The 576,716-nt window shown below is 35.8% G+C and overlaps 3 protein-coding genes and 1 pseudogene across 19 annotated transcripts in view; 1 reads left to right on the plus strand and 3 right to left on the minus strand.

The window, feature by feature from the left end:
- Positions 1-68,251: 68,251 nt before the first annotated feature.
- On the minus strand, positions 68,252-81,086 carry TEX35 (testis expressed 35). 13 transcript variants are annotated; one of them, XM_051998876.1, is made up of 10 exons: positions 80,888-81,086; positions 80,667-80,753; positions 79,576-79,647; positions 79,092-79,148; positions 78,288-78,347; positions 74,058-74,122; positions 73,616-73,682; positions 73,192-73,235; positions 71,664-71,781; positions 68,252-68,446 (listed from the first exon to the last, which is right to left on the minus strand). In XM_051998876.1, exons 1-10 carry the CDS (start codon positions 80,987-80,989, stop codon positions 68,390-68,392), a joined length of 729 nt encoding a protein of 242 aa, XP_051854836.1. In that variant the 5' UTR covers positions 80,990-81,086; the 3' UTR covers positions 68,252-68,389. The 13 variants fall into 13 exon arrangements, with proteins under 13 accessions (XP_051854836.1, XP_051854843.1, XP_051854838.1 ...); XM_051998878.1 differs by lacking the exon at positions 68,252-68,446 and adding an exon at positions 70,357-70,626 and having other exon boundaries at positions 80,667-80,749; positions 80,942-81,086; XM_051998873.1 differs by lacking the exon at positions 68,252-68,446 and adding an exon at positions 70,357-70,626 and having other exon boundaries at positions 80,942-81,086.
- Positions 81,087-121,894: 40,808 nt separating this feature from the next.
- RASAL2 (RAS protein activator like 2) lies at positions 121,895-449,919 on the minus strand. 4 transcript variants are annotated; one of them, XM_051998888.1, is made up of 19 exons: positions 449,636-449,919; positions 292,753-292,880; positions 273,745-273,871; positions 198,483-198,589; positions 170,670-170,779; positions 156,837-156,990; positions 156,291-156,389; positions 153,403-153,957; positions 151,991-152,135; positions 148,064-148,208; positions 147,667-147,903; positions 146,223-146,424; positions 143,665-143,864; positions 142,010-142,871; positions 135,980-136,114; positions 134,538-134,740; positions 133,751-133,838; positions 130,973-131,013; positions 128,056-128,154 (listed from the first exon to the last, which is right to left on the minus strand). In XM_051998888.1, the coding sequence occupies exons 1-18, from the start codon at positions 449,835-449,837 to the stop codon at positions 130,990-130,992; spliced, it is 3,723 nt and encodes a 1,240-aa protein (XP_051854848.1). In that variant the 5' UTR covers positions 449,838-449,919; the 3' UTR covers positions 128,056-128,154; positions 130,973-130,989. The 4 variants fall into 4 exon arrangements, with proteins under 4 accessions (XP_051854846.1, XP_051854845.1, XP_051854848.1 ...); XM_051998886.1 differs by lacking the exon at positions 130,973-131,013 and having other exon boundaries at positions 121,895-128,154; positions 143,665-143,843; XM_051998885.1 differs by lacking the exon at positions 130,973-131,013 and having other exon boundaries at positions 121,895-128,154.
- LOC127559251 (heat shock cognate 71 kDa protein-like) lies at positions 202,944-204,864 on the minus strand (annotated as a pseudogene).
- A 93,656-nt stretch (positions 449,920-543,575) lies between the features above and the next one.
- LOC127562861 (quinone oxidoreductase-like protein 2) overlaps positions 543,576-576,716 on the plus strand; it is a 41,701-nt gene continuing 8,560 nt past the window's right edge. The window contains exons 1-11 of one of the 2 annotated variants that reach the window (XM_051998889.1): positions 543,576-543,848; positions 562,822-562,969; positions 563,122-563,214; positions 563,337-563,445; positions 565,794-565,890; positions 567,880-567,938; positions 568,517-568,582; positions 570,050-570,159; positions 570,652-570,733; positions 573,374-573,555; positions 575,499-575,727. In XM_051998889.1, the coding sequence (XP_051854849.1) occupies positions 563,141-563,214; positions 563,337-563,445; positions 565,794-565,890; positions 567,880-567,938; positions 568,517-568,582; positions 570,050-570,159; positions 570,652-570,733; positions 573,374-573,555; positions 575,499-575,727 (1,008 nt within the window). In that variant the 5' untranslated portion in view covers positions 543,576-543,848; positions 562,822-562,969; positions 563,122-563,140. The remainder of the gene's footprint in view (positions 543,849-562,821; positions 562,970-563,121; positions 563,215-563,336; positions 563,446-565,793; positions 565,891-567,879; positions 567,939-568,516; positions 568,583-570,049; positions 570,160-570,651; positions 570,734-573,373; positions 573,556-575,498; positions 575,728-576,716) is intronic. The other variant, XM_051998890.1, reaches the window with a different exon arrangement.

The raw sequence follows: 576,716 nt of genomic DNA on the forward strand, positions 1-576,716 counted from the left end.
TATCCTTTTCTTTCCCTTTGCCCTCACTTAAAAAAAAAAAAAAAGGATAGCTAGGTGATAAGCTCCTAGAAGGCTTTATACTTCTTGGCATAATGACTTTATGTAAGAGGTACTCAATAAATAGCTGTTAATCTTGGAGATTATGGTGGTATTAGTTTTCATACACCCCATACTCTCTCCCTAAATGTGGCATTTATCAAACTGATGCATGGCTTATACCTGATATTATTAATTTTTTTGTTTTTTGTTTTTTTAACTGATACTATTTTTCAGTGCATATACCACCTCCTTCCCCAGTCTTCTTCCTTTCTTTCTTTCCTCCTTTTCTCTTTTTCTCCCTCCCTCCTTCCTTCCTTCCTTCCTTCCTTCCTTCCTTCCTTCCTTCCTTCCTTCCTTCCTTCCTTCCTTCCTTCTTTCCATCCTGTCTTCTTTCTTCCTCCTCCTCTTCCTTTTTTTTTCTTTTTCTTTTTCTTTTTTTGCCTTTTCAGAGATTTTATTTTAGGGTTGCAGCTTCTATTTGGGGACAGCTTATATTTAGAATAGTAGAGTACTATTTATATTATAAACTTCACATGGTTATTGTGAGCACTAAGTGAAACAATGTATAGAAAGTGCTACATTAATGTGACCTCTACCTCAGATGAGAGCAGGACTATAGTTTTCTGGATAAAGGGAACTCCCAAAGAGAACACCATTAATCTGTGATTTAAGTGTTTAGAGAGCTGTCTGGCTTAAGTAATTTGTCTATGGACATAGCCAGTGGTTATCAGAGAAGGGACTTGAAATCACTTGATTATGACAATAGCTTACTAACACTAGGCCATGTTGCTTCTCTGATCTGTCTGCCTATCTATCTATCTATCCATTCCATCATTCCATCTATCCATCTATGTATCCATACACCAAACAGAGATCTCTCTAAAACATAACCTAAACTAAGAATGTTCAGAGGTGGGGTACAAACAGAGCTAGGAGGTGCTATCCAGCTTTAAAATCACATGGATAGAGGGAACACAGCTATTATTCCCTGTACATACTGACAGTGAGAGAGAAAAACAAGAAATCTAGGCTGACTGGCAAGTTTTCTCAGACAAGTAGTTGGATGATTGAATTATAAGAACATGCAAGTGAAGAATACTTACTTAATCTATCTTTACTCCTCATTTTATCTTATTGAATAATGAGCCCTTTTTCACTGATGTGTCTTTGGGTAGATGTACAATTTCTTTTAGCAATCCATGACTTGTGTACTGAGCCATAACCAGGGCAGGATGATTGGGTTTTAGCTTGATAGCTAGTAAACCTAGAGGGTGCAATAATATATATCAGGTGAGCTTGCCTTCCCACTTCCCGGGGGGTGGTCTCTTAAGCAGAGGCATCATAATATCCCCAAGATTTCTTCTCTGAGGCAAGCATTGGGATCCTCCCTCCGCCCCCACAACCATCACATAGACTGTTAATTTAAGGATATGTTTAGTGTTGCTTTCTTTGAATGCTATTTCCTACTCTTTGCTGCATGTGCTAAAGTGGCTAATTATGGCTCTGTCTCTGAACTGCCTGGGAGAACAGATTTTGTTTAAGGGGACCTGTTGAAGTCTACATTTCAGACTGGGTGAACTAGAAGTAGCACCAAGGTCAGAGAAATCCTGAAAGGAAGAGCCGGTGAAATAAAAGGATGTTTGATGGGTGCTGTCTCTACTCCTACATGATCTGTACAGATCTGAAGTCCCTTCCATGGCTCCCATGAAGTCCCTTCCATGGCTCCCATGAAGGGGCATAAATTGAGGAAGATGATACATATCCATTAGCCACAAGCCAAATCTTTCCAAAAATGAGTATTGCTTTGCACAGTGGAAAGAACGTTGTGTATGTGTCTGTAGCAAGGATAATCAGGAGGATCTCTTCAATTTTGTTTCCCCACTCTCCTGGCCGAGATCATAGCATATAAACTTTTGTCAGAAGGCAGGATTGCCCGCAGAACTAGAATGTGTCTTGCTGGTATAGGACATAGGAAACTTTTGGTTGGTTTCCTAATAACTGGGATCATCTTAAAGATTAGTGGTAACTCTGAATCCAATTCTCCCTGTGCAACAAGAGAACTGTTTGGTTCTGCAAACATATATTGTATCTAGGATATACTGCAACATATCTAACATATATAGGACTGCTTGCCATCTAGGGGAGGGGGTGGAGGAAGGGAGGGGAAAAATCGGAACAGAAGCGAGTGCAAGGGATAATGTTGTAAAAAAATTACCCTGGCATGGATTCTGTCAATATAAAGTTATTATAAAATAAAATAAAATATATTAAAAAAAAGATTACTGGTAACTGAGATTTGGAAGGGAAGGGAGAGTAGACTTTTGTTAGAAGAATCTCCAGATTTGGTCCTCTTTCTCCCCTGCTTTCTGTCCCTGGAACTTCTAGGCAAGAATGTGGAAGTCTAGGAGTTCTCTTCCCTTATTTTCAACATCCTTCCACCATCACCACCATCACCAGCAGCATTAGTAACTTATAGCAGAAGCACATGGCAATGAGAGATATGGGCTTGCTCAGGTGGCTAGAGACCAGAGGTCCTAGATCTCACATCTATTGCCCTTTCCTGACAATTTCAGTCTTTCTGTTTCCTCTTTTCTTCACAGGACCAATGACTAATGATGCCGGTAAATGGATGTTTTCCCCTCCTTGGAGTTATCTAGTGACTAAGCCTGCATTCCAGCTTCTGAATTCAAGAGTCAGCATTAATTTGTACATGACTATGAGTCCTTTGCATCTTATCCACTATTTGTAATAGAGGAAATGAAAAAGCTAAATCATGCCTGATATACATACAGTACTCCGAGTGACTGGAGAAAAAGACACATTTATAGGGAAATCCTAAACATGCCCCATGGAAACTTTATGTAAAAAATTTTCCTGGTAGAATATATATAGAAGGGGCAGCTGGCAGAAGTGGATAGAGCACCAGCCCTGAAGTCAAGAGGACCTAAGTTCAAATCTGATCTCAGACACTTAACACTTCCTAGCTGTGTGACTCCGGGCAAGTCACTTAACCCCCTGCCTATCTATCTATCTATGTAGGTGTGCTGGAATTGAACCTGGTCAGTGTGAACCCAAAGTCCCTTGTAAGTAAGGGGGCTGTGGTAACAAGCTGGCACACACAAACAATTAATGTGCCTCAGTCTGAAAAAAGAACTGGTCCTTTGAAATGGGTTCAGCATACCCTTAATCTTGTTTACAGTCAGAAATTGCTTAATAAACTCTTTCTTCATAAACAGTGCAAAAGTCACATTTAATCTAGGCTCAGAGAGGTGCTACTGTACAAAGTCCATATTGTCAGGTTTGGAATGAGTACTGCTGAGCTGCATTATCATACACTCTGGCTGTATATATATATATATATATATACATATATTATATATGTATATTATATGTAATATATGTATATTATATATATATTATACACTTACAACTAGTTTTGTGCATCTGTTTTACAGACTGTGACCTTCATAGCTTTTGATTGTAAAGTATCTATTTTATTATCCATTTTTAAAGTTTTCTTTTGATTCCTTTTTCAGTCACACAATCTTTCCTGTCCTATTTCTGAGTAATCTTGGAGACTTTAGAGACCTTGAACTTCTATATTTCCCCCAATGTGTCTGTTTTTCAAGCCTCAGAGTATTTAGTTTTGTTTCAAAAGCTAAATCAGGTTCTTCAGAATGTATTTCATTAATACATCATTAATGTAGTTCAATGAATTCAAATCTGGCCTCAGACACTTCCTAGCTATGTGTCCCTGGGCAGATTACTTAATCCCGTTTGCTTCCATTTCCTCATCTGTAAAATGAGTTGGAAAAGGCTATGGAAAACTACTCCAGTATCTCTGCCAGGAAACCCCAAATGAAGTCACAAAGAATCAAACATAACTAAAAACCAAAAGGATTCCAAAGTTATTTCCTATGTGATCTCATTAGAATCTCTAAATAGCCTGTGAGGTCACTAGGACAATCATAATTATCTCCATTTTCCAGGTGAGTAAACTAAGGCTAAAGGAGGTTAAATCACTTGATGAAGAGGACCACTTGTGGAGATGTTACTGGGATTCTTCAGATACAGGTTAGCCCAGGTGAGCTCTAACATCACCTGAGAAACTTAGGATGTAGCAGAACTAGCATTGGAATGCCAGCCTCCCGTCAGTAAGTCTAGTATTTCCCCACCATTCTACCAAGATAAGCCATATAGATGGTACTTTACAATTTATAAAACACTTAACCAATGATCCCATTTAATCCTTAAGGACAACCTTGTGAAGCAAGTCTGTTTTTTTGACTTGACCTGACCTGAGATTTAGTTGGCTCCGGGGGAGGACACTCCCTCTACCAAGGCAGAAGGATAGCTGGTAGATATGACTTGCCTGGGATTAGCTCAGCAACCAGGAGGCAGAGCCTGAACTCAAGTGTTCTTGAAAGAGGCAAGCTCTTGTAGCTATACCCTACTGCCTCCCCCGAAGATACTAATAAATTACTGCTGTTCCCATTTTATAGATGAGAGGAAACCAGAACTCAGAAAATTTTAGTGACTTATTTATAAGGACACTGGGAAAGTAAATACTAAAGACGAGATTTGGACCAAGTTCAGATTTCTGCTATTGGTTTTTAAGAGATTGAACAAATCAAGCTTTTGTTGTTCTTTGGTCATTTTTTCAGTCATTTCTGACTCTTTGTGGGCCCATTTTTTTTCTTTTGTAAAGCTACAGGAGTGGTTTACTATTTCCTTCTGAATGGAAGGGTTTTTACAGATTTTACAGAAGAGGAAACTGAGGCAAACAAAGTTAAGTGAATTAATTCCCCAGTCACACAGTCAGTAAGTATCTGATCCTGGATTAGGAAAATGAATCTTCTGACTTCAGATCTGACACTGTTCACTGCACTACCTAGCTGCTCCTAAGTTAACAAGTATTAAATAGTTATGTGCAGAATACTACACTGGGAACTGAGGTAGATAATAGTTGATGTCTTCAAATAACTTACCTCTTAATTATAAAGATAAAATGTGTATGAAAGTGACTATTTACAAGTTCTTAACCTAAAATTTCATTCATGTGGAGACTTCCAGGTATGAAATTTCCCTTCAGCAATGAAGATAGACAACCTTTTACTAGAGAGTTGCCTAGGACACTGAGAAATTACATGAGTTACCTACAGTCATATCAGTTTATGTCATAACCAAGACTGGAACCTAGGTCCTCTTGACTCCAAAGTTGGCAGAGCCACGACTAGAAGATTTTGCACCAAGGATGGAGGTAAGGATGGGGTACATGACTCATCTGAGATACAGCTTCTAGAAGAAGGAAATCCTTTTGGTGTCCTTTAAATTTCAGCACAATGGAGCAAAGTCCCAGTCACCTGCCCTAGTTATGACAACGAGATCTAATCCTCTATATAGCATATTTCTTCTCAAGAGGATAACATAAGGAAGAATGTATTCAGGCATTAGATTGCATGAGGCAGGTTGTGCTATAGGGAACTACAAAAAAAGGGGAATGTGAATAACTGCATTCTATTTACACTTAAGGGAGTAGCTGGGTGATATTATAATATATTTTTCATTTAATGTTCCTTTATAAATCAGTAAGGACTCTGTGATATAACATTTAGAGAAGTAGCCTTGAAATTTGGAAAACCTAGGTTTTCAAATCCTTTCCCTGACGAACTGATTATGTGAGTGAGCTTCTTAACTGCTTAACATCCAGGCAGTTATCCTATGAGTTACAGAGTGGATTTTCTTTAAATAGTCTTCTAAGTATTCTAAGTAGGAACCTTTTCTTTCATGAAGAACTTTCTTTGTCCATAAAATGAAAGCCCAAGCTCTGTCAAGAACTCCATTAATGTGGATTCTTCCAAATTCCTTTCCTTGATAACCCTATTGCTCCCCAATTCTATTTCATATTTACCATTCCTAGTACCTATTTTACCTTTTCATTTCGTCTATAGCCTCTTTTCCTACAAAACCCTACATTTTAGGAAATAATTAATTACCATTAATGGTTCTTGACCCTGAAGAGTATCCTGAAGTTTTCAACCTGTGGCCTAATGTATGCAGGCCTAATCTTTTGAGAGTATAGTTGAGATGAAAAAATTCTGAAATAGAGAACTAAATTTCATTCTTGAAAAGGATTTAGTCATGGGGATTGGGGATTACCAGACTATCCATATCAGCTTCTTGGAACACCAGCTCTTTCTCAGAAACAATAATACTGGCTTTTCATTTGGCCTCAAGACTCACATTTTTATTGACTTCTAAGATTTCAGAATTATTGAACTGAAGGCACTCTTCATCTCTTAAAAGTAATGGGATATTCTAAACTGGAAATCCACTCCTAATTTCTTCAACCCCACACACTCCAGACCATAAGAATGGGTTTCTGGAGTTTCCTTATAAGGAAAAAAGAAATAAACAAGTTTAGAAAATTCCTACTTAAAGATGGTTCTGGGTAGCTAGATGGTAGAATGCATAGTGACTGCTCTGGAATCATGAACTCATTTTTCTGATTCAAATCTGGCCTCAGATACTATCTGTGTGATCCTGGACAAGCCATTAATTCCTGTTTGCCTTAGTTTCCTCCTCCGTAAAATGAGCTGGAGAAGGAAGTGGCAAAGCACTTCAGTAACTTCATCAAGAAAACCCAAATGAAGAGTCAGACATGACTGAACAACAGCAAAACTTGCCTCTCTTGACTTAGTCTGGCCTCTCATTATTCTGTCTTGGACTGCCTCCCTCCTGGCCTCCAAAAGAATGATGCTTTGACCAGAACACCAGAAAATATGGCTATCCCTCATGCCTGGAATGTAGTCCCACTGTCTCTGCCTCGTGGAATCCCTGGCTGCCTTCAAGACTCAAAAAACACTCCTGCAAGAGACCTTTCCTGCTCCTCCTACAGCTGCTAGAATTTCTGCAACTCATTCTCAGGTGGCTCACCCCAACCCCAGGCTCCTTTTCAGCCAATCAAGAAGGAGAACATTTTTCCCTTCTTCCAACTGAGAGAGGACACGAAATGCAGGTGATATATTTCTATCACTTCAACAAACAAACTACTTCTACACGATGCTCAGGTCTCCCTCCAAAGTTCATAATCTTTTTCTTGCAGTTCCAGTGATTGCTTTAGCTACTGTAATTTGCCGCTCAGAATCAACCAACAAGTATTAATTAAGCACCTATTATATGCTGGCAGGCTCCTTGCTACAAGTAATAATAGCTAGCTAGGTTTATATTGAGAGTGCTGAGCACTTTGCAAATATTATCACATTTGATCTGCACAACAACCCAGGGAGGAGAGTGCAATTATAATACTCATTGTACTGAGGCAGACATCAGTTACGTGACATGTCTAAGGACACACAGTTATTAAGTATCTGACCATATTTGAACTTAGATCTGGCTCCATCCATTTCACCACCTACCTGCCTGGAATCAAGAGATAGAAAAACACAATCAATATTTTTCCTATCTTCTTACTTATCTCACCCACAACAAAGCAGGGAAGGAACATTTCTGATTAAAACAAAACATAAATATAGCTTATTGAAAAGCTTTCTGCTTGGACTTCCCAGAACAAACCTATAGGTATCTTGTGGGTACCTGCCCAACCCCAGGGCCAGAAATTTATATTTATAATGTGATTTGAGGAGTTAGTTGATCATTTACTTACTCATCAAAGTACTGGCAGTCTTTCCAAAAATTCTGGTGGATTAGAGTGGACCCTGTATGCCAGGTGAATCATGCAGTAACTGGGTCCAGGAACAGTTAAAAACAGACTGATTTTCTCTTGCTGCTAAGTGACACGATGATACACATGGGAACATTTGCCAAGTCAAACATCTGCTGGTGTGTATGGTATGTTTTGATGTTTTATCAGTTGACAATAATCGATCAAGTTCTTAGTTCATGTAAGGTACAGTTCTAAGGTGCAGGAACACAAAAGAAAAACAGCTTCTGCCTTTAAAGGGCTTACAATCATAAGAACTTAAAATAAGACTAGTTCTCATTTTCAAATGAGATTAGATAGAAATCAATCTTGGACAAAGTTAAATGAATAATAAATCCTAGGGGTAAGATTTGAAGCAAAGTCCACCTACTCCAAAGCTAGTTTTTCCAGGGAATTACTCCATATAATCAGAGAAACAACATGTATATGTATGGATATACACAAAACGTAGACAAGGGAATTTTTGGAAGAGAATAAGCACTGAAAAGCAGGAAAGTTCTCATGCAGAAAATGATTCTCAGTCCTGAAAAACTTCCTGGGTCAAGATGAAGGGACTTCATCAAGGAATGGAGTTGGTCAGTCAGTAAACATTTAAGTGAAACTTTTGCAAAGGTGAATGTGGAAAACTATCTTTGCATGTTTGTTGAAAAATAAAAAAGTTATTATTATTTCAAAAAAATAAGGAAAAAAACCATTTAAGTGCCTACTATGTGCCAGCATTGCAATACAAAAAAAGGCCAAAGACAGTACCTGCCCGCAAGGACTTCACAATCTAATGGGGAGGAGGGGAAAATGACAACAAGCAAATATATACTAGAATTAAGAAAAATGAGGACTTTTAATGTTGTGTCTTCTGCATTATTTTTGTTTTTGTTTTTTTCTTTTTTTTAACTGAGGCAATTGAGGTTAAGTGACTTGCCCACTGTCACAGAGACTAATAAGTGTTAAGTGTGGGAGGTCAAATTTGAACTCAGATCCTTCTGACTTCAGGGCTGGTACTCTATCCAATGAGCCACCTAGCTGCCCCATGTGCCTTGTTTTAAAAGTTGGGATTTATGGGAAGGCAGTAGTGGAATTGAGAGAGAGTGTTCTAGACATGGTGGATAGTCAGATTAAAAAACCAGGATCCCCGAGATGGAGTTTTCTGTTTATGGAACAGCCAGGAGGCCAGTCATTGGATCAAAGGGTATGTAAAGAGAAGAATAAGACATTTGATCCTGGAGACCATAGAGAGCCGCTGAAGTTTAGGGTATGTCTATGGGGGACATGGAATATGGACAAGACAGAAAAGATGGAATATTGTGTTTGAAGACCAGCAAGTTAATATCTATGGATAGTAGAGTAAGTAGAGAGAGACTAATGTGTAACAAAGCTGGAAAGGACAGTAAGGCTTGGGATCTGTTTGTGAAGGGTTTTAAAATGCCAAAAAAAAAAAAAAAAAAAAAAAAGGAATATATATTGGATGCTAGCAGTAATGGAGTCTGTAATTGGATAGGAAAGAATGGATGTGAGAGAAACTGAGTGAGGGAAATGGAAGAGTATGTGGCAATACTCAGGTTGTGGACTGGGTAGCTGGAAGTTTGGGATAGAAAAGTCAGAAGAGTGGGCTTGGGAAAAGAAACCACAGATTTTCTCTTGGACATGTTGAACTTGAGATGGACATCCAATTAAAAATGTTTGAGATAGTTGGCAATGCAGGACTGAGCCTAAATCCTGAGGAAAAAAAAACCCATCAGATCTTGATCAAGAAGATCTTAAATCAGATCTTCAAAAAGTTCAAACATGCTTGTCCCCTTCATTTCCCTTGTTGACCTTAATGTAGAATGTCACTCTTATCCTGAACCCTACTTCCATTTCTTTTAGCAGTGAGTGGGACTCAAATGGATTAGTCAATTTAGCATTTGTTAATCACCTTCTGAATAGTCAGGCATTTATAGTCACTTCAATTCAGTTCATTAACCAGGATAATTAAATGCTTTATTAGTACTTCAAGAATTTCTGAATTCATGGCACTGATACTTCTCCCACTCATGCAGACCACAGCCACCCTTTAACTTCTTATGTAATTTTTGAGTTGGCGTAGTCAAAATAACTCTTCACCCTATAGCCACCTTTCTGTTGTTAGGTCCTTCTAAATTTAGTCAGGTGGGACCTCAGTCTCTGGCCAGCCTGATCCCAAAAGCCTTGTTGGATCTATAATCTATTAGGGTGACTCCTGTGACTTAATGGTCCCCTGGAATAAGCCTTAATGAAGATTTAACTATTATGAATGGTGAAATGATTCTTTTTTTCTCTTCAAATACTATGGCAATTTAGAATGCATTTCAAAATAGATAAATCTGTCTTTATTGTTCCCTCTTCCCAAACTTTTTACATGAGGAAAATAGACAAGAAAAACACTGATTATGAGGGTAAAGCTATAAGTTCAAGTTCTGCCTTGGATAAATACTGGTTATGTAATCTTTAGCAAGTATTTAACTTAGTCTAAGGCTTCAAGTTGCAGAGAAGATCTAGATCTGCATGAGGAATAGATTTTTCTCAACTAGATTTCCCTACATAAATGAAATCATAGAGGTAAAAGTTGTTGTTTAATTGTTTCAATCATGTTGGATTCTTTATGACACTATTCGGATTTTCCTGGCAAAAATATTGGAATGGTTTGCCATTTCCTTCTCTAGTTCATTCTATTGATAAGGAAACTGAGGCAAACAGTGTTTGGTGACTTGCCAAATAGTAATCAACTGAGGCCAGATTTGAATTCAGGAATGTAAGTTTTCCTGACTTCAGGCCCAGTCCTGTATCCGCCCTTCCACCTAGATGTTCCAGATCCGATAGACACAGGTCTAATTAACAAAGTTAGAGCATAAAACTAATATGTAAATGTATAAGTCATTACCCGGAATCAGTCAGTCAACAAGCATTGACTAATCACTTCCTAATATCAGGCACTGTGCTAAGTGTTAGTGATACAAGCAGTACCTGTTTGAAAGGAGCTTACAAACTAAAAGGGAAACAACATGGCAATACCTATGTAAAAAATAAATAAATTAGAGATAATCAACAGAGGCAGAATTAAAATTGAGAACTGAGGCAGCTTTAAGCTGAAATCTAGATATCACTAAGTGGAAATTACCATTTAGTGGTTTAAAAAAAAAGGATGTCTTGTTCCTGTGTGAGCTTGAATGAACCCATATCTTGTGTAGCAATTAAGGGCAACAGGTAGCCCCAGTCATCTTGGTACATCCTTGGTACAGGGAATAGTTGGGTAATCTCAGGTCTCATGTGTGGACACTCACTTTCTCAATGATGGTGGGGCAGGGAGGCTGAATGCATTCTCTGCTACTCTATGGGCCTCTTCCATGTTTGGAAAAACAAAACAGAACAAAATGCATTCTTGGATTTACTTTAAAATACTGTTTTCAGAAAGAAGCAGGCTAGTTTCTCATGTTAGAGTAGACTCTGTGGGAGTTGAATTGGGCTCTTGCCTGTGCTCTCTAACTCATCTCAAATTTATCTGATTCTCCACCCTAGGGAAAACATTTGTTCCCCAAAGCTTTGCGATTAAGAAGATTTCCTGGGAAACCCTCAGAAACGATTCTGTGGGCTGAGTCAGTCTGCATGAAACCAGCAGGAAATCCTGAGCTTGGCCCTTTACTAGTTGCTACATTTTGGGGAGGAAGGTGATGAGACCTATTTTCTTGTCATTAAAAATTTCTCACTTTCTTCTCTAAGTGAGAAGGTCACAAATTCTAATTTTGAGCTTGACCTAATTTTAAGTTTGCTGCCTCTTAAGTGTTCCAGAAGCCAGGCTTGGACTCTACACATTGTTAATGTGGCTGTGAGATCCCTTTCTTGATACTGTGTATCCCAGTAGCCAGATCTGGATTCTAGCAGCACCAAACACCTTACATGGTTCATTCTCACAAACAGTTGACATTTATACCCTTGAGGTTCCAACCCCAGATAGCCCTCCAGATCTTTGGGGATTTAAAACTGCAATTCATAAAGTGTAATTAATTTTTCTTCCGAGTTCCTGCTGTTTCACTACAAGACAGAATCATGGGGAGAAATGGCTCTTTAGCTATCAGGTCTTTCTTTGACATAAAGAACATTTAGAGATTTTTTAAAAAAAATTGTTTTTCAATGGGAAGAAAAAACATGATTTAAAAATAAAAGGTATTAGGAACTCTATCAGCTTAGCCGGAGGAAAAGAAATTATAGGTGGGAAAGGGGAGGGATGTGCTAGCTGTTTTCAAGTATTTAAAGGCCATGTCATGTGGAGGAGGGATTAGATATGTTCCATTTAGCCCCAGAGGACTGAAATAGCAAAGGACAGAAATGATGGAGAATCTTACTGAGGCTCTATACCAAGTGAAACTTCCCAACAATTCTATCAGTCCCAAAGTGAGATGGTCAGCCTTGGGAAGACCTAAATTCCCGCTTTTAGTATACACTGGATGGCCACTTTTCAGGTAAACTGTAGAGGGTTTTTCCATTGTGATATGGCTGGCACTGAAAGGTCTCTGAGTTTTTTTTTTTTTTTTAACTGAGATTCTGGGGTTTCTTGAAGTGTTATCTCATAGAGTCAATATTTGACTCAATGGACTCCCTACTCCACCTAGGTTGGGATGTAGAGTTAGACACTGGGCAGGGCAGGGGCTGAAGTGGCGTGGTGGTAGTGAGTTACATTCAGTCAGAATTGAGGCATTTGAGAAAAGAAAAGATAAAATTGCTAAGTAGATTCTAACAGAAAGGCTAAAACTTGAATCTTCAGAAAGTCTGAGATGGAAAGGACTTTAGAGATCATCAAGCCCAGTATTTATTTTACAAACATGGAAACAGAGGCTGGAAGTAGAATGTAAACTAACTTGCCCAGAGTTACACAACTCGTAAATAAGTGTCTAAGATAGCACTTGAACACAATCCTTCTGATTTTCACTATACCAGTTGTTTTTCTTTCCATTCTCTGTTTGGCCATAATTAATTTCTTATATGAAAGGAAGGAAACAAAAATTTATTAAGCCCCTGTTATGTGCCAATACATAACAGGGGCTTAATAAATTTTTGGTCCTCACAACAGTTTTTGGAGTACAGGCCATTATTATTCCCATATTACAGATGACAAAACTGAGGCAAATAGAGATTGAATGACTTGCCTCCATAGATAACAAGTGACCAAGGCTGGATTTGAACTCAGGACTGTTAACTCCAAGTCCAGTGCTCTATCTACTGTGCTATAGGGCCAAGAACTGTGAGAAGTATTGTTATATCCTTTCTAGTAACAATAGTAATATTGTTTTGTTGTTACCAAAAAAGAAGTAAAAACAGTGTGAAAGGCTGGTGGAGAAATGGGGACATATGAATGGTGACAGAGCAAATGGTAAGTTGTTAAGTGGTTAGGATCAGATCTCTTAGTTGTTGAAGAATGTTCTGGGGGGGGTCTAAGGTGAGGACTGAGAATAAGTCTCAAAATAGAATAATTAATTTCCTTAAACTGTGGATGAGGAATGAGATAAGGGGGAGAGATTGGAGGTTCAGTTGGTGGGAAGAGGTGGATGGGAGCAAGAGAGATAGCAAGAGACTGTTCCTGTTGCACCCTGGTGTTCTGGGGGCTGGGGGGGCTGGCTGACTGGGATGAATGAAGGAATGGACATTTATTAGGCACTTATTGTGTGCAAAGCAATGGGGCTACCAAGAGAAGAGTGTCCTGTCTCTCAAAAGGCTCACATGCAAATTTTCCCACAGGAAAATTCTTTGGGTTCAATGGCAAAGGAGATGGTAATGAATCTTCTTTGCTGCCTTTTCCACTGACAAAACCTTATCTGTTTCTAATGTTGAACCACCTGACAGGGCCAAGGACTTGGAGGGCCAGGACTTTCTTTTCCAGGTCTTTAATAAGTGCAAAGTCCTTTTGCCAAGTTGAGTTGTTACAAATAGAGGTTGCTTTCCTGGACATTAGGCTAGGAGCTGGCTGGCTGACCTAAGAGCACTGCTGGTGGGTTGGTGATAGCAGAGATGGTGATGTAATATCATTTTGTGGTCTCCTAATTTGGGGGGGGGCTTCTGTTCTAACAATAAATCAGGAAATCTTAAACCTGGTTTTGGAGACTGCCTCAGGGACTTCCCACACTCCCAATCTAAGAACAACAATCTGATTCTGAATAGACCATTCCTCAATTCATTGCTGACTGATGATTTGGTCAGTGAGAATCTGGTAAGTGATAACTAAATTCTGGAGACCATTCCTCTGGGTGGTAGAATTACCATGTCAATGATAGAAAGTTGGTTAAAGGGGTTTCCTCTCTTTTAGGACTTTGCCCCTTGAGTAGGAAATGGGGCAAATTCTGTTGAGATACCTAGTCAACACCAATCTGTGATCCTAGAGTTTTTTTTTTTTTTTTGATCCCTTTCCCAACAATGGCACCCAATGGGCTCCTAGCCTGCCCTGAATTCCTCTCACTTTGCTAGCTTCTATACCATACACAAGCTGCATGGAGTTGGGGAAAGAGTTGGACTGACATATTCTGATATACTACCACCTTCTAAGTGAGACCTTTCCTGATGGATACTGCTACCTGATGGCCTGTTCCCCGCATCTCCCTCCCAAATTATCTATTTTGTACAGACAATTTTAAGTACATGTTGCCTTCTCTGACTAGACAATTCCCAATTGAGTCTAGTCAGAGCTGCCAGAGGACAGCTAGTCAATAAGCCCAGGCTCGACAATCCCCATTCTCTCACAATCTATTGAGAAGACAATATACAAACAACTAAATGTAAATAAACTATATTCAGGACAAATGAGATAATTAACAAAGGCAAGGCACTTGCATTAAGGGAGGATTAGGAAAAGCTTCTTGTAGAAAGTGGTATTTTAGCTGGGACTTCAAAAAACCCAGGGAAACCAGAAGGTAGAGACAATTATCAAGAGAGTTCCAGGAAAATGTCCAGAGTTGGTAACCTGGATTATCTTGTTGAGGAACTGTGTTATTGGATTAGAGTACATGGAAGGGTACGTTATAAAAGGACTGGAAAGGTAGGAGAGGGCTTTGAAGGCCAACTAGAGGGTTTTATCTTTGATTCCAAAGAGATAGGGAGCCAGTGGATGTAATAGAGCAGTGACATGGTCAGACTTTAGGAAGATGACAGTTGAGTGGAAGATGGACTGAAATGGGGAGAGATTGCAAATGGGGAGAAGAGGGTATTAATGAAGGATGACATCTCGGTTGAGAGCCTTGGTGATTGGGAGCCTTGGTGATTGGGAGGATGGTGATGTCCTGGACAATAAAAGAGAAGTCAGGAAGAGGGGAGGATTTAGGGAGAAAGAGAATGAGTTTGTTTTTGGAACTGAGTTTAAGATGTCTATTGGACATCCAGTTTGAGATGACTTTAGGCAGTTAGAGAACGTTTCATTTTTGCCCTTATAGTCCCAAGGCTTGGCACATAGCATTTGGTAAATACCCACTGATGGTGACGATTGCCCGGCAAGTTGGGCAATTCTCTAAAAGGATAAATTGCAGAGCAGATGCCAGCCTACTTTAGTGGAGGGAATTTCCCTACCCTAGAAAAGCATAGATTTAGAGCCATGGGGTACTTTACAGAGGATCTAATGTAGCTTCTTTTATTTAATAGGGAAATTGAGGGTCCAAGAGGTGAGGTGCCCAAGGTCCCACAGTTAGTACGTGAGAGAACTGGGGCATATCAGGTCCAGTTAAAAAAAAAAAATGCTGTCCCAATAAATACATCTCCAGTACTACAGGCAAGCATGGAACAGGTTTCTGACCCATGTTAATTATTAAGCCAAACCAACAAAGCTCACCGCAGATCTGGCTTCTGGCAAGAATCATTTTATGCCCCTTAAATTGGACCTCGCCTCACCTTAGGGCTGTGTACTGGGACTGGGCGGGGCGAGGGGCAGGGTCGGGGTAGGGTGGGAGAGGGGAGGGCTGTAATTAAGTGGCAAACAATGAGTTGGCGCAGGTGGGTGCGGGCTCTATCTCCTCCCGCAGCTTCTCTTCCCAGCTCTGCCAAGCCTTCCGGGGCTGGAACCTGTTTGTGTGAGGCTGGTGAGAAATCAGACCTGAAGACTACTAGGAGACAAAGGGAGAAACCTGGGGGTGTGGGGGTAAGAGAGAGAGAGAGTGTGTGTGTGTATGTGTGAGTGTGTGTGAGGGGGTGTGTGGAGGGGGAAGAAAGGGCGGGCGGGAGGGGCACAACTCTGACCACTGGAGCAAGCTAAAACCACTGCAGTCAGCCTCCTACTCCTCCCACTGTTAACAGTAGGTCACAGACCGAAAGAAAAAAAAGTGCGATTCTTGCGCCATCAAGTGGGATAAAAGTGAAGTACATCTCTTTCCCCAATTCTCTCTATCTCTTAATCGGTTTGTCTCTCTCCCTATCTTATCTCTCTGTCTCCCCGTCTCTGTCTCTGTCCTGTCCCTGCCTCCGTCTCCCTCTAACCTTCCCTCTCTGTCTCCTATCCTTCTCTCTATGGTTTCCTCTATCCTCTATCTCCCTCTATCCTTCCCTCTCTTTCTCCCTCTGTCCTTCTCTCTGTGTCTCCCTCTTTCCTTTTCTGTCTCTCCCTCTTCCTCTTTTTCATTCTCTCTCTTTCTTTCTCTTCTTTCCTCTCTCTCTCTTTCTCTTCTCTCTCTTTCTTTCTCTTCTTTCTTCTCTCTCTCTCTCCTCTCTCTTTCTCTTCTCTTCTCTTCTCTTCTTCTTCTTCTTCTTCTTCTTCTTCTTCTTCTTCTTCTCTTCTTCTTCTCTTCTCTCTTCTTCTTCTTCTTCTCTCTCTTCTCTCTCTCTCTCTCTCTCTCTCTCTCTCTCTCTCTCTCTCTCTCTCTCTCTCTCTCTCTCTCTCTCTCCACCTAACTAGAACCAATAGCTTTCTTTTTTAAGGAATATGGGCCTTCATTACAGAACAAAGATGTTCAAATGTTGGGAATGAAGTACCTTGTTTTTCTTTTTAAAGAAGTAACAATAATAATAATGCCTGCCATCTGTTTAGTGCTTTTTATTTTCCAACCACTTTCTGCCTTTTGAGTTAATTAGCTGAATTTTTTACATCATTATATAGGCATCAGAGAAATGGTTAGCTGTAATGGGGAAAGGTTGAGATAGACTGGGTTTTAAACCTCTAATACACTCTGGCTATGTGACCCTGGCCACTCGGCAATTACAGACAAAATGGTGATCTACCTTGCTAGGGGGAATTTTCACTCTGGGAGTTCCCAAAACCATTGAAATAGGTCTGATTCCCTCTCCCACAAAGAGTATTATTTTTCTTGTCCAGAATCAAATATTATTTATGAGCATTTATTCCTCTTTTTCAATTTATTCCTGCTTCTGTCTTTGTGACTCCCTTCATATTCCATTCACTTGAACCACCCTCATCTAAAGAACAGATACTCTCCATGCATACTGTTGTGTTGGTAAATGTTTAACAGCTGGCTTTCCAGGAATACACAGACACACAACACAACCTATTGAGTTTAATTTGCATTGTCAACATCATTTATTTAAGTCTAGATAATTAACAAAACAATCTTTCAAGCTCTAATTTTTAGCTTTGTCAATTTCTGAGGTATAAATGCTCCCAATGAAAATTTAATTCAGGCGGATTTCATCACAGTTCTTATGCACTCCTTGCCTTGGTCTTATAGCCCTCTTCATAATCATAGGAGCAGAGATTTGGGATTAGGAGGTTTCTTACAGTTCACTTAGTCCCAACCCGCTAATTTTTACAAATGATGAAGCTGAAGTTAAATGATTTGCCCACCATTCTACTGAGTGTGAATTAAAGAGCAAAATTTCAAACACGGGTCATTTTATTCTAAGTCCAGCACTCTTTCCAATGGATAATTTCCTTAGAATAGTGTAGTGAAACTGAGCTTATCCTCCCAACTCAAACATGTAGCAGGTCAAGTCCCCAGAACTTGGCAGGCTACAGCTCTCTCTCTCTCTCAGGGTTCTAGGAATACCTTTGAGACACAGTGGGCTTCTTAGTGGTTAGCTTGAGTTTCATTTGGTATATTCCGCCCAATACCATTGCCATTGATTAGAGCCCTGGTATTTCCCAATATCACTGACAATCAGTTATGATCAATTAGCTTTTATAAGGGGATATTTACTGAGAAATTATAGCAAGAAGTAAATACATAATCTTTCCCTCAACCATGTGTACATCCTGCCCTCTACCAACTCAGTGCATGGATAGTGTGGGCTCCAACCTGGACTCTCATTAGCCGGACCTTCCATTCTATTAGCATTAGACTTGTAGTTCAGAAGAGTTGGTTTCTCATTCTTGCTTTTACAGAAATAACTTTGTGGCCATGATTTGAAAAGTCAGCTTGACTTTCTTCCCATGTAAAGTGAGCTTAATGTTTGTATTACTCACTTCAGGCTTAAGCCTTAAAGTGCTAAATAAGCTTGAGTCACTATGACATTTTTCTTCTAAGTAGAGGGAAGGGCAGAGGGAGAAGGAGAAGAAAAACAGAGATAAATGTAGGAAAAGAGATGAGACTAAAGTGAGCATTGCTCTATGTACATTTATGTTTAACATAAGTGGCGTTCTCTGGACCTTTCCCTTCTTTCAAGAAGCTTTGGATGGCCCCATCCATTCCATGGGACTACTTGGGTTCTTCTTGTGGTCTTACTGGGAGTTGAATTTGCATAATTTATGTAAAGCAAGAACTGTCTATATTCTGCTAAGATCTTTAAGTTGAGGATGTACATTGATTTGGCAGAAGTATTGTGATGGGAATTATTTTTGGATATGGTTTGAACTCGATGGTTATTGAGGTCTAGATTATTATAGGATCATAAATCGAGAATGGAAGAGATCTTAGAGGCTCTTTAATCTGATCTCATAGAATATTGGTCTAGAGCAGTGGTTTTCAAACTTTTGTTTTCAGTATCTTTATCCTATTAAAAATTATTGAGGATCTCTCCAAAGCGTTTTTGTTTATCTGGATTATATTTATAGACATGTACCATATTGGAAATAAAAACTATTTTTGAATTTGTGGACCTTTTAAAAGGGTTTCAGAGATCCCCAGGATTCTCTAGACCATACTCTAAGAACCATTGGACTTAAAGCATTGGTTCTCAGTCTATACAATGATGTATTTTTTTTTTTTTTTGAAATGTGGAAATTTCCTTCTAGTTTTTGTCCAGGATGCTGGATGTGTTAGAACTGATGAGGATAATAGGAAAGGAATGGAGCAGCTAATTGGTACAAACTTAGTCAGGAAAACTCATCTTGAATACAAATTTGGCTTCAGTTACTGTGTGATAGCTGGGTAAGTCACTTAACCCTGTTTGCCTCAGTTTCCTCTTCTGTAAAATGAGCTGGGGAAGGAAATGGCAAACCACTCCAGTATCTCTGCCAATAAAACCCCAAATGGGGTCACAGAGAAAAGTACACAACTGAAAAATGACTTAACAACTGATTTTACTAGCAAAAAAGCCCTAAGAGACATTAAGTCTTGTCTTGTCCAAGGTCACATGGCTAAATGGTAGAGCAGCAATTTGAACTCAGATTTTCTCATGATGCTTAGTTTAGTGTTCTTTTTATTGTACCATGCTGTGAATCTTTGAGAAAAAAAGCATAGTAGTTGATTGTAGGGACAGATGATAAGTCTACAAACACAAGCAACAAAACTGTTGCTTTAGCCTTGATTACCCTACTTTAATCATTCGTGTTCTCTCTTTAATTGCTGCCCACCCGCTTGCAAAGCAAGTCCGGGGGAGGGGGGTGCTATCTAGAGTCATTGTGGGAATGTCAGATAATATCACACTTTTTAGATTTTTGGGGGGATGTTGGGAAAGCACTGTTCCACCCCTCTAGGTTAGAATGTTTCTAGGACTTTCTTGACTATCCAAATTTGATGCTAGTTTTTGTCCAGGATGCTGAATGTGTTAGAACATGGTAGAAAGAATAGGAAGGGAATGAATATGTGACTTAAAGAAGGGAAATAGGAATGAACAAATGATGGGACTTGGATAGGCTGAATCGTATATCTTTGAGAGCAGGTACTATTGTGTTTTTCTATTTGTAGTCTTAGTGTTCAGAACAGTGCTCGACACATAGTAGGTGCTTAATACATGTTTTTCCAATGGAGAAGCAAGAAAAAAAATGGAGCAAGAGGCAAAGAATGGACTCTCTGGTACTTTCTATTGAGTTTATTTGTGTTATCAAATGAAAAAGAACAGCAGTGTTCTTGAGTCTGACATCTCTCTATTCCTGAACTCTCATCACTTATCTGACAACTCAGTAAAAGCTAATATTTACATATTGCTTTAAATCATGCTGAGGGCTTTACATATATTATCACATTTAATCCTTGCAAGAATCACATGAGGTAGGTGCTATTATTATCTTCATTTGAAAGATGAGAAAACTTGAAATGTTAAATAAATTGTCCAAGTTTACAGTTTCTTAGGTATGCTTTGAATTCAAGTCCTCCTCATCAGCTACCAATACCAAAGTGCCTCTAAGGGACCTACTCTGTGGTAAATTTGTCCCATAGACTTCTAGGTTGTATAATTTAAAATGTGTTTCCATCTTGCTGTGGCTAAAGCAGTAGGGCTGGAGGAAAAAGTATCAGATCTGGAGATCCAGATTCACAAAATCTCAGAGTTAGGTTTCAAAGATCATTTTGCCCAAAAGGTGCCTGACTGAACCTCCCTGCATGATATCCTCAGCACATTGTCATACAGCCCATACTTAGAGACCATGAGTGAGGGGGAATCCCCTGAAAGTCCTTCTGTACATTGAACTGAAGGCTCCTAAATTCTGTCTTCAATCCTTCCCTTCCCGCTGTAAGCATTCTCAGTTCCTTCCAACAATTCTAATACAATATAGTTTCTGATCCCCTCACCTTCCTGGCTTTTGTTGTTCGGCTGGGATTTTCTTGGCAAAATAAGAGTTTTTGCTATTTCCTTCTCCAATCATCTTGGCTACTCTCTTTTGAAGACTCCCACGTTTGTCAATAAGCTTTCTAAAATGTGGGGCCAAGGACATTGAACTTCAAATGTGGTCCTGAGACATAGGACAGGGATAGTCTGACAGTGCTTGGCACAATATAAGTGCTTAATAAAGGATTGTTGACTGTGAGCAGCTATAGGTACTACATCAGTGGATAGATACTGTGGGACCTCAGTCAAGAAGACTCATCTTTCTGAGTTTCAAGTCACATAATCTTGTTTACCTCAGTTTCCCCTTATGTAAAATAAACAGGAGAAGGAGATAATAACCACTCCAGTATTTTTGCTAAGAGAACTTCAAATGGAATTATAGTCAGACACAAATAAAAAACTCAACAACACACTGGACAATGACTTTTTTTTTTTTTTTTGGACATTTAATTTCTGGTACATAGCAGGTATTTAATGAATGCTTATTTCCCCCTTTCCTCCTTTCTTCTTCCCTTCTCTAATTCTCTCTCCTTTCTCTTCTTTCTTTTTTCTTCTTCCCTCCCTCCCACCCTTCTTCCTTTCCTCCCTCCCACCCTTCTTCCTTCCCTCCTTCCTCCCTTTTTCTTCCTTCCTTCCTTCCTATTTTCTTCCTTTCTTCCTTTCTATTTTCTTTCTATTTTCTTTCTTTCTTTCTTTCTTTCTTCTTTCTTTCTTTCTTTCTTTCTTTCTTTCTTTCTTTCTTTCTTTCTTTCTTCTTTCTTTCTTCTTTCTTTCTTTCTTTCTTTCTTCCTTCCTTCCTTTCTCTCTCTCTCTTTCTTTCTTTTTTCCTTCCTTCTTTCCTTCCTTCTTCCTTCCTTCCTTCCTTCCTTCCTTCCTTCCTTCCTTCCTTCCTTCCTTCCTTCCTTCCTTCCTGTTTTCTTATACAAAATGACTAATTTGGGAATATTTTCCATGATTGCACACATATAACCTGTATCAGATTACTTACTGTCTTAGGAAGAGGTAAGAGGAGGACAGAGGGATAGGAGTTTTTTCCTTCCTTCCTTTCCTTCCCTCCTTTCTTTCCTTATTCCTTCCCTTTTTCTCTTCTTCCCTCCCTCCCTTCATTGTTTCCTTCCTTCTTCCCTCCCTTCCTCCTGTCCTTCTTGTGTTCTTGCACAAAATAGCTAACTTGGGAATGTTTTCCATGATTGTACATATATAACCTGCATCAGATTACTTGCTGTCTCAGGGAGAGGAAAGAAGAGGAGAGAGGGATAGTTTTTTTTTTTTTTTTTAAACAATGAATGTTAAAAATTGTCTCCACATGTTATTGAGGAAAAATAAAATACTATTTAAAACTAAAACAAAGGAAAAAAAACAGGGAGTTTCATGTTATTCCTGCTCTTTGAGATCACTGGCTTTTTAAGAAACAGAAAATGCATTGTCTATAGCCCAAACACAAGTGCATAAAAAAGAACTCACTACTAGAGAGCAAGCTAAGTGTGATATTCTCTATTTAGCTGAACCTCTGCTTCTAAAATGATCTCAGTTTACCTGGCTTTTGCCTTCTCAACTCTTCACGTGCTGATACTCTTTTCCTTGTAATTATACTGATGTATTTGTGATGACCTGGCCTGTATCCTGTCTCCCTCTGGTGGTTGTCTCCCATACGCTAATATTATTGTGATTACCATTATTAATATTTTAGTAAGAGATCTTAGACTATCTCAGGATTCTAGAGATTCGTGGCCACATCCTGATCTTTCCTGTTGCATCCAGGGAGATCACTCTCAGTGGTACCTTTGTGCACAAGTCCATTCATTTTCATCTAGGGAAGGGGCAGTTTTGCTAAAAGTAGAAACAAATTCTAGTTTTGAAGTTAGGGGATTTAAATCCTGCCATTGCTCCTTGGGGGCTGTGTGACTTTAGGAATCATTTAACTCCAACGAGGTTTACTCATTTTTGTAAACAAAATTAGGTCATGTCAGGTCCTTTATAGCTCTAAATCTCATGATCCTATGACTTCTTGAATCCATGTAAATTCACCTGGCAAGGTGCTGTGAAAGTCAGGCAAGAAAGACTAGGTATGATATGGAAGACAACAGGAAACCAATGAAGACTTTTTAGCAATGGAATGACTTGATGAAAGAAGTTTTCTTTTTTTTAACAATCAGCAGATCAGCATCTTTACTTTGATACAGTCAGTAAATATTTTTTCTTTTTTTAAACAGTATTTTTCTTTTTCCAGTTGCATGAAATGATAGTTTTCATCATTCATTTTTTAAATGTGGTAAAATATATGCTTGCATACATGCATACACACGTGTATATGTATAAATATATATATATATATAAAATATATGCATATGATTATCGTGCGGCACAAGAAAAATCAAATCAAATAGGAAAAAATGAGAAAAAACAAAATGCAAGCAAACAACAACAAAAAATGAAAATGCTATGTTGTGAACCACACTCATTTCCCACAGTCTCTCTCTGGGTGTGGATGGCTCTCTTCATTATAAGATCATTGGAACTGATTTGAATCATCTCATTGTTGAAGAGAGTCACATCCATCAGAATTGATCATCAAATAATCTTGTGGTTGCCGTGTACATGATCTCCTGGTTTTGCTCATTTCCCTTAACATCAGTTCATGTAAGTCTCTCCAGGCTGATGAAAGCAGGATTCTAAGAAACTTGAGTCTTGTGGGATGAACTGGAGAGAGCAGAGTCAGTGAGTTCCAACATACAAATATGTTCTTTTTGTCCTTTATACTTGATTATGATATCACAATGTTGGGGATTGTGTTTGACCATAGCTGAACAGTCCAACGTGAACTCCAAAGGCTCCCCCACAGATCAGGCACAAATAATCCTTATTAATGATTGGGATGGAGATAGGAGAGACAACAAGCAAACAACTATGTATAGGCAAGTTATAGCCTGGATAAGGTGGACATAATCAATAGAAAGAGGGTACCAGAATAAGGGGGAATGGAAAGGATTCCTGTAGAAGCTCAATCTTGAAGGAAGCCATGTGGTGGAGAGAGGAAGGGAAATAATTCCAGGCATGAAGGGCAGTGAGTGAAATGTCTGGAGTCAGGAGATGGAGAATCATGTTTAAAGAACAGAAAGGAGATCAGCATCACTGAACTGAAACATACATGGCTGTGCCATGGTAATGTTAGCTATAAGTAGCTTCAGGAGAGAAAGGTTGGTCCCTCATTAGGACACTGGCATTAGCCACCTATTTCCCATCCCACAAATTGCTCTGTCTCCATGATTGTGCTATCACAAACACAACATTCACTGGTTTCTCATCCTGGTCTGTCCTGGCTCCCACCATTTATATGGAACTCATTGTTTCCAAGGTTGTAGTAAAAGCTATCCTTTCCCAGCCCAACCTTCAATCTGCCCAGACCCACCCATGGGCTACTTCTCCTGGGAAATAGCCTCAGCCAAATGAAATTAGAGACTCAGAGAAAGACCTGCTGGCTCCAAAAGTGGTGTTCAAAGTCTGACTGCATCAGGGTTTCTGGTGAAAGTCTTTTTAACATTAGCCCATAAACTAAATCAAATGCTAGACCTAGACTCATTCTCTAAAGCTTCTGGATCTCCTCCATATCAGGAAGACGCAGCACTGTCCTATAGGTGGCAAAACTAAGAGCCTTCCTATGGGTAGAAAACATTCTCATTACTGAGCTCCATTTGAACACTATGAACTTCATCTACTCAGCAGCATCAGGGAAATACTTAAGCCCAAGTGTAGCTCACTACCCTGTGTGAAAACTTGGTCCTTATTACTGGAATGGAAGTTCATTGCTGTTCTAGCAATACTGGATCAAGGGGCTATACCTCGTGCCATGATGGTTATGTAAAATTATTTAAAATGCTGCATGTGGCTATCTGCCATTTTTATGGACATTTATACAGCTCAGTATTGACCACTACACTTAGACATCAGAGATTTATGTCTGGGCTCTGTTGGAAATCCTGCAGGGATATTGAAGTCCATAGCAATTCCTTGCATCCTTGATGTCCTGGACATGTCATATGATTTCCTGTTTCATTAGATATTCATCTTGTTTTTCATGGATCCTAATGATGTTGAGCATACCCACTCATTATTAATAGTTAATAGTAATAACTAGCATTTATATAGACTTTTAAGATTTGCAAATCACTTTACAAATATCACATCTGATCTTCAAAACAACTTGGGAGGTAAGTACTATTCTCTCCATTTTGTGGATAAGGAAACTGAAGCAGATGGGTTGCAAAAGAGTTACCCAGGAAACAAGTTCCTGTTAAGTGCCTACTATGTGCCAAGCATTGTGCTACATGATTTATACATATTACACATATTCATTTGATCCTCATAATAATCTTAGGATATTGGTCTTATTATTATTATCCCTATTTTACAGTTGAAGAAACTGAGAAAAGCAGAGGCTTAGTGACTTGCCCAAATATCTGAGTTGGAAGCTGAACTTGGGTCTTCCTGAATCCAGATCTAGCAGTCTATCTCCTGCAGCATCTACTTGATCTGTTACCTGCACAACTCTGTCACTTCACCTATTCGCACAATGCCGGTGGCTTCTTATCATCTCTAGGATAAAATATATATAGAATTCTCTATTTGCAATTTTCATACCTTTCTAGTCTTCTTACACCTAACTCACCACTACATACTCTGATCTAATGGCATTAACTACCTTGCTGTTACTTACACAAGACATTACATCTTCCCATATATTTTCATCAACTGTCCCTCAAGCCTGAAATTTTTTTCCCTATTCATTTCTTCCTCTTGGCTTCCCTTCAAATCTCAGTTAAAATCCCATGTTCTGGAAGAAGCTTTTGCCAATCCTCCTTAATCTTATTGCCTTTCCTTTGAGATCATCCCCAATTTATTATTAGTATGTATGTGTATATACAGATGTCATAAATACACACATATACACACATATGTGTGTATGTATGTGTACATATTTATGTGTGTATAGTTTCTACATAAGTTGTTTGCATGTTGTCTTCCCCATTAGAATGTGACCTCTTCAAAATCAGGTGTATTTTTTTTGTCTTTCTTTGTGCCTCAGAATTTAGCAGCATGCTTGGCACATACCAGTGCCATGCCAGGAAACTGAATCATTTCCATTTGAATTGTTTTAGAAAGATTTTGAAGATCACTTGGCAGGATCCTGGAGTCCTTTCTTGACCTAAACTGCCAAGCATTCCAATCCTACAGCAGAAAGCACAACTCCATTGGACTGGTCAATTGTTTCAATGCCAAATGTACACTTGCCAGAAAAACCATTTTATGGAGAACGCACAAAGGGCAAACACTCTCAAGATGGTCAGAAAAAAGTGATACAAATACACTCTCAAGGTGTCTCTTAAGAACTTTAGAATTAATTGTGTGACATGGGAGAAACTGGCACAGGACTGCCCAGCATGGCGAACCCTCATCAGAGAAGGTGCTGTGTTCTATAAGCAAAGCAGAATTGAAGTAGCTTAAAAGAATTACAAGATGCACAAAGTTAGAGTTCACCCTAAATGTTCATAAGGACTCTGTGTCCAACCTGTGACAGAGCATTCCGAGCTCAAGCTCACATTGGTCTGATCAGCCACAGTAGGACCCACTAACTTGACTCCAACATAATGATGCCACTTTGGTCCTCCTTGAGAATGAAGGACAACAACCAAGGCAAATAATAAATGCTTGTTGAGTTGATTGCCAAACATTTGGCCATCTTTAGTCCTGGGAGGTTAACAGAAACCCAAGGTAAGGGAAAATTTGAACTTTACATTTTGAAAGAACTATCTCCACCATCTCTGTGACTGGGAAGACAGTCTAATGAGAATCTGCTAGAAACCTCCAGGAACTAAGACCAGTATAAACTTTTCATCAGCAATACTTTAGTAAACCCTAGTCATATGACCAAGGGGGTTATTTATTTGGAGCTCTATCAGCTATACAAGTCCTTCTACCTGACAAGAAAAAAAGTGATGTATGGTTGTCATATATAGATCAATTCTAAAAGTTTATTCCTCTGGAGCAATGATTTTTACAGCACAGTTCAGGTACTACTATGAAGATGGGAGGGAGGGTCCATGGGATCAAAAGAATTTTCATGAAGTACTAAGATATTTTTATTTTTAACAGGGTAAACATCAATAGATGTCACTCAGACAAACAAAAGATCATGGGAGAGGGTCCTCAATAATTTGTAAGTGTACAAAGGGATCTGGGATCAATAAGTTTGAGAACTGCCACCACTGGAGATGGAACACTGAGTGCATCAAGTATGTCCTTCATTGAAAGCCTTGATCCTGGATTCATCACAATTTGCCTGGCTCCTGACTTCTTGGCTCAATGAAAATTTTTTCTTCTCATCCTAATCCTTCAAGCTATATCAATTTCTATAAAAATATAATTACACCCTAGTTTTCTGTGTTTGCTGTTTTTCCTGATATTAAATTCAACTTGCTAACCTTCTGAATTGTTCTCTACCTAGAGTTTCTCTTCATTCCTTTGCATTCAACATTGTTCACAAAAACAGTACCACCATGCTTGCACAGCTATTCATGTCTGCCAGCATCACAGCTGATGATTTTTTCCCCCAGACAGTATCACCTGATCAGCCAGCCCATGAAGACATTTTCTTGCTGTGTGATCTAGGGCAACTTTCCATGTGCTGTCTTAGTCCATCATTAATCCAAAGAGCAGACCTTTTTAATCCAGCCCTCTCCTGAGGGGAAGTATGAGTTGGCAAAGCAATTTTAGCATCCAGCATGAAAGGCAGAGCCGAGTTATAAGGAATAATAATAATGACACTCCTGTTGCAGTTATAATCAGTCCCTGTGATTGCTCTGACTCTAAAGTAGGTCAGAAAAGTCTCATTGCACACACTAAGCATTATGAGGATTCCTTCTGACTTCATAAGAATAAAAGCTAAAACTCCTAGAGAGATTGGGAGCCAGAGAACTAAAATTAATCTGGGACATCAGAACAAAAGCATCCCAAAGCTGCAAAGTTGCCCCACAGGTTACTTGGGAGGAAAAAATATTCCCCTACAATAAACATACAGTCCTAAGAAGGAAAATTACTACATCTTGATTTGTAATTTTGCCCTCCTACTGGTGAGCAGATTTTCCCTGTCTTAGCCTTTCTAGCATTTTAGGCAAGAACTTTGCATCACTGTCCAAGGTACCACACACTTATAACTGCCATGAGCTCTTTGCGTTTGCTTCCAGGTACTCTAGTAGTCTACTTTTCTATTGCTGGTAGTCTAGTATATTTTTTTCTTTAAAAAAAGTTTATATTGATATTGATTATTATTATATCATGGTAGTTTAAAAATATAATTACCTTTCCCTTAATAAGCCATTCCTTGTGGCAAAGAAAGTCAGTCAAGCAAAACCATCTGAAATATTGACTACTTCTGACATACAACATTCTATATTTGTAGTTTCCCATCTACTGAAGGGAGGGAGGTACTTTCTTATGTTCACTTAAAACCCAATACCAGTAATATAATTCCTTGGTGTTATTTTTTTCATTTGTTCTTCTTATGTAATTTATCGTTTATACTGTTCTTTTGGTTCTGTATGTATTATTCTATGCCTGTTCATAAAGGTTCTATCTTAGACTCCTTTTCCAGGTCCCCCTGACTGCAGGACTAGTACTCTATCCGCTGTGCCATTTAGTTGTCTTTCCAAGACACCTTTCTCTTCTCTTCTCTCTTCTCTCTTTTCCCCCTTTCTCTCATCTCTCTCTCTCTCTCTCTCTCTCTCTCTCTCTCTCTCTCTCTCTCTCTCTCTCTCTTCTCTCTCTCTCTCTCTCTGCAACCTCATAAGCTCTTATAGGTTTAGCTATCAGCTCTATGCAGACAACCCCCAGATTGACACATCCAGCCATAGGATCTCAGCTTTGGTTCTTCATTATGAATTGCCAAGATGTTCATCTTACCATGTCCAAAACTGCACTCATTATCTTTCTCCCCCTTAAATCCTTTCCTTTCCAATTTTTTTTATTTTTTTAGAAGGTTACACCATCTTTCCAGTCTTTCAGATTTATAGCCCCTGCATTATTCCTGAGTCTTCATTTCCCCTCATCTCACATATCCAATTAATTGATGAATCTTGTCATTTCTATACCCACATTTCTTACATCCAACCCTTCACATAGTTACCCCTTTAGTTCTGGCCCTCATAACTCTTATCTAGATTATTGCAGTTGTTCAGTCATTTTTCAGTTATGTCCAAGTCTTCATGACTCCATTTTTATTTTCTTGGCATTCTATCCATTATGCCACATAGCTGCTCTTATTGCAATGACTTCTTAATTGGTCTTCCTGCCTCAAATCTCTCACTATTCCAGTTTATTTTACATAGTGCTATCAAAGTATTTTTTCCCCTAATATAGAGAACTGATTGTGTCACTTTCCTAATCAATAAATTCCAATGACTTCCGGTTGTCTCTGGGATCAAATAGGAATACCTCCAATTAGATAGGTTTTAAGGCCCTATATACCTGATTCTAAGCTATCTTTCTAATCTCAGTGAATATTCTTCCATCTCTTTTTCTCACACTGTGATCCAGCCAAATTGATTTTCTCTCTATTCTTGACATACAACACCATTATCTCTTGTCTCCTATGGCTTCACACTGGTCACCCCATGTACTTGGAATGTGCTGTCTCCTTGCTTCTGCCTTTAGTTACAAAGATGTAACTCAAAAACCATCTTATTTATGAACCCTTCTCTGATTCCCCATTAGATTGAGAGGAAGGTCTCTCTTCTTTTGTTTGTATCTCCATTATGTAACAAAGTGCCTGATACTTAGTAGATGTATAATAAATATTTATTGTAGTGTATTTATTATATTTCACTCTCCAACAGAGTAGCTAGGTGGTACAGTAGATAAAGTGTTTGATCAGTAGTCAGATTCCTCTTCCTAAATTTAAATCTGGCTTTAGACACTTCCTAGTTCTGTCATTTAACCCCATTTGCCTCAGTTTCCTCATGTGTAAAAAATGAGTTTCCTCATGTGCTGGAGAAAAAAAATGGCATTCCAGTATCTTTGCCAAAATAAATCCCAAATGGGCTTCAACTACTTTTCTTCTAATTACTAGGACTTTGCCTCCTCAAATATCTTGTATTTGACTACTTGTATACTTTATATTTATTAACTTTATATTGATAGTGTTTATATATACTTGTCTCCCCATTAGAACATAAAATCATTAGGGGTTTAATTCATTGTGTTAACATCCTTAGCCATAGCATAGTGCCCATAAAATTGTTGTTCAATCATTTCAGTCTTGTCTGATTTTTCATGACCCCATTTGAAGTTCTCTTGGCAAAGATACTGGAGTGGTTTGCCAATTCATTCTCCAGCTCAATTTATAGAAGAAGAATTTGAGAAAAACAGGGTTAAATGACTTGTCCGATCAATAGTGCTTTAATAATGAAGACTGATGACAAAATAAACATTCATGAACCTAGTTTAAGCACCAGATCTCTCAGAGAAAGAACATTCAAATATAACAATATCTGTCTGCAATATGAATTGACTTCTGCAAGTGCAGATGAACATTATATGTTATTAGACTGCAAGGTCTTTGAAAGCAGAGACTAAGTCTTATGTAAACTTTGTATCACCCCCTTCCCTCAACCTCCTGCCTTAGCACATGGTTATCCATACACAGTGCTTAATATATGCCATATTGTACTGATGTCATATTTCATGTTGCCATTCAAAAGTGGAACAGGTTTCCTTAGAGGCTTCCTCCTCTTTGGAGGTCTTCAAGCAAAAGTTGAATAACCACCAGTTGAGGATGTCTTGTTCAGTTAGGGGTTAGTTGAATTAGATAGCCTCTGAGGTTCCTTCCAATACTGAGATTCTGTAATTCAGTTATTTTATTATCCATTTTATGTTCTCTTTGAGATTTAGCACTCCTTGAGATTTGAAACTATTTTTTATTCTTCTTTTCTTTCTTTCTTTTCTTTCTTTCTTTTCTTTCTTTCTTTCTTTCTTTCTTTCTTTCTTTCTTTCTTTCTTTCTTTCTTTTCTTTCTTTCTTTCTTTCTTTCTTTCTTTCTTTCTTTCTTTCTTTCTTTCTTTCTTTCTTTCTTTCTTTCTTTCTTTCTTTCTTTCTTTCTTTCTTTTTTTTTTTTAAATTTCTAGTACCTAGGACAGTGCTCTACATGTAACAGGTACTTAGTGTTTGTTGAATTGAATTCCTCCATTCTCTTTTTTCCTCCTTTTATTTTTCTCTTTCCTCCTTATCCACTCCCTTATTCTCTTCCTGTCTTTTTTCCCCTCCTCTTCCTCCTTCCCCCCCCCCCCCCACTCCTCCTACAGTCCCAGCCAATACCCTGCTAAGAGGATACAGGAATATTACTAACTTCCAGTAAAGGCACTCAGTCAGGGTTAATCCTTTGCACCATCAGGTCAGTTTTCTTTCTTTCCTTCATTTAATATTAATAATGACTCACATTGTTAGCAAAGAACTGGAGACAAAGCAGCTGTTTTGATTGGAGAATAGTTAAACAAATTGTCACAAATGAATGTGATGGAATGTTGTTGGGCTCTAAGATAGTGATGATAATGCCTAATATTTATATGCATTTTAAGCCCATTACATATATAATCTCATTTGATCCTCACAACAACTCTAGGAGATAGATATTATCATCATTTTATAGAAAGAGAGGAAAAAGGATTTAGACAGAATCTAGGCAATTTAAAAACTGAAGATGTCAATTAAAATCTGCTTTTAAAAATTTTGTTGTTTGGTTGTTTGAGTCATGTCTGATTCTTCTTCATGATCCCAATTAGGATTTTCTTGGCAAAGATACTGGAATAGTTTGGCATTTCCTTCCCCACATCATTTTTTACAATTGAGGAAACTGAGGTAAATAGAATTAAGTATATATGCAGGGTCACACAACTAGCAAATATCTGAAACTGGATATGAAATGAAGAGGAATATTCCCAATTAGCATTCTATCCACTACATCTTGGAACCTTACTAGCTATTTGACAACGAACAAGTCACTTAACTTGTCTGAGATTCAATTTTTTTTTGTAACGTTGCAGTACTTAGCTTACAAGATTATTGTGAGCATCAAATGATATCATATATGTAAAATGTTTTGCAAATCTTAAAGTGATATATAAATGTAAGCTACTTTTATGATTATTATTATCAAAGAGGCTACTTGGCATAGTGGTTAGAGATCTGGCTGTGGAGCCAAGAAGGTCTGGGTTCAAGTTCTGACACTATGTCAAGTTTGACACTATGGGACTCTGGGCAAATCACTTAAGATCATAGCATTCAGAGAAACCCGAGGATACATATATCAACTGAGGCTGAGTGAAGTAAGAGGAATGAGGAGAACATTGTACACATTAACAGCAAGATTGTGCGATGATCAACTTTTATAGACTTTGCTTTTCTTAGAACTATCGTGATCTAAGACAATTTCAAAAGAATCAGGATGGAAAAATGCTAACCACATCCACAGAAAGAAATAAAAGTCTGAATGCAGATTGAAGCATATTATTATTATTATTATTATTTGGTATTTTCTTTCTCATGGTTTTTCCTTCTATTTTGATTCTTCTTTCACAAAATGAATCATGTAGAAATCTACTTAATATGATTGAAGGGGGATGGAAAAACAATTTGGAACTCAAAACCCCACTCTGGAGTGTTACAGTCCATTAGGAAGGCCATGTGTTTCATACTTTTACTTTAGGCAATTCTTTAAGATTATTATAAATTGCAGAGAAAGTGGTGACCTGCATTGATAGAATTTTCTCCTCAGGGAGTTTTTAATACCCATAAAATAATATATGATTATTTTGCATCTTTAAAGTTTACAAAATTTTATCCCTCAGAACAATCCAGGGTAGAGAAATGAAATTCCTGCCTCTTCAGCCTAAATTTTATGTTAACATCTCAATTATTTACTACTGATTCCCACTTCTCTAATATACTCCTTTCATCAATTCATACAGCAATTAATCAATTACTATTTATGAAACACTTACTAGATGCCAAGCACTAAGGATACAAGTACAAGAATGAAACAATTTTTACTCAAAAGAAACTTATATTCTTTTTTTTTAAAATTTTATTTTATTTAATAATAACTTTGTATTGACAGAATCCATGCCAGGATAATTTTTATACAACATTATCCCTTGCAATCGCTTATGTTTCGTTTTTTCCCCTCCCTCCCTTCACCCCCCCCCCCCAAGATGGCAAGCAGTCCTATATATGTTAAATATGTTGCAAAAACTTATATTCTTTAAAAAATTTTTTTTCAATTAACAAGCATTATTTTCTCTTCCTTCTCCTTTCCATTAACTCATACTAATCACAGAGAAAAGTCATTTGCCTTTTTTGACTCATCAAACAAAGGGACAGTGGCTCCTTGACGTACAATTCTCATTTCCTGAAACTCCAGTGCCTGTCAGATGGTTAATCTGGTTTCTCCAGGGACAGAGGCTTCTTCAGCAAATAAAGTAGACCCGGGGATGATTTTTCTTGCTTCAGTGTCCACACGGGTTATGTGTTGTGGTTGTACAGGGATGATGGACAACCTAGAGTCCATGACAGATTGCTGTATAAAAGAAGTTTGGTTCTGTGTCTCCAGATGGTCATCCCTCTGTACCAACAACATCAGCCCTGGTGATGACCTCCTTTGCCTCTCCCCATTTTCATAAGAGGTCAGTCTATCATAGCAAATTTACATGATCAAAGAGAAATCTCCTAATCTTAACATTCTCTGATAATATAGCCTTAAAAAAACATTTTTAAGGGCAGCTAGGTGATTCAATGGATAAAGCACCAGCCCTGAAGTCAGGAGAACCTGAGTTCCAATCTGGTCTCAGACACTTAACACTTCCTAGCTGTGTGACCCTGGGCAAGTCACTTAACTCCAATTGCCTCAGCAAAAACAAACAAACAAAAACATATTTAAGGTGATAGAAGTACAGAAAATTCACAGACCTTGGCTAGCTCAAGGTCATTAGGTGGTAATGATTTAAAAGCAGGTCCTTACTCATGGCAATTACAATCCTCATTTTAAATCTTTTAAAAAAAGAGATTATGGATTTTCCCGGGTTCACACAACTAGTAAGAGCCTAAAGCAGGATTCTTTCTGACTCCAAATCCAGCATTCTTGATTTACCAGCCAAGGTTTTTTCCCATTGTAAGCCGGGCTGCATGAGAGGAGCAATGACATATGTCCTATTACCTGTGAGTATGGAAGAATGTATGTTAATATGAAATCATGGTGTGTGTGTGTGTGTGTGTGTGTGTGTGTGTGTGTGTGTGCGTGTATACAGAAGGGAAAGTCAGCGTAGGCAGGAGAGCTGACTGCATGTTCTCTTAAACTACAATGCTAAACAGCAGAGAAGTGCCGAGGAGAAAAAGACGGAGCAGCTGCAGCTCTGGTCCTGGGGGTGGGAAGGCGGAGGTGACCACCTGGGAAGCACTCTTCAGGATACGGTATTTCCCTGAGCTGGTAACAGATGGCGGGGCAGGAGCAATCACCCAAGATGCAGTTAATTGACAGGGTAGCAGACGGGACCCAGGCGTGGAAAGCCCTGCCTCAGCTGTCTGGACAGCAAACCCCAGCCACTGGGAATCCTTAGAACGGCCTCAGATTGGCTAGATCTCCCACAGCATGCGGATGGGGAGCTCTCGGTGCAGACACGGCTTCTTCAGCTAGCCCCAACACTCCTTGGATCTCACCCAGACCCCGTACTTTATATTCAGTGCATCTTTTTAAAGAGAGAAACAGGGAGAACATTGTTGATCAGAAATGTTGGGCTAAGAGTCGAAGGGGCCGGGTTTGAATCTCAACTTCCTGTGACTCACAACCTTCCTGGGATCTTAGACCAAGTCCCATCACCTGTCCAGGTAGTGTGATGTGATGGAGGCAGTGCTGGATTTGAAATCAGAAGCATTCCTGCTTCCCACTCCTTCCAGCTGTGTGACCCTGGCCAAGTTAATTAACATCCTTTCTGCTCTTCAGTTTCCTTATCCATAAAATGGTGGTCCTACCTGCAATGTCAAGCTCACAGAGTGTTGTAGGATCTGAATGACACAAAAATGCCTTTTTAGCTAGGTGAAAGGGGGAGGGGGGGACTAGATTTGGGTACATTAAGGCAGGAGGAAGGTTGCAAGATCAGGTACTTACATCACAGTTAAGTGACCTCCTTGAAAGGCCGATGTCTGAACCAGAAGGGAAAGGTTGGGAGCTTGCACACCCATGGGAGGCCAGTAGTAGAAAGCAGGGTAGTATTGGGTGATAATTGGTTAAATGGGGAGAGAATAAAAAATAAATTAAAAAAAATAAATGGGGAGAGAATGTTGGAGATAGACCCTGAAAGTGGATATGCAAGGGAAATAGGATACCTCCAGATGCTGCCTCTCTGATTGGTTGCCCCTGAGTATCATGCTATATATATATATATATTAATAACTTTTTATTGACAGAACTCATGCCAGGACAATTTTTTACAACATTATCCCTTGCATTCACTTCTGTTCAGATTTTTCCCCTCCCTCCCTCCTCTTCCTCCCCCAGATGGCAAGCAGTCCTTTACATATCATGCTATATTTTAAGGGGAGTGCATGGACAAGTTATGGAGGATAACTATTCTAGAATATGGGGGAGGAACAAGAGATTAAAGAATACTTAAGATATAGGAACCTGGAATCCAAACAGAGAGTCCCCAAATAAAGGTACAATTTCTTTAAAAAAATTTTTCCCCAATTATATGTAAAAATTTTTAACATTTAACAAAAAATTGAGTTCTAAATTCTTTCCTTCTTTCCTCCTTCTCCATGTAAAGACAAGCAATTTGATATAGGTTATACATGTGCAGTCATGCAAAGCATATTTCCATATTAGTCATGTGAAAGAAAACAAAAACCAAAACAATAACAAACCAACCAAGAAAAGTAAAAAAAGTTTTTACAAAAAGTCTGCTTTGATCTGCATTCAGATCATCAGTTCTTTTCTGGATGTGGAAAGCATTTTTCATCATGAGTCCTTTGGGATTGTTATACCATTGTGTTGCCAAGAATAGCTAAGTCATTCACAATTCTTCATTGTATAACATTGCTGTTACTGCATATAGTTCTATTCACTTCACTTTTTATCATTTATATAAGCCTTTGCAGATTTGTTCTGAAAGCACCCTGCTCATTTCCTATAGTATAATAGCATTCCATTACAATTATATGCCATGATGTGTTCAGCCACTTCCCAATTGATGGGCATTTCCACAATTTCTAATTCTTTGCCACCACAAAAAAATTATTATTAGTATTTTTGTCCTTTGTCTTTTGTTTCTTCTTCTCCCCTCTGGGGATGCAGACTTAGTAGTGCTATTACTGGGTCAAAGGATATACACAATTCTACAACCCTTTGGAGGTAGTTCCGAATTGCTCTTTACAATGGTTAGATCAGTTCTCAACTCCACCAACAATGCATTTGATGTAATATGATTTTGTGGTTCCCTGATTTTAGGGAGATTTCTGTTCTAACAATAAATCAGCAAATTCTAAATCTTCTGGTTTTGAAATCTGCCTAACGGTCTTTCCAGTTTAAGAACAGCAATCTGTCAGATTCCAAATAGACCATTCCTCAATTCATTGCTAACTGATAATCTTGTCATCTAGAATCAAATTCCAGAGACCAATCCTTAATTCATCGCTGACTAATAACCTGGTCAGTGACAATCTGGTCAAAGAGAACCAAATTCCGGAGACCACTCCTCCATCCTACCTATGGGATGTAGAATTATCATGTCAATAATAGAAAGCTGGATAAATGTGTCGCTTTGCTTTTGTTTCCTAGCTAATTTTTTTTGGAATTTAGTCTGCTTGTAATGGCATTACAATTACAACAAACTTTCCCCTTTGACTTGGAAATGGGTTCAAGCCAGCAAATTCTTTTGAGACACCTCATGGCACTGGTCTATGACCCCAAACTCTTGAAGTCCTGTTCCCAACATCAATATTTGGTGGCCTGTTACGGGGAGAATCTGGCCTCCCCCAGCTTGATTCCCTCCTTGTCAAGGTAAGCCCCCCATTTTTTTCTCCCACAATCCTATAGCAAGCCACCCCATGACACTGGGAGAAGTGTCGTGACTAGGTTGTCATGAACTTCACACTCTGCAAGTTTTCTTGGACTGGGGACACCCACACTGGGAAATTTTTGCAAAGTTCTAGGGAGTTATCTAGAGTCAGACTTCTGAGGGCCCTATCAGTAAAAACTGGCATCCAAACCCTTTCCCTAGCTCACAAAAGAGAATGATTAGTGTGAATTGGAAAAATAACCAAATTGCAATTCCATTTGTCTAGGACATTTAATCAGAATCTAAGGAATTTCATTAATTAAAGTTACATCAATTTTAAAATCTATTCTATCTCAATTTTATGAATTGTCTTGCTTTCTCCCTAAAATAAAAGGGAAACTTATTTAAGGGAATAGAAATTAGAGGTAAAATTATTTGGTTATTACTTAGTAAAATTCTAAAATTGTTAATCAAATTATTTGGAATTATTGCCATTATGTTAAACTTATCAGTTTACTTCCAAGTAAGAACTCCTTGCCCCCCTTCACAGAGTGGGGGGAGATATCAAACATCACAGCCCACAAAAACACTAAGAAAGTTGGGGTGAGAAACAGCAAGCTCAGCCCCTTCCCTGGGGTCTCTGTCAACGCCCCTTAATTTGTAAGCTTTTCAATTTTCTTGAAACCATCAGGGTAAGCAAGATCATCAGCCCTGAGAAATAAGCCTGTTTAGGATTTATAGTTTCTAAACAAGGAATGCATTTACTAAGAATCTATAAGCTTGTTTAATGATTGATCCTTTGCACCATGATAAGTTTAAACATACAAAACATGTTAAACAAAATCTCCTATGTAAGTCCTGGTAAAGTTTTAAAATAATATATCTAAGGTTAAGCTGTGATTGGTAGACTTTGCTATTAGAGATAAAATCTCTTGAGACTATAACTGATATTCTTTTGAGTTCTGAATTTGATTACCTGATCCTTAAATCAAAAGCCTACGATTCGAAAGAGAAATGCCATAAATTACTCAGAGGATGCCTACCTGAAATGTTTAGGTGGATGACTTAACTGGTCAAAAGCTGGGAGAACACAACTTAGTCTCTGCTTAAGGTGGGATCCTTCTGACTCAGTTTCTCAGTTCTGTTTCTTTGTTTCCCACTTGAATCTGGCTAATTATTGCTGCATGATTGGCTGTCAAAAAGATCTAAGGATGTTTTCCTGTCATGTATGAGCTCTCAGGCTGAAGCCTGAAGGACCTGTTTTGATGCTATTATAATCATGCTCCTGCTTTTTCCTCTTACAGCAAATTTCTATAATCAGAGCAAGTGGCCAGTAGAAGCCATGAGCCCAATATAAGTATATATCTGCAACCCAGCCCTGGAGGCTTCTCTGGCTGCTGTAAAAAACCCAAAAAATAACAACAACAAACTCAAATTTGCTTCCTGGAGACAGAGTTTCTTTGTCTGAAGGCCCACTTTGCCCACCTCCCACCTTCCTTTTGCTCTTTGGGAGAGGAAGCAGACAATCTAATCAGGTCAAGGTTTTAAGACTCTGAAAGCTAAATTAATCTCTTGCCGAGGCCTTAGTCCTACCTAAAGCCTTTTATACTGTACACTCATGGAAGGTGGGGGCCAGGCGTTAGGGGCCTTGATTCAGGCTCTTGAACCTTTTCCCAGACCCCCTGCTTACTTCTCCAAGAAACTTAGTGTCTTTGGGGTGATTCTCCTGCTTTAGAGCTAGCTGCCACAGCTCTTCTAATCGAGGAAGCCTCTAAGCTCACCATTGGGTTCAGAGCATTTTTGACACCAAAGGTCACCAGAGACTTACCAGGTATCAGACTTTCCTGATTCTCCAGGTGTGTCACACTGCCATTCTGCTTCCTGACAACACTCAGTCAGGTGACATTACAACCCAGATGGTGAATGGTTTACAGATGGGTCCAGTTTTCTTGGAAATGGGGAAAGGAATGAGAGTGAACATCGATACAGTCTCCAAATATGCTTTTGGTGTTTTGCATGCTTATCGGAGCTATATGGAAAGGAAGGGGACTTTTGACAGCAAAAATTTTTCCTATGAAATACGCAAGGGAAAAAGGCTTGCAGATTCGGCTGTCTGTGCTGCTGCCCAGTTGTCCCTGACTACGGCACCTTTAATTTTCCAGCCCCCTGACTCTTACTCCCCTTCTTGTAGCTCTCTGCTGAAGAAAGGGGGCACACTTTTTCTCCTTTTGGATGGTCTCAAACACTTTCAGGCCAGCTTCTAATCCCAGAGAGAAGCCAATGGGAACTTCTTTCTGGCCTGATTAGCTCTTTGCAGGGCCACAATGACCCAGCCTTCACTTCCCAAATAATTCAAAAAGGGGCTGAGGAAGATGAGCTTTCTTTCTTTCCTGTTATTTCCCTTTTTGCAGGTGCACCTTTAACAACACTTGCAGATCTTTGCTCCCAGTATTTTCTCTCCAGTTCTCCTGGTGTCACTCTGGGAGCCCCCACCAGTGGGGAGATAACTCCTTACTCTTTAGTCAGGCTAGGGAGCTCTGTGGGCAGTGGGCATTCAGGACTGTGTGCCCTCAGCATCCTCAGGGCAGCCCACATGTGATCTGATGCATTATTTGCAAAGGCCCCATTCCCAAATGTCACCATCCCCACCTTGGATACCATTTGTACTAACTACCCTCCTGCCCTAGAGGAATAACTTTAACCTGACTATCCCGTTTTCTTGCCAGACAGGATCTCTTACCCATAAAATGATTATAGGGTATCCATTCCAAAGTTATTCTGGTAAACTTGCTCATAATGCTTCTACACCCCCTTCCTTGAACTCCCGAGAACTAACATTCCAATTAATATAATGTCAAAATTATAATCATCTTTTGGGACAACTAACTAGGAAGCTACTACAAAACTTGACCTCAGGTACCATCTCTCCCTTTGTTCCAAATGAACAGTGCAAACTGTTTGAGAGGAGAAAATGATGTAATGTGATTTTGTGGTCTCCTGATTTTAGGGGGACTTCTGTTCTAACAATAAATCAATAAATCCTAAATCTTCTGGTTTTGGAGTCTGCCACAGGGACTTCCCACACTTCCAGTTTAAGAAAAGCAATCTGTCAGATTCCAAATAGATCACTCCTCAATTCATTGCTGGCTGATAATCTGGTCAAGGAGGACCAAATTCCGGAGACCACTCCTCCATCCTCCCTATGGGTCATAGAATTGGCATGTCAATGAGAGAAAGCTGTGTCTCTTGGCTTTTGTTTTTTTGGAATTTAGTCTGCTTGTAATGGCATTACAATGACAATAAACTTTGCCCCTTGACTTGGAAATGGGTTCAAGCCTCAAATTCTTTTGAGACACTTTGCAACACCAGTCTATGACCCCAAACTCTTGAGGTCCCCTTCCTAAATTCAATACATTGGTGTAGGGTAGCTACCCTAGTTACAGCTCTGAGAAAGAAAGATATAATCATCATTAAACTGGAAATGACATTGTAGTTATTTAACATATTTATTATCCCTTCAAAAAAAACCATTTTGGGGGCAGCTAGGTGGTGCAGCAGATAGAGCACCAGCTCTGAAATCAGGAGGACCTGAGTTCAAATCTGACTTAATGCTTCTTAGCTGTGTGACCCTGAGCAAGTCACTTAACCCCAATTGCCTGGGGGAGAAGCAAACAACTCAAGTTTTACATTTATCAGGTTGTTGGGATTTTGTCTCTGATGGGAGGAGATGAAAGTATCAGCAAGAGCAAGATTTTCACTGGTTGTTTATATTTAAATTTGAAAGGAGGACGGGAAAGAGCCTTGTTTTTGCAGTCTAATATTTAGCATAGTGTCTGGAACTCAGTAAGCACTTAATAAATGCTAGTGGACTTGACATGTGAGTGCTTTAGTCCAATCCCTTGCCTGGTTCATAAATTCCCCCACATTTAGAGCCTGCCAGGCTCTACTTGAAAATCTACATCACCTCTGAGTTCCCTTGGGTCATCTCTACATCTAAGCTCCCATGATCTGTGAAAGTGATGGGGAATTCACTACTTCCATCTCTAATCACTTCCCACCTCCATCCCAATCTGTTACATTTCTGGATAACTCTAATTGTTGATAAATTGTTTTGTGATAATTGAATCACTTAAAAAACACACAGAAGAAAACAGAATCAGAATTAAAAAGGAAAACAAACATGACTGATTTATGCATTTATGCACAATCCATTTCCCCCCTTCTTCTACTGTGTATATGGAAATGCCCATATTATTTAATGGTTGATAAATTCAAAATAAAAATTAAGTACATTTAAAAATTATTTAAAAGAATTGTTCTTTACATCAAAACAAAATCTGCTACCCTGTTGGTTCTGACTGTGAAAAAATTGTTTGGATGAGGAAAAGATGCTAGGAAGGTAGCTTTTTGCCTTTTATTCCTGGAGAGGATCATGACATCAGGGAGGTGATACCATGACAAGCAAGTGATTTGGGTTTAAGTGAGGGAGGGTTGCTGGGAGGTGGTACCAAATCCATTGCCATGTCAGTGACTAATTCAGATGATGGATGAGATAAAGGGGCATCATTTTAGCTTTGTTTGCAGTGAGTCACCTGGTGACCGGGGAGTTACCCCAAACGTTGGCTCATTCCCCGTACACCTAGTCACCACCTCCAGGTTCTTTGGGGAGGAGCAGGCAGCCTATCAGGTATCATTTCTGCTGACCCCAACAGGACACTTGGCTTTCCGGATTAGCTCTTATAGGTTATGGTTAGAAGAAAATAGGGAGAGAAACAGAAAGGGAGGTCACCACCAGGGATGGAGCTGGCATTTTGGAGGAGTAACCATCTGGGGACACACATAATAAGTGCTTTTACACAGCTCCCTGGGATGGGCTTGAGAGAGGGTCTCCTACACCTTTCATTGGTGGGCATTTTTCCATAAGACTTTCCATAAGGTCGATTCTGGAAAGCAATTTGGAACTATGTCCAAAGGGCTCTCAAACTGTGTACCTTTTGATCCAGCAGTGTCTGTACTGGGTCTGTATCCCAGAGAGATCATAAAAAAGGGAAAAGGACCCACATGTGCCCAAAAAATGTTTGTGGCAGCCCTTCTTGTAGTGGCAAGAAACTGGAAACTGAGTAGATGCCCATGAGTTGGAGAATGGCTGAATAAGTTATGGTATATGAATGTTAGGGAATATTATTGTTCTGTAAGAAACGACCAGGCCTGGAGAGACCATGAACTGATGCTAGGTGAAGTGAGTAGAACCAAGAGAACATTGTACACAGCAACAAGATTATGAGATGATCAACTCTGGGATGTGGCTCTTTTCAACAATGAGGTGATTCGGGCCAATTCCAATAGACTTGTGATGGAGAGAGCTATCTGCATCCAGAAAAAGATCTATTGGGACTGAATGTGGATCACAGTATAGTATTTTCATTTTAAAAAATTGTTTGCTTGATTTTTTTCTCTCTTTTTTCCTTTTTGATATGATTTTTCTTGTGCAACATGATAAATGTGGAAATATGTTTAGAAGAATTATAATGTTTAACCTATATTGCATTACTTGCTATCTAAGGGAGGAGGTGAGGAGAAGGGAGGGAAAAATTTGGAACACAAGGTTTTGCAAGAATGAATGTTGAAAACTATCTTTGCATATATATATTTTTTTAATTAAAGCTTTTTATTTACAAAACATATGCATGGGTAATTTTTTTCAACATTGACCCTTGCAAGGCCTTCTGTTCCAAATTATTCCCTCCTTCTCCCTACCCCCTCCCCTAGATGTCAGGCAGTCCAATACATGTTAAAATATATGTTAAATCCAATATATATACACAGTTATCTTGCTTTGCATGTATTTTGAAATAAAAAAGCTATTATTACAAATTTTAAAAAAAGACAGGGTTTAGTCATTGTCCTTCCTTCTTAAAAGAGGACCACAAAAGGGAACTCAGCTCTAGACTCAAAAATCTACGGATAGGAGAGCAAAGCACAGACATTCCTGAGCCCATGAAGCTGGGGGTTTGCGGGAAATGAAAGGTTTCCTAGAATTTGAAGAAGAAATGCTTACAATGGCAGCTAGGTGGCACAATGAACTGCTAACTGGACATGGAGTCGGGAGGACCTAAATTCTGAAAACGAACCTTTACTGTGACCCTGGGCAGGTCATGTAACCTCTGTCTGCTTCAGTTTTCTCATCTGTAAAATAGGAATGAAAATAGCATCTACCTCTCAGGGTGGTTGTGACGATCACAGCAAAATGTAGTGAAATGCTATATTAATGCTATCATCATCATCATCATGCCCTGTGTTTTAGTCACAGTTCCCCAGAGCCTTTGGCTCCTTCTTGTCAGGGATCTAGGGTCAGAATGAGAAAGGATCTTTTCCTTTTCTTCTATATGGTACTTTTAGGGAATTCAAAAAGTTAGGAGAAGTTTAAAAGAACATTTAGAGCTCACAAAGTCCCCTCTCAATGATCGATGCAGGACCACCTGCCCCCAAACATCTTCCTTCCGCACTGGCAAAAGCTTTTCCCATTTCCCATTGTGTGTTTGCACTGTCCCAAATTCTACCATTTATGGATTCCTCTGTATTAAACTTCTCGAAGGCAAAGGCCACTGAGAGACTAAAGGAGCAATCATCTCATTATTATTATTATTATTATTATTATTAAAAATAAATTATTTTCCTTACAAGACTTTGTGCCCCAAGACTTTGGTAGCACAGTGAATAGAGAGCTGGGTCTTGAGTCAGAGACTTGAGTTCAAATTTGGCCACAGGAACTTACTAGCTATGTAACCCTGGGCAAATTACTTAATCCTGGTTATCTGTTTCCTCATGTATAAAATGAGCTGGAGAAGGAAATGGCAAACCACTATAATATTTTTGCCAAGAAAATCCCAAATGGGGTCACAAAAAGTCAGATATAACTGAAAATGACTCTTAAACAAGACCTTGGGTAAATTTTACTATGCCCATTTTATAAATGAAAGTAGATAGCTACAGATCCCACTACTTTCTTCATTACGACAAAGCTAAGAAGTAAATAACATCACTATCTCTTGAGTCTCAGAGGATTTAAAAGACTGACAAGGTTTTTCAGTCTCAGTCCTTGGCAGGATTTGAAAACAGGTCTCAGGATGCTGAGATCAAGGTGCTTTCTCCAGGACTATTCTGGGTAAATTAGTAAAGGGCTGGCCCTCCTGGACAAGCCTCTGGAGCTTTGTCTTATTCATTGAGCCAAACCCAGAAATGAGGATGAATAGAACTGCACCCTAGTGGTAGTAAAGAGCATGTGAAGCCATGATAAATAATTCTAGTATCTCTGCCAAGAAAACTCCTAATGACATCACAAGAGTCAGACATGATTGAAAACAACTAAATGGCAATAACAAGACATGAGTTCAAATCCTGCCTCAGACACTCACTAACTGCATGACTTCAGGACGATCATTTTGTAACTTTTTATTCCATTTTTCCCATTTAGAAAAAAGGAAATCATAACAACACTTATATCCCAGATTGTTAGGATCAAATATGATTTTGTATATGTAAGGTGCATTGCAAACTTTTTTGTGCTATAGAAATTAGAGCTATTATGTGAGTGATGATCCTGGTCACTCAATGTCAGGGGCTGAAAAATGATCTACTGCGGAGATAGAGTTTGGCTTTCCTGAGGTGGCTTGTTTTGATTTAGTTAGTTTTCTTCTAAAAGAAAAGAACCAGACTTGTGGGTCAGTAGGTAGATGGATGCTGACTGCAAGTTTCACACTGGGTATACACTGGCGGGAGGCTCGAGTTTTCACCAGGACTAGAAGCTTAGCTAGCTGCCTGGAGACCACAGAATTCTAGCTCAAGAATCTTGAGCTGAGAGGACCTTGGAGACTCTCCAGACTCTTCAGTTTACCTAGGTGGGAACTAAAGTTCTGAGATGTTAAATGTATGGATGGGACATTGCAGTTGGTGAGTGTCTGTGACATGGCTATTTTTAAACAGCCCTTTTGGAGCAGGGCAGGTAACCCAAACAGAGGTCCAGAGCTCGGTGGACTGATCAGGGACAGACCAGTATCATGGACTCCCTGGGGACCAAAAGGAGCAATCGCCTCTCTTGGGGAGGTTCTTTTAAGGGTCATTCAGTTATTTCTGATTCTTCATGACCCTATGGACCATGAAACACCAATGGGGTTTTCTTAGTAAAGCCCCTCGAATGTTTTGCCATTTCCTTCTCTAGCTCTTTAGACAGATGAGGAAACTGAGGTAAACAGGATTAAGTGAATTGCCCAGGATCACACAGTTAGTAAGTATTTAAAACCAATTACTGTGCCATTTAGCTGGTCTCTCACCTTCCTTTGCTTTTTGATATGATTTTTCTTGTGCAACATGATAAATGTGGAAATATGTTTAGAAGAATTATAATGTTTAACCTATATTGCATTACTTGCTGTCTAAGGGAGGAGGTGAGGAGAAGGGAGGGAAAAATTTGGAACACAAGGTTTTGCAAGAATGAATGTTGAAAACTATCTTTGCATATATATATATATATATTTTAATTAAAGCTTTTTATTTACAAAACATATGCATGGGTAATTTTTTTCAACATTGACCCTTGCAAGGCCTTCTGTTCCAAATTATCCCCTCCTTCTCCCTACCCCCTCTCCTAGATGTCAGGCAGTCTAATACATGTTAAAATATATGTTAAATCCAATATATATACACAGTTATCTTGCTTTGCATGTATTTTGAAATAAAAAAGCTATTATTACAAATTAAAAAAAAAAGACAGGGTTTAGTCATTGTCCTTCCTTCTTAAAAGAGGACCACAAAAGGGAACTCAGCTCTAGACTCAAAAATCTACGGATAGGAGAGCAAAGCACAGACATTCCTGAGCCCATGAAGCTGGGGGTTTGCGGGCAATGAAAGGTTTCCTAGAATTTGAAGAAGAAATGCTTACAATGGCAGCTAGGTGGCACAATGAACTGCTAACTGGACATGGAGTCGGGAGGACCTAAATTCTGAAAACGAACCTTTACTGTGACCCTGGGCAGGTCATGTAACCTCTGTCTGCTTCAGTTTTCTCATCTGTAAAATAGGAATGAAAATAGCATCTACCTCTCAGGGTGGTTGTGACGATCACAGCAAAATGTAGTGAAATGCTATATTAATGCTATCATCATCATCATCATGACCTGTGTTTTAGTCACAGTTCCCCAGAGCCTTTGGCTCCTTCTTGTCAGGGATCTAGGGTCAGAATGAGAAAGGATCTTTTCCTTTTCTTCTATATGGTACTTTTAGGGAATTCAAAAAGTTAGGAGAAGTTTAAAAGAACATTTAGAGCTCACAAAGTCCCCTCTCAATGATCGATGCAGGACCACCTGCCCCCAAACATCTTCCTTCCGCACTGGCAAAAGCTTTTCCCATTTCCCATTGTGTGTTTGCACTGTCCCAAATTCTACCATTTATGGATTCCTCTGTATTAAACTTCTCGAAGGCAAAGGCCACTGAGAGACTAAAGGAGCAATCATCTCATTATTATTATTATTATTAAAAATAAATTATTTTCCTTACAAGACTTTGTGCCCCAAGACTTTGGTAGCACAGTGAATAGAGAGCTGGGTCTTGAGTCAGAGACTTGAGTTCAAATTTGGCCACAGGAACTTACTAGCTATGTAACCCTGGGCAAATCACTTGATCCTGGTTACTTCAGTTTCCTCATGTATAAAATGAGCTGGAGAAGGAAATGGCAAACCACTATAATATTTTTGCCAAGAAAATCCCAAATGGGGTCACAAAAAGTCAGATATAACTGAAAATGACTCTTAAACAAGACCTTGGGTAAATTTTACTATGCCCATTTTATAGATGAAGGTAGATAGCTACAGATCTCACTACTTTCATTACGACAAAGCTAAGAAGTAAATAACATCACTGTCTCTTGAGTCTCAGAGGGTTTAAAAGACTGACAAGGTTTTTCAGTCTCAGTCCTTGGCAGGATTTGAAAACAGGTCTCAGGATGCTGAGATCAAGGTGCTTTCTCCAGGACTACTCTGGGTAAATTAGTAAAGGGCTGGCCCTCCTGGACAAGCCTCTGGAGCTTTGTCTTATTCATTGAGCCAAAGCCAGAAATGAGGATGAATTGAACCGCACCCTAGTGGTAGTAAAGAGCATGTGAAGCCATGATAAATAATTCTAGTATCTCTGCCAAGAAAACTTCTAATGACATCACAAGAGTCAGACATGATTGAAAACAACTAAATGGCAATAACAAGACATGAGTTCAAACCCTGCCTCAGACACTCACTAACTGCATGACTTCAGGAAGATTATTTTGTGACTTTTTATTCCATTTTTCCCATTTGGAAAAAAGGAAATCATAACAACACTTATATCCCAGATTTCTAGGATCAAATATGATTTTGTATATGTAAGATGCATTGCAAACTTTTTTGTGCTATAGAAATTAGAGCTATTATGTGAGTGATGATCCTGGTCACTCAATGTCAGGGGCTGAAAAATGATCTACTGCGGAGATAGAGTTTGGCTTTCCTGAGGTGGCTTGTTTTGATTTAGTTAGTTTTCTTCTAAAAGAAAAGAACCAGACTTGTGGGTCAGTAGGTAGATGGATGCTGACTGCAAGTTTTACACTGGGTACTCTGGCGGGAGGCTCGAGTTTTCACCAGGACTGGAAGCTTAGCTAGCTGCCTGGAGACCACAGAATTCTAGCTCAAGAATCTTGAGCTGAGAGGACCTTGGAGACTCTCCAGACTCTTCAGTTTACCTAGGTGGGAACTGAAGTTCTGAGATGTTAAATGTATGGATGGGACATTGCAGTTGGTGAGTGTCTGTGACATGGCTATTTTTAAACAGCCCTTTTGGAGCAGGGCAGGTAACCCAAACAGAGGTCCAGAGCTTGGTGGACTGATCAGGGACAGACCAGTATCATGGGCTCCCTGGGGACCAAAAGGAGCAATCGCCTCTCTTGGGGAGGTTCTTTTAAGGGTCATTCAATTATTTCTGATTCTTCATGACCCTATGGACCATGAAACACCAATGGAGTTTTCTTAGTAAAGCCCCTTGAATGTTTTGCCATTTCCTTCTCTAGCTCTTTAGACAGATGAGGAAACTGAGGTAAACAGGACCAGAATCACACAGTTAGTAAGTATTTAAAACCAATTACTGTGCCATTTAGCTGGTCTCTCACCTTCCTTTGCTTTGTTGACCACAAACCAGTTTCTGGTCACAGATCCAGAGTGGACAGAAAAAGAAACAGGAGATAGTAGTCCTGGATAGGGAGGCCGTGGATGATGTTCAGAGATAGGAAGAAGTTCAGAAGCCAGCAGCAGTGGGGAGACTCAGGCTTCAAGATTAGAGCATTCTCACTTCTATCTTCTAGCCCAACCTGTAAAGGAATAAGTGGGGCAGGAATCCCAGACCAAAGAGGGGCCTTCAATTTACATTATTTACCTGGAAGGTTATTGGATTCCAAAGTGCCTATAACTTTTGTTTTTAATTTTGATTTTCTGAATCTTTTCCTTCCAATTTATGGCCAAAGAAGATCTAGAGAAGATTGTGAAATGCAAAATGGATAATTTTGATTATACTAATTTTTTTTTCTTTTTTATTAAATAACTTTTTATTGACAGAACCCATGCCAAGGTAATTTTTTACAGCATTATCCCTTGCACTCACTTCTGTTCCGATTTTTCCCCTTCCTCCCTCCACCCCCTCCCTCAGATGGCAAGCAGTCCTTTACATGTTAAATAGGTTACAGTATAGATTATATTGAATTAAAAAGGTTTTGCACAAACAAAACCAATGCAGACGAGATAAGAAGGGAATCAGAAATTTTGGGGGAAAATTTCCATCTAAGGATTCTGATAAAGGGTTCATTTCTAAAATATATAGAGAACAGGCTCAAATTTGTAAGAATACAAGCCATTCGCCAATTGATAAATGGTCTAAGGATATGAACAGTTTTCAGATTATTAAGAACTATGCCTAAGTGTGATAGGGCAGGTTAGTTCTCTGAAAGCCTCCAGAGCTGTGAATTATAACACACTTGAAGGAATTGCAATTCAGCCTTTACTGAAGCAGATGTTGCTTATGAATTGGGAGTGAAATAAATTGAGGCAAGAGGGAAGAGGAGGGAGGTCAGAGAATGCAATTGCCTCAGTCTCCTTGTATCCTTATCATCCTCTCACATGAAGGGATCTGTTCTGCTGGTCAGTATTAGATCCCAGCAGTCACTAGCTGGTGGCTCCTGTAACATCAGATGAAGAAATTAAAGCCATTTCTAATCATATGAAATAATGCTCTATCGATTACTATTGATTAGAGAAATGCAAATTAAGAAAACTCTGAGATATCACTATATACCTGTCAGATTGGCTAAGATCATGGGAAAAGATAATGATAAATGTTGGAGGGGATGTGGGAAAACTGGGATACTGGTGCATTGTAGGTGGAGTTGTGAACTGATCCAATTATTCTGGAGAACAATTTGGAACGATGTCCAAAGGACTATAAAACTGTACATACCCTTTGATCCAGCAATGTTTCTACTGGACCTGTATCCCAAAAAGATCACAGAAAAGGGAGAGGGACCCATAAGAACCTTGGAGGGTCACAAGTGGAGACACTTAAGATTGAAAAAATATCTATCTTTGAAAACTTGAAGCAGTTGTAGTGTAGCAAAGAGAATATGGGCCTAAGAATTAGACCATGCATTCAAATCATGGCTCCATAAGGTAAAAGGCACCATCGTACAGTGGAACGAAGCAGTGGATTTAGAAAAAGAAAGCTGGATTCCTATCTCATCTCAGACATTTATTAGTTGTAAGAGCTAAACAAATCACTTGTCATCATCCCTGAAGCTTGATTGCCTGAGGTATAGCTGTGAAAACTTGAAAACATGTTTAGGATTTGAACACAAACTGAAGAAAAGGAAATGATATGTTTCAGTCTGTATTCAGACATCTTCTTTTGTCCTTTCCTTCCTCCCTGCCTTCCTTAGTTTTCTTCCACAAAATGATTAATATGGAAATGTTTTACATGATTGTATATGTATAATCTGTATCAGAGTGCTTACCATTGCAGGGAAGGGGTAGGAGAAGGAGGAATAGAATTTGGAACCTAAAATTAAAAACTAAATATTTTTACATGTAGTTGGGGAGAAATGTTATTTTAAAAAACAATAGCTTGTTTTTTCCTAATATTTATTTTTGAAGATTCAGAATTCAACAAATACCAAATAAAATGTTTATAGTAGAACAGAAAAAGGGGATTATAAATGAAACTGAAAATTTCTTTTTTTAAAAAATATTTTCTTGCATTACATGTAAAACTTATTTTTACTTTTGTTTATAAAACTTTGAGTTCCAGATTCTCTTCCTTCCTTCATTGAGAAAGCATGTATGAGTTTATGAAATTGCAAATTTCTATTGTGAAATACAAGTTAATTTGAAACATAAGTACTAGAAAATGGGGAGGGGGGAGATCAGGAAACACATCCTGAAAAAAGTGGCATTTGAATTGAGCTTTGAAGCAAGTCAGGTAGTCTAAGGAATTGGAAATGGCATGGGGGACAGTACAAGGGCACAGATAGGAGATGGGATGGAGAAGCCAGACTGTCTGGACTGATGATTGGGAAAAGGACATAAGGTTGGGAATGTGGGTTGAAGGCAAGTTGGGAAGGCTTTAAATGCCAAACAGAGGAGGTGGTATTTGATTAAATCAAGAGTTAAACCATTAGTTCAGATACCTCACTGGCCTTTGGGCCATCCACAATTTTGGATCTTTTGGCATTACAGTTTTGACATCATAGTGTTCGGTCGCATAATATAACCAATAGAATATTGTTGAAATGCAGAATTATGATTGGGTTCAATATGGGACCATTGAAAATGGCGAGGGTGGCAGTGGTGGGTTGAGATTAGATCTCTCTATATTACCCAGACCAGAAGTAGAGGGCCCCTCATGGGCCCAATTCCACTTCACTTTTGACTAGGACCAGTTTGCTAGTAAGTGTCTGAGGTTGGATTTAAACTCGTCTCCCTTATTCCACCTATTGCATTGCACTCACTACTCTGTCCAGCTGTCTTCACTATACTAAATGATGGAAATATAAAGACCCAAAAAATGCATCATGCTCTCAAAGAGCTTAATATTCTACCATGTGAAACATGTTATGTAGAGACATTATGTATAAACAGAGTAAATATAAAATACTAAGTTGTTGGGGAGAGTGAGGAGAGAGAGCCATCACAAACCATCCATTTAAGCAAGGGCCTTCTTTTTACTTCTGAGGAAACTGAAGTGAAAATTCTTGGCTAATGTCAAAGAGGGAGTATTAGAGCGGAATTTATATTAGAGTTCTGTGCTTTTTCCATTGAATCTTGGAGAGGACTGGAAGATATAAGGAACAAGGTTTTTTATGAGATGGGAAGTGTTGTGAAAAGGAATGGAGTTAGAGTATCATCTGTGATGAACAAAGGGAAGACTTAAAAATGGATTGTTGAGTAGGGGAAGGGAAGCAAAAAAACAGGAAATTGGAAAGATATGAATGACGTATATGATTGGAAAAGGAGGTAGGCTGATTAAGCATCAACATCAAGGGATAATAGGCAGACAGCCTCCCTACTGCACTAGTCCCCATGGAATATTTAAAGTCAAGAGCAAAGCCTTTATTATCTTGGATATTTTCTCTATGGAAGATTCGTGAAAAGACATGATCTAAGATGATAAAGGCATGGATGGCTTCCAGGCTGAGCCTTTGAAAGGAGAATTCACCTTGATGAATTTATGGATCCATGAAAATACACTGTGTAAAACTTGTGCTAGAAGGTCCTGAAAGATCCAATCTTTCCCCTCAGGGAATTTACCATCTCTTTGAGCAGGTTGGGAATCTGTATTCAGGCATTCAAATGTAAAAGAATCAACATATTCAAAATGTCAAATCAGTTAATTGTTGCTGTTTTTGGTCCCTCATTCTCAAAAAAGACCATGATAATATTAGGGAAGGGTTGCCATGACATGCAAGTGAATTGGACTTAAGGGAGGGCGGCTGGGCACTCCCCTGCCTCACTTTCCCCTCCAGAACCATAGGGTCCAGTGGCCAGATATGGATCAGGATGATTGGATGCAGTGGGAAACCTTGGTCTTTCTAAACTAAGATCTTTAATAGGTCTGTTAGACTAAGGCAATGCCCATTCTGCGATTAAGACTAGTAAGAATTGAGGCAAAGAAGAATGGCCTCTTTCAACTAGTTGGTGTATATGATGTATGGATTCATATCTTTTTGGAGAGTGCTCTCCACGGGGCTTTATCTTTGTCTTGGCTCTAAATTTTTTTTTTTTTTTTTTTTTTTTTTTTTTTTTTTTTTTTTTTTTTTTTTTTTTTTTTTTTTTTTTTTTTTTTTTTGATCTGATTTTTCTTGTGCAACATGATAAATGTGGAAATATGTTTAGAAGAGTTGCACATGTTCAATCTATGTTGGATTACTTGTCTAGGGAAAAGGACTGGGGAAGAGAGGTAGAAGAATTTGGAACAAAGTTTTGCAACAGTGAATGTTGAAAACTTTCTTTGTATGTATTTTGTATGTATGTATTTATGTAAAAAATGAATCTATTCCTTCCCTTTATAACAGAAAAAAAACAGAAAGAGGGGCAAAGCATTTCAGTAAAACTAATCAACCCATCAACCTAGTCTGATATTATAGGGAAGCACTTTGTAAACCTCAAAGTGCTATTGAAATGTGAAATGTATTCAGGAGACAAAAGCAAGCCTAGGAACCATTGTTTGGGAGTTTAATAATCTAAAAAAATTAGTACTGACGTGCAGGAAGGAAAGAGACAGCCAAATAAAGCATGTCAAAGGAAATACAGCATCAGGGATGGGGACTCAAGGATAAGTGCATAATGGGAGTGTACACTGAGGCAGCGGTCCACTGCTGAACTGGAGTATCAGCAGAAATGGGCAGGAGTCACGGCCAGACATCTACTCCCAGAAAGTTCCAGTCCAAGGGCAGCTGGAACATCTGCTTGATGGATAACTTCCATCCCATGTGTCATGAGAATGTGTCTTCTACACTCTGGTTCACTAACATAATGCCCTTCTGCTGGATGCAAGGTAAGGGTAATGGGGCCCGAGGGACTCATAAGAACCTTGGAGGGTCACAAGTGGAGACACTTAAGATTGAAAAAATATCTATCTTTGAAAACTTGAAGCAGTTGTAGTGTAGCAAAGAGAATATGGGCCTAAGAATTAGACCATGCATTCAAATCATGGCTCCATAAGGTAAAAGGCACCATCGTACAGTGGAACGAAGCAGTGGATTTAGAAAAAGAAAGCTGGATTCCTATCTCATCTCAGACATTTATTAGTTGTAAGAGCTAAACAAATCACTTGTCATCATCCCTGAAGCTTGATTGCCTGAGGTATAGCTGTGAAAACTTGAAAACATGTTTAGGATTTGAACACAAACTGAAGAAAAGGAAATAATATGTTTCAGTCTGTATTCAGACATCTTCTTTTGTCCTTTCCTTCCTCCCTGCCTTCCTTAGTTTTCTTCCACAAAATGATTAATATGGAAATGTTTTACATGATTTTATATGTATAATCTGTATCAGAGTGCTTACCATTGCAGGGAAGGGGTAGGAGAAGGAGGAATAGAATTTGGAACCTAAAATTAAAAACTAAATATTTTTACATGTAGTTGGGGAGAAATGTTATTTTAAAAAACAATAGCTTGTTTTTTCCTAATATTTGTTTTTGAAGATTCAGAATTCAACAAATACCAAATAAAATGTTTATAGTAGAACAGAAAAAGGGGATTATAAATGAAACTGAAAATTTCTTTTTTTAAAAAATATTTTCTTGCATTACATGTAAAACTTATTTTTACTTTTGTTTATAAAACTTTGAATTCCAGATTCTCTTCCTTCCTTCATTGAGAAAGCATGTATGAGTTTATGAAATTGCAAATTTCTATTGTGAAATACAAGTTAATTTGAAATATAAGTACTAGAAAATAGGGAGGGGGGAGATCAGGAAACACATCCTGAAAAAAGTGGAATTTGAATTGAGCTTTGAAGCAAGTCAGGTATTCTAAGGAATTGGAAATGGCATGGGGGACAGTACAAGGGCACAGATAGGAGATGGGATGGAGAAGCCAGACTGTCTGGACTGATGATTGGGAAAAGGACATAAGGTTGGGAATGTGGGTTGAAGGCAAGTTGGGAAGGCTTTAAATTCCAAACAGAGGAGGTGGTATTTGATTAAATCAAGAGTTAAACCATTAGTTCAGATACCTCACTGGCTTTTGGGCCATCCACAATTTTGGATCTTTTGGCATTACAGTTTTGACATCATAGTGTTCGGTCGCATAATATAACCAATAGAATATTGTTGAAATGCAGAATTATGATTGGGTTCAATATGGGACCATTGAAAATGGCGAGGGTGGCAGTGGTGGGTTGAGATTAGATCTCTCTATATTACCCAGACCAGAAGTAGAGGGCCACTCATGGGCCCAATTCCACTTCACTTTTGACTAGGACCAGTTTGCTAGTAAGTGTCTGAGGTTGGATTTAAACTCGTCTCCCTTATTCCACCTATTGCATTGCACTCACTACTCTGTCCAGCTGTCTTCACCATACTAAATGATGGAAATATAAAGACCCAAAAAATGTATCATGCTCTCAAAGAGCTTAATATTCTACCATGTGAAACATGTTATGTAGAGACATTATGTATAAACAGAGTAAATGTAAAATACTAAGTTGTTGGGAAGAGTGAGGAGAGAGAGCCATCACAAACCATCCATTTAAGCAAGGGCCTTCTTTTTACTTCTGAGGAAACTGAAGTGAAAATTCTTGGCTAATGTCAAAGAGGGAGTATTAGAGCGGAATTTATATTAGAGTTCTGTGCTTTTTCCACTGAATCTTGGAGAGAACTGGAAGATATAAGGAACAAGGTTTTTTATGAGATGGGAAGTGTTGTGAAAAGGAATGGAGTTAGAGTATCATCTGTGATGAACAAAGGGAAGACTTAAAAATGGATTGTTGAGTAGGGGAAGGGAAGCAAAAAAACAGGAAATTGGAAAGATATGAATGATGTATATGATTGGAAAAGGAGGTAGGCTGATTAAGCATCAACATCAAGGGATAATAGGCAGACAGCCTCCCTACTGCACTAGTCCCCATGGAATATTTAAAGTCAAGAGCAAAGCCTTTATTATCTTGGATATTTTCTCTGTGGAAGATTCGTGAAAAGACATGATCTAAGATGAGAAAGGCATGGATGGCTTCCAGGCTGAGCCTTTGAAAGGAGAATTCACCTTGATGAATTTATGCATCCATGAAAATACACTGTGTAAAACTTGTGCTAGAAGGTTCTGAAAGATCCAATCTTGCCCCTCAGGGAATTTACCATCTCTCTGAGCAGTTGGGAATCTGTGTCAGATCAGTTAATTGTTGCTGTTTTTGGTCCCTCATTCTCAAAAAAGACCATGACAATATTAGGGAAGGGTTGCCATGACATGCAAGTGAATTGGACTTAAGGGAGGGCAGCTGGGCAGTCCCCTGCCTCACTTTCCCCTCCAGAACCATAGGGTCCAGTGGCCAGATATGGATCAGGATGATTGGATGCAGTGGGAAACCTTGGTCTTTCTAAGCTAAGATCTTTAATAGGTCTGTTAGACTAAGGCAATGCCCATTCTGCAATTAAGACTAGTAAGAATTGAGGCAAAGAATGGCCTCTTTCACCTAGTTGGTGTATATGATGTATGGATTCATATCTTTTTGGAGAGTGCTCTCCACGGGGCTTTATCTTTGTCTTGGCTCTAAATTTTTTTTTTTTTTTAGCAATGGTAGACAAAAACATGGATGGTACAATCATCAAAAATGTAAATTACATAAACTCAGATGTGTTCAGGACCACGATGTAGCACATCACCATAGAGACGGCATAGTCAACATGTCATAGCCATCATCATATACAGAACTTGTCTTGGGTTGAAAAACTGCATGAGGCAGATTCTTTTATTTCTGCTACTTCCCTACTTTCACATGATTTCTCCAGTTTCAGATCAACCTCTTTTTTTTTTTTATTAAAGCTTTTTATTTACAAAACATATACATGGATAACTTTTCAATATTGACCCTTACAAAACCTTTTGTTCCAAATTTTCCCCTCTTTCCCCCCACCCCTTTCCCTAGATAGCAAATAATCCAATATATATATATATATATTAAACATGTTAAAATATATGTTAAATCCAAATATAAACATATTTATACAGTTATCTTGCTGCACAAGAAAAATCAGATCAAAAAGGAAAAAAAATCTGAAAAAAAATGCAAGCAAACAATATCAAGAAGTGTGGAAATACTATGTAGTAGCTCACACTCAGTTTCCACAGTTCTGTCTCTGGATGTAGACGGCTCTCTTCATCACAAGATCATCGGAACACTTCAAGCTCTTTCCTGACTCTTGTCCACATCTTTGGATTTAATGAACACTAGGGTCTACTCAGAATAGTTGCTTTTATTCTATTATATTGTGGTTTAGACTACTTCTTCTTTTATTAAGAGCATTCCTTCCCTCTGCCCCAACTTTTCCACTTGAGTGAGCTTAGACAGAAAGGATAGCAAATATTTTGAGTGACAGAATTAAAATCCTTCTTTTCTAAATTTCAATAAATCAGAACAGTCGCTTGATAATGATAAGCCATAATTATATGGTACTTTAAGGTTTAGAAAATGTTTTCCCCACTTCTTTGTGAGACAGGAGGCAAATATGATTAGTCTTATTTTACAGATGAAAAATCTGAATTCAATAATTTTCTCATGGTGTGGGAAATGATTCATTTGGACCCTTGATTTATTCTAATCAGCATACATCAGTTTAATATTTCATGAAAATCATATAAGGATAATTAGTAAGATTATAGTAGGGGCCTCAAACTTTAATGTTTATCAGTTATGAAGTTCACTTGTACATCCACAAGAACGCTGACAGACATTTCCATCTTGTTTTACTCAAATTCCATGTTCAAATCCAGCATGAGAAGACACCTTGATTTTTTTTGTCAAGTCCCCCAATTTAATTTTGTACCTCCACACCATTCTCTCTTGTCCAACATGAGCCGGTGATCAGTTTATATACTGCTTTTTTATGATTGAAAAGTAGTCACATTTCCCCTCACTGGAAGTCTTCAAAGAGGGATTTTGTTAAAAAAAAATTTCCATTCACCTATAAATCAAACTAGGTAATGAGTCCTCTTAATTCAGATTCTGTGTTGCTATTATGTTATACTGTTCAAAAAAATACTCCCACCATACTACTTTTAAAGGTGGGACACTGACAGAGTTAGTGCTAAAGTTCAAACTCCTTTGAAAAGTGGCACTTGGGGCCCGATACAATCCAGTGCTATGCCATAGCTATAACTATCTGTATTCAGGTATTCAAATGTAAAAGAAACAACATATTCAAAATGTCAAATCAGTTAATTGTTGCTGGTTTTGGTCCCTCATTTCAGCTGTAATTCAAATTACTTCTCTTCCTATATTCAGTCTACCCAACAGCCAAGTTGAACTAATTTTCCTCTCTAAATATACCTACTTCATGTTCCTCAAAGCCTAATGCCTGTAATTCTCTCCTTCACCTATTAAATTCCTACCCATCTTTTATTATTTTCTAATAATTAAATAAATAATACAAAATAAATAAATGAACAAATGAATTTCCTTCCTTCCTTCCTTCCTTCCTTTCTTCTGCAATTGGGTTAAGTGACTTGCCCAGGGTCACACAACTAGGAAGTGTCAAGTGTCTGAGGTCACATTTGAACTCAGGTCCTCCTGACTTTAGGACCAGTTCTCTATCCACTGCGCGTGAATTTCCTTATAAATAAAAATAAACCATTTAGCTTTTTGTTTTCAAACCAGATGCATAATTTTCAACATTCACTCTTGCAAAACCTATGTTCCAATTTTTTTTCCTCTCTCTCTCCTTCCCACACCCTCCCTAGAAGGCAAGTAATTCAATATATGTTAAACATGTGCAATTCTTCTATACATAGCTCCACAATTATCATGCTGCACAAGGAAAATCAGATCAAAAAGGGAAAAAAAATGAAAAAAAACAAAATGCAAGCAAGTGGCAACAGCAGCAAAAAGTGAAAATACTGTGTTCTGACTCACATTCAGTCCCCATAACCCTTTGTTTGCTACCCATCTTTTAAAGGAAGGGTCTTAACTTTTTTTTGTATCACAGACCTCTTTGATAGCCTGGGGATGTCTATGAACCCTTCCTATTTCTCCCTTTTAAATACATAAAGTAAAAACACATAAAGTGTTTTTACATAAAGTAAAAAAAAAAAAAAAGTAAAAAGTAAATACACAAAATACACAGAAATTATAGTGAAAAAAAAGCTAGAACTTCACCATCACCCCCGACCCCACCATCCAAATTTGTAGTTTCTCTGAAATTTATTCACAGACCCCAGGCTAAGAATCCTCACTTTATAAATTAATTAAATTTGTAATTCTTCCATGAAGCTTTCACAGATATTCTTGGTTCACAGTGACCTTCCCCAAACTTCACAAAACACTTTATTTTTCAACTCCATGGCATAGTTATCATACAAAATTGTGTAGAATTGTTATCTATGTGTTTTACCCTCTTACTGGTCTGTGAGTTCATAGTACTATAAAGGCAAGAAATGAGGGTGAGAGGAGGCTGGCTAGGAGGGAACATCTGAATTAATGAGATCACAGCTTCATTTGAGTATACAGAGGCGTTATCTTATTTGATCCTTACAATATCTCGGTGAAGAACTGGCAAATGCAGCAGAGAAGGGAGCAAGATGACTTGAGCTCAACATGAATAATTAGAATGTCTAGCTAGTTGTCAAGACCTGGTGAGCAGGAACCAGCTGTGGGAATAAAAGATACAGGAATCCTGGTGCAGCTAGGTTGGCGAAATAATATAACAATAATTGGTAAAACCCAGGAATAGAAAGGAAATCCAGCGAACATCTATCTACCTGGTGTTTTGGTCATCGTCGTTCAATCATTTTCTAGTTGTGTCCAACTGTTCATGACCCAGTTTGGGGTTTTCTCAGTAAAAATACTGGAGTGATTTGACATTTGCTTCTACGGCTCATTGAGGAAACTGAGGTAAACAGAATTTTTTTTTTAAGGTTTTAAATAGATTTATTAAAATATTTCCATGTCTTCAGCCCAACTCCCATTTTACAACAATCTACCTTGCTAACCAAGCATACAATAAACAATAAGAAAATAGGTACCAAGTATATTTATGAACAAATTAAATATTTGTTTTTTTTTAAATAACTTTTTATTGACAGGAGGTAAACAGAGTTAAGTGACTTGCCCAGGGTCACATAGCTAGGAAGTATCTGAGTCCAGATTTGAACTCAGGAAGATGAGACTTTCTTATTCCAGTCACACTCCATTCACTGTGCCACCTCGCTACCGGTGTATTTGTCCCCAAAAGCAATTGTGATGGTTATGAAAAATACGGAGAAGGCTAATGTTCTACCTCATGATTAACAGGCAGGCAGAAATGAAAAAGAAAAAGTAAGACAAAGAAAATAAAAATGACAAATGATATAGGGCCTGAGGGGAAAACAGGCAAGATGATGGAGCTGTGAATTGGTCCAGTTATTCTGAAAAATGATTTGTAATTATGTCTCTAAGGCCATGTCCCTAAACTGTGCTTACTCTTTGACATGGTTATAAAACTTTTATCTAGCCTTATACACCAAAGAGACAAAAAAAGGAAAAAAAAAACCACACATACAAAAAATATTTAAAATGATTCTTTTTGACTGCTTGCCATCTAGGGGAGGGGGTGGAGGGAGGGAGGGGAAAAAAATCGGAACAGAAACGAGTGCAAGGGATAATATGGTAAAAAAAAAATTACCCTGGCATGGATTCTGTCAATATAAAGTAATTATTAAATAAAAATTAAAAAAAAAGAGTAAAATTGGCCAAATGGAAAAAAAATAAAATGATTCTTTTTACAATTTATATTTACACACATATATAATTTATATATCAAAGAAGTAGGGATGAGAAGAGGGTGTTCATCTACTAAGGCATGACCAAACAAATAATGTTATGTGAATGGAATGGAATACTATTATGTCATTAAAAATGATTAAATTGGGGCAGCAAGTGGTGCAGTGGATAGAGCACCAGCCCTGAAGTCGGGAGGACCTGAGCTCAAATGTAACCTCAGACACTTAACATTTCCTGGGTGTGTGACCCTTAGCCCCAGTTGCCTCCAAAAAAAAAAAAAGATGAAATGGATAGTTTCAGAGAAAACTTGGAAAATCTATATGAACTGATACAGATTAAAGTGAGAAGGAACAGAAGTACAATTTATTCAATAACAACTTTATAAAGAAAAACAACTTTGAAAAGACCTTAGAACTCCGATCAATGCATTGATCAACCATAATTCCAGAGGGGCAAAGATGAAGGATGCTATGTACCTGATAGGTAATGGAATCAAAATTCAGTATCATATACATTTTTGCATATGGTCAATGAGTAGATTTTCTTTGCTTAACTATAAATATTTGTTATGAAGGCTTTCTTGACCTTTCTTCTTTCTTTCTTTTCTTTCTTTTTGTGGCACAGTGGATAGAGCCCTGGACCTATCTACAGCCTGGAAGATTTGTATCCATGTTCTATTTCTGGCACTTACTTTTGTTTACTTCGGTTTTCTTAGATATAAAAGAGAGATTCTATCATAGGTTTGTTGAGCGGATCAAAAGAGTTTACACTCACACACATACCAGTGCTTGGCAAAACTTAAAGTGCTATAAAATTGCTAGTTATTATTATTATTATTATTATTATTATTATTATTATTATTATTATTCCTTCCTCCTTTTTTTCCTTTTTTTATGGGAGGGGAAAATCATAATTATACATTTTAATTTAAAATTTTATTATATTTTAAAAGAAGAGAGGATTAGCTTGATTTAGATCCCATTTGATTTAAAGTCATTGCATAAGGGAACCTGAGTAATGAATATCACTTCCTCTGGACTCTGATATTTCAGGGTTAGTTCAAAGAATCACTGAATTTGAGAATTGAGAGGGACTTGACCAGATCCACACCCCAAGATATATGCAGTGTTGCAGACCCATGGGCATCCCATCTTTGTACTGGAATAGGAAGCATCTTCCTATATTTCTTTTTGGGGCCATGGTTATTCTGTATAGTTTTGCAAAAATCATTTTAGTTATTTTGTGTTTGATAATCTTTCCATTTTCCACATTGTTGTGGCTGTTATGCATATTGTTTTCTTAGTTAGACTTCCTCCGTTCTGAATCAGTTCATGTAAATATTTCCATGTTTCTGTATATTCATATTTATTATATCCCATAGCAGAATAATATTCTATTACATTCATGTATCATAATTATTTCAACTATTTCCCAATTGACTCCTCCTAGATCTGTAGATGAGGTAGAAAAGCAGAAATACTACTATCCTTTACTGAGCACAGTATAATAAAATTATATTCAATAAATGGCAATTAAATTCTTCATTTTAAAGAAACTTAGAATGAGATAAATAATTTATCTTGAGGAATAAGTAAATAAAAATATGAAGCATAAAAACTGAAATCATTATAACAAAGGAAATAAAAACAATGTGATAACATACCAAAACTTTGAGGATATAGTCAAAGTAATCTTTAAGTGAATATTTATGTCTCTATACACTCATAAATTAAAAAAAAAAACGAACAGATCAATGAATTGAGTATGCAACTAAAAAACTGCAGATCAAAATCAAATAAAAAAATTCAACTAAACACAAAAATAACATACCAAAACCTTGGGGATATAGTCAAAGTAGTCTTCTGGTGAATATTTATGTGTTTATACATTCATAAACAAACAAAAAAAAAATCAACAGATCAATGAATTGAGTATGCAACTAAAAAATCATGGATCAAAATCAAATTTAAAAAAATCCAACTAAACACAAAAATAAAATCCTGAAATTCAAAGAACAGAAACAAAATTGACAAAAAAAAATTGAATGATAGGTAAAACCAAAGACTACTTTTAAAAAATAAAGTGGAAAACTCATTAATTTGATTTAAAAAAATTTCTTTTTTTTTTTAAACTTTTTATTGACAGAACCCATGCCAGGGTAATTTTTTACAACATTATCCCTTGCACTCACTTCTGTTCCGGATTTTAAAAAAATTTCAAAAAAAAAAAAAAAAGAAGAAATTCTAAAATTAAAAATTCAAAACAAATGAAGAGGAAACAATGGAAATTATTAGAAATTATTTTGGCCAATGAAATACCAATGACTGATAAAAAATGAAAAACACACACACACACACACACACACACACACACACACAATGCCCAGCTTTAAAGAATCAGAAATAAAGAATTTAAGCAATCCAATCTCAGAAAAAGAGGACCAATTTCCAAATGGACATCTAATCTACAGATAAACTATTAGATGACAAATTATAAGACTAGAAAGAAAATACTTTTGTCGGATACAAATGGGAAACAGTTCTTAAACAGACAAGGGATAGAGATGATCACAAGAGAGAATATGGACAATTTAAATTACACAAAGTTCCTCACAAACAAAATCAATATAGCTGTAAGGGAATCAAAAAATTCTTGCAGCAAATTTCTCTGATAAATCTAAATTCTAAGGGAGGGCAGAATAGAATAACTAATACTTGGTCTATAATAACTGCCATACATAGTAGAAAGCAAAAGGGAAATGGATTCAGGAAGACCTGAATTGAAATCCAGCCTCAGATGCTTATTGGCTGTGGGACTCTGGGCCAGTCACTTTACTGGAAAATGAAGATAATATTAGTATCTTCTCCCAAGGTTGTTGTGAGGATAGAATTGCATAATATTTGTAAAGTGTTTTTCAATTGTTAAATCATTATACAAATGTTATTATTGTTGTTATTGTTATAGACTTATATATGCCTAGAACACTGGGGAATTAAGTGACTTACTCGGGATCACATTAGCCTCTAGGAGTCCAAGGAGAGAATTAAATTCAGATCTTCCTCACTTTTAGTCCAACCTCCCTAGTCATCCTGCCTCATTAGGCTCATCATTAGGACCGAATAAGGTAAATCTCTTAGTTCCCATCCGCTGTTATTATGAGCAGAACACATTCCCTACCAGCTTGTGCGTAAACTTCCAGATAAGTCTCCAGTCCTGAGTCGGGTAGTGGGCTAGAGATAAGAGACAGACTTACTAACAGTATAACCCAGGGGTTTGATCTAACAGAGATAGTACTGTCCCCCCTCCCCTGATCTAACAGAGATAGTACTGCCCCTCTCCCCCTGTACCACCATGTCTAACCATGTATGCACAGTGTTTCTACACACAGACGAGACTGCTTTCCCAAGCACCTGTAGAGGGGAGTCAGAATGTTTGAGGAGGGTTCCGTTAAGAGCAGCCCTCTTTAGCCGACCTCTCTGTTCAGCCTCATCCACTTTAGTCAAGGGAACATCCCACAACAAACGTCATTCGTCTTGTTCTGAACAAAAGACAGGATGAACCCAGACTACTTTGGGTCGCTCCCAATCCCCCTTTCCTCTCCCTTCAGCACTTTATCCACCCTCTCACCTGATCTGAACAACAAGGCAGGGCTGGTTTTCTTTGTGAATCATCTGTGCTCTTTTCTTTCTCATAACCGTGTCAGAACACACAAATTTTTACCTTCCTTTTTTTGTTTCCACAAACTGGTTTTAATAAACTCTGAGGTTGGGTCAAAGGTTTGTAGGGCTACCATGTTTTTATTGCTTAAAATCTCCAATGATTCAGGAAGAGCAGGTCTTTCAGAAACTCATCATCCTGGGATCAATTCAGACTTGAGCTCATCTGGGCTTTATGGGATTATTGTAAGTTTGCTTTTCCCCTCTTCCCCAAAGCCCCCCGGCATGGTAGAACTACCAGAATAAGGTTCTGGGAAGGACCTTAATACTTTGTGTTCCATGATAAAAGATAATCTGTAGGGGAAACTCAAATCCCCTGAGTTAAATCATCTCATCAAATTAAGGACTACAGTCACAGCTGAAAGGTATTGCAATATCAACTGTTTCCCAGTTTCCCAGGTGTTCTCCCCATGATGAATCAATCTTCCAGTCTTGACAGGTGCACCAGGGCCAGGTTCCCCTTTTTTTCCCCAGCCATCCCTCCCTAATGGTTGGTCCTGTTCTACCCAGATATGAACCTGATATAAATATACAGGGCTTTACTACTTCTGCTGCTATATTCTACTGGGGATTCTTGAGGACCGAACCTTGTTTCTGAAGCCCCTAACTGTCCTGCCTTGGATTTCCCTTCAATAAAACTTGCTTATTTCATGTTCTAATTCCTGCCTTGCACTGTGTTGTTTTGAGGCGCTGTTTCCCAGTTTCTTTTTAGAAGCATCAGCCATGATCTAGGTTTGGGACTAAAATCTCCTGAGCTATGATTTAGGGAATGTAAAATGCAAGAGCTCAAGGAGAATCAACAAGTAGATTAGGTTTGCCTGCCCTCCCAAACCAACAATGCCCCTTACATTCTTCCTATTGGCAACATAATGGACACACATCGGAGATCCTTGCCTGTCTTTATACTCTACCTTGGAATCTGGAACTAGTCTCAAACTGCATTAAGACAATTCTGTTGGCAGAGTTTCCTAGAACCCAGAGTCCACAGTGAAATGTCAGTGTAGGACTTTATTGTCTACTGGTAGTCACATTTGTGTACATGCACATATAATCCAAGATATTTAATGGATACTTTCTATATGTTAGTCCTTGAATAAGTTTCACAGTCTCATTCTCCTACACTATTTTTATTAATAAAAATTCTTATTAATGATTTTTATCATTCATTTGTATTATTTATAAAATATATTTTTATTCAGATACTTCAGGAAATCAATTATTCTGTATCATCAGATTTTTTGGATATATTTTCTGTTAGTCATCATAACCTTATTGTTTATTTTGGGCAGAAACTTTTTTAAAAAATTAATTTTTATTGATAACTTTAATTTTTATATCATCTATGCTTCCCATTATTTTTTCCACATCCACTTCTTCTGCCTCCTTGAGAGCCATGACTTATAAATAATAAAAAAAAAATCCAGCAGTTTAGCAAAACTAATAAACTCATTGAGAAAGTCTAGCACCAAATGCAGTGTTCTATGCCTGTAGTCCCCCTATTTGCAAAGAAGTTGGTGGAAATGTCTCCTCATATCTCTTCTTTGGGGCCAAGGTTGGTCATTATTATTTCATAGCATTTAGTATTGGCTGTTTTATCGTTCCTTGATAGAAATCTTTTTATTTAATTAATTCATTATTTTAATTAATATAACTGAACATATTATTTTATTAATAGATTATTAATATACGCTATATAAATTATTAAATATATTGTATACATAATTGTTCCTTGAAATAAATATTTTAATTGAATTTACTTATATATTATATATTAATTATTAATATAATTAAATATTTATGTCATTTTATTTATATTTATTTTATATTATATATTATTAATACATATTGTAGAAATTATTTATTTAAAAAAAATAATGCTTTTCCTTGCATTCTCAAACAGAATACATTGAACATCCTTTTTTTCCTTTTTAAAATTTTTTTGCTGAAGCAATTGGAGTTAAGTGACTTGCCCAGGGTCATACAGCCAGGAAGTGTAAAGTGTCTGAGACCAAATTTGAACTCAGGCCCTCCTGATTTCAGGGCTGGTGCTCTATCCACCAACTAGCTACATCTACTTTACTTTTTCTTAAGGACTCAGGAGTTGGTGAAGCTGATTGGCACAGTGGGAAAAAGTCCTTGATTTGGAACCAGAGGACCTGAGTTCAAATCCTTTCTCTGCTACTTATTACCTGCATGACTTTAGGCTGGCTTTCCTTCTCCCATGGCGCATCCTCCATGGGTACTTTCTAATACTAGCTGGGCCTTCATTGACTGGTCAAATCAGGGAACTGGAATCCTCCTTGTTCACCATTGCCATTGCCAGGTTCTCCCCCTACCTCAATCATTCAGTAACCTTTTTTGAGGTTCATGCAATGCAGACCTATCACCCAATCAAAAATTCTGGTAGCTATTGCCTATAGATCATCTCCAGGTCACTCTTCTTCCTTCTTCCCTCAATGTCCTCTCTACTTGGCTCCTATATTTTCTCTCTCCTACAATTTCTGCTGTCATACTGGGAGTCTTCAACATACATATTTCCTCTCCTTCAAACACTCAAACCACTTAATTCCTCAAACTACCAACTGCACATGACCTTCTCCTCCACTTGACCTCACCCCACACAAAAATGTTCATACCCTTGATCTTGCACCCACTTAGGTACCACCCCCATGTTCAAGAATTCTGAAATCCCTTGACCTTGCTTACTGCATACAAACATGTTCATGCCTCCCTCATTTCCCAAGCCCCTATCTTGATCCTTCCATTTCTTGTATTGATTTATGATTCTTCTGTCCTTTGTGGCTAAACTCCTAGAAAATCTTGTTTACAATGCATGCTTTCACTTTTTCTCCTCTCATTCTCTTAATTCTTCATAATCTGGCTTCCCACCTATCATTCCATTGAATGTGCTTCCTCCAAAATTATCAGTGATCTCTTAGTTGTCATATTCTTTTTCTTAATCCTCATTTCTCAATCCTCAATCTCGAAGGGTTTGACATTGTTAAGCACCCTTTCCCTGCTTGATCCTCCCCTCTCTCTGGGTTTTGGAGAGAACACCCTCTCCTGATTCTCCTACCTTTCAGCTCTATCCTTCTCATCAGTTTCCTTTGTTAGATCCTTACTTAGGTCAAGCCTGATAGCCATAGATTTCCACAAGATTCTGTCCGGCCCTCCTCTTCAATACTGCTTCATTTCATGATCTCATCATTTCCCTTGGATTTAATTATAATCTCATTTCTAGTGATTCTCAAATATATTTCACCCTAATCTATCAGCTGACCTTCCTTCTTGCATTTCTGTTTTTCAGACATTTCAACCTGAATGTCCAATAGATGTCCAATAAATAGAATGTCCAATAAACACAACATGTCTAAAACTTACACCATTATTTTTCCCTCTAAATTTTTCCTCTTACTTTCCCCTACTGCTGCAGAGGGCAACACTATCGTCCCAATCCCTTGGATTCATAACACAGATGTCATTTTCAACTCCTCACTTTCATCCCTCTATATTCATTCAACCTGTTGTCAAGACCTATCAATTGTACCTTTGCAGTAGCTCTTGAATGCACTATCATGGTGCGGACCCTCAACACCTTGTGTCTGAACCATTTTATTTCCTCATACCTCATCTCTCCCCACTCCAGTCCATCCATCCAAAATAATTTTCCTAAAGTATAGGTTTGACCATGTCATTCCCCTACTCAATAAACCCCATTGGCTCCTTAATGTCCCCAGAACGTAATATAAAAAACTCATTTGGCCTTCAAAACCTTTTATAAACTAGCTCTCTCCTGCCTTTTTTCAGTGGAGTAAAGTGAACTAAAATCTCACCTTACATAAAAAGCCTTTCCCAATCCCTCTTAATTTTAGAGTTTGTATACATTTGTTGCTTCTGCCATTACATTGTAAGCTATTTGAAATCAGGAACTGTCCTGCATGTATCCTCAGTATTTAGAACATTCCTATGCTTGGTACATAGCAAGTACTTAATGTTTAATGACTGATTGACAACTTCTCTGCCTGAGTTTGTCAGTAGCAATATAATGGGTGTGAACTAGATGACTTTTGAGGTCCCTTTTAAAATCAAAATCTATGATTCTATGATCTATATAGGTCTTCTGATTATAGCCTGTGTGACTTTGGGCAAACTACCCCTACAGGCTTTTAGTTTCTTGTTTGCAAAGTGAAGGTAGCTTAGAATGACCTGTAAGGAACCTTTCCACCTCTAATCTACTATTTTTATGAATGATAAAAATGGCCACTATTTTAGGTTTGCAAAGCATTTTACAAACCTTATCTCAAACAAAACAAAAGACAGGTGCTATTGCTTACATTTCATAGAGAAGGAAACTGAAGCAGACACAGTGTGGCCCTCTTCTCTTATTGAGGTACACAGAACCATTTTTCTCTAGGATCCTAGGTGTCTTAATATTTTTCAATTCCATGTTCCTTTTAGAATTTTTTTCTATCTTTACCATTGTTGTGAAGCTCATTGTGAACCTCTATGAACTGTAGGAGCTAACATTATTATTATTATGGCAAGTTGACAAGGAAAGATGGGTCAGAAATTGGGAAATGCAAAGAATTTGTGTGCTTCCCAGGAGCATCCCCCTTTCCTCCTTCCCATCTGTTGATTGTTATCTGTGAGCTTAAAATCAGATGAATAAGCATGTTAAAATTGCTTATGAAGTAAACTTGAAAAGGATTAAGAAACTATCCCATCAACAAAATATGTGATTTGGGGATGTTTATTTTGACTGCTCAGAGGCCTTTCTTCTCATTATCCTGTTTTGAACTTTGTTGTGGACAGGTAGAATTACTGAACTTCTGTATTTCCAGTTTCAATGAGCTGTCATTGTAAAATTCATTTTCACCTGTAGTTTTTGCTGTTGCTGCTGTGGAATACACTCTTTAGTTCCTGGCAACTCTGAAGAGCAAAAGATTAGATCAATTCCTCTCATTTCCCCAATTCCTGGCTCCTCTTTCCTTATCTCACTCCCATAATAATAATAATAATAATAATTGACATTTATATAGTATTTTCAGGTTTGCAACATGTTTTATGGACATCCTTTGAGCCTTACACCCATGCTCTATGGTGAAGAGCACCCAAAGAGAGCTTAAGACTGGATGTGGAGTCAATCTTTAGGGGGCAATAATCCTAGAAGTTTCTCCTTCCCAGAGCTGCCGTGAGGCTCAAATAAAATAATCTGTGTAAATCAGTGTGCAAACCTATTGCTGACTCATCAGCTGTAAATACAACATTTTTCTCAACTTGAAGTTCAGCATTCTTTCAGATACATTCATCACTGTGACTACTCTAATTACTGTGCTTATATCAAAGATCTAGAATTTAAAAAATCACTTATGCAGATAATTACTATAACTTAGTAGATAAATTTTAGAAAGTTGCTTGAAGCACCAACAAGTTAAATGAGTTGCCTATAGTCATATAGGTAAGTGTGAGAGGCAAGATTTGAATCCAACAGTTCCTAACTCTGAATCTAGTATTTGATCCACTTCACCAAGTTGCCAGTTACTTTACTTATTATCTGTAATTACATATTTTTACTATTCAAGGGAAAAAGTTATTGTCTTCTCTCTCTTCTCAAAGATAAATGCTTTAAAGAACAGAGGCTGAGAAGGCTACTTAGTCATGTTAAAATGTGGCCAAGCAGACTTGATCAACATCAGCTGCCCCTGCCTTGGAAGCAGCTGGTGATGCAGTGGATAGAGCACTGATCCTGAAGTCAGGAACATGAGTTCCAATCTAACTTCAAACACTAGCTGTGTGACCTTCAACTGTAAAATAGAGATAATGGCACCCATTCTCCTAGAATTATTGAGACTTAGATAAGATTATATTTATAAAACAGTTGGCATAGTGCCTGGAACATACTAAGTACTATATAAATACCAGCTATGATTATGATTGATTCTCTTTGACCTTTCCTACTCCAACCTAATCCATGTTTATTTCTGATCTATTAACAGATTTTGACTTTCTTCAGACTCTGACTCAAAACTTTAGCAGATTTAGATCTTTTCCTCTTCTCTGATTTCTTTTAAAATATTGGCTATTAGTAGCACAGCTAAAAGAATACCCAGGAGACTTCTCTGTCAGCTGCTTTTTACCATCACCACCTTCCACCAACATCATAGCCATCATCAACAGCATTTCCATCATCATCACTATACCGTCTGTGACCATCACCACCAATATTATCACCACCATCTCCACCATTGTTATCTCCATCAGCACTGTAGTAATACCATCACCACAACTACCAACAACAGTATCATCTCTACCACCATCACCATCACCATCACCATCTCCAACACCATCACAATATCACCTTTACTAACTTTACCACTAACCCACCACCACTGTTACAACTATTTCTACCATCACCACACCTCCACCATCATCACTACTACCATAATCATTACCTTCAACACCATTACCATTCACTACTACTGTCACATATATCCCTTTCCTTGGGACTATTCTGTTTTTCCCAGGTATCATTTACCTCCTTGAGGACAGGTTTTTTCTGTATTGCATGTTTCTTAGTACTTAGCACCTGATATGTGGTTATTAGGCACTTATTTATTAAATATCTAGATTAGCTGGCTGACTGATTATCTGCTTGTCAAGTTGACTGGTTGACTTGCTGGGTGCTTGACCCACCTGACTAGGTGACTATTGAAGAGAAGCAAAAAACTAGGAAAGGGAAAAGAAACAATGGCACCAGCTCCTGTAATAAGACAATGTGTCTGCGTATGGTGGAGAGAAATAGAGGCCCTCCTCCCCCAAATCAAAGACAAAGTCACATCTATCTTATGGTAAATGAAGACTTTAATCTCTTGGAGAAAAAAATAGTGGGGAGCTAAGAGGGCAGTAAACCCTCTATGTGCAGCTCAATGAGTGGGGAAAGGATGAAACGAAGGTGCTGATAGGTTCTGCGACTGCATATTGTAGGGAGAGCGTCCTTGACGGCATTGGGATTCAGATAGATATAGATCAGAAGGCAGCACCACAGTCCGATGGTTAAAACAGTGCCCACGCTCAAAGTGGCAATTTTCCTGTTGTAAGATGGAGTTAGACTGAAGGAGAGTGGAGGAAAAGAAAAAGAGGAGAAGGGAAAGGGAGGAAAACAGGAGTGGATAGAGAAAGGGAAAGAAAAAAGGAAGGAGAAGAGAGCAGGGAAGAGAGAAGAAATGAAAGAGGGAAAGGGAAAGAAAGGGAAAGAAAAAAGGAAGGAGAAGAGAGCAGGGAAGAGAGAAGAAATGAAAGAGGGAAAGGGAAAGAAAGGGGAGAGGAGAGAAGAAGAAATGAGGAAAAGAAGAGGAGAAGAGAGGATGGAAAAGGAGGGCAGAAGAGACAAGAAAGATAGATAGAGGGAAGAAGAGATGAAGAGGAGAGAGGGGAGAGGAGGAGAGAGGGAAGGGAAAGAGAAGAGAGGAGGAGAGAGGATATGGAGGGGAAGACATGAGAAGAGAAGTATTCCTGATCCCCTCCTCTTCCAGGGCATCAAGATGGAACTTTAGAATACCCTGAATCTCCCTAATGTTACAAGTAAGCATTGGAAATGCCAGTTCAGGTTTCACAGTCTGCTTGGTCCCATCACTGGTCTCATTTGATCTGATTTTCCCTTTCCCCTTTCAATTTTCTATGTTCTACCTTTCCCACCTGGAAAACAGGAAACTCTTTGTACCCAAGGAGTATGGATATCCATGGACGTGGCGCCAGACATATAACTAGGAATATGCAAACAGGATGGTGGCGTAAAGACATAGTTGCTCTGAGATTTCAAGGCATCCCTGCCAGATCCCAATTCCCATTTTCTCCATCTCTCTGTGACCCCAAGAAGTCTCACCTAATTCTAGGAATCCAATTTTTGGGAGGCTGCTGGAGCTCCTGCCCACTAGAACCCCAAAGGGAATTTTCTCCAACTCCCCCTTTTTAGGGGGCACAGAAGTAGCATACACAGCAAAATTCTCCAGTTTCCCCAACAATAATGTTTATGAATCTTTAGTTAAGGATGATTCATAGATAGTTATAAAGCTCATACAAAGATCTAATGATTTAAAAAGGAAGGCTATTCCCTCTCCCACCCTCCCCACTGCCCAGGAGATATTACCTTCCTGATAATCTGTGCCTTCTTCTCTTTACCCTTCCCTTCCTTCACCTCTCTTTCCTTCTCAAAAATCCTGATTGGAGGCTTAGAGATCTTTTTAGTTTGGTCCAGATCCTTAGGGCTATTGTAAATTGAAAATCAAGGCTAAATGAACAAGGACCCCCAACTCCCCCCTTGATATTAGTAGTGGAGGGAGGAGAGGAAGGGAGGGTGAGGCGCGTAGTGCTGACTTGGGCACAAAACCAAATAGTCCTAAGTATTTCTCTCCCCACACCCCCAGAAAATCAGAAGAGAATTTGATCAGAAAGCCACTTGGAAAGTTTTCTGTGTCTCATTTACTTCCCCAACCCATTGCCAACTTGTATACATATTCCAACCCAGTCATGCTCAGCATTGTGGTCTCATGGGAAGAGAAAGAATTAAGGGAGGGACAACTGGAACAAAGCTAAGAGGAGAGCCAATGATCTGGACTCCCGATCCCTTGTGCTTTTCCCAAAAGGAGACTATAACAGCACAACCCATTTATAGAGCCTTTGGTGTTTTCCAAAGTGCTTTCTTTATCACCACCATGAGATATGAAAGTGCAAAAATTATTCTTCCCATTTTATAGATGGGAAAGCTGAGGCACAGAGAGATGACATGATTTTTCTATGGTCATATAGTTAAAATCAAAGCCAGACAACAGAAGTTTTTTTTTTTTTTTTGACCAGATGTACTTTCATTGGCATATGGAATTTCCTCTATCAATGCAGAGTAATGTTTTCTGAACTTCTTATAGGTTTAGAGAGTTGGCCAAAGTCCTTCAGGTTAAATGACTTGCCTAGGGGTCACAATGATACTATGTGTCAGAGGGGAGACTTGGACTCAGATCTTCCTGACTCTTTATCCATTATGTCACACTGTCTCTCAGAGGACTAATAGAAAGAAAAAAAACATAGTTCTTTCAAGTTAAACTAAGAATTAAAACTAATTAGACTTATTGTGAACATGGCCCAAGGTGGTTGAGAAAGCCATTGTGGATGAAGCGGTTTCAAATGTCTTACAGACACCCTGGAGTTGTGCGTACTCCTCCATCCCCTCCCCTCCTTTTCTTCTCAGGCTTGAATCAGTGAGTTAGGCAGGGCTGTATTGTTAGCAGAATCTATGAGCTGCCCCCCATTCCCCTCCCACATCTGTTCACAGGGGTCCTTCTCTACAGCCACATAAGCAGATATCTCAAAGTTTCTGGCATCTCAAAGCTCTAGGAGATGGCACCATGGACAGTGTCAGACTCAGAGTCAAAAACAACCATGTCTGCGGCACTTACTAAGTGACCCTTTGCAGACTATTTAACTTTTCTCAGCCTCAGTTTTCTTATCTGTATAATGGGGATAATAATGGTTGTTTTGAGGATTAAATAAGATAATATATATTATCAAACATGTTGTGAACCAAAGCTCTATATACATACTAGCTATTATTTGAATAAGATTGGGGATGAGTGGGGCACCCCAGGAGAGGAGACTGACCCTTAGTATAGGTGCTTGCTTACCTGATACTACTGCAGTTTTTCTGGGAACATGACAAACAATTCTCCTGAATGGATGGAAATAACACAAGACAGATAAATTTCCCCATATCCAAGATGGAACCCCAGTCAGAGAGGACTGTGGACTAATGGAACGATCTTCATGATCTTGGAGCAAATAATGTCTAATAAGTGACTCTGAAATGACCATATGACTTACTTAGTAATTCCCTCAGATTTAGAGATCAGGAGCAGCAAAAAGGGATCGATGGGGCACAGAGAGCAGGAGAAGTGGAGAAAGAGGAAGGAAGTGTGACCATAGTAGTAAGGACATTGTGAGAAGTAGAAGCAAGCAGAGAAAAAAAAAAAAGAAGAATGGCAATGGGAGGGAACCTGCAGAGAAGGGGCTGGGACCAGGATGAAGTACAAGGAAGTGACCTTCACTCACATAATAAGTCCCACCACTAAATCTCTCAGATGAGTCTTTCCCTGTTGCAGGCTGGTAGTGTTTCTTCCTGTAAGGACAAAGAATGATCAATCTTGACTCAGTATGTCAGTATCTTCTGTCAGACCCATTAATTTAAGCTTGTGTTTTTTCTTGTGTTTTTTTCCAGTGTAATTTTCATTCTCTGTGTGTTACCCCCGTGGGAACAGATACCTTAGAGATTTTCTAAACATAGAGGGCGGCCATGAACTCAAGATGGATTGAAGTATATTGATTACAATTCCTTATCAGGGTCTTAGGGCAGTCCAGAATAATGGAGGAACTGGAAGATAGAATCCTTTTTGTATGTTGTATGTGTGAAGGTAGAATTCCTTATTTTACCCTACCAAGTAAACCAAATAGAGTGAGAATATTTTGGTAAGGGGCAAAAGAGAGTTACACTTACAGCTTTTTGTTTGTCTCTAGCTTTATTAAGACTTCCATTCTCTCATCCATATCCTTCTGCATGTCCTTTAGGAGACAGGGTAGAGAGTTAAAATCTTCCTTTAATACAGGTGTTTCAAGATTCATTTTCCCATTCCTACGTGAAACTTGGTGCTGACCCCAGATAGGACCTTGCTTCATGAAAACTCAAGAGGATTTTGGTATCTTGTTTTAAAAGAATCTTTGCTACATTTCTGTGAGCCTAATAGGAGGGAACTCTAATTTCTATCTTTGTTATCCCATTGGACAGTAAGAAAAGAGGCACAAGTTCAGTTCAACATTAATGAAGTATACTGAGTTGTGTAGAACTTGTGTTGGACATTGGGATTAAGAAGGAGGATCTAAAGGTTAGATGAGACAAAGTCCCTGTCCCAAGTATAGAAGATTTTGTAATAGTCACCAGGACAGACAAGGGACCAAAAGATGAATCTCCTGATTTTCATGTTCATTCAAGAGTAGACAGTCTCAACATTAACAAGATAAGGAACCTGATCTTGCTTGGTGCTGTGCTTATAGGATGGGAGAGTTATTTATTCCACAGTTTTCATCCATTTTTATAGCTTCTATTTTCTTTTTTAATGGTAGTATATTCCCCCTCCCTCAATTACATGTACAAATTTTCAACATTCTTTTTTTTTTTTTAATTTGCTGTGGCAATTGGGATTAAGTGACTTGCCCAGGGGTTACACAGCTAGGAAGTGTTAAGTGTCTGAAACCAGCTTTGAATTCAGATCCTCCTGACTTCAGGGCTGGTGCTCTATCTACTGCACCACTTAGTTGCCCCCTCAACATTCTTTTTTTTTTTTAATTTAGTTTTGGATTTTTCCTTCATTCCTTTTCCCACTCCCTTCCCTGAGAGAGTAAATAAATGTAAAGGTTATACATGTGTAGTCATGTAAAATATATTTCTATATTAAGTCATTTGTGGAGAAACAACTGAAATAGAAAAAAGGAAGGAAGGAAGGAAGAGAAAAAAGAAAGAAAGAAAGAGAAAAAAGAAAGAAAGAAAGAAAGAAGAAAGAAAGAAAGAAAAAAGAAAGAAAGAAAAAAGAAAGAAAGAAGAAAGAAAGAAGAAAGGGAAAGAAAGGAAGGAAGGAAGGAAGGAAGGAAGGGAGGGAGGGAGGGAGGGAGGGAGGAGAAAGGGTGAAAAGAACAGTAACAGAAATCAGTCATCATATTGATTGGAGTTCTTAAGTCTTTCAAGTTGTCTTTACAATGTTGTTTTTATTATGTAAATTATTCTGGATGTATTTACTTGACATCAAGTTTATTCAAAGCTCCCCAGGTTTCTTTGAAACTGTCCTTTTTATCAGTTTTTGTAAATTAATAGACAGTCAATAAATATTTTTAAGCTTCCTACTACGCACCAGGGACTATGCTTATTAGGTACTGGGAATACCAAAGAAACAATCTAATAGTAAAATTTAAATTAGGTGCATAGACCATAATTTGTTCAACCCTTCTTTAATTGGGGGCACTCCTTTGGTTTTGAGTTCTTTGTCACTACAGAAAAAGCTGTCATAATTATTTTTGTTTACATGATTCTACTTTTATCTTTTTGAGGGCTACAGACCTACTAGTGGTGTCAATGAGTTGGAGGATTTGCAGAGTTTATTAACTTTTATAACTTAGTTCCAAATTGGTTTCCAGAATCATGATAAATTCAGGATTCAGGAGTTTTCTTGGCAGAGATACTGAAATGGTTTGCCATTTCCTTCTTTTGCTCATTTTACAGATGAGGAAACTGAGGTACTTCGCGTCAGAACCACAAGTCTTAAGAGTCTTTCATCATTTCATGAAAGAACTTACTTGCATTATCTTTCACCTAGATTCCTAAAGACTTTTTTTCTTCTTCTTCTCATCACATAGCTATAGTACGTGTCTGAGGCTAAACTTTTTGAACTAAAATTTGAACTAAAGATTTGATTTGAACTAAAGAGGAGGAGTCTCCTGACTTTAGACTTGGCACTCTATCCACTGGGTCAACTAGTTTCAAATTCCTCTCCTCTCAAAATTCAGAATAAGAGGTAATTTTTAGATACAACCAATTCCAGAATTTCTTTTGTTTGACTGTACATTTTTACAAGTTTTTTCCCCCTCCTTTTTCAATGGGGGTCTAATTCAACCTCATTTCTTATTAATCTTCAACCTGATCCCTGCAATACATTTAGCCTGTCATCTTCTTACTGGCCCCTTAATGCTTGCTCCTCCTGCCTGCCTACTGTCTAAATCCTACTTGTATTTCCAGCTCAGTTCAAATCTTGCTGCTTCCATGAAGAATTTTCTAATTATTCAAGCTTGAAATTATCTCTCTCTTCTCTGAATTACCCCTATTTCACTTTGACTCAGGATCACAAGTCTTAAATTTAAATGAGTCTCTCATTTCATGGAAGTATTTATTTGCATTGTTTGTCACCTAGATTCCTTCTTCTTCTTGCTATTCCCTACAGTGTTAAAAGGGTTCAAATCCTGTCTTATTGTGTTTGTTTTAGTCCAGTCATTTTAACATTCACAGCTTCATTTGCAACTTCCAACTTTACCTCTCTATGCCCTATGTTGCTTAATAATATAATAACAACAGCTAATTGATTAGAGAAATGCAAATTAAAACAACAAGTACCATCTCGCACCTCACAGATTGGCTAAAATGACAGGAAAAGATAATAAAAATGTTGAAGGGAATGTGGGAAAACTGGGACACTAATACATTGTTGGTGGAATTGCGAAATGATCCAACCATTCTGGAAAACAATATGGAACTATGTCCAAAGGACTATCAGACTGAATATCCTCTGACCCAACAATGCCATTACTGGCTCTGTATCACAAGAACATCATAAAGAAGGCAAAAGGACCCACAAATATGTAAAAATGTTTGTAGCAGCTCTTTTGTGGTAGCAAAAGTTGGAAAATGAGTAAGATACCCATCAATTGAGGAAGGGCTGAACAAGTTGTGATATATGAAAGTTAAGGAATTGTAATGACCACGTATTTAAGGTCAGCCGGAGTCAGGAATTCAGGTTAAGGGAAAAATCTTCAATATTTATTGAAGTGAAGAGGTGAATAAAGATTGCTATAGCAAATATAGGCAAGAAAGATTGCGATAGCAAATATAGGCAGTTGCGACAGGAAGCCAGCTAAGAGAGAGGGACGCGAGCCGAGCCAACCGTGGAGGCAACCGTGGCAATGGCCATCCCAAAAGTCTCTCCTCCCCTTCCTTTTCCACTCCCCTGCCTCCACCCACCAAAATCGTCATTTCCTATACAACACATCAGGACTTGCACAAAGAGTGGGTGGGGGCCATTCTTTCTCCAAGCTTACATATTAATAGAGTATGGTCCAATTACTATTTAGCCTCATGTGCTTGGGACCTCAGTGCATCAACTCAAGCCTCAGCCCATTACATGGAATATTAGTGTTCTATAAAAAATGATGAACAAGCTGGTTTTAGAAAAGTCTGGAAAGATTTACAGGAACTGATGCTGAATGAAACAAGCAGATCCCAGAATACAGTACACAATAACAGCAAGAATGTGTGATGATCAACTATGAAAGGCTTGGTTCTTTCTCTGTGGTTCAGTGATTCAAAGCCATCCCAATAAACTTTGGATGGACAATGTCATCTGCAGCCAGAGAGAAACTATGAACATAGAATATTATAAACAACATATACTATGTTCACTTCTTTTTTCTGTTTTTTTCTCTCTCATGATTTTTCTCTTTTGAACTGCTTTTCCTCTCCTTATTTATTAATAAAAATAATAACAGCTAGCATCTACAAAGCACCTAGCTATGAACATAGAATATAAACAACACATACTATGTTCACTTCTTTTTTCTGTTTTTTTCCTCTCTCATGGTTTTTCTCTTTTGAATTGCTTTTTCTCTTCTAACTTAGAAATAAAAAGAATAACAGCTAGCATCTACAAAGCACTATATGCCAGGCACTATGCTAAGCACTTTACAAATATTATTGCATTGAATTCTCACAACCACCATGAGAGAAAGGCACGTTTATCATCTCCATTTAAACACTGAGGAGACTGAAGCAATCAGAAGTGAATTGTCCAGAATCACACAGCTAGTGGGTGACTGAGGCGGAATTGAAATCCTTTAAAGCCTTTTTGATTCCAGTTCCAGCATTCATTTTCCTGGGCCACCTAGATGCTCTATGATTTTGTGATTGGCTCACCTTCATAATGTCTACGAGCTCCTGGAGTTTATCAAAATCCTTGTTCATTATATATTTTATCTAATGTGGAGGAAAGAAAAGAGAATTACATGAGTTTGTACTCACAAGAAGGAAGGTGTTGTCCCCTTTGAGGTTCTTTCTAGAGAAAAGGGAAGGGGCTATTTCTGCACTGAGTATACTCTTGAACTTGATGACCAAGCCTTTCCTAAGGATTCTGGGAAGAGGTTGCTAGCTAGATTTATTTATATTGGGAAGGAGATCCTGAAATCTCTCTTCCTTAAATCTACTGAGTCTTTTACAGTGAGGTCTGGGAATCTTCCCAGAAGCAAAGATCCTAAAGGCGTCAGACTTTAAATCTTAGAGCAAATGGAGGCCAGATCTGAATCCCTTCCCTACCCTCATGTCCTCAGGATGGAATAGTGGGTATATTGATGGACTTGTAGTCAGGAAAACCTGGCTTCAATTCTTGTTTTTGGCTCTTAGAAACTGTATGACCCAGAGCCTAACAGTGAAATTTTCTGTGTTCTCCGTTTCCTCTTCTATAAAATTAAGGGACTGAAGACGGTGGAATCTACGGTCTCTTCCAGACTGAAATCTATAATTTCCATAAATCTGCTCCTACTGTAAATGCTTTTGTTCTATAAGCATATTCTATATTCTATGTAACAAATCTAAAGGCTCTGCTATAAACTTTTACACATGTGAACTTCTTCACCCACTCCCATACCACCAGATTGCCTTTATTTTCACCTTTTGGACCTTCTACCCAGTTCCTCTTTGTTCCACAAATCTTTGTGTCATTACCTGATGTATTTCTTCCATTTTTCCTTTGAGCTCTTCCCTCACCTCCTTTAGTTCATGCTATGGAAATACAAAGGAGAAGAGGAGTGGAAAGAAATCTGAGCTGGGGAAATATGAGTGAAAGAAGAAGAAAACTTAAGATGAAAGCGGGAGAGAAAAGGTCCAGAATTATAGGAACTCCCAGAAGATCCTCCCTTGTATAGCTTCTGACAGCAGTGATCCTCTCCTACTTCTAACCTCTACTCCTGGATATTCTTTCTTCCTTAGGTTTTCATGGAAGGGGAGAAGAGGGCCCATGAAGGTGGATTGGCTAGAGGACCCTTGAAGAAAATGAAATTCCCCCATCTAGATTAGAAGTGGAAACATATATGGCTTGACTATCTGTACCAATCCAAGGTCAGTTTAGTGACTTCATCTTCTCAGCTTTTCTGAAAGCATCTCTTATCTTCTTCTTCCTCCCCACCCAATTCTGGGCCCAGATACTTGCTTTTAAATCCTGTACTCCTCCTCCTCTTTTTGCCAGCATCATATCCTGTTTCGATTCTTTGCATTCACGAGCCTGTAGGTTAAAAGCAGAGATACACTGCAAATGGCAGGTGGAGGAGGCCAGTGGAAGCCAGAGTTGACTCAGTTGCTTCCTTAAAATATATATACTCTTCTCTCAGAGAGAAGTGGGCTGGTCCCCCTAACCTGGTCAGAAGCGGTTTTCTGGAACTTGGACAGAACTTTAAGACTCAAAATAAGAGAGAATTTTCCTTATTTCCTTCCAAGGAAATGGGGATTGAAATTCCAGTTTAAAATCAGAGAACCCCGAGTCTCTAAGTGGTTTCCAGAGATAGTTGGCTGGGATGGAGAGGAAAGAAATGGGTAGATATAAGGACAAAACCTGCAATTTGTTCGAGGGGTCAAGTGTCTCGAGGGCTCAGAGCTTGTGTCTTATTAATAAGTGCAGAGAGAAGGTTGTGTTAGTTGGCAAAGAAAGTATAGAGAACATGGGGGTCTAATATAGGTGGTACAGAAGATCTAGTGATCCTTTGGCTATGAATATTGGCAAATGAGGAGGACAGATTGAAGGGCATAGCCATGAAGTTACACTGTTCTTAAAGAAGAATTTTCTATCATTTGCCACTATCCGACAACGGAATGGGAAACATTGTGAGGTAATAAGTTCCCTGTACCCGGAAGTGTTCCAGCAGAGGATGGATGATCTGTCAAGGAACCCTGAAGACTGTTGTTGAGAAGATTGGGATGGAGGTTCAACATCTAAGACCCATTACAACTCCATGATCCCCTGATGGAACTCCTGGTCTCACCCCAGTCACAAGGATCATTGAGTTCTTATTCTATCCTGAGCAGTCTGATCCTGCTTCAGGGACAATGAGCCACTGATTGTCCTGCGTTCTGTGCGCCAATGGAACGGACAGCAGGGTCACACTTGGACGGAGGGACACCTTCTCTAAAGTGGGGCACACTCAGGTCTGCCTCCCCTTTTCTCCCCCCCCTTTCTCCTTCTCCCCCTGACAGCCAACAGAGCTGCCTCTGTGGATCAGAAAATAAACCAGAGAAGAGGTTTCTTACTAGGTATGAAAATGTCTCCATTCCTGTTTGAAGTGGCCTGTGGTTTTGGCTTCGTAGAGAGAGATAGTTGGTGTTTGTTCTGTCTGCCTTCAAGTGAGAGGAATCAGAGGAATCAGAAAAGATTACCAGGTTCTTCAAAGCAAGGAGCCCCCCTTCCCCATGACTCAGGATGCTAGAACCCAGCCCTCACTGTCCAGGGCAGAGCTCTTCCCCACCCACACCTTTCCTGTGCTGTAGACAGAAGAGGGGATAGGGATCAGTGTGTTGCCTCTTGCCTTCATTGCTGGGTTTGATCTCTTCATTTCTGCCTTCTTGGTTAACATGATGGAAAAGTCCAGAGTGTTAACTTTCCAACTTCTCACCACTTCCCCCCTCCCTCCAACCCCCTTGTTTGGTCCACTGGCCTATTTGCAAACTACTGGGAGACAGGACAGCCCCCTATGTGCAAAGTAACTTGAGGTCATAATGACCAAGATTCATCTACCACTGGATCTTGCCTTCCTGTGACTGACTTTTGCCTCAGTGTTTCAAGCTGAGAGGCTCAGTCTTAGACTAAAAAACTTTCCTTGTTGATAATGAAAGCTCCCTTACAAATCAATGTCCTGGAACTTAAAATAGTGTAGGAGAGGGATTGAAATTTGTGATTTCATTTTGTAGGGAATGGTCATATGAGAATTCTACATCTACCCATGCAGGAAGGCACATTCCCTGAAATATATATATATATATATATATATATATATATATATATATATATATATATATATATATATATATATACACACACATATACAGTTATCCCTTCCATACTGTGACTGTCCTCATTGTGGCTCTGATATATTGTGGGTGGGCATAAGAAAGTAAATGGGAATTTGGGGGGAGTTTTGTGGAAGCTGCAGATAACACAGAAAGGGTTTAGAAACTCAGAAATAAATAAAATATATGTATAGTATTGTGCAATATCAACCTTTAATTTTTTAATAACAATACTTCAGACTTTCTTCTCTGGTAGGAAGGAAAGGCCAAAAATTTTGTGGATTTTCCAGATTGCGGGGTGTTGTAGTCCCAGCTGCCATGATGTGGAAAGGATAAGTGTTGTCTTAGAGAGTTGGGCACTAAGAATTTCAGTGGCTTTCCCAGGATTACCTACTCATTACATGATCCAGGCAGGATTTGGATACAGGTGGTCCAAGCTTCAAGGCTGGCTCTCTATCCAATGTGCACATAGTAGACCCATCATAAATATTTCTTATTTTTATTTCTCATTTCAGGCAGTAGAAACACCTTGAGATGTGGGACCCAAATGCCTCCATTTGAATTTTTTAAAGTATCTCTGTAATCTTGGGCAAATCATGGGCTTGGAGAATCATGGGGATATTAGTGGTTAATGAACCAACTTCCTCTCACTTGACAGATGAAAAGAATGGAGAGTTAAGTGGTCATTAGCCCAGGCTCACATAGCTAGTACATATCTTAGGAGGATTTGAACTCAAATATTCCTGATTTCAAGTCAACACTCTACCTAATTATCTATCATGAAACTTATCCCAGACTTCAGTTCATCACCTTAAAATGGACTAGAGCGTAGGAGTGGGGAAGGGGATAGAAGAAGACAAAGACATACTTGGGGTATTTCGGTGATAAAGTAGATAGAGTGCAGGGCTTGGAGTTAGGTTCAAATTCAGCCTTAAACACCTATTAGCTGTGTGACCCTGGGCAAGTCAATTTACCTCTACCTGCCTAGTTTCCTCAACTGTAAAATAGAGATGATATTAGCACCCACCTCCCAGAGTTATTGGGAGGATCATAAGAGATGTTAGTATAAATGTTTAGCATAGTGCCTGGAACTGACATAAATCCTCATTTTCTTCCCTTCCCTTCAAGGCTGGTTCTTTACTCTTTCAGGGGTAACAAACTCAAATAGAAACATATCCGTCTGGGCAGTATATTGACTTAGGAAACTACAAATTACTGTATTTTTATTTATTTTGTTAAATACTTTCTAGTTCCAGTTCACTGAGAAGTACTGCAGGCATAGGGTCTGACCCTTCTGGACTCCACTGCTTATTGAATGTTTATTGAATTTTAAACCCAGATCTCCTTCTGCACCAAAATGCTTTCCATTTTTGCCACTTTGCTTTCCCTCAAGCCTCAGTTGGTCATTGTGTGGGCCTTGATGGTTCAGAGTGAGTCTAAATAGTAATTGTTTCTGTTTTGGCCAGAGACCCTGAGGATCTTCCCCTTGTAGATTGATTGTTTTTTTGGACTAGGTTAAAGAGATCACTCTTTGCTAATTCTTACCTCACCTAAATCACTAAATGGGTGTTGCCTCTATCAAATTGACCCTAAAGACCTTACCTTAAAAAGGCCAAGGTCTCCTGTTATCCTAATCTATATCTGGCCAATGCACCCAGGTGGATCTGATGGGGACAATGAAGCTGGTGACCTTGTACAGTCCTTCCTCACTTAAATCCAATTCTCTTGCATGTCACAGCATCACCTCCCTGGTGATGAATAAAGGACGGCATGAGAAAAATGCTATGGAAGTAACAACTTTGCCTTTCTTATCTGATCCTTGAAATAATCCTCCCAGGTCAATAGTGCCATTCTCATTCTCATTGCACTGGGGATCGTGTGACTTGTTCAAAGTTATAGGGCTTTTTGACTCCAACTTTACCATTCTTTTCATAGCAACATTCTGTCTTCATCTGTCTCTGAATCTCTATCTCTTTTTGTCTCTGTTTCTTTATCTCCCTCTCTTTGTTGTCTATCTCTCTGTCTCTCTCTTCCTGCTTAATATCTTAAAATGAATAAACTTTGAAACCTTCCTGTCAACAATGATGAGTTTTGGACAAACCCAATCCATTTCCCCCTTTTTTTGTTGAAAGCATTCATAACTAACTTCATTTTCTTTCCTTTATCTTTTGTATAACTTGTTAGTTGTGCTAATTTGAAGTAACCGGCAGCACAGACTACACAAATTTATTCAAATCACTTATGGCACAACAGCTTCTTACACCTGAAGTAGGGTGGTAACTCTCAGGAAATGTCTCTAGGACATGTTTAAATCCTGCCTTTTGCTTCTTTCTTTGAGTCTATAGATCCATGTAGATGAAGCCTGCAGCACTCGTGAGGAAAACCCCTTTTTTTCCTTTTTTTTTAATTAAAGCTTTTTATTTTCAAAATATATACATGGATAACTTTTCACTCCTACAAAACCCTGTGTTCTATTTTTTTCTTTTCCCTCCTCTCCCCCTCTCCTACAGTCGACAAAGACTCCAATATATGTTAAACATGTGCAATTCCTCTCTATATATTTCCACAAATATCGTGCTGCATAAGAAAAATCAGATAAAGAAGATGAGAAAGAAAATAAAATGCAGGCAAACAACAAAAGAGTGAAAATACTGTGTTGCAGTCCACATTTAGTCCCCACAGTCCCCTCTCTTGGTACAGCTGACTCTCTTTATCACAAGACCATTGAGATTGGTCTGAAAAACCTCATTGTTGAGAAGAACCACATCCATCAGAATTGATCATCATACAATCTTGCTGTTGCCATGTATAATGATCTCCTGGTTCTTCTCATTTCACTTAATATCAGTTCATGCAGGTCTCTCCAGGTCTCTCTGAAATCATCCTACTGGTGGTTTCTTATAGAGCAGCCCTTTGTAAACAGTCAAGCATCATAGAAATTTGAGCTGTGGCCATTAGGATTGGTTTCTCCATAATCCACTCAAGGCATATTTATGGGATCCCAGCCCCCTTCCACACTTCATCATACAAGGAAGAGAATGGTGGCTGTTGGGAACAATCAGGACCTTCACCTGGAGGCTGAGTCTTCTGGCTCATAGATGGGGCAGCTCTTTTTTCTCTGGCATCCCAAGGAGTTCTTTCTCAAGTTGGTTGGTCAGTATTATGAAAATAGTTGACATTGGTATATCATTTATCAATCACCATGAAATAATGGGTGGAGAATCACAAAAGACAGATTTAAACCAAGCCACCATCACTGTGTGACTAAGGAAGTCTTGGGGAAATCTTAATAGGATGCTGAAGTTGATTTTTACCAGAAAGGATGGGACAAGCTTGCTACTAATGTGTCCCTTCAATATTAATGTTTTACTTTAATTGCTTTGCTTTCACCACCCTAAAAAGTTAACTTGATTCTTGAACAACACACAGAGTGTTAAGAAGCAGAAGTTTTCAATAGGATGGGGGTAAATAGGACAGTGAGAATGTCTGGAGCCTAGAAAATAATGGGGACTATGACCTACAATCATGCTTCCCCTTATCCCCTTCCCAGAATGTTTATTGTAAGCATCCCTGTTTGACCTTAAATGCCGGAATAATACTGGGGCCCTGAATTATCCCCTTAATGGAATCTATATCAAAGTCATATTTCATTCTATTTAAGTCCTCGGGGATGGCATGTCCCTTTGCCCAGAGCTTTTGAGGATATCCTATCTCTTAGGAAATTAGGAAGCATTAATGAAAGTGTTTTCAATAAAAATAGTAAGGCTATAAATGACTTTTCTTCCCAAAATTTCTGAGCATTTCACTTCTATTCTACTCATTCCCTCCCTCTCATGCAGAGAAAGGGGACAGGTATTTTTATCACTTCTCTTTCATAGATAGGTAAACTGAGGCCAAGAGAGATAAAGTGCCTTGGTTAGGTTCAGTCAACTAGACATGGTGACAGAGCTTGGTACAAAACCCTCCAAGATGAGAATCAAGAGAGCTTTCAAATGTATTAGTAGCCAGGATTCACACCCCAGTCTACAGACTCCCAGCCCTTTGGTGTATGTTGTGAAAAGGAGCTGAGGCAAACAGGGTTAAGTGATTTGTCCAGGGTCATATGGCTAATAAGAGTCTGAAGCCAGATTTGAACTCTTACTCCAAACCCAGCACTCTACCCATTGCACCACTGAGCTGTCCCACAATGTCTAGAATACTATTATTCCTCTTTTCTACCTCCTTTCTGGGCTTCCTTTTAGTCTCAGCTAAAGTCTTCTTTTACTGACTTCTTTTTTATCATACACAAAACACAGACACATCTTGTTTGTAGCTGAAACAAAGCATTTAGTATTCCCTAGTATTAGCATTTAGCTTTCCCCAAATACTCATTTCTGGGAGTTGATTATCTCCACTTGGTGGACGGATATTTGATGGATAGCATCCAAGATGGGGCCTCATAAACAATAGTACTAGAAGCCATCTCTGATCTGAGGGGAAAAGTAGCTAGCCACCTTCTGAAGACTCAACCTGCTAGTGCACTAGGAGTTGAGGGAGTAGCTCTCTATAATATCATGGTGGATAGAATGATAAAAATGGGAGTCAGGAGAATCCTTCTTCAGATATCACAAGCACTGCATATGTGACCATAGGCAAATAACATACGTTTAAGAGTCTGTTAGGTACAAGGCACTTGTGCAAACAAAAAAGGGGGAAGATGGAGGACAGATAAGTGGAACTGTAAATAGAACAATTGGGCTTGGAATCAGGAAGAATCATGTTCATGGATTCAAATCTGACCTCCGACACAAGCTGTGTGATCCTGGACAAATCACTTAACTTTGTTTGACTCGGTTTCCTCATCTGTAAAATGATCTGGAGAAGGCAATGGCAAACCACAACAATACATTTGCCAAGCAAATCCAGATGAAGTCATGAAGAGCTGTCCATAACCAAAAAATGACCGAACAACTTGTATAAAAACACAGTAGGGCTTTTTCTCATGGAGCTTACATTCTAAAGTGACATATATTTACATTTTGTCTATGCTCTGAAAATGTAAAAAAATGTAAACAATGTAAAAAATAAGGAACGTAACAGAAATAAGAGGGCTTAGGACTGGGAGAAGAGGAATGCCACAAATAATGCTAATCAATACTAGCTTAGTAGCAATGACATGGATTGTAGTGGAGATAGTGCAAATTATGTAAAAATATAAATTGTGATCATGGAAATTGAACTTGGTCTAGAGGATTTATTAAACTTTTCCCACTCGTGACTCCCTTTTATCTGAGAAAATTTTGCATGACCCCAGATATATAGGGGGATAAAATAGGTATACAAATCAAACATTTACCATAATTGTAATTTCATAATCCTCACATTCAGTTACACAACCTCCCACTGGGGTCATGACCAATAATTTAAGAAGGTTTGGTCTAGAAGATTACTGTGATTTTTTCTTTTCTCCTAAGCCCTGGGAATGTGCAGGGATATGTTCATTTGAGGAAAATCAAAATGATGTCATAGTTTCCTATAGGATACTTTGTTCCTCATACCTCAGGCAAATGGGATGTTTACTTCCAGCCAAGCCAGGAAGCAGGTGCCTGTTTTCTAAACTTCCCTCATTCAAATTTGTAGATCCTTCCTTTAGTTGGAATAGCTAACAGCAGTACCTTAGGAAAAGGGAGGGCTTCTTACACCATGATATGTTCTGATTTATGAAATGCCCATTTGCAGGGTTACTGAATAAATCTTAAGACCAGAGTCTGGATTTTCAAGATATAATCACTGATGTCAGTTTTGGCTTCATTGGAGGAATGCAATTTTTTTCATCTGTTTATAGCAGTGACCTGATTCCCTTAGGAGCTCTGCTTGGTAATCTGGCATTAAGGGACCTCTTCATAGGCTTAGTTCTATATTCTCCTTGAATCTTCCCTGACCGTGCCAACCCAGAAAATCTCTTCCTTTTCCTGCATTTCCATGGTATCCATTTTTGGTTCCATTTGGTTGGAACATGAAGCATTTGCTGCTTGTTTATAGCTCTAGTACTATTGTCTTGAATTGTTATGTAGCTTTCATATTTTGGGGGTGGGAAAAGAGGCACTATCATATCTCCTGTCTTTTCAACTACCTCAAAAGTGGCTAGGTTGTGGAGTTAGAAAGACAGTTCAAATTCTACCTCATAAACTATGTATGATCCTCATTTTCAGTTTCCTCTTTGGGGATGTGGATGATAATAATTGCACTCACTTCAGAGGCTTGTGTTAAGAAATACATGAAATTATATATGAGATTCCAGACGTCTTAAGTGCAGATCAGCAACTCACTTGTAACTTACAGTCTTTGAGAAGGGACTTATTTGGGGCAGCTAGGTGATGTACTGGATAGAGCCCTGGAGGCAGGAGGACCTAAGTTCAAACTTTAAGTGACTTATGGTTGGGCACATAGTAAGTGTCAGAGGCAGGATTTAAGCCCAGCTATTCTTTACTCCAAAGCTGGATTTCTTTTCCCCCTAGATCATGCTGCTAATAATCAAAGAGATAGCGAATATGTAATTATTTTGACAAGTTTCGAATGCTATAATGTGTAACAGGGTCACTCTAGCCTCTTCCTGGAGTAGGATATCCTGGTACAGCTTCGTTTGTGTACTCCTATGGGACAAGATGCATAGCAATGGATAGGGACTGGCATGGATAATGAACAGAGAGAGGTGACTTCAGAGTCTTGGCAGGGAGAAATAGTAACAATGATAGCAGGTTGGCAAAATCATCTACAGGTGTCCCAAAAATCTTTGTGTAATGTGTCAGTGTATGTATACACACATACATATATACATATATATACACACATGCATATTTACAAGGTGCCCCCAAAGTCTTAGTGTGTGCACATATAAATACACATACAGCTAGACATACATGTACAATGTTCCAAAAGTCTTATTGCAATGTGTATATGTATGTTTATATGTGCATATAGAAAGATATACATTTGCATACATGTATATGTATACATATGTTAGGGACTTTTCTCCCTCTGAGAATTGCCATGTATGCCATGTCAGCTTGTAGGGTGGGGCCTCTGAGGCAAGAGGTTGTGTCTTATAGGTGTTAAAGGTTCCTCGAGATGAGGAGGGGTGTATCTTCCTGCTAGATCTCTTCTTGGGACATAGCACTAACTCCAGGTGTCTCCCTTCTGTGGATCTACCTAAGCAGTGCTGAATGGATTAGGCATGGGGTAGTCCCAGAGGAGAGTAAATATAAATGGCCAGCTTTGAGTCCAGAGAGAGTCAGAGATGTAGAGAGAAGCAGAGATGCAGAGAGAGAGAGACACACACAGAGACATACACACACACTTGCTCTTGCACTCTCTTGCTCTTGCTTCCCGCTAACCCCTGCTGAGATGATTAATAAAGAAAGGCTGTTTGGCACTTCAAGATTGGCTTGTCTTCATGTGTATCTTGGGAAGATTGGTATGTATGGCCCTGGCAATCAGTAGCCTCAATGGGAATTACAAATGGCGCCCGAACAGGGACTTCGTAACTTTAGATGGTCCAATCATGAGAAGGGAGAAGAGATCCCAAGACTGATAGTAGGTCTGGGATGGAAGATGGGACAGGTTTTTGTTAGGGTCCCAGATCAAGAGGTGCTGGGGAAAGAAGTTTATAGAATAGTAAAGCAAGCTGAAAGTAGATGTGACATCACAGGAAGAGAAAGTGGGAAAGAAGTAGGAAGTGGATAGATTTACAGACAGAATTAGGATGTATATTACAGAAGGCAGCGAAAGGAACCAGGCTGAGAGGATTTGGCTAGATGCTTGTCTCTGTTTGATAGCCCCCAGGAAAGGATATGGGCCCTATTAGAGTGGAAAAAATTTAAGGAATTGAAAGAGGCAGTTAACATTTAACAGGGTTGAATCTCCATATGTTAAGGAGCTGCTGGCTCTCCTAGCCTCCAGCAGTATACTAACATCAAATAATTGGAAGACTATTGCTAAAATCTGCCTTACACCTGGCAGATTTAGCAAAAAACGTTGTAAACAGAGCCCAGATGAACTTTCCCCTGATTTTGTGGCTCACTTACAGGTGGCTGTTGAGAGGTTAGTAGGTGAAGGAGAAGCAACTGGTTTTCTTATCTGGAAATTAGTTAGAGAGAACACTGAAGCTGGTTGCCAGAAAACCTTGTCCTCCTTAGATAAGGACACAAGCTTTGAGGAGATGATAAAAAGATGTGAGAATGTTGGCTCCAGCATCTTTCAAACTTGAGCTCAAAAGCTCCTGAGTCCAGGTGCTCTGTGGAATAAGAACCACTGCTCAGTGAGGCAGTGGCTGGAGACTTCCGAAGGCCTGGGATTAGGCTTGCTGGCAATCAGTAATCTCTGAGGGAGAGGTTACAAGTGGCAGCCCAATGTGGGGGCAGCGCTTTAAAGATTGCCAGGCCCCATAAGGGAAGGTTCAACAGCCTTGATGAGAAACAGGAAGGCAGGAAAGCATAATGGGTCAGGGTATAAATTTGCCTGTGATCATGCCCCGTGACACAGCTGTGCAAGCAGCTCAAGTATATAAGTTAGAGCCAGATGGGTAGATGTGGATAAAGTCTTATAGGATAGAAAACTAGATCCTATGAAAACTGCATTTCAAGCACCAGAGAACCTTCCTTTGCAAGGACGAGGAATGACAATGGCAAGGTCCAGTCTTAGTATTTTGGAGAAGACCAGGATATTTATGTCTTGCAGGTCCTGATGGGGAAGGCCGTTGGATTCCAGAAGGAAAAACAAGGAGTGTTGATTCTTCCAGACTCTGAATCATGAAATACCAACCATTTGGTCAACCTGAAATCACCTTAGACCCGATCTTGACATTTGATACCGGATGCTGCTGCAACTGCCTACAACTCACTCATCTCCCCTCTTCAGTCCGGACCCCATTGGGTAGGGCCAGCTCTACACCCCTTGTCAGCCTGAAGCAGTTTCAGAAGATGAGACCTTCATCCTTTTGCCACAGATGGGTCTGGGTGAGAACTGCTTGAGGTGGCCCCTTATAGAAAACTTGGGGAATTCTTCCTTAGCTCCACCTAATACTCTAGTACCAACACCTGATCCAATGTACTTCCTTTCTCATGGCCTCTACTGTATCATTGTATTGGTATTTTTTCTACTTTAAGCCTATGTTTTATACATCTTGTAATTTCATTAAGCGAGCTATTGTTAATATCAAAGCTGGTTTTATGAGTGGTCCCTGCTAAACAGAAAGGGGGATATGTTAGGGACTTGTCTTCTGAGAATTGCCATGTATGGCTTGTGGGGTGGGCCCAGGAGTAAAAAGGGGCTTGGCCTCTGAGGCAGGAGGTTGTGTCTTACAGGTGTTAAAAGTTCCTTGAGATGGTGAGGGGTATCCTCTTGCTAGAGCTCTTCTTGGGATGCAGAACTAACTCTAACTAATGTCTGTGGATCCACTTACCCAGTGCTGAGGGGGTTAGGCACAGGGTAATCCAGAGGGAAGTAAATATAAATGGCCAGCGTTGAGTCAGAGGGGGAGAGAGGCAGAGATGTAGAGAGAAGCAGAGATGCAGAGAGAGACACACAGAGATGTACACACACACACTGGCTCTTACACTCTCTTGCTCTTGCTTCCTGCTAACCCCTGCTGAGATTACCAATAAAGAAAAGCTGTTTGGCACCTCAAGATCGACTTGTCTTCATATGTATCTGGAGAAGAGTGGTATGTATGGCCCTGGCAATCAGTAGCCTCCGTGGGAGGTTACATACATACAATGTATCTCCAAAACTTTAGTGCAATATGTATATAAATGTATACATCTGGATATATAGATATATACATTTACATGGATACATATATGCATATATACAAAGTATCCCAAAGTGCAATGTATATATGAATGTATACATTATTGCATATATAAATGTACATTTACAATACATATACACACAAGATATCCAAAAAGACAGTGTAGATTTAAACTATTAAAGCTTAATAGTTTATGTATTGTAAGCTGTTATCAGCTGCTCTTGTGGTTTCCAGAATCCAGACACCAGCACCTGGAATTGTTCTCTCTTCATGTGAGAAGATGATGATGATACAAAGGGACTGAGAGGCAGTTGCTGTTCTCTGATCTCCCCACTGAGAGGCTTTTGCATTGTCTGACCTCTCTCCCCTTTCCTCTGCCTTCAATTTATTTCATTCTCAGTCCACAAGCAACACCTGTGTCAGTAAAGGCTTCCCCACAACTCCCTCAAGTGTCACAATCCACAGCTGCAGAGGCTCTCAGAGAACAGACCTGTCCTTTCACTCAGACATGGTCCTTAACAATGAGCTTTAAGAGTTTAAATTGTACTGAGACTTTTGGTACACCACCAATATCACTTTGTAAACCCGAAGAAGGCATATAAATGTCAGATAGTGTTGTTGCTGTTGCTTTTGCTGCTATTTTCCCAAACAATATTGTGAAATCATCTCCCTCTTTCCACCAGTCCCAATAGTCTTTCTCTATTGCTGTGCAGCTAGGGAGGCAAATTAGACAGATAAAGCCACTGGACCTTAGAATCCTGGGGTGGGGGACAAAGGTTAGAGTGCCCCCCCTTATGTGTTATTATAGTGCTTGAAATGTGTGAAAACATTTTCATATCACTGATGCTACGTGAAAGGAGCAGAACCAGGATATCGTTGTACACAACAGCATCAATATTATACAATGATCAATTCTGATGGACATGGCTCTTTTTAATAATGAGACAATTGAGGCCGGTTTCAGTGATCTTGTGATGAAGAGAGCCATCTATGCCCAGGGAGAGCACTGTGGGAACCGAATGTGAATCACAACATAGAATTCTCACTCTTTTTGTTGTTCACTTGCATTTTCTTTTCTTACTCATTTTCTTTCCTTTTTGATCTGATTTTTCTTGTGCAGCAAGAGAATTGTATAAATGTTTACACATATTGGATTCAACATATTTTAACATGTATAGCATCTATTGGATTGCTTGCCATCTGGTGGTGTGTGTGGGGAAGGAGGGGAAAATCTGAAACACAAGGGTATGCAAGTGTAATGTTGAAAAATTATCTGTGCATGTGTTTTGAAAATTAAAAGCTTTAAAAATAAAAAATAACAGAAAAAGAAATATTTTTGTATCTAGTGTATGATTTGATTTTCAGCAGCTTAACCTGCTGGATAGAGAAGAACAGCTTCGGAGTCAAGAGGTACAGATTCTGCCTCTGATGTTTGTGTACATCTATACATCCATGAGCATGGCCTTGATAATTCATGTAAGCTTTCTGTGTTTCAGAACTTCTGTGATACTCCAAGTAATAGGAAAGTTGCTGATCTGCATTAGGGAGAGGTTTCCACACTAGAAAACCCTCACATTCATGAAATCTCAGTTTCAGACCAAGAAATGGAAAATTCCCATTTGATAGATCAATGTATAGGCAGACGTCTTTAGGACATATATTAGTACTGAATGATGAGAACGTTATAACCTAGATCTGTAAATTACTACAGATCCATCTGAGAAATTGGCTTGGGCTCAGCACAATAAAAAAATCCAAGCTAGGGAGTGCTTTTCCTCAGGCCTTGTCCTCATTCCATTAGTAGGTTATCAGGGTGAAGTAGAAGCAAAATTGGGTTTGGAGTCAAAAGAAACATGGACTTGAATCCTGGCTTTGACATTTCCCAGATGTGGGATGATAGGCAAACCACTTGAATTCTCAGAAATTTGTCTTCCTCATCTAGAACATCAGGAAAACAATAATAATAATGATAGCTCAGATTTTCATCACAACAAAGTTTAGAAAGATGTAGTAGAAATATTCTTTTGTTTTCATTTTTAAAAATAATTTTTGAATTCTAAATCTAAGCATCAAATAAAATGAATATATCCATATAGAGAAAGAGGCTTGTAAATGAAATTACTAATCTTCAACATGTTCAAATAATATAAATCTCAAGGATAGAGAAGGAAACCTCTCAAGAAATTAAATGGCTTGTCCAGGCTTGCCCAGCAGGGAAGAATCAGCACCAAGATTCATACTGAGCTTTTCTGACTATGGCCAACATTATTTCTACCATATTATTTGGATTATCAGTCTTGCAGGGTCATGAGAACAATGTAAACTGTTCAGTGCAGTGGAAATGTAGGCTTTTCTTATTTGTATCTGATCTGTCTTCACTGTGATGAAGGAGGGAAGATTTGGTGGCTATCTTGCTGCCTGATTGATTTTTGAGGAGCTATGGCAGGAGGGATAATGTGACTCATAGAAAATCCATGTAATGTATAACCTATATCAGATTGCTTGTGGTCTTGAAGAGGGAGAAAAAGAGAAGGAAGGAGAGAAGAAGGGGGGGAATTTTAGCACTTGAAATCTAATAAAAATGAATGTTGAAAACTCTCTTTACATGTAATTGGTAAGGGACACCTGGATAGTCCAGTGGATATGGCACCAGCCCTGGAATCAGGAGGTCCTGAGTTCAAATGGCTAAAACTTTGTAACTGTATGATCCTGGGCAGTCACTTAACCCCAACTGCATTGCAAAAGAATAGAAAACAAACAAAAAACCCCCATCAACATGTAATTTGAAAAAAAATACTATTAAAAAAAAGCCATGTAAACTTCTATCTCTATCTACTTTACAACCAGAGAGGTGTAGGAGCTTGGGATTAGAGTGTAAAAGCCCAAGGTTCAAAAACTGATTTAGATATTTACCAGCTGTGTCATCTTAGGCAAATAAGTTGTATAACTTTTCTGGGACTCAGTTTCCTCAACCACAAAATGAGAGAATGAGATTTTATGACTTTTAAGGTAATTTCCTCCTCCTCCTCCTCCTCCTCCTCCTCCTCCTCTTCCTCCTCCTCCTTCCTCCTCCTCCTCCTCCTCCTTCTCTTCTTCTTCTTCTTCTTCTTCTTCTTCTTCTTCTTCTTCTTCTTCTTCTTCTTCTCTTCTTCTTCTTCTTCTTCTTCTTCTTCTTCTTCTTCTTCTTCTTCTTCTTCTTCTTCTTCTTCTTCTTCTTCTTCTTCTTCTTCTTCTTCTTCTTCTTCTTCTTCTTCTTCTGGATTTTTTTGTAATCAGGGTTAAGTGACTTCTCCAGGGTCACACAGCTAGCAAATGTTACATATCTGAGGATCTATCAACAATGCCACCTAGGTGCCTTCTGGTTCTAAATTTATGCTTTTATGAAGCATACCTCTGAATGATATTCATTTATACATGTGTATATTATATAGATAGAGAAAGAAAAGGTGAAAGAAAAAAACTAAAAAATACAAGCAAATGAACAGCAGCAACAAAAATAAGATGAAAATATTATGCTTTGATCCACATTCAGTCTCCACAGTTGTCTCTCTGCATCCTTTCCAAACCAAGTCTCCTGGAATTGCCTTGATTCACTTCATTGTTGAAAAGAGTCAAGTCCAAATGACATTCATTTAAGTAAATAGGCATTTAGTGAGTGCCTACTGAGTCCTGAGAGTTGGGTGGTAAGTGAACAGGAAAGGTAGCTGAGCCTCCCTGAGGAGGGGGTGGCCAGCCTCCATATCATTGTCCCTGAACACCAAGGTCATCCACAGCATCCCATGACTGTTTCCACTCACCTTGACTTTAGTTCTGCAGCTGCACTTCAATGCTTGTGGAAGGGAGAGTGAGGCTGACAATGTTGTACAACTCTGCCTCATTTAAATTCAATTTCATGGATTTAAGTCAAGGTATCACCTGTGGTGCTATTGATGCACTTTGAAAATGAAGGACCAACAACACAATAAGAACGAGATTTTAGATTTAGAGTCAGGAAGAACCAAAAAGATCACCCAGAGAAAGCTTTAGGAGGAAAACTAACAATTTTGGTTCTGGATACAATGAGTTTATGGTGTCCCAGGACACACAAAAGATAAATGGATCAAATGAAGGTAGAGTTCTGGATCTGGAAATGTGTTGATCACAAGAAGAGATCATGAAATATATTTCCTTCCTCTTGTAGAGAAATAGGAATCTATGTGAGTCTGGTGTTGCATATGCAACCATATATTTCAGTTTGAGGGAAGATTTTCCTCAACTTTTTTTTTTTTTTTGACCAAGTTTTTTCTTCCCCTGAGGCAATTGGGGTTAAGTGACTTGCCCAGGGTCATATAGCCAGGAAGTGTTAAGTGTCTGAGGTCAGATTAGAACTCATGTCCTCCTGACTTCAGGGTAGGTGCTCTATCCACTAAGCCACCTAGCTGTTCCTGCTTTTGTTTGTTACAAAGGAGAGTTTGATGGAGGTGCAGTGATCAAGTGATATGCACTGAACAGACAAAATAAAACTTGGGAAAAAATGTGATCTGGAGTTGAGAAAAGAGAAGAGTATTAAATGGTTTCCAAGGGAATTCTGATTGGCTGCTCAGGCCTCCATTTTATTGTTCATCTCTTAGTTCTCACCTCTCCTTTTCTTCTTCTCTCATTTCTTATTTCCTCTCCCTGGATTTAGTCCTTTTCACTTTCCTAAGTTTCAGGTCAATTCATGTCCTTTAAGGGTCTATTTTGGCCCCATTAGTGTCAAAAGAAGCTGCTGGCCCCTTCGTACTCTTCTCACTGTTTGTACATCTGAAAAATAATGATGGAGGCTGGACCTAGAGGAGGAAGCTTGGGAGTAAGAGCCAGTAACTCAGGCAGCAGCCTCTGCCAGAGGTATGGCTCTGTTCTTAACCAAATCACCTGGCTGTACTTAAACCCAGGTGCCTGCCTCTTGTCAACTGCCCAGACCCAAGACTCGAAAAGCCATGTTTGCCAGTGTGCTGCTCTTGTTGTTCTCCACAGCAGGTAAGATTGTTTGGTCTCCTTTTGAGCTCTGACTCTGGGCCAAAATAGGTCTTTTTGAGCAAAAGTTTCCAACTTTCATAAAAATGGATGGGATAACATGATAATTAAAGCTGATGATTTTTTAAATTGAAAGGGGCATTTTTTTTGTCTGTTCCTTCACTCTGGAATTATATCAGACACTTTCCCAAACACAAAGCTTTTCCTTTAAAATAGAATCAATTCTTTTCTGTGCAGACCTACTTAAAATTGACTCTAACTGGAGACAATACAAATAGACTAGATGAATGAATGAATGGTTGAATGGAAAAATGAATATATGGATACGTAAAAAAGGCATTTAAAAATACTATATACTAGTCACTATACAAAATTTGGGGAATAAAAATATAGATAGGCCTTCTCTTCAAGGAGCTTACATTCCTATAGAGGAAGACAACACATATAAAGGAGTGGTGGCTGGGGAATAAAGTTCTGGCCAAGGAAAAGATTCTTAACTGGGAATTCATGAATGTTGCTGGAAAAAGATTCCAGATTTATTTTTCCCAGTCAAGTCAAGTCAATTATTTTCATTAAGTGACTGCTATATAACAGGCATTGTGCTAAATTCTGGTCATACAAAGAGGCAAAAACATTTCTTTTCTTGAAACTCTTAAATCAAATGAGGGAGACAACATGTAAATAATTATGTACAAAAGTTAGAGGTAAATTGAAGATAACCTCAGAGGGAAAGAATTAGCATTAAGGAGGACTAGGAAATGCTTACAGTAGAAAGTGACATGTTAGCTGAGATCTGAAGAAGGGGGAAGTTAGGAAGAAGAGATAAGGAAGGAACAAATTCAGGAATGGGAGACATGATTAAAAGTAGAGTTGAGATAGCCTCTAAGTGAAACTGAGCATTTTCTTCAATTATGAATTAAAAACATTATTCTGAGAAGGAAGCCTTAGGTAGACACAGTCTTTGTTACCAGATTGCTCAAATGGTTTAAGAACCCTTGATCTAGCGTGTCATAAGGATGAGTTGATTAAAAGGATGTCCATGGATATGCCCTATTCAGAAGCAATGGTACCATTAATTTGATTATTTGGGATAAAGCAAGAAGTATAAAGGGGAATGAGGGAGGTGGGAGTACATTATGGTAGGCAAAATGGCCTTGGGTGGACAGCTGGATGGGATGAGAAGTTTAGTATCTGAGAACAGTTAGTATATGTAATTGGTTGAGGGAGTTAGTTTGTATTCATTCTTGACTCTTGGATGGTAGAATTGACTATTTGTTCCTTTTCCTATCAGGGCTTGGGTGGAGACAATCTAGTCCGTAGCCTTTTGATTCCCATCTCTTTTAAAGTTGTGATATCACAGACCAAAGGATTTTTAGAATGTGAAAGAGCACATTAATAATTATCTAATCTATCCTCATAGTTCATCATTTTCTCAGTTAATTGAAATCCTGAGAAGTTAAAAAAAAAAATCCTGTCTAAGGACTATAATCCAAACCCAGTTCTTCTGCTCTCAAATTCAGCATTTGTTCCACTAAACCTTGGGCTGATTTATTTTTTTGTCTAAATTCCAAAATTCTCATCCACCCCATACTCTTATCCTTTTCCTTACAAATGTTGCATGGCATTGATTTTTTTTTTTAATTAAAGTGAATGAAAATGGGTTCTATTTGGGGAATATTGTGAGGATTCTGGGACACACCACTAGAGAGAGATTCTGAGGGCCAGTTAGGCCTGAGAGAAAATGAAAAGTGTCGGGGAGGTATTCAGAGAAATGGAAAACTCACTCTTCTTGAAAAGGAACCTAACTGTTTTGGAGTAGATGCTAACTCCCTGACCACACCAAAGCCAAGCCCTGTGAGCAAGTCCTCTGGAGTGTATGACAGAGGGAAGTAAGGAAGGAATTGGAGGAAGGGAAATGATGTGAACTGGAAAAGTTCAGGCTTCAGCACCACTTTTAAAAGAAAATGTTGGTACTTTAGAGAGACAAGATGATTCTCTTTTTACAGTGAATACCCTATACAAACGCACCCTTTCATCATTCACCTTGCTCCAGGATTGATTAATATCCCCCAAATACACACACACACACACACACACACACACACACACACACACATACACAGACACAGAGAGACACAGAGAGAAAGACAGAGAGAGACAGAGAGAGACATGGAGACAGAGACAGAGAGCTTATCTTGATGGGCAGCATTTCGGGCAGAAATACAATACACACAGAGTGCCTTAAAGCTAACAACATTTTTTTGCTGCATTTGCTTATTGGATCTTGGCAACAATCTTGTGAAATAAGTAGTATGAATGTTAATATCCCTCTTTTACAATTAAATAAATAGATGGATGGATGGTTGGATAAAGAAGTACGTAGATGGAAAGGTGAATTGACAGGTGGATGGATAGATAGATATACAGAAATATAGATGATAGATGGGTAGGTAGAGGATTTAAGTGATTCTGTGTGATAGATATTATGCTAAGTGTTAGGGATCAAAATACTGGTAAGCAAGATAGTCCCTGTCCTCAAGAAGTTAAAATTCTAATGGGGGAAGACAAAATATAGAGGAGAGCTGTGAAATAGAGTTGCTAGGTGCTTGATGATCTTGAGTAAAAAGAGGAGGAGGAGGATAAGAAGGAAGAAAAAGAGAGGTCTCTAAAGAATCAAGTTGTGAGTAAAATGAAGCATGGAAGAAATAATGGCTCCTAAAATATTGGTTCAGGCAAGTACACCAAGGGACCTAAGGAATTCCATGGTTTGTCCCAGGTTATATAATTAGAGAGAGACTGAAAATTAAGTGTCCTGCTCAAATCCAATATATGCAACCGCCTCCTCATAAAACCTTTGGCTAATTACTCTATTTTATTCAACAAAGTCTGTGGTAATTTTATTCTTTTTTTCTTTAAGAGTATAAAAACAAGTATTAGTTCAAAGACAGCAAAATGTTCTCAAGGCTAGTGAAGATCAAGGCTAAGACCTAATAAACCCAATGTCATATTTTGTTTCTTTGTTTTAAAAATAATTTTTGAATAATTTGTCCCAAGGAAAGGGATCCACATGTGCCAAAATGTTTGTGGCAGCCCTTCTTGTAGTGGCAAGAAACTGGAAACTGGATGCCCATCAGTTGGGGAATGACTGAATAAGTTATGATGTATGAATGTTATTATTGTTCTATAAGAAACGATCAGCAGGATGATTTCAGAGAGACCTAGAGAGACTTACATGAACTGATGATAAGTGAAATGAGCAGGACCAGGAGGTCATTATATACTTCAATAACAATACTATATGATGATCAATTTTGATGGACTTGGCTCTCATTAACAATAAGGTGATTCAGATCAGTTCCAATGGTTTTGTGATAAAGAGAGCCATTTGCACCCAGAGAGAGGACTGTGGAAACTGAATGTGGACCACAACATAGTATTTTCACTTTTTTTGTTTTTGTTTGCTTGCATTTTGTTTTCTTTCTCATTTTTTTCCTTTTGAATCTGATTTTTCTTGTGCAGCATGATATTTGTGAAAATATGTATAGAGGAATTGGAGTTTAACATATATTGGATCACTTGCTGACTGGGGAAAGGGGAGAAGGAAGGAAAAAAATTAAAACACAGGGTTTTGTACGAGTGAATGTCAAAAATTATCTATGTATAGATTTCGAAAATAAAAATCTATAATTTAATAAAGGGGAAAAATAATTTCTACCAATTAAATGTAAAAAACAATTTGAAACTTTTTTTTTTATATTTTGGGTTTCAAATTCTCTCCCTGTTCCAATTCCCTATCTCATCCCTGAGACTGTAAGCAATTTGATTTAGCTTTTTCATGTGCAATAATGCAAACACATATTTCCACATCAATCATGCTATAAATGGAAAACACAGACCAAGAAAAAAAATGAAAAAAATAAGGAAAGTTTTTTTTTAAAAGTATACTTTGATTTGCATTCAGAATCCCTCAGTTGTTTCTCTGGGGAGCTTTAGTATTTTTCATCACGAATTCTTTGGTTGTCTTAGATCGTTGTGCTGTTCAGACTATGTCATTCATAGTTGTAGTTCCCTGGTTTAGCTTACTTCACTTTGTATGAGTTCATGTAATCTTTCCTAGATTTAAGCATAACTTTTATAGATGCTTTTTGCTTTTACAAGATTCGCCTGTACCATCCTTCCCCCAACCTTGACACTCTCTATCCTAATATTGAATCCTCCTGTGAAACAAAGAAAAATGTTCAAGCAAAAACATAGAGTAACTGTGTCTAATAGTGTACAACACTCCAATCTCATGGTTCCCCCATTCCCTTCTGACAAGTGGAAAGTTTGTTTCATGATTATTTTCTGTGACAATTACTTACGGTTTTGCTTCCTTTCAGTATTCTTACCCTTCGCGTTTTTCTTTCTTCTAAGTCTCTTGCTGTCTCTTCTTGCTAGATCTCTTGTGGATACCACAAGTAAGTAGCCCCATCTGCTATTCTTTGCTCCCACTATATAACTAGCCTGCTTCCTTTTCACTCTTTTTCTAGATGACCAGTAAAGGCTGATTTCAACCCTGAGCTTCTCTGCAAGACCTTCTTGGATTGAGTCTTTTATTCATAAAACATTCCCAGTTATGTACATGGGAAAGAGGATGTGGACATATTAGGAGAGGGTATGTGTATAGTGGGGGGATATGTGGGGGTATTTAAACATTACCTACATTAGAGACCAGCCTAATGATGCATTGTCATTTTAGGGGACATACAATAATATAGTCAGTGTCCTTACAGTCTTGCAAGATTCCCAAGTCAACCCATCTTCAAAAATTATCTTTTCAAATCCTTACCAAGGACCAAGATCTTGATGCTAATTTGCTTTCCCATTCACAGCAGCAAGCAACATGCTTGTGGGAACTCAGACATTCATACGAGTGAAGGAAAAGCTCACCTGGTATGAAGCCCGGGAACACTGTAGGATCTACCACACAGATCTGGCCAACATGGAAAGCCTGAAAGGGCTAAGGAATATGCTGGACTTGTACTCTCTCCTAGAGGACAATCCTGCTTGGATTGGACTCTTCTTTAATGTAAAAACTGGGACACTGAGCTGGTCCAGTGGGCCAATTTTCACTAGCCCTTTTTGGTTTATGAATCTATCTGAATTCACATCTGGATTCTGCGCTTTGTTGAAGATGGCACTGCTGAACATAACTCCAAATGTGGAAGCTTCTCACTGCTCGACCCAGCACGCCTTCATATGCTATTATGGTACGTGGTCATTGTCACACAATTTGGTTTGCTCAATTCCTCAATTGTTCCTGGTATTTGGGGGTCAGGAAATGAGAGAAAGAAAGAGAAAGGGAGGGAGTTAGAAAATAGGAAGGAAAGCTATTGGATAGAAAAGATCTGGTTCTTCCCTGTGGAGTAGGATGGATAGAACACTGGGCTTTGATCCAGAAAGACCCAAATCCAAATGTGGCCTCAGATAGATACTCACTGTGGAGCCTTTGGCCAAAGTATTTAAGCTCTTTCTGTCTCGGTTTGCTCATCTGTAAAATGGGAATGATAATAGCACTCACCTTCCAGATGAGTTCTGAGAATAGGCAGAGAATTTTGTAATATGCTTTGCAAACCTTAGAGCTCTATAGAATATCTATTATTATGACTATTTGGCCACAGTCTATTATAATAATAACAACAATAATAACTGAGATTTATATGGATGCCCCAAAAGTTGAAGTGCAGTTTTAAGCTTTGAATAACACTAAGACTTTGGGGACACTGTACAGGTATAGTTCTTACTAATTGGAACCCTATAGCAACCCTGTAGATAATCTGATTTCCATTTTGAAGATGAGAAAACTGGGAAGGTAAATAAACTTCCTAAAGATCATATAGCCAGTGTAACTCTCATTATATTGGCCCCATTTGACTGAATCACTCCTTCAGTCTTTTCCAGTGCCCTTAGAAAGTAAGGTGATGAGGAGTGGGTCTCTTCTTTGTGCCATTGGTTCAACCTCTTGCACACTGTGTTTCCTTAATTTTAGTGGACCAAACACCTTAGTTCCCTTTAGCCACTTAACAGTCAGATTCATTTCTACAAGATAATATCTACTTCAAAGGTATACCAAGAAGAAACAGTCAAACATTCTACCACCTTCCCCAACCACCAGGGGCAGTATCTCTCCAATGCCCTCTGCACTTAGTTCCTATATAGTATCAATCCCATTAAATTCCAATGTCAAAGTATCCCCTCTGGATTTGGGTCTGGAGATCCTAGCTTCTTCAGGCTTGGGGGCAGGGGTGGGGGAAGGATAGGATGGAAAGGAAAACGGGAGGGAGGTGGAGAAGGAGACAATCAAAGTCTCAGCCAATGGAGAGAGCTGCTCGCAACTATAGGGTAGTCTAAAAAAGTTGTGTTCTCCCAAAAGCAGGTCCATGGTATCTCCCATGTGTGTACCTCCATCTTATGGGATGTAGTCATGTATCAGAGAGATTGAATGGGAACCTAGACCTTATTGATTATCGGCTCATCTGCCTGTCCATTAAGCCATTTGTTCAATAATGTCTGACACTGTGTGACTCCATTTGGACTTTTCTTGGCCAAGATACTGGAGTGATTTGCCATTTCCTTATGCCATTCATATTACAGATGGAGAAACAGATAAACCAAGATTAAATGACTTGCACAGCTAGTAAGCATCTAAAGCAGAGTTGAATTCAGAAAGATGAGACTTCTTGACTCTGGACTTTTAGTGCTATGTGCACTACAATATCACCTACTCCTTTTATGCCTTGCTGTTCCTTAAAACCCTTACCTACAGGCCACAAATCCTTGGCCCCCATGCTTTATTCTTCCCACCTGGGAAATAAGTATAATCAGGGTTTGAGATTTAAAAAAACCTGGAATGATTTGTTCTTCCTTTTTCATCTACCTTGAGTAGGATCCATCCTATCTCTCCCCTCCTTTTTGGGGAGAGTGAAAGAGAAAAGATGAGGAAGAGAATAGAAGAAAAGGGAGTAGTGGACGAAGAGAACAGAGTAGAATCAATGTAGATGGTAGGAAAGGACATCCAAAGTGATTTTTTTCAATATTGGGAAACGTGAAAGCAAAATTAAAGGCCCCCTAAAAGAAGGGCTTACTTTCATCCAAGGAATGGGGAAATGTTAAGGAACTCTGGTTGAGGTCCTCAGTAGCCAGCTGGATGTTAGCAGAGAAAGCCAGAAGCATTGATAGGTTTATAATACTTCCTGAGGCAAGCAGAGAAGAGATCATCTCAGCCTTAAGTGGTCCATTTGTTCTTAAGTCTTTGGTTCAAGTACACTTTTGATTACAGTCCTCCCTCTGGTGGAAGTCTCTGAAACTCTACCTTTATCATAACCAATTAGAATGCCAAGTTATGATGTCAAACTTCCCTGGTTATATTTCCCCTTTGAAAGATCAGCTCAGACTATAGATCCTTGCTAACTCAGTGCTAACTCTCTTTTAGAGTTAACCTACCAGTCTAATCGCTAACTCCATTCCTTTCTTAACAGATCCTGCCATTGGGCACCTTATTACCAGAGAATCTCCTCTTAGTGGCCCTACTAACTCACTCACAACAGGTACAATCCTTTTCTTCTCCTAGTATGATGGGATTTTGATTTCTCAAAATATAGAATTTAAAAGACAGGTTTGTGAAAGCCCATTGGGTTTTAAATGGATGCTTGACTTCAGCTAAAGATCCAGATCCCTCTGGTTTTTCTATGGCCTGTGGGTCAGATGTGGCAGCTGAGGACGTTTATCCCCCTCATCCAGGGCTATGAAGTTTCTTTATTTAAAGGCCCACAAGACAAAGGTTTTGTTTTTATTATAGTCCAGCCCTCCAACAATCTGAGGGACAGTGAACTGGCCCCCTATTTAAAAAGTTTGAGGACCCCAGGTTTAGAATGAGTAGAAAAAAGAGCAACTGTTTTCTATTACTGCCAGAAGAGGGTTTTCTCCTTTGTGATGGGAAAGTGAGCCATTTTTTTGACTTGACTCTCCCTTAGACCTCAGTTACTGCATGGGCTGAGTTCCAGACAAACTGAGACCTGGGAAAGACCTTACTTTAGAAAGGCTAAGGTCACCCACTGCATTCTGGACTTTCTGCAGTTTGACCTTTGTCTTAACACTAGAATTGGATGACCCCGGGGCAGAGAGTGAGATTAATGGCTGAATTTGCTCAGCTGTGTCCATCCTATCTAATTTACTTGGGCCAGTCAATACTTCACCCTTGTGATATCATAGGTCGTCACTGAGAACAAAGTTGAACAACAAATGCTAGGATAGTCATTCCAATTTGCCATATTCTAGGTTTATATTAGGCATCTAAATAGGTGGACCTGAAAAAATGGCATGTCCAACAAGATTATACACAATCCTAGAATATCTCCTGATCTCAGATTCTGGAATCATGAAACATTAGAATCATAAAAGGGCCTTAGAGATTATCTGGTTTTTATCCCCTCACTTTACAGATAAGAAGGCCCAGGGAGGAGAATTGATATGTCAAATCCTAAGGTAAATTGACACTGTCCTTTTTTCTGATTTTGGCCAGACATTCCCTCCTCTTCTGGTCTTTAAAATAGGAGCCTGGAGATATAGTCTCTTCCATTCCAAATGTTCATGTATCTGGGTTTGGCCAGATTCCACCTAGCACTTAACCATGGAATCTCTTTGAAGGATTCTTCTTCCTCATGAAAGCAACATTGGTTCAGTTTTCTGGGGAAGCTCTGGTCAAGGAGGATAAACCCAAACAAAACTAAGCTGTTTTTAAAACCTGTGGGGAATCTTCATTAATACTGACTATAGACTCTGCCTCCTGTGAATTTCATTTTGCTTATACAAAGCTCCCACTATGTGCAGGGTTTTGAGATGACCGTATCCTCAGTGGGCTAGCAGTCCAATGAGAGCAACTTGCAAGGAGATAGAGCATTAAAGTTTACAAAATACTTACAACAACCCTTAAGTTAGACAATGCAAGTATTGTTACCCCTATTTTAACAAGTGACGAAATTGAGACTCAGACAGGTGTGGGGATTTGCTTACAGCTAAGGATGGAAGCCTGGGATTACTATAGTTAGATATGGGAAAGAATTCAGGGTCTTAGCACCAGTAACTTATATTAGACCGTGGAGATCATCTAGTCTCATTTTACAGAAGAGGAAAATGAGTCCCAGCGTGGTGGAGGAATTTGCCCGTGCTTATGTCTAAGTTAGGGCTTAAATCCAGGTCTCTTGATTTCAAGTCTACATTCTTCCCATTTTACCTAGCCTCTGAATAATGGAGGGCAAAGGCATATCCATGGCTAAAATGCAGGGTAGAGGGAGCAGTATAAGGCAGAAACCCAGACAAAAGGCTCTGAGAAATTTGAGGAGGGGGAGATCATTTTCACCTGGGGAGGGGATAGGCATCCAAAGGATAGAAATCTGATCTGAAGTGAGTGCCTAATCATAGCATCTTTTTTACCTCCTGGAGGTAAAAAATGGAACAATAATGGTTCAGCTTTCTGGTGAATTCCAAGTCAAGGAGGATAAACCCAAACAAAACATAAGTTAAAAAAAAGTGTTGTTTTTTTTTAACTTATGGGGATCATCACTAATACTGTCTGCAGGCTCTGCCTCCTGCTTATTTCATTTTGCTTATACAAAGTAAAATTTGTAAATCAAATCCTCCGTAGGACTAGAAATCACAGAGAAGGTGCCAACATGCATTGCTACAGGGAAATTTCTCACTCTAGAATCGCCTTTGAAATCATAGTTCTAGTCCCTCTCTAGTACATCCCTTCCTGATTTATATTATCTTGAGTATATCCCTAGTAAGCCTTTTTTACTCTTTATAAATAACAAAGGAAAGAGTAAAAAAAATAGTTTGGCAAAACTAACCATCACCAAAGAGAGACAGGATCTGTGGCATCCACTGCCATAGTTCTCCACCTCTGTAAAGACTGAGAGGCTATATTTTCTCATGTCTCATCTGGGTCAATCATGGTCATGATGGTTATTTTATCACATTGATGTGACTGCAGGTCATGTCAGCCGGGATGTTTGCTCTCAGTACAGTCACTGAAATCAACAGCTCAAGCAGAGGGCCAGCTTTTCACACTTTCCTGGTTCCAATTTACACGTCTAGATCCCTCTGGAAGGGCTAGCAATGGTTTCTTCCCCTCCCCAAGGGAAGAGCAGGTCATCAGATCTCGGTGTGAAGAATATGACCCAGAGAACGAATGCCCAGGAATGTAGCTGTGTCATCTCTCGAGGGCCACTGACCATGGCTGACCAAGCACGAATACAGGCGACCTTTCTGTGTCCTGCCTGAGAGGAGCACGGCTCACATGCCAGCTCCGAACTACTGGCTCCAACACTTCCCAGCTTTCGGATGTGATGATGGGGAAGTTACTTAGTCCATCTCAGCCTCGGCTTGTTCAGAACCCTCCAAGTTCCCTGGGTATTGTTTGTAATCGGGATGGGGGCGACTGTGCATCTCCCAGATCATGCAGAGGCAAGTCAGCTTTCCCCCTAGCTGGGATCCCTGATTTTTTCTGGTAATATCTCCTAATTCTGCCACCGACCCGACCTGACTCTTAGACCTCCCAGCTGGGGAAGTCAGCCTTGGGAAATAAAAAACTCCCCCTTACAGCCAGTTCTGCCACAGTCAACAGCCAGATAGGGAGGAATTCATGGAAAATAATCAACCTGCCCTTGATAATCCCCAAAGAGGCTTAAAATTAGGACTGACCTCATTTCACTCAGTAACAATTTGGCCCAGATAGGTTTTTTTTTTTTTAAACTTTGGAACCACAGTTTGGTATAGAGCAAGGTTTCTTTCTTTTTTTGTGTGTACCAGACCCCTTTGGCAATCTGGTAAAGCCTGGGTTCCCTTCTGAGAATTGTGTTTTTAAATGCAAAAAATAAAACATACAGTGACCCTGGGCAAGTCACTCATTCCAATTGCCTCAGCAAAAATAAAATAATAAAACACACAGGATTTCAAAGGAAAACAAATATGGTAAAGGACAGTTACCAAAATATTGAAAGTTTTTAGTTCACTGACTCACTGTAAACTATCATCAAATCTTTTGGGAGTTCATGGATGCTACTAGGTTAAGAACTCCTGTTGAAGTGGAATAAACATAGAAGTTAGACTCTGAGGACTTGGTTTGATTTTTGGCTCCAATTCCAGATTTGGGAGTTGGGAAACTGACATAGTCTATTTGAGTTTTGGTTTTCTTCAGAATAATTCAGTTTGTGGTTGCCTATGACTGTTATCTACTCTTCCCTCCTTAGCCCATCCAGGTCTAGATGTAGGCCAGGAAGAGTATCAATGAAAATGGAAAAAAAACTGATTTTGGAGAAGATCTTTTTTTTTTTTTTTAATTTTTATTATACCTTTTTATTGACAGCCCCATGCCTGGGTAGTTTTTTTTTTTTATAACATTATCCCTTGCACTCACTTCTGTTCCGACTTCTCCCCTCCCTCCTTTCACCCCCTCCCCCAGATGACAAGCAGTGATTTTGGAGAAGATCTGATGAGGTCTTTTGGAGGCTCCCCAGGCATGATTAACATGGAGAGCTCTGAGTGTGAGGTTGGGAAGAAATGGGCTGCATTTGGAGTCAGAAATCCCTGATTGAGATCCCGACTCTTTAAGCTATGATAAAGTATTTTCTTCCCTTTGGGTTCCAATCTCCTCTTCTGTTAAATGAGGGAGTTGGATTAGGATCAGGGCTTCTTACTTGTGCTTTGGACAGTGGGAAATCTGGTGAAGTCCGTGGACCTCTGTTCAAAATAAATTTTTTATATGTATAAAGTAAAGTACGTAGCATTACAAAAGAATGAAGGAAGCAAACATTTATTAAGTGCCAACTATGTGACAAACTATGCTAAATACTTTACAAATGCCTCATTTGATCTTTACAAAGTAGGTGCTATTATTATCCATATTTTATAGTTGAGGAAACTGAGGCAAGCAGGGTCATACAGCTAGTAAGTGTCTGAAGCTGAATTTAAATTTAAATTTTCTTTAATCCAGGTCCAGCACTCTCTCTGCATTGCACCACCTAGTTATCTCTAGAGTATCATTATATTGAAATATAATTATCAAAATAGTATGAAAACAAGTATGTAGAACTTTAGGATAAGAGCTCCTGCTTTAGATGACTTCTATAGTTCCTTCCAGCTCTGATACGGTACACTCCACTGTATCACTGAATGTGATCCATCATCCTTGCCTCCATCCTAGGTCTCTAGCTACAGATAAAGGCTACAAGCCCAAAGGGCTATAAAACCACACGTACCCTCTAATCAAGAAATACCATTACAAGGTTTGTATCCCAAAGAGATAAGAAAAACAAAGGAAAAGGACCTAATATGTAAAAAATATTTTTAGCAGCTATTTTTGTGGTAGCAAAAGATTGGAAATTGAAGAAATGCTCATTAATTGGGGAATGACTGAACAAGTTGCAGTATATGCTTGTACTGGAATATTATGTGCTGTGAAATGATGATTAGGATGATTTAAGAGAAACCTGGAAAGATTTACATGAATTGATAAAAAGTGAAATGAGCAGAACCAGGACAAGATTGTATACTGTAACAGCAATATTACATGATGAAGAACACTGAATGACTTAGCTATTCTGAACCATACAATAATCCAAGACATTTCTGAAGGACTTAAGTGAAAAATGTTGTCCACCTTCAGAGAAAGAACTGATAGAGACTTTTTTAATGGTAGAAATAATAAACATCTTTTATTTTATTCATTTTTAAAGCTTTTTCTTTTTTTAAAAAAAAGCCTTTTATTTTCAAAATATATGTACAGATAATTTTCAACATTTACCCATGTTTTTTCCTCCCTCCTTCCCCCTACTCCCTTCCCAATATGGCAAGTAATCCAATATATGTGCAAAAATACATGTATAATTCTTCTACACATATTTCCACAATTATCATGTTGGAAAAGTCAGATCAAAAAGGAAAAAAATGAGAAAGAAAACAAAAAGCAAGTAAACAACAACAACAAAAAGTGAAAATACTATGTTGTGATCCACACTCAATCCCCACAGTCCTCTTTGGGTGCAGATAGTTTTCTGATGGAGTCATAATGCAGACTTTCTTTCTTTTTTTTTGGATTTTTTTTTTTTTTGGTCAGTATTTTCTTTCACAACATGACTATTATGGAAATGTTTTGCATGACTACACATGTACCTCTATCAAATTGCTTGTCCTCTCAATGAAGGATGAGGGAAGGAATGATAGAGAATTTGAATTCAAAGATTAAAAAAAAAACTAATGTGAAAAATTGGTTTTACATATAATTGTGAGGATATAAAATAATAAAATTTTAAATTTTAAAAATAAAGGTTTTGAACTTCTCTTTGAGTTCTGAATCTATGATCCTATGTTATAAGCAATCCACGATCCTACCAGGATTTTTCCCAACCGGGTCACAGCACAAAAAATTTTCAGCCTCAGGCAGGGGAAAAAAGTAGGAGAGATTCTGGAACCTATGGAGCTTCTTGGATTGATAGCATTTTCAGGAGAGGGGATACAGGGCAGCAGGAAGGGTGGTACCAATGACCTATGTGCTCTCCTCTCCCTAGATGAGGTGCGGATTGGTGAGAAGATCTTTATGAGGTTTAATGAAGAGAAGACCTGGTCTGCAGCTCTGCAATACTGCCAGACACACTACACAAACCTGGCCGATCTGCAGAGCATCACTGAGGGGACACCCCTGAAACACATCAGCAACCAAACAAAAGCGTGGATTGGTCTCTACTTTGATGGGAATACCCAGTCTTTGAAGTGGTCCAGTAATTTTGGTTCCAACATTCCTTCCTGGCTCTCAGTGCCCATGTTTGGGGAGGGACAATGTGGCACCCTGAGACGCTTTGAAAATTTTTTGCCCCGAGTATATCCCGCGTTTTGCACTGAACTGAAACCTTTTATCTGCTTTTATGGTAAGTGTCAATCAACTCTTAGCCCCTCCTTTCCTAAAGTCAGAACTGGAATGTTTGTTACTATTCGTTTTCTTTTCACTTTTCCTATTTTTAATTAATGCGTGTGATTATTTTTCTTCCTTTTCTCTCTCCCAATGAAAAAAGAAAAAAAGTTAAACTCCAACCCAAATATGCATTAGCTGGATCCAAAAATGTACTTGTTTCATTCTGCATCCTGAGTTCAACTTGTCGGTCAGGAGCTGGGTAGTGTCCTTCATCATTGGATCTCTAAGCAATGGTTGTTTATCGCATTGATCAGATGTCTTGAGTCTTTTAAAATTGTCTTTTACAATGCTATTGGTTCTGTAGATATTGTTTTCCTGCTTTTGCTCGCTTTTCTTGCATCAGTTCACGTAAATCTTCCCAAGTTTCTTGAAACTATCTTATAATTTCTTATAGCACAATAATATTCCACCGCATTCATACATCATAATTTGTTTAGCCACCTCCCAGCTGATGCATAGAACTAGAAAGGGGATTGGAGTAGACCTAAGGAATAACGTCCTCATGCGAGGGTTTTCAGAGAGAGAAGAGGAGGGGTCTGTTTCCATCTCTTTGAAAGCCGACCAAAGGGACATCTCTTCTCCCCCACTCCCAATCTCATTCACCAAAAATCAGAAAGCCAGTGCTGAGGCATTGGGAGAGACTGCCTGATTTAACCCCGCTTGCATGTAATCAGGGTCTGAGAGGAGATGGGGGTCAAGGTGCTACAGTAAGTGCTTGTTGGCATATTGACAGACTGATAGTGGTTTGAATTTCCTTCCACATTCTGCCAATTGTCTCTCCCTCAGGGTTTTTGGCTTTCAGTTAGTCTGGCTTGCCTGAACCATTGGTGACAGTTAATCAATAAACATTTGTCAATTGTTAATTGCGAAGGGTAGATAGACTTGGTCACTGCCCTAATAAATCAAAACAGTCTCAAGGAAGGAGCAGCAAGGTTGGTTAGTTTTATTCTGCCTCTTATTAGAATGAGGATGGGTCATATTTAATTTACATTCCCCTTCTACTCTTTGCATTTAACAACATTGCTTTGTGGGGCAGGTAGGTAGCACAGCGCATAGAACACCAGCTCTGAAGTTAGGAGGACCTGAGTTCAAATCTGATCCTACCTGTGTGACCCTGGGCGAGTCACTTAACCCCGATTGCCTCAAGAGAAAAAAAAAAACATTGCTTTGCAAAAGTAGACACTTTATAAATATAGACATCATAAATACATATATGGCATATATAATATAATTATGTGTAATAATTATAATTACATATATTACCTATATTATAATACATATATATTATATATTCTATCTACTATCTGTCAAATGAGTAGATAAATAAGAACTGCATACAAGTTACTAGGCTCCAAGATAGACTTTGATCAATACCATAAAAGAAATGCAAAGTATTCTGGGAATTCAAATGAGAGAGATTGCTTCTGAAAACTTCATGGAGAGGGTACCATTATAGCTGAACCTTAAAGGATCAATGATGCCTTGCCAAATAGAAATAAAGAGGAGGGTAATCTTTTATTCATCAGTGGATAAAGTGCTAAGGCTTGAATCAGAAAGACAAGTTCAAATCTGGTCTCAGACGTTTACTAGCTGTGTGACCCCTGACAAGTCAATAACCTTAGTTTTCTTCATCTGTAAAATGGGGATAAAAATAACACCTCCTTGTAGAATTGTTGTGAGGATTGAATGAGATAATTGTAAAATGTTGAGCATAAAGATATACTAATGTTAGCTTTTATTATTATTTATTCATTCATTTGCTCATTTTCCATCAAATTTATAAATTACCCATGATATGCATTTGCATTAATAAAGGGAATTTTCACACTGAGAATTCCTCAAACCAATGAAATGATAGAGCTTCTTTCTCCCCACAAACAAACAAACAAAACCCCTCCCCAACCCCTTTTAAATCCAGTCACATGCCAATTTTCACACGAGGTACTGGGGGATTATACAGATTTTTTAAATGGCTCAGTCCCTGCGCTCAGGAAGCTTATGTTCTGATAGTGCATGGAGTGGGCTGTGACAGTGAAAGAGTACTCATAAACTTTGTGAAGTCCAATCAGGCTAGGAGAGCTGGACTAAGAGGTGGGAAGACATAAATCCGTTCAAGAATTGGCTGTTGGTGGACCTCCTTGGAACACTCGTTATCTAAACTCCAATGGTCTTTGTGTCTCTGCTGGGTCCCATGTCTCATATATAAGCAGCAGATAAATGAAGGACAACAAGACCTCCAAGTTATAGACTTGGTCATCTCTAATTCCCCATTCTTTTCATTGCAGGTCCTCCGAGCAGTTACACAGTCGGTACAGTCGGAACAAAAAGTCCTCTGGGCTCTTCCAGTCTTTCCCCACGAAGCCACAAACCTACTCCTTCTGGCTCAGGTAGAAACCCTTTCTCCCTTCCCTTTGGGCCCCTCCTGTGTCCTCCGAAGAACTTCCCGGGAATCCAAGAAAGGAAGGAGGGGGGGACTGACAGGATTAGCCAATAAATTAGTGACTGCAGACATGGAGTCATATGAGTGAGTGTATATAAGAATGCTAGAATAGGGGTTACTAACCTTTTTCTCCATCAGTATCTCTGGCCTTTCAATGGAGCTTTCTATCACCTTTGTTCAAAATGAAGGGAAATAAATGACATAGTTTGCCATGCAGTTACATAAGAAATAGTAGTAAATAGATTCTTTTTTTTTTTTTTTTGCCTAGAAAACACTTATAAAATTTATGTTATCTCTGAGTGCTGGAAGAGCTTTTCTTTTCTTTTTTATTAAAGCTTTTTATTTTCAAAACACAGCTAGGATAATTTTTCAACATTGACCCCTGCAAAATCTTATGTTCCAAATTTTCCCTTCCTTTCCCCCACACCCTCCTCTAGATAACAAGTAATCCAATATATGTTACATATGTTAAAATATATGCATACATATTTATACAGTTATCTTGGGGTACAAGAAAAACCAGATCAAAAAGGGAAAAAATGAGAAAGAAAACAAAATGCAAGCAAACAGCAATGAAAAGAGTGAAAATTCTATATTGTGATCCATACTCAATCCCCACATTCCTCTCTCTGGATATGGTTCTTTTCATCACAAGATCATTAGAACTGGCCTCAATCATCTTCTTGTTGGAAAGAATCACATTCATCAGAATTGATCATCATATAAATTCAGTTTTTCTTAAAGAAAGCCTCATTTAGTACCTTACCTTTTTAATTAACAATAACATTTTTGAAATTTTTCTTTTCTTTTCTTTTCTTTCTTTCCCTTTTTTCCTTCCTTCCTTCCTCCCTTCCTTCCTTCCTTCCTTCCTTCCTTCCTTCCTTCCTTCCTTCCTTCCTTCCTTCCTTCCTTCCTTCCTTCCTTCCTTTCTTCCTTTTTTATTTTCATTCTTTCTGCTGAGGCAATTGGGGTTAAGTGACTCGCCCAGGGTCACACAGCTAGGAAATATTAAGTATCTGAGATCAGATTTGAACTCAGGTCCTCTTGACTTCAGGGCTGGTGCTCAATCTACTGCACCAGCTAGCTGCCTTATTTTTGGAATATTTCAAGACAAAAATATAATTATTTACCAGATATTCCTTCTGCCCCCTTAATAGTAATAGCAGCACTTTAAAGTTTGCAAAGTGCTTTTTAAAAGTATTATTTTATTTTCATAACAATCCTGGGAAGTAGATAATATTATTATCCCCTTCTCCTCTTCCTTTTCCTTTTCTTCCTCCTGCTCTTTCTCCATCTTCTTTTTTGGAAAGATTGGAACTATGATTTCATTGGTATGAAGAAACTTTGTAAGGAAATTCCTTTAACTAAAATAGGTTGTTACCTGCTCTATAAATTATCATATTAGAAAATTGTTTGGGTCATTGAGACTAGTGACTAAGTTAGAGACACACACATCCAGTAGGCTTACCCTAAGAGGAAATGAGTTTCCTATGGTTTTATTGTAGAGGACTCCGTTCTCAGGTCAGATTTTTCCCAACTTTGAGATTCTATAATTGTCTTGTTATCATTGTCTGATTGGACATTGGGAGAATAGAGAGTCAAGAATCAGGAAGAATTCCCAGATTTCATTTCTGCGACTCTGGAGGAAGGATGGCACCATTTAACACACAGAGAGAGGGATCAGAATGGAGTGAGATGCTAAGTTTTCCTTTGGATACATTGAATATGCAAAATAGACAAAATGGCAGTGTCTGGTAGGCAGCTATTTAGAGCATTGTGACCAAAGCTGAAATGTAAGATTTTCTTGGACGTGACTGGGGAAGCAAGAGATGATGCTCACTCCCACCACCTTGTAGCCTTCATCTTTCTTATAAAGTACCGGGATATATGGATATTTCATTGCTAATATGGGATCATAATTAAGATATTCAAAGTCTTTTTTTAACTTTTTAAATTATCTTTGCACCCATATTCATTGGGGAGAAATTTTTTTTGGGGTGGTGGTGAGTCAGATATGGGATATACTTTGTGTTCATTTTATCTAAATATCTAGTATTTTCTAATCTGTGATGATATATTTCCCTCTAGTCCAATGTAAGTTTTCTTGGATTCAGAATTCTTTTGTCTTTATCCCAATAAGAGGCTCTTCATAAATACTTACAGAATCCTTTTGTTGTAAAGATCAACTGATAAGATATAGATTTATCTGACTCTTAGCAAGGGGAGAGGGGTTTGGGTCTGTGATTTCATTAGTAGAAAGAACTCCTCCAGTGGAAACTCCTTTTGTTGATGAAGTTCAGCCACTCATCTGTGGTCTGGGGGGGACTTGCCAGAATGGCACCGTAAACTGATTTTGAGGTTGTTCTCTACCTACTTACACGGTGCTGCTACTCTGGTCTCTGTTATCATGTGATCTTCATGACAATCTTGTGATGTCCCTAGGGCAAGTATTAGCCCCTCACTTCAGAGATATAGAGATTAGAGAGAAGTTGGTCAAGGTTGTAGATAATTAATGGTAGCTATGGGAGCAGAACGTAGTCCAGGGATGACAATGGCAAATGATGGGCTAGGGAATTAGTGTTGTGACCAAGAAAATGCATGCATCCATATCAATCCCTGGGTCTTCCAAGATGCTTCCATTTCTCCTTTAGTCTTTTTATGCCCTTCTCTTCTGTATTCCCTACAGTCTGCTACACTGGCCTATTTGCAGTTCCTTGTATAACAGTCTATCTCTTTTTGGTTTGTTTTAGTACTGGCTATCTCCTCCCTTTCTCCAGACTGAAATACTCTCCTTCCTCCCTCTAACTCTTAATTTCCATGGCTTCTTTCAAGATTCAACTCAAATCCCAGTCCCTGCAGGACCTCCCCGGATGACAGCCCCTCCCCATTTTGAATTACCTTCACATGCAAATACATAATTATTTGTATGTTCTCTTCCCTGAGTCAGACAAGAATTGTGTCTTTGCCTTTCTTTGTGCCTGGAACATAGGACAGGTAGATGGTACCATGGATAGAGCATTGAATTTGGAATGGGTTCATAGCTGGCTTCAGACATTTAGGAGCTGTGTCATCCTGGGCAAATTACTTCACACTGTTTGCCTCAGTTTCCTTATCTGTAAAATGAGCTGGAGAAGGAAATAGCTAAAAAAGAAAACCCTAAATGGGGTCACAAAGAGTTGGACACAGCTCAACGACTGGCACATAGTAGGCACTTAATTAATAAATGCTTGTTTACTTGATTGAGTCAAATAAAGAATAAGAATGACTCATATTTATATATAGCTTTAAGGCTCACAACTCTGTGAGGCAGGAAGTATTTCTAATAGTCCTATTTTGTAAATGAGGAAACCAATTAGGAAACTTGCCCATGCTGATGGACTTAGTTGGAACCTAGTCTCCCGAATTTAGGTCCAGCTCTCTTTCATGTTGTGATGACTGACTCTCACTACAATGGGCTCTTAAAATTATTTATTTATTTTAAACATATTTCTCTATTTTATTTTGAAAATTTTAATAGTAATTTTAAAAAAATTTGAGTTTTAAATTTTCTGCCTCCCCCGTCTACTCCTGGATTTCCTAAAAGTTAGAGCTGTCTAAAGTTGGGGTAGGGGAGGTGGTAGGCACCCAGTACCAGAGTTCTTTGAAGGGGTGGAGGCTGAATGCTCACTTGCCAGGGACTCTTATAGAGGGATAAGCATTGGACTAGACCATCCATGGCGTTTTCCAACTTGTAGTTTATAGGATTTATCTTTGCCTGGTGCTTTCTGGCACAGGTAGGATGCTACCAGAAAGGGTTAGGGCTTTAAAAAGAGAAGGAGCATTATTTGAACTGCCACATTTAAGGCCCTTTTTTCTCCTTCAGGAAATAGCATCACCTCCAACTATACAACTACAATAGGTTGGGAATTGTCTACAGCCACAGCTGCTGGTCCTAAGCCCCCACACAGCCCCTTGGGACCCAAAACAATCACATCCCAGGCTTCTGGCTCCGGGACCAGCCCCATCACCCCAGGACCACCTGGCCCTGTTCTGACCAGCACAGCAAGACCAACCACAAGGCTTGGGCCCACCCAGAGCCAGCCGGAGCCTGCATCAGGTACTGCCCTCCTCCTTCCCCCCGGCCTTCTCAGGCCTTGGACCAGCTCTAATCAGAGAGGTTTGGGTCATGATCTCTATTGTAGGAAGCAGCTCTGTCTTTGGAGAGACAGTAGGTGGACCAGCCAGGGCTTGCTGGCCAGCTCTGACCTTCCAGGGATCTCTCTGTTCCTAAGAGAAGGTAATCCCCCGCTCCAAGTGATCTCCCTGTCTGTGACTTCACCTTTGGCTTCTTTATTCTCTTGTTTTGTTGGGTCCTGATGTAGGGGCTTCTGGGCAGAAGATTGTATGTGTTGGTCAGTAGGCAAATGGATCAGGGTGCACCGGGCAGGAGAAAGTTGTCACAGCACCAAACCAGCATAAAGAACTCCCCATTCATCCCCGAGGCTCAGGTTTTGGCTGAAAGGAGCAGCAGCAGCCACTGTGCTGTGGGCAAGGTCCCCTCCTCATCCTCACTGACCAGGCTGAGAAGACATCCCTAATGTTAATTACCTTTGCCCTCATGGCCTTGGCCCCCAAATAAAGTTAATTCAGAGTGATTAGGGGCAGTGAGCACTAGCTGGGAGGGAAGTCTCTAAGGGGTGGAATCAGGTACAGAGAAAACTTGCCAATTTTCCCTTAAGCTAGCTCTCCTGGATGGCGCAGACATACAGTCTGCCATGGTGGTGACATGTGTGTGCACACATATAATTAAGGGGTTGGGACGTGTCTGACTCCAGGGACCATCTAAGCCCCCGTAACATCAGGCCTCAGGAGCTGCTGGGAGTAGCAGCTTCCTCTCCCCAAAGCCTCCAAGAGAATACAAACTCTTCCAAGGGCAGGAAATGATTAGATGCCTAATAAACACCTGGTGAAGTGACTGGACTTGGCCCCAGAGGCCAGAACTAGGGGTGATGGGTGGAAATGGCAGGAGTAACAAAGTTACTGAAAAGTGGGATGGGCTGCCTTAGGAGGTAGTGAGTTCCCCATCACTGGAGTGCATCTATCACCTGCACAGGGATTCCTATTTGGTTAAGGGTTGGACTAGTCTCACTGGCCTGGAAAAACTCAGAGTAACCAGATTAAAATATAATTGGAAAATGTTTAAGAAACAAGGAAGAAATCCAACATAAATAATGTTAATTTGTAGTTTTCTAAGTCATTAAGTGCCTGCCAGAACATGTTTCCATTTGAAACAGCAGATGAGTCCTGAGGTTGCTTCCAGCTTTCAGAGTCTAGAATCCATCTTCCCATGGTGGTATAGTGGGGAGGGGTCAGGGCTGAACCGCCACCTCCGAGGCCCTTTTTGTTCTTCAGGAAACAGCACCACCTCAGACTGCACAGCAACAACAGCCATAGTGGCCAGTCCTGAGCCCCCAGGTAGCCCCTCCGGGCCCAAAGCAGTCACATCCCAGGCTTCTGGCTCCAGGACTGGCCCCATCACCCCAGAAACTCCTGGCCCCGCTCTGACCAGCACAGCAAGACCAACCACAAGGTTTGGGCCCTCACAGAGCCAGCCGGAGCCAGCACCAGGTACCCACCCTGCTCCCCGGCCTTCTCAGGCCATGGACAGCTCTGACCCGAGAGGTCGGCTCCTGGCCATGTCTTCTGCTGGGCGATCCCTGCCGCAGGAAGCACTTGTGTCACCGAGCAGCTGCTCAGTGGTCCCAGCCGGGGTTTGCCGGCCAGTCCCCCCCTCTGTGTATGTACATTGGTATATGTGGCCCCTGTGACAAAGGTGTGCTTTTTAAAACACAGGGACCAGGTGAGAAAGAGACAGCATAGGCTGAGGGGATAGAGTTCTGGATGTGGGAATCAATTCTGTGATGCACTTTGCAATCTTTAAAGTGGTAATGCAAGCTGTTATTATTGTTATTAATCAACAATCATATCATTATTAATCATATTACCACTCATATATTAATATATTATTATTATTAATACATCAATTATTTATTATTATATAATATATTATATTAATAATAATAATTGTTGCTGTCAGGAGAGAGGAGGGAACTAGGTATAATGAGATAGATACTTGATAAATAATAATCACCAGGGTTTATATGGAAATTTAAGTTTTTAAAGCACATACACATTTATATATGTTATATATACATAGATGCACACATATATGTATATGTATATATACACATACACATATACATACATATATACATATATACATATATGTATATATGAAAGATATCATCTCCTTTAGGGCTGTTATTGTCCCCAATTTACAGATGAGGTAAATGGAGGTTAGGTAACTCTTTCAGAGTCCCTCAGCTAATAGGTGTGGATCCTAAATTCAAGCTGTCCTGGCTCCAGGCCCATGGTTCCAGCCATGATACCATCTGGCTGCCAATTGGATAGTAAGCCTTGACAGAAGAGAGTGGGACACAATCACAGAAGAGGCACACCTTTTCTCCATTCCCTTTTTGTTCAGCCTGGGGAAGGTCAGACTTGCCTCCTGCTCGGCACCTGGCAGCATGCTGCCCCTTGAGTCACTTTGTGTGGCCAAGCCCAGGCCCCACTGAGGAGAATGGGGTCCTGCAGGCAGAATGGCTCATTTACACCAATTTCTCTTGGGGACAGAGGGAAGCTTTGGGATCCTGAAGGCTGATTTCAACTCCCGAGCTGTCCTGGAATCTGAAGATGGAAAAGAACAGTTTTTGAGAGAGGTGAGCTCCCGCCTTCCCTTCCCCTCATTGGCCACGGCCGTCTCCAGCTCTGCTTGTCTCTACCTCTGAGCTTCTGACTGATGTTATAAGTTGGGGTGATGGGCGGCTGCCTGAGCCAAGACGTCCGGACCCCAGATTTGCAGAAGATGGTCCTGGGGATGGTCATCAAACAGGATTGTGTTGAATCTTCTCAATTCCTAAAATTGCTGGGTTGCCTCTGCAACAGAGCGGTTGTAAGATAACTTCGTGAGAACTTGAACTTCCTCAAATTGTAAGGTTTCCAGTGCTTGCTGGCCTGAAATATAGGAGCTCAAGAGTAGGAAAAGGAGGGGAGAAGCAAAACCAGGGTTTTAATTTGCTGTGAATCTATCTTTTCCAGCTTATATCAGAGCTGGACAGGACCTTGGATTATAGATCAAAGGCTTGGAGCTATAAGAAGTCAAAATAATCATTTAGTTCATTCCCTCATTTCACAGATGAGGAAACTGAGGAGGTTCAAAGGAAAACATGATTAGTAATGGTAGCTTTTCTTGTAGCTCTTTGTAATTTAGATAATGATAGAAACTAGTTCAGTTTGGTCAAACCTAATATTCCTCACCAAGTGGGACTGGTGAGAAAAGTGGTTTTTTTGGGGGGGGGTGAGAGGGGAGGAAGAACAGCTGGCTCTATGTTTCTCTGCTTTTCGGCATGAAGTGAAATATGCAACCTATAAACAAAATTATATGCAAATCTGCACTTTTACAGAAATCCAGGAGTACTAAGACTGAAGTATTGCGTGTAGAATTATGAATATAGCATCAGCAGATAGAAAATAGGGTCTTTAAATGAGTTTCCTCTGGAATATGGCCAATCTACCCACATGTAGAATTTCAATATGGAACTGATGGAGGAGGAAGTAAATTGTCATAATTTACCTTAAAGGTATTTTGAATTTTCTGTTTTAGCAAGCCCTTAAATCAAAAAGGACTATTTGGTTTGGTCCTGAGATCACTGGAAGCCGTTTTATCCGAGCTCTCCCTTCTTCAAATAGCAGTCTGTTTGTTGTGGGTATCCCTTAGAGCTGGATGGCTTGGCAGGAATGGACCCTTTTCTGGGTTTCTGCTGCCCAAAGATGAAACCTAATTTTCAACAGAAGCACCTGTCTCAGGGGAAAGGGCAGCAGAATTAAAATCAGAAGGTGTGGTGGCAGTTCTGGCTGTGCCAGTTATGGGTTTTGTGAACTTGGGCAAATTACAGATAGGATCTGAGTGGGAAGGGACCTGAAAAATCATCTGGTCCCACCTTGAAATTTTACAGATGGGGTAACATAGGGAGTACTTTAGATCCATGGCTTGTGACAGCAGCTCCAGGTGATGTCTTCTATATTGCTTTTAGTATTCAAGTTGTTTGTAACATTTTGTAGACTACTATACAACATATCACATTGCATACCCCCACCATGAGTTTTTCTCTTACTCTCTGGGATGTTATATATTTTTTCTACATTTGGATGATGTGCCAAGGGATTAATTAGGATAATTAATCTATGAATATACAAAAGGTTGGAGTATCAATACTTTTTTTTTGAAATTGTTTCAGATACAAGAAGCTGTAAAGATTATTTTAGGTCACAAGCAATTCAGATTGAAATGGATCAGCTTTGAAGAGAACCAAAACTAGCTCAAGCCTCCTAATTTGGGACTGCCTTCCAAATATCTTCTCATACTTAAATGCCTTCTAAATCTATCCAGCTCCCTTCCCCTAAGAAGAATCCTTGATCTACAGACATCAGAAACCTGAACAGTAGTGCTGGACTCTGTAGAAAAGAGCAAGAAAATGGGAGAATATGGGAAAGAATTTTAACCTTTATCCCATCTCTTACCCTCGTAGCTGGGTGACCATAGGTAAATTACATTTTTAAGCTTAGAAAGATCTCTAAAACACATCTGCTAAGTTACAAAGATGCCATATGTTAGTGGAAGGAGGTCCCACACCAGTGAAATTATAATTGATGTATTGTATTTAACCTTGAACAAAGGATGAATATGAGGGATGCCAGCTTTTCCATTTCCATATAGCTTGCATGTTGAGAGGGAACAATGATGATAATGATGCTAGAAACCAATGGACCCCACGCTTTGATTTATGAGTTTATGATTTCCAAATGAACTAGGTTCACCCTGGAAATAAAAATTTTTAAGTTCATCAGTTACAAGTTTTCTAACAGAATGTAGCATAAATTCTTTAGGAAAAGAATCTCTTGCAGTGGGGTTCAATGATTATCCCTCTGAAGGTTGGATCAATATTAATAACTGCCATTTTCTGATTAATGGGATATTTTCATCTCTCACTAAAAGTATCGTTTAAATTATTCTTAGTATTGACATTATCTTCAGAACCATTTTCCTATATATTTTTTCTCATTCCAGTTTTAACCTCCAAAGTCTGCAAAATTCAGCACTGGAAAATAAGAGATGTTACAGGATTAAAAAAAAAATTACTCTCAAATGTTTAAAGTTAAAGTTTATTTGTATTCTTTGTAGGAATATCAATAAAAGACCTCAAATGTATCTATATCTGTACATGTACAAGAACCGTCAAAAATTATTCACAGAACAAAAATAAATCTTCTTTAGAATAAACCCAGGTAATGAAATGCAGATATGGATCTCACATATGGAACAATCCATGTGCTACTAGCACAAAAATATGGCTTTAAAAATAAAATAAAATCTTGGGTTTTGTTTTTCTAAGGTGTATTTCTCTTTCATGAAATAAAAAATAAATTATTTAGCTTGATCATTGTAAAATAGCCCTGTGTAGTAACACATGCTTATTAAGGCCCTGGAGATGAAAAAAAAAATCTATTTTTAAAAGGTAATTTCCTCATGGGAGTGACGCAGGTTGATGTGCTGTTGTTTCTGAGAGCTAGTTAAAATAAGAGGAAATATCTAAGCACCAGTCAAAAATGTCACCTTCATTATTAGTTTTAACTTATTTGCAAAGAGTGGCTATCAAATGAGTAACTTGTATTCAACCTGTTACGGAAGAGATGACTTGAGTATTCCCCCTCCCCCCTGGGAATTTAGAAATGACACATATAAACATTATCTTTTCTGATTTTACAAATATATAAACATTATGGTAACCTTGACAGGCCTAGATTTTAATGACCATATCCTCCCACTACTTGACAAAATAACCTGTTTGAAGATCTAAATCAGAGATATTTCCAAGAGGCAAATGGGTAAGTTGAAGTGGGAAAAACAAAATGAGTATGGGATTAAAATATGTCCTAGAACAGGGCTTCTTAAACTTTTTCCACTCACAATCCCTTTTCACCCTAGAAACGCGGCCCTAAGTATACAGGTATATAAAACAGGTGTACAAATCAAATATGCCAATAATGAATCAGTAATTTTGCAACTCCCACATTCAGTTGAAAGATCCCATAATGGGGTCTTAAACCCATAAAGAAGTTTAAGTTTAATAATAGTGTAAGGAGCTGGTCCTAGAACATCAACAAGGCCTTTTAAATACATCCCCTTTTGTCTTTGGTTTGCCTACTGCATGACGATGTATAACCTTTGTTGGGATGGCTCACTGACCATTTCTAAATTATCTTGGTCCAATAGTAAGGAAATAACTAGCTAGGTAGGCTTCTTTAGATCTGGCCCAGGATGATTCTCTGCTCTGAAGGAAGATCTCCCATGTTATCATCCTCTTATTCTTTCAAGAGATCTTATGATATTCTCACATTGAAAGAGAAATGGGCATGTATAGGAGAGAGGTAGAGGCAAATCTGAAAAGCCTTATTTCTAAAAATAAGATGGGGGTAAATGGGGCATGTCAGAATATGTCATTGCCATTTTTAGGAGGGAGGCATATAATGATGAAATGATGTTAGGGCAATGTGATTCAACAGTGATAATCATTTTTACAGAATGAAGTAGATATTCTAAAAATAGAGAAAGGTCTTAGGAAACCATGTTTGTTCTTTGTTGAAATCATCATGTCATACTACTAGCAAGACATTTTATACATGGTGGGGAAATATAAACCTTTTTAGCCTTCTTTAAAACTGTGAGTTCTTTGGATTGTAGAGAAGGCTAATATGCATGAGGCTGCATGTAGATCATGCATCCTTCTCTGGTTCTTTCTCTCTTCATGAGATATTTATTTCATCTCATGTAAATTTCATTGCTTTGGTCCTTCCTAAAATCAAGAGTGCAGCATTCTCAGCTGGGTACTAATAACAGGAGAATGCTTTTAGCAACAAAGGACAATAATTCAAAATAACAAATTTACTTCTGTTTGAAATTTCAAAACTCTCTTTTAAAAAAAAGAATCATTAAAATAGATACTTGCCATTGTTCTGAAAATGACATTTTGAAAATTAAATGATTGGTTCTCAATGTATGAGTGTTTGGAGAGAGGGATGATAAAATGGGAATAGGTTGAAGAGAAATTTCTTATAATTGTGGCAAGTTGCTGTCCATACATTCTCTTCAAAAACTATGCCCACACAAAGTACTTCCAAAAGTGCAGAGAATAAGAATTATTTAGACTGTGGCATGGGTTCTGGGACAGAAGGTCTGAGCTAGTGAGAGGGTTCAGGTTCACGGTTCATACTGGTGTGTCTAGGTCTATTCTGGTATATGCCTGATGGGTTTGATGGTGGGCTCTTAGAATAATCTAATTCCCTAAATTGGTAGAAGGATTGGCCTCTAAAGGGCCAAGGCCAGAAGATAATCTCAATGTAGATTGGGGTAGAAATTGAGCCAAATGATGCTGATCTTCCCCTGCAGCAGCTTCCTGAAACTCTGATTAAGCTCAAGGAAATGACAGAGTGACAAGGGCAGTGGGATTTAATGAAAAGACTAGAGAGAGGTAGTCACAAATTTGAAAACCTTTACTTCTAGAGTTAAGATTGTATTCAAGAGCATATAATTAATTTAGACAGCAGTCCAAGATACTTCTTCCTTTCAAGAGAGGCAGGACAATCCACTATCAGTAAAAGGAATAAAAAACTCAACAGAAAGTTTATCTGGACTGCCTAGAGTACCTAAGCAAACAGACCTAATGCTACAGAAAAAAACTCTATGCTACATTTAATTTGCTGCAAGAAACTGGCCCCTAGTCACAATTTCCCCTCACAATTTTTATTGCTAAGACTCAGGGAACATTATGAGTTGATGGAATTTTAACTCATTTGGAGACCAGACCTAACAGGCTTGATCATTCCTGAGATAGGAATATGAAACATGAAGCTCTTTTCCTGAATCATAGCAACATTCATTCAAATGTCTTTACTACTGCCCATAACTTGGGATCACCTACATAGGCACTTTGCAGAATTCCACATCCTATTCAAACAAAGACTATTTTATACCTAACAACAGGTAAGTCAGGAGGAGCAAGGAGCATGGCATTTAATGGAATTTACCAATTAGCTCCACCACAAAAGTCTCCCTTGTAGAAGGAAAAAAGGTTATTGTATGGATCCTATTTGGGCTCATCAATGCACTGAAGCAGGGCCACTTACCTTTATGTTGGTGTTCTCTATCATATTATCTAACAGAGTTGGAAATGGAAAACTCAAATATTAAATAACAATCAAAAGAGCAGATATTGTTACCTTCCTGTAGCTCTTTTCTTTTGAGCCTACTGATCAAATGTTGAATGGGTAGTAAACTTGATAGAAATACTCAGAATAAAAGATTTGGCTGAAAAGGTTATAAATGGATAATTTAAATAATTTAAATTTATTTAAATAATCTAAATTTTTTAAATGGATAAAACTAAATTTAAATATAATATTGTCAACATCTTTGAAAACAATAGTTACTTAATTTACTTATAATCCTGCTAACTTGGACCCCAAAACATCTGTACTGTTTCTCTCCTTTTCTCCTTCCACATACTAAGTGTTTCTTATGCAAAGGGCTAATATATTCCCATGAGGTTTAGATATTTAATCACAGGATTTGATCACATCAAAACTTTCAGTGGAATAACATAAAGCTAACACTTGACATCTAGTCTGATCCATCACCTTACGTAAACAGCACTCACCCAAAAGCTTATATCCAATATAGGTAAACTTACAAGCCTTCACGACATCATCTATAGTCGGACACACTAGTTTCTGAATCTCAGTTCTAGAGATCACCCACAGAACATACTTAAAACCATTAAAACTGACAATCCATTTACCAAGTTTTCTATGGTATACAGCTGCGCATAGAATTAATTTTGCTAGAGATGAGAATAGCTATGTAAGGAGGATAAGGTATTGGTATTTTGAATTCACACAAAATTGGGCATTTAAAAAAAAAAGTAGTACTTTTGAAGCTTCTCAAACAAAACTACCAGAATCAGGTCAGTACTTTCAATATGAAGGAGAAAGACATAAGAAATATATTCTAAGGGGACATAAATAAAAAAGAGGATGAAGTAACATCTGGGAATACATGGGTTTCTCAAACTTAAAATATGGGGGTTGTGGGCAAGCCAATATAGAGAGAAGCTCCTACTTCAGATCTGTTCTGTGGCATTAGGAGCTGGAGAAAGGAGTATAAGGAAGGGGGAAAGATCACTCAGAAGCACAGATATAAGAAAGTTCAGAGGGTTGCAAAATACTGACCTGATAGAGAACAAAGCTGAAGAGAAAAAGAACGTGAGGTTGGGAGGTAAATGTGACTAGGCTGGTCTATCAACCAAGGTTGTATCATAAATGACTTCCTTTTCTCCCCTTGTTTATTCTGATGCTGAAGAAAAAGCTACTACCACCATCCATGGATGCTTACTTCAGGCACGTGGTTGGTCTTTTAAGTTTGTTATTTTTTTAAAAAATTATATTTTAAATCAAACATTATTGTTACTTATATTAGACATTTCTCTCCCATAACCAAAATTACTGCTAAGACCTGGCTAAAGATAGCAAAGACACTTTGACCTTACTGTATTTGACGGTATAGAAGGTTTGACTGTTTCCTATTTGTGCATAGTTATATGTATACTTGTGCAACTATATATGTATGATAACTCTTTAATGTGTAAAATTCTGTACTTTTGTTAATGAAAGATTCACCCAAGATAACTTTTCACAGCTCCTGAACAAAGGAAATAAATAGTTCATGTGATTGTAACAGACTATTTCCGGTAGGAAAGCCATGGCTGAAAAATGTTGAGAATGGGTCTCCATAGCAAATTCTGTTATTATGAGAGATTTAACTACTCCTCTGAAGATGAAGACTTTTGTGTACAAACAGCTTATCACCCCCCAATCTCCTGATTCAGTTTCCTTTTGGGAGGAGAGCAGACTTCATTTTACTAAGTGTGGGAATTCTGATTTGGACTCAGTTCCAAATTTGACTGGGGGTAATGTGAGGAAGACGAAGTAATCTAGATAAAACCAATTTGTCACTTTGATAGATAAGAAACTAAATCTAAATGAACATAGTGATTTTTAAAAGCAGAAAAACATTTATGATAGATCTGAAAACCAGAAATTATATAGGGTCTTAATGTTGTTTAGTTAGCCCTTTTTGGGGGAAGAGGAAGGAGGGCAGAAACAATAAATCTGCTTGTTTTTTTTCCCAGATGGAATGTGGATAAGAGATTGGGATGACTTTTGATAATAGAGAATAAATCCTTTTTGGTATGATTGCTCCCATTATGGGTGAGAAGAGGACATTGAAGTGTACAAAGATGCAGGATGGTATTTAGAGACAAATATTTACAGTTCTGTAAACTCTAAAAAGGAAAAAAATACCTTTTATTACAACTGGGGTGAAAAAAATCCCCTATTTAAAACTGGATATTCTCTTTTGTCTACTAAAGAGAAAATCTGTCATAAAGAGAAGGAAATACATTAACTAACAGGAATCTAGACATTATCCCCAAAGTTCAATGATGCTACAGTAACTTTTGGCCTCTGTCCTTGCAATAGTGGATGCCAAAGGCTCTTTGATCAGATCCAATCTTAGCTAACCAATGGTATAGAATTCTTTTGATTGGATCTTGCTGTGTTTTTTTTTTTTTTTTGTTTGTTTGTTTATAAAGAATCAAGGGATCAAAAATGGTTTTCAGACTAGCAGAATAATCCTTTGAAAAGTTAATTCTGCCAATCTGTTGTTGCACTTCAAGGGCTTATATCAGTCAGAAATAGTTTCTTTCTATTAAACCCATAAACTCATTTCCTCACTCACATATAGTTCCTATTTTTCCTTCTCTACTAACTGCAGTGCTTTTAACAAGAGAAAAACAACAATAATAAAAATAGCAATAATTAAAAAGGTAATCTACATTATTAACTTCCTTTGGGTATATTACAGTGGCATTTTCTGTACATGGCCCAGAATTGAATTCCTTATGTACAAAGAAATATGGGAAAAGAGCATTAACTCTATAGTCTTAGTCTTATGCCCTGAAGGAGATGGTTTCTTTCACCACTCAATAGTTCCTTTATGTTGCCATTCCAATTTAGCAGCATTCTGTAAACCTGGAGGGCAGGATGAAGGGCTGGGGATAAGGGGATAGGTTGTATTTTCCAATACAAATTTTTTTTTCATTCTCCACTGTCTCTTCAGGAGGGCTGGTTAGCAGCTGCTGTTTTTGAATTCACCATTCTCCGTGATGGAAAGCTTGGTGGGGTTGGTGGGAGAGATGCCATTGCGGACCTGCATGCTGTAGCGTTCCTTCACCTGGGTTAGGGCACTCATCAGCCGTGTATTGGCTGAATCCAGGGACACGATCCGCTTTTCCTGCAACAAATACACACACACACACAGACACGTAATTTTAGTGAAAATTTGCTTGCTACAGGTTTTTTTGCTTTAAAAATAGCTTTTCTTTACAACGAACAGATTTAAAGCCATCATCAACAATTCTGGTGGTTTCTATGAGAGTCAGCCATCTTAACGTTTCCCAGTAAAATGGAACATCTCTGCCTCTTTGTTTCATATTATTTTAAGTCTTTTTTCTCCTTAAGTCTGCTGAGTCTTGATTTGTCACCTTTTGCCCTACTTCTTTTCCCTCCCATGAGACACAATCTGAATGAACTCTTGGCAACAATGTAGATATCACGTCAGAAAGTGGGGTTTCATACCCCCTTTAAAGCTCACATAATGAAGTCTCCTTTATTAAGTATTTATATAGTAAACTGTATTCTTGAATGGCATGCTTTGGGGTCAAGGTTGGAAAATGAAAATGGTGGCAAAGAAAGAAGCACCAGATGTTTCATTTTACAGAGAAAAGATACAAGTGGCCTATGGGTATTTGATCCTATAGACAACATACTATTCACATTTGAAAAGAACCCATGTTATGCTCTAAATTAAAACAGAAAATGGCGACAGCCTGAAATCACTAGCAAAGTGAAGATGCAACAGCAACAGAGGAGAGAAGCAGCCGAAAGCTCAGACTAGGAGTTACTTGAAGTTGGGGAGGAAGGTGTGACTTAAAGGTGGATGCCATGGATATAACACATGAAAACAAACAGATAACACAAGGCTCCTAGACCCATTCCAGCTCAGAGTTACAGGAAAGCTATCCAATTGTAAGTTTTCATTTTGTTTTTTTGTTCTTTAGAAAAGCTTTCTTTTAGCATTATTTGTTTATTTACTTAGTTGTTTTTGAGAGGAATAAATGCATGAAAATAAAAAAATTAAAAATAAAAATAAAAGGGCAACTCAAAGTAGGGTCATTAAACCAAATGTTTTTAAGCTGCCATGCCCTTCCTCAAATCAGCACTACAAAGACACTGTAGACATTAGGAAAATGGAGCTAGTTTAGATCCATAGACTTTTTTCCTAACAAAAAAAAATTATATTTTTTTTAGGGGAAAAAAAGTCCTAACTGTTCTCCTGGTCTATATGAAAAATTAAGGCTTCAGGGTGTTAGAGAATATTGTTTGCCTGTAAGGTAAAGTTTAAGTCACAATGAGGGTACACAGGAAGACTTTGTTACTAACACAGTACTGAAAGTAGAGACCATTCAAAACTGCCTATACCTATGGCACATGTTATGGAGAGCTACCAGACTGGTTACATAGTGAAGACTTAGGGAAAGACTCATATTCTTGTGGAGAGATGTCTGGTAAAGCTAGACATTGTGGGGAATATTACTTTCCTATATAGGGTTACTTGGTCTGTTAATACATAAGGAGAGGGGAGAGAAAATCTGCTAGTTCACACTATCAATGTTATTATTCACCAGCCTTTCTTCTTCATAGAACCAAGACAGTAAAAATAAAAAAAAATAAATTGGAATCACTACCCTGTCATGAGTTATAATTTATTTTGTAGCAGTATATGAGTGACAATTTACAAGGTTAAACTAATCTGGATGGAGAAAAATTTTTTACCAAGGAGGTAGTTTGTTGTTATTACCACTGAGGTTAGCTGTGAATGAAAAGACTTTTTAAAGGCTAGTGACAAATGGCCACAGTGGCCCTCAGAAATAAAGGGTCATTAAAGTGTGAAAATACTCTTCTCATAGTCAGGAAATATAAAGTACCAAAAGAATATTGTTTAAATTGCTTTAAAGACAAAACCAATCCTTTCTGCTTAACTTGGAGAAGGTCTATAGTCCTATCCTGGTGGAGACTGAATTCCATAATTTTCATTCTCAAAAATAAAATATTTGGATGGATCTTTGATCTCACTGATGAGGAAACTCCACAGAACAGGTTGGAGCCTGTCAATCCATGAAATAAAAATTAAGATGTAGCAAAAACTGAGATCTTGGGTTAAAAAAAGTGAACATAATTTATGTGGAAGCAGAGGCAACTGCGCAGTCCACCCAACTCCTTTATCCAAAACTGAACATCTCTGAGTGAGAAGAATCCATTGCCAAAATCAAACTAGAATTTTTGAAAGCCAAGTTGAGAAGGTGAAAGATGCTCTGACACTCTCAACTCTGTTTAGATTCAAGGGAAACACAATCAACTCATTCAAGTGTGGGAAGTACCAGGAGCTGGAATGCGTAGGAGACCAGTGGCCAGGGCCAAGACTAGGTGCTGGTCAGCTAGAGAAGGACCGGGCTGATTTACTTGCCTGTCTGAATAATCTTATCCCCATTTATGACCTGTAATTTAACACAGTGGAGATGTCACTTGAGATATGATTAAGCAGCTTTTATGTTCTCACTGATGAGTGTGCGGAACGCCTGGGTCTCTTTAAGCCTCTGGGGACCAGAAGTGCAAGTGTATTCTTCCCACGCATGGAAGCAGTGCCTGGCCCATGGCTCTCCTCTCCAGAGTCCCTTATTTTGTCAGGGACAACTGGACCTTCCAGTGTGTGGTTACAAAGCTCCTCCTCATGCTGCTTCAGAAACAAGTACTGACAGAACTAGTACTACAGGTCTTGTAAAACTGACTGATTTGTGGAGAGGGAGGCTGAATTTAGGATCTGAACCCAAACCTTTTTGACAGGACTGCAGGGCAATGTAAGCACAGAGTGAGTGGAAGATGACTTAGCAAAAGAGATAAAAGACAAACATGGATATCAGCTAGTTTCCTAGACATTTGCCCAATGGAGTTTTGGGATAGTGATGTGTCCCCAGCCTAAGTAGGACTCTTACCTATGTAGGTGCTCTCTTTATACTACTGGGAACATGTTTGCCTGAGGGACATCAAGGTAAATGTCAGATATTACACAGTATTGCTCACCTGCACAGGACATTTTCATTCCCAAACAATCTTTCAATTTAACAAGAGTCTGTTAAGTTCCAGAAATATCAAGTACCTAGTATACATGCACAGTACTAGGGAGACAAAGACAAAAAGGAGACACTCCTGACCTTCAGGAGTGTACATTCTACCATTGACACTGATGCCAGAAAAGATGACTTACTTACTCTTGCAAAGCTTTTGGAATGCACTTGATGGTGTGAGTCTGAGGGAATTAATTTAAGGAAGGTATCAGTACATAAAAACCTTTACAGAAAACCCCATGGGATGGTCCCCAATTTAAAAAAAATGATAATTTTTCCACAAGAAGAGATCATCAATTTGGAAATACTTATATATTCACAGAAGCTGTCTTTGTAATGGCATTTACAATAAGAACATTTGGCCTTGGCATAAAACAGTTGTTAAAATGAAGTTCAAGAGCTATTGGCACCTTCAAGTATCTTTTATAAAGGCTTCATGGGCTTGTCTTCTTGTAGAATTACTACTTTTAGGAATTAAGATATTAGGCAGGGACTTCATATAGTGGCTTCTCAATTCCCTTCCAATTCAGATTCTAAGATTTTATTGTTTGAAAGTGTTTATGTTTTGACCATTGTGAATTAGTAATTTACTTATATTTAGCAAAAGTAAGATTTTAATTAATTGGTGTCTTAAGAACCAGTGCCATTTTATTCCACTAATTTTAGTGAATGAGGTTTATATTATGGTTTTCTCAGCATTAATAACATCCCCTTGTCCTGGCTCAAGAGGAAACAGATGGGGCAGGTGGTTTGGAAGAGGAAACTATTAAGTTAAAATTGAGATTACTAAAATGTCCCCTGGCAAAAAAAGAAGTTTTAAAAATCACTAATATAACACTTAAAAATTTGATTCAAACAATTATCTTGTATAGGTACTACACAAAAGATCAATTCATTTCTGCATTTTGAGACAAAAGCCTTCTGTACTTTTTCCCATGCCATTTTGATCATTTTAGGGCAGATAGCAAATGGCCAGTTTCAGAGCTTTCAAGATCTCTAACTCAGATTTCTTTCCCTTTAACCTTTTCTGCCTGTTCCTCTTGATGTATAACCACATACTAAGGCCTAGAAATTGGATGGAGAGAAGCTATCTTCAGCCTCCTTAAAGTCAGCTGAGAGCAGAAAACAACTCTCTCTATGACCCAGCGACTGTGGACAAACCCACAGCTCCAATCTGGCTGCATTCCTGGCAACATTTTGTTTTCTTAATTCTGATTTCTTTCCTTAAGTCTCTGATCTGCTTCTCTCTCTATCACAAAATGAGATGACAAAGGTGGCTCTTGCTGGTTGTTGGAAGTTGACCTGGACTTTAAATAAATAACTGTATCAAGCTTCTCCTCCAAGCTATCAGATCTCTAACCACTGGCTCACTGCAGAGTTCAGGGCTCAGAATGTTTAGGGGAGCTGTTCTGATAACAAGACAAGACACTGTCCGCTCCCCTCAGACTGCTTTGGTGGGCACTGTCAGCAGGAGAGCTAGAAGCCACATGATAAATATCAGCTACAAAGCATTCCACTCAGAATGCTTTTCATTCCTGACTCTCCGATCCTTTGGGAAAAATGGGCTTTGCTTAAAATCACACGCAGCAGATTCAGTGAGTGACTCAATGAGGGTCTAGAATGAATATACATTCCCTGTGTGAGTTATACTGAAAATGGAAGAACACTGGACTCTTCCAGGACACTACAAGGTGAGAGCTACACAGAGGAGGGGGCAGCAGATCTGGAGTGTGGCTATCCCTTGCTCATATTTTTATTTCACAGCGACATATGTGATGTCTAATCTAGTCCTAGGATGGGCAAGGGAGTGTGAGAAATGAAAAGCTGACTGAGGCGTTCTCAGGAAGATAACAGGCTCCAGCTGCCAGAGCAGCAATTACCAAGGCTGCACCTGCCTTTTTAGAGAAAAGATTCCTTGCACTGGGGAAAAAAAAAAAAGGAAGTGGCAAGTTACAAGTATTTCCTGTCTCTCAAATTTTGCTCTGAGTACAGATGTACTATAATGCACAGGAGGTGCTCTTGGCTGCCTCTATTCCATGAGCATCCCAGGAACAGGCTACAGAGAGCAGGGACCCAACTGGCAATCTCATCACCTCATGTTTTTTGGGGTTACCATAAGAAGTCCTTTAAGCAGAGGGCCAACAAAGAAGGGGAGCCAAGCTGACCCCAGACAGCACTGCCAAACGCAGGCTAGGAGAGCAGAAACACAGAGCAGGGCCTTTGGTTTGACTTGTTTTCCCCAGCTATCCTGCATTTGCCATGGGCAAAAGTTCATGGCACAGTGGACGTGACTCACAAGATTGTGAACTTCACAGCCAAGCAATGGTCAGTAGAAGTGGCAAGCCAGACACATGCGGGGCACCCTGGGGATCTGACTACTTGCAAAAGTTCACCCCATCATGCATGAGGACAGGTTGGTCTCTGGAGTAACTTCCCCAAGTACATTAGCGCTGGGGTCTGTTAATGGATTACTCTTCAGTATAGAGGAGAAAAAATAATGCAGGTCATGAAGCCTCCAGATGTGCCTTTAGGGTTGAAAAGAGAATGCTGTCGGGAGCTTTTTCAGCATTTGCCCTGGTACTGGCTTGGGGGAAAAGGAGAGGGAGTGAAAGTTACTATAAACAAATGCCTCCAAAATCCTCTTACCTGTGCATCAATTATTTTCTGCTTTGCATCAATAACTGCCTGCATCTCAGCATGATCTTTCTTCAACTCCTCTTCTACAGCCATTAGCCTGAAGTATCACAGGAAGAAAGCATTCAAATAATCAAAGAAGGGAAGAGATAGTGTGTATATATATATGAAATGAGAGACAATAGTACTTATTCAAAATATCCCCTCCCCCCCACTATACACACACTCCTTGATTATTCCCTTTAAAATAAGGAGTACTGCTTGCTCTTTTCTGCAGACACAGCCACAGTGTGTCCTAAAAATAAAGACAACAGAAGGGGCTTCTGGAAGATCATGCCCAATTCAAAAGTGTTTGGGCTGTAGAAAGGCTTATAAAACAAAGAGAGATAGTGGATAGTGCTCAGAGGATCCTCCTCCAAGTGAAAGCTAACTACAAAAGCAGTAGAATTCAGAACTCTTCCAAGGCCTCTTTCTTTTGTTACTTCCAGGGAAGTCATTTTACGATTTGTTTCTTTTCATTTTAAAGAAAGCGTATTAAAAAAAAATAAATTTAAAAGTTAAAAAAAAATTATAAAAACATTTTTTCAACATGAGAAAGACCATTCTGGCTTTTGGGGGGTGCACAAGGCTTCCCACCCGGAAAGATCTCGAGTGAAGGAGTCCAGGGGTAGGTGCTGATGTCTGGAGACACACCCCCTTTAAAGGGGCTTTGAGAAAAGGCCTTTTCCCTTGCCTTGACAGCTGACTCTCTTCCTCAGGCCGCGCCCTGCTTCTGCTGCTGGCCGCTGGCCTCCCTCACCTGCTAATGATGCTCTTCATCTGGCTCTCCTTCTCTTCCTGCTGCCTGCGGAGACGTTCCTCGCTGTCCTCCAGCCTGGCTTTGTACTCCATCAGCAGCTTCTGCATTTGCTGTTCCTGAACCAGGAGCCGCCGCTCATATTCCTCCAGCCTCCGGCTCGACACTTTCAGGCGCTCTTTCAACTTGGCGATTTCCTGCTCATACTGCAGCAGAAGATGAGGAATTGCATTGGAGAGGAGAGATGAAGTGGAGTTACATTTGTTTTGAGAGACCAGAAAGACACATTCAGTTCCTGCAGTTACATTCCCTACTTTGTGGACCCATTAAAGCTGATTCCAGACTTTATGTAGTATTCTTGCCCATCTCCTGATAGCATATTTAAGAGAAGAAAAAAGAGTCTAACATAGCACCCACAGTCATGCTAGGAACTTTGCTTAAGATTTTCATTTACTTATTTTAAAAATATTATCTCAGTTGATTCTCAACAATTCTAGGAAGTAGGTGCTATTATTGGTCCCCATTTTACATTTGGGGAAACTGAGGCAAAAGTGAAAAGACTCAGAGTCACACAGCTTGTAAAAGTTTTTCTGAGTCCATGTCAAGTACTTCATCTCCTGTACCACCAGCTGTCCTCATATCATCTTCTAGCATTCTACCCATCTCTTTCAAATTAAACTGACCAGTTTCTACAAACTGCCTGTAATTTTAGTACCACATTCAAATGAAAGCAAAGATACTATTCAACCTCATAAAAACTTGTTAAATATCCATAAGGGGAAAAAAAGATCTGTACATTAATCACCTACATTATAAGTCTTTGAACTGCCCTTCCCCCCTAACAATAATAAATTAACAGCTAGCATTTAGATAATGCCTTAAAATTTGCAAAGTGCTCTATATTATCTCATTTGACTTTTACAACATATTAGACCTATACCTTCCCACACCTTTCTTCTGTATCCTAATATATGTTTTGTACTTAATTTTCTATATTGCCTTGTTTTCTTTTTTTCTTTGTATCCCTCAAAGATCCCCCACCACATCCTACTTTCCACTAATGCAATACTTGGCAGACAGCAGACACGTAATAAATGTTTGTTGAATTGGTATATTAAATTGAATTGCCTTGTAGAAATTACTACAAGTTAACATAAAATGAATGGAAATGGATAAGAGAATAGCATAAACAAAATATAAGTAAGTTTCAAAGGTAGTAAGATTGAAAGGGCTTCAATAAGCAGATATTAAAGCTGAGCAACTCCCAACATAATGGAATTTCATATGAAAACAGGTGAAAGAGATCTAGGTCCCTAGTCTAACTCTCCTCCGGGAAGATATCTTTTTTATAATATCCCAAGATTAAGTCTATGATGTTGGACCAGACCTTAACCCCTGCTGCTTTGGGATACTCAAGGTCTGGGAGGATGAACACTAGACTCTACCTTCTCTGCATGTTTGACATCATCTTGATTTTGCTCAGTGTCATCTTCGTCTTCTTCATACTGCCCATTATTTAGAACCCAGGCTGCTGTTCTCTCCACTGGAGACATTGTGGCAGAATCTACAGGTGACTGAACCTGCAACAGAAACAATCATGGGGATTTACCAAAGATTATCAACTGACGTGTTTGTCATTTAGCATTTCTTCTTAAAAAAAAAAAATAACTATGATTCAATCAATATCAGTCTACTTTTTTCTCTCAGCTAAACGTATAACTATGATTCTGGTTCTAAATAACATTTTCTTGCTCAAAGGACATCTAGCTGGTCTTAGACCATGTTTCACAATTCACAACCCTAAACATTCTGCCTCCCCTCTTGCTGTTGCCTCATCCTCCCAAACAGCAATAAGCCTCCCTCCCTGAATGAGAGAATTTACTCATCTTGGAAGTTTCCCTGAGATTGAGTTTAACTGAGTAGGAATTAAATGCAAATTTACTTAAAGGGTTATACCTATCAGGCTCTAGGCCATTCCTCATATTCACCTGTGCTAAACATCTTGCCCTACCTCCACTCCAGTTACTTCTACTCCTTTCTACCTTTAGCTCTTCAAACAGAAGATTTTCTTCTTTGTTTCTGAAAAGGACATAACAAACTCATCATTCTACAGCCACCTACAAAAACACTCTTTTCCTCAGCCATCACTCCATTTTTATAGATATAATAGAATAGAATGTATTCTATTACAATAGATACAATAAAATATTACATTCTAACATAATAGAATGTAAATGTCGTGGTGTCAGGAAATGGGTTTACTTTCTCTCTTTGAATCTCCAGTGCCTAGCATATAGCAGGAAGTTAAAGTGTTTTTTCATTAATTAGTTAATTCAAAACCATGAATGGGAAAGAATGCCTATTGGTATAGGAACACAACTGGCTGAACAGTTATTTTTGTTGTATTAAATTCAGATATGTAGTCTGCTTTTTTCCTCCTCAAAAGAAAAGATTTAGCCTTAAAATGTGGTTTATTGGCCTAAGGGTCTTAGAATTTTAGCTACTATAGTGAAAATAACAGATTTTTACAGAAAATATAAAACAAGATTTAAAAAGTTGGCTGCATATTGTTTCCAAATATTCTGTAGCAGATCTGATTTTGTTCTTTTTTGGAGTTAAGCATTAAGTCCTGATATAAGATCTAAGGGCTAGGCTTTTTTTTTTTTTTTTTTTTTAATCATCAAGATGGCTTTCTATTCTGGGGATCAATAGTTCTTCATCTATCAAGTGAGGAGAACTATCTGTTCCACAGTAATGGAGAATATGAGAATTTACATTATCTTCCACACTTAATTCATCCTTAATATTGAGAAGGAAATGACAAACCACTCCAGTGACCTTACCAAGAAAACACCTGGGACAGGATAGGATGGTCCTTGGGGTCACAAAGTCTCAGTCATTATAAGCACTATACTGAGTTATTCTATATAACAAATGATATTTTAAAAAAAGTTTTAAAAATAAAGTAACTATTCAGACCATTGCAATCCAGTAATGAAATTTTCCTCTTTACCTTATTAGGCAAACCTAGTTGAATAGTGGCTCATCACTGAAACTATTGACCGAGCAGGTCCAATGACTATTTTATCAGAAAAATTGGATGAGATGTTACAGGGAACAGAGGAGACAGGTCTAAAGGCCAAGGCCTTTAAAGACTTAGTTGTTAGGCAAGCTGTAGGCTCGAATTATCCAAGAGGAAACTAAAAACCAAGGTTCATTTGTTACTCTCAGTGAATGGTAGAATAGAGTTTTTTGGATTTAAAAAAAAAAAATGGTTCAAACCCCTGGGTTTGCCAGGTCAAACTGAAGAGAATATAATAAAAGACACTGAGAGTTCCCACCTGTTCAAACTGTATTTCTCACTACTTCCTAACACATAAAACAAACTTTAATTCTGTCCCCCACACTCAAAGTGCTCCTTTGGACATCATGTTTTTGTCCATCTTTTGACCTGGCCTGCCCTCACAAAATCACAAAGCTGTTAAGTGACTCTTACCTAATCCGTTTCTCTTCTACACCAAAACTAAAAAGTTGTCCTCTTGTCTTTTCTCTTGAGAAGGAATCCATTACCTCCAAGGAAGTCCATCATACTTCTGCATTGCTCTAGTGGCTGGAGGTTTTTCTTTACATAAGCCTAAATTTGACTCCCTTAAAATTCCCATTCATTTCTCCCTTTTTTGCCTTTTGGGACAAGGAGTCACCACCCTTCTCACCTGTCAAGGCCTAACTCAATTTTTGTTTCCTCCGTGCAGGCTTCCCTGATTATTCTGTCTTATGAAGTCTTTTTTTCTTCTGAACTCTTTAAAGTATTTTGCTAAGTCTATACACACAATTTGGCTTCTAATTAAATACTGCCCTTTCTTTCTCTAATTGTTTCACCAATATAAACTTCCATATTCCAGACAAATTCCTTTGGGACCAGACTTACGTTTTTTATTTTTTTTTGTAGTTTATACAATATGCACATAGTAAATGCTTGTAGATCGGTACTAGGATACTCGCAAGTGATTTTTCCAATAATGTAAAAATGAATAGAAAAACTCTTTTTTAAGTTGAGCAGGTAGCAAAAATTGTTTTTTATTCTAGCTTATAGTCAAAGAAAATGGGGATAATTGATGTTAAAACTTAGAAGACCATATAGGCCTGTCGGGGGAAAAACAACAAGAAAAAGCTTTAGGGCATAAGGACTTGACAATCCTTTCTAAAGCAGTTTGACTGATACTATTAGTCATATCCTGGCCATTATAAGAGTCAAAGAACAAGAGACTTCTCTGTTCTTTGATAATATTTACTAGATGTAAGAAAGACTAGTTGGTTTCAGCTTCTTGACAAGCCTGGAACAGGTCTGGTTTGTACATGCAAGTAAATCTCACTGCCAAAAACTGGAAAGTAAGGGCACTAATTAAAAACCTATAATAATCAGCCAAAAGAATCACTGAATAATTTGAATTTGGGATAATTTCATATGTCCCAAGAGAAAAATTTCATTAGTCTTTGTCAGTCGTGTATGTTTGTCAAGTTTCAACCCTTATATTTAGGTCATGTGTTGAACGTGAACAACAGATAAATTTAAAACAGAATATGCCATTTTATGTGTAAAAATGATGCATGAGATGTCAGGGATAAAATAATGACAAGAATGAAAATGAAATTCTTAAATCGGTCATAGAAAGTAGGGGTCGAAATATTGGAAAACAGTTTCTTAAGAACAAGGCTGCAGTACAAAATGTTAAGGACAAAAATTCTGTCACTGGAATATTCTCACTAGAAATTTTGTTCTCCTCCTACTTACTGAATAGAAAAGACTGAAGCCAGTAAATTCTAGCCAAATAATAGTCACTGTTCAGTGCTGAGAAATAAGTAGAACTTGCTAAAGACAAAGCTGCCAATAATTATAGCCACCCACGGAACAAACCCCACAAAGAAATCCTCCACATATCAGAGAGAAAAGAATTCCCTAACATAATTTGCAATTAAAAATATGTAGAGGAATTTGTTTGGAAAAAATGCTGACTATAGAACTCTTGAGATTCCACAACAGAGCAAAGAATAAGCAAGAAAGAAAAGGATTAAAAACAACAACAAAAAACTCCATTCCCATTCCCATATTCCATGACTTGGGAAACAGGAAATAAATAGGTTGGGTAGAAAAAGGCAGAGTTGACAGATGAGTGGGAATTTCAGCAAGCAAATTGCAGGGGCCATGCTTGGCACTGGTAAATGCTTAATAAATGCTTTGTCATTCATTTTCATTCATTTGTTTATCAACTAATGAGGCTGGCAGGAGTAACTAAAGAACAAAAGGAAAGGAATGTCTTAATGAGTGTTGTAAAATGCCTTGCCAGAGCACCACATCAGTCCTCCCACTTGAAGCACATGTACCGCAGAGGTGACCATGTCTGCTCATATCCTAACCCTAACTGGAATAGCAGTGGGAGCAAGAAACAGGCAAAAAAGAGGACTGTGGGCCATTTGTAGCCCAGCAGAGGATTCTGTGACCAAAAGTTTGTGTGCAAGCTGATTTTTATGGATAAGGGTTAAGTTCTCTGCAGATCCGTCAACACATATTTAACTTATAATGTGGTGAACTCCATGAAGTATTAAAAGAACTAAGTTGAGCTCTGGGCCTGGGAAGACGACTTCCTGTGGTTTAGGAGGACCAGTGGAAATTTTCTCTCCCCATTAGATATAAACAAAATTTTATAGATCCAAACGGTCTTTGGCACTCTCCCTTCTTCCAGATGGTTTTCCCCTGTTAGTGACCTCATGCTGCCCCAAGCATACCACTGGAAGAGCTTTATCTTACTGGGTAGGCTTATTAGGGAGCTTGTCCTCTCCCTGCTCCCTCTCTTCTGTCCCCAAATGTTCCTGAATTTAAGTTCTTTCTCTCTTCTATTAAGTCTGAACTCAAAAAATTTCTAAACAACCCTAACCCCCAATTTTGAACATATCTGCCATTTATAACTGCCTGTATTTGAAAAATTACCATTTATAAACAAATAACAAGGACGTTTGTCATTGTTTATGTGGATTTGAAGAGGATATACATGTTGACATGTGACTTTTTTCCAATATTAACAATTAATTTGCTTTATAAAAAGGATCCTTCAAAGAGATTTTAAAAAATGGGAAATGACCCACATGAAAAAATGTTTATAGCAACTCTCTACGGTGGCAAAGAATCAGAAATTGAGGGGATGCTCAATTGGGGAATGACTAAACAAACTGTGGTATATGAATGTAATGGAATACCATGATTCTGTAAGAAATGGTGAGTAGGTGGATTTCAGAAAGGCCTGGAAAGACTTACATTAACTGATGCTGAGTGAAATGAGCAGAACTTTGCACATAGTGACAGCAACACTGTATGGATGATCAACTTTGACAGCCTTTGCTCTTCTCAGCAATACAATGATCAAAGACTAAAAGACTCATGATGGAAAATGCTATCCACATCCAGAGAAAGAATTATGGAATCCGAATGCAGATTGAAGCATACTAATTTCACTTTTAAAAAATTAATTTTAATAAAAAGTTCTTGACCTTATGAAATGACTGCAACTATCAGTCCTCTTAGCATATTTTAAAATAGCATTAGACAGAAAAAAAATGGTAGAAATCTCTTTAGGAGCTCATCTTTTTTAAAAAGCAACAAGTACCTATATTTTCCAGGCAATAAACTTCTTTCAAATAGTAAAATATGCTCTATTGATTCAACCTGTAAAATGAAATGAACATGAAAGGACTGGGTGTGTTAGCTAACAGTCAAGGGTAGCAGTTCTCTTAATTTTCAGGATTGTTAAGTGTGGGTGTGAATACTGCTTGGGCAAAGCCTATGTAGTGAAATAGCTGGGGTTTGAAAATTCTTAAGAGTCCAACCACATGCATTTCTTTAATTTTCACCCCCTGACTCGTTGCCTTTGCCCCTCTATGCTCAGCCGTTTGTTTTTCTCATCACTTCCAGGAAAAAGCTCCAGGGGCCTCTGGCTCCAGAGGGAGCTCTGAAGGAAGGCAGGGCCCAGCAGAACAAACAGGACTTGTAGATGCTCACTCTACTCCTATAAGCTTGGGGGGAAATTAAGAAAATGTGGCCTGACTTACAGAATTTAAACAACTGAGCTGGCCTGCTGGCTCCTGAGTATGTTCCATCACTCCCTTTGTGCCACACACCTGACTAATTAGCAGTGGAGGACATGACTATTAAAGGAGCAAAGCCCACTTAGTACTTTGGCAAAGGGGACCCTGCAGAGCACTGAGTGAAACTACACTCGGTTTGCCTTTCTAAGCCTCCTTTTCTCTACCCAGATATGATCTGGTTTAATTTCTTTCTCAGATTAAGAGTCAGCAGAAACTTCCATCAAGCAAGCACTTTGGGTTTTTTTTTTTTATTGGATTCCCTAACAACTGGTGTTGTTAGAACCTAGCTAATAGACTCTATGGGTTGTTGCAAAATGTGTATTAAACTGTACTCCTACCGGCTGTGTTTGCTGCCGCTGGATTGCTCTCACTTTGGGGACAGGACTTTCTCTGGAGGAGGAGGACTGCTGCCGGGACCTGCTTCCATTCTGCACAGGTTCAGCCACTAAGGCTGCCGAAGCTACTGACATGCTTCCCGTGCTCCGTAAGGAAGCGCTGTGGGGCAGGGAGTGAGGGGCTTTGGCTCGGGCGCCCAGCCCGATCTGGTCCATTTTGCGGATCTGTGCTTGCCCAGTACTATTTTGCCGTGGAAGGGCAAGAGGTATGTGTCTATCAGGCCCTGTGTGCCGCCTAGAAAAGTCTTCACTCTGGGTACTGCGTTTGGCAAAGTCTTCCAGGCTGCTGTTGCTGGGTCCACTGAGTTTGAAATCTTCACTATTACTTTGGCTTCTGGAGCTGGCAGTGCTTAAGTTCTCCAAACTGGAATCCACAGAGGCCTTTGGCATGGATGGGGTGGGGTTGTTGAGGTGATACACTGGGTTTTGGAAGGACAAGGGTTGGAGGCTGCCTGGCTGGCTCAAGGCAGGATGCAAAGGTCTCCTCACTTGGGGGGCACTCTGTGGGGTACTCTGTGTCTCTCGGAGTTGTTTGATACTAGCCACTTGAGTGATGGAAAGCTGGCTGCCGGTCAACCGCATGGGCACATCCAACATGATGGATGTATGGTCCATTTGAGCAGCATGGGGGTCCTGAAGATCCATAAGTGAAATGCTCCTTCCATTAGGAAGTCCATTTTCCTTTTCATCTTTTTCTGAATAAGTCATGCTTTGGGAGGATGCCTGCTGAACCAACAGTAATGTTTTACCTCTAAAATAGCTATCTGTGTTTTCCTGGGTTGGAGATTTTAACTTGTGCAAATCACTATGGAAAAGAAAGAGATTTTGAGTTACCACCCAGGCAAGAACCCAAGCAATTCATATTAGCCATGACAATTCTCTCTGAAATTTCATGGGACCAATTATTCTCTTTACACAGTTTTCTCTTCAAATTTGAATTTCACAGTGAGTTGATTTTGAAGATAAAATATATTACATTGTTGTAGTTTTTTCTAAAGGAACAGACCCACACCTCTGAATCTTACTGCCATTACTTTGTTGCGTTTCTAAATAATGTTCAAATATGATTTTAATTTCTCCCAAGTCTCTTGATTTTTAACCTATTATTATCTCCTCCCTAATTTATCTCAATAGGACAAAATTTCTCTATAGATCTTCTAGGTCTTGCCAATCTCCCTCCCCTTCTATGTTCCCCCTTCAGCCATGCATACTTAGAATTCAATATATTAGAACTAGAGTTTCATTTGATATAGATCAAATATTCTCTTTTGGAATTTATCTTTTAATTACTACTGTTGGGAAACAGATCAAATATGGGGATAGAGAAGATCATTGAAGGCCTTCCTTTTCACTCAAGGTAACTTTTCAATCACCAACATTAAACATTAAAACTGAAAAACATGAGAACTAGAGAATAGCCAGCTAGTCTAACTACATCATTTTACAGTTGAAACAACCAAGGCCCAGAGAAGTAACTGATATATCCACTATATTGGGAGACTGTCCAAAGTTAAGTAGATCTTTGTTTTCTAGAATTTAACCAAATCTCCTGATATTTCACCTATTTGATATTAGTTTAAATTCTTCGTCTTTCATACCTGTCAGTGGGGTCCTCAAATATCTTCTGCAGCCCTGAGGAGAGACTGCCACTGACATTTGGGCTGGAGTTATGTTCAGTGAAACGTCTCAATTGCTGCTGTATTGGTGTAGGATTAGTGAGAGACTTGGTAATATCAGCAAGAACACGAGGGAGTGGTCCCAATTTTGCCACCGTAGCCTGTAGGAAGGAATTTTCACCCTGATTGGATAATAAGCATCGGAACATCCGCCATGGTTTTTTTTTGGGGGGGGATGATGCACATTGATGGAGGGGTGAAGGTTGGAAGGAAGGGTAGATTTTTGCATGTGGGTGTGGCAGGTTCATAATGCATTGTTATGGAGCAGCGTAACCATGGTGACGAGATGAAGAGGCGAACAAGGTGTGCAGCGGACATTGAGGAAAGAAAGGAAATAGAAAAGAAATTAGGATTAATGCAAAAAAAAAAAAATAAAGACATGCTAAATACAACCACATTGCCATTCCAATTTAAAATGGGCATGCAAAGCAGACTAAGTCTGTGGGGGTGGAGTAGGTCAAGATGGGCTGCAGGAATGAGGCAAACCAAACACCTAATAAAAAGGCATTCAAAAGCTACTGGGTCGGCTAGCTGGAGGGAACTTCCAGGGTTAACAAGTCACATGGGAAAAGAAATGCATGCCGACATACAAGAAGGTACTGCATTCAGGGATCCAAGGGAGTACTGGAGGGGCAGGAGGTTGGCAGGAACATCTCATTTTCTATGTATGCTGACCGCCACATTCTACTGCCAGTTGAATGTGCATCAGTAAAACAAATCTCTTTACAACAACGTCCTATCAACAGCCACCAGGAGAGGCTCCTAGGGATAGCCCAGCTTCTGAGGGCTAAGTCTGGATTCGTGGAGAAGCAGCAAATTTACACCACAGAGATTTTAAACCATCATTCAGACTTAGCTAATATTGTTCCACAAAATATTTCAAACCCTGCTGATGCTTTTTGCAATAAAAAATAATCTTTCAGTACCAATTTTCTTTCTCCTATTTTTTTTTCTTTATTACTAGACTTCTGGATTGTTGTTGAAGGCCTGGTGACTTTAATGGGAAACAAAGATAAGCTCAACTGGCCTCTCTAGCTTTAGTTTATGCTTCAAGCCAGGGTTCCCTGGTCTTTTGCTTCAAAAATTCTTCTGGCAGAGTAATGAGGCCTATGGATTCCTTCTCAGAATAATACTTTTATAAATGCATAAAATAAAGACACATAGGAAATCTCTTATCATGAAATATAGCCACTAAGATATTTAAAAAGCACAAATGCATAGATTCCAAGTGAAGAATCCCTTTTCTAAGCAGTCAATAAACTCCTCCACACTGTTCAAATGAAAAACATACTGCTTCTTTCTCTTCTCACTCACATTTTGCCTAGTGATTTTTTTTGATCAGTAACTAAAATTTCAGATATACTCGGGCAGATGTGAAAGCCACAAGGTAGACCCAGAACAGAGCTGATGCTTGTGGTTTTTGCCAAACACACTAATGCTTAAGAGACCCCAAGAAAATGGTCTTTGTAAATAAGTTTTGCAATATGAGGCATCTTAATTTTGTATCCAAATGTTCAAGTGTTGCTAGAAAATAACTATATACATCTTCATCATGACAAAGTATATTTGTTTTTGGAAATTATTCTAACATACTACCATATATATTTATATCATATCCGTGGTGAACAGATACATCAATAGATAATTATAGCCACAAATCTTAGTGGTAACCAAAGTCCACTGAGTTATTCTCCTCTGGGAAGACTGTTCTTCCTGTCTAATTTCCTAAAGGTAGGATTGGCATGATAGAAATTTAATCAGGAACAGGAGAAAATGTAATTTTCTTTAACCTCCAAGTGGGGTAACAGTCAAAAAAAGAAATTACTTAAAATGATTGCTTCCTATGTGTCTAATTCACACCTGTGGAGAAACAATACACCTGGATTTTCAAATCCCAGGTGGACTCTGTGGCATTAGCAATTATGAAAGCCATTTTTCTGACTGCAAGGAAATGTATTTCTCTATTTTGAATATAATTTCCTCAGTTTTATGACAACATCAGCACTTTTGTTTGAAATAACTATATGGGATCCTGATTCACTCTATCATGTATGACTTGGACTGCAAGTTTAAATATTTGATATCAGATGTTTGCTGAAGCACCCAAACCAGCAAAATTTCACAAATTTCTAGATCCACTATTAGATGAGATACAAGGTTTTTCATTATTTCACCAATATGAGGATACTATTACAAATGTACATACTAACTGCTATGTATTGTTACTCAAAGAGTTTTTTTATTTGCACCTCTATTTCTACTGTCCACATAATGAACACTGTAGTATACATAGTAAGTGCAGTTAGACATTTAGGATGAATCATTCTATTTACAAACCTGCTTATCTCTAGAACCATTGGGCCAAATGTTATCTTTTCAACCAGTGCTGAAATGGGTCACCATCTCATGCCATCCTGTATTCAGGTGCATTAAGATTCCATATCTCCCATCTCCCCTTTTATGCTTCCAGCCTGCTTTACCTTATCAAGTTGGGAAACAACTTCCCATAATAAGGAATGCAAAACAGAAAGCTCTCTGCCCAGATCAATGTAGCCATCAAAGCCAGGGGTATTTGAGATGGTGTCTGGGTTAGAAATTTCCAGAAGAAAGCGCTTCATTCCACTCCACTCATGTTCTAAGAAATCATTCATGAAAGCCATGTATTCCTCTTTGTTACCAAACCTGAAGCAAAGGGGAAAAAAGATATGAATTTTTATATAGAATATACTCGTAAAAAAAGGGAATAAAAATGCACATTCTTGTTTGGAGTTAGGAAGGGTTAGAAATCTTCTTAAAATAACACTTTTATCATTTCGCTTCTCTGCTCAAAAATCTTTCATGGTTTTCTATAGATGATAAGATTATATCCAAAGTCTTTCCTTCTCCATCAAAGTCATTCTTTTTATTGTCACCCACTAACTCAGAAGGTAATTGTGAAAGTCAAATGAGATAGCACATGTAAAATCTGTTTGCAAACCTTAAATCACATATAAATATTACTACTGCTATCACTACTTACTATTACTACTAATACCACCACCACCATCTTCCTATATACTTTTCTTTGCCAGTGTTGTTTTTCTCCTCTGAGATACTTTTTCCACCCTTTCATCCAGCCAACTTTTATTTATCCTTCAAAGTTTATGAGTCCTAAATCCCCCATGAAGCTCACCACAATTAATGCAGCCAACATTAATTTCTCACATTTTAAAATTTTTTTAGCAGTACTTATACCTATATCACACATGTAACATATACATAGTTTCATGAAGGTCTCATGTAAGGTTTCATATCTTTAAGAAGATACATGGTACCTTCTCTCCAGAGAGTTTATGGAATTCTTATAAGCAAGCACTATGTTTGAATGTTTCCACAGTGTTCACCATGACATTGAGGGTTTAAGAGATATTCAATAAATGCTGATACAAAATAATGGTTAAATCAATTATAACAATTCTTATAAATATTTTTTTACAATGAACAATTTTTTTACAATGAACACAAACAGTAAAGAATTGATATTTAGTGAGAATCTTTTAATGGTGCTGTAACTTTGATCAGAATTAGTTCAACTGTCAGTAAAGCTGTTTGTGATATTATTGTGATGTTATGACTGTTTGTGATGTATAGATGAATATAGCAGAGCAGTAGTGGTACCCTTCTGGAAAATTTATACACACACACACACACACACACACACACACACACACACATACACACACACAAAAACACACATACCCATTCACACATCCAAACACACACTCTATCTGATCATGTAATCCTTCCAGGATTTCTCTTTATACTAAGATAGTCTATAATTAAATGTTTGTATAAATTTGTAATTTGCAAATGTTCCCTCCTTTTCTCTCTTTTTTCTTTTTTAACTTTAATACTTGAGAGATGTCATTAGTCACCATCACTTACTTGGCAAAATTTGCAAGGTTCTGAATAACCTTGGCAATGAGTGTCAAAGTCCTAGATGTCCGGTCATCAGGATATTCCTGCATAAGGCTGAAAAGGCTGGGGGACATAATAGCCGGGCACAAGAAACGGAGGAACAGCGAGGCACTGATCAGACGCTCACTGATATCTTGCTTGCCTCTGTTCAGGCACTGTTGCTTCCAAGATGCAAACACTTCTTTCAATTCACGGGGGAAAACGCTAGTGAGAAAAAAGGAAAACCCCAATTAAACATAAATATACACAAAACAGTATATGATACAACATATTCCTTTAGTTGGGAGATTTTAAAAAGCCTACAGTTAATCTTATATGCAAATATTTAAGTCATCTAGGCAAAAAGTGACGTCCATATGCTCACCAGTAAGAGTTGATGATTTTGCAAAAAGCCAGCTCACAGCACATTTTCAGGTTGCTTTGGTGGTCAAACAATTCACTGGATGAACATTTGCTGGGATCTACTTCACAATTCTCATCTGACTCATACAGAGCCTTGATGAACTCCCCTATTAGAGGGAAGAAGATGACAGATAGTGGCAATTATAAGGAATGTGTCCCTGAATAGCATCAAAATCCTATTTAGGTTTTCTGTTGGCAATTGTCTTTTGCCCTAGAATTTACTATGGGGAATTGCTTTTTAAGACCAGATGCCAAGGGTATGAATGACTGTCCATCAAGGGTAATTGCTCTGAAACCATGTCTTAGGTACCAAGATATTCTGTCTCTGACAGAGACTAGATAATGATGCTGCAGATCAGAGGTGTTATTTTTGAAGATCTCAAGCTACTTAATAAACATTAAATTCATTAACCATTATAATGACTCAACATAGTAGACAGTTGGTCAACATTGCTATCACCTTTTAAGAAACACTGAACACAAAATGTGAATGAATTATGACTGCAAGTACTAACTATACAATAGACTTAAACTGGAGTCTAGTTTCTTCTTGATGTCCTTTTTTTCCCCAAGAGACATTTAAAAGTACAGTTAAATCCATCACCTTGGAAGAGTAAGACCTGTGACTATGAATATTCTATATCCTTTGTATTTCATAGTAGATCTCTAAGGAAGGTGCAAGAATAGTCCTTGTTCCCTTCAAATCAGTTTACATTCCTTAAGTACCATTGAGCAGAAACAATTTCACAAGAACTCAATGAAGTGATCAAAATCATTTTCCTGGAATTGTGAAGAACAGTTGTCTTAGGAGGCACATTCCCTATTAACATGATAAGATAGTCTTGACATAATTAGCAATGTGATGAAGAGTCAAATTCATTTTAAAAATGCTATAATGGAGAATGACAAGTGTTAGTTTTGAGATACAAATTTGCTGAGAGCGATATATGTATGTCTGCATAATTTTTAAGATGTTAAATGCCCCAAACTAACATTTATATTGTTAATTATTTATCTACTAACTCACACAAGGATGATCTTATTGTAATGCAAAGAATTCAGTATAGAATGATCTAAGAGAAAGTGGCCCATGTCATAAAATTATAGTCATAATATCTTCTTTTTCTGTAATTCTCCAAGGTTCTCTAAGGCTAGTCAATAACTGATACTAATAATTCACAGTTATTAACATGTACTTTCCATTATTACTGTTGATAGAGAAGCCAAATGAAATTTTAGGGCTAAGAAATGAATGATTTAAAAAAAATATTACCATCTGCATTAAGGTGTTTTAGATTTGTTTGAAGATAAGAGTACAGATCATTCTTCAAAACACATTGATAAAATGTTTGATAATATGGATGTTTTATAATAATAACAGAATTTTCTGGAAATATATTTCACATAGTGTCTAATTAAAAACACTTATAATCTTCAAAGATCTAGTTATAACTCCTATTGTTTATGAGAAATCAAAAGTGAAATGGGGTTCTTTTTAATATGTTGTTCAAATGAAAGTCAGTCCTTTGAAAACTCCAGGACTTTTATTACCTTTAAATTTCAATACTTTATTTTCTAGAATTTTGGGGAATAAACAAAAATATTTTAACATAGAAGTATCTGAAATGAATTGAATTTTACCACCAGAGGTCTATTAAGTAAGGCCAGTATGAGGAAACTCCTTTAAGGACCTGTCTGGTGGAATTTCTTTCTGTGAAGAAAGCTTTCTCCTTTGAAACCCATTTTTCTTATTGAGACTTTTAGTTCCTCTAATCCAAGATACATCAAGAATCATCTTGTGCATAAAGCCTTCTTTGATGCCCTTAACTGATCTCCAGTGGCCTTTCTTTCAAAATGCCTTGTAAAAATTACTTTGCATTTATTTATCTGTGCTACTTTATTTATATTTATTCTATTTATACCTGTGTATTCCTATAAATATTCTATTTATACCTATGTAGCTTCTTGTTTTCTGTCTGATTAAGATGTAGATCCTTCATGGTTTCATTTATTGTATTAGCATCCTCAGTGTCTAGCTCAGTGTCTGGTACATAATATTTGTTTATTGGCTGATTGGATTTTAACCACAAAGGTGAATCTCAACTCCAAGGAAACAGTATGAATAAGTCAAGGCGACAGAGTTTGCAGTGCTTTAATCAAAACAGATTAAGACAGTTGTGTGCCATACAATAGACTAACAAATTTTAAGTTGAATCCTATCCACATTCTGAGGACATTTTAATCAATACCATTTAGGCACTGAATGCCAAGTGCAGAGAGTTAAAGGTAAAACCCTAGTTCCTGGGAGGAACCTGTCAATGTTCTTGTCCATTACATTTTCTAATTAACTGAGGGTTAGCTCAAGATCTTTTGGGGTCAATGTCTACTTGTTATATATTATTAATATTAAACTTTATTGGTATGCTTCCTTGGCTAAGCAAATGCTTTATGATAACAATATTTAATTTTCGTTAGATGATTAAGGTTCCTCTGGTACTTTAAAGTCATTATCTAAAACACAGATTATCATAGGTCAGTATTGTCAACTGAATTGACACTGACTTTAGAAACACAGTCTGGGAATTGCTTTAAAAATATACATGATTTTTGTTTTTCTTCCCAGGTTATTTTTACCTTCTTTCTAAATCCATTTTTCCTTGTACAATAAGATAACTATGTAAATATGTATACATATATCATATTTAACATATTCTTTAACATATTTAACATGTATGAGACTGCCTGCCTTCTAGGGGAGGGAGTGGAGGGAAGGAGGGGAAAAGCTGGAACAGAAGGTTTTGCAAGGGTCATTGTTGAAAAATCACCCATGCATATGTTCTGTCAATAAAAAGCTATTGGAAAAAAAATACACATGATTGGAGCAGCTAGGTGGTGCAGTGGATAGAGCACCAGTTCTGAAGTCAGGAGGAACTGAGTTCAAATTTGACCTCAGACACTTAACACTTCCTAGCTGTGTGATCTTGGGCAAGTCACTTAAGCCCATTTGCCTCAGGGGGGGAAAAAAAAACACAAAAATTTTACTTGTCATTTTCCTCCTTAAAAAAATTAAAAAACAAAACAAAATAACAAAAATATTTCAGTTGATTACAGAAGCTATTCCAGTTGCAGTTTAAAAGCGGAAAGGTTCTTCAGAGTTCACAGACCCAAAGCATAACTGAAGAACAACCTAATTGAGGTATCCAGTGAGAGGAATTTTAGTTAACTGAATTTTATCACACAAAGCACAATGAGGAATTGCAAAATAAACAATACAATCTACCCCCAGAAAAAGTACCAGTGGAGAAAATTACTCCATTGAGAGTAACCATTTTTTTCCACATTGGCCATTTGTCTTATATTTTAAATAAAGTAACAGATCGATTTGATTACTCAAATCCCTTGTCCTAAGTCTTTGTTAAACAATGTTTTATGTACCAGTAAATAATATAATATTCACCATCTATTTAAATTGCTCTTTCTTATTCAAAATATGGAAATACATTTTTATTGCATTCAAATGAAATTTATTTAGCTCACCATATTGTATGAAGGCGATATTGCTTTGTGAACTCAACAATAAGTATTTAGTCAATATATATTTTACTGAATACCTATGGTGAACATGGACTTGTTCTAAAAGCTTCATCTGCAGTTTTACAATAGTTTATAATGTGAATGCAAAAAGGGACTTATGTAAATTAAGCGGCACAGTTTCTTGACTAGTCAAAATCAAAACCAAAGGAATCAAGTAAAAAAATGAGAAAAAGAGAAAAAACACTTGACTACAGAGCAAATTGGAGATAAGAAACTACTAAAGTGAGTCTATTATTTCTTTAGGTTGAAATAGTAGCAGAAAGACAATGGATATGGATGGGGATTTGCTTTTTACCAAGCGCATCATGGAGATACTGCTGTCCTACTAGCTTCAGATACTCTTCAATGGATTTGGTGGCGATTGTGTTCTCCCTGAAGATCAATACATCGTGCTCTCCACAACGATCTACCTCAGACATCACCAGGTCTGTCAGAAAATCCTGGAAGGGCATGATTGAAGAAAACAGAAGGCAACTGAGAAAATGATGCATATTGCAGGAAATCATGTGATTAATGGATGCCCTATCTTCTAAAATGAGAATAGTGGAGTCTCTTAAGACTAGAAGACAGAATTCATTTAAGATTCTTTTTTTCTTGGTGTGACCCTGGGCAAGTCACTTAACCCCAATTGCCTCAGGGGGAAAAAAAAAGATTCTTTTTTCTTTGCTTTTGAGTGTCAAAGGTGTCAGTTTAGCTGCTATAAGGTGGAAGAGTAAACTAGTACACTATAAGTATATGATTATCAAATGAAAAGAGAAATTATTAAATGATTTTTTTCATTTTACATCAAAATTGTAAGCACTAATGGACTTTTATCTAGGGTAATTCAGAACCACAAAAGAACAACTGATTAATAAGCATTAATAGTACTTTTTGCTATTGATGAGCAATTTTAAGAAACAAAAGACATACCTAACATATTGAAAGTGAGAAGTATCCCCAAAATTGTGTTATTAAATGTCCCCTCAAATTACTAATAGTAGCACAAAAAAATTCTGGACTACTGCAAGCAAATTAAACTATAAAATAGAATAATCATCTGCCTATGTGTATGTCTATTTCTCTTCAAAGTTTGCAAAGTACTTTACACATGTGAGGCTCACTGGCACCTATTATATACTCCTAAGAAATATTCAGTTATTAAGTCCATTTTATAGAAGGGAAAATTGAAGATCACAGAAGTTGAATGGCCTGTCAACTGTCACATGGCTATTAAGTATCAGAGATGGGATTGAAACCCAGTTCTTCCGTATTTTGAGCCAGCATGCTACATAATGAGGAAGATGATTTTAGGCTTCAGGTGAAGTGCTTTAACCAAATGCAGACAGGCCTTTTCTACAACACAGAGAGCTCCCTCAAGGCAACAGGACAGGTTAAGGAGCATGCCCAGGAGATCACAGAACTAGCAGAACTTGAACCCAGATCATGATAATTCTGGGGCCAGTTTTATATTCTCCATGCTCCTTTGCTGATGATCAAGTATATGGATTTAGTTTAAATGATGTTTAAGAAATCTTAATAAACACTGCTCTTTTCAAGTACAAAATGAACGGTCTCTGTCTCAACTCAAAGCATCCTCAACAAGCTATTCTAACTATGAACCAATACACTTATATTTGACCTAAGTTGTTGATAGGAAAAGTCCTAGTTGTATAATCGTGTCAAGCATTTGCAGTTTGTGGGCCCTCCTTCCCCTTTTCCACCTACCCTGGCCCTGCCAGTGCTCTGAAGAATGTGCACTAAGGCACAAGCCAGCTCTTCTTTGTTCCGCACACTAATCACAGGCTCTAAGACAGAGCACAGCATGGTGTAGTTGCTGGTGACAAATTCGGCAAATTCTTTGTACTGCTCCATAGGCAGAATGGTGATGGTCTGGAAACGCGACTTAATCCGAATAGACGGGCCTCCCGTCTTCCCTTTGTTGGGTGTGGGCGTGCTCACGGGGTACCATTTCTCCACAAACTGGCGGCCAGTCACACTAGCTGTGGGAATGTTGACAAGTCCTACATAGTTATTCTTGTCCTTTTTCTTCTTTTTTTCCATGTCCTTATAAATGTGAACTGTGATGCTATGGAGAGGGGGAAGGCTGTAAAATTCAAAATGTTCACCCCAGAAAATATTGTCTGCTTTGGTCTTGCTAGTTGTACGAGCAAAAAGGGTATCATCAAGGCACAGCTCACAAAAATACTTCTTCTTGGGGGCCAGGTCCTTGGCTTCAATAATCCACAACCGTAAAACATTCTCAGCCCTTCTACAATTATCCTGTAATGAAAAAATGAAAACAAATTCAAGAACTGTTATCTCAGAATAGAGCTATTGAAAATCAACAATAACTGAACAGGTGTTCATGCTAATTAATTAAACCTGTGGTTTAAACCAATTCTGTAGAATTATGAGGTCATTAATAATAAACTGAAGTCGTTAAATGCATAGGTGTTAATTTTCATCATGAATATCAAATGATGGCAAGAACTTCACATGAGAAAGGAAGACCTGGGAATGATTTAGCTAATAACACAGTGTCAGAGACTGATGGACTGTACCTTAAAATATAGGGAGGATGGTCACATGTCCAAAGATAGAATGCATTTAACAAGGACTGCCAAAAATATATTTGCCTGCAACTCTGTAAATCTAATGAAAAGATGTTTAAACTAAAAAGAAAAAAAGAGGGAAAACACTTTTAAGTATGTCAACCCAACTAGATAACAGAGAGAACAGGAGAACAGCAACAACTTAGAGAAGAATAGCAATAGGAAATTAGAAATTTATAGGAGACAAAATACATGAAAATAATCTGCAATAAACAAACTCTCAAGTCTCATACTGTATACAGTTGTACAAACTATAGGTAATAATTAAAGTAAATTGATTTTATGGTTACTACTGAATCTTGTTGGTTTGAGACCCATTAGCTGAGATCCTGGAAAGACATACTTATTCAAAAGAAATAAGAGAGCTAAAAAGGGTGGGAAAATAGAGCTGTGATATCTATCAATAAAATATACTTGTGGTTGCAAATATAGTAACCAGAGAGCATGGTAGACAACAGATGGATGACAATCAACAAAGAAACATGGTAAACTGTAATTCATCTGGACGAAAAGAGGACAAAGCTACCTTACTATATATCCCCTTTGATCCAGCTATACCACAAAGAAGTCACAGAAAAATTTACATAATGACAACATTGGGAGCAGCTATATGACGCTATAGGGGATAGAACATAGGCCCTGAAGTTAGAATCTGACTTTAAATACAACCTCAGATACTTTCTACTTTCTAGCTGTCTGACCCTAGGCAAGTCATAACCCTTAGCAAAACAACAACAAAAAAAATGATAACTTTAGAGAGAATGAAAACTTTGAAAAACTTAAGAACTCTGATCAACACATTGATAAATAAGTCCAGAAGAATGAGGTTGAAATGTGCTATTTATCTCTAGACAGAGAAGTGATGAATTTCAAATGCAGTAGGAGACATACAATTCCAGGCATGGCTAATGTGGGAATTAGTTTTGTTGGACTAGGTAGTTATATATTTAGCTTTATTTGAGGACCTTGTTTTCTTTTATTTGTTCAATGGGTGTGGGGAAATAATGGAGAGGGACAGTTAATAAAAAAAGCTAAAACAAAGAAGATATGGATGAGGAATTTGGGAATCAGAGGTATGTTTTCATATAAATTCACATTTGCATACTGCTTTACAAATGTTATCTCATTTTTATTTTCATAACAATCTGTGAGGTAAGTGCTATTCTGATCCCTATTTTATAAATGAACTGAGCTAGAGAAAAGTTAAGTGGCTTACTCAAGATTCTCTTACTCGTAAATCCAATGCTTTGGCTACTGTGCCACCTCTCCATATGGAAGCTCAATTATCTAGCTAATCTGCTGTCTCTCTACAAAAAACAAAGCAGCTAATAATTGTTAATTGCTTTAACAATTTCAGCCCTTCAAAAGAAGGTGGGATGAACAAGGAGAACTACCATTTTGAATTCTAGTAACTCTCACCAATAAACAGGAACTGGATACTGAGAGGAAATGATAGAAACCTAAAGTGAAATGGCCATATCACATTAAAAATTTGGATTAATGAAGATTATGAAGGCCAGGAATAATCTGAGATGCATACCAGGTTTTTAATAAGCAGATGTCTAAAAGTTGGAAAGATAGATAGGATCCCTGTAGGACATGGGTTTTAAACTTTTTGTATATGTCCTGGACTCCAGTTGCATTCTGGTGAAATTTATATCTTCTTAGAATAATGATTTTAAACAACTGAAAGAAATACTAAATTTTCAGTTAGAGATTAGTGAAAATAAAGAAAATAAGTATTTTCTCCTCATCCAAATTAATTTTCCCCCTGAAATCTCAACACAGGCCCCTTGGGATCTGTGGACTCCCAAGTTTAAAAGCCTTGTTTAAAGAATAAATCAACAGAGGGTTTGTGGAAAACTTTCAAGAATGAATTTTGATGAGGAATACAACATTTCCAATAGCATTTGTTAAAACATTCTCTCTTTAGTCTTAGACTGCTTAGTCTTACTACCAAGAATCCTTCGAATTGCTAAGAACCCAAGGCCACCATATTACCTTATTGGGTTGTACTGTTCGGCGTAGATTTTCCATCCACTTGTCTCTCTCTGAAGCTGAATTACAGCTGAAACATTTACTTCCACTCAAGTAGGTTACCTAGAACACAATACATTGTAGATAAAGGTAAAGAGACTAGGGCTGTGGATTCTTTTACAATGTACTGGATAATATCTTCAAATACCACTTATGACTTGGGGTTTAGTGTTTTGAAAAATGTTATACTATAAGAAGACTTTATCAATTCTGAAAAATAATATAATGCAAGTATGATATTGTTTGTCCTGTGACCTACAACTGAGAGCTGGATGATTTATTCAATTAGGAAACAATAGGCCAAAAAGAATTTGAATAACTAGATTTAGCAAATATTATTAATTAGATTCCCAACTTTCTTCCTATTGCCTTATTTGGAGAGTATATAGTTTATAATGATCTATTTCTTTAAGATAATCAATCAACCAAAAATTCATTATCACAGTTCTAAATCCAGGAAATCATATGGTAAACAATGCATTTAACTACTCTCTCTCCTTACTCCTTTACCTCAAAGCAGAAGTCTTGTCCAAGTATGCTGCTATGCAGTGGTTTTACTGATACTGGTTCTCCTCTGCCAAGGTCCAGACATTCTACAGCACTACATGGGCTGAGCAAAGATTCATGGGAACGAGACTCTTTTAGCTTGGGTAATCCACGAGACCTAAATGATGGAAGGGCAATGATAAAGCATTTCTAATAAAGGATGAAAATGGTTAGTTATAGCCAAAGTGTTAAGATCTACTGTGGTAAGATAATGACCAACGTAAAAATGATTAAAGCAAAATAACAGCAAAAGGAGGAATGGGTTAGTAGTTGGTTCGCAAATAACAGCAGTAGTATTTGTGTTAATAATGTACAAATTGTACAAGTATGATATTACATAGTCTACAAATATACAATAATTTTATTAGTCTCTTAAAATCTCTCCTGTATTCATTATTTTTTTCTTCTTTATCCCTGTTTTATAGATGGAGAAACTTAAAAATTGGGTTTTTCTGAAAAAAGTTTTAGACAAGAGTTCTGTTTCTACCACTTCCCTCTCTCCCCAGGCAATTGCTCTAGTCCCATTTCTTTTAACAGAAGAGATTGCTATCATCTCATTCTGTTTTTTTTTTTTTTTTAATTTTTCATGCTAGATTTCCTTCAGTTAATTGGTCCAAATTCCTCATTTAGTCCACAGAAAAGTTCTGTTTCAATTCTGGAATTCTTTACACTATGAAATCATTATTACTGTCAATGTCAAAGTACTGTTCTGAGATGCCATTTCTTAAAAGGACTAACATCACTTTTAGTAGGTGGTTTTAAAGACTTCTTTCATTGATAATATTTTTAAAAGAAACACAACTGAAGGGAAACTTGTTTAGGTCACCTGCATCTTTTGCAAATAAATGCTGTTAACTTCTTCCAGAGGAACTAATCTCAATCAATACTATTAGTGCATCCTAATTGATTTGCTTTCTTAAGTATCAAAAGAATAGCAGGAATTCCCTTCCTTTTAGCATAAGCTGACATTTGATGCGTGTACTTTACCTAGCTTGGAATAATTAAATTATATAATATGAAACAATATTTTAAAATTCTGAGTTGGATGTTCATGCAACAATCATTATTTATCATAAAACACTTAAAAGATTCTAAGCACAAATTCTTAGTAGCACATATCAGAAGAATTATATTCTACAAATTACTTTATTATTGAAAACAAACACATATAGGTGCCTCCCATCATTTTCCTCTAAATAATCATGTTAAATAAATGCAGATACTTAATGCCTCTGGAGTTAGACTATGAGAAACTGGTACTAGAGTTTTTGTCTTCATCCTAATTCTTATGGAGACTTGGATATAACAATGTAGAGAGTAAGAAAGAATTCTACCCTATTTGATTTTCCACAAAATCAACCACTACTTCAACTCAGGGGTTTCCCCTACATTCTTAAAAAAAAAATGCAAATTTTCTCAAATTCAAATGAATAACACTACAGAATCTCATTAATAATTAAAAATGGCAAATAGAAGAATCCTATCATAGATAGGATCTGCACATTCACCCCAATCCTTTCTGAAAATGATGGAGGCAGCATGTTAGGCTTCCCTTTCCCCTCAGAACTGATCACAATGGTTACTTGTTACTTGTCTGTTTCAAACCTATCTCCTTAGCTACTGACAAGTGATGCCCACCTATCCTGACGGGATAGAAGGGAAAATCCATAGCCAGTGTAATTTATGTTGGGAATTTTCCAATACGTTTCACTGAAAATCTGGCTGATGGAAGCTGGCTCCCACCTGCCGGGGCTTCTAGATGATTTTTCCCAGCAGGAGTCACTGGAGTGGAAGTCTACACTGATTCCTGCTCCCCTCCCTCTCCCCCCCCCCCCCCCCCCCCCCCCGATTTCTTTTAACAGGAAGGATTTGGGCATACTTAAAATGGAAGTAGGATTAACAAGAAGCTTCTTTGAAAAGTCTTCACATAATTACATTTCTCTATTTTCTAAACAGACTATATATTTTATTTCAAATAAATTAATCATCCACCTACATGAAGCAATTGTACAGCCACCTGGCAGTGCAACCCCAAATCATGGCGGTGCCTCATGTCCTGGTCCCCCAACTTGCTTTCTGCACTATATTTCAAAAGCCAAGTCTCTGTTCAGAAGATGGGCCCAGTGAAGAGAATCTTCCTGCTGCCCTTGATTACTGAAAGGTCTTTTTTCCCCCAGGAGTTATTTCAAGCCTTCATTAGAAGCTGAGCAGGAACGAAGAGTTAGGGGAAAAAGTCCAGCCTCATCCAAATCGGCTGAGGAGCGAGCTCCGGTCCGCTCCTCTCCTGCTGCAGGCTGTCTCCTGCCCCTCAGGTAACACAAACAAGGTTCTGGCGTGCCCAGCGTGCTCAGGGCTGGGCCTGTTGCCATGGTGCTGCACCTACAAGGAGATTAGACCTGGAAGGCAGAAGGGCTCAGGGAGCATGCTTGCAAAAGTAGGCAAGCAAGGATTAGGCCCCCACCAACCTCCCGGTTAACAAGTTTATGGGATCTGTGATAACTCTGGGGCTTGAAAGAACTGATTTCCAAAGGGCTGAGAAATAAATCAGAGAAGTTGTATTTAACTGTGCTGTGTGATGTAATTCAAGCCCAGCCCTCATGCCTTGTACCCTGGCCCTGGAGGGATTACCTTGCTCCACCTTTTATTAATATCTGTTTGGATTCCTCTGCAATTGTCTCCCTAATCTACTGGTTATAAACATTATTTTTACCTCAAATTAGAGAAGCTACACATGAGCTATTGGGGGAAAGGTAGACAAAATCCTTCAAATTACATTTTCAATGTGAACATATCTCTGTTTAATTCTTTTAGTTATTCCTAAAAGTCGACGTTAGCAACCATAGAACTAATAATAATCACACAATCTGAAGAAATCAATAATGAGTGTTTCCTCCAAGATTCTCAATTGCAATAGTCAATAGACAATTCTCTTCTTTATCCAGCATATGAATACAATAAGCATATCTATGCACGGGCTTATAAAGAAAACTATGATTACATTCAACATCATTATGAACCAAAAAACAGTTTCAGCATAAGTAGAAAAGTTATTGGAAAAACTGCATCGTTTTGATGCTTCTGAGAAGCAAGTGGGAAAGGCAAAGAAGCTAGTTTACTGAAAACTAGACTGGAAGATTATGCATATCTTTCTATTCAGCAGCTTAATTATCAAGCCAAAGCAGGACTTAAATGACATTGATCAGTTCTTATTTCGTCCAAAAATTTTCATTTTGAATTTGAGTTAAAAAACCCAGAGAGTTTCTGTAGCTCTGGTGATTATTTCTTTAGTGAATATTAGGACTAGGACTATTGGGGTAATAATTTTATATTCAAAATTTCTCGTGTATGCCTAATTGATTACCTGGGCCTAGGTTTCTAGGAAGGCAAATAGTGCCAAACTTCATTTTAACACTACCCCCACCATTTACAATTTAGATATAAATAGCAAATCTTAATGTGCCATAAAATTACTGAATTACTGAAGCCCCTAAGTCTTCAGTCAAGACTCTAGAGTCAGAAAATCCTGAATCTGAAATCTGCTTTAGTTATTTACTTGCTATATGATCCTGGGAAGGTCATTTAACCTCTGCTTACCTCAATTTCTTCATCTGTAAAATGGGAATAATACTAGCTATAACCTCCCAAATCTGTTGTGAGGATCAAATAAAATAATAATCCTAAAGTGCTTTGAAATTTTAAAGTACAATAGCTTTTTAGCAGGCACTGTTGTTATCCTTATTAGAAAGCTTTCCTTCTTAACAAAACAAAGTATTATAATTCATATTTTCATTCTGACTTTCTCTGGACTTAACTGCTTTCCAGGGATAATTTTGCTTCTAACTATGGACACAAAGTTCCATATACCTTGGTTTTGATTATCAGCAGAAATAGCAAAACACTTTTATTTCTATATAATCCCAGTGTATAAGTATGCAATAAAAAAAGGGAAGGTTTAAAATCAAATTGCTTTCATGATCGAGATTGCTTGCTGTTCTTGACCTATTTAAAAGACCAGCTACAAAGAAAAAGCTTTCAATTACTCACCGCAGTAGATAAAATACTTCTTTAACCCTGTTCCCATCTGAAATCAGTCTTAAAAACTAAAAAGATCCTTTGAATGAAAACATACCATTGGACACACTGATGAAGAATTTTGATTAGTGTTCATGAAAAGGAAAACACAGCTGGATTTTCACAGTTTAACTGCCCAATTAAAAACCATTTTTTCCCCAAGCCTTCTGGCATTAAAGGTGTCTTACAGTGAATGCTTAGATGGCTTAGCTGAATCTGCTATATGTTTACTGATTCAGTTCCAAATTCAGGAAAATTTTCATTTAAAATGCTTATTGACAACACAAAATCAATGATGGGATCCTGGATTCTAATGTAGAATTTCTGCTTAAGTCTGCAGTTATGAAGCCCCAACTCTGCTGAACTGAACTCTAGAACAATTGCAGATAAAGCAGTAGGCACAGGTGCACTTTTCTAACAGTGCATTGGGGTGTTTCTAGTTCTTAGCTTTTATTGCTAAGGGACCTCCCTTTGCTTAAAAACTGTGCAGAGAGTAATGAATAAAATGGTCCATGCCATCGTTCCAACTTCAGAAATTCAGTGAGCTTTACTCTGTTCAGTCTGGTAGTACCTGATTCAAATCTTGGCTTTGCAACTTATTCCTTCTATGGAATAAAGTCATTTAACATTTTAGTGGACTCAAATTTCCTCATTTATAAACTGAGGATATTGGAATACATTCAATTCAAGTAAAAATATTTATTAAAGGTCTTCTGTGTGGAAGTCACTGAGCAAGCCGGGCCTATCCATATCTTTAAGTCCATATTCTGTTTTTGGAAGTCCACCCACCCTCTTCTTAAAGAAGATGCTGTTTTTAGTTAGAAGTCTATTTAGACTTGATCTGTCTGGTCTTCCAATGAGGATTCTTCTTGTTTGGGAACATATTTACTTCCCTGCTATAATGCCTTTACACCATCTCCCCACCTTCTCTTATTTTGAGAGAGCTCTTTGTTTTCAGAGAGATCAAAGATAGCTTCAGCAAAGGTCCTATTTGTTTGTGGTCTATGCTTATTTTTGCTAACTAATCTACTTTAAATTTAAAAAAAAAATTAAAAACCCAAACAAAAGACAAAAAGCTATTTATGGAATAGCTTTAAGGAACTTACACTTAGAGTAGGCAGGACAATGGCCTAATACATCAGAGAGGCTAAAAGGCAGTAGGGGATGGGCCACAGAGCCTTTATGAGGGTTCTTTTGATTTGTATGCTATACTGGCAAAGGTAAACAAGCACCAAATCCTAAAAATCATAGAATTTCAGAATGCAAAGGAATCTCAGAGACAATTTGTTATAATTTATACCTGACTGGGAGCGACCTCTAAAACAGCTTTTCTTGAAGTAATCACATATTCACACATATACAACTTTTTAAAAGTAAAAATTAGCTCTACAATTCTCTATTCACAAATTCTATACATATAGGTAGTTTTCCATATCACAAGATCAGAAATACAGGAAAACTAAATTATAACATTTTGACATTTAATTAAACAAGTCACCTCTCTTCACCTGTGCCTATACCTAATTTCAGAGTGAAGTTATAGCATTGTGCCCTCATAGAAATTTCCCAAGGCCCTGAGAGGACTTATTCTGAGGTCAAACCCCTTTGACAACTAAAAATATACCTGAACTCCTTCCTCAATGGTTATAAAATCTTCTTGGATCATACCCTCCCCACCTCAGAGATTCTGTTTTTTGATCCTTCCAAAGACTAATACATTATTCCTATGTTCCCACTTTCCTCAATCTACTTCCTCCTCCTCACCTCCAACCCCATTAGCAAATTACTCAGGCAGCATAATAGAGAAAGAAAATTCAATTTAGAATCAGAAGACCTGGGTTTAAATACTAACCTTAGCACTAGCTGCTTGATCCATTCATCTTCAGTAAAGCTAGCTATCATCCCATAATTCTCCTTCCTTGTGAGGCTAATCTCCTTGAGAAGGCTGCCTATAATAGGTGCCTCCGCTTTTGGCTTCTGATATCATTTAATGAAACCACTTTATCCAATGTTACCAATGATTTTTTGAGTGCCAAAAGTCCTTGTCCTCTCTGCAGCCTTCAATACTATCAATCACTCTTTTCTCTCTAGGTGTTCAGGACATCATTCTCTCCTGGTTCTCCTTCTACTTTTCTCACTGTTCCTTCTCTGTCTCCTCTGCTGGATCTTCATTAGATCATACCTGCTAAGTGCGGGTGTCCCATAAAGCTTTGTCCTTGGGCTTTTTCTTTTCTTCCTATATTTTATTTCACCTGGTGATCTCCTTGGCTTTTCCTGCTTCAATTATTATCTCTCTGATGATAATTCTCAAATTTACTTATCTAGGTGGAACCTCTACACCTGAATTCTTGCACTGAAGATAACTGCCAATAGGATGTCTCAAACTGAATGTCCTTCAGACATCTTAAACTCAACATGTTAAACTGAACCTCCAAGCTCACTTCGCTCCCTAATTTAACCAATACCATGCACAAGCACCCTATCCTCGCACAAGCACCCTATCCTCACAGTCATCCAGGTTCACAAAGAAGTTCATTTCCAACTCCTCTCTCTTACCACTAATAATTAATCTGTATCCAAGGTCTGTTGATTTTACCTTAGCACTATCTCCTGCCTGTGCAACCTCCTCTACTTTGACATGGACATCCCCTGGTGCACACTCTCATTACCTCACATCAGCTCACTGCAACAGTCTGCTGATTGGCTGCTCACTACAAGTCTCACCCCACTCCAGTTCATTCTCTATCCAGATGGCAAAATTATTTTCCTAGTGAAGGTCTTACCATGTTACTCCTCTACTTAATCAGCTCCAGTGGCTCCCTATTACCTACTGGATCAAACGAGAAAATCCTCTGGTCAAAGTTTTCATAACCTGCTGTCCCCATCCCCTAGCCATCTTACACCCTACATTCTTCCACCACTACTCCGCAAGCTTATACTGTGATCCTGTAATGTCAGTCTTCTTGTAGTTTTTTGCACATGACACGCTAGCAGATGACTGATGCTAGTAAAAATTCCTAGCAGTCCCAATGCCTGAAATGCTCTCCCTTTTCGATTCTTTGGCTTCCTTCAAGTACCAATTAAAATCGTACCTTCTACAGGAACTGGATAAATTGGTCATCTGCTGAAAGCCAAGAGGTCCCCACGACACAGGAAGCTTGAGATTTAGCTCACAAAAAAGACTACAAGTATTAATTTGAAAAAAATTCTCATGGAATCCAAAATTATAATTTTGAGTTCCACTTTTATATTTATAAATCACTGATTTCCATGCCTAATCATTTACTAAGTACTTCTAATTTTTTTACTGCAGTATCTGTGATTAATCATCCTTCCACCCCTCTCCCTTTTTTGTAGCAACTACATCACCCAGGCACTCATCACTACCTGCCTTATTGAAGTGGTTTTCTAGATTAGACAGTTTCTGAGTTTTCAGTTCAAATTACATTCAGATGAAAAATAACATTTACCAAAAATGATTTTATTCATCTACATCCTTCACTGGAAGAACTTACAATATTCTTAATAGCCTTAACTGATAAAATTCCTCTACATCAACTAATGTGATCAAACCTTTTTAGGATGGCTTCCGTTATTCACTCACTCATACATGATTTATAATAGAATTTTGCACTTGTCAGATGTTCTACTATTTCAGATATTATGTTTTATGTATTAATGTATGTGATTTATTAATTTATGTAATAATTATGTATTCATTTAGAAACTCTCTAATTCAGGGCATAAGGACATTGAGGGCCCCATAAAGACAGGGATCACATATTCTATTTTAACTCTTGAATCTTTTGTCCAAAACAAAGCAACAATTTCTACTTCCTTAAAACTCTTAGGTTGTTAGATCAGCAAAACAAAATCCTGTTGTGTGACTTTACACTGCACTTACACAAGAAATATGCAGCTCACTTAAAACAGAAAAGGGGACTTTACAATGAAGACCAAAAGTCCAAAAACTAAAGGATAAGAATGTATCCTATGCAAAAGAGGTACAAGTCTACACAATAGTATGTCTTTTCATCTAAAGTCAGAGGATGGGGTGCTCTTTGCCATGTTTTAAGTAGCTTTAATTATGTAATGGTGCAGGATACAATGGCACTAAAGTCAGAGGCATTTTCTTCAGCTATGAATTGAAATGTAGGACCAAGATCTTCATATAGGTTTAAAAACCTCATTCATAAGTTCAGAATGGGAAAAAATCCTGTCTTGATAAAAAATTATATATAAAAGTTCTGGAAGGTTTAATTGTTTACAAACTTAATGTTAGCCTAGTAAATCAAACAGTTGCTTAAAAAAGATAATACTATATAAAACTGTATTAATGGAAGGATAAAAGTAGAATGTAAGCTCCTTAAGAGCAGGGGATGGTTTTGGATTTTGTCTTTGTATCACCAACATGAAGCACAGTGCCTTGGATATAGCAGGACCATAATCAGTACTCATTGAATTGAAGAGAGTTTTGATTGTTCATATATATGGAGTATTATATTCAAAAGCAGGTACTATATTTTGCAGGAATATTGACATACTAGAATGCATCTAGAAGGGTAACAGATGAGGAAGGAGTCAAAGATATACAGTACAAAGTTTAATTGAGAGATTGTTTTAATTAAAAAAAAATACTTAGTTGGGGACATGAATTTTTTTTTTTTAAACCAGACTGGTGATTGCTTAAGTACTGAGAACTCTTATCAATTACAGTTGGGGATTGTTCTACAACATATAATCTTAGAAAGTTGCTGGGAAAGTTTAAAGATTAATACACTTGTCCAGGGTCATACAGCCAGTATGTGCCAGTGGCAGAATTTTGAACTGGGCTCTTGCTGCCTCTCATGGAACTCTCTCTGTCTCGATAATCAAAAATCGTCAGTATAAACTTGCTTAAATTTCCTATATTTTCCAAGTAAAGTAAAATTCAAAGATTGATGAATGTTTTTCTAAGTTACACTCACCAATGGGAGCCAAACAGTTTACTATCTCACATCCACAAATCAACAAAGCATTTTAAGACACTTGGTTGTTTTGTCAGGGAATCCCATAAAGGTGAAAAAGTTTAAAATATTTTTATCATCAATTTTGGGCAATGAGAAAATGCCATTTAGAAGGCTGTAGTTTTGATAGTAGTCATAGGTATCCCAATCTCTGGAAATCTTAATCTGTTTTTCTAGAGTGAGATTGATATTTGACATTCAAATATTGAATGGCTGAGAATGTTGCTAGGCCATTGGTTTCTGTATTCCAGCTCCTCCTAGTTTTGACCAGATGGTGGGATCATTATAGCAGGAGTAAGAGGAAGGGCTACCATTCAATTCTTCTTTATACCTTGAATGTGGACCAGTAATGGGAAAATACTGTTAATTCTTCAGAATTCTTATAAAAGCTAATTCCTTAAATATATGGTTTTACAATTTTGATGGGACTTTATGACTCTCAAGCTGATCAGAGAAATAATTACTATGAGTATTCAGAAATGCTGATAATTTGGAAAATTACACTTCTTTCTTGTACATGTACTTCATATATAGATTTCTGAGTATGTGGATCATTATACATTGATCCTTTAGAGAGCAGCAGTGCCAAGTCCCATCAGGACCTAAGTAAGAGAATTTATGATTTGTGGATCATTGGCAAGACAGACCTGGAGCCCTTACCATCTATTCAAATCAATGAAGTCTGCCTGCTTAAAAAGCCCAGTGGTATTTTGCATAGAAAAACCCATGGACCATAAGCAGTAACACTTATACAAAAAGAGAATAACTCATCTTGAAAAATCTTTCTGCCATCCTAAACTAGTACTTCAGTCTGTATGAAAATAATTTTATCTTTTTAAGTGTTACCAGCCCAGCCAATACAATTTTTAACTATCTAAAGCCCTCCTTTAAAAATCTCAAGACATATCACAATCCCCACTTCAATGAATTAGAACAGTTGTCTCTTTAAAGTCAGGAGAAAGTAAAAGGACAAAGACAATACCCTGAGAGTCTCAGATGGAACAAGACTGTATTTTAATTGATTTTGGTTCTCTTCAGTTGAGAATTTCCATCTAAACTTCCTACTTACAGTCTCTATCCCTACCCTCACTCGAAATTTCATGTATTTGGTAACAAAAAGACATATTTGCTATTGGCCTATACTTCATTTGTCAAAATTAAGGAATTTGATAACATGTGTAAATGATCTGGAACCGGAGATTTATGACTAATCTTTGGTTACACCTGTAAGATTGCCAGTGATGAGCCAAGGTATTTACGAGAGCATTTCAGTATACCAGTTGGCCAGGAAGCAAAAAAGGCCTAGTACTCTTTTCTATTATTTTATAATCCACTTAAACTACAGTGAGGACATCCTCAGAAAGGGAAGAGTGTGTTTTTATGTGGGTTTTTTTGTCCTGTTTTACAAAATCCTGATGCTATACCTCTTTAATTCAAATGGTTAACAAGGGCTTTGTAACATATTAAACCTTACTATCACTCTTTTATCGTGCTAAATTTTAGACAGAAAGAAAGCTTATTGATTGAAGTAGCACAATATGATGGGCCCAAACAATAAATTCAGGTCAGTAGAAAGGATCCAAAATAACCCAAGAACATAACAGCAGTTCTCCAAAGACCTGACATGAATATAATTTGGTATCTCAGTCTTATTCTTCCTGTGAACTACCATGAACACATGACAGAATAAAACCAGGCATTTAGTTTGAAGATGAAAGATGATATTTAGTGCAAAGTTAAAATGTCCAGTTGTTGTAGAAATGAAGAAAAATAAAAGGGACTCTCTTTGCAAAGGTTTCAAATGCTGACCCACAATAATACAAGGAGTTGACTAACCTGGCTACTACATTTGGGGAAGCTTTCATAGCTGCACATTCTTTTCTCCCATAAAGAAAATTTTCTGAAATGCAGTTATCCTTTCCATATTGAGACTTTCCCCATTTTGGTTTTGATATATGGTGGGTAGGCATAAGAAATTAAATGGGAATATTTTGGAAGTTTTGTAGACAACATGTGGAAGCCAGCAGATAACACAGACCTATGACCAAATACTTCAAACAAATTTTACAATAAGGTCCTGAAAATATCCCCCATAAAAGAAAAAGAAAAAATTCAGACTGCTTCTGTAGTATGAAGGAAGGCCAGAAAATTTCACCCAAATTTTCCAGATTGCAGAGGTGCCATGCCCTAACCCTGTGATGTACAAGGGATAACTGTATAGTTTAAATTATGCCATTTTAAAGACTTTATTTCTTGGCAATTTTTAGATCCTAGAATGAATATAACTATGGAAACACAGAGCACTGAAGTAAAAGTACATGAAGAAAATGACTCATCAATATATACATTTCAAAATGTATGTCCCAGAAAAATCGTCAAATCAACAAGTTTATAACTGAACTCATTATCTTTCCCTCTAAACTCTCTCCTCTTTCAACTTTCTTTATTCCTGTCAAAGGCATCACAACTCTTCTAGTATCTCAGGTTTATATTCTCAAATTTATACTGGATTCTTACCTTTCCTTTAACCACTTAGTTGGCAAATTTTGGAATTTTCTCCTTCCCAGCCTCTCTTATACCTGATCCTTCTCTCTACTTAAGTTCAGGTTCAGGTTCTTAGCTCCTTTTTGCCTAGATTATCAGAATAGCCTCCTAACTGGCTACCGTGCCTTAAATCTCTCCCTATTCTAGTCCACTCTGCCCACTGATGCCAAAGTACTTTCCTTTAAGCACAGGTTTGATAACATGAATGCTAGTGGCTATCTCTTGGTTTTAGGATAAAATATAAACTCCTCAAACAACTCAGTCCCAATTCATCCTCTGAACCTTGGTGGACCTTTCCCTGCATTCCAGCCACACAGTGGCTCCCCCTCTCATCTCTGTCTTCCCATGCCTCCAGACGTGGCCGGGCTGCAGGACAGTAATGCACTCTGCTCCCTCCTGACTTCTGCCTCACAGAGCCCACTGTAGGATCAAGCCTCTCCCTATCTCGCCAATTGCTAGTATCTTCCTTCTCAAACGACCTTGTATTGTACAACTGTTTATAAATTTGCATCCATACACTTAATATTTATGCTGTATGCATTTTTTTCCTAGGCACTTGCTACCTCTTTGATTAGAATATTAAGGGCACTGTGAATAGGGCTTGTTTCATTCTATGTGCTAGTATCCCCAGTGTCTGGCACATAGTAAAGTAATTGGAAAGCTTAAAAAATACAGAGATGATAGAGAAAAAAAAACCTATCTATCATCTGTAGAACAGCTGAATGTACAGGCAAACTTCTGCGTTTTAGAAATTGGAAGAAGGCCTTAAATACCTCCATGTCTGTTACTCTGTATTTACCGAAAAAGGAACTGAAGCTCAGTGAGGAGGAGAAGACTGCTTAAAATCCCACTGTGGGTAAGAGTTGAGACTTGAATCCATAACCTTGGACTGCAAATCTAGTGGGTTGTTCCTTGATTTGCATACCATATAACTTCTTTCTATAAATCTGTAGTCCATTAAAGACTCATCATATGGGGTGGCTAGGTGGTGCAGTGAGTAGAGCACCAGCCCTGAAGTCAGAAGGACCTGAGTTCAAATATGATCTTAGATATTTAACCCTTCCTAGCTGTGTGACCCTGGGCAAGTCATTTAGACCCAATTGCCTCAAGGGAAAAAAAAAGACTCATATATAAATAGACAAACTTAGTGAGTTTCATCTTCTTTTTTTTGAAATGAGCAATAAGTCTTTGGTGATTTCCATGCTTTATAGAAAAAGGATTTGTTTGTATAGCAAAATGAAAACCAAAGCTACAGCTTATGATAGCATGAAGAGGGCTAGAAATATTGGGAACAAATATCATTCCTTTAGAACCATGCATAAAGTATCTCACATCTTGCTTCACACATCACAGGCCAATTATCACAGATACTCTTGCTTACACACTTAGCTCATGTACCCATGTAATCTCTAATAGGAAGCTGGTTAAAGGCTGTGTTTTTTGTGTTAAGATGGCCACTTATGCAGGCTTGAGAGATATAATCCAAAAAAATTGAAAATAAATAAGACTTTTAATAAATAATAGTAGCACCTTCTATTTCTCTAGCTTTTTGGTAATTCATTTTTTTTTTTGTGGGGGCGGGGCAGGGAAGAGAGAAGGCACATTTTCAGAATGTTTTTACATACATGGTCTCATTGGATTCTATGAATCCTGGAAGGTTGTAGGATAGGTAAGATGATGATATTTGTTCCACATCAGAGAATAGTGAAGTTAAGCTGACTTTGTTCTATTACAATAACCTAGTAGGTGGTCCATATCAATGTGGTGTGAGGGAAAAATAATTGGTCTTGGAGTCAGAAGAATTAGACACAAGTACTAGATCTGACATTACCTGTGTGAGTGGTAAGACTCAGCTTGCTTATCTCTAAAATGAGGGAAAATTGGTCTATTGACCTAAGATAAAAGCTGTTGTGAGCAAAGTACTTCGATCACCTTCTTCATACCACATAAACCATACATTATTATCTGCTGATGCATACTGCATTGGCACATTCTGCTAATTCTTCTGAATGAACTTTTAGATAAGCCATAGACTAAAAATTCATATGTTTTTACAAATTAAATATTTTCCCTCACATTTTCATGTTGTTTGTTTATATCCATGCTTAGCAGAGTACTCTGCTACCCCCAAACACAAAAGAAACATCCTTTTCTCTTCCTAGAAACAACCTCTTACCTGTCATCTGTGTTGCGAAGTGATGGGAGCCGGAAACTTGTGTTCCTGTCAAGTTTTGATTGACTTTTGGTCCTCTTTATGGAGCCTTTCAAGCGCTTGCTGAAGAATCCCTAAAATGAAAAGGCAAAGGGATTATGAGGTGGTGGAATTCTAAGAACTAAGTTTTGTTTCCACTTTTCAGATGCCTCTTTGTAGAAAACGGATGAAAGTATTTGCAATCAAAATCAACACAAGAATTTGTAACATACTTGTCAGTCCAAATCAAATGGTAATTTACTATAAGAATCTTATAGATCCTTAACAATGACTGGTATTAAAAATGTATTTAGTTTGTTTTAGCTTTTCCCTTTCATTTCTTTGAGCTTTCTTCAGTCTCCATTTTAACTGGGTCCATTTTATTGGTTTAATGGAAGATGGACTGGAGTAGGGAGAGACTTAAAATGCACAGACCTTCTAGCAGCTATTGTACTAATTCAGGTATGAGGTAATCGGGGCATTCATTAGAGTGCTGACAGTGTCAGAGGAGAGAAGGGGTGTATTTGAGAGATATTGCAAAAGTGAAATTGGCAGGCTTTGGTAATAGCTAGCAACAGGTTGTGAGCCCAAGGGATGGGAGGAGAATGTTGTCTCTACAGCATAGAGAAATTTGAAAGTGGAGAGGTTTTGCTGTTAGATATGTTGAGTTTCAGATGTCTATGCCATATCTAGACAAAGAAATCTGAAAAGCATTTGAGGATATTACACTGGAAGTCCACAGAGAGGTTAGGGTTAGATAAGTAAGTCTGAGAACCTCCAGCCTAGAGATGATCCTTAAATGCAGTAATTTAGAGGGAGATGAGAAGAGGGTCCAGAACAGAGCCCCGAGGGACACACATTTGAACACAGCACTTGGAAAAAGACCCAGCAGAGGAAATGGAGGAGTGGTCAGATAGGCAAAGAGAGAACTAGGTGAGAGCAGGGTTCTGAAAGCTAGTGAGAAGAAGGGATCAAGAAGAAGAGGATGACCAACAATGCCCCAGACTTCAGAGCAGCCAAAAAGGATGAGCTAAAATAAAATCTCCCAATGAAAAGCAATCATGTCTTGAAGTCTGGTGGTCATTGGGGAGAATACATGCATATCTGTATATGAGAGAAAAAAGGGGATGCTGGGAACAATGGGGGAAAGGGAAAGTTTTTAAAGTATTTTAAATGTTTATCAAATTTTGTTAAGGGTTTGATGTTTATAAACCATTTGGGTAGCAGCATTATATAAACACATAACAATAGTAATTTCCAAAATAGGTAACTTTCATCAATAATATCAGTTCTTCTCTCCTTATTAATCTGCTGTTATTTATCTCTGTGTTCACTTCATATATACCAGAAAAGCAATGGGTAAACTGAGAGGAAAAAAAATAGTAGGAAAGTCAAAATGGAATTTTCTGCATATTTGCTTTAGATAATCCCCTCATGTTTTAAAACATTTTCTTTGCTTGGAAGTGTTAAATTCTACTTTTTTTTCCCTCAGTTATAGCTGAGTCTTTTTATAGTCTGTAACACATCTGATAGCTTAATTTTAAAGAATTAAACTGAAGCCCTTAGAAGAATGATTTTTCTTTCTATCAGTCAAGACTTTCGTATAAATGTAAAATTATGGTTTACGTGTTTGGAAGGAAAAAGAAAGGATAAATTTGCGTTGCTACACCCTCCAATTTTAAAAATAGCAAAAAACATACAAAAATTCTCCCTAATTCCACTTGGTTAAAGCAACTAGGTTGTCATACTTGATTGACAATCTAAAATGGTGTACTAGTAATTACTAGATATTCATTATTTGTCAAAACAAAGTTAATAATTAGGAATGGCTAGTTAGAATGGTGTTTTTTTTTTTTTTTTGGGGGGGGGGACTCAGGCAATGCCAAAAAAATAATGAAATAAAAAAGTTGTCAACCATCTGAAATTGGAAAAACAAATCCCTGATAGCCAAACTTTGCTAACTGGGCAAGGCTGGTAACTGAAATATAACGGCTGCTATGCAATCATTCTCAGAAACCTCAGTGGTGATAATAGGAGACACTGACTCCCTTGTATCCCAATACTATTGTTCCCTTAAGAACTGGAGAAGAGGAAAAGTCCTTCATGGGAATAGGGTAGGAGATCCTCTCCTTTCAAATAAACAAATTAGAAAGAACTGCAGTAGTACTCAGGCCTACTTTCTCACTTAATTAGTCATCCTTCACATTAGTGAAGAGAAGATTAATGATGATATTACACTAACACTCATTGATTCATTCAGGTTAAAAAAGTGAATTTAGCAACAGTTACAAGTCATGAGGAAAATGTTCTCATCGACCAAAAAGTAGCCAGGTAAAGGGTATTCCATTAGTCACTTTTCAAGCCCTTACATATATTTAATTAAGTGGTTGTTTGGTTTTAAGAGACAGTAACTATCGCTGGAGATGGAAAAGTTTGTAAATTCTACAAATTATTTGCTCCTTTTCAATCCTCATAATGCTTCATATGAAATCTAGATAGCTTATTTGTGAGAGATTCAATAAAGGCTGATCAAAACGTAAAGAAAACTCATGAGAAGAAAGGTTAAAAAAAAGAGGTGCCATTTTGCTAGGTATACCTTTGAAATATTGTAAATCTAAACAGGAAAGAGAAACTTCAATGTAGGACCTTGAAAGAGACTTGTCATGAAAATAACAACACTAAAGGACATGTGGGCAAGGTTCTATCATTGAATAAAACTTAGTTGGGAGGTAAAACAGTTTTAGGAAAAGACTTGTTCTTTACGTTGGAAAAAGAGAGTGGAGAAATACGGTATGGTTTAAAAAGAAAAAGAGCTGAGGGAAAATAACTGGTTTACAATGTTAAATTACTCAGTTACAGAAAGCAAACATACATTCTGATGTAATAATCAAATACACCAAACATTTATTGAACATATAATGAACTTTAAGGGCAACTAGGTGATGTAGTGGAGTCAGAAAGGCTCACTTTTCCTGAATTCAACTCTGGCCCCAGACTCTGGGCAAGTCATTTCACCCTGTTTGCCTTAGTTTCTTCATCTGTAAAATGAGCTAAAGAAGAAAATGGCAAACCACGCCACTTTCTTTGCCAAGAAAATCTTGAGTAGGATGACCAAAAGCCAGGTACGATTGAAATATTTTTAACAAAAAAAAAAAAAAATTGTGAACTTAGAGGATTTTTTTGAGGTTTACTCCTCTTATACATGTATAAATAATTTGTATTATATTTATATATGGGAACACCTTATCTCTCTAACTATCATTGTTATTTCTTAGAGGGCACAAACTCTGCCTTATTTTTCTGTTGTTATCCACAGTCCCCCAAATCTTAAGTACAGTTAATTGCACATGGTAAACATTAAACAATTATTTTTTAATTGAAAAAAATAATGATCTTGGTCCTCAATGAGATTATAATTTAATTGATGGGATAAGATGAACAAATAACAATTAAGGAACAATTAGGGACTAATTAAGGGTTGTAGGAATTCAGAGTAAGAATTACTCTACAAATATTTAATAAAACAAAAGTAGCTGAACAACATAAAAGGTGAATAATAATTTAATGCTAGTCTTTTGGGCATTGCACTGAATTGTTCCATAATCAAGCATATTGATAGCTTTAAAAGAATTAGTAAACATACTTAAAAGAAAAGATTGGCATGTAATTTATTCAAAGTACTTATTCAATGTACAACCGTGAATATATAAGTTTAGTTGATAAGTCAATGAGGGGATTGGTAAAAATAGAATCAGAAAAATGATGCTTGTATATAGAGTTCATATTTTCCATGCTAAAATAAAAGGAGTTCCCAAAACACCAATGCTAAAATAAAGCCAACAAATATTGTTTACCAATTGTTACATATTTGTTACTAAATGTTTACTAAGTTCCTAGAGTGTAGTCAGCAATGTACACTTCGACACTCAGGGATATACAAAATATTAATATATACAAAATAAAGACAGTCTTTGGCCTCAAGCAAATTATAATACACTTAGACAAATAGAGGCAGGGCAACATGGGAGACTGTAAGCTTCATAGCCCTGAAGACCTGCTTTCATATCCATCTTTGACAAAGATTGGCTAGATGATTCTGAACAAATCATTTAATCTTTCAGGGAGCTCTTCTTCAAGACTTTCTTCATTTGGAAGTTCCCTACATCAATGAAATTACTATATTTCTAGTTTCTATATCTATCCCTATTCATTGGAAGATAAGATAATAAATATTCAAAAAAATTAACTACCACTTGGCTCTTTTCAACAATGAGGTGATTCAGGCCAGTTCCAATAGACTTGTGTAATGCAGAGAGATATCTGTCCCCTGAGAGAGAGGACTATGGGAACTGAATGTGGATTATTATTTTTACCTTTTTTGTTGTTTGTGTGCTTTTTTTCCTTTCTCATTTTTTTCCATTTTTGATCGGATTTTTTTTTTTTTGGTGCAGCATGATAAATGTGAAAATGTACTTAGAAGAATTGCATATGTTTAACCTATATTGGATTATTTACTGTGTAGGAACAGAGGATGAGAAGGGAGGGAGAAAAATTTGGAACACAAAGTTTTGAAAGGGTGATTGCATGTATTTTGAAAATAAAAAGCTATTATCAAAAATAAAAAAAAACATACCAAAAAAATTAACTCCCAATAAATTATTTCAATAGCTCAATGTAGCAGGGGTAAGTTTTCATAAAAGTACATAATGAATTACAGAAACAATAATTACTATAGGATGTTAAAGGAAGTTGAGATTTCTACATGTTGGGAAGCTTAGGAAAGGCTTTGAGGAAGAGGGCAGAGTTTAATTAGATATTGAAGAATAGCTGATATACAGAAAGAAAATGGCTTATGCATTTTCAAAGCACAAAAAAATTCATTTTGTTAAAATATTCATTTAGGTACAAAGTTAGTAGTAAATAAAATAATACCATACTTCATCATTTAATTTTATGTACCATTTATATAAGCATATATGATAGACACAACAAGTATTTCTTGAAGAGCTGATAATGAAGGAATCCATCTGAATTTGCTTCAAACTAAGATATTAAATAAATTCATATTAAAAACAATATATTAAGACTAACATGTGAGATGCAAAGATCCACATTTGAACCAAATTAAAAAAACAAACAAACCAAAACCCAACCTCCAACCCCGTTTATGTTATATACATATATATCCCCTATCACACTAGCAAAAGATGGGCCAGGAAGACTAAAAAGATTACATATGCAAAAACAGGATAACATTTATAAGGACATTAGCTAGATTAAAGAGTGATAAGCATTTATTATTGTTTTTTTTTAATAAAATGCCACTGATGTTAAATAATTTTTTTCTTTTAATATTTAGTACCACATATTTAATCAGATATACTATACTATTGTTTCCCTTCAAAAAGCAACGGACATTACTTGAAGCAAAAATATGAGAGTGGCAAGCATTTGTAAGAAAGGGAAAAAAAAATGATCCAGGTTCATGAAACTTCTGTGTGTTCAAAATTACAAGAACGATAACTGTGGAATTCATATTTTAAGATTTTGACAAAAGAAAAAACAATGATAAATGGTTTTGTTATAAGGTTGAGAACAAAAGGAGTTGCATTAAGCATGATGTTATTTAAACTAGGCATGAGAAGCAATACAGCACAGTGGAGAGAAGGGAAAATGCAGATGCCAGTATGGCCTATGATCATGGACAAGTCACGCCTTTTCAGGGCTAAAGGAAATTCCTAAGACTGTAGTTTCAGTTCAATTTCCAATTTGCCTCTCCTGAGGAATCTCTTATACATATTTTTCATTTTAAAAATGCAATTATGTCAGGATCCATTCCCACTCATCCTCCAGCCCCCAAATCCAATAATGAAACAGTAAGGCTTGCTAGGGGCTAGGTTCACAGCTCTGTCCAGGATAATCACAAAATTTAGTTACTCCTCATGATGTTCTTCTCTATCATATTTATAGCATAGAATTCAAGAGATCTGGTCATGTTTAGAGATCTCAGTACCTCTATGAACCAACATTACACTTAAAAAACACAATTTTTCCATCTATTCCACAATTTGTAGACATCTACTGAATTTCCATTTCTTTTCTGCAACACAAAATATTGCTATAAATATTTTTGCGCACACAGATTCTTTGCCCCTTGCTTTAACCTCTTTAGGGAAAGGGTGTATGTGTCTAACATTAATATTGCTGGGTTCAAGGAGAAGGCACAGTTTGATGAGACTTTGGGAGTATAGTACCAAATCATTTTCCAGCTCAAACCAGTCAATATGGAAAGATTGAACGATGGAAAGGGGATGAGCGAGGGGGCTGGATATAAGCCAGAGAAGCCAGGAAGATGTCAGATCAAGGACATACATAAATATTTTCCTTAGCAGAGAAAACAGAAGCAATTAAGAACTGAACAGCTCTTCCTTCTCTCTTTTGTCAGTTGTCCACATTCCATTCACCTGAAGCAAATGTCCAACTCTTTTGTTTTTTTATACTTTTTTCCCCCTCCCAAAACATGTTCAAAACTCTTATATTGTTATTCTTGTCCTTAACTGTTATATTGTTATTCTTGTCCTTAGCTTCTCTCATCAGCTTTAGCTCATTCACAGCATTAGCATTCCTGACATAAATTTTACAAGACAGTGACAAGATTTTGTAGTCATTTATCCATGTTATCTTGCTTTCATCTTAGATATATTTTTTCTCAAATAGGCTTTAAACTAAATTTTAGTTTTTAAATTCCCAGCAGTCCACATTGATAAATCCCATTTTCTGCTTCTTTAGAATAATTTCCCTTTTTGTCTTCAGAATTTCATTCTTGAGCATCTTCCATCTTTTTAAACTGACTTCCTCTATAGCAGAGCTTCTTAAAATTTTCCTCCTTATAACCCCCTTTCTGCTGAGAAATGTTTGTGTCACCCAAGGTATATAGATACATAAAATAGGTTTACAAATCAAACATTTGCTGATAATTAACCATAATTTCATAACTACCACATTCAGGTATGAGGCCCCCTTTGTGAACCCCAGTTTTAAGAAGCTGGGCGTTATAGCATCTGAAGTCTTTGAAATTTGCTTTCTTCAAACTGATGGTGCATGTCAGACTATGCCCAGATTGCCACTCCTCTCACAAACCATAAGAGAGGAAAGGATCATTTACTTCCAGAGTTCCTGTCATTTCCAGCACTTGGAAATAAATTCTTCCTTTTGTATTACTGAAGATCATTCAGAAAAGAATTTCCCTGTGTTGATTTCTCCCTTTTATTAAAATTGTTTTTGTTTTTCTCTCTTCCCCTCTCTCTTTTTGCTGAGGCAATTGGAGTTAAGTGACTTGACCAGGGTCACACAGCTAGGAAGTGTTAAGTGTCTGAGGCCAGATTGGAACTCAGGTCCTCTAGACTTCAGGGTTGGTGCTCTATCCACTGCACTAAGTAGCTGTCCCCTTAAAACTATTTCTCATTAATTATTAATTTTTGAAATGTGGGCATCTCACCCACCTAGCAAAAATGAAGATGAATTCTAATTCAAACAGCTTTATAATAATCTATGTCACAAATACAAGAAATTTAACAAATAGTAACAAAACTGCTCCTCTTTTCTGTGTTTTTTCAAACATATATTGTAGTGTTCTGGTTGGTTTTCTGGAGTTCTTGGGACTAGCCTTTATTTAGCAGAGTAATCACCACGAGAATAGCTAGGTGTTAAAGTCCAAATTCTTTATTATCTCCTTGCCTGGGGTCTGGGCTAGCTTGATCTCAGTGGAGGAAATGCAGGAGGACAGGCCAGCCACCATAGTGGTATAAGATGGGGTGAATCTCTCTTCTTGGTTCTGAGAGCTTGAGCTCCCACCTCCAGTCCTTTGTCTTCTCCGAGTCTAACTCTGGCTGAGTTTGTCCCAGTTTATATGCTCTATTATAATTATATCATTTAAAGTATATGAGTATAAACCAATCATTATATCACCAGGGAACCATTATTTGTTGTAAGATTAAATCAATCATACTGAACTAGAGAACTATTAATCACCACGCTAAACTAGATAACCATTGTCTTATCAATTCCACTGAGTTAGCACCTAGTAAGAATCCTTGTTTCAAGCACAGAGTTCTAGCCCATAACAATATATTATTGGTATTCTTTTCTTAAAAGAAGAAACTTTTTATGCATAATTCTTGAATTCTTAAAAAATCTTCACCAGTCTTTAGTATCCTCCTCAAGGTATTGTCTTTAACAAATTCAGTTACAGCTAAGATTAGAGGAAAAACAGTTAACTGGGGAAAAAAATCTTTATATCAAATTTCTCTGATAAAGATTTGATTTATAAGGTATGTAAGAAATGGATTCAAATTTGTGAGAATAGAAGGATTATTCCTCAGTAGTTAATAAGCAATTCTTAGGTTAAGAAACTGAATCTATATCCACCTGAAAAAAATGTTCCAAATCAGTAAAAAATAGTAAAACACAAATTAAAGCAACTCTGAGATTTCACCTTGTTGTGTCCTGCTTTGTAGAGCCCCCAAGATGGATGACAAAACGTACTGTTGCTTTCTACAGATCCCACACCCGGGTGATTAAAATATACCTTCTTAGTGGAGAAATGATGAGACGGGACTCCTGAGGATGGTGGGAAAATGGAGTCTGTTTATTTCAAGGACCTTCCCCTTTATATAATGTAACAAAAACAACACTGTGCACATGGGACCACATAAACAACTTACTGTTGTATGTAGTTTACCACCTGGTATCACTCTGCTTCAATCTCAACATAGGTTGTCACTGCCCCCCCTGACTTCTCAGGAAGCCCGAGAGCCCATAGGGAAGATGGGGAACTAAACCAGACACTGTTAGCAGGTTCCCTCTGGACTGAAAGGTCTTATACTTTACCAGAGTTTCCCCACTGACTGTGACCCTCTACCTCACAACTACAACTGACAAAAAAAGGAAAATGATAAACAATAGAGAGTCCATAAGAAAACAGGAACATGGATGTCATTGGGACACAGCTGAATTAGGCACAGCCACTCCGGGAAGCAATTTTAAATGGTCACAAAATTACTAAGTTCTGCATGTCCTTTGACCAGGCAATACTAGGCCTAAAGCTCAAAAAAATGAGGAAAAAAAAACAAGGAAAAGGTCCTCTATATACAAAAATATTTAGAACAGCTCTATTTGTAATAGCAAAGAATTGGAAGCATTCCCTTCAAATGGCTGAACAAATTATGGTACAGGAGATGAATACAAATGAAACACTGTTGGCTCTAAGAAATGATGGACAGTTTTAGAAAAAACTAGGAAGATATTTATGAACTGATGCAGAGTGAAATGAATAGAATCAGGAGAACAATTTATACTGCAATATTAATATTTCAAAAATAAACAACTTTGAAAGAGTTAAAAACTATGATCAGTCATAATTCCAGAGCAGAGTTATGAAGGATGCTCCCACCTTATGACAGAAAGAGAGATGGTCTAATACAAAAGATATTCTAAAAGTCATGGCATAGTTTTAAGCTAAATGAAATAATATTTCTAAGACACCTTTTATAGGCAAAATGAGACAGCTGGAAATTTGTGGGAAATTTTATTTTTACTTACTATGCTTATATTTTACAAACATTTAGGAGTCTTTTTAGAATCTGGAAGGGAGGGTGGGGGAAGAGGTGAGAGGAAATCCCTCATAAACAAACAAAAATACATGGGATAAAGGAAGAATATTTAAAAAAAAACATTTCTGAGAAAAGATACATAGATTTAGCCAAATGTCAAAGGGGTCTATGACCCAAAAAAGAATGATCCCCAGACATATATAAAATCTTTCCTGTTTCCTCCAACTGCTAATGTTTTCCTCACCACTTTTTTGTTTATTTTGTATATCATTTATTCTTTCTATATTTATATATGAAAACATTGTCTCTCATGTAGGATACAAGCTACTTGATAGTAGCAATTGTTTCAATTTTTGTCTTTGTACTCTTAGCATATAATATAATAAGTACTTATTCATTAACTGAGTGAATGACTTTTCAATCAATTTCATTTCCTTTTTGGATAGGATTAATGAATAGATGAAGACAACAATGCTCTAGATATACTTTATCTAAATTTTAGCAAAGCCTTTGATAAAATATGCCAAATTTTAGAGAAGTTGGAGAAGATAGAGAAGTATGGATTAGATAATAATATAATCAAATAGATTCATAATGGTTCCCTTCAGTGTAAGAGGAAATTTTCAAAGAAGAACCTTAAGGATCTATGTTTAGTCTTTTGCTGATGAACATTTTTATCAATAGCTTGAAAAACTGTACAATAGGTAGTAGGCGCCTTAAATTTGCTGACAACACAAACACAACACTGAAAACCAGGCAGAATCTAGAAAAGATCATGAAAGGCTAGAACAATGGAATGAATCTAGTAAAATGAAATTCAATAGTGATAAATTTGTAAAAATCTTACCCTGGGATATATTATTTATAGGATATGGTAGACTTGGAGGAAAGTGGTTGTTCTGAAAAGGATATGGAGTTTTTCATGGTGTATAATCTTAATATGAGTCAGATATGTGATCTGTTAGTTTTAAAAGCTAATACAGTTTAGAACTAAATTTAAGAAGCTTTCAGGAATAGGGAGACTATAGTACTCAGAATTATTAGATTACATTTATTAGACTACATTTGTGATACTGTCATTATTGCATTCCATATTTTAGAGTATGTCTAGAGCAGGGCAACAAAAATAGTGAAGGATCCCAAGATCACATATATAGAGCTAGAAGAGACCTGAAGCTGACAGTGATTAAATGACACACAGCTAATAAGTATATGAGGCAGAATTTAAACCAAGATCTTTTAGACTGCAGATCTAGTACACTACCTACTGTGTCACTACAGTATACATTATTCTATGTTATATGAGCATGAGCTGAAGGAACTATGGATATTTAGTTAGAGAAGGGAAATCTAAGGTAAAAAGGAGGGGGAAGGTAGTTGGGCACAAGAGTCTGAATATTTGAAGTGCTATCTGTCCTATGGAAGGAGGAGAGAGCTTGTCCTATTTAGCTCCAAAGGACAGAACTAAGAACAACGGATGCAAGTTACAAAAAGGCAAATTTGTAGTCAAGGGCAGGAAAAATGGCCTAATAATTACAACTATCCAAAAGCTTAATGAGTTATCTAAAGAGGTAGTGTTTTCTCTACTTGTGGGTGTTCAAGCAAAAGCCAGATAACAATAGAGATTTCTTTTATATATAGGCTGGAATAGGTGATCATTGATGTCAAATTAATTATTTGATCCTATGATATTGTAACTACTCATATTAATGATATACTCAATTCCAAATCATTAATAGCAAATTTTCATCCTTTAAGACTGGATTTGATTTTTAGAAGCAGCCAGAAGTCATATGGATCTGTCTAGAGAATGAAGGGTAACAACATTTTTAGTTAAGATAAAAAATGAGATATAATTATAAAACAATGAAAAGATTTTAATGAAGGCTTGTAGCCGATTGGCTACAAAGACAATATAATATCAGTTACTATTTATATGACATTATATAGTTTAAAAAGCATTTTTCTCACAATTCTGTGAGGAAAGTAGTGCAAATTCCTTTTACATATGAGGAAATTGAAGCTTAGGGAAATTAAGTGATTTCTATACAGGTAGAAAATGAGCATTTAAAATAGCAACTATGGTGTGCCAGGCAGTGTGTTAAACCCTTTACAAATATATATCTCAATTGATCCTCACAGCAATCCTGGAAGGCAGGTGTTATTATTATTCCCATTTTACAGATGAAAAAATTGAAGCTTAGGAAGGTGAAATGATTTCTCTACAGAAAGGGAGTTTGCATTTAGATAGCACCTATTGTGTGTCAGGCACTATGCTAAGCACTTTACAGATATAATCTCATTTGATCCTCACAACTAACTACCCTCTAGTAATAAAGTCAATAGTCATCTTTTCACTCAAGTTCTGGTTACAAGTTCTTTTTTCCCTATGCTATAGAATCTCCATAAAATAAAATTTAAAACATTTTTGTCCATGCTTGGGAAATTTTAAAGATATGTTTGATTTATCTTAGTGAATAACCTATTTACACAAAATTTGATTTATTTATAAATAGAAAACAAGTGCTTAAAAATAGCAATACTGAAATGGGTTGAAATGAACAATAATACGGAGCAAAATGACAGTTAAGAGAAAAATTTAGTGTCATCCTTCCTTAAAAACAGAGGCAGGAATAGTGAAAGCAAGAAATGACAGGTAATATTGAGGCAAATAAAAAAGCAATAAAAAAAGTACAAAAGCTTAGTAATCTGGGCAATTTAATATGGGAACAAACAGCCCTGCACTCCTGAATAACTTTGATGGGATGTCACTGTGATTATGGCACAAAAACGATACCCCTGAGTGATCAAGAAAAGATTAAATTGGGTTTAATCTTTATTGTTTAAAAATAGAAGGAAATGTGTATTGTGTTTGAGAAAAAAAATCTAAACTTTTCCTTAAAAGTCTTGATTTCTACATAGTAATTCATTTATCCAGAAAAACCAATTCTATCATCTTGATTTTTAATAACAGTGGATTAATAAGGTGTTATTGTTATGCTTGATTGGCTGAAGACTAATATGGAATATGCTAAGAATCTCCAAGTTCACAAAATGTATGAATATAAAGAATTGTGGCCTAAAATAATTAGGAAATATATGCAAAAAAAATGAGAGATCCATTGATCTCCAAACCTTTTTGATTATATATTCCTCTCAGTTAAAAAATAAAAAACGGATCATGCACCTTAATATATGTATATTTATTTATAAATTACATATACATTATTACAATAAAACCACATATATATTACAATATATAAAATGGAAATTTTAAATAAATGACAAAGTTGAAATAAATAACTTGTTTTATATAATAAGGCTGGAAAGGTAGAATGGGGGCAGGCTGTGAAGTACATTAAACAGGAAACAATATTTTATCCTAAAGATACTGAGAAATCACTGGATTTTATTGTGTAGGAATATTACATGGTCAGGCTTGTACTTAAGTAAAATCATTTTGGAAATTTTATGGAAATCTGGATTCGAGGGAAAAGAAACTAGACATAGTATGATGGCGTGACCTAGGGTTATGGATGTGAGCTTAGAGAGGACTTACAGAGATCAAAATAATCAGATTTGGACAATGGCCTGAATATGTGAGGATTGGGATGGTGGCTCTCTCAACAGAAACAGAGGTAGGTTTAGGGGAGGAAAGAAAATATACAATGTATATATAAACCTAACCAAATCTGCTCATCCTACGCAATTTATTCTATTCTACCTGAAAAGATAGGAAATGAAGGGCTTTTTTACTGGTCACTGCTGAGGAACAGAAACCAGTCTAGAATTGTTAGCATCTGACATGGCCTTGAGGTGCACTGGAAAATATAGGGATGCTAGGAGTATATGCAGAGAAAAGGGAGAGAGAAAAAAGACAGAGGTTCTTTTGTTAATTGATAACTGCTCTGAGGGGACAATGTCAAGGGCAGAATGGGAAAGCATACAGCTTGTGCAGCTGGGAGAAGGAGCAGAGTTAGGGAATATTCAGCTATGTAGCTGTTTTAGAGACAAATCCTCAATTAACTATCTCAGGGCAAGTGGAATATGGCCCATCTTCCTTCCCTCCAATTGGTTGATCACATGCCTCCTGGGGTAATGCCAGGGGACCCCACATTGGAAGCCACTGATCTAGAGGTACTATCCTAGAGAACACATTATGGAAACCTCAAAAAACAGCAGAGAATGTAATATAAGGAATAACCATGCATTCTCAGGAGAGATGAACTAGATGAATTTAATTGAACTTTCCCAACTCTAATTTCTGAGTCTCTAAGAATAACAACACGTTTCTAAGAATAACAACAAATTATTTCTTGGAACAGTGGGGACCCCTAAAGACTAGCTGTTGAAAACTTTTATAACCTCTGTTGAAATAAACACATTTGACCTACTTGCTGGAAAGGTTGGTGACAGAAAAGCTCAATATAAATCAATAAAACAGCCCCTTAAAATTTGTTAAGATAGGTGTTTAAAATGTGGCAAAGAATAAAAAAAAATGATGTAAAGATCTTTGGCTTCTCTGCTTGAATTCTAAGCAACAGTTTCAAATTATATGACATCAAATACATAACAATTTTTTTTTCTTTTGGCATCCAGGGAAAGAAAAACAAAAATAAGAAATCTAATATCTCTATAATATCCTTCCTCTGAGAACTTCAAAGTATTTTCTAAATGGTGACTTGGGCAAGGTTAAATACCTAGTAACAGGAAAATCCTAGTCTCCTAACTACTGCCCTTGTGGAGCTCTCAATGGTCATCTCATACTTAATGCTAATGATTTAAAATCCTTTCACTGGCCCTTTTATGGACTTGAAAAGGTAGAATGACAGGCCCTAGAATCATCTGGCCAGGGAAGATCAGAGGTTCTTTTAAACTATGACTACCTGATAGTAATGGAGTAATAATGCTCCAGTGTCAATGGTCTTGCTGACTGCATAAGATATGAGCTCCAGAGCGGTCAGGAGATTTTATCAAGTGTCGACCTTCACTTATGCTAGCTATATCGGCTTTTGCTTCATTTAGCAGGACTCTTAAAGAACTAAGAGGCAAACCAAATTCTTCAACATCTGATTACATTAGGAACCAGAAGCAAACTAAGAAAACTAATCTCTCAGAGTGAGTGTTCATATCATAATACTCACAAAGAATTATGCCTATTCACTGCTTCTTATTACTCTTTTACTTGCTAAATGTAAAGCTTTTAAAACAGCATACAATTCAATCATGATGTGGTTGTGATGATCTATAACTAGGAACAAAATCTATAAAGAAGATCATGTGTGAATGCTAAGGTAGTAATAGATTAGAGTATCCTATCCTTCTAGCTTTGGCTATTTGGTGAACTGGACATTCCTAAGTGTTCAGTGTGAGAATTCTGAATAAATTTTTATAATGTAGAAAAAAGATATAGCAGAGCTGGAATAATTCAAATATGTTGGTGAGATTATGAGAGTAGAAATTCTGCACAGGTCTGAACCACATAATACTTTCCTGGCTCTGAAGACTCTCTTTTGAGAAGGTAATTCCCTCAAGATGATTACTTTTTTTTAAATTTTGTATTCTTGTCCCTTTACTCCTTATTCTTTGACACAAAATATTTCTGCTAAGACCTATCAAGAAAAAATTCAATAGGATGCTTTGAAATCCACAGTTATAACTACTTTAGCAGCACAGAGAGATAGGATAAAGAAAGTCCATTCACCATGATCATTTATGAATAACAACATGCCTCTAGTTTTCTTTTTTTATAGGCCATTAATCACATAATTAACTCCAAGTTATTAAATGATCCTCCTAACAAACATCTTAAATACCATAAATTAGCCTATAAATGAAGCACACTACAAATATCTCCTGATGAGGCAAGGGTAGTTTAAAATTTCAATGAAAGGAATAAAAAATTTTCACTAAATACAGACTTGGGCATTGTTTATGAAATAAGAACATGAGAATTATGTATATACATGCGTATATACATTATTCATTATAGGATGATTAAAAGTTTTAAAGACATAATCTCTATTTTGGGGACTACCTTTGTTTTAAGGGACATGAAACCAATTACTTTAAAATACAGTTGTCAAAAGGTTAAAAAAAAAAACCAAACAAATCGAGAAACTAGAAATTAAGAACACCTATTTAATCAGAGGTATTTATATGTGGCACAAAGGTAATATAGGGAGTATTGAGTAGGAGTAGATATGGTCAGACCTGAACCTTAGGAAGACAACATAAGAGGCCCAAGTTGAGAAAGAATTAGAGCAGAGTGGCTTGGGATATCAGTCAGCCCATCAATAAATCTTTTACTGTTTAGTATGTTCTAAGTACTGGGAACACAAATATAAGTAGAAAGATAGTCCTTGCTCTCAAAGACTTTATATTTTAATATACAAAGACAACAAATGAAAATAAAAGTTAAAAACAAGAGGGGAGATGAGAAAAACAGGAAGGTGTGCCAAGTACAAAACAGAGGCATATTAGAAAAAGTCCAGGAGAGCAGGCTGGAGAGGAATGAGACTTGATTGGCCTGAAGACATTCCTTAAATGGAAGTCTGGGATGAGACTGAAGAGGTAGAAGACACTTTCTGGAGATGGAGACGGTATCAGGATGAAGGTTTAGGTAATGGTAGAAGGCTGTTAAATAGTTCTGCTAAGAGAAGAGACCAAAGTAAGGAGGAGTTTGTGTGAAAGTAGAGAGAAGATAGATACAAGAGATACTATAAAGTAAAAAAGATTTAGTGTTTGTTTTTCTTTCTCCCCTTCCCTCCTCTCTCTTTCTTCTCTCTGTCTCCTCTCTCTCTCTTTCTCTATCAATGGAGAGGCTGTGAACTTGAGAGATCAGAAGGAAGCTGATTTTGCCCTAAACAGTAAATAAAACAAGGTTATTCAAATGAGGGGTGAGTTTTAGGGAAAGACAATGCATTTATTTTGTTTTGGATATACTGAGTTTCAGATGTCTGCAGCACATTCAGTTTGAAATGTCCAATAAACAACTGTGATGTGGGAATGGAGCTCAGGAGAGACACCAAGGTTGGATATATAGATCTAGAAGTTGATTGTACAGAGACCTTTGAACTCATGGGAACTGATGAGATGACTAAGTGAAAGGGTATAGAGGGGAAGGAGAAGAGTGCCCAGGAGGGAGCTTTAGGGAACACCAACATTTAGTGGCCACAGGATGGATGATGAATCATTAATGTAGACTGGGTAGGAGAACCAGGAGAGATGTATCATAAAAACTCAAGGAAGGGAGGTTATCTAGAAGATGGTAATCATAGAAGGTTCAAGAATGATTAAAAAAATGATGAAATAGTCATTCTATCTGGCCATTATCATTATAAAAATGATGCCAGAAGACAAATTTTAGAAACTTGAGAAGAGAATGAGAAAAGAAGAAGGGAGTATGATTTGTGACAAAAATCTTAGCTCTTAGAGAGAGTGGGGAAAAGGATACTGGGGAAAAACTGAAGAGAAAGGGTTTGGAACAGCCTCTTTGGGAAATAGGATAGAGAATTTATCAGAAGAGTAAAATTATTATCTTCTTGTAATTATAGTCTAGTTGAAATTAGATAATTTTGTAGCAGACCTAATCAAGATAGTCGCATGACTTCTTCCAACCCTATTTGTTCAGCAGTGTGACTAGAGTGAAAGAGGCAAATGATGGGAGCTATTCAGGGAAACAATTTGGCTAGGAAAGAAATAGTGATCTAACAGGAAAACAATGGGCTTAAGAGTTGAAGATGGCATAGGGAGAAGAATGTGATAGAGAAGGGGGAATAGCATGGTAAAGCAGAGATCCTGAAGGGAGGGAAGGAATTCCAGGAGATGGTGATCAGTAGGGAGATTCTTCAGAATTTTTGGTAATGGAACCAGAATATTGGTGGGGAATGATAACTCTAACCTATGCCTTGTAATTTTAGACTCTCCAAATTAATAGTCCTAAAGTTCTGACCTGATTTGTGTCTCTGGGGAGAGGTGGAAGGGTAGAGAGGCAGCATAGTAGAGAGAGCACTCACACAGAGTCAGGAAGCCTGCTCACTCATTACCAGCAGTTTGAGCCTGGGCAAGTCATATAACCCTTCTCAGCCTCAGTTTCCCTATGATAGGAATAGTAACTGCACTTACTTCACAGGATTGGCATGAAGTCACAAAGAGGCAACATGTGAAGTGCTCTGCAAACATTTTACATTAATTATTATTACTATCAGTGAAGCAGAGAAAAGGAGCAGGTCCTGCGAAATGAGCAGATGCAGGAATGAACTAGGAGATTAGGGCACTCAAAGGGGAAAGCTCTCTGCATATGGAGCCACAACACCTGGATTCTGGTTCTGATTGTACCACTTACTAGCATTGTCTATCAAAAAGTCACTTAAAATAGCTAAATCTCAGTTTCCTCAGCAGTAAAGGACTAATAATGCTTATACTGCTTATTCCAGAGTTAAGAATCAAATAAAAGATATGAAGAGTTCTATATAAAACCTCATAGAATCAAAATGACTAATTGAGTGTAGATACCCAAACTAAATCTGGTTAAGAGGAGGGTAACTAGCTGCTCTTGATTCAATTCATTTCAAAAAGTGGAGCTTACATTCTACAGTCTACATAGACAGTGAGTGTGTGTTCCTGTGTGCACGTAAATAAAGAATAATGACCAAATAAATGAAAAATCCTTTAGGGAGAAAGAGGGCACAAGGAAAGGTGCTTGAACTAAGTCTTAATAGAAGTCAGACATGGCTCTTTTCAACAGAAAGGTGACTCAGATCAGTTCCAATGGTCTTGTAATGAAGAGAGCCATCTGCATCCAGAGAGAGAATAATGGGGACTGAGTATGGCAGACTGTAGGGTACAAGACCACCAATGGATAATAAAACCTGAAAGGCAACTTGGGGTTAAATTAAGAAAGGTCTTAAAGAGCTGAATTTTTTTTAATTTTTTATATCATAAAAAGCAATAAAGAGCCCTTAGAGTTTATGAAGTATTATGAGAATTTCGGTGTCAAATCTGTATTTAAGAAAAAAAAATCACTTTTCTAACTATGTTGAAAATAGATTGGAGTGGTAAACCAATTAGGAGGTTAATGCAAATAGTTCAGGAGAGAGGTGATGAGGGCTTAAACCAAGGTGGTAATTATGTAACCAGTAAGGAGAGAATAAATTTGAGAGATGTAGAAGAGGAAACGACAACATATTTGGCAAATTATTGAACATGTGGGGTTAGGAATGAAGAGTGGAGGATAACATTAGTCTGTGAATCTAGGGATCTGGAAGAATAGTAATGTTCTTGACAGAAAATTGCAGATTCAAAAAAGAGATTGAGTTTGGGAGGAAATATAACAAGTTTGCTCTTGGAGATATTTAGTTTGTCATGTCTATGGGCTATCCATTTTGGAATGTCTAATAGGCAGCTAAGAATCTGAGACCAGAGCTCAGGAGATATTTCAGGGTAGATATACAAATCTGAGAATCATCTACATAAAGATAATTAAACCTATGGGATTTGCTGAGGTCATCAACTGAGATAGTGTCAAGAGAGAACAGAGTCCAGGAGGATGAAGCCTTGGTTTTAATGCAATTATTAAGTAGCTACTCTTTGACAAGTAATATGTTAGGCAAAGGAAATAATAAAACCAAAAATCGAACAGGCTCTACAATCTAGGAGAGCAGATTCTATCAATGGAGTAACATTTAAGTATATACCACACTGCCTTTACCAGACATTTAATAGGTTACAAATTTTTTTAACCCAGATTTTCCCTTTTTTTGCACAAAACCAGCTTAAGAGATTTTGTAAAATGCTTTGCTATAAGCTTAGTGAGCTGTAGCTACACAATTTTCCTCAACTACCAATTTAGTAAATCTGTTCAAAATAAAGGAAATATTATTAGGCTAGTGCGATGTGTTCTTAATGAAGCTATAATGATTTTTTTATAGTTGAATTCTAAATATACTAAATATAAATAAATAAGTGTAAGTACCTTCAGACACACACTGATTGGGTGATCCTGGGCAAATGAGTGCTTTAAGCAACAATGTAAGACTAAAAGTTATCAATCTACGTGGTAGAGAAATTTTCCTTTTGTAGAAATTCCTTATATCAGTGACATCACAGATTTAGTATCTGGTCTGTATCTTAAATGGCTGATTCAATGTAATTTGAAATGAGTTCTCCAAGGGAGTACCCCAGAGCTCATGCTGACTAACCTCTTTAGGTACAGACTAAATCATTATCAAATTTTCAAATGACACAGATCTAAGGAGGATATAACACACCAAATAATAAGAATCAGGAGCCAAAAAGATTGCAATAACCTAGAATTTTAGAATGGAAATTAATAAGGATGGATGGATAGATGAATGAAAGAATGAGTGAGTGAGTGAATAGAAGTTTCAGGAAATCAGGAATAATGGATAGCCATGTCAAAGACAAATTAAAAATTGATGTCTAGGAAAAAAAAACATTCCAACAATTCAAACTATTCAAAAGCATAATACTTAGTTGGGGAAGTAGAGGGAGTGTTTTTCTTTTCTGAAGGTCTTTAAGCAAAGATTGGATGAAACACAGTGAAAATAATTTTTGAGTAAGGGCTAGACAAAATTACCTACAGAATTCCTTCTAACTGAAATTCTTTAGACTTTCCTCCATATGATGATACTTTATAACTTGAAAAGTATGATCCTACTAAGTCTTTTTTCTTCTAGGATAAATAACTCTAGTTTCTCACATGGATATTGGTCCTTTTATTACCCTGTTTCCACTACAATTTACCACTATCTATCCAAATCAAACATCTTTAAAATACTTTAGGACGATCAGCTTATTATCTTAATCTCATTTTGGCTCATCTTTTTTTGAATAGGTTTAGATTCAGAATTAGGATTAGATTTAGAAATTATATAAAGGATAAATTGCTTGGTGCCTGGTACAGAACAAATGCTTAATATTTGTTACTATTATATTTTATATATAACATTAATAATCTGTCATGATGGGCTATTCTATTAAGGTCCAGGAATCCAGTTGGGCCATTCCACATTTCCTACCCATTTGGGTACCTATCTTCAAAGGGCTGGCTTTGCTTATGTGCATTTCCATTATGTCCCAGGTACCATCTTGGGCTACCTATAATCACATAGATCCTGAAATTCCACTGTACTCTAGGTAGGCACCCTTTCCAGTCATTTATCCTCCACAGGACTTGCCTTGCCTGAACTGTTCCAATGTGTTCCAGGTATGCCATAGAGCCATCTATATTACAACAGGGCTTGCCTTGCCTCTATCAAACTCCAGCTACTCTCCCAGCCCACCAGCCATGGGAAACCCACACCCCTCATTTCCCTCCCCTACCAAGTGCTTTTTAGCTACCCAAGGTTGCCTGATGCTTAGGATAACTCCATGCAAAGATAAACTCCTATTGACAATGATAATTACCTGAACTTGTTCCTTAAACAATGAGGAACATACCCTGCCTAATCCAGTAAATTTGAATTCCTGGTTGCCATTTTTTTTTAAACCCTATTATCTCATCTCTTCTCTACTGCTTTCTGGTTCAATTTACCACCTGCCCTTCTTTCCCTGCATCCCATTTCTCAGTTTGTGTTCTCTAGAATGTGTACTCCATTGTAACAAACCGGGATTGATCTTAAACCTTTTACTTTCTTACTCCTTCCACCTTCTGGTACTCAGGAGGACCTGGATAGTATCTGATGGCAGCTTCCCCAGCACTGGTTTGGCTTTCACTTAAACTTCAGCTTACTGCTAAAGGTGGGAGAGTTGGTTTATGCCTTGCAACCCATTGCCATTTCCAGGCCTGGCCATTATCCCTGCATTTCAGTGATCTTTCCTTCTTTGAGATACCATCAATCCTTATTTATAATCCAGAAAGATTCTGGTATTCACTGTCTATATGCCCAGGTCTTTCTCCTTCCTTCGTAAAGGAATTCAGTGCCATGGTCAGTCAGTCATTGGTCCTTTCCAGCTGCTATTCTTAGACTTGATTCATCATACATATTAAAACTCCCTTAAATACCCCAACTTCCCAATTATTCACATTATTCATTTACCACAAACTATTTTTTCCACTTCATTTCAGCTATACATAGAGACAGCCTTGATTGTCATCTTACACAAATGTTTATGAACCATGAAATTCCTCTATCTAATCCCAATCTATTATCATTCCACCTATCCTTCTCCTTATAACTCCTTCATTACTATTGTGACCTCTACCCTTACTCTTTCCCCCGTCAGGCATGACTGGGTACACTCCCTCACTTCCCCATCTTGCTCTCTTGGCAAATCAGTTCAACTTTACATTGCTTTTTTTCCTTTTGAATCTCTTGTTCCTTTATCTTTCTGAAGACTTTGCCATGCCAAAGTCCTACCATACATTATACCCCACCACATGCTGACTTCACATCTATTCACATATTGGTGAACAAAGGTGGGGGAAAGTCATGATATTATATTGACTGGATCTATTACAAGCTTATGTCATAAAATCTTAAGTGGACCTCTAAAAGTAATCCTTTTAGATCTCCCTAACCTATTCACTCTCCACCTTACCACAGCAGAACTGCCAACTTTTCCATCTTTCTTTAAATCTTTCACGGCTTTTTTCCTGCTCCTTTACCTTCCTTAGTTGAAGACCTTGCCTTCTACTTCACAGAAAATATTAAGGCCATCAGCAGACAGCTTTTAAGCTCTTCCCATCTAACATTAATCAGTTGCCTTCTCTCACTATCTCCTTTTCCCATTCCTGTTTCATACAAAGTAATGACCCTTCTCTTTGCCAAGGCAAATCCCTCTATATGGACAAATGATTCTATTCCATCCTTTTTTTTCCCCTTCCAGAAGACTGCCCCTCTTTATCATTCCCGCAATCTTACTTATCTTTGATCTCTATCTAGTAGATATTTCCCAAATGTTTTTGAAGCTGCCCCTATCTCCTCAAAACATCCTCACTTGATTGATCTATCCCACAAGTTAATGTCTAATTCCTCTGTCTGCACTCGTTGCTTCTGTTTCCTTTTCTTTCATTCTTTTCTTAACTCTTGGCAGTCTGGCTTCCAACTTTATCATTCAACTTGAAACTATTCTCTTTAAAGTTACTGATGACTGCTTCATTGCCAAATCTAATGGCTTTTTCTCAATGCTCATACTTTTTGCCCTCTCTGCAGCCTTTGACACTATTTTCACCCTCTTTTCTTTGATATTCTCTGTGATCATTCTTTCTTTGTTTCCTTTTTCTGGATCTTTCTCCACATTATGCCCATAAACTATGATTAATACTCCCAAGGCTTCACTTAGTAATCTTATCAGCTCCAATAGTTTCAATTATCATCCCTATTCATATGATTCTCAGTTCTATTTACTCAGTCCTAACTTCTCTTGACCTCCAGTCTCCCATCTATAGATACCCACTGAACATCTTGAACTAGATGTTTCAGAGATATATCCAAAACCGAACTTGTTATATTTTCCTTCAAACCTTCTCATCTTTCTACATTTCCTATTATTGTCAAGGGTACTCCCATACTTCCAGTCATTTAGACAACATACTTAATTCCTTATTCTCTCTTACACCCCGCCATGCAATCAGCTGCCAAGTCCAATTGTCTGTGTCTCTGTCCTGTCTCTCACATATGACTACCCTTCCTCTCTGAAACTGCCCCCCTCATGCCTGGACTACTCAGATAAGACTGCTGGTTGGTCTTCAGGCTTCAAGTCTCTGTTGCAGTTCATCCTTCACCATTTTGCCAATTGATTTTCTAAAGTATAGGTCTGACCACCAAGGATCTCCTTCTGCCATTCAATCAACTCCAATAGTGCTCTATTACCTTTAAGATCAAATATGAAATCCTTTTTAACTTTTGATGTAGTTGTGATCTGAGATGATGATAGTTTAAGGATGAAAAAGTTATATCAATAATATAGAAAAGTTCAGTGCCATGACATATGGTAGCTCTTATATTATTTGGCTTATTTATTAAGTGGAAAAGAATTATTTTAATATGTAGTTCAATGAAGCCAACTATATGTAGTTGTACTGCATATCAAGTCTGTCATAATACCTTTCATTAGGTACAAATTTTTGTCAAAAGAATGAATTCCAAACAGGGCTAACTTCATTCAACCTTTTAATTTTATTTCCAGAGAATCTGAAAGTTACATAAGGGGTGATGCAGAACACATGTTATGAGTTTATCCCTGACTCCCCTTTTAGAAAATCTGCGGAATGGTCGACCTGCATACAGATAACAAGAGTGCAGACCTGCTAATGTCTATTCCTAATTCTCACCTCTGCTTCTACAAAATGGAAAACAAGAATTATTAAAAAGAAAACTATTTTCTTTGTAAGATTAGACCCTTAAAGGCTAAACGTCTGACATCTTATGGTTTTAGTTTAGTTTTTATGTGATTAAACTATCCACTACAGAATTCCATCAGTCACAATATATCCAATTAAGTTTCATGTCTCAGTAAGACAATAAGAATACATTAGACAATCTATTTCTGACTTGAAACAATTACACTAATCATATTGTTGCTTATCATATATACACATATAAATATTGTGTATATATGTGTGTATTTTCACAAAAACATATATATATATACACACACACATTATATATATATATATACACACACACATATCTATATCTATAGGTAGAGATAGATATAGGTATTAGATGTATTAGATATACATTTTGATCACAGACACAAAATGATATTTAACTATTTTGGATTTAGACCATTTTGGAAATATTCACATCACTTGCCAGAAGTATCTAAATTGCTTCACTTATCTGGCAGTTTTAATGGAAGAAAACAAAAAGTTTAGAATCAGAAGGGATCATATCACCTGGCCCAATGCTCTTGTTTTACAGATGAGACAAATGAGTTAGCATAGTAGAAATGATTTGGCAAAGATTATACAACAAATCAGTAGTAAAGCTAAAAGAAGAATAAAGTTTTCTGACTTCCAGAAATCCCAGTGGGAATACTTGGACAATTTTTCCCCACTTAAATGAATTTTCCTGATAACAGAAAGTTTGTACTGCTAAATGTTCTTTTCTTTTTCAATTTTTGATGGAAAATTTCTAAAATTTATTACATGTCTCTGTTTTCTTAGAACATACCTTTTTTTCTTAATGACTGTGAATTATGTTAAACAATATTCATAAACTGGATGAAACATTACATACCATTAGTCTAAACTTATATTTAAGAAAGTGAGACCAGGAGACATAAAATTTTATACTGTTTTAACCCAATGATGTCTTGAAGGGCCATTACTGGTCTTTGTCATTCTGCTAAATATATTTAGATTTCTTTGCTTATATAGTTCTCTATGTTTTATTTTTCTGATATTTTCATTCTTTTGCTGTCAGCTGTCAATTTTTGCTACTCTCAGTGTCTGCTATTTTATTTTATATATAATTGTCTGGACAAAGGTCTGAGAGTGATTTGGCCCCTTTTACAGCACCAAAAATGTGTATTTTGTAATGGCTTATTGCAGTTCACAGATCTTTTTTTAAGTTTGTAGTTTAGTTCTGAATGACTTAAGTTGTCAGAAATCTCCCAATAAGATAAGTAGGTTATTATTACACCTCCAACAAATATAGATATTATCAGCGTTTTACCATGTCCATTCATTTCATTTTAAAAATAAAACTTTAGTTTTCTGCAAACTTTGTTGCTGAAATATAAATAACTCAGTTTCAATTGAAAGGATACAGATATGTAGACTTTAGGCTTTATATCTTATTGATTCTAAAGTTATCATTAAAAATTTTTTTTGGGGTGGTGATGGTGAGGAGGGAAGCCTTCTCCATACTGTAATCTTTATTTTTGAAGTTGAAAAGTCAATATTTTATCCTAGCATTCTTTCTGTAATTCAATATAATCTGGTTCTTCTTGATCAGCATAAACATTTAACTTTAACAATCCTTCAAAAACACACTCACGTATGCATGCACATACATACATATACATACACAGACAGGTTTGTTTTCTGTTTTAAGCAGGATGATATTAGCAAAGGTAAAAGGGGAAAATATTCTTTCAATTATTAAAATATTAGAAATGAAAGGAGATAAAGGGTGCTAAAGAAGTAATGAAATAATGTACCTCTGTAACAGAGAAAGCAAGATAATCTTTTGAAAATAACCTTTTAAAAGTAGGAAAAAATCTTGCAGAGCTCCAAATTTTTGTCCTAAACTGAGGAACAAATACTATACCTGCCTTTGTACTAATTTTTTTTTAAGTTGTGAAAATATTAAAGATAAACAGGTTCCAATCATAGTTTATAATATGTCTCTGGGGAGCAAAAAGAAATGGTGCTCTTTGGGAAACATATCGATGATTCCTAACTAAAATAATACCAGTTTTACTGTGAAAATTCATTAACAAGGACAGGGTTATTTTAGTACTAGTATTAATATCTCAATTTACATAGGGCATTAGTGTTTATAGAAGTACTTTCTCCACATCCACTTTGTTCACATCCCTCTGAGACAAGCAATGCACATATTGTTATTCCTATTGTTCAGATGAAGAAAACTTGATTTTAAAGGGCTAATCAATGTCCCCAATCAGAATTCAAATCCAGGTAGCCTGACCCCATTTCTATCATAATTATCTATCAACATAATGATGTTGTCTCTCAACTTGTATGTAAAAATCAGTGCCACTAACTTGGCAACACTCAGAATGATCCCAATCTTTTAAATATTCTTTTATTAGCAATAACAGCAACAAAATACCACTACTGACTCAAATAAACAATTGATTTTATTTCTGAATGCTAAAAATTTCTATTTTGCAGCACCGCTACTTATTTGTCTGTCTATATGGTAGAAAAACAATAAACTGGATTGAAATGATATGCTCTCTACCAGGTCCCAGGTGCCTTCTCACTCTGGAACTAACTTTAGTGTCTGTGGTCTTCTCATGCCAGAATATCTTTTCATCCTTAAGGTTCTCTTCTGTTCCTCTTGGAACCTCTATTTTGAAATGTTTCTCTCCAGCCATCCTACATCAGAATCTGGTTCTGATTCTGATTTTCTGGACTTTACCGTCAAGAGCATTACCCAACAGATAACTCTCTTCTGTTTATACCCATTTCCCAGCTCCCTTTTATGTGTAGTCTTTTCTCATTAATATGTAAACTCCTAGAAGGTTAGGATTTGTTTGCATTTCTATCCCTAGTATTTAACACAATGTCAAATATTAGGTGATAAATGTGTTTATTGACTGACAGACTGGTATACTTCTGGCCCAGAAACAGGAAGACAACTGGCTTTTAAAGTTCAGGCCAATATCTAAAAATCAATGAGTTTAAATTTCCACCTAAAAATTCTCCTTAATCCAGTTTCTCTTTTTGTAGCACACACAAAAAACTCCAGTGTAAAATATTTAGTTAATATTGAATCTGTCATAATAACTCATTTCTATATAGTGTTTTATAAGAACTTTCCTCACAACAACCCTGTGATGTTGATGATGTAAGAATTTTTATCCCCATTTTGTAGATGAGGAAATTACAGCTCAGAGAATTCCAGTGACTTGCCTAAGAATCATTCATCTGGTAAATGTCAGACTTAGAACTTGAACCCAAGTTTCCAGGTCCATTATAATCACACTGCTTCTAATCAATTCAGTTAGTTATTTTCTCTGTAGGCATTCCTCCAGAACTTCATAATGGACAAAAAATTGTTTATAACATTAAAAAATGGCATAAGCAAAACAAATGACAGACTCAGAGAATTCTGTTTTCAAATCCCAATTCTGTCCCAATTTGCCACATGGCTTTGATATCTTCACTGTGTCTATTCTAGTTCTGTGAAACAGTTTCACCAATCTTCTCAGTTGTGGTAGGCAATGGCAAATTAAAATAATAGAACATCAATGTGCAAAGAAAAAAAAAGTAGGAAAAAACCTAATATCAAGTGATTTTGACATGTTATAAGTTAAACAATGTTCCTTTAAACATAAAAACTGCATGCAGAGGTAAGTCAGATATAATAAAGTTAATTTCTTAAATTGATAACCTTAATACTAGAATTTAAAAGGGGATTATTATACTTTAATGATTTGAGAACATAGGTTGTATTCCTTGCCTCCAAAAATGGAAATAAGCAAAAATAAAGTTGTCTCCTTAAGAAAGGTAGTAAGGACTTACTGGTACTTTGAATGGTGAAGTATTTGCAGCATCCATGGAGTTGGGTTTCTCTGATGTGCTGGTCCCTGAGATGCTCCGTCTTCTTGGGGACCTTTCTGCTGGCACCTCTGAAAAGAGCCAAAGTGAAGAAACTATCAAGACTTTTCCCTCCTTTGATAAAAGTATAAAATATTTTTCTCACAAATGCTTAAAAACTACATTCTGCATATATATATATAGTTTCTTCACTGCTTATACTATCAAGATTCTTGGTCAGATTAAAATTAGGCCAAAATTAGAGATATGGCTTATCCTAATATAAATAAACCTATAACAAAATGTAGATAAATAAATACTTAGTAAACTAAATGCATAATCTACATCTCTCAATGCATCTATATGCTCTATCTATTTAGCAATGTAGGAGTTAAGTGAATCAAATGGAACTGCTAATAGCATGAGAAAAAAAAATTAAGTCCAGTGTGGAAATGATTTGGTGATATTTTGCAGAAAGGTCAAAGTTCAGTACCATGCACATAAAATGATTCACTAGAGTGTAAATCAAAAGACAAGAAGGCTGAAAGCAGCAGCTTGGGTAAAATCACATATATGCCTATGCAGATATAAAAACAGATCAGTTTCTCCTGGTTCTCTCAATATGACCTTACTTAAGATCTCTGACTATGATATCCTAAATCTATGTAAACTGACTTAATAAACTCCAATCTTTACAGAAGATATGTTATCAAATTTAATTCAACTATAATATGCTAAGATGTACTATTTTTAGATTTTTTTTTGGTAATCATATATCTATGCACATATATACACACACCCAAGAGAGATATACTTATTTATACCTTTATCACAACTGCTTCCCATCTCCAGTTCAACTGACAGACTTAAAGGAATCCAGCTTCTCAGATAACATTAGACTTTCTCAACATGGATAAGAAAAAAAAAATCACATCCTAAAAACATTGTCCTGTGTTATCTTCTGGATCTTAAAAAATGGGAGTAAATTCTTATTCCGGAGGCTGACATTTTGACTCCTGCTGTTCTCCCTTTAAAAGACAGATGCAGCTTAAACTTCCATTTCTGGCCTCCTGGCCCTTGGGATCCGTGCTACTTCCACTTAAGAGAAAGCCGGTTTTTCCTCTTGCTCCCTCTCTCTTTTCTTGCTCTTCCCCCTCCCTTTCTACAGCTTGCAGAGAACGCCGCGAGAAGAAACACACAGGACTGCAGCTATTCAATCAATCGTTCCAACTGCATATCCTCATTAGTTACTTTCAGGCTATTAAGATACCCAACTGCCAATGCTTCCCCAATTACAGAAAATTTCATTATATTATCCTGATCTGCAGCAATAACAAATATTTACTGAAATTTATGACCAGTTGATGCCAAGAAAACATCATTTTATACTGACACTGTAATGCACATAAATCAACATTCCTCCAACCTCACCCCTCCTCTTATTTCCCCTTTCTCCCATTTCTCCCATGCACCCCTTGGGAACGTTTGACCAGTAACTTCTAGCATATTGGACACTGATTTCTCCAATACTATAAAATCTCTTCTCTAAACTATATTAAAGCTCAGCTGAAGCCAAAATGCCAGAGCCCTAATTTACGAGCATAATAGATGCCTACAGAATGATGAAATTGCACAGTAGTATAAAATTATGATCAACTGCTAGTCTTCCAACTTGCCATAGGCTAACCATCAGACATTAAATAAGAGTTAATACAGTGATCTATTTTCAAAATTCAGAGTATATAGATTACTAGCAAGCTCTGAAAAACAGCAGTATAATTATTGAAAATTTGTGGACATGGTGCAAAACACTGGATATAAATTAATCAGCTTGTCAAAGCACACTCAATAAAATGAATCTCAGACTTTAGGACTATGAGTCAGCCCACCAGCTTGAGCACTTAGTATAAGACAAATCAAGATATTAGAGGTAGAAGAGTCAGGGGTGGGGAAATCTCACAGAACTGATGCTTCCTGTGATAACTGCCTGAAATGGACACAAATCATACTTAGTAGAAATCAAATATTAAGCTGATCTCTTGAGCATTCTTGAGATAAAGTGAAGTTTCAGAAGTTCATTAGACTTATCTTTACAAAAAAAAAAAAGGAAAAAAAACAACTGCTTTTAACAAAAAGGAAAAATGATGTAGTACACATTCTTAAAAAAAAAATCTCATTCTTTTTCTAATGATAACAAGAATAACTCAATTCCATGTTTTCTAGTTATACTTTTCCGCAACAGCAACATGTACAAGAAAACATTAACTGTATTTGTGTCAAGCTATTAATTATTTAAAATCACGCTGACTAAATAAGAACCTCTATTTCAAACTCCAATAAAGCAGGAAGTTGAGCATTACTAACTTTCTAGAGTAGTGATAGTTCAATGTCATGAAATAGTCACAGTTGTCTTAAACTACAGATTTTAGTTTGGATTTCAAGGGAGAAGAGAAGCTAGATTATTCTGTAATTTTTAACAATTCTAGCTAAATTGGGTGAAGAGGGAAAATTGGTTAAACTTATACAAAGGATACTAAGAAAGAAGTTCACATTATTTTTCTTTCCTTGCCCCAAAAGTTAACATGACAACTTATCTTGAGTAGCCAGCAGGAGATCTCCTTCAACCTTTGAAACACTTAAAAGTTTCTTCATTTTTTCAAAAGATACAAACTAGACAATAGAAAGTCTTCAGAGAAACAGCATTCACTCTTTAAGAATAAGCAACATCCACTTTGAAATGAAGTAGAGCAGCATCAGCAAGAACACATTAGCAACCTGCTGGATCAGTCACGGACTAAAGTACAGGGTTGCATATTAAATTGGCCCAGCTACCTTTAACTTCAAATCCACAAGCAGAAAGGAAAGCTGCTGCTATGCTCTTAAAGCTGTGTTTTTGCTGAGTCGGAAAGAAAATCTATACCATCTCCACTAGGCCAAAATTAGATAGTTGCCTTGTCTCGCCTCCCTCATGCTCTATACTACCATTGCATTATTTTCACCTGCTGTAAAATCAATGTACCTTTCATAGTCACAGTATTAAATTACAGTCATTTTGTGCATACTTCACTCTCAGATGCTGAGACAATAAACAAATAATATTGTCTCAGTGGCTATATAAAAGTCCAAGATTTCTTCTATTCAATGTCTGGGGGGAGGGAAGGAAGGAGAGGGAGGGAGTGTGTGTGTATGTATATTTACACAAACACACATGCATATGTATTTTTATATATACACACACATATGTATTTTCTCTTCCTATTTTTGCACTAAAGTGGAAAAAAAAGTAAGTGGCCTGATGGGGACAGTTTGAGCTCATGTCTTCATTTTTTTCAGTACAAAATGCAAACCAGATAAGGTGACAACTTACAAAAATGTTAGAAAATTTTAAACACCTCTCTAAGTAGCATAACGTATTGTACAAAATAGAGAATGGAGAACAGAATACAGAAACTAAAAGAACTAGAATCTTTGCCTCACTCTTCCATTTACTCCTTTTCTTCATTGGCTTTTCCTACTTAAAGTGGAAAGAGTAGCCACTTAAAGACTTCATGGACATTGTGAGGATTAATGATATTATACTTGTGAAACAATAAGAGCTTTCTGGAAGAAAATAGCCATCTATATCCCAAGTGTATTACTAAAATGGGATTTCTTCATTCACATTCATCTCCCACTTCTTTTAGAAGTTGGATATCAGTGTTATTATGCTTTTTCTTTGACAACTGTCATAAAAAGAAAATGACAAATGGACACTTCCTGGGACAATGACAGTAATAGTGGAAGATCTGTCCATATACCAGACAAATGCCAGCCTTTCCCTCAGAATCCAATTCTATGCTCATGATTTTCATTCCATTCAATCGTGAAACAAACAAAAAAAGATTTCTAATTTTTTTTAAAGAAAATATTCTTTAGTTGGCAATGCTGGCTCTGTGATTTTTATTCTCTCCTTGGAGAATACTATGGATTTTTTTTTTTTAAAGTGGGTGTTAATCTGAGAGAAGTGAAGCATACAAAAGAACTTACAAATGCAATGAATGGGAGGTGAGGCAGGGAGGGAAGTTAAAATTTTGCTCCTGTTCTTGATGCTATCTTGTTTAGAACAACAAGGAACATACATTCTTTGAAAATAGGGACTGCTGATATATATACATATATATAGTATTCCCACTGTCTAGCACAACACTTGGCAAATAGTAGGAGGTTGATAAATTGATAAATATTTGCTGATTGATGTGTGTTTTAGCTCCAGCAGATAGAGTGCTCTAGATACTTCACAGGTAGATTTTATTCTCTAAGAATTGCATTTCCATTTGTTTATAGTATTAAGAAAGTATAATGTTATTTATTTTTCTTTCCTGCACAAATTCAAGTATTCAGAATGTAGAGATTTGCCTACTAGCTTAAATATTAATCTTCAAACTGCCACTGCCTTGGCAACAAATTTCAGTCTTTCAATTTTTGTAAAGTTATGTGGAATGCTCTTTTCTTCTGAACCTCTTCAATGGAAGGTCCAGAAGAAGCACTTCTAGTTGCTCTTCCTCTTGGAAACTATCTCCCCTGGGCACGCTTCCTGGCATGTTCCTTGTACTCTGGGATAGCTTAACAATGATGCAGTTGCAGACCTTCTCTAATTCTTTCTGGTGATGCTCAAATTTTTCCTCTTCAGCAGTCTGCTTCTTATCCAGCCAGTTGATTATTTCATTATATTTGTCAGAGGTCTTCTGTTTGTCTTTATCACCAATTCTATCTTGCAGTTTCTTGTCCTCTATGGAAGTTTTCATGTTGAAAGCATAAAAGTCAAAAGAGAATTCTTGGAAGACACCTTGTCTCTATACCTTGTATTTATCAGCTTCCTGGACCATACCCTCAATGTATTTGCTCAGGAGACTTTTTTCATGGATTATGATCTCATTTTCCTTGTCTGAGCTCTTATCCACAGCAGAAATACTGAGGATGTCATTTGCTTCAAAGTCAAATGTTACTTCAATCTGAGGAACACCCATAGGTACGGGGGGAGTGGGGGATTTCTGTGATCTCAAACTTGCTCTCTCACTTTTGTAAATCTGAAAAAGTACACTGGGCTGGTTGTATGAATAAGTGGTAAAGGTCTGTGTCTGCTTGGTGGGGATGGTGGTAGTATATTTGATCAGAACTGTGATAACTCTACCAACAATTTCAATTCCAAGGGAAAGGGGAGTGACACTCCAAAACAGCAAGTCCTGCCCATTTCAAGATTTATCTCCAGACAAGAAGGCAGCCTGGACAGCTGCCCCAAAGCTCACAGCCTCAATAGGATTAATACTCTTGTTGAAATCCTTTCCATTGAGGAAGTACTGCAGAACTTTCTGGATTTGGGGGATCCAAGTAGAATCAGCCACCAAGATGATGTCACGAATCTATCATTTATCTAATGTGGCATCCCTTAGGGCCTTTCCCCACAAGGTCCAGTGTGCCACAAAGAGGTCAACATTCAGTTCTTTAAAATGGGTCTGGGTAATAAGAGGTACAGAAGTCAAAACCTTCATAGAAGGAGTCAATGTCACTGCTGGATGCTGGAAGAGACGATACTCTTTCTGAACTCCCAAGTGGTGCCCGGAGGGCAGACAGCCTTTTGTTCTCACTATGTCCTCCTTGTGCTTTCATTTTTTTTTTTAAATTTTATTTTATTTAATAATAACTTTGTATTGACAGAATCCATGCCAGGATAATTTTTACACGACATTATCCCTTGCAATCACTTATGTTTCGTTTTTTCCCCTCCCTCCCTCCTCCCCCCCCCCAAGATGGCAAGCAGTCCTATATATGTTAAATATGTTGCAGTATATCCTAGATACAATACATATTTGCAGAACCGAACAGTTCTCCCGCTGCACAGGGAGAATTGGATTCAGAAGGTAAAAATAACTCGGGAAGAAAATCAAAAATGCAAATAGTTCACATTCATTTCCCAGTATTCCTTCTTTGGGTGTAGCTGTTTCTGTCCATCATTTCTCCAATGAAACTCAGTTAAGTCTCTTTGTCAGAGAAATCCACTTCCATCAGAATACATCCTCATACAATATCGTTGTTGAAGTGTATAATGATCTCCTGGTTCTGCTCATCTCACTTAGCATCAGTCCATGTAGGTCTCTCCAAGCTTCTCTGTATTCATCCTGCTGGTCATTCCTTACAGAGCAATAATATTCCATAACATTCATATACCACAATTTATCCAGCCATTCTCCAATCGATGGACATCCTTTCATTTTCCAGTTTCTAGCCACTACAAACAGGGCTGCTACAAACATTTTGGCACATACAGGTCCCCTTCCCTTTTTTAGTATCTCTTTGGGGTATAAGCCCAATAGAAACACTGCTGGATCAAAGGGTATGCCTTGTGCTTTCATTTGAACTCAGAAACGACATGGTCCTCCCTCCCCAGGTGGGTGCCCCCTGCTGTAGACTTGATTTCAAAGATGCAATTTCCAAACACCTCCCAACACCAAAGACCAACACTGTTCTCTTGGCGCCAACTTTTTTGTCCAAATCATTAGCAATGGCAGCAGCAGTTGCCTCCCTGATGAGCTGAAGCACCCCAAGGTCAGGGATGGTTTGAACATTTTGGGGACCCTGACACTGGGAACTGCTGAAGAAGGCTGGCACTGTGATAATACCATCAATGATGGTCTTCCCAAGGTTAATTTCAGCAATTTCTTTCATCTTGGTCAAGACCATAAAAGACACTTCTGGATGGAAAATTTTGGTCTCCCCTGTGCGCTCCACTTGAGCCTCTCTGCCTCAGCTGACTTCCTGTCTGACTGCATAATCAAACGTGTGACCAAGTGGCATTTGGTCCCCAAAGACTATGTCGGTGGGGCTCACTGCAGGATATGATGGTGAAAGTGAGGGAGCGTGGGGCGGTTCTATGTCCTTGGTCATTGGCGAGGATCTCCACTTTTCCAAATTAAAAGGTACCCTCCCTCCCCCCAGGAATTTGAGGTGCCAATGCCAACTGCAGATCCCTCTGATAAGGCTGCCTGGGTAGCACAGGGCAGAGCTGGCTACTGTTGGAGAACAGTTACTGCTGCTGTGCCAAGGCGACCCCCATAGTTCTTCATAAAGATATTCACAGAATCACCAAATTTTAGAGAAGGAAAGAACCTCAGCAGCAATACAGTCCAATACACACCTGAAAAAAAGACTTCCTGAACCACCACCTCCCAAGGCAGCGCTTTTCACTTTGGGGCAATTTTGGGAATAAGAGAATATTTATGGAAATATATATAGAAGAATTGTACATGTTTAACATATATTGGATAACTTGCCATCTAGGGGAGGAGGTGGGGGGAAGGGAGGAAAAAAATTAGAACACAAGGTTTTGTAAGGGTGAATGTTGAAAATTATCCATGTATATCTTTTGAAAATGAAAAGCTTTAATTAAAAAAAATACTTCTTATGTATGTGAGTCCTTTAAACACTCAAAGAGAGTTATCATATTCCCCCTCTTCTTGAGGACAAATATCTCCAGTTTCTTCAACTGGATCCTCACAGGCTACAGACAGAAGACACTTCACCATTCTGGTTGACCCATTTTCTATGCTCTTCAACTCATGAATGACCTTTGCAAACTGTGGCTCCCACATAGAGCACAATTAGAAGAAAGATTAACAGATAATTCCTGAATCTTTCTATCTTAATGTTTTCTAAAAGAGACATAGCTCATTCAAAACCACCTTCTACAACACTGACTAGTAAGGAGTAACCTATTCAACAAACATCAACTAAAGGATCCTAGTAAGTTAACTTTGATAACCATTTCTATAATAGTTAGCTTTCAGAGAAAATTCTTTCAAAGTCTTTATATTGCTGAAGTTCAAAACCAGATCCAGCTTTATCTATCTGCTCACCTCAACTTCCCTAAACAACCATGAAAAGAGCATGTGATAGAAAACACATGCTATTAGAATAGGCAAATTCTGTATTAAACTCATTCAATATTCTCCTTTATTAGTGAACAGATGCTCTATGAAACAAACATTTTTGGTAATTTAATATTTTCATTTAGAGGTTTCATAAATAATTTAAATCTCAGGCTGACACCTTTTAAAAAAAATTTGTTAAAGCTTTTTATTTTTCAAAACATATGCGTGGACAATTTTTCAACATTAGCCCTTGCAAAACCCTGTGCTCCAATTTTTTCCACCTTCCCCCATACCCTCACCTAGATGGCAAGTAGTCCAATGTGACAGCCGTGCTAACACCCAGGACACCAGGAATCAGCCGTAATCAGGATTAGCAAAAGTCCTTAGTCTTTATTCTTGGTCTTTAGAGATAGAAGTGAAAGGGATGGAAGAGTATCTCCGCAACTGCCTTCTTCCTCTTCCACAGCAAAGAGTGACCCTGGCTTGTCTTACTCCACTCCCAGTCCCTCCTACAATCCTTTGTATACACCAATCATTGAGCCAGCACGGGATAGTGGGAAGCGCCATTTTCCAAGCATATGCCCACAGAGTATTGTCCAATCAGTAGTTAGCTTCAAGTGCTCAGCAGTCCTGACCTCAATGCGTTGACTCAAGAGTTTCAGCCCTCTACAATCCAATATATGTTAAACATGGTGGAAATAAATTTTAAATCCAATATATGCATGCATATTCATACAATTGTCATGCTGCACAAGAAAAAAAGAGAAGCAAAATAAAATGCAAGCAAAGAAATAGAGTGAAAGCACTATGTGGTAAGCCACATTCAGTTCCCATGGTCCTCTCTCTGGGTGTAAATGGCTCTCTTCATCACTGAAGAGCTGGAACTGGTTTGAATCATCTCATTATTGAAGAGAGCCACGTCCATCAGAATTGATTATCAAATAGTATTGTTGTTGAAGTATTTAATGATCTCTTGGTTCTGCTCATTTCACTCAGCATCAGTTCATGTAAGTCTCTCTAGGCCTTTCTGAAATCCTCCTGCTGCTCGTTTCTTACAGAACAATAATATTCCATAACATTCATATACCATGACTTACTCAGCCATTCTCCAACTGATGGGCATCCACTTGGTTTCCAGTTTCTTGCCACAAACATTTTGGCACATACAGGTCCCTTTCCCTTCTTTATTATCTCTTTGGGGTATAAGCCCAGTAGAAACATTGCTGGATCAAAGGGTATGCACAGTTTGATAACTTTTTGAGCATAGTTCCAAACTGCTCTCCAGAATGGTTGGATCCACTCACACCAACAATGTATTAGTGAGAAACTGACCTCTTCTTTGACCTACATCATTCTTAATATAAGATTTTCAACATTTCAGCACTTGGGCATATACTTACTTCTTTCTTTTTTCTTTTCTTATCTCTTGCTGAGGTGGTAAAGGTTAAAGGTTCTCACAGCCAGGCAATGTTAAGTGTCTGAGGTCAAATTTGAACTCAGGTCCTCCTGACTTCAGGGCTGGTGCTCTACCTACTGCACCATCTAGCTGCCCCTATACTTTCTTTTGTCATTTTTGAACTGATTTATTTGAATGTGACTCAATTCCCTTAAGAGCCTCCAAATTTTTTTCATAGATTGCATTTCATGTTTCTTTTATATTGCCTATAAAACCAAGCACAATGCTAACTATGAACAAAATGGACCTAAAAAACCCTCTTAAATGAAATTCAATTAAAAGAACTGTTCATGAATTCATATTCTTCAGCTAAATGAATACTGCCAATTTTTCAATGATTTGCAGATGCATTAAATGGCTTATAATGATTGTGACCCTTTTATAGTCATTGACCAAAGGTGTAATTGTACATGCTCTTGTGAGAGTACAAAGAAATGATAATACTCGCCATCATTTTCTTCCGAGTGGTTCTAACTGAACATACTGTTAAATCTGGGAGAAAAATTAAGAAAGTTACTGATGATGATAAAAACAGAATAGAAAGCCCTAAGAAGTTTTTAAAATTTGTCAAACAGGAGCGGTACTTACTTCCAACATGTTATCTACAGAAAAATCTAGAATCAGGAAGCTCCGAGTTCAAATTTGGCTTCAGATACTCACTAGCTGTCAAATGAACCAAGTCACCTAAGCATAGTTTGCTTCAACTACCTCTTATGTAAAATGGGAATAATAATAAAAGCATCTACCTCTTCCAAGATTTTTGTGGAGATCAAGGGTATTTGGCAAACATCTAAGTACTGCGTGAATGATAGCTGCTATTATCATAAGTACTATTTATTCACAGCCAGTTTCTAGTCTCCTCTCTCTCTCTGTCTCTCTGTCTCTCTTTCATATTCAGCATTAAGAACTTATCTTAGAAAGTTACAGTTCTTTAATCATCCTAGAAATACAAAATAATGTTTTGTCAAATTATATCGAACATAAATTATTTAGAAAGAAAAAAATCACACAATTTCCACTAATTTGAAAATGAGATTAAAAACCATTTAAAAATAAACATTGAGGTTTTGAACAGTTAAATGGAGACAATCAAAGACAGAAAGTAGTGTTTCATGTACCTGAGAAATTTTGTCTATGAAGAAAAGCTCATTCCCTTTTCCTTGATGTATTCAATATTCTAGATTAAAAAAAAACAAAAACAACAACCTGTCTCCTTTACTAACTCTGGCTTTACTAGTGTGTGCACCTGATAGTGACATACAAAGAAATATTTTCATTTTTCAAGTCAAAGGAGAAATTAAATTCTGAGAAGTTCTTATCTCTATAAAGGCCTGGATTAGAAAATGGTAAAAAAAGCAGTAAGAAGAATACTATATTTGTAGTCCCAGGAGCCATGTTCATATCCTAACTCTGTGGCTTCAATCAGGTCATACAGGGCAGTTAGGTGATGGAGTGGATAGAGTACTGGGCCTGGAGTCAGGAACATCTGAATTCTAATGTGGTCTCAGACACTCACTAGCTGCGTGACCCTGGGCAGGTCATGAAACCTCTGTGACCTTAATCCACTGAAGAAGGAAATGGCAAACCACTCCTGTGTCTCTGCCAAGAAAATCCTATGGACTGTATGACCCACGGGGTCATGAGGAATCAGAGATGACTAAATGACACAACAACAACAAAGACTCTATACATCTTTCCCAAAAGGAAAACCATCAACTTAACTGCAAATAGGAAAATGGAATTATGTAAATACCCAGGCAGTTATTTTGTCATATTAGTTAACAACATGTCTAAAAATGTTTTAATAAGTACCCAAGGCAATATCCAGTATTTTTCTGTATGGAAATGCAATAAAACAATAAACAAAAGCTCTACCAACCAAATTCCCTTTTAATACTTCTGCTGGGAGCAGCTCCTTTAGAAATGTTTCAATGTTGTTCTCAAAAGGGAAATTCTTCAGTCTACTTACAAAACCTTTTCTAGCAATCAATAAAATTTCAACAGAGCATGATAAAAAATTTAACATGCACAACACTGCTTTTTAATGTGTTTAAATGTTCACCCATTCATGCAATTGAATTTTCGGCCTGGACAAAAAAGAAATGCTCAGATTCACTCTATTGTCTTCCTGTCCTCCCTCAAATTATTTAAGTGACATTAAAGAAGCAGAAACATATTATTGCCTACAGCTGATTATAAATGGGAGAGTCAGTAATTACGGTGTGGATCTGAAATTAGGACTTTTCTATTTTCTTAGAAGGTAACAGACAAGTAGACAAAGAAATAAAATGGGAAGGAATTGGAAGCATGATGGTTATAATGAAAAGAAATGAATGGAAGCAGAAACTAGGTTAGTGCCACTTGAGTAAAAGGGAGATTTAATGAGAGATGATAAAACTAGCAGGAGAATGACATTCCTGGAAAAAAAGGAATGGTTCAATTTTTTTCTTTTCTTTTAGGGATAGTTTCTCAGAGGGAATGGAAGTAGGATAGGAGACAACTATACCCTGAAATGAAATAACAAGGTTAGATAGATAACATACTGCCTTTACAGAATTACTGTCATGGTAGCTCTTTGATGCTGCTTTATATAAAGACTTCAACCACTATTTTCTCTAGGACATTTCCTTTTGCTTCCTATTTTTTATTGCTTTAAGGCATATGCACTGACAGTCACCACCATTCATTTGCTCTAAGAAGAAAAAACAAAACAAAAACCACCTCAGAGTCACTTTAATTTCATTCAATTTGTATCACTCAGACTGCTGTATTTAATTCCAATAGTCTTTTTAAGATACCATGCCCCTGAAGCTTCACTATTCAAGAACTTAAAGGCAAGAACAGAAATGTGGATAATTATTAGAGAGGAAAGCCTCTATTTCTCCTCTTCCTTCTCTTTTCCCTGTCCCCTGAGCCTCCTAAGCAGCAAATGGCTTTTTAAAGATTTCCCACACTTGTTACAGATAGTAACTGAATAAATTTCTCTCTAGAAGAGGAAGCAGAAGGAGCCCACACTCTTTCTTAAGGAGTCACACAAAGATACAAGAATAATTTTTTAAGTCCTGTCAGACAGATAGAAGATACTGGGAAATGGCTGTGTCAACAACAGAGACAACAGGATCATAGATGCAGAGTTTAAAAAGGTCCTCAGTGGACCTGTGGTCCTACTATCTTCTTTATAGATAAGGAAAATGAAGGTCCAGAGAGGTGTATTAGGGGGACCTCTAGCTGGACAATGAAGATTTGAATTTAATCCTATGATTTTTTATCTAGTGTTCTTTCCCTGCCCCATTCTCAATGTTTACATGGTTATCAGTAGCTCGAGAGAGCAAAAATTCCAGGACCCTTTTAGAAGTCTTGTAGGAATGTTACTGGAGATATTAGGGAGACAAAAAGTAAGCTTAATACAGGCAGACATGTTAAGCTCTCATTTTCTTATCACTTAATAAAGTTATATTTTCAATAAAATGTACATGATTCATCAATCTGGAAAGAAAAATATTCTACTATTCCAATGGATTTGTGATCTCACTGATAGTGATTTTACCCTCTGGTGGTTAAGACTGAACCCAGTTCTGCACACTTTGAGTAATTCTGGGCCATGAATTGTTAAGGGCTTTCCTTGATTTCTCAAATAAGATATTTATGAAGAGCTTAACAGAGTGCCTGGCACACAGGAGCTTCCTGCATTAATTCTTAGAAGCATAGGGAAAGACTTCTTGTAGAAGTCAGGATTCTAGCTGAGAGCTGGAGGAAGCCAGGAGGGCCAGGAAGTACAGGTTAGGGAGAGAATTCCAGGTAGAGGGAAGAGACAGTGAAAATGGATGCAGTCAACAGATGGGATTATGGGGTGCAAGGAATGTGTGAGGAGGCCAATGTCACTGGATGGTAGGGTACAGGGAGGAGAGCAAAGTGGATGAGGACAGGAAGGAGGAGTGATCTCTGACAGAGACTAACCAGCAGGCAATGTCAAAGGAGAGAAGGGCATGTAAATGAGAGATTTTGCTAAGGAGAAACTTAACTTGGTAGTGGGGTTAGAATGTGGAGCCAGGGAGTAAAGTGTGACAGGCAGATCCTAAGCCTGGGAAAACAAGGGGGCTCTAGCAATAGTCTGAGAGATGATGAGGGCCTAAGTAATTTTGTTTGCTCTGAGTGGAAAGTGTGCAGGAAGTTGTGGAGGTGAGAATAGTAAGATCTGACAAGGGATAGAACATGGGGGATGGCTATAAGGAGTCAAAGATTACACCAAGGATGACAATGGTGGTATCCCACTGGAAAGATGCTGGTATCCTTGGCAGAAACAGGGTCTTTCAAGAAAAACTGTGGTTTTGGAACTTGTGAGAAAGGTCCATAATTAGGGTGATTTTGGACAGGTTATAGTACAGGTATAGTATAATAGTATACTATATATAATAGTATACTATAGTATAGTACTATAGTATAGTATAGGTATAGTATAATATTATACCTATACTATACTATAGTATACTATTATACTATATATATAGTATAGTATAGTAATTTCCAGATTATTCTCATATAGCACATCTCTAAGTGTTCTTTAGGCAACTGGTGACGTCGAACTAGAGTTCAGGAGATAAACTAGGCTTAGATATACAGATGTGAGAATCATCTTCACGGAGATGACACTTCAACCCATTGGAGTTGAAAAAGCTAGAGATTATTACAATAACCCTGAGACATAGGTGTTATCATCTCCATTTTACAGATGAAGAAATTGAGACAGAGGTTAAATGACCTGCCCAATGTCATACAATTTGTGTCTGCGGACAGATTTGAAGTCAAGTTTTCCTAACTTCAGGCATAGTACTTTATTCACTGAGCCACCTAGATAGCAGCTAAGAAGCCAATGAGCTCATTGTAGTTTATTAGAGCTTAAAATTGCACTAAGACTTTAGGACACCCTGTTTAGATGGATAAGCTGTATCAGTTGTATATTCAACTTTGTCTTAGAGATGAGACAATAGAGTTTTTTCCTCCATTTCATTTTTCCTTTGTGGAGAGTAAGGGCAAATGCTTTTGAATTGCTATGAATCTCATCCAAAAAACTCCACAGTCTTCTAGGATTTGTTGCAACCTGACCAATGTTATCCACAAAAAGGATCATATAGTGTCCATCTATATATAAAGAAACCCTCTTAGTTTTGGACTTTATCTCTGTTACATAACAATAACATATATTTTTGATTGAGCACATATTTTTCTGTTCTATGCTTTATCTGTTATTAGTCTCAGAAAATTGTGGAATAAAGTTATATTTTGTTATTTATTTCAAGGAATCTTACGTAATCTTGAATATTTACATGCATAAAATACGGGAATCAAATTTCTTAGAAAGAAGAATTCCTTTATTAGGATATGAATTCTGGTATGGAAAGCAAAAATGCATAGGGTAGGAAAAACAAAGTGGGGGGAGTCTGAAAGCTGGGAAACTGAGACAGAATGTCAGAGCTAGAAGTTACTTAAGAGACAAGAATCCACACTTTAAAAAAGAAATCACTTGATAGCACATTCAAAAAGAGATGGCTCACTCTTTGCTTAGAGATATACAACAGGAGAACTAGTTATTGACTTGTATGTGCAAGAATGTTTATGGCAGCCTTTTTTGTAGTGGCCAGAAACTGGAAACTTGAGTAGATGCCCATCAATTGAAGAATGGTTGAATAAATTGTGGTATATGAATGTTATGGAATATTATTGTTCTGTAAGAAATGACCAGCAGGATGATTTCAGAAAGGCCTGGAGAGACTTACATGACCTGATGCTAAGTGAAATGAGCAGGACCAGGAGATCATTATATACCTCAACAACAATACTATATGATGATCAATTCTGATGGACATGGCCATCTTCAGCAATGAGATGAACCAAATCAGTTCCAATAGAGCAGTAATGAATTGAACCAGCTACATCCAGAAAAAGAACTCTGGGAGATGACTATGAACCACTACATAGAATTCCCAATCCCTCTATTTTTGTCTGCCTGCATTTTTGATTTCCTTCACAGGTTAATTGTACACTATTTCAAAGTCTGATTATTTTTGTACAGCAAAATAACTTTTTGGACATGTATACTTATATTGTATTTAATTTATACTTTAACATATTTAACATATATTGGTCAATCTGCCATCTTGGGGAGAGGATGGGGGGAAGAAGGGGAGGAAATTGGAACAAAAGGTTTGGCAATTGTCAATGCTGTAAAATTACCTATGCATATAACTTGTAAATAAAAAGCTATTAAAAAAATTTAAAAAAAAAAAGGAGAACTAATTACTTCTCAAAGGAGTCTAATCTATGGAAAATGAAATCTCTCTGAAATTTCCAGGTACCATTCCTACCTGCCCTCTGGAATCTAATACAACAATACTTGAATACAATCACCTCATCACTAAGAACTGAACCCAGAAACTCTAAATACTTGCAAGACAGATTACAGCAGAACTATCACTTTATTGAAGGGCATTACGCATTCTTGAAAAAAATAATAGGAACAACTAATATTTACGTGTCACCTTACAAGTTGCAGTTTATATACATTATGTCATCTAAGTATCACAACTCTTTAAGGTAGGCTCTACAAATACTTTCCATTTTACAGAGGAGAAAACTGAGACTCAGTGTGGTTAAGTGATTTGCCCAGAGCCATAGAGTGTCAGTGGTGGAAACTAAGTCCAGATCTGTCTGATTCTAAGCTCTTTATTTGTCTGTAAAATAACTGAAATTTAATTAGCATTTTACAAAAAATTTACAGCAATGAGATAATATATATCATTGACTTTTAAAAATAGGAAGTCATAATATTAAAAAAGAAAAACTCAGATCAAATGCTGAATGTGGTATTTGTTTTCTTTATCCTTTTTTAAAAATAGAGAATTTCTAAACTGTTTAATGGAGGTCCTTAATGATTTGAATACTTCTCATGAAAAAAAAAAAACTGACATTTGGATTTTGCAAAAGAAAACTTTTCAATAACTATAGAACCAGTTGTTTAGCATGTACACAATCAGTTGTGAGTTCTTTAAACTGGCTACATATAGGCTTTCCCTAATCTACAGATTAACAGAAACAATATTTTTTTTTCCTTTTCCTCTCTGCTACTGGGAACAAACAGATATTTAGAGTTTGCATTTCTTTTCTGTAAATGATTTATAATGCTTTTTAATAAAGCTATTGACTGGTTTGAAATACAATGTGCTTCAGTATCTCATGGTTTCTGTGCATTACAAAATGATTGTGGACAGTTAAGTGTCTCAGCAGACAGAATCTGGTTTGACTTCGGAGGATCTGAGTTCTAATTTGACCTCAGACACTTAACTGGCTGTGTGACCTAAGGCAATTTACTTAACTTTTTTTTTTTTTTTTTTGCTTCAGTTACTTCATTTGTAAAATGAGGATGACAATGGCACTTACCTCTCCTGGTTGTTATGAGGATCAAATAAGAAAATTACTGGAAAGTGCTTAGTACAGTGCCTTAGCATATAGCAAGTCTATATAAATGTTAACTATTATTATTATTATTTGACCCTGATTATATTATGATTTTTCAAGATCTGTTTTATTTTTATTCCCTAGAAGATATGTCTCATTTATGTTAGCAAAGAAAAGAAAGAAGTATGTCTACATCTGTTTGTCTAATGTGGCTTATGAAAATTAACAAATATTTACTGCAGACTAAATACATACAGCAGAAATAGTTGTGGATATTTCCTGCCAAACTGGTTTATACTTTACTTCAGAGTCAAGTTGTAAGATCTTTGATATAAATGGAACACTATGCTATTCTTTTAAATAATAGGCTAACAATGTACTCAAGCTAATAAAATCTAGTTTCCTACCAGAAGCATTATATCTCTTAACAATGTCATAAGCAGTTTGTGTTGCTGTGACAACTTCAAAGCTTCTTGCTTTGAAGGGCTGAATAAGGAAGTAAAGGGAGGGGTACAGGCTGACCACCTCAAAGCCATACTTGATCTGCTATGTTCTTCATATGACACAGGTCTATGAATCCTTTTGAGTTTTTTCCCCCAATGTATGTAGGATTCAGTTCTTCTCTTCCATTTCTACCTTCTCCACATTTTTATCAACTTGCCTAATTTATTATATCATCTTCCTCATGGCATCTAGCCTTTGTCAGATCAATAATTCAAAATACTCCTTTTATTATATCATTCCCTCAGCTTGAGAAGGTACAATGGCTCCCAAATGACTACTGGATCAGTTAAAAATTTCTTATTCTAAAGCTTCAAGGTCCATCACTAATTGGAATTACCTTCCCTATTTAACCTTATACTGGTTACCCACACAAATACTCTCCTCTAGGCCATTTAGTCCTTTTATTACCCCTGCTATCTTGTTCATAAGTATCATATATGCCATTCTCATTTGGTTTCCCATGTCTTTGTTCATGTTCTTTATTCCAAACAACCTGGTAGAAAGTCCCCCTACCTCTTCTCAGACAAGTCAAATCCTACACTATTTCAGACTTTAATTACTCTGTGAAATCAAATGTAGAGCTCCTATACTACACTGACATTTTTCTTTTCTAATATACTATTGTATTTAGACACTATTCTAATCAAATATGTACTTTTTTTTTTAACTGCTTCTTACTTGTTTAGTACCCAGCTTCTTAAACTGTGGGTCACAACTCCACATGAAGTCTTAGAACAATGTGGGGCTGTGAAATTGTAATTTACTATTAGTAAATGTTTGATTTGTACACCATTTTTATATAACTAGATCCCTGGCTCACATAAAAATTCCTCAGGCAAAAAGAAGTAGTGAGTAAAAAATTCAAGAAACCCTGGTTTAGTAAAAGTCTAGTGTCTTATCTAGATTAGAATAACATCAAAGGATAACAACAAGATCTATGCTTAACAAGTACTTTACCTCAAACACTAAGCATTTTAAAGCACCTACTATGTTTCAAATACTGAGATATTTGTTAAAGATACAAAGACAAAAGTGAAAAGTCTCTGCTCTCAAGGAACTCATATTATATCCAGGGAGATAAGTAGATAATAAGTACAAACACAAGAGATACAAGATGATTTGAAATAAGAGCAATAGCAGCCTGGTAGCTTAAGAAAGGCTTCAGGGAGAAGGTCAGACTCAACTGAACAGAATCTTTAAGGCAACTTGGGGATTCTAAGAAGCAATAGGGAAGACATTTATTTCCAGGCATGGGGGTGTGTCTATAGAGAAACAAAGACACTGGAGAAGGGTACTAGGAATGGAAAGGTCAGATTGCCTCAGCCAAAAGATGAATAGGGTCATTTAATTTGGTGCTGTGGAAACACTGATGATCAAATGAGAAAATTTAAATTTGAAACTCAGCTCTACCCCATTCTATTTATGATAGAAAATATTTTTTCTAACTTCTCTAAATATGTTTTATCTTCTGTAAAATATAAGAAATGAACTTCTGAGGGGTTTTTCCAAATCTGAAATTTTCTTATGATCCATTCAGCTTGAGAATTCAACAGTCCCAAATTTTCAAATTTTAAGAACCAGAGAAGCCCCAGCAAAATCAATCATGAACACATCCCTTCATTCAAATCTCTTAGTCTTGTACTCCTAATTCTTCTGTAACAGTTTATTCCCAAATGTATGTATTAAAATTCTACCAATAATGTGTAACTTAAGTAATTCACTAAAAACTACTCTCCTCTTATTGAGGACTGACTAGAAAATCCAGAAACTTGGAGTTTATATTTTACTTAAGTGCAATTCCTTGTTTTTTTTGGCCTTGCTTTGTTTACCATTTTCATCCCTCACATAGATGACACATGTGTATCAAATTTTCAGATTATTCAAAGATGGAAAAAAAAAAAGAATCAGGTGCTGTACAGATTAGTTTTGATAGGGTCTAATTAGAGACTGAATTAAATTTCATAAGGACAAATGTAAAGCCTGGTATTTGGGTTAAGAAGCCAACTCCTAATGGGAGTAGCTGGTATGAAAAAGACCTAGGGGTTTTCACAGAATTACAGAATTTTAGAATCACCTTCACAGACATTTAATACAATATAAGACTGTAAAAGAATCCTTCATAAGACACAATAAAAGTAAGCATCCAGCATTTGCTTAAAAATTGTTACAAGGGGAACCTATTATGTCCACAAATTTTTCCTTAAATTTGCCTCTCTGAAACTTCCTCTTATTGCTCACTTTTGCCTTCAAGGTCAAACAGAATACAATAACAAAACACTTGCTTGAACATTGCTATCACATCTTTATCAAGACTCTACCTTCTAAATCTTCTCTTTTCCAGGTTAAACACATACACAACCTAATTTTAAAAATAATTCTCATAAGGCAAGAACACCAGATCCCTTTCCATCATGGTGGTTCTCCCCTTAATACTCTCCAGATTATCTATGCTAAAAAGTGATGCACAAAATCAACCAAAAAACTCCAGATAAGACTGACTAATGTAAAGTAGAGCAGGACTATCATCACCTCCTTATTCCTAAACAACATGCTTCTCTTAATGCAACCTAGGGATGCATTTGCTTTTTTGTCTGCTAAATCACACTGCTGACTCATAATAAGCAATGATTAATTAAAATGCTGAGATATAAAAAGTATTAACCATGATTAGTGAAGACTTTCTTATGTGGCATTTGGGAAGTCCTTTGCTTATTCCACAATTCTATTCTCGACTCAAGACTATGTCATGACTTAACTATTGCTATTTCATTACTGGTGACTCAGTTATTGATGCCAATATCATCTATGATTTTTTATTCCAAATAAATATAAAATGCTTAAAATATTTGGGAATCAATGTGACAAAGCACAAAAAACATTTGGATAGGTTCAATTTCAAAGTATTCATTAAATAAATAATTTAAATAACTGCAGGAAAATTAATGATATACTGTATCAATATAACCAAATTTTACAATTTTAATGTTATGCCAAACAATCAAAGGGATACTTTTATAGCAATTTTTTTTATACTATGGGGCATGACCCCATGTGGAGTCACATAACTGAATATGGGAATGAAAAAAAATTTGGCAACAGTAAAAGGTATCAAATATTCCACCAAGATTTTATTCTTTATGTATAAACAATCCATTTCATTGGTATGTAAATTTGCTCTCATCTTTAATAAGTGGTAAAATTACATATAAAAGACTATGTCATGGAATGTGTTATTTTTTCTAATCTATGCATCATCAGAAAATTTGATAAGCATTATTTTTTATTAGATTTATAAGTGTAGGAGAGCTGTAAATCCTGAATGCACTGAATTGTTACCAGAGACATATCATGAAGTTGAATCATCTGTAAAATCTATTCAGAAATTAGAAAGAAAAAATACAACCAAAAACTTTAGCCCAAAGATCTAAGGTAGGAGTTAGCCAACCACACCACAGTCTGAGGGCTTAATCTGGTCCATTTCTGTTTTTGTTAAGCTAGAAAATTGGTAAGGTAAGAATGGTTCTTAATATTTTAAAATATAATTAAACTTTACTTTAAAATGTAAAAAGCCTTTCTTAGCTCAGAGGTGGTTTGCTGGTTTTGATACAGATCATAGTTCGCCAGATCTTGGTTAAATTTGTCAAGATCTTTTCAGATTCCCAACCTTCAATTGGTTCTCTCTCCTAAATTGTCTTCTGTCAATTTGGCAAGCCAGCAGTATATATCTTTCTCCATGTCTCTTCATAAACATGTTAGAAGACAGAGGGTCTAGCATAAGTCCCTGGGACATTACCATATAGACTTCCTCCTAAACTGATATGAAATTGTTAATGACTACTTTTGGGGTCTGGCCATTCCAAAACCACTTGTGTATTCTATTATTTAGCTCCTATCTTTCAACTTTTCTCACCAAAATAGGGGGACGTCTGCTTCACTAAAATTTAGGTAAACACTGTCTCAATCCATTTGCCTGAATAACAATCCAAAAAGAAAATGAAGTTAGCTTGGTTTGACCTGTTATTGATTAAACAAGACTGGCTACATATGATCACATAAACTCTTTTTAAAAAAAAAAAGTTATCTTTTGTTCTTCAATCACCCTCAGTTCCTAATATATGGTTTTCCCTTATTTTCACTTACCTTTCTGATTGTGCCATTATTTGTTTAGCCATTCTCTAATATTTCTACTCTTTTATGCTACAAAAAAGTGCCCCTAAAATATTTTGGGTGTGTTTTGTGGGATCTTTTGATCTTTGACATTTTTAGAGCAAATAACTATCAATGGATTTCCTGGTCAAATATATTCTGTCACTTAGCATGAATCCATTTTTTTAAAATGGCAACTCACAGTTTCATCAAAAAGTATATTATTATGTTTGTTTTTCTACAACTTTTCCAATATTGTCTATTTCCAATTTTTGTCATCTTAGCAACTTTGCTGGGTGTTAAGTAAAGTTTCAAAGTTCTCATAATTTGTATTTCTTCCATTACCAGGGATTCAAACCAACTTTAATTATGTTTACAATTCACAAATTTGGGGGGAACTTTTATGTATATAAAGAGCAATGGTTAAAAGTTGCAGATGTGTATTTTGATTTAATAATGTTGAATTTATATATGTAGCACATTAGTATTTAGCTTTCAACTTTTAAAAAATATATTCATAGCAAATGAAATGTAGTATCCCACTTAACTATAAGCTTATTTATATCCTTTATTTCATTATCAATTCCTTGAAAGAGTAGTCTATTTTCACTGGTCTTGGAGTCAAGCAGACCAGAGTTCAAATCTAAAATCAGAGGCTTCTCAGATGTGTGATCCTAGACAAGTCACTTATTTGTTTGCCTGTTTCCTCAACAGCGGAATAGGGACAATAGCAGCACTTACCTAGTAGGGTTGGTATGCAGATCAATGAGATAACATTTGTAAGCCTAGTAAATGAAAGGTGCTATATAAAGGCTTATTCCTGTTCCCACTTTCACTCTGTCACTTTCTCATAAAATAGGCTTTTCCTCAATCCTGCTTCTCAAAAGTCATCAGTTACCTCTCCTTACCAAATCCATCAGTTTTTTCTCAGAACTCATTCTCCTTTACTTCTCCAAATACATTTCAAATTATTGACCACTTTACCCATTTCTCTCTTATAATCCATGATGTTCTACTATCCTATTTCTTCAGTTTAAACTATTTTTATATTTCCTTTGCTCGTTCACTCTCACACCCCCAGATCTGATTCTTGGCAGCTTTTCTTTTCTCTCTCTTCTCTCCACTGGAAATGTGCAACTTCTTAACTTTGTCACTCTTAAGTAGAGGATTTTTAAATCCTTTTAACCTTGACCTTTAATGAGTTTCAGTCTGGCACTCTCTATTTTTCTTGAAAATGCAAATACTGTCCTTTTATTTGCAGCAGATATCACCTCCTTACCTACCCACACTCACCTTAAAGTAGCCAGAATAATCCTTTAAATTTTCTTACTTTTCTTGGTCCTTCCCTCCCTGATGAAAGCAAGTTTTCTATTTCGTTCTCTTTACCAAAGGTGGCAAGAGAAAGCATCTTATCTTGGGTACCAACCTTTTATTCAGACAACAACAATAGGGGAATTATGATAATCACAGTATCTTCTAGTAACACAATATAATTACAAATGTTCTTTATATACATATGTTTCATTTCATCCTCATAACAACCCTATGAGGTAGATGAGGCTTAGTGAAGTTAAATGCTGCCCAAGGCCAAGATGACAAAGTAGGCAAAGGAATGCATGGCTTTTGGTTCTAAGTCAAGTGCTTTTTCTACCACACAGCTTATCCTATCAAAACATGAAGACAGCTTATTCATCATGGACAGGAAGGAGACTCTTTTCTGTATATCTGGAGTCCTTCCATGTCACCCAGGTGGCTGGGAGATTTGGAAGTGAATATATTAGGGATTATATAGACACTCAATCTAATGCCATCACTTCCCAAATGTAAGAAAAAAAATGAGAATCAGAGATTAAGTAACTTTTCTGAGGAGATCATCTAAAATCAGCAAGTGGCAGAACTGGAATCAGAACTCAACATTTCCAGCTCTTACACAATAATGCTTCCTTTTATCTCTTAAGTGAAACTTTTAGAACATAAAGAACCTTGCTGTGGGAAGCAGGGCCATGTTTCTGATTCATCTGAGTGGATAACCCATTGTTTTCTAATATTTATGTCCATGTTTCCCTTCACCAGTATGAATAGTCAGAAGTAGAATGCTCAGAGGTCAGTAGAATTATTTTCTCAGTAGGTTTCTTCTTTCTCCTAAGACTTAGTTTGAATCAACTTGATTCCAATGATTATCACTGCTTCACTCTTATTTCCTTTTTATTACATTACAATAAAAAAACACAAATTTTTTATTTACTTGTTTTTACTTCTCCTCATACCACAACTTTCAAGGACCTCTGTTTAATCTCATGAACTCCCTCCCTTCCCAAGAAGAGGAACATATTACCTCCAACCCCACCCAATACTATCATAACAATCCCCCCAAAGCACGTCTCATAAACTTGGGAGTTTGTCAAACTTTGTGATCATAAAGATATTATTATAAATATAGAGAACTGCCTGTGTGCATTTCCTATAACAGAAGTTTTTATAAGTCTTTCCTGGTTAAACTTCTTAGAAGAGAAATTAGAAATTAAAGAAGATTGAAAATATCAAAAGGAATTAATTTTATAGTTGAAAAGTCCTTATAAATCCCATTGTACTTTAAAAATGCTTCCTAACTAAACTTCACAATGATTTCATTACCTTGTCTCCATTTTAAAGATGAAAAAACTGAGGCTTAGAGAATTTATTATTTTTTCATTGGTTCTCACAAATTATTATTCAAAGAGTAAGTACATCTAAGAGTATTCAAAACACCAGAAATAAGAGAAGTAATTTATAGAGAAGGATTAACATCGAAATATATCCACCAGAATCTTCAAAAAAATCCAAGAACAATAGATTAGGTTAATGAGCTTATCCAAACTCTAAAGAAGGTAAATTAAGTAGTAAGAGTAACATTTGACTTGAATAAAATTAAACAAAATAAAAGCAGAGGCCAAGTATCAAGAAGTTTTCCCAATAATGACAATAATGTTTATTATGGTTTAAAAATCTCCTGGGGCAGTATCAGTAATAGATTAGTTAATCTAGTGTATTCTGCCTATTTCTAAAATAGGTATTCATAGATAACAGCAAATACATTTTAAGATAGCCTAGATTTGCATAAAAGGTGTAGTGAGTAGTTGATTTATTTGTCTTACAAAAGGATTCACAATATAATTAAATAGCAAGCTCTCCTAGTACATCTAAAATTATTTGACTAATTAACTTTATGAGCAATTTCTATCGACTAAAGCTAGATAAATCAGTATCAATAATTATCAATTTATAAATTATAAAATGTGTAAATGGTGAGAAATTAACTACCAGCTACTATTTAATCTATTTTACATTCTGAGAAAAAGCATGATATTTTATACTCTGTACACAAACATATATGGATAATTCCCTTTTTCTTCTGTCAAATCCCACCACCACAGTTACAGAAAGGCATATGAAAACTGTGATATGTTTTGCCCAGAATAAGTTGCCAGAATCCCAGCATCAATCAGCTGGTCACAGAGAGCTCCCACTCTTCACTGACACAATGAAACATATATACCCTGTTTCTCATTGCTCATTCAGTGCAGATAGAACTATTTTTACAGATGTCAACAAAACGTTTAGAGCAATTAAACGGATTCACCTTGCCTTAAAGCATTTTTTTTTTAAACTGAGCTAGACTGGCCGCATTCTTTGGCCTTACTCCCAAGTCGTGCTGAGAGTGGATGAAAAGGAAGGAGCAGGGAGCCCTACCGTACCAAGAAATGACAGAAGGCTCTTCTCGTCTTCGGGGCTACTATCCAACCACTCGGCCACATCACCAGGGGAAAGGAGATCCATTCTCCAGCCAGAAAACTTTTCCATAAAGGTAACAATTACCGAATGAAGTGGGGAAAGGAGGACAGAGACTAAATCCTTGGGGGGTCCAACACTTAAATTCCTGGCTAGGCTCAGAAAATCCTAGCTAAAACGTGACCCATCCTCATTCAGCCCGAGACAACAATCTCATACAATAGGCTTGGGGGGGTGGGTGGGGTGAGGAGTGAGCAGAGTGGAAGAGAAGGTGAGGGTTAAGGAAATGGAGAAAGGAGAAAAGAGAGAAGATTTGCCCTTCCTGTGTCTCGGTGTTAAAGCTTTAGCCTGAAATAGAAAGCCAGGATGAGCCAGAAAAATGACTTGTGATAGGAGAAGCAGAAAATAAAGACACTCAAAGAAAAAGAAATAGGTTCCTACACTGGAGCAATTTAGACACCCAGGCAGTACAATAGCCAATCAGTTAAGTGAAACATATCATCAAACAAAAACAAAGAGGAAAAACAAAAACAAAAACAAAAAAACAACACACAAAGAGAAAAAAAAACCAAAACAAAACCACAGATTCAGCATTTTGTGTTGCTCAGAGAAGAATAATTTTCAAATTTCCTTTCAGGCGACCACCAGAAAAGCTGCATTCAAACCCAACCCTGTTTTAGAGATTACAACAAAATCCCAGCCCCTTTTACGATGGTTTTCTTCAAGCAATGGCAGGTTGATCAATCTGTGAATAGGAAGCTCTCACCCCTCCTTTTCCTTCTCTCTCTCTCTCTCTCTCTCTCTCCTCTCTCTCTCTCTCTCTCTCTCTCTCTCTCACTCCCTCCTCCCACCTTGTATGGCGGCAGCATTGATCGACAATAATGGAATCTGTTACTGACTGCCAACAGAAGCATTAAGGATATTACAAGTCCTCTTTGTAACAATGTAAGCTGGTGGTCGGAACCCAGAACATCTTTGGACATATGGGTCAATATCTCTGTCTTTCTAAAAGACAAAGAAAAGGAGTTTGTAGGGCGTGTGTACACGTGTAAAAAGAGAAAATAATGATTGTGATGAGGAACAACAATGAACTAGGGAGTTAAGGGGTCGCGTGGGGGCAGGGTTGTCAAGAAATTCATCGGCAGAGCCAATGATTTTTGGTAGTCCTTCAATTCTGTCGTCAGAACTCACGCTGCCGTTTAGGAGGAGGAGGTTAGAACTGATTTTATTAGATATGATTTATAATACACATTTGCATGGTATGATTTGCAACAAACAAGAGAAGTTTTTCAGAGAAAAATCTGGAAGATGAGGGGTTCCGGAGACCGACAAACCACAAATGTCTTTGTCCTCTAGAGAGGGATAGAGCTGGATGCTCTCAAAGCAAACTGCACTCACTTAAAGAGACAAGGTTTCTCCCCTCCCCCACCCCTTCTATATTTACATTTTGTTGTCTTTCGTTTAAATAATCGAATTTCTCTTTCCTAACCTATCACTGCCTGCCTTTGACAAAGCAACAGGGATAAAAATTATCCACTTTGCTGACAACTGATTAATGCCAGGGCTGTATGGGGAAGCACAGAATTGGAAGTGAAGAGACCTGGTTACAGTACTGAAGCTTTGACACTCTATCTGGGTAACTCCCTAAATATTTTATGCCTCAGTTTCCTGTTTTGCAAAATGAAATTATGGCTACTACCTGAAACAATGGAGCAAATTAAGCAGTTTATATAAAAACCATTCTGAAAGTTTGAAATATTATATGAATATAAGCCATGATCATTATGTTAATGAAACCCTAAAAAGTATTTCTGGGTGTATATAAAAATGTGAATAAGTAGGACTCCAGCTGTGGCCTGGCCTATCCCCAAAATCCCAGCATAGTTACAAATCTGACAAATGCATACATAACTAACATCAGAATTCACAGTATTATATTCTAACCCAATTAATATAGGGAATATATGACTAAAGGGAAGCTGAATGTCTCATTTTTATAGATACCTAACAGAATCATTGAATTTTACATTTCCAAGACGCTTCCCAACTCATCAAATTCTAACATGGCTAATGAATATGGAAGTTATTTTCACAAAATGCTGAGTTCTATCTATCCAAAGCCTTAGAGTTAATGAGGTATTTCAAGACACAGAGGTGTCAAGTGAAATTTCATAGCAGTAAGTGAGGCATTATACTGTGTTCTGCCTTGCCCTAAATCAGAATATAGAGAGGTCCTTTACTTCTATCCTCTGGATATTGAATTTTCTTTTAACTGTATTGAAAGTACCTGAAATGAGATAATTCTGCAAAAGGTGTTCATCTATTTGTTCATCTGTTGAAATCTGACTCAATTCTGTTATGAAAAGATTACAAGTATCTCTAGTACATATACACTAACATAATCATTTGAAAGCAAAATTGGAAACCCTCCAATATCCTTTTGGTATCTGATACTGTGTCCTTTCACACTGTTTGGGGGGCATGGGGACAACATTTTCAGAAAGGATATGGAAAGGACTTGTGAAATGTTAATGTAATGGTTCAAAAAAGCTCATATTGGAGAATGGCTATATTTCCTAATTTTTATTAGGAAGTTAGAGTCCTTCCTACTACTATTCTTGTTTGCCAAGGTCAAAGAAAACTTTCCCATGGTTCCTACCTCATTTAGTCAATTACCTCTTTCATCTTCAGGTCTACAAGTCTCCTCTGGGGAACATTTTCAACAATTTGACAAAAGCGCATATTTTCTGGCATTGCAATCTTGTTGAATAGCTGGTACTCATGTAAATCTCTATTTGGTTATGTTACTGAATATCCTATAGCTCCAGTTAGATGGTAAGGAAAGTATAATGTCTCCTCCTTTCATCTTAACTCTTCACAGTTACCTGTACAAATATATTGTAATGGCTTTTAATTGTCTAATTTCCAACAAAAACTCAACTAACAAGATGTACGACCACATTACAACAAACATTACTATTCTTTAGTTGTCTGAAATGTAATCAGCAATCTAGATCTTGCTTTATACCTGTGTATACCTGGGAAAGGTTAGTCGAAAAAGCTAGGTATCCCAAAAGACATTATACAATTTTAATACAGTCTATTACTTTACCAAGCATTGTCGTACATAAAATATCATCTGTGTTTCCAGAAATAAGTGTCAAGAAGATTAAAAAAAATAGCTAAGAGGGATTACCATGAATCCCAGACTGTTTTTTTCCTGATATTTATTTATTTATTTATACTTCTAATATATTAATATAAAGCTATTCCCTCCTTCCTCTTTCTATTCTCATTATGGCTCTTGTTATACATCTGAAAAAAAAATGGCAGTTGAAAATCCCAGTATAAATAAAGGTTGATAGTATATAGAGAAGACATTTTTTAAAATGAAAGAAAAAACCCACACTTTTAAGGTTAAAAATGTGAATTGAAACTTAAAGAAGAAAAAGAATTAAAATATGACTGCAATATCCCAAAGTATACTATGTAAATTGTATTAAAGGATATTTTGAAAGATTCATTTTGTTTAATAGCTGGGTGAAAAAGCTGAGAAATCTCAATCTTAGAAGAGTAAAATGAAAAATATTATCATGCCTTTATATGACTTTATGACTTACAAAGTTACTTTTATATACATTATTTCATTAAATTGTAATAGCAACTCTGTGAAGGAAGTTGTAAAAGTATTAGTAATCTATTTTACAGATGAAGAAACTGAGGTTCAGAGAGTTTAAATTACTTATCTGAGATCATATACATTGGAAATTGCAGAGCTAATCCAAAATGAAGTCATATGACATCAAGTCTAGGATTTCTCCACAATCCTAAAATAACTTCCTTCAAGGTGAACATAAAGTAGCTGTAATTCAAAATAGATAACATTGAAACTAAGGCCACCATTCTCCAGTTGATAAATGGTCAAAAGAAATGAACAGACAATTTTCAGATGAAGAAATTAAAACTATATATGGCCACATGAAAAGGTGCTCCAAATCACTATTGATCAGAGAAATGCAAATTAACACAACTCTGAGATACCACTACACACTTCTCAGATTGACTAAGATGACAGGAAAAGATAATGACAAATGTTGGAGGGGATGTGGGAAAACTGAGACACTGATACATTGTTGGTGGAGTTGTGAATGGATCCAACCATTCTGGAGAACAATTTGGAACTATGCTCAAAAAGTTATCAAAGTGTACACACCCTTTGACCCAGTAGTGTTACTATTGGGCTTATATCCCAAAGAGATCATAAAGGAGGGAAAGGAACATGAGCAAATGTTTGTGGCAGCCCTCTTTGTAGTGGCCAGAAACTGGAAACTGAGTGGATGCCCATCAATTGGAGAATGCCTGAATAAATTGTGGTATATCAATGCTATGGAATACTATTGTTCTGGAAGAAACGACAGCAGGATGATTTCAGAGACACCTGGAGAGACTTACATGAACTGATGCTAAGTGAAATGAGCAGAACTAGGAGATCATTATACACAGCAATAAGACTATACGATGATCAATTCTGATGGATGTGACTCTCTTCAACAATGAGAGGATTCAAATCAGTTCCAGTTGTTTAGTAAGCAATAAGACTATACAATGATCAATTCTGATGGATGTGACTCTCTTCAACAATGAGAGGATTCAAATCAGTTCCAGTTGTTTAGTAATGAAGAGAGCCATCTACACCCAGAGAGAGAACCATGGGAACAGAGTGTGGAACACAACATAGCATTTTCACTCTCTCTGTTGTTATTTGCTTGCATTTTTTCCCTCAGTTTTTCTTTTCTTCTCTTCTTAATCTGATTTTTCTTGTGCAACAAGATAACTATATAAATATGTAAACATATATTGGATTCAACATGTATTTCAACTTATGTAACATGTATTGGACTAGATCTCTGACAGCTAGGGGAGGGGATAGGGAGAAGGAAGGGAAAATTTGGAACAAAAGGTTTTGTAAAGGGAAAAATTACCCATGCATATACTCTGCAAACAAATAAATAAATATATAAAGATGTGATGTCAAAATGTGAAAAAAAAAAAAAAAAAAAAAAAAAAAACTAAGGCCACATACCACCTATGGAAGAATTCAGAATGATAATTAGGTCAATAAGAGCAATAATGATCAATTCTTTAAATTTATAATTATTCTAGGAAAAAAAAGTTCTGAAATGTAACTTACCCTTACATTTTTAATCATTCTCTCTTTGAAAGAGATTATTCAATTTTAATAAGAACAGAGCTAAATGCATAATTCAACACTTTTAAAATAGCATCTCAAACCTAAATTCCAAACAAACCAAACTATATATAAATTATATATCAACCAATGTTTTCATACATTTTGCCTGTCAAAAATGTCACCTCATATGTTTATTGCTATGAAACTAATGAAACTAATTGGCTTTTTTATCTCTTTGGATTTATAAAGCAATACTTTGGATAGATGAAGCCTTATTAATATTCTATGAGGCCATTTCTACCATATGATTAAGTTTAATATACCTTACATATAGTGCTTTGACATCCTTCAGTGATAAGAGTCATATAAATGCAAAGCCATTACAGAATACCAATTCAACCAGCATTTATTAAAAGTTTACAATGGTTAAGGCACAATCTAATATAAAAGATAGAGAGGATATTTCATTCAAATAAAATACCAGAAGCCAATTCTGGTTCAATACAACCACAAAACAATAGTAAAGGATTGCTTTCTAAGACTAAAGAGGATTTTGAATTCCCTATACTTTTAAAGTGTCCTTTCAAAAGAAAAGAAAGATGTTAATTTAGCAATTATAGTTAATGAACTGGCAGCTCTAACTTGGTCCCAAGAAACTACTACACAAAGTGATAAATGCAGGACCAATCTTAAAAGTTTCTTCCTTCATTTAGTATAACTGATTGTAATTATTGCATATAATTCTATTTGGTAATGTGGGCTAAGGCTATATGAACATTAATAATCTGAATGAATTCAGCTTCACTACTATTTTAATCTATTTTAAAACACTAGTAATTAGCTCAACTATAATAAATTAGGTTACATAAAACTTAGATAATTCAAAGGTTCTTGGTTTTTTCCTCTTTGATTTGTTTTCCAAGTTAATTGTTTTTGCTACAAAGTGCTTTTCATTTTCTATTTTTTCAGTCCTTTGACTTTGTTTTAATATTTAATGTTGCCTCTCAGAGTCATTGACTTCTATTTGATCCATTCTAATTTTCAAGGAATTGCTTGAGCAAGGTATTATACTTCTTTCTGACAATTCCCTTTCCAATTCCTTCTTCCATATTTTTCATTTCTGTCCCATCTGTTTCTCTACTGCCCTCATTTCATTTACACACCTTTTAAAACTTAAAAGGAAAACTTTTTACTTCATTTCTGCTGGGAATTCTAGTTGAATTAGCCTATGTTTCTCTCTGAGGATTTGTTTATGAACGTTTTCAGGTCATATTATTTTTCTGTGTTTGTCTCTTAATTGTCCCTGTCCCTATAATAGCTTTTTATGGTGGGATTCCTTCTTTCCTCATTCTTCAACTTCTTGACTTCACATTTGGTGCCTAGGGGTTTGGTTCTGCATATTTATGGAAAGAAGGGCTGGTATAGTCTGCTGATGAATTTTTTTCTGAGAGTAGAGGTGGGGTGATATTTAGTGTTATGTTATTTTAATGTGTCAGGGACATACTTACAGACCTGCAAACTTTCAATGTTACCAAAGTGGTCTGATTCAGCACGTTTTATTGTTGTTCCTCTTGCAAGCAGACAAATTGTGGCTTAAGTTTGGGTCTGAGCAAAAGTAGAATATTGTTGGCCTTAGCTACTATCAGATATCTGGAAAGCCATGTTGGTTCAGAGTGATAGAACTTTAGACTTTCTGTTAGCCTTGGTTATTCCTCTGCAATCTTTAGAGCAGACTAGACACTGGAACTGAGAACCTGCTCTATATTCCTGAGATCTGAGCCCACACCTCTGATAGGTACGTCCAAATCTTTTTGCACAGGTATCCTTGTCTATTTGTCCTGGATGTGTGATCTAGACCTAGAAAGTGAGCAACAAAGCTGTCAGCTGACTGGTTCTAGTTAGGGTATGCTGGTATGGATCTAGAGATACTCAGTATAGACCCCCCTCTTCCCTCTTCCTTGTCTGCCATGCTTAGAAAAGGAAGAGGCTTCAAATTACTCTAGACCTTTCACTCTTTACCCTTAAGCCAGGAAAAGGTGAAGCTCTATCTCTGTCCTGTCCTTCTTGAGGATGGTGCAGTAAGGGAGCACAATGGAAAAAATGTTGGTTTTGGAGTTAGAAGATGTAGAATGGAATCGCTATCGTATCACTAACTACTTGTGCAATCTTAGGAAAGTCATTTTTTAGCTCTTAAAAAGCCACATTTTCCCCATGTATAATGTGAGTAAGATTGGAATAGATAACTTTTAAGGTTTCTTCCAGGTCAAAAGCTATATACTAGGAATTTTGAGCAGAGTGATTGATTAAAGACTATGTTTCTGGTAAAAAGAGAAGCAATCAGCCATCTTTTGACTACTGGTGCCCAATCTGTTTAGTACGAAGCAGACTAGATAACATTGTTTTGGATACTATATTTGCGTTAATGAAGCCTATATTAACTTTTAGAGAAGCCATATTAGACTTAACTTTATTGAGTCTAAAGTAAGTTATTTCTTTCTACAGTTAGGATCTTTTTGAGCAGTTTATTTCATTCAACAAACTAAGTCTCTCTGCTACCTTCATATCAATTATAAATTTAATAAAAACAAACATGCCATCTAGATCAACATTTTGAATACCTTGGATGAATATAACAAGATAGAGAAACAATAAGGGAAAGAACTAAACCCTAAGCATGCCACTTGAACATGCATGTTTACCATAATATTGTTTAGTTCCGAAGTTCAGTTATCCAAGAATCTAAAAATCTACCTAACTCCTTTCATCTAGAATGAACTTCTCATTCATGTCTAAAAGAATACAATTTTTAAAAAATTTACTCAAATGCCTGCTGAAATCCAAATCCATCAAGCTTATGGTATTCTCTTGAACTATCAGTCTATATCCAGACAAATGATCCACAGTAGCATGATTTTTTTCTTAATGAAGCCATACTGAATTTTAATAACTGTAAACACATATGAATATACATTATTCTTCCTCCCATACCTATATACCAATTAAGAACTTCCTGAATTTTCTGAAAATTTAAAGTTATTTAGAAGATTAGCAAATAATTTAGTCTCAAAATACATACAAGACTCACCATTTTTGATCAAAAGGAGCTGGTTAATCAGGAATTGAGAGCCTGATTTAGTAAATATTGATATCAAAACAAATTTGTGAAAAATCCATAATAAAACAAGAGATTAATTTAGGCCACTATAAGACATATGAGTTCTTCTGTGGTAACATATCTTTTTTTTTTTTTTTTTACCTTTTTTAAAATTTAATAATTACTTTATATTGACAGAATCCATGCCAGGGTAATTTTTTTACAACATTATCCCTTGCACTCGTTTCTGTTCCGATTTTTCCCCTCCCTCCCTCCATCCCCTCCCCTAGATCGCAAGCAGTCCTATATATGTTGGATATGTTGCAGTATATCCTAGATACAATATATGTTTGCAGAACCGAACAGTTCTCTTGTTGCACAGGGAGAATTGGATTCAGAAGGTATAAATAACCCGGGAAGAAAAACAAAAATGCAGATAGTTCACATTCGTTTCCCAGTGTTCTTTCTTTGGGTGTAGCTGCTTCTGTCCGTCATTTATCAATTGAAACTCAGTTAGGTCTCTTTGTCAAAGAAATCCACTTCCATCAAAATATGTCCTCATACAATATCGTTGTCGAAGTATATAATGATCTCCTGGTTCTGCTCATTTCACTTAGCATCAGTTCATGTAAGTCTTGCCAGTCCTCTCTGTATTCATCCTGTTGGTCATTTCTTACAGAACAATAATATTGTGGTAACATATCTTAATCTTTCTCTTTCCTTAAACTTATATATTAGATTCAGAATTTGACACATTTATTTCTCCTAGAAGACTGAGATTGAGATAAATTCCCCTTCCCCCCCCCCCCAACTCTATATGCTGTAGAAGACATTAACAACAGGGAAAAGTAAACGTTTATCTCTAAGAAAACTATTATAGCCTGTAAAAGTAAACTGGAGAAGGGCAGAAAAAGAATAGCCAAAAAGTGAAAACTGCTTGATCACAAAAACTATGAAAATTTAAAGTTCCAAAACATTTTAGAGAGTTTTTGTCAGGGCAATAATTATATCACTGATAGAATATTGGAGATGTTTAGTCTGGACAAGATTTGTGAGAGTTGAGGACAGTATGTGAAGAGCTGTAATGAGGAGGAGAAAGTAGATTTGATCTGCTTAATCTCAGAAACAATGCGAAACCTTCAAAAAGAAATTTAGGTTTAACTGGAAGAAAAACTTTCGTATGATTTTACTGAAGTAGAAATAGATTGTATTAGGAGATAATAGATTTCTTCTCACCAGATTTTTAAGCAATGTCTTGAACAACCATTCAGGGATGTCACAATATGGATCTTTATTCAGGAAAAAACACTAATGTGGAGTCCAGTCACCTCAGATATTTAGTACTTGTATGACCTTGAGAAAGTTATATAACTTGAATATGACAGGATTACTTAACATTCTACAAATATAAAACTAAGATTTATGCATTTAATATAATACCTACTTTCTTAATGACAATGGTTATCTTATTGGTCAATATAGTTAGCTTCTTATCCAATTTCTACCATCTTAAACCATATTTGCCTATTGCCTATCTTTCTCCTTTTTCTGTGTAGTTTATTTTTTTCTCTTCAAAGATTTTACTTCTGTTGTTCTTTTTGGATGTCATTCTGTTTCTGACATGTACTTTCAAAACTTCATATTTATATGGACATATTAGTTGCATAGGCTGCTCTCAATGTTGTCAAAAATTTAAGCTGACAAATACTAGACATTGCATATAAAATAACTGGTCTACATTCTAATAAACAAAAACACAAAGGAGTTATTATGTAAGCTGTCCAGAAGCATGAAGAAAGTAAGTCTTAGATGCCAGACATTTGGAAAATTTTAGAATTTTAGGAAAAACTTGAAATTGGGTAGACAAATGGTTTGATAGTAAGGAATAGAATCTTAATAAAGACCTAGATGACTTCTAACAGGAGGAAGGCAAAAGGCAAATCAAATAGAGTAAACTGAAAAGAACTGTACAAAGGAGACAGAGGTGAAAATGAAAGAAATAACAAATCATAGCAGAAGAGTAAAAAACTTTGAAGAGAAGACCAGAGGGACGAGAAGGGCAGATTAGAAAATGAACAATTGTATTTTGTTTCCTGCAGAATTCTATGGTAGTAATTTGGTGTGGGTGTTGCTAGTGAAGAGCTTTAGGGAGAATGATATAGTAATCTTAACAAGAAGAGCAGAGTCTGAATAGTAGTATAAGAGATAAAATATCAGTAACCTAGTAGACAGAGCAGCAGATGAATCTAGACATATTAATGTAAGCACATATATTTTAGCTGTAGGATAAAAGAAAAGAACAGATAGCACTTGGAAAGAAAAAAAGCAAGAAAGAGGGATAAGAAGAGAAAAACTATCAATCCAGTATTTTACTATGGTATGTTCTGAAATGTTCCTGAGGTAAGTACAAGAAATCATCAAGTAAGGAGTTTTTCTTTCTCACTTTTCTAAATAATCTAAAACACCTGATCATACAACCCCTCAAAAATACAATAAGGTAAAATGTCTATGGGTGAAAGAAGGGAAGATTCTCATTAAATTTTAAGAACTACGACAATAGTACTTATTATTACTTGCTGAAATAAAATTTTCAAATGGTCATATTTTTAATTTGATAAAATTACTTTTTCTTATGCATAAAAACTATTTTACATTTCCTTTACTAATAGGAACATATCTTATGTATATCTAGTGTTTACTTCTAAAGAGTAATTATATTTACATATTGGATTCTGTGCCCAAACCCCTTTCAGAAGATTCTGTCAACTATACCAAGTTGTTATGCATTATGGTAATACAATTGCTGTTGTAAAACATATGATTAAATCAGAGTAGGAAATATGAATGCTAGTGTTTCAGAGAGCAGTGATAAGAGTTTCTGAAAGGCTATTCACACAGTAGCTCTTTTGTTATGAGGATGCATTTCCAAGATTGCTTTCCCAATCTAACCTTTCTGCTGACCTCCAAATCAAAAACCCGTGGCTGCATCCATGAAATGGCAAAATTTCAGCACAAGGATAAATCTGATGGCACCACTTCTGCAAAACCACAAAGAATTTCAAAGGGAAAAATTTTCAAAGAGAAAGACAAGATCATTTCCTTCCATACAACCAGAATTCCAGGAGGTGGTTAGGTTCTTTTTAAAGGTTTGAAGAGTGAGACATGAAAAGGAGACTCTGAAAATATACTTTTCAAACTATCTTATTGATAGTTTAAGAGGGCAACATGGCAAGAGTGGCAATAGAATCAAATACAATAGGCTTTAAATTAGCATCTATGTTCCCTATAATATTGGCTTAATCTGGAAAAGAAAAGCTATTGTTTCAATATTTCATTTATTTAATTCAAACTGGATAAAAATTAGATTATATTTTCTGTTACTCAGGAAATGAATTGTCATCAGTCAGAATACTTTGTAGCAATAGATAAGTATAGATATGTTTGTTCATTTACATTTAATTGGCAAATATGTCACAGTTATTTCACATTAATAAATGTCCTCAAAATATATATGAACTTAGACAAAGTGGCACCTGACTAAATTATAGATCTCTATATGGATATCTATAAAGTTGGAAGGATTATGGCAGGATAGTGACTGGGGATTCAAAAAGAACCCTCTACTTCAGTTCTCTTTCATGTAGGGAAAAAAGGAAAAATAAATCAAGAACCTCAAAAGAGAAGAGATTTGCTAACAAGAAAAGATGTGATGAGCAGGTCACATTTATTTGAAAATAATGGAAACCCCTCTGTACCTTCCCACAAATAATCAAAAGGAAACATCCCTCTCCCTGAAAAAACAAAACAAAAGAAAATCAAAATAGCTTACTTACAAATCTCTCTGTGATAGATACTAGCTATGTAATGATGGACATTTCATTTAACCTTTTGATGCCCCAGGAATTTACAGATGAAGTCACCAATTTGCATCAATGAAGGGAGGTTTCACACCAGAAGTTGCCTATACTAATTAAATTATAGGTCTAGAGCATCACATCCTATTCCCCCTCCCACATATAATAGCAGAGGCATTAAACAATTATGATTAGAACATGTTAACACTGCAAAGATGACAATAATTCCCAAATTAACCTACAGCTTCACCATTCTGATCAAAATTTTGATGCCACATTTAATAGAATATAGAAAAGCTATTAAGTCTCATAAAGTACAAAAAGTAAAGAATATTGAAGTATAAACAACAAAAAAAGAAAAGAGGACTTACATTCTTAGTCTTCACATTATATAAAAAACAATAATTATTACAATTATACAATGCAGATTTGTAGATATAGTATCAGAATTTAAATTTTGAAAAGAAAGAAAAGAGAAATATGGGGAAGAAAGAAGATTAACACAAAAATGTGTCATAGTTCTATTATTAAGTCCACCTATAAAAAATACAGGGGCAGATTTTTAAGAAATAGGTAAATTTGAGGTAATATTAAGAAAAGCTTATGCATAACCTCCCAAAACATGTGTTCAGAAAAAAAAAGAAACCTAAAAATTTTTTTTGCTTGAAAAATTTCTGCTTTTTAAAAAATCCAACACTTGAAATTTAAGAGGAAGTGACACAAATTTATTATGGTAAAAGCCACTTGTTCTGCAATTATATGAAAAGGCAATTTTCACAACAAAAAATATAAAGTATTAACAATCAAATGAAAAATATATTCAAACTCTCTAATAATGTCAATTGGCATAAAAATAAATTCCACGTGGCTTTCATAAAACTAGCAAAGATAAGAAAAGATGATAAAATTTAAAGCTAACATATAAATGTAAAGCTGACATAATTCTGGTGAAACTGACATTTTATTTCACTTCTGATGGAGTCATGAATTAGCCCAATTTTAGGGAAAAGACACAAAATTATAAAATCAGATTTCAAAAATTTTTATGTCCTTTAGTTAATAGGATAATTATATACCAAGAATGTCAGTACGAAAAAAAGACACATGTATTAAAATTAACCAGCAGCACTATCTAATAATAGCAAAAAATGAGACATAAATTAGGTTTCCAATATAGTATTTTAATATGCTGAGATTTTTAAAAAATCTCCCTAAGAAATACAGAAAATTAAGTGAAATGTAGAAAAATGTATAAAGTGATGTAGAGCAAAGAAAGTGGATTCAGACAGTTGGTATTCACTCTGACTATAACCATGTAGTTAAAGACAACAATAAGAGTTACAAATTCACATTATACACACAGAAAAAAAGAAAAAGAAAAATGACCAGAAAACAAGCTTAATATTTTAACGTCAATAGAAACATTTTTGGGGAGGTAGGATTTATAAATAGTAAATAATGGAAGGAACAGACACATACACAACCATATGTAGTCATTTGTTTTTAGAGTTTATGGTTTGTTTACTTTCCTCTCTTATTTTTAAATGATTACTCAAATCAATTAGAATAAAAATAAAATGAATATAAAAAATAACTAGTCTGAGTTTTCTTACTGTAATAAACATATTCAGGCCAAAAATAACCATTTCTTCACTGGTCTCTGGGTTCAAAGGCCTTTTCACAGGAAATTATTTGAAATTAATGTCTTGTCTTTGTGATATGGCCAAAATAATTTTACTTAAGCAGAGATACAAGCAATAACAGTTTAGTCTAACATCTGTGCCTTAAATTAAATTAATATTCTTTTCCTTCCCATTTATTATATTTAGTTTTTGTGTAAGCTAATAAGATTATATATAAAGTGAGAATATTGATTTCCATTTTCCTTAATGGTACTAGCAATATTGTCATTGCTTTAGTCTCTCTGCTTTCCATGAAACCTGCCTTAATGACTGAATCATCAATATAACCCTTCTACTTATAGATAATAACACGGAACCATACAGACTATTGTAAAGCTAGAAAAGATCTTTTAAGATTTTTAACCATAGAACCATAGGATCACAGAATTGAAAGGAACCTAAGAGAACATCTAATCCAACCTCCTGCTCCATACATGAATAGCTCCCAAAATATTCCAAGCAAGCAGTCATCTAAAGTCTGTTTTAACAACTCTAGTATAGGTCAAGTAATTGCTTATCTTTTATTAGGACCCTGCTGATTGCTATGAGTATTATAAACAGTAAATAATTACAATATATTATAAAATCCTAAAATTGTGAATTTTAAATAATCTATGATAATATAGTTAATTTTTAATAAAACTGCATGGTTTCCAATTTAGGATAGTAAGTAGGCTGAAATTTCAAGAACTTCAAGTGCAAATAAGACACTGAAGAAAATTTCTTTTTGGAAATGACAAATCATGTAAGCCAAAAAAATATAGAAGTTAAAAACTCAGGATCATACAAAGTCAACAAAACAAACAAACAAAACAAAACAAAACAAAAAAATGCACTGAGAATCCTTATGGCTTTCTGTCATGGACAAAAATTAAATGAACTAAACCTATTTCTTAAAAATAATTAACTTTATCATGACAAATATGAAAAAGTCCATGCCCACCCTGGATAGACTGTTTTAGTGGTGAACTCATACTTCCTTAGAGGCCAACATATACAAGTGACTATTATCTTCACACTATTAATAGACATTCTTTCCTTGTCCCTTGACTAAAATGTTTAAATTCTTTCCACCCACCATACAGGAAAAATTTTTAGTGCCTCTAATTATTCCTTGTTTTTTTTTTTTTTTTTTTTTTTGGTCTTCATGTCTTCCTTGAAACATTCATATTTTTCTCAAGGATTTCATTCATTTATCTAGGGATCACTTCTTACTTGGCTAGTCCTGATAGTAAAATGACCAAATCCCTGTACTTGAAGTGAAAATATTTGTGTCGAAATATTTTTTCCAACTCTATGACCCAGAGTCTTTTGATAATAAGACATCAGTCTTTTGATAATATTTCTTTTTTCTTTTTTTCTTGAGGCAATTGGGGTTAAGTGACTTGCCCAGGATCTAGGAAGTGTTAGGTGTCTGAGACCAACTTTCAGTATTTTTAATAATAAATTGCACTGCAAATTGCCATGTTAATTACTGACATCATATGACATTATTATAAATGAAAATCGAAAAACAATCATCAAAAACATTTGATATACTGGTTTAAAAATAGACAGTAGGGGGCAGTTAGGTGGTGCAGTGGATAGACCATTAGCCCTGAAGTCAGGAGGACCTAAGTTCAAATCTGACCTCAGAGACTTAACACTTCTTAGCTATGGGACCCTGGGCAAGTCACTTAACCCCAATTGTCTCAAGCCGAAAACCAGACAGTAGATAGATAAAATAGACTAGACAAAGAAGGAGAAATAAATGAACTCAACAATTCCATTGTTTGATAAACTCCAAAACATGAAAAGACAGGAGAAAAAAAAATTCCTTAAATGGCAATTTCTGGGAAAACTAGAAAGCAGTCTGGCAGAAATCTAATTTAGATCAGTATCTTACAAGCATATACCACAATATCCACAAAGTGAATGTGACCTTAATATTAAAGATCACACTATTAAAAAACCATGAAAGAATCAGATCAAGCTTGGGATTGGAAGAATTCATAACCAAAGGAGATGGAATTAATTACAAAATTTCAAACTGATAATATTGATTACATGAAATTGAAAGCTACAAACGCAAAAATAATGAAACCAGAATAAGAAAGGTGATAAATTTGGGGATGAAATTTTTATATAAAACCTACCCCCCCTCAGTTACACACATACTCATGCATGCGCGCGCACACACACACACACACACACACACACACGGCCAAAAACAATCACCAATAAATAAATGGACAAAGAATGAGATAAAAGTTTTCAGAAGAACCACAAATTATGAATAACCATATAAGGGAATGCGTCAAATCACTAATAATTAGAGAAATGTAAATCAAAACAACTGAAATTTTCTTCCATACTTAAAATTTGCAAAGATGAAAAAATTTGAAAATAGTATTGAAGAAGCTGTGGAAAGACAGGCATAATAATGCATTATTGATGGAATTTTGAATTGTTGTAACCATTCTGTAAAGCAAATTGCAATTATGAGAACAAAGTAATTAAAATATCCATACTTTATGAGGGGGTGAAGTCAAGATGGTCTTTGTCTGAACTCTTCTTGGCTTCCCTCAGATCAATACTAGATCAAGCTTCTGAACTGGTTTTGGAGTGACAAAACTCACAAATATTTGGAGTGTAACAAATTTCTTGCAGAAGATATATTGGAAGAATTTCATAAAAGGTCTATTTTAATTGGGCATGGGGGAGGCAGCTGAGTGCCAGTACAGTGCAGGGACCCAGGGCAGAAAGGCCCTACTAAGAGGCTCTTAGCCAAAATACAAGAGTATTGGCTACTCTATCCTGGTTCAAAAGCCAGTGAATCAGCAGATCAGCAGTGAGACATCCAACACAACTATAAAAGGCAAATAGTGGGTCCTTGAATCTCCAAATAATGTGGGACTTTGCCGCACCTATCCAGCACAGGAAGAAAACCAGCAGCACAGGCCCTAAGGCAGATGAAGCCACAGTAACCTATAGAGGAAGCTTGGGACAATCTCCCCTTTGTCTTACAATCAGACCTCAACCTTTAAAAATGAGCAAAAAAGCAAAAAGAGACAAGGAAGAACAGACTTTAAATCCCAAGGTCACTAAAGGCAAAACATCTCCAGATGAAGCTCCAAAGGGTGATATGAGTCGGATAAAGCTCTCTTAGAAGAATTCAAGAGGGATCTTAAAAGAGAGAAGAAAACATACTTAACACCATATACCAAGATAAGATCAAAATGGGTCCATGACCTAGGCATAAAGAACGAGATTATAAATAAATTAGAGGAACATAGGATAGTTTATCTCTCAGACTTGTGGAGGAGAAAGAAATTTGTGACCAAAGATGAACTAGAGACCATTACTGATCACAAAATAGAAAATTTTGATTATATCAAATTAAAAAGCCTTTGTACAAACAAAACTAATGCAAACAAGATTAGAAGGGAAGCAACAAACTTGGAAAACATCTTTACAGTTAAAGGTTCTGATAAAGGCCTCATTTCCAAAATATATAGAGAACTGACTCTAATTTATAAGAAATCAAGCCATTCTCCAATTGATAAATGGTCAAAGGATATGAACAGACAATTTTCAGATGATGAACTTGAAACTATTACCACTCATATGAAAGAGTGTTCCAAATCACTATTGATCAGAGAAATGCAAATTAAGACAACTCTGAGATACCACTACACACCTGTCAGATTGGCCAAGATGACAGGAAAAAATAATGATGAATGTTGGAGGGGATGCGGGAAAACTGAGACACTGATGCACTGTTGGTGGAGTTGTGAACAAATCCAACCATTCTGGAGAGCAATCTGGAATTATGCCCAAAAAGTTATCAAACTGTGCATACCCTTTGATCCAGCAGTGCTACTACTGGGCTTATACCCCAAAGAGATACTAAAGAAAGGAAAGGGACCTGTATGTGCCAAAATGTTTGTAGCAGCCCTGTTTGTAGTGGCTAGAAACTGGAAAATGAATGGATGCCCATCAATTGGAGAATGGCTGGGTAAATTGTGGAATATGAATATTATGGAATATTATTGTTCTGTAAGAAATGACCAACAGGATGAATACAGAGAGGCTTGGAGAGACTTACATGAACTGATGCTAAGTGAAATGAGCAGAACCAGGAGATCATTATACACCTCGACAACGATATTGTATGAGGATGTATTCTGATGGAAGTGGATTTCTTTGACAAAGAGACCTAACGAGTTTTAATTGATAAATGATGGACAGAAGCAGCTACACCCAAAGAAAGAACACTGGGAAACGAATGTGAACTATTTGCATTTTTGTTTTTCTTCCTGGGTTATTTTTACCTTCTGAATCCAATTCACCCTGTGCAACAAGAGAACTGTTCGGTTCTGCAAACATATATTGTATCTAGGATATACTGCAACATATCTAACATATATAAGACTGCTTGCCATCTAGGGGAGGGGATGGAGGGAGAGAGGGGAAAAATTGGAACAGAAGCAAGTGCAAGGGATAATGTTGTAAAAAAATTATGCTGGCATGGATTCTGTCAATATAAAGTTATTATTAAATAAAATAAAATAAAATATTTTAAAAAAAAGAGAGGGAGAAGAAAAATGGGGGAAGGAAATGAGAACTTTGAAGGAGAGTTTGGAAAAGGAAACAAATTATCTGAAGAAAACTCCTCAAAAAATAGATTTAGTGAAATGGAAAAAGCATATAATTCTTTACAAAATAGATTTGATGAAATGGAAAAAGAAATATCCATACTTTATGACTTTGATATAGTACTAAAAGTATGTATCCCAAGAAAATCAATGACAGAAAAAAATAGTTCCATATAGACCAAAATATTTATAGCAATATTTCTTTTGGTATTAGCAAAGAAGTAAAAACAAAGTAAATTCCCATCAATTCAGGAATGATTAAAATGTGTAGTATATGCATATAATAGAATATTACTGTGCTGTATGAAATGCAAATATTGTAAATTTAGAAAAATGTGGAAAGACTTTAATGAAGTAATACAAATCAAGTAAGCAGAACCAGGAAAACAACATGTAAAATGAAAATAATATAAATTAGAAAAACTTAAAGTCAAAACTGAATATTATAAGATTATATGAAGGTCAGGGTTGGATCCAACAAAGAGATGTGAAAAGGTACATCCTCTGTTTCTTTGCATATGTAGAGGATTATGAATGTGGAATACTGATGTAACAGGTTTTTGCTGATATCTTCCCCCTTTATTGAATATATATATGGGATAGCTCTCTAAAAGGGAAAGGAGGAAAGGATACAATGGGAAGATGTAAAGACAAATATCAATAAGTTTTATTTTTTAAATTAATGAAAAATATTAGATTTCCTGAGTTTAAACTAAAAATTACTAATTTTTATCAACCTGTCCTTTCATTCTGGAGATAAAGAAACAGGGTTACTGAGCAAAGATAGTATAGAGACAAAATTAGAATCTGAATCCCCTGACTCTTAAAACCAAAAGATTCTAAGGAAATAGAAAATATGGTTTCTGCCTTCAATGATTTGATTAATGTAGTTGGGGAGAAAAAAAAATTAACTTGACAGCATTTATGGTCCTAACATATTCATTTTTTTTTCTGATGACCAGAAAATTAATAGGCACACATACCTCGTGCAACATTCAAATATTACAAAAGAAAAACATGAAAAAGAATGTCTTCTCAAAAATTTCAAAAATATCTGATGTCCTATATATAGTAGAAACTAAATATCTGTTGTACCAAATTGAACTATTTATGACACATTAACAATGGGATTATGAAGAATACTTCAAAGTGGATAACTTGTTTGACAGGATGATTAGGTACTCTTGATGACACTTGCTGCTGGAGTTCATACTGAAGTAGCATATTTGTTCTGAGCTGTCATTAAAAAGTAAACAAAATAAGGAATCTCCCAGTCTCTTTCCTGGTTTCTCTCTCTTCTTTAAGCTTCATTCAGCTAAACTGAATTTTCATACTGAATCTCACAAAATATTATAAAACTTATAAAGAATGGAACTCAAGGCTTGGTCAAATTTCCTTACAACAAGCATCCCATAGTAGAAGCACAAAATGATATAGACTTTCCTAAAATGTCTACCTCTCTATACCCCAGTGAGTTCAAGCTCATATGAAGTCAGGCTATGGAAAGAAACCTTTTATCAGAACTGAGAAAATTCTTTGATGCCCCTCCTATATATTTAAAGTGACTGATTCAACAAGAATAGCCCTATTTCTACTATTCATCCTTTTTTTTTTTTTTTTTCAATAGTTAGATTTTAAAAAGCTGGAAGAGGGCAGGGATAGAACAGGATAGACAAAAGTCCTCATCTGAATTCTAATCGCCCAGTAGTCTCTCAGTCATCAAGTGTTGTCAACTAAATATACAAAGACAGTATTCTACATGGCATTGCTTGAGGCTTCCAAACACAAGCTGAGATCATATCTTTAATTATAACATGGAATTTGGATTTGCCAAATCCGTGTCACCAATTGCAATACTTCTAACAATAAAACAGATCCAGATTTTAAGAGTCCATCTTGCTGAGTCATAATTAATTTTGAAGATAAGTTATTTGTTCACCAGGAAACACCAGGAAATAAACAGGACAATTTAAAGATGGAAGGGATTCTAGGGATTATTTTATCCAATGATCTTACTTTGGAGATGAAAAAATGAAACAAAACAAAACCAATCTTTGGTTTTGTTTTTCTTTACCATACCTTAAAAAAAAAAAAAGTACTCTATCTTTTCAATAAAACCAACTGACATGCAGCCAAAAGCAAGATCAATTTCTAGGTGCTGCAAAAGTATGAAATGAATATCCAAGAAGGAATTATTTTATATCAAAGAGGTAGTCTTTTTATCTAAGGGATCACATTTAGATTAGGGTGATTGGGAAAGAATCTGTACAGTAAAACCTAAAAATACTGAAGGTTCTGGTAACCACAGTGGATGATTTGGTGATATTCATATCAAAATTAATTTAATATTAAGATGCATGTCAAATACCCAAACTACCAAGTTCCTCTTTTCTTTCTCAAGAGTGGGTGTGAGTGTTAGTGGGGGAGGTTGAAGAAGAGATGGGAATTAGAGGCTGGAAACAGAAGAAACTGATAGCTTTTGGGGTGGGACATACATACATAAGTAGGAAAAAAGAGAAAGACTGAATAACAAGCAGCTTTAATTACTGCCTATGAAAATATCCTCCAGATCTTTTCTAAGAATATTGGCCATGTTGCAGGATTTTTAGCCTTGTTTTAAAAGTTAATGTGATCTGTCAATAAAAAGTTATTAAAAAAAAAAAAAAGTAAATGCTGAGGAGCAGTTAGATGGTGCAGTGGATAGAGCACTGGTCCTGAAGTCAGGAGAACTTGAGTTCAAATCTGGTCTCAGACATTTAACACTTACTAGCTGTGTGACTCAGGACAAATCATTTAATTCCAGTTGCCTCAAAAACCCACCACCAATAAAAAAGTAAATGTTGAAAAAACTATTTTTTACATGTTATTGGATAAAAATAAAATACTAGAAAGTATAGAGGGGAACAGCTAAACCAAAATACAGGCTGTCCTCTATGCTTTGAATAAACTTCTTTATGGAATCCCTGGCTACCTATAAAAAGTAGGTTAGGTGCCATCTCTTACAGAAAAGTTTCATTTTCTTGTATTGTTGATTGTGTCCTTCTAAAGATATTATTTAATTTGTATTTTTTTAAATTTAATTTTCTTTGTACTGATTATTTTTATCCACCTGAATATAAGTTCTTTTAGAACAAAAAAAAGTTAATGTGAAAGAAAAAAGGTGAGGGATAGAGCTGAGGGAATGGTCCCTTGAGTTCCTTCAAGAGAACACTCGGAACTAAATTAATCTAGCTAAATTTGCAATGTCCTATTTCATATACAATCTTCTATGAAATGTATCTAGTAGAACCCTTGTGGCAGTTTCCCCCTAAAAAAAAAAAATTAACAATAATTTGGCACTTGAGATACATGAAAGAAAAATAAAATGTTTGCTATAGCAACAGGTTGTAACATATTTAGGAAGGCTTTATTTCATCAGAAGATTAATTTAAAATACCAGTAATACCCTCTTTGACTTAGGAATATGCTTGATATCAAGAACTTTAAGGTTTCAAGTACAGAAGTAAAAAACAATTCCTATTCATTTTATATATGCTATTTGTACATATATGCATATGTATAATCACAAAAGAATTTATAAGGCACTTTAAAATTTTGTTAAACTCTCTGTACCTCAACATGTTATCTCATTTGATCCTCACAATCAACACTAAGGAAGGTGTTATTATTATTACCTTCATTTTACAGATGAGGAAACTGAAGCTGAGAGAGATGAAATGTTTTGACAGCATCACACTAACAGTATATGAAGCAGGATTTGAACTCAGGGCTCCCTGACTTTAGGCCCTATACTCTACCTACACCATTATCTCTACTTGCCACAATATGATTATATTTATAAATCTGTATTCATATTCACACAAGGACATCCATTTGTCACATGCCAAATGAAAAGTGAGAGAACATCCAGCTCTTGTCCTAAGTATTATGATTCCAATGGTCATCTTCTTATTGAGAGCTGCTTAAATAATGGACTCTGCAGTTAATAAAGTTTCCTGCTTCTTCCAAGGTAGTAGATTTACTTTGAAATTAAGTTTCCAATAGCCATGAGCAATAATGAAATTTCCCCTTCCTACTAACTGCCCATCCTATAGTGTTGTTTTAAGAGTCACAGTAGTATTTATTATATACAGACAACTGAAAACGGAATAATCAGGTCAAGCTTTGATATAACAGGACAACACCTCTTCCCAGTGCTTATATCCAAATAAAGCTGATTTGTTTCCAGCAGTTGCAAAGAGCCATGACAGATTCTTCTGACAGTGACTATACTGACACTTGAATAGTGTAGTCTCTCTCTTCTCTCTACAATGAATGATCTCCAGAAAAATGGAAAGAGCACTAACTATGCTTTGAAACTAAATAAAAATGTATGAAGACAGACAGATGTCTCCTGTTGTGGTTCTTGAGTTTTCAAGATTCACAAAACATTCTATGAATTAACTGAGGTTTGGTTAGTGCTTAATAGAAAGAAATAGAGTTGAAAATGATAGAATACAGTGAAATTTTATGGGCCAACTATAGAGGAGATAGAGAGATATTCCCTGCCACCTTCCCAAAATATAAACATCTTGCTTATGCGAAGTATTATTTTTTTTACTTATTAAAATTTAAATCTATAATTGTATAAATTAATTTCTGAAACATAAATTAGCAGGTTGCTTTCAAAAACATTTACAAACTTTTCAGAAAGTAGTATCCATGGGAAATTTTAATCTTAAAATGAATATTTAAAAGACAGCATAGTTAGGTGCTTGTTTGTATAAAAATAACATATTATATAACTACCTTAAACTGAAACACAATTCTCTTTCCTCCCTTTAGACAAGATGTTGTGGAAAATTATTTGTTAATAACCAAAACCAAGGGACCAATGTAGATTTATCAACAAGATTTTAATGCAGGATACTTCAGTTTAACTTTTCCCAGATGATGTTTGCTGTCTCTGTAGTCAACAAATTATAAGAAACATGTTTTTTAAATTAGGAGATATAAAAATTAGTGGCAGACAATGTAATGTGCTGTCAAGACTATTGGAAAAGGAGGCAGGAGAACCAGGTTCTCATATATATATATATAGAGAAAGTTTGCTGCATGTAGCTGGGCATATCACCTAACCTCTGGCATCAGTTTTCTAATCTGAAATGAGGGCTCAGTTAGATGATCCTTAAGGTCCCTTCCACCTTTAAAATGTCATGATTTGCTGAACCAAATTTTCCAACTTGTGACCTACTGGCATTGTAAATTAAAAATCTAAGCTGTAAAACAAGGAAGCAATATTCTTTTCCCTATCTCTCTCCTGTAAATGTTCTTAACTTTCCCGGGAGAATCAACCTGTTGAATATTCTGTGTCACTAATTTATCATGTTCCATTGTGGTTCAAGCAAAGTCAATGTAATTTTATTCTGATGGCTGGACAACTGCCAGCTGCTTCTTGCATATTTAGCCTTCCTCAGAGGGAAGAAAGAGCTAGAAAGAGCTCACCTAGAAAGAGCATTTATTTACCTTTATCCAATCATCCAGAAGTTTACACGGAAATGTTCTGTGTTCCCAGGTTGAAAGCTTCTGGGAAAATTCAAAATATTGAAATACACATACAAGCATAAACACACACACACACACACACACACACACACACACACACGAGATATTAAAATGATATGTAAATCTCAAACATCAATACATTTTAAAAAATATTTGCTTTGCTCTTACTTTGACACTTTCACCCTTAATTTTATTCCTGGAAAGCTGACAGGTATCCCATTCAAGCACATACTTCCTGTCAGTTGAAAATTATAGAAACAACCTCTACAGAAGAGAAAAGCTACTACATAAAAACATAAATGTACATAGTCTATGAGTATTGAAAGCTACAGTTTTCTTTGAGTTCCACAACTACCTTAATTTCAGTCTTAGATGGAATTCCCTCTCCAGTCCAACTAGAGTGGGCTGGCTCAGACTGGGCTATTTCCTTCCTATAAAGACATGGTTTTCACCGCAGTGATCTTACCTGGGGTCTGCATCCTGGGAAGTTGCCGGTGCTTCTACCATGCTCTTCCCAGCATGCCCACCAGAAACTCCAAACACTCCCTGGCCAGCGACCAGGCTCTCCTGGCTCCCTGTGTGCCTCACACTTTGGAATGCAGAAAAGCCAGCACCAAAGCCAGTCAGACCCAATTCTTTCTTTGAGGTCCTCTTGCTAGGCAGAGTTAAACAATAGCCATTCTGCCTTTGCTGGCTCACTCTGTGTCTCTGAGTACACTGGGTGCATGCATTCTTCCCTGGGAACAGCAATGTGATTTACCAGGCTAGGCACTTCATTTTCCTGTCCCAAGGGGTGGGGAAGTGGGAGGAAGGGGGCGTGGATATGTGCATGTATATTTTAAATAGGGAATTTTAAAAAGCTAGCTCACAATCTAGATATTCAAATCAATTACTATTTTAAAAAATACAACCTTGAATTTTTCAGCCTGATAAGCTGCATGTGTATACAAAACTTTTTCAAAAATAAGTATCAGATAAAGATTTAACAGCCAATATGTATATATAGGGTTGGAAGATTGGTTTTCCTTCCCCCCTCCCTTTTCTTTCATTCTTTTGTGTTCTGTTTGTGTGTCTATATACATGTATCTTTGAAAAGCATTTTCAAATAAATGAGAATAAACAATGAAACTCCCAAAATTTATGATATTTCAGAGTATCACAATATTTAATTTTATTTTAAAAAGTAACATGTTTCCTCATAATCAGTAGTCTCTTCCACAAAAAAAAAACAAAAAAAAAACTGAAAAAGAATAATACAAGAACATTTTGTAAAAATGCAATTACTTTAATATATTTTAAAAATCTATATGGTTTCTAGACTTCAATTCACTCATGTTCTAATATGTAGAAAAGGAGGTAAAGAAGCAAATAATCCACATTTTGTTACTGGTAAAGAGGATACAAGATGTCATATCTGGGACTGAGTTTAGCAAATCAAGATTGATCACTTAAAGACTTACACTGCTTCCCACCAGATCCTACCTACCACTTTAGGAACTACAAAAGGTGAGATACATGACAGGCACAATAGCAATAAGTACATACCTAAGGACAAAAAAAAAACCATACAATTTTGCAGAGAAGGCTTTCAATGTTTTGCTAGTAGTTCAATTTTTATGGCAGTCTTCTTGCTCTACTGTTGCTGGCTTCCATGTCCTCCTTTTTAGTAATTTTTTTCTAGTTCAAATAAGTTTTTTTTTAATTGCTTTAGATTCTTCCTATCAGTTTACACCCTCCCTATCTCCAAGATAAGACTCAAAAAGACTGGAGATGGAGAAGCTACATAGAGTAGAACTAATTGAATGGGTTATATTATGACACAACTTATTATTTTCCTATTAGAGGGATGAAACTTCACTTACCATTAGTAGTTGTAAATAATTTCATACTATGACAAGCTTTATTATTCTCAAAATACTTTCACTAAATAGGTCAATAAATAAGTCATCTTAATTTTCAGAAGATCAAGGAGTAAGCATTTAATAAATGCCTGACTGCTAAAAACTGTGCCTATAAAGACAAAAGTGAGATAGTCCTTTGCCTCAAGAAGCTTATACTCTCATGGAGGAAATACAAGATAGATAATATCATATAGGTTAATGAAAATAGATATAAGTAAATCCTAAATAGTTTTAGGGAGGTCAAAGCACTAACAACTAGGAAAACCAGGACAAGCCCGCTGAAAAAAGTGGTACTTAAGGTTCCAAGAGGCAGAAGTAATGGAGGACATTCTAAGAATGGGGAAATGTGCCACTAGTCTGTAAAGAGAGTTTGGAGTCAGATTGTGAAAGGCTTTAAATAATTAACATTTTTTAAAAGTCTGTCTTTTGGTCTAGCAGCAATAGGGAAACACTGAAACTTCCTGAGTCAGGGGAATGACATGGTGCCATCTGTTCTGTGGGAGCACAAGACACTTGATCTCTTAACTGCATTTTTATTGTCTGCTCCCTATGCCTGGAATTTTCTCTCTCTTTCCCCTCATCTCTTAACTTTGTTCAAGTCTCCCGATCCCATATAAAGCTTGTACCTTCTCTGAGATTATCTCCAATTTTTCCTGTATCTATATCGTTTGTCTGTAGCTGTCTGAATGTTTCCTTCTCTTAGATCATGAGTTCCTTAAGAACAAGGATTGTTTTTGCCTTTCTTTGTATCCCCCAGAATTTGGCACAGTATCTGGTTAAATAGCAAATACCAAATAATTGCTTGTTTACTTAACTTAATGAGGCTGCATGGATTTAAAGATTTTTCAAGTGTCTATACAGTCACAAATCATGAAGACTTAGAACAGAATAAGCTAAATTGTTGGATAGGTTGATATTATTGATCTGTAAGTAACCTCATAGTTATGGACCTGAAAAGCTATGACTACATATGAGTACTCTTGCTAAATGTTTGTATGTTCTTACTAGGTACCTTTGTTTAGTAAAATTTTTTATAAAATAATCTAACTCATTATTTCAGTCTCTCTAGATCACATACTTGCATTTTAAGTTACATACATATATAATCAGATCTATGCTTAGGATTAGCAACTGTTTGGCTGCAAGTGGAAGGTGGCCTGAAGTAGGTAGATTCTGGATACAGGGAGACCAAATAAATGATTATGAAAGTAGTGCTGGTAAAAGGAGATAAAGAGCCTGGACTAGGTAAGTGGTTCTTTGAATAGAGAGGTGATGGATGTTAGAGATGTGGAAACAGAATTGTTAACATTGGTTAATAAATTAACCAATCCAGAAACTAGGTAAGTGGTTCTTTGAATAGAGAGATGATGGATGTTAGAGATGTGGAAGCAGAATTGTTAACATTGGTTAATAAATTAACCAATCCAGAAACTAGGTTCTTTGAATAGAGAGATGATGGATGTTAGAGATGTGGAAGCAGAATTGTTAACATAACAATAACAATTGTTAATATCCATTTGGCAACTGGTTATAAGTGAGTAAGATAAGTGAAGAGTGGAAGATGAAGTCTAGGCTATGAATGTGATCTGAAGCCTAGAAGCATGGTAATGGTTCCAACAGATGATGGTAAGTTTGAAAAAGGAACAGGTGATAAATCGTTCAATTTTGGACATATTAAGCTTAATATATTAAGTTTATAGAACAAGGGACACAGAAGTAAAGTAATTTGCCTCAGTTTACAGTGAAAATTAGTAGCACCAAAATGAATTCTTACTTCAATGAGTTTCCATTTAATCACTGTCCTTTGAAGCATGCTGCTTACCAAACTATTTAAAACTAAATATCACAGTTACAAAATTAGAAGCATTTTCTCCTGACACTGGAAAAAAATAGTACACAAGTTCCTTATAGATACTTCCACAAATATTATATAAAACTAAATGGAGGCGCAATTTCAAAGTTTGATTTCTACTTTATCCTGTATGTAGATTAATCAACATTTCCTGAAGGTCATATTTAGGCTTCCAATAGTTACTGTTTGCTAGCTCTTATTTCTAGAAGGGATAATCTTTAAAAAAACAAAAGTTAGTTTCCTTTAACGATGAGAGAAGTTATTAAAGTACAGTGGCAAAAATACTGGGCTTGGGATCAGAAGAAGTGAATTTGGGTCCTAGTTCTGCAGTTGGCTAGCTGTGTGAACTGTAATGAGTTAATTTCTCTGAGCCTCAGTTTTCCCATTTGCAAAATAAGGGGACTGAACTAAATGAGTGTAAGTTTCTTTCCAACACTGACACCCACAATTCCATAAATCTACTAATAATACTAATAGTTAAATATGTAAAACTTAAGGGGCATAGATGGTTATTATCTTTTTAAAAAATCATAATGGAATTTTATATTTGTGACAATTACTCTCCCCTTCCCCTGAGGTGCTGGTGGGAAATGGTAAATTCTCATATAATCAAAACATATTCCAATAGCGATTCATCATGCCAAAGAAGATAGCATTTGTCTAAATAGACTTTCTTTGCCATAATTAATATTTTGTTAATACTATATACAATATGGCTCACAAAGAGTGAGCCAGTAAAAGAAGAGTAATTATTTAGATCTTCCTCTCTATGAATTAGGTCTGGAATCCTTATGTAGCATTCTTCCCACTGCATTCCTTGTAGACTTGATCCTGAAAAATAAAATCATTGTGCCTGGAATAATCTCTACTCCAAATTCACCCACTTACTCAGTTATGTCATTAAAATATTGCTTTTTACAAAAGATTGCCTTGGCATGCTAATATAATCAAGGTATACAAAACACATGTTCTCTATTTCTCTGTCCCTTGTGTCTGTTCTGTTTTACACACACACGCACACAAACACACCCCCTTGATTATTGTATATGAAAAATGTGGGGTCTTTCCACAATGATCTCTAGAAAAATGTAAATTATGCTTAGGAATTAAAACAAAATAAAGGAAGAAAGATATCTATTGTTACAGTTCTTAAGAATGCAACATAAGCTATTTTTGTAGTGGCAAGGAATTGGAAATTGGGAATGGCTGAATAAGTTATGGTATATGAATATAATGGAATATTATTGTTCTATAAGAAATAATGAGTAGGATGAAAGCCTGGAAAGACTTACATAAACTGATTATAAGTGAAGCGAGCAGAACCAACAGAACACTGTATACAGTAACAACAAAATTATGTAATGATCAACTGTGATAGACTTGGTTCTTCTCAATAATATGGTAATTCAAGAAAATTCCACTATACTTGGGATGAAAAATGACATCCATATGCAGAGAGAGAAATATAGAGATTGAATACTTTTTGTTTACTTTTTTCTCACAGTTTTTCCCCTTTGGTCTGTTTTTTTTTTTTCTTGAATAACATGACATATATGGAAATATGCTTAAAATAACTGCACATATTTAACCTATACCAGATTAACTGCTGTCCTGGAGAGAGAAGAGGTTAAGAGAGAGAGGAAGAAAAATTTGAAATATAAAGTCTTACAAAAATGAATGTTGAAAACTATCTTTACATGTATTTTGAAAAAAAATAGTATTGAAAATTAAATTAAAAAAAAAGAATGCAATATAAGTTACTGCCTACCTCAGAAATCATGTTGTGAGCAGCAGGGATAGGATTAGTAGAGAGAAATGAAATTGGAATTTATATAATGTCAAATCTGAACAAAAATATGACTCTCCCTTGATTTTATGCTATTTTAAAGAAGGTAAATGATATGAGAAATTTCCTTAAAATAAATGGATATAAAAAGTGTAATAAGAGGAATATTTTTGTATATTACACACATGTGAATACATACATAGAGAACTTATGAAGAGAGGGGAGATAAACAAATAAACCAGCAAAATACTTCTTTCATTGGTTAGCCAAAGGTTTAAAGTGTTTTGGAAAAGTGAATGAATAACAGAGCAACGAACAATGATGATAGTTACCAGTGTTTGAAAAGTTAAATCAAGCAGCCCATATTTTAAACATAAAGAAAAGATGTCTGAATAGACTTCATTCACTTCATTGTTCTGGCAATTACAATGGCAGAAGAGAGGTAAAGTTAAATAGTAGTGTTATTTCTATATCCTGGGTCTAATCTGAAGATAATCAAACTTAAGCAGATACAGCAGAATTATGTTGCTAGAAAATAACCTCCATCACTGTAAGCTTTTGGTTAGATATAGAAACAAAACTCAAGCAAAACTTTCAGATTTAAACACCTGTCAACATCTAGTAATATTTAATTGGCCAGAACTGCCTTCTAATGGATATTATCTCTGGAGATACACTTAGAAGCCACGGACTTGCCAGTAATAACAATTCCCCCTTCTAAGAAAGAAATTCACACTGATATTCAATAACCATTTTCTTTAGTGGCTGATTTCTCTTAAACAAATTATCTTTTTTGCAGCCCTGTTGATTTGTCCTTTAAGTTAATTTACTAACATAATAGAAACATTAATAAATCCTTTCCATGTGATATAAATAATACATCACAGTCATGATAAAAAATGACTGATAAAGATATTAAACATATTTTTTGGCTTATTTTCCAAATAATTTTAAACTTGTGAGCTACTCTTTCTATAAAATCTATTTTAACAAACAACTGTACTACAGTCACCTTCTGGCATATTGCTGATACAAAAACATATATGCTTTGTATGCAAAATATAATTGCATGCAGCTGAAGCCTAGATCACTGATGTTCTATTTTCTCCTTACAGCTATATACAACCACTTAAAATTAAATAGAGGACAAGGAGATAATGAAACATAGAGCTAAAACCAAAAACAACCTTAGGAGAAAGTGTCCTAGAATACAAAATATTAGTTATACAAAAATGGAAAAAAATGGTCAAACCAAGTTATAGATCAATTGAGAAATCAAAGAAATAAATGAATCTCTATATAAAGTACTGCAGAATAGTCAAAGTAGAGCCCCCAAAAGAGAGAATAAAAATAATTACTGCAAGTATATAAATGAAGACAACTTTAAAGAGCAACAAAAACAACAAAAATTAAATAAAAGTGGTACTGATACATCTGTCCTTAAAAGAAAGTTCAAAACAGTTAACTACTATTAAACTATAAGATTTACTCACCATCTGTGGCAATTACTCTTTTACACTGTTGTGCTTAAAAGTTTTGTACAATTGTAGCCTGTGGAGGATTCAACTATAAGAAAATTGGGATTTTGATGGTGTGTCAGAATAAAGTTTGTCACTTTTTGAAAGAGTTGATTGCTTAGAACTTAAAATGTATTTTACTATTAAAGTTATGTCATCAATTGTGGCTAAATTCCCATGCCTGGCTAGAAACCTACTGACCCTATATTTATCTGAACAATTGCTTTCTATGGCAGCATTACTATTTTGTAATAGATGATGGAAAGGCCTCCATTCAAAAATGGTTGGGTCAACACACAGGGAGCAAGCACACTTTTCAAAGGTAGTGGTACAATATTTAGTTTGTGAAAATGCCTTTAGCTACATTTGTAGTCAGCAATAGTTTGATGAGGGAAGGGATAACTGAATTTAAGATGGGACTGCCAATAACTGCATCAAAAACTACTTTAAGGAAGATCAAACTTGTCTACTGAAAATAATGTCACTAACAGTTTTCTTATTTGTAAGAATAATACTTCCACAACTACACCTCCATTAATTAATGTTTAAAGTATGTTAGCTACAAGTAAAATTTCAATTTTTAATGAAGGAATAGCTGGGAATTAACCATATGAGACTGACCCAATTTTGCCCTTCCCCTTAAACCTGTGAGTTTAGTAAAAGTAACATAACGTAGCAGTCTCAAAAATCTCAAAACACTTGGATTCTATTTTATAACACCTGCCATGCTGCAGAAATAAGAAAAGCTCTATTTTGGAAAGAAATTATTTTTCATAGTTCCTTAGAATCCTAACCTTCTCATTTATATTGGGCTAAGTGAATTGCTCAAGTGGCAGCTAAGTGAAACAGTGAATAGAAAGCTGAACTTGAAGTCAGGAAAACCTGAGTGCAAGGCTCCCTCCAATATTTAGTGGTTGTATAATTCAGGACATGTCACTTAATATCTGACTGGCTCAGTTTCTTCATTTGTAAAATGGAGATAATAACAGCAGCTGTCTTAGAGGCTTGTTAGAAGGATAAAATGAGATAATGTTTATAAAGTGCTGTGTAAATCATTAAATTGCTGTGTATGTGTGTGTAAATTTAAAAATATGTGCCAGTTCTGATGATAATGTATTAAACTGTGAATCCTAATTTATAGATTATTGTTTTTAATTTTTCTGAATAGCAAATAGTTAGAAAATAGTTTTTAATGGTTAAAGCGTTCCTCTTAATTTTGGAAAACAACCATTTAAAATATATAGAATTCATAATTCATAATAATGGATAAGCTACTTTTCTGGTAACTGGAATATCAAGATCTGCTATCTGGAGATCCCTAGATATTCCTTTGGATTTCTCTGGGGAAAGCAGCTGCAGAAAAAACATTTTCCTGGTATATTCTCTCGCGGGTGTCATGATAATATCCACTATTGACTCGCAATACAAATTTATTAAACCAGACAAACATAAGCAGGTTATGGCCTCGGGAACAAATCATAAGCAAAATGAAAAACAAGTCACACTTTTCAATTCCTAGTCACTGCCTGAATTGTGATTTTTCAAAGCAGAAATGTAGTTCAGTTACATGAATGTTGGATTCAGATATTAATTTATTGTGTACTTTGACCGTAAGCCAAATTTTTCCACTAATCACAAAGAATCATATATTTTCTCTGTTGGAAATGAACATACACCCTGAGCCTACTACTGTTTAGACCAAGACAGCAGCTATCAGTGCCAATGAACAACTTGAAAATCTTCTCTGAGGAATGTTTGGGTGAAATTGTCAACATAATTCCAAGAAAAAACCAACAAAAACAAAAAGAGAAATTAGATTTCTAATACAGTATATATCAAAAGTCTGTAAGCTGTTAAAATTTAAAACTCTGTTTTTGAGTTTTTGAGACACTCTATTTTCAAAGATTATGCACCTGTACAAGCATTAAAATCCCTGTTCAACATGGTAGGTTTGTGATTTAAACAGAAACTTGTTTTAAGATTTGGCCTTGGGCAAAGAGAGACTATGGAAAAGAATAATTTCACCTCCTTTTTGCCCACAAATTTAAAACTTAATGATCCATATGGTAATTTAAAATGTCACAGTAGTATATAATAGAAAAAATAAGGAAAAACTATTTAATTTAGTAAGGTCTATAGACAGAGGTTAGCTCTTTCATAGACAAGGAAGTAGGAGATTAAATTGGATAAAAGGTATTTGGATTTTAGGTAGGCAATTGATACCCTGTCATGGTGTCTTTGTGCATAAGACTGAGAAATACAGACTAGTTGAAAACACACATAGAAAAGTGTGCCTAAGAATATTGATTAATTTAGAAGCATAAGAAAGAGTCTTTAATGGGATGCTACAGAACTCAATTCTCTGTCATGTATTATTCAATATTTTTATCAATGAAGTAGATAGACATGAATGGTAAGTGTAATTACTGAATATGTAGGTGATCAAAAAAAAAGAAAGGTAATTTTAGATAAAAGAGTTAGGATTTTTTTTTTTTTTTAAAGAATCAGGATCTTAAAATATCATGTTTAGATTGGAACAAGAAGCCAAATCTTAACAAGATAAAATTGTATCAGCATAAACAAGTCAAATCTAACACGATAAAATTTTATCAGGATAAATCTAAATAACTGTACTTAAGGTTAAAAAAACCCCCTATAATTTAAGATTGGGAAATAAGACTAGGCAGTGATAATTTGTGAAAAGATATCCACGTTATAGTTAACTGCAAGTTTAGTATTAAGTAAATAATCAGGTTTGGCTGCCAAAAAGGCTAATGAAATATACTTTCCACAGCAATGGAAGTGATTACTTCTTTGTTGTAATGCCATGTTTAGTCTGGAGACCACATTTAAAAAGGCAAATTGGCAAATGACACTATCATTGAGAGAATTAACAGAATCATAAGGGAACTTGGGGCTATGCCATATGATGGCTGATAAAGAATATAGGATGGCAGTCTGGAGAAGGATAGACTTAAGAATGCCATAAAAATTGTCTTTAGTTATCTGAAAGAAAGACGGGACTGACTTATTCTACATATCAAGGAGTAGAAGTATTAACAAGAGCTATCCAAAGATTGCTTATAAAATAGTAAACTTCCATTTGCTGGAAATGGTCAGTCTGGATAATTAATTAGCTAAGGCTATTATTACAGAAAGGATCTGAGTTTTAGGTAAGAGTGAAATTGGAAGACCTATGGTAACTTTGTGAACTCTGGATTTCTGTGATTTTATGAGGTTAATTCATTTATTCAGTTCACACAAATATCATCACCAGAATTGGGACAGGAACTCAAAATTCAAAATTCACAAGCCCCTGAAAAGATGACTTAGAATTAAGAATTTTCACATCCAGGTACTAAAGTTTCTAAGAAAAGCTAGGCTCCAAGTAAACAGTTTAATCTATGGCAAATATTTGACCAGAACAGTACTGCAGAATAGTCAAATTATCTAGACAATACAGACACAAGTCATAATACTGGTTAGTTACTTTTAACACATTATATGCAACTAATGGGAAAAATTTTCCGCACAAACTCCTCTAGGAAGTAATTTAAAAATTGAAAAAAAAGAGAGAACTATATTTATTTATTTAAACTTTTTTTTTTTAATAATTATAACTTTTTATTGACAGAACTCATGCCTGGGTAATTTTTTACAACATTATCCCTTCTATTCACTTCTGTTCCAACTTTTCCCCTCCCTCCCTTCACCCCCTCCCCCAGATGGCAAGCAGTCCTATACATGTTAAATATGTCATAGTATATCCTAGATATAATATATGTATGTAGAACTAAACAGTTCTCTTGTTGCACAGGGAGAATTGGATTCAGAAGGTAAAAATAACCCGGGAAGAAAAACAAAAATGCAAATAGTTTACATTCATTTCCCAGGGTTCTTTCTTTGGGTGTAGCTGCTTCTGTGCATCATTGATCAATTGAAACTAAGTTAGATCTGAGAGAACTATATTTAGACAAAGATGTTTATAGCTAACTTATTTGTAATAGAAAAATGGCCAAAAGTTGTAAAAATGAAAACTTAGGATTATAAAAATATATGAAATACAAAATAATGCAAAGGAAAGAGATGCACAATAAAACATCAATGACAGCTATATAAAATAGAAAAATCTAGTTATATCTATTTATATTGATCATAGGAAATAAAAGAGAATTTAGAATAAGTTATTGATAAGATGGCACTGCATGTTTAAGTATACTTTTACCACAAGTTAAGAGTAAAATGAGGTTTTTTCCTTTGTCTCATAAATTTAAAAGAGGAAAATATTTAGTTTGGAGCTGTCTTAGCAAAGAATATTAAATATAGTTACAATGTCAAATAGGTACTCATTTGATTGAAGCATACTCAGGTATACTCTGTGCTTTCAGCTCTTCCCACTTCATAGGCATTCTCACAATCTATTCTCCTCCAAAGATAAAACAATACTCTTATTTTTAATTTGTATGTGCTATGATTGATATCATTTTATCTGTTTATATATTTCATACATATATGGCATATTTTTCATGAATGTTAAATTGAGAAAACCCCCCCAAATTTATTAAGACCCTATGACTGTAAAACAGACTTCGAATTGTGCTACTTACACATAGTTGGCACTAAATAAATGCTTGTAGAAGTTGAGTGATACACAAATATGAAATTATATATTTTACAAATACCAGAAGCTTCAAAAAAAAAATCAAGAAGTCCTAACTCACAGAAAAATTTCAAATTTCCTGTTTTTTAAAAAATTCAAGCCAAACAAGCCCATTGACTAAAACAATATATCATTTTCATCGACTGAAAATAAAATAGGTAACTATTTTGAAAAGTTGTTTTTGTAAGGGTATTGTATGAATGCACAGAACTCTTAGTTTATGAATACCTACCTAGAACTGTCTGCTGAATTTCCTACTATTCTGTTATCAGAGATTCATACGAAGGAAAAGAGCATAAAAGCCAAGTCTGAGAAGGAGAAATAAAGAAAAAGATTTTCAATATTCAGCCCTAGTAAAACATAACATTCTTCTCTTAAAAAAAAAAAAAAAAAGGATTCACTTCTTTTTCCTTAGTAAATTTTTTCTTTTTTAGTGGGGGGAGAAGGAGAATGAATATATAATCTCAACATAGGTTGGTGCATTGCAGATTCCTTCTTAGACCAGGTCCCATAAACCATCACTTTCTCTGATTTTACAAGATGTTTTTCTCCCCCCCACCTCATTCTCTGCCTTTTAAAATAAAAACTTTGACTCCTTTCTCAGGAAATTTCATATACTCACTCCACAGTGAAGACTACTATCCATGACCACTGAAAATAACTTTCTGTGACATGTTTGTCACAAACTATCCCCTCTTAAAAATACTGCAGGTGCACTAACTAGCTTCCGTTGTTGCAGTTACAAAGAATATTACCAATAAGAAACTATAAATCCTCCACTCTAATCCTCTACCTTTTAAATGTTCTATCTTCTTCTGCCAAGTGACCTGAAGGAAGGACACAAATTGCACGTTTCTGTGAAATGATCATTCCTCAGTCAGTTGTACTAGACAGCAGCTCACAAGAACATTTTGTTATACCTTCCAAACAGCTGTAAAACTAAATATCACTTTAGAAAGGTTCTGTCGATAAGTGAGCCCCAACCTTCTGGTCTGATCCAATCAAATGGTATCGAGGAAGGATTACTGAAGAGCTTAGAAGTCAGCTGATAACAATGCAGTATGAAATTGGCATGCTAATAAACCAGTGTCTTGGTTTTAGGACTTGCCACCTTGCATGCTGAAATATGCTAAAATGATATTTAGTATTTCCTATAAATGGTCCTGGGTACTTGGGGAGCTCATAAAACAAACTGAGGTAGGAAGAGACTGAAAGGATTTTGTGATTCACTTCAAACAGACTTCAAATTGAAGCACAACTAATTCAACACAATAAACATTTACTCAGTGCTTCCAATATTCAAGACTTTTAATAATATCAAAATGGTGGAAACAAGTATTTGCCTGATGAGTCGGGAAATGGCTAGACAAACATTGCTATATGCATATAATGGAATATTACTGTACTGTAAAGAATGACAAATATGAGAAATTCAAAAAAATACAGTGACTTGTAAAAAGTGCTGAAGAGTAAACAAAGGAGAGCCTAATACAATATAATAGAGAACATAATACAATATACATATTATATTACAAATGCAAATTATAATATATAATATGAAAATTATACATACGTGGTAATAACTTATAAAGCACATATGGGCTTTTCTGGTTCCTCTTCTCTCTCTTTATACTATTTCCCTTGGTGATCCTCAACTATCACTTCCAAGGAAATGATTTTCAGATCAATTTGTCCATCCTTAAATCCTCTCCTGACTACCTCTAGTCTGGTAGACATCTTAAACTGAACGTGAACAAACCAACTTCTCCTTTCTCTCAAGTTTCCCCTCTCACGGATATCCCATTACTGTATTACTATTACCCTTCTTATCTAGGCTACACCCTATGCCATTTCCAATTCTTCATTCTCTTTCATTCCCCCATGTCAAATTAGTTGTCATTACTATATCTTTTAATACTTTTTGTACAACTTCCCTTCTTTCTGTTACTGTCACCTCTCTGGTGCAGTCTCAAACTTTGAATCCTGAGTCTGTGGATTTGTCTCTCTGTGACAAGTGTCTCCCCGCTACAATCCATTTTCCACTCAGCTACCAAACTGATTCAATCAACTCCAATGGCTCCCCAGTCTCTCTGGGATCAAATATATAATCCTCTGGGTTTGGTTTTTTGTTTTGTTGTATTTTTGTTTTTAATAAAGATCTCTATAACCTGGCCCCTTTTTACAATTCTAATATATACCTTACCCCATTTCCTATCCCATACACAATGTGCAATTTAGTGACATTGATCGGTACAAGACACTTCATTTCCTGATAGATCTGTGTTTTCATTATTGTTGTTCAAGTCCTTTTCTAGTCATGTCTCATTCTTCTTGACCCTATTTATGCTTTTGCTTGAAATTATTATTTCCTTCTCTAACTCATTTTACATATGAGAGAACCGAGGCAAATAACTTCAAGTGATTTGTTCAAAGTCACACATAAGTTTAGTTTTAGCTAAAGTCCCACTTTAGTGTCTCTCTTTGAGATTAACTTCAAATTATCATATTTTACACATACATACTCATCTTGATTGTACATGGTTGTTTCCATATAATCTCTTCCATTAGACTGTGAATCCTTGAGAACAGAGACTTTTTTTTTTTTTTTTTTTTTGCCATTTTCGGTTTCAATAGCTCTTAGCATAGAGTCTGAAACATATTTGATGCTTAATAAATACTTTTTGACTGACACCTCCACTCTTTCTCTTAACAATCAGCTACTGTTAAAATACAAGATTGCACATATCTTCATATAGAATCAATTTTTTATGCTGTTGTGCTTAATTATTTCTGGCAATTATACCATATGAGGGAGTCAATTTTCATAGACACTTAAGTTTTGCATCATGTGTCAAAACTAAGCTTCAAAATGTCATGTATCTATGCCATGTATATTTTAGTCTTTTTTACTACCCTAAATTCTACAAGACAGAATAAAAAAATGGATAAAAAAATACTCTGAGTCAAAACAAAGATAAGAATAGTGTTCTTAAAAAGGATGCTAAGCTAGACAAGAGGTCCTGCTACTAATAGTTAATATACATGCTTAATACTATGGCATTGGATCAGTCAGTTGATCTTCTCTAAAATTCAGTTTCTTCATTTATCAAAAGAAATTGCATAAGCTGATTCCTAAGGATCTTTCTGGTTCTAAAATTTTATACCCCCATAAGTTTCTAGGCAGTATTATGAAAAAATAATAAAATAATAGAAAAGTCCTGTTGTTCTAGTTTATATAGGGAAAAGATATTTTACAAGTAGCTGGGAGTATAACTTTGGGGCAGGTTATTTAAGTTCCTTAGGCCTCACTTGCCTCATCTATAAAATGAGTGGGTTGGATTAGTTGGCTTCTGAGATACCTTCTAGCTCTAAGATCTATGATACTATCATTACCTACTAAAATATACACACTAAACTTTAAGAGGAATACATTTACAGGAAGCAAATGGAATAATTCACAATATATGATATTATAATAGCCAAAAAAGACAAAGCTTCTCTAGAAAAACTGGATTTTATAAAAATCACTTGAAAGTAGAATGCTAAAGGATTTTTAAAAATTCTTTTTTTTTTTTTTTTTTGCCAAAAAAGCTATTCTGAGGATAAATCCTGAGCACCACTTACAATACTAGAATATGTTTTAGCAGTCCTTTTGTTTAAACATAAGGATGAAAAGCTTTAGAAAAGTTTACACAAACTTGTAGTACAAGAAAAGTTACTTTAATGAAGCAATGTTTAACTAATCTTGTTCCACTTATCTGAGTCAAATGTATTTCCCAATTTATCACAACAGGTGAGTGAGAATCCAAATTGAGAAAGCTGTGACATATTTTTCCTATTCCAAATTCTCAAGAAAACAAACATGATACAAGAAATACTCCACTTATATTCATTATATATCATGCAAAATTAGGTCATAGCAATATTTTAAAAAGGAATTAGCTATACTCTAAATATAGAGATGAGAAATATATCAAACAAGACAAAATATGAATCAAGAATTTTATAGGCAGTCAGATTGCATAAAAAGTAGGGTGCTGAACTTGAAGTCAGAAAGAATTGCATTTGAATCCTGTCTCAGACACTAGGGGACCCCACATAAGCCTTTTAATCTCTCTGTGCCTCAGTTTCTTTAAATGAAAAACAAGGAGATTAAACTTGATGATCTTTCTCAGCTCAAAATCATATTCTAAAAATCTTCTAAGGTAATATAGAGCTCAAGGTTTTTTGTTTTGTTTTGGTATTCAATTATCAAAGGCCTTTCCAAATTAAACTAAAAACATGGAAACTAACTAAAATATTTTAAATATTTCTCTGCTTCTATAGACTAAAAAAGAGGCAGGGAGATGGAGATATCTAATATTTAATTTCTCTGTTTTTGTTCTCCAATTTTTTCTTTTTATCATCTTAATGCCGTCTACACATTTCTGAGTCTTTTCTACTTTCTCTCATATCAGATTTATTTTATAAATTATCTGAGTGTTCCAAACAAAAGATATTCTTATCTTTATTCCTTTCTTATGATAGATTTAAAGTTACTCTTTAATAATATTTGGATCTAGAAGGAACTTTTATAGGTCATCTAATTCAACTGCTTCATTTTACAGATGAGAAATTAAAGAACTTGTCCAAGGCAAGATTCAACCCCAAGTACTCGAACTCCAAATACTCTTTTCTTTCTATTACATGATTGCAAAATTGGAAGCATAGACTAAGACCCACTAACATCCCTTTTATTCTACTTCATTCTCTGGTTTTCAAGAAAAATTTAGACATTGCTCAGAAATCACTAACTGATACTTCACTACTAAATGTATTTGCTCATGACCTTTTTTTTTTTTTAAAGTCTAACCACTTTTAGTAACTTGATTTCTGTCTCGGCTACTAGCCAAAAAGGAATCTACAATGTCTGTAAAAGTCACATTACACAGAGATTGAAACTTACTCTTTAAAAAAAACATATATGTAATGCCCATCATATTCAGAGAGAGAACTATGGAGACTGAATATGGATCAAAGAATAGTATTTTCACCTTTTGTTTGTTTGCATGTTTTTTTTTTCTTTCTCGTGTTTTTCTTTTTCTTACAGTTTGATTTTTCTTGCACAAAATGAAAATATGAAAATATGTTTAAAAGGATTGCACATATTAAAATATATCAGATTGCTTACTGTCTTGAGAGAAGGGAAATAAGGAATAGAGGGAGAAAATTTTGAAACACAAAGTTTTACAAAAATGAATGTTGAAAACTATCTTTACAAGTATTTGAAAAAATAAAATACTATAAAAAAGTATTTTAATTTTTTCTGTGAAGTAGCAAAAAATTTAGAAGAGCCATTAGGGTGTAATGTCAGATTTTCCATAATTCTCAGCTATATTCAACCTCAATTATACCCTCTTTAGTTTGGTCAATTATATACCCTCACCCAAAATGTTTTTTTAAATTTAGAAACAACATTAACAGATTTAATTAAATTATGTAATTGAAAATTCTTGATAATACCTGCTGCACAATGCTATTTATTCTTTCTCTAATTTCATTTTGGAAAAGAACTTTTTTGAAGGGGATATAATGATTATCCATGATAAAGGAAAAGGCTCCAACTAAGATGCAAAGATTATTATTCATTCTTAAGTTGTTCCTTTAATGTTTCTGTTTTCCATTTCTAACAGTAATCTAAGTGCTATAAAGGAAACAGCAAGGATATCTGACTTTCAACGTCAATAAAAACACTACTGGCTAAGGCACCAGAATAATATAATATTTTTTAAAATAGTACAGCAGCATTCTAATATTCCAATTTAGCTAAAGGGAAAATGAGTAAAAGAAAAAGTGGTAGAAAAAAAAGTTATGCAAAGAAATGAAAACAAAGAAAGATAATAACTAGTAAAAGAATACAAAAAAAACTGAAGAAAATAACAAAAGATAGATTTGGCAAAATGGAAAAGAAGTATTAAAAACTCACTAAAAAATAGCTTCTTAAAAAGCAGAATAAGCTAAATAGGAAAAAGCTCTCTGAGAAAAAATAATTCATTAAAAATTAGAATTGGGCAAATGGAAGCTAATGATTCTGTAAGATATCAAGAAACATTGTAAGATATCAATGAAAGACAAAAGAATTAAAAATAATAAGAAAAAAAGTGGAATGTATCTCATTGGAAAAAAAAACTGCCCTGGAAAATAGATTTAGGAGAAATAATTTAAGAATTATTGGACTACCTGTCAGCCACGTTAAAAGAAAGAGCCTAGATACTACATTTCAAGAAATTAAAAAAGAAATTGACTACAAATTCTTGAACCAGAGGGTAAAATAGATATTGAAAGAATATATCAATCACCAACTGAAATAGATCCAAAATAAAGACTTCCATGAATAGTATGGGCAATTTTATGAATTCCCCAGGTCAAAGAGAAAATACTTTAAAGAGCTAGAAAGAAACCATTTAAATACCATGGATCCACAACCAGGATCACACAAGATTTATCAGCTACCACCTTACAGGAGCAGAGGGCTTGGAATATGATATTCCAGAAGGCAAAAGACCAAGGACTGCAACCAAGAAGCATCTACACAACAAAACTGACTATACACTTTCAGGGGAAAAAATTAAATTTAGTGAAGTAGAGGACTTTCAAGCATTACTGATGACAAGATCAGAGCTGAATAGAAAAATCTGAATTTAAAACACAAGGTTAGAGAGAAGCATAAAAAAAGTAAACAAGAAAGAAAAATCTTAAGGAACTCAGTATTAAATTGTTTAATTTGGTTGGTTTAAATTGGCAGTTGGAAGGATAACACATAGAAAGAGCTTGTAAGTTGATTATGCTGGGATGATGTAAAAAAAAGCAGAAAAGTGAGAAAGAGGGGTACAACGGGATAAGGAGAAAGAGAGAAGTAGTTTGGGGACAATGATTTTACAAAAAAGAGATATCCAAAGAATTTTTACACTGTAGGGAAAAATGGTAGAGAATGGAGCAGGTAATGTTTAAACCTAACTCACATCTAAATTGGTTCAAAAGGGGAAATACAATATATACAACCTATCTTACCCAAAAGGAAAGTATGAGGAGAAGGGAATAAGAGAAATATGAGGAAGGAGGGTTGATAAAAGGGAAAACTGATAAAAGAAGGCAATGTATAGACCTATCATCTCCCATTTTCTAATTCATGGGACTAGACCAACATCTTTTATTTCCAAATGATTCCTTAATAACATCCTTTAAATCTGTTTTTCAGAAAATCCTTATTGATTATGTGGACTTGCAATCAGGAAATCAAGAATTAGAATCCTATCCTAGACATGATGCAGACATAAAATTTTTGGGCAGGTTACTTAATTTCTCTTCCTTATGGTTTCCTCAACTGAAAAATAAGGATGTAAATAACAGAAGTGAGCTCACAGAGTGATGGTGAAGATTAAATGAGATGTCTATAAAGTGCTCTGAAAACCTGAGAGCACCATATAAATGTTAGTTATTTTTAATTTTTTATCACACAGTAGAGCTTCCTCATATCCATTATGCAGTTAGTCAACTAGCTTTTATTAAACACTGATTATAAATGAGGCACTGGGCAAAGCACTGGGATTACACATACAAGTAGAAAAAAAGATAGGAACTAGTTGGGGCAAATAATACTTAAAAGGAAAATAAAATGGAAGAAAGGAATAAGCAAAGAATAGCAGAGAAAGTTTAGAGTGTAGACTGGAGAGAAATGAGGTATAGTATCCTGAGCACTTTCTTTAATTACCTTTCCATTACCCTCTAGGTGATACCTTTTAAAAACAATTATTATTTTTTCAATTAGTAAAAAATCTGTCCTCTCTCTTCCATGTCATTCCCTCCCCCATTTTAAAAAGGAGGACCAAATTCAGTTAAAAACATGCATAATCAAGAAAAATGAATTTCCTTATTGGTCATGCCATACACATGCACGTGCACTCACACATATGCACATCTCATTCTGCACTAAGTACTTTGTCTTTCTATTAAATAGGAAGCATGTTTCATCATAAGTCCCCTGGAAGCATAGCTGGTCATTACACTAATCATAGTTTTTTGTCTTTACAATATATTGTTGTCATTGATAAGTAGTTCTGGTTCTATGCAAGTTAAACATCTGTATCAATTCATACATGTTTTCCCAGGGTTCTCTGAAACTAGCCCTTCATTATTTCTTATATCACAATATTATTCCAACATGCTTAAAAATCATAACTTGTTCAGCCATTCCCCAATTAATGGGTTTCCCCTTAGTTTCCAGTTATTTGGGGGGAATTTTTTTTGGTAGATCCTTAGTTTGATTATATTTTGCTTAGAGCTAGGTTTTCCCTTAATCTGTTCTTTTTTCCTTTTCATCCTATTTTCCTATAAGGGGAAATTTATTTCTGTTCCAACAGTATCTGTCTATCTTTCCTGCAGTTAAAAGTGGCAGTAAGGTTCAAAAGTCAGTTCCTCCCTTGAAACCTTCCTCCTTCTTAGTATCAACTTCTACTTCCAATTATGAAAGATAATTTTCCTAACCTTATTCTCCTTTCTTCCCTGCCCTCAGTATATTATTCTTTCTTTAGCATTTCAATCTTCTTTTAAAATCACCAGTATATAATAGAACTACTTCCAGGTTGTCTGTTAGAGTAGACGTCCTCTATTGATCTCAATAATAACAGAGTTCAGAGGGAGCATATGTAACTCCTCCCTATATTAGAATACAAACAGTTTATCCTTATTTAGTTCCTTTTTATTGTTCATTCATTTTTATCATTTTGTTTCTCTTGATTTCTGTGTTTGAATTTCAGTTTCTAGAGATCTTTGTTCCTATCAAGAATGCTTAAAAACCCTGTATTTTGATAAAGTTCTACTATAATCTGAGTAGGATTATACTCAGTTTTGCTGGGTAAAGTATTCTTGGATATAAGCCTACACTCTTTGTCTTCCAGAATATAGCATTCCAAGTTCTCTGCTCTTTTATAGAGGTGGCTGTCAAATTCTGACTTTGGCTTTTTGGTATTTGAATTCTTTCTGGATGCCTGCACAATTTTTTTCTTTGACCTGTAAGTTCTAAATTTTATCTCTAATGTCTATAAAAGTTTTCATTTTGAGTTTTTTTTCCCTAGGAAGTAGCAAGTGGATTCTATTTCTTTATTTTTTTATAAAGCTTTTTATTTTCAAAACATATGCACAGATAATTGACAACATTGATTCTTGCATAGCTTTGTGTTTCAGATTTTCTCCTCCTTCCCTCCACCTCTTTCCCTAGATGGCAAGCAATTCAATATATGTAAAATATATGTTAAATCCAATATTTATATATATAAACATATTTATACAATTCTCTTGCTGCACAAGAGAAGTTATATTTAAAAAAAGAAAGTAAATGAATAAGAAAACAAAATGCAAGCGAATAACAAAAAGAGTGAGTCACTGTTATGTTGTGATCCATATTCAGTTCCTGTCGTCCTCTCTCTGGGTGTTGATGTCTCTCTTCACCACAAGATCATTGGAACTGGCCTGAATCATCTCATTATTGGAAAGAGCCACGTCCATCAAAATTAATCATCACATAATCTTGCTGTTGCCGTGTACAATGATCTCCTGGTTCTGCTCATTTCACTTAGCATAAGTTCATGTAAGTCTCTCCAGGCTTCTCTAAAATCCTCCTCCTGATCATTTCTTATAGAACAATAATATTCCTATATTATAGGAATAACATTCATATACAATAAGTTAATCAGCCATTCTCCAACTGATGGCATCCATCAGTTTTGCAGTTTTTTGCCACTACAAAAAGGGCTGCCACAAATATTTTTTGCATATGTGGGCCCCTTTCCTGTAGATTCTATTTCTATTTTGTCTTTTTGGCATAAGAAATCTGGGAAGTTCTCATTTATGATTTCTTAAAATGTTGTTTTAGACTTCTTTGACTTGTCGTTGGCCCTAAAGATAGGCTGAAATAAAAATTCTTTTAATTTTTCCTTAATATTTTAGAAAGATGATAAAATAACAATTCGATCATTAACAAAGCTAAAAACATTTGAATTGAAATAATGGAATTACATAATGTCTTTTACTATGACAAAATACCATGTTGACCAGAACTCTCTCAAGCTTAGATTGTAGAATGGTTACTCTTTGTACGAGGAAGATCTTTGTTTTGGATCACTGGTCCCATATATACCAAATAAACTTGGTGTGAGGATCCATTAAAAAGAAAAAAAAAGTTATCACACAAGCATTGGCTAGCATAGGGAGAATAAAATATTGTTTCTTATTTTTTGATAGTGAAACCATCTGACTGATAGGTTTCCTCTTTTAAAATGCATATGTAGCAATGATCATTTGTTTGTCAAGATGATATATTAAAATGACTAGTGAAGTCAGGTGAAAAACAAATTCTTTCCCACTAGGGAAGTATTAGTTGGGACAGCTCTTTAAAATAGGATGTGTTTCTGGTTTAGATAGAGTTTATTGCCATTATTATATACTATTTTTATTCCCTGTCATAGTTATGTATATAGTTAAAATTATAAGGAAATTAAAAAAATATTTTACTGATTATTCAGGTTTCCAAAAAACTTAAGATAAAAAAGTGCAATATCAACCATTTTCATTATTAACAACAATAGCTAACATTTAGAAAGTGTTTTAAAATTCACAAAAGCTTTTCATCTGATTACAAACCAGAATGTTTCACTTTATTTTTACTATCAATCAATTAGTTAGAAAGCATGGAATTAAATGCTTACTATGTGTAAGGTCAGTTAGATGGGTCAGTGGACAGAGTTCAAATCTGACCTCAGACATGTGCCCCTAAGGACAAGTCACTTAAACAATTTTTGCCTTAATCTTAATGGAGAAGGAAATGGCAAATCACTCCAATATTTTTGCCATATCAATGCCATGAATGGTATTGGCATGTCTTGTGACCACAGGGTCATGAAGAGTAGGAGATGATTGAACAACTAAACAACACATCAGGTCTAGGCAAAAATATGGACAATTCTCTTAAGGATCTTATTTTTTAATGGTAGAGACAACACGCATATAACTATGATTTTTCAGGATATGTACAGTATAAATGAAGAGCAATAGAAGATGGGAGAATGATACACGTGATCTTTGAGATGACTCTAAGTAAACCCAAATTCTAAATTAACAAGAATAGATTACTCTTTCATGGTAATTTTAATGTTATTTCTTCAATAATAAAAATACTTTTTGGCAGAGTTCCACTTTTAAAGACAGAAGTAAAAACAATCCTGTTTCAAAGGGAATTCTGAAGATCTTAATAAAGGAATTAAACAGCTTCATGAATATCAACTATTATATACCAGGAACATCTATTTTCTTTTTTATGAAGAGATACACCATTCTTGTGTCATATGACTAATAAAATCAAGGATTAGACATTTTCTTCAGTCACAATTAATAATCAAAAGATTCCAAAGGAAGGATTATAAGTCACAGGCAGAGAAATTACAGCTGAATCCAGAGGAAAGTAATGAGTCTTAACAAGGTAACTGTTTATGAGCCAACAGTTGAGAATGCTAATCTATAGGACCCTCTCTTAACAGCCTAACCCTAACAGTAGGTAAAGACCTAACAGTCTCTATCTTCCAAAAGGACAAATAAAAGCAGAGGCATATGCTGTAGGACCCACTAAGAGATTTCCTTTCTGCTAAAGAAACTGTCACAACACCCATTATGCTCTTCTTCAAGCATCTTACTGCAACAATCAGTAAGTTCATGGTTAAAAAATAAAAGATAACTCTTGTAGTCTCTCAGCAAAAGAAAGAATGAAAGGAGCATAAAGAGGTGGAAAAAAGCAAGGAAAAAAAAATGAGAGAATGAAGGGTGGAGGTCTGCCACTCAGTGGGAGTTGAGTCCCATTAAAGAATATTCCCAGGGGCAACTAGGTGGTACAATGGATAGAGCACCAGCCCTGAAGTCAGGAGGACCTGACACTTACCACTTCCTAGCTGTGTGACCATGGGCAAGTCACTTAACTCCAATTGCCTCAGCAAAAAAAAAAAAAAAAAAAAAAAAAAAAGAATATTCCCATTGGAGAAGTTATATTCTATAAAGGGAAATGAGGACCTTACAATAAGTCTAATATTGAAGGAGTTGGTACACTTTTAGGGGTACATGGATATCCAGAAAGTTGAGGCGAGAACCAACATTTGGATCAAGGGAATCGATTACATAATAAACTGCAAAGAAAATAATCATGGGGAGGGCAGAAGTAGAACTGAACCACAGGATTTGAGATATAAGGAAATTTCTGCCGCTAGTGTCATTAGGCAATGATTCTAGTTGCATTATTTCCTTCATAAAGGAGTACTTCTGAGAGTAAAGTACAACAGAAAGAAAGGGGCAAGATCTATAAAGGCAAAAGATAGAAACGGGGAGAAGAGGGTACTCAAACTTGATATTCCTAAAGCTAAATTCTAGGAAGAACAGGGAGGCTTAAAGAAGGAATATTTAATCACACTCCAAATTAAAGAATAAAAGTCAGAATATACAGAGAGGGGATTAATGAAGGTAATTCATTACAATTGAATGAAAGTAAAGAAATCCTTCTTAGAAAAAGACACAGGAAAAAAAGAAAAAAAGCTAACAAAAGAAGTTGGAGAGGAATGTAGGAGATGGAGAAAGAATTTTGAATAAATCATTTCACTGAGAAGGGAAAAATTGGAAAAGTAAAAAAAATCCTCAGGGGGGAAAAAACAGAAGAAAAAAATTACAACAACAAAAAAAGAAATTATAGGAAAGGACATAAAATGAGGAGGGTTTTTGGAATAAACCATTTAACTGAGAAGAGGGGAAAAAAAAGGGGAAAAAGATCAGAAGAATTAGATTATTAATTAAAATGAAGAAAGAAAAAAGAAATCAAAACATTAAAGTAAAAGGTCTAAGAAAGGAAAAGAGGAGGCATATTGATGTTGGGGCCAAGAAAGCCTATAGGAAAAAGACTGCTTTAAAACAGATTAAGAAAAAAATAATTGTAGGGTCAAAGAACTGACTTCAATGAGAAATAAGAACAAAAAAATTCTAATTGAGGAAAAAATGGTAAATATACAAATGGAGGAAAATATAAAGCTATTATAACATTAAATGCAATAAGATTTAAAAAATCCAATAAAATAAGAAAACAAAATCCCACTATCTGCTGCTTACTAGAAACACATTTACAAACCAAAAACACCCACGAAATAAAAATGAGACCCTTCAATAAAATTTACTATGCATCACTTGAATAAACAAACAACCAGGTATTATAATCATTATAATCAAAGCAAAAACAACTCAATACCAATAATGAACTTATATGTTCCAAATGGCACAGTAACAGAATTCATAAAAGAAAACTAAACTGTACTGCAAGACAAAACTATTAAGACAACACAGTGACAAATTTAACATAAAAGAAGTAAAAGGCAAAATTTCTAAAAGGTTTATTATAGAATATATGTCTTTTCTAAAACTACATGGGAGGTTTACAAATATTGATCATATATCAAAGTACAAAAATATTACAAACAAATACCACATGGCAAAAATACTACTTGCAACTTTTAAAGATCATAAAATGATAAAAATAGTAATCAATTCTGAAAGCAGAAACAAAACAGATGGATCTAATTGAAGACAATAAGAAAATCCTGAATAAGTAATAAATTAAAGAATAGAGTATAGAAACAATTATTATATGAAAGTAGATGGATATAGAAATCCAAACAAAAAAATTCTTGAAAAACAGAGAAATAAAATAAACTGAAAACAAAAGCTATAAAACTGATAAAACTAAAATTTAGTTCTTTGGAAAGACTAACACAATTGATAAACTTTTAGTGAACCAGTTTTTTAAAAGGCAAAAAATAAAACAAAAAAATAGGAAATTAATAAAGTGAAATAACAACAAAACCCAAAGAAATAAAAAAAGAATCATTAGAATTTACTATGCACAGTTATTTCCCAATGAAAGAGAATACAAAAGATTGAATTAGCCTTGAAACTATAAAATATTACTTCTATCATAAAACCAAATAGAGAACTAAAATAATCCAATCTCAGAAAAAGGAATAGAACTATCTAGAAAGTAACTACCTGGTCCTGATGATTGAAATGAAAGGACAACACTACTAAAGTTTCAAAAAACTATTAACATGAATGCTACACAACTTATTCTCAAAAACTCTAGAAAGCACTCTAACAAATTCCTTTTATGGGACAAATCACAAAAATAATTATAAAAATTACACCATAAAAATCAGTAATTTTTTTCCTCTGTTTACCAGCTTACCCAGTTTGGCTGCGCCATCTGGTGGGTATTCAGGAAACTGACCCTCAGAAGGGACACTCACAGTTCTCCTCAGGCATCTCCCTTTGGTGGAATCACTCTGTTGCTCCTGTCCCCCCTCCACAGGGATCTAGATTAAATAACAAAAAGGACACTCAATGGTAGATTGTGATTAATTTATCATTAAAGAAAGAATATTTTGATTAAAGAAAGTATTCAGAAAGATTAGTAGAAAAAACGGCTTGAATAAGGAAAGTCCACACTGTGGACTCCTTTTGCAGAAGTAGGAAGGGTCACTATTGTACACAAGGACAATTATGTATGCAAACTGACATATACCAAAAAAAATTCTATCCCATGGCCTACAAATATTAAGAAATTAAAAAAAAGTTTTCCAGATTAAAATGCAAAGTATTTCCAAGACAAAACCATATTTTAGTGAAGAAAATGGGCATCTTCCACCACATGGGTAATGGTTTTTTGAGAGTTTGAGTGTTAGTAAGAATAGTTTCTTTACTGTTGGTTCTTTTTCTGAGACTGGGATATTTAAGAGCTGTACTTGGTCTTCTGTCAGTTTGGATATTTGATATTTTAAGGCTGCTATCATTACTTTTTTCAGTTTTGTTCCCATATAATTGGATATGAGTACTGATTATTCTTTACATTTCTTCTGATTTTGCTATATTTCACTTAGATTCATTTATTATTTTTCTTAATTTGACTATTTGTTTACTTCTTTTAATTTAGAATGTTCAGAGTTATTATTTTTACAAGTCTTTTAAGAAAACCAGCTTTTAAGTTTTATTTATGATTTCTTTTGGTTTCCAGTTTATTTTTCCTCTAATTTTTAATATCTATCCATTTGTCCTTATTTTATGCTTATTATTTGTTGGCTATCTAATTTTTTAAATGCACATTTAATTAATTAAATCTTTTTCTATTTTTTAAATGCATGTTAATAGGGATATGACTGAGTACTTTGGCTGCAACCCCCAAATTTACACATATTTTTCATTATTATCATTTTTCTTTCACATACCGTTTTTATGATTTGTTGCCAACTCATCATTTAAGATTTCATTAAGTCTTCTTTGTATTTTTGCCTTAGTGTTCCTCTGAACCAATGATTATTTTTATGGTGTCATGATCTATTTCTGCTTTTCTTTTTTATATATTTATTTGTAATATCTCTGTATCTTAATAATCAATTTTTGTAAAAGTGATATGTGATGCTGAGAAATGCAAATATTCTTTTGCTATCTCATTTGGAAGAGACATAAAGATTTTTATTCTAGTTCTTCAGCAATTTGTTCAGTTCACATGTACCTAAAACTTAAAGAAGGATTTTGAAATCTGATAACATTTTGTCTATTCTAAGATTTTATTCTTTGGTTCATGAGCCTTATTTAAACTTTCATAATATGTCTCTTTTAAACAAGAGCTTGCTCCTCTCTCCTACCTACCCCCTTTTTCCTATTGTGTCTTACACTTAGTAACATGCTTGCAGGTGATAAGGAGAATATTGCCCCATGGTAGGATTCATACTATGTTTCTGATTATACCATTCATTATTGACCTTTACTCCTCTTTTGGTCATACTTGTCCTTTTTATCTTAAAATTTCTTCCCTGGGTCAGTGTGCTCCCAGTTTTCTGGGTGTCAGCTGTCCCTGAGAGCACTGATTCCTTTTTCTCCTGGAGGCAAGATGAAAGGTCTTCCTAAATATCAAATCACATCAAATTGTACCTACTATAAGGTCCCAAACCCTCCTTATAAAACATCTCTTTATATTATGGGAGCACTCTTCAGTGATATTCACTCTAACTACTGAAACAGGATTTCATCTTCTTTCCCTATTTTTCAATTCTTCCTTTTGCTTCTTCACTCTCTAATACAAGAATTATTATCCCTTCATTCTTAATCTAGGAATTAAGATACAGCATGTATTCTCTATGTTCTTCTATTCTTCATGGAATGAAGCTATTCATGCATCTTCCATTCTGTAATTTCAACTCCTAAAATTAAACACTGATTTACCAGGCAATGTTGTGAGGTTTAGTCCATAATGTTACAAGATCTGCTCTCTGTAAGCAGTTCTATCTGACCTCTCCTTTCACTTCTGTCTCCTCAAGTACATTCAATGCTCTCTCCCTTATTTATATTTCTTGTTGGCTTTGTTGCTGTATTTCTCCTTGCCTTTCTATTGGTTGGGATTTGAGAAGCAAAGGCTCTCTCTCTTCAGGTCTGATTTTTTTTTCCTAAGATTGTTTTGTATGCCAAGAATGTCTTATCTTTATTTCATATATGGTTAGGCGACATCTTGAGCTTCCTTGCTCAGTAGTTCTGTTGTTTGCTTGAAAAATCTGCAAAAGAATTGTTAAATTTAAGCACTTTTTGTCTAGAGTTTGTAGGCTCAGATTTTTTTTGGGGGTGTAATAAAAAGAGAGTCATCTGCATCCAGAGAGAAGCCTATGGGAACTGTATGTGGAGCACAACACAATATTTTCTCCACTGTTGTTATTGCTGTTCAGTTGTTTCAGACATGTCCAACTCTCTGTGATCTTATTTGGAGTTTTCTTGGCAAAGATACTGCAGTGGCTTGCCAATTTCTTTTCTTCTTAAACATGAAGAAACTGAAGCTAACAGAGTTAAGTGACTTGCCCAAAGCCCCATGTAGACTAGTAAGTGACTGAGGTCAGAATGAAACTCAGAAAGATGAGTCTTCCTGACTCCAGGTCCAGCACTCAATCTATTATGCCAACCTAGCTACCCCAATCAAGCGACTTAATGGAAATTAAAATGGTAGATCTTGCTGGTTAGTTGAAAATACACACCTACTTATCCATCTACCTATCTATCTATCCATCCTTGATTACACAAGTAAAGTACATCCTTACAAAAGATCTTCTCAAATAAATTGTCTTTAAGGACAAAATAATCTTCAAAGGCAATGTCTGCTCATATAACTCTTCAATTCAAAAATTTTTAGTGGTTCTCTATTGACTCTATAGGTAAATACAAACTCCTCAGCCTAATACTGAAGGTCCTTTATTATTTGGTCCCATAAGGCCTTTCACATCTTATTCATATTTTTCTCTCATAAATATTCTATGTCCTACATAGCTATTTCTTGTAGTCAATATACCACAAGATGTTTCCATGGATTTACATGAGCTATTACCTCCCTTTTTATATTTACTACCTTTTAGACTATTTTCTTTCAAGTATTTCTTTGGGGATTACATTAGAATGAAGCTCACAGAGAGCAAGGGCTATTTAAAAATATTTTAACATTCCCAAAGCCCACCACACAGCAAGCCTGTATTTTTCTAGAATTTGTTGGAAAATGTGGTGTTTTTTAAAAAAATCAATAATATTTAACACTGATGATGATGGAAATTTATTTAGTGCTTAAAGAAAACATTCTATAGAATATATAATATAATATATAGTCAATAACAATTGACAATGAAGAATAGTTCATGATTCTGGATGATAATGTCCTTGATTGTATCAAGCCTTGGAATACTATAAGATCTCATCATTGAGATATGACAAGGAGTCAGGCAAGTAAACCACCAAGATGCTTTTTCAGTACATTAACGTTAGGCATAGAATAGAAAGAAAAAAATAAAGATCAAAGTTGGGAAATTGAGGAGTGACTGAAACAATCTCAAGTTTCTTGCTACCCTAAAAGTCCCATTCAGCTATATTGCTGCAATGATGCAGTGACTATCACATCCTCCCTCCCCCATCAGAGTTGCCATTGACCCAAAGGACAATGGACCAAAACACATCATAGATTTAGATAAGTTTCATCATATTACCTGTGACAACTCAGAAATGGTATAAAGAAACATCATCTAGAGACATGGTATCACCAGAAACAGAGGTAGGCTGAGGAGGAGAGATAATAGATGGGCTGGTATAAGACAGATAAGTAGATAGGTAGATAAGTAGGTGGGTGTATATTTTGACCTCAGTTAAGTCACTTGGTTGGGGCAGCTAGGTGGTGCAGTACAAAGAATACCTTGCCTAAAGTTAGAAAATGTCATCTTTGTATGTTCAAATCTGGCATCAGATACTTAGTAGTTGTGGAACCCTGGGCAAGGTACTTAACCTTGTTTGCCTTGGTTTCCTCATTTGTAAAATGAGCTGAAGAAGGAAATGACAAACCACTCCGTTATCTTTTTTTTTTAAATGAGGTAATTGGGGTTAAGTGACTTGCCCAGGGTCACACAGCTAGGAAGTGTTAAAGTATCTGAGATCTGATTTGAATTCAGATCCTTCTGACTTCAGGGCTGATGCTCTATCCACTGTGCCACCTAGCTGCCGCCTCCCCCCCTCCCCCACTCCATTATCTTTGCCAAGAAAATCACTGAAAATGACTGAAACAAATGAATATCCTTAAAATATAAAAAAAGAATATGAGGTCTGCAGACATTATGGAGAAGCTTCATAGAGGTTTTCTCAGAATTGTAGATAAGAATCATAATGGATGGTAAAGTATAAATGGGAGGTAATCTACATGATTAAAGGAAAAGTCCATAATGACAACATAGGGGTATCTACTGAAGCAAATTTACTTTTCAATCTCAGAACAAAACAAAAACTTCTTGGCACATTTAAAAAATATTTTTATTATAATAGATGAAATATACCTAAAATACGCAACTGAAAACAGATGCTTTGACAGTGTGATTATAACAGGTAATGAGTCATGTTGTCTTTCACTACTGTCTTTGTATATATGCTGTTTGTAGACATTATAAATATATGTTATTTTGATTCTTTGTACTTTAGTGGATGTTTGTTTTTTTTTTTTTTTTTTGAGGTAGTCAGTTTCTCATGAATTTTCTTCAGAATCCCATTCTTACTTTTCTGAAAAACTGATTTTTCAAGTTGTCACTAGAAAGTAGTGGGAAGACTTTGATAAAATTACCTTTTTCATTAAATTTGAAAAAAGATAATTATATTATTTTGATTTGAGATTGAATGAGACTACTTTTCATCAAGAGATTTAGTACTGAACACTAAGAAATATTTAAGAAAAATTTTGCTTACTTTGTCAAATACTCAAATAATTTAAAATGATCACTCATTTATGACAGCCTTACATATAATGAATTTCAACACTTTAGGATATTAATCCTACAAAAAACCCCATTCCAATGCTTCATTGGGATACTGAAAGCTCAAGTTCTGACAGGTTCTAACATTCTAGGAATCCTTCAACAGGGATCCTAAAAACAAACTATGTGTACACTTTCTTAGAGCCAGTTTTGCTAAATACAGATAGATTCACCACCAGTTATCTAATCACTTGATGACAAGTTTCTTTGGACACAGAAATCCATTAAACAAATATAAAATGGCTTTCAATCTTATGCCCCTCCTCACCACCACTATTTCTGTAGAGAATGATAAAGTGATAGAAAATGGGAGAGATGGTACTATCACACTATTTTTAGATATGTATTTATTTCATTATTCAAATTTTAAATATGAGATTCTTGATCAATGACCAAGTCAACATACTACTTTAGGAACTGACGCATGTAAAAATAGTCATGCTATAAATGCAAATGAAAAATAAAAGGATGTAGCTAAAAGGAACAATTCACATTCTCCTTGGAGAGACAGAAGCTGGTGGCATTGAGTTAACTTATGTCTAAAGAAAAGAAACATCATTTCATAAGACATCTGGTCATCTTGTATGATCTTATTAGGAACCAAAAGGTCACTATAAAAACAGTTACTGTTTAGTCATCAGCATCTTTACTGTTTAATTATCAGTATCTATTGTTTTGGATAAGGAGAGAGGAAATATTCTGCAAAGAATTCAATAAAACCCTCCAAATATATCAGCATCTTCTTTGATATTTGATAACTTCATTACAAAAGTTAAAAAAAGAATACAAAAAATATGTTGAAAATATGACCCAGAATAAATTAAAGGAGCTTAAGATGTGCAGAATGTACAGAAGCCTTGTGCCTTCCAACATGAATATTTTCAAAACATAGACATTTCTTAACACACATCCCCATACACTGAACATTTCCTTCCAACAACAAAAAACAGATAAAGAAAACCAATGAACAAAACATCTCATTGCCAATGTAAGATTAAAGGAGAGAATCCTTTTTTATAATCTGCTCCTCTGGGTCTAAGACTGGTCATTACAATGAATCTGAATATGAGTTGCCTTCTATTGTCATTTTGCTTTACATTATTTGAGTCAATAACATACTGTTCTGATTCTGATTGGTATATTGGATAGAGCATTGAACTTGGGAGTCAGCTATATTCAAATTTAAATTCTGCCTCTATGACTAGCTAAGTGTCCCTGGACAAATTATGAAACTTGTGGCTGCCTCAGTCTTCTCAATTGTAAAATGGGGGATAACAATAGCAAAATGAGTAATTTTTTACATGACCAGTATAAAATTTTATTTTGCCTTATTATACATATTTATAACAGAAACATTGTTTTTGTTTCTCTATTTTATTTATTTATTGCAGGAAAAAGGGGGTGCACAAAGCTGGAGAGGGATTAAGTGACTTCCCCAGTCATATAGCTAGTAAGGGTCAGAGATCATATTTAAATTCAGGCCCTCTTGGTATTCTATTCACTGTAACACCAAGCTGGCCCTCAATTTAATTTAATTTATTTATTTAAAAATTTTTTTTTAAATAATAGCCCTCCCTTCCCTCACACTCTCCCCTTAAACAGCAAGTAATCCAATATATGTTAAGTATGTATAATTCCTACATATATATTTCCATATTCATCATGCTATAGAAGAAAAATAAGATCAAAAAGGGAAAAAAAGCAAACAACAATAAAAAGGTGAAAAATTATGTTGTAATTTACATTCAGTTCCCGCAGTACTCATTCTAGATGTAGATGGCTCTCTTCATCACAAGTCTATTGGAAATTGGCCTGAATGACCTCATTGTTGAAAAGAGCCACATCCATCAGAATTGATCATTGTATAATGTTGTTATTTCTGTGTACAATATTCTCCTGCTTCTACTCACTTCACTCAGCATCAGTTCATGTCAGTCTCTCCAGGCCTCTCTGTATTCATCCTGCTGGTCATTTCTTATAGAACAATAATATTCCATAACATTCATATACCATAACTTATTCAGCCATTCTCCAATTGATGGGCATCCACTCAGTTTCCAGTTCCTTGCCACTACAAAAAGGGTTGCCACAAACATTTTTGCACATGTGGGTCCCTTTTCTTCCTTTATGATCTCTATCGGATACAGGCCCAGTAGAGATACTGCTGGATCAAAGGGAACGCACAGTTTTGGACATATTTGTTCTCCAGAAGAAATTGTCCAGGGCCAAATTGTTCTCCAGAATGTTTGGATCAGTTCACAACTGCGGTAACAATGTATCAGTGTTCCAGTTTTCCCCCTTCCCTCCAACATTCTTCATTATCTTTTCCTGTCACCTTAGCCAATCTGAGAAGTATGTAGTCATACCCTTAAATTGTCTTAATTTGCATTTCTCTGACCAATAGTGATTTAGGGAATTTTTTCATATGACTAGAAATGATTTTAATTTCATCATCTGAAAACTGTTCATATTTTGTGACCATTTATCAGTCTCAATTTAATTTTTTAAAAAAGAAAAAGAATAAATTCTATGATATACTTGACAATCATTCTTTTAGTATGTGCTTGAAGAATTCTGGCAAGAAAAAACTCCAGTACCTCTCATAGTAGCAAATTCTACTACTATATAATTCTAATTGATAGGACAGATTTTCTTACACCCAAGCAGCTAAACATGGTTTCTTTGCAACTCTCATCCTTTGTTCCTAGTTCTGACCACAAGTTAATTCTCTCTTTCACATGACAGCTTAAAGCTCAGAAGTTGCATCTCCCCTTCATCCCTTCAGACTTTTCTTCTCTAGCCTAAACATCACCAGCTACTCTGGCAAGTCTTCCCATGGCATTACCTTAAGGTCCATTATTCTTCTGGTTGCTCCCCTGTGGACTTTCTTTAAATCAGAAATATCTAAATTTATGGCTACAATGTTGAAGTGTTGCCTGAACCAGATTAAAATACAGTTAGGAATTATTTAATAAAATAAATAAAAATAAATTGCTAATATGTATTTTTCTAAGTGAACAGGCAACCCACAGAGATCCACAGGTTTAATGACCTTATTTCTATTGATATCACTGTTCTAGTTTACCAGTATTCTTCCTAACATGTATTTTCCCCAAAAGAACATAATCCTCCAAAAATGTTATTTGACCATGGCAGAAAGCTTTTTTTTTTTTTTTTTTTAAATCTTCCTTACTCTAGGAAACCATGCCTCTCAATGCAGTCTATTTAATTCCTAATGAGTTCTGAGTTATATGACTATCTACAGATTATTTTCATATGATCGACTAAGGTTTCTCTATCTCACATTTATTAGGCTGCTTTTTGGCATGCAATTATAAGACCTGACATTTACCCCTATGAAATTTCATCTTAGTCAATGCAGCCCACTTCTGTAACCTGTCAAGGTATTTTAAAACCCTAATGCTGTCATTTAGCATACCAGCTATTCCATCCAGCTTTGCATCATCTGCAAATCTGAGAAGCATGACATCTATGTCCTTATCTAAGTCACTGATAAAAATCTTAAGAAGCAGAAGGTCAAGTCAAGGTGCTTTGGACATGTGACCCTTAGGACAAGAGCTCTTCCAAAGGTGGAAATACACTTCCAATGACCACTTCTTTCAGTATGGCCATTCAAACAGTTCTAAATCTATCTAATTATATTGTTGCCTAACCTACATTTCTCTATGCCTCCCCTGCCCCCAACAAGCCCCAATTACCATTGCCTTGCTAGAACATAAACTCCATATACAATCTACTCCTAATCAACAAATTTGTTTGTTAAAAAAAGATTAGGCTAGTCTTTAATAATTTATTCTTGATGAATAATGGCATTCTAGGATTCTCTTCTCATTCCTATGGTACCTTTCACATTTGATAATGATTTCTGAAAGATGACACTGGATTAGAAATCACATTCTCCAGGTCATTCTAGGTAACTTGAACTCATAATTTATTTCTAAAGTCATGCTTCTTTGCTTTGCCTAGTCAAACCCCACTTGTAGATTGCTCTCACCATCTGCCTCCTCCTCTTCCTGTAACTGCTGAAATGTGATGAAGAAGCCATCTAACTATGCTCAGTGTACTCAAATTTAAGTCATCTAAGATCACGTGGCTCTCACTTTAGAAAGACAATGGCTTTTATTCTTTTCTAACTGATTTTCCCTCCAACCACTCTCTTAGGAGAAGATGTATCACCTCATAGTTTACAGAAAAGTAAATCCCAATCATTCCCCCCACCTCACCCCCATTTCACATTTCAAAACCTCTTAGTATTAAGCCATTCTCTTTTACACAAGTTTCTGTTTAAGAGATGGAATTTCTCATCAAGTCCAAAGCCTTTTACCAATCTTTGATTCTATCTATTCCTTTCCATCTCCTTGGGCAGAATAATTCAGAAGGACTCCTGCAGACTCCCATTTCCCCCAGTCTCCTACCTCTCCTGGCTCCTTTCCCCTTGCCTAAAGGGCATATCTCAAAACACACACACACACACACACACACACACACACACACACACACACACACACACATCAATCAATGAACATATATTAATTTCCTACTATGTGAGAGGCTCTACATTGGTCTAACGCTACAAAGACAAAAATAAAACAGTCCCTGTTTTCAAGGAGTTTACATTATGTCAAGGGAGACAAAATATACATACAACATAATGGAATTTTAAAGGCTCAGTAGGGGCTCAGTTAAGGCTTTTTACAGCAGACAGTGGCTAAACAGAGTACCAAAGATAGGAATTCTACATGGCATAAGGGAGGAAGGAGTGCATTCCAGCCAAAAGAGATGAACAATATAAAATAGGAAGCTGGAAAATGGTGCACTATATGGGAGAAATGATCTTTCATGCTATTGTCTAGCTTCTCTCATTATCAGCCAGCTAACTTGTAAGTGATTATGATGTTCCAGACATTGTGATACAAACTGAAAGGCAAAAAGAAGTTCTTGCTTCCATGGAAGTTAAGTCCAATGGGTAAAAAATATGCAAATAATGATATACAGATAAAATATAGACAGGATAAATTGGAGGTAATCCAGAGGGGAAAGGCACTAGAATTTAGGAGATTCTTCTTATAGAAGATCAGATTTTATCTGAGACTTTAAAAAAGCCAGAAAAGTCAGGAGATGGAGATGAGAGAGAGCATTCCAGATATGAAAGATGGAATTAGAGTATTTTGTTCAAGGGAAAAACAGAGGCCAGTGGCACTGGATTGTAGATTCACCTAATTCCTTCCCACTGGTAAAGATTGGTGGAGCAGCTAGATGGCACAGTGGATAGAGCACCAGCCCTGGTCAGAAGGGCCCAAGTTCAAATCTAGCTTCAGACACTTAATACTTCCCAGCTGTATGACACTGGGCAAGTCACTTAACCCCAATTCCCTCAGGAAAAAAAGAGAGACTCAGAGACAGACAGACAGAGAGAGAGAGAGAGAGAGAGAGAGAGAGAGAGAGAGAGAGAGAGAGAGAGAGAAAGGCAGAGAGAGAGATTGGAACATTGGTGGGGCTTTGCCCACCATGGGATTTTGTATTTGGTCCTGGAAATGACAGGGAGCCATAGTTTATTGTACATGGGATGACCTGTGCTTTATGAAGATCACTTTAAGAACTGAATGCAAGATGGGACTGAAGTGGGAAGAGATTTGTGGCAGGCAGAGAAACCAGCAGGTTACTGGCATATCTGATGCGTGAGATAACAGGGACTGACACCTAGAAAGTAAAACCATCAGACAAGAAATAGAAATCTTATACAAGTTGACAACAAAATGTATATGTGGGTGTGAGAGTGAGGAGTCAAGGACAGAAAGATGATGGTGTCCTCAATAGTAATAGGAAACTTAGGAAGAGGGAAGAAAGAAATGAGATCAGTTTAGGGCATGTTGAGTTTAAAGTGACTATGGCATTTCTTCCATATGTTCACTCAGTTCTCAGTCCCTTCCAACTGACTCCTGACTTCCTCTCTCAGCTAAAACTGTTCTCTCTGGTCACCAATGATATCTTAATCAACAAACATATGGCCTTTTCTCCAACTTGACTTCTTTGCTACATTTAACATTTACATTAACTACCCTCTCCTCCTGATTTCCTTTATGTTATGAGTTTTCATGACCCTGTTAATCTTGATTCTACTCTTACTTGGGTGGTTAAGGATTGTCAATTTCCTTTGTTGGTTCTTCTCATTACATCAACAATTAAGTATATTCCAAGTGTCTGCCATTAGCTCCCATCTTTGCACTCCTTAAGACTCTTTCCTATAGGTTCAGTTATCATCTCTATGAAAACAATTCAGTTGAACAGACCCAGCTCTACTTTCTCTCCTGAGGTACAATCACCAACTCCCTATTGGACATGTAGAACTTGATTACCATAGACATCTCAAACCCAACATCAGAGATAATCTAGAGGGAAAAGGCATTAGAATTCAGGAGATTCTTCCTATAGAAGATCAGATTTTATCTGAGACTTAAAAAAAGCCAGCAAAGTCAGGAGATGGAAATGAGAGAGAGCATTCCAGGTATAAGGGAATGATTTTTTCTTTTCCCCAATCCTTCCCTCTTATAAAATTCCTAATTTTTGATTAAGGGCACCATCAGCCTTCAAATCACTCATGTTAAAAACCATAGAGCCATCCTCAACTCCTCACTTTTCCTCAATATACATAATCAATCACCTTTTGATTCTATCTCTATAACATCTCTCCTATCAATATCCATTTCATTACTCATGTGGATGGCCACTATCCTAGTTCAGGCCTTTATTATTTCTCATTTTTAAGCTCATGTAGGGAAGGGACTATTTAATTTTGAGCTTTGTATTTCTAGAGCCTGGAAATGTGCCTGGCACAGAGGAGACAGTTCACCAAGGCTTACTGGTTGGTATATTGATAAAAAGCAACTCAGTGCCCTCATAATCTCTTCATTTCTTCTAGGCATCAATGCCCTTTTAAGGATACGATCTTGTCCTGAACTTTTAAAACCCAAATGTTATTCTTTATTTGTTACAGAAATAAAAAAAAAAGTAAAATAACACTTGAGTAGGTCTCCCTTCTATCTGTCAGCCATCATCATCACTCTATGTGCACTGTTCCTTTTAGGATGTTTCATTTTTGCCCCAAATAGCTAAAAACAAACAAAACTTTTGTTGCCCTTCACCAACTTTGTTTAATTGGTAATCTAAAGCTACAGACAAAGTTCTTATAGAACTGTGACATTTTCATATAAGTCATGTTATAAGTCTTTGTTCCTATCTTTTTATATCTTTTTAAAATCAGGACTAGCCAATGAGTTCCTTCTGCATCCACATCCATCTCTTTGTGCAACTATGTGCTTTTTCTACTCATCAAGTTTTTTCTTTGGCATCTTCAGAATCTCATTCTTGAAAACATCTCATTGTTCCTGTACACCTATATTTCATAGTCCTTTGAAATCAGTTCTTTGCAAATTCTATTTTTTTAAAGTAAGACAAGAGAAGTAAAAACAGGGTTCATAGGCTGGTAGATCAGGAAGGGATTAATGCACCAGGGGCCATGATGAGGACAAAAAATGCCTTCAGAAATCAGGCAGTGGGAAAAGTAGGTCAAGAGAAGATAAGAGAGAAGAGAATTTCTAGAATTCAATAGGTGATTTTGAGTATCAAGAGTGCACTGCAGCTTTTTTAAAAAACAGATTATTTCCCCAAAAAAGAAAGACAGCTGGTGTAAGCTAAAACCAATATATCTATGTTATAGCTCACACAAAGGAAAGCATCAAGTCTAACCTGAGATACCTGGGGAATATGACTAGGGAGATAAGGGAAGAGAGGAAACAAATACACACAAATCATAATCACCAGAGAGGTAAGAATAGGACAAGAACTCTGGAGAATCCAGGTATATCCAGACCTTAGTCACAAAGAACCACCCATGCCTGGGTGAAATGACCTTCAGACAATGCAATAATAAAGGAAAAAGGAAAGAGACAGATGTATCAGGGAGAGACAATCCACCCAACCTAGTGCCCAGGATATCTCCTACCTACCTACATGCTTGGGGTTTTAGAGAGAGGGTCAGGGTCTCCAGGAGGCAATGTGAAAAAGTTAAATGTGAACCTCCTGACTGTATCCACCTACAGTTAATCAGGAATCAGCCATTTTAAGAAGAAAAAAGGAACATGAAGATTGCCTACTATGTTTAGAGTTTCATCTAAGTATAAACACTGTCCTTCAAAGCAAGATGGATATTCCAAATATCAATTATTGTTTTCTATGGATGTAATAGGATGAGGGTCAGTTTATTTTCAGCAGGAGTTTCCTAAATAGCAGTTAGAAAATTCCAAACAGAAGCAGAGGTTATATTAATAGAAAATGAATCAAATTTATCCTTGTCAAAATGACCTGCGGCTATAAAGCCAGGGGAGAGAAATTCAAAAATTCAAGTTTCTTTTGCCTTTTTAAATTGGCTGGTCCCTGCCAGATACTTCATTCCTTCTAATTCTTTTAACTCTAATCTGATTGGCCAAACATCCCTTTTATCTTTCAAAAAGAAAGTAAGATCCAGAAATCTCAACACTCCCCCTCACCACCTCAACCCTCACACTCTCTTTGGACTGGGATGGTGCCAAGCCAGCTGGGGCCTTTGCTGGCATTCAAGCAATGAAGCATATTCTATCACACATGGGCAGTGTCTATTTGGCTCATTCGTTAAGCCAATGAGTCATTTCTCAAGGTGATAATCTTGGCAGGCTCTTCTTTATGTATGCTGCCTGGATCTATTCTTCTACTGTATTCACAAATTGATAATTGGTGTATTTAACACTCCTCCCATGTATACATCCCAAACAGACTTTTTCCATTTCTAACAGGAAACATGCAGGGTAAGAGAGCATTAAAAGATGCCACATACTGACTTAATACCGGAGTGGTGCTACAGACTAATATAATCCTCCCACATTCCAACAATATGCCTAGTTAAAGATTCGTTTTTAAATCCTCACAGAACCCTCTTAATTGATCTAACGCAGTAATAAGCACCCCATGATTACTTGATTAGGACTTAAAACAGTTGTTAGACCATTTGTGTTGGAAAGTTTTTAACTCTTTAGTTGAATCTTGTAAAAACAAAATCTGAGAGCTATCTGTTTCTGATGATATCCACAGGTAGGTGGGAGGGAAAGATCTAATAGCATCTCCCTGGAAGCTTTGTACATAATGGATTTTTATCATTTCCTGTAAGCCTAGAGGAATTCAGACAGGATTTTTATAAAATTATCAGAACACTAAACTTGTCATTCCAGAAGCAGCTGCAGTGATGGGCTTTACAAAATACAGCTTTGCCAAGAGACTTAACCCACTTTTCCAAATATGGAAAGGGCAGAATGTACCCTTCTGTGTCAGTGCATTCAACTTTTTTTCCAATTCACTTTTATCACTTGGGTAAAGTGTATTTGAGATGTTCTTATATGTTCTTATTTTAAAGCCAAATTGGAGGACATTCAGACTTCTATTCCCAAGCTACAGAAACACAGAATTAAAGGGAACTTTAGAGATCATTTGTGTAACAAGATCAACCTCTACAACTTAAACTGTTTACCTTAGTCTCTTCAATTACAAAATAGAGTTTTAAAAAAGCATCAACTTCACAGGATGGGAATGAGGATCAATAAGGTATCAGTAAAAGCATTCAGCATAGTGTCTGGCACACAGTAGGTACCATATGAATGTTTAGACCTTTCCTTTCCCTTTTCTTATAGCATACCTGAGAAGTAGTTTCTAGCCAAAGACATGAAGAGTGCTCCTAAGGAGAAAAATGCTACTTCCTTAGGCAACCCATCTCACTTTGGGAACACCCTGATGATGGTCAGACTCTTTTTCTTCCATCAAAGATCCTTTGAATCAGAGCTCTGCATCCTTGAAGGGTCAACAGGACAACTGCATCCTCCTTCCCAAGTACTGAACTATAGCCATTAGATCATCCTTAAGACTTCTCTTCTCTGAGCTAAGAAAACCAATTTTCTACAATTAATTTTTGTATCACATGTTTTTTACTCTCCTTATCTTAGTAGCTCATCTCTAGATGCACTCAGGCCATCTAGGGCTCTCCAAAAACATGATGGCCAAAAATGAACCTGATCCAGATGAGGTCTGACCAATACAGAAAATAGCAGTGTTCTCTTCTCTCTCTTTCTGGAGTCACTTCATACAGCCCAGGAACATAATCCTTTTCTTGGCTATTTTGTCACATTGTTCCCTTATAATGATTATAATCTGAAAATTATCTGAGGGTTTTGGCAGATTAACTCTTATCTAGCTAGCCCTTTCCTTATCTTGTACTGCTAGAATTATTTTTAAAATTCATCTTGCAAGTTGTCCATTTCAACTCTTGAGAGTTTTCCTGGATCCTCACTCTGTTCCCTAATGTGTCAGTTATTTTTCTCAGTTTCATGTCATGTGAAAATTTGAAAAATATACTCTCCAAGCCACTGAAGAAAGGTGTTTGGGGATATGACAATTTCCTGAGATCTCTTTCCAAGCTGAAGTTCAAATAGCACCAAATCAAATCAACTTCCAATCCGATGCCCTCCTTGATTCTGCCACCCCCAGATGACTTGGTATTTTCTCATTTGTATTTTGAATTATGTAACCTCCTTAAAGTTGGAAATGTTTCCTTTTTGCTTCTGTATTCTCTGTGTCCAGGATAGGTGACCAAATGATAATAGGGACTTAATAGGCCCTTTTAAAAATTGAACTTCACTGATTTCACTCCCCTTTGGTAATGAGGACAGACATCATTTTGTCTACCAGTTTAGGAAGCCAATTCTGCTTCACAGCTAGGTGGGTCAGTGGATCCAGCACTGAGACTATAATCAGGAAGACCTGAGTTCAAATATGACCCAACACACTTACTAGTCATCCCTAAGTCCCCAGTTGTATAATTTCTTGTTTCAGTTTCCTCAACTGAAAAAGGTGATTAATAAAAATATCTACCTCCCAGAATTGTTAAGATAATGAAATACTACTTATAAAAAAAATGCTTAGCATAGGGGCCTCTAGGTGGTGAAGTGGATAGAGCACTGACCCTGAATTCAGGAAGACCTGAATTTGAATCCAGCCTCTTAACTCTTCCTAGCTATGTGACCTTGGGCAGTCACTTAACTCCAACTGACTTATCCTCCCTCCCTCCCCAAATGCTTAGCACAGGGCCTGGCATATCTTTGGTTTTTCTTTTCTTTCCTTCATTCTATGTACCAGACCACTTCAACTTCCATGGCTTATTTCCTCAGCTTATAAAATAAGTGATTTAGACTTCATGGTCCTCAAGGTTTCTTATAACTTTTAAGTCTTATGATTTTATGTTGCTATATTTAAAAAAAATTAGATTCACCTGACATTCCTGACTACCTTTTAGTGATTAGTTCTCCCCCTTCTCAAATATTAACAAGCTATACCTTTAATAATGCATTCCAGAATTCAGCATGGAATACAAGTCAAGCCTACGAGTCTAGAATCTAGAGTCCCTCCTATCCCCACCATCTTTTAAAAAAAATGCATATTTTTATGGATTTCAAATTTTATGGCACATCTCCTTTTATATAAGCATGTTAGTTCTTTTAGTAGCCCAGGGCATAGCTCATGGGGTTAAATGAATTTACTAAGCTTTATTAAGTTCTCTCTAAGCACTTCCCCACTTATCTTTGGTATCAACAACATAGCACAAAATAAGGGGAGAAAGTAAGAAAAAGGAATCTTCCCCAAATTTATAGTAAAGAAACACCTTGGGGAAATGTGATTAGAGACCATTTAATTGTATACTAGGAATGTCCAATACCTGAAGTCACTTAACTACATAAAAGGAAAGTCTTTAATGTGATATAATGGAAAAAAAACAAAAAAACAATGGATTTGGAATCAGAAGAAGCAGTTCAAATTGAACCTCCACTACTTTCTATCTGTCTGATCATGGGAATGTCATTTATTCTTGGGGACCTCAATCTCCTCATCTCTAAAAAGAAGGAATGAGAAATAGATGGCCCCTAAGATCTGTCAGATTTAAATCTATGATACTAATTTGATCTCTAATTGAATAAAATATAGTCAGTTTCAAATACTTAGGGATCAAATTTTCTAAGAATCTGTATTATCACCTTTTTTGTTTCTTCTTCAGTTCAAGTCTTTAGGCAAATTATTATAGCATCTCCTACAGGAAACATTAAGTAGGGCAGAAAAAAGTACTGTATATTATTAGCAGCTCTGATAAAATGAAAAAGCTAAAGGAATAAGCACTATGATATAAATTAGAACATATTATTTATAGATGAAAAAGACTAGCCAAAAACCTACATTTGATAGAAGGAAACTGAGGCCCAAACAAGTGGAAGAAATGATCCAAGTTCACAGGCAATAAGTAAAAAGGCCAATATTTGAACTTAAATTACCCAAATCAACTTAAGTTATCCAGTGTATTTTCCACTAGACCAGTTTGGTTAAAATCAAGATATGGTATTATAACTATATATTTCTAAATCTACTTAAACCTCTCTCCTCAACTGCAACAGGCAATAATCAGAACCGTTTTGACCAATATTCATTCAGAATATTTGCTGTAGGACTGCATGGTACAAAAAACCCAGCTGCATGAATGTTTGAATAAGAAAGTATTAGTGATAATGTAAATAAAATAAAGATGGGAAATTAAAGAGTTTCTCCTCTCCCCCCACCCCAAAAATAAATAAATAAATCAGGTGGGGGGAAAAGGAGGAGAGTTGTTTATGAAAAATCTCAATCAGGAATCTTCTCTCACAGAATTTATCTGCCTTGAAAAGTATTTGTATAGTAAGGAAAGATTCAAACAATAAACATTTATTAAGTGCTTACTATCTACAAGCACTGGGGATACAAAAGCAGTCCCTGATCTCAAGAAACTAACATTCTACTGGAGTGGCAATATATATGTATGTACATATGTAAATGTACAAGTTTTCATAGTCCTGTGACTATGAATATACAGATTAGAATGAAAGTAACCCTAGGAAGAAAAACTCAAGTAATTAGGGAGACTGAGAAAAGTCTCCTGAAAGATGGTATTTGAAGGTAGTTGGTAGCTGTCATAGAAGATGGTATTTGAGTCTTGAAGGTAGGGATTCTAAAAGATGGAGGTAAAGATAAAATGTTTACCCATTTTAGACAAAAACAATCCCCAACCATCAGAAAAAAAGATTTTCAAGGAAAATAATCAGTAGCAAAAAAGTACATGTACTAATATTTAACACTGACAAAGAAGTTGGTTTCCTTTTTGTTAAAGCATGTTATGTATCATGCAATAAATTACCAGTTTTTTGCTCTTCCTTCTCCCCACCCAAAATTATTTCTAAAATATTAACTTTAATTTTTAGGGTTATTCTATTTTTGGCTACAATTCAGACATTATTACTTTCTCTACCTTCTTTACTTAATCAAGGAGAATCCCTTCCACCAGGTCCTCTCCTTGTGAAGAGTCTTAGGATATAGAAATGATTGTTGAGTATTATTAATTTGTGCTTACTATAATATCATAGGCTCCATGTAAAATCAGTGAAGAAATCAGAGTAAGAAATTTCTGGGGAAGAAGATCTATCAAAGTACATCTGTAGGGCATAATTAAAGACATAATTAAGGTGGTGCCCAAGTCAATTTTTTAAAGTCTGTCTAATTCTGCTGTTCTCTGATCCAAATTTCTCACCATTTTATTGGGTTGATTCTCCAGTAACTTCACTAGCTCATTATTGTATTAGAAGTAGTGGCAGGTTCTTTGTGGTATATACTTCAGAACTCCCCCAATTTTTTCCAAATTGTAAACAAAACTTATGTTGTTTATCTCAGGAATGAGAAGTGTCTCCCCTCAGTAACACCCATCTCACCTCCTTCTCTTTGTTGAGCAACACCAACTGGCTATCTGTTAGTATGCAATACTTCCGCTCCCATGTTGTTGTTTCAGTGTAGGGTGACTGGCCACATGACAGACGGTGAGTGGGTGGCCCTTTCACATCTGTATAAGAAAATGAAAAAATAAAAGGCATGACAGCTTGTTAGTGTGTCTAATTAGCCATCATTATAAGATTCTCTATCAAAACAAAATATTTAAGAAAGTATTTCTAAATATTAAAAGTTGAAAGAGTAAACTTTATTTGTTGTTTCTTGAAACTCTTTAAAATATGCAGGTAATCTGTACAAGGTAGCAAATCTAGGGAGCAATCTTGGACTCAGATGTGAGCTGCAGAGAAGCAGATGGAAACAGATTCATCTTGTATACTTTTTTCTCATTGTACCAAAATGAAAAAAAAATTACTCACTTAAATTAAATCAGACAACATTCAAAGTTAAAAAAAATAAAATTAAGATAAAACAGATTAGGAATTAAAATAGAAGGTATGCCTGGTGTCAGAAGTACCTGAGTTTAAATAGAGCCTCATACACTTAATAGCTGTGGAACCCTAGGCATGTCTGTCTCAGTTTCCTAAATTTAAAATGTGGTTAATAATAGCACTCCCCTGCCACAATATTTATAAAGTCTTTAGCCTGGTACCTTGTAGGTGCCATATCTGAGATCCATAAACTTTTTTTTTTTTAAATTTTTAAAAATATTTTGGTAATCAAGATAATTACTTTTTTTTGTAATCTTATCTATTTAAAAACATTATTCTGAGAAGAGATCCATAGATTCATCTGACCGAAAGGAATCTATGATAGAAAAAAAAAAGTTCTTATGCCATTTAGAACTCTTATATTTGAAGGAAGGTACCACAAAGTAGGATAGTGATAGACTGTTCAGTTCAATTCAATTCAACAAACACTTTAAACTATTGCAAACCAGCAGGGAGAAGGTACCAACTTCAATAGCTCTAATAATACAAAATAACAGTGCAAATAGTATGTATGGTCCAAGGGAACCAGTGAAGGGACCAGAGGAATCAGACGAGCATTTGAGCTGAGTAGTGTTAGAGACTTCATAAAATAATAGCAATAGCTCTGGACCTTGATTCGGAAGATCAGCATTCAAATGCCAACTCTTCACTTAATAGCTTTGTGACTTTGGGGAAACTTAATTAGTCTCTAAGTTGGCTTCCCCACCTGTAAAAAGAGGCTAATAATACTTTTGTAAGAAAGTGCTTTGTGAGCCTATGGTGCTAAAAATAAATGTGAACTATTAATATTATAAGGACAGACAGGTTTTCAGCACTTGGAATAGAGATAGGTATAACAGGCATAGGGAGCATACGTGCAAAGTCAAGGGTGTAGAACACTGTAGGACATGTTTACAAGGATAGTATGTACTCCAGTCTGTCTAGAGAAAATAGTGTAAGTGGAAGGTGCTGGTATGAGATAAAGTCAGAGAAGTAGAATTATACCAAATTATGGCTTACATGTCAAGTAAAAGTGTTTGAAGATTGGTCAGGAATAAAGGGGAATCAGTAAAAAGCTTTGGAAGAAGAATGACCTAGGCAAATCTATGCTAAGAAAGCTGAGTCAGGAATAGGGAATAGTTTAGAAGGAAAAGAAAAGAGATGTAGGAAAAAGTGTCAGGAGGTTCTGGTCAAGTGGTAATGAACACTTTATATAAAGGTCTTAGAAGTGGAAACACAAATAAGGGAATCAATGACAGGAAGAGTTGTTGAAATTCAGTAATTAACTGGATACCAATTGGATAAGAGATGAGCAAGAGGGAAAGATTAAATAGTGTTTTATTTTGTTTTAAACAGAGCAAATTGAATAAATGATGGTGTCAATGAACTCAAAAGAAAGAGCAGATGGTAGGAGAAAATAATCTTTGTTCTAGTCATGCTAAAGTTTCAAGTATTGGAGGGATATACACCTAGATATAGCCTATGCACTGTTACAAATGCAAAAATGAACCTTAGGGCTAGGGATATAAACTTGAGATTTAACTGACTCGATCTGATTTTTGAAAGTGGAAGTGAATGAACCTGCCAAAGAAAGAAATATAAAGGACAGAACCTTAGCAAAAGAGATTCTATATAGTTCCTGAATAAGTAAAACGAAAGGGAAAGACCCTTGGATCAAGACTAGGAATGGCAGGAAGTAATCAGAAGGGAAGGAGAAGTGGAACAATAAGAGGGTATGGTTGGAAATCAGAAGTTCTTAGATCTAGTTTGTAGATCTAAAGGAATAAAGAAGCCTTAAGACCAGCAAATCCAGTATTCTTATTTTACAAACAAGAAACCAGAGCATGAAAGACATTAAATATCTGTCTCGGGTCTATAGAGCTAGGAACTGGTAGAGCTGAGATTGAAACCCAGGTCCTCTGATTCCAAATTTAGAATGAGTTCCATGATTACATGTTATTTAGTTTCATCACTTGCTAAGGCGCAAGATTCAATCACACTGTTGATATAAGATTGAAGTAGTATGGGAAAAGTTGTTTGAATTAAACAGATCAGGAAATTGTATGGGTCAAGGTGTTAAAGTAATGGTCAACAAGAATTGCTAAACTCCCCAATATGGCAAAAGATGAGATAAAGATCATGATCTTTATCAGAACAAAGTTTTCTGAACTGTTTTTGCCTATGCTGATTGGTCTTAATGGCCTTCTAAGTTTGAAATTTCATGATTTTATCATTTTGATAAACTTTCATAAAGTTTTCATAAGTTTTGATAAACTTTGATAAAACTTAACCAAACATATTACAGTGCCACTAGAGGGCAGAAAAACCTCAAAAACAATATATACCGGCCAAAAACATCCTGTTTGTGATATGTAATTTAACATTATAGTGGACATTCCAACCTTAGATAGAAAGACCACAAAGACCACAAAGGGTCTCCCACAACTATTCTTTTGAGATATCACTTCCAGGTAAAATGATTTCAACTGGGAAAAAAATCATTAGACATACACAATCCATTAAGTTTTAAGACTTTGATGATTACATATATAAATATATGTATGAATATTTTTAAACACTGGAATCACTTCATTTTAGCTCTTGGGAGACAGACTTATTTATAATGTATTATTCATTACTATTTGTGGTTGCTACCACTGGGAATAATTTAGAGTACAGTAATAGAAAACTTAAAACACTCAAGTAGGCAGTAAAGTTTAATAAAAACAACAATGAAAAAATAAACTGAATCATAAGTAGATATAGTTGATATATGTTTGCATTTGTATACATATGGTTACTAGTTTAAATAAATATTTCCTGATGTGAATTTTTAAACTTTAAATTTCTTATCCTTCAGAACTCATCTCTAGGAGCTGTTCTACTGAATCAATGAATTTCTTTTTCATTCTTGCCTTCTTTCTGTTAACTTCAGAATTCTCAATGAACTCCTTATTCTCAGGAGTCCTTAATGGAGAATATCTATTCACAAATCAAAGGCATCTTTGAAGATATTTGTAGGAAATAAGCAGATTTTCCCATCTTACTGTTTGAATATGAAAAAGCATTTGATTCAACAGAGCAAACATTGTCTTAAAGAGTTTCTTCTAATAGGATTTCTCTCATTCATATGTTAAAATCTTCAATATTTCTTAAAGACAACAAGAAGATGGAAGAAGAGACTAAGCATTTATTAAATGGCTACAATATGTAAGACCATGCTAAATTTCCTCAGTTCTTTCAAGAGATCTTGAAATGTCACAAATTTGCGGGCTCTCACCACTTTGCCCTCATCTAGACATTCTCCAACTTATCAATGTTCTTAACACTAGAAGGATCAGAATTTAAGACTATCTTATAAAATGAAACTGCTTCAATGGACACAGTGCATCTTTTTTGTTCATAAAGCAAATAGTAAGTTGAAAACTTTAAAGTAAAATTATAATTTTTGCATTGATATGCTTAATTCGCCTGGCACCTAGAACTGAAAGCAAAAATCTATACGAGCTAAGGTAAGAAAAGTACAGTGGGGTTGTCACTTTCGTGTGTCCTTCTTAATGAAACCCAAACTCCCCTTAGCTTTTTTTGGGCTGTATATGAGATTGCTGCCTCACATCAAGTCTGCAGGCCATTAAAACCTCCAAATGTTTTCTGACACCACTGTCATCTGAACATCTCTGTGTTCTTCATATTTATTATACTTGTCTAGTTGATTTCTTGGTTTCTGAGTATAAGACTTTAATATTTATCCCCACTGAATCTCACTCGTTTATGGTGAGCATGAGGAAGCCAGATACAAGTGTATGCTCCAGTGGTACCCTTGTGATATCAGGAGAAATCTGGAAGTGTCTAGTCTGTTGAATGGAACTTCTGTGGCAAATGATATGAATAAGAATTTCCCAGGATGAGCAGGTCTATTTAGGCTGTGATTTTAATCACTATAGGGCACTCCCAAACCCATGACAACACATTTCCATTTTAGCATTTGTATATGTGGCCAATGGATGTGGAAGAATGGATAGAGTACTGGATTTGGAGACAAGACTATCTCAGTGCAGATCCCACCTGAGATACTAGCAAGATACAGCCTCTCTCATCCTCATGAATTTTTTCCATCTGTAAAACTGTTGTGGAGATCAAATAAAATATATAAAATATTTTGTAAGCTTTTAAAATACTATATAAATGTAACCTATTATTATTTTTTAAAATTATTTTGTCTACCACTATATTCTTTTATTATTATTATTATAGATTTTTATTTACAAAACATATGCATGGGTAATTTTTCAGCATTGACCCAAGCTTGCAAAACCTTCTATTCCAACTTTTCCCCTCCTTCCCCCCCACCCCCTCCCCTAGATGGCAGGTAGACCAATACATGTTAAATATGTTCAAGTATATGTTAAATAATGTAACCTATTTTTAGAGAATATCTTAGATTTTTACTTGATGGACTCTTTTCTATTGTTACTATAGTTATTTAGATTCTCACCTTTCCCTCCTTCTACCAACAAAGCAAAACAAACTTCCCAAGCCATCCCAAATTGAATTTGTTCAACAAATATCAATGAAATCTATTTAATCAGAACAGTACAAGTGCATAGAAATCAAAACCTCAATAGGTATCATTTTGAATTACATTTCGAAATAAAAGAAAGTCGATAAAGACATAGGGGAATTTTTGTAGCTATTTCTTCTTAATATTGATTCTTCAAAATTTCAATGTTTTTCTGCTACTCAACTTGAATTTTATGATGATTTCATTTTAAGTTGCTCAATGGAATTCAAATTCTTCATAATACTTAGAGGGAAAAGATATTGGGTCTGAACATAATTTATTAAACATCAATCTGAACCATGCTCTTACTGATATAATCGAGCCTCAAGGCAATACAGCAGAATTGATTTCTGGGATAGATGTTTGAGACAGGTAATGAAAGAAAGAGAGGGTAAAGGACTCAAACAACTTCTCTAAAAAGAAAAAAAATTACAAGTTTGGAAAAGAAAGGATTGAATCAGACAGCAACATAGGCACACCTAATATGTTTATTGTCTCCTGATGTGGCACTCACTTACTGGCCTGAATCATTGCTCTTATAAACACTTTTAACTTGGATTTTGACCATGTCCTTCCCCAGAATTTTTTACCTCATACCCCCATGAAGCATTTACTTATTCAGGAACAAAAGAGGACACTTCCAAAGTCGGGCCTCCGACTTTGGAATTACCTCACTTTTATATTGCTCTTTTTAGGACCTACCATACAGGATTAAGATTACGAAGTGCTTATTGATTAATTTGCCTGCAAGACTATCATCGTTTGTTTTACTAAAAATGCACATATAAACTATTCAAACAGATTACTCAAACCACTAGTTAGATTTCTCCCACAACATAAGGCATATTTTCAGGGTCAAGTGCCCAGACTCCTGCAACCTTAAAGGGATGTGCCAACTTTGTATATAAATTTAGTGGTTTTGTGGTCTAGACAAGATTTCATTTGAATGACTAACTCCCATGTGTAAGTTAGACATGTGAACTGTACTGCCCACTGTAATTAAGCTGAATAGAAAACTTCTGAGCATAACCTAAGCAGCAAAACATTAGTAGCCTCCTTCCATGAAATTCAGGGTAGAGAACTTCTACAGCAGTAGACCCTACTTATTATGTAAACCACTACATAGAATACAGTCGTATGCTATTCAAACTTTGTAAACAAAAACTGCATTAGAATTCTGCTTGGGCAATAAGTAATGATTCAAAAAGCAAAACCCATCTAAAGCAGAGACTCCCGGGATACAAAGTTGCCTTGTCATTATGAGAACAATGATAAAATAAAGATTATAAATTAAATCTATCTGGCTTTCCTGATAAAGTCCTAAGCAGAATCTGCTAGTGCGCTTTGGTCTTAAAAGTTCCCCACTAAATCACTTTTAATTGAACAGCTGGGCTGCTAGCATATGACGTCTTCTCTAAATCCAACTCTATATCTTTTTTTTCCCTAGACCTTTCTGACTCCAAGCCTAAACTCTAAACCCAAATCTATATCTTTTTTTTCAGACCTTTCTGATATATGAGGTCTTCTCAACTTAAAAAGCCAGTCAATCTTATCTAAAGTCCTATCTATTCTCCTGTATAATCTCCAGAGCATAGTAGCATATATACAGTACTGTTCTAAAGAAGAGAGACAGAGACACATAGAGAGAGACATAGACAGAGAGAGAAAGAAAGAGACAGAGATAGAGAGAGAAAGAGACAGAGCCAGAAAAGCAGAGTCTATCACAAGATATGGTCTTCAAAAGTGTCAAAAGATGCAGAATGATAAAAGAATAAAGACAAATAAAAAAGGATAACAAGTTAGCAGTTAAAAAAATCTATTGGCAACCTTGGAAAGAACAGGGATATGGTCCAAAGTCTGGATTAGCTGAGTAGAGATTAAAACAAGACATGTAGATTGTAGGAAGTTTGGCAATAAGAGTGGAGAGAGAACTTTAAGAAAATTCTGAAATGAAAGAGGTTTTTTGTTCTGTTTTATTTGTTTTTCTTTAAAAAAAAAAAAAACAATGGAGACCAGATAAGAATGCATTATTTGACAAAAATTGCTGGGAAAATTGGAAATGAGTATGGCAGAAACTAGGCATTGACCCACACTTAACACGGTATGCCAAGATAAGGTCAAAATGGGTTCATGACCTAGGCATAAAGAATGAGATTATAAATAAATTGGAAGAGCATAGGATAGTTTACCTCTCAGACCTGTGGAAGGGGAAGGAATTTATGACCAAAGAAGAACTAGAGATCACTATTGACCACAAAATAGAAAATTTTGATTACATCAAATTAAAAAGGTTTTTTTTTTTTTTTTTTTTTTTTTTTTTACAAACAAAACTAATGCAGACAAGATTAGAAGGGAAACAATAAACCGGGAAAACATTTTTATAGTCAAAGGTTCTGATAAAGGCCTCATTTCCAAAATATATAGAGAATTGACTTTAATTTATAAGAAATCAAGCCATTCTCCAATTGATAAATGGTCAAAGGATATGAACAGACAATTCTCAGACGAAGAAATTAAAATTATTTATAGACATATGAAAATATGCTCCAAATCATTATTAATCAGAGAAATACAAATTAAGACAACTCTGAGATACCACTATACACCTGTCAGATTGGCTAGAATGACAGGGAAAGATGATGTGGAATGTTGGAGGGCATGTGGGAAAACAGGGACACTGATGCATTGTTGGTGGAATTGTGGATACATCCAGCCATTCTGGAGAGCAATTTGGAACTATGCTCAAAAAGTTATCAAACTGTGCATACCCTTTGATCCAGCAGTGTTTCTACTGGGCTTATACCCCAAAGAGATACTAAAGAAGGGAAAGGGATCTGTATGTCCAAAATGTTTGTGGCAGCCCTGTTTGTAGTGGCTAAAAGCTGGAAAATGAATGGATGCCCATCAATTGGAGAATGGTTGAGTAAATTGTGGTATATGAATGTTATGGAATATTATTGTTCTGTAAGAAATGACCAGCAGGATGAACACAGAGAGGACTGGTGAGATTTGCATGAACTGATACTAAGTGAAATAAGCAGAACCAGGAGATCATTATATACCTCAACAACAATACTATTTGATGTATTCTGATGGAAGTGGATCTCTTCGATAAAGAGAGCTAATTCAGTTTCAATTGATCAAGGATGGACAGAAGCAGCTACACCCAAAGAAAAAACACTGGGAAATGAATACAAACTGCTTGCAATACAAATTGCTTCTGAATCCAATTCTCCCTATGCAACAAGAGAACTGTTCGGTTCTGCACACATATATTGTATCTAGAATATACTGTAACCTATTTAACATGTAAAGGACTGCTTGACATCTGGGGGAGGGGTGGAGGTAGTGAAGGGAAAAATGGGAACAGAAGTGAGTGCAAGGGATAATATTGTAAAAAATTACCGTGGCATGGATTCTGTCAATAAAAAGTTATTTAAAAAAATAAAAAATAAAAAAAAATTTAAAAAATGGTGTTAAGTGTCTGAGGCTGGATTTGAACTCAAGTCCTCTTGACTTCAAGGCTGGTGCTCTATCCACTGAGCCATCTCCTCCCCTTCTTTTTTAAAAAAAAAAATTGAAATACCTTGTGAATTTCAAACTAAAAGTCATGCATAAGTTCATTAGTTATTTACCAAAAGAAAGTAAGTGGCTTTGAGTTGGCCTTTTCTGGTACATGTCTTGTTTTACTCTTCATTATTAGATATGTATGATTCTTCATAACTCCATTTTGGATTTTCCTGGCAAAGATTGTAATGGTTTGCCATTTCTTTCTCCCATTCATTTTATGGTTGTGCAAATAGAGTGAAATGATCACTCGTCTAATACAATGGAGACCTAGGCATGTTTTAGGATAAGGGGAAAGAGCAAAGGATAAGAAAATCAGAGGATAAAAGAGAAGGAATGATCTACAAGAAGAATATACAATAGTATTATTGGTCTCAAAGTTTAGGAAGAAGCAGCACTTTGCTTTCTAGATAAATGCTCATGACTCCTTGTGATTCAAAAGTGGATGAGTAATTATGCAAATTTGCCAACCACCTTTTATTTCATTGCAAGGTAGACTAGAGAAGAAAATTCAGATTAAAAATAAGTCAGTTAATCTTTCTCAACAGTTCCAACAAAAAGTTTGATATAAAGTTTAAATAATTAGATAAAATTGTATTTGAAAATCATTTGTGGATTTGATTTAAGCTTCCTCATTCCTATTATCAAGGATGATTGAAAGCTGATTCTTGACAATAGCTAAAAATGACTGGCCCATTTGTAGAACAAGCAATGTAGAATTTTGTCCTATTTCCTTCACTGATTTTTCCTTGCTTCTCCAAACCCACTTCGCACTGGTTTCACTCCTAATTTTGAAATTTTCAATATTTATTTTTAGTACTTCAAATTTCTTAGGAAGGTGAATTAAAAGGAAAATTCCTTGTATCAAATTTTGTACCATTTTAAAAAGGGATTTTACTTTGTTCTCCAAGTTGGAAGTTTTATATCTATCTATATGTAATATTCTAAAGATTTAATTCAATAAATGTTTATTAAATAACTCTATAAAAAGCATGATGATGGAGTGAAGACGCAGATATTAGTTAATACAAGGATAGATACATATGAGTAATCCTTAATGAAAAATAGACTAGGCAGAGATTGCTTGAATGCAGAAAGCATTGTCCATTATTCAATCCCCACCTATCTAATACCATTATAATACAGAATTCAAGACAGGTCATTTAGTTTACCAGTAGAACTGGAAGGTCATATCACATACTCCATCAAATGATAACTAAAAACATGATAACTTAAAAGGAAAAAAATTACATGGCTTCTCTATTCTGTTAATCCTTCCCTGGGAAGGGAACTTAAAAAGCCAATCAATCTTATCAAAAGTCCTATCTATTCTCCTGTATAATCTCCAGAACATAGTAGCATATATATAGTACTGTTCTAAAGAAGAGAGACAGAGACACACAGAGAGAAACATAGAGAGAGAGAGAGAGAAAGAGACAGAGAGAGACAGAGAGAAACGGAGACAGAGACAGAAAGAGCCAGAGCCAGAAAAGCAGAGTCTATCACAAGATATGGTCTTCAAAAGTGTCAAAAGATGCAGAATGCTAAAAGAATAAAGACAAATAAAAAAGGATAACAAGTTTAGCAGTTAAAAAATTCTATTGGCAACCTTGGAAAGAACAGGGATATGGTCCAAAATCTGGATTAGCTGAGTAGAGATTAGAACAAGACATGTAAGATTATAGGAAGTTTGGCAATAAGAGTGGAGAGAGAACTATAAGAACCTATATTCTATAATTACCTATCACATCATGGGACATAATAATAGAATATCTAATATGACACTGTGCCTTTCCTCCTTTCCTCTAGAAAGTCTATTAGGCATGAGTAAACAGCCACAAAACCTGTGTTCTCTTGGTATAAAGAACTTGTCTCTCTCAAATTGTGATCTCGGAAGGAATATGATTAGAAGGGAAAGGAGAAAGTATCCAGCAAGACAAATAAGCAATCTACTTGGGGAAAAAAAGGCCAGTTTCTTCATCTATAAAATCAGGGTACTGGGCACAATGGCCACTAAGGTAGTTTCTATGCGCTCTCAGTCTATGAACCCTAAGAAATGCTTTTCCTGAAGCTTTTTATGAGTTACTTGGAGCTTAAATTGAAGAAAGTATTTTTGAATTATTACATGTTTTTCTAGCTAATATTTTGTCAGTTTGACATGATGGTCTAAAATAGGTAGCAAAATAGCAATATACTTACTATCTTTCAAAGTTAACATTGCACAATAACTGTATGAATGGTGACCCCTGGAAGTGGGGGATTCTTGGGAGTGAATACAAGCCCTTATGCTTCAATGAATTTCAACTGGTTCTTTAATAATATCAGTGATTTCACATTTCCATTCTCTGTGGCAATTTAAAAGATAAAACTTATGGAAAAAGTATGTGGAGAAGGACTGGGAGGAATACAAACATACACACATATACACAAAGGCACACAAATTATTTCAAACAAATTATTCTTGAACCTATAGAAATGTGAATTCTGTCAGGTACTACCCCTTTCATATGTGGATATTTTAGTTGTTAAATAAACCATCAAATGAACATTTTTATAAGGATAAGATAAGTTTGAGAAGAAAACAGACTGTCAAATAAAATACTGAGGAGAAATAAACAGTAATAAGGACTTGGGGGGAAAAATAAAAACCTGTCCTGAGATGGATGTTGGAAGGCAGAGCTTCGAAGAATTAAAAATGGTTGCTGTGCATTGTTGTCCCTTAGCACACTTTCATATGTGACTATTTTCAGAGTTTTGAAGGATATATCTGAAAAGTGACAGATCATACCTGTTGATAATTATGGCAAGATCACTTATGGATCACTGAGGTCTCATCAAACAAAGACAGGTTTTTGTTTTTGTTTTTTGAGTTTCACAACATAAATTAGACCTGAATTATTGGTTGGGGAGAGCCTGATTCGAGCCACTAGAAACCAAGGGAACAAGGATAGATGATCAGATGAGAATGAAAAAGGATTTGAAAAGGGTTTGAAAAAGGGAAGTTAATTATAGGAGAAGTCAAGAGTGGACAGGAGACACAGAAGGCAATAAGAGTAATTGCTTACAGAAGTTGGCAGGAGCTTAACAAAGTTGGCAATCAGCTAATACATCAGTCACTAGCATTAATGTGGCACCTACTACATAACAGGACCTATGCCAAGTTTTAGAATGGCAAAGAAGGTAAAACAGTCATTGCTCTCACAGAACTCATAGCCTAACTAGGGACTTACAGGCAACTACATAAATAAGACATATACAGGTTAAACTGCAGGTAAGCTCAGAGAGAAGGAACTGAGAGGCCAGGGAACAGCTTCCTATGAAAGGTGGGACTTCTGCTGAGACTTGAAGGAAACCAGGGAAGCTGGAGATAAGGTGTGAGAGTCCCAGACATGGAGCACAGCAATGTCAGCAAGTGGAACGCCACATAGGAGGACTAGCAGGAGGCCACTGTCACTAGACCGTGGAGTCCATGAAGGGGAGAAAGGCCTAAGAAAATGGGAAAGGTAGGAAGGCGCCAGGTAAGGCAGGGCTCCACAAGGCCAACAGACAATTTTACTTTTGATCTCAAGGCTAACAGGGAATCATTGCTGTTGGTAGAATAGGGGAGCCACATAGTGGACCTAAGGGATAGGATGATTAATGAGAGCTGAGGGGAGGACGGTTTGGTGAAGAGAGACTGAGCCAGGATGCCAAGCAGGAAGCTACTGCAACAGTCCAAGTGTGAGGTGATGAGGGTCAGCACCAAGGTGGCGGCAGTGCTGGCCAAGAGAAAGGCGGAGAGAGGAAAGAAGGGCTCGACCACTGACCGGGTAGCAGGGATAAGAGAAGGAAGAGTTCAAGATAACCCCGAGCTTACAGCCTGCGTGATTGGCAGTAAGAGAAATATCTAATAATGGGATATCCGAATGGAAATGTCTTAAAGGGCCTTGGAGATGTGAGACCAAGAATAAAAGAGAGCGTAGGGCTGGCAAAGAGTATCTGCAGAGAGGTAATAATTGAAATCATGGATGCTGATGAGATCACCAAATAAAATAAATAAATAAAATAAAAAGAGAAGACCCAGGAGAGCTTTGTGAGAGAACTCCATTTTATTGTGCATGATGTAACTGAAGGGAAACAGAGAAGGGACAGTCAGTGGTTCTCAGAGAACTAGAAGAGAAGAGTGTCAGGGAAGTCTAAAGAAAAATATATCAAGGAGAAGAGAGAAATTAATAGAGTCAAAGGTTGCAAAGAAGATGAAGCTGAAGAGAATACATTTTGAGATAAAAACCATTACATTTAGCAATTAGAGATCATTAGCAACTTTGACAGTTTTGTTTCAATAAGGAGGTCTGGAGCCAGACTAGAAAGAATTAAGAATGAAAAGGAAAGGATCTGCACTTGTTTTGTTAGGATACACATCAATGGGAAGAGAAGCATTGCTTTTCAGAAAAATGACTGGCCAGAGAACAGTTTCTCTCAAGACACTCCCCTATCTTGGTTCACCTGCTACTTATCTGACTACTTCTTTACTAGTTTCAAATCCCACCCCTTACCTGTGAATGTACTTTAGGCTCTGGGCTTAGCTACTGTCTTATGCTGCTAGATTGATGATGATGATGATAGTAATAATAGCAATGGTGGTGACGATGCTTGGTTAACCCAGTACAATTTCTATTGCCCTAAATGTTACTGATTGTAGAGCTACATGTAGAGATCATTCTTATGAATTCTTAGTAAACATAGCATACTTCTGGGAAGCATCCCAAAACATATAAAAGGAAAGTATTTTATAACCATGTCAATAATGACAGATAGCAGTCATTTAATAAATGCCTATTAACTGACTAAATATGATAATGACATCTTGATTCTTTAGATTCTTTCACTCTAAGGTAATGATCAAATTGAATTACATTGGCTAAAATAAAGCTCCGTTTTATTTTTCTTCAGCTTTTTTAAAAAATCATTTTTAAAGAAACTTAGGGTTATTCTGAATTTATCTTATTTCTATGGCATAATGTAAACAATAATAGACTTAGAACCAATGACCCTGAGTTTTGATCTCAGATTTGTTAAACATCTGGATGTTTTTAAGATATTCAAAATGTCACTAAACCTCAATGTCATCAGTAAAATTAGGGGATGGATTAAATAACCGGTAAAGTCCCTTCCAGTTTTAAATCAATTTTTAGAATCATATTAGATTAGAAATCACATAATAGATCATATTAAGGAACTAGATCTTATAGCCCAATAAGCAAAAACTCTAAGACTATGAAATCTAATTTGCCCAGAATTCTAATGGAATTGTGAGGAGATAAATTCCATCAAAGAGAATATATATATATATATATATGTATGTATGTATCAAGCACCAAGAATTACTAAGAATACTAGAAAGTGAATGATTCAAACTTTTCAAGACACAAAGCTAATCAGGCCAGAACTGTTCTCCTTCCATCCTTTTTGGGGGGAAAACTGAAGGCTGTAAATCTTAATACTAATACAGCTGGAACTATCTCTGTATGATGGCTTTAAAACCAAAAGTCTTCCTTAGCTAACTACTTTAATTTGCTTCTCTCAAGAGAGGAAAAACGAGGCAGATCTTGATTAAAGAAACCCAATAAAATGACCCTTCCTCTGTTCTTCCCCTTTTTGAGGAAGAGTAAGCAATAGGCAACACATGGCATTTCCTTCTTGTGAGTAACTTCCTTTATTCTATGATTTACAAAATGCATCTGCTGTGTCACTCTATCTCAACAAGAGTAGTCTGGGACTGCTGTGTTCCTTCCCCATCTTTTACTAGGATTTGAGGCACAGAGTAGTCATATTAGAACCATCTACAGAGAAAGACATGACAGAACAGTGTGGATGCACCTGGAGACTAAAGGAGATAAAGGGAATATTTGTTCCATGGTTACTTATTTGCTCCTTTCAGATTGGTGAAATGTGTTAAGTCAGCTCTAAGATGAAATAGTTGGGACCTAGGGATCATGCTTTCATCTCCAGAGGCTTATTCAGGCTGTGCTCTGCTTGTTTTATCTCTTCAGTACCACCTATTCCAAGATTAGTTTATGTTTCAAGACCATTAAACAATGAAATATCTTAGAATATAAGAGTTCTGACTGTTATTCAGAGATACGTGAGGAAAAAAAAATGGAGGTGGGGGAAGAGAAATAAAAGGAAACAAAACAAAATAAAACCAGCCCTCCCAGAAGTTGCCATTTGGGTATTCAATGCTTAATCAGTTCTAAGAAATGAGTAACTACATGGTGTTACGGCTAATGTCACTGTTCATGCTGACAGATAGTAATCACTATCTCCCCTTCAGTACCAACAACCATAATATTTCCATGTTCCATTTCCAACATTTCCATTCCAAGGTTACAATTTTGCCCTAAGTTTTTAAAGCAAAAACAAGAAAATATCAACTCAGCCTCCAGTTTTCCCATGGAAAAAACTATCATATTAATTTGAATCTTATTTAGTAATTATCTTCAGTTAAACAACAAAATAAATATCCCTAAGACCAACTTAATGTAGATTTTGTTTTTAGCTTCTGGATAAGAACTGCAGATACACAGAGAAGAAAAAAAAAAGCAAACATTTATCAAATGGTTATTTCATATAGCTGAGAATAGGTGAAGAAATTTCCTCACAGAACATATTAAATAAGTCAAATATGTTTAAAAAGCTAATTTATCAACTAAGTAATTAATCTTTTAAAAATCTTTAACCTTTGCCATGAATAGAATAATAGTGTATGGAATTTGCTAAAAAAAAAAAAAAAAAAAAAAAAGGAAAATAGAAACATACATAGAAAGGAAAATAGAAGCATACATAGCCATTAGACACAAAAACAGAAGAAAGTTAACTGCTTAAAGGGCAATGATGCGCTACATTTCATTTTGTTGGACTTTAGTATGAGTCCTGAGCTAATAAGTCAACTTAAATTTAGTTGCACCACTACTATTATAGCTATACCCAATCATTTGCAAAGTTGATAATACTTATTAGTAGTGCTCCCATCCAGCATTCTGACAGAGACTACCAAGAAGAAAGACTCAAATGGCTTCTAACTATGAGAAGAAATAAAATTCTATTCATTGCTGAGAGGGACAGGCAGCACAATGGTCAACATGCATTAATACTGATGGGGAGTGGGAAGGAAAAAAAAAAGAGAGAGTCAATGTAAGATTTACTTAAACAACATAGACCTTGTCTTAATTAAAAAAAAATACAAAAGAAAAAGATATAAAATTTTCAACTTCAAAAATGAAACAAAACATTTCTAGTATTAAATGATGGAAATTCACAGTTTCTTTTAGTTATGGTTTTCATTTATCCTAGTGGGAAAACGAATGATGTTGAGAATGAATTTCAATGCACGGTTGATTTGTTATATTTAGTACATCTTCCCAAATTAATGTACACCCACATTAGTCTCCTTCTGAACTGCATCTAGTCACTTTTCTTTAAGGACAGCTGCTGTGCAGGGAGAGCCAAATCATTTACTGAAATTGGGGGGAGCGGAGAGGAAAGAGAGAGAGAGAGAAAGAGAGAGAGAGAGAGAGAGAGAGAGGGAAGAGGAAGAGGAAGAGGAAGAGGAAGAGGAAGAGGAGGAGGAGGAGGAAGAGGAAGAGGAAGAGGAAGAGGAAGAAGAAAGAGAAGGAGGAGGAGGAGGAGGAGAAGGAAGAGGAGGAGGAGGAGGAGGAGAAGGAGGAGGAGGAGGAGAGGAGGAGGAAGAGAAGAAATAAACAATTTATTACCATTGAGAGATCACTTTTCACATGTTAAGTAATTGGTGACACAGCTAATCCTGTGACATTTTCCTCCTCTAAGAAGGAAAAAGGTAGACTTTATTTTAAAGATAAAATGAACAGTACAGCAGCATTTACAATTACAAATAGTCTGACTACTTTCCAGAGCATTAGGTGAAATATATTCTAAAGTTAACAGACATCTTTCTTTGAGATTGTGTTAAAAGGCACAATTCACTGAAATTCCAGGAAAATGTCAGAAGTACACAGAATACCATATTAACGTTATATATCGGTTACTTACTGAAGACTGCTACAACACAAATTTTAAATTCATTTGCAGGCAACAATTCCCTGACAAAACAGAACATTATATTTAGTAAATTTTATTTGGTCTAAAGAGGAGAGTTTTTATTGATGTTGTTTCATCTAGAACTGTGAGGAGTAAGGAGATTCTTCTTTTTTCTCTTTCAATGCCCAGTGATATATGTAGGACAAAGGGAGGAATCACTTTAGGATCACATTTACAAACCCATGGGTGTCAGTGACATATTCCAAAATACTTACAGCAGCACTTTTTAATAATACTAAAAAGTCAGAAAAATCAATAGGAGAATGGCTGAAATAACAACTAACATTTATGTAACTATGATTATTTACTAGGCACTTTGCTAAATTGCCTTATAATTATTATTTCATTTTATCCTCACACCAACCCTGGAAAGTAGGTGCTGTTATTATCATTCCAACTTTATAGATGAGGAAGTTCAGGCAGAGATTAAGTGACTTCTTAAGTCTGAAGTCAGCTTTGGCTCTTTATTCTATTGCTTCACCTAGCTACCCTTACAAATCATGATAAATGAATGTGAAATCATATTATTGCATTATAAGGAAGGACAACAATGAGGAATATAGGATTCAAAGTTTCTTATAATTACAACTTTCAGAAAATAGAGTCTGCTGTATTGACAGGTAGTGAGTTCCCTTTCATTAGAAATAAAGCTAAATGATCACTTGTTAAGAATATTATAAAGTTTATTCTTTTTCAGGTATAGGCTGTACTAGATGATCATTAGATACTGTCAAATTCTGAAATAGTATGATTTTTTGAAAACAAAATTGGGCATGATTATTCTGGAAAATAAATTTGTTTAATGTGGTTCTTCATTTTCAAGTTAACTTTCCTTCATTCATGAATGCGCAAGAATGGCAATCCATTTATAGTCTATCTTGGTTCTTTTTCTTCCTCTCCTCTTATACTTGACTTTGATCATTCCACTAATTTACCAAAGGATATGCCAAAAACTGATTTAATTAGTCTGAGTTTTGACAAATCCGTGAAATCTCTGATATGTATAAAAAAGTAATAAGTTGGTAAATTTCAAGCTCTCCTGGTTTCCCCCACAAATAGAACAAATGTGCATCTCAGGGCGCACATAAATTGATGAAAAATCAAGAAGACCAAGGGTCCCCCAGGTACAATTCAACAAGATCTTTAAAAAGATCCTGCGCTGGAATTAACCTGTACAAACATCTCCAAACTACCTCTGCAGATACATCAAGTGGAGACCCTTCAGGCTCTTGGGGTGTGGCTGGAGCCTCAGCAGGAACCCCAGAGATTTTCACCTCCAGGACTGTTTGTGGAGTTGGGAAGACTGAGGGAGCCTCCACTGATTGGGAATCCCAAGCCCAGGAGTGCTGATGAGAGGCTGAGGAATCAGGACCTGGTGAGTGCAGAGGCAGTGGGACAGGAGTACTGCTGGGAACTCTTGGTTTGGGGTTCCTGGAAAGAGTGGAGAGCTGAAGGGAAGCTTAAAGCACCATACTTCTTCCCCCCCCCCCCATTAGAGATGTTTATACTAATACCTTTAATTTAAAAAAAAATGAACTGGCAAAGAAAGAACTCCACCATTGAAACATATTATGGGAATAGGGAAGACTGGGATTCATCTTCAGAGAAGGACACATTAGTATTTTTTAAAAAAGCCTCTACCCCAACGAGTAATGTGAAATGGCTTCCTGCCAGGAGAGAATTTAGAGAACTCAAAAAAGAATTCAAAATTCAAATGAGAGACATTAAGGAAAACTGAAGAAAAAAATTAAAACCATTCAAGAAAAACAAGAAGATTATGAAAAAAAAGTTTGTTCATTTTATTAGGAAAATAATTAATTAGTTAATTAGGAAAGGAGGTACAGCATCTCAAAAATGAAAATAACTCTTTGAAAATTAGAATCGAGCAAAGGGAAGCCAGTAACTATAAGAGACCAAGAAACAACAAAACAGATTATAAAGAATGATGAAATAGAACAGAATATGAAACATATTCTAAGAAAATAACAGATCTGGAGAAGAGATCAAGAAGAGAAAATATAAGAATAATTGGACTGTGAGAAAGCTGTGATCAAAAAGGGAACTTTGACACAACAATGCAGGAAATAAAGTTGTCCTGAAGTAATAGAACATGAGAGGAAAATAGAAATAGAAAAACTCCATCAATCCCCCACCTCAAAGAGATCCTTCATGGAAAACACACAGAAGTATTATCGCCTAATACTCAAAATACTGAAAATACTGAATTTTGAAACCCCCAGATCAAAGAAAACATTTTGCAAGAAACAAGAAAAAACCAATTCAAATATGCTGGAGCTGCAGTTAGAATTGTACAAGATTTATCAGCAGCTATAATAAAAGATTGCAGGTTTTGGAATCATATCTACAGACAAGCAAAAGAACTAGGCCTGCAGCCTATATCATATCTAGCAAAATTATTTATACTTTTCAATGAGAAAAAAGGACATTTAATGAACTTTCAGATTTTCAGGACTTCCTATCTACCAAATTAAAAGAAAATTTAACATATAAGAGCCAATTTTATCAAAGAGCAATTTTAATGACTTCAACATGGACAAATTATTTAAACATGGACAAATTGTTTATTTTTCTTCCCATGGGAAATGTGTATACTTTTTGTTTAAGATTTACATCAACAATAGGGTAAACTCAAAAGAAAGACTGGCAGAGTCAAGGTAAAAATAATAATCATGTTATACAAATGAAGTGCAGAGGAAGAATAGGCACAGAGGCATTGGAGGAGAGGGGTCTTATAGTTTTGAAAACCTATTCCTATCATGAATGGGTTCAATAAGCAATTCTACATATATACCATGAAGAGCATAATACCCTCCAAAATCTATAGAGAAATAAGGAGGGAGGGATAGGTGGATAGGGAAGGCAAAGGGTGAGAGGGAAGAAGATAAGGAAAGGATCCCTGGATGGGAGGAGGTTAAATAATAGCAAGCCAAGTTATGGAGCAAAAAGAATTAGCATAGATAGAGAAGATGTATATGTGGTGTGTGTATGTATACATCTACATACCATATGTAAATTTATCTTTTCATAACTACAGCCTGTGTGGGGGTGGGGGATGAAATTGGAAAAAGAATAAAGTAAATAAAATGTGCAGGAGAAAACAAAAGAATAATTTATAAAGAAATAAAGAAAAAATACACTCATGAATATCATTTATTCTACTTATATATACTTTCTTAAATTGGTTTTTGTTGTCATATATTTTGAATCCTCCCTGATGTTCTGCTGTGCACATGATAATGTTCTCTTTTGTTTTATTTTGTTTTGTTTTGTATTGCTTTTCTATTTTTCTTTTTGCTAGAATAAAACAAATTTTGGGTAAAGAAAAAAGTATTAGGAGAGACATACAAAAAATATTAAGACACACAATTCTTGTTTTCATGGATTACAGTTTAAAAGGGAATAAATAATACAACCCAGATATAAGAGATTTATTTTTCTATTCCATAGTTCTGGAGCATAGAACTGGGAGTAAGCAGAAGTTGCAGAGAGGTAAATTCCAGCTTGATAATAAGGAAAACATTCCTAACAAACAACTATTCAAAAGTTGAATGAATTTTCTCTTTATCAGAGTTCTTCAAGCAAAAACTTGATGAATACTTTTGTTGAATACTGTTGAGGGAATTTTTGTTGAGGTACAAGTTGGACTAAATGACCTCTTTTGGTGGGCTTTTTCCTCATTTTCAGTAAACTAAGAGAATCTAATCTACATTTGAATATAAGATAAATTAGGATGTTATACAAAGTAATGCACAAGAGGATTCCTGTAATATTTATTTTAATGAAGCATATTTCCTTGTGATATTAAAATGATATGAGCAAAATAAACAAGAAAAATATTTTAAAGAATACAGCTATGGGACAGAATAAAAGGAATTTATACTGATGAAAAGGAAAAAAAATCTGGTCAAAAAAGCCAGAGAACTAATTCTTATCAGATAAGGATAAAGATAACAGTAGTGATATGAAAGGAGAAGACCCAACTAATTAATTTCCCCAGTCCAGAAAGATGAAATAGAAGGGGAAGGGGAGAAGGGACGAAAAAGAAACAAAAAACTGAACAACAACCAAAAATGTAGCTCAGTTCATGTGTAATTCTGATTACTGACTTACTTTTCCCATTTAATAGTTCTTGCTGCACATGAAACAGGGCAGAAAAATGTTATATTCAAGAAAAGTTCAATCTGCTTCAGTATTAGATCTTACAGTGGGACCTATTATTATCTATCTATTTTAAAGAACACTAGTACTGCACTCATAAAACCTGGGTTCCAATCCTAGTGCTGACTCTTAACTATTTATGTGACTTTAGACAAGTTGCCTACACTCTCAGGACCTCAGGTATCTCAAATGAAAAATGAAGGGGCTAGACTAGATAGTTTCAGGTCCCTTCCAGCTCTATATCTGTGAGTCTATGATCCCATGATAAATATAGAGACAGAATCAAAGAAAGAATGAATGTTGGCTTATGCTATCTTATTTTTTTCTTTATTTTGATATATCCACTCGTATTCTGAATAAGCAGGGACATACTGAAGCACACTGCTGTGTGGGATGGGGGTTAGACCCCCTTACCCACACTCAGAGACATCTTCAGATACAAACAGGAAACATATAAATGTCCTTGTAAAGAGAGGCCCATGCACTCCAGGTGAGCAACTTAACACATGTCTGGATCCAGCAGGAAACAGCAAATGGATTAAGTGGCAAAGAGGTTCATTGGACTGAAAAAGAAGTAACCATTGTCCAATGACCAGCAAGGCTGTCTACTTCCTGGGACACGTGACTTCCTGGAGCTTAGACCTACGGGGTGTCCTGCAGTCTCTAAGAAATTTTCACATGTCCCATTCATTTCTGTCCTCCAATGTTTGCTTGTTCCCAATAAGAAAAAAAGAATTCCTCAACACTCAAGGGATCATAGAGAAAGTATGGCTAAAAAGATGTTTTCCTGAAAAATATCTGGGAGTTTTTGTGAGCTGCAGGCTTAACATTTTTTAATTCTTATTTTTAGCACATATGAATTATTTTAAAGAATATTCTGTAATGACAGGAATCTAAAAAATCTTAGTATGGGGTCAAAAATCCCAATAGAAATTTAACTAAATTTTTCAAGGTTGTACGTTTTAGGATTTCAATAATTCGATTTGATACATTAAAAGGACTATTTATTGCCTATTTAGGTGAAAATCACCAGTAATTAAACTGCTAAATGAGTTATGGAAAATAAAGTAAATGTTTTATACTAACATATATGATCTTCATGAAAATATTCTATAAAATCAAATGCAAAGTTATTTTAGTAAATGGAAGCCCACATCTAGTACTAATCTGAAAACCTCAATCAGCAAATGTTAGAGTGTCCATTGTTCTCTCAATCTCCAAAACAGTTTTCAAAAATGAGCTCTAAAATTCCTAAAGTAGGTGAGGCAACAGGCAAGAAGCAAGTAGTTACCAATAGACAATTTAGTTGCTAACAGAAATAAAATTAAGGAAAGTACACACACACACACACACACACACACACACACACACACACACACACACATATGTGTACATGAATAGATATAGATATAGAAATACATTTACACATATCTACACATAAGGCAGATAAACAATACACAACTGTTCCCTAGAACAATTACAATCATCTGCTATGCTGATATTATGTAATTACACAAAGTTCTTAATGGAAGTAAAATTAAGTAGAAGATAGATAAGGCAGATTGATAAAAAATAATTGCCCCTTAGAACAATTTAATCATCTGTGGGACAGCTTAACTTCCCCTTATGTAGAAACTTTTCCAGCAGATACTTTTAGGTTGTTTGAAGTGGGGAAAGGGATGTATTAGGAAGGGGTGGGTATAAAAGGGAAAAAACAATGTAAAGTAGTCAAGATGGCCAATATCTTCTAAAGTACCATAAATGATTTTTACACATTTCAAGCCAGACTAGTAAATATCAAGAGTATTGACCCTCTTCATGTTTCCCTTCAAGTTTTAATCATTAAAAAGCCCTAAAATTAAATGTACCAATTAGAAGAAAGTAAAAGAATGGAATATTTGTTAAGTGGTTTAGACATTCTTTTAGAAGACCACCAAATGACTGATCATCTACAGTCACACTTAAAACTCAAGTTTTAAACATAATTAAGCTGGCATTCCTGGGATATACAGGTGTATTTCAAAAACAGTTCAACCTTCTGCAAATAAAAGATCTTGTTAGTCTTATAATGTCACCAAAATGCAAGAACCAGTCCGTACAATAAAATTTACATTTCTAAAAATATTCAAAATATCCTATAGTTATATTAAGTCTTGACCATGATTTTACCCTATATCAAGAGGCTTCCCCAGGACCACCATTTCCACCACCACTTTTCTGCTCAGCTAAATTTTCAACTTTTGAATTTTGGGATTCCACAAAAGAGAATGAAATCAAAGCAGATTCTTCTCATTCAAAGAGAGGGACAAAGAGAGAATTCAATGGATTATGTGTTCTTATTAATGGAGAGTGTCTCTTAAAAAAACAAACAAGCTTATTTTCCTTTCCTTTATTGAACCTAGTTTTTATAAGCTTATATATATATATCATATTTTATATATCTAATATATATTTATAAGTTTTTATAAGTCTTATTTTCATCCCTATCCCCCCACATAAACCTTGTTTTCCTTAGTAATGGAGTTTCCTTTTAAAAATAAAACATTCCCTTTACTAAAGCCAATTTTTTTTCCCTATGCATTAACAAAAAAGGGATTTCTCATTTCCTACTTGGCCCTGAAAGCCTGTAACAATTTAATTTTGTAAACTACATCATGCTGGGCCAGGGTTGCTCTTCTTTTATTCTCTCTTTAAAATCTGAACAAGAATATAACCTAATGTGGAAATATGTATCTAAGATCGTGAAATGTTTTAGCATGTTTTCCTAAGAGGTACTTTTAATATTTTATGGTCTTTATGGGTGTTTAAAATGGGTTATAAAAAGAATAAAAAGAAAAGAATAGAATGAAATATAATCAATCAACAAGCATTTATGCATTTATTAAACATTTACCATGTGCCAGGCACACATAACAATACTGAACTCTAAAATCTACTCAAGTCCCAACATACTATAGCATCTCTGCCCTGGGATTGTTGCAATTATATGTTTATCACTAGATCTGCAAATAAAGTGTAGAACATAGCATTTCCAAAAGTGCTATTGGTTTAGAATCCTCTTGTGCAAGCAGAATTGAATCCTATATGAGTGTTTCTCAAAAATACAGTATTGGAAGTATCATGAGAGAAAAAAAGGACTCATTAAGATAACAACCCATCTCCAATTAACTATTTGGTGGTAGTCCTGGCGGAAATAACCAAGAGCAAATTTTGGACTAATACATAAATTGGATGACTCAATCTCCACACCTTCCACTCTTCTACTACCTTACCTCATTCTTAGTCTTGTTACATTGATACAACCTATTCTGATGCCAAGAACTTGGTAAAACAATTTCTGATTCAGTGATGTAATGGGTGGGTGGGTGGGTGGGATCTGGAACTATGAATATGAGATCTCAGAGCAATATAAGATATAAAATTTCAGATTCCCTGACATCAAGTAAATAAGGCTTTTTCTGGCTTATATACAAAACCCATTAAGACATTTCTAGATCAAACCGCATGTCAGATTTCAAATAATGAGATGAGAGAATATTTGTAAAATTTAGTCAGAACTCACATAGAAGAACCCAAAATATAAGTCTACTAAACACATAATAAGAATTAGCTACTAAGAGAAAAGAAGGAAATGGGATATGAATCCTATGACTGCTACTTAATTGATAATCTAATTGTACCAAGCAATCTATCAAATTAATTTACATAAGCAAGTGCAAATGTAACCATATAGATGCTCCTGCAAAGATGAGTGTAAATCAATTTGTAAAAAAATGGAATCCTATTTAATTGTAATACAGGCTTATTTAAAGAAATTCTAAGATGAATATTTTAAACAAAGGGAACAACCTTCATGCTAAAATTATGGGGTTTAGATGTAGTGTAGGAATGGCTTGGTTCAGATCAATTTGAAATGAAAAAATTGCTTCTAACCTCTTTATTGGGTATGAGGATGTGGGGGGAACCTGAACATATGATTTTACTGGTAAAGAGAACTCCTAGAAAGGCAATTTTCTTTACCAATGAAGATCAGCACTTGTCAGGAATTGATATTCTCAGAGGCACTGAGTTGTCAAACTGCCTCTGTGTGCCAGGGGCAAGATTTAAGTCCAAGCTTCCATGTTGCTCCACCACACTGCCTCAAAACCCACACTTTTCTTACATATGTGATAAACTAAAATCATTTTTGGCTGTTTCTGATTAACATGCTCTTCAAGTCTAAGAATCTCATCTATGCTGAACATAAATATATATATATATAGTACACTGAACAACAAAACAAAAATGCCTCTCATTCAAGATAAAAATAAGAGGAAACATTTTTGGGCCTTCAAAATGAATTAAAATTAATGAAATTTCATTATAAGTGAAGTCAAATTACAAGACAAAAAAAACCTCCTTGGAAATTCAGAATTTCAAAATTTAAAAAAAGTAAAGCACAAAAATTTCTGGTAATTAAAATCTCTAGTGGTTCTGATAAGACTATATTCTATAAATAGAGTATGAAAAAAAGTCATAATACAAAAATATATCTCCTTTCTGTTTCTCCAAATAGTGACACTGATAAAATAAGGAAACATGATATCTGACAAAATAAACTTCAAAAAAAAAATGCCAAGAAATATCAAATGTGGGAGAAATGTACAAGGAGGCATGGAGATGAACAAAAGGGTAAAAAACCAAGTATTTAATCTGAAAGTGTAGAAGAGATATTAAAATAAAGTGAAATTTTCTTTACACATTCCAACAGTTAACAACTTCAAACCTGATTTCCATATATTATGCTACAGGTTAGGGGAAGAAAAAAAAATTACTCATTATCGGAATAGATAAGACACTGGCATTAGGGACGCAAATACAATGAATGGAACAATTCTTACTTGCATAGCACTCACATTCTAAAGGGGATACAAGTATCCATATTAATATTTGCAGAAAAAATATCAAAAGAGCAGATCCAAATAAATAAAAAGATATTAGGTTGTGTTGCATTAAATACAAAGTGAAAGTTTCAATACAAGGTGGCTTGGGAGGGAGGGCATATAAAGTTGAGATGACCAGGAAAAATTTCATGTAAAAGGTGGTGAGGGTGTTAATTGTTAAAGGAAGAGATTCTGTGAGGTAGAGATTTTAAACATGAGAGATGGTCGATGCAAAGGCATGATAATGGGAAGAGGAATACTGCTTATGAAGTACAGAGCAAAGGCCAGTTTGCTTGGATTGCAAAGTACTGGAGGAGGTACAATGTCCAATGATGCTGGAAAGAGAAGTTAGGGCTGGGCTATGAAAGGCTTTAAAAGTTAAACAGAAGAGTTTATATTTTACCTTTCCGGGAATAAGAAGTTACAAGAGTTGATTAATAGGTGTGTCACGTGATCAGGAAAATCACTTTAGCATTAGCAAGGAAAATAGATTAGAATGGAGAAGGATGAATAAGGAGGACTAATTAAGAGGCTGTAACAGCAATCAAAAAGAGAGGTGATAAGGGCCTGAGCTAAAATGGTAGGTGAATGAGTAAAGAAATGTGCTCAGATTCAAGATATATCAAGGTAGAAATGGCAAAATGTGGCAACTAACTGAAGGAGGGTGATAAGGGTGAGTGAGACCTTTAGAATAATGCTGAGAACAAATTTAGGAAGCTTAGAAGGATGGTAGTGCTTTTGACAGAAATAGTGAAATTTTGAAGAGTGGTAGATTTGGGTTGAAAGGCAATGAGTTCAATTTTGAACATGCTAGGTTTGAGATATCTCTGGGATATCAAGTTTGCAAGCCCCAGTGGGCAAATTGATGATGTGAGGCTGAAGCTCAGATAGGGCTGAATGTACAACTGGGAGGCATGGTCATAGAGAAGGTTCTTTCAATACAAAGAAAAACAAATTCCTGATTACAATGACTTAATAAAAAGATAATTATCGAACTGAAGTATAATTTATTTTTCTTGTCACATCAAGCAGAAAATGCATCTTTTGCCTAAGAAAAATGAATTAGGGAGCAGCTAGGTGGTGCAGTGAATAGAGCACTAGCTCTGAAGTCAGGAAGACCTGAGTTCAAATATGATCTCAGATACTTAACACTTCCTGGCTATATGACCCTGGGCAAGTCACTTAACCCCAATTGTTGCAGGGGAAAAAAGAGAAAAGGCAAGGCAAGAAAAGGAAAGAAAAGGAAAGGAAAAGGGAAAGGAAAAGGAAAGGAGAAGGAAAAGAAGAAGAAAAATGAAGCACTTAACCCGATCTTTGAAGGCAGAGCCTATAAGGTAATTCTTAGCTAACTATCACACTCCCATAAGAGAATCTTGGTGTTAAGAGAAAACTCAGAGGCCTAAAAGAAGAAATTTTTGTATAATATAACCACCCAGATATAGTTATTAGTCTAATGAGAAGGGAGCCCACTACCTCTCAAAGAAGCTTTTCCACTTTGAGATATATTTAATTATTAGCAAGATTTTCTCTACATCAAACTTAAAACTGTATCTTTGTAACTTGCATGAATTGCTCCTACTTCTTTGCCAAACAGAACAAGCCATTTGGTACTCTTTCAAATCATGCTGACACTGCTGTCCCCTCTGCCAAATCTTTTCTTTTCCAAGATGTTCTAACTGACAAAATCATAGGTTAAAACTGGAAGAACGTAAAGAACATAAACATCTAGAAATCCCAAGTTTTACAGATGAGAAAATAAAGAAGCTTCCCAAAGGGTCACATAGGAAGTTGGAAAACAGGGCTTCTGACTCCTAATTTATTATTCTTCCCACATTACACCTACATTTAGTCAACATTCATGGCATCACTCAAAGCCTTTCATAATCTTGATTCTCTTCCTCTAGACATGTTTATCAATAAACCCAGAACTGAACACTAGAGATATGATCTAATCAGGATACAATATAATAGGATTATCGCTTTGCAAGTCCTGGATATCATCCTTCTATTCAGCCTGAGTTTGAGAAGCTTTCTTAGTTGACACATCCCACTATTTACTATGTAATCTATTTAAATCTCACAACTTTTTTCCAGACTAATATTACAATGCCTCCCTGTCCCATACTTATAATGGTGGATTTTAAAACAAAGTTGAAGGCTTGACATTTATTAACACTAAATTTAATCTTTTCTGATCTGGCACAACGTTTTAACATGTCCAAATCTTTATGAATTCTGACTGTTATTTATTATGTTAGCTTTCCCTTGAACCTTCCTCTCATAAAAAAACAGGTAAGTATGACATTGATGCTTCATTGAGGACAAAAAATTGTTACATATATATTTTATCTCTCTACATATACTTGGTTTAATATAATCACTTTCCCAATCTTCATTCTTTTTAATGCTATTTCTATCTTCTCTGTGAGCACCCTAGAAACTCTGATGCTAAAGTACAAGTGTGGTTATTTCATTATACTTGATGGAGAAAATAAGTCATTGAAATTGATTTTTGCACATCTTTTCCATTTTTCTTTTCTTTGCCATCTTCTTTGCATATTCATCCTGAAATGCCTTCAGGATGATTTCCCAGGTAGAAGTTTTGCCAAGCTTCCTTTCAACTGAGTTCATCCTCCATTGCTTCACTCTGCTTATCAGATAATAATATTCATACATAACCCTTATCCTTTTTCATAAGATTTTACAAGCAAGTTTAACTTCCAACTCTCCATTAAAGTCCTATTTAATACCTTTCTGTTTACATGAGTATGATCCTAAGCTCTCAAAGGCTATGCTAGTAGAGTACAAGTAGTTTCTACCATGCTGGAAGATTTCAGGTGTGACCCTACTAAAAGACCAAGCCTGTTTCCTGAGGACCAGCCAAGCACATCAAAATGGCCTTTGTTCTGTTTCTTTACAGACAGTGACATTAACAGAGTATAGGGTACTAAAAATAACAAATTTTAATTTGATTCATAGGATTCTAAAAATGATATTCTTTTCCAATATCAGAGAGTGAACATATTGCTGGAGAAGCTATGTCATATCAATCTTACCATTTTTACTATAAATTAAATCAAAAGAAAGAAGGAAGTTGTGGTTAAATGGAAGGATGATTTACAGATGTTCCTTAGAGAGGGACAAAGAAAAAAGTGAAATGGATTTTATCATGAATCCATTGGCTATAAGAAACATTATTTCATGGAACATTTGGTCAGAATATATTATACCATAATAAATATTTGCAAAGGCCTTCATGAAAATAAATGTAGCTTGTACACAAATATTAGTTGTTAAAGATGAAATGGTAGAAAATTTCTATAGAGAATTTGATAAAAAATCTCCAAAATAAAGTAACATGCTTGGTGACTTTAATGCAAAGCGGGAAAATGGAGATGGAAAACTATATGGGAAAGTGTTGTGTCAGAAGAAAGCAAGGAGAAAGGATAAAGACTTATAGATGATGCAGAAGTGCTGTGCCTCTATAACATTTTCCTCAACAAAACAAAAATAACTTAAAATATGGAAAGCATGAAATTACATCACAAAGAATGAAACTGAGTACATTGTAGCAGACAAGAAAAGACTTACTACTGACATGGAAGTTATTCCCTAAGTTAATTGTACATATCATCAGAGCTAAATGAAGAATTTGTAAAAAGACAAATACTTTTGGATTTCCATTGTTCCCCCACCCCCAATTACTTGATAACTTTTCCTTTTCAGGAATCTTGAAAATCAATTCTTCAATGTCCAAAAAATTATGAAATTTTGAGCACACATTTCTTTGTTTAAACTATTCTGGTTCAGCTACTCTTCTTGACTTTGTTTCCTTTAGTGACACTTCTATTTTCCTGAGTAACAAATGGAACTATGATAAAGTGCAAACGTGATAGTCTGCTTCTACAGATTCAATATGAAACATTCTAGTCCTGTGTGGTCATCTAGACTAAATACTATGTGAACAAGACAGCATATGATAAGTGGATATCCAATCCCTGAAGACCTTTAGAGAGAAGGAACCCACTTCCTAAGAGGCAGCCCCTTTCTCTTCTGGTTTTCAAATTTTTATAATGAATGAAAAAAAATTATGAAGTGCTTACTATGTCCTCTTATTCCTTCTCTTTCTCCTCCTCCTTCTCCTCCTCATGTATTGCCTACATGAAGCCCTGTGCTAAGCATTTTACAATTATTATCTCATTTCATGAATACAGCTAGATGTTTCAGTGAATAGAAAGCTGAACCTGGAGTCAGGCAAACTTGAGTTGAAATAGGACCTCAGACACTTACTAGCTGAGTGATCCCAGGGAAGACACTTAACTTTGCTTTAATCCATTGAAGAAGAGAAGGGCAAACTGCTTTAGTATTTTTGCCAAGACAACCTCATGATACCATGGTTCACAAAGAGTCACATATGACTGAACAATAATGCTGAGCACTGAAAATACAAACACAAAAATCAAGAAGCCTACACTCTTAAGAGTGGAAAAACTACATAAGGAAAGTATTAGTTGCAAGACAGATGGAAAGGTCCTAAGATTCTTAGGATGCAGCAGCAAAGCAGATGAAAAATAATACATCTTTTTAAATTTAATTTCCACTGATAACGTATCAATTTCTGATATTGAACAATTTGGTTGTGCCATGAACTTACTGGTGAGAACTTTCTATTTTAGGTCATCAGCAGTTGTAACTCTAGGGGAGCTGATTCCCCCAGATGGGTGTGTGTGTGTGTGTGTGTGTGTGTGTGTGAGTGTGTGTGTGTGTGTGTGTGTGTGTGTGTGTGTGTGTGTGAGAGAGAGAGAGAGAGAGAGAGAGAGAGAGAGAGAGAGAGAGAGAGAAAAAATGAAAGAAAAAAAATTAAATTAATTTTAATTAATTTAAATTAAATTTTACTGTGGTAAAAATTAGGGATAGAAGTAAAAAGATAAATTAATTCTTTACCACAAGAAACTAACATTGCAGTAAAGGTAGACAATACATATGGGGAAGTAATGACCAGGGATAAGTGTTTGGTTTGGTTAGGATGGTCAGTGAGGGTAAAAAGAAGTCAATTATCATGTCTTTTTCCAACAGTAATGGTAGGTGTATGGAAAATATAGATGAGATGTTTAGGGAGATCTTTCCTTTTTGTCATATTTGCCAATCTGATGGGCATGATGTAGAACCTCAGAGTTGCTGTAATCTGAATTTTTCTAATTATTAGTGGTTAGGAGTATTTTTCTTCATATTGCTGTTTATGGTTTGGATTTTTTCTTTTGAAAATTGTCCAGATAAAATTTACAAAGCAAGACACAAACTCTCAGAGTCTCAGTTTTCTCCATCTGGAAAATAAGGGAGTTGGACTAAATTAACTCCAAGGTAATTTAGCCTCATATTTGTGTTCCTATGATCTATTATTCACTTCCTATTTAAATTAATCATTATTCTTCATCAAACTCTAATTCAGTTTCCCAGAAAAAGCTAAACTAAAGCTACATTCCAGCTGAAATTTTAAAAATAATGAGAAAGTAAATTTATTGTTTCCTCAGTAACCATAATTTAAGCATACCATTTTTAACAGCTATTCACATAATGAAACATTAAGGGTGTAAATTTAAATAGATGATAAAAGAAACACAAAAGAAAATGTTCTAACAGCTGTATCAACACCCCCACACTGTACTTATTTAGTACTTGGATTACTAGTTGAGGTGATTTTCTTTTAAGTGTAAGCATATTTTAATCAGGGAATTAATATCAATATGGAAATGAATAAAGTTGTGCTTAGGTAGCACCTTCCTTCTACAAATTAGAAAACACTTTCCAAAAGAATCTCCACTATATTACATGAAGTCTTTTTTTTTTTTAAAGATAAGTTTGGATTTTAACTTTATATAGAAAAAAATTGAACATAGACACAGAAAAAGATTATACAATTTTCCAAAGTACAAGTGAGTCAGAAGCAAAACCAGAAATAGAATCCCATAACTCCTGACTCCTAGTCTAATGCTAAAGCCACTAGACTACATTTAACCCTTCCTTTTACTATTTTAGAATTTGTAATTGCATTAGTACAGCATCTTGAGTTTTCATTATTGCCAATGTTGTCAAAATTTTGGAATTTAAGAGGAAGGAATGTTGGCTGAAAAAGAAACCTAGCTTTCCTCTTCTATGTGCATGAAGTCATTTCCTAGGTTTTAATGGCAGACAAAAGAACAGCAGTTTTGAAGCCTATTTGTTAAAGAGTGATGTTGTCCTTTAATCAAGTCTCTGATTGGAAGACTTGGGTTCAGGCTTTGTTTTGGTTCTGACATACTGGCTGTATAACCCAGCACAAGTCACTTAACTCGTAAGTGTTCCAGGCAACTCTAAGAATATAAGTTGCAGAGGAGTAGTGTGGAAACTCCAAGATTTCCCTGCACCAGCAAAATTACAGATTGAGACAAAAAAAATTATCTTGAAAATATCAATCACTTTGGATTCTTCTTCTATCTATCTAGCCACTACTTTCTAATCTCCTTTTCTGCATCATCATCTAAGTCCCAACCCTAAAAATTGATGTAACCCAACTCTTCTCTTTTAGTGATCCACTTCCCAGGACCACAGAGGTCATATCTATACAGATGACTTTCAGAACTATATATTCAGCACTAATCTCTCTCCTCACAACCACTGTCACATTTATCAGCTAGTTATTGGATTTCTGCAAGTAGAGATCCCCCAGGATTCTTAAGCAAACCCAGAAACAGAATTAAGCATCTCTCTTCCAACATGTCTCTCTCCCTAACTTCCCTATTTCTATTGAGGTTATCAATATCCTTCAATCATTGCTATTTGACTCAATATAAACTTCAAACTCTTCAGTTAGGCAATTAATGACATTAACACAACTATTTCTACTATAGTTTTAGCCTTAATAATCTCCCTCCATTACTTACTACTTGGGTGAACCTAAATAAGTGTTAATTGAACTTCTCTGGATCTCAATTTTATCTGTGAAATGTTGTGGTTGTTATTGTTCAGTCCTGTCCAACTCTTTGTGACTTCCCCATTTGGGGTTTTCTTGGCAAAATACTGAAATGGTTGGCCACTTCTTTCTCCAGGTCACTTTAAAGATGAGGAAACTGTGGCAAATAACATTAAGTGACTTGCCTGGGTTCACACCGCTAGTAAGTTATCTGAGGCTGGATTTGAATTCAGGAATTTGATTCCAATGCTCTTTCCACTCTGCCATTTAGCAATCTATTTTGTGAAGCTAAGGGGATTCAATGAGATGGACTGTGAGAGCTTTCCCAGCTATAAATTTATGATCCAATGATCTTTCATGTACTCCGAGGCCTAGTCAAACTGGCTGACGTGCTGCTCCTCATCCACAATATTCCATCTCTCAACTTCCAATGTCTTCTCTTTTATTTCATCTTTATCTTGTAGAGTTCCTGCCTTCTTTTCAATCTCAATTCAAGCACTACCTCCTATATGAGCCTTATCTTAATTCCTCCTAAGTTACAACTTCCCTCCTGCTTCTCTCCCCCAAAATATACTTTGTGTAGCCTATATTTGTATTCACTTAACCATCAGTGTGTTATTTCTCCAACATAAAGTAAGCTTTCTGTAAGCATAGATAGCTCGTCTTCTTTGTATCCCTTGTCCCTGTACAAAATGGGTGCTTAATAAAAAAAATTTTTAAAAATTAAAATTTAAATTAAAAAAAAAAGTTGAGTCAGATGATCACTAAGGGTCCTTTTCTATTCTAAAATTATGTAATTCTTGGTAAAAGTTCTCTCTAGAGAAAAAAAAGAAAAAGACAGGCTTAGAGCATTAGAAATATGAAACTATTAATAGCATCTAATGAACACTAGCTTCAGTTAGAGATGAGGCACATAGGAAAATGTTTCTTCTTAGTCAACAAAGATACTTCTTTAGGATTTAAAAAAGAGAATGGAGAGATGATTCAGAGAGAAGTGGTCAGAACTGTTTGACAAATCAACATTTGAGATATATTGATCAATCTAATGAAACAGAAAAATAGTAAGGGTCATCAGGGTCATCAAATTCTCACTTTTTTTACTCCATGAAAACATCCCTCTCACATTTTCCCTTCCCCTCAAAAAAAGTGTTATTGCTTTTTTTTTTTTTTTTTTTTAAAGCCTAGCATTGCAGATAAAGCATTTCCATAAATAAATGGATCCAATACTCTCCTAGAATTAGGGCAGATTGTAGGAGGAGGTAAGAAAAAAATAAGGCACAGAAATCCAGGTTCCTGTATGTGATGATTTTGAAGATGCCATTTAGAAATATACTGAGACATATGAATAAAACATATATTCTAGGACAAATGTTGAACCTCCATTCTTATAAGAACTGTACCCATGGAATTATTTTTATAATCCTTAAAAACTCACTGATGTATTGCTAAATAGTTATTTGCAGCTGAATGTTTCTTTTCAATAAATTTTATTTTTATAGCCAATAATTTTAAAACTTTGGTAGAAAATCAAAAGAAAAAATATCTAAGGCTTTAGTGATACAGAATATATAGTATAGTTCAGGAAAAACTTTAGGATTTAGGGCCATAATCTAACAAGTTTTAATAAAGCACTTGAGAATCTCATTTTTGGTGAAAAACCCTTATACAGTACCCTAAAACTCAAAAACTTTCTGTTAACCCTATTTATAGGCTGCTAGTCTTGGAAATCAGGAAATTGTGGGATTGCAATTTAACCTCTGACTACCTACATGACTTCCATACCAAGTCACTCAACCTCATTTTCCTCACCTAATCCTCTTTTTCACATTTGAATCTCTTCACAGATTGATCACTTCTCTCTCTTCAACCTTTTATTTACTCTCTTAGACATATTGTATGTTCCAACCGCACTGGCCTGTTTGCTGATTCTCTCCATGAAGCTCCATCAGCTGCCTCAATTATTTCACTAGCTGTCCATTCTCTCCTCACCTTCAGCAGTTAAAATCTTGGTTTCATTCCAGACATAGATCAAGCACCACTTTCTTCAGGAAGTTTCTCCTGTTCCTCTCAGCTGCTACTATGGGCCCAGCAAAAGCTGCTTAGTGTCTTATTTGTTTGTACATTTGCTCCTTCCTTCCATTTTGTCTTTGCACTTAATTTGCCCAACACCTATCAGCACAGTGCTTGCCACTTAGTTGGTACTTAATAGTTATGGGGCTCAAATAAAATTTTGATATATACAAGTTTTTTTCAAGTTTTAAAAGAATAAAAATACCATCTATTACGTATTATTAAATTGATATATTCCCTACTGTTTGCCAGTTGATTTTCACCAAAAAGGGGGAAAAAATTAAAGAACGGAAGGACAAAATTATTCGAGTCAACAATCCAATTCACATATTCAGTGCTTCTAGTACAGCAATCTACTTCACACATCTACTACACAAAGGACAAAATTATATGCTCTATGTAATCCTGCTGCAGAGTGTAGATTTTGATTGACCTAATACTTATTAATCATGGACATTGTTGATAGTACTGTACAGATCATTCAAAAACGTAAACCCTTTCCCTCAAATGTAGATCTGGGAATAAACCCCACAAATACTGACAGTCACTCCTGTGTTTTAACCAACAGATACCACTTTTCTCCAGAACAATAAGCCACACACTAAGAAATATAATATACTCTGTATTTTGCCCAAGGTTATGGTTATCTTCCAACACAAATATAATTGAATTCCAAAACCTTAAACTTCAAAATATCTTCCTGTTCATAAAACAATCCCTGAAAGTGCTTCAACTGTATAAGATTGCTTTTTTACTCAGAGTTAATTAAATAAAACATCAGCACTAAATCCAGAAAGTGGTGGGTGGAGAATGGGAAAGGAGATTACAAGACCTGGAATTGAAAATTCCCTATGTGAATGATAGGAAAAATGCTTGTGGTTTACTGACTAAAGCTCAGTCCCTAAGAACCTGTATTCAGATGGATATGGTTTCATAATCATAGATTCGGAGGCATTACTCATCCTACACTCCCCTCAATTCCTCACAAAGGGACTCTGGCGCAGAGTATGAGAAAATAACCAAAAATTATCTTAGGGAGATAAAAAATTGTAGTCATTCTTTAAACATAGTATTGTTGTTGTTGTTCCTGTTGTTATTGTTCCTGTTATTACTAGGTTCATTTATAATCAGACTATAGTAGTTCTAACAAGAAATGCACCATCAAACTAAAATATGTATGTCTCTAATGAAGATTCATATTTTTGGTAACTGGAATAGGAAACCATTATCTATGCAATGTATAAGCTTAAGATAAACACCTATGCTTGGCTGATAAAAAGAAAAAGCATCACAATTATATCATGATGAAATGTTTAGGCACAAAAGAAGGAAATGTGATTTAAGATATTCAACCATCAGTTCATTATTTTTGGATTAGGAAACCACTTAAAAAAATAAAGGTGAGAATAATAACCAAGTTAGTTACAACAAAGGGCAAGGTTAAACCTATAGAGCTCAAGGTGCTCTCCTAGTAACCAAGTTATACCATATTTTATTGCTCTTATCCAAAGAACTAAGTTTTACATATCTAGGAAAACCTTGGTAGTTACCTACAATTTAGCTACTTGTAGTGCAATAGATCTTTGATTGCATAGAAGTTATCAATACAATGATGCAGATTCTACACCTAAGTGTAGGAATGATGAAAGCTCTATCCTAGGCCCTCTTCTTTTCCCTCTTTAGCAACCTCATCAGCTACCAATGGGTCAACTCATATCTAGGCAGCCACATATCCAGTCTCAATCTCTCTCCTGAGCTCCAGTCCTCCATCATCAATTACCTATTAGACCTCTCCACCTGGATGTCCAATAAGTACTTCAATTTCAACATGCTCTACATTGAATATATCATTTCTTAACTAAATTACTGCAATAGCCTAAGTGAGCTCCAGCATCCCCCTTCTCCAACCCATCCTCCACATTCCTGTTAAAATAAAATTACTAAGGTGTAAAGGGCTGAAACTCTTAAAAGGTGTGTTTGAATCAGACAACTGAATACTTAAAGCTAATTACCTTTTGGACAATGATTTTATTAGCATATGTTTGGAAAAATGACCTCTCATTGTTCTGTGCTGGCTCGATGTTTGGTGGATACAGATAATCATAGGAAGGATTAGAGGGTGGAGTGAGACACGCCAGACTCACTTTGCAGGAGGACCAGGAGAAGGGAGGTTGGTGGTGAGCCTGTGGCAGTTTTGTCCTTCTCCTTCACTCCTCCCCCTAAAGATCAAGGACTTTTACTTATCTCTATATCAGAACTCTGGCTGATCCTGAGGCCTCCAGGAAGCTAGCCCAGACTTTACATTAAGGCAGATGTCTTAGCATTCCCCTGCTCAAGTTTCAGTTACTTTCTAATTTATTTAGCATCTAAAGATTTTCAAGATATGGTTTTAACTTATAAAGGCAGCACAGTACTGTGGAAAGAGATGGATCTGGAGTTAGAGGATCTGGATTTAAATTTTATTTCTAACACTTTGTGACCTTAGCCAAGTCACATAGTCTCTGGATGTCAGTTTCCTTGGCTATAAAATGAGGGAAATGCAGTAGATGGCCTCTGAGGTACCTCCCAATTCTATATCTAGAATCTAAGCAAAAATATGTTCATCTTGCTTTCATTTATGCTCAACATTCCATCCAAAGTAGTCTACTTGACATTCACCACACAAACATATCAGCCTCTATCTGTCTTTGCATGGCTGGGAAGTCTTCCTTCTCACCTCTGCTTCACAGGATTCCTTGGTTCCATCAAATCACAGCTCAGTCTATTTCCTAATGTCTCTAGTTATTCATGCTTTCTGCACACTCTAGCCCCCTCCCCCCAATATAGATCTAGAGATAAGTGTATATTTATATCTACACACACATACATACATTTATCTGGTAGATATATACTTGCATATAGGTTGGTTCCTTTCTCCTCCACAATACCTCATCCTCAGGTATTTTCAGAATGGAATATGGGATCTGGCACACATAAGACACTGAATAAATGTTTATTGAAATGAACTAAAGTTCATTAGAGTGGATTTATCTCATATTCAAAGCCTCCCTTGATGTTAAGGAATTTTAATTTTTTTAAATTAAATTTTAAAGTTTTTTTTAGAATTAATTTTTAAAGTATATTCAAAATTGGATTTGGAGAAAAATGCTTTTTAGTGTCCCCAATTCTCTTGCGTACCAGTCTAGACTACACTAGAATTCAGCAAGATCTTAGTTCAAATCCAACCTCTCACACTGAGCAACCAATGACAAGTCACTCAATCTCTCTGAGCTACAGTTTCCTCATCAACAAATTGGGATAAATTTGGTGTCTCTCTCTCTGAGGAGTATTAGGAGGTTCCAATGAGATGCTATGTTGTTTAAAAAAATTTTTTTTAAGTTTTAAAGTACTATATCAATGTCAGATATCATCATCATCATTATCATCTTGACATCAAAGATTATCGAATGTCATCTTAATCTGTCAGTAAAAATAAGACTGTTTTATGATAATAAATATGCTACTAATTGTGAAAACATTCACAGGGAATACTTGGATTCAGCAACAAAACAAAATCCATCTAGCACAAGCATGTAAAGGAGAGTGCTTTTTCTCTCTTCTATACCAATTAATTTCCTTGACTTCCTTCAAATCTCAGATAACTGTAAGATGTGTTTTTCAGTTCTCCCTAATCTTGATGTCTTCTTTCTGAGATTATCTGCAATTTATTTTGCCTATATCTTGTTCATACAGGTTTTTTTCCATGTTGTTTTCCACACAAGATTGTACGCTCTTTGACAGTATGGATTTTCTTTTTATTTTTCCTCCTCCTTTTCCTTCTCCTCCATCCTCCTCCTCCTCCTTCTTCTTTTGACTTTTCTTTGTGTTTCTAGTAAGTATTTAGCACAGTGTCTGGCAATTGGAAGGCACTTAATAAATGCTAGTTGACTGACTAATTCTGAACAACTTCAAATAACACAATTCTGAAGTACATATCTATTAAGGAAATGGAAAACATTAATGAACGAACTACAAAAGATTCCCATACTAGTATACATATAAATATATGAGAATCTAAAAAGAATGGAGAGGAACAAAACTTTATTAGTCTTGATTTAACATGAATCTAATATGCAGACTTTCCCAAATCACAAAAACATGGTAAACAACAATTTATGTTTTATTTAAGCAGAAAAGCAGCTATCTGCTTTCAGCTTTAATTTGTTTCGGTGAGTGCTGCAGCAATATAATGGGCTGTTTACTATAAGAGTAAAATGCCACACTATAACCACACATAAAAAGTATTTAAAAAAAAATACTTTAACAAAGGAAATGGGGGTGGGGAGAGAGAAAAAGAGAAAGAGAGGGGGAGGGGAATGGGATGTTACGAGATGGAAGGTGGTAGAGGAGAACCTATTTACATAAAGATTTAGAAGGTCACTATAAAAAGCCACTGAACCATTTAATTCTGGTTCCCTGGTAAGAGAGAGAAGTTAAATGTATTTTAATGCAGGGAATACCCTAAAGGTTCAAACAGTGGAATAAATTAATCATCCCATCTGAATTCTAAACACACTGAAGTCTAAATAATTTAGGTATTCTGGTTTTCATAGGTTATAAGTGGGCAAATGAAATCCACTTTTTCTCACCATTTAAACATGACATTTGACTAAATGAGTAAGTTATGGGTTCTTATATGATCCGTTTCAAGCCCAGATGAATAGTCCAAAGTCTTCTCTGTTTTTTGAAAATATATTTTTGACAATATGTTTAATAGTAAGTGCTGAGACAAGGAAAAAAAAATTACAATTCAATTCCATAAACCTTTCTTTATTAAACATCCAGTATTCTCAGAGCATTGTGGCTCAGGGGACATACAAAGTTTAGATAATACATGATCCTTGCCCTCATGGAGTTTACGGATGAATAGGGGATGAAGACACGTACACTGACACAATAATACATGATAACTGCATTACAAAGGAGCAAATTATAAAAGTGCTATGGAAATCTAGGGGGAAAGGTAACTACTAATCTTTTAGTACCATGCCTCTTATCTGAGCGCCAGAGTCATGTGCCTCAGGAGAGACAAGGCCTTTTCTAAGGAGTAGAATGTTGCTCATACATATTTAAGGGACAGCTTAGAAAAATAAATGTGACACTCATACTAGTCCAGCATCAATGGCTCTGGTCTCTAGACGGATGCACCCCAAAGTTCTAAGAGAGGATGGTGTAGTATTGGATGCACCCCAAAGTTCTAAGAGAGGATGGTGTAGTATTGTGGAAGTCAATAAATACACTAAGAAATTATATTTCATAGGACTGACTTACAGCTGGGAAGGCAATGTACAGGTCCAACTATTCTAACAAGTTTTATAGATGAGAACAGGTAGGTTCAGAAATTATTAGTATAGGCAGAGCCAGAGTGCTGATACATTTTCCCACTTCACTATAAAGTCACTGGGGATATTAGCTATTCTAAAAAAACATTCATGTAATAATTCTAGGATTTAAGATTTTTAGTCATTTTGTGTTTCTGACAGAAAATTAAAAGGACAACAGAAGAAAAGCAACAGATTATAAAAAACAGTCATGTACCAGGAATCACTCTGAATTCAAGGCACATAGTTTTTCCAATTTCTTTGTGATATTCCTCTGAACATAAATAACTCCATGAAAATAATGAAAGTTGATGGTTGAATCATTAGAGAAAGAAGTAATGAGCACTTATTTAAAGCATAACTTCATGGTATTTTTGATCTGAGTTAAGCAAGAGAAATAAACTGAAATGTGTGGATCTGTCTCTATCTAATTGATTATACTTGAAAATATCTTAAGATCAAGAGTAATTAAAAATAACAGTCCATGAGTTTGAACTAGCTTTCTCCAAAACTAGGTATAACTAGAAGAAAAGAGTCCAGTCAACTGACCTAAAAGATAAGTTCATTTTTTTAACAATTAAATTTAGTCTAGCTTCTTTAGTCTATAATTAATCCTCCTTTTTCAGTGAAAGTCATGAAATTTTGCATTGCATAATACTTTCAAATCTATTTTTCAGAAAATAAATTTATATAATAATAAGATTCATTCTGAAATGTTTTGAGAACTTTTATATAAAAATGCAATTCATCTGTTTTATTAATTTATTATGTGACAAAATGAAAGCAGAATTATATTTTTCAAAGCACTTGGAATATTAAAAATAATTTAAATGTTTCATTTGCTGTTTTTTATAACTTTTAACAAAAGAGGAAATAAAATTTAAGTATCCAAACTGATGGATCAAAGACTCAATTGCAGCTTAAATGCAACAGATGGTGAATATGCATGTCAGAGTATAGTCATTGTTCACGCTGGTATTGGACAACATCTGCTGGGACTAGTAAAAAAAGAGAATATGCATTTCTTTGTATTTCTTTGAGGGAATGTCCAGATTTGGTTAATTAAATGGTAAATTGAGTCATGGGTTTCAATTTACAAAAAGGATAGAATAAGATAATCTAGCCATAAAATCAGATTGCTAGATCTTACGTACTCTTGCCTCTTCTTGTAATTAATACCCATTGTTTAGTATACGTGCAGCATCTTGCAAACTGAAAACTCAGAGGACCTAGGCAAAAATATAATTTTTCTTAAGTAGTCATTACACTTCATATAAAATAGAGAACGATAGTCAATAACCCCCAACTTCAAATAAATTAAAGTCTGTCAGGCCATAGGGAAAGGATAACATTATTAATAATAACAACATTTCTATTTCTATAGCAAATATATAACAAAAATAACACTTGGCAATAGTCTTGTGAGGTAGATGCTAGAATTCTGGGGGCCTCTACTAAATCAATCAATGAACAAGCATGTATTAGGTGCCAGGCTTTAGAGATACAAAGATATAAACTAAAGGGATATAATTTCTCTATAAACTAGCGAAGTTTAGGGATATAAACTTCTCTAAAAAGTTTACCTCTAGGAAGACAAGATATTCTCTAAGTGAATAAAAAAATACAAGTTAATTGATAATGGGAAAGGGGTGGAGAATAGCAGCTGGGAGTATTAGGAAAAGCTTCATATGTCCTCAACTGGAACAGAGTTTTAAAAGAAACAAAGGATACTAGAGGAGAAAGCAGATTCTAGATGTGGTGTAAGTACAAAGGCAAAGAGTCCTAGAATAGATTGGCACATAGAAAAAACAGTAAGGCTTACTGGCTCGGCAGGACTGCAGGATGCAGAAAGGACTATAATATACAGAATAACGTTGGAAAGAAAGTTCAAGGGAGATTATGAAGTGTTTGATTGTCAAAGCTATAGAGAGCCATAGAAGTTTCTTGAGTGGGGGGATGGCATAATAAGATTCTCTGGGAATTTGGGGAAGGGGCAGGGGGTTTGAGGAGGAATCTGAAATAGGAAAACCAATTAAGAAACTATTGCATGAGTCTGAGAAAGAAGCCTGAACAAGGTAAGTGGTTTTAAGAGTAGAGGGAAGGGGACAGATATAAGAAAGAGATGTAGTGGAGTAGAAACAAGTTCATCATTTTACAGACGAGGAAATGGAGTTTCAGCAAAGTTAATAAAAGCAAATTGCCTGTGGTCCCAGAATTCTTAATAACCACAGAGGTGGAATTTGAATCTAAGTCTTCTTTGACTCTAGGCAAAGTACTAGATAGGTGCCATTTTTTTGCCTCTCTTTACAACACCAAAGCTTAGTACAATGCTTAGCACTTAGTAGGCATTTAATAAATGTTTATTGACTGACTGATTACTGGCAGCAGTGTGGAGGAAAAATCAGAATGGAAAGAGACTTTGGAGAAGGAAACTACTTAAAAAGAAATTGGGATAGACCAGATGAAAAATGATGAGAATACCTGCATTCAGCTGGCAGACTCCAGATACAAGTGATGGAAGGAAGGGGCCAGAGATGTTGCAGAGTTGAAAACAAAAGTGGGAGAGTGAGAAGTCAGCAAATGGATAATTTGGAAGAGGGATGAATGAATTTAGGAAGGAGAATGGGTTGTTACATCTAGAACATATTGCACTGAGCTGCAGACTGAACAAACAACTGAAAAGGTCTTACAGGCATGTTCAGTGCAGGACTTCTGAGACACCATGGTTTTGGGCATAAAGATGACAATTAGATACATAGGAGGTGATGAGGTTGTGAAGGAGCAAGAAAAACCCTCAAATTGTTAAGGGTTTGTCACATAGAAAGCACATTAGCCTTGATCTGTGGAAGTTAAAGAGAAGTAACCTGATTCAAAAATAAGGAAAAAGTGTCCTCCGAATAATTAAAACCATTTACAAAATAGAATAAAGTGCCTTGAAGGTTTAACAACAGCAACATAATCTAGCATCCTGGATGGATAATCATCCAGTCTCTGCTTGAAGACCTTAATTGAGTAGAGACCAATCACCTTCTAAAGCAATTGATTCCACTTTGGGATAGTTACTTAGGAAATTCTTCCTGACCTCAAATCTCAATTAGCTTTTTTCCAGCTTCCACTTATAGCTCCTGGTTTTGGCCTGTGAAGACAAACAGAATGGTCCAAGGGCAAATAACAGCCCTTGAAACATCTGTAGACAGCTGTCATGTCCCTTAAATCTTCTCTTCAGTCTAAGTTCTTTCCCAAGCTTTCTGGAATTTGTTCCTAAGCTCTGAAGGACCCAGATTTAGGGTCCTTATCTTTCTGGTTAATAACCCCTTCACTTAATCAAGGTGGCCAATCTTGGCATATAGAACAGATAATACTCCAGGTAAGGTCATACAAGGACAGAGGCCTATCATTTCACTGTTTCTGAAAATTATTCCCAGTTAATAAATCCCCAAATCACATTAGGTTTTTTGGCTACCACATCATTCCCATAGTTCATATTAACCTTTTCAAGTTCACAAAAAGACCTATTTTAACAAATGAATATTTGTAAAAAGAACAATTATCATAAACACTGGCAAATAGTAGGTATCATATAAAAGCTTAGTCCCTTGCCTTTACTTCACTTAGCCCCTTCCCACCTATGCTTATCTTAGACTTGTGAAGTTGATTTTTGGTATCCAAGTTCAGGACTTCACATTTCTTCCTACTGGATGTTTTTCAATTCTCTAATTTGTCAAGATCCTTTTGTATTGTGATGCCATTCATTTCATTAGCTATCCCTCCCAGCTTGATCTCATTTGCAAATATAATGAGTCTATCCCAGTATCATCTTGCTGTTCTGACACCTCTGAAGCACCAAAACCCAGCTTTATTCAAAGCACTCCACTGCCAAAGTACCATGGATCCCATATAACCTACTTTGAGATGCCTGCTGATTGATTGCTTATCTAAGCAATCAACCAAAACATTCACTTCATCTGATTTCAGATGGATTTGGAAAATGAAATAACTTGTTGAAAGCCCCACAATCTTTTTAGAGATCTTTGCAGTTTTCAAAGTAATATAAAAGAATTCACAAATTATAACAGATATTTGGAGTACACCTTTGGCCTACCCTCACTATTCCCTTCTCTACAATCTCTGAAAGCAGCATTTCCCCCTCAACTGATAATGGCAATGGACATTCCATCAGACTTGGGGTAGGCAAGAAGAATCAAGGCAACTGGTGTATACAGTGCAAGCTAACAGGTACAATTCATAAATCAGGTATTTGTAATTCAGAGACAAAATAAATGTTTGTGTCAAATAAGTAATAAATTGTGATAGCATTTATATAACATTTTTAGGTTTGCAAAGCACTTTATAAAATATTTTATATAATGCTCAAAAACTCTGTAGTTGCCCTATTATTATGGTGATTCTACAAATAAGGAAATTAAGAAGGGCAGAGGTTAAGTGACTTGCCCAGCATCATACATCCTAGCAAATATCTGAGTTCACATCTTAGCTCAGGTCTTTCTGAAGCCAGTCCCATTGTTCTATCCATTGAACCACTTAGCTTCCTGTTTAGGAAATCTCATAGGAACACAGAGAAGATAGAGTCATTGAGTGTGAGCTATATAAAATGGGTAATCTTAAACATAATATCATATGGAATATGATATGTCAGCCAATTACAATCATTTGGCAAATCATAATGCCCTTCTGAATGAACATAGAGTGTCGCTTATTTATTTCTTAGTGGCAGCTGTTGATGAAAAGTCTCTCACCAAGGCTACTCAAAATGAGGAGGAAGAATATAATTAAAGATTACCAGTCAATGCAGTGCAGGTGCCAACTTGTACTAGCTCATGAGAGCTAATTGTTAAGTTTTCAGGAATTCTGCAAGCTAATTGTCAAATATAGTCAATGCCCATTTAATGGGGTTCTGCAGCAATAATGTTATTTGTTATTTTAAAAGAACTGGTGTCAACCATAGCAGAAAATATTGCTACTAAATTATTGTCCACTTTAAATGATTTTGGCTTTTAATGATGAATATTTGAAAGTGAACTTAATTGTATTTTGTTCTGATGGTGATAATACAATCCATCTGGAGTAACTATGAAGTTGTTAGAAAATTTTCCTAAAATTATCATTCAGTACTGTTTAAATCACCAAATGCGATTATCACTTGACAAATCACCATCTTGGGGAGAGGAGTGGAAACCAATCCAAATTAATCATTTAAAAATATTTCTAAACAAAATTTATCCTTTTTAGCACCAATTTAGTAAAGACCAAACCAAAACAGAAAGTAGCAAAAGAACATCAAATTAAAACTATTATAATTGGTCAAGTATTGGGACCAAAATAAGCAGCATGTGGTTTACAAACTAACACCGCTAAATGGCACACGTAGCCTGCATTATACATGCACTTTTCTTGTTCTTATTCTGGTTTAGCAAAGATATTAGCTAACATTAATTTCTTGCAAAACCTTGCTTTAATCACTGACATTCTTGAAGAATTTTCTTTACTTTCAAGTGCTAGCAGTCAAGATGAAATAACATTTACAAATTGCAAAAATTAATCAAATGCACCATAAGAGCCTTAAAAAATTTAAAATGGTCCTGAAAAGCATGAATCTCAAGTTGAGAATTTGATTAAGTCAGAGAAGCTTAAAGACATTCCATTTAATGAAATAACAAATTTAATGGACTTCCTAGGAATAAACCAGGAAACAGAATGCAACATTGAACATGTTAAATCTGAACTTTTATCAGATAGAAACAATGATGAAAGCATTTCTGTATTATTCTGACTTATTGGAACCATCTACTTGTCTTATAAAAAATGAACTCCACCATGTTTAGTTGATTTTAAAAAGTGATCCTTTAAGTGAAATTTTGAAACAAGAAATTGAGTTTGAATAATTTTCAGGATTTTATACAAAACTATGTAGAATCAATATTTAAACCTTAAAACTATACAAGAAGATAAAAAGGTAATATTAGCAACTAGGTGAATATGGTGGATAGAGTGATAGACCTGGAGTACAAATCTGGCCTGAGACACTTACTAGCCAAGTGACCCTGCACAAGTCACTTAGCCCTGGTTAGCCCTCATCTGCAAATGACCTGGAGACAGAAATGGAAAACTACTCTATTAACTTTGCCAAGAAAACCCCAAATGATGTCATAGAGAGTTGGGCACAACTGAAATGAATCAACAAAAACTTTGGATTTAGTTGCAGGAAACCCTGAGTTCAAATTCCTCCATATATATTACTATCTGGGAATAGTGAGAGTAGGTCAAAGGTATCCCCCAAATATTTGCTAGAATTTGCGAATTCTTTCACAATACTTTGAAAAGTACAAATACCTCCATCTTGACCATAGTAGAATGGTCATGGGATAATAGGACTTAAAGAAATATTGTAAGGATGATAAATCTGTAATTTCTGTAAAGAAATGTAAGATTAAATTTTAAGGTATAAGGTAAATGTTAATTACTATTATGACTTTACTTGAGCTCTCTTTTTTGAGACTAAGGAGGAAAACTTCCAATTAGTCACATTCCCTCCCTTATGAAATACAGTGGTTCCCAACAGTACCAGTTTAGTTTTATGGTTTACTAGCTTTATCTGACATATCCTGAGAGGGAGAAGAGGTTTCCCCAACCATATCTTCCTCTCTGTTAGAAATATCCAGCAAATAAGACCCCTTAATATTATTCAAGAGTTTCTTTGCTTTTCATATTGATGATGGCATGGAATACTTTACTGAAAACCATTCCCTTATTAGTTTACTTTTAAGGTTCCTTCAATCAATTGATAAGCATTAAATGTGCAGACACTATATAAAATGCTGAGAATACAAAGACAAAAACAGTTCCTGCTCTGAAGAATTTCAGTCTCTAAAGGGAGAGAAAATAGACAAACAATATATTCACAAGATACGTTGGAAATAATATCAAAGAGAAGACAATAGCATCAAGGAACGGGAATTGGGAGAGTTTGGGAAGGAGCAGTTGTTCCAGGAAAGATTTCTTGCTGAATTTGAGAGATGAGACTTGAAGGAAAAAAGGAAATCATGAGTGGAGACATGGAGGGAAAGAATTCCAGGCCTGATGGACAGCCATGAAAATGCATGTAAAGATGACAAAGGACTTTTAAAAACCAGAGGACTTATATTTTAGAAGTAATAAGGGAAATGGCTAGATGGAGCAGAAGCTGAGCAAGGGAATGGTATTAAAGATCTGTGCTTTAATAAGAAAACTTTCTCATCTGAGTGGAGGATGATGGAATAGGATGGGAGAGATTTTAGCCTAGAAACCAACCAACAGGCTACTGCAATAGTCCAAGCTAGAGAAACAGATGTGAAGGTCATCTGAATAGAGATGATAATTGAATCCTGGGGAGCAGATGAGATCAACAATAAAACAATAGAAAGGAAGAAAAATAAAGGAAAAGAGAATCAGACTAGGATAGAGCCCAGTAGGAGAAGTTCATTTAGGAAGTATGTGACCCAGCTGAAGATCCCACAAGGGAATTGAGGAGTGGTCTGGGAGACAGGAGAAGAACCGAGAGAGCAGTGAGAAGAGAATGATCAATAATGCAAAAGACTGTGGAGAAGTTAAGAAGGATGAATGCTTAGAAAATGCCATGAGATTTGGCAACTACAGAGCACTAGTAATTGTGGGGAGAAGACCTCTTCAAATGAAGAGGTCAGACAACAGACTGCAGAGAGTTTAAAAAGACAGAGTAAAGGAAGTGGGAAGCATTGAATGTAAATGGCTTTCTCAAAAAATTTAGCCATTAAAGAAAGGAGATTAAAAAAAAAAACTCAGCTAGCAGGGATGGATAGATCAAATGAGGGTTTCTGATGAAGAAGGCATGGGTGTATTTGTAGGAATCATATATAATCAATAATAACTGATACTTAATAAAACTTATTTATGGTTTGAAGATCACAACAGAAGGATTCAGTGCAGGGAGAATGAAATGGATTAGAACATTAGGCGACAATAAGGAATATATCTTCAACATGCTTGGAACAAGTCTAGGGTTTCATTGCACAATCCTAGTTTTGACTATTACAATAAATTTATTGTTCTCACTCCCTTTCTATTCTTCAAAATACCTGAGCTTAAGTGATCTTAGTGAAGGAAAACAAAATGAAGGTCTATATTTTAAACCTACTTTCAAAAGACCTATTTTAGATTTCTAAAAGAGAATTTAGCTAATATGTTTGAATCTATTACAAGAGTTCTAGGTCTTCCCTTCCCACTGCTCCCAATATCACACTAAAGATTAGGTTTTCAATAAATGAGGGGGAAAAATGTTTCCATAATCTCAAAAAGTTTTAAAACTATGGGTATAATTACAGACTTTAGTTTGAGTTTAAAACCACTCCCAAGTCAGTAAAGGGAAAGTCTACACTGATGCTACCTACAGGTGCTTTATCTAATCTTTGCACTGAAGAGAATTTCAGTCTACTAAGTTGTGAAATGGTTTCCATTGGAAATTATGATGTTCCTTTTCTTTCACCACATTCACACAAAGAATATGATAGACTTTACTTAATAAACACTTACTGCCTTAATTAATCATTACTGATTCTGTAGGGAACTTTGTGTCATAACTATGTAGTTATCAATAAAATTATTCAGTCAACAAATAGTTTTTCTTATCTACTAATAATTGACACCAAATAACCTAACATACTCAATATTTGATTTTAACAGATGTTTTTTATTTTCTACTGTGAACTTTTTAAATCTAGCAATTTCCCTTATTTTCAGAAGAAATAGAGGAAAAGGAGAAAGCTTTATGTAAAGGTAATACATACATTATAATATTTGTCATCTTCTAAATTACACTGAAATCTGAGTAGAAAGATTCTTGGACTTCAGTGCTTTTCATAACCTACCTCTCAGTGAAGACTTGGATCCTTGAAAGCCTAAATTTCTGCAATAGCCTGCTTCAAATCTTCCCACACTCTAATTCATTCTCCATTCAGACAATAAAGTGATTTATCTAAAGCACAGGTCCAACTATGTCTCTTCCCTACATAATAAACTGTGGTGGTTCCCTATTTGTCTCTAGAATCAAATACAAAATTTTCTGGTTTTGAAAGTTTCATAACCTAACCCATTCTTACCTTTGTAATCTTTTTATCTCTAGCTCCCTACCACACACTCATTCCAATAACACTGGTCTCCTTAATATCCCATGAACAAGATATTCTGTACCAGTGTTGGGCATTTCCTCTGGATGTACCCTAAATCTGTAATGTTCTTTTTCTTCATCTCCATCTACAGGCTTTTCCAGCTTCTTTTAAGTTCCAACTAAAATTTGTCATCTATAGAAAACTTTTCCCAATCATTCTTAATTCTAGTGTTTTCTTTATCTTTACTTATAATTATTCTGCATATATCTTGTTTGTACATGTATGTATAAGCTCTTAGAGGGCAGGGACTTTCCTTAGCCTCTTTTTGTATTCTCAGCTCTTATTGCAGAAAATGGCACATAGAAAACTGTACTAAATGTTTACAGACTTATTAACTGACTGCTAAGTAAATAACTGTTAAATGCTGAATTTGTTCAGACTGCAAGAAGACTGCAGATTTGAAAAAAAAAAAGACTGCAGATTTGTACAAATTTACTACTACCATTATGTAATTAATACAGCTTACAGAGAGAAAACAAGTGTAGTTTCTATGACAAAATAAATGTATGTCAAAAATAAACTCTAACTTTTAATTGCTCCCTGAATATCCTTCATTCTGAGCACTATAAAACCCTCTAGACTAGATTATAAAGGAAAAATTATAATATTCACTGTTTTAAAATATATATTTAATAATACACAAAGAGAAAACCATGGCCTGTGACAATTTTCCTTTCAGTTATGACTTACAATTTTTAGAGAGGGACAGAATGAGATTGGATTAAAACTCACTGTATAAAGAGACTTCAAACAAGGAAAAAGGTAGAAAAATTGTCAATGTTTTCCTAAAAATAAGGAATATTCTTCTTAGAATTACAGTCATATACATATATACACACACACACACAAACACATATGAAAATCATTTAACAGTTGAAATGTCATTCTGCTGTCTGTTTTACATGTGTGTTTTAGAAGGAAATTACAGGAATGCCAATTTTTAAAAAAGATTATATAACCCAGAGATTATGAGGTCATTGAAATGAAAATCCTCATTTTAATAACATGTTAAAATTTCTTTATGGCTAACATCTTGTTCAACATGATTCAGTTGTATTGAGGTATTATCAAAGTTACAGTGTTTTCAACAACCATCACAGATTTTTTAAATATCTCTGCTCAATCCTGCTTGAAGTAGTTAGCTTGAATAACATCTGTTAATACAGAGGAAGTCAGATAAAAAGTTTAAAAGATTTTTCCTTTGGGACTTTAAAATACATTCACCATGAATAAAATAACACATTTTATAAAATATGTAAGGTATTATATACAGATAAAAGAATGATCTGAATTGGTTCAATTATCTAAACCTAAGAGAAAAATCTGCTTTTATCTATCACAGCTTTGTATCATGAAATTCAAAGGTGTAACACCCCAGAAAAAGAACTAAGGAAACTGAATGTAAATTAACACATGCTATGTTCACTTCTTTTTTCTGTTTTTTTTTTTAACCTCTCCCATGATTTTTTCCTTTTGCTCTGACTTTTCTTTCCCAACATGATTCATAAAGCAATATATATTTTTAAAAAAACCAAATAAATAAATGAATGAATGAGTAGATATGCTGATTGAAAAAAAAAAAAGGTGTAACACCTCTCACATAGTATTCTATATTCTATTTCATATGGTTCAAAAGTTTACTTTGTAAGATTTAAGCAAAATGATAAGGTTGTTGAGTACTCCAAATATTATCCAGAAATACATGGCCTTTGGCAAAATAATTTATTTTTAACAATTAATGGGAGAAACTAAGTACTTGAGTACAAACTTTTTTTGTGGTAATGCTATAGTAATTATAAATCTTTTAAGAAGTAACAATCTAAAATTAAATCATAAATTCTTAAGAGTTGTTCAAAAAATATTTGTTCCCTCTACTCTTAAAATGCATTTAATATGTGGCATACCGCGATATGGTAAAATTGTGATAGGAATTTTTTTTTTTAATGAAGGCTCCCCAGCCCACCCCACCAATATAATTCTGCAGTATCCCAATCTGAATAGAAAATATTCCTTAATTTAAAACTAGTGAGCTTATTAAAATGTCTGCAATTCTCTACTATTAGTTATTCATTGAAAAATAAACACAGCAATTTGAAATCAATTAGTGATCTACTGTTTAAAAGGTCTAACTAGTTACAAGTTAATTTGTTATCTAAGAAACAAATTCAGTCATGGAATCTCATATTTGAAAGGGACTAAAAGGTCATTCATTTTCTCTTTATACTTAAGGCAGAAATTTCCTCTGCAACATTTCCAAAATCATTCAGTAGTCATTCAGTCTGAAGACTTCCACTGATAGAGAACTAAATCAGCCTCATATCTGAATACCTCTAACAGTTATCTTTCTTATATCAAGAAGGAATTTGTTTGGATCATCATTCCTAACTGACCTTAGGGGTCAAGCAAAACAAGCCTTATAATTCTATTTCATTGACATTGACATAAGATATTCGAAGATAGTTAATTCTTCCCTCTTTTCCCCATTTTTAATGTCTAAGCTTATTTACAGTAATTTCAGTCTGCCCTTGTTTTCCCCTGTTTATCACAGTATACCTTCTTTTATTGGCTCACTGCTGGGTTCTCCTTTTAGACTCAGCATTCGGGAGAAGCCACTGGATAGAGTAGAAAAAATACCACGAGTGAAATATCCTTCTTGCTCTGAATTTTCTGACCTTCCTGAATTTAGAAGTGACCTCGCAGGTCTGCTACTGCAATGGGGTGCAGGTTCAGAAAGTGATCTGGTGAAGGGAACCCGAAATGACCTGGTGCCGCCACCTTGGTTCACTGTTGGTGTTCCACGAACATCATCAGAACAAACATTGTTGTGGACTGTTTTCAGGAGGCCTTCAAAAAACTGTGGCTTGTCATGAACATTCCTTTGACTCTGTGATCTCTTTCTTTTGCTCCCTTTCCATCGAAGACTGGGATGTGTCTGCCACCTATAAGCACCCAGGGGTTTTCCCAGATCGGAATCGGTGTACTCGTAAGTCCTCTTCTTACTTTTTGCTGGATGGCACCACTGAAGATTTTTAAAACTAGTTCCACCTCCTATGGCACCATCAGTAGGTTCTGATAAAGATCTTTGATAGCCTACAGGCCAGAGACCTTTCTGCCTTTTAAAGATACTCATTTTCCATCAAACAGCTTTCTACAATTTCTCTAAACTGAATTTTCTTCAACTTTTGCAGCCTTTGCAGTCAAGCCACACTTGTCTGGATAGCTGAAAGCATTCTACTGCTTAAGCAGCTTTCTTTGTGTGGCTTTGAACCACAGCAGATGTTGCTGTTTAAGGGCTGGTGTCATGTTATTACCCTTTTCCCCCAGATCTCAGAAAATGTTAGCAGCACCCAAAAATCTCTTGTCTGGATCAAGCTTTATCTTCAGTTTTTGAAAAGGATGAAGATTTCTAGCAGGCCATTTGCACTTCCTGCACGGGGTAATGCTTCTATACCAGGCTTTCAGGAAATAACTTTAGAAAAAAAAAAAGCAGCTGAAGAGAGATAAAAACCCACAAACACCTTTATGAGCCAATAGTAGTAAAAGTTTTTACCATGCAAATGGTAGTAGGTTAAAAGCAGAATGTGAAAGTACTTAAGCTAAGATCCGTGTAAATTCACAAAAATACTGTTAAGTCACTGCTCATCATGATGTAGTGCTGTTTACACTGCAAACTAAAATGACATTTATACATACACTCCCTGTAGCAAAGCTTCAACAAGAATTCTGTTCTTTACCAAGGGAAAATCCTTTAGCTAAACTGAGGAAAAGGTCAATCTCAGGAGGGAGAGTCAAGGAAAAAGCCCAAATGGAAAAACTGTAATTTAAAACAGTAACAATGTAATTATACTGGAAAAATGGAAAGAACACACAAGGCTGGAAGTAGGAAGAGATGTGGGTGGGATTTTTACTAAGGTTTAGATACTAGTTAAGAAAAGGAAAGTTTTGAGGCAAGAACTTGTGGCAACTGGAACATGGGAATAGACATACTTCAACTTTTTTAAGAGGATAAAGTTTGTTTTGTAAATCTAATTGAGAAAAGTCAAATGGAAAAAGTACTCCTATCTGTTTAACCAAAGAAAATGTTTTTTATTCTGCATTCCCTACAACTTCAAAAACAGCTGAGTAGTTAATATTTTGTTAAAGTATCTTACATTGAACTAAGAGTTTATATGCCAATTTTAGGCTACCTCAAAATCTTTAACTGTCTGTTCACAATCCCCTAATAACAGAGAATTACAATGGGAAGACCAACAGATCAAGGACTACCAATAAAAAATTTTGTATAGACAATCAATTTTACTTTGCAAATTATAGAAGTGGTACTTTGGCAAATCTAGAAAACCATCCATTCCTTTGCTATGAAATATATATTGTTATCTAGTATATTCTTATGTTAAAATATTGGTAAGGGATTTGCATGTTGGATTTCTAAAGAAATTAAATAAAATCAGAGTTGCTATTTTGAACTACATTTTTTATGAAGTTAAGTGATGTGTGTTGACATATGTACAGTTCATTTTAGAAATGGATGAAAGTATTTTTTCCTTCTAAAAATCTTCAGACAAATCAGGTTACAAAGCAAACAGAAAAAGACAAAGTGACTGTGAAAATACAGTGACCAATGATCAGAACAATGAATGAGAAAAGAGAGAGATGCATGGACTATAGAAAGTATGCTTGGGGTAGGAAGAAAGAGGAAGATAGAAGGGAGAAATTAAGAGAAATATTTTAACTGGAGATCCTCCATGACTGCTCATAATTGATACTTTTCCATAGAAATTATAGCTACTCTACTGAACAGTAGAAGGAAAATTTAAGGTTACCTTTCGAAACCAACCAATAATAGGAGAAAAAAAATGAAAAGAAAGAAATATTTCCTTATTCTGCATTAGTGCATATTAGCTTATCTGTTAATCTTCAAAACAATTTTCAAAACTTGAATGCAAATTATATAATTCAGCAGCAGTTTCCTTATTAAGGACACAGACATGTTAAAAAGGACTTTAAAATGTCATCTGATATATAAGGATATGGACATTATTTCACTATAAATGCATTTCTTATATGCTGATATCAATTAAAAAAATAAAATAAATCCCTTTTGTAAAAAAAATTTACAAAAATGATACGGTGTTTAACACAATTAAAGCAACCTTTATTTAAAGTAAGAAGAAGAAAAAAAAGACATTCTTAAAGTATAAGTTAGTCACCCTTGCAAGTCAGTCAGTCCTCATTATTAAGACCTAGATATATTCTATGTTCTTTCCTCTTCCTAAATCATCACTAAATTCACTGCTGCTCCATTGAATCTAACCTTGAAGAAATTAGAGTCTCCCAAAGGAGAATTTCATCTTGATAGTACTTAAGAAAAGCACAATAAATAAAATATCAGGGGTGAATTGGTAATGGAATAATGTAATGATCATATCCTCATGGACTGGATGACCTCTCTTAAATTTCTTTCCAGGTCAATAATTTTTAATATCAGTAAAATGCCAAAGTCTTTTTAAAGAAAGTCTTAAATTTTTTTTTTTTTTGTTTTCCTGAAGGCTGAATTGTCTTTGGTTCGTTTGAAAAGATTTTAGTAGTTTTTTAACTCTATTCATGTTATACTATCTGATCATGTCAGCCAATTATAATACTCCAATTGGAACTCAATGTTAAGAAAAGAACTTTTTCAAATTAAGTAGGAAACTCAAGTCTGCTGGAATGAATTAGAAAGACAGTTCTGACGTTCATTTTTCATGGGACTGGAAAACACTCACCAACAAGCTCCTGTCAAAAACTGTATTTTCATCCCTTTAACCAGTTATTGTAGCTGAGATCACACATTTACAGTGATGTGACTAAGAGATTTTTAAAGCTAAAATGAGCCAGTATAAAATAAAAGGAATTGGAAAACAATAGAGAATAAGACACAGAAGCTGGTAGATATCAATCATGGCTTACTAGAAAAGATTTTCAAACTAGGAACAGTAAAACTGAGTCTAATAATCTGAGTTTGGTAACTCACTAATCTTTTCTATGGCAGTTTCTTCTGTTATAAAATTTCATCTACTAACTTCATGGTTTTGAGGAGCAAATGAAATATATATGATTAAAAATTTTAAAAAGTATCAAATACTATACAAATACAAGATTCCTTCTCTCCCTTTCTCTTCTTTTCCCAGTACCATCTACACAAATGTTACAATATTTTTTTAATATCTGATAACAAACTTTAATTTTCTTCCTGAATACTTTATAATATTTCAAAATAACTTACATCATTTAAAATAATTTTACAGTGAATCTTTTACAAAGAGAATTATCTTCTTGTAATACAAATAATTACCATTTTATTATTTCATATTATAAGGTAGTAGCACATGTGTGTACTTCATAAGTAATAATTTTCTTGCATCTAGAGCAGGAAATATTATCCTTTTTTGTGTTATGAGCCCTTGTGGCAGTCAGGTAATCTCAAACATTCTTCCTCAGAATAATATTTTAAAATGCATAAAATACACAGGATTACAAAAGAAACCAATTTTATTAAAATCTAATTTTTGCATTTTTTTTTAAAGTTCACAATCCGTAAGTTAAGAAAAATTAAGTACAAGAAAAGCACTATGGATAATGGTTTTATGAAATCTAAAGAATGTTTTGTAAGTGAATATAAATTGCATGGCCCTGAGCTGGATGATATCTTAGGAAATAAATACAAAATGAAAACAGTCAACAAGACAACTTATATTCTACATGTTAAAGATAAATCTACTCAGTGTTTTAGAAATTTTTCTGATGTTAAGGAAAAAATTCTGATTTCATAGTTTTTAGTTGAGGGACAAAAGAACAAACCCAAGAAAATTATGGTAAGGTTAAAAATGGAAGAAAGATGAAGAATGAGGATAGTACATGAAATGGTGACCAGATCTGCATTGCTGATATAAAATTTAGAAAATTACTATTAAATAAGAACATTACCAACACATAGATAGTTAACGGGGAAGAACTTGGGGTGGGAAATTATACAGAATATAGAATTCAGGAAGATTTCAAATTTGTCAATGAATACAACTTTTTTTTTTCTGAGAGATTCCCTTAAATGGACAATTTGAAATGACAAGAAACAATATCAAGTAAAATTGAAAACTAGGAAGCCACAAACTGAGATTCAATAGTCACCATAATCATTCTCATAGCTGGCTAAATAAGAATTTACTACAAACATGAAATTATCTATCATTATAAAAGTTTAATGCTATTTCCCCTAACTTCCTTTATTTTGTGTTTTAATGGTAATAAGTACATTTCCATTTGGTATTTTAAGATTCCTAAGTGCATTAATTAATAATTTTACAAGAGGGCTTATTCCTGAGATACATTATTTCTTAAACTTGGAACCAATGATCAAAAGGCAGTAAATGGAAAAAACGCAATATTTGGAATCATAAAACATGAGTTCACTGACAACTCAAAACTTGTATGTACTTTAACAAGTCATCCAACCTGTCCCAGTCTCAGTCTTTGCAAGGACATGAATTAGATGTAAATCTATGATTCTAAAATCTCACAAAATTGGAATCTGAAAAAATATTATAGGCATTTATTTTAATTCTGAAATAGTGGCTAATTACTCTTTTTAAAAATTATAGCTTTTTATTTACAAGATATATGCATAGATAATTTTTCAGCATTGACAGTTGCAAATCCTTTTGTTCCAACTTTTTCTCTCCTTCCCCCCACCCCTTCCCCTAGATGGCAGGTTGACCAATACATGTTAAATATGTTAAAATATAAGTTAAATACAATATATGTATACATGTCCAAACAGTTAATCTGCTGTATAAAAAGAGTCGGACTTTGAAATAGTGTACAATTTTTTAATTAGCCTGTGAAGGAAATCAAAAATGCAGGCGGACAAAAATAGAGGGATTGGGAATTCTATGTAGTGGTTCATAGTCACCTCCCAGTGTTCTTTCACTGAGTGAGTGTAGCTGGTTCAATTCATTACTGCTCTATTGGAACTGATTTGGTTCATCTTCATTGTTGAAGATAGCTACTTCCATCAGAATACATCCTCATATAGTATTGTTGTTGAAATATATAATGATCTCCTGGCCCTGCTCATTTCACTCAGCATCAGTTCGTGTAAGTCTCTCCAGGCCTTTCTGAAATCATCCTGCTGGTCATTTCTTACAGAACAATAATATTCCATAATATTCATATACCACAATATTCAGCCATTCTCCAGTTGATGAGCATCCACTCAGTTTCCAGTTTCTGGCCATTACAAAGAGGGCTGTGGCTAATTACTCTTAAAACATTTTCTTTAATCTAGATTTTATGATTTATTATAGTCTTTTAACAGCACTAATGAGCCACTCTAGGTATTGGTCAATAACACAATTTAATTCTTAGCATATTGTTAAATTTATCTCCCTATAACCCCAAAGGAACCATCATCTCAAGGCCACATTATTGTTAATAGGCAAGAAATTATTCCTTTTTTTTTCTTTATGGAAAGAATTTGATCCATACTTTATTATTATTATTAGTATTACTTTTTACAATTACAAATAGAATAATTTTTTGTAGAAATAAAAGTTCTGTCCTTTCTTGCTTTTATACCAGTATATTTCACTTATTTTTAGAGTCATTTACAATTTGTTCAGGCCTCAACAGCTACACTGGCCACAGTCTTTTAGAAGCAAATGGCTGAAGGGAAGTAGCAACACAAACACCGATGATGCATTGCTCTGTAGAAGTGCTAGTGCTGAGCTAAAGAATAAGGAACAAAGGAAGGGAGACAGGTCATCAGGAAAGGAAGGCATGGGGATGAGTGTGGGGAATAGGATGGCTGTGTGTGTGTGTGTGTGTGTGTGTGTGTGTGTACATAGCCTTTCACTAAGTCAGATAAAATGAACATAGCATTCAGCAAGAGTCAGTTCTGACTACCCAAAAAGTCCATTTGGATATAGAACGAGGCTGGTGAACTGTGAATTGCTGAATATAGGAGGAAGCTGAGACCTTTTGGTATCCAGATTACAGAAAAATCACAATCAGAAGAGAGGGAGTCATGAAGTGACTAAGGAAAATGAGAGAAAAACTACTGAAAGTATCCAAGATGTGTGGCAGAAAACTCAAAGATTTTCAACATAAACAAATAAATCAATAGGAAAAATAGTAACAAAAAAAATGGCCTTCATATCTAGATGAATTCAGACATCTATGAATAAATACTGCAAAAAATAGGAAAGTGATATAATGCTTGATGAGACAGAGGATTCTGTGGAATTTAAGGAGACCATGGAATTTAAGGAGACCATGGAACCAGAACATGCTGTTCCTCAGTGGTTTGAAAGAGAATGAAAATCATGAGAATGTAATTTTTGTTCTGGAAAGCAAAAACAATGAACAGAACAGAAAAAAAAATCTAATCTACAATGGCAAACCTTATCAAAGGAACAAAAGAGAAAACCAAGATTGGGAATATAAATACACAGAAATAAAGTACAACCTAGAAGAGAAGAAAAATGCCCTCAAGAATATTAAATGACAACATGCTAAGAAAGCAAAACATACTGATCTCAAAGATAGAATACAAAGAAATAACCTAAGGAACATAGAACTTCCAACAGAACACAATATGACCCAAAACAAAACAGAAACATTTCAACACCAACCTTTCAACAAAGGAAATAATACAACAGAATTGCCCAAATTTTTGAACACAAAAAATGAAATTCCAATGGACAAAATTCAAAGACAGCCTACCAAAACAAACAAACAAACAAACAAACCCTAAGGCTGCAAACTTCAATTCAGAAGGAACTCAGGACACAGGCTTGCTTGCATTTGTATTCCAATGCTGGCTCACAGTTAAGTATGAATTTTTAAAATACATGCTTCCCCCTCCACTTTTTTCCCTGCTAAAACAGTCTAATCACATTATGATGTGCCATATATAAACATTAAATATTCATACAGAATTTCAGACTTGAGAATCAGAAGGTTTGGATTGTTACCCAGTTCTGACACTAGAGTAGCTATGTAGCTGAGCAAAGTCATTTAAACTCCTTGAAATGTGGTCATTTTTTAAAAAATTAGGATAATAACATTTGCATACCTGGTGAGTGTAAATAAAAATATTTGTTTGTATTTTGTATACATAACCACTTTAGGCTTCAATCCTTAGGACTTTTTTCATTGGATCCACCCAAGGAACTTCTTTATATTGTAGGTCACATGAACCCTGAAACTCACAGATCATCAGCCCCATCTGAGTGAAGGATGCTTGGTGAGCAGAGAGCTCCACCTAGAACCACGATGGATAGAGGGCACTTATGCTAGTCATCCCTAACCTAGTATCTACTCTTTTACCGCCTATTTGGTTTCCTTTTGTATGTTATCTTCCTCCACTTCAAGTTCCTTGAAGGCAGGGACTTTTCTTTTTCACATTTATGTCCCCAGCCTTTTGCACAGTGTCTGGAACTTAGAAGGAACTTAATAGTTACTGACTGACTTCGTAAATTTTAAAGTATTATACAAATGTCAATTATAATTACAATGCACAGTACAAAATTGTAAAGATTTTCTTTTCCCTCAGATGGTGTAAAATACAACAACTAATAAATATCTGTCTACTTGTTATAGCAGACAATTTTGTGTGTAGATCTTAAAGCAAAAACTAATTGTGAAGCAGGTTTACATTTAAATGGCTCCATAGTTGGTGCTTTATAAATACTCTCTTATTTGATCCTTACACAATCTTGTGAGGTGTTGTTATCCCCATTTCACAGTTGAATAAACTGAGGTAAACAAATTAAGTGACTTGGTCAGGATTACCAAGACAGGTAGTGTCTAAGACTGGATTTGAATTCAGGTCTTTCTGATTGTAGGTTGAACATTCTACTATAGCTGGCTTTAAAGAATCATAAGATTATGAATTTGAAACTCAAAGGTCCTTAAAGGTTGAGTCCAACCCTCTCATTTTACAGAGTCCCCAAGAGGTAAAGTGACATATTCAGGGTCACCTCAAATTTTCCTAGTTCCAAGTTCAGCACTGTTATACATCAAGCCAGAGAATCTTAGCATTTGGGCAAGTACTTTCCAGATCTTGAAATTGTTACAAATTTTCTCTCCTACTACTAAACAGTGATCAATTGGAACAAACCATTTCTCACATAGAATTGCATGATATGAAAACAGATACTCTTTGAAGTCTAATTCAATTTTCTATTTTATGATCATGAGGAATAACATTTTTCTTTGCCTCCTTGACTTCAAAAATATTATTAAATTTTTTGGAAGTGTCTGTTTATTCTATTTTCATCCCTCCTCCCCCCAATGAACATATCATCAATTGCATCTGGGAAAGTAGTAAGAGAGGAGAGGATACTAACACTGTTTATAAATGAATATTAAACTATGTTCATTCTTATCAAAAGGTGAATTGAAGATCATGTATATTCTAGTCCAATTCAAAAATAGTTTTAAAAACAAATTACTTCAGTTAACTTGTTTTAAAATTTTAAAAGTCTTTGTTTATGCAAAGTTAAGTAATTAGTGACATAACATCCCTTTCCCATCTCCTATCACTGGAGTCCATCTGCTTCCCCCTTAAGGACTTCCTGTTGCAAAGACCACCTCCCCTAGGGTTAGAACTAAAAGACACACCTGACACGTACACAAGTGCTTCTCAGCAAAGAGACAATTATCTATCTACAAGAGTCAGCTGTAGGGTGCTTTCAAAAGATAAGTGTTTGGAATCAATGATTTTATAAACAATACAAAAATAAGACATCTGCAGAAGCCAATCAGACATGCTCTACTCTCTATGATTTTCATTTTGACTTAACAGCTCTCTATTACCAACATCATGAAATATTCCTTTGGCAAACTTCTGGAAATTTAATATTACTTAACTATTGAGATTGTAAGTATTTAACTAGACTATTAAGGAATTTCAAGCTTTTAGCAATTTAGAAAACAGAAGGAAAAAAAGTAAAATAACAGATATTTGGCAGTCACTGAATTTAAATATGAAAGAGCTGGTCTCTAAATATTCCCTTTGGCACTTGGAATAGGATCTTCAAATTTTTTAGTCTCCAACTGGACTACTACTCATATATTTTAATCACATTTAATTATTTTGTTGATATAGCCTAATATAAAGAACCAATGTTGTTTGAAGAGATCCAGGTAGTTGGTTCAATCAGTTTGTAGTTTGGTAGTTTGTTGAATCAGGCTGTCAAAACTAAAATTTTAACTTTTTCCTATCTTCTCTTTCTCACATCTGAAAACCTCATCTCTGGAAAATGAAAAGTCCTTGATTCAAAGTAAACATGACTTGCAGTCAGAAGGTGCTAAGGATACCTATTTATTGTTTTTTTTTTAATTAATAATTAAATCCAAATAATTATTAAATACCTACAATAGATGGTATTATCTGTATCATATTTATAAAGCAAAGGAAAATAAAGGTCATAATAAATTTAAGAAACATATGAAAAGGATGTATTTTTTTTGCCAAAAACTTATTCTCCTCCAGGTGTTTGTTCTTTGTTTCTTATAGAAGTTGGAGATTAGGGGCAGCTAGATGGTGCAGTGGATTGACACCAGCCCTGAAGTCAGGAGGACCTGAGTTCCAATCTGGCCTCAGACACTTAACACTTCCTAGCTGTGTGACCCTGAGCAAGTCACTTATTCCCAATTGCCTTAGCAAAAAAAAAAAAAAAAAAAAAAAAAGTTGAAGATTATTACTGGAAAAGTAAATCAAAATAGAGGGGAAGAACAGTGGGGGGGAAAAGAAAACAGTGAAGAATGGGGAAGGGAAAAACTCAGTTTTAATTTGTCAGAAGTATCATTTAGAAATCTAAATTAATCTGCCACTAGCAATACTTGCTGGATTTTGTTTTTCAGGCATTTTATTTCCTTTTAACTCATCATTATCTAAAGCAACTAACCTTGTAAACAAACATACTGATTTATCTCATAGCATTGTGTACAATTTCTTTCCACAAAAGGTAAGTTTTAAGATCACATAAATGTATAACATAAATTCAAAAATAGCTGTAAAAATAGAACTTACTTCTGCTAACCAGACTTCTTTCAAAAATTAAAGTGTCCTGTAAGCAGATGCATCAATTAAAAACAAACAAACAAAAAAAAAAAAACTAGTGACATTCCACTAAACAAAAATAAATGGCTCTCCAAAAAGATATTTTGGGTAAATATCTTGTAATTTTGTTAAAAACAGTTCTGGATACAGGAGGTAAAAAAATTCTGCATGTAAAATCTTCTATCCCTCTTGGGCAAAGAAGAAAAAGAGTTGCTGCTGCTGTGACTTCTTTACTATTTACAAGTTGCTTTATCTACCCTGGGTTAAAGCAAGTCTTTAACAAGTCCCTCAAACTGCCTTCTTGAGAGTCACATAGTAAATAAATAATAAATTATTAACATAATTGCACCATCTTTTGTAAGAGAACGCAAAGATGCTAGATATGCTTAAATACTGAGGAGACAAGAGATGAGAAGATGGTGTGGGTTTGTAAGGTTTTTGTTCTAATTTTTTATTACTATTTTTATTGTAATGTAGGACTTATTTGAACTAGAATTTAAGGTAGAAGTAAATCTAAATAATCAAATTTATACATTAAATTTTTGAATCATATCTTACAGTTATGCAAACACAAATAGTGTTCTCTTTCCCTATCAGAATGCAAGTTCTTGAAGAATAAGGACTATCTGGTTTGTTTGCATTTGTATCCCTAGCATTAAGCATCTAGCTTGATGTCCAACATTTGGTAAGTGTTTAATAAATGCTTTTATATAGCTAACTAGCCAGAGGCAGCTCATTCCATTTTGGATTAGCTCTAATTGTTAGGCTGTTTTACCTAAACTCAAATCTAAATTTTTCTCTTTTTCTTTTGAAACTTCCAACTTCTAGTTCTCTCCTTTAGGGCAAAAGAGAACAAGTACTACACCTTATCAACAACACCAGAGTCCTAAAATAATTGAATACTGTTGTTATTCTCCCCTTCTCCCTCCTAAGTTCTTTTCTCCAGCTTAAACAAACCCAGTTCTTTGAATTTGACATGGATTCAAGATTTTCAGCTATATTAGTTGCCCTCCCCAGAACACTTTACAGTTTACAGGTCCCCAAATGAATACAATACTCTAGATGCTGTCTGGATAAACCTGAATGACAATGTGACTGTCACTTCTAAATTTCTAAAATTTATGCCTCTTTTCATGAAGATCATCATTCAAGATTAAATTAGGGTGGTTTTTTTTAACTGTCACATGTTATTGTTGACCTACAGTGAATTTTACAATATGCTAAAACTCTCAGATCTTTTTCAAACTAACTTGTCTAGCCATACGTTTTGTGACTGAAGGAGAATTTTGAACCCAAGAATAAGACTATAGTCTTATTATATATTATATAGTTATATATTTAACTGTACTAGATTTCCCATACTTAGAATCAATCCAGTGTCTTAAGAGTATCAAGATCTTTTTGGATGCTGACTATCATCTAATATATTAACTATCGCTTTTTTCCTCAGGAAATTTGATAATCATACTATTTATGCTTTAATTATCTACTTAAAGTCTTCCAACTGTATTAAACCAAGTAGTTTAATAATTTAATAATAATTGTCAAGTGACAATTTGAGAATGTATCCAAAATTTTAAAGAACTTCAATAGATACTTTTCATAAATTTACTATACATGTAGTCTAAATTATATCTGCGCACAAATCTGATGCATTAACTTAACTAATTTGCTCTCAATGTCATACTCCAAAAAGTTCTTTGAAGCAAAAATCAGCCATATGAAATTAAGGACAATTATGCATCTCTGCTGGTTTAGCTTTCCTTGATAGTCATAGGTTGGCCTGAGCACCATTTTTAATGGGATTAAGCACAATTTTAATAAATTGATGATTTAATGATTTAATGAAATTGTTCAAAATAACAATATTTCATCTTCTTAGCCCCTCTTTACCTGAATTGGATTATCACTTTCAATATAAACTAAAGCCTTAATGTGAAAAGATCCAAAAGATATGATCTTGTTTGACCCACTAAAGAAGAGCTCTTGATGACACAAAGACTGAAATGTCCTCCGTTAAAATAGGACTATCATTTTTAAGTATCCAATCCAATGAAATTAATAGGATTGAAGAATAGTAATCAACAACAAATCCATGCAACAGAACAGACTTCTTCAGACTTAGACACAAAACTTTCTTTGCCCTTAAGTAGAATGAAGGGGGAATACCACTTGAATGGCCAGACTTAAATAGTCCTAGAAGCCCCATAAAAACCATTTGAGAATGAAGCTTACTGGGAGCTCTCCTTGGTACTGAGTGGCCCAATTTAAGTCTTTTTTGCCAATTCACCAAACTCTACTATGACTAAAGCTTCCACTTAAACCCAATGGTCTGACAAATAATGAATTTAATCTGTCTAATCTATCCCTGGTCTATTTTGATTCAAGCCTCAATTACTTTTAGCATAAATAATAAAAAGGGAATTTAATTTGGGATAGTGAAAGAAACTAGTATGTTAACATTTTCTGAGCAAGAGTCTATGAAGTTTCATGTCAATCATTGGGAAAAAATAAATCTGTTTGAAATGACTTAATTTTGTTTACACAGGTAATAACAGTTTGATTCTGCTGACAAAAGTTAGTAGATAAATATAATTAGTTATTCTCAATTTTTTGAAGTTCGGTTATTATATATTTAATGTTTAATGGTTTTGTTTAATATCTTCTCCCTCAGAGATAGTTGAATATATATAGATGTTAAAGTAATTTTAAATTTAGATAGCCATTCTAGTTATGCATGTTTGTAACATCAATGTGATCTTAATTCCTCAATCTTTCAATCTACAGAAACAATCAATTGTCAAATCTTTTCATTTTTCCCTCTACATCTCTTGCATCTGTTCTCCTTTCTGTACTCAAACAACTATCACCCTTGTTCAGAATCTTATCATCTCTTTCCTGTACCACTGTAATAGCCTATATGTTGGTTTCCCTTCTTCAATTCTCTTCCTGCTTCAATCCATCCTTCTGCCAAAGTGATTTTTCCCAAAAACTCATCTGACTATATCATTCCATTCCAAGTTGTTCCTATCAACTCCAGAGTCAACTATTATGTCATTTTTACCCCATTTTGTTTAGCTTCTATTTTTGCAAACTTTATAATGTATAATTATTAGAAGTATAATATTAATAATATATAAATAAGCAAAAAAAACACCCATCACCAATTGGATATATGTACTCAATTTTCATTTTATTGATAATATATGAAACAACAAAAATTTAGGAGACCACAACCTAGACAATGTTTCCCCAGTTGATTAATAAATGTATCTTATGAAAGACAATCAAAAGCTTTTATTAAACAATTGAAATCTGGACAAAGAAAAGAGCAGCAAGCCATAGTAGTATTGTCATTCAGATGCCTGAGGACCTACAGCATGTACTTGTGTAAAGAATGACTATCACAACAGGTGACAATTCAAATAAATCTCTCCATTACCCCTAACTATTCATCTTTTCTAATCATCATCCTCCTGTACACTAAATTAATGATATCCCTGCATACAGAATAACTCCCCAAAGTACCTATTGTCTCTTGTTTCACCCACAAGACACTGGAAACAACAGATACATACCAATGACACAGAAAAGAATTACATGCTGCTGAAGGAAAAGCAAAGCTAAACATCCTGTCACAATAGACAGCATTTACAAAATAGTCTGTCTTTCTTTATAAATAGCAAGGAGAGAAAAAGAGCTTGAAAATGCATTTGGAATAGATGATTAGTCATGTGAAAATTTCAAAACTCTTCATGAAATATTTAGTCATCATCAGGTTAAATCAATCTGCAACAAAGTCTTACTATTATGAATAAAGATGAACAAAGTGACATTCAAAATTATTTTTTTGACATTCAGAAAAGTAAACTAAAAATAGCAGCTTATCAGCTAAAATTGTGTGCCCATTGTGAAAGAAAGAAAAGAAAAAGAAATTACATAATCTTGATGACATTTAAATATATTTGTGATATATGTAAAATGAAAGTTCAGTTATTAATAAGGGAGTCAATGTGATAAGCTACTATATAGCTTTCAGGATTTTATACTTCACTCCCCTCTTCTTCCTAAAATACTAAAAAAAAAAAAAAAAAAAAAAAAAAGAACAGCAAGAGAAACAAGGGAATAGGATTAAGAGGTACTACAACCACCACTTAAAAATTTTTTTTAACTAACAGTAATTAATAGATCTAGATAGGAAAAAAAAGAAATATAGCTCTTTTACCTCAGTAGTATATATAAAATAACTAGCTTATTTTAAAGATCAGATAACCAATTTAATTTTCAATAAAAAATTAAACCTTAATTTTTAATGTTAAGCATACAATAATCTTTAGTATACAATAATCTTTACATCTTTTGGACACCACCTTTTTATCCACTTCAAAAATGAATGTTGCAAAAGTATAAAACAGCTTATTTCAAAGAAGAAATACCAGAAACATTTCCTTCCCACTCTTTTGCAAAGGTGAAAGGTGTAGGGATTAACAGGTTTGCAAAACTGCAAATATTGTCATATTTTTCAATATATTAATTGGCTTTACCAATTTTTCTATTATTTTTTCTCTCATTCCTCTTTCTTTTTTTTCCTCTTATGACTCTTTGGGGAGCAGGGAGCAGCAATACATGTGGAAACTTAGATGTTATAGATACAAAATATTTAAACAAAATTTATTATATATATAATTTGTTATTTTAAAAAGTCATGTGTGATGATTCGCTGAAGCAACAGAGTCACTAAAGAATTATGAATTAACCGAGTGGTACCGTCACACTGATATTTTAGGAAAAACAATTTGGTAAAATATTGTGAAAGGTAGATTAGAACGTCTATAGACAGGTCAAATAATACAGGCATCAAGTGATAAGTCATTCATTTGACTTTTTCCTAGAGACCCATACAGAAGCTGAATTCTTATGTTCCCCAAGGAAATCTCAGAATGGACACAATGAGTCATGCCTCAGCTGCTACTTCATCAATTATCATGGGACTTAGAATCTCCTCACCTTACAACATCCTTCTACCATACCTACCCCCTTTTCCCACTGACTTTCTCCCAAAGTCTACATACGGGGCAGGGCTCCAAGCCTCTATTACATTCAATTCTTCTACATCATCTCATCCTCCTCCTATTTTCTAGTGATCACACACACACACACACACACACACACACACACACACACATATATATGTGTGTGCACATGTGCACATGTAAAGTAATGTTGTTTCTCAATTAAAAAGTAAGATCCTAGAGGGCAGAGATGTTCTCACCTTGTTATTTATATCCCTGGTACTTAGGAACACTTAATAAATACTGGTTGACAGTTTTTATAGATGCCTGAACAAATGCTAATTGTGGAAAGGAACCAGAGATTTGTAAGAACCATCAAGATTAAATCTGATCCCATATCAATTAAGAGCCTTCAATTCTGGGATACATTTTATCTTGTAAAGAGAAGCAGGGTAATGTAGTGGAAGGAATGCTGGATTTGAGCTTCAGATCCCAGTTCTACTATTTACCGTGTAAGCATGGGTAAGGTATTTAGCTTCTCCAGATTTCAGTTTCTTCACATATAAAATTAAGGAGTTGGACTCAATGATCTTCCAATGAAGGTTCCTTCCAGTGGAAAAAAAAATGACCTTATCATTTAATTTCATGGCACTTAAGCTTTAATGTACTTGTCATATTCAAATTCTGTTTTATATTCATTTGGGTTCATACCTTGCAGTTTCTTGAGAGTATTGATTAATTTATCTTTGCATCTCTCCTAACATTTAGATAATGTGCCAGACATGCTTGATAAATGTCTACTGAATAAATTGTTATCTATAACTATAAAGTAATTATAGGTCAATATGGAAACAGAGTGAAAAGAGTTTTAAAAGGTAAATCTGAACCTGAAAGGTGAAAAGGAAAGAGAAGAAAAGAAGGAAAGGTAGAAAAAGGCATCTAAGGAAAAAAAAAAAAAGGAAGACACCTCTGTGTCTACTGAAGCCTACTGTAATTGTTGACTTTTACTACCTTCTCAGACTCTGGAAAGATTATTCAAACACCAGGATTACCCTCACAAGCCAAAAAGTACTGCCACTGCACATATTACAGTGTTTTTCAGTACCATTACTAAATGACATATCATTATGGCATAAATAAGGAATTTTCAGCAATATACATAATTACCATTCTTAGGTTTTCCAGTATAAATACCACTAATTTATTTAATAGAAAAAGGCTGTCATGTGAAGTTCTAGCTGGCTCTTGTCTGATTGTGGTATTGGTAACAGAATAAGAGTGGTGGGATTTCATGGCAGAACTGGTGGAAATACTGACATCCTGGTATCATTTTGTGAACCATTAATAGAACAGAGAAACTGCAAATGCAAAATATTGTATTGTGTAAATACAATGACAAATCATTCTTTTGACAAAGATCATCTTTTAAAAATTGAGTAAAAATTCTTCTAATACCAGGGTGGTGGTTGTATAAGTGAGGATAAGATTTATAAACAGGAAATGTTGTGAAAACAAATGCAATAAGTAGGCAATAGATTAAACAGGCAGAATGACTGTAATTGAGGATTAAGATAACACTAATTTCTAAGCCTGAGAAGGAGAATGGTGTCCTCAATAGTAACAGGGAAGCTGGTTTGATAGGAGTTGTTTTTGTTTGTTTTTTGGGGGGAGGAGGAGATAATGATTTCAGTTTGGGATATGTTCATTGTGAGATGCCTATAGCACATCTAAGTTATCCAAAAAGTGATGCAAGATTAGAGCTCAGGAGAATGATTAGGGCTGTACATATAGATATATCTAGCAGTTATGTGAATAGATGATAAATTAGCCTATAAAAGTTGCTAAAATTACTAAAGAAGAAAAAAGGTTTTTTCCCCCCTGAGGCAATTGGAGTTAAGTGACTTGCCCAGGGTCATACAGCCAGGAAGTATTAAGTGTATGAGGCCAGATTTGAACTCAGATCCTCCTGACTTCAGGGCTGGTAATCTATCCACTGAACTACCTACCTGCCCAAAAAAGTAATTAATTTTTAAAAATATTTAGACAAATTCCCTCAATATAATTGGCTTTCTGAAATAATATTATGCCATAAGAAATGATCAGCTGGATGATTACTGGGAAGACCTTTATGATGTGATGCAGATGGCTGTTAATAGAACAAAGAAACCAATTAATACAGTGATAATATTATAAAACAAAACATTTTTGAAAAACTTCAGAACTCTTGTCAACGCAATAATAAACTATGAGTTCAAAGGAATTTTTTCCAATTCTCAAAAAAAGGTGAAAAAAGAGATATTTTCAGGCAAGGCCAATGTGGGAATTTATTTTGCTAGACTATGTGACTACATAGTAAGGACTTTATTTCTTTGGGGTTTTTTTTTAATTCCTCAATATGAGAGAAAGTATGTTAAGATGGATAGATTTTTAAAAAGTTTCTTTTATGATTCTATGTATTTTGTTATACATATATATATAATTTGAGGAAGGGGTTCATAGACTTCACCAGGCTGACAAAAAACAAACTGAGAACTGTTACCACCAAAAAAGTGCAATGAAAGAATTCCTACTACAGAAGAAGAAAAAAAAGCAGGCTCACAAGACACCTAGAGACACGCTACAAGCACAGACTGAAAGGAGATCCAGAAAAGGAGAATGAGAAAGGAGTAGTGCTCAGGCAAGTAGGAGGAGATCGGACAGAGCACTGTCATGAAAAAAATGAGGAGCAAGTATCCAAAATAGAATAAGCAATATTGTCAAAGGCTGCTAGGTCAATAAGGATGAGAACTGAGAAAAGGCTCCTAAGTTAAAATGGCTACTGGGGTTGGTCATATCAAATGGAAGTTTTTGGATTTTTTAAAAAAAATGATATGGACAGGTTTATGGGAAACATAAAAAAGCAAAACAATAGAAGAACTGAATACTGGAGAGAAAGAGAAAGGATAGAGATGGCAATATGTTGGAGAAGATGGGAGGGTCAAGGCAATATTAAAGAGTTTGTCTTGGCAAGGAAAAGGGCTAACTCTCATGTGAGACAGGAATACAAGAGGAGATAATGGTAGAAATGTCTGAGTGATGACGAATTTGGCTCTAAAGTTGCAAAAAAAAATACACACAGAAGAGGAAAAGTGGCAAAAGATTTGGAAGATTTCAGATTTCTGTCTTTACTGTTTATCCAAGAAAGCAACTAAATGCATAAGTTGCATTTTTCTCCCCCCAACCCCATCGCTATTTTCTTTGGAAAGGACTAGAGAGGATAGTGAAGAAGTATTAAAATTTGAATCCACAGGAAGCTGGCACTATACTTGGGGAGAATTCAGGCTTTGCATCACTTCTTGGATATTTAATTACCTTTCAATTTCCCACAGAGAGCCCAATCTCTGTCAGCAGGCACAGCCAGACTGAGTCACAACTTGAGAATCAGGGAAATTTTATAAAGGCATATGGGAAAAACGTATGCCATTTCAAAGTCCTGTGCAGTGTTAGATTTATAGCAACTAAACAGTAAACTGCAAACAAAACAAAACAAAACAAAAAAAGCAAGAGTGCATACTCTTGTACATATTTGTGCCATATACTTTCCCTTCATCCCTTTCTTCCATCCCTAAAGAAATATTTTTTAAAAACCCACATGTGTAGGATGTTAAAATTTCTTACAATGAAAAATAAATTAGTATGAACTAATGACAATTATCTTCATTGATTCTACTTCACAAAATCTTGCAGGTGTTCCTCTATAGCATTAATGCAAATGGACAGGCACACATCCCTGCTTAAATAAGATTAAATGAATAAAGAAAGATCCTCTTTCATCCAAAAAGGAACAGAGTCCTATAATCTGGACTACTAGTATCACAAAATTTTTTTCAATAACATATAAAACATACCAACATCCGATATTTTCCTTCAAAGAAAAATATTGCTGCCAAAACACATAACTATTTAAGACTTGACAACAAGGAAGACATCATTCATTAGATTCTCCGGAGTAACAACAGATCAATGCCAGAGTACACAACATACTACAACTTCCCTTTTGGAATTCTCTGGCTTCAAGGAGTGTGGCTTACATAGAGAAGAGAAGAAACAAGCCACTAATCATGATGTTAGAAGAATGGTAGATTTTGTACCCATAATCACATAAAAAACCATAAAAGATAAGAAATATAATTTATTGAAAATATTTCCTTTCTTAAACCTTAACAATTCATAAAGCCTAAAATGAATCTTGAATTTTGTTGATTAGAAATATGAATCACTGCATACCACCAAAGTCATAAAGAAACTCAAAGCTTTTATACACAATTTAAAGTATGAACAGTCACACATCAAATTTTAAAATAAATACTAAGAGGATAAAGACAAAAAGTACTAGAATTGTCTTTAGTCTCAGGAATCCTGAGAATCTTGAACAATAAATATCTGCATTCTTTCTGGCATTCATTTTATATTACAATTTGTTCTATCCAGATTCTTGCTCGTAAGTGAAACAAGAAGTTTACAATAAGATACATTGGGACATTTATATGATGCAGTAGATGAAGATAGGACCTAGAGTCAGGAAATCTGAATTCAAAATCCTGTCTCAGTCACTTTGTGCAAGTCACTTAACTCCTCTGTTTCAGTTTGTTCAGCTGTACAATGGGGGTATAATAGCACTTACATTTCATAGGATTATGGAATCAAATAGAATAACATATGTAAGCTCTTTGAAAACTTTAAAGAACCATACGAATGCTAGCTAGTATTACTGTTGTTGTTGTTATGATAACTACATACCCATCTTTGATGCTGAGAAACTGCCTTTCCACTTTTTCCTGAGTTACTTTATCATATGACATGTTTGAATATTTCTCAAATGACTCAACTCCAATATATGTATCAAGTATGTGCAAGTGACATTTGCTGATACCACAGTTCCCAGATGCCAGGGATGATTCAAGATCCCGTAATTTTTTCCTCTGGATGGCATAAAGAAAAATTTAATAAATAAACTAAGATTAAGGGAGTATATTTGTAAAAGGTCTGAAGGTGAATATTAGGGAAAACAGTGCCAGAAAAAAGGACTTTAAGTTTAAAGAGGCTTAAGGGAGAAGAAAATCTGCTTAATAATTCAAAATAACTATAAGAATCAATACATACATGCTTAAGAATGTATCCTTAAGAACAGGAGGATGATTTCAAAACTGGAGATAGACAACATTTTAAAGTCAGAGATGCATAATATATATTTCAAGAAAGGCACATGGATTTTTCAGAGTAAATAGGTTAGTGAGAATGCCTTTCATTTCTGACAAAAATTCTAGAACATGTTATGGAAATGGACAGTTTGTGAGCACTCAAAGAGTAAATGATTACCATTACATGCCAGCCTAACTTCCACCAAAAGAGGTATTATGTTATCAAAGAAAGAGACCTGCATTTAAAATATTGATAACTTTTATTCAAATAATCCTTCTCAGTTATTTATTACATTGACACAAGTAAGCTAATTCATCATTATAGCTTCAGAAATAAATGTCTATAACCTGTACCTTGAATTGGTTGTGAAGATTAAATGAGATCATGTAGGTAAAAATGTTTTGAAAAGTTTTAAGCATTACATCAGCTATTTTTATTATCTGTTTATTTAAATTTCAGTAATGAATCTGTCTTTCATAATATTCTTTTCTTCATTTTTAAAAGTCATTTTTCTTCACAACATTCTTGTCCTTGTATAAATTCTTCCCCAGGTCCTGCTCAATTCTTCATGGGTTTCTATTATTCAAGATTCTCTGAGATCACCTCTTTGGTTATTTCATATGGTACAATATATCAATATTCATATACCACAATTTGTCCTACTCTTCAATTAAACAACATCCTTCCCCCTTTGTTTCTAGTTCTTTTGCTTTTTAATCTCTATTAAGAAGTTTGTTTTGATTATAAATATCTTCCTTTCTGCATCTTGACGAGTTTCCCCCTTCAAGTTTAATGTACTTGAAAGTAAGCAACTTTGATGGCTTCTCATCTGAAAAAGACATCAAGGCATAGCATCTTGTCACTTACTTTTAATGAGGTGAAATAATTTGACTAACTGGTTCAAATGACATCCAATCTTAATCAAATGACTTCTTTATTCCTAAATTTGAGAAAAGAAATTTTTTTCTAAATAAATCTAAGATTTAATTAAATTCAAATATTTATTAAATTCTTAAGATATGATGAGGCATTAAGATGAAAGAAAAAAAATCTTTTAAGTTGTGACAATGAAAAGATGTTAGGTACAAATAAGTTACTCTAAAAACCCTCCAAAATCTGAACCCTGATCATTTTCAATTATGTAATTTGGGATATTGCTAAGTAAGAGAAAAAATGATTAGAGAATGTCTTATAAATCATAAATAATTCAACTTGTCAGACTACTTTACAATACCAAGGAGAGCAGTTTGAAATAAGATGAAAAGAAAAACATAGATGTTATGCCATTAAGCTATGTTATGCTCTATGAGAAAGTTCAGTTTAAAGCTGATAAGCTTTTAACCAAACATTAGCAAGTGTTTGTATAGTATGCAAGAGTTCTGGGCTGAGAATCGGCACACTAGGGTTTGTGTTCCAGATCTGCCACTAACCATTACGAAGCTGAGTAACTGTAATAAATTGCTTCAATCCTGTGGGTCTTAGACTCCTGGCCCATCACACAAGGGCCTTAACCAAGATGATCTCAGCAACCCATCCACTTCTAAAGGGGAGTTAATTGCCGGGTCAGCAGTTGTTAACATTTTCAACTGATCTAGATGACAAAAAGAAAAAAGAAAAGAAAAAGAAAGAAAGAAAAGATTTGTTGAAGCTGTAAAATTGAAGAGGTAGTGCAAGGAGTAATCAAACTCAAATAGAAACATTGTATTTGTACCTTGTTAAACATTTCTCAAATAAACTTTTATTTGGTTTTCACTATATATATATATATATATATATTTTTTGCAGGTGCCAGCATATAATAGTAGAGAGATTAAGTATCAATTCAAGTAGAGTTAATGAGCATATATTAAGTATCTATTCCAGTTACTATGCAAAGTATTGAGGATACAAATAAAATTATGCAACAATTTTTACACTCCAGAAACTTACTTCCTATTGGAGAGATGAAATAACATGTACATAAAAAATTAAAAACAAAATATATGCAAAGTAATTTCTGAGGCTACAGATCTAATATGACAAGGGCCAAGAGGTACAAGGGAATACCATAGAAGAGTGTATGAGGGAGGAAGGAAGGGAGGGAGTGGTAGCTGGAAGGAACCTGAGCCAGGACAGCCTACACTGTAAACAAATCACAGCAGCAACCGACTGATAGACCTTTCACCATAATAAAGATATTTGACAAACCTCAGAGCAAACTTCAGAGGCTGGGGAATAATGTAATATAAATGATCAGTTCCTCCTACTGCCAGATATTGAAGGCAGGGACAGTGAAGACCCAATCCTTAAAGATGTCAGTTCTGTGCAAGGGTTCCCTACACTGAGCAGATTATCTTCACAATGGGCAGGAAGCTCAGGAACCACCGTAGTCTTGGAAATATACTTTATGTCTTGAAGGTCTATCTTTAATCCATTTCTGCCAACTTGGTTAAATTACATAATTTCTTTAAATATCAATTTCCTCCTGTATAAGAAGATGGGAGAGGAAAGGGGACTAAGCAATTATTAGCTTTTTTCAGCTGTGATTCTAAGATATAGCCACTATCTTTTGTCTATGATAAAGAATACAGGATTGGAGGGTGATGTGTTTGGGTCTAAGAAGTAAAAGAACTGTATTTGAAAACATCAAGACCCAAGTTCCTCATTCTGTCACTTACTAGCTTAAGCATATCAAGATCACAAAATCATAGTTTAAGAACCAGAATGGATGTCAGAGGCTATGTGGTGTAATCCTGCATGAGGTTCAGAGACATTAAGTGCCTTTTCTAAGGTCATAGAGAGAATAACAGACTTGGTCAGATATTCAGATACATGTGCTTCAAGTTCAAAGTCAGTGTTTTGGTTTTTGTTTCTTCTCCTTGCCCCACCCCACTCTTCTGCACTCAACTCTGTGTGTGTGTGTGTGTGTGTGTGTGTGTGTGTGTGTGTGTGTTGGTACTTTCACTGCTTTACCACCTTAGCCAAAGCTAAAGTAGTGTAGGAATTAAAGTACTAAATCTAGAGCCAAGAAGACCTAAGTTCAAATTTGGCCTTGGGTACCTACTAGCTGAGTGACTCTGGGTAAGTCACTCAACCATGTTTTCCTCAGTTTCCTCATCTGCAAAAAGAGCTGGAGAAGGAAATGACAAACCATTCCAATATTTTTGACAAGAAAGCCTCATATGGGGTTATGAAGAGTCAGACCGGACAAAAGCAACCCAACAACAACATATCTTAGTATCCTAAAATATAAGAGATTTTGGTATAATGTCAAACTATTCAATCAGTACCATATACTCAGTACGCAGGATGCGTACTCATCCTCAGGATGCAAACTGAAATATACCTTTGAGGTAGAGATGGGAGGAGTATGGCCAATTCAGGAATTAGTTTTGCTTTACCACAGGTATTTGTAACAAGGGTTTTAGCTTCTATTCCTAAGAGGAAAGGGACAGAAAAGAGGTTGAAAGGATAGAGGAAAAAGACTTCTTTTCATTGAAAAAGATAAAATAATTTTTATAAGGTTACCATAGTTAAGACAGATTACTCAGAATCACTAATAGCAAGAGAAATAAGAATTTTTTTTAAGTGAAGGTTTTACTTGTACTCAACAAATTGATAAAAATGAGAAAAAGACAGGAATGCTCGGTATTGGAGAGGCTGCAGAAAGTCATACTAGTGATTCAGAGTAATTTTCCATATATGATTAGTACTTTGTAAGTCATCTTTTAAAATTGTCTATTTATATCTTTTGACTGCCTTATCCAAATGGGAGATGACTCTTATAGATTGTTTTTCTTTGGAAAAAGAGTAGGATCCAGACTCATCAACATTAATAGTCAAATTTTGATTTATGACATGATTTTAAGTTGTTTTCATCCAATCAAAGTTATTAATGTTTATTTATTTTTAAATGTAGAGGACATTCAAGTGATAAGAAGGCATTGAGATAACTTTTGAGATAACTTTTTAAAAATAATAGATTTTGAGGGTTTTTTAAAACAGGCATACCCCAAATTTATATTACTTTAAATGAAAAAAGCATAATTAATTACCTTAGAAAAATTAGCAGCAACTAAAAACAAATAACTATTTTTTAAAAATAACATTTCCAAGGGTGGTGGATGTTCCATCATTTCAATCATGTTCAACTCCTCATGACCACGTTTGGGTTTTTTTTTTTGCAAAGATATTGGAATGATTTGCTATTTCCTTCTCCAGTTTATTTAATAGATTATTAACACGGGGTTATACAACTAGTGAATGTTTGAAGCCCGATTTGAACTCATGAACACAAGTTTTTGGATATTTTATTAAAATTTTTTAATTTAAGTATTAAAAAATGACAATAAAACATAGAGATCTGTGGAAGAAGACAGATAGGAACAGCACAAAATAGTGCCATTATAACTGTTATTTGAAATGCCTAGGAAATGCCTAGTAAAAAAATGACACATTACACATTCTCCCTCATTTAGAAGAATAAAAAATTTCATATTATATGATTTATAAATTCTTCAAAATATAAAAATGATTCCAACCTAGCAATTAAATAATGTCACTATATGAAAAGACAACTCTGAGGAATGCAATTTTTTTTTTTTAGTGGCATGCTATATTCAATCAATAAATTGATCAACAAGCATTTGTTAAACACCTGCTATTTACCAGTCACTACAGATTAAAAAAAACCTACTGTTCTAAAACAACTTACATTCTGTTGAGGGAGAAAACATGTACAAACATAAATATAAATAAATATGCATATGCAATAAATAAATAAATGTACAAATAAAATAAAAAATAAATAAACATAAATAAAATATGCAGATAGTGTATTGAGAGTTATTTGGGAAAAGAAAAGTCTAACTGATGGAAAAATTCCAGAAAGCCTGAATGTATAAAAAAAGCTTCATTGGGGTTTACATGATGTTATTCCCACATCTTAAATACAAGGCAAGAAAATTAATGACAATTTATGAGGAAATTAGGATACAAAGAAAGCAAAATTAAAATTCATGTCAGTTACAACTTCAGATTTGACATTTCGGTTTGTGTTCTATACATTTTTTAAAAATTAATTAGTTAAATTAATATACAAAGCATACGCATGGGTAATTTTTCCAACATTGACCCTTGCAAAACCTTTTGTTCCAAATTTTCCCTACCTTTCCCCCACCTCCTCCCCTAGCTGGCAGGTAGTCCAATACATGCTACATATGTTGAAATACATTTTATATCCTCTCACCTCGTGATACCAATTTGTTGTTGATGTTCATCTTTTTTTTGGGGGGGGGGGAAGAAGAGGACCAGTGATATCATGGGGTGATAACTTGTGCTGAACTAACTTTAAGTAAGACAGAATTACACAGAGTTGTCAGCCTCACTCTCTCTTCCATAGTAATCAAAGAACAGTGTCAAAACAAAAATCAGGAAGACAGGCAAAAGCTTGGGATGCAGTGAAAACCTTGGCATCTTTGATGTCTAACCAAGCTTTAAGCACTCTACAGTACCTCCTTCACTGATTTACTGGGATGAAGTGGTGAATCTTTTAAAAATGATCCTTGGGATTCTAGATAAGTAGAGTTCATATTACATAGCAATAAGAATTTGATATTTTTACCAATTTGAAAGCCGATATTTCTAAAATTATATTCAGGCCAATAGTGGAGAATTTTCAAAGTACTGTTCTCAAAAAGTAGCTGAATTTAGCTTGCAGAGGGACCAACCACTGCTTGCAATTATTCTTGCAAAATAAATTCTAAAGTTAAGAGGCTCGTGAATGAATTCTTAAAATGGCTTAAATACAGAGACAAGAGGAGAATATTAGTCTTGCTTATTATCTGTTCTTCTTGAATGTTCTAAGTATAAAATCTTCACAATCCTATCATTTAGGAAATTAGGGCTAGAAATATCCAAACTACCAAATGTATGGAACTAATTTTATCCTCCTCAGATAGCTACATTAACTCCCGTAACTCCTATCCCTGTTATTATCTCGTTTAGATGGCACTAATAGGATAATTGCTAATATGACACATTAGTAAATTTAATAGTGCCCACAAAAGTTGGTGTTGACCTTTAATACTTTTCACATTAATAAAGCAAATGTTTAATACTAGCAAGTCTTTATTATTTGGAAGTGGACAGAATATGCATTTATGTGTGAGTACTTTGTAATGTGTGTGAGATGCTGAGTAAAACACTTTATAGATGATAACTCATTTGATCCTCACAACAATCCTAGGAAGTCGGTGCTATTATTGTTCTCATTTTACAGTTGATCAAATTAAGAAGACAAAGTCCTTAGTGACTTGCTCAGGGTCAGATATCTGGATAAAAATTCAAATCTTGATTTCATGTCTAGTATCTCTACGATGCACCACCTATGTGTCTCTATGGTAAATCAACAGTACAATGAGAAAAAATGACATTAAGAGACTTTAAAAAACAACTAAAATCTAAAGATTCTGAATATGAAAAGGCATAATATGATCTAAATGAATGATTTTATTTCCTCGAAGAAACAAAACAGAGAATTCTAAAGATGGTGCTGATACCTAACTGAAAGAAAGTATTATATGTGTGAAACCATATTCTTATTCAAACTATAAAATTCTTAGTTGACAAGGTTTCTTTTTGAAATCTGTTTGGAATAAGGAAAGGAAAAAAGAACTGGGAACAAAACAACTAAATGCTTTTTTTTTTCTTCCTCGATCCTTAGATATGATTCCCATGGGATACTGCTTTCATACTTTCAAAAGAATAAAGGGTTAATGAGAAATTGAAAAACTTTTATTAACTTTTTTTAAGCAAATAGAAGTTAGATTTGGTTGTAAATATAGAAAATAAACATGTATACTAAAACAAGAAATTTTTTTTAATTCACTAGTCACCAAATTTTTGTTGAAGACTTTTTTCTTTTTCTCTCTTTTCAATTTTTAAGTGATCTCAATTCCATTATTTGATGTGTGAGAAATTCTCTGAATTCAGCTGAATTTTAAAGCAAAAAGGAAAAAAACTAAATAGGATAAATCATCATGAAAAATAACTTTTAGGTGCAATCTTAAACCAGCAGAAAGTGAAACATTTGGGAGTTAGGAACCCAGGTGCTAAACCTACTTGTTAGGACTAAAAGGGCTCCTCAGGGATCTTGTAATCTAAACCCCTCATCCTCCTTGCTACATATGAGAAAGTGAGATGTAATTACAAAACTACAGTTTATCTTTATAACTATATCAGTTATGTAGGTCTATACAGTTGAATTATTAACATTCTATATAAACAAAGGGGCAAGTGCCAGTTGTGGAGTGATGAATCACAGGAACAGCATGTTTACAAAGAATGTATCCAGAAGGAATTCAGTGCCTCTTTGGATTGCTCAGAAACCTCATAAAAAGGAGGCATGAGAAAGAACTAGAATAGAGAATTAAAGACTCACACAGTTGATTAAAAAGGAAATTATTTTAAAATAGCAATAAGAACCAAGCTTTATTTTAACTCCAAATATTATTTCTCTATAACTATGTGTGTATAAATAGTTTAGTGTATATAAACATTACATGCAAATGTTGAAGATTGAAAAGTTTGAAAATTAAGAAGCACAGAAAATGACCAAAAGTTTAAAAAATACAAAAAGTTAAAAGCACACAAAAAAAGAACAGCATAAAGGATATGAGGGGAAAGGATAAGAAGAGATATATTTAGAAAAATAGGTGTCAACAAGAAATAAAGTTATAAGAAACTTATCAAAGAAAAGATAATTTAAAAAAACTAAGAGAAAGATGTACTTTTCTTTAAATGTACTATAATATTAAAGAGAAAATCTTTAAAATAACTGCACATGTTGAATACTAAGAGCATTTCAACCCTGTTAAGAAATTTGTTTCTAATTAGTTTTGCTATCTGTGCTGAATTATGTGTTTTTATTACAATAGAGGGATTAGTCATGACTTAGTTCTTTTCACAAGAGCAACTGTCAAATTTAACTTAGCAGCTTCTTCCTTTGTGCTCCTGCCAAAACATATATATTCTATGTCTTAGCACACTTTTTTCCAGGGCCCGACAACAAAATTTACTCTACCAATATTTAGCCACTTCTACACAATCTTTTTGCTTACTGAAACAACTCTGTATTTGTTTCTTAGTATAAGAGAAAAAACTTCATTCTATTTCATAAAATCTTTAATTACTCAGCCATGACTTTGCTTTTATAAAATACAAATCAAAAGGCTAGTTTCTATTGACCTAGAATCTCTTTTAAGTAATCAAGTGGCTAAAGATATTGGCTGTTTTCAATTTGCCCTGTCTTAAAGCAAGGGACTCTTAACTAAAAGAAGCAAAGCCAGTGACACAAATTAAAGTAAGGAATAGTGAAGGAAGTTACATACTGGAGATCTTGAGAAGGAAATGAAATATATTCATATTCAGTCACTCAATCAAAATATTACTAATCTATTTTAACCTTGGCATTTTTCCCATAATGTATAGCTCTTTAAAATATAAACTATATTAAGATGGTAATTCTCATACAAGAATATGCAATCTGGTAATTTTTACAATTGGGCTTTCAGTAAAATCAAATATTTACTTATCCATGTTCTGCCACAGTTCTATACGAGATATTTTTAAAGGGTGAAACTAGAATAGCTACATCAGACACACTCAAAACTTAGCATAATTTTGTATTCTAAAAGGCACAGGTCTGTGATAAAAAAAATGCTTCTAAAAGTCAAGGTGAGAGCACTGAAGAGGTAGCATCACTAAACTGGCACAACATAAGCAACATCAGAAAATATTTATTTGCACAATTTAGCAAGAAGCTCCTTTAGCTGGGAGAAGAAAACTTGTTCTCTGTGGTCAATTCAATAGCAAGCTTCATAATTTTGAAAGTCAGTAAAGGAGTCAATGTCAATTATGATAACCAAAGAAGATGTAATTCATAGAGGATATAATTTATACAAGAACTAATCAAGTTCAATCATACAAGAATGAATCAACTAAACAACTGAATCTATTTAATACTGAAATTTACAAATTTATTTCAAAGACATATAAAAGCAAAGTACAAAATATAACTCTCAAATCTCAAATCATATATTTTAAATGGCCACAAAGATCTTGAGAAGTTCTATAAATGGTAACCAATACTTGACAATTATTGGACAATTAAATTAATAAAACTGGAGCTCAAACCCAGCCTCAGACACTTATTAACTCTGTGTATTCATTTAACTTGTTTGCCTCAAATTCATCATCCATAAAATGAGAATAGTAAAATCACTTACCTTTCAGTGTTTTTGTGAAGATCAAATGACATGATTGTAAAACACTTGGCACAGTGCTTGTCACAAAGTGCTATATAAATGTTAGTTGCTACTTATTATTGTTATTACTATCATTAGGAAATATAAAATGATATTAGAAATGAGGAACTAAGGCACAATAAAAAAATGCAGCATATATGTCAGAAAAGGAATATAATAACTATAGAAGACAATGGCAGAAATGTATCAGAAAACAGGAAAAAAAAAGCAAAAGGAGCAATACTATAATAACACATGTATAGTGCTTCAAATTGTTTTAAGTGCTTTATACACAAGTCTATAGAGAGAACCATTATTTATATTTCTATTCAAAAACATTTAAGCATAAATTTACCTTTTCTTTTGTACCTACAAGTAATAATTCTACAACAATGCAATAATCCTGCATACTAAAAGACAAACATAGAGAAGTATTTCTCAGTCTTGGTTGGGGTTTAGTGATTTTAAAATAAAGGATTCCTTTATAGATAAAATACGCCTTAGCAATATCACAGAGTATTGGATTGCATTTGGAAAACTACACAGCACTTAACAATTATCTCAGCCTACTACTTGACACAAAATTACATCTTTTTAATGCAATTTTAGTTCTCTAGGTCCCAGCTTCTTAAACTGTGGTTCATGACCACATATGGGGTCTCATAACACAATGTAGGAGGTCATGAAGTTATGGTTTATACCAGTAAATGATTGATTTGTATACCTACTTTATAAATTTATATACCTGAGGTCATGCAAAAAATTTTCAGGCAAAAAGAGGTTATGAAGGGGAAAAGCTTTAAGAAGTCCTGTTGTAGGTCAGGTTATGTTGCTGTGAATAAAGGAACACCACAATTTCAAACAAACAAGCTGCAGATAATCCAACAGGTCATGTAGAAGCTTAGTGTATACAAATATGTTACAATATATTTTCAACAACATCTTTTATAGGTATATAAAGAAAATGTATGTGTGGAAAAGGAAATGGGAGAAGGGATAGCATTGCGTTGCATTGATGCCCATAAACAAAAAATACTTACATCTCTGGGGCACTGGTAGATGCTCTGTAGAATATGTATGAAACAATATGGACAGTAGTTACATGGGAGAAGGAGTTGTGGATAGTTTGCAGTATGGAAGGGGGATGGGAAGAAGAAGCGGAAGAAAGAGCATCTACAGTCAATCAAACAATAAACATTTATAACTGCTATGTTCTGGGTATGACAATGTATTGATGAGACACTAGATTTAAAGCAGTAATGAAGTATATCACAAATTTCTTAAGCATCAGAGTAGGACCGATTTCACAATATCTTTAATAAAACAAAACTCCCTAAATTGTGGTATATGAATGTTATGGAATATTATTATTCTGTAAGGAATGACCAGCAGGATGAATACAGAGAGGACTGGCGAGACTTACATGAACTGATGCTGAGTGAAATGAGCAGAACCAGGAGATCATTATATACCTCAACAACGATACTGTTTGAGGATGTATTCTGATGGAAGTGGATCTCTTCGATAAAGAGAGCCTTAATTGATCAAAGATGGACAGAAGCAGCTACACCCAGAGAAAGAACACTGGGAAATGAATATAAACTGCTTGCATTTTTGTTTTTCTTCCCGGGTTATTTATACCTTCTGAATTCAATTCTCCCTGTGCAACAAGAAAACTGTTCGGTTCTGCACACATATATTGTATCTAGGATATACTGCAACCCATTCAACATGTAAAGGACTGCTTGTCATCTGGGGGAAGGGGTGGAGGGAGGGAGGGGAAAAATCGGAACAGAAGTGAATGCAAGGGATAATGCTGTAAAAAATTACCCTGGCATGTGTTCTATCAATAAAAAGTTATTAAAAAAATAAAAATAAAAATAAAACAAAACTCCCTCACCGAAAGGCATCATACCGACAGTGACTATGAAAAGTAAGTTCTGTGTAGATGGTCTTTCAGAAGCACCAGATTTCACACAAGAAAGAAACACAAGGAAACTGAGGAAACTCAGAAACAAAGTGGATTTTTTTCATCTATATGAAGTCTAGATGTGTAGATGAACAGGAATAATCCCACATTTACTACAAACCACTTTAAGTTCTGAATAGACCACCAAGGCTATGTGCTACTTAATGGAAGGAACAAGCCACTGGGACATGAAGGCAAGACACTTAAGTGTCCAATCTCTAGAAGTGAAGAGCCTTAACTGTTACAATTAGTTTGTGAGAGAAAACCCTAATTACAAAACAATGACAATACTGAATCTATGAACTTATTTAAGAATTATAGATTTTAATCAAGAAGGAGTATTTCTTCTTCCAACACAATATTGTTACTCTTTTAGGCTTTAGCAAGTAGCCTTTCAGTATTGCTGTAATGGAAAAAGGTTATATCCTAGTGGCCAACTCTGGTAATTCAAATACATTTCAGTGAAACTGATATTATCAATGTGAATAACTCCCACATCACTGATCCCTGCATTGTTGTCATATGCGATTGTCTTTGCTTCCCCAAAACTGACCACCAAGGTTTTATCCAAAATGAAAGCCTTAGATGTTAATAACAAACTGCAGATATAGAGAAGGACACTTCATGATTGGTGGTTATTCTTTAAATAGGCTGGCCTAAACTTTAACAAATGTACTCTTAAATGTTATTTACAAAGTATATATACCATTCCTACAACCTAAGCTATTTAAGTTTAAAAGTGCACATAGCTTTTTCAGAAAACTACATGTGTAAGTGGGTGCTTCATCTGTGTTTTCCCCCCATTTTGCCACAGGCAGCATGCCATCTGGATGGGCCAGGAACCAAGCTAACCCTCAGCAGTTTCCAAAGTTGACAGCACAGTCTGGTTGTTTAGTTCACATTGAAAACACACTCTAAATCTGCAATGAACTGTTATTTTAAGAAATTCTCTTTGGCATTTAAAAAACTTTCTTCCCATTCCAAATACAGCTGTCTAATTTTGTAATCCTTTTCTCATATGGCAAATATATTTTTTTCAAATCAAGCTAAATTGAAATAAGTACCACAATATGGTAGAAAGTACACGGAGCTAGATCTAGATTTAAACTTGACTGTAGTACTTACTAGATCCAGTTACAAATTCAAGGAGCTTTACTTTCCTCATCTGTAAAATGAAGATATAAAACCTGTAACTTGATTGTTGTGATGATCAAATGAAAATGTCATGAAGCCTTATGTAACCTTAAAGCCTTTTATGATTTTTAGGTGAGTTAAAAAAATAAAAAAGCAGTTTGGATATCACTTACCACAATATATCAGGTTCTCTGCTAAATCCTAGTAATTCAAAAACAAAACAAAAATGGCTCCTGCTTTTAAGGAGTCATTGGGAAGGAGAAACAACTTGTAAATAATTAAGTATATAAAAGACATATAATTGAATATATGGATATAATGGAATAAATGGAAGGTAATCTCAGAGAGAAAAAAATAGCAGCTTGGGCATATCAGAAAAGGCTTCCTAAAATGACTGGATTTGAGGGTCTTGAAGGAAATGAGAGAAAATGTGAGAAAGAAGAACATTCCAGACAAATGGAGCAGCAATGCAAAAGCACAGGCACAGGATATGCAATATCATATGAGAAGATAAAGAAGGAAGCCAGTGCAGCCAGGCTGCAGAAAGCATGCAAGTTGACCAAGTAGAAGACTAGAAAGCAGGAAGGGTCTGGATTGTTGAGTTTTAAATGCCAAATCAAGTGTTTTCTATTTAATCCTGGAGGAAGAAAAATGGCCTTCCGGGGGCTTACTGGTAATCAGGAGATGATACAGGCAAATCTGTGCTACTGCCACCTTGATGGTGTCCCTAGGACCTTTTATAACTGTCAGCCAAGGCTAAAACCTCAATCTTTAACTAGAATCTCTAGAGTAATTAAAAACTTTCCTACTACTGGGATTCATTATCTTCCCTCCAGAAATATACTGAAAGTGATTTTGAGTTTGCATTATCTCTGTTGTCTCCCAGGAAGCAAAGTGAGGAGTTTCTTCTTATTTGATAAGGTTAATCATCAGAGAGCAGGCAAGATCTGTCACCAAGACAGAGGGGTCCAAGTACAGCAGTAAAAACACTGGATTTGGAATGAACGAGTCTGGGCTCAGAAAAACCAACTTTGCTATTTAATGGCTATACAAATTTAGGGAAGTCATTCAACTTCACCATGCTTCAATTTTCTCATTTATGAAGATGAAATGATAAACCTAGACTAGGTGGCTAATGAAGTATCCAGCACTCAGCCTGTAATCCTGTCCTCCTATCCTATTATTCCTCAAGCTTTTCCAGGTAGAGATACAAAAAAGAAGAAAAAGAAATAAGAAACAATCCCTGTAAAGTTGTTTCATCCAACTTCCTGTCTAATTTATTAATAACACCTACAAATTCCCAAACAATGGTCCTTCACACTCCTCTGTGACTATTTCAATAGCAGGGATATCAGTTAAGTAGTTTTTTTTCCCCCCCTGAGGCAATTAGGGTTAAGTGACTTGCCCAGGGTCACACAATTAGGATGGATTAAGTGTCTGAGGCCAGATTTAAACTCAGAGCACCAGCCCTGTAATCAGGAGGACCTATCTACTACACTACCTAGCTCTCCCAGTTAAGCAGTTCTTCAACTCCAAAGAAGAGCCAAACAGTCAATTAAGGTACTTAAGTACATGCCTGACACATAGAAAGTAGTACTTAGTAAATGCTTGATGATTGACTGATTTTATGCTGTTATGATCTGATATTTTGAACTGATGGGGATCTTGTTCAACTCATCATTTTATAAGGGGCAAAAGGCAACAAATAAAAAGACTCCACTTTTCCTCTGCAAATTCTAATTTGGACTTTGTGTTTAATTGTTTTATTTCAAATTTAATTACACAAAATTCAAATTAGAAAGTAACTGATTCTTGTTTTCAAGGGGAAAAAAGTTCTAACTTAAAGCATTCTTTGTGAAGTCTTCAGAAGTGTAGTGTGCTTGACATGAAGAATAGCTTGCAAATGAGCAGTAAGATTTGGTCCTGAATTTGTGATCAAAGGAAAAAAGATTCTAGCCAACTAGATTGTATGTGCCTTACTGGAACGGTCACTTTTTCCACTGATTAAAGACTATGAATAATTAAAGCTCCTATTTTGAGCTTCTGTGTGAATTTGGTTTTACTCCAAGGTTGTTTACGTCTACTGCATCAACCTCAAGGATTTTTTACATAATTTGTTTAAATTCATTCTGATCTTTAGCATCTTTGTTTTAGGGAATATAGGGAATATTAGATGTTTTGAGTTGTTACTGTTTGGGCACAGCTTAGACTGACAATGGATTTTGTTTTTCTTTAGTCAATTTAAAATTTAAATTTGGGAGAGAAATCATGCTTTCATTGATTGAGAGTGGGAGGGAATTTCATTGGTCTGGGTCATATAATCTAACAATTTTACTTTAAATTGAAGAAAACAAAAGTGACTGCAGATATAAAGAATACATTCTCTTATTCTTCTAGAAAAATTTATTATAAAACACATTCAAAACTTATTTTAATGTAGTTTAAGAATTTGACACTGCTTGTGAAGCAAGTGACTTAACATCTCTGGACCTCAAATTCCTCAAATATAAAATGAGAGGTTGGGAATAGTTAGTTGTAAAAAAAGTTTCTTTAAAATATTGCCTGGATATGATATATGTGATATATAAATTAAGGAATTTGATTTAAAATTCATAAAATTCAGCAGATATTAAAATTCATAAAAATTCAGAGAAAATATTAATTGAGAAGCTCTTGAATCAAATGAATCAATTCCTTTACCACATACAGTAACAGTTTAAATAATCTAGGCAATTTCTAGATATACAATTTAATATAGAAAGGGAAAAATTCTTAATTATGAACCATGATCCTATTGCTTTAATCCTAATTTATGACTGTTAATTAGGAAAAATGGAGATCTATTGCCTTGGATATATATAGTCTTTCAAATGAAGATTTAAAAAAATATTTAGTCTCTCCTCTGAATTTTCTGTTTTATTTTCTCAGCAATTTTCCAAAATATCCAATTGCTCAATACAGAATTAGCAAAAATTGGAGCAACACTTGGGTATAGTAATCCAAGATCTTCTTTTATAAAACAGAGAGAAAGGGAAGGTATGTTACGTATTTTATATTTTCTAACAAATTGCCTCCACTATAGAAAAGAACTGTTGATTTTGGAACACTCTCCCTTTACCAATCTCTTTAGATTCTCCCCTGTCCAGGTGAAATTAAGCCATAAACAAACTAAGTCTGCCTCCAACTAACTGGTTAGCCAAGGCTTTTATGCCACACTTGGCACTGTTTTGGCCTCAGATATGTTAAGGATATTGTTCTGTTCATATGAATAGTTTGAGAATGTCAGATAAACATTATTCATTTTTCATAGTTTAGTAAAATGATTAACTTTCAGGATGAATGAATAGTCTTTGGTGTTGTTTGTGTATTTGACTCTGGCACATAATGAAAGCTAGGAGGAAAAAAGACAAAACTGAAAAACTGAAAGGAGGCCAAAAATTAATAAATTATTATTAATAAAATGTTGTGTTCTTCTTTAATATAATAAGATAAGATGATTTTCTTTGGGGGAGAAGGTTTCTGGAAGAGATTTTCCTGGAGGCGATTTTCCTGGAGGCAGTCTTAGTTGCAGTTGAAAGTAATAATCACCCAAAATGCAGCCAGGTGATAAAAGTTCAGATCTTTTATTTTCTCTAATATAGCCCGGTTAGCTTAGAGGCCTATCTCTCTGTTTGGTTCCAAGAGCTCCCTCCGACTGTCTCCAAACCCAAAGGTTTTGTCCTTCAGCCTCTGCCTCTGCTTTCTTCAGCCTCCAGCCAGCACAAAGATGGAATGAATCTTTTGGCTCCTTCACTTGGGACTTGGCTAGCTTTCTGGTGAGCCTTTCAGACCAGCTTGGTCTCAGTGGGGGAAGTGCAGGAGCCCAGCCACCACAGAGAGCCTTCTCAATCTCCCGCTCAACTCTCCACTGGTAGCTTCTTCCTCTCAAAACTCTCCTTCCGCCACCAGCCAGCCAAGTTGTGAATTCAGATATCTCATACTAAACCCTGAAATTTCCCAAACTCTATGTGAACTCCAATGAGTAAAGGTGCAAACACAAGCATTGTATCAATTAGTTCTACTTAGTACCTTGTTTCAGTTCTGGCCCAAAACATCTTCTTGTAAGAGCAGATCAATAGTCTATCAACTCTAATGAGTTAGCAGTTTGTAAAGATTCTAACAATAAACTAATAAGTGAAGAAAATTTCAGTAGATGTCCTACTAGATACAACTACTTGAAAAATGTAAAGATTTAAACATGTAATGTTTGGGCTAGCTTTCTGGAGGTCCTTCACGTGGGCCTTGGTCTCAGCAGGATAGATGCCATGAGAATGGTCAGGAATAGAGTCTAGAGTCTTTATTCTGGCCAAGTCTTGATCTTAGTGGAGGAGTGCAGGAGGTAGGAGAGTCACCATGAGGCTGGTCAAAGATGAAATGTCTCATTTCCAGTCCTTCTCAGCCCTTATATACCTTAGTACAATTACATCATTATAGCATACTGAATATATGTGAATTAGAGAACCATTATATCGCCATACTAAGTATATAGGTGAACCAGAGAACCACCACCAATTCCACTGAGCTAACACCTTAGTAAGTATACTTCTCCAGAGTTCCACCCTCTACAAAAACAAGCCTTTACATTTGAAAAAATATTTTAATGTAGAATTTAGATTAATTTTCTCATCTAAGATTTCTCTTTTTTACATGGCATAGCATCTCTGTCCCATCAACATGACCCAGTAGAGTGTTCTAAGTTTTGTGAGGTCAAGAACTGTTTTGCTTTCATGTTTACATCCTAAGTATCTAGTACAGAGTCAAATACATAGTAGGTGCTTAGTAAATATTTGATAAATTGGAGTTGTATGTCAACTAGAACTCCATTATCCTACATGTTGAAATAGCAAGGTGTGTGTGGGGGGGGAGGGAGATAATGAGAGGGGGATTTAAGCTGAACAAAGTTCAGAATATAACACAGCCCAGAACATAGGGATAAGGACTTAAATTAAATAGTCATCATCATCATCATCAACATCATCATCATTGTCGTCGTCATCATCATCATATAGAAAAATATATGAAAGAGCATGTTAATTTTACTGTTAGATACAGTATAAATAATCAAACTTAAAATGGCTCCATGCCAACTCTATGCACAGTCCCATTTGTACTATATACTTATTTGTTCTTCTCTTTTTACTTATTTTATTTAAAATATATTCACAAACTATCTTGTCATCCCAACATATGAACTTCACAACAAAGCTTTAATTGCTTATTTAAAAAGGGACAGAGAACTATATAAATGGTAATGTAAAAAATTTTATTAAATAATAGCTTTTCACAGATATTTACTCCTACAAAGTCTTAGAATGCGGGCTTAGGAACTTGAACTCTTTGGAAAGAGTTCCAATATACTTTGCCAGGAGGCTACTACCATACTACTAATACTTATTATAATATTCTTCATCCAAAATATTACTGACAGAAAGCCAATAAAAAACAGCATAGCAAGATTTTGGAAACTAAAATCACGGAGTTAGTGGTTCTGAGAAAATGGGCAAGAGCTAAGATATATGAGCATTTAACAAGCCGATATCATTACCGATTTACATGGTAATTCCACTTTTTAAGTATATACATATACTTATGTGAATATTCACAAAAAATGAGAGAAACACCCATTTTACATATGATGTCATGACAACCCATGAACTGATATTTCTAAGTTAGATCATATAATTGATTTCATTTATAGATGAAATGCTACACTAGTATATGAAATGAACTTGGATTTTTTTGTCACTAACTTGTTTTTCCATTTAAAATTTAAAATTTTTTCTTATTCATTATATTCTCCTAATTTTTATTTACTTTGAATTAACATAATCGTATTTAGTTGTATCAGTTTTATCACAGTACTTTGCTTTCATTCTAATAGATAATTAATAGACATTTTGAAATCTATTGTTTTGTTGTTTACCTACCCATTTTTACAGGTCTTATAAAGTATAAGAAAATATAGAGAATTTTATATCAATACAAATTGGCACCTGCTCTGCAACTTCAAATCTTAAGAGTATTACAACTGGAACACTGACAGATTAAAAGATTTTCCTAGAGCCACCTAATCAATGTTTCAAAGGCAGAACCCAGGACTTCCTCAGGCCAAAACTAGCTCTCTTAATATTCTATCCAAACCCAGGATCTTCTACCTCACCCATTAGTTGTATTTCTTTACCAGAGTTTCTGATCAATATAATGCTGGAAAAAGGTAATCTTCCATTAGGCTACCACCATATTCATCCCCAAGTCAAAGGTTAACCCATTATTTATCTACAAAAAGATGTCTTCTCATGTACCCCAAATACCATTATTAGAACTTCTAAGAATGCATAACACCAAAGAACTCAGTGTTCACCATTTGTTAAGATCAGATTTCATAAGCCAATCACCGATTCAATATTCTGCTACTACTAATTATGTGAAAAGAATGAACCATTATATGTGTGTGTGTGTGTGTGTGTGTGTGTGTGTGTGTGTGTGTATAATTGGCTTCCTTAACTTTATAAGGAATAAAAAAGCACATTCAAAAAAGTGAGAAAGGATGCCTCATAAAGTCATTCTAGAATATAAATCACTATTATTTCAAAAAAATTTCAATTTCTTTCCATTAAGAACTTCCAACAAAGGAATAAACTGGTAATGAAATATTCATATATCTTAAAACCTCAATATTATTATTCATATAAATATTCAATCTTCTTCAAAGATCATTTTAAACTTCTAATTAAAAATCCATGGGTTCTAAGTATTATACATTTTCCAAGGTAATTACTATTGGATTCCAGTTGTGAAATATTTTTCAAAATGCCATTTGCAATTATATACCTGGATGTTAACACAAGGGGCAAAAATGTAAAGTTGTTAAGATTAGAGGTATGCTATTTTACAAAATAGTTTCAGCCAGTTATAAGAACAAAAACAGCAAAGTACCAATCAAGAAACCAGAAAGAAATAAGGAGAAAATCTTATTATTCTTCTGAGGATCACTGTCAAGAACTAGCTCATGAACTGGGACATGTTCTAAATAGACTATTCCCTACTTAGAAGTTCAAAATTTAGCAGGTTCAACAAGGCACTGTGAGGCACATGCATCCTTTTGAAAAAAAAAAAATCTGAGCTTCTCTTAGGTCTACCATAAAGTCCTTAATGAACAACTGACAGAGCATTCTAACACATCCGGCTCCACTTGAAAAAGAAAAGAAAAGGAAAAAAAAAATCAAGATTGGCAGGATGACAGAGAACCAAGCCAACAGGACTTGTCTCCTACATTATAAAGAACTGTGGGAGGCAGCTTTTGAAATAACATTTTTTAAAATAGCAAAACTCCCTACAAATAGAGTAACAGATTTTAAAAAAAACACATCTCTTCATGTTCTATTTTATATATTAGGGAGATCAGTGATACATTATTAGCAATTATAGAAAATACTTTCTACCTGTTTTGAAACTAAAGGGGCACTTTCCCCAATTGATAAGTGGTCAAAGGATATGAATAGATAGTATTCTGAAGGAATAAAAGGCAATCAACAAACCATAATGGAAAAAATATTTTAAATCACTAACAATTAGAGAAATGCATATTTAACAATTCAAAAGTACCATCTCACAATGATCAGGTTGACTAAGATGACAAAAAAAGGAAAATGATAATTGTTGGAAAGTCTGTGAGAAAATATGTACGTTGATGCATTGGTAGAAAACATTGTCCACAGCAACAATAAGATTATACGATGATCAATTCTGATTCAGACCAGTTCCAAAAGACTTGTGATGAAGAGAGCCATCCCCATCCAGAGAGAAGACTGTGGGTGGATCAATAATGATTATTTTAAAAATAGGAGTGAGAAAATGTATCTAGAAAGACTTAAGTCATTGTTCCTTTGTGGATTGAGATGAAAACCTTTCAAAATATTATTAGTGCTAGGTCTAGCCTTTGATAGTAATAGTTGAAGAAGAGTCCTTTGTCTCAGAATTTTTTCCTTCATGTTGGTTAATTTTTAGCTATTTGAAAACCCAAAATTTAAAGAATATATAAATATATTTTCAACATAAACAAGTCACAATTATTTGTTTTTAAATTGTTTTCTAAAGCTTTCATTAATCTTAATAAAGTCTAAACAGAACTTTATTTTTATTAATAACATTACCATCCTCTTAGGCATCAAGCAGTCAACAAAGATTTATTAAATTTTATTAATATTTATTAAATGCATATTATATGCCAGGCAATGTATTAAAATCTAGAAATCAAAATATGAAAAAGTCAGTGTATCTGACCTCAAGAAGTTTATAATCTAATGGAGAAGAAAGCTGAAAAAGAGAAGGAAAATAACTAGCATGTGGGTATAATAGAGAAGTCCAAAGAAGTGCAGTTGGGTGAAAAATGGCAACTCTTGAAAATTTATTCCTTCCCTTCCATCCCTATGGCAAAAATCACTAACTTTTGATTAGTAAAATTATCCATTTCTCTGCCTTCACATTCTCTCACCTCTTAAATTTATCCACTCATTTCATCCACATTTATTCAGTATATACTAGGGTATTTTTTTTCTTCCTTTTTTCCCCCTATCCTAAAGAAATCAGAATTACTGTTGTATATACTATTTTCCAAGCCTACTGCCCTCCTTTCTCAAAGAGTTCTATATCTTACTCAGGGCCTTTCTCTCCTCCCCAATCCTTTTTTTTTTCCTTCCTTTAAATTAAATTTATTTATTTTTCTCCTGATTGCATTCAGAATAATTTTTTTGACATTTGTTTTTGAGATTTTTGAGTTCTAGGTTCTTCCCTTATCCCTACCCACAATTAAGAAGCCACATGTAAAGTTATGCAAAACATTTCTATAAAAGTTGTAAAAGAAAATAGATCTTTCACTCTAACAAAAATAAAAACTGTCAAGAAAAATTAAGTTTAAAGAAAGAGAGAGATAGAGAAATAGAGAATGTTTCAATCTTTATTCAGATCAAATCAATTCATTCTCTAGATATGGATAGGATTTTTCATTGTAAGTCCTTCAGAGTAGTTATGGATAACTGTACTACTGAGATCAAAGTCATTTACAACTGGTCATCTCAGAACATTGCTATTATTTTGTATACAGTAGATTTTATTTTGTTCATGGAAGACTTTCCAGACTGTTTTTTCCTGAGAGCATCCTGCTCATTATTTCCCAGAAATGGATTGTTTTTTTCTGGGGTCCAGGCTGGAGCTCTGGCCAGTGCTAGGGCACAGCTATGTTCTACTCAGTATTTTTGGGTGTTCTCATGCTCTAAAATTTGTTTAAAATCATTATTTAAAGGAATTTGAACTAGTTTGGGGGAAAGGTTGGACAAGTGCCTGCCTTTACTTTGTCATCTTGGCTCCGCCTCTTCTCCCCAATTCTTTTCCTTACTCTAGAGAATTCTAACATTCATGTTGATGTTCTTTAGGGTGTTGAACCTTAATTTTTCTATTCGTCAATCTCTTAAAATCCCATGAACTATTTCTGCAACTCTAAGGAAGAGAAAGAGGATCTAGGTCTTTTACAATTCAGGGGTCCTCAAACTTTTTAAATAGGGGGCCAGTTCACTGTCCCTCAGACTGTTGGAGGGCCAGACTATAGTAAAAACAAAAACTTTGTTTTGTGGGCCTTTAACTAAAGAAACTTCATAGCCCTGGGTGAGGGGGATAATCGTCCTCAGCTGTCACATTTGGCCCGCGGGCCATAGTTTGAGGACCCCTGTATAGTACTTTTAGGTTTACAAAACACCTGAAAAACATTATTTCATTTTATCCTCAGAACAATCCTGGAAGTATCATTTTTATCCCAATTTTATATAATGAGGCTAAATGACTTACTTAGGATCATATAGCTAATATCTCAGACAATATTTGAACTCGGGTCTTCCCGAGTCCCATTGTTCAATTTTACCAATCCAAATGCCCCCAAATTTCACTTCCTTAATCAAAATTCTGCAACTACTTTGTCAAATCACAATTTCATATTATTCTACATCTCATGTCTCACCCCTCCTAAACCTATTTCTCTCTCTCAAAACAATTTTCTGCTTTTTCCTCAAACTATTATTTCTGCTTTGATTTCAGTTTTCTTCCTTCCTGATCTTGACCATAGAACTAACTCATGTAGCCCCCACTCTCCTATATTCTTAAATCTCTAAATTCCTTATTTTACTGCTGCTCATTCTTGCCAAAATCCACGCCTATATATTACGTCCCACCATCTGTCTCTTCTGTTTGTTCTTATGAATGGAGATCTAAGAAATCACATAACCAATGTGAATGGGTAAAGCATGAATTTAAGTTACCTCAAATGGGATGTCATTGCAGCAAAGGAATTAAAACATTGCTCTCTCTTACTTTCAAAAGAAGGAAGTCCAAACTTTTGCTTTCTCCCCTTCTTCCTCCCCCCCACCCCTTCAAGCCTCCCACTTCTTTGCCTCTACTTGCATTTCTCTCACTCTTCAATACTTCATAATCTGGTTTCTCATCAACAACTACCTTCTCCTCCTGGACACTTTCCTCCCTGAGTTTAACTGACTCTACTCTGCCCTTTTTCTGCTCCAACTTGTCTGGCACTCATCAGTCTTATTTTCTGGCTCATTAGCTCTATCAATATTTAAATTATAGGGTCAGTCTTAAGCTCTCTTCTTTTTCACAAGCTTTCTTTTAGTGAGCTCATCAACTTCTATGGTTTTAATTAATTATCTCTAAGCAGATGAGCCAAATCTATATATCTATCTATCCCTAGTCTCTTCTTTGAGACTGACTGACTACTGACTACCAATGACTACTACTAAAATGTACTGGATGTCCTGAAGACATCTCAAACTCAGAATATTTCCAAAACAGAACTTATCTTTCCCCAAAATCCATCCCTTTTCCAAACTTTGCTATTTCTGTCAAAGACACTACCATTCTTCTTCCTGTTTCTCAAAAATCAAAATCTCTGTATTAACCTTCAACTCTTTGCTCTTCCTCATATTTTATTATTATTATTAATATCTTATTAGTTGTTAAATTGAGTGTCTCTTCCTCTACAACTGACTGTTCTCTACTCAGACAACTACCAGCTTCTTATCACTTCTAGTCTAAGTTATTACAATGGCCTTTTAATTGATGTATCTGCCGCATTATTTTATATATTCCATAACGATTCCTAAATTATTTTCTTCCAGGGAATTTGATCATCTGTCATCTAACTCTGTGAATTCCAGTGACTCCCTATTGTTTCTAAAGTTGTAGCTTACTTTCTCTGTTTGAATTTTAAAACACTTTACAATGTGAGCTCAACCAATCTTTGTTGCCTAATTTCCACATTCTATGGTCCAGCCAAACTACTTTTACATTTTAATTTTGTTTCCACTTATATCATGACAGTCATTGTGTATTTTTTTTCTTGTTTGTGCTTGCTTCACTCTTTTTTTTTTTTATCAGTTTGTCTAAGTCTTCCCAGGCTTCTTAAAAATATTCACAATTTTTCCCATTAGAATATAAGCTCCTTGAGGCCAAGAACTATTTTTGCTTCTTCAGATTTTAGTCAGACAGTAATATTTGTTTGTGATTAATTCCATCATTTCATTCATGTGCCACAATTTAGTGAAACATTCTTCAACTTACTACTTTGTAGTAAGAATCCACATTGGAGTTCTTTACTATCACACATAAAAAAGACTATATTTTGGTATATATGTGAGCTCCTTTTATCCTTGATCTCCTTTGGATATATGCCTAGAAGTATAAATTCTTTATCAAGACATTTTAATCACTTATTTAGCATTGTTCAAATTGCTTTCCATTATAGTTATATCTCCATTAACATTGTATTAATGTTGCTTTCTTTACACAACCCTTCTAACATGAACTACTTCTGTCTTTTGTTACTTTTGTCAAGATGCTCTGAGATGTTCTCCAATTGATAAATGGTCAAAGGATATGAACAGACAATTTTCAGATGATGAAATTGAAACTATTACCTCTCATATGAGTGTTCCAAATCACTATTGATCAGAGAAATGAAAATTAAGACAACTCTGAGATACCACTACACACCTGTCAGATTGGCTAAGATGACAGGAAAAAATAATGATGAATGTTAGAGGGGATGTGGGAAAACTGGGACACTGATGCATTGTTGGTGGAGTTGTGAACTAATCCAACCATTCTGGAGAGCAATCTGGAATTATGCCCAAAAAGTTATCAAACTGCGCATACCCTTTGATCCAGCAGTGTTTCTATTGGGCTTATATCCCAAAGAAATACTAAAGAAGGGAAAAGGACCTGTATGTGCATGAATGTTTGTGGCAGCCCTGTTTGTAGTGGCTAGAAACTGGAAAATGAATGGATGCCCATCAATTGGAGAATAGCTGGGTAAATTGTGGTATATAAATGTTATGGAATATTATTGTTCTGTAAGGAATGACCAGCAGAATGAATACAGAGAGGCTTGGAGAGACTTACATGAACTGATGCTAAGTGAAATGAGCAGAACCAGGAGATCATTATACACTTCAACAACGATATTGTATGAGGATGTATTCTGATGGAAGTGGATTTCTTTGACAAAGAGACCTAGCTGAGTTTCAATTGATAAATGATGGACAGAAGCAGCTACACCCAAAGAAAGAACACTGAGAAACGAATATGAACTATTTGTATTTTTGGTTTTCTTCCCGGGTTATATTTACCTTCTGAATCCAATTCTCCCTGTGCAACAAGAGAACTGTTTGGTTCTGCAAACATATATTGTATCTAGAATATATTGCAACCTATCTAACATATATAGGATTGCTTGCCATCCAAGGGAGAGGGTAGAGGAAGGGAGGGGAAAAATCGGAACAGAAGCGAGTGCAAAGGATAATGTTGTAAAAAAAAAAATTACACTGGCATGGATTCTGTCAATATAAAGTTATTATTAAATTTAAAAAAAAGATGCTATGAGATGAAACCTCAGAATTGTTTTGATTTGCATTTTCCTTATTATTAGTGATTTCATGTAATCTTTCATGATTGCAAATATTCTGCAATTCTTCACTGAAAAATATTTGTTCATTTTGACCACTTGGCCATTGAGGAATTGCTTCTGTAACTATAAATCTGTTCTCTTCCTATCTTCAAAAATAGATTATTTACCAAAGATATGTGATACAACATTCTTCCTTATAAACCTCTTCCCTTTTTAGCTGATTTTATTTCATGTTAATGCAGTTATTTATTTTATCTTCAGCAATGGGCTCTATATCTCATGTTTGATTAAGAATTCTCTTCCTTGTTATAAGGTAGTAATCTGTTTTACTTATGTTGCTTCTTATTCTCTGTAAACTTTGCACATAGAATAAAAAAAACTGATCTGGTTCTCTTCTATTTTTTTACAATGTTAATTTTCAGGTCAGCCATTGTTAGCTTATTTTGCATCTAGAGAAACGGGTAATCCAAACCAAATTCTGCTTCTTTTTCAGTTTTCCTAGTAGTTACTGTCAATAGGGGAGCATTCTCCCACATAATCTATTCTCAGACTTACAGAATACCAAGTTGAATTCAACTTTGTTTCTAATTCTTCCATATCTTATTTATTATATAATTTACTTTAAAAAATTTTAAACCAAATAGTTTTGATATTACTAGCATACAGTATAGTTAAAGGTATTTAAGTACTATTTCTATTTCATTCCTATTCTTTTTTCCCCTCATCATTTCCCTTGAGATTCTAACCCTCTTGATCATCCAGATGTATTTCCCTATATTTGGTCTAGTTCTATAAAGCACACCCTTGGTGGTTTTGTAGAACATTATATCTATAAATTAACTTAAGTAATATTGTCACATATATTATATTGGTAAGGCCCCACTATAAGCCTGAATTTCCTTCCAGTTATTTAAGTGGGTTTTTATTTCTTTAAATAGGTTTTTGCAATTCTATCTTTTCAAGTCTCTAGGGTAGCCCTGGTAGATAAGATTACTCCACATTTTATGGATTTCCTAGTTAGTTCAAGTGGAATAGTCCATTCTTTTCTTCCCTCCTGGATTTTGCTATGTAGAAATACTGAATTTGGTTGTCACTTTTATGTATCTGTTATTTTACTGGAACTATTCATTATATCAATAAATTTTATTTGATGACTAGATTTAAGTAAATCTAATCTTGTGATCAAGAAATAGTGATAGTATTCTCACTTTTGCTAATGTATATGCATCTATTTTCTCATCTTAGTTCTAAAAATGTGAACCAAAGCAATGTATCCAAGGACAGAAAGAAAAGGGAATATCTTTGTTTTACTTTTGTAATCAGTAGGAAATCACAATCGGTTAATAAACATTTATTAAGTATCTACTTAATATGCCAGGCACTGATGTATTCCCCCAGGGAATACAGTGATTCTAGTGCTGAACTGGCCATCCAATCAGCTTCATTAACTCTGGGACTCCAGCTCTGTTCCATCACTTCTTTTGGCCTCAGTTTCCTCAGCTAAAAATGAGAATGAAGGCAGTATCTATTTCACAGAATCGTGGTGAATATCAAATAATACAACAGATAAAATGCTTTGGAAACCTTAAAATGCTATATAAATGCTATCTGTAACATTATTTTCCAGGTTCTGCCTAATTAACTTTGCACCAAGTCATCTAAAATCTGAACGCTTCCTAATAATCTGCAGTATTAGGAGCATTTGTAAATACACTCCTCATGTTATTCACCTCTGCTGGTGGTATGCTATCAAAGATATGTTGCAATGGAGATAAATCTAAAACTACTATTAAGAGCTGTATCTGATGGGTGCTATCTGACCTGAATCACCCCAATACTGCTCTCTTCACATTCTTACAATCATTTGCTATTTATTATCATATGCTTTTCTCTTTTTCAAAATTCAATTTTATTTATTTTTTTCAGTTCCAGAGTCTCTCACTCTTCTCCCTCTCATCCCCTTCTATCTTGAAGACAAGAAATACAAAATCCATTACAAATACTAAATCATTCAAAAAAAATTTTCCATTTGACTAGTCAAACTCCTTGCAGGATAGGGGGCAAAGGGAAAAAGCAAGAAAGGGAGAAGGTAATGTCTCTACCTGGAGGTGAAAGATATTCATTTTTCTGTGGTGGGTCCCTATATAGATCAGACTTAGAAACTGTTTTCAAGCTGATTATTTTTACAACATTGCTGTTACTGTGTACTGTGTCCTAGTTTTGCTCATTTTACTCTGCTTTACTCCATTTTTAAGTCTTCCCAGGTCATTCTGAAGTCACATTGTACATTATTTCTTACTACTCAAAGCATGACATCACATTCACATATCATAATTTTTTCAGATGATAGCATTTACTCAGTTCCCAATTCTTTGCCAGCACAAAAAGAACTGCTACAAACACTTTTGTACATATGGAGATTTTTCCTTGCTCTTGGATCTCTTTTGGGTACAGACCCAGTACCAGTATTTCTGGGTCAAAGGGTATACGCAGTCTAATAGTTTTTTTAAGCATAGTTTCAAATTGTTTTCCAGAATGGCTGGACTAGTGTACAGCTCTACCAACAGTGTATTAGTGTACCATATTTTCCCACATTTACCTTCAGCATTCATCATTTTCCTTTCTGTCATCTTCCAGAGTTTAGTTAAATTCATTCGTTTGAAGTGGTAACAGAATCATTTTAAGTTGAATTTCTGTAATTATTAGTAATTTGCAGCATTTTTTCACATTACTATTCATAGATTTGATTTTTTCCCTGCAAAAATGGCCTGTTACCATATACTTTTCAAAAACTGCATTTCTATTACACAAGACTTCAAAAATTTATGATTTCATCAGTGCATACCCCACGGAAAAATGCTGGTAAATATTTTAAAACTAGTCCCCTGGGGGAAGGGGAGTGTAATGAATTAAACATGTATTAGATCTGTATTCTTAACATTTTCTACATCACTATGTTAAGTGTAGATAATCAACAAAATAATGAACCAAACCCTAGTTTCTAGTATTTGCTGATTTCTGATATGTAAAACTGGGAGCTGCATATTCACCTCCATACACACACACACACACACACATACACACACATATATCACAGTATAGTATACAAAGTGTGCCGTGTGTGTGTGTGTGTGTGCATGTATATATATATATATATATCTCAAAGTACCATAAATCTAGTGCTGAAAGGGGCCTCAAAAACCATCTAGTTTGATCTCCTTATTATGCAGATAAGGAAACTGAGTAATAACAAATAGAAATTTTGAACTCAGGACGTCAGTCTAGAATTAGTCTTCTTTCCATCATTCTATGTTTTTCAAGAATTACATTAAAAAAAGTAATCATACTGCAGCCAAATTAATAATAAATCTTTTCAAATTCAGCTGCTCTGGCCTCAGATAAGTTTATACCCCATCAGTAAACCTAAACTTAGAGGCAATTTGGTGGGATTTGCCAACTTTTTGTTGCAGTCTTTACAAATCTTGCATTATCTCTATGCTAGAATGAAATATTATGGGAAGATTTATAATGAGATAATTACATAAAGTACCTAGTACAGATTAAAATGTTATCTAAATGTCAAATATTACTCAACTGGAATAATGATCATATTCATTTGATCTAAAAATATTTAAAAAATGATGAAAAGATGAATATTGATCACAGAACGGATAGGAAGCAATCAGAATATGGAAGTGATCTAATCACATCTACAATATCAATTTGGCAGGTGTATGGAAGATGAATTGTAACAGAGACATAAAAAAGGAAAAATAAATTAGGAAGCCACTGTAATAGTTTGGTCAAAAGGTGATGAAAGGGGACGGCTAGTTAGTGCAGTGGATAGAGCACCAGCCCTGAAATCAGGAAGACCTGAGTTCAAATCTGGGTTCAGACATATAACACTTCCTAGCTATGTGGCCCTGGGTAAGTCACTTAACCCCAACTGCCTCAGCAAAAAAAAAAAAAAAAAGGATGAAAGTCTGAAAGGGGCCAGACCAAAATGGTGGAGAGTAGACAGATCTTTTTTCTGAGCTCTTCCTGGCTTCCTTCAGAATCAACACTGCATTAAGCCTCTGAATGGATTTTGGGGTAACAAATTTCCAGCAGAAGATATCTTGGAAGGACTTCAAGAAAAGTCTGTTTTAATTGGGCTGGGGTAGGGGGAGTTGGGGAGGGAGTGTTGACTACTCTATCCTGGTTCAGAAGCCAGTTGATCAGCAGATGACATGATAGAACTACAAAAAACAAATAGTAAAGTCCTGAACCCCACCATAACCAGAAGGACTTGGCCATACCAACCCCATAGCACCAGCCCCAAAGCAGCATAAAATCCCTATCTGTGGTCCTGTGGAGGAAGCTTGAGAAAATCTCTTATGTGCCCTAGGAGCAGACCTCAACTTCTAAAAATGAGCAAAAAAGCCAAAAAGAGCTCTGACATATGTAGCTATTATGGAGACAGGGAAGAACAGACTTCAAACCCTAAGGATACTAAGGCAAGCCTCAAAGGGAGAAATGAATTGGTCTCCAAGTCAAAAGGCTCTATTGGAAGAAATAGAAAAGGTTCTTAAACGAGTGTTGGAAGAAAAATGGGGAAAGGAAATGAGTTTTGCAGGAGAGCTAGAAAACGAAATATAGAAATTTCTGAAGAAAACAACTCCTTAAAAATTACGATTGTATGAAATAAAAAAAAACATACTGAAGAAAAACACTTCTTAAAAAAATAGATTTGGCAAAATAAAAAAAGAAAATAACTCCTTAAAAAAATACAATTAGAGAAATGGAAAAAGAAAACAACTTTTCAAAAAATAGAACTGGTGAAATGGGAAAAAAATCCAATGAATGAAAGTCTGAGAAGGCCAGTGGCTTTAAAGAAAAGAATCAAACATGATACCAAGGTTTCCATCTATAGTGATTAGTAGGATGATGGTATCCTGAAAAGAAATAAAGGAGTTCAGAATAGATGTGGGTTTTATGGAATATAGAATGTGACAGATTCAGGATTCAGACTTTAACCCTTTCATACCTTCTTATTTCAAGGCCCACCAAAGGGGATTTTTAAAAAAAGGAAAGGAAAAGAAAAGGGGGGGAAAAAGGGGAAAGATATTTTCTCATTGGTCAGTGTCCAGGACACAGAGTCTGCCAAGCAAAGCACAAATGGAACTATTAATAGCTGGCATTTATATAGCATTTTAAGATTTGCAAAGCCCAAGACTGAAAAGGAATAACTTGTCCAGAGTTAGTTTAATAAGTGACCAAAGTGGTATACGCACTCAGGTCTTCTTGATGCTAGGTCGAGTATTTTATTTCCTAGGCCATCTAGTTGATGAACTGAAGGCCAAAGAGGACAGTGTGTGAATACACTGGAGTGAATGGAATTTTTGTCTATATATCTGTTGGTGCAGGGGTGCCTGCTGAGGTTAGGTTATAATCTTAGAGCAGGAAGGCAGAGATTAGGAGCTGGGAGGCCAGAATGAGAGGAAGAAAAAAAGTGAAATGCCAAAGAGGAAGAAGGATTGTGCTGAAGACATGTCCCGTGACTGGCTACTCTGATGAGAGCTAAATGCAATCCATCTTTGTAACCCCACAATACTTACTCCTTGGGATCATGCCATATTATAGATAACCACTTTGAAGACTACTGCCCAAGAATATAGTCTTCTATGTTCCTCAAGCACTGATTTTACTGAATCAAAGAGACCAACTTTGGAAGTAGAAGGTTTTTGTTATGATTTTTTAAAAGACTATCCTCTTTACTGATAGTCTAACCAAAAATGACAAGTACTAATGGATTAGTGAGATATTTTGCTAGATAACAAAACATCTTCTTGAGAAAATAAAACACCATTTGCAAGGAACTGGGAACTGAGTGAATTCCCCTCAGATGGAGAATGGCTGAATAAGTTATGGTATATAAATGTTATGAAATACTATAATTCTATAAGAAATGATTAGCAGGATGTTTCAGAAAGGCCTGGAGAGACTTACATGAACTGAGGCTAAGTGAAGTGAATAAAACCAAGAGAACATGTACAAGGTTATGCGATGATCAATTCTGATGGGCAGGGCTCTTTTCAACAGTGAAATGATTCAGGCCAATTCCAATGATCTTGTGATGAAGAGAGACATCTGCACTCAGAGAGAGGGCTGTGAGGACTGAGTGTGGATCATAACATACTAATTTCACTTTTTTGTTGTTGTTTGCTTGCTTTTTGTTTTCTTTGTCATTTTTTCTTTTTTCTCTGATTTGGATTACTTGTCATCTAGGGGAATATGGGGGAAAGGAAGGGAAAAAAATTTGGAACACAAGTTTTGCAAGGATGAATGGTGAAATCTATGCAAGTATTTTGAAAATAAAAAGCTTTATATAAAAAAGAAAAGAAAATAGTATTCTTTTCTTCAAATATTTATCATTTAGTACCGTCTTTCATCCTTGCTTAAAGGACAAATATTTTACCAGTTATCTTTAAAATTTTTATCACCTTTTTACTTAGTATTCATTATTTTCCTTCCCAATTCCATGTGAAGAAGAATTCTTTCAGTCTTTAAATTACATTAGAAATGTCAATCAGCAATTTTCAATTACTCACTGGAAGTTTCCAACACCCTGAAATTACAAGTCCACACTTAAAAAAAAGTCTGCCTCTTCACCTTTATTGTCTTTGTGTATGACTCCAACCTTTTCACAAATTGACAAAAATCAAACCCATGGTTTGTACAATCATTTGGACTATTTACTCTATTTTGCTTTTATGCCAAAATGCCCATAAAGCCAAGCCATCGTTAAAAACAAATGAAACAAGAAGGGAAAGAACATCCAAGATCATCACTTTAAATTAACCCAAAATGTCTTAAGAAATGTTATACCATTTTGGTATTTTTTTCTCTTCTGAATCATGTAAATAAACAGTCCTAATGAAAAACATGATCCAAGAAATTTTCTAAACAACTCAATAGTAGGCAGTAAAGGAAAGTTGATTAAATGATACATTTTAACAAGTTAGCTTAGCATTGTTTACACAAAATTGCCTATTCTATTGCCAAACTCCAAGAATCAGAAGATGGACAATAATCATGGCTGCAGAACTAGAAGGAAAATCAAAGGTCATCCAGTGCAACCCAAACATTTTGCACATAAAGAAACTGAGAACTAAAAAGGTTAAGAGATTTGCTAAGGACATATTATTATAAATGACAAAGGTATGAAAAACTAGCTACTTTGTGTAGTTTTAAAATCCACATTTTCTTTTTATAATTAATTTAAGAAAGAACTATGGCATTTAAAAATACATCAAACTGAAGACCTGCAAACAACGCTTCCTTCAGCAATGCAAACTTTAAGGAACACCTTCAATTAACAGAAACATCATTGTAAACGGCTTCCTGAAGACCCATCTTAGGAAGGTAGTAGTGGAAGAGGCGAGAGGGTGGCATAGATGAGAAGTGTTAAAGGTAGAATCAACAAAATTTGGCAAAAGACTCCTTAGAGGAATGCGAGAAAAGGAGAGAATCAAGGATGACACATCACCCTGAGCCTGAGTGACTGAGAGTATGGTGACAGTGATAAACTTAAGAAGAGGAAAGGACTTCAGGCAAAAGATCAGAGCTTCAATTTCGGACCTATCCTGGGATATCTAGTTAAAGATGAGCAATGGACAGTTGGAGATTAGAGAATGAAGGTCAAGAGAGAGATTCAGGCTCAATAAATGAATCTGAGAATTATCAGCATAGAGATAATTTAATTCAAGGGAGCTGCTGAGATTACTAAACTAAATAGTATTAAGGAAACACAAAAAGGGGCCAAGAAAGAACCCATCGTGAGTAGGCTTGACCTAGATGAAGATCCAGCAAAGGAGATCTGTTGGCAGGTATATGGCACAGTGGATGCACCACTATGTCTGGAATCAGGAAGATCTGAGTTGAAATATGGTTTCTCATACTTATTAATTGTGTAACATTACACAAGTCACTTAACTTGTTTGCTTCAGTATCCTCAAATGGAAAATGGGGTTAATAATATTATCTACTTCATAAAATTGCTTGAGAAGATCAAATGAGGTAACATTTGTAAAGTGCATACAATAGTGCCTGGAACCAAAGAGAAAAAAGTTAATCAGAGATTTTGATGGGAAGCAAGAGCAAACAAATGAAATGCTAACAGACATGGAAGAGGAGAAGCTCCACTATGCCTCCTACCCTTTTGCCACTCTACTATTGGACTGGATTTTGGCCATGTTGAATTTGAAATGTGCATGGGACATCCAGTTCAGGATACCCAAGAGGTAATGGGAGAATATAGCTCAAATAAAAGGTTAGGGTTATATGTGTGTGTATAGTTATACATACAGATCTATATATCTTCATAGAGATGATAATTGAACTTGTGGAAAAAGATAAGATTATCAAGTAAGAAAATATAGAAAGCAAAGAGAAGAGAGACCAAAATAGAGCCTTGCAGGATACCTATAGTTAGTGAATATGATATAGATGAAGAACCATCAAAGGAGACTCTAAAGAAGGAAATGTCACAATATAACTCATATATTATAAACTTTGAAGGAAATATTTGATATAACACTTCTGTGAAATAAATAATCTGATATTACTATTCTACCTACAGAATACTAAGACAAGTCACTTTCCCTCTCTAGGTCTCAGTTTCCTCATTTCTAAAATGAGTGGTTTGGAATTACCCCTCTAGAGTCCTATCTCTAAATCTGATTGTATGATTCTATAAATCCTTCTAGTTACTCATATTCAAAACTTCATAACCATCCTATGGTATTCCTCCTCCTTTTCCATCCTATTCCATTTTTCCCATAACCATCCAATTACCAGTCTTTTTTTATTCCATGTCCCCATCATTTTTTTGACTTATCCCTTTCTACTCATTTAAACCCTTTTCAATTCTTGTTTGGACTATTGCAATACCCCCCTTATGGGACACCCTGAGAAAGAAAGCCTTGTCCTCTCATCCAAGCTCCTGCTAAACCGCTGTTTCTACAAAAAACAAACAAACAAAACCTGTCATTTTTCTACTTGAAAATCCATAGTAATTCTCTCTTACCTCTAAGAGTATATGCAAATTTCTCTGCCTGGCACTGAAAACCCTATACAATCTAATGGTCATCTACTATCAAATCTTGATTTCGTATTGCTCCTTTTTAAGGCCTAAAACTAGGTATAAATGGAATCCCTGCTAGACATACATTCTCTGCTTACCTCCACTTAGTTTCCTAGTACTTCATCTCAGATGCCATATGCTATGGAACAAGGCTTTTCTGATCCCGTTAGGTACTAATGATCTTCTGCATGAAATTATTTTAAATTTGCTTATTTGGGTATATGTATCTCATAATTAAATGTAAGCTTTTTGAAATCAAGGGCTATTTCTTGTTTCTTGTTTCCTCAACACTCAACATATGTAATAATAACTTATTAGAATGCTAATACTAACAAGTATGTTGAACTGAATTATTTAAGGTTATAAAAGGTCTAATCTTCATATGCCATTATTCCTTAAATTCACACAGGACTTACAGCTCACAGAACCTCAAAGACTAACTCCATAATCTGAGAGATAAGGAAACTAATAGATTGAATAGTTTGTCCAAAGTCCCAGAAGCAATATGGTAAAGACTCCATGTTCAAATACACGTCTTTGACTCCACATCAGGTGATTTTTTGCTCCTTAGACAATCAAACAGAGAAAATACAAATACAACAACAGCTCAAAAACTTCAGTATTTACCTGATAATAGGACTCCATGCCAGCAATAATCTGATCTTTAAAATGACATGTCTAAACCAAGAGTTCTCAATTCACCTTGGAATGTTACCTTCCAAATATAGACAAACTGGCCTGGTCCAGAACTGATACAGAGCAATTTCTTCCAAGTGCACTCTCATCTAATTGGCTACATTAACTAAGAGGATATTCTGTAGCAGGACAAGAGACAAGCATTTTGGAGGCTGATTAGCCAGTGGCACGATTGAGAGAGCAAGTTAGATAAAATTTCTTTTTATGTGCAATAGACAATGAAGAAATTGGACTATACAGATTGATCAAATCTGCCATCCTATGTATTGAAGGGAGGGAAAGAGGCTGGAGAAAGGATTTAAACAGGTTGCAAGGTGGTTCAGATCTCATGCAATGGAGGAAGAACCCCATCCTTTTCACCTGATTAATTTTATATTAATATGGAATAGTATCAGGGCATGAAAGCATTCTCCTACTACTCAAGAAGCCCTCTCAAAAAGATTATTTTTTTCAAAGTAAAGGCCAAGAGAAAGAAAACTTTGAAAGGGCAAAGAATGGCTAGCAAATGAACAGGAAAACAAATGGGAAAGGAGAGGGAAGTAGAAGAAATACTGGACTAGCAATTAGGAGGCAAAGAGAGAATATTGAAAGAAAACAAGTCACATCAACAACCATTTATTAAAGACTTATTATGTGCCAAGTACTATACTAAGAGATGGAAGGCTTAAAAAAAGTAAAAGATAGTCCCTGCTCTCAAGGATCTCACCATCTAAAGGGATAACATGCTGGCAATGGTGTTCAACTGAGCTGCAGAGAGAATATATTAGAAATAATCTCAGAGAGGAGACACTTAAGATCATTTCCTATGTTCAATATGAAAATATATAGCCAATACATAGACACCTTCTACAAAGTTAAATCTGCACTGAGATGTCATTTAGTCATCCAGCTAAGGAAAGATAATAACAATGAACACCTATGACAATAATCCAAGATTCCCTCATTTTTTTTTTTAAGACTAGGGGTCAGGGCTGAAGAAGAGAGAATAATTGGAAGATTATGAGATTTGGTAACCTGCAGTCTAAAAAATTCAAAAGGCAAGCTTCATGGTTGTCTAAATACATAAAAATATGGGGGTTCAAGTTTAAAATTACCTCAGAGCACTTAAATTTGAAGATATTTGAACTAAATTGTGTACTTTGCTTAGCCTATGACAGAAAACATTTAAATATCTGTTGTTTGATTGAGGGGCAACTCTTTCAAATTACTGTAGTGCAGAGAGTTTCTAGAGACAGGGAAGGAGAAAAGAAGCCAGGCAGAGGATGACATGCCATCTGACATATAATAAAAAGAAGGATGGGAAGAAAAGGAAGAGAAGACAAACAGGAAACATAAGAAAGGAAGGTGAACAGAAAGGAAATGGGAGGGGAGGAAAGAAGGATAAAGAAGTAGAGTGAGGAAGAAAAAAAAATCCCATAATCTGAATGAATCCCATAATTGAGTGAATGCCATGGTAACATTGAAGCAGTAAATTTACAAGTATTTAGAAATAAAATTAAGGTTATTTCACCTGTGTGCACCACTTATTTGCCAATTTGACTGCTTACCATAACTTAGTCTGAGACAACAAGAACTGAGAAGATAATGTGAGGGGAAAAGTAAAACAGTCCATTGAATATAACCAAATGGAATAAAGATGTTGAAGAAATAATAATTTTAAATTAGAGCAATTATCCTTTTAAGCAGAATCTGAATTTTGCCATAATGTTTGGCATTAACCATTTAAATGAAGACATAACTAAATGGCTATAACAGACAACTCTGTTACAATGGTACAAATGATTAAAGTTGTATTGAAAAACATGGGCCAGAGTTGGAACAATTAGAAATGACCAGAAGCTAAAGCTGGAATGCATGACCTATGTTATTAACTAACCTTGGCATATAGGCCTAGATCTTTATATAGACATCTCTACCCACAGCTTAGCCTGACATACTTCATGCTGAGAGAAGGTGGGTGTGAGAAAGGTTACTGCCATCCATCACTTTGAAAATTAATAGCATGATAATAGTTAAGGGAATAAAGGTACAGCACTGTGTGAACTTATGTCAAATACAATTCGCCACCAAAAAGCGTAGGCAAAGTCCATTCATAACATTCCCTTCCCAAGGCCACCTACAAGTTAACTCATTATCCAAATGCCAAAGACAGCAGCATGCACACATTCTCAGCCAATAAGTCACTGCTATAAAAGCTGCATAAACATTTCCAGCCCAATCAACTATTAATAATAGAATGAGACAGGAAAACAGTTTCCAAGTATCTCATGGATAACTAGAATTCCACAGCTTTGAAAGCAAAATGTAAAAATGTTTCCAACATATATTTTTAGAGCATCTCATAGAACAAATATGTTGTTGTTTTTTCTACATACATTTTAGGAGAGCAAAAAATAGAAAATGTAATCTGATTGAATTTGGAAAGGAAGGATATAGTCTCAAAACAATTCTTAAGTCGTGAACTATTAGCACTTACAAGTTACATAAAGGTTTATGGACTATATTGCCTTTGGTTTTCAGAATTTAATGTCAAAACCTTTCCAGAACTTTGGGTTCTTGGAGGCAAAATTTAGGCAGCTTATGCCTCATTCAGGTATGGATATAAGCCATATTTACTGAAACAAAAATAACTTTTAAAAAACCTCCGACTCCTCTGAAGGCCATTTCATGACATTATTTAACACATTAAATGCTATGTATAAATCATTCATGACTAATGGTTCTTCCCTCAAGGAATTTAGAAGATAACTTAGCCAAAGACAAATAAATCTAAAGTTTGTTCACTGAACAGTTCCAACAGCTGTTGGAAAACACAGAATTATCTATATAAATCTCAATAGAAACAAAAACTATTTTTCTTCTATCTTATAGAAAAAATTCTATCACTGATATCGATCAATCAAAATACATTCTCAATTCTTTTAACCCAGTCCAGTGAAGTTAAAAAAACAAAAAAAAAAACACAAACATGCTTGAAAAAATATCTCAACAGCCATTAATATTGAAAATGAAAAAAATGAAGCAATATTAAAGTTAATTATTCTTTATTTAACATGTTCTTTCTTTTCTTCCTCAGAAATTCTAATTTAGCTTCAGGAAAGCTGAAAAATGAGAGTATACTCCAAGTGATAATTAGATACTGTGGTGATACTGTAGGTCTGTTACATGAGGAGAAATGGTTTCATTCCTTCTACTTGTATCCACAGTGCTAAGCATACAGTAGGTATCTACTAAATTCTTGCTGGTCAACAGACCAATTGACCAGCTCGGTTTAAAAAGTCTTGGATTTGGTACCATGTGGTTGCAAGTGATTAATTTTTGGTCACCATAACATCCAAAGCCTACGGAATCATCATCATAAAAGTTCACATTTGTATAATACATAAAAATTTACAAAATGCTTTTCTCAGAAAAGACAAGTAATATACAGGGTAGGTATCACCAGTTTTATTATGCCTATTTTGCAGATGAGGAAATTGAAATTAAAAGAAACAAAATGATTTGTCAAGTGTCACACAGCTTGTGTCTCAGAATCTCAACCAAGGTTCTCCTGATTCCAAATCAAGTACTCTATCCAGTATATCAGGGGTTCTTAAACTTTTTCTACCCATAACCCTTTTTTCGACCAATTAATTTTTAGGGGACCCTCTACAAAATAGATATAAAAAATTCAAAGATTTACTGATAATAAGTCACACAGATATTTATTTGAAAACAATTCTTTGATACACATAATTTTGCCATTTATTAAAGATAAAAGCAAATTTACACTCTAATGAGATGAATATGCTTGTTTTTACATAAAGAATCAAATCTTGGTGAAATATTTGATACCTTTTACTTTGCCAAATTTTTCATGACTCCGACAACCTGTTACACAACCCCATCTGGGGTCACAACCCACAGTTTAAATAGTTTTGCATTATATAATTCTATCATCATCATCATCAGAACTGATATTTGCATATTGTTTTAATGTTTATGAATACTTTATTAGGAGGGAATAATCAGATCCACAAAATCACAGATCGACTAAGTAATGAATCTGGTAAGTTTTCTTAGTATTTTGTACCCAAATTGAAGACTATGCAGAATTTAGAAGAAAACAGACTTAAAAGAAAAAAAATCTGTACTCATTTGTCAGTAGAGCTTGCTTCTCAGAGGTCTCCTTAAATAAAGATTTCAATCTACCTTAACTTTTGGAATCACTTTATTTTCCTAAATGGATCAAATTTAAAAAAAAAAATTCACCATACAAAGTACCTGGTTTCAATTAGCTGATTTTGCATTTGACATGAGCTTTTTTAGTAAAATCTTATATAGAATAATTTGCTTTCCACTGTGAGAGTTGGCTGTGAATAGGCACATTTAAAATCATGAAACACTTAAGTTGAAAGGAACCTAGAAGAAAATGTTCTATAAAACTGCCAAGATCTCAGTAGACATTGGTTCAGATCCTGCCAAGATCAAACATTCCAAATACCCATTTGACAGATGAAGAAACTCAAGTCAACAGAAGGAAAGAAGAAATCTGCCCAAGATCAAATCATAACTCAGTGTCAGAACTCGGGCTAAAAGCCAAGGTTCCTGAATGCCAGGGCGATGGATTTTTCAAAATTACTGAAATTTCTTTATACATGTAGCAAAACATGATTTTAGTGACTTCAAAGCGAAAAACCATATAAAGGAATTACTACACAAAATAAACTTCCTTGGAACTATTTCTAGGAAATTGAACTGAAATTTTACTTTATTTCACAAAACTATAGTTCCTTAAAAAATAAAGAAGTTATGCAATTTAACTACAAACAAGAATTCAGACATTGATTTACTATAAGACACAAATCTAGATAAAACTAAGAAAGAAGGATAGTTCTTGGGAGAAGTTGAGTAAGTACTCCATGACAAATTTTGAAAGCAGCATTGTTTTAAGCTATTTCAGCAAGGCTCATTTTTAATACAATGTTTTCCAATTATAGATATGTACGAAATCTTTATCATTTCACAAAATTTTGATCATTATATTTTAAAATATAAACTTGAGAAATTGACTCTTCTTCTCTACCATCTTGGGACAAAATCAGTATCTCTGGCTTTCCAACCATCCTAAACTCCAGAGGTCCAATCTGTAGAAATTTAAGGTACAGAGACTGATGTAGGTTTACAGTATGGTTTGGCTTAGGAAATAATGATTGATTGTACTAAATTATACTCAATTTTTTTATTTTCCTTTTATGAAATGATTTACAAGAAACCTAATCTTACTGATGCCTAAAATGCAAATCTATAATTTGTGCAGAATTATGAACAAATGCTTTAAAGATTTTTTGTGATTTTTTTGGAAAAAGATATCAGTGTTCCAAAAATAAGTATTATTCTTCTTTACATAGCCTATTATCAACCCTTTGCAGCACTGACTTCCAATAGCACATTCCTAAGCCATTTATAAATGCTGATTTTCTCATCAATACTGTAATATTTCTTTATCTCATCCCCAAAAGGACATGGAAAGTCATCTATAAAACCTGAAGAAACACAAAGTCAAGTGCAGAAGGCATAAAGCACTTATTCTTAGAAATGAATAGCAACATTCTAATTGAGTAATTCTAATTCTATACTGAGAAATTTATATCAAGACTCCAATTTGAAAAAGGTTCACTTCTAATGAAATTTCTACTATGTAGCTGAAGCCCTCTCCTTATCTTTCTCCTGAACTTTCCTAAATTTTCCAACTTGGAAGGAAATCCAGAATTTCCAGTAGAGGTAAAGTGAGTTAATCAACATCAGCATTCTCAAGTATCATTTAAAAGCATTTTAACCTTTTAAAAATTAATTTTAAATAATGTTAATATAATTTATTCTTGCTACATTTTAAATTACAAACTCCTTTTCTTCCTCCTTCCTCAACCCACACTATAGAAGGCTATTATTTGAGATGTGTGAATATAAACACAGTATATATTTGTAAAATCATACTATGCATTCTTCTATTTATCAATTCTTTCTTTGGTGGTACATAACATTTTCCTTCTAATGTCTTCTGTAGTCGATTTAAATATTTATAATACTCAGAAAAACTTAGTCATTCACAATTAATCTTTTAACAATATTGCTATTACAGCATACGACCTTCTCTTTGTTCTACTCATTTCACTCTTCATTATTTAATACAAGCTTTTCCATGTTTTTCTTAAATCAACCTGCTCATCATTTCTTACAGCATAGTAATATTCTATCATAATCATTTACCATAACATATTTAATCATTCCCCAACTGATGGGTATTTCCAGTTCTTTGCCACCATAAAGAGAGCTCCTAAAAGGTTCTTTTCCTTTATCCCTAATCACTTTGGAAGACCTAAGAATATTTTTGCTGGATCAAAAGGTATACACAGTTTTACAACTCTTTGGAAATAATTTTAGATTACTCTCCGAAATGGTTAGATGATTTCACAGCTCCCCCAAATATTGTCCCAATTTTTTCCACATCCCCTCCAATATTTGTCATTTTCACCTTCTTTCATTTTTGCCAATATCATGATGGTATTTCAAAGTTGTTTTAATTTCCTTTTTTCTAATCAATAATGATTTAGAGCATTTTTTACATGACTACATATAGCTTTGATTTTTTTCATTTAAAAACTACTGTTCTTATTCTTTTTTATCTATCTTCTATTGTATTTTTATTAATTTTATTAAATATTTCACAATTACAAATTTAATTACAATTTAATTGGGTTGTACTCAAAATGCTGCTGGCTGAGTGTGTGATGTCTTTGGTCTAGAAAACCGAAAAGTGTTCTAACAACGAAATATTATCAGTAACCAAATTGCTTAATAATTCTTTTGTCACAATTTCTAAGTTTACTTTACATTCAGAAAAATACAGCTTTTTTAAAAGTAAAATTTGGGGGTGATTAAATTTCTGTCATATCATTATATTTAATACACTGGGTATTTAATAGATACTTGTCCCCATGTAAAATATCTGTAGACAGCATAAAATAACTGGGAGTATACTTAACAAGACAAACCTAGGAACTACATGAACATAATTATAAAATACTTTTAATACAAATAAAATTAGATTTAAATAATTGCAAAAAATCAATTGTTCATGGGTGGGCAGAAACAATATAATATAAATGATAATTCTATAATTAATCTACTAATTCAATGCCATCCCAGTTAAATTATCAAAAAATTGTTTCATTGAGTGAAAAAAATTAATTTATATTATTTCTATAATATTATAATAATTTAAGTAATGGTTGCCTATAATAGTGTGATTTCTGTCTGGACCATAGTTTAAGATACAGAAAATCTGCACTCTTTACCAGGAATACCTTAAACAAGAGCTGCTCAGTTGGGTTTTGGTCATGTCCAACAATTTTGTTGACCCCATTTGTGGTTTTCTTGACAAAAATATTTAAGTGGCTTGCCATTTCTTTCTCCAGCTCATTTTACAAAGAAGGAAATTTTGGCCAGAGGGTTAAATGCCTTATTTGCCCAGGGTTACACACAGATTAAGTGTCTGAAAAGATTTCAACTCAAGAACATGAGTTTTGCTGAATCTAGGTCCAAGACTCTCTCCTCTGTACCACCTTGCTGTCTCAAACAAGAATTAGTAAAAAGGGCAGCTGGGTAGCACAGTGCACAGAGCACCAGCCCTGAAGTCCGGAGGACCTTTGTTCAAATCTGGACTCAGACACTTAACACTTCCTAGTTGGGCAAGTCACTTAACCCCAATTGCCTCAGGACAAAAAAAAAAAAAAAAGAATTAGTAAAAATGTATCTTCTTAAGAGTGTCAAAAATGGAATCAAAAGGGCTTAAAACAGAAAAGGAAGGGGAAGAAAGAAAATTGCTATTAAACTGCAATCAAGCAATTTTATTTAGACCACAGAGTCTAGCTCAAATAGAAAGAAAGCAGTAGATGCCCCGAAATTCACAGGAGATAAAAACCAAAGAAAGGAGTAATATAACAAAATTCATGGATTCATATATTTAGTAAGAAATATCCAAGTTATAAACAAGAAATGTGAGAAATCCTAAGGCAAATATGCACATTTTTATTTCATAGGTACCACTAAGAAAGATTTGGTGGAGTTCAACAATGAATAGAATATATATAGATTTTTAAAATATACTTTATTTTGCAAGGGTGAATTGTTGAAAATTATCCATACATATGTTTTGAAAATCAAAAATATATTTTTTTCTTTGGAGAAAAAAAAGTATATCTTATTCAGAAGCATAGGACTGGATTGGGTTAGAGAAGGAATGAAATAACACTGTATAATAAGAACAGATATTCATAAGGAATTCCGGAATCAAGTGAAGTAAATATAGAAAAAACCAAGTAGTTGAACATAAACAGAAGCACAAACAGATTAACTACTACTGAGCACCTAGGCAGAAAGAAGAAATAGATGATAAGTATAACAAAAAGAGCAAAAGAGAGGTATGAGGGCAGTTATGGGGCACATCGATTATGCAGAAATCCAATGACCTCTCTCTGCCCAAAGAGAATTATAAGGTAACTGATAATTGCTCAGCTTGCCTTTAATGACAATTTATTTCATCCTTCAAAAAATGAAAAAAACTATCCAAAGAATGTATAAAATGGAAGGATTGATCCAGATGGCCTTTGTGGTCCCTTCCAGCTCTATAATCCTATAGAACTGTTGACAGAAAGATTAGATATAGTCTTTAAGAGTCTTCCCAAAAAAATTCTATTTAACCAATAATAGAAAATGTGTGTAATCTTAAGGGGAAAAACCATGCAAAAGAAATGGCAACTCACTTCAAATTCCTAACTTTTTAAAGCAAGGAGGTGATAGAAAGGGAAAAAATTTAGTAAATAAGATTTAAATTTCAAGATGAAAAAGAATGGGGGGAAAAGGAGAACAATGGCAGTAGAGTATCTCAGGATATCTGCAGCAGTACTATTTTTTTTAAGATCAAAAAGAAGAGAAAGGATTGGGTTGCAACTGAAAGATTAATCTTTGAATTCTATAATATTAAAATTACAAGGAACCCATTTGTTTTTAAAATAAATAATCAGAAAGTTAAATGATAAACAGATCATAGACCTATGCATAACTTTTTAAAAAATCAGTCTCTGCTCTATGGTTTTACATAGAGACATGCATGTTAATTTCTTAAAATCTTTCAGGGGACTGTAATTTCTCTCTTGACAAATTCAACTTCAAGCAATGTTTTATTACAAAGATGAAAATTGCTAAACTAAAATCAGAGTTTTCAGTCAGAATCATGCTATACACCAAGAACTGTAGGAAAGCCTGGACAATTGGTTTCATAGTCTGGCTACTGGCCAGAAGTTGACAAAATTCTTCATAATTTTATTCCCCCCCCTCTTTTTTTTTCTGAGGCAACTGGGGTTAAGTGACTTGCCCAGAGTTACACAAATAGGAGGTGTTAAGTGTCTGAGATCAGAATTTAATTTCAGATCCTCCTGAATTCAGGGCTGGTATTCTATACAGTGCGCTACCAAGCTGTCTCTCTTCATAATTTTAATAGAAACAAATGACTACAAGCATTCTAGGATTCTAGGAGTAATGGAAACTTCTCCTATAGACAAAAAAATCTTAAAAGAAATATTTAAATTTTTGCCCTTTTCTCCATACATCTTATATAAACGGTAGAGCAGTCCAAGTAAAGAATTCTCCATTTACCATAAGAATTCTGTTTCTGTCTCTATCTTTGTCTTTTACCCCTTCTCTCTTTCTGGGATTTGTATAATCTTCCAGAGGAGATCAATGCTCTTGACATTGCATAGGCAGTACATCAATCCCAAATGAAAATCCCTAAAGTTCCAGATGATTTAATTATAAAATGTCAATTGTGGGAGAAGTATTATGGTCTTGTCTACGAATTAAATTTATTTTTTCATCTTTAATACACACATAATTAGTTAAAAGGAACTCCAAAATGATGATGCACTGTTTAAACATAATGTAACATAAAATTAAGAAAGAAACACTTCATTTTGTGTTTTTTATAGCACCTTTTCTTTAAGGACTTTTGGAGACTAATTTATTTAGTAGACCTTAATCCTAATAGATTTTTCGTAGAGTCTTTCACAACAGTGAATGTTAAAATGCCATTATAATCCACTCTTTCCTGCCTTGACCTACCAAATCCTTCCTAATCACATTAATATAATAACTATCAATAATACTAAAGGATAACAGTAGTTTGGAAACTCAGAAAAAAAAAAAAAGAAATCAGACTTCCCTTTATTTGGAGCAGGTAGGTGGCTCAGTAGAGAACTGGGCTTGGAATCAGGAAGCCTCCTGGTCTAGCTATGTGATCTAATCCTGCTTGCCTCACTTCCTCATCTGTAAAATGAGCTGGAAAAGGAAATGGCAAATACATTCCAGTATCTTTGCAAAGAAAACCCCCAAATAGGTCACTGGATGTGAATGAAACAAATGAAAAACAAATCCCTTTATATACTTCCATATAACATACCAGGTATTGCAAATAAATTTCTTTAATCTCATACTGCATTTTTATTGTATTGGGGCAGAAAGGCAGTTTCTACTGGAATGTCTATTAATACTATAAACAAACTATATATAACATAATATACAATGATTCAAATTTCCAAGTTCTATTGACAAATGTTAAACAACTGATTTTTGCTCCTTGCAAAATACTGGGGATTAAATGGCCTAAAGGAAAATAAAGAACATTGGATTATGTTGTTTTAAGATTAAGTAACCTCCTCCACATTTGCAAATCTGTCCTGTTGCTAACAGTGCTGGCAGATTTACTTATGGCTCACACAATTTGACAAATATGATCCCATAAAGCCAGATGGCAGACTTTTTTATTTCATGCCCTGCTAAGTTGAGAGAAGAAAAAGAAGCCAAAGCACAAGAAAGGGAGCCAAATGCCAAAGGCATTCTTGTAAATGGGGGACAGAGAGACCTATGAAAGGAAGAGAAAAGGAGAGGGAAAGAAGGTGGAAAGCAAATATTGAGCACTGCCAATTATAAAAGTGGACTTTTAAGATTTCACACTCCTTTCTCCAAAGCTTTCCAAAAAATTACATGAAGCTCTGTATTGCAATGAATAAACTTCCTACCCTATCACTACCTCTACAAAAGTTTACAAGCAATAGTAAATGAGAGCCAACATTTAAAATTTTTTTTGCAGCACTTTATGTAAATTCTCTTGAGTCAAGTCAACAAGATCTCATTATGTGCCTGTTCCAATGCTAAGTGCTGGTAATACCAAGAAAAGACAAAAAAAAAAAAAAAAAGTTGCCCTTCCTCTCAAGAAGCTCACTGAAAGGGACAACATGTAATCTACTACATACAAACAAGATAAAGAGAGAGAGAGAGAGAGAGAGATAATCTCAAAAGGAAAGACATTAAGAATACTTACGGAAGGGAAGCAAATGTCTCTTGCAGAAGGTAGGATCTTAGCTGAGACTTAAAGAACCCAGGAGGCACAGAGGAAGAGGGAGAGAGTTCCAGGCATGGAAAGAAGACTAAGAGGGGGAAATCATTTATTAAGCACCTCCTATTATTAAATACTTATGAGACTGGGTAGTTAATATTTAGGTTGCCAGGTCAGGAGTCAGAAGATCTGAGTTCAATTTAAGCCTCAGATACTAATCCCGTGCTCTGGACAAGTCACTTAACCCTATCTGCCTCAGTTTCCTCATCTGAAAAATGAGCTCAGGAAGGAAATGATAAATGACTCCAGTATCTCTGCTAAGTAAACCCCGAAAGGGGTCACAAAGAGTGAAAATGACAAAACCATGACATAGTGTCAGACTCCCAGCCAAGCACTCTAAAACATTATCTCATTCGATCCTGGACAGTCGGTTAAAGTGTCTACAATCCAGAAACTGACTTGTTTGAGGAACAGCAAGGCCAGTGGAACTGAATTACATGGAAAGAAGTAAAGTGTAAGAAGACTGGAAAGACAGAAAAAGATTACCTTTGGAAGAGCTTTAAAAACCAAACAGAAGAATTTTCTTTGTCATTGGTTATGGGACAGAAGAAAGGCTTGGTCAGATTTGTACTTCAGGAAGATCAATCTGAGTATTGAATGAAAGATGCTCTGGGGTAAGGAAAGGCTGAAAGCCGGGAGACCAACCAGAAGGCCACTGCAATAGCTGAGCGTGAAACGAGAAGGCCTGCAGCAGGGCTGGGGACAGTGTCAGAGGAAACAAAGGGGCTTATGATAGAGATGTTGGGAGCCTACAATAGACAGGACTTGGCAGAAGTCAAGATGACATTTGGCTTTCAAGATTGATACAGAAATTGGAAAGGTAGGAAAAGGTGACAGTTTGAAGGATAATGAGGTTAGCAGAATTTTGAATTTAAACATCTATGAGATATCTAGTTTGAGATGTCCAATAGACTGCTGGAGATGGAAACCAACTGTCAAGAAAAAAGTTAAGGCAGCATAAACAGATCTGAGAATCGTCTAAATAGAGACAATAACTGAATCCATGAGCACTGATGAGAGTCTACATGACAGTGTCTGCTGTAAAGACATTCCACAAGATACTCATTTCTCCACTCTGGGCACTGTAATTGACCCCCTCCCTGGTACACACTCTTCTCTTCTCTCTCTCTCTCTCTTCTCTTCTCTCTCTCTCTCTCTCTCTCTCTCTTCCTCCCCCTTTTACCTCCTATTTTCTTCCCTCTCTCTTCCTTCCCTTAGTCACATTATAGGGACATAATATGTTCTTCAAATACAAACCATTCAATCAAGGAATACCATAAGGGAATATTTGGGTAATAGTCAATACATATTAAGTGCCTATTACTTGCCTTCTGCATGCTAAGGCCTGGGGATACAAAGAAAGGTAAAAGATAGTCTTTACCTTCAAGTAGTTCACAGTCTAATTGGGGAAGACAATACATAAAAAGAGGCCGTGAATTTCCTTGTTACCTTATTCAAAGAGAGGGACTGGGAAAAGCTCTCCGGTATCCACTCCCCAATCTCTCCACCCAGAGGGAGGAAAAACCTTCAGGGCCAAGAGTTTCTCAGGATGTATCAGTTTTAAAGTTGACATCATCTTGCAGAATTATGAGTTTCTGGAGATGAAATCAAGGAGGTCACCTTAGGTGAGAAATGACGTTAAATGGTATTGAACAGCAACTTAGACAAGTGCAATCATACATTGTTCTTGCCTTCATTGCTGAAAACATTCTCTGCTGTCTTGTCAATTATATGACTAGTTTCCTAATATAAAACCCAAGCAGAAAACAATAACCAGTTATACACAAAAAGGGTTGAAATGAAACTTTGTAATATTCTTCTCCAAATTATAATGTTCTCTGGGAGCAGTTTTCTTGGGGAGCTTCTGGAAGAGTTTCAGTTCAAAATAATAATCACCTCAAATGCAGCCAGGAGTTAAAGTCCAAATCCTTTATTGTTTCCATCAAAATCTTATCTCCTTCACTTGGGGTTCAGCTAGTTTTCTGGAGGCCTTCCAGATCTTGCCACTAGTCCTTTGCCTCTGCCAGCTTCAGCCTCTCCTCCTTCAAATGTCTCCAGCCAACACAAAGGTGGAAGTTGGAATGAATCTGACTGCCTCTGAGAGTGGGCTTGTGCGCTTCTGTGTCTGGCCCTGAGAGCTTCTTGCTTATAGACTGTGCACTGAGTATACTCTAATCATCACATCACTAGGAAACCATTATTTGTTGTAGGATTAAAACAATGCTAAATTAGATTTAACCATTGTCTCCTCAATTCTACTTAGTATCTTGTTTCAAGTTCTGGCCCATAACATCTCCTTGTAGGATCAGATCAATCAATCATACTGAACCATGTTAAATTAGATAATTATTGTCTCTATCAATTCCACTGTTTTAGTAATCATAGCAAAACTTTTCATGTGAATTTTCAAAAAATTCAATATTCATAATGACTGTAATTTAAAAGGGGCTACATTAGATTCAGAAATTGCAGGCTTAGATTTGCACAAGCCCTAGAAAAAATAATGCTTATGTTGAGTTAAAATATAATGCAGTAACAAAGAATTTTCTCTAAAAAGTTATAACTTCATGTTAACTGAAGTTAGGATCAACCACTATTACCATTACTAGTTTTTACTAAGTGCTATGACTATAATAACTGGTTCTAAGTCAGTTTGAAGTCATTATTTTAAAAAAATAAATTTTAAATGATATCTAAATGTTTTTATATAGCCTCAATTTCCCCCATTTTGCTTCCCATCCTATAAACAAAATCCCTTATAATGATTTTTAAGAAAAAATTCAGAAAAAAAAATCAGCAAAGCCAATCAATACATCAAAAAAATGATATCTAATATTCCACAATGGTAGATCCCAATTTTTTCATCTCTTCTCTGGGGCCACACTCAGTCTCTATCATTTATAATTTTTAATTTCAATTGTTTTGTAGGTTTGGTTCTATTTATTTGTATAGTCATTATGCATGTTGTTTTCCTGACTTATTTTATCTTATAACTGTATTTAAATTTGCATGTTTTCCTGTGCTTTTCTAGACTCAACATTGTCATCATTTTTGTCTCCTAGCACAATACAATTCTATTATGCTCATGTAACTAAAGATTTTTGTCTAAGATTCCTAGAATCTGATGGATTCCTATAAGAATCTAATGCACAGGATGATAGAGGTACAGTTGAAAGGAACTTTATGGCTCATGTGGTTTAGCTTTCTTATTTTACTGATGGTGAGATGACTTCTCCAAATAGTAGAGCCAAGATTTGAGTTCAGTTTCTTGGTTTACAAAGTCCACTGACTTTCTTCCCATTCTTTTGGGGTTATCACAAAACACACTCTTCAAAAAAACAAAAAAAACAAAAACCCATATCATTTTATAGCTAAAGAAACTGAAGTCCAAAAATACTGACTTATCCAAAGTCACATATCTAATTAGTGACAAACTCAAGAATAGAGGCAGTTGGGTAGTATGGTGGATTGAACACTAGAAGTGAAAGAAGGCCTCAGGCACTTACTTGTAATATGGGCAAGTAAGTCATTAACCTCTGTCTGCCTCAATTGGAATCTGTAAAATAAAGATAATAATAATATCTAATACCCAGGTGTGTTGAGAGGATAAAATGAGATAAAGCATTTTGAAAGCCTTAAAGCATCATATAAATGCAAATTATTTATCATTATCATTATGATTATTAAATCTAGGCACATTGATTTCCCAATTACTCTTTTTTTTACCTCAAACTTTTACCTTACTTTATTTTAGGACATCTATTTAAAATTCAAATTATGAGCTTTAAGATAAAAAGATTTTGTAATTTATTTTGGAAAGAGAATCCTAGCCAACTTTAAATAGTTAAAATAGTTTGGGAAGTATTAGTTTTAAATCTTAACAGTGCATGAAAGCTGGGGTGGGGGAGGGGGAAAAGATCAAAGTAGAATTGTGGGAACTAATATTACCAGTTGGCTCAATAATTCATTTCAGGTCTGATAGATACATATATGTATAACCACATATACATATTTATTATATGCATGACTCAGCAAATATTCCTCAACGTATTAGATTGGGAACCAAACATGCTTCCTAGAACCCTGGGATCTACAACTGAAAATATCACAAATCAAAAGCTGGAAAGGACTTTAATATTCATTTAGCCCAACACTTTCAGTTTACAAATGGGGAAAATGAGGTGCAAAGTTCACTGACTTGCTGAAGATCACATAGATAGTAAGAAATAGAAATTCAGGTCTAGACTCCAAAACTAGTAAGTCCACTAATAAGTGTGTATATTTGTGTATGTATGTTTCTATTAGTCAGGGACTGTAATTAGCTCCAGAGATACAAAGAACTTGCCTTCAAAAAAACCTATACTGTAATGGTGGAGACAACATGTAAATAATTAAAGAGATGTAAAATACATACAGAAAGTTCCTGCTGTAGAAGGTGAGACCTGATCTTGGTCTTGAAAGAAGCCAGATAAACTATGAGGCAAAGGTAAAGTAGTATTCAAAACATAGGAGACATTTATTAAGCTGTCTACTCGTGCCAGACATTATGCTAAGCACTGAGTGTATAAAAGGAGGAAAAAGACAGTCCCCTCCCCTCAAGGAGTTCACAATCTAATGAGATAACAAGCAAACAAAGTGTATATACAGGCTATATAAAATACAGGATATTTGGAAAACAATTAAAAGGGAAAGAAATGGAATTAAAAAGGATAAGAGAAGGCTTCCTGTAGAAATTGAGATTTTAGTTGGGAATAAGAATTCCAGGGATAAGGGGATATATAAAAAGTACATATATAAAGAATATTATACTACTATGTGAGATGATATATATATATATGTGACTATAATACAACTGAAAGAGATAAATACTAGAAGTACAAACAATTCTATAGGATTACAGGAGAGGCAGAAACAAAGTCTCACTTGTGGGAATTATATTGAAAATGGCAGGGATGGGGATGCTCCCCACAAGATTTTTGTTGTCATTCTGGAATTGTCAAACATGAACGTTTACATGCAAATATTTCAATACAAAAAGCACAGAAGAGGAATTGAAGCCATAAATTTCTACTATATACAGCTTTTTAAAAGTATATGATAAAATTGAACATGTTGGTCCTAAAGCTGTCCCGCTTGTCTTAATCTCCATCTGAAATTCTCTTCTGTTCATTTAAAAAAAAAAGTTTCATTGATCCAATTTTCTCTTTACCACATTCTGGCATTCCCCAGAATGCCATTCTAACCCCATCCTCACCAATAACTTTTCCTCTATCCTGCTCTCCAAAAACCCTCCTTTGTAACAAAATTCATCTCATTCTGTACTTCTATCATATTATCGCTCTTTCAAGAGATAGGAAACATGCTTTCATCAACTGCTTTTGAAGTAACTGTTTCACTTTAAATAAGTCTTCCTATAGTTCTTTAAATCTGTCCATTTCATTATTGCATATGCCATGTGTTCAGGCATCTCTCAGTTAGTAGGAAATCCCTTTGCTTTTAATTCTTTGCTAAAATAAAAAATGCTACTTTTTGTAACCTAAGGATCTTATCCCTCACTCTTTTATATTCTCAGGCTAAACCCTTAGAAGAATTTCAGTTAATTCAAAGAATATGCACAATTAATGACTTTGGGAGGTAAAATTCAAATACTTAACAGAATGGTGGTACCAATTCACAGTTCCACCAAAGTGTCATGTCATTGTGTCTATTCTCAGATAAGTCCTCCTACTATCATATTCCATTTTTGTCAACGTACCTTTGTCAATTGAATGGCTGAAATAAAATCTTGTTGAGCTACCAGGAGCCACCTGACAGTGGCTGCTAGAGATCCAACCCAAATTTGCAGAATGGATCTCCTTGTCTGAGAGGATGATACGAGGAGACTGAGAGGCAGTTGCTATTCTCTGACCTCTCTGACTGAGAGGCCGTTGCATTATCTGACCCATCTCCTCTTCTCTCTGCCTCCAATTTATCTCATTCCCCGTCTGCAACACCTGCATCAGCAAAGGCTGCCCTACAACTCCTTCAGATGCTATGATTCACAGCTGTGGAGGCTCTTGGAGAATTGACCTCTCCCTTAACAATTCCCCCCTTTTTTGTTTTTTTTTTGCTGTTATATTCCCCCAAAAAACATGGTCCACATACTGAGGAATGCAAGCAGAACTATCATCTCAGGATGGTTGTAGCAGGTGTTGATCTTGTAAGATATCATATCATGGAGGCAAACTTTCAAACAGAGAAGAGGACTATAGTCAGGACAGGCATTTAAGTCTCTCATCAGTCTCCTGACTCAGCCCTTTGATATGTTGGCCCATTTAATTACCTGACTAAAAAAGTCTTATAGGGGCTCTTCCTTTCCTTCCCCCAAAGGAACTCTGGAAAGATCCTTCTGACAAACAGCTCTGGAATGCTGCTGGTCCTTTTTGTAATTCTCATAGTTCTTATGCCCCACAATGGGCACCAGCCATATCAGAAGCCACCTGACAGTGGCTGCTGGAGATCCAACTCAGATCTGCAGAATGGATCTCCTCATGTGAGAGGATGATACAAGGAGACTGAGAGGCAGTTGCTGTGCTCTGACCTCTCTGACTGAGAAGCTGTTGCATTGTCTGACCTCTCTCCTCTTCCCTCTGCCTCCAATTTAGCTCATTTCCAGTCCACAACACCTGTATCAGCAAAGGCTGCCCTGCAACTCCTTCAGATGCTATGATCCACATCTGTGGAGGAACTCAGACAATTGACCTGTCCCTTAACAAAATCTGAAGTTTTAATTTGTATTTCTATTATTAATGATTTAGAGTATTTTTTCACATAATTAAGTTCTTTTCATAACTATTTCTATTTTCTGCCCATTTATTTATTAGGGATAGCCTCTTTTTTATGTATTTGAATCAATTCTTTACATAGCCTAGATATCAGATTTTTATTTCTTAATTTGTGGTAAAGATTTCTCTCAAGTTTTCTCATTTAACTATATTGACTTTGCTTATATAAAAACACTTCAACTTTATATAATCCAAATTACTCATTTTATCAATTTTTTTCCTATCTGTGATAAAAAGGGATAAAATGAGTAATTTGGATTACATAAAGGTATCTCTCTCCTTGTTCTTCTAATTTATCATGATGTAAGTTTTTAACTTTAAGCCAAATACTCAATTGGAGTTTACTGTAATATATGACTCTTGTAATATATGATATGAAATGTTGGCCAATTTCTGCCAGACAGCTGTGTTTTCTTGTATGTTTTACTGAATAATGAACCCTTAACCCAAAAATTGGAGATAGTTGGATATATAAGATTATACTATTATGTTCATTTCCTTCTTTTTTGTCATATATCTAATTGGTTTCAATATCAACTTTTCTATTTTTATATGATTGCCAAATAGTTTTGATAATTATTTTGTAGTACTGTTTGAGATCTAGAATTGTAACAACATTCCCCCTCCCACTTTTTCGTCATTGATTCCCTTAAATTTCTTTAGTTGGAACAATTTATTTTTGTTATTTTTTTCTAGTTCTATAAAGTAACCTTATCATAACCATATCATGACAGAAAATTAGTAAATTAAGTCAGGTAAGGCTCTTGTTTTTATTATATCATATGGCACTAATGCTCTCTAATCCAGTCTTCTTTTATTTCTGCAAAGAGTATTGTTTAGTTTTAGTCAGAAAAATACTATTCATCTTTGTAGTGAACTCCTAAATTTATACATTCTATACTTATTTTAAATAAATTTTTTTCTATCTCTTCTTGCTGGTATTTTTTTTTTTTTGGTAATATACAGAAATGCTGATGATATACATATATATGTTTAGTTTATATAAATATTTTGCTAAATTTAGTAGTTGATGAATTTAAATTAAATCTCTGATGTTCTCTGAGTCAACCACTTCCAAAAAGCAATTTGTTTTTTCTTTTCCTATATGTATTCCCTCAACTTTCTTTTCCTGTTATTATTATAGTGAACATTTCCAGAATGATATCAAATAATAGAGGTGATAGTGGACATCCCTGCTTTATTCCTGGGGTTATTGGGAAAAACGCTTGTATTAATCCTTTACAGAAAATGCCATCTCTTAGTTTTAAAGATAGTACTTACCATGTGTTTTTTAATAAGGATGAGGTTTATGTATTTTTATGCTTTGTATTTTTAACGTAAATGAGTATCTTGTCAAAAGTTTTTTCTATATTAATTGATTTAATTTTATTATTACATCATTAATATAGTTTATTATACTAATTTTCCTCTTTCCTCACTTCTTCATTAATGAATCCTTTTTCCTTCCCATTTCTTCCCTCTCTTAAAATCACCAAAAAAGTTTAAAAAAAAAACACAGCAAAAAACCCACTATCCCAAGCTCTGTGTCTCCTCTATGACCTTTAAAGATATGAGGAATGTTAAGAGATATCTGTCTTTTCTTTTAGAATATTCGGTCATTAGCCTCTAACAACTGTTCAATGTATTTATCTAAGTTTCTTTTGACTTACCTGTATTTCACAAGCTTTTTGTTTGGTTTGGTTTGATTTGGTAATGCTTGAAAGTCTTCTATTAAAAGGCACTTGTAATATTATATTCAGTCTTGGAGGGTAAGACAACCTACATCTTTTGTCTTTGGAATATTCTAATCTTTTCTATTCTTCAAAGTAGTCTATATGGCCTTGACTGTGGTTCCTTTTTATTAAAACTCTTTCGTTTGAGGTGCTTGCAGTATTTTTTTTCTTTGCCCTTTAAGCTCTGGATTTTGCTATAACATACCTGGGAGTTTTCAATTTGGAGTTTCTTTAAGAAGATAACTCTTGAACTTCTCTTGACCTTATAACATCTTTTCATTGTGTTCAAGATTTCTACTATTTATTCATAGCTCTGGCTTCAATTCCTGGTTTGGACTTTGGATCAGGGTCAAGTTTCATCCTCTTGTACATACTTGGGGTAGCTACTCCCAATTTGGTGCTGATTCTAATTTCCTGAACTCCTCTCTTGCTGGCTTCTATCTCCCTTGATAATTTTTATTTGCAAAGCATTGGCAGGTTCCAGATTCTCTGTATTTTCCCAAACCTAAGACTTGAACTCATTGAGTTTGGGGAAAGAGTCAGGATTTGACATCAGATTACTTTCCTTTTAAGTAACTTGAATTATTGAAATATTAGGATCATTTCATGATAATACTATATAAAATAACTATTTCACCAGTACACCAGAGAGTAGAAAAATGGAAATTAGGAAAGAACATATGTTTTGCTTTTTAATCATGATATAGGATTGTTCTTAAGAAATTTATGGACCATTCTGGAGAGCAATATAGAACTATGTCTAAAGGACTATCATACTGTGCATACCCTTTGATCCAGCAATGTCTCTACTGGGTCTGTATTTCAAAGAGATCATAAAAAAAGGGAAAAGGACCTACATGTGCAAAAATGTTTGTGGCAGCCCTTTTTGTAGTGGCAAGAACTGGAAACTGAGTGGATGCCCATCATTGGGGAATGGCTAAATAAGTTATGGTATATGATGTAATAGAATATTATTGTTCTGTAAGAAATGATCAGCAGGATGATTTCAGAGAGACTTGGAGAGATTTACATGAACTGATACTGAATGAAGTGAGTACAACCAGGAGATCAATCTATATGGCAACAGCAAGATTATACAAAGCTCAATTCTGATGGACCTGGCTCTTTTCAACAGTGAGGTGATTCAGGCCAGTTCAAATGATCTTATGATGGAGAGAGCCATCTGCCCTTAGAAAGAGGACTGTTGGGCTGGAGTGTGGATCACAACATAATATTTTCACTTTTTCTTTTTGTTTGCTTGCATTGTTTTCTTCTTTTTTTTTCTTTTTGATTTGATTTTTCTTGTGCAGCATGATAATTGTGGAAATATGTGTAGAAGAATTGCACATGTTTAAACATGTATTGGATTACTTGCTGTCGAGGGGAGGGAGTGGGAGGAAGTGGAAAAAATTTAGAACAATGTTTTGCAAGGATGGATGTTGAAAACTATTTATGTATGTGTTTTGAAAATAAAAAAGAAACTTGGGTGGTTTAATAAGGTGATTTTTTTTTAATTTCTTGGAAAGTAAAGGGATTTTATTCAAAATATTGAATTGAACTTTGAACCACTCTACAAGACACTAATCTTTGGCACATTTTAAATTCAAAGGCTATGGAATTCTGCCCAACCTTTTTGGGAGGAAAGAGGAGCCTAATTAGAGAACTAGTCCCTAAGTTTTAGTCTCAGTTCCGTAATATATAATTCAATAGTATAGAAACATTTTGGAGATGACATGAACTTCCTGTATTTTTTTAAAGATAAGTTACTTGAACCTAAGACATTACATGTGTTTTATTAATTTCTTTGTCTCTATTTAAAAATAAGTTGATGAATTCCACCATGCAAACAATCTTTTTAAACAGCCTTTAATATACTCAGGAAACTGAAAAAAGATAATTCTTTGAAAAAGGTTTGAAGGCTCAAAGTCAAAGGTTGAATCTTTTGTTGTTGTTGACATTTCCATATTTCTTCTCCAGCATTTCCACCTAATCTATTATTTGATGAAAGACACTTAAGAAACCATTGTGCAAGATTTTCTATATATAGGTCTTATTTTTCTTCTGACTATTGTTTGTCATGGTTTCTTAGCAGTTAGAAAACAATCTTTTTCCATCTTAATTTGGTCTTTCTACATTTGGCAAAAATCTGTTCTCAACTCAAAAATGCTGAAATTTTCACATCTTTTTTATGAACTTACTTTCTTACTAATGCATGAGGCTAAATCACAATTCAAGGAATGTGCATTAATCAACTACTTGCTATAAAGTCAGAAACAGTGTACCATGTAGACCAATTTGTTTATGGCTAACTATAGTTTTATTTCCCCTCAAATTATCGACCGATTTCTTAAAATCTGAAAACATTAAAAATATAGAGAATGGTCTATCAACCACAATCAATATAGGTTGATTAAATATGTACATTTTCCCACAATTGTACTATTTGGATTCAACTCCACCATCATCCTCTTGCCTCCCTATTCCACTTGCTATCTCCAAAAGCTCATCACCTGGAAACTCCTCTGAAAGCTGCATCAGCTTTGGTGTTCACACCTCATCAGGTCCTCAGTAGACTCTGTCACTGTGGATGAAAGGCTGGAGAAGAGAGCAAAAATTCCCCCTTTAAAACCTCATTTAAAGAGTGTTTAGAAGTCCAGCCAAGTGCTCATTTCCCACCAGCTTCACTGTTTAGATTTGACTCTGGCACCCTGCCTGAACTGCCCTACCCTTTCTATCCTACACTGCTCCCCAATTCCACCCCTTATTTTAGATGTCTTTTTGTCTGTTCTCACCCAGTTAATTATAAGCTCTTGGAGGACAGGGACTGTCTTTTTCTTATTTATATTCTCAATGTTTAGTTCACATGACACAGAGCAAGTACTTAATAAATATTACGGCATTTATTAATATGATATAGCATTCAATTTTATAATTGTCCTAAGCTTGATAGCACTATATTATGCATACAATACCTACATTAAGTATGTGCTACATCACATAAATTTTTATTCTTTTTAATCTGTGAGTTCATGAGTGTGTTTAAATTGGTGCAGATAAGCAAGTTTTCCATAAATTTATGATTTAAAAGAGTTGCCTACACACCGAGTAGTTAACTTTTTTTTTTTAAATTCAGTCACTCGGTCTTATCCAACTCTTCCTCAGCCTAAGACCCCCATAGCACATCAGGCACTTCTGGACTGAGAGATTCCTCATAAGCATTCAACATTTTTAATACCGTACATGAGATTTATTTGGCAAAAATACTGAAGGGATTTGCCATTTCTTTCTCCAGGGATTAAGCGATTTGTCCAAGGTCAAACAGCTAGTCAGTATCTGAGATCAGATTTGAATTCTGATCTGACTCCAAACCCAGTCTTCCATTCACCATCAGACATCAGGACTATTTAATCTAGCTGTCCCAGGAGATTAACTAATTTGTCCTTTATCAAACATCCAATATGTATCAAAAGCAAGATCATAAGTCTGAGGGAACTTAGAAGCATTGGGTTCAATCTGAACCCAATTCTTCCTAACCCCATGGCTAAGCTTTTAGTTAATATACCATCCTACCGCCATCCTCTTCATTATCATCATCATCAACATTTTGAAATTGAAAAAAAAACATATTTCATCTCACTTGATCTCACAGTCATGATTTTCAAATGCTAAATGTAATTACTGATTTGACAATCATCTTTTATTTATATTTTGCAAATTTAAGGCTTGAAGTCACTTCCATAACTTATTGCTTTGCTTATTATTGATTTCTTAAATGGAGGAGGAAAGGTAGTTTGTGAAGGAACAATAACATCTGTAAAGAAAGACAAAACATTTCTATTAAAGACACAGCACTTTATATCCAAAGCTTATCAGGATTCACTTGGAACAATGAACAGCTGAGAAGAACCAAGCGTTTCATAATTGATCATCGTATAATCTTGCTGTTACTGTTTAAAAATGTATTCTGATTCTGCTTGTTTCACTCAGCATCAGTTCACATAAATTTTTCTAGACATTTCTAAGATATTTGTTCATTATTTTCTATAGAACAACAGTATTTCATTACTTTCATATACCACAATTCAGCCATTTCCCAATTGATGGACATCTACTCATTTTCCAATTCTTTGCCAGCACAAAAAGAGTGCTGCAAACATTTTGACACATGTGGGTCCTTTCCTCTCTTTTATGATTTCTTTGGGATATAGACCCAGTAATGGAGTGCTGGGTCCAAGGATATGCATAATTTTATAGACCTTTGGGCATAGTTCCAAATTGCTTTCCAGAATGAACGGATCATTTCGCAACTCCACCAACAATGTATTAGTGTCCCAGTTTTCCTACATCCCCTCCAACATTTATCATTATCTTTAACTGTCATCTTAGCCAATCTGAGAAGTGTGAGGTGGTAGCTCAAAGTTATTTTAATTAGCACTTCTCTAATCAATAGTTATTTAAAGCATTTTTTCATATGACTACAGATGGCTTTAATTTCTTCATCTGAAAATTATCTGTACATATCCTTTGATCATTTTTCAATTAGGAAATTATTTGTATGCTTATAAATCTTTACGTATTTTTCCTTTACATATTTTAGAAATGAGGACTTTATCAGAAGCACTGGCTATAAAAATTTTTTCCCAGCTTTCTACTTCCCTTCTAATTTTGGCTTTGTTGATTTTGCTTGTGCAAAAACCTTTTAATTTAATGTGATTAAAGTCATCCCATTTTATAATGTTCCCTAGTTTGTCTTTGGCCATAAATGCCTCCCCTTTCCAAAGATCTGATAGGTAAATTATCTCTTACTCTCCTAATTTGCTTATAATGTCATCCTCTATGCCTAAATCATATACCCATTTTGACCTTATTTTGATATGGAGTGTGAGATGTAGGTCTATGTCAAGTTTATGAAATATCATTTTCCAGTTTTCCCAGCAATTTTTATAAAATAGTGAGTTATTTTCCCAGAAACTGGAATTCTGGGGTTTATCAAATACTAGATTACTTTAGTCACTGAGTACTGTGTCGTGTGTATCTAACCTATTACATTGATTTACCACTCTATTTCTTAGTCAATGCTATATGTTTTTAATGACTGCTGCTTTATATTATAGTGTTTTAGGTCTGGTACTATTAGGCCACTGATCTCTGTATTTTTTTTTTCATTAATTCCCTAGATATTCTTGACCTTTTGTTCTCCCAGATGTTGTTATTTTCTTTAGCTCTATAAAATAAATTTTTGGCAGACTGAATGGTATGGCACTAAACTAGTAGACCAAATCAGGTAGAACTGTATTAGCTCATCCTACTCATAGCAACTGATATTTTTCCAACCAAACATCTTTTAAAACCAAAAAGATATAAATGGAGCTAATGTTCCCAGTCACATTTAGAGAGTCCTCTCTAAATTATTATTAAGGCAGAACAATGCAATAGGTAATTTCTTAGAGATGATAATAATAGCTGACATTTGTATAGCACTTTAAAATCTATAAAGTGCACAGGGAACTTCAAAAACTGTATTCTGACTATTTTGAAAAACCCAAAGGGAATCTAAAACGTAAAGAGTCAACTGCTTTAGAAAAAAGCAATAATATATTAGGTTCAAGATTAATTACAAATAAGGTTTTTACCTTCTCTGTCTACATTAAAAATCTATACAATTGCTAAAATGATTTTCCTAATACTCAGGTCTCATCATGTCATTTTCCTATGCAATAAACTTCAGGGTTCTCTCTCCCCATTATCTAACAAACTTTGGAAGAGGAAAGGACAACTTTAAAGGGGATTACAAGGCAGTTGAATAGTAGGAAATACATTCACTTGGCACCCTTGCCCATTCCGCATTTTTAAGTAAACTTCAAAAACAAGTTGGACAACAATCATTAACAAACTATTCCATTTTAAGTACAGTGACAGGTTCCTCATCAGAAACATAATGATCCAAGAATGTTCTTTTGCAGAATAGAAATTTCCCAAACAGGGCGTTATAATAAATTTACTCTTATCTTTCTCACGTAATCTGAACAGTACCATTATTGCATAAATACTTAATAAACATTCAGCAGTAAAGACTATCACATAACTATCTGATGATACTGATAGTATTAGTAACTGATATTCATATACTTTAAAAGTTTGCAAAATGTTTTAATATATCATCTCATTTGAGGCTCACAATAAATTTGTGAAATTAAGTAATAAAGAAATTATCCCCTTTTTATAGTTGACAAAACTGAAATCTCATAGAGGTGAAGGGACCTTGCTCAGATGACAACATAGAACATAAATGGGGGAGTGGCTGTCAAACAGGGTAGTTTGGTCTAGGCTGGTGAATGGAACATAGAACTCTCCTTTCTAAAAGCAATGGAAATATTAATTTGACTACTGTTTACAGAAGCAGAAATGGCAAAGATGGAGAAAAGACATAAATCCTGCTGAAGAGCAAATATCAACTGGTATGTAAAGCTTTTAAGTGAATTTTTATTTGCTCACAAATCAAGTCATCTCAGTCTATGTTATAAGTCCAAAACTAGTTATATTAACTCTGGAATAATGGGTATATTAATTATTATAATAATAGTTATTAATGCTAGAATAAAAAAATTGAATAAATGGTCTCTGGAGATTTGAGGATGACGTTTCAAGTGAGGAACAAAAATCCATAAAATAGTGGACAGAGTGAGAGGAGCTAGATAAAAGATGAATCAAAATTGTGGAACAAAATGGAGAGCTTATTTTTGGATTAAAATTGTCCACATACTGTAAATACAAGGTGTTCTAGAAAGGTTTTTCTGTAATGTTCTCTTCTCTAAAATATAATGTTCTCTGACAATAGGTTTCTTGGAGGGCTTCTGGAGGCAGCCTTAGTTTCAGTTCAATATAATAATCACTTCAAATGCAGCCAGCTGTTAAAGTCCGGTCCTTTATTGTCTCTTCCAAAATAGCCCAGTTAGCTTTCTTAGAGGCCTATCTCTTCTTGGTTCCAAGAGCTCTTGCTGCTAGTCCTTTGCTTCTGCCAGCTTCAGCCTCCAGCTCCCTCTGAATCCAAAGCCTCCAGCCAGCAGAAAGATAGAAGTTGGAATGAATCTTGACTCTTCCTCCAAGAGTGGGATTGTGGGCTTCTGACTTGTGAATCTCCTGGACTGAATCCTGACTTGTGAATCTCCCAAAAAGTTTCTAGTTGGCTTGTGGGAGCTCCTTATATATGATTTCTTAAAGGTGTGACCTCTAAAGGTGTGAGAGGTATGAACTCTAATGTGTGAGCTAATGTATGAACTTTCCCAAAGGTATGAACTCCAAAGGTGTGAACCAAGTACATAAGCATTGTTTCTATCAATTCCAGTGAGTTAGCACCTTGTTTCAGGTTCTGGCCCGTAAAAGTTTTCAGACACTCCATATTTGAGATACTTCAATAAATCTCACATTCATTTGATACTTTAAATATTAAATAATTTTAATAACAAAACTATGCTAAGACTTTTGGGACACCTGTATTATTGGGGAAGGATATGTTGCTAACATCAACATTTTGTCACAAAATTTCACTCACATTGTATAGAAAATGATCCTTTATTTTTGAGATTTTATTCTCTTCTGAAGTCATAAGACTTTTTTGAACTCATACAGTCTATACCACCTTAAGGCATTTAATAATCCCACTGCCTTATTACATTTCTTGAATTACTATTCTAAATTAGGAGGGGGGAGGTAATTTAACTTTTGTTAACTTTATGTTTTGTCTTTCCAAAGGGGAACATAGCATTTTCCAATATATCTCTCTATTCCCCAATGTACAGTACCATTCCATAAATATTATCTTACTTGTGACTGAAATTATGCAGATGTGTCAATGTTTCTCCAATAATTTTCAAATTACAAGAAAACCATAACTCTACTCATTCAAAAAAATTTTAAAGCAATGTTTCACATCTTTCTTGGCCTCAACCATTGTTATCATATCAAATCTTATTTTTCAGCCACTTGGGGTCTTCAGAAAACTTCCTAAAATTTTAAATGGATAACTGTATTCATATAAAGAAATACTAAAATACATTCTAGTTTCTAGTTCACATTTCTGCTATGGTGAAGAGCACTTGCCTACTAGAGAGATTTACATGAACTGATTTACATGAACATCAACTGATGCTATGTGAAGTGAGTAGAATCAAGAGAACACTGTATACAGCAACAACAAAATTATATGATGATCAATTCTGATGGGCTTTTTTTCAATAATGAGGTGATTCAGGCCAATAGATGTGATGGAAAGAGCCATCTGTATCCAGAAAAAGAATTGTTGGAACTGATTGTGGATCAGAGCATAGTTTTTTTTTTCCCCAACTTTTTTGTTGTTTGCTTGCATTTTTTTTCTCATCTGATTTTTCTTGCTCAGCATGATAAATGTGGAAATACATATAAAAGAATTGCACATGTTTAACATATTGGATTACTTGCTGTCTAAAGGAGAGGGGGGTAAGGGAGGGAGAAAAATTTGAAACACAAGGTTTTGCAAAGGTGAGTGTTGAAAACTATCTTTGCATGAATTTTGAAAATAAAAAGCTATTACTCGATTTTTTTAAAGACAGCCTATTTGTTTCAAACTTCCACAGGATTTTAATTCAGTTTGGATTTTTTTTAAACTAAAGAAGTAATATCTATGATGGGTAATCAAAGCAAAAATGTAGACAGAGGGTGGCAGGGATGTGAGAAATCATTTGTTTTATAATAGTTTGGTTTTTTTAAATCAGGTTTTCAGAATTGGTGAGTAAGCAGACAAAACAATCACCAGGATGGAGGAGGTAGATAGGTATGTATGTTTGGAAAAGTTAGAAAAGAAGAAATGGAAAACACAAAAAGCATACTAAGTGACAGATCAAAAGCCTAGTATTTAATAACTTCTCACAGAGTTGACAATTTAGGTAAATCACTCAATAACCATTTATAAGTATCAACTGTGTGCCAGACAGTAGGACACAAAAATAATAATGAAACAAAGAGATTCTATCTTCAAAAAGCTTATATTATATTGGGTTTTTGTATTCTGTATATGCACATATATAAGTATACACAAAATAAATAATACGAATATCAATACAAGAGGACAGGGTGGTAGTAAAGCACTAAAAATTGGAACAGGATCAAGAATAGCTTCATATATTATATATAATATATAATACAGATTATATAACATTATATAGAATGTAGATTATATAACATAATGGACTGTGGTACTTAAGTATTCTAATTTAGCTCATATTCATATATAAAAAAGAAAGAATCCTTAACTGCTTAAAAGTTAGGTTAGAAAACATCACATAAAAACAGTAGAGGAACATAAGAAAAACATAACACACTCCTTCCTATCCCCCAAATTAAATTGGACCAAAAGAAATCAAAAAATATTTGACAAGAAATATTTAGTTAAATAACTAAAATGTTATTTATCCTTCATAAAAGGAAACTAGAAAATTTGGAAAAAAAATTTGGAGTGGGCAGAAGGATCTTATGATATCTTCTAATTAATATATAGGCAGACACCACTCTATTTCCCTTTTGTCTCTTTTAAAATGCTCTCAAGACTAGCCAGTATCAAAGATATTAAAGAGGAATTAGGATAAAAGAGCTATAAGATGAGAAGGATAGGCAAAACTCAGTGGGGAAATAAAGTTTCGGTTAGAAAACACTTCCTACTACAGAAACTCTTTATCCATCTGAAAGATAGGAAAAAAAATCTTTAGATAGAGAACAAAGTTGGTCATATATGCCAAGGGTATAGCTGCATAAATTAAACATGTGGAATACAAAGGATGACTCTCTGGGTGAAGTGAGGAAAGGGATATGATAAGAATGTAGCAAATATAAAAAGAAAAGAAAACAATGGAAATTTACTCAAAAATGAATAAAATATATGAATACAAAGTAAATGTGGTTACATATACATTATAATTTTAATGTTCATAAGGTTGTAGATTTGGAGCTGAAAGAAATGATCTAGTCCAATCCTCTAATTTTAGAGATGAAGAAACTATTGAGGCCCTGCCCAAAGTCACACTATAAAATATAAGAGACAGGCAATTATGTGATCTTACAGCCTAAAAATGGATCAGCCAAGTCATCACAAATTCATAGGAAGTCCTCATTAATTTAAAAAAAAGAAACTTTCAGTTAACTAAACATATACTTTTTTTGGTCATAAACTTTTTTAAGCTTTCGAAAAAATAACCTGATGACCACATCACCACTGATTTTTCTCTTTCCTACGGTTAAATAAAAAAAAAATAATTTTACTTCCTTTCCTGATCCTCAAGTAGCACTGGGGAACATTTTTGTTGTTCCCATTCCTTTCAAAAAATCAGAAGCAAATCCTTCCCAAATGGACCAGAAATTTCAAAACTCTGAAGAACATGATAGGTAAATTATAACTGTCAGAGGCAATTTAACTCTATCTTTTGAAAAGCTTTAAGTAGACCTTAAAAGTACAATAGTAGTACAATAGTGTATCTGTTAACTCCTATGGATACTATGGTTCAGGGAAGGGAATAGACAAGTCAGAAGAGAAAAAACTTGGTGTGAAATAATTTCTTAAGCCAAAAAGTAATGACAGATTTTCTGATTACCTCAGTGAGCAGAACATTTGACTATGTTATCTTCACTTTTTTTAGGTGTTTTATTTAATGTTTGCAATTCATTATGCCACCTATCCTCAAAATATTCATACACACACAAAGTTTTAGGGAAATTTTTATGAGTGGGTTTTTAATTATAATTCATTTATACTGAGAACCTCTCATTTGATTCCATCAGATTGTGGTCTTTTCTTCTACAAACTGTCCATTTTTAAAGACAAATTTAAAAGATGTCATAGTTCAAGAATTGACACATTTTTAAGAAGACAAATTAAGATTTTAGTTTCAATCCCTGGGCACTGTCCCACTAATGTAGAAAACAGACTCTTTCCTGAAAAATATCTCTATGAAATGCAATGATGTAATCTTATCACTTGAAAAACCAGACTTTTTTTTATCCATTAGTATATTGTTCATATTTGTTCCTTTATTATTCAAAGGGGAATACCATCCAGAAGTGTCTTCCCCAGTAGGGTGATCACAAGAGCTTCCCTTTACTCTCTTCCCCCCCTTCCCCAGGCAACTGGGGTTAAGTGACTTGCCCAGAACTATCACAGCTAGGAAGTGTTCTACCTAGCTGCCCCTTCTTTCTTTTTTTTTTTTTCCCTTTCACTCTCAAGTTCAAAGAAGCTTGAGGTTTCTCTTCTCTCTTCCTTTCCCACAGCAATGGAATGGAGAAAGGTAAGGAAAGAGGGATAAAACTGGATAGTCATTCCTAAGTCCTTCAGTTATGTTTGTTTTGAGGAACAAATAACAAAAAGAAGAAGCTGCAATAATGTGAAGCAAGACAAAATAGAAATTACCCACAAGTGTGGGTAATAGCACCAGAAAGGATAGCAAATCAGTTAACTGACAGTAAGAGAAAATAAACTACCCTAGTCTGAACTGTCCACAGAAGTCTATTCCAATATGAAGCTCCGACCCACCACAGTTCCATACTCTATAACCCTAACCATCCTTTCTCCACAAAGCCCCAGTCTTGCTGGATCCCAAACCGAAGATACCACTATCTATGACAACCCTTGTCATGGCTATCCTGAGGGAAGATCTTTCCCCCTAAAGCTGCTTCTCCTTCTAACATCATTATTTTTATCTAGACATCTCTATTCAAGTGGTAATCCTGTGACTTATTTGATCCTGTCTCCCTCACTTCAGTTTTAATACTGTCTCCTCACCTCATGAGGCAGATAAGCAGTGAAATGGATATAACACTAAGGAATCAAGCAAATCTAGGTTCAAATCCAATCTTGAACATTTACTGAATAACCTTGGGCAAGTCACTTAATCAGTGCTTCAGTTTTCTCAACCATAAAATGGGGATAAATAGCATTTCTCAAGTCTGTCTTGAGGATCCAAGGGATAATGTTTAGGAAGCACTTGGTACAGTGTCTGGTATAGAGTAGGCACTTAATGTTTATTCCTCTATTCCCCATTTCCATCTCCACTGCCACCACCTTAGTCCAGGAAGGCCCTCCTTACCATCCACTTGGATTAACTCATAAGCCTACCCAGTTTTCAAGCTACTGCCATTATCCCTATCTCTAGACACACATACCTTCAATCAGTCCTCCACATACCAAATTGTTTTATAATTATTTTATAATCACAGATGTGGTCATGTCATTCCTAGATTCAAAAATCCTTAGAGGATTCCTATTGACTGCCTACTAAAATTCAGCTGCCTCTCTCTAGCATTCCTCTCATCTTGCCATTCCACAAAACAATATTGTGGTCTACTAGAAGCTGGCCTCTGTTCAAAAATTCAATAAAAGGAAAATTAATAAATTTAGTCCTTCCAAATAGAAGTCTACTCTCTTTTGATGAAATCTTACCTATCCTTTAAAGTTCAATTTTAAGAAATAAAAATAAGGGTTAAAGGTCACATGTTGAAATTATTATTTTTTAAAAGCAATTTCACAGATAATCTTTTTCTGTACTTTGTATATGAAAATATTTTTGTTGCTCCAATTCAAATGCTACCTCCTCCCCAAAGTCTTTCTTGATTTCCCTAATTCATACAGACATTCCCCTCAGATCTCACACAGAATTTTGTTTAGAAATCTCAAATCTTATACAAAGATCATGTAATGTGTATTAAGAGCCAAATATGTTGAAACTTTTCCCCACATCTTAGTATAGAAGTACTTGGCACAGTGCTCTCAACCTGCAATGTGTAGAGCTTGATGTAGATAGGGCACAGCCTCAAAATCCTGCACTCTGCTGATTGCCCTTCTCTGGGTAGACAGCAGTTTACCTTCCAAACTGTGGTACCAAACAAAATGGTCCAGATGTACTCTTACCAGGTAGGTGTGCAAGAGAACTATCACTTCCTTATTCTTGAAGGCTGTGTTTCTTTTAATGCAGTCCAAAAAGACATTTGTTTCTTTTTCTATTAGATCACATTGCTAACTTACATGCTGACTTTATAATCCAAATATTTTTCAGACAAATTACTGTTTAACCATGTCTCATACAACTTGTATTTGTGAATCTGATTTCTGAACCAATATAAGACTGTATTTGATATTTACCTTTACTGATTTTCAAAACTTCACTCTTCTTCTGAACTTTCCTGTTGCTATTGAAAGTACAATCAATCTTTTAGTTGCTTATATTCACAACTTTGGAATCATTTTCAAATTTGTATTCTCTTCCACCCTGTCCTACATATACAATCAGTTGCCAAGTCTTGTCAATTTTACTTCTATAGTTCTGAATCCTCTTCCCTTAATCTCTATTCACATGACTGCCACTTTAAATCAGGTTTCTATCATCTTTGCTGATGTAATCATCACACTTTGATGATGTAATCATCATAGATTACAATTACATCCTCATTAGTGTGTCCTAGCCTCAAATCTCTCCCAATGCCAAACTCTTTCACAGCTGCAGATGTGATTGTGATTTTCCTAAAAGTGTAAGTCAAACTATATAACTCCCTTATTCAATAAACTCAAGCATTTAAAAAACTTCATTTTACCTATAGGATCAAATATAAACCATTTACTATTTAAAGCCTTTCACAACCTCTTTCCAACTTCCCTTTCCAGACTTATTAAATATTAGTATCCTTTACTTTACAGACCAGCCAAATTGCTTTCTTTCTATTCCTTGCACAGTTGTTCTATTTCTAGTCCTTGAGCCTTTACATGGACTATCTCCATCTTGAAATTCACTTTCTCCTCACCTGTAACATTTAGAATGTCTAGTTTTCTCTTACATTAAGCCTTTCTTTAGCTATTCTGGCTTTCCCCATCAAATTATTTCTGATTTATTTTGTAAGCACTTAGATATGTGCTATTAACTTCTCCAATAGAATGTAAATTCCTTGATGGCTGGAACTAGTTCACCTCTGTCTTTGTGTGTTCCTGGCACAGAAGGCTAAATAAATCATTACTGATCGCTGGATTGCATGAGTTCTTAAAGGTCACTGAGAATGGTTCTATGATCATATCTTTAAAGTCTTGGTACATAATAAATCTGGCCTTAAAAGCCATGAACTCATTTAAGGTGATAAGATGTTCCTGAGTCAGTTAATAACAGTTATTAAGTATCTATTATATGAAAAACTATGCTAAGAATTGAGGATACAAATAAAATACTTGTCCTCAAGAAGCTTACAATCTAACAGGGAAAGACAACACACAAAAAGAATATGAAAAAGATGGGAAGATAGCTAGCACTGGGTCATCATGAAGTCCAGAGCAGTACTTCTAGGTGAAAAATTAAGAAATAGGTTCCCTGGGCCCTGTATTCTTTTTAATGAAGGACTGAATAAGAATTGTTTTCTATTCACTCTCTATTCTCTCCAATCTTCCCCTACTCTGCTGGACTTTCTTTGTCTCAGAGTTTGCTCTCCTTTTTCTAGTTTGAAGATGTTTCTCCTTACTGGAAAAACTAAATAGGAATTGAGTAGTTTTGCTTCTTTACCTAAGTATATTTCTATAACATCAATCCAAAAAAATGATCTTGTTCCTGTCATGATCATCTTGCTGTGAATCATTGATATTTTTTTCTATAAGCTCCAGTCATTTCTCTTTAGCCTTTCTATAGATTTTGCTTCTAATTTCAAAACCAAATGACAGTTTGCATGTTCATGTAGTTCATGAACTTATTCTATTTTAGAATTAAAGTGTTTTACCTAAAAACTGAAAAGCCCTACTTTTCAACTAAGTGTTGAAAATGATTAATTTTTAGGTAGGCCATACTGTGCTTTCAGGACAAAGGGAAACTCAAAGAGTTTTTCTAAGGCACTTTGGAAGCAGTGGAGTTGCCATTTTCTGTCCCTGCTTTAAAAAAAAAATGATGCCGAAAATTGCCCGGCAAACCTATTATTAGTGAAATGTTTGCTGAATAAGTTTGAAATCTTAGGAAAAGTTTGGAAACATTAGCATGCTTTGATTACAATCTCATTCTATTGTCAACCAGTGTGGAGGGGATTAAAGATTGAGATTTCAGGCAATTTATGGAGAGGGAGGAGAAGAGATGACAAAACAGTTAAAAGCATTGCATATATGAAGGAGGCCCATAAAAGTGCAAAGAAAAATAGGATGTTTGCTTTAATTATACTTAAGTCAAAACTGAAGCAAGGAAACTGGCATGGCTATTTGTTTATGTTTATATATAATTTATGGCAATAGTGATAAGAAAGTATGCATCAATATATATTTCATCAGTTTTTTAAAAATAACATTTGTTCAGAATAAAATTAATCCATAACAATGATTTGTGTAAAGGCAAAATGACTTCCAACTGCAAAGATATTTATAGTGCTCAAATAACTTTCAATAACTGTTCAAACAGACGTAGATTGCTACTTGTCAGGCAAACTTTATAATTTTTTTTAATAATAATAATAAATTCAGTTTATATATAAATAGAGGATGAATGGCACTGCATAAGCAGATTCTACAAGATTAGCAATACAACTTAAAACTTAATCTAAGCTACCTTTCTCTTTGTCTGTGCATTACCTTCCATAGATCAGAGGCAAATGTTCTAACTGAATTGTGAGGTATTAAAAATACAAACAGAAATCAAGTGCTCTTGAGTCAAACATGATGTACGTAGCAGAAAAAGTATAGGATACACAATCAAAAACCTGTATTCAGATGCTAGTTGTCTGGCATCTAGTCTTTGTCTCAAGAAAACTCTAGAAACTATCTCTAAGGTCCCTATCAGTCCTAATCCAACAATATCTTCTCATTCCCCCTATCCCATTTCCTTTAATATGTATGCATGTGTATATGTGTATGTGTCTGCCTATATATAGTTTGCATATATACATATATACATATATTACTAATAGTCTATACTTATAATATTGGACTTTATTACAACATAGTTTTTATTATTTATATAGATGTTTTCCTCTAGTAGAATATAAACTCCTTGAGGGCTGTTTCATTTTTACCTTTTTTTCCTCCAATATCTAGTATATTGCTTAGAATATAGTAAGCAATTATTAAATGCCAACTGAATTGGACAAAAGAATCACTATGTCTTGGGGATCTGGACTCATTTTAAAAAAACAAATATTAAATTAAATAAAAAATAAATATGAAACTAATTTAGAACATTGTTTAATTTCAATAAAAATATAGTATAGTGTCATAACATGTCAATAAAATGATTTTATATAATCTTGGAATTCTTCAAAACCCACAATGTATTATTATTGAAATAAAAATTATTTTAGAAAGTCTTAAGTTCCAAATCAACAAAGACAAAGTCATTCTTAAATGTTTTGTTACATCTTCTCTTGGGTCTGCCAACTGATACAAACTAACCATCAGCATGGTGGTGAATGCCAGCAACCAAGATATCAGAGAGACTGAGGCTGGTAGATACCCTGAGCTCCCTAGTTCAGAGTTAAAATGGGCTATGCCAATCAGGTATCCACACTGAGCTTGGCATCAGTATAGTGAGTTCCTAGAACAGTGAACCATCATGTTGCTGAAAGAGATCCAAATCAGCCCAGGTAGGAAACAGCAGATCAAAGCTCTCATGCCAATTAGCACTGGAAATGACCTTTAAAAAAAAGTTTTCAATTAACTATTACCTCTCTACCTATTTCAGATAAAGAAATCATATCTCAGTAATAATAAGGCTGTGGGTTTCCTCAAATTTATGATTTACTTGAGATTAATAAACCTATACAAAAAGTTACAATCATCCAAACCAAAGATAAACATATTAAAGTACAAATTCTAAGCATCCCATAAGACATGTTAGTTTCTATTATAAATGAGAAGTGATTTTGGAATAGAAATAATATTCCAAAAATCAAAAGAGGAAGAACTAACTATTTGAAGGATATTCAGAATAACTTATTCTGTGAAGCTAAATATCATTCTATGGAAGGAAAATGGACCTTTAATAAATTGAGAACTTTAAAGAATTTCTGATGAAAAAAAATCAGAGATAAAGGGAAACTAAAAAATGTAAACACCAGAGTCCAACTAAAGATATTTCTTATTTAAAGCAAGGTAATGAATAATTGTTATACTTAGAAATTTTAGGATGAAATCAGTTTGTGAAAAATTACTTATTTTTTTCTTACCTAAGGTAAAGGAATGAATATTAATATATACAATCTAGTACTTGATAGTTTTAACTCCTGCTTCTAATACCTCTACTGAAGAATTTCTAAAATAGTAACTCCTTTGTGGGATTCATAACATACTCCAAATGTATACTAATTTTCTGCTGCTTCTATTAAACAAAACTGATTTTCTTCAGTGTTAGAGCAACTGCATTAAGAATATATTCACACTAATTTTATTCTGAAAAAAAAGTTATTGTTAGAGTACAGTATATGGTGTACCTTCATGCCCCAAATCCTATACTGAGTTCAACTCAACTACAACCATAAATATTTCAGGCATTCATCAATGCCTGAATATTAAACTCCCTCCCTCTCTTGTTTTTCCAGCCTCAAGGTTCCCCTCCAGCCAATTTGTTCTCCACATAGCTGTCAAATCAATAAAGTACAGATCTAACTAGGTTGCTTTTCTACTCAATAAACTCCAGTGGCTCCCTATTACACTAGGCTCAAATACAAACTGTTTTGTTTGCTTTTTAAAGCCCTTTTATTTCCTTTTCCAAGTCTATTGGACATCACTCTCTTTTATATACCCGCTTCTCTAACCAAACTGCCCTTCTTACTCTTCCTCAGATATATGCTATTTCTCATCTGTCTAGATATGCCTAGAATGCATTAATTCTCCGACTCTGCCTCTTAGAATCCCTACTTTCTTTCAAAACTCAATTTAAAGATCACCACCTACATGAAACCTTTCCTGATTTACATAACTGTCAGTTAATTCCTCCAAAGTTCCCTCCCCATCCAAAAAATTACCCAATATTATACACACACACACACACACACACACACACACACATATATACACACATGTGTGTGTGTATACATGTAAAATGTAAGCTTCTTAAGGACAAGGATTATTTTTTATCTCTGTGCTGAGCATAATACTTGATACATAATAGGTCCTTAATAAATGCTAAATTAATTGATATGAATGACAGAAGTTTGGCAAAATGGATAAAATGCTGGACTTAGATTCAGTAAGACTGGTTTCAAATGTCTATCCATGACATTAACTATGTCCTGGGCAAGACATTTAATCTTAAAATGTCTCGGGCAAGTTCTATAGGTTTTATTTATTAAAATGCTAAATTGGTGGAGATCTGCTGCACTTCAGGAAGTTCCACACACACAAAATCACTGATTCTCTATACATAACCACTCCCTCAGAGCCCACCTCAGAAATGACTGAAGACACTCTGTATGTACCTAAAAGGTAGGGTGGAATAGTGAATAGAATACCTGCAAACTGGCCTCAAAACTCAAAAGTTCCATTTGCTACTTTAATCATTTGCTAGCTTTAATCACTGAATGGCTGCAGCCTCAGTCACAGAGAGACCTATTGAAAACCTTAGCTTAGAAAGGCCAAAGTCTTCCACTGCAACTGGGGCCTTGGTTTAGGACCAAGAATATATACATAAGGACAAGAACACTGTAAGCTAAAAAACTAAAACAAGTTAAATCCTGAGTAAAAATATTAATGATGTTTTCTGAGAATAGATAATGCACAATGAAACAATATCTCCTTCCTCATAGAAGAGATGGGAGAATCTACTGGAACAGAGTATTATATACACTATGTAATGTTCTCATATGAGTTTTTTCTTAATTGTCTGCATTACTACAAGGGAGTAGAAGATCCTCCCCACAAATGACTATAAAGAAAAAAGTCACTAAAAAATCATTTTGCAAAATGAGTTTAGATAAAGAAACTTAAGTTTAGAGGGGTTAAGTCATCTGCCCAAAGATACTTTGCTAATAAAAGGCTGGGTCAATACTAGAACCTAAGTCTTCTGATACTTCTAAAGCTTTTCATAAGGGGGGAAAAATGTGAAAGAAACATTAGGCTTGCTAGAACTCCTAAGAACATCGATAGAAAAATATCTGTAAAGATATTTTTGTAAAGAAAAAAAAAAAGGCCGGGAGGGGAGGGTGGAGGGAAGGAAAGCTGAACAGTTTGAATACTACTATTAAGACTAAATTTATAGACTTTCCTTAAAAGTATAATCAACCAAGACCATACCTAAGCTGAGAAGAAGCTGGACTTCTAAATGTTTTGCACAGTGCTCAAAATATACATATGTTTATGGGTGATTAGTTCAAGTAACTAAAGAAGAGTGCTAGTTAAAGTTACTGTAAGTAGAATAATAATGTTTTCTATGCCTCTAAATCTCAGTCAGTAATTGGGAGAATGTATGTCAGTAAGTGAAAGAGGAACCTAATGACAAGAACAAATATATCATCTTTAATGAAAGAATAATTAAATGTCTATACCCTATTCATGATGAGCTAGTATATAAAAAGACATCATTGTTATAATTAGAATACTATGAAGTTTGATGTCAGCTAAATAATTTAATAAAAGTACCGCCTGAAATCTATCTGAAAGCATTCCAAAAAGGCATGTTACACCACAGTAGGAAGCTTTAATTGAATGAGTCATACAGAAATGGAAGGAGAAAAATGCTATTAGGTCATATCCAAAGGTCTAAGTATTACGCAAAAAGTGCTCAAACTTGCTTCAATGACAATTTCAAATCCCAAGAGCCTTTTAGTGAACAAAGAAAGTGGGGGAAAAAAGATGGAAAAGATCTACTCAGGCATCTTTTCTATATCTTGAAGGTCATTGCAGGGTTATTCTCATCACTGTACTTTCTGGGTGTTTTGTCCACTTTTGTTTTGAGTATCCTAGGTAACAGTGCTTCAGTCATTTCCCGTAAAGACTGTGAATGTAACAATCTGGCATTTCTCACTGTCATCAAGTTTTCCTGACCTTCAGTTTTAGTAGTCTATTTCTCTAAGGGAAGTAGTGGGGCTTGGGTATTTGTGTGTGTGGGGGGGGAATTGAGGGGAGCTAGTAATCATTGGCTGGGGTATTTGAGGTTGAGTTTCCATCCTTGCTCAGCTAATTTCACCCTTGATCTTGGGAAGACACAATCCTTACCATGTCTCTTCAATGTTTAAAGGGGATAACCAACATGATAATTTTGAAGAAAGATCAAGTGTTACTTATGCCTTGCTTTAAAACTTGTTTTTAACAATTGATTCTTCTATCCTGACTTCATTTATAAAATGGGACCAATATTTGCATTATCTACTTCACACACTTATTGTAAAGCACCTTGGATCTAAAGACTGAGAATTTGTTTGGATTGTGGTTTTGAGTATGTGTGATATTGAGTAAATTACTTCCTACTCTTTGTTTCCTTAGAAAATCAGAAGGCTAGATTCGATAATTTCTCAAATCCTTTACATATCTGAATTTTATGATCTCAAAATATTATAGAAATGTGAATGATTTCTTTTGCCATTATAAACAAATCTTTCCTTGTTTCTACCTTTTGCAAATAGTAATTGGAAAATCACACATCTCTTAATGAAACATAGCACTAAGCATTCAGAATCATAAAATAACAATGGTAGAGCTTAAAAGAAACCTTAATGATTTACTCCAACTTCCTTGTTATATCTGAAACTATGGCCCAGGATCATGAAGTGATTTTTCTCAAGGTCACATCTCTAAGACGAGCACTCACGGCTCTTGATTTCTCAGTCTTTCTACAAGATAACAAGCAGTCTCTCCTAAATGCCTTAAATAATTCATTTCAATTCTCTCTCCAAATCAGCTCCTCCAGACATTTAAATTGTGTGCTAAAAATTTCTTCCTTATCTGCTCAATAATAATGTATCCTATAATGAAGAGAATATTCACAAGGGCATTTTTTAGGATTATTATACTCTGAATACTACATCAACTTACACAGGCTTTTAATAAAGACTACTAAAAAAGGCAATTGGGACAGGGGATGATGGCCTGTGCCCTGTGACCCCTGCTGCGAAGGAAGCTGAAGTTAATAAATCCCTTCAAATTGGGAATCTTGACATGCATCTATGCTAAAAAGTTGATTGGGTATCCAAGCTAAACCTGGCACTAATCCAGTGAAAACCCAGGACAAGGAGCCTAGGTCAGAAACAAAGCTTCTATGCTACTCAGCATTGGGACAGGGGCTGTAAGAGATCTGCACTTTACAGTTTGAGAAAGACAGAGAAATAATCTGGAAAGAAAAGAGAAAGAATATAGGGAAGAGGTAACTGAGCAACACCTAGATCAAACTTAAGCAAATATATTAGAAACTTCTTCTGAAACTACATTCCTAAGATCAAAACAGACAGACAAATAATTAATATGTGGTAAGGGAAGATAGGATTCTCAATCTCCTGCCATCTGAATGAAAAGTAGGAAAAGTCATTTACTTAATTTTCCCCTTGAAGGTAAGTCATTACTGCAATAAGGAGTATGATTGACTTTTGTATCATATCCTAATAACTGAAGTCTTGTATGTGATCTCAAGGGATCAATTTCTATTTCTTTTTCTTCACACATACTAAAACCACTGTTCTGGGCTACACAAGACAATTCTCTTTTCACCTCCCATTTATGTAAGAAATTCATTGCTGCTTGGTGGCTGCCTTTTCCCTGGGAAGCTTTATCTATTGGTACTGTGAAATACTTAGGGATACCTTGGAAGGAAAGGTGTTTGTACAAAACACCAGAAATTATTTCTCTGCCAAGCCAGGGTGAAGTAATTTCAGTAGTGCCCTCAGCATACTTCCAGCTCCTCCTGTTTAGCAAGACTGAACACCTCTCTAGTTACCCACAGTTTAAAAAACTGTTTCAGGAGAAAGACATAGTAGAACGTTTTGTAGATTAAATTAGCCATTTAATATTAATTGAGTACTTTCACCTTTTTAAAAAGTGATCAAATCATTGAACATCATTAGAGAGAACAATTATCACATAAACTTTTGCTTGATGTACCCTCTTATTTCTAGTGCTACAAAACTTATTTCCAATAAGTATTCATTTCTAATGCTACAAAACATGAGACTGAATAAGACCACTGACTTGCCACCACTTTCTTGTAAATTTTCTTTATAGTCTATTATCCTTTGTCACAAAATTTTATTTTTCCTGTCTCCCAACCACTATTTAAATATATATTTTTTCTTTCCACACAGCAAGGACACTATTCTAATATCATATCCCCCCAAAAGAAAGAAAATCCAAGTACCTTTTAAATTTTTCTAAAAAGCTGAAAAGAAATCCTTGTACTCTATCCTATAAATCAATAAATAGGGGATGGCTAGCTTTTAGTAATGGTCATAAAGTTTAAAGAAGGAAGATATCTCAGAAATTATTCCATCCAATTTTCTTTTTAACAGAAAGGGAATATGAGCTCCAAGAGGTTAAGGGGCTTAAATGTCTTACCTAAGAAAGTACAGCTGACAAAATTTTTCCACATGGAGACATTGTTCCATATTCCTCCATAATATATATACATATATGCATGTATACATACATACAAATACATGTATATACAAATAAACACATATGAAGTCACCTGAATAAATTTCTAATTTTATTTGTTAAAAAAAGTCATTGAGCCATTAGAGAAAAGGAGCTAAAATATATTTTTAAATCCATCAAGTGTAGATTAATGTAATTCAATTCAACAAATATTTTAAGTACTATATGCAAAGCATTATTGTAGGAATGGAGGAAAAAATAAATACAAACAATAACTAAAAACTTCTAAAGACATTATTATCTAAGAATGTACATTTGAGAAATACATGCTACAGAAATATTCTGGTTAAATTTCTTTTAATTTCCTTAAAGGCAAAAATGGGGTCCATTTGAAGCCCATATTATTTAAAATAAAGCATTTGTTTAGGCAGCCTACAAGATTCTTTCTTATACAATAAGAAACTAAATACCTATTGTGGTATAACCAAATTGAATTAAAGTGAAAATAAGTGATAAATTTGTTTAATACAAAATTAATAAAAGGATCATTCAACTCCAATGACTAAACACATAATTCTAAATAAAGCCACTAAAATTCAAATTTTTCATATGAAAAAATTCTATCAATATTGTTGAGAAATTGGTACCAGCATTGTTTTTAGACAGAAAAGAAGAAAAAAGAGGGGGACAGAGGCCTTGACTGAAACAGTATAAAATAATTTATTTTAACAATAATAATAGTAATTATTATTATTTTAAGTACTAGGGTAGTGCTAATGCACAATGGTGTTTTTCCAATAGAATTTCACATATCAATGTATTATTGGAAAAGTATCAAGTACAGATTTGAAGATATAATATAAAAATGATGGAGAAGCTAAATAAAAAATATTCAAATTCCAATTTTTAGAACACAATATAAAAATATAGTACATTGCTCATAATCAATACCGGGCCAATGAATGTTAAATCCTAAATTACAATTAGTTTTCTTTCCAGACTTGTATTGATATCAACCCTAAAAAATAAACACAAAGCCAAATCTGATTCTCCAACCTCCCCTCCACTCCCATGATACTTGATCTTTGAGTTAATTCATGAAACAATGGCAATATTTCATAGTGGACAATATCTTTGCCCTACCAAAACTAAACAACTCACATGGGGAAAATCTTAACAAATTCTCATCACACTTGAAGAACTTGCTACAATGTTACTAATCATTTTTTCTTCCATGTACTGAAAAAGTAGACTCAGATAAGTGTGCAGGTCAAAGTGAAGCTGATGACTTTGTACAGCCCACCCTCACTTAAATCCAATTCATTTGCATGTTATGGCCCTATTTCCCTGATGTCATGGTCTTCTTCAAGAAGGAAGGACAAACAACTGCAGTGACTCAAATGTTTCCAAGAGTTTCCTTTACCAATTATTAATAAGCCATGTAAATATAAAGCAATCAACTATATGAAAAAATAATTGCACCCCCTTCTCTTTAGTTGTTAACACACATATCATTTCCAGATCTTATTGATTCACTTTTTCAGGTAATTACCTTTTACTTCTAATCATCCAAGAACCAAAGAACACATGTGTACATGCATTTGTATAGATATATTTTACTCAAACAGCTGTTGCATAATGACTGCAAGCAGTGCTAATTACTGGTACTTCAAATTTCTGCTGTACAAGATCCTTCTCTTGCCACAAATTCATGGTAAAGTAGTCAATTCTAAATGTTCTCACTGCTTACCAAAATGCACAGACAGTGAGGCTAACTTTGCCCTCCTGCTTTTTTGATTGAAGCAGCTAAGTTGATGGGTTTTTTTTTTTTTCTCCTGCCACTGACTTTGCTTTCAGGCTATAAATATCTGAAAAATGCTGTCCATTTGATGCTCTTGGATTCTGCATCCATATTTAGCTATTTGTGGTATGCTTCAGTTTAAGCTACTTTACTACCCACGAGTTCAGTCAGGTTGAAATCCAAATGATCAAGGGACAGATGGACCAGGATCACTGCTCACATCAACCAAATGAATAACAATCTATGGTTTAAGAAAGAGTAACACTAAGTTTTTTTTTTCTCATCTGTGTCTCAAAAATGTTCATTTGTTTTCTTAAAAACAGATCATTTTTTTAAAATCCCTGAGCATATGTACCAAAAAAAAAAAAAATGTAATCCAAACTCTGGCAGTACATAAAACCAAAACAAATTTACTTTAAACAAATCACCAAACTTGTCAATAATAATCAGAAAACAGAACACTCTCTTTACATACCAAGAAGCTAAAAGATTCTGCTTTGTAATTTGTCATGATATTCTCTCTTAAAGAGAAGGCATATTCATTTTTATTCTCTGATCAGTCTATAAACAATATGTATATGTTTCATTAATAAACTGATATAAATAAAAGAACTATGTTCCAGAGGATGTGAATCACATTAACAAGAGGCATTTGGTACAGTTCCTTAATGTATACCCAGGTTGTATTTGTCAAGAGGTCTAGATTTTGACTGGACTTGCATTCTGGCTTTGCCACTTCTACCAGTGTGACCTCAGTTACAAAAATCAGACTTTACTTAGGTCCGTTCCAGAGTCAGTAATAACTGAAAATACTATGAAGGTGACCCTATCTTTAAAATCCACAGAAATATTTTAAACTGGGACTTAAAAAAGCATTGCCAGATTCCCCTCTCTCTGCTTTCTTGACCTCCCCCAAAATTTATCTTAAGCTATCATTTCCACAAAATGTTCCCTCATTATTCTAGCCAGAAATTTCTCTCCCAACTCTGAATTTTCTTATTACCTTGACTGTATTTATTTTATACATTTAAACTTATTCTATTTTGTATCATTAAATTAAACAAGCATTTATTAAAAACCTACCATCATAGTTAATTTGAAAATATTCTTTCTCCCTCCTATTAGTCCAATAGTTAGGCCAGTAGGACAAGAATGTAAACTTGACTTACTTATCTTTTTACTTTCCCCTATGCTAACCAAAAAGGATCTCATATTAGAGATGCTTTAAAAAGTTTTTCAAATGAATGAATGATTTTATAGCCAGTTCTAGGCTTTGCTCTTTTAAAATTCAATTTACTAATGTACAGATGAAATTCCTGCCTCAGAACTTCAGATAATACTAAAATACTGAATAGATTACAGCCAGTCCAAAAGTCAAGCCTGGTTGTGTACAAGGCTAAATTAAAAGTAGAAAAAAACATAATAAGTTAATTTTAGGGTTAGCCAAAACCTCAGAGATCATCATCCAGTTCAACCACCTGACTTTGATGAAGAAACTACAGCACAGCTAAATGAAGAGACCTACCCAGGTTGATAAAGACAGAGTGAATGCCCCGAGTCAAGGCCTGAACCCAAATTTCTTCTGACTCCAAGATCAAACTGTTCTCGACCTATAATACTTGCCCAGAATCTCAAGGTTTAGTGACAAAGCTAGGACTAGATAGAGCTGAAGTGTCCTGTATGAAAGTTCTTGCATTCTGGAATTATTCTTGATCCCTAAATTTCTTGAAGTCTTATTTGTAAAGATTAAAGTATGATTTACATTTACAGAAAAATCTCTTTGATCTCATTAAAAGGAAAAGACACATAGATGTTCCAACCAAACAAAGATTGAAGGTTCAAAAACAAACAAACAAACAAAAACACTGAATCACTTATTAAGAATTTATTATAAGCCAGGAATTTAGGATACAAAGACAACAACAAAACAGAGTAACTGGCCTCCAGATTGCGGAAGTAGCTTTATTTTCTACTCTATTAGCTAAATTAAAAGTTTCTCAAAGGGCAAGAAAACAGGCACATAAGCACTATTTGGAGAAATATACCAATTAAGTACACCTTACCTACCTAGAAATCTAGGTACCCAGAAACATACCTAGAAACACATAAATACCATAAGATAGTGTTCAAAAAACCCTCAAAGGCACTAATTACTGAAGGTCTCACACTATCTGACAAAAACTGATGGAAAAACTGAAAAGCTATCTGACAAAAAACAGGTACAGATCAATCTTTCATACAATGTGCCAAAATAAGCTCCAGTTGGATATATGACTTAAACAGAGGAACAAGGAAGAAATTATTTTTCTTATCTATGGATAAGGAAGTGTTTGTGATCAAGCCATGGGTAAAAAATATAGACACCATCATAAACTCAAATATAGCTTGTAGAACCTTCAGATTAAACTACAAAAAGCAAAGCTTTAACAAAAGTAAAGAAAGGTCTAGAATGACATATTTGGTAGTAAAGAATATAGTAGGACTAGAAAATGCACAAAACTAATTCCATTAGTTTGTGATGTAAGAATAAATCATAATGGATTGAGATATCTATGACTTATAAACATGAATGAAGCAAATAATATTTTAAAAATATTTTAATGTACAAAAATTATAACCTTGGAAATTTTTTTCTGCGAAGTTTTTTTTTTTTTTTTTGAACAAACATTTGTTTAAGCAGCTCTGGAGATAGAACTTTCTCTACCAATACAGATGACACTTTCTCAAGAATTTAAGAATCTTAGAGTTGCCTGGGGCATTGGAAGATTAAGTGATTAATCCAGAGTTTCACAGCCAGGAAAAGTAAAAGGAGAAATCTGAATGCAGGTCTTGTAAACTAAACAGAGGCTAGCTCTGTATCTACTAAACACCCAAAATAATTCTCTTGGAAGCGTTGGCAACCTTGGGAATATGTTAAGGAAACATGCAGATTTATTTCAGATGTTCCATTCCAGAAAATGTTATCACTAGGTCTTGAAAATCAGCCAGAATTGTGATTCTCTCTCTGCCCCTAAAGTAAATTTTGTTAACGCACCATACAGGGATAGCTAGATGAGGTACAGAGCTGAGAAATATCACTAATCATCTAATTGTCACTTATACTCAGATTCTCATCAATCCCAGCAAGAAATGAAGACCTGAGTAGTATTAGCAACAGGACAATTCAGGCAGTAGAATTTCTCATTTCATTTATTTCTAACTCAGATTGGGACCTTAAGTAACTCTTCCTACTGTGTACTTCAATTGTTTCAGTGGGAGAATATAACATTAAGTAAAATATGTAAATCACTGCTACCAAGTGATACAGATATAGATGTTGAAGATTCATTTAAATATCTACATGAATATAGAAAGTCTTGGAACCAAATGAATTAGCCAGTAAAGTTCAGTTACTCTTAAGAGAGTTAGGCTATACCCTGCAGGGAGGGATAAAGGAAAAGGCATTCTATACTTATTTTTGATTATCACAAAAGGCTTAAATACTCAGGACTATAGGATAACATCGCTTAATATCTTTAATCTCATGAGTATTTTAAATTGACGCTTTATACTTGGATACCTTATTTATGCCTTTTGTGCCAAAGAGAATTAAGTGATTAACATCTAGTCATTTCAATATTCTGGAAGACTACAGTACATTTTAAAAGCAACTCTTCCTGACTGCCAGTCTATAAATCCTTGGGCTATGGATTTTAAAAACCAGTATAGCTTTAATGATGCATTAGATTCTTTACAAAAACTCGACTTTTAATTAGAAAGGGTGACTAATAATTCAGGAGGAATGCAAAAAAGACAAGTTTAATCTCTTCATCGAATCGTTATAGAAATGATTATCCAGCTACTGTGCAATGAGAATCCTACACAACGGCTCAGTCTGAAATCTAATCCTCGCTGTCCGGCACATCCACACAGTTCGGGTGGAACGGTTGGTTGGCTGGGGAGAATGAGACTAGAGGCGGGGTTAAAGGTGGCAGTACCAGGCAGTTTCTATGCAAACAGAACCAAATCTGCTTAATTTCTTGTCCCTCTTCTTAACTCTCATTCTTTACTAAAATTTCTCCCTCGTTTTGTGGCAGCCAACTAAATGCCTCAGCAAATGAGTTATTTAGTGGGATGGTATGGGAAAAAAAAAAAAAAATTGAGTCCAGGTTTCCTCTTCAAGTTCAGCACTCCAGCCCTTTAGCTCTGTGGTCGAGTCGGGTCTATGAAAGAGACCGTTGAATGGAGTAGGAAGAGCATGGATATCCTCCAAGCATTCTCGCAGTGGATGCTTTTCCCACCACGCCCCCTAATATGGGGGTTGACAACCCCCTAAAGATGTTAGCACATCCAAGCCTCAAAAGTGTTTGGAAGAACTTCTCCCCATTATACTTCAGGATCTGAATGGGACAGACGAGGGGGTTAGAAATCTGACTCACAGATCCTTATCCAAGGGTCCGAGAAACTGAACTCTCGGGGCGGGAAGTGGGGGGGGGGAAGGGAGAGGGAGGAAGAGATGACCCCGGAGGGGTACGGGATGGGGATGAGAAGGAGAAGAAGAGGAGGAGGAGGAGGAAGAAGAGGAGAAAAGGCAGTCAAGTGCACTCGGCCGGAGCTCTTACCATACACCCGGACCCAGCTCTGCTGCTGGCACACGGACTCCAGCAGGATCCGATCCAGCATGCCCCCAGCCACGGCGCTGCTCAGGGGGACGCCCGAATCCAACTCGTCGGGGGGCAGGGGCGAGTCCGAGTCCAACCCGGAGTACATGTCCGGCCAGGACAGCGCGTCGGCGGCCCCCGCAGACGACGGGGAGAGCTCCATGGTGTGCCGGCGGCCAGAGATGGGGCGCCTGCACTCACCTGCGGCCGGCACGCGCCCCCCGCCGGGCGGCCGGGGCTCAGGTGCGCCGCGGGGGGCGGGAGTCTGTGGTCCGGAGGCGCTGGGGCAGGGGGCGCCGGCTCCGGCTCGGCCCCTCCGCAGAACGGGCTCTGGCCGCCGCTGCCTCGCGGGGCTCGGGCTCCCTCCTCCCCGAGGCCGAGGGCCCCCGAGGCCCCAGCTCCCTCACGCTCACTCCTTAGCTCGATCTCCCGGCCGCCTCCTCCCAGCCCGGGCCGGCTCTCAGGCCGGGGCGCCTCCTCCGGGCTCAGCAGAGGATTCTCCGGGCTCGGCAGCGGCGGGCGGCATCCCAGGGTGATAGACCCGAGCAATGGAGGGCCGAGCGCCCGGCCTCCTGGGCAGGCTGGGAGAGCCGAGAGAGGGAGGGAGGGAGGGAGGGAGAAAGGGAGGGAAGCAGGCTAGGGAGAGGCGGGGAGGGGCGGCCGCCCGGAGGCAGGAAGGCAGGAGCAATCGGAGGCGGAGTGGTTCACCTGCGTTCCCCGCCCATTTTCCAGCCTCCCTCTCCTTTCCCCCGCCCTCCCTTTCCTTTCCCGGAGCTGCTTCTGCAGCCTGTGATTCTGGGGGTAGGGAGGGAAGCGAGGCTGGAGGGCTGGGCTGCGAAGCAAGAGGCGTGCTGCGCTTTGGGGAATAAAAAGGAGCTGTCCTCTCTTTCCATCGCCCTCCTTTAGAAACAAACAAACAAAAAAACCCCGAACTCCTTCCTCCTTGAAGGGAGGGACTATGGATAAAGCAGCTTTATTACCCACGCACAAGGGGAGTTGGCAGCTGGTTTAGGGCTATGAGATATGAGCAAGGTCTACTATCTTGACCCTGTCTTTACAGAGGCAGGGCTTGTCATCGGGTTTGAATAGCATGATTCAGAAGCGCAGTGTGGATGGATGGTCCGGCTGGAACAAACCCATGAGAGGGACAAAAGCACATGATTAACTAAACATTTCTCTCCCCTTTGCCTTTGCAACTAGCACTTGGCTTTTTTTTTTTTTTTTTCCTTCTTCCCTCTTGCCTCCAATGATGTCACTTGCATTTTGGTCTTGGCTTTAATTTTTATGCCCAGTCAGGAAGTGCCGTCAGTTCTAGTTTTTAAAAATCCTATTAAATAGAAATTTCTTTTTCATCTAAGGAACTGATTTCAGAGGTTATTTGTGTGATTCTCTAGGATCAGTTCTGTAATCCATTCAATAATGAAATGAAAAGTTAACACTGAGAAGATTTATTTCTGCATTTTTTTAAAACTCACTTTGATTTCTGTTTTTCTTTCCTATGTAAAGGAACTGGTCAATAAATAGTCAATTTTATTCTGGATTGTTAGTGTCCTGTTTGGACTTATCTGGTTGAATGGGAGGAAGTATTTGGATTTCCTCCAAACTTTGTCTTAGAATAACAGAAACAAACAAAAAAAAAAGTAAAAGATAGTTTAGAAACCAACTATTCTAACCATCTCATTTTGCAGATAAGAGAGAGGCTTATTAATACTGTGGAAAGAGCAATGAGTCTAGAACCAGAAAACTTGGATTTAATGTTAGATTCTTATACTTTACTAGCCATGTGCTTCTACTTTACTAGCCACCTCACTTAACTTCTCATCTATAAGATGAGGATAATTACAGAGGCTTTATCTACTTCAAGGAGTGGTTTTTTAAAAAAATGTTTCATAAAACTATAAAGTGTTCTATAAATGTGAGCAATCATGGCTATGAGGAAATTATGAAATGGAAAGGTTAACTGCCTTGCCCCCAGTCAGAAGCTAATTAACAAAACTGTTAAGCCTAGAACTCATGTCTCTTTCCTAATTTGTGTGTGCATACATATAGATGTTATTTTTCAGTCATATCCAACTATTCTTGGTCCCATTTGGAGTTTTCTTAGCAAAGATACTTGAAGAGTTTGCCATTTCCTTTTCTATCTCATTTAACAGATTAGGAAATTGAAGCAGGCTTGCCCACGGTCACAGATAGTAAATGTTTGAGGCCAGATTTAAACTCAGATCTTCCTGATTCCAGACCCAGCACTCTATTGACCTATAGGCATCCATTAAGTACTTATTATAAGGAAGGTATTAAGAAAAAACTGGAGCAATGGCTAGAACACTGAGCTTGGAATCAGGAACTCATCTTCACAAGTTCAAATATGACTTCAGACACTTACTAGCTATGTGACCAGAGGCAAGTTATTAATCCTATTTGCCTCAGTTTCTGATCTGTAAAATTAGCTGGAGAAGGAAATGGCAAATACTCCAGTATCTTTGCCCCCAACCTCCCCCCCCAAAAAAAAACAAAAAAAAAACAAAAAAAAACCCAAGTGTTCACAAAGAGTCAGGAAGCACTGAAAAAGAAAACAAAACTGAACAACAAAATAAAGCTAACTAATCCCTACCCGAAAAATTATATCATAATGAAGACATGCATATATGAAACATGAACATAATATACACAAATATAAGGCTGTTTGGAGAGAGGGCACACAAGCCGCTGGAGAAATCAGAAAGGCTTCTTATAGAAAGGGCATTTGAACTGAATCTCCAAGAAAACTACGGATTCCCAGAGTCAGAAAAGAGGTTTAGTATATTCAAGGGGTGAGGCAGAAGATGCAAAGTTGTGTGTTCATAGCAACAAGTAAGCCAGCATGGCTGGTTCCCTTGTACAAAGGAGAGTAATCTGTCAGACCACCAAAAACCTGGTTGAGAAGAGACCTAAATGTCAAACAGAAGAGTTTACATTTTGAACTTAGAGGCGATCAGAGACATTATAGATTATTGAGCAAGAAGAAATCATGAGATCTGTTTTTAAGAAAAAACACTTTCTCTGATTCTTTCTGTACAGCAAAATAACTGTTAAGACATGTAAATTTATATTGTATTTAATTTATACTTTAACATGTTTAACATGTATTGGTCAACCTGCCATGGGGAGGGGGGGAGAGATAGGGAAAGGGGGGAAGGAGGGAAAAAAGTGGAACAAAAGGTTTGGCAATTGTCAATGCTGTAAAATCACCCATGCATATAACTTGTAAATAAAAAGCTATTTAAATAATAATAATTTTTTAAAAAGAAAAGAAAAGAAAAGAAAAAACACTTTCCACCTGTGTGGAGATAGATTAGATTGGAAAGAGGTATTGTATGGGAGACCAAATAGAAGACTATTGCAATATTCCAGTTAAAAGATAATGAGGGTTTAGAGTGGTAGCTGGGTGAGGGGGAAAAAGGGAGCATGTGCAAGAGATGTCAGAGAGAAAAAATGAGAAGATCTGACAACTGCTTTCTCTGCTGGAAGTGCACCTCTTCTCTATTATCTCTACATTTATACTTACAAGTTGTTTCCCTTAGTGAATATGGGGCACAGATGAGTGAAAGTGAGAATCAAGCATAATACTGAAGTTGCAAACCTTCAGGACTTAAGAGTCTCAACAAAAATGGGGAAATTCAGAAAAGGGTTGGGTCGGGAGGAGAAAGATAATGAGTTCTGTTTTGAAAATGTTGAGTTCCAAGGTGCCAATGGGACAACCATTTAGAAATGACCCAGAGGCTATTCATGATGTGGAATGGAGCCCAGAGACTAGAGATAGCAAGGCTTATAGATCTGTGAGCCATCTGCATAGAGATAGTAATTGAACCCAAGAGAGCTAAAGAGGTCACCAAAAGATTCTGTAGAGAGAAAAGGCCCAGGGCAGGCCTTGGGGTACACCCACAGTTAGTGGGTGTGACATAAATGATGAAAAGGCAAAGGAGGTGACAGACTGGCAAGAGAAGAACTAGGAGAAAGTAATGTCATTAAAAATACTCCAAAAGGAAAGAATTTCCTGGAGAAAATAGTATTCAGTGACAAAAGCGACCGAGAGGAAAAGGAGAATGAGATTTCAGAAGAGTACATTTTATTGAGTGATTAAGAGATGAATGGTAACTTTAGTGAAAATTCTTTCATTGTAGAGGTGATGGTAGGAGCCTTATTTCAGCAAAGTGCTAAGAGAGTGAGAAGAAATAGAAGCATCTGGCATACATGATTTTTTTTTCAAGGAGTGTAAGTAAAGAGAGGAGAAGTACAGAATCATAGTATGAATAATGAGATATGCTGATTTTTTTTTAAGAGATGGGAAAGATTTAAGCATGTTTATAGGCAGCAGGAAAGCAACCAATAGATAAAGATTGAAGGAGCAACCTGCTGTAGAAAGTGGTAAAGGATGGGATCAAGGGTTCAGAGTTAATCTTAGATGAGAAGCCATACATCTTTATCAGAGACTGGAGGAAAGGAGAAAATTCATGGGAATGATGTCAAGGAGTTGTGAAATGAAGAGAGGAGATGAAGAAGTTCTTGCCAAACAATCTTGTTTTGTTTGTTTTAGTGGAGTATGAGACAAGGGATTCAGATTAAAGGGTGAAGGAAAGAGGTGCTGTTAGACGCTTGCAGAAAGATTTGGAACAACTATTGCAAAGAGAGAGAAGCAATGTGAGGATACAGTTGAAAAGAGGTAATGTAACTGTGTGGTGGATTCAATCTGTAAAAAGAAGCAGGGGAGGCAAGAAGATCTGTTTTTGAGTACTACCTCTACTATTTATTGGCAATGTGACCTTGGGCAAGGCATTCAAGTTTTCAATGCCCCAATTAACTTTCTAAAACTTTCTAATTGTATAGCAGTTGTTGATCTGCACAAGTAGAGATTTGCCTCACTAAAAATTCCCCATCCCAATCAAAACCAGATTCTTAGACTCTCCCTCTTTCCCCACCCAACAAATAAGAATATTTAGCTTTTTCATGGTGTATCAAATTTTCTATTCAGACATTTCTTTGTCTTAGGAACTTCTGACAAATATACATTTCCCTATTTTATATCTTACCTGATATTCCCTAGTACTACTTTTGCTTCCCAAATAGTCACATCTAACATAAAAGTCATATTTGGGACTCATTATATTAGACTCTAAATACAGAGATTCCACTGTGTTTGATGGTAAAATGAGTTTACAGAAATCTTTACAAATCTTGTTGGTTTTCTATCTCTTTGTATCTTCCTTCAAGTTTCACCTTTCAAATGCCTTCAGGATACCTGTGCAATGCTGGTACCCAGTCAAGCTTTCTTTTTTCTCTACTACTTCTTACTATTTTATGAGGGCATACTGCTCATAATCTTCCATGACCTTTTCCCATAAATTTTTACAAATGAGTTTCCATTTTAAGTTAGTGTTGTCCTTATCTGCTGTATCTCTCTCACTGGCAGTTAGTTAAAGCTTTACTGACAGAGCTGCCTCTGTTTTTAGGTTTCTTCAGATTTCTAGAACTAGCAATTGACTTTCATTGATTAAATGTACTGATCCAACCATTCTGAAGAACTATTTGGGATCAAACTGTACATACCCTTTGACCCAGCTATCTATATCCCAAAGGGATCATAAAAGGGAGAAAGGACCTACATATGCAAAAGTATTTATAGAAACCATTTTTGTGTGGCAAAATATTGTAAATTAAGGAGATGATCATCAACTGGGGAATGGCTGAACAAACTGTAGTTATAAATGGAACAGAATCATAATGTGTAGATTTCAGAAAAACTTGGAAACACTTATATGAACTGATATAAAGTGAAATGAGCAGAAACAGGAAAATCTTGTACACAGTATCAGCAACATTATGTGATAATCAGCTATGATTTACTCAGCTTTTCTCAGCAACATAACAACCCAAGACAAGTATAGAGGACTTGTGAAGGAAAATGTTATCCATATCCTAATAAAGAGCTAATGAACCCTAAATGCAGATTGAAGCACATTCTTTTCATTTACTTTATTCTTTCTCATGTTTCTTTCCCCTTTTGATCTTTTTCTTCTTTCATAACTATGATTAATATGGAAATATGTTTTACATGATAGCACATGTATACTGTATTGAACTTTTTATCATCTTTTGAAGAAGGGAGGGGAGAGAGAAAAGTTTAGAACTCAAAATCTTGTAAAAAATGCTAAAAATTTTGATGTAACTTGGAGAAAATTTTTTTAAAGTTTCTTGAGAGCAAGAAGTGTTTAAAAAAGCAAATTACTACATAAGATTATTATATTCTATGTCCTTGACTTTTCCTTCATCCATTCCCATTTTGGACATCAATAACTCTCAAACAGGAAGTTTAAATTATTTTAATTGCACATATCTTTTTTCTCAATTTCAGTTTTTCTTCTAAGCATTTGATCTGGCATACTCAGTTCATTTAAGAATAACTTTCATGTCATAAAAAATGAAAAAAGGCCCACATGTACAAAAATGTTTATAACAGTTCTTTTCGTGGCATCAAAGAATTGGAAACTGAGAGAATACCTGCCGATTAGGAAATGACAGAACAAATTGTGATATATAGATGTAATGGAATACTATTGTGCTATAAGAAATGATGAGAAGAACAACCTGGAAAGACTTATACGAACTGATATTGATGTAAGTGAGCGGAACCAGGAAAACGTACATAGTTACAACATCGTAAGATGATCAGCTCAGATAGACTTAGGTCTTCTCATCAGTAAAATGATCTAAGACAGTTCCAAAAGGCTCAAGATGGAAAATACTATACATATCGAGAGGGAGAAATATAGAATCTGAATGCAGAGAGAAGCATACTATCTTCACTTTAAAAAATTGTTTTCTTTCTTGTGACTTTTCCCTTTTGTTCTGATTCTTCTTTCACAGTATGATTAATATACAAATATGTTGAATATATTTGTACATGTATAACCTATATCAGATTGCTTATGTCTCGGGGAGGAAGTGGCGAAGGAAAGAGATTCCGAGATACAGAGAGAAGGGGAAAAAAAAGAGAGAGAAAGATTGATTTTTATTTAGTGCTTATCAAAATACCTTCCTATTCTTTTCTGAAAGTATTGATTATGTACAGACACGAAGCTTCTTTGTAGCCTACAAATCTCTGGTTTCTTGTTCCTTAATTCAATTTATTTCAACAAATGTTTTAAACATTTGCATTGAAGTCACCGCATAACAAGGTGTATGAAGTCTTCTGAAGTCCCTTGCATTTCCAAGTTTCTGAGATTCTCTGTATAATCTTGGGCCCTAGGGAAAGAATGAATCCATTTTCTGATAAATGGTTAGTTTATGTTGTATGTTGAATTGATATACCTTTGTGCATAATTACAACAGTACCTGTGTCATTCTCCTCCTCCCTCTCTCTCTCTCTCTCTCTCTCTCTCTCTCTCTCTCTCTCTCTCTCTCTCTCTCTCTCTTCCTCTTTTGTTGTTGTTGTTATTGTTGAGGCAATTGAGGTTAAGTGACTTGCCAGGGTCACACAGCTAGGAAGTGTTAAGTGCCTGAGGTTACATTAGAACTCAGGTGCTCCTGACTTCAGGGTTGGTGCTCTATTCACTGGGCCATCTACCTGCCCCTCCCCTCCCTTTTCACACTCTTGCTTCACAATTTCAACTGCTGTTTGCAAGCTCTCTTTGAAAAGGGCTTCAAACTTGTTAATAGAAACTGTAGGTACAGGAATCCGAGCTAGTATTCATACTTGGGGGAAATAAAAAATATGCAACTCCAAAGACAGATAAAGAAGGTTTCTTGGTAGTGATCTGTACATGACCCAAAATTATCAAAGCTGAGACCTTTCTACATAGCCAGCAAAGTCATATTCCCAAAATAACGATGTAACCCTAGATTACTCACTTGCACCATTCAAATCTTTTAATATATATTGTGTACATGATGTATTTCTGCCCCCATCTCAATAGAATATAAGTTTCTTGAAGACCATCTATAATCATGTCTCCATTTCCTTTCCTCTTATTCTCTTAACTTTTTACCTCTTGACTTCTGACCTTACCATTCAACTGAAAATTCTCTGTCCAAAGTTAAAAAATGATCTTTTAATTGCCATATCTAATGACCTTTTCTCCATCCTCATTTTTCTTTCTATAGCCTTTCACTTTGTTAATTACCTTCTCCTTGATATTTCCTTTTTTGATTTCTATGATGACACTATTCCCTTCTTGTTCTTTTTCTACCTGTCTGACAGGTAGAACTCCTCAATCTCTTTCACTGGATCTATAGCCAGATAACACCTAGGGATCAATCCTGGGCTCTCTAGTCTTCTTCCTCTATACTATTTTACTTGCTAACCTCATCAGTTCTCAAGAATTTACTTATCATTTCTATGCTGATGATTTTCAAATATATTTGTCCAACTGTCCTAAACTTCAAACAAGAATTGTAATTCTTAACTACCTTTTAGGTATTTCCATCTGGATATCCTGTAGATATCTTAAAGTCATTAAGTCCAAAACAACTCATTATCTCAAATCTTTTCCTTTTCCTTATTTCCCTATTGTAATAAAGGGTAGCACCATCCTCCCAGTCACCCAGGATTGCAATCTTATCATCTTCTCCTATATAGTCCCAGGTGTATCTCTCAATGGTGAAGATATTTGCCGGCTACACCTTATGCTCAGAATTCTCTCCTCCGTATCTCTATCTTCCAGTTTTCTCTAAATCCAATTAAAATATCATTTTCCAATTCCAATAGACTTGTGATAGAAAGAGCCTTTCCCAATCAGAGAAAGAACTATGGAGACTAAATGTGAATCAAAGTACAGTATTTTCATCTTTTTGTTGTTGTTTGTTTGCTAGTTTTTTCTTTCTTGTGTTTTTTTTCCCCTCCCTTTTGATCTGATTTTTCTTGTGCATCATGATGAATATGGAAATGTATTTAGAAGAATTGCACACATTTAACCTATATTGGATTGCTTGCTGTCTAGGGGAGGGGGAAGGAAGGAGGGAAAAGAATCTGGAATACAAGGTTTTGCAAAAATAAATGTTGAAAACTATCTTTCCATGTATTTGGAAAAATAAAAAGCTGTTAAGAGTAAAAATAAAACACTACCTTTTACAAGAAGACTTCCCTAACATCCTTTAATGCTAGTGCCTTTCCTTTCTTGATTATTTCTAAATAATTCTATGAATATCTTGTTTGTACACAGTTGATTGAATGCTATCTCCCTTCCTTGAAATGAAGGACTTATTTTGTTGGGTGTGTTTTATTTTGTTTCTGTCTTTATATCCCCAGTGCTTAACAGAGTATCTGGCATATTATAGATGCTTTAATAAATGCATTGATTGATAGTCCAAATGTCTCTAACTATTTTGCCTTTCTCCAAAAGAGAGAAAGGCTTTTTTTTTTGGGGGGGGGGTGGAGCTTTATATTCTCAATACTTAAGATGACTGCCTGCCATATTATATATACTTAATAAATGCACTGACTGAAGTGTCCTTAAAGTTTAAATTTATTTTGCCTTTTTCAACATCATAAAAGAAATCATTAAAACTTCTATGAACATTCATGTTTCATTGTAAAAACAAATTCCTTATTCGCTAGAAATCTTTGTAAACCTCAGCTTTAGCTCCTGCAAATGACTCCTGTTATCTTTAGCTTGGTTTTCTTTCAGAATAAGAATTCCCAAACTACCAAACTTCCTTTAACAGAAGAAAACTGGCCCCTAGAGAAAAGAAAACAAGTTTGTTTATTTTTTTTTCCAGTTAAAAAGCATTTGAGATTCAACTAGTTTCTTTTCCTTTAGTTCAGAGTTTTCAACAGGTGAATTATAATTGACCTATAAACCTTAAAGCTTGACTTCATTAATTTCCAAAGATAATAGCCACCTACTCTCTCTGAAGCAACTTTAAATGTTAACACATCACCGCCTTTCCCAGATAGAACTTTAGATCATATCTCAGATACAAACCTAGAAATAAACTAACCTGTGAGCTTTCTTTTAATCTAAGCCACCAATACATGAGGTCCCTCTATCCCAAAAGAAAACCCAATTTTCCCTAATCCTTAATCGCATTTCTCTCCTGCTTGTACTCTTTTGGGACTTCTCTGATGGACTTCATGAAGACCTCATGATGAATACTTCATTCTCCTCCCTACCCCTTACTTTCCAGTTTCTTTTTCTGTTTTTTTCTTCCCCATTAAATTGTAAGCTCCTTGAAGTAGGGATTGTCTCCTATCATATTTATATACTAGTGCTTAGCACAATTCCTATGTAGTAAGAGCTTAAGAAATGCTTATAGACTACTGACAAAAGACAATGAGGTAAGAGAAAGGAATCCATTTTATAGCAATATTTTTAAAAAGTGCTTCAGATCAGTAATTATTAGCAAAATATAAATCAAAAGAACTTTGAGATTTCCATCTCACAGGTACAAGATTGAAAACACACACACAAAAAAAAGAAAGAAAAATGAGAAATACCAGAGGGATCATGGGAAAAATAGAAATGCTAATTCATTATTAGTGGATCTATAAACTGATCTAGTCATTCTAGAAAGCAATCTGAAACTATGCACAAGAAAATCACTAAATCCTGCCTACCTAGTAATTCCACTGTAGGCCTGAAAGAGCAAAAAAAAGAGGGAAAGAGAGCATATGTACAAACTTAGCAAATAATTTTGTGGTAGCAAAATGGAAACTAGGAGAGTGGACATCAATTGGGAAAGGGCCGAATAAAATATGGTATGTAAATGTAGTGGAATGCTATTGTAGTTTGAAATAATGAAGTAGATTCAGAGAAATCTGGGAAGAATCATATTGAAGGAATATAGAATGAAGTAAGAATCTAGGGAACAATTTATATAATAACAACAATACTGAAAGATAGATAACTTTGACTTAACTGATCAACACAATGGACAAAGATATTTTGAGAAGACTAGAGAAAAAAAATGACACATAAATGGAGTTTATTTGACCTGACATAATACTTGTAAAGTTGATTTCTTGAACCCCTGTTAAACTTTATATTTGTCTCTATTAAACTTAATCTTATTGGAGTCAGGTAAATATCTAAAAATTCTATTACCTGATATTAGCTATGCTGTTATCTATCTTTCCCAGTTTTGTGTCAGCTACAAATTTAGTAACCATGCTTTCCATTCCTTTATCTAAGCCATTGATAAAAATGTTAAATATCAGAGATCCAAGCAGATTCCTGGTGTGGCACTTTAATGGAGACCCACTGCCTAGTTGACATGAAACCATTAATGTCTACCCTTTGGCTTCAGTTATTCAACCAGTTTCACCTAATTGCACTTTCCTGAAGCCCAAATCTCTCTGTCTTTTTCTCTAAGAATAACATGAAAGTCTTTTTCACATGCTTCAGAAAAACCTGGGCAAACTATATCTACAACATTTCCCTGATCCTGATCCAACCAGTTTAATAACACTGTCAAAAAAGAAAACATTATTCTGTCCTAACTTGTCTTTGATGAAGTCTTGCTGTCTCTTTGTGATGACTTCTTTCTTTTCTAGATGTTCACTAGTCATCCCTTTTTAATAATGTACTTTCAATTTTAAATAGACATTGAAATAAAGCTTCTCTGGCTTATAGTTTTCAGATTCCATTCTCTCCACCCTCCCCCTTTTTTTTTTGAAAGAAGGAAAATTTGTCCTTCACCAATTCTGTAATGGTTTTCTAATTCTCCATTGCAAAGTAATATTCTCCTAATAGAATTCTGCTTCACCTATCAAAGGGTGATCAGGTAAGGAATAAATAACAAGAAAAAAAGCTTGGATGGGGCACCTGGACTTCCCTTTGCAGATCTGTATGACCTCTGGATGTTCTTAGGGGATTTTTCAAGAAGGCAATTAGCAATCAGGTATATGATGAATTTGTATAAATAGTCAACAAACTTTAAGAACCACAGCAAATTCTCTCCATATCAAGAGATTTTACCCTCCAAAATTCCAGTCTTAGGTAATAATTTCATTTCTTCCAAACTAGCAGTTTCCAACTTTTGCAAAGAAGTGAAAACACGGAATTACATGAGTGAAATTTGATCAGATCAAATCCCACTTTTGATGTAAGCAATCCTGGTTTACCATGTGTGAAAATGACAACCTTCCTGGACCTCAGTTTTTATTTTTATCTATAAAAGGAAAGGGGCTTACTAGATGGTCTCTAAAGTCCCTTCAAGCTTTAGACCTACGAGCTATAATGTATACAAAATCCTTTGGAAATCTTAAAGCTTTATATACATAACTCCTGGTTTGCCAGACTGGGAGTGATGCCAAGGAGACTCAAGATGCTGTATCTATGGCAACTGAATAGACTTTCCTAGACTTCACAGGACCTGCAAAGTTGACCTTGAAGTTGAGAATTCTGGGAAGAAGAGAGAATAGGAGAGTCCATTTTAGCTGAGACACATAGGGATAGTGTCGGAGAACAGTCAAAGTAAGGCACCTTACTTTTCCTTCTTATCTTAAACCAAGAATATGGTACAAATTACTACTGCACATGATGGTGACTGGAATCAAATGGCTAAATTAGAAAGACTAACAAAAGTTGACTTGGAGGCACTGTGAGAGAAGAAAAGTCACTGAGTTATATTGGTGTGATGTGTAGAAATCATATGGTGTCTTACATAGACATCAAGGCTGATCTAAAGACTAAGTGCCGAGGATGACTGGAAAGGCAGATTGAGGGACATTTGTTGAGAGAAAAAGAGAGAGAGAAGAGAGAGAGAGAGAGAGAGAGAGAGAGAGAGAGAGAGAGAGAGAGAGAGAGAGAGAAGGAAGGGAACAATGGAAGGGAGGGAGGAGAGGAGGGAAGAAAGGAGAGAGGGAGGGAGGGATAGAGAAAGAGAAGAAAAAAACAGAAAGAGACAGAGACAGAGAGACAGAGAAAGAGTGATATACAGATAGAATGAGACAGAGAGGCAGAGAAAGAGGGGAGAAAGAGACACACACAGAGAGACAAAGACAGAGACAGAGAAGAGGAAAAGACAGAGACAGGGAGACATGTATTTATGGAAGTTTGGCATATGATCAGATATCTAGGTGAGGAAGATCAAATAGGGAACCAAATCATGGTATCTTATAAGGCAAAGCACAAAGAATAAGAACAGGAACTGGAGACAAGGAATTAAAATCTTTTCAATGGACAAGTCAGTTAGAATGGGAGTCCTAGAACTCGCATTGCAAACCCATAATTCTGTGGTCTGGGAGCAATCTGGGAAGTAAAATCTTTTGAGGAACTTTCAATTTCTCTCAGCAATTTATATTGAAGTGTTTTATTTGGGAAAATTTATATTTGCCTTTGGAATAACTTATTTAAAGACTCTACATTCCTTTGGGAACTACAAAAAGGAGAGGTTTTATTTGCCTTGAGAAAGGTACTTATATCTTTTTTTTTCCAAGGGATTATGGAAATAGCTGTCTCAGGGACAGTCCTCAGTACAATTCCGGAATTTACCCAAAGATTTCCAGGACAGAGCAGTCTAAAAACCTCATTGCCCAGTTGCTTATTTGGTATCATCCAATTAGTCTATATCATCCAATTAGTCTACACTAACAAAAATGATTTGTTAGAGATCATAGTAATGCTAGAGACACTAGATTTTCACTAAAAGGAGACTTATTACCTACAGACTGTTCTAACACATTTTAAGGAGAAATATATCTTCTTGTGTCTATTCAGTGGATACTTTTGTCCTAGAATATAGCTTTTGTACAACTGCTAGATAAAGAAGACCCAGGTATCTGAACTATCAGAGATGGGTGGTAATAAGCCAAATAATGTCAAAGAGAAGGCATGTGGTTTCATTGTTATTCTTTGCTGGCAGGGAATATAGGTAAAAACCAAATTACACAATTAGTATGCCCCTATCACTAGTTAAATCTACAAGTATTTTTTTTTTTTGTAAATTGTGTTTTTTTTCAGTTGCATGTAAAGATAGTTTTCAACATTCATTTTTAAAAAATAATATCTTGAGTTTACAAGTATTTGATTAGTACCTATTAGGTTCTAGATATTATGTTTGGTCTTAAAGATTCAAGTAGAAAGGATAAACCATTCCTACTCAAAATTAACTTATCTGCTCACATCTCCTTACACAGAAATAGATAGCACAGTGCATAGGATGCTGGACTTGGAATAAGGAAAACTTCACTTTAAATTCTGTCTTAGATACTCGCTGTGAGCCTCTGATGTGACCAAAGCTCTCTGTGAAATTAATTTCACCATCCATATAGGAATAATAATAGCACCTACCTTACAAGATCACTGTTATATCAAGTGAGATAATATTTAGAAAGTTCTTTGCAAACCTAAAAGCATTGCTCTGCTTCCACATGGCATTGGTTCTGAGTACAGATGTCAATCAATCAACAATCATTTATTAAGCATATTAAGGCACTATATAAGCACTGACAAAACTAAGACAAAATTTAGTCTTTGCCTTCAAGAAGCATATCAGAGGAGACAAACATACATATAAATGTAAATACCAATAAATAGACACTGTTAGAATTCTTACAAGGTGCTAAGTCAGTAGAATTGATAAAGACAGTGGTTATTTAGCAGGATGCTTAACAGTTCTCTAGATGTACTTAGGACTTACTACAGTTCCACATGATCCACACCTTTAAGAGAACATATATAAGTAGGAGCCTCAACCAGGATGCACTCTGGGAGATTCACAAGCCAGAGACAGCAGTAGGGCAGAAAGAAGGAAGACAGAGAAATGGTGGCAGGCTGTCTTGTGGAGAACACTGAAACCAAGATCTGGAAGGCCTCCAGAAAACTAGCCGAGCCCCAAGTGAAGGAGATAAGATTTTGGAAGAGACAATAAAGGATTTGGACTTTAACTCCTGGCTGCATTTGAGGTGATTAGTGAATCTGAACTGAATTATTGAACTGAAGAACATTACATACATTTTGGGGCCCAAACGTGGAACAGACATGATCCTGATCCAGTGGAAAAGTCTCCTCAATCCAGAAATTAGGGTGAGTTCAAAAACAAACAAGGAAACTTTGTTAAAGGGCTAAAATAATATTTCAGCTAAAATAGAAAACAGCTTTCTGTTTCTCTTCAAGGAAATGTGTAGAGAGCATTGTCAGGCTTGTGAAAAGCCAAGGTTTGATTATAATTTGGGAGCAGATCACTGAACTTTTAAAAACTGTACAGTACATATCTCCTTGGTTCTCTATGGAAAAAGAATTAGATCTAGAGGAGTGGAAATTAGTAGTAGAGTAACTATGTCAATTCTATAATAAAAATGGACCTGACAATTTCCAAAGACACTTAATACATATAATTTAATACAATTGGCTTTAGGAAATTATAAGGAAATAGAATAAGGAAAAAGAAGAAAAAGCAGGAGAGGGAGATGCCAAATAAATTAGGTGAAAAGCATGAAGAATCAGATAAGAAAGAAGTTAAGTACAATTTTGAGTGTGATACTTCACAGCAGGAGAAATTAGGTCATTCCCCATCCTCTGACCTACCTCCCTCAATTAACCCTTCATGGGTGGAGGGAGAAGGAGGAGGGGGAGAGGCAGTGACACAAACAGAACCACCTATGAAGCAGCCTATGACAAGATTACAAAAAGCCTTGGTTAAGGCAAACAATAAAGGACAGGATGTATCTGATTTAATACATGCATATTGAAGAGATTGACTCTTCAGCTCAAAAAAGGAGAAGATACAATCCTTTTGATTTGGAAAAAATCAAGGATTTGAAAAAGGGTTGCACTCTTTATGGGGCTATATCATCTTATGTTAAGATTTTACTAGATAGTTTGACTTATGAAATCCTAACCCCTAGTGATTGGAAATCCATAGCAAGGACATGTTTAGAAACTGGACAAAACTTGTTGTGGCTTTTAGAGTATCATGAATTATGTAGGATTCAAGCCAGCCTCAATAGGCAAACAGGAGTTAATGTACAAATCACTTTTGACCAACTAGCTGGTGAAGGTCAGTATGGAGAGAATTCAGAACAGATTAATTACCCCACAATAGCTCATGGGCACATTGCAACTGCTGCTATAAAAGCTTGGGGTTCCCTGCCAGGGAAAGATTGAGGGGAAGCCTTCACAAAAATAGAGCAAGGTCCCAGTGAACCCTTTGTGGATTTTGTGGGATGTTTGCAAACAGCTGTCATAAGAACCATTGGAGAAAATGCAGCTAAAGAAATAATGACCAGACATCTGGCTAAGGAAAATGCTAATGAGATTTGTAAAAGAATTATATGGGGACGACACAAAGATGCTCCTTTAGAGAAGATCATAAGACATTGTACCACAGTGGGCACAAATGCTTATTAAACCCAGATTATGATGAACATGGGAAGACAGGGTCCCTCTTGGCAAGGGACTAATAGAGAAAGTCGTTGATGTTTTCAGTGTGGAAAAATAGGACATCTGAAAGCTCAATATAGATATAGAGATAGAGTGAGAGGACAGGGTGAGAGGATACCTAAAACCTCATGTCTAAAATGCAATTGAAGTTTCCACTGGGTCTCAGAATGTAGATTGACCCAGGGAAAGGAAAGGCAGGTATCAGCTCCAAGATATCAATCAAAAGACAGATGGGGCAAGATGGCAGCCCAGGTTACAGCCAGAGAATCTTTAGAAGGTCAGGACTCTGATGTGATCTATCAGCCAAAAAGCAATCAGATGGCTGAAAGGGATTACATGATCAGTCATCCAAAAAGCAATCAGATGGCAGAAAGGAATTACAATTGGGGAGAATACAGACTTTTTAAACTAACAGGGCAGTGTCCAGTGAGAGCAGCTTCAATGCAATTCCCCGATGATGAGGAGAAATTTAGAAAATGGTAAATAGAAGGGACTAGATAGATTAACTGCCTGGGAGCGAGGTTTGCTTGTATCTCTACAGATGAAGAAGAAAACAGATGGGTGGCAATGAGCACCTAGAGAGAGATAGAAAAGGAGGAAAACCTCCAAACAAAGGAGAAGATCTAAGAAACATCTGACACTGAAAGAGCATGGCTGATAATGAGACTGTTGCAGGACTTGAAAACCAGCAGGTATCATTGCATGCCTTGAGATGAAAAATTGTTGATGAGACTATTGCAGGACTTCAAAACTTGCAGGAATTATTGGATTCCTGGCACATGAAGTAATGGACAATAGGTTCCTTTTGGACTATTTCTAGGACTTATGGACATGTATAAATCCTCATTTTGATTCATGTTATTTGTTACATCACTACAAGCCTGTGTTACTCTGTGCTTATATAACTTATGTAATTATGTGTAATACCTCCCATATTGATGGATTTATGTATACCTGTTTTAAAAGCAAGCCCCTTCAGAAACCCCTAATTTGATTTGAGTTCCCATTTCCTTTGATGTTTTCACTCCTTTTTTGAGCAATCAGAGAGGGCATGATCACCTTCTTTTTTAGGGGTTCTCTCTAAATTATAATGTTTCATAGACAGAAGATAACTTTGATAAGGGAGAAGAAAGGAAGTATAAGTAAGTGAGACAAATAAGGAAATGTATCTTGTGGATCATGGCTCTTGAACTGAGTTTTGAAAAATCATAGGAATTCTAAAAAGGAGATGTGAGGAAGGAGTGCTAGGTGGTACAGTAGATAGAAAATGCTGGCTCTAGAGTGAGGAAAATCTGAGTTCATATCTAGCCTCAAACTCTCACTAGTTGTGTGACTTTGAGCAGTACTTTTCTATTTTTATTTTTTATTTTTATTTTGCCACAGCTTGCTCATGTATAAAATTCAGATAATAATAGCACCTACCTCCCAGGGTTGTTATAAGGATCAAGTGTGATATTGGTAAAGTGCTTGGTAAACCTTAAAGTGCTATATAAGTACTAGTTCTTGTTTTTCCACATAAGGGCATGAATTAGGGCAAAGGGATAGAAATGAAAAGCAAAGAGCTATATGAGGAATAGGAGGACTACCAGTTTGACTGGACTACGGAGAGTGAGAGGGAGAAATTGCATAAAGAGGCTGGAGAGATAGGTTGAGATGGTTTGATGGGAAAGACTTTTAAAATACAAAAATAGGGCTTTATCCTTCATCCTAGAGGCAATAGACAGAGAGCTACTAAAGTCTGTGGAGTAGGGAGATGACATGGTCAAAGATATCCTTGAGGAAACTCCTTCTGGCAATTGTGTGGAAAATGAATTGGAGTAATTAGAGACTTGTAGCAGGGAGAACAATTAGAAGACCCATGTAATAGTCTGGGCTAGAGAGTATAAGTAAAGAGAGGGAATTGGATGAGAGAAATGTGGATATAAAAATGGGTAGGATTTGGCATTCGATTGGATATGTTGGCTTAGAGTGAGAGGTAGAGATCAATATTGAAGTTGTCATCCTGAGTGAATGAAAAGAATTATCTGTTGCTGTTCTCCATCCAATGACTCTGGAGGAGAGAATTTTCTTTGATGTAACAGTAAAGTCCAGAAAAAGGGTGAATTTTGAAGAAAAGATAAGTTGTGTTTTGGACATATGAAATTTGAGATTTACAGTTTGAGATTTTCAATAGACAGTTAGTGATAAGAGGCTGGAGCTTAAGAGGCTAATGATCTGGAGTCATCTATATAGAGATGATAATTAAACCCATTGGAAGTGTTGAGATTACCCAATAAAGAAAATTCCAAGAGAAGTGAAAAGGAACAAAAGTCCTTCATTTTTGAAGAGAGACTGATGACATCATGGGTGATGTCTTGACATATGAGTGAATTTTCAACTGAGGCAGAATCGCCCTCTCTCTTCCAGTCACTGATGTCCAATGGTCAGATCCAAGCAAGCACTAACTGTAGAATTCCCTGGGAAGCAGTGGATGACCTTGGTGTCTTCCATATTTAATCAGGCTCTGAGCCCTCCATAGCACCTGCTTTAGCTGCCTTAGTGGCTTGTGGAGCAAACTTTGTTATCCAGTTAGGGAAAGTCTTCATAAGCTTGAGATAGACAAAACTATTCATTGTTAATGTAATGACAGAAAATTATTAGCACCAATTATATTATGGACTGTCTCTTAGTCATCCTGACAATGTCAACATTCCATCAATGTCCTTACATTTCTATCCTTAAGATAATGAGATTAGGTTGAGCTGAAACACACCCTAGGTCCCTTTGCCCAGGAATGTTTCCTTGGGGCGATCCCAGCTCAAGCTGGATCTCAGCTTCTAGTGTTCTTGCCCCTTCCATTAGGATTCGGGTCATGATGGGCAAAACAGCCAGAATAAAGTGGCTTTCCTTGCTTGGATTTTCAAGGACCATTGTAGTCTCATGATCAGTTCTTGCTTCTTCATGCTGTCTGTTCTTAAAATTATAAAAATGTTTTCATGGATCTCTGGGAAAATCTCCCTGGGGGACAGATTTACTGCCCTGTTATCTCCATTACAGATGCTTTATTCCTCAACTCTCAGTTTTCACTTATTTTAAATCTAGACAGGGTAGACATCCCTCTAACTTACTGACAAGCTTGAGACCTGTCAGGTTCCCTCACCTGCAGAGATGGTTTACCAGAGTGTGACTGTTGTGGATGCTACTGTTTTTTGAAACCACAGGTGAGAGTTGGGTGAAGGCGGACACCAAAAGTAGATAAGCAAAATTTCACACCCTAGGTGCTAGTCCTCCCTGATCATCCCATACACTCCAACTTCTTAGCAATATAGGTTATATAGAAGTATGTTTTAATTCTAAGAGATCCAGGTAAAGAGGTGACATAGGGGATAAAGTGTTAGACCTGCAATCAAGAAACCCTGAGTTCATCTCACTCCTCAAATACTTACTATGTGACTATAAGTCACTTAATCTCTGTTTGCCTCAGTTTGCCCATCTGTAATAACTGGATAATAATAGCATCACCTTCCTAGAGCTGTAGGGAAAATAAAATGATATATTTATAAAGTATTTTGCAAACTATTAGTTCATTAACAGCCTGACAATTCTTTCAAAAACATAGTCAAGGTGAATAGAGCACCCACCCTAGAGTCTGGAGGATCTGAGTTCAAATGTGGCTTCAGATATTTAACACTTACTAGCTACAAGACCCTGCACAAAATACTTTGCAAAACAATAACCGAAAACAAATAAGCAAAAAAAGAAAAACAAAAACAAATCATAGTCAATTTGCGTGGACTTCCATTGTAGATTGTCTCAGGGAACTGTCATTCACAACAAAATTCCAGGGGATCCCAGAAAATAAAAATTCAGTTGCTATTGTTAACAGCCATGTACCATCCACTGTCAGTGACCAGTTAGAAGGGACAATTCAAGGACAAAGGGGTTCCTGCCCTACCATTCTATATTCTCTATATATACATATTCTATATCCCAGCAGGACTAGGGATGTTACATATTACTTGTCTATGCCAGAATCTGTACACAGTACCTTCCACACACCAGTCTATGGATACATTCACTGAATCTATTTCAGAGACATTCTAGGAACACAGAAATTGTCTGTTCTGTTAGTACAACAACAATATTTCAGCACTCAACAGACCCTGATACGGGCCTAGCGATGTACCTGAAAATATATTAATATATTCTAGAAGTATGAGAAGATATCCAACTAAACAACTTTGTAAAAGATCCATGGATGTTACACATTGCCCATGTTTTCATGACTTTTTCAATGTACCAACCACTTGTAACGACTCTTTTGTTCTTTTCTAAAAATACTATTTATCACATAAGATGGCTCTCCAGGAGAGGGAAATAGAGGGAATATAGATGATATAGAAAAGAAAAAATATCACTAAAAGCATTTAAAAAAATAGAGAATAGAAGCCCTCTTCCTGAAGATAGGTAGCCAGAATCTGTTTTGGTTTTTGATAGATTTTATTGAAGGTCATTTAGCATCCCCCAATGTTTCCATCCCATAATATAAATTACAGCTACACAAGACCTAGAAATTTCTGTTATTTTATATTCTTTAACTTAAATCTGAACATCCTCCAGGTTTGCCAGAATGATAGTTAACATGGCCAATAAGAGTTAAGGGGGCTCAATTCATTATTTATATGCAGCAGAGAGACCACTTTCATTGCCTAATAGAGTATGATTCTGAAGGCCAGGCATGAAATTATTTGGAAGACTATGTCTTGATATTTGCTACTTTCTTTCACCTGGAAAAGTCTTTTGGAGAATCTTTTATTCTGAGAAACAAGAAGAAAAACAACAACCTCCTTACCCAAGAAGAAAAGGTGAAAGGTGAGAAGGATGGATGGTGGGGATTTGGGAGGAGTGGATAATTTTAAAGTTAAGAATCAAGAAAATTATCTAAGTAAGTTGTGATGGCTAAATAAGCAGGGATACAGGATCCCAGCTGGCTCTATGCTCCAGAAATGTAGATTTAAACTTTGCTGGACCCAATAAATCTTTCAGCCAGTTCTCCCTGGCCTTCAGGAGTAAAGTGCTGTGGAGAACTCAACTATGGCATTGTGCGAGATTTTCCTGTAACATATAAGAAATTGGGAAGAAGAACTGAAAGTAAGGTTCTCAGAAGCTTCTGGTAGAAGTTCAACTGTGGTGGTCTGGGATTTCCCCTGTTGTCTTCCTAGTTTTTTTCTGTGTGTGTGGCCCTTATTTCTATGCCTTTTAGAAAATAGGCAGCCAGCACTTCTTTGCCATCTGTGTTACACTGGGGATCTTGTGTGGTCCAGAGTTGGGTCCCATACAGTTTGAGAGTTAGGACACAGAGTATACGAGGTGGGGATTGGGAACTGATAAAATTAGATTCTTACAATAGAGCCCAATATTCTATCTTTATAGAAAATTATCCAGAGGTAGGTATATTTGTAGCTGACCATAATATCTGTGATTTCAGAAGACATTATCTTAGTTGAATATTTCTCCAGCAAGATTGTTTCAGTTCTCTGCATATTAATAAGTTTTAAAGTATTTGTGCCACATACTTGGCCCTATGGTTTAATTTTAGCAAAATTGTACTTTTTTTTTTTTTTTAACCAAAGGGCCAAACAGAGACATCAGAGAAACATCTGGTCTGATTTCATCAGGGTAGCAGCTAGATTTCTATTTATACACAAGTGCAGCCTTCTCTTTGTAGCTCTCAGCTGTTCCTCATTGCTCAGTATGTTCCCTTTTTCAACCTTGTCTGTCCCTCATCAAGATAGCATCTTGCACCCTCGGATATGTAAGGAGAAACCAGTATGCTATCCCCCTCCCCCAAATTAGGTCTCCATTCCCCGGGGGGACCTATGTTTGAAAGAATTCATTTTCCTACTCTCTCAGCTCCTGTTTCGAGGGAAGGATAGTGAGATTCAATTGTTTGGGTAGCTGCCATCCATTCTATTTTACCAGGAATGTTTGAAAACTTTTTGGGGGCAATGAGGTAGGAAGAAGGTTGAGAGAATATAAATGGAAACTGAGTCTTTAATATCAGTCAGGAAAATAACATTTCCAGGCAGAGTACATGAAACTAATTCAGAAAAGCTGAGATCCATTACCTTTTCCTTGAACGTGGAAAGCTAATGGTGATTTCAATGTAAGAATCGGTTATCATAGGTAATGATTACTGATACCTAAAATCTGACACATCCAACAGCAAGAGTAACACTTTTTTTCCAGACAATGTTATCATTTCCAATCTTTCTAATTCTTAAAAAACACTACAAATCACCATTGACACTCCCAGCCCTTCTTTAAAACAAAAAATTATGGTAAAGCAAATAAATTCACACATTAGATATGTCTGAAATTGTATGTCTCGTTCTGTACATTTAATTCATTGTCTTTCTACTGAGAATTAGGAAGCATGCACAGAGAAATAGAATCAGACTTTTCTATAGTGTTCTATATTCAGCCCATTATTTTCTTTGCCCATTTTCCCCCACCATGGATAAAAAGGAAGTAGGGGAAAAACTATATGACAATATGATAGAGGGGCAAATACAATGAACAAAATCATGAATATAGATAGCATGAATTCATCTATAAAATAGAAGAGGGCTTTTCTATTGATTTCATAGACAATGTCATTTTCTAGAGCGTTAATATGGAATTGGCCTTTTAGGAGAGATAGCTTAATGAAGGATCATTTTTTTAATGAGAAAAACAATCCTAATCTGAAGTTCTTCTCAAGTAAGTATGAATTTTTCTCCTGCTTTATATTTTCAAATTTAATCTTGAAGAAGATATCCTGTGAGATTGCATTCAATGTAAACCTGCTTTTCTTAAAAACCAATCAATTGACACCATTAAAAAGTTTAAAATAATAATGGATAGACCAGAAATGAATATTCTTCTCCTATGGATCTTTTTTTAGATGGCAGCAATCCTGAATTGGAAATGGTAAATCACTGGAGTGTCTTTGCCAAGAAACACTCAAATAGAGTCATGACTGAAAACAGCTGAACAACAGCAAACTTGATTCTAGAAGGTATATTGGTAAACCAAAAGTTTTGGTAAATACAACCAGTTTGAACTTGGTTGAGGATAGTCTAGCAGCAGATTGGGCATATTATATGAATATCATTTTAGAGCTGAAAGGAACCTTTAAAGGTTATCTAGCTCATTTTAGAAAAGAGTAGAGTGACTTGCGCAAGAGTGACTTTTCTAAGTGATATAAGTAACCAGTGGCAGAGGTAACATATTATTGATCCAGGTCCTTAGATTCTAAATCCAGCCCCCTCTCCATTATACACCCTTCAAGAATATGCAGAGAGTCATTAACAGGAGGTTGAACACACTAAAAAGTATTGAATTTTTTAAAATATGAAACTCACAAAAATGAAAAATTCTCTCTCCTTCAGGATTTCTTTCAGGTCTTAGCTAATGTTCTGCAAGAAGCCTTCCCTACTTCTTAATTTTAGTGCCTTCTGTGACTATGCCCAATTTATTGTATATCTATCTTGTTTTTTGTATATAATTGTTTGCTTACTATCTCCCCTATTAGATAGGGAGTTCCTTAAAAGCAGTCTTTTTTACCTTTCTTTGCAAACCCAGACTTTAATTAAAAAAAAAAGTATTTGGTATATAATAGGCCCTTAATGCTAGTTGACTGATTAGGATTTCTTAACCTGGGGTCCATGGATAAATTTCAGTAGATTTATGAATTTGGGTGGGGGAAAAATGACATCTTGATTTTTACTGTCCTCTAACTGAAATTCAACATTTTATTCAATTACTTCAAAATATTATTCTGAGACAGAATCCAAAATCAATATAAGGACCATTTCTATGTTAAAATGTAGAGAGATTATCAGTGTTAATGCAGAACACTCATAGATTCTCAAAACACTGAATAATAATAAAACAGCACTAAATAATAAAAAATACAGTATTATACATCGTATATTCCTTTTTCAGTATTTTTTGACTTTATGTTCTATTTAACTCCTTTGTCTCCCCCTTTAAACTATATCCTATTTAGAAAATAAATTTATTATGTATTCCTTTTCTAGTACATGTAATTTTATTTTACATTATATAGCTATCCCTTCTACCTTGACTTTCCCCATCAGGTATTAGTATAAGAAATTAAATGGTAATTTTAGGGGAGTTTTATGGAAGTCCCAGGTGACGTACAAAGACCAGCAGATGACACAGAAAAAAATTAGAAACTTAGAAATGCATAAAATATATGTACCAATATATTTTACTTTTAATACCATAGCAATTCATATTTCTTCTCTTGTACGAAAGGAGAGCCAAAATTTTTTGCACAGATTTTCCATACCTTTGGGGTTAAAGAAGGGGGTGGGGTGCATTGTGTTCCAAACCATTCCCTCCCATAAAGTGAAAGGGATAACTGCATTACATGAAACTAACTATAAATTGTATCATATTGGTTTTCTCATATTAGATTATAATCCATGACAACAGAAACTATCTTATTGATTTCTCTATCTCTACTAGAACCAAAGTGATTTTTACACAGAGTACATTGAATACATTTGTTGAAATTCAGATTAACTCATTTCATTTCCTGCCTACACTTTGGTGAAGGAACAAACAAACACTGGAGACCAAATGTCAGGCAGCAGAGAGAGGAAAGGAAGCCAAAGTACTAGGATAAACCATACGTGATTAACCTATTCCTGAATCGCAGACAATTAGCTTGGTCAGTGCAGAATCACATTAAAAAAATTGGGCATATTTGGTTTGTTTTCATGGATGATTACGATGATTGTATCAATCTTATTTTCACAAAATCACTGAATTTCCAAGTTAGAAAGGACCTAGAGGTCACCCAATTCAACATACACACATATATAATATATATTTGAATGTGTGTGTGTGTGTATATGTATGTATCCATGCAATATATGTATCATATATCTGTGTATATGTGCACATGTACACAGGACCATATATGTACATATAAGCATGCACGTGTTCATGGGTGTGTATGTATAAGTGCAGGTATATATATATATATATATATATATATATATATATATATATATATATACCTATGCCTTGTACCTGTGCATTCATACATGTGTGCACAATGCACATACATATATACATACTCTATGTGTACAAAAATAGATACAATGGTCCAAGACCATTTGGGCAAGGAGGACCCTGGAAGGGCTGGGGTATCAGGAAAGGCATCTTATAGAAAGTGGTTCTTGGGCTGAGTCTCAAAGAAGAAGGAATTCTAAGATCCAACTCTCACCTTCCTCCAAACCACCAAACTCATTTCTGGGGTGAGACCTTATCTGCTGTACTGTGTTTGTTTTCCAATATCATTGTTGCAAACTGAGTCATCTTCAGGAAAGTCCTTGAAGTCTCTTCAGAGATCACTGATTTGGAGCTTGCTGGAAAGGACATCAGATGGTCAAAGGATATGAACAGACAATTTTCAGATGAAGAAATTGGAACCATTTCTAGTTATGTGAAAAACATGCTCCAAATCACTATTGATCAGAGAAATGCAAATGAAAAAACTCTGAGGTACCACTACACACCTGTTAGACTGGCTAGAATGACAGAAAAGGGTACTGATGAATGTTGGAGGGGATGCGGGAAAACTGGGACACTGCTACGTTGTTGGTGGGTTTGTGAATACATTCAACCATTCTGGAGAGTGATTTGGAACTCAAAAAGTTATCAAACTGTGCATACCCTTTGATCCAGCAGTGTTTCTACTGGGCTTATACCCCAAAGAGATACTAAAGAAGGGAAAGGGACCCAAAAGTGCCAAAATGTTTGTGGCAACCCTGTTTGTAGTGGCCAGAAACTGGAAACTGAATGGATGCCCATCAATTGGAGAATGGTTGGATAAATTGTGGTATATGAATGTTATGGAATATTATTGTTCTGTAAGAAATGACCAACAGGGTGATTTCAGAAAGGCCTGGAGAGACTTACATGGACTGATGCTGAGTGAAATGAGCAGGACCAGGAGATCATTGTACACAGCAACAATAAGATTATACAGTGATCAATTCTGATGGACGTGACTCTCTTCTACAATGAGATGATTCAGACCAGCTCCAATGATCTTGTGATGATGGGGCCAGCTGCCCCAAGAGAGAAACTGTGGGGACTGAGTATGGTTTACACCAAAGCATTTTCACTCTTTTTGTTGGTGTTTGCTTGCATTTTCTTTTTTCTTTTTTTTTTCTGTTTGACTTGATTTTTCTTGTGCAGTAGGATAATTGTATAAATATATATGCATATATTGGATTTAAGCTATATATTTTGCCATGTTTAACATATATTGTATTACTTGCCATCTAGAGGAGGGGGTAGGGTAAGGGAAACAAAAATTGGAACACAAGGATTTGCAAGGGTTAATGTTGAAAAATTATCCATGCATATGTTTTGATAATAAAAAGCTTTAATTAAAAAAAAAAGGACATTAGAGATGATCTAGTCTAATTGCCTTATTTTAGAAATGAAGCAAAATGTTTGCCCTGTCTTACCCAGGTTATCAGTGAACATGTATTCTATCTCTATTTTTCCTCCTGTGATTCCCCCCACCCCTTTCTTTGGGCTTGATTCTCTTTCTGCCCATCTTTCTCAAACTCATTATTTTTCTTTTTTAAAATTTCTACTATATAATAGTGCTTCTGCCACACCAAAAACAGACAGAAGATGAAGGTATATTTCTTGTTTCCCTGGAAACAACTCACAACAAAAGGAAGAGGAAAAGAAATGAACAATATAGTATAACTCATGACTTATGGCATTTAAGCCAAAAGGGTATATGTTTCATACATACTTTTTGGTTGTAATCACCTGTTTATTGGTCATCTAGACTTCAGCCTTTTGCCTCTTTGATCACTTACACAACTGTCAGTTCAACTGGATTTTCTGTCTTTTTTACATGGCACTCAATTTCACATAGCTTTTACACTGGCATCCTGTGCTTGAAATTCACTTTTTACCTTTTCATAGAACTCCTCATTTATTTATTATTCATTTAAATTTACTTGTATTATTATTATTCATTTAAATTTATATTATTATTCATTTAAAATGTTGCTCAGTTATTAATATGTATTTATTTATTTATGAAGACAATCAGGATTAAGTGACTTGCTCAGAGTCACACTGCCAGTAAGTGCTTGAGGCTGCATTTGAACTCAGGTTCTTCTGATTCCAGGTTTAGTGCTCAATTCACTGTACCTCCTAGCTATTCCATCAACTATTTCTTATCATTTGTTCTTTGACTTATTCATTATTTAGATTTTCATTGTTAAGTCTCCACTTGGGATTATAATTTTGTATTACATTTTTTCAGTTGATTATAATTTTTATTGTGTTATATTCTTTAAGGATATTTTTCCATTTTTAAAATCTCTGTGCCCTAAAACATAGTTAATGTTTTGTAGAAGTTTCATGTGGTGCTAAGAAATATATAAATTCTTAAGCAGTACCATATCTTTTATCTCTGACTTCTCTTCTCCTGGGGCATGATGAGTCAATGACTCTAAGAGCCTGATCAGTACAGATTATACCTATTGTAATGTTTCCATCTCCATTATAGAATATTTCTCTTCTCCTAAGGGAGTGTTCTTCACTGGGATCAACTCCCACAACTGAAATGAAATTTCCCTCTTGCATTTAATACCTTCCTTTAAAGCCTCCACATCTATTTTCTTGTGGAATCTTGTCTTTCTAAGAGATTTCTGAAGTTAATTTCCCTTCATTTTTTTTTGGAGGGACACACACACACACACACATATATACACACACATATATATTTTAGGTTATTCATGTATATTCATTTTTTACATATATCCAAAGGAGTCATGTTAGGAGAGAAAAAATAAGACCAAAAAGGGAAAATCCACAAGAAAGAAGAAAAAGACAGAAGAAAAAAAATGAAAATAGTATGCTTCAATCTGCATTTAACCTCCATAGTTATATCTCTGGATCAGGATGACATTTTCCATACAAAATTTGTTGGAATTTCTTTGGATCACTGGATTGCTGAGAAGAGCTGTCTGTCATAACTGACATCACACAGTCTTGCTGTTGCTGCATAAATGTTTTCCTGGTACTGCTCACTTTACTCAGCATCAGTTCATATAAGTTTTTCCAGGCTTTTCTGGAATCAGCTACTTATCATTACTTGTAGAAAAATAATATTCCATTTTTTCACATACCACAACTTATTCAGCTATTCCCCAGTTGATGAACATCCACTCATTTTCCAATTCTTTGACAAATATTTTTTTTTGCTACATATGGAGTCTTTCCCCTCTTTTTCCCTTCATTGTTAATCTTTGACTTATTCAAGTAGACAACACATAATCCCCCTCTATCAGCTTCTTCTTTTACCTCTTTTATTCTCCCTCCTTTCTTCACTTTGGTCCCACAAAAAACAAATAAACTAACAACAATAATAACATTGATTTACCTGTAGCCCTGGTTTTTGTGAGATTTAATCCTTGATGTTTCAGACCTGATTTTTTACTATCATTTTTCCTTTTTGACTTCCACTTTTGCTGTTGTCTCCTTGTGTACTTTTAGAAAGAAATCTCTTAATAGTCTCATTGTTGTTATAGTTAGCCCTGGAGTTGGATTTCTCTTTTTATTTTTTTCTTATCTTCTTGGGGAGTAATTTATTTTATTATATATGTTTTTTATGTTATTCATTTTATTATCTATGCTTCCTTGGTTGCTGTTTAACCTATCTTGTATTTATATTGTCTGAAATGCTTGAATAGGAAATAATTTGTTTGGATATGATTTTCTTTATGAGAATGCTTTAAATTTCTCATTTTATTGAATATCCTTTTTTTGGAGGGGGGTTAATGGCTCATATTTGATCTTGAGGTTACTTTGCTCTTTGGAATATATTCCATTTCCTCATTTACTTTCTGATAAGTGCAATATAGTCTTGTACTATTTGAATTTCCTTTTCTTTATATTTAATAATCTTTTCCCTGATTGCTTGCAGAATTTCTTATCAATGGAATCATTAAATTTAACCACTGTGTCTTAAAATTTGCAGTACATGTTTGTTGGAGTTATCCTATGGATTCTTTTGATTGCAACTTTATCTTCTTTGCTCTTATGCTTCTTTGTACAAGGCAGTTTTTGTTTATTAGTTTATTGTTATTAGTTTGTTTATTAGTTTAGTTTGGTATTATTTCTTGCATTATGTTGTTTAGGTTTATTTTTTGCTTGTTTTCAACTTGCCATTTTCTTCTGAGAGAGCTATTATCCTTAAGTTGATTCTACATATTATCTTCAAGATCAATATGTTTTGGCATGTAGTTTATGGTTTATTTTTATTTTAGTGTTTTTTTTTCTTTTCTTTGCATAGATTGTCTTTTATTTCTGTGTTTTTGTGTTCCCAATCAGTTGTTTCCTTTTTTTTTTTTGGTCTTTAAGGTTTCCTGTTCTATCCTTATTTTTGTTGCACAGGCCATGAATTCTGCTTTTGTATCTTTTATTCTTTCTCATTTAGTCATTCAGAATAGCCTTCTATAGTTTTTGGAATCCTTAAAGTCTTATGACTCAGCAAGTGTTCATTTTCTATTGTCTTGCAATATTTATTCATAGATATATGAACTCATTTGACTGATCTAGAGGCAATATTCCCTTCTGTTACTAATATAATTTCTATTGATTTTTCTGCTTCTGCTTAATGTTTTTATTTGAGTTTTCTTAGTCCTGAGATCTTTAGTAATTTTAGCTTTTCCCCCCTTATGTTCCTACCATTAAGTTTGTGACTTTTTGTTTTTGGATGTCAGTTTTTCCTGGATCTGGACCCAGGGAAAAGTCATCTTATCTATCTCCTAGTGCTGGACAATTCATGTTTCACTGGCCTTGGTCTTTGCCCCAGTAATTGTTAGGATAACAAAACTATCCACAGCTAGACTCTGTTTCCTTTCCCTCAGAACCAGAACAGCACAGTGTTGCCTTGCCCCAATTTACCTCTATTTCCGAATTTTCTGGGAATATTGCTGCAGCACAGTGTACTACTATCCTGCAGCTCTAACTAGAGAAAACTTCTGCTTTGGATTTCCATGGCATTGGAAAGAACGGGGGTGATTACAAAGGAATGTTCCAGTTTGAAAAAGCTGCAAGGGCAGTTAGATATTCCAGGGAAGGGAAACCACATTTGCTGAGAAAAGTGCCAAGATGAGATAGTATGGCTCGGAGATTCAAGGACCAGAAATAGAATGGGAGGGGAATACTGAGAGGTTAGGAGGATTGAAGAAAGTATTGAATCCTCCACTTTTTTTTTATCATAGGATTTTGACAAATAACTTTTCAAACATTAGTTATAAAACCTTTCCTCTACAAACACTCTTTAGCAAATACACAATCATTCAAGGGAAGAGTGATCTCAAACTTAAGAGTACAATGGTAGTGAAGCATACTTTTAGGGGATACATGGAAAAGATAATTCGTGATTTCTGTTAATGTAGCTCTCTAAGTGTCCTTCCTCTCCTTAAAGAGTACTTGTGCAGCTCCCTTTGGGTATACAGAGTCTTTGCTGGATGAGTCACTTAACTGGATTCCCCCGAATTAGCTCTTCTCCATTCTTTTCAGTTGCCAAAGGCAGCATTCTTTAAAGTTGCTTCCTCAAACATATGTTTCTCGCTATCTGTGTCTTTGTTTCTGTTCTCTCGATTGTTCCTTGAACACTCAAACTGACAAACTTTCACATTGATAAGCGTGGTATCTCTTTCTGGGCAAGTCACTGCTAAACCTCATGACCAACAGGCAAGGGAAAAGATTGAAATCCCCATCTCCCCTCCCACAAGAATTTCTCCCAGACCTCTCCAGAAGTGGCTGGAACTCTCCAGGACTTAGTGATTTAAATCCTCCAGGGATGTGACTAATTTGTTCTCTCAGCAGTTCTCATTATTCCTTTCTGATTCATTCAAGAGACTTGTTCTTACCTCATAAAGACTCTTTGTTACCACATTAAAACCTTATCCTCTGTGACTAAATCCTAGGACTCTATCAGCAGAGTTGAGACTGGGAAAGAGAATCCCACTTTACACCTTTAGTTGTCTTTCTCCCATCAGGATGTAAAGCTCCATGGAAACAGAGATAGTTTTATTCTTTATATGTATATCTCTAATACCTGTATGCTGCTTGGCACCTAGTAGGGTCATTATAAACGCTTATTGGTCAGTGTTGTCATTTCCCTGCTCAACAATTGTGATTGGTTCTCTACTGTCTATAGCATAAAATGCAAACATATCTATTTGATCATTAATAATCTTGAACCAAACTAACCTTCCAGAATGTTTTCATATTATTTCCATTACACACTCAACCTTCCAGCCAAACTAGGCTATTTTTTATTTCCCACACATGATATTTCATCTCCCACATATATGGCCTTTAGCATAGAGAACAAAGTGTTTTGAATGCCTCATATGGTTTTCTTTCTTGCCTCTTGGGATTCCTAGTTTTCTTCATCAGCAAAATCCCTTTGCTGATATCTTTCCATTCCCAGGTATTGATATTCTGCTTCTCTATCCCCCAAATTACTTTATATATATTTTATTCTTTCATTTTATCCTTCACTAGAAAGTAAGATCCTTGAAAGACTGAGATGTATTCATTATTGCTTTTGTAGTCCTGATATTTTTGTTATTGCTCAGTTGTGTCCAGCTCTTTATGATTCTATTTCTTGGCAAGTGCTTTGCCATTTCCTTCTCTAGCTCATTTTGCAGACAAAGAACTGAGAAAATTGGGGTAAGTTGATTTGCCCAGAGTCTGAGGCCAGATTTGAACCAGACCTGGTGCTCTCTCCACTTCGACACTTAGCTGCCCATGACACATTGAAATAAACTCTGGGTAGATAGTAAGGTAAAACTCAAGTTGTTATAGATACCTTTAAAGAAACTCTGCAATATTCTAAGGATTGGTGGAAACAGCAAAACCATAAATAGCTCTGGAGTTGAGAAAAGCAATAAGAAGCACATTTAAAGGACCTCCTCATCACCCAGTCAATCAATAATCATTTATTAAATACCTACTATGTGCCAGATAGTTTGCTAAGCTCTAGGAATACAAAAGCAAAAGCCTTGTGAATGGCCAAATGGAGAAATGTGCTTACAGTGTTCAATAGACAGTAGAGAATCAATAACAGTTTTTTTTAATAGCTTTTTATTTACAAGATATATGCATGGGTAATTTTTCAGCATTGGCAGTTGCAAATCCTTTTGTTCCAACTTTTCCCCTCCTTCCCCCCACCCCTTCCCTTTGATGGCACATTGACCAATACATGTTAAATATGTTAAAGTATAAGTTAAATACAATCTAAGTATACATGTCCAAACAGTTATTTTGCTGTATAAAAAGAGTCGGATTTTGAAATAGTGTACAATTAGCCTGTGAAGGTAATCAAAAATTCAGGTGGACAAAAATAGAGGGCCATTCACAGTTCTTAAGTGAGTTCTACTGTCTTGGGTGTTTGGATGAAGCAACACTGATGTCACCTAAATTGGCAAATCTGTCAATCAGATTTGAAATAAGAGGCTCCAACATCCTTTTTTCAAGAAGCAATATTTTTTCTAGAATAAGAATTTACATCTTCTTTGTAATTATCTTAAGCCCTCACCACTCAGCAGTCTTTAGATCTTGGTTCCTTTGCCTACAATCCAAAGGACTATTCTAGTCTTTCCTTCCCTGTACTCCCACTCTGTCTCCTCATCTCCTACTTTACTGAAATTGGGTCTATTAGAAGAGATACTCCCTCACTTTTATCCTCCCCCTCTTCATTTCAAAGTATCTCTGTCATCACAAATCCCCTTTCTTTCTTTTCATCTCTCTCAGAGGAAAAGGTATTTCTTTTCTTTTCCAAAGCTAATCCCTCCACCTATGCTCTCAATCTTATACCCTCTTGTCATTATATCCTGTCTCCAGCATCTTTTATTTATCTCTCTTCAATGGATCGTTTTCTCCTACCTTCAAACATGGACAGATCTCCCCTATTTTGAAAAAGATGTCACTTAACCCTGCCTGTCCCTTCCAGCTAGTATCCTATTTCTCTTTTGACTGCCAGACTTCCAGAACAAGAGGTCCAGACCTGACTATGAAAACATAAATGGAAAGAACAAGAACAGAACAATCTAAACTGTTTTCTGCAAAATCATAATGATGCAGCTTGGCCCCAAAGAAGAGCTATGAAAAAGTACCTCCTCCCTGCTTCTTTGCAGAGTGGATATGGAACACTACACATATTATCCAGCTTTTTGATATGTTGAAGAGATTTGCTGAATTGTTTTCTTCTTCTCTTTTTTTTTGTTTTTTGTTACAAGGGATTGTTCTCTGGGGGGAAAAGATATATATTTGGAATTGTTAATGAAATAAAACCAGAAATTATCAAAAGTGTATTTCCATAAAGGAGATTCATAAAATCTCTTCACAACCTTGGCCATCTGGCTTCTGCCACTAAAGCATTGGTCTGAGTGGAAAGTGTACCCTCTGCTCTTGCTGCCCCTTACTCTCTTTGATTAGAGAAGATTAAGGGTGGACATGGGGAGCTCTACCAGGTCCTCTACTTAAAAAAGGTGCCTATAACATTCATCTCTACCCAATCGCTCTCCAGGATTTCATCATTGTCTCCAGAAACTTATGCTTCTGCAAGATCACATTGACCCTGAAGCTAATATTTCCTCAGAACCCCCTGCCTCTGGGGCCTTTCCCTCTCTCTAGTTGGAGAGCCTAAAAAAGCCACTTTGTCATTTCCCATATGGCTGTAGGACTTCATCATGTACCCTCCCTTCCACCTTTTTCACTTTCTCTTTCTGTATTGTCATCCATTAGATTATAAGTCTTTAATGGTAGCAACTATCTTTACTTCGCATCTCCAATATTTACTGGCACATAGTAGGTGCTTTGTTGTCATTGTTATATCTGGTCTTGACTCTCCACAACCCCATTAGGGGTTTTCTTGGCAAAGATGCTGCAGTTGTTTGCCATTTCCTTCTCCAGCTCATTTTACAGATTAGATTAAATTGAGAAAAACAGGGTTGAGTGACTTGGCCAGAATCACACAACTAGAAAGGATCTGAAGCCAGATTTGAACTCAGTCTTCTTGATTCTAGACTTTGTGCTCTATAAATTTTTTATTGGATGATTGATTAATAATGGGTAGCTCCTCCATATGCTATTGTCATTCCCCTCCCAAGTCCAAGATTATTTATGATCGTGCTGGTTGTACCAAACTGTGAAATATTGCAGATTTTCTTTGAATAACAACTTGAGAATTAGACCTAACTATTTACCCAAGAAAGACGAAGTGGATGAAAGAATAATACTTAGATTATGATGAACAGATGGATGGGCTTATCCATCAGGAGGGATATCTGGAAAAACAGTACAAGTGGAAAATGAGTAAGTCAAGAATTAAACGGTAGACTAAAATGCCTGCAGGAAATTGCAAAGCTCCTTTAATAACCTCAAACTTCCTGAGGAAACAAAGACCTATCTTGTTTAATACCAACATTCTACTATTGTTTTATGACTATAAGTCATGAAATACAACCGCTTCTGATAAACTGAAAATGAATATCACATAAAGGATAATGGAGAGAAGAATTAAACATGAATATGTAATAATAGCTAGCATTTATATAATGCCTTAAGGTTTGTAAAATACTTTATAAGTATTAATTCACTTTATCCTCATGACAACCCTGGGAGGCAGATGCTATTATTATCCTCATTTTACTGATAAGGAAATTGAGGTAGAGTAAAGTTTACTCAGGGTCATATAGTTAGTAAATGCTTTAAATTCAGATCTTCTTGACTTCCAGGCTGGTGTTCTATCCTTTATGCCACCCAGCTGGTGTGCTGGAGTGAATATTAGCTATCTACAATATATTTGAAGAACAAAAGTAAAAGAGATCAGGAAAAAGGCTGACAAGAAGAGAAGAGGAAAAAGTTGTCAGGTGAAGAGATGAAAGCAAAGAACCGTGATGAGTGGACCCTCCATGACAAACCCAGGGGAAGATGTGGACAAGCATTTCAGAGAATAGAGGGAACAGAGTATGGATAATTCCTTGTCTGGAAACTCTCCAGGGATATAGATAAGCAACCTATAATTTACAGCCTGAGAGAATTGGCCATTGAAAGGGTCAGTACTGAATGTGTGTGTGTATGTATGTGTATTATATATATATAATATATATATATATATATATATATATGTATTAGCACATAGTAGGTGCATATATATGTGTGTATATATATGTATAGAGATAGCTATCTAGAGATCTTTCTCTCTCTCTCTAAAATATATATGTATATATATTTCTATGTATGTATGTATCTATATAGGATAGGACAGCTAGGTGACACAGTAAATACAGTTCTGGGCCTGAAATCAGGAAGACTTCCAGATACAGGGGACCCTGAACAAATCACTTAATCCTATTTGCCTCAGTTTCCCCATCTATAAAATGAGGTGAGAAGGAAATGATAAACTACTCCAATATCTTTGACAAGAAGACACCAAATGGGGTGTTGAAAAGGTGGACAAGATGGCAAAACCACAAATCAAAAGTAGGATATTAATCCAGATTTTCTCCAACTCCAAAACTTGTTCTTTACCCTTCATACCACCCTGCCTCTTTCAGGATACCCTCAGCACACAATATGTAGTGTGGACTTGAGCTTTGTTTCATTCTGTCCTTTTTTTTTCGGTTTGTTTTCTAGAGGAAACCAGACCTAATCAGGCATTACAGATTTGCTAGATTCAATGGTGAGATTTCAGCAGTGAGTGCAGGGCCCCCAAACTGGTTTAAAAAGAAGGAACAATAGAGCTGGGCAAAGGCAAAATCCAACTGATAGAATAACACTGATACACGGCTAGATTCAGTCCAAAAGCAGCAATTCAAAAAAAGATCGAGTTGACTCAAAGAGATTTCAGAAAACCCTAAGGGAAAGAGAAAAATTTGGACCCGACACAGTGAAAACATGAAACTTTAAAAAAAAAAAAAAAGGAGGGCACTTGATACTTAATCCCTATATCCCTTTGTCTCATGTCAGCTGTCAGCCTCTGCCAGGGATAGCCAGTGACACAGAATTTTTATCTCCCAAAGAAATGGCAATGCACCATGGGAATGACCCTGATAGCTCAAGCTACAATACAATTTTAATCAATGTTTAGTGTTTTGCATTTCAACAGTAGCCCTTATCCTTACATCCCAAAGCAGTTCTTAAATAAGTATAAAGCAAAACAAACATTATTTCTATAGGGGATGAAAGACAGCCCATCCTATTATGCCCACATAATACACATTAGAATAATTCTACTCGCAGGGGCTGAGGCAAAATAAAAAGTAACCCAGAAATCCCCAGCCAAACTAATTAGTCTCTCCAAATATATATGGCACTATATATGCACATTCATACTAGCTGATCTCTAGATTAGTCAGAGCAAAGTCCTACTGAAGCCAAGCTTAGTGGTTATTTTTGCTCTTATTCTGGGACCATAAAGTGTGATTTTTTCCCCCATCCCCCAACCTGAGACCACCTGTCTTGCAAGGGAATGGCATTTGTCTCAAAGGGGACCGGGGTGAGAAAAATGGAGGAATCCTTGCCAATTCAGCACCACTCCTGAAGAAGAAATTCAAAGCATGTGCCCTCCTGACAATGAGGACAGCCCATGACATTTCTGCGTTCTGTACTCTAATAAGAGTCTGCTGGTTTTATTTCCAGATCCAACAAATGCTGTTTTGAAAGGAGCAGCACTAGGAATATCCCTAAAACCAATGCCCAGAATTGGGTATTCCACCCAACAAAATGCGCATGTATTTTCAGGATAAATACTAAATACTAAAGTGGGGGGAAAGGGGTGGTCTCTGTTCATTCTCGCACAATGGCTTCCAGTGGCCAATTGAGTTGCTGTTTTACAAGTCAAAGGAAGGCTTTTCCAATTCCCAGCACTGCTCACACCACATGGTACTTGAGAAGTGAGCTGTACTTTCTTTGTTTCTTGTGACCTGCTGAGTAATACAGGGATTTTTTTTTTCTCCCTATCAGAATCAAGCTGTCAGTCTTCAGGATTATGAGGAGGGCAGGGGCAAGTCAGCATCCACCTCCAAACTCTGCAGGGAGTTCGGAAGTAAAGGCTCATTCCTGTCAGAAGAGTCAGTAGGTGTAAGTCAGGCACACAGGGAACAGCAAAATTGAGTAAGAAGGTGCCATTTTATAGTCAATTTCTTCAACCACCACCGCACAGGAATAAATAGCTGAGAAAATGATCCAGGATAAAAGAATGATCCAGCCAGGAGTGAGGCAGAATTAAAAAAAAAAAACTTCTTTAAATACTGTTTCTTTATTAGACTTCTTTCTTTTACTGAATGATTTTAGCTACTGGAAGAAGAAGCATTTCATTGTTAACAGAAAGCTCTGATAGCCTTGGGAACCAACTTGATTGGGCTTTGACTCTATTTCTTTAATAATTACTTGTGCTATTGGCTTGGCAGGTGAGTATGAATGAGTGGATTGAGCTTCTCTTGATCTCAGTGTAACTCTGGATAAACCTCTGTTTGTTTCAGTTTCCTCATCTGTATAATGGGGATAATAATCATACCTACCTGGCAAGATTAATGTGAGGATCAACTGGAATGACATTTGCAAGGATCTTTGCAAATCTTAAATCACTATATAAATGCTAGTCATCATCGTGATTGTCATCGTGATCAGTATCACTATTATTAATAAACCTGGAAATTAGGAATTATGAATTCTATCATTAAATCATGAAGGCATATAATCTTGAATTCACTTTCTAACATTTCAAAATATATGAACTGTGTGATCTTGGATAAGTCACTTGACTTGCTTGTGCCTCACTTTGCTCAATTATAAAGTGAAGAATTTGGGCTTTATGTTTTGGGAGATCCCTTCAGGCTCTAGACTTATGATCCTATGATCACAGAATAAGAGGGATATCAGAGTAGTGAGGAATCTAGAAACTATTGTCACATGAGCAATCATTGAAGGAATTGGGGATTAGACTTGTTTTGGAAGAAGAGGGTGGAAGTGGGACAGGGAAGAACTAGGATCATTTGATCATTTCCTTGTCAGTAAAAGTCTTTTTTTTTTTTTTTTTTAATAATAGCTCTTTATTTTTTTCAAATACATGCAAAGATAATGTTCAGCATTCATCTTTGTAAAACCTTGCGTTCCAAATTTTCCTGCCCGCCTTTCTCTTCCCTCCCACCCTCAATGAAAGTCTTTAAACTGAAATTAATTAGCCACTAATTAGGGATATTTCCTCACCCAAGGGCATTTATATCCTCTCACTGCATCTCTTCTACTCTTCAAACTGGACTTTTTGTGAGACCTTGCCTAGGAAGAGCAAAGACACTCAGTTCTGAACTTCTTGGAACTCTTTATCTGCCCTTTGTCATTTTCTATCTCCTGCTCTTAGAATCATAATCAAATAAACACATTCAATAAGGAAGTCAATGGAATTGTTCTACTCATCATTCCTGACCAAAAACTCCATGTATATCCCTTTTATATGTTGTCTTCCCCTTTTAGAATGGCAAGCTCCTTGAAGGCAAGAAAAAAAAAAAATCCCTGTATCACTCAGCGGATAACAAGAAACAAATTTTCCTATCCCCATCTTTAATACAATGTATATCATTAGAGTGCTTAATAAATGACATTTTATTCATCCTTTTGAGGGACCACATATCAAACAGGAATTGGCCTAATTATAATGTCTCATATACCTTCCAATTCTGAGATCTTATGAGTCTATAATTCTGTTTTTTACTATATTCCTCTTCATTCCCTCTTCTTTCCTTTCTTCCTTCCTTGATCTTCTGGTTAGAGTGGTGTAGGAGAAGAATCAGTTACTCTGTTTTATGATCCTTGTTAGTACAACTACATTCACAAACTGTATAAAGTATTGTTCAATTACTGTTAAATTTGTTATATCTCTAAATTTGTTAAATAATGTCACTATTTCTAAATTGTAGACTGATAAATATCTAATATTCTCATGGTGTATATTCCTTCCACCACTGCTGGTTACAACTCCTGATTGACTCATTCTGGATAAGTCTATTCCTTTCTCTAAGTTTTTCATAGATGGCTCATAAAGAATTCATGATTGTGTATGTATAGCCTACATCAGATTGCTTACTGTCTTGGGGAAGAGAGGTTAAGAGAGGGAGGGAGAAAAAAAATTGGAACTCAGAATCTTACAAAAATGAATGTTAAAAATCATCTTTACTTGTAATTGGAAAAATAAAATATTAAATTTTCCTTAAAAAAAGATATTTTAAAGGTCTTTCTCTGGTTCTTTTCACATTTCATGGATGCCAGGACAACACTTGGACTGTCCATCTGGAATCCCTCACTTGATAGATGAGCCAGCCATCTCCTTTTTAGTGTTATAAACTTTGATGTCTTTCCTATTACTTCTTGGGTCTAAATCATCATTGATAATACACTACAGCCTACTTGTGCCTACCATGTGTCTTTCCATTGTTTTTTAAAATAATTTTTCTGGAATTATGATGTTATAGAATTATGAATTATGATTCTCAATCATAGAACATCATCAGGAGAATGTAAAATGCATCTTTTTGGCAGGTTGGTATCATCAAAAATAACTCAAATGCAATCTCTTTCTCCAATTTTGGGCCCATTTGAGTCCATCTGCAATACCTGACCTATATGTATATAATGATAGTCTAAAATCCTCAAACTTTTTAAATAGGGGGCCAGTTCACTGTCAGACTGTTGGAGGGCCGGATTATAGTAAAAACAAAAACTTTGTTTTTTGGGCCTTTAAATAAAGAAACTTCATACCCCTGAGTGAGGGGATAAACGTCCTCAGCTGCTGCATCTGGCCGTGGGCTGTAGTTTGAGGACCCCTGGTCTAAATCAACAAGTTGCTAGTCTGATCATATGTCAAATCTGGCTTCAAACATTTGCTGACTATGTGATCTGGGTCTTGTCACATATCCCATTTGCCTCAGTTTCCTCAACTGTAAAATGGGGATAATTACAATACCTAGCTTACAGGATTGTTGTGAGGATAAACATTTCTAAAATATGTAGCACAATGTAAGGCACATAACAGGCATTATATAAATTATATAAATAAGTATATTATATATAAAGCATTATATAAATGTTTATTCCATCTCCCCTTTCCCCTACTTGGTAGTCTCAGTAATATCTTGATGGCGAGTACTCAGTAAATAGTACCCATACAGGGCAGTTCAACTGTTATCATAATCAGCTATTATTATGGAGACACTAGATCTGTTTCAGTTGGTGCTTATTTGTTGTCATCTTTCCAGTTACATCTTCAGAAACTCTCAGGATGATCCACCTTATCAGTTCCTCCTCCTAAACTCTCTGTCAGCTTAATCTTAACTCAATTGCTTGGCAGTGTTTTGTGAATTTATACTGTTCATGACATTTCATCATATTTCTGCTTGATGATCTTACAAATGATCTTACACTCTACAGTAGTGATATTAAGTTAAAAAAAAAAGGAGGGGTAATTTTTGACTCAAGGGAGTTTTCTTGTACTTTGAAGACCTTATTTTGACATCTGTTTTGTTTGGTTGTCCTCTCAGAAATGGTGATAGGCATAGTAAATGCTTTTTTTTTTTTTTGCCCATTTCCCACTTGACTGAATAACCTTTTGAAAAAGATCAGATTTCAGCTCTTATAATCACATTCAGTGCTTTCTTTCTAAGTTGACATTTATATAGCACATTAAGGTTGTCAAAAAGCATTTATATACACATTCTCATTGGATCTTCACAATAACCTGTGAGTTAGATATCATCTCTATTTTATATATTAAGAAGCAAAAACTCAGAGAGATTAAGTGACTTGTCTAGAGTCACAGAGATACTTGGAATTTGAATCTAGGTCCACCTAACTTCAAGTTCAATATTTTGTCCATTCTGCTATTGATTTTTTATTTTTAAATATTATTTTATTTTTCCAAATATATGCAAAAAATAGTTTTCAACATTTACCTTTGCCAAATCTGGTGCTCCAAATTTTTTCCCTCTCTCGTTTCCAAGACAAGAAATCCACTATAGATTAAACATGTGCAATTCTTCTAAACATATTTCCATATTCATCATGCTGCCCAAGAAAAATCATATCAAAAGGGAACAAAGTAAAAAAAAAACAATTTGCTATTGATTTTGAGTTTTGTTCTAAGTAGTTATTTATCTGACTCTAATCTCATATTGCATTGTGGAAGTGACCCTGGTTTTTCGAAAGCTCTGCTAGTGGGTTGTAACTTCCCAGCAAAATAAAGCACAGCATTTGCATTTGCTTCCAATGCTCAGTCTATCTTGGTATGGAAGAGTTGGTTACAATTACAAGATAATAGCTGGACATATGATTTAGTGGATAGCACCAAGATTAGGAAAGCTCAATACCTCCTCTGATTCTTATGATCTTAGGTGCCTGTGACATTGAGATCAAATGACTTTCTATGAGCTGCGTAGCCAGTATGCATCAGAAGCTGTACTTGAACATAAGTGCTCTTGGCTCTCAGGCTAGTTCACTTTCTATTCCACCATATTGCCCCTCTAGTGAACCCTTAAACATAAAAATACCAAATGGCCCTTAGTACTATGTAGTCTCTTTCTGTTTCAGCCTTTACATTGATGAACTGAAAGAAGACATCACACTGTTCTTAAACTATCTAAAAAAATTTTGTTTAACTGTTAGTTCTTTCAATGCACAATCTTTATCCAATTGTTGGTAACAGATGTTTTCAGGATAATTTAAAGAACTGGAACCACATCTGGATGGATATTCTTGCTTTAAATGAAATAAGAAATTATAGAAAAACGGAAGGACAACTGACAGCTTTTCTTTTAAGTGGCAACAAATTATGTTGGAGGAAGATACTTGAAGTTCTAATGATAAGCATAAATAAATAGACTATTAAGAAGAAAAGTACAGAAAATGTAACACACCTGTTCTAAAGAAGATAAAGGAAGATCCTTTAAACTAATTCAACATATATCTTGGTAGTCAGTGCCCTCAACTCAGAAAGAAAGCAAAGGGGACAATGATAAAAATGATGTAGCAAAACATAGTTTAGAATCACGAAATGAAAAAGGGTAACTTTTTAAATTTATTGTTTAGAAGTTTTAAGAATAGTAAAATGGTATAGGTGATGTCTTTTGACTCAAGCATTAATTGGATTTAAATGAGGCAGAGTTATAGGAAGTATTCAGCCTTATTTTTTCTTCCTGAGTCATTGGAATCCAATGGCAAGACAAATGTCAAGATGACAGTGGTTCAGGATGTGGTGATGACTTTGGCATTTTTAATCTTTAAGCAAGTGCTAAGCATGTAATTCCAACTTCCAAATACTTCATGTTCTTTTTTTGTTTGTTCTTGTTTTTTAAATTTTATTTTTAAGGTTATATATATATGTATATTCATTTTTTACATATTTCCTTATGAGTCAGGATAAGAAAGAAAAATCAGAACAAAAAGGCAAAACCATGAGAAAGAAAGAAAAACAGAAGGAGAAAAAAAGGTGGAAACAGTATGCTTTGATCTGCATTCAGTCTCCATAATTCTTTCTCTGGAAACAAATTGCATTTTCCATCCAAAGTTTATTGGAATTGGCTTGGTTCCCTGAATTGCTGAGAAAAGATGTGTACCATCACATGATCTTACTGTTGTCTGTATACAATATTTTCCTGGTTCTGCTCATTCCACCCAGTGTCAGTTCATGTAAGTCTTTCTAGGCTTTTCTGAAATCAGCCTGTTCATTATTTCTTATAGATCAATAATATTCCATATTATTTCTATATACCACAACTTATTCAGCCATTTCCCAATTAATGGGCATCCACTTATTTTCCAGTTCTTTACCACCACTCCTAGAGCTGCTACAAATATTTTTGCACATGTGGATCCTTTTTCTTCTTTTATGATCTCTTTGAGATACAGATCTAGTAGTGGCTACAGTGTCTATATCTACCAGCTTAATGGTTTATTGTAACAAATTGGTCACATTCATCTATTCCACTAGGGAAGTCTTTGCATGTTTGGGGTAGACATTCCCCAACTCACTGAGGGGTTTGAGGCCCATTAGTTAGCCTCAGCCTGGTTTATTTAGCCCATATGCCAAAAGAGTTTACCTGGGTATGGTTGCTGCTCATGCTTCAGCTTCTTAGAGCAACAGGTAAGAATTGGATGGCAGGTGGACATAAAAGGTGGATGAATATCCTCGAAAAGGGCTCAGATCCTCATACCATAGTCTTCCCTGAAACCTATATACCCTTTTATTTTCTTTAGAAGAGAGATAGAAAGTGTTGGCTATAGCAACCACCAAATAGAATCACCACTAAATGAACTTGACTATATTTTTGCAGATAGAAAATAATTGGCTTTGTTTTTCTAAATTTATTAGCAATGAATTATGTATTTAGCCATAAAATAAATATCAGTGAATCAAAACTCTTCCAAAAAAGTATTTTTTAGCAAGAACCCCGCTCATTCTAAGTGAATAAGCAGTTAGCCTTTGTCCTCCAGTCTCTGGATGTGGTCAGCACTGACCAAAAGTCAACCCTTTTGGTTGGTCCTTCTAAGCATTAGTTAGTAATTAAACTCTCCAGTTTATTATGAGAGGATTTTTTAATCAAAGGACTGTTACATAAGGTTACATAAGGTCTGCCTCACTCTTGACACTTTTTTTTTTTTTTTTTTGCTCTATCATAGGAGATAGCAACTTGACCTGTGGTTTCACCAGTACCAGGAAATCCTAGATAAGGAGACTCCATTTACCATTGTGGATCAGCACCTTCTCTTCTACTGATAAGCTTAAGAATTGTCTAGAGCAGAGGTGTCAAACACAGGACAACATGCCCTAGTTCCCCAGGAACCAGATAAAAATATAATTAGAAAATATTCTGCAAAACAAATATGCGTTAAAATATGTGTAATGTGTGATTTTCTAAGTCAAGATGATGCTATGAGGATTCTTATCTATGGTTTAGTGGTCCCCATTTCTAGCTAACTTTAATACTACTGGTCTAAAGCAATAAATAATAACTTGCCAAGGGCAATAAACCCAGTGGGTATCCAAAGTCTGGACTTGAATCCAGATCTTCCTGTTTAAGGGTTCAAATCATACCCATTTCAACATATTTCCTCAATCATTTTATCCTACACAGTTGAAAATAGTTAGTTGAGTAGGGCAAAGGTATCAGGAGCCCCCAGAAGTGATGAGCAGCTGCTGTACTCGGTCTTTGGGCAAACAATTGGCGCATGATAACCCATTCACCCTTCCTTGTAGGACAATGCTCTAATTAGCTGCAGCACATTGCCCGGGAACAACAGTTCTCCACCCCTCACAGGAAAAGCTTTCACAGGAGATATCTCATTGGGGAAGCGAGCCAGGCACACAACAGGAGGAGGAGAACATACAGGCTGTTCTGATCTCTGGGACACACACACACACACATACACATACACGAATTCTCAATTCTCCAGGCAGTCTCAGAGGTCAATTAAGTACAGTTTTCTCCATTTCACTGGCTTGTGCTTTATATAAAACCTCCTAACTGGAGGTGGATCACTGTGGCCATCCTTCCCTTCCCCTCATCCCATCCTAATTACAAACTCGGATTTGGGACTTTGGAACTGGTCGGCAGAAACAGCCTTAAGTAGTATTTGGGACATTTGGGGGATGGTGGGAAGGGATCCGAAAGCTCTGATGGTAACAAAATGAGTCCTATCTTTCTGAGACTGCGTTAAAAATTCCTGGGAATGGGGATCCTTGAATTATACATCTCAGTGCCTCTGTTAGTGGGAACTGTCAGTTATGAACCCAACAATCAAATAGGCGGAGCAGCCTTGCTGTCCTGCTGGGGAGTCATCCAGAAGATGATGGAAACATGCTGGCAAGGGGGTGGGGGGACAGTAAAATGAAGCTGGGGGAGGGCAGGCAGAACAATACCTGTGCATTCCTCTTACCCCACTAGTAGCCCTCCTGGGATTAAAGAGGACTTTGGACTTCAGTATTCCTTTCAATAACATGTTCCCTTTTTAATTTTTTTGTTCCTGAAGGGGAAAAAAAAAAACGGAGAAAAAGGATACTTGTCAGAGTCTGTTTCTTCCTGAGTAAGTTCACTTTGGCGGGAAAGGAAATCCAAGGGCTGAAATGTTCTATTTTCGTACCAACAGGCTCCAGGCCCCTGAAGACATTCTCTGACTGTCAGAAATGCTTTCTACTTTCTTGAAATGTAATGCAATTCAATTCTGTAAGTATTTATTACATTTCTTAATTATATAAATATATAATTAATAATTATTTATTAAGCCTACTAGATGCAAGGCACTATACTAGCTATTGCATTAACACCTATTATATATAAACTAGTATGAAATACTGGGGAACTTTTGTCTTTTAAAACCCTCTTCATCAGGCTCCTTCTTTGTGAAATTAGATTTATTTACATAGAGACTCTGAGTCTGAAGTACAGTATACCAATTCTGTAGATGAGCATAGGTTCCCAGATTGAATCCTAAAATAAATTAAGCAATGATACATTTAAAAAATTAGCCTAAGGGCAAGTAAGAATTTCATTACACTTAAATGGAGAGTATTTTTTTTTAAATGCATTGACATCCTACAACTTTGGTATTCTGAGGTTCACTTGTTATCTGGAAGGTCAATAATTATGCCAAGTGAAAGTAACATGTCTAGATGCTCAAACAGCAAAAATTTTCCCAGGTTTGCTACTTTTCCCTAGTTGACATTTTTCCCATTAACTTCTATGTGCCACACAGTCGTTACATACCAATTCATTCTTAAAGGCAAAATGTTACTTTTAGGTGTATAGCATTTGAAGGATGATTTCCTGGCTTCTTTTTCCAGCCTTCTTTAAAAGTTCAGCTGTCAAAGACCCCCTGGATGTCAAGTTAATGGAACACTAGAACTGGACAGAGATCACCTAGCTCAATATCTTCCTTTTCATAAGATCATAAAGCAATCAATTTCAAGCTAGAAAGGACATTAGAGATCATCTAACCCTAACATCCCCAATTTTACAGATGAAGAAGCAGGAATCAAGAGATGTTAAATGACTGACATTTAGGTAGTAAGTAACTGGAATGAGTTTTCAACCCAAGTTTTCAAATTCTTTTTCTTTCTTTCTTTTTTTGTCTGCTGAGGCAATTGGAGTTAAGTGACTTCACTTGAGTCATACAGCCAGGAAGAATTAAATGTCTGAGGCTGGATTTGAACTTAAATCTTCCTGACTTCAGGGCCAGTGCTCTATCCTCTGTGCCATCTAGCCATCCCTATGCAGGACTATTTCAGTTGTAACATTGTCAGAAAAAGGAACTGAGGTTCAGAGAGACACAAGATTGCCTTATGAAAACCTATCTGGAGACTCTATAAGATCAATAGCAAAGCCAAGATCTTAGTTGGGTCAAAAAACCAAATGTAGTACTATGAAAGTTATTTTCCAAACTTAAAGCAGACATTTTTCTAGAAAAGTAGGAATAACTCCAGGATTAACCAAATAAGGTAAGTTGCTACAGTCTCCCCCTTAGAACTAAGGTAGCTAAGTGGGATGGAAGGTAAATAGAACTTTGTACCTGGAATTAGGAAGACACCGAATTCAAATCTAGCCTCAGGTCCTTATAGCTGCAGGACTGTAGGTAAGCCATGTTATTTCAATTTCCTCATTTATGAAATGTAAGTGATAAGAAACATCTACATCCAGGGTCTGTGTAAGAGTAAGATAAGATAGTTTTTGTTCCTAAACACATTCTAGGCAGTCATAAATGCTTGTTCTTTGCCCTGCCCTCTTGGGACCTTGGGATGAGTCATTACTGGTCCTAGCCTGAACCATCAATCTTTTGACTCTCCCCGTATTTGGGAATGTTGGGAACCAGGAAAGGCTCCAGGCAGTTGGGAATAGACAGCTGGTATGGCTCAATATATATAGTATATGCCAAGAAATGGGTATCAGAAGTCAGAAGAAGTAGACAAGATCAGAAGATTGAGGTTTGAAGAATCCAGAGTTTTGAGACCGAAAAAGGGGCTCTAGTGTACTAGGTTAGAGGATTTCTAGTAGGAGCTAGATATGCTGAAAAAAGGTATGCAAGAAAAATTACTATAACAGAATCATGGCTTTTGTCCTTTGGGTTCATTGTGTCACTTGGGGAAATTTAATGACTCTCTAGGTTTTGGTTTGCTCATCTGTAAAATGAGAGTGTTGGAGTAGCCTAGGACTTCTTAAACTTCTTCCAGTCTTGACCTCTTTTTGCCAAAGAAATTTTTATGTGACCCTGAGTATATAAGTATATAAAATAGATATACAGATCAAAAATTTGCTGATGATAAATCGACATGATCTTATATGGGAGTCACAACCCATAGATTAAGAAGTTTTGGACTAGTTGATCTCTCAGGTTCCTTTCAGATCTAATTCTATGAACTTATTAGGGGATGAAAAGGAAGTCAGAAATAACTTTGTGCTTTGCTCTGATCGCTCTTGCTATCCTGATCCTCTCAGACAAAATTTTCTCTTTCTAATTCTTTGCAGAGTTCTAAATTTGTGCCAAGGAAGGGAATCTTGGAAATACTTTCCTGTCCTTTTTCTTGGTACATTCTTACTATCAACCTCCTTGTCTTTATCCTTGAAGACATGTGCAGATTCAAAGACCCTGGAATATGCAGAGAAGGCATTTAGCATCTTTGGCTGCTCTACCTTCAGGATGAACTTGTTTCCTGGTGATGTAAATTAACCAGTTATGTGACTTTTTGTTAGTCCTATCCCTTCTTGGGGCTTTGCTCTCTTAAATTTCTTCCAACACTAACATTCACTGATTCTAAATTGTGCGGTGATCAATAAGTTCCCCTCCTCCATCTCCAGCCCCTTCCCCTCATGCTGTCAGTTAATGTGAAACAGACTTGAGTGAGGGGATGTGAATTTTAAAAGATCTCTTCCTGGAATTCAGTTTAATCTATTTTTGAGATAGAAGAGAGGAGATACTGGATCCAATGGACTTATTGATTTGCGTTTCAGAGACTTCATGTTCTGTTTATTTATTAAGTCTCTAGGCTAAAAGGAGTGCTGGAACATTGGCTACTAGCATTATGAAAGGGAACAGAAGGGAGGTCAATCCGCACACTTGCATAGACCAAACACAACAAAAATGGCTGCTGAGGAAATTTTGTGGACTATGAGCTGGAAATCTGTTTACTGAGGTCAAGGGTGAGTAGCACCCATGTTTATTTTCCCCTCTCCTTCAAATACTCCCAATTCTTTAAGGCCTACGTGAAAAAGCATAACTCCTCCACAAAGCCTCGAGAGGTAATATTTGATAATGGGAGAAGTGTTGGACTTGGAATCAGAAGTATCTGAGATAAAATCTAATCTCAGACACTTATTACCTGTGGGATTATGGGTAACTCAACCAATATAAGTCTCAGTTTTTTCATTTGTAATAATGATGATGATACCTGGAAGGACTTATCTGACAGGGTTGTTGTGAGGAGCAAAGTATATAACATATGAACTTTGCAAACTTTTAAAAAGCTCTACAAATGTCAGCTATTATTATTATTATTATTGTTATTTATAGAAGCATTACTGAATAACTAGGTGGCACAGTGGATAGAGAACCAGGTTTGAATTAAGGAAGACCCATCTTCTGGAGTTAAAATCTGTCCTGAGATACTAGATATATGACCCTGGCCAAGTCACGTAACCCTGTATACATCAATTCCTTATCTGTAAAATGAACTGGAGAAGGGAATTGCAAAGCACTCCCATGTTTTTGCAAGAAAACTCCAAATGGGGTCATGAAGAGTCAGACATGACCGAAATGACTGAACAACAAAGTCGTATTACCAGTTTAGCAGCATTAATGAATGGTGCTACTTATCCTATTACTGAGTCATTGCCTAAATAAGTTTTCCCAGTATTAAAAAATTCTTTTTTGCTCTGGGGAGTAGTGTTAAGAGATGAGTAACTTTCTTTACCATTGCATAAGTTCTGAACCCCCAGCTAGAGATAGTGGTTCTGGCAAAATACCTTGGCTTTGCCTCTATCTATAAAGAGATAACTATTCTCTGATAATATTTTCTTCCTCAGGTGTTTTCTTCCAACTTCATTCCCAGTAAGCATAACCCTGACTAGCTATTGAGACAATGTAAACATTTAAAACAAAGAAAAGTAAGCAAACCTCTCCCTTTTCCCTAAACCACTAACTAAATCTTTTTGACTCTCATGAAGTAGCTCAAAGACAAGAAGATATTTGTGTGTGTGTGTGTGTGTGTGTGTGTGATTTAGCAACACATACTTCTATTACCAATGAGTCCAGGCAATCACCCAAGGTCTTGGTCTCTTTGTCTCTCTTGTCCCTGCCTGATGCTTTTCCTTTCTCTAGCTCTATGTGTCTTCTATGCCTTCCAATTTTTCAGATTTTTGTTCATGTCAGGATCTCAGTTATTTTTGAGCCTATCACCTAGACTTAATTAACTGAATTTTAAAATGTCATCTGGGTTTGTTTTGACAGGTACAGTGGAACAGATTACATATACTATACTATATATACACAAATATATATATTCAATAATCAAATATATGATAAATGCAAAGATCCAAACTTATGGTACAAAAATTCATTATTTGACAAAAACTGCTGAGAAAACTAGAAAAACAATATGATAGAACCTAGGTAGAGATCCACATTTCATACCATATACCAAGATAAGATCAAAATGGGTACAGGGTTTACACATAAAGAGTGATACCATAAGCACTTTAGGAGAGCATAGAATAGTTTACTTGTCAGATCTATGAATAAAAGAAGAATTTAGGATGAAACAAGAGCTAGAGAGCATTAAAAAATATCAAATAGATAATTCTGACTATCTAAAACTAAAAAATCTCTGGCACAAACAAAACTAATGCAACCAAAATTAAAAGAAAAGCAGACAACAAGGAAAAATTTGCATTAAGTACCTCTGATAAAGGCTTCATTTCTCAAATATGTAGAGAATTGAGACAAATATATGAGAATATCATTCCCCAATTGATAAATAGCCAAAGAATATGAGCAAGCAGTTTTCAGAAAAAGCAATCAAAGATATCTGTTCTAAATTAATATGAATTAGAGAAATACAAATTCAAAAATTTTTTAGATAGTACCACAAACCTATCAGATTGGCTAATATGACAGAAAAGGAAAATGATAAATGTTGTAGAGAATGTGGGAAAAATTGCAACACTAATGCATTGTTAGTAGAGTTGTGAACTGATTGAACTATTCTGGAGAACAATTTGAAACTGTGCCCAAAGGCCTATAAAATGGTGCATACTCCCAAGAAATTTTAGAAAAGGGGAAAAGAAATTACATGTACAAAAATATTTATAGTCACTATTTTTGTGGTGGCTAAAACTTGGAAATTGAGGGAATGCCCATCAGTTTGGGGTATGGTTGAATAAGGTGTGCTAATTGTGATGGAATAGTACAGTGCTATAAGGAATGACAAGCAGGATGATTTCAGAAAAACCTGGAGACACTTAACATGAACTGACGCAAATAGAAGTAAACAGAACCAGGAAAACACTGCTCACAGTATCAGCAACATTGTACAATGATCAACTATGAATGACAGCTCTTCTCAACAACACAGTGATATAAAACAATTACAAAGGACTAATGAAAAAATATGCTATCTGCTATCAGAGGAAGAACTGGTATTATCTGAATATAAACTGAAGTATATTATTTCTCTCCCTCTTCCCTTCTTCCCCTATCTTTTTTTTTGTACAAATACCTGGAAATGTTTTATATGATTGTATATGTATAATTATATCACATTGTTTACTGTCTCAAGTTGGGGAAAGAGGAAGGGATAAAATTTAGAGCTCAAAATTAAAAAAAAAACTTTAAAAAAATTGACATGTAATTGAGGGAAAATGAAATACTATTTTAAAAAATAAAAGTCATATGGAGATAAATCCTGCCATTCTTTTTTTTTTTTTTTCCCCCGAGGCAATTGGGGTTAAGTGACTTGCCCTTGGTCCACCAGCTAGGAAGTGTTAAGTGTCTGAGGCCAGATTTGAAATCTGGTCCTCCTGACTTCGGGGTGGTGCTCTAACCATTATGCCACCTAGCTGCCCCCAAATCCTGCCATTCTTTATCCTTTTTTGATTGATTTAGCAATGCCTTACAATGGGATCACTTGGTTGACTCTGTGATAAGCATTTCCATATCTGATGTTATCCATGATTAGATCAGTGAAAGACCAATTTTTTCCCACTAGTCACTCCAACCAATGCTGCTATTTCTCATTCTTGACTTCCTATTAATGTATATTGTGAGATAGTTGTAATATAGTGAAATGTAAAATATATTTGGAGTTAGAAGTTGTGTGTTCAAATCCTGATTTTAAAATTAACGAGGTGTTGAGCAATGAGTTTAATGGGTTAATAACAACAACATTATCTTATTCATAGGTTTGTTGTTGATGTTATTGTTTCTAACAAAGAATGACTCTCATAAACTTCCATAATATAAATGTGAGTTATCACAATATTCATCATGGTGTTTAGGATCTTAGACATTGGAGTTAGAAGGGATTTTTGAGATTATCTAGTCTAATTCTCTCATTTTTTAAACTTGGGTCATCCTGCCTCTGAACTACTAAACTATACTCTTGCTGACACCATGATATTTATGAATATCTGCTCCAGGATCCATGTTATTCTGGGGAGCATCCTAGAATTTGCTGTGAAGGTGTCTTGAGGCTCAGTGAGATTAAATGATTTGCAAAGGGTTAGATAGCTGGTAAATTTTAGAGTTAAAATATGAACCACGGTAAGGACTTCTACCCCCAAGCCCAGCCTTTGGCTTTGCTGCTGGATTGCAATACCCCTAGTTATTTGCAGGTTGTCCTTCCCTTTAGATTGTGAACTCCTCAAGAGGAGGGACTATATTTTACCTTTTTTTTTGCATTTCCAATGCTTAGTACAGTGCCTGGCACATAGTAGGCAGTGAATAGACATTTACTGCCTGACTAACATTTAAGATTTTATTACATATTATCTATTCATGCATGTAAGCCTTATATCCTAACAATTTTCTTGAAGGCAGAGAGACTATTTTTGACTTCCTTTGTTTCTCTCCAGGCACTTAGCTCAGTGGTGGGTGCCCAATATTAGGCACTCAGTAAATCCTTAAATAAAATTGAATTGACTGTGGCAATGTAGCATACACAAAAGAAAGCATGTCAATCAAGACCTGGTGATGTGGCAAATCCTGAAAGGTAACTGGAGTTTCATGCCCACTTAGCTTCCACAGCCATAAAATATATGGTGGAATTCACCCTAGGAGCTTGGCAGCTGTTGGATTATGACATAAATACAGTAGAAGTGATGTTCCAGGGTGCCCTCTAGTGATCCACTATGCTGCAACATCTCTGAGAACAAGTTCCTCCAGGAAGGCAGTTTGAGAAGATCCTGAATTCATCTACACTTCTGCCATTCATCCTTGGTTGACCACTGCTAGTTGCTGCTACTGTTGCTGGGGGCGGGGGGGGGGATGTATGTGAGTGTGTGTGTGTGTGTGTGTGTGTGTGTGTGTGTGTGTGTGAGAGAGAGAGAGAGAGAGAGAGAGACAGACAGACAGACAGAGACAGAGAGACAGAGACTGAGACAGAGACAAAGACAGAGAGAGATACAGAGACTGAGATAGAGACAGAAAGACAGAGAGACACACAGAGAGAGACACTAGGCTTTTGATATATAATACGTCTAGGGAAACTTCATAGAATTTAGTGGAATGTAAATTTTGAGTCCCTGACCAACCACAAAAAATTCAGGATCAGAGTTCTCTCAATTCAAACCGACACTTAACTAAGTTTCTATCATGTGTCCGGCACTGTGCTCAGCGCTAGATAAATAAAGAAAATGATGAAGATGTCCTTTCCTTCTTGAAGTTTACATGGTAGGGCCAATATGTACATAGTTAAGTAGTTAACCTAAAGCATATCCCTAGTGATAAAAAGTGATTTCAATAGAGAAAGAGTGAGCATCAGAAAAAGCCTTGTGTAGGAGGAAAGCCTGAATTGAGCAGGACTTTTTAAGCTTTTCCACTTGTAATCCCTTTTCACTAAAGACATTTTTAACATAATTGTGGATATAAAGGCCAATAAAATAGATATACAAATCAAACATTTAATGATCATAAATCAATATGTCACAACCTACACATTCAGTTATAAATCCCCATATGGGGTCCAGAACCATAGTTTAAGAAGTTGGGCTCTGAAGGAAGTGAAGTCTTCTATAAATGGAAGGTGAAGGAGGAAAATATTCCAGTCATGGGAGGAAGAACTTAAAAAAACTAAAAGCATGGAGATGGGAAAAGGAATGTACTATATGGGGCTATGTATAGTTTATGGCCTAACAGGAATGGTATGGAGAGCTCCAGAGGCAGAGAAACTTGAAATAAGAATAAAATTAGGTGGGAACCCAATTGTGGAGGATAAGTATTCAGTTCTAGAGGCCATAAGGAGACACTGAAGATTTTTGAGATGGTGGTGGAATGACATTATTAGATCAGTGTTGTAAGACTGTTGATGTGCAACTGTGAAGGACTTAGCTATTCTCAGCAATTCAGTGATCCAAGACAATTCCAAAGGATTCATGATGAAAAATATTATCCATCTCCAGAGAAAGAACTAATAGCATCTGAATGCAAATTGAATCATACTATTTTTACTTTGTGTGTGTGTGTGTGTGTGTGTGTGTTTGTGTGGTATGTATGTGTGTATTTCTTTTTTCCTTTGGATCTGTGTTTTTTTTCACAACATGACTAACAGGGCAATAATGTTTCACATGATTGAACAGGTATAACCTATATCAAATTGCTTACTATCTCAAAGAATGGGAAGGCGAAGGAGGGAGAAAGAAAATTTGGAACTCAAAACTTTAAAAAAATAAATGTTTAGAATTATCTTTACATGTAACTGAGGAAAAATAAAATATCATTAAAAAAAAGACTTGATCTGGCAGTCAAATGGAGGCTGGATGGGTTGGGGAGGGGAGAACCTGGAGGCAAGAAAAGCTGTTGCCAAGTCATTTCAAATGGCCCAACTAAGCTAGAGGCTATGTGAGTTGAAAGAAGGGACCAACAGATTCAAGATATGTTGTGGAGGTAAGTTTTGTCTCCTTTTTTAAATTACAAAATACCCAAATCTTCAACAAAGAAGGACTCTCCATTTTGGCTCATAATACAGGGCTGCTTTTATATAGATATCCCTTTTACATTGAAAGGTTTAGGGGTGTGGTACCCCTATGATCTGAAAAATCCCTCCCTTTGTACCAGAAAAGATGTATGTTTTTTTCCCTTTTTCTTTTACATGGTGCTTACAATACCTTATTGCAAAATTTGGGATAGATAATTTGTCATAAGTGCTGTGTCATCTTCTGGCCTCCACGTGACATCTGGTGTTGAGGGACAGGTCAATTCTCCAAGAGCCTCCACAGCTGTGGATCATAGCATCTGAAGGAGTTGCAGAGCAGCCTTTGCTGACGCAGGTGTTGCAGACGGGGAATGAGATAAATTGGAGGCAGAGGGAAGAGGAGAGAGTTCAGACAATGCAACGGCCTCTTAGAGAGGTCAGAGAACAGCAACTGCCTCTGTCTCCTCGTATCATCCTTTCACAAGAGGAGATCCATTCTGGGTTGGACCTCCAGCAGCCACTGTCAGATGGCTCCCGTGTATTCCAACATATCCTGATGGTTTTCAAGTCCTGCAACAATCTTATCATGTCTCAGAGACAAAATGCAATGTTCCGGTTGGTTTTCTGTAGGTCTTTGGACCAGCCTTCGTTTCAGCAGAGTCATCACCAGAATAGCCAGAGATAAAGTCCAAATTCTTGATTATCTCCTTCAAAGTCTGTCTCCTTCACCTGGGCTGGGCTAGCTTTCTGGAGGTCCTCCGGAGTCTTGGTCTCAGTGGAGAAATGGACAGGCCTGCCATCACAATGGTGTGAGATGGAATGAATGTCTCTGGCTGAGTTTGTCCCCGCTTATATACTCTATTATAATTACATCATCATAGGTGTGAATCTTGTAGAACTCTATTTAAAGTGCTCAATACATGTACTGAACTAGAAAACTATTAATCACGATGATAAATTAGATAACCATTGTCTTATCAATTCCACTGAGTTAATACTTTGTAAGAATCCTTGTTTCAGAGTTCTGGCCCATTGCAATCTGGGACTTCCACAAAATTCCCATTTAATTTCTTATGCCAATTTACAATATATCGAACTGAAATGGGGAAAGTTAAGATGTAAAAGGGATAACTGTATAAATTCATTTCTTCAAAAGCTTTTAATGCTACTTAACAACAAAGTATACCAAAACATCCTTCCTTTCATTTCAAATTATCCAAAATGTAACTACAGATTGTCCACCTGGTAAGCATTCTTAGTATCTCTCTCACTCTCTGTTGCATTTTGGAAAGAAACAGCTTCCTTAGCACATTACCTTGGCACATAGTTCATAATTAATAAATGCTTGTTCATGACTTGTCTTTCTGATCTGGAATCTATCGCTATCTATACTACTTGTATGACTGCAGGCTTCAATTTCCTTATATGGTAAATGAAAGAAAGAGTTGGATTAAATAGTTCCCTAAGCATCCTTTAAATTTTATTATTCAGAGAAACTCTACTCCCAGAATCAAAGAGTTTGGGAGGCACATGGTATTCATTTATCATCTAGTTCAAATCATAATGTCATCTATAGTAAACCTTATATATATAGTCTTGACTTGAAGATTTTCAACCAAAACAAACTGGCTACTCCCAAGTGAGTCCATTTCCAGTTGTTGTTTAGTTGTTCCATTCCTGTTGACTCTTTGTGATACCATTTTTGTTTATTTGCAAGGATACTGCAATGGCTTGCCATTTCCTTCTCTAGTTCATTTTACAGATGAGGAAACTGAGGTAAACAAACTTAAGTGACATACCCAGGGTCTCACAGCTAATAAGTATCTAAGGCCAGAAATGAACTCAGGAAGATGAGTTTTCCTGACTCCACAATTAGCACTCTGTCTAATCTGCCACATAGCTGCTCCCATTCCCAGTTGGATAACTCTAATTCCCAAATTATGCCTCTTAGGAGCTTTCATTCATTTTTTCCTCCAGTCCAAACAGAATTCCCTAATATAAATTTTAGTGCCTGAAGCCAATCTCTTTGCAAGACATCAACTATGTCATTCTTCCTCCAACTTTATGCCTTTGTTCGTGCAGTTCCCTTGCTTGTAAGACCTTTACCTCATCTCATTCCTACCTTTATTCAAGTGTTAGTCATTTTTCCCTTGGAGGCTCAAATTCAGCCTCATTTGGCCTTTTTATCCTATTGTTATCCTCTTCTTTTCTGGACTCTCAAAGCCCTTACTGCCTGCTTTATTCAGCTTTGCTTTTAATTACATTGTTTTGCTTTGTTGTTCCATCATTTAATTTTGTATGTCTTATCTCTGAAATTTAATGTTAAGTTTCTCGTAGATACATTTCTTTTGTTCCCCCTCTGAGACTAGCAGAATACATGACACAGTAATAAATGGGAAAAATTGTGAGACTGAATTGATACTAACAAAGGAAAGAGTCTGGGAGTGTGATGAAGTCAAAAGTCAGCTTATAAAGGATTGAAGAATGAATGAATGGTGAGCTAGTGGAGGCACTGAATGGAGATTGTAAGTTCTAGGAGTTCAGCTAAGAGAGTTAGAATGAATGAAGTATCAAGAGAAGGGGATTTTTATTTAAGGTTAGGGAAGAATTTTTTTTTGCCAGTGGGAAAAGAATCAGTAGAAAGGGAGAGAATGGAGTTATGAGAGAAAGAGAAAAAAGAAGCTCTTGAAGGCAACAAGAAAGGAAAGGATCAAGGAGGCAAATGGAAGGCTTTGGCCAGAGGAGGAATAGCTCAGATTGGAGCAAAGGAAAAATGCATGGGGGAAGATGTAGAGAGGTTTTATGGTGTGTAGGAGGGGAGATGAGAAGGTTCATGACAGATGGCTTCAATCTATCAGAAGCTGCTGCCTTTATTGGAAGCTGGAAGCACACATACACACAAATCTATTTGTTAAGCCCGAGAAAGAGACCAATTATTCATTTGAATCCTCTAGTTTCCAATGGCAGTTTTTGAAAAGTTACCTTTTGATATGCTAACAACCCCTAATGAAGTCTTAAAAAGTGGGGGGGGGAAGGGACCCTAAACTTTCAAGTGAAGAATAGACTTGCCAGTCCAAGCATAATCAAACTATAGCAATTGATTGAATTTTAGCTATTTGGTGGTCATTAGCCACAATTGAAAGCCAGAGTGAGTTTTCAGAATTTTAATGCTCAGAAATGGGCGGTAGAATTCCCTTTCTACATCCCAATCCTTTTAGCTTTGCCTCCAAAAAGGGTACTGCATCTTTAAAATAAAACAAAGGCCTGATTCTGACTGCTTTAAACCTCTGCTCACTTGCCTGTCAGGAAAACTTTAAGCATAGCCTCAGAGAGCTCCTAATGAGAAATCTCATTAAAAAGTCATCTGAAATAGGAAAACAAATTGGCTGCATAACTCTGCCCACTCTTTTCCTCCTCATTTCCTCCTTTCCTTCCCAGACTCCAGAATTATAAATGGCAACATGGAGTGAGTCATCAGGTTGGAAGACAAGCACATTCTAAATGGGTCTGTCTTTCCCCTGCTGCCTTGATGACATTTGTCTTGCTTCACAGGCTGACTCCAATGTTGCCCAAACAGCAGGAGGGAAATAGACATAATGATGGCCTGCCTAAAAGCTTTGATTTGGGGTATTTAGGTGGAACTTGGGCTTGTAATTGGTGACTGCTCTCATTCTCTGATTTCAGAGCCTCTCCCTTGAAAGCTGGCAAAGCCCAAAGAATTTATACTTGGTGAAGGATAGTTAAAGTTGCCTTCTTTCTTGGGTATATTTTTATAGACCTGGGGAGGTTTCCTTAGGTATGTTACTTCACAAAGGCAAGGATCCTTTTCAGACCTGCCCTGATTATAAGGCTCCTTATGAGATCTGTCCTCCTTTTCTCCTTCTCAGTGAGGAAAGCTGAGGTAAATCTAGAGGGTCACTGACTAAGGGTAGGCTTCCTGCCTCCCAGCACAAAAGGAAGTGGTGATGGCCATTGTTCAGAGGAAGGGATACTTTTTTCTTCTTTTATTCTGGGATATACAAGAGGAAGGTTCTTTATTCCAAACAATCTTTCCACACCTGGCATCCTGGATAATATTTAGGAGAAAGGAAATCCTTCCTGTAACTTAACTGCTTTATTTTGCATAACTCATTTGGATAGTGGATTTTTAAAATTTATCATTCTTAAGATTTGATTCTCCCTTATTGTGGACACAAATGCTCCATGAAGTGCTGAACTATAAGGCGGTCTTTGCCAGTGCATAAATCTACTTCTTGATTTGCTTATATTTCATTCTCTCTCCCCTCCCCATTTTCCTTCTCCTCTTTCCTTTTCTCTTTGTTTCTTTCTCTCCTCCCTTCTTTACTTATTTTCATCCTGTCTTCTTTTCTTTCTTTCTTTCTTTCTTTCTTTCTTTCTTTCTTTCTTTCTTTCTTTCTTTCTTTCTTTCTTTCTTTCTTTCTTTCTTTCTTTCTTTCTTTTCCCTTTCCCCCCTCCCATCTCACTTTTAAGAATTTTTCTCTTCTTTTACTCTTTCTTTCTCTGGTTTTTCTCATTTCCTCTCATTATAACTTTACTTATGACCTTCCAAGAATAAACTAAGTTTTCCTATCAACCAAAGCAATTCTTTCTGTAATACTAGAGCACAACAGGAAGCTAGAGGTGCATATTTCAGGGAAGATGGCAGGAAAAACGCCAGAGCCTAACAAATGTGTTTACAAACAATAGCAGGCAGACATTTTTCTCTTTACATTGTTCTGTTGGCTTATTGGCATTTGATGAAGGTACAATGATAGTTCCACCATGTCATTATTTAGACTTGGCAACAGGAAGATAGAATGTCATCTCATAGGTAACAATAACTCACATTGATAGAATTGTAATTCCCCCTCTCCTCCCAGGCTGAGTCCTCTTTCTCATCAACTGTCTAGACATGAAGTGCTGTGACTACTCATGGGTCAGACCTCACCGTTGATCAGCATGCATCTGCTGCCCGGTATCAATGCCCTTCCTAGGTTAAGCTCATCACTGCTAATGTCATCACCATATTGCTAACTCAAGCCTTAATTGACACCTTTTTCAGTCTTTCCCTTTTGATTGGAGGGCTGGAGGGAAGTGTACCAAATTCCTGCCAATGCCTTCCTTTATAAAGAGCAGATACTGGATTCTCAGATCATTGGATTTTGTGTTTGCTGCTCTACTTGGTATTGATGGTATGGGATCTTGCTGTGTCTCCCCTTATCACTTCATCCCTCTATCCCCATGTTCCTCTTTTTGTATGCTGTATACCCAATTAGACTGTAAGCTCTTTGAGGGTAAGGACTGGTTTTTTTTTGGTTTTTGTTTTATAATTGTATATCCAGTTCTCAATTCAGTGTCTGGCATATAGCAAGTGTTTATTGAACCTGGCTCAGGTTGTGACCTTTGTGAGGCAAATCACTTTATCTCTTTAGGTCTTATTTTCCTGATCTGTAAAATGGAGAATTTGGATAACATTATCCCTTTGATCCCTTACATTTTAAAATTCCAAGATCAAAGACTCCCTATCTTTTTCCTGAAACCAAAAAGCAGTAGGATAAGGAAAACAAAGGCCAAAGAAAGAAGGGAAAAATAAAAACCTGATTTGGACAAGAAGAGAATGTACTGTATATTTGGGATATTTTGATATGATAAATTTGAGGTAGTCCCGGGACAAAAGAGAGAATGTGTACTTTAGGCAGCTTTAGATACTGGATAAAAGCTCAAATGAGAGGTCCATACTGGAGATGTAACTTTATGAGTCATTTAAATAAAAGAGATAACTAAAGGTTGGAGAATACATATGAATAATTATTCATATAAGTCATAAACATTTTTGGAACATTTTAAAGTATGTAAAATGCTTTGTATTTATTAGCTATCTCACTGGAGTCTCACAATAGTTCTGTGAAATAGATAATACAAGGAAGATATAAAAAAGAGGAAAGTGGTTAAATGAATTGTTTTTAGTCACAGCTAGTAAATGTGAAAGGCCTGAATCTAGCACTGTTCACTGTGCAGATTCCCAATGAATGAGTTCTCTAAGAGAACAGTCTCAGAAGACAAGGCTTTGAGAAATGATGATAATTAAGGGGTACAAAGAGGAAGAGATGCCAGGTGATAATAAGTCATTATACTCTCTATTCCACAAGGATCTTTTTTTGAGCTTTCGAGCAAATTAACATTTTTTGAAAATTAAAATTACCATCTTATGTTTTCTTTAACTAAAATTACTTTAATAACAAAAATTAGCTCTTCCCTGCTCCAGAACAAGAAGCCTTGACTTTCTATTTCCCCTTTGCCAGAAAGTCCTTTATGGGCACTTCTCTGAATTTACTGCCGATATGGCAGTCACTTGACTGACTGGATTCCTTGGATATCGGAAGCATCCAAAAGCAGCTTCAATTTCCTGACCCAGAAAGCCCAGGTGGAATGATAGGTTAGCGATGGATTGTCGATAAAACAAAAAGTCATTGACCATCCCAAGCAACTGTCTTCAGCTCATGAGGAGTTAATGTGTGCTAAGCAACAGAAAGCAAGTGTCCACTGGGGGGCAATCAAGGGCCAGACAGGGGTGGCCCACACTAACTGGATTGTCTGGTTGGGGAACGTGATGGAGAGAGGCTAGAATTTGAGAACCTCAGGGACAAGAACTATAATTTTTGTCTTTTTCTCTATCTTTAATACTTAGAGTACTGACTGAGAAATAAGATGCTTAATAAATAATTGCTGACTTAGTGACCCAGCAAAAATGTCATTTGCGTGTTATTCTTATGGGCAAAGATTTTCCTACCTCTTACTTTCACAATCTTCCATACTTCCTCATGGTGGCGTCTGTACATCTCAGTCACCAAGTTCTGTTGTTTCTGCCTTAAAAAAAGTCTCTCACAACCATTCCATTCCAGTTGCTATCACCTTAGTCTAGGCCCTCATCATTTTAGATTCAGATATCAACACAATTTTCCTAAAATGATCTATTTGACTCTACTCTGTCTGCTAAACCCATCGGATGAGTCTTCAAACAGACCTTTGTTATCACATCACATCTCTTTAAAATTCAGTGATTCATCTTATTATCTATAAAATGAAGTCTAAATTTTAGCCTTCTCTTCCCAGAATGTAGCTACATTTGATTTACCTTTCCAAACTTAGCTAGCTGGGGTATGGTAGTAAGATGAACTAACCAGTCAGCAGGGCTGCTGATTATTATTTGTCCCCCAACCTCTTTGTAGATTGAGACTAGTCTTCCTCTTGAATAGACACTTCCTTAACTACTCTTCTCTGGAAGTGATTATCTTCTCTAACCAAGTCTAGAAATATGGTGAAGGTCTTGACTCACTGTCAGTCCCCATTAGATATTAACCTCTTCAGAGTCTGCTGGCTTATGGTTTTTGGTTCTCAGTATAAGTAATTTCTCTACTTCTGAGCCTTCAGACAGAAATAACACAGGAGTAAAACATCAGTTTTAAGTCTATTTATATCTCCTGACATTGTCTCCTCTCCAACTGCTTCTACTGAAATGTATCTGCTCTTTTAAGAAGCAAAGTAGACAGAAAAGAAGAAATGATGAAGGAAGAATAAAAGAAGGAAGGAAACATTTAATTTTAATTTTTAAAAATTATATATTTTAACCTTTATTTAAAAATGGTTGAGTTCCAAAGTCTATCCCTCCCATGCCAATTGAGAAAGTAAGCTGTATGATAACAGTTATATATATGAAGTCATACAAAATGGAAACATTTATTAAGTGCTTACTGTGTGTCAAGCATTGCAAATAGACTTTTAAGTAATAGTGTTTTGGATTCTTTAGATATATGCCTTCTTGGAATAAAAAGAAAGAAAATATAGAAAAGAAAAGAGAGTCACAACTTTGGGTTTTGCCCTTTGGGTGAGTTTCAGCATCATGAGTTCCACACAAAGGTGTCTTCTGGAGGTAGAAGTTGGTGAACTCCTTCTCCTACTGCAGTCCTTCCTTCCCTTTCATGGTGGTTGTCCTCCATAGTTCCACTCTCTCAGTTCTGCTCAGCTTTCCAAAGTTTCTCTTTTATACGTGTCCTAAGGACAGGAAAAGTTAGCCTCTCAGGTCAGGTTCTCTGCCAGTCCTAAGATCACAGAGAACTGTGAGTTCTAGAATGGGAACTTTGGAAGAGTTCTTCTGCCCAAGTAGCAGACATTCTTATATCTTCCCTAGAATTAACATTCTCTTCCAGCCAAACTACTTTCCATTCATGTGTTAATCATAGTTATGCAGGTTGGTAATTTTACCTCCGAGTTTGTCTGAAATCTATCTATCCCTTAAGATCAAATCCAATCTTTCGATATTTTCCACAATTACTGCAGCTCACCATACTTCCCTTCTTTGAATTTCCAAACTAAGTCACTCACAAATCAACAAGTATTTATGGAATAATTATTGTAAATGGTACTGTGCCAGACATTACAGAAAAAACAAGGAAAAAATAAGTCACCTCTCTCAGCCCACAAAGAACTTCTAATACAATACAGTTTACTTAACATTTTAAGATTTATAGACACTTTTTCTGATAGCAATGACGTGAAGCAAGTTGTATAATTATCATTATTTTAATTTAACAAATGAGGAAACTGAAGCTCAATGAGGTTTAAATGACTGGCTATAGACAGATAAGTAGCTAAATTCAGTCAAAAAGTTGGCCACTAGGGGATGAATGAATTTGAACAAAATAATCACCAAGAAGGCACAGGTCTCCAAAGAATGTACACCATGTCAAAGGAGAACTTTCTGTGTATTCCATGAAGGGAGAGAAGAACTTTTAGCAACTAGAATCTCTGAATTCTCCTCCAAACTTGAACCTATTTTCTTTTCTTTTCCTTTTTTTATTAAAACTTTTTATTTTCAAAATATATGACTGGATAATGTTTCAATATTGATCCTTGCAAAACCTTGTGTTCCAAATTTTCTTCCCTTTTCCCTCCACCCCTCCCCTTGATGGCAAGTTATCCAATACATGTTAAATATTTTTTAAAAGTGATAAATCCAATACATGTATGCATGTTTAGATAGTTATTGTGCTGCATAAGAAAAATCAGATCAAAAAGGAAAAAAAGAGAAAGAAAACAAAATACAAGCAAACAATAACAAAAAAGTGAAAATGCTATGTTGTGACTGATATTTAATTCCCAGTCCACTCTCTGGGTGTAAATGGCTCTCTTCATCACAAGATCAATGGAACTGGTTTCAATCACCTCATTGTTGAAAAGAGCCACATCCATCAGAGCTGATCATTGTATAATCTTCTTGTTGTCATATACAATGATCTCCTGGTTCTGCTCATTTCACCCAGCTTTTCTCCTAAACTTTCTATATACTTTGAGAATAGCACGTCACAGACTTTCATGAGGTTAAAAAAATTAATATTTTATTCTCCTCAATTACATGTTAAAACAGGTTTTTACTTTTTAATTTTTAAAAATTCTGTCCTTCCCTTCCTCATCTCTCCCTCCCATCCAAGATGTTGAGCAATATACATATGCAATCATGTAAAACATTTCCATATTAATAATTTTGTACAAGAAGACATTTGGATGGGAGGGAGAGATGAGGAAGGGAAGGACAGAATAAAAAAATAGTATGCATCAGTCTATATTTAAAAAATAAATTTTTTTCTCTGCATATTATGTTTCATTATGTGTCTTTTGTGATTGTCTTGGATCATTATCTTTCTGAGAATAAGTCATTTGCAATTCTGCATCATACAATATTGCTGTCCCTGTGTACAATGTTTTGGTCTATTTACTTCACTTCATATCAGCTCATGTAAGTCCAGATTTTTTGAAATTACCCTGCTTGTCATTTCTTATAGCACAACAATATTCCATTACAATCATCTACCCCAGCTTATTTAGCCATTCCCCAATTGATGGGCATCTCTTCAATTTGCAGTTCTTAGTCACCACAAAAAAAAGGTTTTCTTTGCCTTTTTTGTGAGTGTAATTTTTGTCTTTTACACCATCTTAGTAAACAATCACTTCTTAACATTTGTACATTAAACTTTTGTAACTTCAAATATTCTTATGATTTTATTAATAACTTGATTGTCACTTTTGGGTTGATAACTATGCACATTTGCAGCTATGCACAATATAAAAGAAATGAGATGTGTGATACCTACAAGTATGTGGATCAGCCAGCATCCATTACTCGATTCTTTACTTACTGGTATTGTTTATCCCCCAAATAAATTGGAAGTCCTTTGGGCTCTAAGTCCAAGTGTGCAAAGTCAGTGATGTGGCTTAGTGATAAAATAAAAATATTAGATAGACTTTGTGCTAAAATGATTAACCAGCTGGCTAAAAATAGCAAGTCTGCTAATTCCACCATCAACTGCAACCTCAAGGTGAGATATCAACTTGCTTCTTCTATGTTCCCATATGCTAAGACTCATGAGATCTTATGGTTCATGAAACAGATCTCTCTGACATTATTTCAAGTTTGTTATGTCCTTCATGATCTCTGCCATCTATCAGCAGTGAAGGACAGTGTCAAAGGTGTTGTTTGGACCTCTCTAGTCTCCCATCTTCTGACAGCAGTAACTAAAGTCCCAGAAACTTCTCCTTGGTTTTCAGAGGGCAGCCAGGGTAGAGAGGTCTACAGCAGTATAGTAGATAGTCAAATACAGGTATGAGATACCTTCTGATACCTTCTGTAGAAGGTAAGATTCAGGTTAAGATAAGAATTTTATTTTTTGTACAGTATTTATGATATTGTAGATTGCATATGTTATGAAAAGTAAATACTGTTGGAAATCAGTTTTTAAAAAAATTAAAATGTTAGCATAAAAGGTCACAGAATTCTAGGAAATTACTATCAAGAAAAATATATTATATACCAAGTTTATTTTGTGGGATTGAGCTATATGGATTACTTCATGGAAAAGTATGTCATCAGAATCAGTATTTTATTATAAATGTTTGCAGAAAAGTATATTTCTGTAATCTCCAGGGAAAATTACAATATTTGGTGGTTATGGGAACCTAACCTCTTGTTTCCCACAGGTTACATATATCAATATTTACATTTTTGACTTTTGCATCATTTTCCAGGAACATTATGACTATGAAAGTTGAGGATTGATTGTACTCCCTTTTCGAAGCTAATTAAGTCAGGATGACTAATTGATAGCCAATACATATTTCTTTTAATAGTGCTAGAAAACACACTGGCAGGGGCTTATGAGTTATATGGCAGTACAACTGTTACTGTAACTCTTAGGAGAGATCCCACACTTGTCCTTGTAAAACCTTGTGTTCCAAATTTTTCTTCCCTTCTCCCTCATCTTTTCCTCTAGATAGCAAGCAACCTAATATATGTTAAACATCTGCAATTCTTCTAAACATATTTCCACATTTATAATGGGGCACAAGAAAAATCAGATCAAAAAAGAAAAAAATGAGAAGTAAGCAAACAACAACAAAAACAACGAAACACTATGTTGTGATCCACATTCACTACGCATAGACCTCTTTCTGGATGCAGATGGTTCTCTCCATCACAAGTCTATTGGAATTGGCCTGAATCACTTCATTGTTGAAAAGAGTCAAGTGCATCACAATTGATCATTGCATAATTGTTACTGTATACAATGTTCTTTTGGTTTTACTTACCTCATTTAGCATCAGTTCAGATGTTTTTAGGTCTTTTTGAAATCACACTATTGATTGTTTCTTACAGAACAATAATATTCCATTACATTCATATACCTTAACTTATTAAGCCATTCCCTAACTGATGGGCATCTATTTGCTCTGTTTCTATTTTCTTGCCACTACAAATATTTTTGCACATGTGGGTCCCTTTCCCTCCTTATGATCTCTTTGACATACAGAACCAGAAAAGATAAAAGAGTATGCACAATTTGATAGCCCTTTGGACTTAATTCCAAATTGCTCTTCAGAATGATGAGATCAGCACAACTCCACTGTAATGGGCTGAGGCTTGAGATGATGCACTGAGGTCCCAAGCACATGAGGCTAAATAGTAATTGGACCATACTCCATTAATATATAAGCTTGGAGAAAGAATGGCCCCCGCCCACTCTTTGTGCAAATCCTGATGTGTTGTATAGGAAATGACGATTTTGGTGGGTGGAGGCAGGGGAGTGGAAAAGGAAGGGGAAGGAGGGACTGTTTGCTTTTGCCATTGCGAGGACCTTTCAGCTCAGATTCCCCTCTGTTGGCTGTTTTCCTGTCGCAGCTGCACATATTGCTATCGCAATCTTTCTTGCCTATATTTGCTATCGCAATCCTTGTTCACCTCTTCACTTCAATAGAGATTGAGGATTTTTCCCTTAACCTGAATTCCTGACTCCAGCTGATTTTAAATATGCCGTCATTACACTCCACCAACAATGTATCTGTGTCTCGTTTTTCCTATATCCCCTTGAACATTTATTATTATCTTTTTCTGTCTTCTTAGCCAATCTGAGAGATGTGAAGTGTTACCTCAAAGTTATCTTAATTTGCATTTCTCTAATCAATAGTGATTTAAAGCATTTTTTCTTCCTTTCTCTTTTTTTTTTTTTTTTTTGCTGAGACAAACAAATGACTTGCCCAGGGTCATATAGCCAGGAAGTGTTAAGTGTCTGAGGTCACATTTGAACTCAGGTCTTCCTGACTTCAGGGCTGGTGCTCTATCCACTGCGCCATTAATTGCCTCTGCATTTTTTTTCATATGACTAGAAATGGCTTTAATTTCACCCTTTGAAAATTGTCTGTTCATATCCTTTGTGGGTACTCAACTTTTCAATGTCAGTGTGAATCAGCAGAATTATCTCAAAGGAGACATGCTATAACATAAACAAATAAAAAAATTACCTAGAAGAAGCTATATAGTTTGTGCTGTAGAAGTGGAGAGATGCCAGTCTTTTTCTTCTTAAACAAAAAATATATTTGATTTGATTTTGACCAGGTAATTTTCTATTTTCCCTTAACAATCACCAGTTTTGCCTTAGGTTACAATCAGAGATTGAGGATATGAATAAAGAGGTTATAAAAAAGTTGGAAAGTGGTGGGGGTAATAATGCTGGTGGCAAAAACAGATATATTAATCTTGAAAAGAAGACATAGCAGAGAACAGAGGAGAAAACAAAGAAACAAACAAACAAAACACCAGCTGGAACAATCCAGAGAAGTTACATGGGGTGTACTGGAAAGACTTTTCACTAGCTATGTGACTGTAGGCAAATCTTTTAGCTTTTCTGAGACTCAGTTTCCTCATTTGCAAAATTATGGGACTAAAATAAATGGATAAGATTCTTTATCTTCAAGAGCAGTTAGATGGTGTATGAGTTAAAGTAATGGGTCTAGAATCAGGAAGACCTGAATTCAAATCTGGCCTTATACACTTATTAGCTGGGCAAAGCACTTAATCTTGTTTGCCTCAGTTTCCTCATCTGTGAAATGAGCCAGAGAAGGAAAGAGCAAATTGCTCCAGTATCTTTGCCAAGAAAAGTTCCAAATGGGGTCACAATGAGTCTGAAATGACTAAACAAGAACTTTATCTTCTATGTTTCCTCTTTTTACCACAAAACCCTATTGTGGTTTCAGAACACTTCTCAAATATGTCTGTTTGATAATAATTTGATCAGATCACAATATATTTCTAAATCCCTTCAGCCATACACAAACACAACGAAGACCTATAAAGAATGTCACTCTCTTAAGGACTCAATAAATCAGATAATGCAAGATCAAAAGAAAACACATTTACAGTATGTAGGAAATAAGAAGCCCAGTTATAGAATCCTGTAAGACAGAATTATGCTATATAATCCATCTCACTGCAAACTTCCCAAGTGTCCTAATGCTAAGGTAAAGCTCTGCCATTTTCTCTAATGGAGTAGGAGCATCTTGGTCTGGGTCTCATATACATTGCAGCATCATTACTTCCCAATGGGAGGTTGACTTCTTTTTGGCATAGTTGTAAGTGAGTAATGTCAGCTCTGTCTTGAACAACAGCTGTTCCCAAATTCTTCAGCTTCTCTGGAAAACACAAGTCTTTGGCCACATGGAAAGCAACTAAAGAAGCAGCAATTCTAATTTGCTATCAAGGGATCTACAAAGTCTCTTCCAATTGTAAAATTCTGTGATTGTATGATTTCAGAGCAAAAGGCCCTAGTAAACGCAATCATCCCTGAGTCCAATACTAAAATGGGAAATAATGGAACCAGCAGGATCATAGCCAGAGAATCATAGCACTATGAGTAAAAATCAGCGAGAGCTAAACTCCGTAGGGGATCACTGTATTACTGGGGAGTATAACAGAGTCATTAAGAAAAGGTTAGATTATATTCAGAAGATTTTTTGTTAGAGGGAAATAAAATAGATTCCTAAATTTTGATTCTATGTATAATATAATAATTCATTTTTACATAGTGTCTTAGATTATTTATGCCCACAATTACCTGTATTTTAAAAGTAATATGCATATTATGATGTATTCATTCTGATTTATATAGAACCTACAATATACCATGCACTTAGTTAAGTGTTTTATAAATATTATCTCATTTGTTCTTCACAACAACTCTATGAAGTAGGTCCTATTATTATTCTTATTTTACAGTTGAGGAAGCTGAGGCAGAGATTAAGTGACTTGGCCAGCATCACACAAGTAGTAAATGTCTGAGACTAGATTTGAAATCAGATTTTCTTGACTCCAGATCTTGTGCTCTATCCACTGTGCTACCTAATTATAATATTACACAGGAAATGAATAAGTGGAAAAGAAGACTGACCAGTCATAAAATGAAAATGAGAGAAAACAAATAGATAGCCCAAGTATCATATTCATAGCCATAGCAGATTTTAAAAAATGAAATGAAATTATTTTTCAATTAATCAAAATCTAGCTTTCCTTCTTTCTACCTCTTTCTTTCCAATGAAAAAAGAAAGACCAACAAAATCTTTATAACAAATTGGCATAGTAAAACAAACAATTCCTGTGTTGCCTATGTCCAAAAACCAAACCAAAACAAAAGGAGTTCTTAATCCCTTAATCCATGACCTCTGGGTAAGGACATGAACAGCATTCATCACACTGTGTGTGTGTGTGTGTGTGTGTGTGTGTGTGTGTGTGTGTGAGTTTATTTTTTAGCTATTCTTTTTGGGGCTTAGCAGTCAGAGTAGTTTAGAGGCTTAGATGAAGATCTGAATATTTTGAATAAGAAATAGCAACAGATATCACACAGGAAAAGAAGGTATAGATAGATAATTATTGCTGTTTTTCAGTCATTTTAATCATGTGCAACTCTTCATGACCCCATTTGGGTTTTTGTTTTTGTTTTTTTTTGGAAAAAACACTGGAGTGGTTTGCCATTTCCTTCTCCAATTCATTCTACAGATGAGGAAATTGATGCATACAGAGTTAAGTGACTTGTCCAAGGTCACATAACTAGTAGGTATCTGAGACCAGATTTTTGAACTCAGGAAGATTCATCTTCCTGATTCCAGATCTGGCACTCTATTCACTGAGCCATCTAGCTGCCCCAATGATATAGATTCATTTTTTTAATTAAAGCTTTTTATTTTCAAAATATATATATTCACCCTTCTGAAATCTTGTGTTCCAATTTTCCCCTCTTTTTCTGCCACCCCCTTTCCTAGAAGGTAAGCAATCCAATATATGTTAAATATCTGCCATTCTTGTATACATATTTCCACAATTATCTTGCTACACAAGAAAAATCAGATCAAAAAGGAAAAAAATGAGAAAGAAAACAAAATGCAAGCAAACAGCAACAAAAAGAATAAAAAGACTATGTTGTGAGCCACATTCAGTTCCCACAGTCCTCTCTCTGGGTGTAGATAACTCTTTTAATCACAAGATCATTGGAACTGACCTGAATCATCTCATTATTGAAAAGAGCCACGTCCATTGGAATTAATCATTGTATAATCTTGTTGTTGACATATATAACAATCTCCTGATTCTTCTTACTTCACTCAGCATCAGTTCATGTAAATCCCTCCAGTCTCTCTGATATCATCCCGCTGATCATTTCTTATGGGACAATAATATTCCATAACATTCATATGCCGTAACATATTCAGCCATTCTCCAATTGAAGGGCATCCATTCAGTTTCCAATTCCTTGCCACTACAAGAAGGGCTGCCATAAACATTTTTGCACATGGGGGTTCATTTTCCTCCTTTATGATCTTTTTGGGATTCAGACTCAGTAGATTGGATCAAAGGATATGCACAGTTTGATAGCTCTTTGGGCATAGTTCCAAATTGTTCTCCAGAATGATTGAATCAGTTCACAATTCTGCCAACAATGTAGTAGTGTCCCAGTTTTCCACACCCTCTCCAATATTTGTCAATATTTTTTCCTGTCATCTTAGCCAATTTGAGAGAGAGCCAATTTTAGTGATGCCTCAGAATTGTCTTAATTTGCATTTTTCTGATCAATAGTGATTTAGAGCACATAAGTGACATCTCATCCAGCCTCTCCCTACACCAAACTCTCATCTTTCATATCAAGTGTCTTTCTCACATTCAGAGATGAGGTCTATAAATACAAATGCACATTAAGTCTCAATATTAGTATTGGTACATTTTTGTAGTTGACTATTCTACTTTGGAAACTCAACTTCCTTCGATCTCAGCTCCCTGAGAACAGGAGTTACTTCCCTTTCCCCTTTTTATTTTCTTTGCCCAGCTCAGAGCCTGGTACATTGTATGTGCCTGTTGTTTGATTTCTTGAAGTAATGATGTTTCTTTAGTGTCCTTGTCTTGCCAGGCCATTGTTGCCGATTTCTGCCACAGTTCCAGATAGATAATTCTTAGAATGTTGCTTCATTCTCTACCAATCAAAGGTTGAGGGAAACAGTTTCTATAAGTTCTCTTCAGCCTACATGTCACATTTTGCCTCCAGATATTGTTAAGAAAAATGTTGCTCCACCTGGCCTTCCAGCCTGTGTTGTCCTTGGTCATACATACTTTGACATTTATAACAGTACTATAAATTGCATCTTTCCTCCCTCTCTCTCTCCTTCCCTTCTTTGCTTCCTTCTTTGCTTTTTAAAAACATGAATATATTAAGGATATGTGATTCTGACTTCATGAAGAACTAATTCTTGGTATGGGAAATATTTCTTCTTAGGTGATGAATTTTTGATGAATTTTGTCTGAAGCACTCGTTAAGTAATCTGCTCAGGATTACATAGTTCTTAAGTATCAGGGGCTTTATTTGAACTCAGGTCGACCCAGTTCAAAATCCAACACTTTATCCACTATACCATGCTGCATTCACTTAAAAAATGATGAAAACACAGTTGTGTTTATTTCCTACTGATTTGAATTGTTTCCTGATTTCTTCCTCACCCTCCAATTCAGGCATCTGCTTTGTTGTCTTCTATGTATTAAAAAAGTGGCTTTTTCTTTACTTGTTTTATTATTACAACAAAAATTACTTTGACAACCATGGCAGCCATTAAGAGGTGTATCTGTACAGCCAACTTTAGCAATTCTTTCTTTGTTAGAATGTAAGCCCTTTAAGAACCAGACTATTTTTAATTTAATTTAATTTTTTAAACATATTTCCATATTTGTCATGTTATGCAAGAAAAAATAGAATAAAAGGAGAAAAAAACCATGAGAAAGAAAGAAACAAATAAAAAAGTGAAAAATACTATGCTTTGATCCTCATTCAGTCTCCATAGTTCTCTCTTTGGTTGCAGATGGAATTTTCCATTCCAAGTCAATTAGAATTGTCTTGAATTATCACATTGCTGAGAATGGCCAAGTCTATTATAGTTTATCATCATATAATTTTCCTGTGTCTGTGTACAGTGTTTTCTTGGTTCTGCTCACTTCACTCAGCATCAATTTGTGTAAATCTTTCCAGAATTTTCTGAAATTAGCCTGCTCATCATTTCTTATAAAAATAATAATATTTCATTATATTCATATACCATAACTTATTCAGCCATTCCCCAGTTGATGGGCATCCACTCAATTTCTAGTTCCTTGCCACTACAAAAAGAGCTGCTAAATATTTTTGTAAATGTGGGTTTCCTTCCCTCTTTTGTGATCTCTTTGGGATACAGACCCAGTAGTGAGACTACTGGATCAAAAGGAATGCACAGTTTTATAGCCCTTTGAGCATAGTTCCAAATTGCTTGCCAAAATGGTTGGATCAGTTCCCAACTTCACCAATAATGTATTAGTGTTCCAGTTTTCCCATATCTCCTTCAACATCTGTCATTATCTTTTCCTGTCATCTTGTTAATCTGAGAGGTATGAGGTAGTACTTCAGAGTTCTGTTTTTAAAAATTCTTTATATTTACATTATTTACAAACTACATGGTAATAGTAAATTCATAATAAATGCTTGTTAGTTGATTAAATATTGCAATTAATAACTAATGTCAAGTTGTTTTCTAGGTGTTTGGAATGGAGAATTGAGTAGAAGAGGATAATCTTTCTTGCTTTTCTTGGGTTCTAGTCAATATAATTGGGCTCAGAAAAGAATGGTCCCTAATGAATAACATTGACTGGATTGAGGACATAGCTTTCTATTATGAATAAGACAGGACCCCTTTGATTCAAAACTGACTCCTTGCTTAGTTTATGGGGCAGGACACTTCTAGTGATCTTCATACTGTGAGAAAAACTAAAATCTAGAGAAGCTAAGTAACTTTCTCAGGTATTCAAGCTTGATGTTGAGTAAGCCTGCCAACAAGCATGGTGCAGTTAACATGAGCCAAGATATAACTTGCCTCTTGGAAGTGACCTAAGGTCCAGGTGCAAAGCTTCAATAAGCCTTTTGAGGAAAACATGAGAATTGTCTAATATTTGTGGGCTTTTTAGGCCTCAAGGAACCCTCAGATCTAGTTGAGCTACTTCCTTCTGGGGCAACCAATCTTGTCTATAGGGAAATAGGAAGCTGATGAGAAGTTATGCTTGCTAAGTATACTTGTGTGGCTGCTCAAGTATTATATACTTTATATTTTGGTGTAGGTCCACTTTTTGGAACAATTGAATATAACTGAATAATTGGGGTAGTTAGGCGGTACAATGGATAGAGTTCTGGGTCCAAAGTCAAGGAGATTTCTCTTCCTGAATGCTAGTTGTATGTGCCTAAGAAAGTCACTTCACTTTGTTTCCCTCACTTTTCTCATCTATAAAGTGAGCTGGAGAAGGAAATGACAAATTATTTCTTGTCAAGAAAACTCCAAGTGGGATCATGAAGAGTCAGGCATGACTGGAGAATAACAGCAAACTTTTGGAATTCCTCCACAAATGGTTTAGACAGGTGCAGAGGAGGCAGTGAGTTGTATGAGCATGTTCAATTGGCACCTGATTCCGTGGATAAATAATAACTTAGCCATGTCTGTTAGAACTACCTGATAGTTCTATCGATAGAGAAATTGCTTGCTTGAATATCCAGAGTGATACTTTGCATTGATCTAGTTCTGAAACAATTGAAATAATTTTGCAGGGGCTGGTGCACTAGTGCTTTGTGGTTCAGAGATGGCTGTAAGCAGGACAAAAATCATTCCCAAATGCAGGAATATTGATATGGACACCTGGAGGCTGTAGGAAAAGTTCCATCAGTAGTTTCAGAAAGAATGCCCCATTGAACTCAGGAATTTAGCCTGATGGATATACTCGGAAAAGGGTGGTAGACACAAAATACTGCAAGTGCTCCTTTGATATTAAGGAGCTAGGAGTGGAAATAGTCTGATTTTACTAGGAAGGAAAGGGTATATCGCTAATCTTAGGACAGTCTTATAGCATCCACTTCTATATCCATTTCATGTTATTAAGTGATAAGACATTCAGCTAGTGACTAATGGGTAGATGGTTAGACTATTGAAACAGAGTACCATAGGTGCCATGGGAATGAATGGCTCAAGACTGGCGCAGGCTTGTCATCCCTCAAATCTCTTTTTGAGGGAATAAGAAACTTAGTTGCTATCACCAAAGTAATCTATATTTAGAAGCAGGTATCAAAGGTTAGTCAACCCAGTGATACCTTCAGTCATGGCTCTGAGAAGTAAAAAATTAAACAATAATGTCCTCAGTTAACTGCCTGAATATGTCCACTAAATCTCAGGATCAGCCTCTTCACTGACGGTTTTGGTGGCAAAGTAGGAGTAATAGTTCCAGACATCAATGGGACAAGATGGCAACCATGGACAGAAGAATTCAGTTGGGATTCAAAAAAAAATAGGGTTCAAGTACCAATATAAGAGAGAACCCTAAATCAAATATATAAAAAAAGGGAGATTTTAGAAGCACTTTTGAATGATAGGAATTCAGGGGACAGAAAAGAAGTAGTAGCAAGCAATCCAGGAAACATTGAATGCCTTGATCTAACACTAAATTCTAAGACTAGTTATGGTGAAAGGCATTTGGCTTAATAAATATTCAGATCTTCCTTAGCATGACTTTGTGGCCGATACTTGTGGTAGTTACAGTGGCCCTGAGCATATCAACAGCTGTATAATTCCAGATTAATGCTGCCCCTGAGATAGTTGTTGGAGCCCTATCAACACCAGAACTGAAGATAGCTTTTTGTGATGGTAACTCTCAACAATGAGCAACAATGCAAATATGACTTTGGAGACTAAGCACGGTAGACGGAGTGTTACAAAATTACATTTAACTATTTTGCATGTATTTATTAGCCTTATTTTTATGTGGCATCTTTTTCTTTTTCACAAATATATGGTTTTCCTATTAGAATGTAAGTAATTCATTACAGGACTATTGCAATAGCCTGCTGGTTGGTTGATCTTCTTGTCTCATCTCTTTCCCATTCCAATCTATTTTCTTCTCAGCTGATAAATTGATTTTCTAAAAACATGGATCTGACCATGTTACCCCCTTATTCAATATACTCTGTATTTTTTATTATTCAGTCATTCCAATAATGTTTGGCTCTTCATGATTCTTTTTTGGGGACTTTTCAAGACTCCATTTAATTTCTTGGCAAAGGCATTGAAATGGTTTGCTATTTTCTTCTCCAGTGGATCCATTTTTGTCAGGTAATCAGACTTGCGCAGGCTGGATTGGAACTCAGGTCTTCTTGACTCTAAAACAAGTATTCTATCTACTTCTGCCACCAGCTGCCTCCAATTCCTTATTACCTCCAGGATTAAATATAAAATCCTTAGTTTGGCTTGCAAAGCCTTTCATAATCTGTCCTCTTCCTAAATCTTCTTCTTCTTAGTACTTTCCTTCACATACTTAGAGATTCAACAACTTGTTTCCTAGCTATTACTTGAGCACTATAGTCCATTTTATAATTCTTATATAATTCTATATAATTTTATAATTTTATAATCCATTTTTATTTGTTGTTTCCCAGCCCAGACTTCTGTCTCTCATCTCTACCTCCTACCTTCAAATCTCAGCTAAAATTTCACCTTTGTAAGGAAACTTTCCCAATCCTCAATCTTAGTGCTTTCCCTTTGAGAGTACCTCTAGTTTATCCTGTATATATCTTATTAGAATGTAGTTGTTTATATGTTGTTTCTCCTTCTCCTGCTTTTTCCTGCCTTAGAAAATGAATTCCTTGGAGCATGGATTGTTTTTGTTTTTGCTTTTGTTTTAAAGAAAGATGCAGATAAGGGACTAGATCTATGATTTTATTGGTATAGGAAACTCAGAGAAGGAAGTTTCCTACATCAAGGAAAGTCTGCAATTTTCTACTATTTAATGTCTTTACCCGAAACAAGAAAAGATTAAATAATTTTCCTAAGGTAACATAAAGAGTATAAAAATGGTTTAGCAAAACTAACCAGCAAATAAAGCCAGCGTGACTTTATATACCATGCTCTACACCCACAATCTCTTGCTGCTAGAAAGAAGGGAAGAAGGTGCATTTTCACATCTCTACTGTAATTTCACAGCAATGAATTTTTATTGTTTTCCTTTCCATTTAAATCACTGTAGTTCTTGTATATATAGTTTTTCTGGTCTCCTTATTGTACTACATCACTTGATATGAGCTTTCCCATACCTCACTGTATTCTTCATATTCACGGTTTCTTACACCTTGGTAAAATTTCATTACCCTTCATGTACTACAATTTATTTAGCCATTACCCAGTCAACGGGCATCTGCTCTGTTTCCAATTTTTGCTTCTGCAAAAAGAACTGCTCTAAATATTTTGATGTATGTGGGAGTTTTTGTTACCAATCTCCTTGGAGTATATGCTTAGTAGTGTAATCTTTAGGTCAAAAAGTAATTATGTATTTATATAACTTGGATTAATCTATTATTTTCAAAACATATTTTGTTAACCTGGAAAGTTATATAAAGTGATACAAAGTAAAATGAACAAAACTAGGAGAACATTATATAAAGTAATGGCAATATTGTAGAACGAGCAATCATGATTGACCTAACTATTCTCAGCAATACCATAATCCAAGACTTATGATGAAAAATGTTATCTGCCTCTAGAGAAAGAACTGATGGAGTCTGAATGCAGATTGAAGCATGCTTTTAAAAAAGTCTTTTTTTTTCACAACATGACTAATATAGAAATATGATTCATATGACTGCACATGTATAGCACATTTCAAATTACTTGCCTTCTCAATAAGGGAGATGGAACAGAGACAAGGATAGAACTTGGAACTCAAAGTTTAAAAAATGAATATTAAAATTGTTTTTATATGTAACTGGGAAAAATAAAATATTTTTAAAAATGAATTTTTTATTGATAGTTTTTGTTTTCATATTGCCTAAATTTCTCTTTATAACTCTCTTCTTCTTGATCCTAAGACCCACCCCAGATAACAGAATATTTATTTTTATTTATGTCATTTTTGGAGGCAATTGGGGTTAAGTGATTTATTCAGGGTCACAGAGCTAGTAAGTGTCTGAAGCTGAATTTGAACTCAAGTTCTCCTCACTCTAGGGATGTTACTGTACTCAATGTTGCATTGAGCTGCCTCAGAATGATATTGGGAAAAAAGGGAGAAAGAGGGAGGGGAGGGAGAGAGAGAGAAATACAGACAGAGACAGAGACAAAGAGAGATACAGAGAGACAGAGAGACAGAAAGACAGAGACTGAGAGAGACAGAAGCAGAGACAGAGAGACAGATAAATAATATAATCAACATATATGGGGAAAGATGGAATTTATGTCACTTTGTTAATATAAACATGTTTTTAAGAATGGTTGGCCACCATACAGTTGACCAGTAGCCTGGGGGTGGGGGTGGCACTTTCTTTCCTGTCCTTCCACAGCTTTGTGAGTATTGATTATGTCATGTGAACGTATACTGCACAGAGTTATTTGGTGGTTGTCTTTCATTCTCAAAGAGGACCAAAATGGCAAGTTACAGTGTGTCTGGCTGTGGCTGATCAGATCAATATGAGCTTGGGAGTCTCTATCACGGGTTGGGCACAAATAATCCATGTGAACATCTGTCTAGCCCATTTCCTTACCTATAAAGTAAGAGTAGGGAGAGTTGGACCAGATGGTTTTCAGGTTCCTTATAACACTATGGCCTTAGCTTTCGCTATCCCTTCTCAAAGCGATTTTATGCTTTTTCCATTTCATCATGGTCTTGCCACCTACAATTTTATTTGCTAAAAGTAATGATTAATGATAGAACCAAGAGCTCAAGTACTTTTCTTGGAGCTTATTGGTCTATTATATTCCCTGAGGCAGTTAATAGATGTAATGGATAGAACATTAGACTTGGGGTCAGAAAGAGCTGAGTTCAAATCATATGCTCAGAAATTTGCTGGCTGTGTGACTCCAAATAAGTTGCTTAACCTTTTTCTTCCTGTACTTCCCTGTTTATAAAATAGGGCACAGTGAAGTGAATGCTGATCCTGAAGGCAAGACCCTTCTTTCTGAGGGCAAATCTAGCCTCAGGTGCTTACTGGCTTTGTGACTCTGGGCAAGTCACTTAACCTTGTTTGCCTCAGTTTCCTCAACTGTAAAATGAGCTAAAGAAGAAAAAGGCAAATCACTTCAGTATCTTTGCACAGAAAACCCCAAATAGGGTCACAAAGGCACACAACAAATGATTGGACACAACAACAATAATAGCACCTAGCAAGAGTTACTAGGGTACTGGATTCAGAGTCAGGAATGTCTGAGTTCAAATTCGCTATCAGACTAGCTCTAATATATAATAAATATAAATAAATAATCCTGGACAAGTCATTTAAGCTCTATTTGCCTTGTTTCTTCATCTGTAAAATGGAAATAATAATAGCATTGACCTCCCAGAATTATTGTGAGGATCAAATGAGATAACATAAATAAAATAGTTTACAAACTTAAAGTACTATTTAAATGCAAACTTTTATTAAATGATATGTTATAACATAAAATGTTATGTAATGAATTGTAATCTATTGTATCATATATATAACATAGCATAATATGGCATATGATGTGACATAATTTAATATGACCTGCTTTACAGATCAAGTGCTATATTAATGGTAGCTATTATTATTTTCAATCCCTAGTTTAGCCAGTTTTCTTTGTAATGGTAAAGTATAGAAGCATCTTTTTATTTGAAGATAGACACAACATGTTCCAAGGTCACCAGGATTCAGGGACTCCTAGAATAAACTAAATTAACTAGACTTTATATCAAAGAGAGGAAAAGAATATTTTCCATCATTTTCAATTATTAGTCAATTTCAAGATTCTTCAAAAGGTCACTTGACAATTATTTAGGATAATTGAGGAGTCATAAGAGCTCCTATTTATATAATGCTTTGAAATTTATAGAGTACTTTCCTGTTTATAACCCTGTGAGATAGGTAGGAGGAGGATTAGGATTCTTTTTTTCCATGCATGGAACTGAGACTCAGAAGGGTTAAGTCCAGGGTCATAAAGCTCACATGTTAGACAGTTCTGCCTTAATGTTTCTCATTCTTTCCGCGATTCCACACAAACGCTCATATGATGAACCACCATGGACCTTTGTTCTAAGAGTCTCATGAAAAGAGACACTTTTTACTTTGGCAATAGAGTTTCTCAGACAATTGTAACTCAATAACCAACAGTCACACAGATCCTTCCCTTAAAATGTAAGTATGAGTTGATTGAGTGCAAAAATCTAAGGTATATATTGATTTTTTGTTGTTCAGTTGTGTATATATTGGGCCCCATCTCCCACTCTTGCCTAGTTGTGGGCCTTGCAAACATTGCCATACTTCTTTTAGTTCTAAAGCCTTTTATTTGTAATTCTCTTGCAAGTTGGTCTCTGGATAAATTGCAGTCTCTACACATTTTCTTTTCCTACATCTATAGATATAAGTCATCAACTATTCAAAGACTTAAACTAGCATGGAGAATTGACAGGGACCATGGAAAATAGTCTCAAATACTAGCTGCAAATTCTTTGGCAGATCCAGGTCTCCTTTTTGGGTTTATTTAGAGTTATGTGTCCCGGAATTGCCAAGATTATAATAGATCTTATATATATAGTCTTATTTGCCTAGAATATATTCTTTTTTATTTTTTCATTTTAATAGTATTTTTTCCATTACATATAGAGATAGTTTTCAACATTCATTTTTGTAAGATTTCGAGTACTATATATTTTTTCCCTCTCCCTCTCTTATCTCCCCCTTTTCCAAAACAGCAAGCAATATGCTATAAATTGAATATGTTCTTGCTAACACTAGCCAGGTATTTTTTTCCCCCTGGTTGTCCTGTGAGACTGGAATGGTTTCCCTCCTCATTTCCACTGCCTGGCTTCCTGGGGTTCCTTCTTATTTCAGCTAAAATCCTTTTTAAGGGAATCCCTCCCCAGTTCCTCTTAATTCTAGTGTCTTCCTTCTGTTATTTTCTTTGTATCTTTTATGTAGTTTGCTGGCACACATCTGTTTGCTTGTTGTCTCCTTCCATTAGATCATGAGCTCCTCTTAGACAGTGATTACACATTGCCTTCTGTGTATCCCTAGCCATTAGCACAGTGCCTGGCACACAATACATACTTAATAAACACTTACTGACTTACTGATAAGTGATCTGGTATCAGGTTGCAGCTGTTCCTCTCAGAAAAGGAAAATAATGGCTTTGTTACATAATGCCATTCATCATCTTCTTGAGACCACTTCTCAAATCCCATTCAATGTTTTCTTAGATATTACTTTGTCAGAGAAGGGCAGGAAATCAGCAGCTAATGCTGCCATTAGGTCACAGGCATTCATTTCTCCCCCACTGTGATGTTGCTTGTTGGCAGTAGATAAAATCAGGAGAACCAGAATTTTTTTTAGTATCAGTTGTAGGAGGACTCAAGGGTTTCACAGTATAACCAAGGAAAGAAATGTCAGCAGAGACAACCATATTGTTCCTAATCCCTAGTTCCACCCTCAGTTTTTATAAGTGTCTACCTGAAGCTTTGTGTAACTCTTAGGAAATTTGCTTATTCAGGACCTAATTGCAGGATCAATAAGAAAAGGGGAACATTTTCTATTGGAAAGAGAAATGTAATGAGGGGCATATAAATATTGATAGACTCAAATGGAGGCCGAAGGAAATACAGACCCTTGTGTTACTCTGGGGCAGGGAAGAGCTGGTTTAAAACAACAATAACAACAAAACATTTTCCTTGAAGATGTTAGGAGAAAGAACCATAGTTGACAGTAACCAAAAAGAAAGAAGACACTCCATGGAAGACATCCTTTTCTACCTACAGGCAGCAGAGAAGCAGGTCAAAGGACAGCCCTTACAATGATGTTAGGGCATGGCATCCTAAGGGTCAACCCTAAGAAAGGACTTTTAAAGTGCTCCTGAGGCATGCAACCCATGGGGCTATCTCCAAAAAGAGCCTGTAATTGAAGGAAAAACACCAGTGTCCAGTTTTAATTGATGGGAGGGCATAAACTTTTATATGATACTTAGCATGTGCCAGGTGTTTTTACAAATGTTATCTTATTTGATTCTCTTAGCGCATTTGTGAGGTGAGGTTCTATTTTTAATACCATTTTAGAGTTGAGGAAACCGAGGCAAACAGGGTAAGTGACTTGCCCAGGATCACTGGCTATTTAGGAATGGATTTGAACTCAGACTACCTTAACTCCAGATGTAGGGATCTATCCATTTTGCCAACAAGTTGCTGAGAAGTCTCAGGCAGAAAGGAAGCTTTTACATTAGAGATGGCTCTGGAGGCAGACCCTCTTCAACTGACAGCTGTGGCTGAGACATAGCTCTGGGGCGAAACAACTGTCCAGAGAAAGAAAATTTGCATTTGACAATAGCGGTGGCAGGACCACAGACAGTTCTGGGTTATGAATGTCAGCTTGCTGAATGATCTCTTCAGAGATGCGACTTCTCTTCAGTCAGGGCAATAAGGAACGCAAACAGATTTTTATATAGGCAGCCGTCCCTTTAATTTCTCTGAACTCTGCTTCCTAATCTAAGTTCCTTTTTGTTTGTATAGCACTTGGTACATAGAAGGCACTTAATAAATGTTTATTGACAGATTGATTGTTACTGATGCAAGAAGTTATTGACAAACAAGGCTGGGAGAGTTGTTTTTCATTTCTGAGAGAAGTGGGAGAAGTAGAGAGATTGTTGACTTTACAGTCAGAAATTGTTCTTGTTCAGTCGTGTCCATGACCCCATAAGGGATTTTCTTGGCAGAGATACTAGAGTGGTTTGCCATTTTCTTCTCCAGTGGATTAAGGCAAACAAAGATTTGCTGAAGCTCACGCAGCTAGAGAGTATCCAAAGCCAGGTTTGAACTTGCTGACTATAAGCCCAGGACTCTATCTACCAAGCCATCTAGCTGATTCCTGCAGTTAGGGAGCTTGTGTTCAATCTCATTTCTTTATCATTTAGAGAACCTATGTAACCTTAGGCAAATTAGTTAATTTCCCTTGGAATAGGCTTCTTCATTTATAAAATGAAGCCATTAGACCAGATGTTCTGGAAGTCCATTCTTGCTCTAAATCTAGATCCTCTGATTGCAACTGGCAGCAGCAGAAAAGGACATGAAGTGAAAGAGAAGAAAAAGGAAGGTGATGTGGAGGGTTTGGAAAATTTGAGAAGGCCAGAGTTTGATTCTGGTGAGGGAGAAGTTGGAGAAAGAGAAATAGGTTAGATTCAGGGATAAGATTTTTTATTTTTATTTTTTGGTGAGGCAATTGTTGTTAAATGACTTGCCCAGAGCCATACAGCTAGTGTTAAGTGTTAAGAATTAGATTTTAACTGAGGTTCTTTTGACTCCAGGGATGCTACCTATCTGCTCCAAGGATAAGATTCCAAGAAAAATAGTTGAAAGAAAAGGTTGTTTTTGTTTGTTCTTTATTCTTTTTAATTTTTTATGAGGCTTTTTATTTTCAAAACACATGCATAGATAGTTTTCAACATTTACCTTTCCAAAACCTTGTGTTCCAATTTTTTTTTCTCCATCCCTTCCCTCAACCCCCTCTCCCTAGGTGGCAAGTAATGCCTAGGTGGCAATGTTAAACATATGCAATTTTTCTATATGTATTTCTACAATTATCATGGTGCACAAGAAAGATCAGATCAAAAAGGAAAAAAAAAAGAGAAAAAAACTCAAAATGCAAACAAACAACAATAAAAACTGAAAATACTATGTTGTGATCTACACTCAGTCCTGACAGTCCTCTTTCTGGGTTCAGATGGCTCTCTTCATCACAAGACCATTGGAACTGGCCCGAACCTCCTCAGTATTGAAAAGAGCCATGTCCATCATATCCAGTTCTGTCCATCAGAATTGATCATTGTATAATCTTGCTGTTGCCATGTACAAAGTTTGCTTGGGTCTATTCATTTCATTTGACACCAGTTCATGTAAGTCTTTCCAGGGCTTTCTGAAATCATACTGCTGATCGTTTCTTATAGAACAATAATATTCCATTACATTAATATACTATAATGTATTTATCTATTTTCCAAACATCCATTCAGTTTCCAGTTCCTTGCCACTACAAAAAGGGCTGCCACAAACATTTTTGCACATATGGGTCCTTTTATCTTTTTCATGATCTCTTTGGGATACTGACCCACTAGAGACACTACTGGATCAAAGGGTATTGCACAGTTTTATACTCTTTGGGCATAGTTCCATATTGTTCTCCAGAATGGTTGCATCAATCCACCAACAATGTGTTAGTGTTCCAGTTTTCCCATATCCCCTCCAATATTCATCATTATCTTTTCCTGTCATCTTAGCCAATCTGAGAAGGAATGTAGTGGTACCTAAGAGTATCTTAATTTGTATTTCTCTGATTAATAGTGATTTAGAGCATTTTTTCATATGACTAGAAATGGTTTTAATTTCTTCATGTAAAAATTGCCTGTTCATTGACCATTTACCAATTGGAGAATGACTTGTATTCTTATAGTTTTGAGTCAATTCACTTATATATTTTAGAAATGAGGTTTTTATCACAACCCTTGGATGTAAATTTCCCTCTCCTCCCACTTTACTGCTTCCCTTCTAATATTGTCTTCATTGGTCTTGTTTGTACAAAATCTTTTTAATTTAATATACCAAAATTTGTCATTTTGTATTCCTCTCTAGTGGAATACACTACTATCTAGTTCTTCTTTGGCCACAAATTCCTTCCTTCTCCACAGATCTGAGAGGTAGATTATCCTTTGTTCTTCTAATTTGCTTATTGTATCACTCTTTATTTAGAAATGATTTGTTCTTCATTCTTGTAGAGGACCATGACATCAGGGAGATGATGCCGTAACATACAAGTGAATTGAATTTGAGTGAGTAAGGGCTGTGCAAGTTCACTTGCTTCACTTTCTCCTCCAGATCAATATAAATCCAATGGCAAGATAAAGATCAATATGACTGCTGATGGCCCTGGATGAAATTGGAGACCTTGCCTGAAGAAGTATAAATCTGCTGAAGCAGAGGTCAACTTGAGAAGGTAACTACTTAAAACACCATAAAGAGGAAAAGTGATTAAGAGAAGATTGATTGGCAAGAGAAAAGACAAAAAAAAAATGGGTGTAACTAGGAAGGTATTAGAATAGCAACTCTGAGTTGAAGAGATTCCCAAGCATTTATTTTTCAGGGTATCTAACAGTAAGAAAAAACAGGTGTTGAGGACCTTCTAATAAGTAGAGAGCAGAACAGATTTTGTAGTGACTTATACTTAATGTGAAATTTTGTTTTTTGTTATGGCCAAATAGGTTAGACCAGTCTGAGCATAAATGGTCAAACTGCATAGTGGTATCCCTTCTAAAGGAGAAAGTAAAAGAGCTCTAGGAACTCCTTTACATTTTCCAGGTTATCTGGAATCATGAAGTTTTTCTTTTTAAAAAGATGGAAGAAGGGCTTCAATGTTAGAAGAAAGAAGTACCAGGATTGGAAGAGGCAGAGGGAATTCTTTTGCCTTGTGTCAGAAGGATGTCAGCTCTGAGGGAAAGGGAAGAACAATCAATAGTTGTATTTAAGAACAGATATAATAAATCTCTCTTTTTATAGCATCCAAGTCCTTAAATTTTTTTTTTCAAATAGTTTATTTAGCATTGGAGTTAATTGTTCTTTAAATGTTTGGTAGAATTCACATGTAAATCCATCTAGTCCTGGGGATTTTTTCTTAGGGAGTTGATTGATAGTTTGTTCTATTTCTTTTTCTGAGATGGGACTGTTTAGGATATTTACTTCTTCCTCTGTTAGTTTGGGCAAGCTATATTTTTGGAGGTATTTTTCTATTTCATTTAAGTTGTCGAATTTATTGGCATAAAGTTGGGCAAAGTAACTCCTAATTATTGCTCTAATTTCCTCTTCGTTAGTGGCGAGTTCTCCCTTTTCATTTTTAAGACTAACAATTTGATTTTCCTCTTTCCTTTTTTAAATCAGATTTACTAAGGGTTTGTCTATTTTGTTGGTTTTTTCATAGAACCAACTCTTAGTTTTATTAATTAATTCAATAGTTTTTTTACTTTCAATTTTATTGATCTCTCCTTTTATTTTTAGAATTTCAAGTTTAGTGTTTGACTGGGGGTTTTTAATTTGTTCCTTTTCTAGCATTTTTAGTTGCAAACCCAATTCATTGACCTTCTCTTTCTCTATTTTATACAAATAGGCCTCTAGAGATATGAAATTTCCCCTTATTACCGCTTTGGCTGCATCCCAAATTTTTTTTAAATAATGGCCTTTTACATTCAAAATACATTCAAAGATAGTTTTCAACATTTACTTTTGCAAAACCTTATGTTTCAAATTTTACTTCCTTCCTTTCCCTCATCCCCACTCCTTAACAGCAAATAATCCAATATATGTTAGACATGTATAATTCTTTTATACATATTTACACATTTATCATGCAGCGCAAGAAAAATCAGATCAGAAAGGAAAAAAAAATGAGAAAAAAACAAAAATCAACAAACAACAACAAAAAAATGAAAAAAACTATGTTGAGATCTACAGTCAGTCCCAAGTGTCCTATTTCTGAATGCAAATGGCTTTCTCCATCACAAGTCTATTGGAATTGGCTCTAATCACCTCGTTTTTGAAAAGAACCATATCCATCAGAATTGATCATTACATCATCTTGTTGCTGTGTACAATGATAAACCTCTTTCTTTTTGCTGAGGCAATTGGGGTTAAGTGACTTGCCCAGGGTCACACAGCTAGGAAGTGTAAGTGTCTGAGGCCAGAATTGAACTTAGGTCCTCCTGACTTCAGGTGCTCTATCCATTGAGCCACCTAGCTGCCCCAATAAACTTCTTTTTGAAGAAGAAATTGCTTATCTTATGGATGTGGATTCCTAATTGCTATCCTAGGAAGGAGTCATCTAACAATGGTCTCTTATTGCTGTTGAGCATGTGGTAGTAGGTGATTTTCTTCTGAGCAATATCACCATAACTATCTGTTGACTTAAAATAGGGAGAGGACCAGATAGAGATCTGTTGTTTTTTTGGGGGGTATATATTTTTTATAAATGAAAAGTTTTTCAGTTAACAAGAATTTATTTCTCTTCCATCTTTCCCTTAACTCCTACTGGGTGGGAAAAACAAAAATAAACAGGTAACCAATACGTATAATCAATTGAAACAAATTTCCATATTACCAATGATAAAATATGTTTCTCATTTTCCATTTTTAGCCCATCATCTCTCAAGGTGTGGGTACTATTCTTCAGCATCTTTGCTTTGGAATTATTATTAATTGTTGCATTGATCAGAATTCTTAAGACTTTCAGTTGTTCATTTTTTAATGGTGTTGTTATGGTATAAAATGTTCTTCTGGTTCTTCTTTTACTCTGCATCAGTTCATATAAGTCTTCCTAAGTTCTTCTGAAACCGTCTCTGATAATTTCTTATTACACAGTAGAATTTGATTACATTTATATATAATATTTTGTTCACCCACTCTATACTTGATAGACACTTCCTTAGTTTTCAATTCTTTGCTATTATCAAAAATACTACAGTAAATAGATTAATAACACATAGAACTATTTCTTTTTTCTTTGATCTCTTTGGACTGTAGACTTAGCAGTGGTATCTTGGAGTCTCAGGCATGTTTCCAGGGAAAGATGGTGAACCTTGATATTTCCTAGTCAATACCAATTAAACATATTTTAAACAGATGATCCTTGATAGATCAGGAAAGGATTTTGGAGATCATTTAGTCTAGGAGTTCCTTTTATTTATTTATTCATTTTTATTTTACCATAGTTCTTTGCTCTTTGGATATGAGAGAATGCAACTATGGGAGGCAAGAGTCTGAATCTCGAAGAAGGGTCCATGTGTTTGGTACATCGTTTCCTCTAGTTGGTCCTGGTTGCTCCCCTTATACAGCCTATGCTGAGCTTACTAGTGTTGGGAAGCAGGCAATGATAACAACCTCGATGTCATCTACTCCAGCTTAATTCTGCTTCCATGAGTTGTATTTACTGAATTGAATTTTTTCCTGGCCTCTGTCTCTAAAGTGTTCATCATTAAAACCTTATTCCTAATGGTCTCTTATTTGTCTAAGAGAGGAAGAAGTTCTTTAGGTATCAATCACATGAATACCATAAGGGGCTTGTATATAGGTTTTAGTAATTTCTTGTACTTGGATGGGAAAAAAATTAAATCTTTATTTTCCACTAACCTTTAGTTTCATTTGTAGTCCTATGTATTTTATTTTATGCATTTTAAAACACTGTTTTAAGGAGGATTCCATAGACTTCATCAAAATCCCGAAAGGTCCTTTATTCAAAAGAAGTCAAGAACTCCTACTCATTTCCTTTTTGAGCATCTTAGGCCAATTGTTTCTTGAGAATGTTTCATAAGTTATTTTCCTCAAGTACAGGGCAGTAGTTTTCAAAGTGTGCTCCAGGAACCCCTGCAAGTTTCCTTTCATGGGGTTTGTAAGATCAAAATTATTTTCATAATAATATTGAAATGTTATGGTAAATATTAATAGATCTGATTCAGATAAACAAATACTCTTTGCAGAGTTTTCAATAACTTTAAAGGATTTATAGGAGTACTGAGGTTAAAAGATTTTGTCAAGAGTATTTGATAGACTATGACTTTTGTTTTCTTCCTTATCTCTCAGAAACTCTCAGATGTCATGGTTACTATCTTCCAAAGTTTCCCCTGAATAAAAAAAAAAAAATCCTCCAAACTCGGTTCAAGTAATTATAAACTAGATGGAGACACAAGTTTTAATTTTTTTGTGTTTCTTTCAGAATTGGAGTAGTCACTTCATTTGCCCTTGATATTTCCCTGGGTATACTCTTTTCAGATTTTTAGTGGCACAAGGATAAAGACTCCACTAGAGACCTACTTTAAGGGTAATAATATACTATTCTTCCAATTTGCAATTGTCCCTCGAGGACAGCAGCTAACTCAGATTCCAGTGGGAACTTAAGGGGTGGGAATGGGGGGATACATTCTAATCTATAATATTCTTAGAAATATATAGGTCAATTCCAATAGATGTGATGGAGAGAGCCATCTGCATCCAGAAAGGGGACTGTCAGGACTAAATGTCACTACATAGTACTTTCATCTTTTTTGTTTGCTTGTTTTTTGTTCTCTTTTTTATTTTTTCCCCTTTTAATCTGATTTTTCCTGTCTAGCATGATAAATGTGGAAATATGTGTATATGTACATGTTTAACATGTATTGGATTACTTGTTGTCTAGGGAAGGGGATGGGGGGGAGGTAGGGACAATTTTGGAACACAAGGTTTGCAAGGATGAATGTTGAAAACTATCTTTGCAGATATTTTGAAAATAAAAAGCTATTATTTAAAAAATAAATAAGAAAAAAACTTTAAAAAGAAACAACAAAAAAAGAAATATAGAGGTCTGCTCTCACTATTATTTAACACAGCTAATAGAAATAATTAGCTCTTAATAAGGCCTTTAATAAAATAGCATGGTAAGACAATAGCTATAAAACTTGCCCTCTCCAAAATTCTAGAGTATATTGCAGAACAAATACATGTCTGTAGAAAGAAAGGTCTAAGATAGAATCTGACAGTGTGAGACACATGTGTAAGGCCTGGTGATCTGTGCCAATCTCTGTCCTTTACTTATTTTAATGGTTTTCATAGGCTTTTGCTCTGGAGGATATACAGCTATTCAATAAGGAAAATAGATCCCCGCAATTCTCATATTCATTGGCTCTTTACTCCCTCTTTGGATTCCAGAAAAAAGTTGTTAAATTATAGTAATATTGCTTTTGACTTTAGTGTAGGTTTCCCCAAAGAAGGGGAGAAAGTTAAAAAAAGGTATATACTACAAATAAGATTTAAAGAGGGAGTTTATTCCCATATGGCAAAGAAAATTTCTATTTCCTAAGCAAATAAAGAATCCTACAACAATTAAAAAGGAATCCAGTAGTTTATCATTAGTAGTACAACCAATTGGAAGGTTAACATTCAAGCTTTGTTGAGGTATAAACAGTTTTTTTTTAAAGACTGCTAATTATTTAGTCTACATTTTACCTACAGTGAGCACAATGTGATCAAGAACCATGTGGGATCCTCTTTCTGGAAGTCTATTTGTTTAATGCCAATGGTTTCTTTATCTAAAGCCTAATCCTGCTACTGATGCTATAATCACTTTAACCACCAGAATAGACTGGTGGATGCTACCTTGTCTTGGCTGTAGTTCCTCATGTTTCTCCAAGAGATGGAAAATGTATTACAGTATCATTCTCCAGGACCAAGATAAGTTACTGCAATTTATCAGAATTCCGTTGATTTTTAGTGTGGTTTTCATTGATATTATTATAGTAATTGTGTGTGTTTTTTCTTTCTATATTTGTTTTCAGTTCTGACAAGTCTTGCAATTAAGTCATCCCACTCACAGGTATATATTTTATCTTTATTTATGTATATATTTTACTTGTCTCCAAAAAAGAACACGTTCCTTGAGGTCAGGGATTATTTTTGTCCTTTCATTTTTAGTGCAGAACATAGTGCATGTTAATACTTATTATTGTTCTTTTTGAATTTTTCATAATTTCATATCATATGGTACAAGGATTTATAGTTCATTAAATTCACATACTACAGTTTCTTCAACCTTTTCCCATTCAGTGAAAATCTGTTTTGTTTCAAGTTTTTTATTTTTTTGCTTACTACTAAAGTATTGCTAAGAATATTTTTATGTACATGGAATCTTTGATCTTCTTGAAGTAAATTCCAAGAACTAGGACAATTGGCTCAAATGGCATGAAATTTGGCAAATTGTTAAATAATTCCAAATTGCTTTTCAGAATCATTGAACCAATATATTAGTCTGTGTTTTCATTATCCATTGACTAACTTTCACCTTTCATCATCTTTGTCAATTTGAGGGATGTAAGATGAAATCTCAAAGTTGTTTTTATTAATACAAAACAAAACAAAAGAAAACACTGTCCTATGCCCATCAGGAAGTATTCAAAATTTATAATAGCAAATTACCAGTTCAAGAAAGTTATATATAATAGAAGAAATTATATTCGTGAGTGTCCATCTTTTTTTTTTTTTTACTTCTTTGTAAATTGTTCTTTTGTTCTCTACTTACACCTTTTTTATTTTATTCTTTTGCCTCCCTTTTCATTCCCCCACCCCCAAACAGACTATAATTAAGAAAGGATATCTTTATGTGTACATATGTAGATATATAGATATACATCCATATACACACATTGCCTCTCCCTATATGTACACATATATATTTCCTATCTCTGCTGACTCTTTGCTTTAATTCTGCCCCTTCACTTATCTTGCTATTACTTTACCTTCCCTCACCCATGGATCCCTCTCTTGTCTTCTTCCTCCATCCTTTGCTTCCCTTTTGCCCTTCCCTCTCCCCTTAATACTTTATAGATTTTGAAGGGTGCTAGATCATCCTTCATGGCATATATGTAGTGTTGCCTATTTAACCCATTCTCAATGTGAATAGGTTTTCAGAAGTGCTAGCCCTACTCTTCCCTCTAATCCCCTTGTGTCTATTTTTGTTCTTCACCTCATTTGTATAACACAATTATTATTTTTACCTTAACTCTGTCCCAACCTTTCTTTTGAGCTACCCTACAGTTGATGTCAGTCTTAAACATATGGTATACATTTCCCATGTTTAAAAAAAAAAACAATTTGTCCATGTTGAGTTCCTTGACATTGATTTTATATGTTAAATTTTCTATTAAGTTCAGATTTGGTTGATAGAAAGTTCTGAAAATCTGCAAGTTTGTTAAATATCCATTTTTTATCATTCATTATCATAGACAATTTTGATGCATATGATATTTTTGACCATAGGCCTAAATCTTTTGATTGTTGGTAGATATGAATCCAGAACTTATGGTCTTTTATTGTGGCTGCTGCTGTCCCGTACCATTCTCATTGTAGCTCCAGCACATTTAAATTTTTTTTCTTATTTCTTGCAAAATTTTCTTTTTGATCTGCAAATTTCAAAATTTGACAATAATATTCCTATGTGTTTTCCACAAAGGATCTCTTTGAAGTGGTGATCATTGGATTTTTTCTATTTCTACTTTCCCCTCATGTTCTATCAATCCAGGACAATTTTCTTGGATTATTTCTTGCATTATTGTGTCAAGGTTTTTTTTTTTTCAGCTTCAGTTTTTGAATTCTTCTATAAATTCTCTCTGTGAAAGGAGCCATTTCATATTATTCTTTGGGGTAGAAACTTGTTTTTACGTCAGTGTCCCCCTTTGAAGAGGAACCCTGGTATCCCCTGCTACCATAGTAAGTTTCTGTGGTGTGGTTCTTCTTTACTGGTTCATTTTTTTTTTAAATAAGAAGCATTAGTGTAAGCACCTCTAATTGTGGGGAGGGGAATTTTGTCTCTAGATTCACTTCAGTGCTTCTCTCTGACCTGGAACCTCAAAGTAAGAGCTCCATTCTCCTGCAAGTGCCCACAGCTAGTAGTATCTTTGTCCCACAGTCTCTGCATTCACAGAATTCTGTTTCCTTTTCTCCAGGGACCTTGGCTCTGCAGCACAGCTGGACCTGGCATTCCTAATCAGTCAAGGTTCACTCAGTCTTCTGAGACTCAGGCTTGGATTTCTCATGCAGTCCCAGTGGTGAAAGTGTCTGTGGTTTCTGCTGAGGCTCCAGCCAAATTCAGTTTAGCTCTGGGGTTTGCACTTGAAGTTTTTGCAGAGCTGTCTGGAAGTATTTGTACTTCACAAGGGCTATTCCTGGCCAGTTTAGCTCTGGGGTTTGCACTTGAAGTTTTTGCAGAGCTGTCTGGAAGTGTTTGTACTTCACAAGGGCTACTCCTGGCCTAGAGACTTTTTTCAGATTTTAGGTTGTACCTGGAGGATTCCTGATCTGCCCCAAGTCTTCTTGATTTTTCAACAGTCTATGTTTGCCCAAAGTGCAAATTTGTTGTTTTTTTTGTAAAGGAAATCTGGAGAGCTTCAAATTCACCAAAGTACTCTACTGTCTTTTCAGAATCCTCCCCATTTATATTCTTCTTAAAGTAACTTGGGACATTTTTTCATGTAATTGTTTATAAATTGCATCTCTCCCTAGAAAACTATCTGTTTACATTCTTTAAAATCTACAGTTTATCTATGGAGGTTTATCTTATTGACTATTTTTGTATTAATCCCCAAAATAAATGAATCATATTTTATTTATTTATTCATTTATTTATTTTTTTGCTGAGGGAATTGGGGTTAAGTGACTAGCCCAGGATCACTCAACGAGTCATATTTTTATAATAGGTAAATGTTGAATAGATTTTTTTCCCAGTGACACAGTTTCACATCTTACATTCATTATATTTTGTTTATACAAAAATATTTGAACTCTAGTTAAAACTGTTATTTCTGACGAGTCTGTGAGTATGTGTGTGTGTGTGTGTGTGTGTGTGTGTGTGTATGTGTGTGTGTTTGTATGTATGTACATGAGATCTCTGTTGCTTTTCTGGCTATGAATTCTTCTAAACTTCTGATGGTTTGCCTTCCCAGCTCTTTCAAAGTTTTACAAAGTTGTAGTCATCTCTAATCACCTTCATCCCAAAGTAGGAAACAATAGATGCAACAGAGACAGAAATAATGATAGAAACCTGTGCTATTGGCTTTTAGAGAAAGGCCCTTTCATTCAGAATCCTATGACAGCTCTTTTTCCTTTCTACCAAATCAGAAAAGGACTCATCCTCTAAGACTTGCATTAGCTAATTAGTACTTTTTGAATATGTCCTAGTTACAGGTCTATAGCCAATCAAAAAAAAAAAAAGTCTCTTCTTCACCATGTGGTTAGCAAATCAGAACTGGATACAGAATATTTCTTCACGCCTCAATGTTCATATGGGATTTTTGTTAACCTAGCATGTACTTTATTTGTAAGTAAAGGATTCATTGGCCACTTTCAGAATTGAAGCCAACCTTCTTGTGCTAAAGTTTGGAGACCTTACTTTCTTCCTGCTTTGAAAACCTCAACTCCTGGTCCTTAGTCCATTACTCTTTCTATTCTGCTATAATGCTTCTTATTAAAAAGACATTAAAAATTATTCAACTGCTCAATATTGAAAATGATTAAATCTAGAAATGGAATGAGGAAAAGTATTAAAAAACCCAAAATTAGAGCTAGAGGCAACTTTAAAGGTCAGTTTGTACAATTCCTTTATTTTATTCATCAAGACATTCTTGTGTCTTGTGACTTGCCCAATCAATATGCATTTATTAAGTACCTCCTATGTGTCAGGCAGTGAATTAAGAGTACAAAGAAAGGGGAAATACAGTTCCTATTCTCATGGAACGCACAGTTCCATGACACTATGTACAAACAAGATGTCTACAAAATAAATTGAGATAATCAACAGTGGGAAGGTAGATCAGCAAAGACATCTAGAACAAAATGAGATTTTATCAGTTACTTGAAAAAAGCCAAGAAGTAGAGAGAGGAGGAGAGCATTCCAGGTATGGGAGAAAAACAATTAAAAAGATCAGGAGTCTGAAGTTGGAATTTCTTGCTTGAGGAGCAGAAAGATCATTGTCATTAGATTTCATAATTAGATTTCTTTCTTAGGTAAGGGAAGAGTAAAGTGTAAGAAGATTGCAGAAGTAGGAAGGAACAAGTTCTAAAGTACTTTGAAAGGTAAATAGAATTTCATATTTGCTCTTAGATATAATAGAGCCACTGGGATTGATTATTGATTGAGTGTGTGTGTGTGTGTGTGTGTGTGTGTGTGTGTGTATGACATGTTTGGATTTGTACTTTGAAATTTGACAGCTGAGATGACAGATTGAAGTGAGAAGAGACTTGGGATAGAGAAACCAACTGGCTTACTATTATAATAATTTAGTTGTATACTAATGACTAATGTGGAAATATATTTTGAATAACTGTACATATATAACCTATATCAGATTGATTGCCTTCTCAATGAAGGGCACAGGAAGGAGGGAAAGAAGGAAGTAAATTAAAAAAATGAATATTAATTTTTTCACATGTAAATGGAAAAATGAAATTTAAAAAAAGCAACAGTCCAATTGTGAGGTGGTGAGGGCCTGCACCCAGATAGTCACTGAGTCAGAGGAGAGAAGGGTGCATATAATAGAGATGATGTAATTGTGAAATTAGATATGGGGGTAAAAGAGGGTAGAAAGAGTTGAAAAGTATACCTAAGATGTGAATTTGGATGACTGAGAAGATGGGGGTACCCTTAATAGTAATATAAAAAATTGAAAGTGAGGAAAGTTTGGAGAGAAAGATAATGAGTTCAGTTCTGGACATAAAGAGTTTATAATGTTTATGGTATGTCCAGTTTGAAATGTTTAATAGGCAAGTCTGGAAGCTAAGAGAGAGATTTGTGCTGGATTAGTAAATCTGAGAATCATGTGCATAGAAAAGAGAATTTAATCCATAAGAGTTGATGAGAGCATTACATAAAATATTTTAAGATAAAAGAGAAGAGGACCTAGGGATAACCATCTATAACAAGTTTGACCTGGATGAAGACAATGCTAGGGAATAGGAGAAATCAGATATGTAGTAGGAGAACCAAAAAGAGTAATATTATGAAAATCTAAAGAGAAGAGAATATTAAGGAGATGAGGGTGATCAACAGTGCAAAAGGAATCAGAGTGTACAAGAAAGATGAAGATTGAACAAAAGGATGATGAGAGATAAAGAAGAAGGGAGAAGTAGCATTTGAGGAATTGCTTCAATTTTTTTCAGTGAAATATAAGACAAGGATCTCAGACAAGAGGGCAGAAGGAGCCATGGGAAGTTTGAAGAGGGATGAAAAGGTGTGAACGAGGCATTGTAGTGAGTAGGATGGTGACTTAATTAGGGAGATATATAAAAGAATTGTTTTGCCACAGTGAAAGCTCAGTTGAAATTATACAACATATATATGTAGTAGAACATACATAGTATGTTTCATGGTTTTCTTCAGTTTCATTCAGCAGCACATGAATAGAAGACACGGTTGGAATAATATAAGGATGAGGTTTGTCAAGGAAAGATTGGCAACAGATTAAGAAGGCAGGGAGTTCGAGATAAGAGGAAAATGCAAGATTAAACTGGTTTGCCAAGATGTCCAGATGGGGAAGGAAGGAGAGGGTAGAAAGTGCAGAGTGATGGCCTTGAAAGAACTGAAGGGTTAAGAAATTGGAAACCACAGCAAGAAACAGATTCATACTTAATTTCTCTAATTTTAGTTGCATATGTAAATATATAGGCATTTAGAGAGAGAGGCAGGACATAAAGACATAGAGACACAGAGATACAGAGAAAGAGCTTCCATTGCCCCATTCTGCTTCTTTAATTTCTATCTAGATTCAAGTGATAGATTTTAAATGACATTTTATATTCAGCTGTTCTTTCAGGCATAATAATACCTTACACCTGTAGTGTTTTAAGATTACAAGTCATATTCCCGACAACAACCCTGTGAGTTTCAAAAGAGTCAGGCTTTCTTTTCACCTACCTATAAAATTGTTGTTTTGACATCAATTTTTATTGCTTTATTCTTTTATACTCCTGATTTTCATAGCCTTTAAGTGTTAATATTCAAGAGTTAAACTAAGCTTTTTTCTATCCCTACTCTCTCTTCATCTTATTTCTGACTCTGCAAAGTCTATCATATCTTTTAGTTTTCTTGAAATAATTATTGAGTAGAAGTTGGATAAGATTTTAACAGCTTTCTTATTTCTGATGAGGGCACCATCATTCACCCCCCCCATATTTCTAACATTTAACTTTTCCCTTTCTCTTATCCCTTATATTCAATCAATTGCCAAGTTTTATTCATTCTACTATTGCATCATTTATTAAATCCATTCCTTTCAAAGTCATTGCTATGGTTCAGGTCCCCATAATCTCTCCCCTGGACTATTGTAATAGCCTCTTAATTGAACTTCTAATCTTTCTCTTTTCTAATTAACCCTCTAATTCATCCTAAAATAAGCTTTCTAAGACATATTTCTGATTATATTTCTTCAGTGACTTCATTATAACCTCTAGGGCAAAATACAAATTTCTCTACCTGAAATGTCTCTCTAATCTAGTTTTCAAAACTATCATTCCCCATGGTGTACTCTATGTTCTGGTCAAACTGTCCTGAACTTGGCATTCAAATTTCAAAGTCTTTGAATAGGCTGACCAGCTTTCCTAAATAGTTCTCTCCTCACATGTACCTCCTAGATGTCTTAGTTTTTTTTCATGTCCTAGTTCATGTACCTTGTGCTACAGTCTTTCTGATTCCTCAGTAGATTATAAACTCTTTGATGTTGGGGTTTATCTTATTTTTGTATCCATAAAGTGCCTTGTAAAATAATTGTTGTTCAGTAATTTTTCAGCCATGTCTAGTTCTCTTTGGGGTTTTCTTGGCAAAGACATTAGAGTGGTTTGCTATTTTCATCTCCAACTCATTTTACAGATCAGGAACCTGAGGCAAACATGATTAAGTGACTTGCTACGTCGTAAGTATCTGAACCATATTGGAACTCATGAAGATGAGTTTTCCTGATTCCAAATCAGATTCCAAATAGAGCATTGGCTCTATCCACTGCACCACCTAATAAAAACTATATAAATATTTGTTGCAACATATGTCCTTGAATTATAGTCACTGTTATGTTGTGAAATTCTAAGATTACTAGCTTATGTATTTAGAGATAATTGTCTGATAATTGACCTTATGGCATACTAGAAAATTGCTTAGATTAGTGGCTCCTTTTTAGTTGTTCATCCTTCATTCTCAAGAGGACCAATGACTAGGGATTCATTTTGAATATGGATTAGACTGAACAGTCTCCAGGGTTCCTTCCAACTCTCACATTCTGTGATTCTGTGGTTCTATGAAAAAGCATTTTTGAAAAAAGGATTAAGCCATTTTGGCCTTCCCTCATTAGAATATACTTTTTTTTTTTATGTAGCCAAGAACCTTCTGAGAAACTCAGCATTGGATTTCTTAAAAGTAATAGATGACCATGTTTTTGCATAGTCATGCTGTAAGTTTAATCCAGCTAATTAGATTCAGCAAATATTTATTGAGCAAGTTTTATGTGCAAATCATCTTCTAAGGCCCTGGAGTAAGGCATAAAGATGAATAAGATATAATCTCTGCTCATAGAATTTATGGTTTTATGGATGACTGAAGACATAGAACAAATAGCTTTAATGCAAAATGGAATGGGAAATGGGAGGAAGAGAGGTACAAATAAAGAGTTACCACATTATGGAGGAGGTTTTTATGGTGGCTTAGAGAAAGTTTCAAAGAGGAGATGGTATGTGAGCTAGATAAACTTAAAAGGATAAATAATAATTGATAGTAATAACTAGAATTTATATAGCACTTTAAGATTTGTAAGATGTGTTAGATATGTAATCCTATTTAATACTCACAATAATGCTGAAAGGTAGATGATATCATTATTCCCATTTGGATGGGGAAAATAGAGACCAAGAGATCAATATGTTTTTGTTCCTTTTTTTCTTCTTTTTTTGCTGAGACAATTGGGGTTAAGTGACTTGCCCAGTGTCACACAGTTAGGAAGTGTTCAGTATCTGAGACAGATTTTAGCTCAGGTTCTCCTGACTTCAGGGCTGGTGTTCCATCTACTGCACCACCCAGTTGCCCCTGTTTCTTTGTTTTTAAAGAGGACCAATGACAGGGTGATCTCTTGACTCATGTGTGAATTGGATTTAAGAGAGGCAGAGTTGTGCAAAGTCATCAGCTCACTCTCTCTTTCAGAGTCTTCCAAGTCCAGTGGCAAAGCAAAAGTTAGGATAACTGGTGATGGCTGGTGATGCAGTAGGTGAATTTGGCATTTTCACTGTTTGACCTACCTAGATTCATGTAGTTAGTAAGCAGCTAAGAACAGAATTTGAACTCTGTTCTTCCTGACTCCCACATGATTGACACTCTACTCATGATAACATCAAACTGAATAAGACTTCCATGGGTAGACATGGGAAAGAAGGGAATTCTAGCAAAATAAAGGAAATTGAGCAAAGGTAGGAAAATGAGTTGTTGGGGGAATACATGGATTTTTTATGCAATATTTACCACTAAAAACTAGATTTCTTTTTGGGCAGGGCTAAGGCATATAGCCCTTGGCATATCATTTTAAACTGAAAAGATTTGGGATATAAGGGTTCACGTATAGACTGCGTCTAAGAAATTAGTAAACTCGATTAATCTCAGTGAAAGGAATACATTTTAAAAATTAGCCTGGTCTAGATAGATTTTTGCATTTATAAATTAATTCTTTTGAACTTTCAAAGAAAAACCAATTTCTCTATCAAGAAATTATTTCTTAAATGTATAATACATCATGATTAATTATTCCCCCTTACTATTTAAAAAAGTGTGATGGAGTATTCCTGCTGTAATAGTTGATTCCCACTTGGAGGATGTTTGAGTGGAGGGAAGAGCTTTAGCTTGTTGTTGTGCTAGAATTCTCACTGAGTCTGAGCACCAGCCCCATGAAAACTGACCCTTCTTGTGAGTCAGTTTGATTCAAGGTAGGTCTAGGGTCATAAGTTTTACCTCTCTATGAATTATCCTGTTCATGGAAAAACATATTGACTTGTGAATAGAATACTGGTATGACTATCTTTTCTGGGAGACTTCCAGACAGGATCAGTACTCACACCTTTGCCTGGATTTCAATTCATGCTGAAGCAAGTACAAGCAAGTTCATTTCCTTAACAGGATCAAAATCCCTGCCTAAATCTCTGCCACCAGAATTAATCATGAAAACAAGGATTAGTGGCTGTCAAATTTTCATTTTTTTTAAATTCAAAGGAAATGAAGTAATAGAAATGAAAGGTCAATGAGCAGTGGAGAGGGGAAAAAGGGAGGAGTGAGTTTGATCTGATAGGAAGAAACTGGGACCTCAAGTTGCTGTCCAGAGAGACACACTCAGTAGGGCTGCTACTATTTCACCCAGGGTAGAAATGGGAATTTGTCCCTGCATGGTATATTTATTGTTTTACTAGTGGATACTCTTAGCTCTTGGCAATTTCTCTGGTGCTCTATAAGTCCAACAACTCTGTCCTATAACCACTGCTTTCCAAAACCTTGCATTGAGGGATAGTTTAAGAAAAAAGGTCCCAAAGCAATGCAGCCTCTAGACTATTTTGGGGGTTCTTCATGCAGAGTTTGAGTAATATTGTCATAAGTATAGAAAACAATGGAATACCATTACCTTTGATATGATCCTAATTTTTAAATCTAGCCGCTATGATATTTGAAAAATTGTAGACCAAAGTCCTTAGTGATTATACACACACATACATATATAAATGTATATTGCATATAGATTCACTACATTAACAAATATAAACTCAGGCAGAGTTTATATTTAATAATAATTTAATTAAATTATATTTAATATAATTTAAGTATCATAGGATTGTTTCATTCTACCCTGGGGTCCTGATGATGGGGCAGCTAGGAGTTTAGTGGATAGAGTGTGGGGTCTGTAGTCAAGAAGATCATCTTCCTGAGTTCAAACACAAGTCTCAAACACTAGCTGTGTGACCCTGGCTAAGTCACTTAACACTGACATAGCTTCCACATCTGCAAAATGAGCTGGAGAAAGAAATGACAAACCCCTCCATTATCTTTGTCAAGAAAATTCCAAGTGAGAGCATGAAAAGTTGGACACATTTGAAATGATTCAATAACAACATCCTGATGATGTATTTGTTTTAAGTTCAAATGTTAAGATTATGTATTTTTCCTTTGTGATTTTTCTATTCTTTTCAGAAGATCTGACTTTGGATCCTGAGCTTGCTGCTTGGGAACTATATGATTTTAGCTACTTTATGTAGATTTTAGAGATCTTCATTTCTCTGGGTCTTAGATATCTGGTCTGCAAAATGAGAGAGTTGGACTAGATGACCTTACTAGATGATCTTTTCCTATCTTTCCAATTTTCTTAGCCTTTATTCCACAAACTCTAAATCCATCTATCCTTGTTCTATCTTACACATGACACTCTTTTTCTCTCTCCATGCTTTGCACTGATTATCCTTCATGCCTAGATTGCTCTATATCCTCACCTTTCTTTCCTTCTTGATTTCTTTCCTCTCTTCCTTTCTTCATCCCTCTCTCTCTCTTCCTCTCTCCCTTCATCCCCTTTTCCCTCCCTCCTTCTCTTCCTCTTTCTCTTCCTTTTTCTCTCCCTCTCTCTCCCTTCCTCCTTCCCTTCCCCCTTCTTCCTTCCTTCATTCAGAATTGAACTCAGGTCTTCCTGACTCCAGGGCTGGTGCTCTAACTGCCCTTTGCTTAGTTTTCTTAGATTCAGGTCAAATCCTACTTTTAGCAAAGGAACTTTCCCAGTCAGTCTAGCTGCCCAGTGCCATCCCTTCCAGGACTGCCTTTCATTAACATTATATCTATCTTGTATTCATTTAGTTATTTGCATATTGTCACCCTGATAAGAACATAAGCTCCTTTACGTCAGAGAGTGTTTTTGCTTTTCTTTCTGTTTCTAGTACCTAATACAGTGCCTGGCATATAGTATATAGATTATGTACAATATTTTTCTTTACCTCTTCTAAGTATCCTTGTGGTTCTTAGGGAAAATTTATTCTTTGCTTTGAGTCTCTATTTTGGTTATAAAGTTAGATTTATGATAGTTTCTTACATTGCTTGTTTTCTTTGATTTACTCATCTTTCCAGTTTTGATTTTTGAATTGGATCTTTGTGTAGGGGCCAGCCTGTATCCCTTGCTGCACTTTTGGGTGGGATGGTTGGCTCTATTTGGTCTCTTCTTAAGTCCCCTGGGTTCTTGGGCCCACCCTTACCTCCTAGAGTTAGTCTTATTCTTCCCCTCCCAATGCCTCCTGCTCCAGATGGTAGAAGTTTAGAATGTAGAATCTTCTAGAGCCTCTCTAAGATCTCCAGATAGAGTGTCAGGGACCTCAAAATCCCTGGACCTGGACTGTTAGTACTCTTCTAGGCTTTTCCTGTCTTCCTTGTTGTTCAACCCTTTTTAGTTACATCCGACTCTTCGTGACTCCATTTGGAGTTTTTGTGGCCAAGATATTGGAGTGGTTTGCCATTTCTTCTCTCATACATTTTACAAACAGGAAAGTTGTCAAGTGTCTCAAACTCAGGAGAGTACTAATAGTCTATTGGGACTCCTATTCTAGTTGGCTGACTTTATGTAATTATCTTGTTTTTTTTTTCTTGGATTATTAATTTTTTCCAAGTTTTCCCTCAATCTTCCTCATTTGATTTTTAAAGTCTTTTTTGAAAGTTCTTTTATGAATTCTTTTTGGGAAGGTAACCATTTGATGTTATTCTTTGGAATAGGAGAGGTATTTTTTTCTTTTTTTTAATTTTGTAACCTTCTCTGAATATGAACCCTGATCTTATCTATTCCCATAATTACTTTCTATGATTGGGTTCTTTCTCCTTTACCTGCTCATTTTCTAGCAGATTGCTGGTCTAATAATCTCTAGTCCTGGGATATGGAGGATGGTGTCTCTGGCTTCAAGTCTTCCTTCATTTCTCCCCTCTGACCTGGAACCCAAGCCAAGAACACAATCTTTCTCTAAATGCCCACAGTTAGTGCTATTCCTGCCCCACTATTTCTGCTCTCACCAGGTGTAGTAATTCCTTCTCACCCAGGGATGCTTCTTGGCAACACATCTGCTCCTGGTTTTCTTTATAAGTAGAGTTTTCACCAGTGTTCCCAGTCTCAGATCCTCAACTCTTCACACTGTTCAGGAGATGAAAGTTCCTGTGGTTCCCTGCCAAGGTTACTTCTGAACCCTGCTAGCTCCCAGGGTTTAGCACTTGTTTTTTCAACAGAGCTAACCTGGAGATGTTTACACTTCACATGAGCCATATCTCAGTACTGGTATCTTTCTTTGAATCTTCTCCAGTTGTATCAGGAGGATCATTATTTTGCTCCAACTTTTATTTGTTTTTAACTGCTGTATGTTTGGTCTGAGGCGCAGTTTCATCTTGTTTGTGGGGGAAGTCTGGAAAGCTCAGAATTTCCTTACCTACTCTGCCATCTTCCCAGAATCCTCCCAACCTGGCCGTTTCTGCCAATATTTCCACTGGTAATATTGGTACAATATTTACACAAGGATATTTTAATTTTGATAAAATCTAACATTTAATAAATGTAAAAACACCATAGAAATGGATTAAAAAGTAACAATAACAACAAAGCATGTGCCATAAAATAAGAGCCAAAATAACATGCAATGTAGAAATATTAAAATATTAAAGAAATATTAAATATTTATGTAAAAACTGATAAATAACAAGAATGACCTGCATCATTTTTATTTGAAATAGTCTTGAAAATTCTAACAATGAGATAGAAGAAGCTATTAGTAGGAATAATACAGGAAATTATGAGGTCACAATATCATTTTTGCATATTACATGATAGTGTTTCTAGAAAATCCAATCTTCTCAACCAGAAAACTAATGGAGACAATAAATGAATTTATCAAGGTTGCAGGATATAATATCAATTCACAAAATAGTTCTTATTTACTAACATTAAAGACCAAAAAGATATCATACAATTCCATTTTCAATAGCAACAAAATCTTTTAACTATTCAGAAATTAACCTATTTAGAAATCTGTATGACCTTTTTTAGGGAAACTGTAAAATGTTCATAACTGAAATAAAATGAGACCTTAATAACATTTAATGTTCATGAATAGGTCAGATTAGTGTAGTAAAAATGACACTATTACTCAAACTAATTTGCATAGTTAATGAAATATCAGTTGAAACCTCAAGAGATTCTAGTAATAGATTACATGATAATGAAGTTTTATATGAAAAACAAGTAGGCAAGAAAATCAAGAGGCATCTTGAGGAAAAAGGCTGATGAAAGTGATATCCCAGACTAAAAAACATAAAGTCCTTCTTTTCTTTAAGAGGAATTCAAGGAGTATCTTCTGTATGAAGCATTTCTTCATGCCTTCACCCCACAAAGGCTAGTGTTCTCCACAAAGAACTTTGTATTTAGCTATTTTGTATGCAATTTGCATTTACTTAATATTTATATTGTATATATTTGTTTATATATTTACTCTCTCCTCTTCTTATAAGAGAGTGTGGATTATTTCATTCTTTTATTTGTATCTTAAGAGTCTACCCAAGTGCCTACTGCCATAGTAAGTGTTTCATAAATACTTGTTGCACTCTACTAGAAAAATAAAAAAAGTATCTGAATGAGACAAAATAGAGATATAAAACATTCAAGTAAATATATACAATTGCTCAATTTTTGAAAACCTATAAATAATAAAAACTGAATTAATTAACAAATTTCAAAGAATTTTTTTTACTATATCAGTTTTGCAAGAAATGAATTTAGACTAAGGGTTCTTAACATGGGACCCAGGATTTTTTAAAAAAAATTGATAACTATATTTCAATAGAATTATTTTTTAAATTCTTTGCATTTTGTTTCACATATTTGAATATATTTTTCTATGGAGGAAATTTCTAGTTTTACCAGACCACCAAAAGGATTCATGACACAAAAGAAGCTAAAAACTACATATTTTGTTCCGCCTCTGACACTGTAGGCCTGAATTTCAGTTGAATGATAATCTTTAAAATAATAATTTTTTTGAATGCAAGAAAGATTTATTTTGCATTCTTGCAAGAATGGGTGCCTACATTAATATACACACCTCAAAGGCAGCATAAAATAACTTTTTTTAAAAAAAGGAAATAATTATTTGAGATAAAAATGGAATAAGATATTTATTTCAATTGTAGCTGAGAGACATGTTTTTAATTAAAACTGAAGGATTTGTTTGAGACAAGATATTCTAGATTTAAAATTTCTGTACAATAAAATATTATAATCAAAACAAAAATATTTTGAAACTTTGGCACTTAGAAATGTATATTACAAATATTATAGATAAAAATCTGAAGTATAAAATATAAGGAGTTTCTAATTTATAGAGAACAACCAGCTCATGGTGAATGAATTACCAATGGATTTAAATGAACAGTTTTAAAAAGAGAAAAAATAAATTGTAAAAAAATTTTTTAAAAGTACTCCATTCACTAAGAATAAAAAAACACTGCTTTTGTTTTAGACAATAAGTCATATTTGATTCTTTGTGACCTCATTTGAGGCTTTCTTGGCAAAGATAATGGAGGAGTTTACCATTTTTTTTCTCTAGCTCATTTTACAGATAGGGAAACTGAGGCAAACATGGTTAAGTGACTTGCCAGGATCACACACTTAGTAAATGTTTGAGGTCAAATTTGAATTTATGAAATTGGCCCCAATCATTAAAAAAATGAAATCCTGCTGTCAGGGTTATGGAGAAACCATTTTCTCCTTCATATCTGGTTGATTATGGATCTAGTAGAGTATTTTTAGAAAACAGTCTAGCAGTGCATAATGAAAATTACAGAGTATAATCTTGTATCTTATGTTCCAATGGCTCCATTGTTAAGAATGTTATAAAATAAAAGTGAAAAAAAAACCCACCAACAAAAAAAGCCATCACTTCTAAGTTTATAATAACATTATTTTTTAAAATCAAAAGCAACCTAAAGGTTCAACAACAGGAAACAGTTAAATGAATTCCAGTTCTTTAGCATAATAGAGTTCGTAGTGAAATTAAGACAGGTGATTACAAGGCATTAAAGAAACGGGAAATGACCTTTGTGGAATAATGAAAACCTTAAAAAGCAGAATCAGAAGATCAGAGTGTATATGAATAATGACCACATAATAGAACAAGTTAATTGGAATGAATCAAGCAAGAAAATAGTTTTTTGAGGATTTAGAATGACCAGGTTATGACAATTTATGCATTAAAGTTAATTAATATAAATGTAAATACTTTTGAATCAAGCTTAATAATTATGTTGCTTATTAATATTATTTATAACTAATCACTATAAACTGGGGCCCTTGATATAACCACGGAGATGATTTTATTTAAAGTCACTGATTATCTAGGGAGATCTAAAGCAGGGATATATATTCACCAAAACTTTTCTCCTCTATCTCTTCTGCATAGAGTTCCAATAGATAGTAGTTTCTCTTAGATGCTCCTGTTCTTAGACTACAGTTAAGTCCCAGAATACTAGAGGGCTTTTCATCTTGGTACAATGGCAAGGTCTCCTGAGCCAGAAGACATGGGTTTAGCATGGCATAGTGGTAAAATAGTGCCGTTGGATTTGGAATTGGGAAGACCCAGATTCAAATGTTGCACCCTTCACCATATTTCTCAATAATAATTTGCCTCATATAAGCAGTAGCAAATTGCTAGCTAAGTCAGGGATTGCCAGGGATAATCTTTAGCCATCACTGATTTTTAAGGATTAGAGCCTTCTTGTAGAGGAGAGTGTTGTCCCCTGACAAGAATTCTTTTCTGTTGTTATGACTGATTCCTTCTCATTCTCTTCTTTTTTCACCTACCCTTTACACTTTCTTGGTCCTAATGTCCCTTAACAGCTCCCTCTCTGGCATATCCTTATATGTGTACTAAAGCAGAGAGGAGAAAACAAGCTTCCATGAAATGTTCTTTAGCACCACATTACATTATGGACAATGTGCTTCTTTACCAGGGAACATGGAACATTTCATAGCTAGTATATGATGAAAAATCCATTGGTGAACCTTTGGGTGTTATAAAGACCTAACAAATATAAGAGAAATTCAATTTGATTCTGTGAACATATACTAGAAATCTACAATATGTATTTGGGGGCAGCTTAACATGGAAAAAGAATGGTTTCTGCCTTCAACTTTTTTTTTAACCAACATAAATAACATACAAGTAGTCCTTGTGAAGAAACAAGATTTATCCTGCCATATATATATATATATATATACACATATGTATATATATGCTATCAATAATTTAAATATTTTAAAAATATTTATTTTTGTTTTAAAATAGTTTTTTTTTTAAATCAGATAGTAAAATGCTAAGGCACAGTGCACCATATACTCAAAGAAATGGATTCTTGTCCAGTCATGCCCAACTCTTCATGACTCCCTTTAGCATAGTTTTAGCCTAGATATTGGAGCAATTTCCATTTTCTTCTCCAGCTCATTTTGCAGATGAGGAAACTGAGGCAAACAGGATTAAGTGACTTGCCCATGATCCTACAACTAGTAATTGTTTAAGGCCAAATTTGAACTCTAAGATGAATCTTCCTGACTCCAGAATGGTAATCTCTTCACTACCTCACTTAGTTGCTTCAAGGGAACCTTAGAGAATAAAATGAGTATGAGAGAAAATGATATTATATACTTCCACTGTAAATGGTATCTTTAAAAATTGATCTAGAAAAATTAAGAATTGGGAGCATGTCATTTTTCTATCTCGTAGCTGATTACTTTGCCTCCCTCCCACTTTACTAAGAAGACAAGGCCATCTGTCCTAAACATACCCATCACCTAATCTTTGTGATTATCATTGATTATCAGAATCACTGAAGGGAATCCTTTTTCCTATTCTCTCTCTCTCCATGCTCGTAAGCCTATCTATCTTGGTTATAACTCTTCCCCATCCCTCTCTTTCTTTGCCTTTTACTTCCATGATGTCCTCTGGAGCTCTTGTTTTATCATTATCAAACATCCCTTCATTCTATGTGTCTTCCTCTCATACTGTATCCATCTTCTATCACTCAGGAAATCTAATTTCTATTACCAACTTCTTACTCCTAGTCACTCCTTAGTGTTGGTTTCTCTTCCTTTACTCTCCAGATACAGAGTCTGGAAGAGTCAGGGCTGTCCCACTGCCATCCCAGACCATTCATAACCGTGTCAGTTCCCAGAAGCCCCATTTCCTTTGAAGTCCTCTTTGTCTGTCTCTTATCACCCTATCTAGATCCACCTTCATACCTCCTGGATACTCTCCTGCCTTTCTCAATGAATTAAGCAAATAATGACTAGTCTTCCTTTCCATACTAATAACAATCTTACATTTGGTTAAATTCAGATTTAAGTTGAAGCACTGATGATTTTCACTATGATGGGGAAAGCTCACTCTTTGCCTTTTTCACTCCTCTTTTCATGCTACTGAATGCTTCTGGAAGTCAAGAAACCATGTCAACGCAAATGCACCACAAATTTGCATCATCTGACCTTGATTGGGCCATTGATACATAACAATTGATCAGGAAAGTGAGTGAAGCATCTTATTACATGCCAGGCACTGTGCTAAGTGCTGGGGATACAAATAAAGGCAAAAGACATTCCATGCTTTCAAGAAGATGCCAGTCAAAGATGCCTTCTCTGATTCCTTACTCTCTTCTTCCCCACAATTAACTATCATTTCATAGTTTTCTAAAGACCTTTTCAGTATCTCTCCTATATGTTCCTTCTTTACCTTGTATCATGCTAATTTGGGCATTTTAAGGAGAATATAATGTCTTTGAGGGCAGGGAATGTTATATTTTTGTTCATTTTAAGGAGAATATAATGTCTTTGAGGGCAGGGAGTGTTATATTTTATCTTTGTATCTCTAGTGTAATGCTTCAGTTCTTAGTAGGCAAATTAGTTATAAATAATTGTTTGATGTGTGAGTGAAAGTTGGGGAGAGAGATAAAAAAGAGATAGAGGCTGGGAGGAAAATTATGGTATTCACAGTTGTGATCAAAAGAATTTATCCAGCAGAGATATGGATAGCTAAACCCACTCTTAACAGCAGGCAGTTACACATCCAAATCCAGGTCAGGCTAATAATAATTAATAACAAACTGTGAAGTGGATATGTGGATTCCAAGCCAATAAAATATTCCTGACTAAAGAGAGCAGGTGAATTTGGCTGTTAGTAATGTCTGGGAAAGGAAATGAGAGAATTTAGGCAATGGGAAATTAGAAGAGAGTAATACTGGCTAGTTATAGGATCATAGTGGACTCATAGACCAGGAAAGACCTTACAGATTATTCAGTCCAGTACCTTCATTTTACAGATGGTAAACTAAGAGCTAGGGGAGTTCAAGTGACATGTAAGTCCTTTATTCAATGTAACTTCCTCCCTTTAGAATATAAACTCCCAGGAGGCAGGAGCTGTCCATTTGTGTCTTTCATTTGTGCCCACCCAATATGTAGCACAATATGTACATAGCAGCCCCTTAATAAATGATCATTAATTGAATAATTGAAGAAAACAGACCTAAACTTATAGACAGGAGGCTTCTGAATAGTTTATAAACCTTCTTTAATTTTCTAAATTCTAGACTATATTCTCCCTGCTGTTACTTTTTTCTCTTTTCAGCTGTTCACAAAGTCATCAAATAACATGATGTGTGTTGACTTAATTTGGAGGATTTTATGAAATTGTTCATAGAATGTTTTGACTTCTATTGCACCCAGTGCCTTCTTGGTCATGAGAGCTGCAAATAAGATAGGATACACTGAGCTGATATTTCTAGTTGCCTTTGAGTATTTAATTATAGCAATTCCACCAGCTTGACTTCTCAAAGGACAATCTGTGAGTTATGCTTCTGTTTACCTGAAACTTCTTTCTGACTTTTAGTCTCAGTCATGGCAAGGATGTCAATATAGTTCTATTCCAGTTCCTTAAGTAACATATTGGTATCCTCATCAATCAAAATGGCGGCCAACATCATTGCTGGCGCAGTATATAAATTCTTTTGCAATACAGGCTGGAACATCAGATCATTAATCTGATCCCACTGTTGATCAACATGGGAGCTTTGACTTGCTGGGTTTCTGACCCTGGCCAGTTTGCCATTTTGCCTCTTAGGCAGTCATTCCCCTCTTCTCTTCCTTCTTTCCTACAGGCTTAATATACTGGTGATGAATTTAATGCGAACACATCTTAGGTGATCCAACTTGCTTCAGCCTTTCCTGTCAGAGGGTACTATTGGCCTGGACAACCACACCTAGTGATTCAGCTTTAATTATAATATAGTCACAGGCATTTTAAACACTGCTGTCTCAAGGGTAACTGCATTACTTAGAAACTAACAAATACTCTTGTCTCAACTTTCACAAGGAAATAGAAACATGTCCAAACCTGCATTGTTAGGGAAGAAGGGAGACATGAACTCCTTCATCTCTTTATTAAATAGGAGAATTTGGGACTAGCATGATTCTTTTGGATTTTTCCTAGCTATGAGTCCAGATGGAAGAAGGATGGTTTAGAACTCCTTTACTTGTCCTGGATCCCATTTTGAATGTGACTCAAACACCAAATGAAACAAACATATAACTCATTGATTCTTTTCTCAAAAGAAGGACCCAATACTGTGCCATGAAACCCTAATTTTACTGATGAGTGACTAAGTTATCTTATCCTCCACCAGAGCTAGCTGTAGGGACAAGTCTTTATAAAGTTCTCAGCTACCTAGGGAATAATGAACAAAGGACAAACACTTTTGGATATTGCTTTTTAATCCTTGCAAATACACATTTTAAATAATATTTTATAATATTTTATAATTTTATAATATATTTATATTTTATAATATAATTTTATAATAATATTTTATTTTTCCAAATACATGCAAAGATAGTTTTCCTCATTCACCTTTGCAAACCCTTGTGTTCCAAATTTTTCTTCCTTTTACCTCCCAGCCTTTGCAAGACAGCAAGCAATCCGATATAGGTTAAACAGGTGCAATTCTTCTAAATATATATCCGTGTTCTCCATGTAATGCAAATATTTTTAATGACAGAAGCTCATGCTCTTGGGTGTACAAGATGTGTATTTTGCTATTATTGTATTAAAAACCTTCAGGTGTGATGTCTTCCTGGGACAGTAACACGCAAAGGAAATTTTCATGAATGACTTGGAGGTAGCCTCCAACGTTAACAAACGTTGTATATTTTCTGTTCTGTTACCTTTCTCCCAATTCTTGCTAGAATAACAATAACTAACTCCTTCCTCCTCCCCACTACTGCCTGAAGGCCAGATATGTCACATTTCACCTTTTTCCCCTAATTCTATAGTGTCTTAAGAGGGTCTGGTTGCTGCCATTGGCTCAAGTCCCTACCAATTGTGTTTTCCTGATTTAGGAGTCCAAGATTTCCAGTTCTACTTTACTGTTTAACATTCAGTCTAGCTTCTATGAAGGAATATTTACTCCAAAAATATAGCAGAAACAAATAGCTATTTTTCTCTTTCTTCCCAGTTCCTGGGGAGGAGCATAATTTTCACTGGATACTACCTCAGAATGGGGACAGAAGAGAGATTAGGTTCACAGTTTATTTATTAATTTAAAAAAATCACTTTATTTAATTAAAGCTTTTTATTTTCAAAACATATGCATAAATAATTTTCCAACATTAACCCTTGTAAACCCTCTTCCTTTCTCCTTTCCCTAGATGGCAAGTAATCTACTATATGTTAAACATGTTAAACATGCCTCTTTATATGATTATGTGACTTCTTTGTTGCTATTAACATAAGAGGTAGCCCTTTCAGTATTAAAAAGTTTATGTTTGAGTTTTCCAACTTTGCTAAAGGACAAATAATGACAATTAACATTATCAACAACAATCCAGATACCAAAAAGGTTATTGTTTTGTGTGTTTGTTTTTTGAGGCAATCTAAGTTAAGGGACTTGCCCAGTGTCATGTAGCTAGTAAGTATCAAATATCTGAGGCTGGATTTGTACTCAGGTTCTCCTGACTCCAGGGCTGGAACTCCATGTTAAACACAGTAAAATATATATGTTAAATCCAATATAGATATGCATATTTATACAATCATCTTGTTGCAAAAGAAAAATCAAATCAAACAGGAAAAAAATGAAAAAGAAAATAAAATGTGAGCAAACAACAACAAAAAGTTAAAATGCCATGTTGTGATTCATACTCAGTCCTCACAGTGCTCTGTCTGGGTATAGATGGCTCTCTTCATCACAAGATCATCACAACTGGTCTGAGAAATTAGTTCCTAAACAGTACAGTCAGTCCTACACCTGACCATTCCAAAGTTCCCCTGAACTTTTTATTCCTGGCACACTGGCTTTTCAGGTTTCTCTGCAGGGTTGGAAGCAATATCTTGCTTGGAATCTTGGCTCCAAGTTCACTCATATTGAGTTGAGCTCACTGGTTTTAGACTCTATTCCTAGAACTGAAGAGTAAACCATGAAGCAATTTTTGTGGCTTCAGTGCCCCCAAAGGGGAAGGGAAATGTGACTCTTCTCCCACCCAGCTTAGTATTGGATGACCATGCTGTGAGCAGATAGGACTTTTATTCTGGGTGCTATCAGACATGGCCGGGGGAATGATTCTCCCTGTCTGGTAGTTTTAAAGAACAGTCAGCTCCTGCTACATAGCCAATGGAAAGAGGATCTTTCCATCTATATGGCAGGGACACCTCTCATATTTCTCCATCTTATTTGAGACAGACTTGTGTCAAAGTCCTATTACACTAATAATTCCTACGATTTACAGCCAGAATTGATACTACATATCAAGTCCAAATTTCCCTCATTTCTTTTTTTACAGATAAAGAAACTGAAGTTCCTAGTATATTAACATTTCTCCATCTTATTTGAGATGGGCTCGTGTCAAAGCCCTATTACACTAATAATTCTTAGGGTTTACAGTCAGAAATGATACTACATATCAAATCCAAATTTCCCTCATTTCTTTTTTTACAGATGAGAAAACTGAGGTTCCTAAGGGATTAAGGGATTTGTTCAAAGTCCCACAGAAAAGCTAAATAGTGACAACCATTTGGTGTAAATAGGTGAGACTACACCTCAGGAACTGAAAGCCTCGAGGTCATTTACAGGGAGACTGTAAATAGTGACCCAGAAGGCAGTCTCACATGAGCTTGAGGCAGTGGAAGAGATGGAGTTCATTTTGGAGAAGGAGCAGGAAGGGCATCTCTGGTAGTATGTGGGCATCCAGAGTAGAACAGTTTTGCAATAATACAAAGCCAGGACCTTCTGCTCTGTCTCAGTACCCCCTGGAAAATGGAATCTTTCTTTTTATTTGAGCCTGAAACCTCTATGTGTTGTCTCCCTCCTATTAAAGCCTGAGACTTCTGTAAGCAGGGCTGCTTTACTTTTCTAGTTATTTGTCCAGCATTGAACACAATGTTTTCTTTACATACTGTAAGGGCTTAATTGATGTTTGCTTTTTTGTTGTACTGCAGCCATTATAGAAAAATGATAATAATGCTCATAGTAGGCAAGAGAAGAAAAAAAAAACCCAAAGAGAAACTGCTGGCAGCAAGAAGAGTAGAGAGATCAGATCTTAAAAAAATTAATCAAATCAACTTCAAAGCCTCATTACATGACTATGTGACTTCTTTGTTGCTATTAACATAAGAGGTAGCCTTTTCAGTATTAAAAAGTTTATGTTCGAGTTTTCCAACTTTGCTAAAGGACAAATAATGACAATTAATATCTTAAACAACAATCCAGATACCAAAAAGGTTATTATTTAGTGTGTTTGTTTTTTGAGGCAATCAGAGTTAAGGGACTTGCCCAGTGTCATGTAGCTAGTAAGTATCAAATATCTGAAGGTGGATTTGTACTCAGGTTCTCCTGACTCCAGGGCTGGAACTGTACTACCTAGGTGCTCCTCAAGAAAGTTGATGTCTGGGTGGCAATTTGGGATTTTTAAAATGGTTTTCCATCTTTCTCCATTAGCTAGGTGCTGTGTAGATGCCTTGGGTCATTCCTCAGTCAGCACTCCAGCCAGCCTAGTAGAAGAAGAAAGAGCTGCAAATAGCCAGGGGGAGTCCTGCCCACGCTGTTGTGCTTCAGCTTTCCCTCCCTGGCTCAGCTTTGCAGTTGGGTAGGTGTGAGACAAGATTAAGGATGTGGGTGGCACAGTACTATGACCCGTACAATTTTTTTTGGCCCCTTTCTTTATTCAGAAGAATAGCCCCAGACTCTGAGATCTTGTTGCTTCTAAACAGATTTCTTCTGTTTGAAAACTTTCTCCAGAGTGTGAAACCCAGAAAAGATGGCTGTAGCTGGATTGGCACACTGTCTATCCCATCGTCCAGTTGGGACTATGCTATCTTGGATTCTGTACAGGTGAGAAACCCTACCTAGCCCTCCTCACTCTGTGATAGTTCAGGGTAGAGCTTGGCTTTCTGTCACAGGGGATGAAGGAGTATTTTTGGGGGTAACTGTGGACCCTATTTCTTGTCTTGCAGAAAGAACAAGTGCTGTTACCCTCGCTACTACAGAGCAGCAATCTGCAGGGAACTGAAGGTCCCCTTGGCTATTGAGGAAGTCCCCACTCGTCCCATCCAACCTGATGAGGTAGGGGGATCTCCAGAACCAAAAAGTCATGCTTAGGAAGACCCATGGGCTTTTTTCTCCTCCACTCCACTGGGTGCTTATTGTTTAAGTCTTATGAGCTCCTTAAGGGAAAGTACTTTCTTTTTGTATTTATATTATCAACTCTTAAAACAGTGATTTCTCTCTCTCCCTCTTTCTTCTTTCCTTTTTCCTCTCTCCCTCCCTCCTTCCCTCTCTCCCTCCATCCCTTCTTCCCTGCCTCTCTCCCTCCCTCCATCCCTTTTTCTTTCCCTCTCTCCCTTCCTCCTTTTTTCTTTCCTTCCCTCCCTCCTTCCTTCCCTCCATCCTTCCCTCCTCTTTTCCCTTCCCTCCTTCCTTCCTTCCTTCCCTTTTTTTTTTTTTTTTGATTCATCCTGGGCTAGAGAGTTACTGGAGACCCCTGCTTATGCTTCTCTTGATGCTGGGTTTGCCCTTTAAGTGAATTCACTGAAATACTTAACTATCACTTCATTTTCTGCATATATATATATAAAATAAAGAAGGAGGAGGAAAAGAAGGAAGAGAAAGAGAGAGAGAGAGAGAGAGAGAGAGAGAGAGAGAGAGAGAAAGAAAGAGAGAGAGAGAGGCGCAGAGACAGAGAGGCAGGCAGAGAAATGGAGCAGCTATCTTAAGCATAATAGCTGTTCCTTTAGAAAGAAAATAGAGCTTTTTTAAATGGGGAGAATAACACCTCTAGTATCTGCCTTTTATCATTGCTGTGCAGCTCAAACATATACAATTTTAAATTTCCAGCCTCTATATAAATGTCAGTTGTTATCATCATCATCATTTAATTCGGTTCTAGATATAGTTGTTCTTTCTTTTTCCTCCAATTTGCCATATCTCTTACTTTCAAGTTTTGTAAAATGTAAAGTGCTGTACAAATATAGGTTAACTATGCTGCTTATTTATATAGCACTTTCAGGCCTAGAAAGTACCTGTTGAATTATTATCATTCTCACTGTTATCTTGTTCTCATCTTTTTTGTTGAGGTTCAGACAGAAATGGTCCTCAGACTCTATACTGCTATTATTCTTATATATTCAATATTTTATAGATTATAGCAGAGGGAGAGAAAATGACTGCTTTGGGTAATTGGATGAATTTTAGGATATAAGCTCAGTTTCTAGAAAATCAGTGAATAGAGCCTAAATGGTATCTACCACTTCTCTTGCTAGGTCCCTTTGTCACTAATAGCACCTGTTTTACTAAGTTGAACTGATAGTATTTAGAAAACCTATTGGGTAGTACTCTAGTATGGTGGAAGGAAGTCTGAATTTGGAGTCAGAAGAGACCAATATTTGAATTCTTTTGCCTTTTTAAAAAAATAGTATTTTATTTTTTCCAATTACATGTAATGCAATTTTTCAATAGCATTTTATTTTTTCAAATGCATGTAAAATAGTTTTCAGCTTCATTTAATTTTTTAATAGTGTTTTATTTTTTCCTATTTCATTAAAGACAATTTTCAATATTCATATTTTGGAAGATTTTGAGTTCCAATTTTTTTCCCTCCCTCTTTCTCCTTCACCCTCCCCAAGATGGCAAGCAAGTTGATATAGATTATATATGTTTAGTCACAAAACTTATTCCTACTTTAATCATTAACATTCACTTTTTCTTTTGGGTTTCAAATTTTCTTCCTCTTTCCTTCCCTCCCCTTTCCCCAAAAGAGTAAGAAATTATATAGTTATATATGTGCAATCATGTAAAACATTTCCATATCAGCCATGTCATGAAAGAAAGAACAGATCAAAAGGAAACAAAAAACTATGAAAAAAATAAAATGAAAAATAGTATGCTTTGATCTTCATTAAGACTCTATTAATTGTTTCTCACAATATGGATAGCATTTGCCCTCATGCCCAAGTCCTTTGGAATTGTCTTGGATCACTGTATTTCTGAAAAGAGCTAAGTCAATCATAGTTGATCATTGCTCAATGTTGCTATTATTATGTACAAAGTTCTTCTGGTCCTGCTCATTTCACTTTGTGTCAGTTTATGTAAGTCTGTCTCAGTCTGGATATTTTAATAGCTGTGAGATCATAGGCAAGTAACTGTAACCTTTCTGAGCCTCAGTTTCCTTATCTACACGTTGGGGATAATAATATTTGTAATTCTTCCCTTATGAGGATCTTTCAAGGAAAGCCCTTTGCAAAACTGAAAGTGTGCTCTCTAAGGGTCCACTTTAACCATGGGAATTTGGAGAAATATGGTAGAGGGAGGACTAGAACAGAGGTTTCTTGATTTCCTGTTCTGTTTCTCTTCACTAAAGTGATTTGCTGCCTTTCTGTTGCACTATTTAGTTTAGTCTTGCTTTTTCTTTGCAGGTCAGAGTTGATGTTCATTTCTGTGGGGTTAACTTTGCAGACATCTTAACCTGTCGGGGGCAGTATCAAGAGAGTCCATCACTTCCCTTCACACCTGGTGAGTAAGAGACTAGTTTTGGAGTTACTGTGATGCTTCCAAGGAGGTAGCACAATTAGGAAATGCTGCATAATGAGTAGAGGAAGATCTCAGGGAGTGTTGAGATGAAGCCAGAATCCTAGCTTTTAATCGGTTATGATGATAAAGCATCCCTAGGTTGACATCTGTTCTGAAGACTGTGTACTCTCAAAGGAGAGACTTCATGCTACTGAAAAAACCACTGTTTGAAGTAGTAGAGTATCGCTAGTTTGGGGAGATACTTATATTTATGGCTAATACAATCATAGACTTCTAGAACCTGGAGGAGCTCTCTAGATCAGGTTGTAGTTAACAAGACTGGGGTCCTGAAAGATTTAGTTATTTGAAGATCATTTAGCTAGCTAGTGATAGCACTAAAAGTTTGGTGGATTTTATAATGAAGGAAGCTAGATTGCTCAGAGGATTGAGTGTTGGACTTATAATTAAGAAGAGCTGAGTTCAAATCTTAAGGTACTACAGAAATTATAAATGCTAGCTATTATTATTTTCACATGTAAAAATAGTGATTTTGAGGGAAGTACTAGCAGTTGGGGAGCATTAGGAAAGTCCCGGGAAAGCAATAAAATAGAGTAGAAAGAATCCTGCCTCTAAAGTTGGAGAATCCAGGTTTGAATCCCATGTCTGCTGCTTGCTGCTTGTGTGATCCTATTCAGGTCATGGAGTTTTCTTAGACCTCAGTTTTCTCATTTGCAAAATGAGAGGATTGTACCCCATGGCTTCTTAGGTCCTTTCTAGTACTAGATCTATGATGTTTTGATTATATTCAAGGTGGTTCTCTATCCCTCAAAGGAAACTAGGAATTCCCTCTTTATATATCATAAATATAAAATGGATGAATACAAATGTAGTTTGGGAAGAAGGCATGCCAAAGATAGTACCTGAGATGAATCTTAAAAGAAGTAGACTACAAGGTAGAGGAGGTAATAGATAAATAGATATTCAGGATTGTATTCTGCTTTTAATGCTAATACAAGCCCTAAGCCTTTGGTCTTATTATTCCAAAACTCTATTTGCTCAGTCAAAAAATGTATTCAAAACCCCAAAACTGAGTATTAAACTCAAAAAAAGATAATAAATGATGGTATTTTAAATTTTTACAAAGACTTTATATGGTCATATTAGTTTAAGTATTTGAAGGACAACCATGTGGCCCCAGTGGACAAATCTAAGAGCAATAGATGATGTTGCAAGGAGGTATATTTAAAGAAATAATTTCTTTTCTTTTTTGCTGAGGCAATTGGGGTTAGGTGACTTGCCCAGGATCACACAGCCAAGAAGTATTAAGTGAACTTAACTTGAACTTAGGTCCTTCTGACTTCAGGGCTGGTGCTCTATCCACTGCACCAATTAGCTACCCCAAAGGAAGAATTTCTTAACAATCAGTAGTATCCCAGGGTGGAATTGGCAGTATCAAGTGATAGTATTTCTTCCCATTGGGAGTGTTCAAGTAAAGATAGAATGATTTCCTGTCAGGAATGTTTTAGAAGAAATTCTTCTTCAGGCTGGACTAGAGGATATTTTTCAATTCTAAAATTTGTGATTTTGTGAGTAAAGTAGCTAAGGAATTCCAGGAGGGTGTCACAAAAACTTAAATCAGTTGCCACATACTTAGGATGTAATGGATTTTGGGTGCCCTATCTTTCCTTCTTCACTCTCAATTACAATGGTTCTAAAGAATTTTTAGCCTTGAGTCCTTGAACTTATTTTCCCCTCCCAATCCATGAGAAATGTATTTCAATATAATTGATTTCCTTTGTAATATTATATTATTTAATGCAATTGAAAACATCATTCTGAGAATGGATTCATATACTAGATTGTTTGAGAGGTCTATGAGGGAACATCTATGAGGAAGCATGATATATACACTTTTTTGTCTCCATAAAGCTGATTAGAAAGCTGATAAAGAAACATGATGGCATGAGACAAATGATCTTATTTTCCTTTTAGGATTAGAGCTTGCTGGACAAGTATTGGAAATTGGCGCAAATGTCAACACAGTAAAGGAGGTAAATCAGGAGATCTGAAAGACTTAAGGGATTAGTACATGTTATGGGGTGCATGGGAAATGTGTTGGTGTGATTAGGGACTTTTTTAAAGATCTCTTTACCGGCAGTCAATGAAGCCAAGAGGGATCAAAGATGCATATGTTTAGGACTGGAAAGGATTGAATCCAGTATCCTCATTTTACAGATGAGTCACAGAGTCACAATTTATGCTGGCTTTATACAGCTAATAGTTCAGATAGAATTCAAACCCACGAGGAAGGGGCAATACTTTGGTCTCTCAATAGTGAGAAGAATGTTTTTAATTCCATGTGTTTTGTGACAAGAATAATACCAACACTGTAATATATGTCACTTGAAAGTCTGTTAAATAACTTCTCTCTGCACTGTTGTATCCCATTTCCACCATTCTCTGCCCATACAATTCAGATTGCTTTCACAATTGGGTATTGGAATTTTGGTGGGAGCTATCTTACTTTGAATAGGTTACCAAGGGAATCAAGAGTCTCTTAGTGTTAAAGACAGAAGAGTTTTTCAGACCATAATTTGACTGTGATATTCATACTTCTCTTTCTTTACAGGGAGATCGTGTTATTAGTGTGAATAACTTTAGTACCATGGCTGAACAATGCATTGTTGATCAGAAGGTAGCTTTACTTATCGAAAAGAATTCTGAATGAATTCTCCTCTCCTTTTACTTTTCCCCTCCCTTCTTCTTTCCCCTTTTTTCTATCCCTCTTCCCTCTTTTGCTCTGTCCTTGTTCTTCTTTCACTTTTTTTCCTTCCCTTATTCCTTAATTCCCTCTTTGCCTCTTTCTTTCCTTTCTCTCCTCTTATTCTTCCTTCCCTCTTCCATTACTCACCTTTCTCTTCCCTCACCTTTTTTCTCTCCTTCCTTCCCCCCCCACTCCATTCTCACTCCTTCCTCTCTCCCTCTCTCTTTTCCCTTCTTTTCTATCATGAAATTCTTTCCTTTTATCTGTCACATTTTCCATTATTCCACATACCAGGTATGTGCTCACAGCCAGTGTGGGAGAGGGACTCTGAAGATCTTCCAATAGATTTTTTTTTTGCTTGTAAAGTGCCTTCTCTTAATTTTTCATGGAGATGCTGCCAACGATGATTTTCTAAGGGGAGAAGCAGAGCCATTCTACAAAGCTGTATTGGGAAGAATTGGCCAACAAACAAAAGAAATACAGTTCATTGACATGTTTCTTGTCCAAACTATCATTATTTGGTCCATTTCAGTAGCAAAACTGGTTTGGTGAATTGATCTGAATGTGATAGGTTTTCTCCCACATTAGAGTTTATGAAAGAAATGAAATCAAGTAGGCTTAAAGTCAATCATAGAATATACTATATCTAATTTCCTGTGATGTAGATCTTATTTGCAGTTGAAATTGCATTTGAGTTTTTTAACCCGGATCACTATAATTTCGTGTTTTTATGCGGCTAAACCAAAAGTCATTTGTTTTTCACTTAAAAGGAACATTTTTACAGAGTTTCCTTTCTTTGGTAAGTCAACTAATCAATAATAATAGTTCTTTACATGTTTTAGTTCATTTTATCCTCACAATAACTTTATGAGTACTGTGATAGTGTCTCCATTTTACTCATGAGGAAAGTGAGATAGAGAAGGGTTCACTGATTTGATGACTTGCTCATATTCCCACAGTCAATTAGGACAGGAAGCAGAATTTGAACCCAGGACTTGCCTAATTCCAAGTTTACTTTCTTCATAATACTGTATTTCCTTCCTGAATCAACAGCTATTTATGGAACATTTACTCAATGCAAGGCATTATGGGGGATATAAGAAACTGTAATCACAGGATGGCAGAACTGGAGCCAAAAAAGACCTTAAAGGACATTTAGTCCAACTCCTTTATTTCACAGATAAATAATTCAGTAAACCTTAGAGGCTCAGTTTCCTCATTTGTAAAATGAGAGAGCTACACAAGATGGTCTTTGAGGTTTTATCCTCCTCTCAATTGATATTTCTATGACCGCCTCATGGTCACACAGCTTGTAAGTGTTATTTGAACTCAGGTTTTTCTTCTCATCTTTGCTATTCTCTCTCTCTAAGTGAGAAATTCTAATTTCTTTGCTTGTAGAAACTGTGGCAGATTCCAGATGGAATCTCCTACCAAGAAGCTGCTGCCCTTCCTGTATGTTATGGCACTGCCATCTTAGCCCTGGAACAGCGGGCACAGACAAAGCCTGGGTAGGTGTTCTGAGCTGTCTCTGTGGTCAGAAAGTACTTTTACCATCTTGGGAGACAAATAGTGTTTTTCACTTCGTTCCCATTAGAAAACATTTTCAAGATATTAAGGGACTTGCCCAAGCTTATGAGGGAAGGGAATGAGTTTCAGACTTTAGTCTTTTAAATTCAAGGCCAGTGTTGTTTTTTCCCTTCCAAATAGACCTGTTTCTCTGCTGAAGAATAAGAAATTAGAGGTATGGACATCTTGTGTGTTCCTAGGGTCCCTCTTTCCTTAAATTTGACAGGTTGAAAAAAAGTCCAAGGGTAGCTCAAACCAAGCAAACTCTTATTTGCTAGGATGGAATCATAAAATGTTAGAAGTGGAAGAGATCCTAAGCTGGGTAACCTTCCCTTAAGAAAGGGAAAGAGACTCCAGAATATTTCAAAATCTGGAAAATTATAGTTTTAGGTGCTTGAGCCCTGGAATAACATTTTTTTTCCTTTCCAACATAGGGAAACTGTTTTGGTGACAGCAGCAGCTGGTGCCACAGGTCTTGCCTTGATAGATGTAGCATCAAAAATTCTCCAAGCCAAGGTATCTGCTATTATGTTCTGTTTTCCCCTGATACAGGGTATTTCTTTCAAATTGAGACTTCTTTTCAGAAATAAGTCAAGGGATTCATTTCAGTAGGAATCCCTTATACATATTTCAAGTCAATCTATAAATATTTATGAAGTTCCTACTACTTGCCAGCAATGTTCTAAGCACTAGGATAAAAAGACAAAAGACATTCCTTGTCCTCAAGGAAATTATGATCTAATTGGGGAGGGGGATGACATGCAGATAAGTATATACAAATAAAATGTAGACAGGAAAAAATGGGGATAATCAACAGAGGTAAGGTATTACCATTAAGGGGGTTTGGAAAAGTCTTTCTGTAAGGGGGTTTGGAAAAGTCTTTCTGTACAAGATGAATTTTTGTGGGGACTTGAAGGAAGCCAGGGAAGCCTGGAGGCAGAGATGGAGAGGAAGGGAAGCAGAATTTGAAACCAGGACTTTCTTAACTCCAAGTTTACTTTCTCCATAATACTATAATTCCTCCCTGAATCAATAGCTATTTATAGAATATTTACTCAATGCAAGGCATTATGGGGGATGTAAGAAACTGTAATCACAAGATCGCAGAATTGGAGCCAAAAAGGACCTTTAGTCCAATTCTTTTATTTCACAGATAAATAATTCAGTGAACCTCAGAGGCTCAGTTTCCTCATTTGTAAAATGAGAGCTACACAAGATAGTCTCTGAGGGAGACAGCCAGGGAAAGTGGCCATTTTTCAAGGAGGTAGATATCATTGGGTAGAAGAATATGTCTGAGTGAGGTATAAGAAGAATTGGAAAGGTGATTGGCAGAAGGGTGTGTGTTTGTGTATGATCAGGTTATGGAAGACTTTGAAGACCAAACATAGGATTTTATAATGATTTCTAAAAAATATAGGGAACCAGTTGAGTTTTTGAGGTTAGATCTAGGGCTACCATCTTGGACTGCTCCTTTGGTTACCTAGTATTGACTTGGGACACTGTTCTTTTATAGCATAAAATCTAGGATGCTGAAGGAACTACTAAAGTAGATATTCTTTTTTTTTAATTTGTTAAGGTGAAAAACTTTAACTCTGAAAATGTTCATGGTGGAAGAAGAAATTAAGGGGATCTGGCTTTTGAAATCTGCTTCTCAACTTTCTAGTTGCATGATCATGGCCCACTTACTGAACATATTTCACCTTTAATTTCCATATTTAAAAATGAGGGTAGTAATATCTGCCTTAGATCTTTGTTATGAAACTCAAATGAAATGAGGTACATGCAGTGTCTTTCAAACTTCAAAGTTTGAAACTTCAAAGTACTAAGTAAATGTCAGATATTATCAATTATAATATGAGATAAAGTTTTTTGTAGTTTTCTACGTAGGATTCAGTCAGCCCATAAGCATTTGCTAAGATTATTTTTCAAAGTTCTTACCATATGGTAGGCATTGTGCTAAACTCTAGAGATACAAAAAAAGGCAAAAACATGGTTTCTGTTCTCACAGAGCTCACACATTTTGATGGGGAGAAATGCACAAATGACTATGTACATATAATATAAATATGGTCTAAATGGGAGGTAATCTTAGAGGGTACCAATTAGCTGGGAAGGGAGAAAAACAAGGTAAAATCACATTTAATCTGAGTCTTAAAGGAAGCCCAAGAAATCACAAGGTAGAGATGAGGAAGGAGAACTTTCTAGGTGTGAAGGATAGCCAGAGAAAATGCTTAGAGTTGGGGGATGGCAGGACTAGCAAAAAAAAGCACAGAGTGCTGGAGAGGAGTAAAATGGAAGAAACCCAGAAAGATAGGAAAGGATAAAATGGTAAAAGGCTTCAAAAGGCAAATAGAGGTTTTTGTATTTGATCCAAAAGATAATAAAGAATCATTTTACAGATGAGGAAACAGGCAAATGGGAGTAAGTGACTTGCTCAGAGTTACATAGCTGCTAAGTGTCTGAGATTAAATTTGAACTCTTGTCCTCCTGGTCCCAGGCTGTTTGCCCTATATTGGGCCATGTCGGTGCCTGAAGCCAAATTATAAGATCACAGAATCTCAGAGTCAGAAAAGACTTCAGTGAGGAGGAATTCTTAACCCTCCCCCACTCTCACACACTGTAGATCCATCTAACAGAGACTATAGACTATCTTCTCAGGATAAAATATTAAAAAGAATTTTTAATAGACAGAAATGCTGAATTTCAGTTAGAGGTAAGTGGAAATGATGTCATTAAAAAAAAACAACAACCATTTTTGGATCCAAAGTTAAGAATTCCTTATTTGTTCTAGCCCATCATACCTGATCAAGAATTCCCTCTATGCCATATCTGACAAGTGATCTCCCAGTTTTGTTTGAAGGTCTCCCAGGAAGGGGACTCCCTCTTTCTCTGGAAGCCTATCCCACATGTTGAGGATGTTTTTCATCAAGCCTGAGCCTGTCTCCTTTTAATTTCCACCTATTGCTTTTAGTTTTGCCTTCTGTTACCAAGGAAAACAAGTCTAATTGCTAGCTCTTCAGCTAATTGCAATCATATTCCTCTTAAGTCATGTCACTCCTGAATTCTTCTTTCTTTCTCATGAAACCTGCCCAGTCTCACCAATTAATTTTTATAACGCATGATCTCAAAGCCTTGTTTCCTATTTTCCTCCTGAAGGTGATTGCAGCAGCTGGAAGCGATGAGAAGTGCCAACTGGCATTAAAGAGGGGAGCAAAGGCTGCTGTGAACTATAGCCAGGGCTATCTGAAGGAGGAACTGAAGAAGTTAACAGGTGGTCAGGGAGTCAACGTGGTCATCGATGGTGTGGGAGGTGACGTTTGCCTCACTGCCCTCCGCAGGTGCAGTAAAGTCACCCCTTGGAAGGACTTAAAATGGTGGCTCTGAACTCTAGGCTTGTCAATGGCTGGGCTAAAATTTCTGGTCCCCCCTTGGGAGGGTTTAGAATGGCATCTCTAAACTCAAGGCTTGTCAATGACTAGGCTAAAATTTCTGGTGACCATCTTCTGGCTCTGACTTTCTGCTTTGTCTGGTGCAGAAGTGTGCACCACTTGAATTCAACTTTGGACTCCAGGATCATTGCTCTATTCACTGTGCCACCTAGTTGGAAAAGGTAGAACTGCAACATAGAAGTAATTTGCTGAGAAAGTGATGTTTGTCAAATGATGCAAATGACATAGTGATTATGGATAAATCTGAGACAAGTGAGCTTGTAGGATGTATCCCTCAGGAGGAAAAACTCATAAAACCCATCCTTTAGAGGAAGTAGTGACTAGTATGGCCACTCCTACCTCTACATTTTTATTCATTCATTCATTCATTCATTCATGTATTCATTTATTCATCCATCCATCTATCTATCTATCATCTATCTATCTATCTATCTATCTATCTATCTATCTATCTATCTATCTATCTATCTATCTATATCTATCATCTCCTTTTTGCTGAGGCAATTGGGGTTAAATGACTTGCCCAGAGTCACACAGCTAGGAAGTTGTGGCTGAGGCAGGATTTGAACTCAGAAGCTTCTCTCCTCAGGACTTGTGCTCTATCCACTATATCATCTAGCTGCCCCTACATTTATTTTTAGTAAATAAAATATTCTAAAATGTCCTTGCGGAAACTATGACTTAAAGGATCCAACAATTAGTCAATCAATAAACATTTATCTAATACATAGCTCAGGGCAGCTAAATTGCACAGTGAACAGAGTGCCCAGCCTACAGTCAGGAAGACTCATCTTCCTGAGTTCAAATCTAGCCTCAGACACGTACAAGCTGTGTGACCCTGGGCAAATCACTTAATTCTGCTTGCCTCAATTTCCTTATGTGTAAAATGCATTGGAGAAGAAAATGGCAAACCACTCTAGTAAATCTGCCAAGAAAACAACAAATGGGGTCATGGAGAGTTGGACATAACCGAAAACAACAGAATGATGAATGAATAGAACTACTCTGCTAGCCACTGAAGAAAAAAATAAAAAAAGAAAGAAAAAAGACAAAAATATTTTTTATTATAAAAAATCCCATTTTTTGGGGAATGCCTATAGTTAAGCCATTTTTTCCCCTAAAGCAAATCTAACTTCAGTTTTGTATGTTTGGACTTTTTTGGATTTTTAAAAAACTTGGGATACACTTGTATAGGTAGGTATTTATAACAAAGAGAATTGAGAAAAGAAAGACTTTGTCCACCTAAAGACTCATTTGTCCTTCATCCTTAATGTCAAGTATATTAGTTTCTTTTTATTAGTAAACCAGTTTAAGAAAGTGAGAATTATCCTTTGTGTCCTGATCTTGGAGTCAGGAAGACTGAATTCAAATCCTACAACTGTATCATGCTGTAAGTCACTTTTCTAGGTCCTCACTTATAAACGTTGTGAGGATTGAATCAAATAATGTATGAAAGCCTTTTGCAAATCTTTAAATTCTAAATCAGTATCAGTTATTACTGTGGTCCAGAGCAGCTAGATCAGTGAAGAGAGTACTATGCTTGGAAGACCTGAGTTCAGATGCTGCCTCAGATACTTGCTAGTTGTATGACCCTGGACAAGTCACTTAACTCTGTTTGTCTCATTCCCCATCTGTAAAATGAGCCAGAGAAGGAAATGGAAAGACCACCCTAGAATCTTTGTCCTCAAAACCTTAATGGGACCACAAAATGCTGAACAGAACTGAAAGAACTGAACAACAAATTATTGTGATTTACGGGGATTTCTAGAAATAGGAAAGAGGCACTTTGCTTTTTTGTGTTAGAACATTATTTGTTATCTTTCCCCCCTTAGCCTGGCCTGGGAGGGCAGGATGGTGGTGATAGGCTTTACAGGAGGGTCAATTCTGTCTATCCCATCCAATCTCCTCCTGCTGAAGAACGTGTCGGCCATGGGCGTGTACTGGACCCGATATCAGAAAGAGAATTTCCCCGTCTTCTCAAGGTGCATGTCCTCAGCTCTTCAGTACTGTAAGGAAGGATCCATCAGACCCCACATTGGAGGAGTCTTTAAGCTGGAGGAGGTGAGATGCTACTAAAGGAAGGGAAGAATGGGGATTCCTCTTGGGAATGGCTAAATGGTCAGAAAGTTTACTGTGCCATTGAGTGTTGTGCTTTCAGTAAAAGTTCTAAATTCTCTTCTCTCTGTGTGTCTCTGTCTGTCTTCTCTCTCTGTCTCTGTCTCTCTTTGCCTCTCTCTCTCTCTCTCTCTCTCTCTCTCTCTCTCTCTCTCTCTTCTCTCTCTCTCTCTTTCTCTCTCTCTCTCTCTCTCTCTCTCTCTTTCTCTCTCTCTCTCTCTCTCTCTCTCTCTCTCTCTCTCTCTCTCTCTCTCTCTCTCTCCCTCTCTCCCCTTTAATATGGAAGGAAAAAAAGAACTCAGGCTAAACTAATGATACCCCATAGACTACTAGAGGGTAGGATTGTTGCCAGTATTCCAAGGTAGCCTAGTCAGAGAGACTAATGTCCTCCAAAGCCTTCAGCACCTAGGCATGAATACCCTGGAGTATGAGGAGGTAACTAAGCTCTAAAGGATAGATTAATTCTAACCTGGAAATTTCTCTCTGTCTTCCTGGGCCATGAAACAGGAGTAAAATAACTGTGTCTCAGAAAACATTTACCATGTAGAATCATAGATTTAGGGTTGTCAAGGACTTTAGAGATCCTATAGTCCAATCCTTCATTTTTATCAGTGAAGGCGCTGAGATCAATACCCATCAAGTTATCAGCCCAAGATCATACAAATACTAAATGTCTAAGAGAATTTGAATTCAGTCCCCTTGCCCAGCAAATTTTCTAATCTCTCTTGCTGCCTTTCTCCCTGGTGCTATTGCTGAGACTGTGCTATTCGACAAATAACCTGAAAAGCAAACACTGAGATCATTTCTTGAAATCAGTTGACCAGCATTAATTGTTTTCTATGTCCTAAGCTAATCTGGGGGCCAAAATACCAAGAATGAAACAATTCCTACTTCCACAGACCTTAAATTCTTATCAGTGGTCTGTTCCCCAAAGG

The sequence above is a fragment of the Antechinus flavipes genome, chromosome 4 (assembly GCF_016432865.1).
Source record: "Antechinus flavipes isolate AdamAnt ecotype Samford, QLD, Australia chromosome 4, AdamAnt_v2, whole genome shotgun sequence".
Lineage (NCBI taxonomy): Eukaryota > Metazoa > Chordata > Mammalia > Dasyuromorphia > Dasyuridae > Antechinus > Antechinus flavipes.

Bases quoted from the DNA above. Each gene is read 5' to 3' on its own strand.
- TEX35 (XM_051998871.1), bottom strand. From the start codon at position 80,989: ATGTTAACCAAGAAGGCAGAAATGAAGAGATCAAACCCAGCAATGAAG. The intron at 78,348-79,091 runs GTAATGACACAA...CCTCCACATTAG, and splicing joins AAATGGAAGAAATACATCAG to ATAAAATATATAATGAACAA. The intron at 74,123-78,287 runs GTGAGCCAATCA...TGTCTCCTAAAG, and splicing joins AGCTCGTAGACATTATGAAG to GACATGCAGAAGGATATGGA.
- RASAL2 (XM_051998885.1), bottom strand. From the start codon at position 449,837: ATGGAGCTCTCCCCGTCGTCTGCGGGGGCCGCCGACGCGCTGTCCTGG. The intron at 153,958-156,290 runs GTAATATGGTGG...TTTTCATTACAG, and splicing joins GAACAGTACAACCCAATAAG to GATAATTGTAGAAGGGCTGA. The intron at 128,155-133,750 runs GTAAGAGGATTT...TATTTGTTGCAG, and splicing joins AGAAAATAATTGATGCACAG to GAAAAGCGGATCGTGTCCCT.